Source organism: Bos taurus, chromosome 9 (genome assembly GCF_002263795.3).
Source record: "Bos taurus isolate L1 Dominette 01449 registration number 42190680 breed Hereford chromosome 9, ARS-UCD2.0, whole genome shotgun sequence".
NCBI classification, from domain to species: domain Eukaryota; kingdom Metazoa; phylum Chordata; class Mammalia; order Artiodactyla; family Bovidae; genus Bos; species Bos taurus.
Window position 1 is genome coordinate 60,409,611 of NC_037336.1, and position 576,716 is coordinate 60,986,326.

The 576,716-nt window shown below is 42.9% G+C and overlaps 8 protein-coding genes, 2 long non-coding RNA genes, 3 other non-coding genes and 5 pseudogenes across 24 annotated transcripts; 12 read left to right on the forward strand and 6 right to left on the reverse strand.

Moving 5' to 3' along the window:
- Positions 1-655: 655 nt before the first annotated feature.
- On the forward strand, positions 656-140,799 carry MDN1 (midasin AAA ATPase 1). 2 transcript variants are annotated; one of them, XM_005210876.5, is made up of 102 exons: positions 656-941; positions 8,603-8,829; positions 16,968-17,192; positions 17,551-17,658; positions 17,738-17,930; positions 21,038-21,280; positions 21,514-21,645; positions 24,429-24,532; positions 26,006-26,120; positions 29,009-29,202; positions 30,406-30,487; positions 33,503-33,598; positions 35,270-35,382; positions 36,814-36,962; positions 37,607-37,667; positions 43,778-43,989; positions 44,528-44,631; positions 46,259-46,403; positions 46,910-47,006; positions 48,221-48,334; positions 50,180-50,327; positions 50,613-50,723; positions 53,017-53,168; positions 53,729-53,907; positions 54,361-54,569; positions 54,749-54,895; positions 55,590-55,731; positions 57,047-57,181; positions 57,264-57,402; positions 57,655-57,793; positions 58,091-58,221; positions 60,826-60,970; positions 62,732-62,861; positions 63,900-64,118; positions 64,749-64,946; positions 66,427-66,635; positions 67,287-67,409; positions 69,212-69,409; positions 70,379-70,486; positions 70,863-71,051; positions 73,448-73,537; positions 73,633-73,896; positions 74,018-74,279; positions 77,475-77,634; positions 78,324-78,440; positions 79,245-79,453; positions 80,408-80,556; positions 80,909-81,120; positions 81,494-81,714; positions 82,539-82,652; positions 84,181-84,313; positions 85,574-85,689; positions 86,443-86,576; positions 89,298-89,455; positions 89,666-89,786; positions 90,142-90,352; positions 90,691-90,922; positions 91,193-91,319; positions 92,275-92,445; positions 94,030-94,244; positions 94,629-95,016; positions 96,014-96,123; positions 96,731-97,436; positions 98,607-98,768; positions 99,219-99,489; positions 100,266-100,501; positions 101,062-101,157; positions 101,815-101,909; positions 102,170-102,291; positions 102,865-103,011; positions 103,854-103,963; positions 104,554-104,627; positions 105,101-105,299; positions 106,634-106,793; positions 108,861-109,007; positions 109,515-109,641; positions 110,318-110,423; positions 110,964-111,079; positions 111,982-112,437; positions 112,673-112,899; positions 113,832-113,987; positions 114,148-114,317; positions 115,011-115,172; positions 118,211-118,348; positions 120,848-120,989; positions 122,299-122,471; positions 123,005-123,157; positions 123,888-124,035; positions 126,471-126,796; positions 127,026-127,193; positions 128,389-128,490; positions 129,350-129,551; positions 130,646-130,816; positions 131,845-132,008; positions 132,706-132,795; positions 133,888-134,003; positions 134,800-134,974; positions 136,099-136,172; positions 136,262-136,376; positions 137,404-137,467; positions 138,411-138,553; positions 139,328-140,799. In XM_005210876.5, the coding sequence occupies exons 1-102, from the start codon at positions 840-842 to the stop codon at positions 139,514-139,516; spliced, it is 16,779 nt and encodes a 5,592-aa protein (XP_005210933.2). In that variant the 5' UTR covers positions 656-839; the 3' UTR covers positions 139,517-140,799. The 2 variants fall into 2 exon arrangements, with proteins under 2 accessions (XP_005210933.2, NP_001193097.3); NM_001206168.3 differs by having other exon boundaries at positions 840-941; positions 127,032-127,193; positions 139,328-140,414.
- LOC107132772 (mitochondrial import inner membrane translocase subunit Tim9-like) lies at positions 58,244-60,815 on the forward strand (annotated as a pseudogene).
- A 3,228-nt stretch (positions 140,800-144,027) lies between the features above and the next one.
- Positions 144,028-146,107, forward strand: LYRM2 (LYR motif containing 2). Its single transcript, NM_001113310.1, has 3 exons — positions 144,028-144,124; positions 144,587-144,727; positions 145,410-146,107. The coding sequence occupies exons 1-3, from the start codon at positions 144,080-144,082 to the stop codon at positions 145,488-145,490; spliced, it is 267 nt and encodes an 88-aa protein (NP_001106781.1). The 5' UTR covers positions 144,028-144,079; the 3' UTR covers positions 145,491-146,107.
- A 4,318-nt stretch (positions 146,108-150,425) lies between these two features.
- Positions 150,426-333,218, reverse strand: ANKRD6 (ankyrin repeat domain 6). Of its 10 annotated transcripts, none has more exons than XM_010808496.4 (16): positions 333,082-333,218; positions 212,318-212,581; positions 188,020-188,118; positions 180,644-180,742; positions 179,404-179,502; positions 175,409-175,507; positions 173,580-173,678; positions 171,127-171,225; positions 170,665-170,742; positions 164,916-165,020; positions 163,467-163,601; positions 162,975-163,160; positions 161,878-162,030; positions 155,021-155,134; positions 154,023-154,149; positions 150,426-152,501 (listed from the first exon to the last, which is right to left on the reverse strand). In XM_010808496.4, exons 2-16 carry the CDS (start codon positions 212,435-212,437, stop codon positions 151,924-151,926), a joined length of 2,190 nt encoding a protein of 729 aa, XP_010806798.1. In that variant the 5' UTR covers positions 212,438-212,581; positions 333,082-333,218; the 3' UTR covers positions 150,426-151,923. The 10 variants fall into 10 exon arrangements, with proteins under 10 accessions (XP_010806798.1, XP_015328320.1, XP_010806803.1 ...); XM_015472834.3 differs by lacking the exon at positions 333,082-333,218 and adding an exon at positions 253,318-255,738; XM_010808501.4 differs by lacking the exon at positions 164,916-165,020.
- MIR7862 (microRNA mir-7862) lies at positions 165,281-165,343 on the reverse strand. Its single transcript, NR_107847.1, has one exon. It is a non-coding gene; the product is annotated as a microRNA mir-7862 (primary transcript).
- On the forward strand, positions 212,581-214,695 carry LOC132346113 (uncharacterized). The gene is made up of 2 exons (XR_009495826.1): positions 212,581-212,924; positions 214,550-214,695. It is a non-coding gene; the product is annotated as an uncharacterized lncRNA (long non-coding RNA).
- LOC100140683 (calponin-3-like) lies at positions 227,598-229,992 on the forward strand (annotated as a pseudogene).
- LOC112448204 (uncharacterized) lies at positions 298,898-298,997 on the forward strand (annotated as a pseudogene).
- On the forward strand, positions 311,884-317,482 carry LOC132346114 (uncharacterized). The gene is made up of 3 exons (XR_009495827.1): positions 311,884-312,295; positions 313,915-314,177; positions 316,434-317,482. It is a non-coding gene; the product is annotated as an uncharacterized lncRNA (long non-coding RNA).
- A 401-nt stretch (positions 333,219-333,619) lies between the features above and the next one.
- Positions 333,620-390,857, forward strand: RRAGD (Ras related GTP binding D). Of its 2 annotated transcripts, XM_059889827.1 has the most exons (9): positions 333,620-333,724; positions 333,842-333,961; positions 334,146-334,193; positions 366,841-367,136; positions 374,327-374,526; positions 375,446-375,560; positions 376,259-376,401; positions 380,165-380,313; positions 387,870-390,857. In XM_059889827.1, the coding sequence occupies exons 2-9, from the start codon at positions 333,955-333,957 to the stop codon at positions 388,019-388,021; spliced, it is 1,110 nt and encodes a 369-aa protein (XP_059745810.1). In that variant the 5' UTR covers positions 333,620-333,724; positions 333,842-333,954; the 3' UTR covers positions 388,022-390,857.
- Positions 337,021-338,295, reverse strand: LOC100847428 (large ribosomal subunit protein eL21-like; annotated as a pseudogene).
- A 12,248-nt stretch (positions 390,858-403,105) lies between the features above and the next one.
- UBE2J1 (ubiquitin conjugating enzyme E2 J1) lies at positions 403,106-427,350 on the forward strand. The gene is made up of 8 exons (NM_001206186.1): positions 403,106-403,209; positions 412,135-412,208; positions 414,090-414,221; positions 416,414-416,498; positions 416,775-416,880; positions 419,186-419,315; positions 420,551-420,670; positions 426,650-427,350. The coding sequence occupies exons 1-8, from the start codon at positions 403,179-403,181 to the stop codon at positions 426,926-426,928; spliced, it is 957 nt and encodes a 318-aa protein (NP_001193115.1). The 5' UTR covers positions 403,106-403,178; the 3' UTR covers positions 426,929-427,350.
- Positions 403,316-403,403, forward strand: MIR2903 (microRNA mir-2903). Its single transcript, NR_036371.1, has one exon. It is a non-coding gene; the product is annotated as a microRNA mir-2903 (primary transcript).
- Positions 427,351-435,769: 8,419 nt separating the features above from the next.
- Positions 435,770-475,988, forward strand: GABRR2 (gamma-aminobutyric acid type A receptor subunit rho2). The gene is given in 9 exon segments (NM_001077946.1): positions 435,770-436,022; positions 445,054-445,160; positions 464,553-464,620; positions 466,283-466,506; positions 467,564-467,646; positions 467,825-467,965; positions 470,076-470,228; positions 471,302-471,498; positions 475,191-475,988. Coding segments are annotated over 9 exon segments (1,398 nt in total). The 5' UTR covers positions 435,770-435,909; the 3' UTR covers positions 475,503-475,988.
- Positions 475,989-483,798: 7,810 nt separating this feature from the next.
- LOC112448207 (uncharacterized) lies at positions 483,799-483,889 on the reverse strand (annotated as a pseudogene).
- A 19,642-nt stretch (positions 483,890-503,531) lies between these two features.
- On the forward strand, positions 503,532-538,301 carry GABRR1 (gamma-aminobutyric acid type A receptor subunit rho1). The gene is made up of 9 exons (XM_002690205.6): positions 503,532-503,818; positions 519,152-519,258; positions 520,894-520,961; positions 522,545-522,768; positions 527,120-527,202; positions 529,773-529,913; positions 532,237-532,389; positions 534,243-534,439; positions 536,457-538,301. Exons 1-9 carry the CDS (start codon positions 503,715-503,717, stop codon positions 536,748-536,750), a joined length of 1,371 nt encoding a protein of 456 aa, XP_002690251.4. The 5' UTR covers positions 503,532-503,714; the 3' UTR covers positions 536,751-538,301.
- A 10,182-nt stretch (positions 538,302-548,483) lies between these two features.
- Positions 548,484-561,456, reverse strand: PM20D2 (peptidase M20 domain containing 2). The gene is made up of 7 exons (NM_001192533.1): positions 561,001-561,456; positions 558,513-558,661; positions 554,232-554,374; positions 552,738-552,892; positions 549,994-550,129; positions 548,845-548,952; positions 548,484-548,623 (listed from the first exon to the last, which is right to left on the reverse strand). The coding sequence occupies exons 1-7, from the start codon at positions 561,454-561,456 to the stop codon at positions 548,484-548,486; spliced, it is 1,287 nt and encodes a 428-aa protein (NP_001179462.1).
- A 14,913-nt stretch (positions 561,457-576,369) lies between these two features.
- TRNAY-AUA (transfer RNA tyrosine (anticodon AUA)) lies at positions 576,370-576,442 on the reverse strand. The gene has a single exon. It is a non-coding gene; the product is annotated as a tRNA-Tyr (tRNA).
- Between the last annotated feature and the right edge of the window lie 274 nt (positions 576,443-576,716).

Sequence of the window (576,716 nt, forward strand, 5' to 3'; positions counted from 1 at the left end):
ATCATCAAAGTAGGACCAACATTAGCCTCCCAGAAAGAAAGGCATTTAATCTTTATTTTTAACATGGACATTCTTTACTTGTCAGTGTGCTCCTCTTTAATAATTAGAGCACATATAAAATTTATGTTTGATAGGCCACAAAGAGGCTATTTTCCTTAACATAAAATTCACCTTAACGCATGTATAACCCCAAATGACTTTTCTGTATCTCAAATTGTGAAAGTTTCTTTCATCACCCATCTTAACACTTAAATCCAATATTTATAATAAGACTGCTGCGAGGGCTATCTATGCTTGTTACACTTGTGCGTGAATTTCCACAGGCCAACCGTCTAAAAGGGGAGTTGATGGGTTAGAGGGGGTAAATCTGCTTTTCATTCCTAGCTGATCTTTTTGCCTGATGAGGCAGAAGGAAGCATGGCGGGCTGAGGATAGTAGGCACACGGCCCTAGGGGCCCCCTAGCTTCTCCTGAATTGCTGTCACGCCACTCTTTGTCGCCGGATCTACCATCATTGTAACCCTTATCCTCCACCAGCAAAAGCTATTTCTGGTGGCGTCTATGCCGGAAGTATATAGATACTGACGCCCCGCGTTTCCGGTGCCGAGGAGGCGGGACCGCGATCGCTGGTCGGTGCGGTCGCGGACTGATGATGCAGAGCGCCGCGTGCTCCCCCCACGTGTGCTGCTGCCGCTCTCTAGGTACTGGTGAAGCGGCGGTGGCCGCTTTCACTGGAGACGTAGTTAGTGGCAGTTCCGGCGCGGGGACCTCAGCGGCTCGGGGGTTCTTAGCGCGAAGCAAGGAGCGCCTGTGGCCGCCCGGGACGGAGGACCCGTGATCATGGAGCACCTCTTGCTGGATGTGGCGGCCGCGCCGCTGCGGTTAATCGCTGCCAAGAACGAGAAGAGTCGTAGCGAGCTGGGCAGGTTCTTGGTCAAGCAGGTAAGAGAAGGAGAGGGAGGGAAAGAGTTGGGCCGTCCCCACCAACCGCCTGGCGCGTGCCCCATGGCCCTGCGGGAAGACGCAGGGGACTGGAGAGCGGTGTCTTGTCACTCTGGCCCCCTCCCCAAGGCTGGCCAGTGGCGGAGGCGTCCGCGCTCATTTGAGGAGCCTGGAAGGAGCCTTTTGTTATTTATTCTATGGGAGAGTCTTCCCTTCTCTCCACCGATTTATTTCCTTGCAGCACCCTGGCTGCGTGCGCCAAACGTGACTTTCAGAGAAAAACGTGTTTGGGGGGTTTTTTTGGTAGTTGAGGTTGCATGTTTGCCCTTTTGACATTTGTATTATTTAAGCGTGCCGACAAGTTCAGCCCCCTCTCTTAGCTTGGGTGGATGTTTCCTTTCTGCCTTGTTCTGACTTTCCTGCCCACTGACAAGTATTGATTGTATTCCCGCTGGGAGTAAGACACAGTGTGGCACTTTGCGGATACAGATAAATTCGTTATCGTCTCAGACCCCCAAGGTATTTCGTGTCTATTTTTGGAGACGTTCATAAACACAGAATACAACTGATGGGCCAAGCGAGAGCGAGGGCATAATTCGTAAGCCATAGAAATTATGAATTAGTTTTCTGAAAAATGGGTGCTCTGACCTTTTAAGAGCCTTCTCTCGTTGACCAGATATCTCGCTGAGTTGAGGATCCTTATCACGCATTTTTTCACCTGTCGTTTTAACTTTCTATTTTATGCTTCCCCACCACATCTGTGAGCTTGAGAGTCGGGGGAAATAAATTTTTTTCCCCTAAGTCCGGTGTCTGGAACATATATATCCTATTGCTAAGGAAGCAACAGCAGTTTTTCGAGTCTGGAGAGGCCCTGAGCTAACAGGAGAGGCATGTCTGTTTGATGACAAATTGAACGTGTATAGCAAAGGGGAGGAAGTAGTGGAAGATATGCCTGGGGTTATCTGGCCTGTGATTTCCCCCAAGGAAGGGATCATTAACATTAACGGAGGTCTGGAAAGAAAACTGAATTTTGATGGGCTGGACTAATGAAAAAATCAATTTATATGAGCTGAGTTTGTGGTGACAGGCTCCTGAACTATGTATTATGGCTAGAAGTATTTTTCTGTAAGTGGGCTTGCATTTAGAACAGAGGTTCTGAAGCTGGGGATCCTGGACCACTGACAGCAGGAGGTTTGTTTATGGTTCTTCACAGTAATTGGATAGAAAATTAGTGCTTATGTATTGGGAGTAAAATGAGGAAATGGTTCATAGCCTTTTTAAAAAAAGAGAATCTGAGATTTTGAAGTGTGGGAACCACTCAGGTGGATTCTGAGACTGTATATAGTAATGTTGAGGGACTTGAAAGCTACTAGAAAGCCCAATTGAATTAAGAAGATTCCGACCACCTGTACTTTCCATTTGTCTCTCCTCTGTCTCAGATTCTATCCAATCTGAGAAATGTCTTTCAGGTTTGCTCCTTTCTATTTTCAGTAATGATTTCAAGCCTTTCACTCAGAGAAGAGTTGATTGTGTTGTTATCTATTTTTCTCCTATTTGGGAAAATAGTGATTTTTACTGGAGAGCAAAGACCTTTTTTTCCCACCACTGAACCTCGTGATTTTAGTTCCCCCTGCCAGAAATTGAACCTCGGCCCTGGACAGTGAAAGCATGGGGTCCTAACCACTAGACCACCAGGGAACTCCCAGCAAAGATTTTGAAACCTTACTTCTCATGGAGTTTGGGATCTGAAATAAATTTTTAGGATGTGCTTCCTTTGTTCTTCATCTCAGCTGGTGACACCCCCGTCTCTCTGTCCAGTCCCTTGTTAGAGAAGACTGAGTGTCCTCAACTCTTTTTGCTCCTTTTCTGTCACATATAGCCAAGTCCTCTTGATTTTCCTTTCTTGGTATTGAATCTGTGTCTTTCTCTTCATCCTTACTACTACTAGCATCCTACAGTTCTGACTCTTAATTCCAGCACGTGGGTTTTCTTTCTCGCATTACCGAGCAATTCTCAGATACCATCTGGTGTCCTATAATTTAACTCAATTCTGATGCTGTTTATCTGTGGAAAGTGTCAGTTCCTTCAGAGTAAAGGCTTAACCCTAAAAGACTTCTCCCACCCTTACCTGCTCTTCTGACCAGCTGGCCTATAAATTGGGGGTTCCACTAAATTCTTTCTTGGGTTTGATTAATTTGCTAGAGCAGCTCACAAAACTTGGAGAAATATTTCACTTTTCAGGACAGTCGTCCCTGAAGCTCTCCGAACCACATTCTTTGGGGTTTTTATGAAAGCTTCCTTCACGGGCACAAAAGACTAAATCTTTGGCCATTGGTGATTCAGCTCTTAATCTCTAGCCCCTCTGCCCTCCTCAGAGGTCAAGGCATGGGAATGAAAGGTCTAATCCTCTAATCACATGATTGGCTCTCAGTTTAGCTGCTTTCTGAAAGTCACTGCGTTACTGTAGCATATTTCTCTCATCACAGGAAATTCCCAGAGTTTTAGGTACTTGGACAGGTGTGGGGTTTTAAAGACTATGTTTTTTTTTTTTTTCTTTTACTGTAAATCACAGAATCACATCTTATGTCCTTGATCACTGTCTATGTTGAGGAAGAGCAGAGTGCTTGAGAGCATGTGTGGGTAGTGGGACTGAAGGATGGGTGCAGATCAGATTCCTTTTTTGGTTTTGTGTTTTGGCAATGCATGTGGCATGCGGGATCTTAGTTCCCCTACCAGGGATTGAACCCACTCCCTTTGCAGTGAAAGCACAGACTCGACCACTGGACCATCAAGGAAGTCCTTCTCTTCTCTTTCCTTATTGTTGTTTACTCACTAAGTTGTGTCTGGCCCTTTTGCGACCCCATGGATGATGGTAGCCCACCAGACTCCTCTCTCCATGGGATATCCTAGGCAAGAATACTGGAGTGTGTTACCATTGTTTTGGGGGCCTTCCACAAGTTGCTCAACTCTCCTAGGTCTCAGCTTCTTGATACATATTATGTGTGATAGTTGCTAAATAGTTACAGAGTAGTTAAAAGCAGAGATTCTGGAGCCTGTGATGTGATTCCTGGTTCTACTATCTGCTTTATGACGTTATCCCTTTTTTTTATTTTTCAGTTTCCTTATCTGTAAAATGGGGATAATGTTACCTACTTCATGGGTTGCTATGAGAGTTAGGTGCCTAGGGTACAGTAAGTGTTGTCTATAAAAGTGGTTGCTGTTGTTATGGCTATAAATAAGATTGTGAAATCTAGATGATGCATTTGAGGAGCTTACCACAGTGCCTGGCCGGTAGAAAGTAATCAATATATGTGAGCTAGAATTAGAACTTTTTAAGACAGCTTTGAGAGATAATTCATATGCCATATAATTCATCCACTTAAATATATAGTTCAGTGGCTTTTGCTCTGTTCACAGGTATGTACAACTGTCATCACAGTCCATTTTTGAACATTTTTATTACTTCAAAAAGAAGCCCCTATTCCTTTTAGCTATTATCTCCCATCCTATTCTGGCCTCTTAATATAAGTTATCATTAATAAGACAAATCTGAATCTATCACTGCTGCTGCTGCTGCTAAGTCGCTTCAGTCGTGTCCGACTCTGTGTGACCCCATAGATGGAACTATTCTGTCTAAAAGCTTTCCATTATTTCCAGAATCAAAATCTAATCTTTCTAAGATAGCATATGAATTTTTTTTAATTTTTAAAAGAAACTTGATTTTCTGTTAGTCTTATTTCCATTTTCTTTTTTGAAGTGTTTTTTTTTCCCCCCCCTGCCTGATGACTCTCAGCTCAGGGGATTTTACTCTCTGGGGCAAATCTAGAGACGTTTTAAAATTTTTCACAACTTGTGATGGGGATATTTTTGGCATGTAGAGTGTAGAGACCAGGGATGCTGCTAAACGTCTTTTAATACACAGGGTAGCCTTCACAGCAAGGAACATATCCAGCCCTGAATGTCAGTATTTCAGAATTAAGAAAGAAACCTAAATATGCATGGATCTAATAATAAAATACATGAATCAGAAAGTGATAGAAAAGGAAAAATAGACAATCACAGTTATAATTGGAGAATTTTAATACTGTAACCTCAGTACTTGATAGTACAAATACAGAAAATTAGTAAGGATACAGAAGACCTGAGCACTATCAACAAACCTGACCTAATTGGCATTATAGGATACTGTGCCCAATAATTCCAGAATATATGCTCTACACATCTGAAACATTTACCAAGATAGATCATAAGATGGGCCATTAAATAAACCTCAAAAAATTTAGAAGAATTGAAATTATAAAAGGCTTATTCAGTTATCTCAATGAGATGAAATTAGCGGGGGAAACCCTCAAAATAATGCTGGGAAAAATCTTTCAGTTCAGTCCAGTCGCTCAGTTATGTCTGACTCTTTGCCCGACCCCATGGACCGCAGCCTGGAAGGTTTCCCTGTCCATCACCAACTCCCAGAGTTTGCTCAAACTCATGTCTGATTGAGTCGGTGATCCGGATCCACTGTCGTCCCCCCTCCCCCTGCCTTCAGTCTTTCCCAGCATCAAGGTCTTTTCCAGTGAGTCAGTTCATCACATTAGGTGGCCAAGTGTTGGAGCTTCAGCATCAGTCCTTCCAGTGAGTATTCAGGACTAATTTCCTTTAGGATGGACCGGTTGGATCTCCTTGCAGTCAGAGGGACTCTCAAGAGTCTTCTCCAACACCACAGTTCAAAAGCATCACTTCTTTGGCACTCAGCTTTCTTCACAGTCCAACTCTCACATCCATACATGACCACTGGAAAAACCATAGCTTTGACTAGACGGACCTTTGCTGGCAAAGTAATATCTCTGCTTTTTAAAATGCTGTCTAGGTTGGTCATAGCTTTTCTTCCAAGGAGCAAGCTTCTTTTAATTTCATGGCTGCAGTCACCATCTGCAGTGATTTTGGAGCCCCCAAAATAAAGTCTCTGTTCCCATTGTTTCCCATCTATTTGCCATAAAGTGATGGGACCAGATGCCATGATCTTAATTTTCTGAATGTTGAGTTTTAAGCCAACTTTTTCACTCTCCTCTTTCACTTTCATCAAGAGGCTCTTTAGTTCTTCTTTGCTTTCTGCCATAAGGGTGGTGTCATCTGCGTATCTGAGGTTATTGATGTTTCTCCTGGCAGTCTTGATTCCAGCTTGTGCTTCATCCAGCCTGGCATTTCAAATGATGTACTCTGCATATAAGTTAAATAATATGTTAAATAAGGAAAAATCCCTAAATGTTAGAAATTAAGTAAGAAAATTTAAAGAAACTTATGATCAGAGAAGAAATCTCTGGGAGAATCAAAAATTTTGAACTGTATTATAATTTAAACAATTTGTGATTGTAGCTACAATTAGAAGGAAATTCATAACATGTGAAATATATGAATAAAAGAAAAACATGGTTTGAAATTAGTGATATTTCTTAAGCCTCCACCTTGTGAAATACTAAAAAAAGAGGAAATTACATCCAAAATAATTAGAGGGAAGAGAATAATAAAGCTAACAGCGGGAATGAATGAAATAGGAAATGGATAAACTGTATAGGAAACTATTGAAACCAGAAGTTGATTCTTTGAAAAGATTGACCAAGAATAAAAGTGAAGAATCCAAATTATTAGGAATGGAAAAAGGCCACCATTACAGATTTTAAAAAGAATAGAAAGATAAGTGACTACTATGAAAAATGTTATGCCAATATATTAGACAATTTAGATGATAAGGGCGTTGGAGGAATGCCAATTAACAAGCTCATTCAGGAGAAAAACAAAGTACGAATAGAACAGAACTTCCTCAAGCTGATATAGAGGATCTACAGAAACCATCATGGTTAATACAGGAACAACCCCATTTAAAAATGGGTAAAAGATTTGAACAAATTACATCACAGAAGATAAATGAGTGGCTGTTAGACACTTTATACCATATACCACTCCACCTCCACTAGAATGGCTAAAATTAAGACTAATAGTACTGTGTATTTGTGAATTTATATAGCAGCTGAAGCACTCAGACATTGCTGGTGGGGATGTGAAATGTTACAACTACTTTGGAAAACAACTTCTGTTAAACATTGAGTGTCTGACTCTTTGTGACCCCATGGACTGTAGCCCACCAGGCTCCTCTGATCACCAGGTTCTCCAGGCAAGAATAGTGGAGTGGGTTGCCTTTCCCTTCTCCAAGGGATCTTCCTGACCCAGGGATTGAACCCAGGTCGCCTGCATTGCAGGAACGTTCTTTACCGTTTGAGCCACCAGGGAAGCCCAAGAAATTTCTTAAATTTTTTTTAAAATTAAAAATCATAATTTAGACAATTCCCTGGTGTTTCAGTGGTTAGGACTCTGTGTTTTCACTGCTGAGGGCCAAGGTTCAATCCCTGATTGGGGACTAAGATCCTTCTTGCCACATGTCATGGCCAGAAAATAAAAGTCATGAAAATATGTCCATAAATCTTTTGTACATGAATGTTCATGGTAGCTTTATTGAAGATAGGTGCAAACAGTGCAGATATCTATCAACATGCGAATGGATAAACAAGTTGTGGTACATTCATACAGTAAAAACTAGTAAGAAGTAAAATGGAATAAGATATTAATACTACACACAAGAACAGCTTTGAAACTTTGGAAAAAGTTACAGTATTTTTGAATATGGTATTTAGGTTGTGTTCCAGCTGTACTCTTATAGGTAACCATTTAGTATCAAACTCTTTAGGCTGTAAATTCATAGCATTGGGCTTGGTGGGTCAGAGGGTATGCCCCTCAGGTAATTTAAACCCACTGTCACATTGCCTGGCAAGGGTTGTGCAGAACTGCTTACACACTAGCAATATGAGACATTTTTCATACTTTTCAGTTTCCTTTTTATGTTCATGGACATTCTGGTCCCAAACACTAGAACTTTGTGGTTTATTTCATCTTGTATATCAAAGTGTGCCTGTCTGCTTTAGACCCGTCTTGTTTATTAAAGTCTGATGTCTTCATGGGGATGTATCTTCATTCATTTCCAGGAATTGATTTCTTATATCTATTCTTTCCTCAAGAGAGTTGGCAGTTTTGCATACTAACTGTACTTTTTCGTCATTTAACTACTGTTTTCCTTTCAGACAAAGGAGTTGGGGGAAGCACTGGATTCCCTGGAAACTATTATGACTCTGCAACAGATCTGTTATGACTCTGCAACTGATTCTTTTTTAAGGAAGCTGAAGCTATCGATCATTTTACATGGAATCCTGATGTCAGTCCTTTTACCTCAAACCCCAGTGGGCTGAAACTTATTTGTTACAGCCTTTACGTTTGATTGGGGCTTTCCTTGTGGCTCAGCTGGTAAAGCGTCCACTTACAATGTGAGAGACCTGGGTTCGATCCCTGGGTGGGGAAGATCTCCTGGAGAAGGGAAAGGCTATCCACTCCAGTATTCTGGCCTGGAGAATTCCATGGATTTGTGTAGTCCATGGGTTGGCAAAGAATCAGACACAACTGAGCGACTTTCACTTTCTGTTTACATTTGATTCACTAGTCCTGTTGCAAAGAAACCCCACTATGTTTTGTAAAATAAACTCAGTTATGAAGTCTGGAAATTGAATATAAGCTAGGACTCTGTTCTGTAGCAGTCACAAATGAATTTGTTTTGCCTTTCTCAGGTGTGGACACCTCAAGATCGCCAGTGTATCTTGACTACCTTAGCACAGTTACTTCTGGATAAGGACTGTACTGTGCTGATTAGCCGGCAGCTGCGCCCTCTCCTTTTGGATTTGTTGGAAAGGAATGCTGAAGCCATTAAAGCCGGAGGCCAAGTCAACCATGATTTACACGAACGGCTCTGTGTGTCAATGAGCAAACTCATTGGTAACCATCCTGACGTCCTCCCGTGAGTAACGGTTTTATTCTTCATGTTTCTCCTTGAGATGGTAGACCCCACACTCTGCTGGAAGTAAGGAGGGGTCTGAGCTGAGATGAGGAGGGGAAATATAGAAAGGGGATAAAGGAGTGTTTTATAAAAATAGTCACAGAAGAAGCCATTTATCCAGCTCAATTCAGTGACCATTTACTAGGTTTGAAGTCTTGGTCATCAAGATAGGTCTGGAGAATATGACCAGGATATCTCCCCTACCCTCAAGGATTCTGTCATCTGGCAAGAAAGGCATATAAGATGGATTTAAATGAGTTTTAGCTGAGGCTCTTACAGCATCCACTTCAGATGTGTGAGATTCTTGCTGGAGCAGCTGTAGGGGATGGGTTACAAGATCTCTCATGTCTCTTCCCACTTTCTATAAATCTGTTCACATCCAAAGTATGATAAGAAGTTGTGTTAGAACTGGATTCTAATGCATTTCTCATTTCACTTCCTGTCTGTCCAGCTCAGGCTGGTTCACCCTTCCTTAGGCAGTCTGGTGGTCTCTTGTTCCCTTGGGGTCATCCCAGTGAGCCAGACTTAGTGTAGACGCCCAGTGGGCAGAGTGTCTCACAGCCCAGAACTCCTCGCTCAAGCCATCTTCCTTCCTCAGCTTCCAACTAGCTGGTTCTGTAGACACGTGCCGCTGCACCTGGTTTTCTCAAATTGATAGGTTTGTGTGGAATAGTCACAAGAGGCAACTAAGTGAGTGTGAGTGAAAGTCGCTCAGTTGTGTCCGACTCTTTGCGATTCCATGGAGTCCTTGGGATTTTCCAGGCCAGAATACTGGAGTGGGTAGCCATTCCCTTCTCCAGGGGATCTTCCTAACCCAGGTCTCCCATGTTGCAGGCAGGTTCTATATCAGCTGAGTCACAAGGGAAGCCTGAATCAGCCATGTACATGCATATATCCATTCTCTTCCAGACTCCATTCCCATATAGATCATTACAGAATATCAAAGACTTCCCTGTGCTGTAAAGTATGTTTTTATTATCTGTTTTAAATATAGTGTTGTATATACGTTAATATCAGTCTCCCAATTTATCCCCCCAACCTCCTTTTCCCCTTGGTAATCATAAGTTCTCTATATCTGTGACTCAAATTCTGTTTTATAAATAGGTTCGTCGGTACCATTTTTTTTTTTAAGATTCTACACATAAGCAATATCATGTGACATTGTTTTTCTCGTATCTGACTTCACTCAGTAGAGCATCCCTTCTTATTAGTCTTCATCAACATAATAAGTTTGCTGTAAGTATGGCTTTCCTGCAAGTATGATCTCTAGTCTGATCCTTTGATGAGGGAATAAGAAATGAAGACTTGAGGGAACTGTGATTTGTGTAAGCTTTTCTAAAAGAGGAGGAAAAAAATGGGCCTAGTTGTTTGAGGGAACTAAAACATACAGAGCAGAGTTAAAAATCACCATCATACGTGGTGTCAGGAACCTATTCTCTGGGTTGATTGAGGATCCAGAGTGTGGCCTCACTGGCTGCTTTCATCACATAGGTGTACTTGACTGTGGTCCTGTTTCACAAGATGTGCTGACTGTTCTCTGCTTACCCTGTAGGGTTGACCTGTGAGTAACTGAACTCCCACTTCTCTTGAGCCTTAGTGGTAGAGTGTTTTCAGATTGTGTTTGAGAATCACTAAAATGATAGAGTAGCTACATCTGGTTTCCCATCAGCTTCAATTTTATGTTCTTATTAAATGAATGTGAGGCACCATTACTTTTTCTTTTCATTTTGCCAAGGCAGTAGGTTTTATTTATGCTCCCACCTTGTTCCAAAAATTATATAATGTGCCCGTGTTAGAGTAACTTAAAGATAAGCAAAAAAAGAAAAACGAAAGCACCATGTGTAAATGTGTGTGAATGAAGAGTCAGGAAGGACATACAGTGAACTATAGGTCATGATGTGGAATGGGATTTTGATTTTTAGTTTAAAAAAACGTAGCTGATTAGTTTCACTTGTGCTCTAAATTTCCTCTGGAGGAAATTACCTAATGTATTAGGATTATACCTAATATTTCTAGATAGGATGCAGTCATTCATTCAGTAGATAAATATAGGAGTCCTCCCTTTGAGCTCTGGGTCACATGGTGGGAGTGAGCAAGTCACACATTATGAGTTGTTGTACTTGGAAACAACAGGCTGCAATATGTTAATAGAGGTGTGAGCCAACTACTTAAGGGGAGCAAGAAGTCATTAAATTAAGAAAAATGAGTGTGTTATCCTCTTGGAAATAGTGTTTCCTACTGTCAAATTGTGGAGGAAGAGTAAGGAGGGAAGAATGAAGAGATGAGAGATGGGATGGGGATGAAAATCTATGAGAGAGACTGGAGGGGAGGAACCCAGTCAGGCTTCCTCTTATTGTAATGACATTCATTTTCCAGATCACACCTCTTTCTGAGGCCAGGGTGCCTACCTATTTGGAGTTTCCATCAGGTATCTCAGTAGTAACAAGGTCTTTCTTTTTATTCCCTTGCTTATGCATTACTCGGAGAAGGCAATGGTACCCCACTCCAGTACTCTTGCCTGGAAAATCCCATGGACGGAGGAGCCTGGAAGGCTGCAGTCCGTGGGGTTGCTGAGAGTCGGACACGACTGAGCGACTTCCCTTTCACTTTTCACTTTCACACATTGGAGAAGGAAATGGCAACCCACTCCAGTGTTCTTGCCTGGAGAATCCCAGGACAGGGGAGCCTGGTGGGCTTCTGTCTATGGGGTCGCACAGAGTCAGACACGACTGAAGTGACTTAGCAGCATGCATTACTGATCCCTCCTCCCCCTCAGCTTTCTTGAGATATAATTGAGATAAAACATTTTTGTATAAATTGAAGGTGTACACTGTGGCGATTTGAGATACATATTGCAAGATATTTACTACAGTAACAGTTAATACAGCCATTACCTCACATAATTACCACTTTGTTGTTGTTATTCATTACCGTTTCTGCATCTTCAGTGCTTCAGTGCGTTTTTTACTCTTTGGCAGATTCTTTGTCAGTACTCTGAGAAGACTCTTGGTCTGTCGGTGCTTTCTCTATTCTGATATACTAGTTTTGGTTTCAAAGTTCTAATTTTAAAAAATCGTCTAGTCCTGTTCCTGGCTTGGTTCCTGTGTTCCCAGATTTCTTCGGCTGTCACTTTGTAAATGGCTCCAGATGGCTAAGGTACTACGTTGTTGTTGCTTAGTCACTTAGTTGTGTTTGACTCTTTTGCGACCCCCGGCTCCTCTGTCCATAGGATTTTCCCAGATAGAATACTGGAGCGGGTTACCATTTCCTTCTCCAGGAGATCTTTCTGACTCAGAGATCAAACCTGTGTATCCTGCATTGACAGGTGTATTCGTTACCAAGGAGCCACCAGGGAAGCCCCCAATGTACACATTATGTGTTGATTTTTTTTTTCCCCTTTAGTGTTCTCTCAGGAGTGTAACCTTATTCTTAAGTTCTGATTGTACCTTACTGTTATATTTTGCATCTTTTAGTCCTTTGCTTTTTGTTTGTTTGCTCTCCCCCTTTCTTGTTTTTCCCCGCTCCCTCATTCTTGCAAGTCCTTTTAACACATCGTCCTTTCAGCCATGGCTTGCAACTCTTGTGAAAGCTGTCTTTCATTAGTGATGAAGAACAACCACTCCTAAATAACTTGCCCTAAGTCCCCTTACTAAAAAGTGGCAGAGCTGGAATTCAGTCCTAGGTTTGGCTGCCTCCAGAGCTCACGCTCGTTTTTCCTACTTTGTGGTGCTGCCCACTCATCCTCATTCATGTATTTGTTGACTGATTTATATAGAACTTGATCTGAACAGCATGTTACAGCTAATGATTATATTTATTTTCCCAGGAGGAAAAGAATACAGCATTCCTCCTTTATCTGTGGTTTTGTTATCAGTGGTTTCATTTCCCATGGTTTCAGTTGCCTGAAGTCAACCATATCCAAAAAAATTAAGTGAGAAATTCCGGAGACAGTTGATAGGTTGTAAGTTGCATGCTGTTCTGAGTAGTTTGATGGAGTCTTGTACTGTCTTGCCTGGAGCGTGAAGCATCTCTTTTTCTAGCGTATCCATGCTATATTTGCTGCCCACCCACTTGTCACTTAGTAGCCACGTGGGCCGTGGTGTTGAAGTGCTTGTGTTCAGGTAACCTTTATTTTACTTAATAATGGCCCCAAAGCAGGAGAGTAGTGATGCTGACAATTTGGATATCCTGTGGCTGATTTATAAATTAAACATTATCATAAAAATGTATGTATAGGAAAAAACTGTGTGTATGGAGTTCAGCACTGTCCATGGTTACAGGCATCCACCCGGGGTCTTGGATCACATCCCCCAAGGATGTGATAATCACCCAAGTTGATTTGGGTTGCACTAGGTTAATTTCTTGGCTTCAGTTTCTCATTTGCTGTCAGTTTGTCCTGGACATGTAGCTCCACATCAGTGCTCTGTCTTTGATTGGAAAGAGCAACAATGGGTGGGCCTAGTAATGGTCTTTTGTGAACACTAGCAGATAGAATGCTGTGGGAGAGCATGCTTCGTGTGTACAGTGCTGTATGGACAGTCATGCTGAAATCAGGCTTGCATAGAACTGAAGGAGAAACCAAAAGTAGTTATGCTTTTATACACCTCTGCTTCAAAACTGTGTTCAGGAGTGCTGGAAAGGTAACACATACTTAGTTTTAAATTTCCTTTCTCCCTCTGAGAATTCTGGTAGCATTCTTCTGAGAGAGAGAATATGATCTTTTGATTACAGAAGCACTATATTCAAGTAACACTCAATATAAAATTGTAAAAAACAAAAGGTTCTCTCCACCCTGAAATTCTGCTGTTCAGAGATAATTTGGTATTATTAATTTGGTATTTTTTTCTCCCAAATCCCTTTTCTTTTTCTTATAGTTACACCCATCTGAGAGTGTGCACGTCGATTTTTATGTGCATATATTTGAAAAATTGCTTTATTGAGATGTAGTTTATATACCACAAAAGTGTACAATTCACTGGGTTTTTATATATTTGCAGATAGATGAAACCATTACAACAGCAAATTTTAGAACATTTGTGCACATATTTTTAAAATACAATTTTAATATAATTTAAAAACATTTGTTTACATACTAATTCTAATAAAAATACATACTATAATTTTTAACCTGAATCTTGTTTTTAAATTTAATCACATATGGCTATCTTTGCCTCAGTAAATAAAACTTAAAAAAGTTGTGTAGTATTTTATCACTTCTTATCCCTTTGTTGGGCAATTAGGTTGTTTTCTGAATTTTTGATGTATAATAAGACATTGAACATCCTTGCTGCTGCTGCTGCTGCTAAGTCCCTTCAGTCGTGTCCGACTCTGTGCGACCCCATAGACTATAGCCTACCAGGCTCCTCCGTCCGTGGGATTTTCCAGGCAAGAGTACTGGAGTGGGGTGCCATTGCCTTCTCCGCAACATCCTTGAGCATGAAAATTTTGTGGATCTGCTGTGGGAATTAGGAGTGTGGATTTTGGAACTGAATGGTGGTATTTTAGTATGGATGTTAAAGTAAGTAGATAAGCATTATCTTTTTGATCTTTGTACTGTGACCTATTCAGGCTCTGTTAGTTCCATTTCAGATCTTCAGAGGGGTTAGCTGAGTGAACTAAGTTGTTCTAAATGTCGAGGCCAGAACTGAACTCCAGGTCTTCCCTCTAGATGCGTGAAAGAGTGTGACGAGTTGCCCAAGTAAGTGACTCATCCAAGATTAGATATTTAACAGGAATGGTGTTCCTTGTTGCATTTTAGAGTTTACGACTCTTAGTCTTATCCTTGGAAAGAGATCATTCTCCATATTCTCGAATTTTGTCTAGGGAAGAACTGATTTTGTTATTCTCTGGCTAAGTGTGCTTTATTGGTCCATCCACCATTGGTTAGATCAGAATTTTAGAGCACTCTCTAAAAATTATGGGTCTCTAGAGAAAAGGGTACTGTAGTCAACTAAGTTCAGCAGGGAATATCAACCAGGACTCTTTTTGCATGCTTCCAGTGAACCACAGTCTCTTCCTCCACTTGCCGCACAGGCTTATGGCCGTTGCCAGTCCACTCTGTTCATGTCCCCTTATCCTCAAAGGCCTCGTGGATCAGGTTGATGACTTGGTTACTGCTTATCTGCCTACATATTTGCTGCTGCTTGTTGGTTCCACATGTGCTGCTGACACCAGCCCACCTTTCCCCGTCCCCTGCCGGCCCCCCCCACACCGCTGCCCCTTCACACACTCCTGCCATGGCTCCCTTCCAAGCCACAACTGAATCTTTATTTTCTGGCCACACTGCGTGGGATGCAGGATCTTAGTTCCCTGACCAGTGATGAAACCCATGCCCCCCTGCAGTGGAAGCGCAGAGTCCAATCTCCAGGAAATTCCCTCACTGTGTTCCTTGTAATCTGTTTTATTTTTGTGGCATCCATAATGTCCCCTCTTTCATTTCTGATTGTTGTTTTTTTGTGTGAGTTTTTTTTTTGTTTGTGAGATCTTAGTTCCCCAACCAAGGATGGAACCCGTGCTCCCTGCATTGGGAGCATGGAGTCCTAACCACTGGACCTCCAGAGAAGTCCCCTGATTGTTGTTTTTTGAATCTTTTATTTTTTTCTTAGTTAACCTCAGAGTTTATCACTTTTCTTGATCTGTTCAAAAACCAATTGTTAGTTTTGTTGATTATTTTTCCCTGTTGCTTTTCTAGTTTCTGTCTCTGCTTTTAGTCTTTATTATTTCCTTTTGTTAGCTTTGGGTTTATTCTTTTTTTTTTTTTGTTATTTGAGGTATAAAGTTAGGTTGTTAGCTTAAGATCTTTTTAAGTATACATGTTTGTAGCTATAAAGTTTGCTCTCAGCATTGCTTTTGTTGTATTCCATAGGTTTTGGTGTGTTGTATTTTTCTTTTCATTTCTTTCAAAGTCCTCTCTAATTTTCCTTGTAACTTATTTGATCCATCAGTTGTCTAAGAGTGTGTTGTTTAATTTCCATGTATTTGAGGATTTTCCAGTTTTCTTTCTGCTCTTGGTTTCTAGTTTCATTCCATTGTAATTTGGATAATTATACAAAAGGTATTGTGTGTCATTTCAGTACTTTGAAGTCTTCTGAGAGTTGTTTTGGGTCCTTACATGTGCTGTATTCTGGAGAATGTTCCATGTGCATGTGAGAAGAATATATATTCTTCTGTTGTTGGATAGAGTATTCTGTACATGCCTGTTAGATCCCTTCCCTCTGTAGTATTGTTCAAGTTCTCTGTTTCCTTATTGATTTTCTTTCGTATTATTCCATATATTTAAAGCCTGTTTGACTGATATCAATATAGTCATTCCTACTCCCTTTGGATTACCATTTGCATAGGTTTTTTTTTTTTTTTTCATCTCCTCACTTTCAACATATGTGTAGCCTTAGATCCAGAGTGGGTTTCTTGTACATAGCATATTGTCTGATGCTGTTTTTTTTTAAAATCCATTCAATCTGTGTCTTTTGACTGGGAGTAAACTAGTTACATTAAAAGTAATTACTTATATAGAAGGACTTACTATCGCTGTTGTTATTTTCTGTATGTCCTGTAGCTTTTGGTCCCTCTTTTCCAGTCTTACTACCTTTGTGTTTCATGAAGATCTCCTCTTCATCTTTTAAGATGCAACCAAAGCATCTCTTGTTGACTTTCTCAGGTTCAGTTGAATTCATGTTCTTCGTGCTTCACTTTGTTTCTGTGACTCCCTTCCTTCCTAGATAGCAAGCTCCCTCAGGGGAGGTATCTGCTTGGTTTTGTACCTCCAGGACTTAACACGGTGTCTGAAACAGTGTCTGACTCATAGTGAGAAGTCAATAAATACTTGTTGAAAATGAGTGTATTTTTAGTAGTAAACACTTGTGATAAGTTCTTGTGGTTTTGGTTTCCTGTCAGATATCTCATGCTGCAATTCTGGTTCCTGAACTCAAGCAGAATACAATCTTAGGACTAGGTGGCGTTAAGCATTCATCTCTTTTTGGCTTGTAAACTCTTGAGAGTTACCATGACATTCTGTCGTTTTATTCCATTAAAAAATGGATATATATATATATATGCTATCATATTCTTACCAACCAATTAAAAACTCTTTCTTTCTGAAGGTTTGCCCTGAGATATTTCAAGGACACATCTCCAGTCTTTCAGAGGCTCTTTCTAGAGAGTTCAGATGCAAATCCAGTCCGGTATGGGCGCAGGCGGATGAAACTTCGGGACTTAATGGAGGCAGCTTACAAGTTTCTGCAGCAAGAGCAGTCTGTGTTCCGGGACCTCTGGGACTGGAGTGTATGTGTCCCACTCCTCAGGAGCCACGACACCTTGGTCCGCTGGTACGTAGCTGGTGGACTGTTCCTGTTCTTCTAGTATAGAAGACTATACTAGACCTGGAGTTGTGTGCGTGAGGAGGAGAAGGAAACCGTTTAAATAACGTTGTTTTTGTTCTGGTGCCTTTGGGGTTTTTGCTCCCTTTCATGTGTCATTTCAGAGGGAAATCAGATGATATGAGTGGAATTCCATTGTTCTTATGTTCCATCAAGTGAATTCACTGTGCCCAATTTGTGATTTCTACCCTTCCCTGTGTTAAATTCCATAAGATTTCCTTTTTGGGTGTTCATTTGGCTAGTAAATTTTCTTTATTCTTTAGACTCCGCTGCAGATCCTGAGTTTATATACTTTGGTTTTCTCCAGGTACACAGCCAATTGTCTTGCTTTGGTCACCTGTATGAATGAAGAGCACAAGTTATCATTCCTTAAGAAGATTTTTAATAGTGAAGAACTGATCCATTTCAGGTTAAGGTAAGCAAGAGCATTCCTAGAGATGTCAGCGTGGCTTTACTAGGCATTAGAGCCATTGATGAGCTCCTCGTTCCCTCAGGTTACTTGAGGAGGCCCAGCTGCAGGACTTGGAGAAGGCCTTGGTATTGGCCAATCCAGACACACCCCTTTGGCGGAAGGACAAGGAGCTGCAGTACTCAACAGGACACCTTGTTTCGGCAGACCTCTCCTCCAGGGTCACTGCTGTCTGTGGTGTGGTGTTGCCTGGGCAACTGCCAGCCCCCGAAGAGCGGGTACGTTGACATCAGTGGTAGGTTTGCCCTCTTCCACCTAAACACTGAGTGTGTATTTTTCCTTGGCTGGGCTTTGGGTTTTATGTGTGAGCAAAATTGAGTTTGCCAAATTACTGTTCCACTTAGAGAAGTATTCAGGGAGAGAGTAGAGAATTCACCCAGGACCCTCCTCTCTGATAGTCCCATTTTCCCTGTTTAGTGTGGAATTAGAAATCATGATGATGCCTGTACATCAGGCTCTTAACTTGAGCAAAACTCCTCCATATATGACTTGTTTACTTGCTTCAGCAGCTGTTTGAAGTTGAGTGGCACACACCATAATGCCATATTTATGTAAAACTAAGGCAGAATGGGGCTTCTCAGGTGGCGATAGTGGTAAAGAACCCACCTGCCAATGCATGAGACTTAAGACGTGGGTTTGATCCTTGGGTGGGGAAGAGCCCCTGGAGAAGTGTATGGCAACTCACTCTAGTTTTCTTGCATGGAGAATTCCAATGGACAAAGGAACCTGGTGGGCTATGGTCCATAGGGTGGCAAAGAGTCAGACACCAATGAAGCTTCTTAGCACAAGGCAGAGTGGCTTGCCCAGGGCCCTTGGGCTGCCCTTTGGCAGAGATAGGGCTTGGCCCAGGTATTATTGCCAGCAGCCTCTTTCTGTCAGAATATTCTCTGCCTCTGGTGTGGGAGGCCTGCATCTGCAGTGAACTTGTCCCCTGCCATAGTAAATGACCTTTCCAAGAAAGTGGCTCCATACGATACTTTGGAAAGGCCACTCTGTTTTTCCCCAGCAGTCTTTAGTCAGTTCATCAGATCTACCTGGTTTTCTCCCTGGAACAAGTTCTGGGTCATTGCTTGACCATCAATTTGTACCTGGGAAGTACAATGAAAAGGATTAGTATAAAATAGAAAAAGTGCACATCTTGAGTGTACAGCTGCATGATAATTCATAAACTAGATATATCTGTTGCCAGCACTGAGACAGCAGTATTTCCGAAGCCCCTGGTATTTCCCTGTGGTCAGGAAGACTTCCCCACCCCTCTTTAACCACTCTCCTAATGTAGACAGGGGATGAGATGGTTGGATGGCATCACTGACTCAGTGAACAGGAGTTTGTGCAAACTCCAGGAGATAGTGAAGGACAGGGAGGCCTGGTGTGCTGCAGTCCATGGAGTCGCAGAGTCAGGATGTGACTTAGTGAGTGAACAACAAACAACAACAACATAGGTTAGGTTTGGAGCATTAGCACTTTAACACAGGGAAGGATTCGGGTTGGGGTGGGCTTGATGGTGGATGGCAGTGGCAGAGCACTGGGGCGGAAGTACAGCCTGGAGCTACAGCCCAGCCTGCTAGTTGCTGAGAGTAACAGCTCCGCAAAAAGTTCAGCAGCTTCCAGCCCCGAATCTCATTTTGTCCTCACATATCTTTAGGGGACAAGCTCTGTTTGAGAAGTTACCATTTCTTAAAAGTTCATAATCATTGCACTCTTCCAAGACATCCTTTTTTCTGTGTTAGTAGGTAGATTATTATTAAGTTTTTTAAAAGTTGTGGTAAAATGAATGTAATCTTCACCATCTTTTAAATTTTTAAGTGTACTCCTCAGTATTGTGGAGTATATTTACATTGTTGCACAAACAAGCTCCAGAACTTTTCATTTTATAAAACTGATATTACCCATTAAACATATTGGGTGTGTTATGATTATGATGATTATTTTACTTTTTGTTATGGAAAATGTTAAACATATTCCAGAGTAGAAATAGTAGCATAATAAATTCACATAACATTCAGCTTCAGTAATTATGAATTCATGGTCAGTTATGTTGCATTTATATTTCTGAACACTCCTCACACCGTATTTTTTTGAAGCAACTCCCAGATACCACGTTATTTCTTAATTAAATATTAATTAAATTATTATAATTTATTATAATGTATTATATATAACAATATATAATTATTATCATAATATAAAAATATCCTTAAATAGGCATGCCTTGCTTTATTGCTCTCATGAATGTTGCATGGTTTTTTGTTTGTTTTGTTTTTTACAAACTGAAGGATTGTGGCTTGAGCAAGTCTCTTGGTGCCATTTTCCCAATAGCATTTGCTCACTCAATGTTTCTCTGTCACATTTTGGTAATTCTTTCAATATTTAAAACTGTTTAATTACTATTATATGTGTTATGGTGATCTGTGACTGATGATCTTTGCTACTGTTGCAAAGATTTCGATTCAGTGAAGTCTCAGATGATGGTTAGCATTCTTAGCAATAAAATGTTTTTTTAAATGAAGGTATGTTCATTGTGTTTTAGACGTAAAACTATTGCACACCTAATGGACTAGAGTTTAGTGTAAACATAACTTTTATATGCACTAGGAAACCAAGTTTTGTGTGACTTGGTTTATTATGATATTTGTTTTATTGCTGTGGTTTGGAATTCAACCTGCAAAATCTTTGAGGTATGCCTGTAGTTTAGTGTATGTGTGTGTATTTCTGTTATGCAGGCTATATAGTGGATATATAGTACTGGGAACTTTATTCAGTATTCTGTGATTAACCATAATGGAAAAGAGAATAAAAGAATGTATATATATAGTTGAATCACTTTGCTGTATAGCTAAATTAACACAACATTGTTAATCAACTATACTTCAATAAAATTAAAAAGAAATAAATCGCTGGTATTCTTTATTGTACCTGGAAAAAAATTAGTGTCTTTACTTCCATGATTGTCTAATAAGTGTATTGTGTGCATTCTTGATTTTAGACATGAAATCCTAGAATATGGTAAGAGGAAGAAAAATGAAAATCCAGTCATGACAAATGAGATTTGCTCCCATTCACTATGTATCAACTTTTTGCTTTCTTAAACTTTGGGGGAGGTTTTCTTATATTTGTTAGTAAGTTTCCACCCCTCTCCCTAGGATGAGAGACAGGAAAGGGAAAAAGCTGGATCCTTACTTTTGATACATAGTTGTTATTGTAGATCCTGTACTACTAATTTATTGGCAGAGGTTTATGTAGAAGTCAGTTGTTGTAGAAATTAACCTGTGCCCTTTGGTAGAAAGACTCTTCTTGATGTGCCTTTTCTCACTTGTCTCCTTAGGGGAGTAGTAGGAGTTCTTCTCGTGAACAGGAGCTGACCTTTAGGTCTTACGTGCTGGTTGACTCTGTGTGCAAAAATCTTCAGACCCTGGCTATGGCAGTGGCTTCTCAGAATGCTGTGTTGTTAGAAGGACCAATTGGATGTGGCAAAACTTCCTTAGTTGAACATTTAGCTGCAATGACAGGTAGAAGGAAGCCCTCTCAACTTCTCAAAGTCCAACTTGGAGATCAGACTGACAGTAAGGTAACTAAGAAATGGCAGATTTGGGTGGGTGAACATACTTTGAATATTTGCTTTAAAATATTGTTTTTGCTAAGAAACTGTAATTAACTGGTATTCCTCCTAACAGAGGGGATCCTGCTGTAAAACCTCAGGTGCCCATTATAACCCTGTAGAAGTTTAATGGAACTAATCTTAGGATGTGGCACTGGCACTTCAGGTGTGGTTTCAGTAAGTCCTTCATCTTCTTTCTGCAGATGCTGTTGGGAATGTATCGCTGCACAGACGTCCCAGGGGAGTTTGTGTGGCAGCCTGGGACCTTGACACAGGCAGCCACCAAGGGACACTGGATCCTCCTGGAGGACATTGACTACGCGCCCTTGGATGTGGTACGTCACCTCCACAGTAACTCGCTAATTTCTCATCTTCAGATTGTGTTAATAGTGATGCTGGGGCCTTATTTAAACAACACAGGTTATTTCATTAGAGATGGTATGTTGATTATCCACCTAATCTATTTGAGTTCTTGGATTACCAGGCTGATCTCTTGTTTGATAGAAAATCAGTAAAATTCTGCTTGTAGTGTTTCCTTTAATAGCTGAATGTGTGATCAGTTTCGCAGTATATTTTTTTTCCTCCTTTAGTTGAAGACGTGATCAGTATCACAGGCTTTCTAAGAATAGGCTCGGTGGGAAACATCTTATGCATGTTACGGATACATTGAGAACTTTGAAGCCCACTCCCCAGCCATGGTGTCTGTAGAGCAGTGAGCTGAGGACACAGGAAGGAAGAGATGATGTTATAAGTGCCTGCTTGTCTTTGTTCAATTAAGGAAAATAAACTGGATGTGTATTTCTGACTTTTTAAAAAGATCACTTTTCTATGTGTATGAAATTTAGCTATGGAGGCAGTCCATGTTTCTTCTGTATTCTGTGAACGATGACATCCCCCCCACCACCACCCAACTCCCACCCTAAAATGTATTGCAAAATGAAAAAATCTTTCAGTGGGCAGATTTTCCCAAGATTGGTTTTAGTTTTCTTTAACGTGAACCTTAAAGCTACCTCTATATGGACCTTACCCTCTTGGATTAGAGAAAGAGGAGACAGGCAGGAGGGAGGAGGAGAGGTGGGGAAGGTCTTTGGGTTTAGGGAGATATGAAGGGGAAAGGGTGGCTATAAATATATGTGTCTTATGACACATGCATATTTTAGAGTCTGAGGTAAAGATGTAATGGGGTTATTGGCCTAGTGTTACCACTGTGTTCTAAGATTTTAATGCTAAGTTTTATAGGGCTGGAACTTAGTTTTCTTGATAAGCCCAGAGCCAGGGATGACTCCTACCAAGGAGACTTTACAATGAACTGAATTATAAATTACAAGGCCAACTTAAAAGTATTTGTTGAGTCTTAGCCCTTTCTAATGCTCTCTTTCCTGGACAAATTTTTTTAGACCTCAGGATACCTGAGAAGTCATTAGGATTATGAATCATAGAATTTGAGCCAAAAAAGTTAGATGAACATAAGGGATTTTCCATTCAGGTCATGATGAAGCATAGGCGTCTGTCCCTGTCCCATTGCTAAGTACATTCTTTGATGACCAAGTCCAGATTCAAGACCAAACTGTTGCTTTCTGTCTTGTTCTTACTTGTCATTACTTGGGTCATGTCTAGTACAGCAGAAAATTCTTTGAGTTCCATTTTGTGTTCCATTCCCCTTTTGTTACTACATTTGATTCCAGAGGGTATGTTTATTCAGTTGATTATGTTTAAACTTACCATTATAGTAAAGTTGTGTTTACTCAAAAATACGCCTTCCCCTTGATTATTATTTTGTTATTTCCAGAACTCAGCTAGTAGTGAACCCATTACTATTTCAAGGTAGCTTTTATAGATCTCATTCAGGATTGTTGTCTTTTGTTTCAAGTTTCATTGTTACCTTGGAGTTGCCCCTCTATTACTTTCCCTTTCTACTCCTAGCCATGTATGAATTAATGATGCTTAATAAAATTATGTTGATATTTTAGAACCCTCTTTGTTCTTTGTTTTTCAAAACTTCGTCCTTAAACTCCCATCCCTTACATCCATATGTCTAGTCCATACTTTTCTCAGAAAATCTCTACTTAGATTCCTTAGTGGGTACAGGTTTAGGATGTTCAAAATGGACCTTGTCTGCTGTTTTCACAGAACAACCTTTCCTGCCACGTAATAGCCAAGCCAGAACTTGGCTCTCTCCTTCCTCTCGTCTCCCACTCACTCAGTCTGATGCTGCTTAGTGCTTTTTCCTTATCTCTTACTCTGTTCCCCTCTGGCGTGCTGCCTTAGCACAGGGCTTCTTGTTTTTGTCTCTATCTAATCTATCTTGCCATCTTGCCTTTGTTACCTGACTGGTATGTTTTTTCACTTCTTTCCATCCAGGCTGGCTTTCTTTCAGTTTATCTTCCATATTGTTGTACAGTTCATTTTCTAAAACGTAAAATAAAGTTTCTTTCTCCTGAATAAAATCCTCTCAACCACTGTCATGAAAAAGTTCCAGCTTCTTAGCTCAGCACGGAAGGGCTTTTATCCTCTGTCTCGTAAGCCTAGTATTTTTTCACTACTTCACGTGCACATTCTGCCCTAACCATCACAGAATCTTCTCAGGCTGCACTCGTAGGCATGTATGTTTTTATTCATTTTAATATTTTTGCCTAGGGTAATTGTGCCATTCCTTTCCCACCAAACCGGACTAATTTCTGTTCAACTTTAAGACTCAGTGAATGGCATTACCTCTAGGGTGGCTTCACTGCCTTGCTTCTAATCTGCTCCACACTCATCGACAGTCTGTCTTCACACGGTGTTTTGTTCATCGCTTGGGGTCACACCAGTTAGGCTGTGCGGTAGTTTGCCAGCTACCTCCCATCAGACGCTAGGCTGTAATGCCTCAGTCGTGTCTGGAGTTCTAGTGTCTTGCTTGATTCTGGTTAGTAGGCACCCAGTGAATGTTGAACAAGTAAGTCGCTCTGCTGGAGTGTAGTTGACTCCAATATTCCCACCTGCTGTGACCCCAGTTTATGCTGTGAGAAGTAGGGTTTCCTTTAAGTGTGCGTTTGTCATTTGGTTAGATGGCTGGTTTTGTGGGGTGTTTTTGCTACTTCTGTCTTTATAGCTTTGTCCCTGGAATTTTGTGATTTAGGTTTCTGTGCTGATCCCTCTCTTGGAGAATGGAGAGCTCTTGATTCCTGGCCGAGGTGACTGTGTGAAGGTGGCTCCTGGATTTCAGTTCTTTGCAACCAGGAGGTATGTCCTATTAACCCTTTTGTCTCCACGATGGAGCCTCTTGCTCATGAGTCCACATGCTAGAGTGCTGAGTACACAAGTCCAGGAATAGAGTTCTCTGGGCCTTTAAAGTTGGAACAGATCCAACCTTCTCATTCCTGACTGTTTTTCATGGAGATAATTAATTTAGAAAATAAAAGTTTTGTTTTTTTCACTTAGAAATAAGTAACCAGTCTTAAAAAAAAAATTGTTTTCATATTTTCAAACATAATCAGAAATGACAGTTGTCAGATAGCCCTGGGTTTGAATCCTGATACTGACTCTTTGTATCTGTATGTACCTTGCTTGGCTGATTCTGATGGAACCAATAATGCCTGCTTTACAACTTGGTGTAAGTTGTAAAGTTTAGGTGAAATGACTTGCACTAAAGACCTGTCACATGGTGGCGTGCCCAACCATGATGGTGGTGCTGACGCAAATGAAGCTATGTAGACGTCAAGCAGTTTAAATAAATAAATTGAAGATAAGCGTCAACAAAGGAATAAAACCTAAAGAAACTTATGTTTATGTCCTTATCTACATTTTAAAATAACGTGAAGGCAGTGGCTTATTTCCTCCTACCTGACTACCTGTTCATTTCTCCAAGATATTAAAATGCCCGAGAGGGAAACCAGTGCTACACTGTGTTTAGTAATTATGTTAGTGTTTACTGCACCTCTGTGAACATTCACTCCCAGACGGAATGCAGAGCTGCTCTAACCGGTCTTCAAGGAGCACCTTGCTAGACCCTGATAGTTTTAGTAAAACCTGTTTTTATTCACAGTGATAGTGAAGTTCTTTCCTGGAAAGTCCTGAGACATCACACAAGGATGTCACACCAACTTCAGTTCATTTCTTGGTTTTGCCATTTGTAGTCATAGTTGAGTGAGCAAGAGACATTTTTCTTTCTCTTCCTTATGGTTCTTGCTTGCAGTTAGAGGAAAAGATCACTGTTCCCTCAGGGCAGTTGTTATGAGGATTAAATTAATGGCTTAAGTGTAAGCCTGTGGCTTGCCCAGAATATGTGTTCAATGAATATTCCTTCCTTTCTGGGTATTTTAAATAGTTTTAGGTACTGTAGCTTTTGGTAAATAAGCAGTGAACTTATTTTTAGGGCTATGGGTCTTGGTTTGTTTTCTTTTTCCTGAAGTTACATCTTAATGAAAAGAAACATGTTTTTAAGATCAAAATGCCTAATAGGACTGTTTGCAGTAATTTGAAAATAACTTGGTTAAAGCCCTATTACTCTCCTTAGGAAAATAGTCAAAGCTGAGTCAGTGGCAGCATTTCATCGTCATCCTCCCTGTAAGCCTAGCATAATAGTGTCTTGACACCAGAAGGAATTGTGAGTTTTTTTCAGATGTGACACAGTGTATAGCAAAGGATAACCAGGGGCATAATTCAAGATTAAAACTTAGAAATTTGTGTGACTCTGCTTTTCATTTTGTAATACAGACTGTTGAGCTGTGGAGGAAATTGGTATCGACCGCTAAATAGTCATGCTACTCTGCTAGACAAATACTGGACCAAAATTCACCTGGATAATATGGATAAGGCAGAACTAAATGAGGTATGCAATTACTTGAAAGTATCAGTGCTTCTCTTTTTTACTTTTCATTTATATTACAAGTTTCAGTGTTGTGTTAGTTTCTACTATACAAAGAAGTGAATCAGCTCTGTTGTTGTTTAGTTGCTAAGTCGTGTTCAGCTTTTTGCAACCCCATGGAATGTAGCCACTAGTCTCTTCTAGGTCCATGGGATTTCCCAGGCAAGAATCATGGAGTGGGTTGCCATTTTCTTTTTCAAGGGATCTTCCCAACCCAGGGATCAAACCCATGTGGCAGGCAGATTCTTTACCACTGAGCCGCCAGAGAATTCCTATTTTAAAAGTTTCAGACTTACATGTAGAGAAGAGAAATAGCCCAGTGAGTCATGAAAATACTCACTACTCTAAATTTAACAGTTAATGTGCTAACATTTTACTATATTAACTTCATCTAGTACTTTTTATTTGCTAATATATTTGAAAGCAAACCTCGCAGAATTTCACCCTTAAATACTTTGATGCATCTTTAAGGGCATTTCCATATGTAACCACAATATCAGTATTATAGCCAATAAAATGAATTATTATTCCTCAGTAGCACTTCATTCTCAGACCACATTAGAATTTCCCCAGTTGTCCTCAAAGGATCTTTTTATTTTTACTAAGTTGATTGTAACTAGTATCTTTCACACTTAACAACTGCATGTGCATTTCCATCTGGACCTTAATGGAAACTGAGATGACTTAGTTTAAAGGCTTTATACATCAGTTCACTTTGTAATATCACTGGTTCTCTGTAACCCCTAAGCGGTGTGCCTCACTCTACGCTGCCAACCTCTCTCCTCTGCATTTGCCTTCTCACTTGGGCAGCTTTCTGTCTCCCAGAACTTCACTTTGAACAGTAGCAAATAAAGTGTTGTCAGTGAACATTCAGGCATGGCAGGGTCACCTTCCTCTTTCTTGGTGTAAATTTTTACATAAATAAGTGGCACCAGACAGCCCTTTCAAATATTTTATCTATTATTAGCGTTTAAGTATTTATTAACAGAGGGGTTTTCAGAGGGCACAAATTACTGGATCGGCCTTCATATAATTTCTAAGAACCCTGGCCTTGATGGTGTGATTTTTGTGTCTCTGTAGCCTTGTGAGTTTCTTATCTCACTGTAGCTCTCAGTTGTGTACTTGTGTGTCTATACATCTTTCTCTCCCTCTCTTGCTGCTCTCAACTGTAAGCTCCTCCAGTAACTTACTCAGCTTTGGTGTCCCCGGCATCCAGTCCATGCCTCACAATCCATGTGTTTGTTGTATTGCTCTGACATAATACCCCTCTTTTTTTTTTTTTTTTTTTGCTGTTGTAGTTCTTTAAATATTTTGTTTTCAAACATTTAAATACTGATAAGCATATTATGTCAGATTAGTTTATCATGTGATATTCTGTTTACATTTTGACATTTATGGTAATAACAAAAGATATTTTTTGTCTGAGGTAGAAAATGACTAATTGGTTGGTACATATAAATCACTATTCAGAACTTTTTCCCCAAATAACCGAGCCCTACTAAAGTGTTAAACCTAAGTTTTTTTCAAGTAAAAATAGCTTTTTTCCCCCACCATGATCATAAGTATACATGTTCATATGATGGAATTACTCCTCAGCAATAAAATAGAATGAACTGCTGATACATACAGTGATGTTTGGGTGAATTTCAAAAACACGATGCTGAGTAAGAGAAACCAAACTACGTGCTACATCCTGGATGATTCCATGTACATGAGAAGTTTGAAAGCTAAACTGTACTGATTGGAATCAGGTTCAAGATTCCAGGGACAGGGGTGGTGGGGAAGGGTGTGATTACAAGGGAACTTTTTTTTTGTTTTATGGGTGATGGAAGTATGTATTTTGTTTATGGTAGCCACAGTCCATAAATATGGTCAGTTTTGAAAATGTTCCTTCTATACACAGAACATGTTTATTCTCTCTTTGAAAGATCCACATGTGTAGCAAATAAAATGAATTTGTTGATTTTATTATTCACTTCTATCTTTACTTAATTTTTAATACATTTGAAATATTAAAATTTGTAAAATCTTCCAATTTAACAAAAAGGTATGAAGAAATTCAAATCTGTGACCTCTAATACTTCGTGACACTATTAAAAGATTTTAGTTCATCTTTGTAAATATGTGGACTTTACCTCTTTAATATATATAAAATATGTTGATATTTCATATATTAATATAAGTTGGAATCATGGTATACTTCTTAAGCTAATTTAAATATATTAGCTAATAATATTTCTAATACATATGTGATATTTTTCTTCTCAAGTAGACTTAACAAATCCATATCATAAATATTATAATATTATGGCCACCAAGTATCAATACTGCACAAAATTCTTAATAGTTATTGAAGTGAATTGGACTAGATCTTTTGCTTTCTAAATTCTTCTGTCTGATAAAAACTACTTTTTATCAGGACTTTAACACTAGCTCCTTTTGCTGTGTTCTGCTTTTAAAAACAACTTTTGTTTCCTTTCCCACTAAACTGTTTCATTTTTGCTTTTGGCTGAGAAGTGACTTAATCATGGTACTACAATTGTCTTTAAAATAATTGGAGTACGTAGTACTTGAAGTGCATGGGCTTTGGATGCCCATGTTTGAGACGTCTATCCCATTGAGCTTCTGTACCCAAAGCTGTGTGATAGGTCGTGAGGTTGCCAGATAACAGTTCTGGGCAGGAGGACGTCATAGTCTTTGGGGGGTTGGAGGTAATGGGTGAAGGTGGAAGTTTTTACACTTGCTCAAGATGACAGATCTCCTAGAGAAATTCATTCTTGGTGTGCTTTTACAAATCATTTGTCTGCTGCTAATTTTTTTTTTTTTTTTTGCTTTTTTTCCTCCTCTCTCAGGTTCTTCAAAACAGATATCCCAGCTTATCAGCAGCAACCGATCACCTGCTTGATATTTATTTCCAGCTTATTGGAGAGAAGCATCACTGTCTGAGTGAAAGTTCTGTTGGAGGGGAACAGGCGCCAGGGGAGGTTCCAGAAGCAAGACAAGAAAACAAGAGACTAAGCCTTGAGGGAAGAGAATTGTCTCTCAGGTATTGGGCTAAACGCTTTTGGGTTGCTATTTTAAAAATTGCTTCTCTCAGAAGTTCATAGCAGCTCAAACTGAATGGTTACAAGAAGTCTGATTTTGAAATTAGACGTTCTCAGTCTCTGATCTGTTTGAGATCTATAGTTACTGTATGGGAAGGCTTATGAAGATAATATTATGTTAGCTTTAAAAAACAACTTTTTCTTCTTCTTACAGTTTTATTGAGCTGTAACTGACAGCTCTGTATAAGTTTATGGCATATAGGATAATGATTACATGCATATGAAATAATGACTACAAGTTGAGTGAACCTCCATCATCTCACTGATACTAAGTTAAATAGTAAAAAAACAGTTTTTTTCTTGTGATAATGTAACAACTTTTCACATATAACATTCTGCTGCTGCTGCTAAGTCGCTTCAGTCCTGTCCAACTCTGTGCAACCCCAGAGATGGCAGCTCACCAGGCTCCCCCGTCCCTGGGATTCTCCAGGCAAGAACACTGGAGTAGGTTGCCATTTCCTTCTCCAATGCATGAAAGTGAAGTCTCTTAGTCGTGTCCAACTCCTAGCAACCCCATGGACTGCAGCCTGCCAGGTTCCTCTGTCCATGGGATTTTCCAGGCAAGAACACTGGAGTGGGTTGCCATAGCCTTCTCCCATGTATAACATACAGCAGTGTTAATTATACTTATTATGCTGTATATTGCATCCCTAGGAATTATAATTGGTTTAACAAATAACTCTAAAAGTTGGAAATAGTGGAAAAAGTTGGAAAACTACTGACATAGTTTTTTCACTGGATGTCCTTTTGGGACAAATGGGGTCCTAAATAAGATTTTTGGGTTTTGCTGTATATAGTAAATTCTCTTTCTTCCTTTGAGCTACATTTGCAGTGGTTGACTTGCTCTTTGAGAAGTGAGAATTGGGAATGGGCAGCTCCCCTTAAGTTTGCTCTGAGAGTTAATTGCTCCTATCTCTTGCTACCTTGTCTGGTATGGATGGGGGAGAAATGAATTATAGGTTGCTTCCTGATAGAGGTAAGAAAAGGATCCACTTATACTTTTTCCTGACTTAACAGTGTTTATATTCAGTTGCCAGAAAAAGGGAGAGTCTTTGTGGTCAGACGTTCCAAGACCTAAGTAAACTCTGATACCTTTGGTATCTTTGACCTGTGTTTTTTTATTTCTTACCTTTTTTTTTTTAAAGGGATCTACTTAATTGGTGTAATAGGATTGCCCACAGCTTTGACAGTCTGTCTTCATCAGCATCGTTAAATATTTTTCAAGAGGTAAGATATAGTCTTCCTGCTTGTTTTCTCCGTGCTCTGCAAGGCTGCTAATTTCCACTGTTATTTTCTGTCTCTTGACTATTATCAGAAAGTTTTTCTATGGTGTAGGTACTGTGTATATCCTTAGCTAGTTAAAACTGAACTAAAGTTGTCTTAGAGCTAAGTGAGCATGATAAATGTTTTGTGGCTGTTGAAATGGGTTACCCCTAATTTCAAATAAGTCTAGTTTGAAATAGAGTAAAACAGAAGCTGAAATTAAAGCTTAAATGAAAGGGAAAAATCTCCCAGGTGGTAATACTATTGTAAAACAAAAAGAGTTTCTAAGATGTTTAGTATTAATTTCTATGTATAATTTCTTAGTCTGTTTGACAGATTTGTATTTGTCTGATCCCACCACTTGCCCCAGCAGGGCCTTTTTAACTTTAGTCCGGAGAAATGTATGTGGGTTAAAGTCTGTTCTTGTATGCTGGGCTGGGGGGAAAGTGTGTTGTGCAAGAGGGAAGCGCTGTTGAATTACAGCTCTGCCATATTCAATAAGAACAGAGATGTATTTCCACCTGGTTAAGAATAAAAGTGGTACTGCCTGAAGATCTTTGGGCTCTTCAAACATTGACCCGTTTTGACTATAAAGTGTTACCGTGTCTGTCAGCTAGGATTGAGGAAAGGATAGTGACCTGTTTTGGTGAGCAGTGTCTCTGGTGAAGTTGCTTTGAGTAGAAAGAACCCTGATTCAGAGCACACACTTAATCAAGCCAGACCCTGAAGTGCTGTGTATCAGTCCTTTAATCTCCTTCCTGTCCAGTGAAATTTCCTTCCCATCCTCCTACATTTTTCATCTTCCTACAGATAATCTTGTTCTGTACTTTTAAAATAAAACTGGCAAGGGGAGGATCTTCTTTAGTCTCTATTTTAGAATGTTATAGTGTGTGTGTGTGTGTGTGTGTGTGTGTGAACCCATAAAATTCACTCTTTTAAGGTGTACAATTGAGTGTATTTTAGTGTATTTACAGAATTATGCCACATCACCACTAAGTAATTCTAGAACATTTTCATCACCTCAAAAAGAAACCTTGTAACCATCAACCATCATGCCTATTTTTCTTCTCTCTGCAGCCTCTGACAATCACTAATCTACCTCCTGTCTATAGATTTGCTTATTCTGGACATTTCATATAAATGAAATCATACTTTAGGTGACCCTTTTATCTTCTTTCACTCAGCATATTCTCTTGGTTAATCCATGTTGTAGCATGAATCAGTACTTCATTCTCGTTATGGCTGAGTAACATTTCATTGTATTGATATACCACATTTTGTTTATTCACTCATACGTTAATGGATATTTGGGTTGTTTTCACCTGTTGTGAATAATGCTGCTGTGAACATTTGTGTACAAGTATTTTATTAATATGGGCTTCCCTGGTGGCTCAGTGGTCAAGAATCTTCGTGCCAGTGCAGGAGACACGGGTTCGATCCTGGGGCGGGAAGATTCCCTGGAGAAGGAAGTGGCAGTCCATTCTAGTATTCTTGCCTGGGAAGTCCCATGGACAGAGGAGCCTGCTGGGCTTTAGTCCATGAAGTCACAAAAGAATTGGACACTACTTAGCGACTAAACAACAACAACATTTTTTTAATATAGAAGTAAAAATGAGAAAATATGGGAAAACGGTAAAAAATATTCTCCCATTCAGAGATTCCCCTGTACTATTAATACATTGGTATATCTCCTTGTACATCTTTGTCTATGCATATGGAATTAAGAACTCTTTTACTGTATTAGAGCCATGCCCGCCAGCCCCTCATAAAAACCCCATACTACCTTGTTGAAGAGATCAGGCCAGTTGTTTTACAGAACGTTTCACCTTTTGGCTTTATCTGGTTGCTGCTTCTCTGTTTTGACACCAAGTGGTGTCTTGCAATTCAGTCCAGTTCTGATACTTACTACCTGGAGTTAGTGTAGACCACACAGGTTCAGGGACTCAGTCCTCCACAAGACCACCCCACTTTGGACTCCAGCCGCAAGTATTGGAGGCCCACCCACACTTAGGACCAATCAGCTGTAAATTCAGGGGTTCCTACAAACTTCTCAGGTACAGTGATTGTCTCATAGAATTCTTTGGAAGCTCTGTACTTACCGTACAGACTACAGTTTTATTATTAAAAATATTATTCAGGAACAGTCAAAGAGACGCATAGGGCAAGACTTCAGGAATCTGAACACAGGCACATCTTTGGAGGCAGGGAGTGCCACCTTCATCATACATCGTGTTGTCCACCAGCCCCTCTACCTTCTCCAAGTGTTGGGGATGGAAGTTTCAATTCTCCTGTTCGTGCTTGGTCTTTCTGGCCTGGCCATTTCCTCTGATAAACTAAGTAAGGGCTCATCTGGAGTTACCTTGCTTAGTATAATAAACCCAGTAGGGCCCATGAGGACTCTAGTGAATAACAGAAGATACTCCTTAGTCCTGGTGATTCAGAATTTTTGAAAGGCTGTGTAGGAGTTAGGGACAAACAGCAGATAAATTCTTATTACAGCAGAAGACATGTATCTTGGCTTCTCAGTAGTGGCTAAGTACTGGGTTAGGGTAATGACAGTATTCCTTGATTGCACACCAAGAATTTCCCTTTACAGCTCAGAAGTAATCTTTTGGTGTTATCTCCACTGTCTGAGAATCATTTTCCACTATAGAATCTACACTACTAACCAGGGATTAATGCTAATTGCTATTTTTGCCTGAATTTTACATTTGCAAACTCAGGGCTGCATGTGTGTGTTTTCCTAATTAACCAATATTTTGATAATAAAGCCTTAACATTTTTGGAGTCTTGTCTCTGTTGTGGTAACATCTTTAAGTCTAGGGTTGGTACCTTATTTGTACTCTCCTTTTAGTCTTTCTTGCAGAAATGTTCCTGCTAGATTTTATATTCCTTCCTTTTGTGGCCTGGACTGCAGTGCTCTGTCATTAATGTATTATTTAAGAAGTCAATTGCTATTTGCCTTGGTTATTTTAATAGGCTCTGGACTGTTTCACAGCAATGCTTTCTAAGCAGACGAGCAAACTGAAAATGGCAGAAGTCATTGGAAGCAAATTGAACATTTCCAAGAAAAAGGTATGTAGTGCTATTTCTACTTCCCTCTTGAAAGGAAGTTGGGTTATTTAGCTTACTTGCTGGTCTCTGGCCCTTACCTAGAAAAGCTTTTGCAAAGTTGGACGTTTCATTGCTGCCTCTCATGGACATAAAACTCACTGTCTCTTGGATAAGTAGTTCTCCCTGTGGTCCACATTCTTAAAGTGAGCTGCCTTGTATTCTTTCTCACATGTGCGCCTTATTTTCCAGTGTTTAAGGAGCATGTTATTATGTATGTTCTGGATTCAGGACTGGAACGATGTCTTAGCAAATATTTTAATAAGCCTTCGCATTTTCAAAGCTTCAGTTAAGTTTGGTCGCTTAGTCGTGTCCGACTCTTTGTGACCCCATGGGCTGCAGCACACCAGGCTTCCCTCTCCATCACCAACTCCTAGAGCTTGCTCAAACTCATATCCATCAAGTCAGTGATGCCATCCAATCATCTCATCCTCTGTCATCCCCTTCTCCTTCCACCTTCAATCTTCCCAGCATCAGGGTCGTTTCTAGTGAGTCAGTTCTTCGCATCAGGTGGCCAAAGTATTGGAGTTTCAGCTTCAGCCTCAGTCCTTCCAATGAATGTTCAAGACTGATTGCCTTTAGGATAGTCTGGTTGGATCTCCTTGCTGTTCAAGGGACTCTCAAGAGTCTTGTCCAACACCACAGTTCAGAAGCATCATTTCTTCGGTGCTCAGCTTTCTTTCGAGTCCAACTCTCACACCCATATGTGACTACTGGAAAAACCATAGCTTTGACTAGACAGACCTTTGTTGGCAAAGTAATGTCTCTGCTTATTAATATGCTGTCTAGGTTGATAATACCTTTTCTTCCAAGGAGCAAGCGTTTTTAATTTCATGCCTGCAGTCACCATCTGCAATCATTTTAGATCCCCCCAAAATAAAGTCTGTCACTGTTTCCATTGTTTCCATCTGTTTGCCATGAAGTGATTTGACTGGATGCCGTGACCTTTTTTAATGTGTTTTAAGCCAACTTTTTCACTCTCCTCTTTTCACTTTCATCAAGAGGCTCTTTAGTTCTTCGCTTTCTGCCATAAAGGTGCTGTCATCTGCATATCCGAGGTTATTGATATTTCTCCCAGCAATCTTGATTTCAGCTTGTGCTTCATCCAGCCCAGCATTTCGCAAGATGTACTCTGTATGTAAGTTAAATAAATAGGGTGACAATATGCAGCCTTGACATACTCCTCTCCCAATTTGGAACCAGTCTGTTGTTCCATGTCCAGTTTTAACTGTTGCTTCTTGACCTGCATACAGATTTCTCAGGAGGCAGGTCAGGTGGTCTGGTAGTCCCATCTCTTGAAGAATTTTCCAGTTTGTTGTGCAGAAAACATAGCTGAAGAAAAATTACTTTGATTTTTTTAGAAGTATCTTTTAGGAGTATAGCTTTTCTTGACTGTTCACTTTATGTAGGTAGATAGAGGCATATTTGAATCAATAAATTGTAGTGTTAGGGAACATTCATAATCAATGTTTTTAAAAACAGAAACTTGGAAAATATTTTAAAATAAAATTAAACGCTAACTTGCCTATATAGGAAGCCGAAAGTGCTTCTAGAGGTGGCACAGTAAGCCTCATGATTTAAGTGTTTGAAGAGTATGCAGAATTTTACTCAGGTAAATCTTTTCCCCTCCCATAGGTGGAATTCTTCTGTCAACTTTACAAACCAGAAATTGTGATCAACGAGCTTGATGTGCAAGTGGGTCGAGTGCGGCTTCTCCGAAAACAAAGCGAGGCTGTCCACATACAGAGGTAATCAGGGTTCCAAGCTGAGCTGAGCACTGTGGGGTCATTGGGAACTTGGCGCAAGGAGCATTTGGTCCTGACCCTTTTCTCTGAGTAAAACCCATGTCTGAACTGTGATCTCTCCAGTGTGCTAGACTGGTAAGGAGCAGTGATTTCCTAAAATGTGTCCTGTGAAACTGGATATTAGGAGCTGGAGGGTGGTGATGAGGGTGCTTAGAGATTTGGGACCAGCAAAGATGTATCTTTGATTTTATTCATTGTAATTTATTTATTAAGTGAAGTAAGCATCACTTGGAAGGCAGGCTTGGTCCTAAATTAGTCTGTTAATTCCTTGAAGGCTGGAATTGTATAAGTTTTTGATACCTAGTTAACCATTTACTAAATATTTGCTGTATTCCTAACATTGTGCTAAGTGCTGTTTTGCATGTTTTTGCATGTGACTATAGTAATCCTATGAATTAATGTGTTTATTAGCGCCCTAGGACTCACCTCACAAATTAACCATAAACTTGATTCATGTATCCATGCATGCTAAGTCGCTTTAGTCATGTCCGACTCTTTTCAACCCCATGGACTATAGCCTGCCAGGCTCCTTTATCCATGGGGTTCTCCAGGCAAGAATACTGGAGTAGGTTGCCATTTCCTACTCCAGGGAATCTTCCCGACCCAGGAACCAAACCTGGGTCTCTTGTGTCTCCCGCTTTGACATGTGGGTTCTAGGGCCGTAAACTTGATGGTTTGCCATAAACATTTCTTCTCAGTTCTGGAGGCTGGAAGGCTGAAGTCCAGGTGCTGGCAGGGCCACGTTCCCTCTGGAGGCTCTTGCCTCTTCCTGGCTTCTGATGGCGGGCACTAGTCCTTGGTGTTCCTTACCTTGTAGCTGCTTCAGTTCAGTATCTGACTCCATTGTCTTATGGCCTTCTTCCCTGTGTGTCTTTTTTGTGTCTGTAAATTTCTCTTTCTGTATGAGAACACGGGCCATTGGATTTAAGACCAGGCCTTAAGTCCAATACAGTATGATTTTTATCTTATTCCTGTAAAGACCTTTTTCCCAAATAAGGTCACATTCACAGCTACTGGGTGGACATGAATTTGTGGAGGACTTACTGCAACTAGTAAGTGTTGTTGTCCAGATTGTACAGGTTAGGAAACCAAGGCTAAGAGAGGTTAAGTAATTTGCCCAAGATGACATAGGTAGTACAGATGTTTTATCTTGTCGGTGTTTTGAATTTCTAGAGCCTAGTGAAGTACTAGGTATGTAAATGCTCCATGTTTATAGAATGAATTCTGCAATTCTTATGTTGTGAGCTATCCCATACAATGTGAAGACAGTCCTTTCTTGAGTTGTCTTGTTTATCGAGTCTGATTCCTCAGAACAACGTTAAGAGAAGCTTGCAGCTTGTCTCTCCAACTGCTTACGTACTTTCACCTCCCCAGGGAAAAGTTCACCTTTGCTGCTACGAGGCCATCCTCTGTTCTTATCGAACAGCTCGCAGTATGTGTCAGCAAAGGGGAGCCTGTGTTGCTGGTGGGAGAAACTGGAACAGGCAAAACCTCCACAGTCCAGTATTTGGCTCACATTACAGGTAACTCCTGGAGCGGATGCAGTCTGTCCTAGACGATAGGCATTTCATTTCATACGACTGCCTTTTTAAAAACTAGAGTCCAAAGAATATTGGAACTTAAAAAGTGCCACAGCTCTGTTTCCCCTGGAGATAAGCACTGGAATCTTTTTCCTTGGAAACAATGTAATCTCTCTCCCTGGAAATAACTATTAACATGTTGGTATTAATTTTTTTCAGTTCTAATCTATGGCCTGCACATACATAGTGCTTTGGTTTTGTTTTGAAACAGATGGGATCCTTCCCTGTATTGTGTTTAGTTAAGCACATTGGCCATCTTTAAAAACAGAACTGCCTCATTCCTGTTCTGATGTCTAAATTAATATTTCACACTAGATATTTATTTAGTTCTAATTCATAGACATTGACTTACTGAAGGATTTTGTTGTTGTTGTTTTCAGTTACCCGATGCTAGAGCAGTGACTCTTTCATTCTCTCTGGGTTAGGTTAAAATTTTGAACAGTCAAGATTCTAAAAATAAAATGAGGGGTCAGAGGAAGTGCACATTAAAAGATTTGCCCATACCCATGTCCGCACATCGGATCACAGTGGGTATTGTCAGTCTTTACATTTTCAGAATAACTCTTTATACCCTTTTTTTCTTAAAGGCCACCGTTTGAGAGTTGTCAATATGAATCAGCAAAGTGACACTGCAGATTTGCTGGGAGGGTAAGTATGGTTTTAAACCTTTTTCTTGTTGTTTTGTGTTCACTGCTTGAGGTAAGAAACACTTCTTTCCTATTAAGCTTAATACTAACCTTGGAAGAATGTTCAACAACTTGCCCCCTGTGCCTACCCCAGCAGGATATTTATTAGGGTTTATTAAGGGACTCTTGGGGTATGTAGATGTTTCTTTTCATTTTAAAGAATTCTTGAGGTTCTTGCTCTCAGAGATCCTGCTGAGGGTGTGGGGTGGGGGCTGGAATATAAAGGTGAGTATGCAGTCAACTGTGTATCACAACAAACTATGGAAAATTTTTAAAGAGATGGGAATACCAGAGCACCTGACCTGCCTCCTGAGAAATCTGTATACAGGTCAAGAAGTAACAGTTAGAACTGGACATGAAACAACAAACTGGTTCCAAGTCGGGAAAGAAGTACGTCAAGGCTGCATACTGTCAACCTGCTTATTTAACCTATATGCAGGGTACATCATGCGAAATGCTGGGCTGGATGAAGCACAAGCTGGAATCAAGATTGCTGGGAGAAATATCAATAACCTCAGATATGCAGATGACGCCACCCTTATGGCAGAAAATGAACAACTAAAGAGCCTCTTGATGAAAGTGAAAAGAGAGTGAAAAAGTTGGCTTAAAACTCAGCATTCAGAAAGCTAAGATCATGGCATCAGGTCCCATCCCTTCATGGCAAATAGATGGGAAACAATGGAAACAGTAACAGACTTTATTTTTTGGGCTCCAAAATCACTGCAGATGGTGACAGCAGCCATGAAATTAAAAAAGCTTGCTCCTTGGAAGAAAAGTTTTGACCATATGACAGCATATCAATAAGCAGAGATTGATAGACAGAGATTGTCTAGTCAAAGCTGTGGTTTTTCCAGTAGACATGTATGGATGTGAGAGTTGGACTTTAAGAAAGCTGAGTGCCAAAGAATTGATGCTTTTGAACTGTGATATTGGAGAAGACTCTTGGGAGTCCCTTGAAGAGCAAGGAGATCCAACCAGTCCATCCTAAAGGAAATCAGTCCTGAATATTCATTGGAAGGGCTGAGGCTGAAGCTGAAATTCCAAAACATTGTCTACCTGATGCGAAGAACTGACTTATTTGGAAAGACCCTGATGCTGGGAAAGATTGAAGGCGGGAGGAGAAGGGGACGACAAAGGATGAGATGGTTGGATGGCATCACTGATTCTATGGACATGAGTTTAAGCAAGTTCCGGGAGTTGGTGATGGACAGGGAAGCCTGGTGTGCTGTAGTCCGTGGGGTCGCAAAGAGTTGGACACTACTGAGCAACTGAACTGAACTGAATGCAGTTAAGTAATATTTATCTGGAGTATGTTCTTGAGTTATGCTGCCTTCAAGCAAGACTCTCCTGCAATTTGTTTATCTTTGAAAGGTTAAGTAGCCTCCACTTGGTTAAATGGAACATCACTGTGGTCAACTAAATGCCCTTCTTCCTTTTGATGCTTTTGAATATGTTAGTTTTTGAACAATTTTAATGTGTGCTGAAGGCTGTAAAACTGATAGATGCTATTGGCATACCTTATGTTGAATGATACTAGGAACTGTCCCATTAATTCTAAACAGTTGCTTGCATAAATCTTTAAAAGCATAGAACAATAGAAGTTATTGTTCTTTTTTCTCTTTATGATGTCTACGAGAAGTTCTTTATTTACTCATTTTTTTTTAAGGACACCTTACACTGTAGCATTATTTTTACTTTTGCTTTTACCAGTCTCTATCCCTTCCTGCTCTGGGTGGAGTGCCAGTGTGGAATCCTGCTTCCTTTTGTGCTTTTCATTTTCTTACCCTCTGGACCCTTAAATTCTGCTCTACACGTACCTTGATGTTATATTTTAAATTTCTATACTGTCTTAAAATCTGTCAGCTGAGACTTAACCTCTCTTACCCCAGTTCTTCTTTTACTCTGTTTTTCCTCAGTGGTCTTTTCTACTTTGCTTTATATTTCTTCTGTTCAGTTAATTGACAGTCTCTCCTATCCCTCGTTGTGGTACTTGCAGTGTGTTCTTAGTAATAAATGGAGTTTGTTATTTAACTAGTATGTCTGTCGTTGTTGTTTAGTTGCTCAGTCATGTCCAACTCTTAGCAACCCCCTGGACTGTCACCGGCCAGGCTCCTCTGTCCATGAGATTTTCCAGGCAAGAATACTGGAGTGGGTTGCCATTTCCTTCTCCAAGTATGTCTGTACTACTATCTGTTTCTACTCTGTATTCTGTAATGCCCTGCAGTTAAGTATAGCTAACACAGATGGCATTGTTCTTGTACTAATTAAACATAGGCTGTATCGGTCTCATTTAAGACTTTGTAGTGTTATATCAGCCATTGCAAATAGTGTTTTCTTCTTTAATTCCTTTTTTTTTTAAATGCAAGTAGTTTTAAATGTAGGGAATACACATTGTGCCCTGATGTAATTGATAATACAAAAGGCTAAAATTAGAATGTGGTAACTGGAATTTTATTTTTGGTGCTAACTTGTTAGTAAGTTAGCATCAGTAATCAAAAGAAAAGTTAGATACAATTCAGTTTTTGTATGGCTGTAAGTATGCCTTGTTTTCTGTCCTTTTGTATAACTGCAAGTGGTGTGTAAATCACATCTTTTAATATATATCTTAGATGTATGAATGACTGCTTAAGAGTCTTTGTGTATACAATTTGAAGCAAAAATGATTTTATTAAAAGGCAAGGGTATGGAAGACAAAGGAGTGGGTAGGGAGAAGGGGTATAGAAAGCTTCATAGTTCTATTTTGGAAAGGTGTGGTTAGTTTTATCTAACTATGAAACTGGTTTTATGTTTTGTATTAATAATTTGTTTATTAAACATATTTTGCATTTACCAAATACTATGGTGAAAGAGAAAAGAAATTTATAGTCCTAATTAGTCTGACTTGCAAATCTGGATCCTTTTGACTGGTTTTTTGAGAAGTTGTAATTAAGGATAAATACATATTGTAAGAATAAGGCCTTCAAGGCCATCAGGCACTTGAGCTGCATTCCTGCAGATTGCCTGTGAGTTTTGTTTGCATATGTACCTACTTACTTTTTTGATTACTGTTAGTGTGGTATATCTTTCCCCTCACTTTTAACTCATTTTTGTCATTCTGATTAAAGTAGATTCTGGTAAATAGCACAGAGACCTACAGGTTACCTGGGAGTAGAGCAGTAAACCAAATTCCAACAGCATTGGGCTGGAGAGAGCCTATGAGACTGTAGAAAAGAGTGGATGATACAGAGGACTTAGATGAAGCAGATAAAACCATTCCAGAAAATGAAAGTCTGCACTAAATGGCAAAACACAGAACACAGGTTCACAGTTCTGGAAATGGAGTTGGGAGGGGCAGCCTCTGAAGGAGAAACAGGTATAGAGAGACGGGGAGGGGTCCTTGGAGAAGTCAACAATGATGGAAAGGAGAAATGAGAGGAAAATTAAAGATCTTACAGAAATAGAAATAAAATGGCCAACCTGCATTCTCCTCTAAGCCCCTCAAGTAAGCATCGTCCATGAAGGAAACAGCACGGGAGACAGCAGGGCACAAGTGCCTGTTCTCAGACTCAGAATCCGGATCCCGAATGAGGTGAAGGGTTTGCTTCTTAGTTGCTCATCACGTGCTGTTTCATGTTTCTTTTGCACTTGGTGTTCTTTCATGTATGGTCATTTTGGAGTGTCATTTTCTTTTGTTCTAGTCATTTTCAAGTGAATCTTGTTTGTGGTCTCCATGTATCATGTATGTAGCAGGTAGACCCTGAGTGACTGTCCACGAGGACCAGGTGGTCTAGATTTCCTTCTCTTGGCCTTCAGGTTGCTCCTGAGGCGTCCTTTCAAAAGATAGCTTGGAAACTCTAGTCTCAGTTCATAGTTTGATTCATCAGTTCGCCCTGTGACAGGTTGGTTTCCATTGAGTGTTTTAGTTAATTTTTATTTTTATTTTCAGCAAGCTATATATATGTATGTTCATTTTCGCCATCATTTGAAGCATTTATTAACTTAACCAGCCAATATGCCTTCAGTTTTAAATGAACAAGCTTTTTTCTTAAGGAGCCCAGACTAATGTGAAATATAAAGCCATTTCTTTCATGAATTCAGTTCACTGAGCTAGTTACTAGTTATAGTAACAGGTTGCTCTTCAATGGCATCCCTGTGCCAGGCACTCTTTTGAGTTTTTACCTGTTTACTCACTCAGCCATCTTAACAACCTGTTCATTATTCCCATTTATACACAAGGGACCTGAGGCTCACAAGGATTAAGTGCCTTGTTCAAAGTAATGGCTAGTCTGTGACTTGAACCCAGCAGTCTGCCTGAGCATCTACCTTCTTAATCATTACTCTGCTGCCTCAGTTAGCTTTGGATCCCATTTATTCCCTCATCTTTAAGACTAGCTATTTTATTTAAAAAACATTTGTATTTTGCTTAATTTCTCAACATTCCGCTGCTGACATTCTGGCTCATCGTCCTCTGCCTAGTCCAGTGTAGGGCTTTCATCTTTCCTTCTCCTCCAGCCTCTCTTCCATTTGGTAGATGGATGTGATTATGTGATAGTGTGATCAGATTACATCACTGTCTTCCTCCCTGACTTCAGTCCATGTGGAAATACTACAAACCCTTCACCACCTCTCCAGGACACTTCTCCCTATCCTTCCTTCAGCTCTGCTGCCTTGCCAACCACACTCCCCTCCGTGTTTCTGTTTCCTCTGTCACCTCCCCTGCCACCCAGGGGTATTTACTTAGCCAAACCCTTTTTTGTTTGATTGCCTTCAAATTCCTATCTTTAACACAGCTTCCTCTGACCATCACAGCTAAAGTACTAAAATTCTTCTTTCACCCCCTTTGCTTTCATTTTATCTACTGGCATACCAGTTTCTACTGGATATTTTATACCAGTAGGTATCTTCCTCTACTGTCTTTTTGGTTAGATTGTAAGCTCCTGAGGGGCAAGAGCTGGTGGGTCTTGTTTACTCAGTGCCGAACCCTAGAGGTGCACAGTAAATCTCAGTGGAATGAATGGAGTAAAGGAATGTTTTTACTAATTAATGGGTCAGTGCTTGCTGGGAAGCGAAGTTAAGTTCGTGAAGTTGTCATACTTTCTCTGAAATCGGACTCTTCCATGTAGATGCTCAGTTTCAGGGCACTGGGTTTCGCTTGTCTCGTTGTTCCTCCTTAGGCCAGTGAGTAAATAGTATCCATGATTCTCCAATTGTACTTGCTTGTTTCAAAACATTTTGATACTGTTTCGGTTCTCAAATTATATTTCTTGGAAATAAAATTGAGGTTATCATCCTTGAATTGTAGTATTTAGTATCCTAGGCTGAAGAAAGTTGTACGCTTGATCTTGTCTAATCTTCCAGAATGATTAGTGCTGCTTGGGCAACTTATCTTAAATCTAGCCAGAGCAGTGTTTCTTGACTCTTATTAACCTCTCCCCACCCCCAGTAGTAAATTAAATTTTAATTTAAATGAATTAATTCCCTAATTCCCCAACCAGAAAAATAAAATGCTAAGAAATAAAAGAGAATCTTAATACTCAGAAATAAATAGTTAAGCCTTGGAGGGTCACAAACCATTGCAACATCTAAAAAAATTTTTTTTTTACTGTCCCCTTCCCCCAATTTTTAATATCTTTGGGAGCAGTCTCTTCCTCCACCCCACCATTGACAAGGCATGATGTTAAAGTAAGTACAAGATGCTTAAGTAAATCAATTTCGGATGTTATATTTTTTCCTAAAATATCTCAAAAACATTTTGGTCACTCTTAATAAAATATGGTTTATCATTAAATATACATGATGATTATTTAAATGTGTTAGTAGAATAAATGACATGCCTCTCACTACCCAGTTTAGAATTTCAGATTTTTTCATAATTTGGTTATCTAATGATTACCTTTAGCATAGACCCTTCAAACAACATGGGGAAAAAATAGATCATAATTTAAAACTTTAACATAGATTTTAAGTATTTTGCTATTGTTTCTGATTTTGATGTAGAAGAAATCTTACACCTATTCCTGTTTTCTTAGGTATGCCTCCTGGTTTCTGTTAGCTTCAGAAGTTTGTGAATCACATATCTGCCTTTTGTTTCAGTTACAAGCCAGTGGACCATAAGCTTATTTGGCTGCCTTTACGGGAGGCATTTGAAGAACTCTTTGTTCAGACATTTTCGAAGAAGCAGAACTTTACGTTCTTGGGACACATTCAGACGTGTTACAGGCAGAAACGGTGGCAAGATCTCCTGAAGCTAATGCAGCATGTGCACAAGTCGGCTGTCAACAAGGCTGGGGCAGAGAGTGAGCCTGGTAGGTGGCAGCCCAGGCTGCCGGTAGGAGGTCATGGCTGGAGTCTAGCGAGCAGAATTAGGAGGAGTTTGGGGCAGAATGATGCAAAACTAGGGATTGCTGAGACTTAGGGCTGATATGACTAATTCTAAAGTATTGTTGCTCCTGGGATTCAGCAAGATTTCTATAAAAGTCAGTGGTTGGTGGTGTTGATGTACAAGTACCACTTAGTGGTCAGTAAGTCACATATGCTTAGAAGAGGTTATTTCCAGAAAACTGGATTCCACGTAAATGGGGCTTTTGGTGGCTTAGTCTTTACTTTCTCATCTATAAAGTGGGAATAGTGAGAATAAATGAGTTCTCTAATGCATATGCATATAAATGAAGTGGCTAGTACAGTGGCTGCATATGGTTGGAATTGTGTAAGCATTTGGACTTAATTTTTTACATGTCTAAGATGTGGTTTTTGTGTGTGTTTTGTTAATTATCTGGTGTTTTAAGTTTTATATATATTATGACGCAAAATATATTTTTTATTCTTGTCTTTATTCTTCTCTAGGGTCACTACTAAAAGAGAAGTGGGAAGCATTTGGTCTTAGACTCAACCATGCCCAACAACAGATGAAAATGACTGAGAATGCCCTATTGTTTGCATTTGTAGAGGTATTTTGCTTTGATTGTTTAGGTTAAGGGAATGTTGATTTGATGCAAAATGCAGGTTAAAGAGGCTACTGTTCTGTCTTCTCTTCATGTTGACATTTTAGGGCTTGTTGTTTAGAACAGTAAACACTTAATGAAAGAATTCTCTGAGAGGGGGTTAAATGTCTTTTTGTAGATGTGATAAAGTCTTTTTTATATAATTTAAGATTTTAATTAATTTTGGCTGTGCTGGACCTTCACTGCTGCCCGGGCTTTTCTCGAGTCGCAGTGATGGGGGCTCCTCTCTAGATGCAGTGCTCGGGCTCCACATTGTGGTGCCTCTCTTGCTGTGGGGCACAAGCTATAGCTGCAAGGCCTTGGTTGCTGTGGCTCCCAGGCTCTAGAGCGCAGGCTCAGTACTTACGGTGCAAGGGCTTAGTTGCTCTGTGGCATGTGGGATCTTCCCGGGTCAGGGATCAAACCCGTGTCTCCTGCATTGGCAGGCAGACTCTTCTCCACAGAGCCCCCAGGGAAGCCCAAAATTGTAGTGTTCATGAGCACTGTTGTTATTATTTTGTAAGATGCAGTTGAGGATAATTCGTGAATTTTTATTGTTTTGTAGCTGTGTTTGTATTTGTGGGTGGGAGGTGGATTTGGATCCATTCAAGTGGGGCTACATTTTTTATTTCAGTGCATGAGTAGTTGTACTATTTTCTGTCCTGTGACCTTGCAGGATCAGTGTAATTGAATATTTGTGACTTAAAGTTTTTTTTATATTTTTATTAAAGAAAATCGCGATAGTCTTCAGACCTCTCACCCTAAGGGTGATGCAAGAATCTTACTTGAGATGATGTCTTAATGAGAGAGAGGTCCCTCAACCATATATCTGTTGTGGAGAATTTAGACATCAGCACTTCATCTTATTATAATTGTTTCTAAAATAACCAATGAAATTATCAAGTGCTGTCAAAATAGGGTTTATACCTATTTCATGACTTGGCATCACACTGAAGTTCCGTACATTTGGTCTGTTTTTTTTTTTTTTTTAACTTACAGAAGATTCTTTATTAGGATCACTGTGAAAGCAAAAGTATAAAGCACTTAAATAACACTAAAACAGTTCAGTTTCTGATATGTCAGTTGAATGGATTATAAGGTTTATTTTTCAGTGCTTTTGAAAATAGAACTTCAAGAGATAAAATCAGGAGAGGTTCATTTTGACATTCTTCAGAAACTGTGAAGGTTCTATTATAAGTACTGCACACTCTTGGTCATTTATCTTTTCTTGGTGTACTTACTTATAGCCTCACCCTGTGTTTATTTGGGTTGCTTTTGTAGCCATTTGGATGCTTTTAAACATCTGAATACATTGTAGGTTTTTATTTACCTCACCACCCATATAATGCAGTGGTCTAGTTTATTGCATCTTACTCTTAGGCTCAAAGATATTTCTTTGACCTTTTTGGACATTTGAAAAAAGTTAGCTTGACCTTTGCTCTGGCAGCCAGTTGGCACCATTGGCATCAAGGCATAAGCTCATCAGGCAGGAGCAGTTTGCCCCTGCCTCTGCTCTAACCCTGCTCTCATAACTGCTGTTGGTGAGTATGTCTGCATCTGAAATGGATCCCTGACATTTAATTTCATCTTCTAGGGTACATTAGCTCAGGCCGTGAAGAGAGGAGAGTGGATTTTGTTGGATGAGATTAACCTGGCTGCTCCAGAAACTTTAGAATGTCTGAGTGGTTTACTTGAAGGCTCCTCTGGCTCCCTGGTGTTGCTGGATCGAGGAGACACAGGTAGCTCTTGATCCTCCTGGTGCTGGACTTGACGCGAGGCCTTTTGACCTCTTTAAAGTAGTGTTCTTTCAGTTAGGCAGATTGCATGGGCCTCTCAGTGTGATTTATTTATTCTGTAGATAGTAATTTTATGCAGAGTCTTACTGTTAAGTGTTACAGGAATGAAAAAAATAAAATAATTTGTCAAAGCATTTGGATAGTGGGTAATAAAGCATGCTCACTCAATGACAAAATACACACTGGTGAGTAGGTGATGAAACATAAATAGCATGGACAGCCACACCATAAGAGATGGTGGAATGGCAGCTTAAAATTAGGTTGTATACATAGATGTGGAAACTGATTTCAGCGGGGTTTCATCAAAGGCAGAGATGGTTGAGCAGCCAGTAGTACCACCCTTGCTGAGCCTTGAGACAGAGTGATTCACCCGGGGGCTCAGTGGAGTTAGTCTCCCCCCATCACTTACTGTTACAAGTTATTGAGAAGTTATAGTTTTCTTTTAACAGAACCACTGGTTCGTCACCCCGACTTCCGTTTATTTGCATGTATGAATCCAGCAACTGATGTAGGCAAAAGAAATCTCCCACCAGGAATAAGAAACAGGTAAGGGGACATGGCCTGGTACCTGTAGACAGTTTTAAAATTAAGTTCTCTTGATTTATTGATTGGTAGTAGTAACATAATCAACCCTCATAACAATGCTTGAAATTTCTTGACTGCTGATAGAAGAATCTTATTTGTCATGTTTTTCTTTGTATAGGTGGTAGGAATACAGAAAACTCCAGAACACTAGGGAATTTTTTCTTTGGGTTGTTAATTTGACATTTAATGTTAATCCATTTGATGACTCATGGATATTGTTGAAAACAAAAATCTTTCCTTCTTCAACTAGCCCTTTGGCTATTAGAAAACCTTCATATAAGGAAATAACAGTATCTCATATAACGTGCATCTTAGGATGAGTCCTTTTGGATCAGGCTAATGATTTGTAAAAGGACATTAAGTTTCAGTTTTCATCATTAAACATTGAGTAACAGGGGAAAGATTTGTGTGTAGCACTGGGAAAAGATACATGAGCTTGTTGTTGGTAACCTTCTGTTGAATCTGAGTTTTAAAATAGTGTTAAAACTTTATTAAATCTCTTCCCACGTTATAAAATAATAAAATAGTAATAATATAATAAAAACCTGGGCAAATTTTATCAACCATGAGTTGTATTTTCCTTTGCTACAACTGTTAATTTTTGACGTTGAGGGGACTTTGTTGTTGTTGTATGTACTTTTTGTTACATGTAGTTGTGATCAAGAACACATTCTGAGATTAAGGATGTGTGTTCAGTCACTCAGTCGTGTCCAACTCTTTTGCAACCCCATGGACTGTAGCCCGCCAGGTTCCTCTGCCCATGGAATTTCCCAGGCAAGAATACTAGAGTGGGGTTGCCATTTCCTACTCCAGGGGATCTTCCCAACACAGGGATCAAACTTGCGTCTCCTGCATTGGCAGGCAGATTCTTTATCACTGTGCCACCTGGGAAGCCCGAGAATGAGGAAGAATAAGCCTTATTTTTGTAACTGTTTTTGCAAGGGCTGTCTGATTTTTGTCTCACAGTAGTAGTAGTTATAGTGTAGATTTTGGGTAACAGTTACGTTATTTTCTGTTTTGTTATGATCAATCTGTATCCCAAGTTGAAAGGCTTTCATAATTCATATTACAAGTGGGTAAAATGAGTTGACATAACTTTTGTCTTGTGTTTTTGTTTGTTAAGATAGATGTATTAACTTCCTCAATATGGCAATAATGGAATAATTGTCTTACAGGTTCACAGAACTTTATGTAGAAGAATTAGAAAGTAAAGAAGACTTACAGATTCTTATTGTGGATTATCTGAAAGGCTTGAGTGTGAATAAGAACACAGTACAAGGAATCATAACGTGCGTTCTCTCTGGTTTCTCTTTATAAACTTTTCCTCTAAACAGAAAAATATGTGTCTCATACATATAAATTTTCTTCTTTTGCTTCTAACAAGAGAAGACTGATGGAAGGATTATTTAGACTTTATTTTTAAAGCTGGAAACTATGGACTTCCTTGGATTTTCCTAAGGGAGCTATTGAGTTGGCCAAAAAGTTCATTTGGGTTTTTCTGTAAGATGGTAGAGAAAAACTCAAATTTTTTGGCCAACGTACTACATACAGAGCTTATAAATCACTGCCTATGGAAATATGTAACAGATAATACTCTCCTAATTACTTCTGTATTCACAGCTGAGAGTTTGAGTCCTTGGAGGATTCAAATTCTTTGAGGAGATATAAATAGTATTTTGATTTGCCTTGGTGAAATCCTTTGTGCAGTTTGCATGTTAGCCATAGAAGGGGGGAAAGCTTGATATAATTGATTGGGTCTGATTTGGAATTAATAGGGCTTAGCTGAATGATCTATAGAGTGGTGGTATGGCTTGGTACTTTTAATTTGAGTCTCTTTCCTCTTTTTTGCATGCCATTTGGAGAGGGTATAATCTTTGTATCAGACACCCTGGATTCTAGTGCTGGCTGTGTCAAACTAATTCTGTCATCTGGGGCATGTTACTTAATTTTCTCTGTGACCTCTAAAATGAAACATACATTACGTGAAGGTTTTGAAGTTAGATCATGTTAGTGTTTTACTTTGCTTTTTGTGCTTTATTCCTTTTTTTTTTTTTTTTTTTTAGTACGAATAGTTATTGAGTGGCTTAGGTGCTAGGAGTACAGCTGTAAATAAAACAGAATCTTTGTTCTTTTCATGGAGCTTTAATTCTGCAGGTGAAGATAACCAATAAATAAAGAGAGATGTACTGTTATTTTTGGTTGTGATAAGTGAAGAAAAATAACACATAAAATGTCAGTTAGAAAATAAGATGTGGAACCATGTTTTAAATAGGTTAGTCAAGGAGACATTTGTCAGAGGGCTTTGGAATGGTTTGTCACACCACATTTTAAAATCTGAGCACTTTTCATTAGCCAAGAATAGTACAAATATTCAGAAAGCTGGGGATAAAGCAGTGTGGCTCTTATAAGTGCTGGTAGTACAAGAGGTGCATGTTCTGTATATAAAAACTCACTCTGGAATGTAGATTCTTTCTACAAAAGAAAGGATAGCTAGATTGAAAGGAGGCAAGCCAGATCCCATTTGGGCAAGAACCTGAGTTTTATCTCTGACACACACTTGGTTACAGTTGATTTTGTGGTATCTGCTTATGAATTATCAGGAATTTTTGAGTTTTGCATTTGATGTTTCCATCTGAAATTTCTTCCATCTTGTCATCTTCTGAACTTCTAAAGTATGTGGTAATGAAGATAGACATGGTCACCGATTATCAGTCTTTTTATGACTTTGTCATTGTTGGTTATAGCCATATCTATAGACTTTAAAATACACCATGACTTTTGTTCTCCGTGTGCTTGGCCATCACCACTGGAGTTTATACAGAGATTTCACTTGACTCTCATATTAAAGCCAACTCTGGAACCCTGTGTTAGGATTCAAAAGATTCTTGATAAGTACCTCTTAAATCTCCCTGTCTTTTCCTTAAGAGTCAGAGATTTCTCATCTCTCCTCTTTCCATCCTGAAAGAAACTGATCCATCTTCATTTTATTATTTTTGATGGCAAGTTTTATGTAAGCTTGGCCACTTAATCTATAAAAATGACTCTTGACCCTTCTGTAGAAAAAACAGGAACAACAGCAAAATAATAACACTTATTGGTTACTGAAATAAATCTGAACTGCTTCCTCTTTTTAGCTTCTACACTGCTGTGAGGAAAGAGTCTGGAACAAAATTGGTGGACGGGACTGGCCACAGACCTCACTACAGCCTTCGGACTCTGTGTAGGGCCCTGCGATTTGCAGCTTCCAATCCATGTGGCAACATACAGCGGTCACTCTATGAGGTCTGTGTACAGTCTGTGTGGCGGGGAGCTTGGGGGGTGGGCATGCCCTGGGGAGGGAGGCATGGGGATGCAGGTGCCTGCTCTGTGTGCTTCAGTCAGACTAGCCCAGAATGTTTCATCCCAGAACTCTCACCTAACCATCCTCCTTTTTCTACCGTTGTAACACGTTTAAAAGTTGTTCTGTGCACCAACACCGCTCGAGAGGTTGAATTGTGTTCTTGGAATAAGTTGGCCTCTTATTACAGAAGGATAACTACTGTCGTGTATATTTGTGTTTTTTTCTAGGGCTTTTGTTTGGGTTTCTTAACACAACTTGACAGGGCCTCACACCCAGTGGTTCAGAAGCTCATTTGTCAACACATTGTCTCTGGCAACATAAAAAGTCTGCTGAAGCAGGTAGGTTCTTTTTTAATCTTTTTCTAAACTTTTGTGTATTTGGCTTCGCCGGTGTCTTTGTTGCTGTGTGCAGGCTTTCTCTAGTTGCGGTGAGCAGGGGCTACTCTTGGTTGCAGTGAACAGACTCATTGCAGAGGCTTCTCTTGTTTCGGAGCACAGGCTCTGGGCGCGTGGGCTCTAGAGCACAGACCCAGTAGTTGCAGTGTGTGGACTTAGTTGCTCCACAGCAGGTGGGATCCTCCAAGACCAGGGATTGAACCTGTGTCTCCTGCCTTGGCAGGTGGTCCTATACCCTGTACCACTAGGAAAGTCCTCTTTTTTGATTTTTGATGTAACATAAATGAAAGGCAGAAATATCAGATTGTTAGCTGTTTGGGTTTGTTGTTGTTTTTTTTTTTTTGCAAAACTTGTTTCTATTTATAAAAGCAATCAGTTTATCCCACAAAATCTAAACATTAGATAGTATCTTAGTATTTAAGATAGTATCTTAGGTGGTGAAAAGTCATGGTAATCCTACTCTTTGGAAATTTAAGCCCTATAGATTGTCCTTTCCTTCTAAATCATATATGTGTGTGTGTGTGTGTGTGTGTGTGTGTATATATATATATATATATATATATATTAAAATAACTTTTATATATCAAATTCTGATATTTGTGTGTGTATGTGTAGCTTTAGCAAGGTAAATTCTAATACGGGCATACTTCACTGTATTGCATTTTGCTTTAATGTACGTCCCAGATACTGCAGTTTTTACAGATTGAAGGTTTGTGGCAACCCTATGTTGTCAGTTGATGGTGAGCATTTTTTCTCAATAGAGCATTCTTAAATTTAGGTATGTACATTTTTTTAGACACATTATTGCATGCTTACTAGATTGTAGTACAGCGTAAACATAACTTTCATATGCACTGAGAAACCAAAATTTTGTGTGACTGTCTTTATTGCAATATTGACTTTATTGCCATGGTCTGGAATTCAACTTGGAAAATCTTTAGGGTATGCCTGATATAGGGTATGCCTGTATATACCCATTCATAACATTATAAGTGTTATAACGGAGACCATCTCATAAGAATGTTCTGTAGCTTCCTTCTTAGTCTAAGTATATCCTAGATGTATTTTTATGTCTGTACCAGAAATCACTGTGAGTGACATGCTTTCTGATTGTCACTTAGCATTTCATCAGAAGCTTATACCATAATTTATTTGCACACCTCTCTTTTGATCAGTGGTTGGACTTTTTTTCCCTCCTTTCCTTTTTGTTTTTCTATTACACACGATTACCATTTCAGTTTGACAAAGGTAATTACAGAATGCATGGGACTGAAGGAGGCTGATAGAAACTGGCTCACGAAATGTCTTGTTCACATGTCGGTTGCTCTCACTTTAGGAAGAAAGGGCCATTGGGACTTGGGAGTACTTGGACTCAATGTTTTTTCCTTTTGAAAAATTATACAAGTAACACATGAATATATACTTTGGGTAAACTGTGAAAACATTGAGAAAAGACTTAAGCTTGCTTTGGTTATTGCAATACAATTCCCCTGCACTTATTTTTTGTATGTGTTCCTCATGGTTACACATGATGGAGGCTTAAGTTCTTTTTTCTTGCTGCCCTTCTGCCTGACTGAGGAGTCCTTAAAAGCAGTGCCTACAATTATGGCTTCAAGTCAGGAGGCTAAAAGAGCACTTTTCTGTAGCTGTATTTGTGACCACCACTTTGCCATTCTTATAGATCAGAAAGGGTCGTTTTGTATAAATCAGCTTAACTTCCACCACATCTTCAAAAGATTGTGCCTTTACTACAATATTATTCTTAACAAATTAGTTTCTCTGGGGGGTTGCTTTTATATTTAATGTCTTCCAGGGGATCCAAAATTTAGTGGTGTAACCCCCCCACCCCCCCACTGCAGTACAACACTGGCCTTGTTTGAGGAATGTGGTTTATATGAAACACATATTTTTGACCAAAATACTTGATTAGAGTGAGAATTTTGGTAGATGAGAGAAGAGAACTGAGTCATAAACTATCTGAGAAATTATTTTAAGTTCCCCCCAAATCTACCTACCCCTACCTGAATTTTAAGACCAGTACATGTCACCATTTTGTTCTCATCCCTCAAAGTAATTTTATTTTCATGTTCATCTGTGGATTTTAATGTTGAAAGCATCCAGAAAAAGGCAGCATCCTTGGTGACAGTTCAACTTCCCACTCTTACACCCCTCTCTGAGAAAATACCATAGCTGTCGTGGGACTGTGGTTTATTTCTCTGACCCTTGTGTCTTTCAGCCTATTCCAGAACCGAAAGGAGGTAGGCTTATCCAGGTGGAAGGCTACTGGATTTCGGTGGGAGACAAGGAGCCTACAATAGACGAGACATACATCCTCACGTCTTCCGTCAAGCTGAACCTGAGAGACATAGTCCGAGTGGTCTCTGCAGGGTGTGTGGATCTTTCCTCTCACTGCTCTGATGTCTTACCAGGATAGTATTTGCTCAAAGGCTAGTCCTGCTTCCTTAACGTTCAAAGAGCTTTCCTGTTACTCATACGCTGAGTGAATAATTACTTTCTAAAGTCAGTCATGCCACTTTTCACCTGGCACAAAACACCATTTCTAGTTGTACCATTTGGTGGGAGCGGTACCTGTGCAGATAATTTTTGCCATTATTAAGATTGCCTTTAAAAAAAAAAAAAAAGATTGCCTTTTAGTATTTTGCTGATGGATACTCATCACCTGTTATTTGTTAAGCGAGTAGTAGCTAGTCCCACTTACAGGTTCTTACTAGTGCAAGAGGGGCTGGAATTACTTTCTTCAGTAGTTTCTCAGTAGCTGTTTTTACATAGAAACTGCTCAGGGCTTAAGAAATATTCCATAGTGCATGGGTGTATAAAAACGTCCTCTTAGGATATTAAATGTTTTAGTCATTTTTTTTTAAATGCTACATGATTTAATTCTGGTTTTTGTCTTTTTCTAAATTGCTTTACTGGTTGATCTTTTAAAGAACCTATCCGGTGCTGATTCAGGGAGAGACATCAGTGGGTAAAACAAGCCTGATCCGGTGGCTGGCCGCAGCTACTGGTAACCATTGCGTGCGTATTAACAACCACGAGCACACGGATATTCAGGAGTATATCGGTTGTTACACATCTGACTCCTCAGGGAAGCTTGTGTTTAAAGAAGGTAGGATTATTATTCTGTTCCATGGATTTCCTCAAGCAGTCTTTAACCTTTTCAGTTGAGGCACATGGATACCCTAATGGCTGTTTTTTCTTCCTCCCTGGGCTCTATGACAGATAAGTGGTGATGGTTAGGGCTGATGCTTCCGTTGGGCCACACTCATCTTGTCAACTGTAGACAGGACTAGGGCTCAGTTTTGAAGAGTGTATGTTTCCTTGATATTTAACACCACAAATGATTTTGGGACATGACTAGCTACAGAGAGTAATTTGCTTTGAAATTTAACCATAATCTTGCCTGGAGAATCCCAGGGACGGGGGAGCCTGGTAGGCTACTGTCTATGGGGTCACACAGAGTCGGACATGACTGAAGTGACTTAGCATAGCATAGCATAGCATAGCATATAACACTTTGGACCAATTTATGCACTGATTCTCATTATTTGTTTCCCCTAAGGTGTTCTTATTGATGCTATGAGGAAGGGCTATTGGATTATTTTAGATGAGTTAAATTTGGCCCCCACCGATGTGTTAGAGGCACTGAACAGACTGCTGGATGATAACCGTGAATTGCTCATAACAGAAACACAAGAAGTTGTCAAAGCACATCCTCGCTTCATGCTCTTTGCTACCCAGAATCCCCCGGGACTCTACGGAGGCAGAAAGGTGTGTAGCACTTGCCCCTTTTCTCCTGTTTGTCACCACATCGTGTAAGTCTTCTTGGTAAGACTGTGTTTTTACCTCTTTTGAAGGATTTTTCTTTTTATAGTGAATAACAGAGCCTCCACTTTGGAAATTAGATGCAAAGGCCCTCTTTATCATGTCGTTCTCTGCACATTTCCCAGGTGCTGTCTAGAGCCTTCAGGAATCGGTTTGTGGAATTGCACTTTGATGAACTGCCTAGTTCTGAGTTGGAGACAATCTTGCATAAGCGGTGTAGCTTGCCACCATCCTACTGCAGCAAGTTGGTGAAAGTCATGCTGGACCTTCAGGTACTCCACCTCTCCATCACTTAGTGACAAATGGACTGTGTTGGTCAGATTTGGTAAATAGAATCTGAGGCCTCTTAGGGTAGAAACAGCAGTCCGTCCATCCTTTTATTATTTTTTCTCAGAGTAAGGATCTTATCTTTAACATGCATTCCATTAATATTCTTTTTTTTTGGTTTTGTTTTATAATTTGGCAATTTAATAACGTTAAAATTTTTCTGATAATTGTGTATGATGACATTCCCTACTTGTGGATAATATTGAAACATTTACTAAGGTTGGAATTTGGCATTGACAAAGTTTTCATTTTTTAAATGAATAAAATAATCCTTGAATGGACCTAACTAAAGAGATCCATCCTTGTTGTGTGACTTTTCTTGTGAACTCTACAAAGCTACAGGTTTTTTTTCTTTTTCTTTTTTTAAGGATATCCCATTTATTTTGGGGGGGTTAAAAGTGGGTTTTGTCAGAATTAAACATTTTTTAATCACTCCCTAAAAAGCTAATAACTGCCACTCTTCCTCCTGTGGTCCTACACTCTAGGATTACTTTTCCTGCATGTTTGCCACTACTTGTATTATTTTTTGTAATCTTTTCCTATGTGATGAATCTTTTCCTTTGGGAGCCTAAATTTGTTAGCAATTCTGTACTTTGTGCTTGTCATCACCCTTTTTCATTTGTTTTGGTGCTCTAACAGTCCTATCGCAGAGGTTCTTCAGTGTTTGCTGGAAAGCAAGGCTTCATCACCCTCCGTGATCTGTTTCGGTGGGCTGAGCGATACAGATTGGCTGAGCAGACGGAGAAGGAGTATGACTGGCTGCAGCACTTAGCCAACGATGGTATGCTCTCAGCACATGCTCTCCGACTGTTAACTTAGGGTGAATCACAAGCTATGTTGTTAAAGCAAATCTTGCTCAAATTGTGGTCAGTATATACATTTTACTGGGCATTGCAGGAACAGAGCCTTTGTCCCTCAAGTCTAGACTGCTGTTATTAGCATCCTGTTTCTACAAGGCCTCTGTTCTGTTACATTTTGGTTGCTAAGGTTTTCTCGCTCGTACCTTCATGAGCCGCCTGTGGGAGTCTGGGTATGGACATGGTGCCATTAGGAGTTTAGGCAGGAGGTTGGTGGTTCTTTGTGCACCACTTACCTGCAGTGTGGTGACCGTGCAGAATCCTGCTTATGCCTTAGAAACTTGCAGAATACTGACAGATTAGATGATACCAGAGTTCTAAGAGAAGGCGGTCATGTCATCTGAGACTCAGATTTGGTCATTTTGATATAATCAATTGGAAGAATTTGTATGCTCCTCTCCATGAAAGCCTTTCAGAATCTTCTGATTTGAGAGGTCTTGGTGAGTCATTAATAGGGTGACTAATAAGCATGGAGAAGAAATAAAACTAACCCATGGGAGTTGCATTTGCTCTTCTTAACTGGTAAAGAATAGAGGAAGGAACATTCTTTTTTTTCCCCATCGAGGTATAACAAAATATAACAGTAAAATGGGGGAGGTGCTATATTATTTCATGTAAAGCTCAGTGTATTTTTATATATGTGGATATACATATGTAAATCACCACCTCAGCTAAGATTTAGGATATTTCTGGTAATACTTCCTCGGAAGATTCCTTCATGGCTCTTGCCAGTCTTAACTCCTAGAGGTAACCACTCCTCTGACGTCTGTCACCAGTGATAGATTCTGCCTGAGCTTCTGCTTCGTCTAAACAGTATCATGCAGTGTGTGCTCTTGTGTCTGGCGAATTTTCACTCAACCTCATGTGAGGTTCAACCATGCTGTTTTGTGTATCAGAACTTCATTCCTTTTAAATTATTACTGTGTTGTAACCCAGTGTGTGGAGATACCATATGTTTATCCATTCTCTTGTTGATAGACATGGGGGTCATTTCTACTTTTTAGCTGTTAGAAACAAAGCTGCTCTCAACATTCCTGAATGTCTTTTATTGCCCACAAGTTCATTTGTGTTAGATTTACCTAGAGGTCATGTTGATGGAGTAAACAGTTAGTTGTAGTAGGGTCTCTTTGTTTTCCAAAGTAGGTCTTCAGGTTTCCTCTTCACAGCAGCTAATGCTCCATACTCTCAGCATTCCTTGGTATTAACACTAAACGTTTCCTTTTTTTTTTTTTCCCCAAGGTTTTATGCTTCTGGCAGGCCGAGTCAGGAAGCAGGAGGAGGTGGTTGTGATTCAAGAAGTCCTTGAGAAACATTTCAAGAAAAAATTATGTCCTCAATCGCTCTTCTCCAAAGAAAATGTCCTAAAATTGCTGAGTGAGTAGGCCATCATATCCCAAGGAAAATGAATTGAGTTGTACTCGTATTGGAACCTAAACGTGTACTCTGCCTTTGATAGGTAAATTGTCTACTCCGATGTCCACCTTGGAATCTAAGTTCAGCCACATCGTGTGGACCGAGGGCATGCGGCGACTGGCGATGCTGGTGGGAAGAGCATTGCAATTCAGTGAACCAGTGCTGCTGGTTGGAGACACGGGGTAAAGTCGAGACAGGGTTCTGTTCCATAGAGTTCATGCAGCACTTGCCCTTCTGGATGAGAGACTCGGTAGGGTGCTGGTGTTTGGGGGAAGGGCTCTCTGAGGCAGAGGGCAGAGGCCCTGTGTTGACCAGCAGTCTCTGTGGCATTGGTGAGGCTCTCCCCAGGGCTCCTCTCTCTTGCTGCTTGGGGTGTTTGTGGAGGTGTATTTGAAATTCATGCTCCTTGCTAATCTGGTGTGTGTCTCTCACAGGTGTGGGAAAACTACTATCTGTCAGGTGTTTGCAGCCTTGGCAAATCAGAAATTGTACTCAGTCAACTGCCACTTGCACATGGAGACCTCAGACTTCCTGGGGGGGCTGCGGCCAGTGAGACAGAAGCCAAATGACAAGGTGTGTCCAGAGCAAGTGACGATGTTTCATTCATCTAAAGAACTGACGGTGCCTCTGTGCAGGAGTCAGCTGAGGGGTTTTGTTCATGGTGGGGTGTTTGATTCCCGATTTGATATCTTATCTTCATATTTTCACTGGTCTACGTAGGGGCTCCATGAGCACCTTGTTACACAAGTTCTGTTCCTTGACCTGTATTTTCTGCAGAAGGACCCTTTCACTAGAGGACACGTGCTGGCTACGTGTGTATTGTCTTGTGGAGCTACTGACTCTTTAACCCGCTGCTTTTCCAAATTGTAGGAAGAAATTGACACTTCAAGACTCTTTGAGTGGCATGATGGGCCTTTGGTTCTGGCCATGAAGGAGGATGGCTTTTTCCTCTTAGATGAGATCTCGCTGGCTGATGACTCTGTCCTAGAAAGACTCAACAGGTACACACGTGTAAGAGGTTTGCCCTGTGTTTGATGCTTTTGCTGGTCTGGGTTTTACAGATACTAATCCTTTTGCATGGTAATGTTCTTCATAGGTCTGTTGAAAATGTTTGAAAACGATGGTGAGCAATTGCTCTTTTAGGCTTTAGCACTCAGTTTCTTCTTTAAGAGACCTAGTTCTTCTGTTTAGGTGTTAATAATCAGAAAGATGGGACTATGGGATGCTAGGGCTAAAACAAACGAGCCCAAGTTAGAACCTTTTTTTAAGGCAAATTATTACATGGCCATTGATTTTTTTTTTGTTTTTTCTCAAAGAAATAGAATCAAAATCCTAGGTGTTATTCCTGTAAGGCCTTTCAGTACCCCAGGACAGGACCCTTACCCTCCATTCAGACCTGGCTGGCTGCACAGCCCCCAGCCTCATATTGGTATTGGATGTGAGAGCCTGTGCTTAAGTAAGAAATCAGGCCTCTCTGGAAACATTTAAGCAAAGGTTGGACTGCTGATTTTCCAGAAGAGAAAGGAAACTCATGCATCAGAAAAGGTGACAAATGAACATTCCCAAAGAATATGGCTGCACAAATACCAAAATCTGATCAGATAAGGCAGTTTAAGGATTTTCTTAAAGCCTTGAATAAACTTACAGAAACCTGCTTTTTGGACTGTTAAAGACTTTAGGCAGGACAAGAAAAGTAAAACCTGAAGTGAACTCACCTGTTTGGAACATGGCTTCCAGAAATTTTTTAAATGACAAGAAAAATATGCATGAGATTTCAGGAATATCCTGTCCGGTAGAATGAGGCCCTGGTAACCAAGGCAGGACATCTTGGGCACCACGTGGAGTCCTGATGGATGGACCCCTGATGATCGAGTGCCAGCAGCGATTGCACTGGAAGTGAGGGTGGTTCACCTAAAATCCCCTGAAAGCAGTAGCCACTGTGGGAACCAACCATCTGTCATGACTCTTTGGCAGATACAAAGCACCAGTAAACAAAATTGCTGTGGACCAGGAATTACCAAAACAGAAGGTCTTGTTGTGCAGTGAAAATAGTAAGATACAACAGTCATCGAGACCTTAAGACTCAGCACATTGGTCGCATGTTTAGAAAAATAAAGCATTGTTTATTTAAAGTACATGTTCAATCATGAGATAGAAAAAAACGTATTACTAAAAGTAGGATAAATGGACATAGCAGAATAACTAGACGAAAGGACCTCAGATCATTATGGATCTTGATGATTAATTGTTTTTCCTGATTGAGATATAATGTACACGTCATGACATGTACCTGTTTTGAATGTATAATTCAATAAGTTTTAGTAAATTTACTGAGTTTTGCCACCACCACAATCCGGTTTATACTTCCATCATCCCAGTAGGACCCCTACTTTGCATTTAGTTTATATTTGATCCTCCCTCATGCTCCAGGAAACTGCTAATCTGCTTCCTGTCTGTATAGATTTGTCTTTTCAAGACATTTCATATAAGTCATCTCTTCTGTCACTTTGCATCAGTGTTTGGAGGTCCATCCATGGGTGTAGCCTATATCATTAGTGTGCTCCTTTTTAAACGAAGATCATGGCATCCGGTCCCATCACTTCATGGGAAATAGATGGGGAAACAGTGGAAACAGTGTCAGACTTTATTTTTCTGGGCTCCAAAATCACTACAGATGGTGACTGCAGCCGTGAAATTAAAAGACGCTTACTCCTTGGAAGGAAAGTTATGACCAACCTAGATAGCATATTCAAAAGCAGAGACATTACTTTGCCAACAAAGGTCCGTCTAGTCAAGGCTATGGTTTTTCCTGTGGTCATGTATGGATATGAGAGTTGGACTGTGAAGAAGGCTGAGCGCCGAAAGAATTGATGCTTTTGAACTGTGGTGTTGGAGAAGACTGTTGAGAGTCCCTTGGACTGCAAGGAGATCCAACCAGTCCATTCTGAAGGAGATCAGCCCTGGGATTTCTTTGGAAGGAATGATGCTAAAGCTCAAACTCCAGTACTTTGACCACCTGATGTGAAGAGTTGACTCATTGGAAAAGACTCTGATGCTGGGAGGGATTGGGGGCAGGAGGAGAAGGGGACGACAGAGGATGAGATGGCTGGATGGCATCACTGACTCGATGGACGTGAGTCTGAGTGAACTCCGGGAGTTGGTGATGGACAGGGAGGCCTGGCGTGCTGCGATTCATGTGTTCTCAAAGAGTTGGACACGACTGAGTGACTGATATGATCTGATCTGATGTTGATAATACTAGATTTTTTTTTTTCACTTACCTCTTGGTGGTATTGGGTTGTTTCCTGCACTTATGAATAATGCTGCCATGAATATTTGCATTCAAGTCACCCATTTTTAAACCAATTGTCTTAATAGGGCTTAAAGTAGAAAAGGAATTCTTTTTCTTTTGATCAGAACTGTTGTTTCATGACACAGGAATTAGGATAACTAGCAAAAAATATTTTGAAGTTTGTCATAGGAGACCATTAACTAAAGTGAAAGCGCAGCAGAGATGATTTTATTTTCCTTTTTAACAACTCTGTGACCACAAAAGAGAATACAGAAGCCTTTTCTAATCTTACATTCTCGAATTTTTCTTCCAGTGTCCTTGAAGTGGAAAAGACTCTGTTATTAGCTGAAAAAGGCAACCTTGAGGACAAGGATAATGAGGTAGAGCTGTTGACAGCTGGGAAGAAATTCCGTATCTTGGCAACCATGAACCCTGGGGGCGACTTTGGAAAAAAAGAGGTAAAACTGTTGTTAAAACATAATTTTTTTCTGCCTTTTGACCTCAGCTCTCTGGCACCCATAAATATAGTATGTAAAAATTTATCTAGAATTATATGTTGCGTAGGAACTGAATAAAAAACAAAAATCCAGAAAGATATTTCAGAGTCATTATAAGGTTGAAAAATAATTCTAACAGATAAAACATTTCCTTACTTGACATTTCCCTTTTTGTATGTGTGTGAAATTTCATTGTTTCAATCACTTTGCCTGGCTTTCTACATGTGTTATTGTAACAGATTCTCATGGGAGCTGTGTGTGGAAGTTATTATGCTAGGATTATGGATGAGAAGAATTGAAACTGAAGTTTATTCTCATGTTCTGCTCCTACAGTCTACTCTGCTGAACACAGGGGTGGTGATATGAGTAATTTTAAAGTGACACGAAAGCAGTGGCAGCCAGGATCCTGTCCTGGTTTTACAGGTGGAGCATATCAGTCGTCTCAGGTGTTGTGTGGGTCACCCTCAAACTGTTGGTAAAGCAGAGGGTGAGGGCAGTGTCTTCTGTTAAGAAAGTGGTGTGAGGGTCCAGTTCACTTGGAGCACCCCGAACCCCATGGCTCTCAGGCTCGTGAAGCCTTTCAGTGAGAAGTCTGCATTGTGTTTGGGACCCTGGTCTGTTCAGGTTAGGAGGGAGGGGTGGGCTGATTGTTGGTCGGGATGGCGAGAAGGAAGAGATTGATCAGGAGTAAAAGCTGTTAAGATTCTTGGTAACTTGATGGGCCCCTGGAATGTGAAATTGGTATTTCAGACCTATTTTTCCTCAGTAGTATGAGAACAAAGATGATCGCTGTGCTTCGAGAAATGTACTAAGAAGAAATAAAATACGTCACAGTTTCAAACAAAATACGAAAATAGGCTTCTTGGCAAGTGGAAATAACACAGAAAGATCTGATTTCAAAGTTGTGTGTGTTAACTTGCCTGGCAGGTTTGCTTGAGTTTTTTTGGACAGAGATTGCCAACTTTTACCGAAGGGAAAGCTGCCTTTTGCTTTGCATGCCTTGCTTCAGACAGAGTTGGGATCCTGGAATTGGGGCCTGGCTAAGCCAGGGTGGTGCTGAGCAGCATGTGGTCCTGCTGTGCTTGGCTGGGTAGACTAAAGTATGGTGTTGATCCAGTTGTCCAGTAAAAGGAAATCATTGGTGCACTGTTGTGAATGGGGGTTACCTGACTTAGGGGAAGGGTGAGAGAATCCACACTGAGGCAAAGGCTCTTGAGACTGGAGGACTAAACTGTTCATTGTCATATAGGCAGTAAATATTCAGCTCTTTACTTTTTCACTCCCTTTGAGCCATATCCAAGTTTTCTCCCTCTACTTCAGACAGCTCTCCCCTATGGGAGGATAGCATTTACTTTTTCTAAGCCACTGGTTAAAGTAGCTGAAGGGAAAGTAAAGGGAAGGGCCTCTGCTTTGGGGAAGGGGTTAAGATTTGGGAGTCATCAACTGGGGCTGGAATCCTCCTTGGAGCACGGACTCCATGAGACCTTGAAGTTCTCTACCATGATTATAAAGAAAATGATGGGAATATGAGTTTAGAGAGTGTGGTGGAGATTAATGAGATGACATGTGTTAGGAGCCAGGACAATAAATAATAAATTATAGATAGTAGAAGAGGTAAGAAAAGAAGCTCTGGGAACTTGACAGATTTGCAGCCAGCATTCAAAAGATTTGTTTTCTAACTTTTCTCGCAGATATTCACACTAGAATTTGTGTTCTTTGTAGCTATCTCCTGCCTTAAGAAACCGCTTTACGGAAATATGGTGCCCTCAAAGCACAAAGCGTGAAGATTTAATTCAGATCATCAGCCGTAATCTTCATCCAGGGTTATCTCTGGGTAGAACAGATCATAAAGGTGAGAGTATTCAGGTGTGTAGGGTGTAGTGGGGCAGAGAAGTTGTGTGTTGGAAGGAGGGGAGTAGGACATTAGTAGTATGTGTATATGGTATGTTCTAAGGAAAAATGGGAACAAACAGATCTAAGGAAAATACTAGCCTGGTACCTTCTACTAAAGTATTGCTCCTTCACCAGGGTTACTAAAGTTTAGTTTTCTGATGGTTTCACCTGTTGGCTATCTTTATATAAGATTTGTTATTATAAAATATATAATATTCGTTGGCTAAAGATAAGGGAAATACAGGTTTTTTTACTTGGCTGTGCCATGTGGCTTGTGGGATCCTAGTTCCCCAACCAGGGATCAATCACTGAACCACATGTAATTCCCAAGAAAATGTGGTTTGAATTTTAGTGATTACCACCTTTAGAAAATGTTGTAGAATTTTCAACTGTGTTTCTTTAGTAGTTGTCAGCTAACTTATTATTTCACTTTAAAACTTTTTTATTATGAAAATTTTCAAACATAAATAAAATAGAATAGTATTTTAAAAGCTACCATATACTTATAGTCTAGGTTTAACAATTCTTAGAATATTCAGTGAGAGCCAAAACATCTTTTTTTCCTCTCTCTCTTAATTGAGCCTTGATTGCCTTGATGTAACCATATTCTTGGCATCAAACAGATTAAGTTTAGTACCTATTTCTGGTCTGAGCCGTAATACAAGCCCTAATCCAAGTAGTGTCTGGGTCACTTTCCCCTCTTTCTTAAAGAACATGAAAGGATATCTGCTTCTTTGAGACTGAGGCTTATGAATACTTTATTTTTTGGAGCAGTTTTCAGGGAACCTTCTTAAAGACTTAAATTCTCAAGTTTTCTTTCTGGTTTTTTGTTTGCTTTGGGGTAGGAGTAGAATGCTGTTCATTGAACCCTATGGAAATGCGATTACAGCTGTGGACCTCGTGTTCTTAGAAAAAGACCGTCTGTGGGCCCCAGGTTGCAAAGCCCTGTTCTGGAGTCTTCGTAAATAGCAAACCTCTATGCTTCCTTGTGTCTTAGGGGCTGACATAGCTGAGGTGATGCTGGATTTCATTGACTGGCTGACCCACCAGGAGTTTGGTCGAAGATGTGTGGTCAGTATCCGAGATATCCTGTCCTGGGTCAACTTCATGAACACGATGGGGGAGGAAGCTGCTTTGAAAAGACAGGAGACCATCTCCACGGTGACGTCTTTTGTCCACGCTGCGTGCCTAGTGTACATAGATGGAATTGGCTCAGGTATGTGGGCTGCTGAGAACAAGGGGTTAGGCCAGAGGGCACCATGAGATGGAGCAGGCCCAGACCTCTGACCCAGGGGCTGTGTACAGATGTATGTTAACATTTCCAAGACTCACAGTGATTCTCATTTTACTCTTTTTGAGAGGTGATTGTTATAAAAGAATGGAGAAAACTTTTCACTGCTTACAGACCAGGGATTTAGTAAGCACGAAATAGTGATTCTGATTGAAGACTGCTGGTAATGCTCTTGAAGAATTTAACATGGTATTTCTTAACACAGTCATTTAGAGTTAATCGGCCAGAATCCTGTAGTTTTAAGTTTACTATAGTTCATTAAATGTAATATTGAAGTCTTTTTTCAGCCATGAAAATTAGAAATACAAGCCCACATGACTAAAAGTAGTACCACACTGGTTGCTCTTTTCTCCAGGCTAATTTATCATGGCGTTACTAGAGTGCTTACTGAATAAGCTGCTGTTGAACTGATGATCTGATGGTTTTGGGGGAGCAGGAAGTCACACTTCTTAGTGCTGCTTACATTGGCTATTATAGTTCACCTAGAATCCGGCTGCATGGTTGTGAAACTTGGTACCCTGCTGTCATTTGATGGACTGATCCTCTTTCTTCTAGGGGTAACTTCCTCTGGGTTTGGTACGGCTCTCTTGGCTCGCAGAGAATGTCTGAAATTCCTAATCAAGAAACTTTCCAAGATAGGCCGACTTACAGAAAGTCAGAAAAACGAATTGAAGATTTACGACAGACTCAAAGACAAAGAATTCACTGGGATAGATAACCTGTGGGGAATTCATCCATTTTTTATACCAAGGGGTAAGAGTGATCTTAAATAAATGAAGATTCTCTTGTGGTTCCTAGATAGTTGACTTTTATTGTGATTTTTAATTTTAGTGTCTCATACTCATGGTTACTTTGGAACTAGATAACTGAGTTAGAATCTGACTTGGCATAATCATTGTTGTGGGTGGTTAAAATATATATAACTGGCATGCAAAAATAGATAATATAGTATTTGATATATGAATAAATTGTCCCATAAAATGCACTTATTCTTGTATTAGTGCTCAAAATAAGACCTTTCCTAAAGTGGTGATTCAACCCATAATGTTTCAGCCATAGAACTTTATCACCTTTTACCAAAACAGTTTTGTGTACCCTTGAGGGCAGGCATTATGTCACTCACCTTCCTGTCCCTGGTGTCTGTCATGTAGCCTAACAGTCATAGACATTCAGAAAATGAGAGATGGATGAGTAAATGAGTGGTTAAGTGGGAAATGCAAGTGGATTTAAGTTATAATCCTTGCTCTTATTAGGTTGCCTCTGTCAAATATTTAAGTGAAGTAGTTATATTAGATATCTTTCCAGGGTACTCATGACTTTTTGGATTATTGCTTCTATAGCAGAGTCATTTATTTCTTGTCCCTCCTTCCTCTCTGTGTTAATAATTGTTGGGCTCCAGAAATACACAGAATTGTGGGGGTTCAGTGATGAACTAAACCAGCCCAGCTTCCTGGCTGAAGAGCATTGCCCCTTTCCCTCTCCCTCATCAGTGGTACTGTTTTCATCTCTGATGTGGTCCTTGTGATCTAGCTGTTAGATCCCTTCCTGAAGCCATCATAGTGGTATTCAGTTCTCTCATGTAGGAGCTGAGTGCTTGTGGCTTTGGACTTAGATAGTCCTTGCTTCTGCTTTCATAGCTGAGAAAATGTTTTTCTAGCTCCACTCCAAACTGATGTACCAGTCTGAAACTTCTTCCAGAAGACACAGTGCATAAATATTAAGCCCTATAAGACTGGTATTAGTCCTGCACTTCAGCTACAAGATGCATCCTGAATTATCTGGTGGCTTAAAACCTTGAATGAAATTGTTTATGTGGAACCATCTGGTCTGTATGCCTAGCTTCTGCTTGAGTTTTAGGAAAATATAAGTACAGGGTAAATTGTACAAGCACACGGCGTAGTGATTCCAGGTATAGGTTGTGAAAGGAAATATGCAAAGATGCATGCTTGCAGTTCCAACCTGTGTGTAGACGTAAGTGTGGTCATCACAGATGAAAAAAGTGTGCTGCTGGTTGTTGCTGGAAAGCACTTTATGAACCCAGAAGTGAGGAAATATATTGAAATAAGGTTAAGCATTTTCACCACAGACAGTACTTCACTGACTGACAGTCTACTTGGTGGATTTCTCTAATCTCCAGTTATACATATAAACATATATTATATGTATAATATATATACTATATAGTCAACTTTCGTGTGATGTCCAGCTTACATGCGACTTTTCTCCACTTCAGGCCCTGTCTTGCATAGGAATAATATTGCCGACTATGCACTCAGTGCAGGCACCACAGCTATGAATGCCCAGAGGCTCTTAAGAGCTACAAAACTGAACAAACCCATCCTACTGGAGGGCTCCCCTGGTGTGGGCAAGACGAGCTTGGTGGGAGCCTTAGCCAGGGCTTCAGGCAACACACTTGTCCGAATCAACTTGTCAGAGCAGACGGTAAGCTTCATCATGCTACAGCTGATGGGGATAAGTATAGGGAGTAATATCTTTATCTATTATAGTGTTTCCTAGTCAGAAATAATTATGAAGTTATCAGAGCCCCAGATATTTCATGGTGATGAAGATCTCAGCAAACCTCATTCTCCCTCCGTGTTCATTAATAGATGACACCTGTAGTATTAGTCTCTTTAGATGCTTTACTCTGTTTTGAGATAGAATCACCCACTTTGGTATTTATTGTAATATAACCTGTTTGTCTTTGTCCTTTCTAAAGAAATTAATTACAGATAAAATGACCTTTAAACAATCTTATGAAACTAGGGGACAGAGATGACAAATTAGAATCTTCTGGGATGGGGTCTGGGAGCAGAGCCTAGGCATTGTTTTGGTGTTTTTTAAGCTCACCAGTTTGTTTTCAAGCACAGCCAAAGTTGAAAACTGTTATCTAGGACTCTAGTTGATAGATTCTTAGAGTGCTGTGATGAGAAGGTGCTCCTGGGCTCCTGGTTTGAAATTGATTAGTTCTCCATTGGGTATAAGAATAAGAAGTGGCATGAGGCCTAAGTATCATTTTAGATTTGGGGTCTTGGGATCTAGTTAACTTTTTATATAATATTGGCTTTCCCTCACTTCTTTTTCTTCTCATAGGACATCACAGACCTGTTTGGAGCTGATCTACCTGTTGAGGGTGGCAAGGGAGGAGAGTTTGCCTGGCGTGATGGCCCCTTGCTGGCAGCCCTGAAGGCAGGCCATTGGGTTGTGTTGGATGAGGTGAGAGGACAGCCCATCAGGCCACCAGATAGGATCAGACATGTGAGGAGCAGGGCAGAGTTTGCATAACTTGAGGGCATTTTGCATCAGATCACCTTGTTGGCTAGTAAAGACAAATTCTCCAATGAAAAGAATCCTCTGTGGTTTCTTTTACGAATAAGGAAAGTCAGAAAAGCACATACAGAAGCCCCTCTGCGTATCACCTACAGACTCTCCTACTTTTGTGAACTAGCCTCCAGAAAAACATTGCCTCTTCACTAGTTTTATTCTCTAGTCTGTGGTAGGCTTGCTATGTTTCTATTTATTTTCAGAGATAAACATAGTTTACAAATAGTGCCAGACCACTTCATTTCAGCCGAAAGGCTGGGGAAGGTTATAGTAGGAGGACCCACACAGAACTCTGGTGAGAAAGCAGTCAGTGTTATACCTGCAGGTCGGGGGTAGATTAGTGACCAGAAGACTAGAGCACATCGTGAGACACGTAAGTGCTGGGTCTCCATAACCGACAGGCAGCTAGAGAGAGAATGGAGGTGTGATGCACTAAAATTTAAGATGGTGGCCCAAATTTAAGATGGTAGAACAAACTTTGGTGTGTTCAGGAAAGGGCGAGCAAGCAGTGGTGCAGGTTAAGTGATAATAAGTGACGAAAGTATCATAGATCACTTCTGACACAGGCCCCAATAGGTTCCCTAGATTTGTACCCCGTTGAGTCTGCAGTGACAGGACTGCCATGGGATTCCTTTTCTGCTGAGCTGCTTCCTACTCATCTTGAGAAGAGATTAAAGAGAGGGACAGATTTTGCCCGTCTCCCCACCCTTCCCTCCCACCCTCACCCCCCACCCCCTGCTGAATTTTTGGTGAAAGATAGGTGATAGGATAATCATTAACCAGAAAAAAAAAAAAAAGAATGCCTAGTTTCAAAGCTTGAGACTGTTGACCGAATCATAGTTTGTGGAAATGCATGTAGGGACTGCCAGACAACCTGGACTTGAAGTCATTATGTAAGATCAGCTTTTAGAACTTGACTCGTATGGGGGTGTATAGCAGAGTTTGTGCTTTGAATGCTTGTGTAAATGTGGCACTTGAAATTCTAATATAATCTGATTCTTGGCCCATTTGCATTTTATTGATTCACATTTCACAGTTGAGGTTTTCCATGTTATCTAAAAACCACCAATACTTCACATCCCTGAGCTCTAACTCAGCTGAGTTTAGCTCCGTTCAGCTCTTCTCATTTCTGGGACACACACAAATCCTCATACTTGTTATTCACAAAACTGTTGGCATCATTAGATCCACATTATGTGGTTTATATCATGACTTTGAAAACCGTTTGGAGATTTTATTCAGATTTACTTGATTAAGAAAGGATGTTTACTTATTTAAGTATGTAAAGAGCTAGCTTACTTCTTTTAAAAATTCCCAGATATTTAAGCATGAGATATCTTTGTATTGGTAAGCTATAATTTATAAAGCAGGCCAATATAGGAGCAGGTAACAGATACAGCCTAATTTTTGAGACTAATTTAACTGCTTTTAAAGAATTTAGTCTGACTATTCAGTTTACTTAAAAATTATTGCTATTTTATACACCCCAAATTTCTCTTAACATATAGATGAAATATTAATAGTAGACTGAATACATGTCATTTCAGCTTAACAAACACTGTGTTACCAATGTTGTTTGAACTCTGTCCCTATCCCTGTTGAAGATAAGACTACTTTTCATGTGTATTATTCCTATGTTTTTTGTTTTAGCTGAATAGCATATAAAATAAATATGCACTTTTTTCTCCAAATAGCTTAACTTGGCTTCTCAGTCAGTCTTGGAAGGACTCAATGCTTGTTTTGACCACCGAGGAGAAATCTATGTTCCTGAGTTAGGAATGAGCTTTCAAGTGCAGCATGAGAAAACCAAGATTTTTGGCTGTCAAAATCCTTTTAGACAAGGAGGCGGAAGGAAGGGCTTGCCCAGGTCTTTCCTAAATAGATTCACTCAGGTAAGATTTACTGTTGCCCAAAAACCAAAGGTGGTCCCAGGGGTAATAATAGCTATGAGGGTGCCCACTAGGAGGATGAGACAGGCTCAGTGTAATAGTCTGCTTCTCGATTTCATGTCTGGATGTGATGGCTGTTAGTGTGACTGATTGCTGTCATCTTTTCTCTCTTGGTATGAGTCCTTTATCTTAGGTTTAAGAGGACCTGGTGTGTTATCAGATGGAGGAAAGTAAGATCACCACCATCTGGAGGATTCTATTACTGTGCTCAGGGATTAAGGCCAGTCTTGTTAAGTGTCTGTTAGAACATTAAAAAATTATTTTATAATGAAAATAGTGCATTAATCTCAGAAAAGTACAAAAAACTACCATGAAGAGTAAAAAATCCAATTTCTCCATACCAAAGTCAATCACCACTGATAGTTGTATCTGTTTTTATCGCCACAGCAGTGTGTGTGTGTGTGTGTGTGTACATACACTTACTTATTTTAACATCTTTTTTCAAAGTAGTGGCTTGGAAATGCCTCTAGATGTTAGCTTTCTTTAATGTTCCTTTCTTGGTAATTAAGACTTTACTAAGTATCTTTTAAGAAGTTTATATGAAAAATTTCAAAACTGTTGAGAAGTTGATCAGATTTAAAAATGAATGTTGTATACTTACCATCCAGATATTTGAGAGAATTTTACATAATAGATTAAAATTACAAATATTCTTAAAATATTAATTGCAGGTATCTTTCTCCAAACCATTAGAATGAAGCTAACAAGAAAACCTTCTGCTCTGTATTTCAAAGATTTTATATGATTCCATATCCTGAGAATGCAAGAAAAGAAATGTCTGTAAATGAGATATATATATTTCTAAGGCATTGTTCCTTTGGTATTAAATAAAAATACTACTTAGGTCATGGCAGTCATGTTTGGTAAAGAGAAATGATGGGTTTTTTTTCATGTTATTTTTGGATTTTATAGGTCTTTGTGGATCCCCTTACAGTAATTGACATGGAGTTCATTGCCAGTACTCTGTTTCCAGCCATTGACAAAAATATTGTTAAAAAAATGGTTGCTTTCAACAACCAAGTAAGTACCTATTTGCATTAATTGTTCTTTATATTTCTGGCTTATTTGAATCATCGTTTTCTCAATATGGAATACTACCTCATTACCAGTCTCTGCAACTGAGATAAATCATCTAGAACTCGAAAAGTTCCTAGTGGTTCCTAGTGGAAGGCAAGCTACTCATTTGAGAGTTACAGTAATTCAGGTTTGTTGCATGTATCATTTTATAATGCTTACAGGGTATTCCTGGCATGGAGAAGCCTGAGTCGGGAGGAGACAGCTGAATCCAGCCTGTTAATGTGTTTCAGATTATGTGTGCACTTGTACTATGTTGATAGTACTTAACACAGTCCCGAGCAGTGGGAGGTGCTTCCCAGTAAGGGTGTTTTCTTTTCAGATTGATCATGAAGTGACTGTTGAAAAGAAATGGGGGCAAATAGGAGGACCCTGGGAATTCAACCTCCGCGACCTTTTCCGCTGGTGTCAATTGATGCTCGTTGACCAGTCCCCTGGGTGTTACGATCCTGGTCAGCATGTGTTTTTGGTCTATGGTGAGAGAATGAGAACCAAGGAAGATAAAGAAAAGGTGAGTTTCATGCTTGCTCTTTGTATTTCTTTGATTTCTCCCTGAGGGAGAGAAAGGCTGTATTTGCATCAACAGTACCAAACTCAGTAACACGGTTTGGAAATTTAGAAATTAAGGGCAGAAACAAAAACTTAATCTGTCTCAGAGTGTCATAGTGTAGTTTGCTTTAGAGGACACAGTTTGCTTACCTATCTACATTGCCATGATCGCTTACCTTCTTAAACAGTATCACCCTGCAATAATAAAGGCTTGGTCTCCATTACCTTGGTTCTAGGCACAAAGATGAGAAGCAGGAGGAGAGAGGTGATAACAAGTAGAAGAGGAGGGTTTTCTACCTTTAAATAAATGTCAAATTGCAAAATACTTAATCTAGAAAGTATAAATAGATAAAAGGGAGGATATTCTGTATCCAAATGAAAGTAAAAAATACCCCTTCACTCCAGTGCTTTGGCCACCTCATGCGAAGAGTTGATTCATTGGAAAAGATTCTGATGCTGGGAGGGATTGGGGGCAGGAGGAGAAGGGGACGACAGAGGATGAGATGGCTGGATGGCATCACTGACTTGATGGACATGAATCTGAGTGAACTCCGGGAGTTGGTGATGGACAGGGAGGCCTGGCGTACTTGATGCATGGGGTTGCAAAGAGTCGGACACAACTGAGCGACTGAACTGAACTGAAGTAGAAAATAACACCAGAATTCCTCGCTTAGTAAACTGTAATAATGGATGCATTTTGCTTTGTGGTATTTAAAATGCAGTTCATGGAAAATTTCACAACAGCTGCAGTTAGGAGATGCTGTCATGACCTCTTACAGACAAGGATCCAAGGCTCAGTCATGGAGTCTGTGTTTTGAGTGGCAGAGGCAGCTCGCCAGCCCAGACCTTTCCACTTTGCTTGCTATTTCTTCTACTATATCACAGTTGCTCACAAGCAAAGTAACAAAGTAGTACAAATTCATGTGAGTTAGAAACAGAAATGTGAACATGTGGCTGTCCATGGCACATGTGGCTCTCAGACACTTTGGTTGTGCTGCTGAGAGCACAGATCCTTGTTTATGTGGTATCCAGAATCCAGCCCACCATTAACAACTCATGTGTAACATGTGAGTGGCTTTCAGTCTTTATACCAGAACAAATTATTCAGTTCATTTTTTTTTAATTAATGCAACTTTATATAATTCACCTATCATCAGTTGGTATTTTAATTTCTTTATCAACTTACTCTAGTATGTTAACTGTGGCCAGACTGGCCAGTGTTGAGTAATTGATGTTGGTCAGATGATGAGTTACTGTAAGGTGTGGAAGGTTTCTACCACTCCTTCAATTCAGTTGTTTTAGTTGACCAAATGTTTTCTGAGAGGAAAAGAAAACTTAAGAAAAATAGTAGAAGGAGAAAGGTTGTAAAAGTAATTTGTAATTTTTAACTCTGGTATACCATCAGAGAGAGGAGGTGGTATGCTTAAGAGTGAAATATAAGGTCAAAAATCACCCAGACCCAGGAGGGAGCATTTTCTTCTGTGGTGCTTTTTGGCTCTTAGTGTTTGACACTCATTTTGTCTTTGTCTTTATTGTTTTTATTTTCACTCCAGTGTACATTGATTAGTATGAGTATTGCTATTTTGTTCGAATGCACTACTTATCGTAAATACTTTGGGTGGCAGGAATCTTTGCTGTTGCTGTGGACTAGATTAGTGATTTTTATACATCCTCATCTCCTCTTAGATTTTTGAAAGAAATGCAAGAAAGAATACTATTAGCAAAAAGTTTTTAACAGTCTTGCTGCTAAGGAAGGGACAAATAAATGTAAATACAGAAATAATGCTTTTCTGCATAAATATTTAGAGGGATAACAATGCTTTTCCAGTCAGACAGGCTTAGATTTAAATTCAGTTACCATCTACGAGCAAATCACATAACTTGTGTGAATATAATTGCCATATCCATAAAATGGAAATAGAAATATTTTGAGAGGGTATTTGGATCAGAAATAATGTATTAAAGCACCTAATATAATGTTTGGCACATGGCAGGTATCAGGAAATGATGGTCATTGTTCTCCATAAACTTCATGCTTCTGTCTTCTACCTTCTTGAAAGCAAATTAATATTTTATCTTGAGATCTGCTATAGTTTCCATAGCTCTGTTTTAATTTATGGTATATTCTCTCTGGAATCTCATAATTTGAGGTTATTGCTCTTTTCTTGACCTTCCATTTATTTCCTTCTGAAGAGTTAAATAAATGCAATCTTTAATAGGAAAATTCAAAAGGGTAATAACTCACAATTTTGTGATTTTCATATTGCTGTTCCTATTTACTAGTGTTTATTCTAGAAGGTTTGGCCCAGAATTTGATGTAATGATTTGCGTTTTGATTTTATCATCATCCTCCTTTAGGTCATTGCTGTGTTCAAGGATGTGTTTAATTCAAATTCCAACCCATACATGGGAACCAGGCTATTGCACATCACTCCCTATGATGTTCAGGTGAGGCAAACGGCTAATGCTCTTCCACAGTCCTCTCTGGCTTCGGCTCCCACTCCAGGCACACTTGTGAAATCTCGCTGGGCTGTCTTTTTCAGCTAGGCTACTCAGTGCTTTCCCGTGGCAGCTATGTTCCTCCACCGACCTGCCGTCCCCTGTCGCTCCTGCACCAGTCTTTACAGTCACTGGAGTCAGTTATGAAGTGTGTACAAATGAGCTGGATGGTCATCCTCGTGGGGCCAGCCTCAGTGGGCAAGACCAGCTTGGTTCAGCTCCTGGCACACCTTACTGGTCACACTTTGAAGATCATGGCCGTGAACAGTGCAATGGACACTACAGAGCTTCTGGGTGGATTTGAGCAGGTAACTGATCTGCCCCTGTATTTTTAGGCAGGGCACTAAACGGTGCAGTCTTCTGTGTTGGGGTTGCTACGGAAGCAGTGGCCATTGGCTATGCTGCATTCACGTGCTCTGGAAATTGCAGGTTGATCTTATCCGGCCGTGGAGGCAGCTCCTTGAGAAGGTGGAGGGCACAGTCAGGGCCCTGGTAAGAGACAGCCTCCTTGTCAGTGCTGACGACGCAGAAGTAGTGCTGCGAGCCTGGAGTCATTTCCTTCTGACGTATAAGCCCAGGTGTCTTGGGGAAGGTGGTAAATGTGTCACGATGGAGATTGTCAACAAGCTGGAAGCAGTGTTACTGCTTATGCAGAGACTCAACAACAAAATCAACTCCTACTCCAAGGCAGGTATGTCTCTTTGGGGGTGTGTATCAGTCACTTGGCATTGCCCATAGAATGTCCATCCACAGGTAATACATTTGTACGTGCAATGCCCACAACTTTTAAAAATGAATTTGATGATTAGATTATTAACAATCAAGGTTTGGAACTAGAAAGTTTCCTAGAAAGTAAAGTGAAGCTGATGTAAACTATTCAGAATTGGTGGTCCTAAGCAAAGGAAAGAAATTGATTACTGAGTTTGACTTATTTTGTGAGTAATCAGCCACAGTGACTTGCATGCAAATCTGGTTTTATTTTTTCTTGGCCTGTTTTTTAAACTTATTAATAATTTCCAAAAAAATTGAGTATTTTTAAACTGAAGAATAGAAGTCTAAATTAATAGCTTGGATGTGTTTATTCATTTTGTATAGAAGGTGGAAGAAATTCCTCAGTTGATCTGGAAGCATTCATCTCCCATCTTGTGCAGCTTTTTGGCTGGTAGGGGAGAATTGATTAAAAGTTGAAGCTTGTCACTAAGATTGCCATCCTTTATTTCCAAAATCTGCTCATAATGGGTTATTCCTAAGGAATCCTTAGTTATTCCATAGGAATAGTGGATTCCCTAGGGATGAAGAAATTACCCCCTCTTTTAGCTGCATCAACATTGTATCCGTGGCTCTGGGTCAAATCGTTTACTTTCTTAGTTAAGACAGTGATTTCATTACTGATTTGATCTATCATGTTCCAATTCAAACTCACCATTTGAATTTGAAATTCTTTACTCATTCATTCAAATTAATTATTAGATATATTTAATGAAGTCATATATTACTATTTTATAGCTTCCTTGGTAGCTCAGTCAGTAAGAATCTGCCTGCAGTGCAGGAGACCAGGGTTCAGTCTCTAGATTGGGAAGATACCCCTGGAGAAGGAAATGGCAACCCACTCCAGTATTCTTGCCTGCAGAATCTCATGGACAGAGGAGCCTGACAGGATACAGTCTACAAGGTCGCAAGGGTCGGATACGACTTAGTGACTAGACCCACCCCCATATCACTTTATATTTTTTAACTGTTAGAGATTGTAAACTCACCATTGAATTCGTATCGAGAATTGGACACTGTATAAAATATATTTACTTTTAACCCTCACAACACCACATTACAAGGAAAGATAACTCCATTTTATACATGGGGAAATAAATGCTTATAGAGGTAACCTGCCCAGTGTCGTCGTCTTATGATGTGTTTAGACTCGGTTTTGGTTCCAAGCCTCTCTGACTTCAAAACCTGAAATCTGGTGTGTATATATTTCTTCTGTAAGTCAGTTAAAATTTAAATATCTAGGGTAAGTTCTCAACAGCCCATTCTCAATACTGCTTTTTATTTAGGATTTATTTTCATAATGAGTAATTTCCTAGGGATATCAATAGAGTCTAAAAGGCTGGCTGTAAAACTTGTCTACTACTATTTTTTTGATTGAAAATAGCTTCTTTTTTAAACTATTTATATTTTAATGTTTCTGTGATAAACACGTATGACTTTTAAAATATATTCTAGGTGTTTCATATTTTACCTTAAAATCTTTATGTATATTGAATATTTTATAATAGCTTTATTAACATCAGAATGCAGTACTTAGTGACTTTAAAAAGCCAGAAGATATGTCTAGTCATGTTTATTAGATTCTAGACATTTTTATTCAAGTTGCTGAGTGCTGTGTTTTGGTGTTCTGAGGGTTTCTTTGAGTTGCAGGTAAGGCTGTTGAGTTGATTTTGGATCATTTTTATCTTTTCAAGCTTGCTATTAAGCTGTTTAAGGTCAGGGCCAGAGTCTCCTTTATGTGCTAAATCACCGTTGACTCTTTGTGCTAAGAAGAGTCAAATTAGCTAAGTTGTGTCTGACTCTGCAACCCCTTGGACTGTAGCCCAGCAGGCTCCTCTGTCCTTGGGATTTTCCAGGCAAGAATACTGGAGTGGGTTGCCATTTCCTTCTTCAGGGTATCTTCCTGACCCAGGGATCAAACCTGCACCTCTTATATGCAGACATGTTCTTTTTCGCTAGTGCCACCTAGAAGTCCCACCTAGAAGTTAAGAGTCCCTAAACTCTTAACCTGTGTATGCATGCCAAGTCAAATTAACCCCTCTTTTGAGGCATGGCCCTGTGTAATCTCTTCTGACGGTCCAGTTGTTCCATGGGGTCTCTTCGCTTTGATTGGTGGGAACTGGAGTGTTATTCAGCCCTGTGTGAACTCTGGGAGTTGTTCAGTTCACAGCTCCCCAGTAATAGTTCTTTCCTTGGAATTTTTTACACATGGAATTTAAGCCTTCCCTTGCACGTGGAGATTATTATTGAGCCAAAGGCCCAGGGACCTCTTTCTGGATTTCTGAAGCCTTTTGAATAACTTTTTCCTTTTGAGTATCCTGCCTCTCATTCAGGTTGCCTCCATCTCCCTGAGTTTCAGTTTGTGTCCTCAAGTCAGTGAGATCTCAGTACCTGTTTGAGTTTCCTCTCCCTGCTTTGCAATCTAGAAATTACGTTCAGGCCGAAAGCCAGTCTATTATAGGGCCTCCTTCCCTTAGGTGTCACAGTTCTGGGCTGTCTGTTTTCCAGTGTCTGAAAGTAGTTGTGATTCATATAGTTTACCAGGTTTCTAGTTGTTGACACTGTGAGGTTAAGTCTAAATCTTGTTAATCCTTCATGGCTAGAAGCAGAAATATATTACCTTGTGATACGAAAAAGGGTTGGAATCAATTTCTAATAAGGAAGACCAATTGAAAAATTTCCAGGAAAGGGCTATATAAACTGTAGAGTAAATAAATACCAGTTGTTACTATATATGACATTGTAATTATAAAGGAAGCCTGGTTTGATGACATTAATTACATTGTGCAAACTTATAGCACTTTTATATGGTATAAATGCATTAATAAGTAGGAGGCTTTATCCTTCTGCCATTTGAGAAATTAAAACAGGTAAAGATTATTTACCTTCTCCATCACCCTTTAGTCAACTCTTTCCTAGCCATTCATTCAGACAGCCCTTAAGAAGTGTTTTCTATCCCCAAACCTAATTTTCTTCTTCAAACGTTTACCTTATTATGAAACTTTTAAGAACTGAGCCATACATTTCCAGCCTTCTTTTAATAAGCTCTTCGTTTTTTATTTTGTTTGCTTTTGATTGCCCTGGTTTGAAATTAAGTGCTATGACTGTGACATTTCAGAGTTTGCCAAATTCGTGGAGGAGTTCCGAAGCTTTGGGGTGAAGCTTATGCAGTCAGCCAGTGGCCACAGCCGTGGCACGTTCGAATGGGTTGACAGCATGTTGGTTCAGGCCCTGAAGTCTGGAGATTGGCTTTTGATGGACAATGTTAACTTCTGCAAGTAAGGACCTTCTGTTCAATCATGAGTGGGTCTGACTAAAGTTTGGGATATGCTTGTCAAAGTAGAAACCCAGGTGGAAGCTTTACTGTTTTTAATCCACTGTTTTCTTAACTATAAGCACATCCTCTGCTATATTCTGTAGACTTCCCCTTGTGGTGAACAATGGTAGTTGGTCATTAGCTGCAAGATTTTCGTTCTAGCAGATAGTTTTGGGCTGAACTGAAGTTGGATTATTTTTTCGAAAACTTCCTTTGAGTTACACGTTTTCATTTAACCTTAGAAAACTTCCTTTTGTTAGGGTCATTCTGAAGTACAGATTTTTATAATGGAGGCTCTGATAACAGAGCAGACGTTTAGTAAATGTGCATTCTAATTGTACCACTTGATTCTAAAGTAAGGAAAAGGACAAGCGTGAAGCTGCTGTGCCTACACAGTGAATGCAGTGCAGGGCAGATGACGGGCTTCTCTACATTCTGAACACTTTCAGAATGTCCTCAATTAAAATGCAGTTACGTTTATGACTCTCTAGGCTGTGTGCCTTCAGGGAGTGGAAAAGGGTATTAATCAGCTAAGAGATCTTAATTCTGTCTGGGGGTGGGGGGTGGGTCAGGAGGAGTGAGAGGCCTGAGCCAGGGCAGTGGTCAGTGTGGCACTCAGGCCTGTCCACCATTCGGGTTCTCTCTGTGCAGCCCATCGGTGCTGGATCGTTTGAATGCTTTGTTGGAACCTGGAGGTGTCCTCACTGTTAGTGAGAGAGGAATGATCGATGGATCCACTCCCACCGTAACACCACATCCCAATTTCAGGTATTCCTGCCTCAAAGTCTCAACCTGGATATCAGAGGTGGCCATGCATTAGGGCCTCCTTACATATTATATTTATACACTCAGTCAGCAGAAAGATGAGGTCCCTGCCTAGGGTTGGTGGTGAAGGGTGGAAGCAGGGAGACCCATTAAAAGCATTTTGCAGTAGTTCATGCAAAAAATGATGGCTTACACTAGGGCAGTCAGATCAGTGGGACTTGCTGATGGGCTTGTGGGTTAAGAAGAGGAGGAAGCAATGATAGCACCTAAGGTTCTGGCTTGAGTAATGAGGTAAATGGGGTGCTATTCATTGAAAAAGGGGAAAACTGGCAAAGAAGCAGGTTTGGTACAAGGAGGGAACAGCAGGAATCAGCTGTTGAGTTCTGGGGGTAAGGGTGAGCTATCAGATGGCTAGATGCAGAAGTTGATGGACACCGACTATTATGAAGCTAAGTGTTTCTGGAGAACACACTCCTCTTTTTTGTTCTCTCTGTACATGAGTTAGAATGATGAATTAGCACTGGCTTATTTGGGAAATATCTGAGAGTAAGAGTTTTACAGCCCTCAGCACTCAAGGTGGATACACAACCCTTAGTTCCTTAGAGAAACTGACTTGCTGTATTGATGCACTTGGAACTAGAGGATAGAATGCAGATGAAGACAGCATCTGTGAGTTGAGCCAGCAGTGTCCAGCTCCTGATGATGAGCCACATATGCTTTGCCCTTGCCAGGTGTTGCAGAGCTACACTGTTGGTTGCACTGAGATTTTGACGTCTTTTTCCCCCTTTGAATTGCTTGTACTACTAGACTTTTTCTCTCAATGGATCCTGTTCATGGAGAAATATCCCGAGCTATGAGGAATCGTGGACTTGAAATCTACATTTCAGGAGACGGGGACGGGAGCATCCCAGATGACCTAGATCTGAAAGTGCTACTGCACAGCCTTGGGTTGGTGGGGGACAGCGTGTGTGACACCCTTTTGGCTTTGCACTCAGAGACCCGAAGTGCTGTTGTAGGTAAGGTGCTTGACTTCCAGTCCTCTGCAGGGTTTATTCCTCTGGAAGTTCATGTCGTTCCACTTGACTGCTAGTCTAGGAGTTCTTGCATATAGTGTACATAGAGATGGAAATGACCTAGAAAGCCTATTAGTAATACACATGTACTGGCTACTCTTCTTCTGCCCCTGCCCGCCAAGAGATTGGGTTCCGCTGGTCTGGGTGAGCCCCAGGAATCACCATATCAAGAAGCTTCTCAGGGAATTCTGAGGCATGCAGTCAGAGGCCCACACTTGGAAGAATATTACTTGCGACACTGAGATTGGTGAAGGTTGTCCTGAAAATCTTTCACGGTCATCATTGAATCTCTTGAAGGCTGAATAAAGAGGGAACTTGGAATTGTTTAAAACAGATATTACTTCTTCTAAATGTCCAAAGATACAAGAAAGGGCAGTAATAATAACAATGAAACATAATGAAATGTTATTTATTAAGTAAACTACTCTGTGTTAGGTACAATGTTCGCTGCTTATTTAAGCCTCATATTAGTTCTGCAAGCTATGTTTCCATTTTACAGATGAGACTGAGAGGTTGAGTAATTTGGGAAAGCCACACAGTTAATAATGACAACTGAGTTGGATTTCAAAGCCCCTGGTGCTTTTTGGTGCCATGTTCATCAGCTTTAGGTCGAGGGTGTATATGGCCAGGCTTTATCATGTTTAAGTCATCGGTCACTTCCTCACAACGTGCTGCTCCCTGAGAGGGAGTGGGGGAGGCAGGCTAGCAGGGAACGAACGTGAATGAATGTTCTCGCAGGTTCACTGAGTTCACTAGTGAGCCCCCTGGAGTCCACTTGGAAGGCTTTCTGAGATAAGTGCCCGGGTGGAAGTTTGATGTAAAGATGAAATTTGTCCATTTTCTCTGGAGACTTTGCAGAATCTGTTGCTTACGGATGGCACCGTTTCTTCTTTACAGCTTCTCCAGCGTCCTCGGTGTCGAACCTCATTCAGACAGCCTCACTCATCGTGCAGTATCTGCAGCGAGGCCTGAGCTTAGACAGCGCATTTTCTAAAGCGTGCTGGGAAGCATATGTCCGCTCCCAGGCTTCCCCAGCAAACCAGCAGGTATGTGAGGTGTCTGACACAGTTTTCTGCAGTACAACACTATAGGAGGTAGGAGGATGCTCTGCTGGCAGCAACTTTAATGGCCTTAGAGAGCTCACCTGCAGTTATACTGTAACAGATCGGGTATCCAGGCACTTTTCTGGAAAATAGCGTAAATGTGATGAAATATGCCTTGAAACTTGCCTCTCAGCAGAAAAAGTGAAATTTTGTCATGTTGTGTATTGAGAAATGTGTCTTGACTGTTGAGAGGCTCACAGGGAGCCTAGAAGACTGCCATTAATTACTCCACTAGTTTTCGATAAGAGCACTGTATCTTGGGGACCGTACACCATGTGTTTCTGTCTCCCACCAGCTCGTGCAGGCTCTCCTAGAGAAACATGTTTCTTCGCTGCAAGCACACGAAACCTGGGGCAGCTCCCTTCTTGCCTTGGGGCTGTGGCCAGATTCTCTGCCCTCGGCTGTCTTCACTACAGAAGATTCTCACCTCTCTAAAGTCCGAGGCGACGGGCAGATCTTAGCGTATTGTCTCAACAGGCTGAGCATGAAAACAAGCAACTGGGCAAGGTTAGCGGAGCCTTAAGCTTGTGTGTGTCTCTCTTGACTTTTCCTCCCTCCCTCCCTCCCTTCCTTCCTGTTTTCCTCCTTCCCTCTCTTTCTCCCTCTCTCTTTTTTTAGATGGTCATGGTCACGACCCAGTATATTTGACCATAATGTTACATCATCATTTTCCACCTAGTTTCATTGTTTGTTGTGATATTGCTCCCTATTTATTATTTATTATAAGTACATGTTTTGATTTTCCCTCTTTGGAGGGAACTTATATATTCCTTGTTAACTCTTTGATAGATTAATTATAAAGTTACTTGTCTTGGTTCTTTGAAATATGAAATGAAGATTTAACCCTAATACTAACTTTGTCTATTGTAATGAATTTCAGGATTCAGCCTCTTACTTTGGCAGACTTAGAGAAAATTATGCAGTCCTCCCACCCGGAGAACTTAAAGTTCACTTCAGTTGAAGTGGATACTTATTGGCTTGATGAACCAGATGCTCTAGCTGTGGCTGTTAAATTGCTCATAGAAAGAGCAACCAATCAAGACTGGATGCTCAGAGTTAAATGGCTTTATCATTTAGCCAAGAATATGCCACAGGGGCTTGGTGAGTAAAGAAACTTAATTTGTGTGATGAGGGAATTTATGTACGCATACCCTGCTTTCATAACTCAGCAGTTGTTTTTCTCTTCAACTACACAGTTAAAATTACATCTGGGGAAGCTCCTAGCAGGATGTTTATGACTTAGCATTATTGTTTATTTAATTGTTAAAACATTAAGGTACACATCTACCCTGGGTTTTCCCTAAGAGAAACTTTTCCCCATGTAAACCTCAGCATTTCAGGATCTGTCCAGCCTTCTATCAAATCCAGAAGGAAAATATACTGTATTATGTTACTTTTAAGTTTTTGAACAGCCTGCCTTTTTTTTTTTTTTCCCAGTACTTACTCTGTTGCACATGCATTCTTTCTGGAAAAGGGTTGCTTTTGGTAAATTTACTTCCCATAAAAGTACATGAGATTCTAATCTTATTTCGTTCGGGAAAGTGGTCTAAATGATCATTCTTAATTTCTTTGTACGTTTTTCATTCTAAGTAGCTTTAAAGGTTTTAAAGTACAAGAATTTGTGGGTAGAACTTGTTGACTAAAGTAATTGAGTTTATATGAGTTTTTCTACTCTAGGAGAATTTATAGATAAGCCAGTGTATGTGTGTATTATTGGGTGGTACATGTGATGTCTAAATATGTGTAGAGGGAAATTGGATACATATTCTCATCTGCTTTCTCCTGTGGGATAGCTGCTAGACACGGGTAGCTACTAAAAGATAACCTGTGACGTGGCCACTGTGACAGTAGCTGTAGAACAGAAAGCTCGAATGGACGGCACTACTCTAGAGGATAACTAACATCTGCTTCTCCTTCCTCCACAGAGTCGATAAAGATTCATTTGGAAGCCAGTGCTGCAGCTCTTAGGAATTTTTACTCAAATTCTCTCTCATCTGGGGTCAGTAATGTCATCAAAATATTACAACCAAATGTAACAGGTACTGCACCTGCCTTGATTTCTAGCTCTCAGCAATCTTGTCCATTGAGTTCTTGGGAAAAAGATCTGTCAGAGCTCCCACTTGTAACAGTTTTTAAAAGAAGACTCAGAGTATCCAGATGCATATTCTGCTGCTTTTTTCAAAACTGTGTCTTGATTCTCCAGTTTCTGATAAAGGATGATGACACAGTGTAGTGGGAAGAACACAGGAGTTGGAAGTCTAGGCTCCGGTCCCAACTTGGCCACAAACAGGCTTCTTGATTCTGGGTCCATCATTCATACTCAGCTGCCTTTGTTTGAAAAAATAAGGGAATCAAATTCATTCTTCTGGGGCCCCTTCAACTTACAATAGTCTGTGATGTATTAGTAAGTAGTGTTAACAGAAAGGGTTTTAAACTGTGATCTCTTTTGAGATGAAGGTAAAATAGTACACATTCAGTTTCTTCAGAAAACCTTAATGATGAAGTTATAAAGTCTTAAATTCAGTTACAAAACAAAACACAATGATAAAAGGAATAGTCATCCAAACTAATCAAATGAGGTATTCAGAATTTCTCAGTTTTCATCTGACATTTATTAAAACATGCTATTACCCATTTGGTTTAGGAAAAAAGTGTGCATGATGCTTTTGTGCTAAGCCTTATGTTTATATAATTATAATCTTACATATACATATGACTACCTTGTGTACACTGAAGGTAGTGGGGTAGATGGTTGGGCAGAAATCAAATGATAGAGAAAACTAATGTCAGAGTCAGATTGTGGCTGAACTGAATTATGGCTTTCCATTCATGAAGGAACTTTGGTCTGGGAACATAGTTCTAGAGTAGAGTGGTCGATTCCCTTCGCAGCAGCCTTGGCTTGCCCACTGATTGGCTCATCTTCCTTTTCCTTTTCAGCTGAGTAGCTCTGGATCATGTAGCCTTGCTAGATTTGGGGATATAGGTCCCCCACTATACCTTGCTATTCACAGTAGGCATGTTAGTCTGCTGTATTGTGGACGCCTTTGGAGCTTGAAGTACTCCATTGAGCCACCCAGCCACCCTCAAATTAACATTCCCATCGTTTTGTCATGCCTCCTTCCACTAGAATCTCCACCTCTGGAACAGGTCAGAGTCTGATGGCTGCTGCTGTACAGAGAGATTTTGATACCAAGTTTGAGCCAAAGGAGCAGAGGTGGCAGCAGCATATCCTGTGATTATAAAGAAATGGGTTTTAAGCAAAATAATCTTGAGTTGTTTTTCTTATTAAAGGCAAATTACTGAGGTGTGTTCATTCATTTTCTGCCATGGAAGTTAGTTTTCTTATGGTTAATGGCAAAAGATTGGGTAACTGAGTCCATGAATTCTTTTCCAACCAGTAATGGGACCTGAGCAAGTGAATGCATTGGTTTTGGAACTGTCATGGATTGAACCATTTCCGTTTCTCCTCCCCAGCAAGACTCTGTGTGATCAAAGTAAAACAGTGAAATTTGCCAGACAGGGAGTTTAACTCCAGAATTCTACCTTTTCTTTTGTTCCTTAAACCAGATGAATCCATGATCCCTCTGGATCCCCGATGGAACATGCAGGCCATGGACATCATCAGAAATGCGATGGACTTTGACCCACAGACAGACCAGCCTGAGCAGCTCTTTGCCCTTTTAGAGTCTGTTGCAAACAAGTAGGTGAAGCTACTATTGTGGGCACTGTTTGCCTCACTGTACCTTGTGACTTCACAAATTGTTGTTTAATGGCTAAGTCATGCTTGACTCTTCTGTGACCCCATGGACTGTAGGCCACCAGGGTCCTCTGTCCATGTAATTTTCCCAGGCAGGAATACTGGAGTGGGTTGCAATTTCTTTTTCCAGGGGATATTCCCAACTCAGGGATCGAACCCACATCGCCTAGGAATACAGTTTATGTGTATTTACTTTTCTGAATCTGAGGAGTGCTGAGCGTCTGACATGGTTGCCTTTGTTACCACCTCTCCTTCAAGCTCTACGCACAGCGAAAAGTCATTCTGACCGTGATGTCCTAGTGCCTTTGAATCGGCAGGTTCTACAGGGTGCTTATTAATAGATACACTGGGAAGTATCAGTAGTGGGATTTGTTTTATGGTTAATCTTTTATCACAGGATAGCTGTGTTTCCACACTTTTCTGTGTGATTTCCAATAGCTTCCTGCATTTTCACAAGTTCTTTCCTCAACCGTCTGTCCCATCAAATGGTGAAGATCTACGTACATAGTCACATATAGTATAAATTTACATAATTGTTTCATAAGTCATTCCTCACTGTTTAATGTAATGACCAGTAATGCTTTTTAATTGTCCATCAGTGTAAGAAATTTAGAGAAATAATTTTGTAACTGAGGTATATCATGCTTTACAGAAAAGTGCCACTAATGATGACTATATATTGTTTTGGTGAATTTTCACAAAGTGAACTCACTCATGTGATATGTAGTAACACCTCAGAGGACCCCTTGTCCCTTCCCCCCAGCAACTCCCTCATCCTCCTCCCCGGGTAACTTCTAACATTGCAGATTAATTGTATGATGGCTGGTTTGGGGTTTTTTTGGGTGGGGGGTTGCTGCACTGAGAGGCTTTTGAAATCTTAGTTCGCTGACCAGGGATTGAACGTGGATCGTAGCAGTGAAAGCACCGAGTCCCAGCCACTGAACTGCCAGGGAATTCCCTATGATGGCCAGTGTCAGGAGTCCACAGTGCAGTTTGTCAGATCATGGCAGAGCAACACAGTGGGCCCGCCAGCTTAGTCATCTTTGTCACTGCCCATCTCTAATCCAGAATTTGCAGAGGCCTGAGGGGAGTGACACACTGAGGGAAATTGATGTTCCAAGGGTTCTTAGGATTCAGCAGGTAGAGGCTATGGTAAGTATTATGAACTGATCACTGTGTGTTAATTGTGGAATCTCATTTCAGGACCATCATATATTTTGACCGGGAAAAGCGGATTTTTACTGAAGCAAATTTGGTTTCTATTGGTGGCAAAAAGTTAAGAAACAGTGTTTTGAGATTGTCCTTTGAATTCCATAAAGGTAAGGATGTTGCCTTTACCTTCTTCAGTTACACATTGGGCTGCATGATGCTCCTGATGGTGAGGGGTTCCTCAGGTGCTGCCATGCTGCTGATTCCTTTTGATTTGGTGGCCTGATTTTGACATCTTCCTTTACTCGGTATTTTTGACTAAGTGCTTTTTTCATGTCCTTGATCTCATTTATTTATTTATTTTTTTGGCCACCATGAGGTGAGTCTCTTGAGTGAGGAAGGGGAAGCACAGAGATGCTCTGGGTCACATCTCTAGCAAGTAGCAGAGCCGGAGCTTGAGACCTGGTCTCTTGGCTCAAAAGTAAGAGCTCATAAGCATTTGGTTATGGGTTCTTTTCTTCCGCCTTCCTTTTTTTTTTTTTCCAATTGAAAAGATAATGGTATTTCTTGGAAAATATTCAAACTGTAGAAGCATAAAAATGGAAAAAATTTACTCTTGCAGTAGCCACTGTTAATAGAAGAGATTTGTTTATATCTTCTCATATCTTCCTGTTATCTATCCATCTGGTCATATATGTAATATCTTAGAATTTGTTTTGTATTTAAACAAATCCTTTTTTTTAAAAAATTGAGACATGAACATCTCTACGTATACCTGCCTAACTTGCTAACTTAATAGGCAAAGATTTGCTTTCAACTTTGACCTTGACTGAGGATAATGTTAAGTTCTAGAGTGCTGTTAATTTTGAAAATGTCCACAGAATTAAAACTGATCGAATGTTTTTATTTATGCCAACTCTAAGATCCAGAGAGCTATCATAGCCTGCCCCATGAAATCGTGGTCAACCTTGCTGCTTTCTTTGAACTTTGTGATGCGTTAATCGGGCTCTGGGTCCAGTCCTCTCAGGGCATGGTGTCTGATGCCGGTGTTAACGAGGTGAGAGATATACCTGTTTTTCTTTTAAGCGACATATTTCTTGGCATAAAGATTTTGAGGGGAACAACTACAGTATAGTCATATGTCCAATATTATTTGAGAAATTGTTCTTGTGAATTTTAAATAGATACACATATTTTAAAGCTATATAAGGGTGTGATTGAGATAATAAATCGCACATGTTTAAAGTGTACAAATTTATGTTTTGACCTGTGTATACATGTGACGCCATTACTACAATCATGACAGTGAACCCATCCATCACCCTCAAACCTTTCGTCTTCTGTTTTCCTTTTTTCTGCCCTCCACCTCTAGCAGGTACCCATTGATCTGCTTTCTGTTATTGCAGCATTTTCTATTGCTTTTATATTTCTATATCTGGCATTTTATATTGTTTTTATCTGTCCACTTTCATTTAAAATCATCTTGCAACACATCCATATTGTTTTGTGTCTCAGTTCTTTCCTTTTTATTGCCAATAGTCCATTGAATGTATACATACTATAACTTGTTTGTCCATCCACTTGTTGCTAAAAATCATAATTTTAACAGTTATATTTTAGTTCACTTAAACCTTCTTAGACATGATTGTCACATGTGGACTAAACTGGGATTGAATGCAGATTATTCCAGTAATTGTGATAAATTAGAATTGTAGGTCTTAAACTTTTTAGTCTCAAGACCCGCCCCCCCCATCCCCAAATCTCAAAGAACTTTTGCTTATGTGGTTACATGTATATTTACTGTATTAGGAAATAAATCTGAGAAATGTAAAAAATTATGTGTTAGTCTGTTTAAAAACCCAGTAACAAATTCATGTTAACATGAATAACATTTTTAATGAAAAAACCAACCATTTTCCAAAACAAAACTGTGTTACATTTCTGCAACTCTCTTCATGTCTGGCTTAACAGAATGAAAGCCGGTTTCTCAACACCTATCCCTGATTTGCTCTCTATGTTGTATGGGTTGAAGTTCGTGAAGAGAAGCTGACCTCTATTTCATGTTGTTAAGAGCTTAGAAAGTGAAGGCTAGTTTAATAAACATTCCCATGTAATTGTGAATGTCCTTTGATCCTATACGACAGCTTGACAAGCGATAGTTTTGTAAAGGTTACTTATTATGTGGAATTTGAAAAAATATAGTGATCCTGTCATGTGTTAAAATTCACGGCCTGGCATACACTTTGGATGGACTTTATCCTTGCATGTTGCCCTTGTATATTTGCAGCTTGTGCATTGGTAATTTGGAAAGTATTCTTAAGTGAGTTATCAGATGTTCCAAATGTTGACACATTTCATTTTCCAATATAAATTAAGTCGTACTCTTGAAAAATTACCACAGACTTCATCAGAAAATCTTTGAGTATTAGAAATTTGTCAAGCTCTTGGTTTTTCAGAGTTCTGAGCTTTGCTTAAAAGTTTTGAGTTTTATTTTCGGCAGTCTTGCTTTTCTTGAATTGGTAGATTGACTTCATTCATTTTCTACATGCTGTTTGCCAGACACCCAATCACAGTTTGTCTGCCTCCCCAGCCCCTGCCCTTTTTTTTAGTACCATCAGTGCAGATGTCACCATAGTAAAGAGGACAAATAATATGATATTATTATGAAAATAGCTTTGACATCATAGAACCTGAAAGATTATCACTAATCTGGAGGCTGCTGCTGCTGCTAAGTCGCTTCAGTCGTGTCCGACTCTATGCGACCCCATAGATGGCAGCCCACCAGGCTCCCCCGTCCCTGGGATTCTCCAGGCAAGAACACTGGAGTGGGTTGCCAGTTCCTTCTCCAATGCATGAAAGTGAAAATGAAGTCGCTCAGTCGTGTCCAACTCCTAGCGACCCCATGGACTGCAGCCTACCAGGCCCCTCCGTCCATGAGATTTTCCAGGCAAGAGTACTGGAGTGGGGTGCCATTGCTAGTTTGCCATAAAAATACATAATTAGAAGAACAGCACTGTTGGAAACTCAGAGTACCTGATTTTTGCATTACAACACTACATTAATGAAAACAGTAGTTATTGTCATAAAGATAGACATAGACTAATGAAATAAAAGAGAATTCAGAAATAGACCCTCAAATGTTAATATATGGTGAATTAATTTAATGAGGGAAACTGCTCTTTAACAAATGGTGATGAAAAAACTAGATATCGATATTATAAATATGAGCCTTTACCCCTGCCTTATGTCAGAAAAGTTAACATCAAAATGGATTATAGAGCTATGTCTAAAAGCTAAAGTTAATAAACCTCTAAAAGAAAACATAGAAAATATTCACAGCTTGAGGCAAATATTTCAGGGCATTCTTCATAAAAGAAAAATTGATGAATTCAATTTTGCCAAAATTAAAATTGTTTCTTAATAGACAGCTTTAATTAAATGAAAACACTAGGAGACACTGTTTATAACTTGTATATAAATTGTTTAAACCAAAGTAATAGCCCAGTTTTAAAAAGGAGCAAGAGAATTTGAATAGATGCTTCTCAGAAGATAATGAAATGCCCACTGAGAACTTGGGAAATTTTCTATATCATTAGTTATCAAGGAGATGTAAATTGAAACCACAGTGCCTGACTGCCTTAATATCCCTAAAAATATTCCAGTCAAATGCTAGATCTTTAACATGTATACGTTGTGTATTGGTGAACGATTGGCGTCTGTGTTTTGTGTCCTTTACTGTGAGATGTTTGTGAGCAGTCTTGATTTGCTTTGTTTTTAGATCTTGAGTTCTGTGCGGTGGCGTGACCGGTTTTGGACTGTGGCCGACACAGTAAAAGTAGATGCCTCGGGCCTGGCCTTGCTCGCCCTTCACTGGCACTGGGTTTTAAAACATTTGGTCTGTCGGATCCCCCAACTCCTGATGAACCATGAAGACAAGTAAGACTCGTATTTAGAGAAACAGCGTCAGTATCTACAGGATTGATGTTTGGAAAGGAAATGTGTTTGTTCTTACTCTACTTTGGTTTGCTCCCTCCTTGACTTGTCAGTGAATGTAAATCTAGTATAAAGTATATACAGTGCCCCTTAATATCCAGCACTTCCCCCTTTCCTCACCTCCCTTCTGCCCCTTTATCTCCTCTGCTAAAGATACTACAGAGAGGTTCAGACCGTTTCAGAACATATTCAGAATTGCTTGGAGAGCCCAACTGGTGGATTTGCAGGTGTAAAGAAGTTGCAGAAGTTCCTGGGACGACCCTTCCCATTTAAGGTATAGTCTGGAACCATGTAGTAAACACAAAGGTTTGACCTCTTCTGAAGCTCTCTTGGAATGTGGGCACTGCCATTCAACTAGACTCAGCCCTGCCTGCAAATTTTTGAATGTTCAATGAGCACTATTTACTGATTTGTTAAGTGTTATTGTTTTACTTAGTCTTGAGACTTTTAAGGTTGAGCAGACTTATAAGTTTATTACCATAAAATATCCTTAGAGCAATAGGAGTAAACCAACTTTATGTTTGTAGAAGCATCGAGGAAACATAAAAACTTTTTCAGACATGAATAGGCTTCTAAAGAAAACCACTTTTCTCCTCTGTAATAGGCTCTCCTGGGTTTTATTGTTTCAGGACGAGCTGGTCGTAGAGTGTTTTTCACAACTGAAGGTCTTTAACAAAGCTCTTACCATCAGAGAGTGGATGCCTGCTCTTGGGGAGAGTGGATGGCAGGAAGACATTAGTCGGCTCCAAGTGGTTGCATCTGAAGGGACATTAAAGAAAAGTCTCCTCCAGGCCTGGGGGTTGGTCCTCCGAGCTAATGTTCTGGAAGATGTCGATTCAGGTGTGTGGCTAGCTGACAGTGGTTCTAAGCATGTCCTCTGCAGCCAATAAGTTTTTCTTTGTAAGTTTTAAAAAGTTCTCCCTTAGATATTCTCCTTCTATTCCCCCCCACCCACCCAACCCCGAATACTGTAGTGACCACTAAATAAGTGTCAGGCATAAGGTTAAACTTTACATACATTATTTAATTCTGTCATTGGAATTGTGCAGGTATTAATAGCATTATTTAACACATGAGAAACTCAAGCTCAGGTGAAGTTGAACTCAAGCTCATAGTCACATAACTGGCTGTTGGGAGTCTGAGCCTGGCCACTGACTGCTGTGTATCTTTTTGTCCAGATGCATTGAAGAATCTTGTGAATGCTCAGCATTTAGAACTAAAAGCCAGAGGAATTTCACTTGGTTTTCTGGAGAAGAAGCACAGTGAAGCTTCCTTCCTGTTGCAGCCAGATTTTAGCACCTTAATCCAGCTCACCAGGAGTGTTCAGCTGTGGCCTGTGATGGAATACCTGGCTGTGCTTTGGCAGTATAAAGTCACAGCTGATTTTATGACACAGGCTTGTCTGAGAAGGTGAGCCATCCTTCAGGTTTTTTTCCTTTGGGGCAGCTTATTTTCTTGGAAGGTTATTCTGTGTATCCTACATTAAAAACAAAGCACAGCCATGTCTTGAGGGGGAGTAGTTGCTGAAGCAGAGGGAGGTCATTTGCCACTTTGGAAAGCCAGAAATTCTTGATTCTTTGCCTATTTTGTGTGTGTTCCATCTCCCTTTCCATGGCAGTTTTCTAACAGTGCACGGAAAGCCCACAGCTCACTCTCTCCCCCTCTCTATTTCTTGAGCAGGTCAAGCAAACACCAGCAGCCTCAGATAGATGAGGAGATAAGCCGTCACATCACATTTTGTCTTAAGCACACACCAGTTGCTCCTCAAGAGCTTCGAGACTTTTGGTCCTTAGTGCACCATCCAGAGGTAAAAATCAAAGTCAAAATTAAAAAGCCTCCTTTGCGCTGTGAACTGATTAGATTTTCTGTGGCACACTGGTTGCAGAACATTGCAGAATAATCTTAAAAATTGCATGTTGTAAAACTAATCTTTTCTGAATTAAGTTTCAAAGGGGAGAACTTTGAATGTTTTTTGCAGTAATAGTCTAGACATTTTCCTGCTCTTATCACAGTTTCATTCCATTTGGTTTCCAGTATAATAAGGCTAAAATATTTGCTAATTTTTATTTTATTTGCTCAAAAATGTATTATCAGTGTTTTTTACTCTTCCATAGAGAGTAACTTGTTGAATATGAATATTGGTAAATTGTAGTTACTGTTACTTCATTAGTACAACCTTAAATTTTTCTGGATAATGTTTTATTTATTTATTTTGATACATAATTATGTGATTATTTTAATTACATTTTCACATGCACTCTTTGGAGAAGGCAATGGCACCCCACTCTAGTACTCTTGCCTGGAAAATCTCATGGATGGAGGAGCCTGGTAGGCTGCAGTCCATGGGGTCGCTAAGAGTTGGACACGACTGAGCGACTTCACTTTCACTTTTCACTTTCATGCATTGGAGAAGGAAATGGCAACCCACTCCAGTGTTCTTGCCTGGAGAATCCCAGGGACAGAGGATCCTGGTAAGAGGCCATCTCTGGGTCGCACAGAGTTGGACACAACTGAAGTGACTTAGCAGCAGCAGCAGCAGCAGCATGCACTCTTACAAAATCAGATCTCGTGTTTTATCCAAGTATAAATAGGTTAAATAATGTGACTATGATGACTGCGGTGGCAGAAAATCAGAAACACTAGGATTAATAATCTTTAAATCCATGTTAGTTCTGGATGATGTTACAAGACAGAGACCTTATAACTGGATTTATAGAATCTTTCTCGAATACTCTCTTATCTGGTTAATTCTTTATCTCTAGATGACTGCTGAAGAAAGGATCTCTTTGTGGTCCGAGTTATTTAATTCCACATTTACGTCCTTCTGGAGCAGCACCGTGACCACACATCCAGAGTACTGGCTGACGTGGAACCCTCTGCCTGGTGAACAGCAGAGGGAGACACCCAGATCTCTTCTGGACCCCACATTAAAGGTTTGTTGGCAGAAAATTATAAAAATGTTTGACAGTAGAAAAAATTTCTCATGTCTAATCAAAAGCAAGGCTACTTCCTTGGTTCACATAGTATGTCATGAAAATTTGCACGTGTCACCCAGCTTATTCTTTTTAAGATATTCCACTGTACTGCTGTGCTGCAAAGCATTTTATCACTTTCTTATTGATAAGCATTGAGATTTCTTGCCTATCCTCTTGCTTCCTATAGCAAGCACCCCTGCATCAGCTACCCTTGTATAAGCCTTTGTCTACTTGTCTCCTGTTTCCATGGATTGTGATAAGGCTTGGGATTTAACCCTTGGCCACAGTGTCTGCACATTTAAAGAGATTTATGTATGTTATCAGAACATCTAGGGAAGTAGGTTTTGTTTTTCACTCTTCCTGCTAGGAGATGGTGAAGAGGGAAGACATGAAGTAGGGATCACTTCTCATATCCTGTGTTTCCATATCTTTGCTCCACTTGGTATCATTAATACTTTGAATTATTACCAGTCGTTCACTTTAGAACTTGTTTTAATTTGTATTCCTTTGATTTTTATCGAGATAGAGCATCTTTACATATGTATATTGTTTGTTTTTATTTCTTTCTCTGAATTTTCCAGTCATGTTTATTGCCCATTTTCTTTAAAAAGGATCATTAAACGTCATTTTATTAATGAAGATCTCATTATATATTATGCATATTAAACCTTCACCTAACATGGTTGGAAATGTATTTCTAGTGTTCTATTGTCTTGCAGGTTTGAAGATGTTTTCTTATATCACACACGTTTTATAGTTTTCAAATACACCAGCCACTTTCTACTTTCTGGCTTTGATATGCTTTTAAATAAGTCTTTCTTCACTACCCAGAGTTAAAAACATTTGTTCATATTTATGTGTATGTCAGTCTCATCAGAATATCTTCTTTTGTGAGGTAGGGATGTACATTTTTTATCTTCTACAAACAAATATATCCAAAAGCAGTATTAACAACACTAGTTTCACCACTTTTGACACAGCAGTTTATTCTCACAAGTTTTCATGGGTGTAGGACTCAGCTCTGTTCCATTCCTATATCAAAATTGATTCCTTTAGTATAAGATATATCAAAGCCTTTAGTGTTAAACCTTACGGATCACCAAGAGTTGCATGCAGTCGAGGTTTGCTTTCCTGTGGATCTCACCCCTAACCTGTTGTCATGGACACTATTCCTGTGTCCCAGGTTAACAGTCCAGGAAGCAGAGGCTTGTCCCTCTGGCTCATCTGTTTGTCTTCCAACACTTTCCCCTGCCTCCAAGTCTCACCTTCCTGCAGTGTGCCCTCAGTCCTGCCGCACAAGTGGTCTTCCTGATGCCTAGGTGTGAGGGATTTTCTCCTGCTTGACAAAAGCAACCCCTGCTCTTCATTCATAGAGAATGGAGTCCTTGAAGGGCCCACTGCACCCGACCCCACTCTGCCAGTCTAGTCCTGTCTCAGGATGATGGTTACCTGTTCCTGACAACCTGAGGTGCCCCAGTGCTGCTTGTTGAAACCCCGTTAGTTAATTTCTAAAAGTTAACTTGACTCCTCTCCCTCCCTCAGGGTCCCGGCAGTCTCAGTAGAGCCGTGTTCTCCAAATGCTGCATTGAGATCGTGACCAGCAGCTGTAGAGCAAGTCCCTGGGATGTGAGCGGCCTCCCCATCCTGTCGTCCTCGCACGTCACCCTGGGGGAGTGGGTCGAGAGGTGCCAGCAGCTCCGGGATGTCAGCTCGATGCTCTGGACCAACATGGCTGTCCCGGTGGTGGCAGAGTTCAGGTATTCCCTCTCCCTGGGTAGACGGTACAGCTCCCATTTTTCCTCCAGGGTGTGTCATGGGGACCTCGGTCAGAGCTTGTTTGGGTAGTGGCTATTTCCGGTGGGTTGAGGAAAGGTGTTTTTTGGCTGAATGAGCAGGTTTTCAGTCCATTACAGAGACTGCTATGAGCTGGCCAGCCCCTCTGCCAGCTCTCAGTGTATTGTCACCAAGAGGGTGGTGCCTAGAAAACCATATCAGATCGAGAATAGAAATTCATCTCCAGGTGTAGTCTGGAGAGCAGTGTAGTCTGCCTTGCTGTTTTCTGGAAGGACGAATGCTAGTGTAAGAAAGAAATGCCTGTGACTGCAGTGCAGACCCCAGTAAGTGCTCCCTTGTCCCTGCAGACGCACTGATGCCCAGCTCCAGGGCCTGGTGCTGTGCCGGCATCTGGCCGGCCTGGCGGAGTTGCTCCCCGAGCCCCGGCAGCAAGAGCATGTGCACAACTGCAGGCAGCTGCTGCTCAGGGATAGCCAGGCCTTCCAGCACGTGGGCGAGACTCTTGGGGACCTGGCCAGGCAAGAGGCGCTGCCCAAGGAGCTGCTGTGTCTCCTGCTTACCTCTCTGCGCCACTTGTTCGGGGAGGTGGAGGGCAAGGGTGACCTGCCCGAGCCAGCCCGCCGTGGGAGCCTGTGGGTGAGCCTGGGCCTGCTCCAGATCCAGACCTGGCTTCCCCAGGCGCGCTTTGACCCTGCTGTGAAGAGGGAGTACAAGCTCAAGTACGCCAAGGAAGAGGTATGGAAGGAGGGTTGGAGTGTGGGCTGCATCCTGACGGGCTGGCTTTGCTTAGTGTATTACTCCTTTTACTCCCTTCTGGATTCTCAGAGCACAGGGGGGTGATGTGCATAAGCTACCCTGCGACATTCCACGAGTGTGCTCTAAAGACTGTGTTGTCCTGTCTGTGGGTTCCTCCGAGTAGGATCAGGCACCACAAGGGGTTATATAACCACCATGCTGGTTACATGCCACTGACAGATAGGCTCTCCTAGACACTCATAGTATCCCTCACCATCTGGATCCCTCTACCTAGATTAAGTTTTGGATATTTGGATTTGAGTAACTTATTTAGACAGGGTATAGTATTCCTTAAGGGCATCCCAGGTGGCTCATTGGTAAAGGATCTGTCTACCAGTGCAGGAGACACAGGAAACGTGGGTTCGATCCCTGAATTAAGAAGATCCCTCGGAGAAGGGCGTGGCAACCCACTCCAGTATTCTTGCCTGGAGGATCCTCATGGACAGAGGAGCCTGGCGGCCTACAGTCCATGGGGTCACAAAAAACCTGACACAACTTGGTGACTAAACAACAACGAGTAGACCTTAGGTTTTGAACTGTTGGTGTTTGTTATCCAAAACTCAAGAATTCGGTAGATTCAGATAGGGTGATGTACTTCTTGCTATTTGAACTCCCAACCAAGCTCAGGAACTGAGTATGTTAAATGGTGATATAGTGGACCTATATTTTGAGGAAGGAAAATTAAATTAGTTGGGGTGAAGGGCAGGCTGCAGTAGCAGAGATTCAGTAGTTCATTGGCATCAGTGAGATAGTTTCTTTTCACCTGACAGCTCTGAGGTGAGTGGTCCAGATTAGTGGAGCAGAACCCACCCCACAACTGTTGTGTCATTCAGGAACCCAGGTTCCTTCCATCCAGGGAGTGACCCTCCCTCAGGGCTGTGTGTCTCAGGCCTGGTCCTAGCTGGGCGCAGCAGACCAGTCTCTCCTTTTCTGCTAGTTACACCAGCTGCAGTGTGAGTGGAAGACCCGGAACCTCTCATTCCAGCTGCAGACTGGAAGAGACCTGGAAGATGAAGTCATCCTCAGTCATTCTCACCCTCACATCAGGTAACACTGTAGAGTGATGATTATTTGAACTTGAGATTATCAGCTAGAATCTTCTTTTAAAAAGACATTTTGCAGTGTCATTACAGTGTTAACCTGAGGCTATGCTCTACATACGTGAGCTCTATTAGCAAGTAGATCCCAAAGCCCCAGTTATAATCAGGAAAAATATACTCTGTGAAAGGAGTGGGAGGACTTATCTGGAGCCAGGAGGGTTGAAAGCAGAACTTGCTCTCCGTGTGGAAGGAGTTGGGTGCGATGACGGGCACCAGGGGATCTGTTACCTTAGGAAGTACTATTTAGTGGGATCTGAGCTCCACCAGCTTTAGACCTTGGGTAGACCACTCAGTGCCTTACACTGCAGTGCCCTGTCTGTAAAAGCAGGATGATAGTGCCTGCTTCAATGAGATGCACATCCAGAGTGCTTGACAACATGGGTTACACACGGTAAATGCTGTAGATGTATAATCCATTCTCATTGTAATTGTCAGTATTTCATCATTGTATGCCTCAGAAGCTGAAATGCCTTCCTTCTATTTCCCAAGAGCTCAGTCTAGATTTGTTATTTTGCTTTTAATGGAATTTGCATATGGTGTTGATTTGCCTTTAGGTTGCTTCGCCAGAGAATTGATCAGCTGGAGAACTTAATCTGCAGCCTGTCCAAGAAGCAGGCCTGCCGGCCCCCGCTGCCTACATATGAGGCCCTGGTGCAGGAAATCCACCACTACGTCAGTAGTATTGCCCAGGCCACCACCGTTCAGGATCTGCTCACGCGGCTCCTGCAGGCCCTGCGCTCGGATGGACCTCGGGCCGCCCAGGTGGCCCAGAACCTTTTGAAGGAGGAGGCCTCCTGGCAGCAGTCGCACCATCAGTTCCGGAGGCGGCTGGCCGAGGAGTTTGCCCTGTACCCAGACGCCACGGCCCCGCTGCAGGCCTCCATACTGCAGCTGCAGCACGGCATGCGGCTGGTGGCAGGCGAGGTCCATGCCTCGCTCCAGGGTGGCCTGGCTGGCGCAGACAGGCTGGGGGCCCTGGCCACATCCCTGCTGGCTTTCCCATCGGTGGGCCCTGCCTTCCCTACCTACTATGCCCACGCAGACGCTCTGTGCTCTGTGAAGTCGGAGGAGGTGCTGCGTGGCCTCAGCAAGCTGATACTCAAGCGCTCGGGAGGACGGGAGCTGGAAGAGAAGGGCCAGAGCCCCTGCACAAGCCGAGAACAGCTGCTGCTGAACGCCCTCCTATACCTGCGCTCCCACGTGCTGTGCAAGGGAGAGCTGGACCAGCGGGCCCTGCAGCTCTTCAGACATGCATGTCAGGTGAGCCCACCTCCAGCAGGGCGCCAGGGACACAAGCAGCGTGCCTGGAGGACACTTGCCGTGCCCAACGTAGATGAGATCGTGTGGTTAGGGAGTGGGGATCAAGTAGCTGTTTCTTGCTTTTTCACATTTAATTGTCAGGTTTCGGGGCCTTTTTTGTTTTTAAGAGATCAAAAAAAATTATTAGTGACATCAGTCCTTTGTGCCTGATGCACATTGCAAATGGTCTGTCCTAGTTTGTTGGTGTTGACTTTGTTTACAATGGGTTTTGCCATGTAATGATATCAACTTTTATTAACATTAAGAAAATAACTTCTGCTTTTCTCCCTTACCAACAAAAGCAATTTGTTCTCATTGTAGACAGTTAAAAGAATAAGTATAAGCTAAAGTGTTAGATTCTGCCACTTAAAGCCATGTGAACCATATGAACTATTAGCACGTTGGTTTATTCCTATCACTAAATATTTACATTTGTATGTAAAGTCTTTTTGCTAATTTAGAAGAGAAAAAAAAACCCAAACCAGTGCCATTCTAAGAAAAGTCTTAAAGCAAGATCTTTGGGTAAAATTTCGAGAAAGAATTACTGAGACAATGGTTAACTGCTTGCTTAGGCTTCTGATACAAACTGTCTTCTTGAACGGAGGATGCTCATGTCCTCAGCCCTCCTCAATACTTAAAGGGCTTTAGAGGTGGTAGGGGATTTAGGAAATGTCTGGTAAGGTATGGCCATTTTGCCTGATTGGTTCCCCAAGAACACCCAGTCCCCAGTTTATTTTCTCTTTTCCGAACCCATGGGGCATCCATCTCCCTGAGGTGCTGGCCAAGTGCAGTCTGCATCACATGCCCACTTTGCTGACCCCTAATACAGAGCACCACCCATGCCTCACAGCAGGTCCCCAGTCCTGCAGATTTTCACACCTGCAAAATTGTAACAATACAGCAAGGGAGAATTTAGGAAAATCATTTTGCTACAGATACATGGTTTGAAAACAAAGCCCATTTACTCTCTGCTACATGGAATTTAGTTTCTTGGACGTTGTCATTTATCTGGTTTTGAACCCTGGTGTTTTGTTTTCATGGGAAATAAAGAGATAACAAATCCTGCCTTTGTTCACTATAAGTGCCTGAGCAAAGGCAAATAAGCTTCTGCTGGAATGTGTGATTTTTCAGGAAATCATCAATGAGTGGGACGAGCAGGAACGTATAGCCCAGGAGAAGGCGGAGCAGGAAAGCAGCCTGTACAGGTACCGGGGCAGGACCCCCAGGACAGCCCTGAGCGAGGAGGAAGAGGAAGAGCGGGCCTTCAGGAGCCAGTTCCCACTGCACGAGAAGGTGGGCAGTGTGCTCCCCTGGTGCCACACACCTCACCTGTGAATGGCTGGGTTTTTTTTTTCCCCCCTTCCAGTTTTACTGAGATATAATTAACACACAGCACTGTTTGAGTGTAAGGTGCTCAGCATAAGGATCTGACTTCTATCTGCCATGCAACGATTACCACAATAAGTATAGTGAACACCCATCACTCATATAGATATAAAAGAAAATTTTTTTCCTTGTGATGAAAACTCTTAGGATTTACTCTATAACTGACTGCAACACTTTGTTAGGTGCTGTTACATTCCCTTTGAATGATTTTGTAATTTTTAAAATAACTTCTTAATGCACATAATTTGCTACTTCATCTTCTTGATCATTCACACTCCATTCCTCCCCATTGCTTTTAGTCTGATCAGAACTGGATTTTGATTTTCACAAGTTCAATTGCTCTAATGTTATTTACAGGACTTTGCAGATATTTTGGTAGAACCCACATTAGAGGAGAAGGGACCTTCAGGTGGGCAAGAGGAGGAGGCCACCCCTGGCCCCGCCGTCCTGTCACAGAGCTCCATGCAGGCTGTGATGCGCATCCACCAGCAGCTGTGCCTCGGCTTCGCCCGGTCCCTCTGGTACCAGCAGAGTCCGCCACCCCACGGGACAGAGCACTACCTCAGCCTGTTTCTGTCCTGCTACCAGACAGGGGCATCTCTCGTGACACACTTCTACCCCCTGATGGGTATGGTGGTTTACTTCTCTTTAGCTCTTGGGAAATCAGAATGAGTCGATGTGATTGCTGCTTCTGGAACAATTAAAACTGCTACGTCCCTGTTTTTGCTAAGTTCGAATTGATGGTGTTTCCTTAACTTAAGGGACTTAAAGCTAATTCCAAAATCAATGTAAAATTCTGCCATACCATGGTTTCTCATCCTTTGAATACTTTGGTTAAAGGGATTAAGAAAGTAAGGATATGCCATTAGTTTTAATGGTCTTGTTTCTCCATGTTATTTCTAATTTCCCTCTAACAGCTTTGGTGCTTTTCTAATGAAATCATGTATTGCTGGGAGTAGCCTGGGAACTCAGAAATTAATTTCACAGGGTGTGGTTTGATGCAGTTTCCTACATAACCTCATGATTTGCTCCATGCAAGTAGGAAGGAAGCTTTCATTCTGCCTCTATATCTCATGAAAACAAAACACCATGGTTTAAGTAGGAAGGAATCTTTCATTTCTGCCACGAAGAGCCCCCAAAACTGGGAATTTGAATCCTTCAAACCAAACTGCACCCTCTTTGATTACGTGGAGGCAGTATCTGTGTATCCTGAAACTTGGCAGGTTTTGGTGACAACCATTTATAATTAGAGTCACAGTGTCCTGGGCTTGTGTTGCTTTGGGGGTGAATGGCATTGCAATGTCTGCTTCATTCAGTCCCAGTCATTCTTTGTTTCTGAGTATGTTTCTAACATCCTTGTAACTTGACACCAACTTTACTGTGATCTTGTTAATAACTTCACAGGAGTTGAGCTGAATGACCAGCTCTTGGGCAGCCAGCTTTTGGCCTGCACCCTGTCCCATAACACTCTCTTTGGGGAAGTGACCTCAGACCTGATGGTGAAGCCTGACGGGCCCTATGACTTCTACCATCACCCCAACATTCCAGAAGCTCGGCACTGCCAGCCCGTGCTTCAAGGCTTCTCAGAGGCTGTTCACCGGCTGCTGCAGGATTGGCCAGAGCACCCAGCGCTTGAGCAGGTAGGGCGGTGGTGGGGAGGCCACTTCTCACTGTCCCAGGTGCGTTGACTTGCACAGTGGTGACACAGGTTTTACAGAACACGTTTCGAGGAGGCACTGTTTCCTGTAGGATGAATATTCACGTTTGTAATGCTGCTTGTGAATGGTGTTTGAGGTTCCACTTACTCTATCTGTTGCTCAGGGTTTGTCATCCACATATGAAATGCTGCTGCATTGCTCTTTATTCAGACACATCCTTATGTAAACAAGGGTCTGGCTCTTTTAAGCTTAGTAGTTTTAACTCAGACCCTTGCTCTGTGATCTTCAGCTAATTCTGTAATAACTTATAACAGTAATAATAGCAATTACCTTATCAAACTCAGTCTCACTTCCAGAGTAATACAGCAGAGAAAGTGTTTATCTTGGGCAGGATCCGCAGCCCTGGAGTTTTACCCACAGCATTCATGGGTGCTTGTGAAGCAGGGCCTTTGCGTGAAATAGGCCCGTCTTCAGTACCCTCTGACTGTGGGCAATTGATAGCTCTGTGAGCATGCCCAGATCTTTTTCTCTCCCCCCTGCAGCTGCTGGTTGTAATGGACCGAATCTGTAGTTTCCCACTTTCCAGCCCCATCTCAAAGTTCCTGAATGGCTTAGAGATCCTTCTGGCAAAGGCACAGGTAAGAGGATTCTCTAGTCCTCATTTTAGTTTGTCATCAACTGAAGAGATTCTCTTATTATTCCAGTTGGCCTTCAGACTGGCTGGGTGTCTGCATCTTCACCCCCTCAGTCCTCTCATAGCCTCTGAAGTGGCTGGTGCTCCCCTGATTTTCAGATTAGGGCTCTGGACTTCAAGGGGGGTCACGTGACTAACAATACAGAGAATCAGACTCAGGTCTCCAAATCCTGTGCTGTTTGCTCAGCTGGAGGTTAGTCAGGTAACCAGAAAGATCTCCAGGCTGGATAAGCAGGATGGTTATGTATTGGTGCATGCATGCATGCTCAGTTGCTTCAGTCATGTCTGACTCTTTGTGACCCTGTGGACTGAAGCCCACCAGGCTCCTCTGTCCATGGAATTTCCCAGGCAAGGCTACTGGAGTGGGCTGCCATCTCCTCCTCCAAGGGATCTTCCTGATCCAGGGATCAAACCCATGTCTCTTATGTCTCCTGCATTGGCAGGTGGGTTCTTTACCACTAGCGCCACCTGGTACATCAGTATAGAGGTTGTTTAAGGTCCCAGTGGTCTTTGCTTAAGAAAAGTTAAGGATGTTCCTGAGGGAGGAGGTGATCAAGGGACTGAATAATGGCTGTAGTGAATTTCTTCTGTGTCTTGTCAGGATTGGGAGGAGAATGCAAGTCGAGCCCTGTCTCTGCGGAAACATCTTGATTTGGTCAGTCAGTTGATCATCCGTTGGCGTAAACTGGAACTGAAGTGAGTGATTCATTTGTCACTCCCCCTCCTGAACTTACATTGTAGGGACATGGTCTTTGGATGGGTTGTTCCTTCAGAGTTGATGTCATGTGTCAGCTGGAGACCAGACAACAGCATGCATTCTGAGGCAGCAGACTGGCAGCTTCTCCATCTTCATTTAGGAGGAGAGAATTGTGAATATTTAGCTCCTGCCTCCAAGGTTTCACATATTTGAATGGGTTTCCTTACATTCCTCCTTGGTCTCTCCTCCCACATTTCAGCTGTTGGTCCATGAGTTTGGATAATACCATGAAGCGCCACACTGAGAAATCCACCAAGCATTGGTTCTCCATCTACCAGATGCTGGAGAAGCACATGCAGGAACAAACAGAGGAACAGGAAGGTAACACCTGACCATGAATTCCCTGCTTATGTAGAGGGTCCAGGCTAAGCATGAAGTGCTGCAGAGCCTGGGATTTACTGCTCCCTTGTCCTCCACCCACTGCTTTCACACAGGACATGTTAAGTGACAGCCGGTGTTCCCGAGGTCAACCGAAAAAGCTGGGTAGTTCTTTTTTTACTGAGAATAATGATGACAGTCAGAGAGGCTAAAGTGACTTATCCAGAGTCCAGAGAGCTAGTCATAAGATAAGATTTCCTTATTCTCTGTGTCCATGAGACAAGTCAGAGAGGAAGTTCCTGTCTTGGTAGGTAGTAGTTACAATGCTTGAGTTAAAAGGGTTTCATCTCATGCTTAGAACAAGGGCCTTATAATTCCTCGTTTGCCATGTGTGCATTTCACATATACTGCTAGTGCAGCTGCCATTTTTAAACCAGCTTGAAATGTAGCTGTGGTCCTCACTCCAAACGTCACGTTAACTGGTGTCCCTCGGGGATCTCATAGTAGACTGTGTGCAATATGACACGGAGTGATGGTTGCAGACACACGTGTGTTTTCCTCTTTGAATCTCTAAAGATGACAAACAGATGACCCTGATGTTGCTGGTCAGCACATTACAAGCATTTATTGAAGGATCCTCACTGGGGGAGTTCCACATACGACTTCAGATGTTACTGGTTTTCCATTGTCATGTCTTGCTGATGCCACAAGTCGAAGGAAAAGGTAAGGATATACATACGTGTGTAAAAAAATTTTTTTCTTTAATTTTACCCTATGCTGTTAAAATGATTAGGCTTTGAATTCTCGAGACAGGTGTCTTATTGCATACCAGGTTTTAAACAAGACACTTTCAGTTGTCTTTTACTATAATGTGATTCAGGTGAGATAAAGAGAAAAACACTGAAATCAAGTGCAGACTGGTTATAATTGAATCCCTGGCTAGTGAACTGTGGCAGCGGTAAATCAACAGATGCAGATCCTAGAAGCTGGCATGTTGAGGCAGCACGTCTGTCTGTCTAGACGGTGCATATGTCCCGCTAAGCTTCTGCTTGATCCAGGCTATAATTAGGTTCTTTGATCTCAGGAGAGCACTGCCACATATCAAGCAACTGCACATAAAACTTCTACTGTCAGTTACCATCCCTGACCACAGCAGTTTAGATAAAAGTGTCACCGTAAGGTATAGATTTACGTGAATGAGTAGTCAAGGTGAGCTCTTAATATGCCATCTTTTAAAACAGGCTTAGTTTCTGCTGACTTTACAGTAAGATTCTGAGAAAGAGTTGGAAATTGTGAGTTTGGTAGAACATCTGAGTATGCCTTCTTTAAGAACAAAAGTGCGACTGGAGAAAATATCCACTGCAGACTGAAATGAAAAAAATAGGGTAGTGCTGGCAGCCTGCATCTCTGGGAACCACTAAGCCTGGCTCCCCGACGAGCTGTTATGTAATCTATGGGTGCTGTGCTGTGATGTCGTGGCCCAGAGAGTAACGAGGGAGTGTGCAGCCCCGAGGGAGAAGCCAGCAGCACGTGTGGTGTTTTCATTTCCTTTTCCTTTCTTCCAGATGCACTTTGCAGTGTTCTGTGGAACTTGTACCATTATTACAAGCAATTCTTCAACCGGGTCCAGGCCAAAATTGTGGAACTTCGTTCCCCGCTGGAAAAAGAGCTTAAAGTAAGATGAACAGCAGTCATAATCACTCTTGGGAGAACAAAAGCAGCAAATTCTTTTTCAGTTCTGTTTTTAATCCGATTAACAGTGAAACAGGGGCTCTGAGGAACGGAAGGGAGCATAGCAGCAGCCAAGCAGGATGGCAGGTTTTGCGTTTTGTGGCATTGGCTCCTTTGGTGCCCTGGCCACGTGTGTGAGGGTTCCATGGAGTAGCAGCCATCAGAGGCGCCTAGGAGGACTGTTAGGGCCCCCTCCCCAGTCACAGCCGGTGGGTGGCTCCCTCTTCCACCTCAGAGGAGCGCCACCTGGTGTCGGTCTGTGGGCTGTGATCCTATATTTGATACTTTCAGTGGTTGTGGAACCAAGGCCGGTTTATGCTGGAGTACACAGTGACATACTGATTGTAGCAGCACTTTTTTCCATCCCTTTGAGACAAACACACATCCCTTTATTAGACTTGTCTTACTTGTTCACTGACACACTGTCCTGTGTTAGGGATGAAGAGAGCTCTGGTCATGACACGGGTGATCTAGAAAGAAACAGAATGACACCACCTTTGTAAAGCCCTTCCTTGAGCTTCATTTATCTTACAGGAATTTGTTAAGATATCCAAGTGGAATGATGTCAGCTTCTGGTCTATTAAGCAGTCTGTGGAAAAGACACACAGGTAATTCATCTTTTAAAACAGGGGGTGGCCAAAACTCAGAATTTTTGAATGATAGACAGCATGACTACATTGTTACAAAGGCCTGACTTGTGCTACCTTAAATCTGCTAAAAAAAACACTAGACTGTTCTGGCTGCACAGCACGACCCCTCCCACCCAAAGTAGTCTCACTGCTGGAGGAACTGATGTGTCTGGAGGCAGAGTGGTCTGTGTGCTGCTGAAGGTCGAGTCCTCTGCCACCCGCTCACCTTCAGCCAAGTGATCCCACCATTCCTGGCTTCAGTTGAGATTAGAATACCTGCCATGCTTTTTCCTTTAAAAAAACCCAAAAAGTTATGAGTTTCTAGGACACTCGTTGTATACCAGAGGTACAAGTTATTAAGTTACCTGTGTATGCATTATGTCATTTACATATTTCCTCACTTTTCCATTTTTACTTTTCCCTGCCCTTATCTCCCATTACCTGGGGGCCAGAACCCTCTTTAAATTCATGAAGAAATTTGAAGCTGTCCTGAGCGAACCCTGCCGGTCATCCCTGGCGGAGGGGGATGAGGAGGAGCAGCCGGACTCTTTGCCAAGGCCGACAGGTGCCGCCGCGAGTAAGGAGTCCCCCATTCAGAGACTGAACAGGGTACTGAGGGAGACCCTGTTAGCCCGGCCAGCAGCTGTGCAGGTATTAGCTCGCGGGATGGTGTTTGCTTCTTCCTGAGCTGGTCGGACGGGGTCTGTGCTTTCTGTGGGAGACGTGCCTTCAGAGCTAGGTGAGGGAATGCCTTTGAAATCTTCCTCTTTGGGCTGGCGGTGTGGTGTTTGTCTTTCTGACCCTGCTGCCTAGTAAGGCAAAAAGTGTTAATCCTCATGCTGGAAGCTTAACATGGGCTTGTGTACAAAACCGATGTACTTATCTGTGAACAGTTCACTTACCCGTAAGCAAAGATTTAAAGCATCAGCTTAGGAATAGGGCATGGAAGCTGCCTTTGGGATCCCACGTGACGAGGCTGCTGCACACACCAGGAGTGACTATGTGTAGTGACGTGCTGCTTAAAGTGGTTGCTGATGACCATGGTGTGGAAATGTGTGAACTGCCATCACGGCCAGTTTCAAGTACCAAGACTTAAGAACTGGCTTACCAAATTCCTGAAAATGGAAACAGTTATCAAGACCTTGAGTGAGCAGGTCTGTGACAGGAGGGTGTCCCTGTTGCAGAGTCACTGGGTGTGGGGAGCACTTGTGATGGCTTTTGCCATCATGTTGTGCTTTCCACGCTGGGTCTAGAGAGTTAGCAATGCAATTCTTCAAGCTGTGTTAAATATTTTAATAGTTCAGAAAGCTAGTAGAAATTGAGCGTCCAGCTATGATATGGCTGCACACAAATGATATGGCTGCCAAATTTATCTTCTTTTGATTGTATTCATCACCTCACCACTCATAATGCTAATCAAATTTTTTTGTTATTGAGTTAAGAATTTCAGGATTCCTCAGGAAAAAAAAGTAGTAAAACCGTGGCCCTGACAGACAAAAGCTTTTCCCTTTGCCTAGTTTCCTTTCATCTGCTGCCTTCCCTAGTATCTGGATCCTGGTATTTGAAGTGTCAGGAATTAGAGGGTGATGGGAGACAGTGGCTGAAGTAGGATTTGGTGGTCAGGTTAGCCCTGCCTGTGTGTCTGCGAAGCATAGCGTTGCACATTATCTCAGAGGCAGCAGTTACGCTGCCCAGTCCTGCCTTCAGGGAGCAGGACGGCCTCTCATGACAAGCGCAGAAGGCAGTGCTGGGAGCAGTGGGGTCAGGGGCTTCCCTGACGGGGACCTCGCACACCAGCTCCATACTCTGCTAAGCACCTGAGGCACGTGCTGTTTTACCTTTGGTAATGTTTTATTTATTCTTGTGAGACTTCAGAGATGGGGCAAGGGGAGCTTCCTGTTGCTGAGCCGGGTATGTGGAGGGCATGACATTTAATTCAGCACCCGTGTGGGGATGTATCATGACTGTTGTGCTCTATCTCACAGGGTGCTGTTCCAGAGCAGTGTCTGGGCGCCCCTCTCCCCTCGGAGGGGGCCCTTCTGCGTCGCTTGCCGAAACTCCTGAAACGCATGAGGAAGATGTGCCTAACGCTCATCCAGGGAAGCCCCCTGCCCTGCCTCGTGGAGGGCCTCGACCAGTTCACTGGTGGGTGCATGCCCAGACTGAGGAGGCTTGCTTTCTGAAGTATCCCCGGTGGCCCAGGAAGGCTGGGATTAATTGTGTCCTAGTAGTGTAGAGCAGGTAATTGAAGAAGCAAGTGGGTTATAAACCAGCCAAAACCCAGACACAGTCAGCTGAGACCCTACACATGGTCATCATGGTTTTCGTCTTGTCCTCCTCTCGTGCAGACCAGAGCGGTGTTAGCCATTCTCTACAGCAGCCTTGTCCACATCGGCTCTTCCTGGTCAGGGACGTGAGTGAAGGGTTTCCTAGAGTCTGGATGCCGTCACCACCTCTCAGAATGTTGTCTCTCTTGAGTTAAAGGAGAAGAAAAGTTCATCCACAGTCCCTTTCTTTTTCCTTGCACTTCGGAGAGCCATAGCAATCTTGTCTCCCTGGTTGTTCTTACTCTGCAGTGTATCAGCAACTTAAGGGGAGCCAGAACTTAATAGACTGTTTGGGCCCTTGGCAGCCTTTCACCACTTCCTCCACCTCTACCCAGCCCCAGCGAGTGTGGGGTCACAGTCAAGCTGGTCCTTCTCCAGTAAGGCTGCAGTCTGACCTCAGGAATATATTTAAAAAGAAAAAAAAAACTTGTTAGTGGGACTTGCCTGGCAGTCCAGTGTTTAAGGCTCTGTGCTCCCAATGCAGGGGACCCAGATTCGATCCCTGATCAGGGAACTAGATCCCACATACTGCAATTAAGACCTGGCACAGCCAGATAAATAAAGTAAAAACCAACTTGTTAGAGTAATAGCCTAATATCCATTTTTCAAGATAACCTGCCTGCCTGTGCCTAATGATGGGGGTGAATGGCCTACAGATCCCAGGTGCGCCCTTTGGGAGACGCACAGCGACCTCTCCTGCCGGCTGTGTTGGCTGTGTGCAGTGTGTGGGCTCTCACCTGACGGGCTAGACCGCCTGCGTTCATCTGCTCAGGCTGCCTTAGCAAAGTACAGCTGACCGCTGGGGGCGTCGCCCCTTCACAAGCTGGGAAATCCAGGTGTCACTTAGAGTCGGTCATCTGTGTCCATGGTTCCACATCCGCAAATTCATTCAACTCAGGCTCGCGTAAGCCCTGAGGCATTTACTATTGAAAAAAAAAAACTCGCATATAAGTGGACCCACACAGTTCAAACCCATGTTGTTCAAGGGGCAGCTGTGCCATGTCTTAGTTGGTTTAAATAATAGAAATTGATTTTCTCACACTTCTGGCGACTGAAAGTCCAAGATTAGAATGTCAGCAGGGTTGGTTTTTTTCTGAGGCTCTCTCCTTGTAGATGCCTTTTCTGTGTCCCTGTCTCCTCTATTAAGGTTGCCAGCCATATTAGATTAGAGTCCACATACAAGGCTTCATGGGCTCCTTAAAGGCCCCATCTCTAAACACAGTCGTATTCTGAGGTCCTGGGAGATTAGGACTTCGGCATGGACTTGGCAGGACATGACACTACCTGTGGCAGATTGGCAGCACCTTCGTGTTCTCGGTTCCTGTGGCTACTCAGGAAGGCAGAGAAAGAATCTGGGCATTGGAGTCAGTTCAGCCAGGGTTCAAGTCCTGGCTTCAAGTCTGCTGTGTAGCTGAATGGCCTTTGGAAAATGACTAGACTTTCTGAGCCTCTTAGAGTGGCTACAAAGAAGTTCTGGAGCTGTACAGGTTAAAAGAATGTTTTCGAAGCACATGGTACAGCATAGAAGCTAGTTCATATTGTAGTTATGGGAAGTTCATTCAAGTGTTTTAAAGTTCCTAGTGTAAATCATGGCACATGATCCATGTTCAATAAGTGTTTTTTGCTTGACTGATTATAAAACCCCTGGATAAAAAGATTAGCTACTTTTATTTGGGTTGTTTGTTGTCAAGATAGATTGTTTCCGATTTTTCTCTTGTCATGCGTGTCATCAGTTGTTATTGAGAATTTACCAGTGCTGAGGGCTGTTAGATATAAAGATGAATGACACTTGGTGTTTGTTTCCAAAATGTCCTTGGTCTTGGGTAATCTGAGTATATTAAGAATTCCTGGGGATTTCCATGTTTCTCCCTTGTCTTCCCTGCAGGCGACGTAATCTCCTTTATGAGTGAGCTTCAGAGCTTAAAGGTGGACCCCTCCGCAGAGAAGGAGAAGCAGCGGTCGGAAGCCAAGCACATTCTCATGCAGAAGCAGCGAGCTTTAGCAGACCTCTTTAAACACCTGACAAAAACTGGTACAGTTTTCACTGAAAACTCAGTGGAGTATACTCATCTGCTTTTAGGAAGCAAAATAACACGGCTGATTCGGGGAAACTTTGTAGAGACAGTTGCGATAGTGCGAAACATAAGGTGGGAAGCAAGGTTTGGAAATGCCATTCGGAGAGTTGCAGTTGCACGTACGAAAATCCTGTGATGAACCATTTATGACTCCCAGAGAGTTTCACAGTTTTGCAATGAGGTTTCTCAGAAACCATGCGTTTTATTTTCATCGCCAGTTGTTGTACCGCACATACCCTTCCAGCGTTGCATAGAGAGCAGTGCTTCTCGAAGTAACTCGTATATGAACTACCTGGGGAATCTTGCTGAAGTGCAGAAGCAGATTCTGTTTCACTCAGTGTGGGGCAGGGCCTGAGAGTCCTGGGCGATGCTGTTCCCCAGGACATGACTTTGATTAGCGGTGGCATTGCTAATCCATTCTCTTCAGAGTTTCTTTATTTAAAAACATGCTGTTTATTTCCTAGGTTTGTCATATCGCAAAGGTCTTTCCTGGGCCCGTACAAAAAACCCTCAAGAAATGCTCCATCTTCACCCGTTGGATCTCCAGAGCGCGTTGTCTATAGTCAGCAGCACTCAGGGGGCTGATTCTAGGTTAGTGTTTTTAATTATAAATGGAGCACGGCAGCTAAGCCTCCATGGCCTCGTTTGCCAGAGTAGGGGTAGCAGTACTTCTGGCCCAGTGTTGCCATTAGGATAACATTTTAAAAAGTGCCGGCTCAGGACTGGCAGGTGGTGAGCACCTAGTAAGTGTTAATTTTCTTTTTTAAAAAACTTCCCTCTCCTTCTGCCCTTTTAAAAGGTAAGGAATGAATGTAAAACATTGGAAGGTTGGGCTCTGTTGGGAGCCTGGTGGGGTGAGGAAGACAAGGGACCACTTTGAGCATTTAAAGCAAGTGTTAGTAACTGTTGATTTTCTTCTTTTCATTTCTCTTTCCTCCTCGTGTTCATCTCTCCCATTATTTTTTTGGCCCTTTGATTTTTCCTGAGGTCTGCTCACTTGATTTGAAGGTACAGATGAAAATCTGTAAGAGAATGGTCACATTTTTAGGTGTGCCATATACACAAACCTCTTCTAAGGTCTCATGTTACTGTCACATCCTTTGTGTAAAGGACTGATGAGTACTTGATTCAATGGGTCCTCACAGAAGTAAATCTGATCAGACTCTTGGTTTCTGGTTGTGGCTGAATGGACCAGTTTCTGACTCCTCAGGATCTGGGGTGGAGATAACGGTTTTAATTAATTACGTCATGTTGATTTCTTCTCCAGGTTGCTTACAGAAATCTCGTCTTCATGGGAGGGCTGCCAGAAGTACTTCTATCGCTCTCTTGCACGACACGTCAGGCTTATTGCGGTCCTGGCGGCTCCAGCCAAGGTAGGATGATAGAGCCTTGGGATTGCAGGACCTGGGGACTCCTGTTCATCCAGGGCAGCGTCCTCAGACCTGGTCACATGATCACAGCCCATCACTGGAGGTGACTGAGCTTTTTGCAGTTATCAACCTGAGAATGTAATGTAATCAATGTAATTTTGTGCTTAACCAGAAAGCATTTGATAACAAGTTCTGTTACTCACCGTTTGTTAGCAGGTCCAAATCCTTAAGAAAAATTATGGAAGAAAAACTTCAAATTGAGAATGCCACCCTCAGATTCCCCACCCCACTCCCCCCACCCCCTGGTAAATTGAGAAAACATCACTGATACCCAGTTTTGGTGTTAAACTAGTTCCTGCTCATGGAACATCCGTGGTCTGTGGAAGCATACTTGGAGAAGCCCTGCTCCCAGAGGTGGACGGATGTGTGGCCTCTAGAGGGCAGCACACCCAGCTTGCCCCCTACAGGGCTCCTCCAGGAGTGCAGGAACAGTGGCGTCTGCACCATGCTGCCCCTCAGCACACTCTCCTCTCTCCCTGCCAGGAGGTGGGCGCGGGCCACGTGGAGCGGTGTAAAGGGTTCTCGGCGCATCTGATGAAGGTGCTCATCCGACAGCGGCGCTCCCTGACTGTGCTGACTGAGCAGTGGATCCTCCTCAGGTATTGCTGACTGGCCGCGTTTCTCGGAATGAATCAGGGAGAATTGTGTGCGGCTCACAGTTGCTGCATGAGCTGCTCCCAGTTATAATGTGAGGTCTGAGGCCCAAAGAGGCAGATGGGGTTGCCTTGGCTCGGCCCCTTACTTTTGATGGTAACACTTCTGCCCCCTGGTGTTGGCAGCACCTCCGGGGGATGAGTTGAAGGCGGAGTCAGACGGGAAAAATGGTCACAGCTAAACCACACCTCGTCTGGAGTGAGGGAGTTCGTGGTTGGCAGTCCATGTGGGCTGAGGGACAGAGTTGCATTCACGGCATTGGGGCATCCCAGTCTTGGCACAGATCAGATGTAAATCGACTTGAGTTTGTTAGGCTTTTTGGATCACAGAGTTGCAGTTTGCTGAACTATACACAGATGCTCCCCAATGGAAATAAATATTTAAAAAGATGACGGCTAGGAAGCCTGTCATCACCTGCTGAGTGGATCCTTGGCTGAGAGATCATATTCTAGACTGTAGTCACTTCAGCTATTTTGTCCCTGCTCACAAGAGTTTATATAGCAAAGTATACAACATTTACTAGATTTTTTATTTTAGAAAATAGTGGCTGAAGTCACTGTGTTGCTGTGACTGTGTTAGGTATGAGAGGCCTGTCAGTGGCAGACGATAAGCAGTGAGTTCCCATTCTGCTACTCTGAAGGGTGTGTTTAAACACAAAAGGCTGTGTTTAAGTACTTTGGAAGGCATATGATCAGACCTTTTACTCCTCTGGGGGAGCATCTCTTCTTGATTATGTGGAAGAGCCCATACTTCATCCAGAAATCAGTGAATTTACTGTTAACAGATGGCTCGGTGACACAGTTGAAGGTGCCATGTGTTTTTCCCCTGGGTTTGTTTCTCTGCGCAGGAACCTCCTCAGTTGTGTGCAAGAGATGGACGGCAGGCTGACAGGGCCGCCCGTCTACCCCGTGGCCTTCCCTCCTCAGGATGGGGTGCAGCAGTGGACAGAGAGGCTACAGCACCTGGCTATGCAGACCCAAGTCCTGCTAGAGCAGCTCTCCTGGCTCCTCCAGTGCTGCCCGGCTGTTGGGCCTGCTCCTGGACACGCCCCCTACCTGGAAGACCCGGAGCGCCTCCAGGGGCTGCTTTCCCCAGCAGCGCGGGACCTAATCCCATCAGACCTGACCTTCCCGTCCCCAGCTCCAGAAACGCAGCTGCCCTCTGGTTGCCTGATGCGGAAACAGGACCCACGTTGGCAACAGTCAACTGTGAGATTAACAGAGATGCTGAAAACCGTTAAAACTGTGAAAGCTGATGTCGACAGAATTAGGCAGCAGTCTTGCGAGGCTCTCTTTCATTCTTGGTGAGTGTGCTCTCTGCTCTGCCTCTGTGTGGGCGCATGGTCACGGTTTAGTGAGGGAAGGAAAGGGTTGTGCTTCAGTCCTCAGTTTTCCAATGACCTGCATAGTGCTTTGTGGTGTATGTCCAGCTGTAAGTCTCTAGATACCCTGAGTTTTAGTGGTTGGAGGGAGGGAACGGTGGGTGTGGATGGGTGGCAGCGCCTTGCTTTCAACATTGTGGCATTTTTGTTGTTGCAGGAAAGATTTTGAAGTTTGCTCTTCTGGGCTGAGTTGCCTATCCAAGGTGTCAGCTCATTTGCAAGGCCTAGAGTCCTTGTTCATTCTTCCAGGGGTTGAGGGTGAGCAAACAGACCCACAAATGGCTTTAGTTGAGAGCATGGAATATGTAAGAAGAGAGATCAATAAAGCCACAGATGACTTCACTACCTGGAAGACACATCTGCTCACCCCAGGCAACCAAGAAGGTGAGGACTGCTTTTCAGTAAGGGAGTAAAAGCCCAGTGTAGGAACGCTGTCTTATAGATTTAAGTCCACATTGTCCTAAAGAAACATTGTTTTGTTCTAGATGTATCTGTTCAGGGTTCTAAGGCTAGAAAGTGTGGTTGGAGCCCATAGCTCTTTTATATATATATATATATAAATTATCTTTGGTTGTGTTGGGTCTTCCATCTGCGCAGGCTTTTCTCTAGTTGCAGTGAGTGGGCGCTGCTCTTCATTGCCACGTGTGGGCTTCTCACTGTGGTGACTTCTCTTGATGGGAGCACATGCTCTAGGGCAGGTGGACTTCAGTAGTTGTGGCACGTGGGCTCAGTAGCTGGGGCTAGGCTCTAGAGCACAGGCTCAGTAGTTGTGGAGCACGGACTTAGTTGCTCCATAGCATGTGGGATCTTCCTGGACCAGGGATTGAACCCATGTCTCCTGCATTGGCAGGCAGACTCTTCACCACTGAGCCACCCGGGAAGCCCAAGCACATAGCTCTTAACTTTTGTTTGAGCACCTTGCCTCTGGGTTGCCATCACATTACTTACTTTATAGCACATGAGTAGGGAGAGGCTCACTGGCTATTCCAGAAAGTTCTCTCTTCGGCTGGAAAGCTGGCAGTTCCTATTTGGATTAAGTTGGTATTTATACACTCCATCTTAACTGTTTTCATATTTTTGGCATTCTTGCAGCAAAATTGTTTTAATACAAGGAAATGACCTTGTAGGTTTATCTATGCCAGGGATGTGTCTCATTCTTTATACCCAGCACAGCTTGACAGTGACTCAGCCTTAGCAGGTGCTTAGCTGGTGGCTGTTTGTTAAAATAACAAATGAGGATTGTTAGTAATTTCCAGAGGCACTGAAACCAATGATTGAGTTTTAAAAATTTGTTCTGCACCATGTTATTTTACTAGGAAACCAAATGCTGGATGAAGGGTTTGTAGAGGATTTTTCAGAGCAAACGGAAACCGCCATCCGGGCCATCCTTTGTGCCATTCAGAATTTAGCAGAAAGAAACAGTAAAAAAACAGAGGAGAGCACTGACCAGGCAAGACCCCAAGAAGAAGATGGTATGTCTAGAACCAGGAAAATACTAGTTTCTTACTTGATTTTTTCATTTGATGATCTGTTTTAAATATCAGGATAAATGTTGGAATAATTATTGGATGAATGGAGAGGAGGAGAGTTTATTCTGTTATTCACCATGTTGTTCTTTTCTGTGAATGAAAGAGACTGCAGGCTTCGAGAGCCTGCAGTTAGGACACCTCACAAAACTCCTGGAGGAGGACTTCTGGGCCGACGTGAGCACGTTGCATGTGCAGAGAATCATTTCTGCTGTCTCTGAGCTGGTGGAGAGGCTGAAATCATCCGGCGAGGATGGTACAGCAGCCAAGCACACGGTAACCAGCGGATCCTTACGAGCTTCTCACTGTCCACGTGGGCTGAGCAGAAGCAGACGGGGTTTCACCTCACTCCACATAGTGTTCCCAAAGCAGGCCTCCTTGGCAGAATCACTAAGAATTTGATCTCTTTGTGCGTGTAGATCTCACTGACAGACTTTGGAAAACTTAGCACTTGCTTGCTAAGGATTACAATTGTCAGTGCAAAAATGATGGCAGTCTAGAGTACCTAGGATTGACGTACCTAGAATTCTTTCATATCCTAGTCACATACTCCTGGGTGTTTGATGTTAATGGTGGATGTTACCACCATAACTAAGGATTACTGGCCGTATCATGCAAACCCCCTTTCCCTTCAGTAAGCCAGGAGAGGATGACATTGTCATCTCCCTAAGTCCAGAGAAACAACTTACTTTATAGAACCTGCGTGTTATTCTGTTGCATTGCTTCCAGTGCGAACTTTGAATCCCAGCAGAATTTGTTTATAAACATACTTTTTGCTAAACAACCTTATTAACTAAATGTTAACAAGTGACTTAAGTCACTAAGAATTTGAAGTGTAGTGTTGTGAGAGTTTGTGTGAACGAGGAGGAAATCCCAGTGAGCACGCGTGGTGTACCTGTGTGTAATTAAAATGCCTGGTTACCCAGAGTAACCTGGTGTGAGCAGGCCTTTCGATCTGTTTTGCCCCAGTTCTTCACCCAGTCCTGCTGCTTGTTGGTGCGCCTGGTGCCCGTGCTGTCCAGGTACTCTGACCTCGTCCTCTTCTTCCTGACCATGTCTTTGGCGACTCACCGTAGCACTGCAAAGCTGCTCTCTGTGCTTGCCCAGATCTTTACAGAGCTTGCCCAGAAGGTAAGGACTGTTTACATGGAGCAGCAGGTACCCAAATATTCCATACCCATCAGTGTTTGGTTTGATGGGCTTTTATTCTGGACCTTCACAAATAGCAGGAGGTGATTTGCCCTCCCTGTGAATTTCTTATGGCTTTGTTTATTCCCCTTTTACTAAGCTTGTTTCTACTAAAGTCTTGGTTTAGTTTCTAGTAAAATCAGGTCTCTACTTTAGTTTCTAGTAAAATCAGGTCCCTCACAGGGGGAGTTCCCTAGACTACAGAGTCCGCCTAAAGGCTGTTGCTTTCTGTTCATACCCTTTTCTCTCTGTCTCCAATTTGAAGTCTTCTGATAACTCTGAGCTAGACCTGTAGGGTAAATGAATCCTTGATGCTATTAAGCCCTGGTGGCTCAGAGGGTAGAGTCTGCCTGCAGTGTGGGAGATCTGAGTTTGATCTCTGGGTCAGGAAGATCCCCTAGAGAAGAAAATGGCAACCCACTCCAGTATTCTTGCCTGGAAAATCCCATGGACAGAGGAGCCTGGCAGGCTACAGTCCATAGGGTTGCAAAGAGTCAACAACTGAGCAACTTCACTTTAATGCTATTAAGTTGTAAGTCATTTATATTTATTCATGAAATGGTAATGGGGTTCTTAAGGTTAAGCGAGGTGGGCATCTTTAATAGGGAAGTCATTCCTTCATTCAGCCATGATCCCAGTACTGTGAAAAGCATCGATACTGTAGAGACTGTAGACCCTACCCTTGGAATTCAGGAGCAGCAGACAGATCTAACAGACTCAGCATGGCATGGTAAGGCCAGTCACAGGGGTATCTGGTTCCAAGATTCAGAGTGAGTGAGTCACTTAGCCTCAGTTTCCTTATGTGTAAAATGAGACTTGCATTTTTGTGAGAACCACCTTCAACTAAGTATATAGTTGTGTTTTTTTTTTTCTTTTAATATCCCTAATATTTTTAAGATCTTTCCTGAATCTAAATATGGTACAGGTGAGATGCACTTAAAGAAGATAGGAATTTACAAACTGAAGGTGAGGTTTAGGCTTCTTGTAAACAGTCACAAGTTCTTAGTTTTGAGTATCTAAAATACTACAAAGGGATTAAAAAAAAAAAATGGGGAGGCAAGCCCTTGTGTCTAGAGGATAAGTGTGTACCTTTATTGAGATCTGCCCCCTCTCTCTGATGGGCACTGAGCCAGTCTCACATCCCATCACTTCTGGAGGGAACACTGCATGCAGAAGACAGGCAGGACAGTATGCTGAGGGTGCCCCGAGACTTGGGTTGGCTATGATTGTCCACTTGACCATTGCTGTTGTCTGACAGGTTCTAGAATGACTGGCCTGTCAGACCTGTGTGTGTTTACGGACGGGGTTGTGAGGGTAGCAGTGGTTCTGATAAAAGCAGAGTGCTTCGAGCTTAGCGTCTGTCTCAGCTGCAGCAGTAATGTGCCCTGCGGAAGGACATCTGAATCTCCCTCCTTTTATGACTTACTCTGCATGCGTCTAAACATATTTCTTTAAAATAGTGTGAGAAAGTGTTAGGTGCTCAGTTTTGTCTGATGCTGTGTGATCCCATGGACTAGCCCACCAGGCTCCTCTCTCCATAGGATTCTCCAGGCAAGAATACTGGAGTACGTAGCCATTTACCTCACTATTTTAACAAAAATGTATTTTTCAGTCACCTTTCTAAGAATACATGTCCTGAAAGTGAGTTTGCCTTTCCCTTAATTTTTTAAGTCTCTGTACTGTATTCCTGTTCTCTCTGAGGAGTGCTGAGAGAACTTGAAAATAGATTAGATACAGTGCTAAGATAATAGATCTAGGTTGTGAGTAAAGCACTTAATCCATAGAAAGCTGTTTCTGTGTAACTCAGTCACAGTCAGTGTTTGTTGCTCTTGGATCTTGGTCTTGTTGTCAGCTTATTCATAGGACATTCTCATCCTCAGATTGACAAATATCTTGATAGCTTATACTTTTCTCTGGTAGAATTTCTGATTGAGAGCCATTATTTTCTTCTATTTCTTTTTCTAGTCAATTTCATCCCACACACTAGTATTTGATACTTATTTTTAGGCTACCTTCTGACATGAAATAGAGTTTTGTTAACTCTTCACAAGTGTTGCTATATCTCTAGACCATGCCATAGGGTTGCCAAGTGCCTTGGCAGCAGACAGCCCAGGCTGAGAGTGTCAGGTTACCTCAAGGGCGGGGGTGCTTTTTTAAAATTTTTTTGGCGTTATAATTACTTCCCAGCGGTAAAGAACTAGCGGTTCTTAAAAATGCTAGTGGTAAAGAACCTGCCTGCCAGTGCAGGTAGATGTAAGAGACTCAGGTTCGATCCCTGGGTTGGGAAAATCCCCTGGAGGAGGGCATAGCAACCTACTCCAGTATTCGTGCCTGGAGAATCCCATGGACAGAGGAGCCTGGTGGGCTGTGGTCCTTAGGATTGCAAAGAATCAGACTGCAAAGAGTCAGACAGGACTGAAGCAACTTAGCCACACACACACGCACGCACTGTGACTTGATTTGAGGAACATCACAGAAAATTTTCCTTAATGAAAGAAAATGAAATCTCTCACTTACAGCATCTGCTTTCAAGTTGCTGTACCTCAAGGGTACATGTCTTCTCTCTTTCCTCTCTGGCTTACTAATTTGGGAAGTAGATAAAGAAGGACAAAACCCTTTTGGGATTTAGACACCGAGAGGGTTTACTCTCCCTCCCCACCCCTGGTGATTTGCTCCTTAAACACCATCCTAGTATATACCTCATTCAAATTTTTCTATTAGCAGAATGACAGATTACTACATACCAGAGGCTTTCACAGTCAAAACCTCGTATATTAAATCTGACGTCAAGCTTTGAAACGGCATAATAACTTAGCACCAAAGAAGAAAAGAATGTCAAAAAGTCTCCTGTCCTTCCACCAGATATAAAATACTGAGCTTGATAAGAATTTATCATTTATGTAGGGTATTTTTTCCTGTAGCTGAACGGGGAATCACTTCTTTATTGCATTTGTATGTAACGTTCACTCTTTATTTTCAAGGGATTTTGCCTGCCCAAAGAGTTTATGGAAGATTCAGCGGGAGAAGGGGCGACTGAATTCCATGACTACGAGGGAGGAGGGATTGGAGAAGGCGAGGGCATGAAGGATGTGAGTGATCAGATAGAAAATGAAGAACAGGTATGTTTTCATGGCCATGAAATATGTAAATTGGATGCAGAAGCATACACTCCTTTTCCAGTATTTAAATTACACATATAAATGTTTTTGCTATTAGGTTAATGGTTTTCAGACTGATTTAGGTACCTTAAGAATACTGGAGTTTAGGGAGTGGCTATAAATTAAAAGCTTGAAGACAATAGAAAGGATATATTTTTTTTTTTTTTAGTTCTACCAGGTTATTGCTACCAACCCATGACCCTCCACCCTCATGCACACATGCTCAGTCATGTAACCCCATGGACTGCAGCCTGCCAGGCTCCTCTGTCCATGGACTTTTCCAGGCAAGAATACTGGAGTGGGTTGCCATTTCCTTCTCCAGGGAATAGAAAGGATATTTTGTAGCTCAGTCATTGGTTGTACCTACAATTTGGGAAGGAAATAGTTTTAAAATTTTTTATTTTAAATGGGAACATTTTTGCTGATTTTCTAGAGAACACTTTTGGTAGTAGTTCATTTAAGGACCAAGAGTTTGGCTATTTTAAGTAATGACTACATTAAACAATAGTGCCAGTGTTTGTTATTAATAGGTTTTATTGTTGTATGTCTTTGACATGTTCAGATTTTAAATATCTATATCCTTTTTTAGTTGGAATCAAGAATGCTTTTGAAATGTTTAGATGCTTTGGACTAAGATTCGTGTATTACTTTTTAAAATTCAATCTGATTTGGATTTTTTTTTAAATATTCTTTTTGTCATTTAGTCATTAGATTAATCAACTGTGACTTGAAGAAAGAACAAGTAGTGGAATTTCATTTTATCATCTCTATTCTAAATGTAAATTAGTCCACAAATTTCTATTTAAGGTATGGTCATACCTATTAAAAATAGAGGAACAAACCGATCCAGACTTCCTCTCTTTATTTGAAGGGAAAATTGGAAAGATATAAAGAAACCAAAAGAATAATGCTCGCATTTATGTGGTTGAGCTCTAATGTACAGTGTGTGTGTCTGTGTCTGTGTGTGTGTATTGGCCTTTCTGTATTTCTCAAATTTAACTTAATTAGCATTAGCACCCAGTACTTTGTTAATGAGGAAAAAAATAAAGTAAAAGAAACCTAATAGAAAAGTACAAATCCACTGCAAAAAAACATTATTAAGTGGGATAAAAAAACTTTCAGAAGAATTTGGCAGTGTCTAATAAATTTTAAACTCTTTGTGTTCTTTGATCTAGGAATTCCATGTTTTCTCACAGAAATCTCATAAGACCCCCAAGATAAATATGTGTACAAGGGAGTGTATTTATATTAAAATGTTTATTACAGCATTATTTACACTGGTGAAAATTGTGAAAGAATCCATATATTCATCAGGAAGGAATTATTTTTAAATGATACTATTTATGCAGAGCAATACTATAAATAAACATAATGAGATAAGTTTTTAAGTATCAACATGGAAATATATCTAGGACATATTTTTTTAACTTTGAAAAAACAGATTGCACAACAGTTTGTAAAGAATGATCCCTTTCTTGTTTAAAAAAATGCTGGAGGCAGGTATTGATACATACTGTATATATTATATTTCTAAGTGTCTGTTGATGTACTTATAGATAAAATGATGTGCTGGAACATCACTAGTGGTAATTTCTTTGGTAATTTTGGAGGATGGGGGTGCCAGGGAAACATACTCTTTCTGTTTGGCTTAGAAATTTTTATATGAGATTGTATTACTTTTGTATCTTAAAAAGGACTTTTAAAATTCAACCATAATGGAAGAGATAGCAATCTGAATCTTTTCCCCAAGATATAATATAGATTGTGTAGGAATATGTAGTCTAAGGAAAAGTGAAGAAAATTGCATTTACTGGGGGAGGGATAAATTAAGAGTTTGGGATTAACAGATACACACTACTATATATAAAACAGAGAAGCAGCAAGGACCTACTGTATAACACAGGTAACTGTATTTAATACCTTGTAATAACTTATAATAGAAAATGATCTGAGGAAGTGTGAATGTATCTGAATCACTTTGCAATACATCTGAACCTAACATAACATTGTAAATCAACTGTACTTCAAATAAAAAGATAAAAAAGAAAGTAGTAGAGGGGGAAATCTACATCACAGTTGGGTAATGCCTATGAGAGATCAAAGTGACAAGATAGATACTAAATTTATATGCAGTATAGTAAGTGAAATTTTTTTTATCCTACATACAGAATACATAAACTTTTTAAATATGTCTGGATTTTTTAAAAAGTTCACATGAAAGAAACCTCAATAAAAATCTATATTCTCTAACAACGAATGCAAAATAACTAGAAATTAGTTAACAGAAATATTAAAGCAAGTCACAAATCATGTGCATTTTCTCTGTTGGTTCTTTTTTCTCTCCCCAGAGAAAATTTTATACCATTGACCTTGGCACTTATATATTTATATTCTATTTAGAGCTGAATAAACATTAGTAACAGTATGTTCATTTATGTTATTTAATGCTTTTTTATTTAGGCAGAAGATACATTTCAGAAGGGTCAAGAAAAGGATAAAGAAGATCCTGACTCAAAATCAGACATTAAGGGCGAGGATAATGCCATTGAGATGTCAGAAGACTTTGATGGGAAAATGCATGATGGGGAACTGGAAGAACAAGGTTTGAGATTATCTGCCATTTCATTCTTGCTTTTGAAAAGTGGCTATTTTCTCCAGGAAACCACATGTTCCCAATAAGTAGCCTAGTATATACTCTTGGAGCAAGTTGGTTACTCTGCATGACTGCAGTGGAAGCATCAGCATATGCTGTACGTATGCGAGTGTGTCAGGAGTCTCTAGTTCCTTGTGGAGATTCTGCTCTGAGTACACTGAGACACTGCCTCTGATGTTCCGGCTGCTCCATGTGCCAGATGAGTGACCTGTGGTGTCCTCTAGGGAGAGCGAGGAGATGCACCCTCACCGAGCTTGGCTTGCAGCTCACGTTGAATTGTTCTAGAGAGGCTTTTTTTTTTTTTTTTAATATATATGTATTTTTTTCTAATTGCAAAATCAGTAGACATTTGTTGTAGATGATTTGGAATAAAAATGCAGAAACCAAATCAATACCATTGTACCTGTCACCCAGATCACTTAATTTTGGAGTATTTCCATTTATTGCATATATATTCACACACACACACAGAGACCATGAATGTTTCTACAGTCTGCTTTTTTCATTTAACTTATGAGTATTACATGTCATTGAAAATTACTTGATAATGATTTCTTTTTTTTTTAATAATAATTTCTTACAGCACATTATCATCTGTCATGTTATTACCATAATTCAACTGTTGCCCTAAATTTCTATCCAAAGCTTAATTTGAAATACAGTGTGTTATTTTAAGTGAATACCTTACAGAAATGATAGCTAACCTCAGAGTAGAAGAAGGTATGCATGCCTAAGTAAGTGTAAGACTATAACCTTTGTCAAAGCAGACCTTGATCAAAGACAAAGGAAAGAAAAGTCTGGTTATTTGAGCAAGGATAGAAAATTGTGGTTAATTGATCGAGACACATGATTTGAGATGTTAGACAGAATCATTGGCAGAGAACAGGTTGGAGATGGGGAAGAACCTTGGAGGTATTGTAGACCACCCTTGACCATTTCCCAGGTAAGAAACCAAAACCCAGTGAGGTTGCTGGGACCCATAATGAACTCTCCCAGCACCAGAATGAGACATCCTGACAGCTGTTCTACCACCCTCCTTACAGTCCTTTACCATCACACATCCCAGACCTCCTTTCTTCTAGTCTGCAGACACAGTAGGAGTGCTTCAGGACACCTAAAAGCATCTGCCTGTAGGGCGTTCTGTAGAATTGCAGCACATCCCAAGTAGGATCCTGGCCGGGTCCCTGCCTCTCCCACACACACAGGAACAGATTAGTCTGGGGATCTGCCGAACTGAGCTGAGTGCCTTCCCTTTCAGAAGAGGATGATGAAAAATCAGATAGTGAGACTGGAGACCTAGATAAACAGATGGGCGATCTGAATGGTGAGGAAGCTGACAAACTAGATGAGCGGCTTTGGGGTGATGATGACGATGAAGAAGATGAGGAGGAAGACAGTAAGACTGAAGAAACAGGACCAGGAATGGACGAGGTAAGAAGAAGATTCCCCCATCACTTTGTCCCCACGATGAGAGGGGCAGTCATCCTACCCACTACCGCTTCCTGTCATTCATTGCTCTTTCTTTTATGTCTTGGTTTTTCTTCCGTCTCTATTTTTCTGTTTTTTTCCTGCTGTCTAGATTTTTTATTATATTCAGGGCTCAAAGAGTAGCCTGACCTGAGGCATCCCTTGTGTTACGGAGGAGGGAAATTGGAGCACTCGTTGTAGATGCTATATCTCATTCTGCCAGTGGTCACCACACTTGCCCAGCCCTGAGCTTAGGGGACCCCAGGGCTGGGTGTGATGCATCCCACAGCTCAGACACCCCTCCCTGCCCTGCTGTCACTGCTGCCACCTGGGCTGTCCTGCCTGTTCCCTCCAGGATGATAGGTGTGCCCCGTCAGCTGGATGGTTCCATGGGATTGGCCCAGCACATGTCTGGGAGCCGCGTTAGACAGTAAAGTGAAAGCAGTGTTTTAGATTGAGAGTGATGATGATGTGTTTTTTCTTCCTCTGATATTTAGGAAGATTCTGAGCTTGTAGCTAAAGATGACAACTTAGATGCTGGCAAGTCAAACAGAGAGAAAACCCGGCAAGATAAGAAGGAGGAAAAGGAAGAAGCAGAAGCTGATGATGATGGACGAGGCCAAGACAAAATTAATGAACAAATAGATGAGGTAATGAGGATTCAAAACCCACCTGCTCTTCTCACTCAAGGCCAAGGCCACTGCAATGCACAGCTCCCAGGGTGTCTCAGGACGTATTTTTTCCTACTTATCATTTGTTTTCCCACTGCCTCATAAAGGAATGTGTCATAGAGCCTCTTAACTGAACATAAAATATCTAACCACTGGTTACCGATGAGATGAGCTTTGTTCTGTTGGGACTCCTGGTATAGTTCAGAAACTAAAACCCACAGTCCTTTTGTATATTTCTTCCATAAACTTCCATGTCCTCTTTGAAATAGGTAACACAGCACCTCCTATCTATGGAGAATGTGCACAAAAAGTGAAACATGACATTCCAACAAGAAAACTGTAAAAATATTGGTAAAATTCTAATGTGTGCTGGTAATTTTAGACCAGCGACATTGTATTCTCTCAGCATAAGGACAGTTGACCCTTGGGGACACTGACCACCTGCAAGGCTGGAAATCTGTGTGTAACTTTATAGTTGGCCCTCTGCACCCATGGACTCTGCAGCCTCAGGTCCTTAACAGCCACAAGTCTCTGTGGTACCATAGCACATATTTATTGAAAAAAATCCACATAAGTGGTCTGAATAAGTGGACCTGTACCATTCAAACCTGTGTTGTTCAAGAGTCAGCTGAGTTTAGAGCTAGTTATGTGTGAATGTTGTTCTTTTTAAAAGTTTACTTTTATTTTTCCTGATCTCTGTTGCCCAAAGAGGGAATATGATGAGAACGAGGTGGATCCTTACCATGGCAACGAGGAAAAGCTGCCCGAACCTGAGGCCTTGGACCTTCCAGATGACTTGAACTTAGACAGTGAAGACAAGGATGGTGATGGGGACACTGACCATGAAGATGGAGAAGGTGTGTCTTTTAAAACATAAAGGGCCTGTTGAAAGTCACTGCAAATGAGCAATAACCGATTCCTTTTCAGGCCAGCGTCATGGCCAGCTCATTATCATGTCTGATCAGTGTAATTCCAGCTTGATAAGATCACTTGCTTTTTCTTTGTTGCGTTTCTCCTCCAAGTAGACCTGAAGCCTGTAGCCGGCAGGTCTTCGTCACTCCAGTCATCTCCCGTCCCGTATTTCTCTGCCTCTGTGTCCAGATGGTGCTGTCACACGCGGTTCTACCTCCTTCCTGGTTCACCGTGGGCCCCTCTCGTGGACTGGTATAAACACTGTGCAGTCCAGGTAGAGTCAGGCCTCTTGCAGAGCCCGGTTACTAGCTTTCTGGTGAAAGTTTTGTTTGTTTTTAATTAATTATTTTTGACTGTACCATGCAGCTTGCTGATCTTAGTTCCCTGGCTAGGAATTGAACCTGGGCAGCTGCAGTGAACTGGGCCCTCTCTCATGGACTGGTATAAACACTGTGCAGTCCAGGTAGAGTCAGGCCTGTTGCAGAGCCCGGTTACTAGCTTTCTGGTGAAAGTTTTGTTTGTTTTAATTAATTATTTTTGACTGTACCATGCAGCTTGCTGATCTTAGTTCCCTGGCCAGGAATTGAACCTGGGCAGCTGCAGTGAAAGCGCCAAGTCCTAACCACTGGACTGCCAGGGAATTGCCTCCTAGGAAAGTTATTGATTGTTGTGCTTATATTGTGTGTTTAGGCTGAAATATGAAATCATAATGGGAAGTGAAATTGAATAATCCCAAGAGAACTCACTTGGCACAACAGGAACCCAGTGCGTCTGTCCCCCACTGTTCCCTCTGAGTGTGACTCCCTTGGGGAGTGCTTCCTGGTGTCAGGAGGTGGTGTAGGTGATGCTGCTGTGACGGAGACCCTGTCATGATGGGTCACCAGACAGGAAGGTAGCAACAGCCTCACTCAGCTTCTTAGTGAGGCAGTTACATATTTAGAAAGCTATTTAAAACACCATATTAGAACAAAAAGAGCAAATTACAAAAGAATAAATGAGAGGTACTATTTATGTGAAAATTTGCTGAAAGAAATAGTACTATATATTGTTTATGGATGCATCAACACAGAAATAATTTACGGTAACTTCAGGTTATGAGCTCTGAGGAAGGAGGAAGAGCAGAGGCATCCAGAACCCTGACAGTTGTGTCCAGAACTATTTTATTCCTTAAATACAAGTGACAGATATGATACACTTGTTGGCAAAATATTAACATCTCTTAAATCCAGGAGGTGAGTATATGGCTCTCATAAACGTAAAATGCCTTTTTCACATTTAAGGTATTTGATAACCTGTGCTTAGAACATTCTTCACCCAGTGAATCTCTAGTTCTCCTTTTTAAGCATAGTATAAGCTGTTGCTTCTAAGGCACTTTTCATTACCTTATAATACTGGAAGCTTATTTCAACCTTAAATTCAACAGTCAAGCAAGCATAAAATTAAAGTTCACTGAGAATTGAATAAGCTATTTTGCCCTAGAAAAATATCCAGGCTCATTTTAAGCTACTATGTATATAAACTAAGAAGCAATTATTGTGAACAAGTTATCTTTATACAGTTCTTTTCCATTTACAGTTACTGCAAAATACTGGCTATGTTCCCTGTGTTGTATAATACATCCTTGAGCCTATCTTACATCACCAGTCTGTACCTAACACCTCCTGCTCCTGTGTTACCCCTCCCCTCCACACAGTGATAACCACTAGTTTTTCTGAGTCTGAAGAATAAATTATTTTAAGGAATTATCTACTAACAAAGTAATTGATTTCTGAAGTATCCAAATTACAGAAAAGCTCTTTTAAACAAAACTTGTTCAAACAGGATTGTTCCCATTTGAATATATGTTGTATTTTCTGTGTATGGTAAGGAATGATGTCCATTAGTTATTCCTAATGATAACTGAAAATTAGACTAGCATTTCCTGTCTGTTCTAAAATATTCCTGTTGTGGTGGTGGCTTTTTGGATTTTTAATGGATATCCAAACAGTTGTATGCAATATATAAGTATAGTGAAGAGCAGATGTAGCTAAATTCTTCTGTGAAGGGTTGGTCAGATAATAAACACATCAGTCTTTGCCAGTCATAAGCTGCAACAGAGTCACAGATCCTCAATTCTGCTCTTGTAGTGTGAAGTCAGCCATAGGTAATACAAAACGGATGGAGTATATTGTTCACATTGGTGAACAATTGGATGCAGCGGTGTTCCGCTGTAACTACTCACAGAAATATGTAGATGGCCAGATTTGGGCCACGGACCATAGTTTGCCAACTTCTGGTTTGAGAATAATAAAAAGATGCTTGTGTAACTATATCTCATCGTAAAAAATCATATTGTTTAGTTTTTAAATTCTGCATTCTTTCTTTTGTTTAATCTGTCCAGAAGAGAATCCTTTGGAAATTAAAGAACAACCAAAGGATACTGAAGAAGCAGGTCATGAAGCTGAGGACATAAATGAAGAGACTGAGGCTGATCAGGATGAAGGTCAGGCTCAACCCCAGCCTGAGGGAGGCCACAGTGAAGATGACAAGGGGGAGGAGGGCGAGGAAGAGATGGATACCGGAGCTGACGACGGAGACCAGGATGCTGCCGAGCACCCTGAAGAGGACACAGAGGAGGCTCCGCTGTCCTCGGAGGACAAGGACAAAGACACCAGTGAGGAAAGCCCAGAAAAGGACACACCTCTTGACCAAGGTCTCCAGCCTCAGGTATCACGGCGGATCTGCCTTGTCCTCTATTCAAAGTGATAATGATGAGAAGAGTACCATCTTCTCACTAGACTCTGTCTTAGGATGCTTTCCCATGAGCAGGTGACAGCGCCAAGCAGTTTTTGGTTTGTGGCTGATCCCCTCCCTGTAGGCTCCTCTCAGTGAGGAGAGGGGCCCTCACTTCATCTTCTCCCCTCAGAGCATTTAATGCTATTTGATTTCCTTGCAGACGCAGGAAAAAGAAGAAGGGGAGAGCTCTGACATGGAGGAGCCGGTGCCAGAGCCCACGGAGAGGAAAGAGCACGAGTCCTGTGGGCAGACGGGCTTGGAGAGCGTGCAGAGCGAGCAGGCTGTGGAGCTGGCTGGGGCCGCACCCGAGAAGGAGCAGGGCAGGGAGGTGAGGGCCTCGTCTCCACCAGCCGCCTCTTGGGAGGGCCTCCTCTTCCTGTGTGAAACCACGTTCTGTTCAGCAGCAGTGATTGCTGTGTAATGTTTTTTTGTTGTTGACATCTAAAACTCCAGCTCCCATTCTTTAAGAAAATGGTCATACACCTATATTTATATGGAACAAACCCCAGAATATTTTTACACACTGTATTTAAGTGATGTGCTTAATGAGAAAAAATTACTAGAGTGTAGTCCTCTGTGGGAGAATCAAGTTCAAATTCTGTTTTCGAAGCTCCTAAGCAAAGAAGGGTTGACTTGAGGTTTCATGCAGTGATATGGGTCTAACAGTGCATCCTTTTTCCTTACTGTTCACCAGGCTGCTAAACATTTTAATTTGAAAAGCAAAACACTTCTTCATTCCTTGATGTGGGGTGATGTGTCTTTTGTAGCGGCAGTTGGGGCGTTGGTAGTCTGGAGGGAGCCTTGGAAGTCAGGGGGCCTGCTGCTCAGTGGCGTCTCTGGACGACTCCCTTGGTCTCTGAACCCCCATTTTCTCAGCAGTAATTACAACTGTTTATACCTCTCTTACCCTTCTTTTTTTTTTTTCTCTCTCTTACCCTTCTAACCCATTTTCTCAGCACCCGTTCATGAGGTGCTGAGCATTTCATTACTCTGGTAGATCTTCACAGTGGCCCTATAAAATAAATGGTATTGTTCTTTCTATGTTCTCCATTTTGTATCTGAGTTAAATAAGCCCCCGTAAAGTTAAATGACGGTCTCAAGGGTACCCAGCTAGTTGATGACGAAGCTTCATTTCTGATCGAGGTCTGTCCTGCTTTCAGAGTGAGCCATTACCTCCTGTAGACAACAAAGTCCCCCAGGAGGGTACCAGACAGGTCTAGGTGCTTCTGTTTCTGCCCACAGGCCAGACGTTAGTGACGGGTGAGCTCCAGAGCAGACAGGCAGGTGTGGTCACAGTCATCCCCTGGGCTCCAACAGGGATTGATTCCAAGACCCCCACAGATACCCAAATCCATGGCCGCTCAAGTCCCTTATGTAAACTGGTGTATTGCAGTGGGCCCTCCGTGTCCGCAGATTCAGAGGGCTGACTGCACGTGACTGAGGGGAATTGTACGCAGCACAGTCTGTAACCAAGTGCTTATTCCGCTTCCTGCCCCTCACTTTCTGTGGCTTGGATTTCACAGGAACACGGCAGTGGAGCTGCGGATGCAAACCAGGCAGAAGGCCACGAATCAAGCTTCATGGCGCGGATGGCCTCCCAGAAACACACCAGGAAGAACACACAGGTCTCTATCGCTCTTCAGCTAAACTTAGGTGAAGGCTGCGTGTAAGATAATGCTCCAGATACACTGGTTAAAAAAAAAAATTCCCAGCCTTTGCTGTCCCACCATGATGGCATCCTTGGTTAGCAGACCAGGACTACCGGGCTTCTTCCCTTTTTCTTGGTGGGGACAGACAAACGCATATCCTGATCCCGTGATGCTCTTGTTCTAGAGCCTAAGAACCAGGTGGTGTTGCCAAGCTACTGTCCATTCTCTTCTGTGTCTGGTTTCTTTAATTCTATTCAGTTCTGTCCTATCCTATTCTGATCCTGTTTTATTTAGCTGCAGCGTGTAGCGTGTGGGATCTTAGTTCCCTGACCAGGGATTAAACCTGGGCCCCAGCAATAAAAGTGATGAGTTCCAACTGCTGTAATGCTGGCAAATTCCCTATTTTCTGTTTTAAATAACAAGATTTTAAAAATGAGGTGCTATTTATGCACGTGACACAAAATCAGTCTATAGAAACCAATGCCCTAGAAAGCTTCCGTTTTATCCCTGTGCTCAAGCCACCCAAGGGGCTGTCCTCAGAGCATATTGGTACTACCAGTCTTGTCTTCTAAGAGATTTACTGCATATGTAGCATATGAATGGATGTTTGTGTGTGTGCACCTGTGTGTGAGAGAGTGTCTCTTTGCCTTTATTTCAGATATAAAAGTATATCATAGAGATTGCTCTGTATGTGTAGAGATCTTCCTATCAACAGCTGCATTGAATTCCACTCTTGTATGGCTGTACCTAATTTAATCAGCCCCCTGAGGATAAACGTTATTTTTATTCTTTTTGTATTACAAAGTTCTGATGAATTTCCTCATATTTCCCACAGAGTTTTAAGCGGAAACCTGGGCAGGCCGACAACGAACGCTCCCTGGGTGATCACAGTGAGCGTGTGCATAAGAGGCTGAGGACCATGGACACCGAGAGCCGTGCGGAGCAGGACCCGGCCCAGCCCCAGGCCCAGGCGGAGGACGCGGAAGCATTTGAGCACATCAAACAGGGCAGTGAGCCCTACGATGCACAGACCTACGGTACAGAGCTGGGGGCCCTCCCTCGCTCATCAAGCTCTGTGAGCGCCTATGCTGACTGTGTGTCTGCCAGGTGTTGTTACAAAGTCATCTTAAGAGGCAGGGGAAATGACCTTTCAAACAAGTTTCCTTTTAATAAGAACTGTGCAGATATACAATTTGGTTTTGAAATAAAGGTATCTGTAGCCAAGTGCAGGGTTTCAGTGTTCAGGGTTCTGGGTCTAGTGAAGCCTTTTAAATATTATTGGTGACAGTTGGCTATCCAAACCCAGCACTGGTCTCAGGGGTCTGAGTAGCAGACGTTTCTTCACTGTCACTCTGCAGTGGTTTAGAGCGTTAGTGACAAAGAAAACAAGATCTCAGTATAGGAAGTCAGTCATCACTCAGTCTCCCCTCCGAGCTCTCTGGGTGACTTTTCACTGTTTCGTTCCTAACGTAAGCTGGTATTGATAATATGACACAGAAAAGACTGCTGTCCTGTGGATTACTCTCTTCTCTTCCTGTCCCCACCTTTAAGAAAAATGAAGCGGAACCGACGATGACTGCCATACATGGGGCTTTTATGTTGTGCGTAGCACTGTTCTGAGCTTTGCAGCCTGATTCCTCTAGTAATCTCGAGCTAGGATGCCTCCATTTTATCATCAGCATCCTGAGGCCAAAGAGGTTTAAGGACTTGTCCAGGGTCACGATGCTGGGATACCCACGTTGTCTTTCTGTGCCCCCTACCCTCCGCTGTTATACTTCATCACTCAGTTTCTCCACCCATGACTTGGCAATGAGGATAATTCCATTAGCTGCTCTGAGTCATGCACTCAGCACGTTTATTCTGGTTCAGTCTCTGATCATAGCAATAAAAACCCAGCAGCTGAACATCCTGTTCTGTGGTCACATGTACGGTTACACCATACCCTTACAGTTTCTAGGGAAAGCAGGGAAATAAGACACTTAGGTCAGCAGCTCACAAGCCAAGTACTGTGTCCAGTGTCCAGGCCACGTAACTAGTCAGTGGTAGAATCTCTGACCAAAAGCACACCCACTCTCAATGACTCTGTTCTGCAAAGAGCTAAGCTTTCTATGTGTATGCACTTTGTTGGCAGATGTGGCCAGCACAGAGCAGCAGCAGTCTGCAAAGGACTCCAGCAAGGCTCACGAAGAGGAGGAGGTAGAGGATACCTCTGTGGACCCGGAGGAGCAGGAGGAGCTCAGAGCGGTAGACACAGAGCCACTGAAGCCAGAGGAGGTCAAGTCGGGGAGTACGGCCCAGCCAGGTGAGTGAGTTCTGTGGTGAACACCCCCTTCCCACCTAAGCTCCTTGATTCTTGTGCTGTTGTCTTGCCTGGTCTGTTCTTTTTACGTCCTAACGTGTCCATAGTAACTCCCCTGTACATACTTCCTTTGGGAGTAGAAAGGTGGGGGAGTGGTGTTACAGGTCACTGACATTCACGGAGAAGCCCAAGTTCCAGACAAAATCCTGGCAGTCTTTCTTAAATATGTAGAAGAAAACAGAACAGTGCACATACTCCAGTTGTAACCAGAAGAGATTCTTGATTACTAGAGAAACGGTATTTTTAATTATAAAATATGCAATGTTAGCATAAAATGCAATAAAACGTTTAAAGAACTAGGGAAATGCATGTGAGAAAGTAACACTAACTTCTTACATTTTATAACTGTTCCATTTCATAACCGACCCCAAGTGCTATTACAAGGCAGTTCATTTTTTTTTAATGTATTCAACACACATGGAAAGAGAACATCAGCAATGAAATAAATGCAAATTCAAAATAACCTGCTAAATTCAACAACTGCTTCTTCTTCTTGCTTCTTCTCAGGGGCGTTAGAATCACAGACTGCCATTATGGGACAGTAAAGACATAGCTCTGTGATTAGCTCTTCCTTGATTCAAATCCAGACTTTGTCTTACTTAATTTATAGGTGGAGGCAAATTATTTGTCTTTGCCACAGCTTCCTCATCTATAAGATGGAACCATGATTTTAATTTTTATCTTTATCAGTGTTCTGCATGCACACAGTTTAATGGATCACACAGTTCTACAAGGCTTGTCAGGGTTAAACAGTTTCCCCTACTTTCCCCTCCCCAGAACACAACAGGGTGGAGAGAGAGGGGAGTTAAGGGAGTGCGAATTGGCAATGACTGTCTCAGAGAGAAAGAACACAGGGAGCTGACATGTTAATGTGCTGGGAGGTCTGAGTGACTGTAAGATTGACATGTGACTGAAGGCTCAGTCTTCATTCTGATGTTATGGTAAGTAAAATTCGGTCCTTGTGAGAACAGGCTCTGAAGAGATGGAGATGGAGACCCAAACTGTTAAAACAGAGGAAGACCAACACCCCAGGACAGACCCATCACACGAGGAGACAGAGAATGAGAAACCAGAGAGAAGCCGAGATTCCACCATTCACACAGCCCATCAGTTACTTGTGGACACGATTTTCCAGGTCCTAAAACTTTTAACAGATCACCACTTTAATAAGTTGACAATATGGAATTATAAGTTACTTTTAATTCTTAAAAACTTTATAAGCATCTGGTTGTTTGGGGGCTTCATATCATATTGATCTTTCAAGGAGTACTGTTGGTATGACACACTTCTGAGTGTGTCAAGTAACACACTGGGCAGGTGTGTGAGCACCTCTCTGAGCAGATAACACACTTCGAACAGCCAATCCTAGAGTCGCTGTGGGAGGTCTGTGTCCTTACCTGGCCACGGTGGGGGGCCTGGCCCTCTTCTCAACATTCACCAGCCTTGTGTTAGGGGCCTGTGGTTCAGTTAAGTTTATGTTGGTTAAGCAGTAAGCATTTTTGACTTAATGCTTTCATTTAGGAAGAGCCAATTAACTGAGTTTTCCCAAACTGTTTGACCTAATAGTAGTCTAGATTAATCAAAGAACATTTCTGTTATTGATACCTTCCTAGGTACTTTGGGATTTATTAATGTTCAGAATTTCCTTTTTCCATCTTACCCTCAAAAAAATGGGAAGGAGAAGAATAGTTGTCTGGCATCTTTTGTGCCATTAAATTTGCTCAAGTTTTGCATCTCTGTGGGAGTTCATACTGCAGGGAAGAAGGCAACTAAGGATAATAAATTAGTGATTCCAACCTGGGTCTCCTCTATCTGTGACTTTTCCCTCTTAGCCCTTCTTAAAAGATGTCAATGAGCTAAGACAGGAGCTGGAGAGACAGCTGGAAACATGGCAACCACATGAATCTGGAAACCCAGAAGAAGTAAGTCACTGGTCTTTTACTGAATATCTTGACTTTCTAAGATGCAGCAAACCTAATAGGTTCTTAACTCCAGTTACCTTGGTAAAGGAAAGGAAAGTGAAGTCGCTCAGTCGTGTCCGACTCTTTGTGACCCCATGGACTGTAGCCTACCAGGCTCCTCTGTCCATGGGATTTTCCAGGCAGTAGTACTGGAGTGGATTGCCATTTCCTTCTCCAGGGGATCTTCCTGACCCAGGGATTGAACCCAGGTCTCCCGCATTGTAGACAGACACTTTACCATCTAAGCCACCAGGGAAGTCCAGTATATGGAGAATATAATTTTAAAGCCTGCTTTGCCACTAGATGTACAGCTTAATTAAAACAAAAACTGATGTTTCATTTTTTAACTTCCATTCCTCACTCTGTAATGGAAGTAATGGAGGTGACAGTGGTTGAGACGTGAGACAAAAGTCTAATACTATGTCACTCTCTGAATAGACCACCAGGAGCACTGCCAGCTGACGTAAAGTGGAAGTGTAGATTAACCAAAAGTCTCCTTTTTAGTGAGCTTGCATCCTAAATTTATTGTATATATGTATACACAAATATATCTGTTACCATCATTCTCATCACATGTATGTAATGATTGCTGTGCCATAATTGACCTAAAAAAAAAATGGAGCTTTGTACCCAGGAAATAAGCACACTGTTAAGGGTGTTACTTGAGAGATTTGCCCTTGTCACTTTTGCTTTTGAAACGAGACCCTGAGAACCCATGATTTAAGTGGCTGGATCTCCTGACACCAAAGTTAACCATCACAGCTCCCTCTCCATGTGAAGGGTACACATTATGTACCCCTCATAGGAGATGTGAATAAGGCACTGATCTGGTCATGAATTCCAATCTTTTACTGCCTTATTGAAATTTCATTCTTTCTCATTGGAACTGTGAATTAGTGGCTTTGGTGGAAGAGGAGACATTTTAAACCAAGTGAATCAGCTTGCCAAGAGAAGCAAGTTGTTTTCTTCTGCTTTGCTTCAAGCCCTCATCTTGCTGTAATGACCTTGCCTGGCTCTGACATTCTAAAGGCACCTTGCATATTGTCATCACAGGAGAAGGCCGCAGCAGAGATGTGGCAGAGTTACCTGGTCTTAACTGCGCCTCTGTCGCAACAGCTGTGTGAACAGCTTCGTCTCATACTGGAGCCAACCCAGGCCGCCAAGCTGAAGTAAGTCTTCTGCACTGGGGGCACTCGTGGCTCCCTGAGGAGATGCCAGCATCACCTTTTCTGCTGAGCCTAGGACCGACCAGCTGTGGTGCTGGCGTCTAGGTGGCCATTCCTGCTGCACAGGCACCAGTGTGGCGTCCTTACCTTGTTGCCATGTTGTTGTCTCTACAGAGAAGTTTCTGTGACTAGTTAATGGATGAGGAGACTAGCTGAACCTTGGGGGTGTGTGCTGCTCACCCTCTACATGTTGGGTCACTCACTTGCTGCACGCATCACTCACCTAGATCTTTCCAAAGTGAAAGTGAAGTCACTAAGTCGTGTCCGACTCTTTGCGACCCCATAGACTGTAGCCTACCAGGCTCCTCTGTCTATAGGATTTCCCAGGCAGTAGTACTGGAGTGGATTGCCATTTCCTTCTCCAGGGGATCTTCCCAACCCAGGGCTCAAACCCAGGTCTCCCTCATTGTAGACAGACGCTTTACCATCTGAGCCACCAGGAAAGTCCAAAGGGGTGCCCAAAATCAGAGTTTTAGAACAGAAAAGAGAATCCAACACTTAACAGTCAATGCAAACTTTTTTTTTCCTTTTTTAAAAAGTGTTTTACATTTTCTAAAAGGACCTAATCATTATTGCCACATACATATCTGTTTGCTGCTGATCAAGAAGATCCAGGCAGTCTCAGTCGACAGTAATACTTCATTGTGCCAGGATACTGGTTATTTGATGTAATTGGCTGTCGGGTACTGTTACTGTGCTTTTAGCTCTAATCTTTGTTCTGTTTGGTTAAATTTAATAGAGGGGACTATCGAACTGGGAAGCGACTGAACATGCGGAAGGTCATTCCATACATTGCCAGCCAGTTTCGGAAAGACAAGATTTGGCTTCGAAGAACCAAGCCTAGCAAACGGCAGTATCAAATCTGTCTGGCTATCGATGACTCTTCCAGCATGGTGGACAACCACACCAAACAGGTAAGGAGTAGCAGTGCAGTGACGGTTGGGGCCACCTGAACGTATCTGGACAGAAAGCACTTTGGAATACCAGTTAGTTCTGAGAATGTGATACCATATTTGAGAAGACCTGAACGTTAAACAGTTCGAAAGCAATTTCAGGATGTCCCTAAGATTGTGGTCTCTTAGACTGTAGATCTTTTAGATTGTTGTATTTCTTAGCCTTGCTGTGCAGCTGTCTAGCTGCAGGGTAAGTCAATCCAACAATGTTTATTTTCCACAAAACATGATGCACTGTAGTGTTTTAGGCCATGCACAGTTTAGAATCTGAATATCTCTGATTTTTCTAAGAAAAAGTCTTCAGTATACATTTCTTTAAGTCTGTGTAGAGTTAGTGTTTTGTCAGTATTAACAGGGCTTAGGAGCCTGGGTAGAGTTCCTTACAACCCCACCCACCGTCATGGACATGGAGAGTGGTGGGAGGTTCCGCAGAACCTAAAGTCTATACTTACACTTTGCTGGGAAACAAAAGCATACCATCTAAACCTGGGTTCAAGTCTAAACTCCCCACTTAGTACATGACTTTGGGCAGGTAATTTTACTTCTTAAAAAAGGATTATAACAATACTTAACTCAAACTCATAGTTGTTATGAAGTCTAAATGAAATAACATATATAGAGCACTCGGTTCAGTGCCAGGTACTTGATACATGTTCAGTAGGTGTTAGTTGCTATAAATATCTTCTTTTCAGTTGAATTTAAATTCTAAAACTATACCATCATGTATGCATAGATTAGAATAAATAGGCTAATAAAATCTTTTATCCATGAGAGATTATGTAGTCAAAAAAGCAGGGGGAAACCATAATTTATGGACCAAGTTTCCGGAGATCACTTATATTGGGTAATGCTAAAGCAGACCTTTCCTACTACTATAACAGATACTGGGTTTGGTGCCTGTGGCATTAGTCAGGGCCGAAGACTACCAAGGCCTCTGAGTTGGTGAACAGCCATATTGATGGTGTTCCCCTGTGTGCCATACCAAAGAAATAGTGTTTCCTGTGGGACTCGTTGTATAAAGAGTTGAAAGGCATTGGTGTCAAGAATACCCTGATGCCTTCAACCCTCCGTTTTCTGTTTTACAGCTTGCCTTTGAGTCTTTGGCTGTGATTGGAAATGCTCTAACCCTTCTGGAAGTTGGTCAGATTGCAGTATGCAGGTAAAGGTGCCTTTTAATCCCTTTGGGAAACCCAACCTTTTTTGCCATGACAAAAAGTAATTCCCATTGTTTGGTTTTTCTCCTCCAAGTTTTGGAGAGTCTGTAAAGCTATTACATCCATTCCACGAACAGTTTAGTGACTACTCAGGGTCCCAGATTCTGCGGCTCTGCAAATTCCAGCAAAAGAAAACCAAGATTGCTCAGGTAAGTTGATGAGATCACATGTCTTCTGAAGTTATTTTCCGGTATGAAAGTGTAAGTCGCTCAGCCTTGTCCAGCTCTTTGCACCCCCATGGGCTATGCAGTCCGTGGAATTCTCTAGGCCAGAGTACTGGAGCGGGTAGCCTTTCCTTTCTCCAGGGGAATCTTCCCAACCCAGGGATCGAACCTAGGTCTCCCGCATTGCTGGCAGTCTCTTTACCAGCTGAGCCACAAGGGAAGCCCTTTTCTGGTATAGGAAAAACATAATTTTTAGGACTCTCTCCTCCCTAATATGGTAAAATTTACAATAGAGAATAGTCCTAAACCTCAGATTGTGTACCACTGGAATAGAATCTCCTTTGGCTTCCATTATTAAATACCATGTGACCTCTTTTTCTGTTACTCAAAGATCATTTCACTTTGCATCATTGAGTTTTTGGCTCCCTACTTTTTTTGAGCAGTTCGGAGCATTTTAGGAAAATGAACCACCTCCCAGTACGCTTATCAAGTGGGTCAAGGCCAATTTCTCTCCACCATTTAGCCTAGAGAAGTGATGTGAAATAAAGCTAGTGACTTGCTCAGGGTGGCATGAGTTCAGAACAGCGTGGGATAGGAATTCTCTCCTGATTCCTGTCTTAATTTAACTTCCTTCCTTATGCACATGTTGTGAGGGGTTTTTTGCCCTTTTTTGCTCAGTTATTTTCCTTTCTTGAAAGACAGCTCTTTGGTTCATTTGGGGAGTTATTGACTTCCTATCCCCCAGAGTTAAGTGTTTTTTTTCCCCTCTTTGGGGTTTCTAGTAGAACGCTAGTGGGGTATATGCCAGGGATACAGGTCTAGGCTTGAAATGCCAGCACCCAAGGCAAATGCCAGGGGCAAGGCTTGTCAGTCCTTTGCGGGTGACTGGAAGGGACAGTTTGGTTCCTATAGATTTGAGATGATCACTTAAGGGCCAGATGTAATTTCAGTCTCTGTGACAATGGAAAGAGTTAAATAGTTTTCTAATTGTCTATTTCTGGTTTTGGTTTAGTTTCTAGAGTCTGTAGCCAACATGTTTGCAGCCGCTCAGCAACTCTCGCAAAACGTCAGTCCAGGTAAGCTGTGTTCTTTGGTCTTTGTTAACAAAACACTTTTCTGCTCCTGTATTATTTGCAAATTGCTTGTCTCACTTCAGTGTACCCATCACCATGTTTGCAAGTGTATGCTCAATAGGAAAAGACATGAACAGGGGATGATGGGAGGTATTAAACATTCATGCAATTTTTTATTTGGTAGATTTGAGTTCATTTGTGAAAGGAAGGAGCAAGGTACGTGGAATTAAATGTAAAGAGTATTCTGTAATATTTTAGTAACAAAGGAAAGCAGAGGACAGTGTAATTTAGAAACCAGGTGATCCATCCGTGATTGATTGGGGCTTTTGCAGCACACCAGTTCTAACCCTTTCCTAAATCCTCCATTCTGATTGTACCTGTTGAAGCAGGTCATTCACGCCTCTCAACACTTGCTAATTTTCACTGAAAATATAATGTGCTAAAAATTTTTAAACATTTTTATTCACTCTTCATTTTAGAGGTCTAGTCTATTTAAGTTTTGTTTAAATGAGTCAATTTGAAGGGAAAAAAAAACATAGAATTTAGGTACAGGAAATTGACAGAAATCTGAAAGATACAGTTCCACCTTTCTGATTTGGGTACTTTCTTCTAGTGGTCTGCTCAGGACTGCTCTTTGTATACTTTATATCCATAAACATGTGTTTTCATTCTCACATGTTGTTCTACAACAAAGTTGATCTAAATGTGACATATCCCCAAAACACTATCGGGAAATTGTTTTGTTGACAGAACTGTTTGCACAGCCTTGTGTCTGCCTCACACATTCAAAGTAATAGATCTAATTGGAGACCCTCTTTGTGCCAGAATTCATCAGCTTCAGAACTGTTTGGTTTTACTAGTTCAGAGAAAGCCTGCCTAATCTGTCTTACCATGGTAGTTCTCGCCTTGTTTGAGTTTTCCCCTCCTGCTATGTGTTCCTCTCCAGAAATCGCCCAGCTCCTCCTGGTGGTCTCGGATGGACGCGGCCTTTTCCTTGAGGGCAAAGACAGAGTCCTAGCAGCAGTTCAGGCCGCCCGGAACGCTAACATCTTTGTTATTTTTGTTGTGTTGGACAATCCCAGTTCACGGGTGAGTGACTACTAACAGCCACTTTTCTGGAGATAAAGTGAGAATTCCCTCCAAGCTGTTCTATCTGAAAAATGGCCTGCATCTCACCATCATACCGAGAACTCCTCTAACACTCGTGGCATCCTGAAGGGCGCTGTTTGAGGCATCTTATAGTATGTTCTCATATAATTGCGCAATGACTCGGTGATGTAGGCATGGTTATTCCCACTCTGCAGCAAAGGACAAACACGGAGAGGTTGTAGGTAACAACTCGGAAGCCATACATACTAGAGACCATCCTCTGAACCACTCACTGTGATGACTGGTACTCTGGAGGGTCATCTCCCTCTGCACAGCGTCACCACAGGCATTGCAGCCTTTGTGACAGGCCTTATCCGCTGGAAACATAGCCAGCCCTTCCTAGGTACTTGTATCTCAGCAGTGCCCTCCTCAAAGGAGCAAGCATCGGTGGCTACATGAAAGGTATCCACAAGCAGTTCTGTTCCAGGGGAAGTCCCATCTCTCCAGGTCACATTAAGGCCTAAATAGCAAGTTGAAGACTTAACGTGAATTATTCCAAGTATAGAATAGGAAACACCATCATAGGGCAATCAGGTTTGCTCATCTACCCCTTTGCCTCCCTTTCGGTGTCCATTCGCCTGGAAAGGATACTCAGAAAGAGATCTGTCTCTTCCTTAATAAGAGCTACTTTTATATGCAGGAACCTATTGTCTGCAAAAGAGATCATAAAAGAGCTGATTTAATTTTTCTCTTCAAAATGTTTTCTGTTGCCAGGATTCTATCTTGGACATTAAGGTACCGATATTTAAAGGGCCTGGAGAAATGCCTGAAATCCGATCTTACATGGAAGAGTTCCCATTCCCATTTTACATAATTCTCCGCGACGTGAACGCACTTCCTGAGACGCTCAGCGATGCTCTCAGGCAGTGGTTTGAGCTGGTGACGGCCTCTGACCACGCATAGAGCAGGAGGAACACAGTCCCAAGTGAGACTTTTAACTGCGCTCAGAATGTCACACTGCTTGCCAGGAGCTCCCTTCTGGAGAACTGTTTCTGAACTCCTAGCTTGAAAATGGTATTTTATCTTAGACCTGATTTATAAACATTCACCCAATAGCTACAAAAAATTATCGCAACGTAAGTTTCGATTTCAGGGCCTTTATGCTCCCTGCTGTGCCTGGGCTCCGGTTCTTATAACAAACCTGGGGCAGTGAAGGAACAGCAGCAGGAGTCTCATACCTGGGGCAGCCCTGGCCCAAGAGGAGGCTGCACCCTACCCTTGGGCCCAGCTGCCTTTTCCCCTCACAGTGACCCTGGACACCACCTCGAGGAGATGCTGCCGGGAACATGGGACTGTGCCAGACCTCTGGACAAAGGACTGAATAAAGGGAGTCTCCCTTTTGACCCTGCCCTATGGCTTAGCCTTGCTAAGTCCGCAGTGTGTACCCAAAAGCCGTCAAATGGCTGAGACAGCTCCAGTTTATTTTTAGAGAGTCAGTGTATTTTCTTACCATGCTTCTTGTGAAAGGAACTACCTTCTCTCCAAGGAAGGAACCTCATGCTGCGTGTGTTCTCATAAAGCAACCAGACATTATGGGAGCCCAGATCCTCAGAGAATGACCCTCGGGTCATGTACGAAGGAAGGGGCTTTTCCCTGTGCTCCTTCACCTTTGCTGCTTCGGGAGACTATGCAATGATGGAAAGATGATTTTCCCTTTGTTTATTCCATTCTCTCAATGCCACAGTTCCTGTTGTTGTAGTAATTTATTTCTTTAGTTCAGTTTTTCTTAACAGTTAAGAGGAAGAGTCATTCCTCACATTGCTTTCAAGCTGAACTGAGCCAGGCTCATCCTGGAAAAGAAGTGCTGTGTCAGAAGAACTGAGCAGCCAAACCTCTTTTCCCAGTCAGAAATCCACCAGCGGTTTTTCAGCAGTTTTTTATTTACTTGGCCAAAAAGCAGTGCTTGAATACTTGAAACTGCTGTGTTCTATTTAAGTTCTGCCTGTCCAAATGTCCTTTTGTAGACAACATGCCAGGATGTAATCGTCCATCTCCATGTGTGTTACAGTTACACTGTGAAGTGTGCCACCCTTCTGAGGTGGTCCTCAAAGACACAGATTGCTTGTTGTTGTTTAACCAAATGTCCTAAAGCATGTACCTGAAGTTATATCATTTTTTTTTAATTCTAAAAAGCTATGCAGCTTGTATTCTGAAAAGTATTAAAAAGTATACCACGGTTGATGTCACTTATGACCATTCTTAATGGAATATGACAAGAGTGTAAAAGGTGTGCGAGGGGTCTTGACTGCTGGATCAGGCGGCTGTCACTAGTTGATGCTGTGTGTCGTGACCCTGCAACTCCGTGGCTTCCCTCAAACAGCCCCAGGGTCTGTTTCTTGTGTTCACGTCTGTGGTGGGTGAGCCTCAGCATGCTGGCCTCAGGGCAGAAGAAGGGCAGGATGGTGGACGCACACAGTGGCTTGTAAGGGACTACTCCAAGATGAGTTCTGAGTGGAAGCGATGTATCACGAGCCAAAGGCCTCTGTGGGGCCGGAAGTTTAACCTTCCTGCAGGGAGGTAACAACCCACATTATGACTGTGATGCAGTCCATCATATCTCCCTTTAATTGACAAGACCAGCTAAGCTGGAGCATCCCAGTTGGTATACCAACATGAGTGATTCCCTTGGCCCTAGAATAGCTAACGAGAAGAATTTGAGTAAGCAGGTTACTGAGGAGTGTCATTTCCAGTTTGTGCTGTGATGGGAAAAGGTTAGGAAGCACAGCAGCAAACACAGGAACTGAGGGGGTTGATTGGGAAGCGTGACATGCCTGAGTCACTGAGAAGCAGCTACTGTGGATGCTTGCTCGCTCAGTCTCTCACGTGGAACTCAGCCTTTCCGTCTGCCTCACTTTGCTCTCCCATCTCCATCCAAACCCCAAATCTTGTCAGGTCTCACTTCTAGACATTTATCTTATTCTGCCCCTTCCTTTTGCTGTCCTCTGTACTGTACTGCAGCTGGATCTCTTTTAAAATGTAGCTCAAACTACTAATCACCGTGCCAGCTTTACTCCATCATACAGCATCCTTGGAGATCTTTCTGAATTCCTGTGAAGAAGGTACTATTTGTTGTTTCTTGGCCTAGCTCCCTTGTCTTCTCTCCCAACATCCTCACCACACTATTTGATCTGCTCACAGCAAACCACAGGAGCCCTAGAATCTGCCAGTGTTCCATGTGTTCTTTGGAATTCTCTTACCCACTTTGCCTTTCTGATGAACACTTAGCTCAGATAAGGCCTGGAAGAAGAATGTGCTCCCATGGTAGGAGCCTTGACAGCATCTATAATACTACCTTAGACTTATGTCTTCCTACCCTAAGAGTGATTCTGAGAACAGAAGGCATATATGACTCAGGACAGCATTACCAGTGTCTGGCATAAGGGGATGTTTCTGGATGAAAAGAAGAAATAGTATAAAAATGTTTGTTCTCACGTTACTTTATAGATTAAGATTCTAAGATGATTTAAAGGAAAATGACAAAACATTTCTAAAGGTCATAGACAAATAGACACTTCCAAGATACTATAGGATAGTATATCTGCTTAGTGAAAACACAACAAAAACCTGGATGAAATAGCTGTAAGGGTTATTCAGACCCTAAAAGAATTTACCAAGACCATCACAAAGCCCAGGAAGATGCTGCTGCTGCTAAGTCGCTTCAGTCATGTCTGACTCTCTGCGACCCCACAGACAGCAGCCCACCAGGCTCCCCCGTCCCTGGGATTCTCCAGGCAAGAACACTGGAGTGGGTTGCCATTTCCTTCTCCAATGCATGAAAGTGAAAAGTGAAAGAAGTCACTCAGTCATGTCCAACTCTTGGTGACCCCATGGACTACAGCCCACCAGGCTCCTCCGTCCATGGGATTCTCCAGGCAAGAGTACTGGAGTGGGGTACCATTGCCTTCTCCACAGGAAGATGAATGAATGGTTAATAAATGGTGCTGAAACTATAGTTCACAACTGGAAAAGAACTTATATCCCCAATATGCTATAAAACAAAATTCTAGGTGGAGTAAATATTTCAAACATGAACAATGAAAAATTTTTAACAAGTAAAGGGAGAAGATGAAAATAATCAAAATAAGAAAATGCAATGTATAGAAACTTAAAAGCTCTATTAAAAAAAGGATCAAATTTTTTTAAATATGGCAAACTGCATATAAAATTAAAAGTCTAGGTCATCATAAAGGGACCAAAGTCATAACAATTGACAAAATAAGTGTAACTGAAAGTGACAAGGGATATTTCACTAATAGTTAAAAGGGGAAAAAAATGAATTGCTAATTAGACAAGTTTTCAGGCTTTGCCTGCATGCAGGAGACTCGGGTTTGATCCCTGGGTCAAGAAGATCCCCTGGAGCAAATGGCAACCCACCCCAGTATTCTTCGGGGAAACGACATGAGCAGAGGAGCCTGGTGGCCTACAGCCCATGGAATTGAAAAAGGGTGGGTTATGGCATCAACATCATTCACACAATGCCTGGTAATAGCCATTAGGGTGCTTACATGTGCTAGGTTCTGTTCTCAGTGCACTACATACAATACTACAGTAACAACTCTGGCAGATGCTATCAGTTCAGTTTAGAGATGAGAAAAAACAGGCGGGTACACACACACACACACAGAAGTACACAACTAGGAGAAGGATACACACACAGTGAAGTACACAACTAGGGGAAGGATTCACACACACACTGAAGTACACAACTAGGGGAAGGATTCCAAGCAAGCAAATCAAGGGGAGATGCTCAGGGAACGAACCGTTATGAACATTTAAGGCCGTATTTTAATTCGGAAGTAGGAGGGATTCCCTAACCTCTTACAGTTAATACACGCCAAGAGCCTACAGAGTGTACTGCTGCTGCTAAGTCGCTTCAGTCGAGGGAGAATAAAAACAAGTATAGGGAAATAAAAGCTTAAGGTGTAGGGATATTCGTTTCCTCATTACTAGTGATACAAAGTTCTCAAAACTGCAATGGGACAACCACCTAAAACCTTGTAACTAATGACGATCGTGAAGACTACAGCACCAGGAAAAACGCAACAGAAAAGAGCAGGGCAAAAACGAGAAGAGCAGAACACAAACTCAGAAATACAATTTTAGTAATTTTAGCTATATACACTAAATCTCAAAAGGAATAGTTTTCTTCACCATCAAAACCCTTAACTTTCATTTAATAGAACAAACACGTGTCGAGAACTGTGCTAACTGCCTCACCATTATTTCATTTTCACAACAATCTAGTACGCAGGAACTGTTATCCCATTTCTCTGATAAGAAAACAGGCTAAGAAAAGGAGAAACTGTCTCGGGCTTTAGTTCCGACCAATAGACTGCCTGGTTCTTCAGGGGGCGCACACGCTGCAGGCCGTCTCCGAGGAAACCGAGTTCGCCCCGCCCCGTCACCCCCCCCCCAACTTCCGCTCCTGCGCGCCGGGGCTTTGGCGAACCGCGCCGTCAGGACGACATGGCCACTTCCCGCTTGCCCCCAGCAACACTAACGCTCAAGCAGGTACCAGCTGTTCTCGCGGGCCTCTTAGGGCAGCTTTTCTGGGTCTGAGCTCGATTCTCTACCGCTAGAGTGGGTCTGAGGGACGACTGAGGAGGAGGCCCCTATGCGCGCCGCACTCTGATTGGCTCGGGCTGGGGGGCGGGGCTTCGCGCCCTGGAGGACGGAAGGCGCTGCGGGGCGGGGCTGCTCTCCGGTCGCAGAGGCGAGAGGCTGGCTGAGGTCTGGATCTCTAGCCCGGGTGGGTACCTCAGTGCCTGGTGACACACTATAAAGACTCCTCTGTCGCTTGTACTCTTTAAGGGATCCTGTATTTGACAAATGAGTCCAAGTAAATTTCTTGCCGTTTTCTTAGGGGGAAAAATGGTTTTCTTTCCTCTTTTCAAAATTGAGGACCAAAGAGAAAAGAACCCACTGAACTGACAATTGTGCAGCTGTAATTGCTGTTTCTTCTCTCCTGTACAGTTCATGAGAAGGCAGCAAGTTCTCCTCCTCTACAGAAGGATTTTGCAGGCAATTCGGCAAGTTCCAAATGATTCTGATCGCAAATACCTGAAGGACTGGGCAAGAGAAGAATTCAAAAGAAACAAAAGTGCCACGGAAGAGGTGAGACCAAGATCGCTAGTGAGGGAAGACCCAGACCCTTTTGTACGGATTCGTTTTTTTTTTTTAAGTTTATACGATATCTTGGAATATCTACTGAAATACCGCCAGGCTCCTCTGTCCATGGGATTCTACAGGCAAGAACACTGGTGTAGGTTGCCATGCCCTCCCTCCTCCAGGGGATCTTCCCAACCCAGGGGTCAAACCCGCATCTCTTAGGTCTCCTGCGTTGGCAGGCGGGTTCTTTACCACTAGTGCCACCTGGGATGCTTGATTAGTGAGCTTTTTTAATAAATTAATAGCTGTCTTGGAATATGTCACTGAAATGATCTATCTTGATCATTGCTCTCAATGTCACTGATTTTTCACTTAACTGGTATTTTAATTATACAGTGTTTGTTCTATCTACACTCTACAGTGGCATCACCCAACTTTTCTGTTAAACCAAATACCTGTATGCACACACACACAAAGATAAATATTACAGCATGGTAGTCTGGGAAGTATGTTTGGGATATATGAAAGCATGTCAGACAATTGTATACCCCTGATTGTTAATTCTGGGCTTTCCTAAAGTACAGCAGTTCCAGTTCTCAGTGTTAATTCTTAATTTTAACAGATGAAATGGTAGAGCTGTACCTTGTTCTACCAATTAAAACTGACCAGATTTCACTTTCTTCTACAGGATACAATCCGGATGATGATTACTCAAGGCAATATGCAGCTCAAAGAGTTAGAAAAAACACTTGCTTTGGCCAGATCTTAACTACAGCATTGTTCTGAAAGGTTTTCAAAGTCTCCATGTGTATAGTTGAGCTTAGGCTCAATTATGGGCAGCCCAAAGCCAAGTGAAACTGTTTATATGTAGAACCCTTGAGCAAAATATCAGAACATGGAGCATAGCATATCAGAGAGAGAGCCAGGAAAAGTGCATCAGAGCAATTGTCTTAGCACGGAAAAACACACCCGGTATTTTGAAAATGTTTTTGGATGTGTCAGCAGTATTTTGTAAGAAGCAAAAATACAACAGATAGTACAACAGATAGCACATAAAAAGATGTTCAATGCCATTAATCAGTCATCTGGGAAATGCAAATCAAAACCACCAAGAGATGCTATTCACATCTACTAGGATGGCTGTAATTAAAAAGGGAGGTAACTGCAAATGTTTGTGAGGACGGAGAAATTGGAACCTTATACATGGCTGGTGGGACTATAAAATTGTGCAGCCACTTTGGAAACAGACTGTCCAGTTGCCCAAAGGGTAAAACAGCATTATTCATAAGAGCCACAAAGTAGACAATCCAAATGCCTATCAACTGATTATGGACTAAGTAAAATGTGGTATACCCATACAATAAAATATTATTTAGCAAACGAAAAGGAATGAAGTATTGATTCATGCTACACCTGAATGAATCTTGAAAACATTATTAAGAGGCCAGTCACAAAAGATTACATATTGTCTAATTCCATTTATATGAATGCACAACTCAATATACTAAAATCTATTGAATTGTACATTTTACCTGTATGCAAATTCTCTCTCAATAAAGCCATTCCACCAGCACCCCCTCCTCCCGATTTTTTTTGTGTAAGTCAGTAAAGCTGTTTTTAAAAACTGTGAGGTGTAGGGCTAGAGGTGTACTGACCTCAGAGACAGTCTGGAGCTTCCTTGGAATGTCTTTCCGTGTTATCCCTCAGGGTTTGTTGAGGCATGTCATTCAGACATATCATATCTGATACTCAGAGGACTCTCTGAAGAGATCACCACAGGGAATCTAGAACTTTGTTGGAAAGAGGAGAAAGAGAAACTTAATGAACCCTTCAAAAAGAAGAGGCAGTTTCTGGATGAAACAAATACAGTTACCTTAACAGCCATGTGGAAAGTAAAATAAATCATTCAGGAAGCTTCTCAGTGCATTAGATTCTGCCCTGGTAACAGGAAAAACCAGTCTAAAGAATACACTGGATATAAAGCTGACTTCAGGACCCTTGAAAGAAACCACATGTTTAATTCAGTGAACGTGAAAGCTCACGGAAGAGGCTGGGATTGGCAGTTCATCTACAGAACAGATCCCAAGAATCTGAGCAGCACCTGAAAGATGTAGAACTTTTGCAGGATGATAAAGCTGTGTGAACCTGTGGTGGTGTATCAGTAACCTGCATCCCAAGGCCCACATTCGCGTCCCACAGCTTCAGAGGCCACAAGAAAAAACAATTCTGAATACTCTTCCACAGGGGAATGTGGACATTTTAAATGCTTGCCTGAGCCAGTTTTTATCTAGATGTACTTTAGGCCAGCCATCTGATGAACAAAAGGAAAAGCATTTGTGAACAGTTTCTGAACAAAGAACAAACTTAGAAATATTTACCCTAAAAAAAAAAAGAAATATTTACCCTTTTCTCTGTGTGGCATGATTGACATACATACGCAAATACAGGCTGTCTCTAGTTAATCTAAAATCTTGAAGCTAAAAACCATCCTTTGTGAAGTGTGGCAGTCAGTGACTTTGATGTTCATCCTAGCAGTGGTGCATGTGGAAGATGTTAGAGCATTTGTGGTTTGTATTTGCAAGAATCAAAATACCACAGGCTCCCCAAGAAAACCTGACTTGGTTTTAAGTAGATAAAACACATGAAAAGTTGAATTTGCATCTTTGCAAAGCTAAGATCATTCTCAGGGATAAGCTTTTCCCTCATTTCTAATGAACAGTTTGACTTTATGTGTTCACTTACAGCTTTATCTCCTCTAAATTATAAGTCTGTTGTTTAGCCTAAAGGAAGATTTATTTAGCAATTTCTTCTCACACATCAAACCTTGGTCATGAACTACGAAACTGGCCAAAAGAGAACTGCTGGTGAAACATTTAATTCATCAGCTTTATCACTATTTTGGATTAGGCAAATGAACTTTCTGGGTGTTCCCTGTAAACTAGTTGTTCAGTCACTAAGTCACGTCTGACTCTTTCAGCTCCATGGACTGCATCACGTCAGGCTCCTCTGCTCCTCTGTCCACTGTTTCCTGGAGTTTGCTCAAGTAACTGCCCGTTGAGTCAGCGATACTATACTATTGTTTGAATGTTTTGTTCCCAAAGTTTAAGGTCTGAACGTTCCATTATGTGTAGCAACTACAATAAGGGCTTCCCCCATAGCTCAGTCGGTAAAGAATCTGCCTACAATGCAGGATACCTGGGTTTGTTTCCTCGGTTGGGAAGATCCTGTGGAGAAAGAAACGGCAATCCACTCCAGTATTCTTGCCTGGAAAATCCCATGAACAGAGGAGCCTGGTCTGCTACAGTCCATGGGTTTGCAAGAGTCGGACACGACTTAGTGACTACACCACCCATCACCACTACAATAAATCAGTCTTTTTATATTATAAGTTTTTTAACTACAAAAGCTTTCTAGCACATGAAAAGTGGCTAAGGCTATTATTTATATTTCTGACTGCTCCTATGTCATTTCCCCCATTTCAGTGTGCTATCAGTCTGAACTGCATGGCACAGGCCTTGCTGCAGATGTGTCTGCTGGGACAGATGACTTTCCAGTGTTCGAGGAAGGCAAGACATCCTATTTCCTGGAATTTGTATTACTGCAATCACGCCTCTCCTCCACTTAAGCTGAGCAGCGGAGAGCCAAACTTAAATAACTCAATTATCTTTTATAGAAAAGTAAGAAAAATTCAACTAAAACAACCAAAAGGAAGCAGCTTACATCTACATTGAAAAAAAAAAAATAAGGATTATGTAGAGTAAGGCCCGAACAGGATCAAAAGCTAGCTGTCATTCCCTCAGGCTGTTTCCTTCCTTCAATCAGACTTTTGAGAAATACCTTAAGGATTAAATGAAATTTACAACTTCTGTTTCCTGAGAAGAGTAAGTCACTTTTACCCAGTCCATTTTGTTTGTTAAAAAAAGCGTTTTGCTGAACAGTGTCTTGCTTCTGTGTGTCATGGATTTAAGTCAGTGTGTTCACATTTAGTCACATTTGGCTAAGTGGTACACAAATATTTTTCCTTAAAATGACGGCTGAAAAAATACTCTTCATAAATTTCTCATTGGTAAAACATATTTAAAAGGCCATTAGGCTTTTTTTTTTTAAACTGATTTGTCCTTTAAGTCTTAATTGATTGGCTTTTATATCATAGGAAATTTAGCTTTTAGAAACAGTTTGTTAGTAAAAAAAAATACATTATCTTAGCCTGCACACAATGAGGTTTTGTCCCCTTCTCATTTGTTCAGTATTTTCCAAAAGGTCAACAGTTTAAAGAAAGCATTTTGTTTAAGCTTACACTGAAAAATCTTTTCATGTTACAGCAGGCTTAAAAATTTTTTTACGTTTTCATGCAGTATACCTGATCTCTCCTTTAAAAGCAAGTGTATTTAGTCTAAATTACATTCTTTTAAAATCAAGGTGAAGTGTGCCTAGGTGAAAGCACTCCTTCAGGAACCATAAAATTTGGTCAACCACACAAATGAAAATGTAGGCTGAACAAAGTATTCTCACTTTCATTCTTTAAATACGGGATATTTGCCATAATGTTGAAAACCATATTTAATGCTTGGAAGAGAGATAAGTTCAAGGTGATAAAAATATTAAATAGAATATAACATACCTCTCAAGCTTCAACTTTTGATGAATCAACTCTTGACTGAAAAAAAGAAGGTATAAACATGAAAACACCCCTTCATTTTGGGCTCCCAAAGTCTAAAGTAAAATTAGAATATTCAATTTATCACAGATATTTACTACCCTCAATGCAATAATGCACTAACAATTAAAAAAAATACTGCAGTATTGTACATCTTTTCTGTATTTTACATCATTTTTCCCACAGCTATTGAAAATTCCAGCCTCAGTTTGAGACACAACCTACATGACTGGTCATAAGTTGTTAATAGTTCTGCTTCTTAGGAAAAGCACTATTGTGGCATTTGTTCATTTCAGCCAATAGCACAAGGGAAAAAAAACACACGTGGGAGCCTTAGTTGAGTTTTTGACAATGCTAAGGTACAAAAACAGACCAAACACAGTCGTTGAAAACACTCCTGCATTTGTCTTGAGCCGCTGTGATCTCTGAGTTAGAAGCCGGCTGACCCTGTTCGGTTTCCTGGCCTCCACTGGCTTTCCCTTCTGTGGGAAATAAGATCCACACAATCTGCCCTACTAGGTGCACTTGACCTTTCATGTTTCTCCCTGGTCTCTTCCCTGACTCTGATGGAATTTTCCGTTCACAGTAAGCTGCCTGCTTCTGATGGACAGGAGTTATATAATCAAAATACCACCAAAGCATTAAAATGGTTTCAGCGTTTCTCAACAGGGATACCTCACAAGGTAACAGATCTCTGAATGGGTGAGAATAACTTCTACTTGGAACACGACTTACTGATCGTCTCAGGATTTCAGTATCAGGCAGCTCTCAATAGACTGATGTTTCCTGAGGAAGGATTCTGAAAAGGTTTACTGATACCTCATTGGGAACAGATTTAGAAAACTCAAGGTACCACGTGACCCTACAGTGCTGTGATGCTGCACTGGGAACAAACAGGGAAACGGAGAGAGCAAAGCGCCCCTACAGTTCTCCATCCAACGAGAGTCTCGGGAGAAGTCGTCTGCCCACCAAGTAGTAGAGGAACAAGATGAGCTCACAGACCTGATGATAAACTTGAAAGAACACCAAATTAATTCCTTGTCCAGGTTTCAGAACGATGACATACATCTACATTTATTAGGAACGCCTAGATCCATTGACTGCATTTAAAAAAACAAACCCAAAACAATTGAGCTTGAGGGGCAGAGTACACAGGGACTAAATGCATACTTTGTTTCTCTGGGTGTTCCCATGTCAAGAAGTCACATTTTTCTCTTTGGCTCAAAGAGCAAAACTTTATTCAAAATTACAGACAACAGTACTTGGTTCCTGTGTTTATAGAAATAGAATTGAAGTTTCTATGCACATATGGAATTTTGAGGAGATGAATACAATGCCACATTCCAAAGGACAAGAAGCTTGAAAGATAATTCAGAGTTTCAATATACTGTTACTTTTCAACTTTGTACAGCCCACAGAGCAGAGTAAAAATCTAGGGCTCCATGATGCTGGAGAATCAAAGTCAATTTATTGAATTATTTACCTTGACATAGTCACTACAAAGCAGTGGGAAGCTTTTGAGGTTCCTCAATGACAGAACTCAATTCAAAATGAAATACTGTATTTATAAAATGCAGACCAATAAGCTCAAATTCAGGAAGGTGCTCTAAGATAATTTGGCTGGGAATTAGATTATAAAAATTTCAGGTAACTGTTATGGGAATTTTTTTCCATTAATCCACTTGAAAATCACTATGATTGACTGTAGTATTTCTATATTTTGGCTGAAAGATACAAACACCATGATCGAATGATCTGAACCTTTCTGAGTTCACTATTAACAAACATTTTCAGTGCTATTATGCCAATTAACATGTTATTTAAATACACTCTGACTTTTCAAAACATTTTAAGATATACTGCATCTTGTGACATCATGAAAATCCTTCTCCTCAAAATTTGTTTGATGAGTTTTCCCCTGGTTAAAATGTCAGCATCTTGAGAATTATGAACTTGCGGGAGCGAGGCTGTCTGGATCTTGACATTCCTCAGCATGTCTATTACAGCCCTTCAGAGAGACACTCTGTCCAGGCACAGCAGCTGTGTTGCTATGAAGGACTGCTTGATTCGAGTTCACAAGGATGAATATTTTTTCTTGCTTTTCATTTACATTATTTCATATTGGGAACATTAGGGTTTAGGCTTATACATCCTTCAGTTTCTTAGCATGGCTCTTTAATTTGAGCTTTTGAACTTCAGATGAACTTGGGCTGAGGTTTTGAGTCTATAATGAAACCTGAAACCAAGCACACTTCCCCTGGTTTCAGTCTAATTGTTGAAGTCTTCATAACTTCAGGGTGTAGGAAACGTGTGTCTGGCACATTTTAGAAATTAGTGTTTTGTTTTTTTTAAAGGCAAGTTCTGCTATATGCACAATAACCGACACCTTGGACATCGCCCTTCTGCAGCTGCAGGACAGGAGATCCTCAAGGATCCTTTCTCAGGCCATTTGTTTTTTCATTTGTTCAGTCGCTCGGTCGTGTGTGACTCTTCGCAGCTCCATGGACTGCAGTGCACCAGGCTTCCCTGTCTTTCACTGCGGGCCCTAGTTTTCCTTCTGTACCTTAGTCCTTAGTTTAGCAAGTTCCTCCTCTAAACTTTTAATGTGTTCCTCCAGCGTGGCCTTGTCTTGCTGGGCTTTCTGACTGGCTTGGCTTCGTGCTTCTTCAATCTTCCTTTCATACCACTTTTCCATCTGGGTGGAAACAGCCTCAAAGAAATACTGGGTGAGCTCCAGCGCTTGGGAGGTGTCTCGAACGTGAGGGGCGGTCTGCTCGCCGCCTGCTGCTGAAGGCAGGGGCTGCCCGCCGGCAGTGCTGACTGCTGGCTGCTGGCCTCGGTGCCTCGTCTGCCCACTTTTCCCAGACTTTTTGGTCTGGGTGCCTCTGTCAACACAAGGCCCAGCCTGTGGATCGCATCTGGCTGTCTCTTTCAAGGGGAGCGAGGCTGTCTGGACCTTGACGTTCCTCAGTCGGGAGCCCGTACAGTCCGAGGAAGACAGCTCCTGCTGCTGGAGTCTGTGGGTGGCGGTGGAGCTGAGGGCCTTTTCCTTGGGCCTGACCACCTGGGGGGAACTGTCCGAGGCTGCTACTGGGCCTGCAGTCACCACTGACTGATCCACACCTGGTTTTGGAAGGAAAACAAGAGTCAGAGTGAATCTGTGTTCATACAGTCACTTGGGCTGGCATTTGAGAGTCTTGGGAATCCTGTAAGCCACCATCCTCTCAATCACCACCCGCCTGTGCAGCTTCTCCCATCCTTTCCTTCTGCTTCTCCCTGGATTATGATGTTGGCTTGTCAGGGCTTTCAGGGGTACTGTGTTAGACCCACTCATGGCATCTAAGCCAAAATGTTGCTGGCCCTTCCTATAACCTGTCTCAATCTACACGAATTCCCAAGTGGCTGAGTGGTAAAGAATCTGCCTGCCAATGCAAGAGACACCAGTTCATTCTTGGGTCAGGAAGATCCCCTGAAGAAGGAAAAGGCAACCCACTCCAGTATTCTCGTCTGGGAAATCCCGTGGACAGAGGAGCCTGGTGGGCTACAGTCCGTGGGGTCACAAAGAGTCAGACATGACTAGGTGACTAAAGAACAACAACAGTCTACATGAGAGGGCTCTGGGTACCACTTCCTGATAGTTAAGGATGCTACATCTCACTGTATGTCCTAAAGCAGAGCTGGGCACTTACTGATGAGAGTAAGCACCCTTACTGATGAGAGTAAGTCTCTAATTTCTGGGCCTTTCCCACACCAGAGCCCCAGTTACAAGTTCCTTGACCCAATGTGGAGAGGTGGCCCTAATCCCCCTACCCAGAGCTCTGTGACAAGTTCCATAACTAGTCCCAGCATGAAAAACTTGCCCAGGATTTTCCCCACCATTAAGGCACAAAGATACAGAAATGGTCCATGGTAATATGAAATACACAACACATCAAAATCCCCCATGAAGGTCTAATTACTAAGGCTGTGCATATCCTCAAATGATCATCATTGAGTATAACCACTGAGCTAACCTAGTGGTACTCTGCTAAAAGCATCTCTTATCCAGCACCTGGGGCAGCTTCGATACATGATCTGTGGTTTAACGAGGCTGTACAGGAGATGTAAAGAGATGTGGGTTCAATATGGGTTGGGAAGATCCCCTGGAGGAGGGCATGGCAACCCACTCCAGTATTCTTGCCTGGAGAATCCCCTGGACAGAGAAGCCTGGCAGGCTACAGTTCACAGGGTCGAAAAGAGTTGAACATGACCAAAGCAACTTAGCACCCATGCAGAGCAGGCCAAAGGTAGAAGGCTGATCAAGGACGAGAAAGGGAAAGAGGTGCGAGGGCGAGTGCCCTGCCAAACAGACAGGTCCCCTTCTCACCTTAATCTTTGGGTGTCTACTTTCACGCTATTAGTACTGCACTGCTATCACTGATCAGCGATTCTTTTATTCCTTCATTCAACAAAGTTTTGAACACTTAAATAAGAGTACTTTATTATTAAATAGCAACAGCATGGTCCTGGCCCCTACAGAGTTCATGCTACAATCTGGTGTTTCATGCAGCCCTATCACACGGGCTGTCTTCAGATGTAAGAAGAGAGCTCGACCTGGGGTTTCATCACCTTTGGATGGAGGGGCTCTCTCTGCATGCTGGTTACCTGTGGAGGACTCGCAAGTGGACGGTGTGGATTTAGTCCTGGAGGCCCTAGAATCTCCAGAAAGCTTCAGCTCCAGATTCTGAATCTTTAACATGCACCAGGTTTTTAATTCATCCACCAAGGACATCTAAAAAAATCCCACAAGTTAGTCCACAAATCATCAGGAGACTTTGATACACAGCTTATGAACTAAAGCCTCAAGAATGGACTTTTCAATTATGATAGGCTATTATCTAGAGAAGTCCCAAAGTTGTGGGCTACCTGCCTCCCACAGGCCACACAGCCTTCTCTGTGGGCCCCCCAAAGCCTGGGATTCACCTAGCACTCAAGCTGATAGCTAACTATTATCTTCATTAAGTGACTTAGAGGCATCTTAAAAGCAAACACCCAGGTGGTGCAGCGGTAAAGAATATGCCTGCCAATGTAGGAGACCCAAGAGACTCAGGCTCCATCCCTGGGTTGGGAAGATACCCTGGAGGAGGAAAGGGCAACCCACTCCAGGATTCTTGCCTGGAAAATCCCATGGACAGAGGAGTTTGGCGGGCTAGTCCATGGGGTCGCAGAGTCAGACATGACCGAGCACACAGCACATACAAACACCTAAAGCACGTCTGGCTGCTTAGGGGCACAAACTCACACTCACAGGAACTCATTTCGTGTCTGCCGTCCTGGGTAGTCCACACATTCTGAGGGCAGGAACCAAGTTTTGTGCGACAACAGAGTCACAGCCCAGCAGAAGCACAGTACACAGCACTGACCCTGGGCGGAGCCCACCTTTTCCCCAGCACCTTCTACAAACTGCTCAGCCTCCGCCTCCTACCAGCATATTCAGCCACAAACAGGAATCGAACTCCAGGCTCTTTCCTACCTTCAGGTTATAAAAATGACACGCTCTGTCATGCAAACACTTTTAGAGGATCTGGGGATTTTCAGTGATAGGTCTGAGTCCCTTGCCTCAGGGAGAATTGTGGACAGGACAGACAGATGCTGGTTTTCACCTGCCGTTTCTCTCCCTCGTGCTTCTCCGAGTCCGAGTGCTGCTGCAGGCGGTTCAGGCACTCCGTTCTCTCTGCTGAGAGTCGCTCCACCATCAGCTTGTCCAGAACCCGCATCTAGATTCAATGGGCAAAGGGGATGTTGTGACTGAGATGATCTAAGGATGGGCCCTGATGTCTTCACTCCTGAGATGAGTAAGGGGCTTAGGGGTACCAAGCAGGGGCCAGACAGAAGGCAAGCACATCCCACTCCTCACCCTATTCTTTTCGTGTGGCCCTCATGGAACTCTAAGTTTTCAGAATTCCTGAGTATGTTTCTGTGTAAGCCAATGCTGCTTTCTTTTTCTCATTTAAAATCCTGAGTGGGTCCAGAGACTATAAATACATAGTAAATATACAATTTGAGCCAATATATTCCATGTCAGTAAAAGAAAATTTGTACGGGCCTTTGAAAATTATTTCCAAGACTATAATTACAAGGAAAAACTATTTCAAGGAGTATAGAGCTATCCCAATTCCTCTTTTTAAAAAAAATTTTTTTTAATAATTTTTTAAAGAATTTAAATTTAAAGAAATAAAAAAATATTTTTTAAATTTTTTTAAATTTTATTTATTTTTAATTGAAGGATAATTGCTTTACAATATTGTGTTGGTTTCTACCAAACATCAGCATGGATCAGCCAAAGGTTTACCCATGTCCCCTCCCACCTCCCTTCCCATCCCACTCCTCTAGGTCCAACTCCCGTTTTAAAAATGTTTTTTTTAAACCCCCTTCCCCTTTTTAAATGTTAGTGGCTGCCCGAGAAGAAATGAAAACAGCTGAACAGTCAGAGCTTTCCTCCAGCATTCCCAGTGAACAGATCCTTCACTGAAAGTAGTCACAGCACCTGTGAAGCAGGGAGTGGACGGAGTTCAAAGGGATCACTTCAGGGAGTGATAGCTTATGGTGAACAATGTCAGATTCGTGATTTCTGAAGAAGAAGATTTAGCTTCAGGACCAGGGACCAGGCTTGATCACTCAAGAGCTTTCGTGTAGCAAGAGTTTAATTAAAGTATGAAAAGAGACAGAGAAAGCTTCTGACGTAGGCATCAGAAGGGGGACAGAGAGTGCCCCCCTTGCTCGTGTGAGCAAAGGAGTTATTTACAATAAATCAAAAGAATATCTTAGGTTTGTGAAAATTTTACCAGGCCCACTCCCACAATTTACATTTTAGGATAACAGGATTAGAACTTAACAATAGAAAAGATCCTACCAGACCCACTCCATAATATACATTCTAAAATATCAGGACTAGTCAAAAGGTTTTCCGGAAGGAGAAAACTGTCCACAAGCAGGATACATTGTTGTTATATAATCCCTGGTACAGAGTTTAAACTGAGGTGTGTAATCATCAGGTCCGGGCTTAAAGAAAAACAACGTTTTATGTGACTAAGACTAAGGAATGTAGAGGGAAAAAAAGATGTTTGTCTTTTCTTCCTCCTTGAGAATTCCAGACCCCTATCTCCTCCTCGAGAACCCCAGGCCCCTTTCTCCTTCTTGGGGACACCAGACTTCTTATCAACCTGCCTAAGAATTGACTCTCTCAGGAGGAGCAAGTGACTGTCACCTTGCAATCATGTGCCCTTCTCTGCTCCTCCAGTCCCTAAGCAGGACACTGCCTGTGGGGCTCTAACACCCAGCAGGACAAACTCCCACTGCACGACAAGGTCCACAGAAGAGAAAGGAACCGCTGTGAGTGGGAGCCAGACACGGAGGGCTTGGCAGCGGGCGCCTCTCCTGTTGGGGACATACTGACGTTCCACGCTCAGATGTTTGTAAATAAAAGAGGAGCAGCAGCCCTGGAGATGCAGTGAGCTCCTTCTGCTTGGGCTCCTCATGCCTCAGCCTCCTGGGACCTGCTCTCCTCCTGTTTCCTAGGACCAGCCTGCTCTCCCACCTCCACCCCCTGCCTAGACTGGACAGTACCCAGGCTGACACACAGCTGTGTTCCTGGGGCACAGTTGATGGTCCAGGCACGTGTTCCTGACTCATGCTGCACTAAAGTCAGTCCCCTGAGACCCAAAATTAGGACTAAGGTTCTACACCCCAGTCTGTCACCTTCTTTGAACCAAACAGAGGTCCGTGAGACATCTCAACATTCACCTAACACATTCCCCTCTGTGCTTGCTGCTGCTGCTAAGTCGCCTCAGTCGTATCCAACTCTGTGCGACCCCATAGACGGCAGCCCACCAGGCTCTGCTGTCCCTGGGATTCTCCAGGCAAGAACACTGGAGTGGGTTGCCACTGCCTTCTCCCTCTCTGTGCTTGGGTTAGCTAAAGTGAGGTTTTATTTACAAAACAGTTTAACTAATCTATTATGGCCCAGATATTTTTTAAGTAGGCTTTTTATGAAATGCAAATAACCCACAAACCTTAAAAATACTCAATTTCACCAACAGACAGGGACATACAAATTAAAGTCAAATGTCCTTAGTTAATTTGGTGAAAGCCTAAAAAGAAAAATTCAATGATAGCAAAGGTTTGAAACAGAAACTCAGATCCTGCTTGTAGGATATAAATTGGTACAACCTTTCAATTAAGTAGCTTGCCAACACTTATCAAGAGCCTTAAAAATATTCTTAACTTTGGATCCCACTATCCTAATTCTAAGCATATAACCTCAGAAGCAATCAAGTTTCTGTACATAAATGTTCACAGCATTTACTTAATAGAGTGAAAAATTATAAGCAACTTTAGTCTAACAAAAGGTATGGTTAAACAAATTATGTGGTATTGATATGCTGGAATATTATGAAGCCAAGGATATGGGAAACTGTTCAAGAAACAAAATTAAGCGAAACGGCTTCCCTCGTGGCTCAGTCTCCTGCCAATGCAAGAGACACAGGTTTGAGCCCTGGTCCAGGAGGATTGCAAATGCTGTGGAGCAACTAGGCCTGCAAGCTGTAACTGTTGAGCCAACGCCCTAGAGCCCATGCTCCACAACAAGAGACGGCATGACAGTGAGAAGCCGAGCACTGAACCAGAGAGAAGCCCCTGCTCACTGAAACTAGAGAAAACCCTGAGCAGCCACGAAGGCCTAGCACAGTCAAAAATAAAATTATATTAAAAAATTAAAATTAAGTGAAAAAAGCAGGACGTAAAATTATATTTCCTCGCATAGAAATTGTACATCAGTATTAAAAAGCACACTGTAACTTTACAGGTCTACCATCATTAAAAAGCACACTCTAGCTCTTTTTACCAACTTAAAAAGTAAACTGCAAAAAAAAGCACAGTATAGTTCCATTTTTTGTTTAAAAGTGAAAATTAGTAAGGTTATATCTATAAAAGAAAAAAAAAACCTACAGGAAAATATACAGTAATGGGAGGATTTCTGGGCAGGGTCACTACAATAATAGTTCTGCATGTGAGGTGTTTTCCCCAATGAACATGTGTTACTTTGTAGGCTTTTAAAAGCTTTTTTATATTTAAAAACCTATATCCATCACATATCTATTAATTACAAAGGGAAAACATACCTTTACAGTGGGAAGAAACAGTGGTTACCAGCTTAACCAAGCAATCAAACTTAGCGTCAGTAATAATGAGACATCCTGACGTGTCTCTTCTGATGTGATGTAATTTGAAGCTTACACAATTAACTATGAAATAGTCTTGCCAAAAATATTTAACCTGAACCTAAATAAGCATCTAGACTAATGGTTCTCAAACTTGTTTTTACCAGTATCACCTGGAGATTCTGTTAAAATACAGGTCACTAAGACTCTGCCCCTGGAGTTTTATTTACAGTTAAATTCAGGAGATTTGGGAGGAGGCCCAAGAATTTGCATATTTTCCCTGACAAGTCCGCAGATGATGCCGATGCTGCTGGTTTGGGGACAACACTTCGAGGATTACTGCTCTAGACCTAACTTTCACTTCACAGGCATACAGGGATAGAGGAACAAACGAAAAATACCATGAAGAAACTGTCAGAAAAATCCAGACTATAAAACATTCTATTAAACAAATGGCTTGGACTCTGTTAAAAAGTTATTGTGGGGAAAAAACAAGAGCCACAAGAAGAAACCAGGGGCTGTTTTAGATGAAAAGAGACCACAGAGACCTAACATATAGTATACAAGCACAAAGTATTCACTGGATCCTAGGTTGGGATTAAAAACAAAAAACCAGCTATAAAACACACATATTTTAGGAGAACTGAGAAAATCTGAATGTGGACTGCATATTACAATTAGTGCTAGTGTTCTCAGATGTGAAGATGGTATTGTGTAAGGAAGGACGAGATCCTCATTCTTAGTCGATGTGCTCTGGAGTACTTAAAGGTAATGGGTCAGCAAACAGTTCAGCAAAAGAACCAAAAGTGTGTGCGAGAGACACAGTGCACACGTGGTAGCACAGTAACCACTGGCTGGACCCGGTGGAGGGTGCACAAACACTCAGGAAGCTATCATTTCAACTCTTCTGTGCGTACGACCACTTTCAAAATAAAGTTGGAAAAATAAAAAAAGATAGACATGATTATATTACCTTAGTGTACAATGGGAAAGGGGAGTGAGTCAAAAGACACAGACATAAAAGGGCTGGAGGAAATAAACCCAAATATTAATAGTGCTTTTTCATCATAGTAGGTTCACAGGTGATTTATTTTCCCTTCCTAGTTTTCCTGTGTTTTAAAAATGCTCCATAATTGTATATATTATTTTATAATCACATATAATCATATGTATACTATATGTTTTATAATTTAAACATGCTCTTAAAATTTTTAAGTCAGTGGCTTTCAAGAAATCACATAAAGTGATCACAATGGGCAGAAGACCTAAACAGACATTTCTGCAAAGAAGACATGCAGGTGGCCAGGAGGCACATGAAAAGATGGTCAACACAACCAAAAATTAGAGAAATGCAAATCAAAACTACATTGAGGTATCACTTCACACTAGTCAGAATGGCCAACATCAAAAATCTACAAACAATAAACACTGGAGAGGGTGTGGAGAAAAGGGAGCCCTCCTACACTGCTGATGGGAATGTGAACTGAAGTATCCACTATGGAGAATAGCATAGAGGTTCCTTACAAAACTAAAACTAGACCTATCATCAGTTCAGTTCAGTCGCTCAGGCATGTCCGACTCTTTGCAACCCTATGGACTGCAGCACGCCAGGCTTCCATGTCCATTGACAACTCCTGGAGCTTACTCAAACTCATGTCCATTGAGTTGGTGATGCCATCCAACCATCTCATTCTCTGTCATCCCCTTTTCCTCCCGCCTTCAATCTTTCCCAGCATCAGGGTCTTTTCTAATGAATCACTTCTTTGCATCAGGTGGCCAAAGTATTAGAGTTTCAGTTTCAGCATCAGGCCTTTCAATGAATATTCAGGACTGATTTCCTTTAGGATGGACTGGTTGGATCTCCTTGCTATCCAAGGGACTCTCAAGAGTCTACTCCAACACAGCAGTTCAAAAGCATCAATTCTTTGGTGCCCAGCTTTCTTTATAGTCCAACTCTCACATTCATACATGACTACTAGAAAAACCATAGCTTTGACTAGACGGACCTTTGTTGGTAAAGTGCTTCTATTTTAAGAAGCTGTCTAAGTTAGTCATAACTTTTCTTCCAAGGAGCAAGCATCTTTTAATTTAATGGCTGAAGTCACCATCTGCAGTGATTTGGAGCCCCCAAAAATAAAGTCTGTCACTGTTTCCACTGCTTTCCTATCTATTTCCCATGAAGTGATGGAACCAGATGCCATGATCTTAGTTTTCTGTATGTTGAGTTTTAAGCCAACTTTTTCACTCTCCTCTTTCACTTTCATCAAGAGGCTTTTTAGTTCTTCTTCGCTTTCTGCTATAAGGGTGGTGTCATCTGCATATCTGAAGTTATTGATATTTCTCCCGGCAATCTTGAAAAATTGCCAGAAGATCTTCCATATGACCCAGCAACCCCACTCCTGTGCATATACCTGGAGAAAACCATAATTCCAAAAGACATGCACACTCCAATGTTCACTGCAGCACTATTTACAACAGCCAGGACATTAAAGCAACCTGAATGTCCATCAACAGAGGAATGGATAAAGAAGATGTGGTACAAATATACAATGAAATATTACTCAACCATAAAAAAGAATGAAATTGTACCATTTGCAGAGACGTGGATGGACCTAGAGACTGTCATGCAAAATGAGTCAGAAAAAAGAAAAATATTCTCTATTTTAATGCATATATATGGAAGCTAGAAAAACGGTACAGATGAACCTATTTGCAGGGCAGGAATAGAGACACAGAGAACAAACATATGGATACCAAGGGAGGAAGAGAAGATAGGATGAATTGAGATGGGCATTTACATATATATACACTACTATATATGGAGAAGGAAATGGCAACCCACTCCAGAATTCTTGCTAGAGAGTCCCGTGGACAGAGGAGCCTGGTGGGCTACAATCCATGGGGTCACAAGAACTGGACACAACTGAGCAACTAAGCCTCCTACCTACACTACTATGTAATATAAAACAGGTGAGTGCAGTTCAGGGAACTCTACTCAATGCTCTGTGGTGACCTAAACGGGAGGGAAATCCAAAAAGAGGGGATATATGTGTATGTATGGCTGAGTCACTTTGCTCTACAGCAGAAACCAACACAATATTGTAAAGCAACTATACTCCAATAAATTTTTTTTTTTTTTAAAGAAGGAAATCACAATGGCTTTAAAGAAATCACAGGCCTCTTCTCTGACAGCCTGCCTGACATGCTCAGGGTAGAGTTTGCAGGACAGAAAGGCGTGCTGAGGTCTCTGATTTCATTTTCTGCCAGAACACTGCATCATGAGGAGAATGGTGACTACTTACTTGGTGCTGGGTCTTATTCTCCATGTGCCCCAGCTTCACGTTCATCTTATCCTGAACCGACACCAGCTCTGCTTTGATCTCCTCCACAGTTGCTTCCAGCTGATTCTCCAGCTTGTTGATCAGGGGTTCACACCGACAGCCATTTATTGGCGCCTAAGAGGAAAGCCAGAAAGGAATCAATTCAACTCGTTTATTCCTTGGTACCCATCCTGTGTTGGTCAGTACATCTGGGAGACACATGTGATGGAGGAGACTCACCCCTGTGGTAGCTCTGGACTATCTAACAAGCCAAGCTGATAGGGCTGGTAAATGCTAAGAAGATTCAGAGAGGGTAACATACAGTTTCAGTCCTCAGTTGGCTTTGTGTGTGTGTGTGTGCACTCCACGCAGCCTGAAAGATCTTAGTTCCCAGATAAGGGATCAAATCCAGGCCCCTGGCAGTGAAAGTAACAAGTCCTACCCACTGGACTGCCAAGGAATTCCTTCAAGCTGCTTTTATCCTTTCTCTGGTCTCAAGATTATCTGGTCACCTAAGGATGGTGCTGGAGAAAACTCTTGAGAGTCCCTTGGACTGCAAGGAGATCAAACCAGTCAATCCTAAAGGAAATCAACCCTGAATACTCATTGGAAGGACCAAAGCTGAAGCTCCAATACTTTGACCACCTGATGTGAAGAGTCGATTCATTGGAAAAGATCCTGATGCTGGGAAAGACTGAAGGCAAAGGAGAAGAGTGTAACACAGGATGAGATGGTTGGATGGCATCACCGATTCAATGGACATGAACTTGGGCAAGCTCCCAGAGACAATCAGGGACAGAGAGGCCTGGTGTGCTGCAGTCCATGAGGTCACAGAGTCAGACATGACTTAGCGACTGAACAAGGTGAGTGTAGAAAGCCTTGTAACATCCCTTGGCTCACCAGGCCTAAGCAGCAGGAGGGTACTGTACTATTTAGGTGGAGAGGGCCAGCTGGCTTATCATCAAAGCTCCTACCTTCTGCAGTCACTGCCTACAGTGGATATTAGCCTCCAGCAACAGGGTTACACAGACTCCTTGCTTGCAGCCCTTGGTCCTGTCCTGACAGGGCCCAGCAGGTACCTGCATCACTTTGCCGTCCTTGCCCCGGTACAGCGTGTAGAGCTGGTATGCTCTGAACTCGTGCGGAGGGGGCGGGGGTGAGCAGCGATGCCTGGGCCTCTTTTTAGGGTGACTGTGAGCATGCACGTTCTTCTGCTGTCCGGGCTGCTGGTCTGCTGGAGGGGTGGGGTCAGAAAACGCTGACACCTGTGGGAGAGGAGGAGACCGCCGCTGTGAGCACGCGACATGTGTGAGCCTGACACCCAGCCAGCGGCTCCCATCCGGCCCACCACGCTCTCTGGCAGCATTCTACTCTAGGGACCACGTACCAAGAGAGCTGTCACACGCTAACCTTGTGTCTGCAGCTGGCCAGGGCCAATTTCTGCGCTCTGGCCCCAAAGCAGCAAGCAAGCCAAGTGAAGTGGCTTTTTAACTGCTGGGCATGACGCTATTCCAGGGCCCTCCGCCAGCCCACCTCCCAGCCCTCTCGGCGGCTCTCACGTGCCTCCTGACCTTGGGTCTTGACTTTCTCTGTCTGCTGTCCTTTGCTCTGGGCTCCGGGGAGGCAGACAGGACATCTTCTCTGGCCTCTTCTTTCCTGGGCGCAGCCTGTTCACTGCTATGGGTGTCTCCTGCCGAGACACTTCCCTACAGAGGGGGAAAAAAGACCCAGACACCTCCTCTACTGGACCCCTCAGCCTTATTCCATCATGGCATAACATTTCCCAGACTCCATCCACTTAAAGGACCCCTGGGAATCGTTAAAAAAATGACAAATTTCAGACACAGGGAACACTGCTTATGATTCTAACTGAACACCTGTGCTTTTCCTGGGGAGTCGAATATTTGTCTTTTTATTTATTAGGTGCCAAAGTAGATATCACCTTGGGTCTCATTCTGTGTTTTAGAACTTCAGGAAGCTAGCAGACATGAAACACTTCAGCATTAGAGGTTTTTTTTATCTTATACATTTCAACAAAAAGACAATCCCACTCATTCTTTGAACTTGAACCCTCACAATTCATAGAGGAGAATGAGAACCCTTTGAAATGAAAGGGAAAAAAAAATTACCATTTCTAGTCCTTTTGAGAATGTTTACAAGTTAACATGTAGAATTCATACACAGGAATGTAATGAAAGTTACAAGGCCTTAACCCTGGAAATTGATAAGATTCTCAAATGGACAGAAAAACAAGTACTTGGTATAAAATTTTATGTCCCCAAAATTGTCTCTAAATCCTAGTCTTCTTCCCTCTGGGGGAGCTGAAAGGCACGGTTCATTCCAGAGCTGCCAAGTACAGTTGTGCAAGCTGTTCACTGCACAAAGGCACAAAGCCGAGGGCACGAGTGAGGCAGGGGGAGCTGAAGTCCAGCTCCGGCTCTTTTCACCGTAAGTGCCCTGTGCTGGGCTGATCTGTTCAGGAGGCATCTTTTATCTAATTTGCACGAGGAGCCATGTGGGCTAGCACTGCCTTGGTTTATTCCCTAGGAGGAAAGAGAGGCAGCAAGCTATACCAGTGGTCCTCCAATTTTAGTCCAGATTGAAATCACCTGGAGAGCTTGTTCAACCACAGATTGCTGGGCCCCACCTCAGAGTTTCTGATCCAGTGGGTCTGGGGTGAGGCCCCCAAATTTGCATGTCTAACAAGGTTCCAGGTGACAAGTGGATCCACATTTTGCAAACCACTGCTCTCCATGATGGAGGGTGTGCTGCCAGAGGCAGTGCTGTCCACGTGGAAGTGGCGAGGCCACAGATGCTCAGGGCTTGCAAATACACGGGGTGTTGGAAAAGACCAGTGGCATGCGAGCCCACAGCCCGAAATCTTGGGAGAGTGGAAGACAAGAGACCGGAAGGAAAGACAAGCTCTGAAGGACCCAGCAGGAAGGAGAGACCGAGGCGGGCCCAGAGGAGGCAGGGAGACAGTTTTCCACCCGCAGGCGGGCGGGAGGGCCGCCCCCCACCTTGCTTTGTGCCACCTCATCTCTCGGCACAGACTGAGCTCTCCTCTCTTCCTTGAGCCTCTCTCTCTTTTTCCTCAGGCTTCGCCCACGACTGAAGCGCAAGACCTGAAGGAGGCAAGAGGCATCGTTACAAACTACTGGTGTGCGCGGACCTGACAAGAGCTTCCGGCCGAGCCGGGGAGACCACATCGAGCAAGTGCCTCTGGACCACCTGCTATGTCCCCTACACCCTGTGCTGGGCGCTCAGGGTCCCAGAGATGCAAGGACGTCATCCTGACCTTGAGGAGTTCACGGTCTACAATAACACTAACAGGCACGTGGTGCTGGGCCAGGGCCGCCATGTAGGTGTGAGCAGGCTGTGCGCTGCTCAGCTCCAGGGAGCACCACTCACATAGTCCAGGACAGGAACGGCGTCCCCTGGAGCTGTGCGACGCGGCAGCCCTATGCCAGGCACAGTCTGTCTTGGGATACAGGGCGTGACCTAGCCCATCAGACTTCCTTCTTGGCCGAATTGTATCCAAGTCATATTCAAATAGAACTTTCATTCAAATACAACTGAGATGCACCTGTGAGCCATGGTACCAGCCACGGGGCTGGAGTCTCTTCCCCCAGAAGAAGCCTTTGGTCAGCCCCTTCGAGTGCAGAGATATGGATGGGACACAAGCAAGTACATGTGGGGCCCTGCAGACTGAAGCCTAGCAGCAAGCTGGAGATCTTCAAGCAAGTTATTTGACCTTTCTGTGCTCTGGCCTCTCTAACATGAGAACAGGGAGCTGCTGGTATTAACCAAGACAAAGTAGGTAGCAGGCACACCTGGTCCATCGGCCACTGTCAGGTGTCTCCCACCTGCCTGGGGGCCTCCGAGTCGCTTAGTCAGCAGGAAGGCTTCTAAGCGAACATGTTACACAGATCTTTGAGCCGGCGGAAACCTCAGTCTCTGGCTCGGCCCCGCACCCTTCTCCTCCAGACTCCCTACTCCTAGTTCCAGGGTTCACTCCCTTTAAAAAACCAAAGGAGGTCCAGAAGTCAGAAGCACTTTCAAGGTCACACTCTTTCTGCAATAAAACAGTATTTCATTGTCTTATAGACAGACAAGTGTTCTCTGAAATTCAGCCTAGTGATTTTCATCTCAAGGTCAAACTTTCTTCTTGTGTTCATTAAATTCAAGTGACACATTATAGGACCAAAAAAACAAAAAACCAACACCCTCAACAGGCAGTGGGTACCACCTAAATGGAAAATATATGCCTGCAGATGAACAGAATTTTTAAATTATATTCTCATCCCCTGAGAGCCAGCAGGTCTAAAAGTGTCCAGGGGCCCCTGTGTCCATGAGGTTAAGATTATTTACATAATGTTACAACAACATTGGCATTTTTCATGTTCATTCTCTCATGAGTGTACTGTTGTGTTTGCCAGAAGCTATGTAAGTGATACTACAATAGACTGCATGCAGAAATAAAAGACGGCAGAATTCTGATCTAAGTAAGACAGTAAGAAGATGTGCAAAAAATGTTCAACAATTCTACACTCAATTTTTGTTTTGAAAAGTATTCTTTTGCAAAATGATGCTATTTATGTTATTACAAAATGGATTTACTTTCAAATGATAAAGTATTTAATATTTCTCAACTTTATTTTCAATTGGTAACTACTGATAGATATAAACTCACGTACATAAAGTTCATTATGGGCCTCCATAACATTGAAGCAACAGTTAGAATTGGACATGGAACAACAGACTGGTTCCAAATAGGAAAAGGAGTACGTCAAGGCTGTATATTGTCACCCTGCTTATATAACTTAGATGCAGAGTACATCATGAGAAACGTTGGGCTGGAAGAAGCACAAGCTAGAATCAAGACTGCCGGGAGAAATATCAATAACCTCAGATATGCAGATGACACCACCCTTGTGGCAGAAAGTGAAGAGGAACTCAAAAGCCCATGAAAGTGAAAGAGAAGAGTGAAAAGTTGGCTTAAAGCTCGACATTCAGAAAACGAAGATCATGGCATCTGGTCCCATCACTTCATGGGAAATAGATGGGGAAACAGTGGAAACAGTATCAGACTTTATTTTTTGGGGGCTCCAAAATCACTGCAGATGGTGACTGCAGCCATGAAATTAAAAGATGCTTACTCCTTGGAAGGAAAGTTATGACCAACCTAGCTAGCATACTGAAAACCAGAGACATTACTTTGCCAACAAAGGTCCGTCTATTCAAGGCTATGGTTTTTCCAGTGGTCATGTATGGATGTGAGAGTTTGTGAAAAAAGCTGAGCGCCAAAGAATTGATGCTTTTGAACTGTGGTATTGGAGAAGGCTCTTGAGAGTCCCTTGGACTACAAGGAGATCCAACCAGTCCATTCTAAAGGAGATCAGTCCTGAGTGTTCATTGGAAGGACTGATGCTAAGGCTGAAACTCCAGTACTTTGGCCACCTCATGCGAAGAGTTGACTCATTGGAAAAGACTCTGATGCTGGGAGGGATTGGGGGCAGGAGGAAAAGGGGCGACAGAGGATGAGATGGCTGGATGGCATCACTGACTGGATAGACATGAGTTTGAGTGAACTCTGGGAGTTGGTGATGGACAGGGAGGCCTGGCATGCTGCAACAATTCATGGGGTCGCAAAGAGTCCGACACAAATGAGCGACTGAACTGAACTGACTGAACATTGAAGAAAAGTTAAGGGGTCTTTAGACAGAAAAGGTCTGAGAACCAGTGTCCTAAGCTAAATTTAGACTCAGTAGGAAGTTGAGTCAGATGAAAAGAAGCAACTAGTGCTCATCTGCTGTACGGACACTTACAACAGGACAAAGCTCCAGAATCAGCCTAAAAGTCACTTTCCAAAGCACCTGTGAACCACATCAACCAAAAATGAGAAGTAACATTCAGTTCACCAAACACAAAATAATCAGAAAAATTCCCTCCACTGACCACATTATTAGCCAGTGACAACTCTGCATGGCTCACAGCCTTTCTCAGAGAGCTATCCCATCCACCCAGATCATCCATATTCTCCACCTCACAGAAATCAGGGAATATTAATCTTAAAGTTTCAGAAGGAAATACCCTTTTAGTACTGCTGTGAACCATCAAAATCCATGATCAACTAAGGTACTAGGACAAGGGAATTTCTCATTTCAGTTAAGACAAACACTGAGGCCATTTCTGTAACTACAGATCAACAAAATAGTATGCATACAATTTTATGCATATTCCAAAGCTTTTACTATGCATTGAAAAATAAGGGTTAGTACATACAATTATGTAAAAAAAAGAAAAGAAAAAAACTTTAAAAAATATTCTATTTATTTGTTATTCAGTATGGGTGTGGAAAATCTTGCTTAAGCCTTTTTCAATTTTTTTTAAATTAATTAATTAATTTTACTTTACAATATTGTATTGGTTTTGTATTGTATTCATTGACTTGAATCAGCCACGGGTGCACATGTGTTCCCCATCCTGAACCCCCCTCCCTAAGCCTATTTTTAAACAACATTTATTTATTTGGATGCACTGGGTCTTAGTTGTGACATGTGGGATCTAGTTTCCTGACCAGGGATCAAACCCGGGCCCCCTGCGATGAGAGCGTGGGGTCTTAGCCACTGGATCACCAGGGACGTCCCAAGCCATGTTTTTTAAATGGTAAAGGCTAAAGGAGAACCCACACAGGAAAATAGTTCACAAGTGAGCTTTATCCCTGGGAATCCAGATCCCTGGGCTCTAGAAGATAAATGACAGGCAGGTTAAAGGCACATCAGTCCTTGCGTGCCAGGGGGATCCTCCACCCCACAAGACTTGACCGTCTTCATATGACTGAGCACAGGGCTGGCTGTCCATTAAACTGCCAGACTCTAAAGCGCCAGGTAACTGTGATGGATTCTGACACTTATACAGCACCCTGTCCTTTTTGATCCAGGAGAGGCTAGCATTTTTCTATCAGGATTCTGGAGGTGATTATGCTGAGAATTTGTTTGCAAACAGCTAGACAAAGATGGAGCCTTTTTCTGAAGGATCATCCAACTCACACCTTTCAGGGGCTCTGTGGATCTCCAGAGCCCACTGAAAAGGACTTACTCCATGGGCAAGAGGGTGATCGATTCTACAAGAGATAAAATCTTAACTACTTCCAGAAACTGCTAGTTACATCAGGTGTGTTTTTAACACATAGATGGAATCAAGGCCACCCAGAACCCGAGGTTGGCTGGGCCTGGGCAACACCTGGGGTCCAGGCTGTCCCTTTGGCTCCTCAAGACTTTGCCTTCTTGCAGCATTAGCCAGAAAAAGGTGGAAAACCAATCACTGTTTGCTGTAAAGGAACAGAGTAGCTCCAACTGGGAAGTAACCAAAATGTCTAACATTAAGGAAATGGTTTAATACTGGTCAGCAACCAGAAAAGAATATTATGCTTCCATTATGATAAATAATTGTGAAGACTGCAGAACAGTTTCCTATCATAGATAGGATAAAGAGGAGAATACAAAGGGGGATATACATAGTAGGCACAGCTATATAAACATTATGTATCTGTGGAAGGTAATATAAACAAAGCTATTTCAGGGTGCTGAAATCATAAATAGCTTATAAATTACCATGATTAAATTTCAGACTTAGATCATTTCAACTTTAAATATCAGTCATCTATTAAAATTGAATGATGGCCAATATACCATCAGTTCAGTTCAGTCGCTCCGTCGTGTCTGACTTTGCGAACCCATAAATCGCAGCACGCCAGGCCTCCCTGTCCATCACCAACTCCCAGAGTTCACTCAGACTCACATCCATCGAGTCAGTGATGCCATCCAGCCATCTCATCCTCTGTCGTCCCCTTCTCCTCTTGCCCCCAATCCCTCCCAGCATCAGAGTCTTTTCCAATGAGTCACCTCTTTGCATGAGTTAGCCCAAGTACTGGAGTTTCAGCCTTAAAATCATTCCTTCCAAAGAAATCTCAGGGCTGATCAGAATGGACTGGTTGCATCTCCTTGCAGTCCAAGGGACTCTCAAGAGTCTTCTCCAACACCACAGTTCAAAAGCATCAATTCTTCAGCGCTCGGCTTTCTTCACAGTCCAACTCTCACATCCATACATCATGCAATACTTAATTAAAAGGAGTACAACTGTACTGTACCCAACTGCCTCTAGTAGACAGATACGGCTGCCCAGACAGATGCCCATTCCCACCTTTCTCTGGGAAATCCCTCTTGTAACCACGTGGTCAAACAGACACGACCATCTCCCTAAAGCACCTCTGTCCCACGTGTTTTGGGCATCTGACCCAAGCTCCCAATCACGACCAACCTTCTCCTATGATGTTTTATTGTTTTCATTTTTTGGCTGCACTGCACACCTTACTGGACCTTTGTTTCCCTACCAAGGATCAAACCCACATGTCCTGCACTGGAAGCACAGAGTCTTAACCACTGGAACGCCAGGGAAGTCTCTCCTACATTTTAAACTGGTACTTTTCCCTGGCTGGGAAATTATGATCCAGGAAACTGGTTGTGACAATGATCCAGCCACAAAGAGGAAACGATGCCATGTATGAAAACAGCCTGCTGGGCCTGAAGTCTCTGGTTCCAGTTTCCTGGAGGCTCATGTGGATTCCTATGTGTCCACTACCTGCTCAGGAAACCCATCAGTCCCTAAGGTGGTTTGATCTGGCTTCAGTAGATAGCAACCCAAGGAATCCCAACAACTCTGCAGCCCCCACATAATCAATACAGGGGAAAATGCAGCAGATCCTACCTGGGGCGCTTTAGTGAGGAGAAGAGCAACTTCCGGATTATTGTGGTAGCGGGCAGTCTCCAGCGGAGTCCGGCCTGCCTAAGGAAAGGCACAGGGAAGACCAGTGAGTACAGGACTCCAGCCGGGGACACGCACAAGCCAGCCGGGACAGTCACTTCCGGCATCTACTTGCCAGTTTACTTAGACACCCCTGACCCTTTTCATGTCAGGACGTGCTCACTGACCTGTCTGAAGATGGGCCCTCGGGGTTTGTAACCCACGGGGCTGCTGAGAGTAGGGGTCCCCTCAAGCCCACCCCCTCGGGCCTCAGGGGTCGTGGGGTCGGCACGCTGCAGCTCTTCCAGAGCGAGGCTGGGCGAGGCTGTGTGCTCTGAGTTTACAGGAGGTGAGGTGGCCACAACACACCCTGACCCCGAAAGGGGTGGGAACGGCTTTAGAAACCGTGGCTGCAACTCCACTTACATTATTGACGATGGTCCCATCTGCTCCAGCTTCCAGCAAGATTTTAACCACCTTCTTGTGATTTAGGGCAGCAGCAATATGAAGTGCCGTGTCTCCAGCCTGGAATCCATCAGAAGAAAGCCTGCTAAACCCCATGGGATCATGGCCCACAGCCCTCCAGCTTTTTATCCCATGATTTGGTGGTGGCTTTTCAAAGTTAAACTAAAATTTGCCTTAGACTGACAAGTGGCCCTTGGCTAAAGTGTTATGTGGTTCTTTTTATTATTTCTTTAAAATATTTCTTTTAACTCATACTTTATTTTTAAAATTATTTTACTGAAGTATAATTGATTTATAATGTATTAATTTCTACCATATAGCATGTAATGTTATATACATTTTTATGTCCTTTTCTATTATGGTTTATCACAGGATATTGAATATAGTTTCCTGTGCTATAGAGTAGGATCTTGTTGTTTAAATGTGGTTCTTTTTTAAAAGAGATCTTGGGAACTGAATGAACTACACACAAATACCACATTCCTTTCTGAGTGGGATGCCAGAAATGACAGGACAGGATTAAGTGCAGGGGGACAAAGCAATGCTGGGCCTGGGATGTTAGGAATGGTAGGCCCTGACCTTACACAGTGGCAGGATCTCAGCCACGTATTTTAAATATTTCTTTTAACTCATAGTTTTTAAAATTTTTACTTAAAAGGTAGCTCTGGACCCTGTCTGTCTGCCCTGGCAGGGGATGGGCAGAGAACCCCTTGGTTTCTGAGCTAGAATAAGCAGGAGCTTCTAAGGTAGCTACTTCTACAGGCCCCAGAGTAATAGTCCAACCCTGCAGCCACCCTTAGGGATGTGAAAGGGCCACTGGGATCATCCTACAGGCCAGGGAGTTTTCTGTTTGGGTGGAGTCACTGAAGATAGCGCTCATTTAACACCAGCTGTTTTCAACTCCTTACCAAATTTAGCCAATAATTTATTTTTTACAAAAAACATTTCAGACAATCAAAGAAGGATATGAACAGATGCAGCTTGGTGGGCTAATTCCAAATGCAAATGTTGGTTTTAATTCCCAAACCAGATGACATAAATAAGTTAGATGCATACAGAAGTGAAATCACTCATTCATTCATTCCTGGCAGGTGATCAAGTATGAAAATCCAGCCGTTCTCAGGCCTCCTTCCCTGGTGAGTAGACAGGGAAAGTGTTCATTTCATTCCTGAGTCACCTAGTTGTATGTTAGGGGAAGTTCTGGAGCTGTGGTTTCCAGTCTCCGCTGCTCACTGGAATCAGCTGGGAAGCTTTATAAACTACTGACGCCAGAGTCCCACCCAGACATTGACTTAAGTGGCCTGGAGCATGGATAGGGCTGATTTTTCAAAGCTCCCAGGTGATTGAAATGCGCCTCCCAGGTTGAGAAGCACCAGCTGGTGAGGGCTGTGTTGGGGGTAATCTGACAAGCTAGAGTCCATGGGGAGACTATAGAATGACAGACTTCAGCTATTAGGTCAGTGGTCCTCCATCCTGTCTGCACACTCAGGCATGGGATTTTCCAGGCAAGAACACTGGAGTCGGTTGCCATTTCCTTCTCTGGGGGAACTTCCCGACCCAGGGATTGAACCCTGGTCTCCTATATTGCAAGAAGCCTCCTGCACTGCAGGCAGATTCTTTACTGACAGTCACCAGGGAAGCCCTCACTTAGACCAGGAGCTTTAAAAAAAATACTGTTATCCTGGACCTCAGCCCCAGACGTTCTGGTCATTTACGTTGGGGTGGGATTCAGGAATGGTATATTTAAATTCCCTTTTGATCCCAATATGCAGCCAGGGTCAGTAATCACCATTATAGGGTATTTTAAATCTGAATCATGATCTAATTTTTTAAATTTCAGACTTATGCACCCAAACTCAGAAAAGCCAAACAATGCATCAGTTAGGCATAGGTTTCAATAAATAACAAGACAATTTTTAAAAATCCAAATGACTATTGAAAAATCACATTTCCACAGAACACTGTAATAACCACAGCTGTATTTCAGAACCCCACTGCACAGTGTAGACACTGCCCACGCACCGAGCTTTACAGAAACAAGAGACGCCATCAGCTCAGCTCACATAAAGGTGGCGGTGCAAGGAACAGAAATCATGACGCCGAAAGCCCCTGCTTACTTACCAAGCCACTCTTCCTTGTGGGTTTCATTTTTAAAAACCATACTAACAACAAAACCCACCCCCAGGATTTCCAAAAATGTTCACTACACAAATGTGGTGATACGCACTGGAATGACAGAGCACGCTTTCTCCAGAACGCCAGATAAACCAGGGCCACAGGGAATCTGTGGTTCCTTCGAAGGCCAGCACTGGCCAAGTCCCATACCGGGAGCAGGCACCACCTCCCAGCAACCTCTGTCCCCGCTGGCGCTAGCGCACCTGCCTGAGAACCACGGGGAGAACACATGCACTGACCTGGTTCTTTTCATGGACAGAACAGAAAGCACTGAGGAGGAGCTTAATGATGGACAAGTGATTATAGCGTGCGGCAACGTGCAAACAGGTGTCGCCTGCCTGCGGACAGAAATCAAACTCTAAGCACGGTCTGAGCGGTTACAAAACAAAACAAAAATTAAAAGAAAACTATCATTTAAAAGCTAGCAGACTAGCATATATTCCTCACAGGGCAATGGCCTGAATGACAAGCATCTCCTTTATCGTAGGTGCTCACTCCACGACTTGCAGCCCTTTACTGTGTGCAGCTCTCTTTCCCACCACGCAGACTGTCTCAGGTTTCAGGTCCTGGATGCCTGCTGCCCAAGAGACCTTCGCCAAAACTAAGAGAGGCTCTGCCTAGCAGGCACTTCCTAAGACTCCACTAACCCCTGCCTCTCCTACAACCCAAAGGCTCTGGATTACACTGCCTAAGATTGATAGCATTGCTTTGGAAATGAGACTTTCCCCATCACAGATCCATCGTGGCTGAATGGACTAAGAAAGTGGGATGAGTTGCTGGATTTTAAGATTACGCGCTCTAAAAAAATTCAAGTGCATCCCATTCTAGCAGTACCCCAGGATCCCATGGGGAGCAATGCAGTCTAGGGAGCTGATGAGGAAGCAATCACTGGGCATAAAAAAGGACATTCAGAAAAATTCAGGAGCAGGGTCTTCCTTGGTGGTCCCAGGCCAAACTGCTCCCAGAGAGAAAACAAGAGAACTGGAGACAATACTGTGACGTTTTGCGGCGCTCCCCTGACTTCTCATTTGAGCTCTAGTTCTGTCTAGAGATGGTGACACTTCAGCACAACCTTCTCCTCTGGACTAAGAGGGAACCAAGCTCAAAGCTGAAGCTCAGAGCATTCTCAGGACCACTTTAGATAAGGCTGCCCCCAGTCAGGAAACCCCAGCTAAAAGTCCTTTTTTTTTTTTTGGCCACTGTGCACAGCCTGTAGGACTTGGTTCCCCAACCAGGGATCAAATCCATGCCTCCTGCAGTGGAAGCACAGAGTCCTAACCACTGGACCACCAGGGAAGTCGTCCAGCCAAAGTCATTTTTGAGAGAAGCCTCAGATTCTCTTGCCACGTGGCACAGGCTTCATGAAGGAAATGCAGTGTCTGTGGAGGGAAGGGGTATGCCCGTGGGACCTTTCAGGTCAGGAACGTCCAAGAACTACTGATCATCAGTTCATCCCAAGGATGCCTCAGGGACAGATTTGTAGATGCTGGGCATGGAGCATCAGACAGCCTCGCCAGTACAGCATCAGCCGGTATTTACTAAGAGTGCAACACTGTGTGGGCGGAGGCTTCCTGAAAACAATTACTCATTCTTAGACCCGCTTGCTAGACACCTGCTGTACAAAATGATAAAACAGACTGAGAGGCTGAGGAGCAAGGGGCGAGCATGGGAGAAAAATCAGTGTTTCCGAGTGTTGATTTCTCTTCTCATTCCCCTAATGCAGAGGTCCCCAACCTCTGGGCCACGGACTGGTACCTCTTGTCAGATCAGCGGTGGCATTAAAGTGCATAATAAATCTAATGCACTTGAATCATCCCCAAACCATCCCCCAACCCTGCCCCCATCCGTGAAAAGATTGTCTTCCATGAAACCTGTCGCTTGAGCCTAAAAGACTGGGGACTGCTGCAAAAGGATCCTTTAGGAATTAGCAACAAATGAATACTTTCTTGATAGTCCCCAAACCCCTTTTATTAACAAATTTTCGTTTTCTACAAATGAATACTCTAGTATGCTTTCATAATACAGGCAACGGAAGAGAGTGCAAGAGATGCTATTTTTGTTCACCCACGTTATTTTTGAGGTCGGCGCGGGAGCCGCCCAGCAGAAGGACACGGGTGCTCTGGGCATGGCTGTTCTGGCAGGCCAGGTGCAGAGCCGTGTTCCCCGCCTGGGAGAGAGGCAAACAGAGGGGGGCACATGTTAGCAACACCTCCAGCAGACCGGGCACACTTGCAGGGGGCCAAGACTTACAGGAGAGTCACTGTTTACGCTCTCTGCTTTCTGCTCGGTGGACCCAGCTGGGGTGCTTCAGAGGCAAGAACATGTAACTGGGAATCCATACCAGCAGAAGAGTCACGTGGGTCATAAAACCTTGGTTCCGAGCCCTGGCTCTGCCACTTACTGCTTGCAAGCTACTGGGGAATGCTCTTAATAAGCACCACTGTGAATTCCTCACCTGTAAAGTGGAGCATGACCCCTATGTGCTGAGACAATGAGGGTTGATTCGGAGTGCTGAGGAGACCATCTTCTTCATGGCAGAGTGCCGGGCACACGCACAAGGCTGTTCCTTTTAGTTATAAGAGGAACACGGAACAACTGTGGACAGCCTACCAATGGAGGTAAAACAGGCCAATTCCAGCAGGCTACAGTAACAGATTTAATTTGCAAGCCTCTTCCAAATCTTGGGTTTTCCTTGAAATATCAAAATTTAAACTCTGGGCAAGGTCCCCACACACCATGCAATACAACCGCATCTATCACTTCCCACAGATAGAGACCCTCTTGCTTTTGGGAGTCTACCTTCAAGGTCAAATGGCAACCAAAGGTCAGGATCACACACACAGCAATCTTGCAGAAAGACTTCATTGACAAGAAGAGAACTTTCTGAAACTAGGGGAATAAGGCCTGCAAGGCTGCTGATAACCCCTAGGAAAGTGACAAGAAAAGCAGGCAACATGATTCGGTGCAAGGATTCAGAAGATTAAACACATAAGCTCCGTGTTTGTTCTGCTGAGCGTAAAAGCTGGGTCAGGCCTGCAGTTGTGGGCTCAGAGCTGTCAGCCTGTTTATGGCTTTTCCCTAGCCCAGTTAACTCCTCTTTGGATCATACGGCACTGTCTGCCCAGACTCAAGGATGGTTTATATTCCTTACCTTTGAAAAGAAGAATGGGTTTTTAAAAATAGAGGAAAGCTGTGTACTGCAGGGCCACTTACCATCCTTCTCACGACCTTAGCTCTAACCAACCTGGGCAGGGTCTTTCTTTCCTCACTGCTACCTCCAGGAACTTGGTGAGTTCTGAGCCTGCGAGTTGAGTGAGTTTGTTGGTTATCAAGCCTCAGGTGCAGGCTGGACTCAACTGGGGGACCCTTTCAACAGACCAGTGCACGGATGCAACGCAATGTCCCTGCCCCAGGGGGTGGGGCCAGGCTGTTCATGTGTAGGTGCTGAAAGGTCTGCATTCTGGGATGCATCCCTTCCCTGCTGCTAAGTCACATCAGTCGTGTCCGACTCTGTGTGACCCCATGGATGGCAGCCTACCAGGTTCCCCCGTCCCTGGGACTCTCCAGGCAAGAACACTGGAGTGGGTTGCCATTTCCTTCTCCAATGCATGAAAGTGAAAAGTGAAAGTGAAGTCACTCAGTCATGTCTGACTCTTAGTGACCCCATGGACTGCAGCCTATCAGGCTTCTCCATCCATGGGATTTTCCAGGCAAGAGTACTGGAGTGGGGTGCCATTCCCTTCCCTAACTCTAGGCAAAACCAGGACAGCTGGTCACCCCAGGCCTGTCATCATGTGGGTTTGGTTTTCTCCCCTCTTCTCCCCGCTGCTTTTTTAAAACTCTCCAGGAGATTTTAAAGTGCAGCCAGACAGAGAAGCACTGCTAGCTTCGTCCTCCAAAACAAAGGGTCTGCCCACATTTTAAACACTCCATTCCCTGGCAGGGCTCAGGGCTCAGCTTAGTGTAATTCTCAGTACACTTAGAGAAGGTTCCCTCAAAGCTGTTGGCCTCCTGGGAGTCACTTAAATATATGTTGAAAAAAATATATGTTAAATATATGTTGAAAAGAAATCTGATAGCTGTACAAATAAAATTTACTTTTGTCAATAAGAAAATATCGATCATGCTGAAAAGCATTTGGAGGAAGAAAATGAAAATACATGGGTTAGAATACAGATTATGGTATATCCACACAGTGGAGCATTACTCAGTGATCAAAAGGAATGCACTAATCATACATGTAATAACATGGAAGGCACTCCAAACCAATGTGTAAAATGAAAGTGGACACAAAAGGCTGCAATGTCAAACCTGAAATTTAAAAAGCTGACCTGCTGTATACATAGCAGGCATTTTCCCACCCTGAGTAATGAGTACTGATTTCTAGACAGGGGCTGCTGTACTTGGCTGAGTAAGGACCTTTCTTATGTGATGGAATATTATCCAACCTTTAAAAAGAAAGAAATCCTGTCACTTGCAACAATATGGATGAACCTAGAGGGTGATACACCAAGTGAAATAAGTTAGACAGAAAGACAAATACTCTAGCATCTCACTTCTATGTGGAGTCTGGGGGGAAAAAAAAAGATGGACTTGTAGAAACAGAGAGTAGAAAAGTGGCTGCCAGAAGCTGGAGTGAGAGGTGCAGGGGGATAAAGAGAGGTTGGTAAAAGAGTGTAAACTTCCAGCTGTAAGATGAACAAGGTCTGTGAATCTAACATGTAACATGGGGACTACAGCTGATAACGTGTGGTTCTACAGCTGTGTCTGTAGTCTACAGACTACAGCTGATAACACTGTCTTGTATAATTGAAATTTGCTAATTGTAGAACTTAAATGTTCTCTCACACAGACACAAAAAGGTAAATAAATGGGGTGATCAATGTGTTCATTAACCCTTGGGAGCTATCAAATCATGATATTGTAGACTTTATAATCTTATAATTTTATTTGTGGGGGAAAAAGAAAAAAAGAGAAGGACCTTCTAGAGGCTTCCTAGAGTTTGAGGCTGGTGAGCATGTAAGTCCCTCTCCTGGGATGACACCTCACCTGTGTGGTTCTATCTAGAGACAGAACTCGTGGCTCCCTACACAATTTGGGGGTGGGCCCTTCAGGGGACAGGTGGCAGTGTGGTGAAGTGGATCCAGCTGGGATAATTCACAGCCCTAATTGTGTCACAAACGAATCACATGTCTTATAAGACTCAGGTGAGGCCCCCCATCCGTTAACTGGGAACCACCTACTTCGAGTTGGTATAAACTTACCAACTCCTGTTCTAGGCTATATCCCACCTGGAAGAAATGGAGAACCACCAGTCCTCTAGGCAGTGAGCCAGGCTTTTACTGGAAATGCCACAATGCAGGGCCGGCTGCTTCCCGGAAGCCCTCGACCCATGAGGGAACCACGGGAAAACATCTCACCAGTCAGCACAGCACAGAGCTGTGTGCAGTCCCGGGAGCTGGAGAAACCCAGCCACCCGACGGGCAGGTCCCCACCCTGAGGGTCAACGGGCAGAAAAGAAACCAGATAACCCTAAGGCAGGGGGTGAGGGAAGAGATGGTGGGCCCACCCTGCAAGCCCGGGAGGCACACGCCAAAGTCACCCAGAGAGACGACAACAGAGGCTGAGGCTGCTCTGGGGAAGCCCAAGACAGCAACAGGTGAGGAGCTTTCTGGAAAGTTCCTGAGGAGAGGAGCAGGATGCGTAAGGGACAAGACAGATCAGTCAGTCCGTTGTGAGGCTCTGGGGCTGATCCAGGGACATAGCAGGGAAAGACAGGGAGGGAAGTGGAAGGTGACAGGACAGCAAGGGAGAGGAGATGCTGTGGTCCTTTTCTGCCCCCTCAGGACGGGGCTGGCTCCCATGACCACAGTCTCATGGACCTACGGGAAAGCAGGGAGAACTGCAGCCCTCATGGGAGCACTCCAGCTCCAAGCTTTCAGATGCACCAGGATCCACGGCCCCGAGCCCTAGTTCTGCTTGGCAAGAGGAAGATCCCTTAAAGAAGGCGGGCCGGGCTGTCTTCATTGTGACCAAGGGGGTCTCACACCTGCCGGACCTCACCTTGTTCTTGGCAAGCACGTTGGCTCCAGCTTTAACGAGCAGCTTGGCCGACTGGCTGAAACCGTGCCAGGATGCTTCGTGCAGGGCCGTGTTCCCGTCCTGGGGGGCACACAGGAGAGAAAGCCCCATCACCCAAGCCTGATCCATCTGCTCACCATCAGCACAGCACAGGTTATTTTAAGGCCCACACAGGGGCCTCTCTTGGCTGGGGTTTCTCACCTAAACCACAGAACCCAAGGAGTGATCGGAGTGGCAGTTTATTCATTCTCCCAGAATGGTACCTAACAATGGTACCACTCCAGACGCACTCTAGCTTTATGATGCACAGTGGGTGACTTAAGGCATTAGGGCTTAAGTCTCTCTGGGAACTGGGGTGCTGAGAAAGGCTCCCACGCACCGCTCATGCTGAACAGAAAGCCGCTGGGAGGCGTGGTGTCTCTCCCCCACTCACCTACACCGCCCCAGGGGCTGCCCTGCTCCACTCCTGGCCCCAGAAAGAACCCTGCAAAGATCAGGCAGATGGAGAGTCTGGCTTCAGAAGCTCCAGGGGCCCACAGGTGGACAAGTGGATTCCACAGCTTTTTTCTTTCTCCAAATCTCTCGAAGGTTAATCCAGAAGCCTCAGGGCCCCAAACAAATGAGCAGGCACCAAGGACAGTGATTTGTAAATATGGCAAAAAAAAAAAAAAAAGGCAATGTTCTGTAAATACGGTAAACAGGTGTCCTCCATAGGTGACTTTTAAATAAAAATCAACCAATTCCACAGATCTTGTGTTTGCTTAACTTACTATTAAAAAAAGAAACATCAAGCACAGTGAATTGAGTGGGGTGGGACCTAGGGTGAGGGAAAGGGAAGCACAGAGAAGAGGCAGCAATGCCCTCCCAGCTGTTTCAGACCATTATCTTTTTTTCCTTTCCAAAGAAACACAGTCTGGGGGCTTCCACTCAGACTCTCTGGATGTGGAGTCCCCCATCCAGGCCTCCACAGCTCATTACTTCTGAACTTGTCTTATTCACCGTTTATATTTCTGCGGTTGTTCACTGCTGCCACAGAAAAGAGGGAAGGGCTTTTGTAAACGTTTAGTTTGCTGGGAGATCAAATACTCTTTCGGAGAAACTCCGGGCTGATTTCCTCATGTTGAATCATGAGCGATAAAACTCAGGAATGACAATGTCTCACGCGATAGGAAATCCCCAGAGCGCGTTCTCAGGCTGACGCGTGCCCCCCTTCCCTGCTCACCTTGTCCTGTCGGTCCAGAGCACAGCCCTCCTGGATGAGCGCCGCAATGACCTCGGTGTTCCCCACCACCGTGGCCCGGTGCAAGGCGGTCTGGTCCCCCTGCAGGCGGTGGGAAGGCAGGGACGGCGGTCAGCACTCTCCAGCCCCCCACCACTTGCTCCCCTGCTTCACCGTTCAGTCACCGAGGGCCAGCTGGGCTCAGTGACCTAGTCAACAGACGGTGCATGCCGGCAAGAACAGCTATGTTCACAAACTCAGTGGTAACCTTCAGCCTACTGCAGAGCAACCCTGGGCCACAGCTGACCTCTGGATGAGGGTCAGGCTCTTACCTGCCACCCCAGGGGATGGCAACGGGACTGTCACAACTGTGATGAGCGGGTCTGAAAGTCAGACTGTGGGCTGCGCAAGGTAACTGGCAATGCCTAGAATCTTTACTCTCTGCTGAGTCCTCTCGTTCCCCAGCGTCAGAGGACTCACTAGCCTACTCTGTCACTCAGCAGCACTCAGGACCCACAAGTGGGTGGACTCCTTGATTGGCCCTGGCCTAGAGCAAACAACACAGGGAGATACGCCAGGACATCTGAGGAGGGACTCAGGGACTCAGGCTGTCACTGCACATCTCTAAGGCTCTTCCAACATCCCATGACAGCATCTTCACTGTTGGGGCTGCATCTGACCCCTTTCTCTGTGATCAGATTCCTGGGATGGCTGGCCTTCTCTTTCTTTGTCAGGGTGCCAAAGGGAAGCTGACTCCCCCTAACTGCAGTTGAGAGGACTAATATCCTAGAGGTAAGACAGTGAAGTCCGTAGCAAGAGATAGTCCTGAAGTCTCCAAGAATACATGTTATCTCTGACAGGCACTCAGGAAATCAAGTCCAGCCTGGGGTATAAGCTTGAACGGGGAGATGGGTGAATGGTGTGGAAAATTCCTGGTGGGACGCAAGGGGAGTGGGGCAAGGGTGTCAGGAGATGTGTGCTGTGCAAGCCTTGGGGGACACCTGTCACCTCGCTGGACTTCAAGTTCTTCCTCTGTGAAAGCAGGCAAGGTCCCTCCCTTCCCTTCTTGGGGTCTATGATCTAGGTGGCAAGAGTTTTGCATGAACAATTTTCTGGTGGAACCTAGGAGGGGCAAAGGACATGCCCCAGGGCACTCCTGCTTCTTAGCCCAAGAGAGGAGAGACCAACTAGAACACGGAGGCTTTTTAAAGAGGGCTGCACTGCTACCTATAAATAGCCTTCATCAAATACTGATTCTACTTATATCCCTGGGATCTGTAACAAATGACAATGCACTTTAAAAGCACTTAATCTGAAAAAAAAGTTCTGGAGAGAGACCATGGTGATGTTTGCATAACAATGCGAACGTACTTAATGCCAAAGAACTGTGCCCTTAAAAATGGTTAAAATGGTCAATTTTATGTTATGTATAGTTCATCACAATAAAAAGCACTTATTCCTACTTAAAAACCAAATTCACATTCATAAAATTAAAAAAAAAAAAACACTTCCTTTAAAAATTCATGAGGGGAAATATTTATTTTCCTCTTTAAACTTTTTAATTCTTTTCAATTTTTTACATGTATAATTTCTAGCATCAAAAAATGGCTATTTATTAAATGTCTAAGCCGTATTGATATACCAGGAACGGGATGGGACTGTTCACGTCTCAGAAGCTTTTCTTTCTCTTCATTCTGTAGAGTCTAAAAGCTTTCTTCCTAGTTAGGTCAGGAGGGTAGAGGTAATCATTACCATGATTCCATACACTGTCCGTGCCTTCTGTCATCAACCCTCCCCTCAGCATCCTATGCTATGATTCCCATTACAAAGTAGGTTTAGGCTTGCTTTTCTTCTCACTCACCTGTCCAAGACCACTTACTCAAAGAGGACCCTTTCTATGTGCCATGTTGTCAAAAGAATACGGCCACTGGATCAGTGGTTACAGGCGGTGGGCAAAGCCATTACATATCTTCCTCAGACAACTTAGGAAGTGTTTCCAGATGAGGTGTACTTAAGGCCCAAACAGATAATCATGAAAAACTGCCCAGTCTCATTTTTTTTTTTTTAATTAATTAATTTGGGGGCAGTGCCGAGTCTTTGCTGTTGCGAGGGCTTTTCTCTAGTTGTGGCGTGCAGGCTTCAGTAGCTGCAACTCCCGGGCTCCAGAGCACAGGCTTATTTGCTCCATGGCATGTGGGATCTTCCTGGACCAGGGATCAAATCTGTGTCTCCTGTACACTGGCAGGTAGATTCTTTACCACTGAGCCACCGGGAAAGCCCCAGTCTCAATTTTTGAAAACTTCTGTAAGAATCTTCAAGACTGCATGTTTCCCTATCAGCGTCATGATGGGTTTTCCCAAAATCGACCTCAAGTGTAATTTATTGTTATTGACCTGATGAGAAAGGAGGTGCCCTGTTCTCAGCCACAAAGGTGAGGCTGCAGCCCCCTTCTTCAGAGTAAACTCCGACTTGGTCAGATTTCTAGTTGCTAGAGGCCTTTAACCATTCCTATACACTGCGGGTGCACTAACCTGCACTCCTTGGCCCAATTAGAACAACCCTTTTACGTAACCAAACGTAACCATTTTGTTGTTCATAAAGCGTGGGTCGTGTTGGCGGCCTGGCTTCAGATCAAATGTTTTACTGTGCTTCATGGGCTGCCACTAAATCATGAGCTGAGGCAACTTTGAAGCCAGAACACCACTGTGATTTATTACTTGCTTTTAGCATGAATCTCCTGTACTTGCTTCTGTGGGGATAATTTCCCTTTGTGAAACTCTAACTCAACGTAGGAAGTTAAATCTCAATTCTAGTTCGGCCCTTAACAGTAGATTTCCAGATGGATGAACAGGACTCCGGAGACCTGGTGGCCCGGGCGAGGCTGCGGTGGGAGCCCCGTGGTCCTTGTGTGCCTGGCACAGGTGTCTCCGGCGGGCCCCTTCTCCTGGGCCTGCCCATCTCCAGGACATGGCCGCCCCTCCATCTTCACGCTTCTCAAAGACATGCTCAGAGCCCGGGTCCTTGTCTCATCCGTCGGATATATAGGACAGTGAGGGCCAGAGCCAGCCATTCCCCACCCTGCAAGGCCCTCAAGAGGGACCATGAGCTTGGCTCACATGAGTGGGGTGGTTCTGGGTTTCTTTGGCACATAAAAACCAGCCACCCTGAGAGACAGGAATATGTCAGTCAAGGGCCACCTCGGGCTGTCTCGGACCTACTCTTCCCCAGAACGTGACATAAATGAACAGCTAAGACCCTTTACTGCAACAGGGTCAGTGACCGGCGAATCAATTCCTCCTCCTATAAAACTAAAACTTCCTTTGGAAATAAAAGTATTATTTCAAAAGTATACTTTCTACACAACAGAAAGAGACTCACAGACCTAGGGAATGAACTTGTGGTTGCCAGTGGGGGAAGGATGGGATAGTTAGGGAGCTGGGATGGACATGTACACACTGCTCTATTTTAAATGGATAACCAACAAGGACCTACTGTGTAGCACAGGGAACTCAGCTCAATGTCATGTGGCAGCCTGGAAGGGAGGGGAGTTTGGGGGAGAATGGATACATGTGTATCTATGGCTGAGTCCCTTCACTCTTCACCTGAAACTATCACATTGTTAATTGGCTAAACCCCAATACAAAATAAAAAAGTTAAAAAATAAAAGGAAGTAAGTATACTTTTCAAATACTGAAACAAAATGTGCCTCTATACATACTTATTAACAGACCTAAGCAGCAACTTAGACATAATCTTTATTTCTCTATGATTTAAAGATCAACCATGAAATTCTGGAGAAAAAAAAAAAAGCTGGGAGAAGTTTGGCACCTTCAACAGCATTTATTCATTATCTATTCAGTGAATATTTACTGACTCTCTACTACACTCCAAGCACTGTGGCATCTAATTCTCTCATTTTATTGATGAAAAAGCCAAGGTCCAGTGCAGTTCAGTGCCTAGCTTAGAATAACCAGCTGATTCAGGGCAGCACAGTTGGGACAGGGGCCTCCCAGGTGGTAAGAGTGGTAAAGAACCCATCTGCCAATGCAGGAGATGTAAGAAATGCAGGTTCGATGCCTGGGTTGGGAAGGACCCCTGAAGGGAATGGCAACCCACTCCAGTATTCTTGCTTGGCGAATCCCATGGACAGAGGAGCCTGGTGGGCTACAGTCCATAGGGTCGCTAAGAGTTGGACACGACTGAGGAGACAGCACAAATGTACCCACAGTTGAGGCAGAATTCAAATTGTCAAGGCTTTTTGCACTTGCCCCATGCTGTTTATAACCTGTCAAGTCAATTAACCTTAAACAGGTCTTTAAAACAATTAGGTGCTTCTGGGGGATGGGGCTGCCTGTTGATGGCATCATCAAGCTAAGTACTTTAGCCCAGTGCCTTGGCAAGTATAGCACCTGAGAAGTATTTGTTGAATGATTAACTACAAAGAAGCAGAAGAAAAACGCTGAAGCTGGAACTTAAAAACCCAGCAAACTTGTAGTTTGGCACTTTGATTTGGAACATGCACATCATGTTCCAGAGTGACTGCAAAGGGACTTGTCTGCAAAGTGCATGAACTGCCAGCTCTCCGTTTTTCTAGGACATTAGTGTGTCTTACGTAGAGATTTTAAAAGGTTTGCAACCACTGAGGTCTAAAACTTGGTCCTCTCCTACATGGTGAAAAAAAGTGAGCCCAGTGTTGGCAGATTCCAAAGCCAAGCTCATAGAAGAAACCCCCTTCATGCAGGGGCGGCCCCTGCCCCTCTTCAGGAGTAATCCCTCCCAGGTGGCACAGGCAGCCATACTGCAAGGAAGCTCAAGACAGGGTAGGTGCATGAAACAACTGCTGACCTCTTTTTCTCTCTCTGATCTTCTGGGGTTCTTCCTAGCCTGTCTTCTCTGGTTTTTCTTATTTTTCTCTTCCTTCGTGCCTTTTCCCGTGGCCACGGGGTCCTGGACTATTTCTGAGGTGGGGGCTGTGTGATTGCTCATCGACCAATCAGAGATGGCGTTAGTGCTCCAATGAGCGTTGACAGGGTTGGCAGGAAGCAAGAGGGAATTTGCTCCTGGAGTTCCATATTCTAAAGAACTGGTTTCCACAGGTTCAAATTCATAATAATCCCACTCCAGGGCACTGGAGGTCATTCTTCAACTAATTCTCAGTCTTTACCATGATACAAAGCACAGTATCTGTAGAACATGAAGTTAGGAGTAAATTCTTCAAAACATTAACATTCTCTATTGTTACCCATCACCCAAGACAGGTAACTTCTGAAATTTTTTTCCCCAATACTTAATCTCCCAGCTTCTTTATTTTCTTTATTATTTTTCGCTCATGCCTCACGGCTTGCAGGATCTTAGTTCCCTGATCAGAGACTGAACCTGGGCCATGGCAGTGAAAGCCCTGAGTCCTCACCACTGGACCACCAGGGGATTCCCATTCCCAGCTTCTTTAAAGACCATCCGTAAGGAGTTTTCTTCCCCGAATTCCTGCATGGGTTTCAAGGCTGATCAACAAGCAGAGTAAATATATAGAAGACACACATGAACCATATTCTGACAAATGCATTACTTCAGAGCTGGTGAGAGTCAAGAAACCTCCACGTCCAGCTGTTTTACACTGTTTTGTTGTTGTGTGTGCACTTTTGTTTTAAACTGAGAGAAACAATATATGCATTGTCTATGGCAAGGGAAAGATGCAAAATATATTACTAACTTCAATAAATAAAGAGTACTCCTCTAACAGTAGAGCTGGCTTTCCTTCTGCTGACATGTACGTACCCCTTTGGCTACCCTGTAAGAGCTTCTGACTAGTTTACTTCCTATCCTGCCTGATATAAACAGCAGCAGTTCTGGAAAGTCTGCATGGCTCTTGCTGCAGGAGAACACATGATACCTGGAGCTCAGGACCTGAGACAGGAGTGCTGGGTCGTGATGGGTTAGCACCCTGGTATTACTGCAGCCTTGCCACCAAGGCAGCAAGGGCTTTAATTATGCAGAGAAGAACAGATGCTGCCCAATATATTTGCACCAACAATTCAATGCCCTGCCTTTCCTGTGGTCAGAATCTCTTCCCTCTCGCTGTATTTTTGCTCCTATCATGTAAGGCTAAGATATAATCAGGTATGTTATGATGGCTACAGTGCTGGGAAAGAAAAAAGTGTATTGTGACCTGGGGTAGAAATCAACAGCTTAAAGCTAGATCAGCATCTTTTGAAAATAACATCCTTGATGACTCAACAGGTTCCAAATATAACCAGAAATTTCTGAATGACACTGACAGCCTCCTGCCCATGGATATGACACATTTAGGTATTGCTTTGTGAATGCTGTCCTTCTCAACTTGTGTGTTTGCCAAGTTTTCAGACATTACACTTTGGTGACCCACACTCTAGCCCAGCAGAGGGTCTGAACTTTGATAACATTCGGTAAGCACAGTGATTAAAGGTGAATCTGAAAGGAGTTTATGAGTACAAAGTCTCCAAGAGTCTATGTTCCTCATAAAATTCTTACCTCTTCGAGTTCTACTGTACAAATCACAGTCAGAGTTAGAAACTTTTCAAAAAGAGTTTCCAATCAGATTCTCATTAGGACATTTTCCTAATAGCCCACTGGAGAGCAATTTACATAATCTTTCCCACATCCCCTTCTTAGAGAATCTAGCCTGCCCCAAAACCCAACAGGGCTCCCCTACACTACATGACTCCATGCCAGCCACTGCTGATTTACTCAGGAATGGATTTCTGAACCCAAAAGAGCCAAGCAGAATCTCTTTCTAGGTAGTCGGACTGAAGAAACTCAGAGAATGACTCTCAATCATGGCAGAGCACCAGAGTGAATCTTTCTGGAGGCGTCGTTTTTCTCAGATTACACAAGATCAATGTTCTGTTTTTTTCTTTAAATAGGTCCTTTTAAACTAAATGTATACTAAGAGAAATCAAGGCAAGAAAAGACAAAAATTTAAGTTTTTAAGCTTCATCTTTTTCTCCAGTGCTAAGTTTGATCAATGACACATTTCCAGCAAGACTTGCCCAAATCTGTGCGTGCGTGCATGCATGTGTACGTGTGTAGTGTGCTCCTTCATACTGAGACAAGGAAACAGGCAAAACACCCTTCAAGGCCCTGCACTTGAATAATAATAGATAGGAAATAATAATACTCGATAGGAACTATGATGGGAAAACCAAACCACACTTGCTACTGAGAATGGGTCCCAGAGTAGGGCTTCAAGAGGAAGTTCTTCCCACCAAGGTGGAGCTAAAAAGTGCTGGAGAGCAACAACTACTGTCCCTCCCCCACCTCACAGCTAGTTACACGTTGTGGGATTCTATGCAGACAAGCCCGGTTGACAGCCATCCCCCAACAGAATGATGGCTTCTACTCACATCATCCTGGACATCGAGGTCACAGCCAGCCTTCAGCAAGATCTGGACCACAGAAAGATGGCCCTTATTGGCAGCAAGATGCAGGGGCGTCCGGCCATGCTGTTAATGCAGAGCAAACATTGATTTCAGAACGAGGCGTCACAAGAGCAAGGTTTGCACAGCGGTGTTCCTCCCCCGCCTTTTGGCAAGCGATGCTTAGATTTACTCAGAATTCATGTTTGTCTCAGGTAACCTTGGCTATTGGCATTATGAGTTATGAACAAGATATGTTCAAAATGTGAAGATTTCCTTTAGTGCATAATTTCTACTCCTATTCATCCAACAGGCAAGTATAAAGGTGAGGGCTTTCACGTCTTCTCTGATTTCCCCACTGGTGTGACAGTCAGGGTTGGTGACGTGGCCACAGTGTATCTGATGGGGTAAGAGACGGAACAGCATCAAAGTGTCAAGCTACTTAGCCCCAGAGATGTCTGGCTAGTAATTCCTCAAAATTGAAACTGCTAGACAAACCATTAAAACAGATTCTCTCCTTTGTAAAACAAATTTAAAAAATTTTAAATTACAAAGTACTTCAACCATTCAAAAATATGAATAATATTTGAAAATGCACATAGCCACCATTAACTTTAAGAGAAAACTAAAGAAACCGGACCCGGGTTCAATCCCTGGGTTGGGAAGATCCCTTGGAAAAGGAAATGGCAACCCACTTCCGTATTCTTGCCTGGGAAATTCTATGGACAGAGGAGCCTGGTGGGCTGCAGTCCATGGGGTGGCAAAGAGTCAGATGCAACTGAGCGACTAACACCTTCACTTTCACCAAGCACTTTAAGAAAAAACTAAAGAAACCATAGCTGTTCCTTGTGAATCCCTCCCATATTTCATTTCCCCTCACCCCCTAGGTAACCAATCAATTTGGAATTTATCGTTCCTTTGCGTGTTACTATACATTACTATATGTTTGTAACCATGCACAATAGATAAAAATTGTTTTGCTTGTCTTCAAACCTTACATAAATGGTATTAAACTAAACAATGTCATTTAGCAATTTTGGGGATCTGACATTCTATTTTTTATTTTAAAAAATATTGTCACATTACTCATTCTGTCACTGGTGAGTTCCAGGCTGTTTCCAGTGGGTGACAGAACACGTGTGCTCCTGTGCACCTGAGTGGGTGGCTTCTCAGCCCTGCTGGTGGGTCATAGAGATGACTGTCCCCTGCCAGGGGCTCCTGAGCTATGACACGGAGGCTCACACCCAGAACAGCACTCTTCAGAGTAAATCAATTCCTATCTCAAAAACTGACCTTGCCAAGCTCCAAATTCTCCAACTTCTAAAAGAGACATTATGCTCCCTTTGCTTTCTCCCTCAGGTTCACTGTGAAGAAATGTTTCCAAACAGCATTTAACCACAGACCCAACCTATACAGAAACACTCCTGGAAGAATAAGGGTTTCATATGGCCTGAGTCCTTTTTTGCATCTCGACAGAGCGTCCCAAAGCCCTTTATTGATATTCTAGCAGGATAAACACATTTGTGTTCTCGACAAGGGCCAGTTTGCCAAGGGTAACTAGCCTTGCAGGAAAACAGAGATAGTAGACAATAAAGGATTTTAATTTCAACCTGTGAAATGCAATCAAAGCATTAGAATGATTCTGGAAAGAAAGAGGTCAGAGCTCACGTTAAAATTAGAATTCTTAATTAAGAAAAAAGTTTCTCCCAAGAAAACAGGCTATAAAAAGCCTTCATAAAAAGGCAGCATTGGAGATAAGATGAAGGCGTGACCTTCCTCAGCTGGCGATTATGTTCTATGCGGGCTGGTTAACCTTGATTCCTCCGACGAACTGTCCACAGCTGATCAGATGAAGCCAAATAGCCTGGTTCCCCTCCCTGGCCTGGCCCCAGGCTCCTCCTACCACGTGTCCTTGTCCAGGACATCCGATCAGAGACCTTCACAAAGTTTCTGGGGCATTCTGAGCAAAGGGAAGCCCATCGCAATTATAAGGAGAAAGATGTGTGCGGTGAGGAAGACTGACAAAATGGCAGGATACAGTGTTTCTGAGCATCTGGAAAGTGCAGACCATGACCAGAGGAGCTGCCCTGAGAGAGGCTGGGAAGGAGGCCACAGGCTGAGGGGTCAATGGGAGTCAGGTCAGGGGAGCCCTGAGGAACATCCTTGTCAGCAACCAGGGATTACTGCGTGGACGCTGAAGCCCAAGGAGGCAAAAGGGATTGTCCAAGTGAACACGAATAATCAGAAGGCCAGAGAAGGAAACATGGATGCGGTTTAAAACCAGATCACGTCTGGAGGGTGCTTTAGAAACTATAAGGTGTTAACAGAATGGCCCTGGACTAGAGGCACCTTCCTCATCCAAGGTCAGCAGAGTGCCCTCTCCAAAAAAAGGAAAGGCCAGAGGTGCTGGAGCTCAACGAGCATGGTTCAAATCCCAACTCTGACTAGTAACACCTGGTTGATTTTGTGTTGGCCACTCTCCTAAGCCCGTTTACTCATCTGAAATGGGAACAGTCTCCACTAACCACTGAGATAGGATAAGCGAGGCAACACCCAGCATCTATCACAGGTTTCCTTCCCTCTGTCTCAGCCCTCACCCCCAAAGACCGCCAACTGCTGCCCCTCCTCACCTTTGCCTTGGTGAGATCTTGTGAATGGCATAGACATGGGTAAAGAGCTGGATCTCAGGTGTCCTACGTAACCAAGTGGGCCCTCGCTGGAGGGTTGAGCTTCCCACCAGCTAGATCTCATCCATGGCCATTTTTGAAAAACAGTCAAAGGTCTCCAGTCTCCATGTCTCTCTGGAAGGACCTTCTTTACTGGGAACACCCTTCTCCTGTTCCCCAAGAAGAAATGGCCCCAGCTGCCTTCTCCACGCCCACAGCACTTCAGCTCCCCCCAGGAAACCACCAATCCTGTTCTGACTGAACTTCCAACTAGGCCGTGATCTCCCCGTGGGCAGAACTGCACCACAATGAGAAGCCTGGCACTGCAACTCGAGAGTAGCCCCTGCTCACACAACGAGAGAAAGCCTGTGTGCCACAATGAAGAAAAAATAAAATAAAAATAGATAATGACTTCACTAAAAATCTGGAAAACAAAAGCAAATCATCCACGATTCTCCCACCCCATACAATGATTTGTCACTTTTATCCTTACTTTTCCACTGCATCTTTTCTATTGGTGCTTTTGTGGTTACATTCACAAGTCACATGAAACTAGCCTGCTTGTGCATTAATATTATGCCTTAAACCAGTGGTCTTCAAACTTCATAGGACAGCAGAGGCTTGTTAAAGACAGCTATCTGGGCCCCATTAAAGGGTTTCTGATTTTGTAGGTCTGGGGTGGAGACTGACAATTTGTATTTCTAACAAGCTCCTGTAACTAAAGGGCCTCTTGATGAGGGTGAAAGAGGAGAGTGAAAAAGCTAGCTTAAAACTCAACATTCAAAAAAAGAAGACCATGGCATCCGGTCCCATCACTTCATGGCAAATAGATGGGGAAAAAGTGGCAACAGTGGCAGATTTTATTTTCTTGGGTTTCAAAATCACTGCAGATGGTAACTGCAGCCATGAAATTAAAAGACACTTGCTCCTTGGAAGGAAAGCTATGGCCAGCCTAGACAGCATATTAAAAAGCAGACATGACTTTGCTGACAAAGGTCCGTCTAGTCAAAGCTATAGTTTTTCTAGTAGTCATGTATGGATGTTAGAACTGGACCGTAAAGAAGGCTGAAAGTGAAAAAGTCAAAGTGTTAGTCGCTCGGTCGTATCTGACTCTTTTGCGACCCCATGGACGGTAGCCCGCCAGTCTCCTCTATTCATGGGATTCTCCAGGCAAGAATACTGGAGTGGGTTGCCATTCCCTTCTCCAGGGGATCTTCCTGACCCAGGGATAGAACGTGGGTGTCCTGCATTGCAGGCTGATTCCTTACCGTATGAGCCACCAAAAGAAGGTTGAACACCAAAGAACTGAGGCTTTTGAACTGTGGTGCTGGAGAAGACTCTTGAGAGAGCAAGGATGTCAAACCCGTCAATCCAAAAGGAAATCAACCCTGAATATTCACTGGAAAGGACTGATGCTGAAGCTGAAGCTCCAATACTTTGGCTACCTGATGCAAAGAGCCGACTCACTGGAAAAAGACCCTGATGCCGGGAAAGATTGAGGGCAGGAGGAGAAGTGGGTGACAGAGGATGAGATGGTTGGATGGCATCACCAAATCAATGGGCATGAGTTTGAGCAAACTCCGGGAGATAGTGAAGGACAGGGAAGCAGTCCATGGGGTCACAAAGAGTTGGACACAACTCAGTAACTGAACAACAAACAACAACAAGCTCCCAGGAGAAGCAGATGCTGCTAGCATTAGGACCACATATTTCGAGCTATAACATAAATGATGGGTTTTCAACACTGTTGCACCATAGATTCACCTGAGAAGATTTTTAAAATCTCAAATTTTTACCCCCAGATTCCATCAAGCTAGGGTGGGGTCTCAGCGTGGGTGTTTTTGAAGTTCCATGTAGCAAACGTGCACTCAGAGATTACAAATCCCTCCTTGAAGGCTTTAGCTGTACAGGTTCTCCAACCTGCCCTGGGGTCAGGACCGGCCATGAGACCAGTGGGGTAGGGGCTGCAGGACCCTGCAAGGCAGCACATCTCCCTGATCCGACCAGGGAAGGGCAGAGGCTTGGAGCCACTCGCTTTCAGGGAAGTGAACAGCAAAGGGCCTAGAGCCGTTGCCAGGCAACAACCACAGAAAAAGTGGCCTCACTGTCAACAACGCGGGTCTGGGTGCTGCTTTCTTCTGGCAGGTTGAGCCCTGTGGGTCCCGATTTCTAGCAGAATTGCTGCACAGGAACATCAGAGTGACTCGCGATCCAGCAGGTGACCCATAAATTATACTCACAGGTATCATAAAGAGCGCTCTGAACGAAAAGTCTCTGCTGCTCATTTGGAAGAGCCTAACTCCCAGCTAGAGGTGGGAGAGCTATTTTACACAGCTAGTGGGAAGCTGCTAGAGAGCACAGGGAGCTCAGCTTGGTGCTTTGTGATGACCTCGAGGCGGGGGGTGGGGTGGGAGGGAGGTCCAAGAGAGAGGGGAGGTATGTATACATATGGCTGGCTCACTTCATTGTACAGCAGAAACTAACACAATGTGCACGCTAAGCAGCTTCAGCCGCGTCTGACTTTTTTCGACCCCATGGTTCCTCTGTTCATGGGAGTCTCCAGGCAAGAATACTAGAGTGGATTGCCATGCACTCTTCAGGGGACCTTCCACACCCAGCAATCAAACCCGCATCTCTTATGTCTCCTGCATTGGCAGCTACCTGGAAAGCTTTAACTAATACAACATTGTAAAGCCATTATATTCCAGTTTAAAAAATAAATAAAATTAAATTGCAGGGGAAAAAAAGACTCTCTCTTCACACAGACTCCATGGTGCCTGGGAGTGCTGGGTCACAACCCTGGTCACTCATTACTCCAGCCAAGACCTGGAGGTTGGTTCACAGCTCCTCTCTCCTGCTTAGGTATCTTTGATCCTCCTTACTAAAGGGCCGGCCTTTCACACAAACAACACTTGTCCCACGAACACCTGCTCCATGGATGCTTGCCCCATAGATGCTGAGCCCCGACTCCTCAAGGCGGCCACCTGGTCTAAGAGGGTGGACCCAAGAAGTGAGAAGGAGCTTAGCCATTCTCGGAATACTTTGTTGAATGATACACTTTTGCTCAAGATCACAACAGACCCATGGGGCAAAGGGAAGCTAAAGTAATTGAGGCTCATGAGCTCAAAGAAATAAAACAACTGAACATTCTTAACCAGGGATTGTTACAAGCAGGGCCGTTGCAGAGACAGGACCCACATGGGGGGAAACAGTTTGACAAGAAGCATTTAGGTATAACCTAAATCAGTGTAATAATGTCAAAGTGACAACACTTCCTTTCTTCAGATCATGAGAAATATAATAGGTCAGAGTCATGCAGTCTTTTTTGAGGCAAATAAAGTCTGTCTGTATTACCTGAAGCTTTAAGGAAGGAATAGAAAATAGGAAAGACAGAGATGGGATGCAAGAAAGTGGTAACGCTGGTGAAGTAAGAGTGGCACATATTTTAGAAACAATATAATATTCAGATTGAAAAGAGTCTCTGAGAGTTTAATTTGGATGAAGGTAATAAGGCTTGTTGGAGAAGGCAATGGCAACCCACTCCAGTACTCTTGCCTGGAAAATCCCGTGGACGGAGGAGCCTTGTAGGCTGCAGTCCATGAGGTCACTAAGAGTCAGACACGACTGAGCGACTTCACTTTGACTTTTCACTTTCATGCATTGGAGAAGGAACTGGCAACCCACTCCAGTGTTCTTGCCTGGAGAATCCCAGGGTGGGCGGAGCCTGGTGAGCTGCCATCTATGGGGTTGCACAGAGTCAGACACGACTGAAGCAACTTAGCAGCAGCAGCAGCAGCAGTAAGGCTTGTAGACGGTCAGTGATTTTCAAGAGCTAAAAGGTTACTTGTGGCAGAACAAATAATAGCTAGAATCCTGGCCATTTGGCCCAGCCATTTAGGTTATTTTTTTTTTTAATTGGATTGTTTAACTGTTTGGGCTTTTTCTGTCCTCCCCCCACCCCCGGTTGCACAGCACAGCATGTGGGATGTTAGTTCTCTGACCAGGGATTGAACCTGAGCCCCTTCATTGGAAGCACATAGCCTTAACCACTGGACTACCAGGGAAGTCCCTCACTTAGGTTTTAAATTATAGAAGATTCCCCACCAACTTTCTTAGGTGGCCCCAGGGTCCCCTTATCATAAACAGCATTTCCAGAGCTCCAACTGTTTGGAGTGATGTAGATTTGGGTCCAAAACTTCAAAGTCCTTCTCAGGCTTATGATTCAATAAAAACAAAGTTATAAAGACATTCTGGGAGAAAATAGACCCAAAAAAAGTGCCATGGACAAAAAAAAAGAGAGAATAAATCTTTTCATTAAAAAACATACAGTTTAAAAAGCCTTCGGAACTTTCCATTTTGGAAACGTGTTTCATCTACCTGTCTACTTGGATGAGTGACACATCGCATTTTAATCAGACTGTAGGTGACAAGATGCAGCAAGGGAATAAAGTCCTTGGATGAGAAAAATCAGGATCCAACATAACGGCAAATTGAAAGGACAGGCTAATTTTAATAAGACAAAATATAGCAGGGGACAGAAGTAAGATTCCTGCCCCGGGGATCAACAGTCCAATCGCACATGGGCAGGGATAACTGTCCTCTGAAAGAACAGGCCTTCCTTTTATTTTTTCATTAGTTTTAAAAATAATTATTCATCTGGTTGCACTGGGTCTCAGTTGCAGCACACGGAGTTTTTACTTGTGGCATGCAGGATCGAAACAGGGAACCCTGCACTGGCAACGTGGAGTCGTAGCCACTGGGCCACCAGGGCAGTCACTACAGTCTTCCCTTTTAAAACCGTCAGTTTCCTATGCCAAAAAGCTTCATAATGCTTCTCTAAGTCTTACTTTGGGGAGGGACTAATAATCATAAATAATTGGAACAGATGATTAAAAATGCATATGATCAGGAATCAATTACTCCAATAAAATGGCTTAACTAAGAAGATTATTCTTTTTGAGGTGATGCACAAACTGCCAGGCTTGGGCTTGTTTCTAGAAAGGTCCACCAGAAGAAGGACCAAAATAATTGAAGCGACTTAATTGGCTGTTAAGAATCCCATTGATTCCTATAGTCCATCAGTTTCCCAAGTCAGAAGGGATCAGTTAATGGCCTCCATGCTCCTCACCGGCAGCTACTTAGACTACATTTTCAGTGGGCTGACAGGCCGACAGAGGAAAGCATGGCAGTCCAGTGCCTGAAGAACTAAGGCTGGAGATGAGAACTGTTCTCTCTTATTTCCTGATTTTTATTGGCATCATCGGCTTTTCAGCAATTGTTAATATACTCATATGTTTGTTTGTTTTCCTTTTAATATATTGGTGTAATGAATTAAGGAACCATCCTTGCATTCCTGGATCAAACTCCACTTGGTCACACTGTGCTATTCTGATATGTGCTATATTCTATTAAGTAGGACTATTAAGAATTTTTGCTTCTAATTCATAATTGAGATTGCTCAATTGTTCTTGTATTATTTCTTTCACTCTCATTTATATTTACCTGGCTTTGGTATTAAGGTTGCACTGGTTTCATAACATAAAAACCCAGCTTTCCATTTTGAGCTATGCTTTACAATACTTTAAATAACATTGGAACTGTTTTTGTTATTGCTGTTGTTAAAATATAGAACAAGGCTGTGAAATCATTTGACCCTAGTACTTGTCAAAGGTTTAATCACATTTTTAATCTTTTCTATGATAATTCAACTATTTATGTTTTCTGCTGCTTCTTGAGTGAATTTTCTAAAAATTATTATGGTAAAATATACATAATAAAATTTACTATTCAAACCAGTTTTTTAGTTTTTAATTCAGCAGCATTACATATACTTACAATGTTGTACAACTATCACCATTATTCAATTCTGTAACTTTTAATTATCCCAAACAGAAACTCTGTATGCATTAAACAATAACTCCCCTCTCGCTAACCTCTATCCTACTTTTCTTTTTTCTTTTTTTGGCCGAACAGCGAACTTGTGGGATTTTAGTTCCCCCAAAACTCGGGCCCTTGGCAGTGAAAGCACAGAGTCCTAACAACTGGACAACAGGGAATTCCCTCTCTACCCTACTTCTCAACTCTACAAAATCAACTATTCAAGGCGCCTTATATAAGTGGAGTTATACAATATTTGTCCTTTTGTGTCTCTCTTATTTCATTTTGTTCTTCTTCAGTCGATCAATTGTGTCTGCCTCTTTGCAACCCCTTTGGACTGCATCACGCCAGGCTTCCCTGTCCTTCACCATCTCCCAAAGTTTGCTCCAAGTTACATCCATTGAGTCGATGATGCCATTCAACCATTTCATCTTCTGTTGTCCCCTTCTCCTCCTGCCTTCAATCTTTCCCAGCATCAGGGTCTTTTCCAATGAGTCAGCTCTTTGCATCAGGTGGCCAAAGTATTGGAGCTTCAGCATCAGTTCTTCCAGTAAATATTCAGGGTTGATTTCCCTTAGGATTGACTGATTTGATCTCCTTGCTACCCAAGGGATTCTCAAGAGTCTTCTCCAACACCACAGTAATAAGGCATCAATTCTTCAGCATTCAGCCTTTTTATTCACCTATCACATCCGCACATGACTACTGGAAAAACAATAGCTTTGACTAGATGGACCTTTGTCAGCAAAGTAATGTCTCTGCTTTTTAATATACTGTCTAGATTTCTCATTGCTTTTCTTCCAAAGAGCAAGTGTCTTTTAATTTCATGGCTGCAGTCACCATCCACAGTGATTTTGGAGCCCAAGAAAATAAAGTCTGTCACTGTTTCCACTGTTTCCTCATCTATCTGCCATGAAGTGATGGGACCAGATGCCATGATCTTTGTTTGAATGTTGAGTTTTAAGCCAGCTTTTTCACTCTCCTCTTTCACATTCATCAAGAGGCTCTTTAGTTCCTCTTCACTTTCTGCCATGAGGGTGGTGTCATCTGCATATCTAAGGTTATTGTTATTTCTCCCAGCAATCTTGATTCTACCTTGTGCTTCATCCAGCCCAGCATTTCCCATGAAGTACTCTGCATATAGGTTAAATAAGCCAGGTGACAATTTATAGCCTTGACATACTCCTTTCCCAATTTTGAACCAGTCTGTTGTTCCATGTCCAGTTCTAACTGTTGCTTTTTGACCTGCATATAGTTTTCTCAGGAGGCAGATAAGGTGGTCTGGTATTCCCATCTCTTGAAGAATTTTCCACAGTTTGTTGTAATCCACAAAGCCAAAGGCTTTAGCATAGTCAGTGAAGCAGAAACAGATGTTTTTTTGTGGAATTCTCTAGCTTTTTTTATGATCCAATGGATGTTGGCCATTTGGTTTCTGTTTTCTCTGCCTTTTCTAAATTCAGATTGTACATCTGGAAGTTCACAGTTCATGTACTGTTGAAGACTGGCTTGTGGGATTTTGAGCATTACTTTTGCTAGCATGTGCTGTGCTGTGCTTAGTTGCTAAGTAATGTCTGACTCTTTGTGACCCCATGAACTGTAGCCTGCCAGGCTCCTCTGTCTATGGGGATTCTCCAGGCAAGAATACTGCAGTGGGTTGCCATGCCCTCCTCTAGGGGATCTTCCCACCCGAGGGATCAAACCAAGGTCTCCTGCATTGCAGGCAGATTCTTTACCATCTGAACCACTATAGAAGGCCAAGAATATTGGAGTGGTTAGCCTATCCCTTCTCCACAGGATCTTCCCAATCCAGGAATCGAACTGACATCTCCTGCATCACAGGTGGATTCTTTACCAGTTGAGCTACAAGGAAAGCCCTGCAAGCATGTGAAATGAGTGCAATTGTGTGGTAGTTTGAACATTCTTTGGCACTGCCCTTCTTTGGGATTCGAATGAAAACTGACCTTTTCCAGTCCTGTGGCCAAAGCTGAGTTTTCCAAATTTGTTGGCATATTGAGTGCAGCACTTTAACAACATCATCTTTTAGAATTTGAAACAGCTCAACCGGAATTCCATCACCTCCACTAGTTTTGTTTATAGTGATGCTTCCTAAGGCCCACTTGACTTCACACTCGAGGATGTGAGGCTCTAGGTAAGTGATCACACCATCGTGGTTATCCAGGTCATTAAGATCTTTTTTGTATAATTCTTCTGTGTATTCTTGCCACCTCTTCTTAATATATTCTGCTTCTGTTAGGTCCATACTGTTTCTGTCCTTTATTGTGCCCATCTTTTCATGAAATGTTCCCTTGGTATCTCTAATTTTCTTGAGGAAATCTCTAGTCTTTCCTATTCTATTATTTTCCTCTATTTCTTTGCATTGTTCACTTGAAAAGGCTTTCTTATGTCTCCTTGCTATTCTCTGCAACTCTGCATTTAGATAGGTATATCTTTCCTTTTCTCATTTGCCTTTCACTTCGCTTATTTCACTTAACATAACATTTTCAAGGTTCATTCATGTCGTAACATGTATCAGAATTCCATTCCTTTTAAACGTTGAATAATATTCCACAGCAAAAAAGTCAGTAAGCCAGGAAGAGGACCCTCAGGAGGAAGCAAACCTGCCAGCACCTTTATCTTGGACTTTACAGCTGTAAGAACTGTGAAAAATAAATTTTTGGTGTTTAAGCCACTCAGTCTATCGTATCATGTTATAGCTGACTAAGACACCTATTGAAATGGTAGGATTACGTTGACTGATGTAGAATCAGCTTTGTGTACTTGGAATAAATTTCACTTCTTCATGCTGCATAATTCTTTATACATTGCTCTATTTGTTGGAAACACCAGCTGAAAGAAGACCAGGCACAGTTGCCTCCTCCTCACCCATCTTGGTTTATATCCTTGGTTTATAACAACTTAAACATGCAACAGCCAACTTTCACTGGAAACAAACCAAGAGGCCTGCTGAGCAGGAATTTTCAGTCTCTAGACAAGTTACTGGCTTCATCTATTTTCTGAAACTGAATTCATTACAGCTTAAAGAGTAAGAAGAGAAAGAAGAACTCTAATAGAGGATCCACCAACAGACCGTCTGCACTGGCATCTGAGCAGAGGCCCAAGTGGGCAACTCAGCAGCTTCAAAAGCCCCTTTGCTCTCCGGCTTCCTCATTTTGCAACAACCCCAGAGCATGGATTAGGTGATGACACTTCGGAAGTCATACGACAGGCTGATTCCTGGTCTGAAAACCAGTGATCCTCCAAAGCATTTTGTTCAGGAAAGATATGGGGAGGATTTACAAATGCTGACACCCGACTGTGCCATGACACTGCAATCTCTCTTCTAGGTGATGAGCATCTATCAAAGACATGGCTTTAGGAGTATTACCAGCACATTACTCTAGACTGTAAAACAGTCTGCTGTACAGCTCGAGGCTTCCATTCTCAGTGCAGACAGACCCAGGGCTGGGGGATGCAGATAACCAGCTGTATGAACACCCCAGTGTGGAGTGGGTCTCTGGGCCACCGCACCCACCAAGCTGGCCCAGAGCTGGGAAAGTGGCCCAACCTTTACCGGCGCTGAACACACTGCAGACACAGCAAGAAGGCAGCAGAACAGCACCACTCCCGAAACTTCCCCAGAGGCTGAAAGAGCGGCCAAGAGAATCAGGCCCTCCCCGAGCTCCCTTCCAAAGCTGCCTCAACTGCCTCTCCTGAGACGCCTGAGTCAGTGCTGCAGATCTATCCCTGAGTTTCGAGGCTTACTCCTCTCAATTACAGCTCGTCTCCTCTCAGGCCCAGGCAGGGACTTCAGTGTGACCCACGACACCCACTCTTACCTTGTCCTCTCCTTCCTCCGAAGAGTATCTCCGGGGAACACCCCGTACCTTTGCTAGAAACAGGAGTCCCCAGGCTGCCTGCCTAATTAACACCTGCACCATCAGAAGTTAACACTCACCCAGACTTTCCTGGTCCTGACCCAGTAACTTGCCAGGCGTGTCTCCCAGGCAAGCCATACCATTCACAGCACGCACTTGCCTCCCTACACACTGTACCTCCGGCAGGTAAACTTGTTTCTAGCCTGTAGTACAGCATTGAGAATACCACTATTTTGTGGAGTTCCACAAAGAGCGTGGTGGATCCCAGGCATCTACCACTGACTCGCCCACAGCTCAGTACAGAGCGTTGCCCCACCACTCATGAGGGGCTCCCCTCCTGAGCCTGGGGAGGAAGGCCTGGAGCAGTGAGCGACTCGTTTACCTGGGGCTCTGAAACAAACCCAGCCACACCCCATTCCAATTCAATCAGAAACCAGGCATCGGTATTTTTTAAAGGTCTCCAGGTGATCACACATGTGGTCAATACTGGGAACTGTTGACCTACCTATGAGAACTCCTGTGCCTCTGGGGACCCCAGTGAAGAAACAGTAATTACGATCAAAATAACTACCATCCCCTGAGCTTGTCTGACATCCCTGTTACACTGTACAAGCACTCTGCATGGATTATCTTGATGGATCTGCACAACAAATCCCCGAGGCAGGGGTTAGGCTGATGCTACAGACAAGAAACCAAGGTTCAAGGAGGCTACTAATTACTTGGCCAGGGTCACAGAGATCGTGAATGTGATTCACTGCCTCTACTCTTCGTAAAAAAAAATTGGGAGATTCTTAAACAGTTGACAGAATCACAGAGACAGAGTGTGGAGCTGTGGTTGCAAGCGACCAGGGTAAGGGGTAATGGGGAGGAAGTGTTTAACGGGTACCAAGCTTCCATCTGGGAAGACGAATTTTGGAAACAGACGGGGCTGATGGCTGCACAAAAATGTGAACCACTTAATTCCACTGAATGGAATACTTACACATAGTTAAAGTAGTAAATATTGTGTTATGCATATTTTGCTATAATTTTCAGAGAAGGCAATGGCACCCCACTCCAGTACTCCTGCCTGGAAAATCCCATGGATGGAGGAGCCTGGTAGGCTGCAGTCCATGGGGTCGCTGAGGGTAGGACACGACTGAGTGACTTCACTTTCACTTTTCACTTTCATGCATTGGAGAAGGAAATGGCAACCCACTCCAGTGTTCTTGCCTGGAAAATCCCAGGGACAGGGGAGCCTGGTGGGCTGCCGTCTATGGGGTCACAGAGTCAGACACGACTGAAGTGACTTAGCAAGCAGCAGCAGCAGCTATAATTTTTGAAATGAAAATATTTTAAAATTAAAATATAAAATGAATAAAAAAGAGAGAGATGACTAGAAGTCCTGTCTCAGGCACAGCGCTATCCCAGGTCATCTCCTGGTTATCTTCCTTGTCTTTGAGCTATTTCACAACTTTGTAAGTCTTAGAATCCTGAGGGTGATGCCAATAAGTCATGTCTAGCAGATTCAGTGTATCCCAGTCAATTTTATATCTAATAAGCAAATTTATTTCTGCTTTCCTGAGACCTTCGTATTTATAATTCTTTGCATTCTCTTTTGAACCAGTTGCAACATCTTCCTGGTTCTCTCACTAATGGATTAGTTAAATAAAATCTGAACATGTGTTCATTTTATAACAGTTGCTCAGAATTACTACCACATGTCAAGTTTCCTTGATTTCTAACAATAAAGAACAAAGGCCTGAGCTTTCCCAGTTGAGATGTTCCTCCCACAGCGTGATGCTTCTAGCTATTGTAGAACAAAAAGCATTTTCTGTTTGACCTGACATGTAAGTGTACACCCATAGGGCCTCCATAGAGTGTGTGGATCCAAGAGAAGGACTGGGCTACATCAGCCCTGCGCAGGCTCAGCCTCACTAGGGAGGTGAGAACACACTGGCTCCTGGGTGTGAGACAGAGTCTCAGGCCGCCTGGGGAGGGAACCCTGGGATGCCGGCTGTGAGAGGAGGGTGAGGAAGGGGAGGAGACTGTGGAGACCCCCATTGGTCTCCCATCAGCCACCCCTCACTTTTCTCCCTGACTCCCGGGAGGTTGTCGTTAGACACAACCCAGAGCAGGTGGAAAGGAGAAAATTCTTTAAACCCCAAGCCAAAGGGGAGAGGTTCAAAAGCCAAATAGAGCCACTGCAGAAAGCTCCTGGTGAGGATGTGATAGAGGCAGGATAAATCCAGAAGAAGGGCCCGAAGGAGAGGGCGGAGGGAGGGGCTGGTATAGCACTGGTCACAGCACACTTAAAGGCCAGAGCTTGCGGTGCGCTGAGAGAGTGGGCACCAGCACAAGCTCCATACAGAGCAATTCTGCTCCGGCTGTGAAAACGACTAGGGCACACATGCCCTTGCCTCATTGGTGCCGCTTAGAGAAAGCCGTCCCACGGACAGAACCACGCTGTTCAAGAAGACCTCAGGACAAGGTCAGCCGCTGCGGAGTAATTTCCAAGAACAGACAATTAACATAATTTAAATGCCCATGGACGGGGGATAGGTGAAGCCAATTACAGTTCACTGAAGAAAGCAAAGGGAGGGACTTCCCTGGTGGTCCAGTGGCTTGGACTCTGGGCTCCCAATGCAGAGTGCCCAGGTTTGATCCCTGGTCAGGGAACTAGATCCTGCATGCCACAACTAAAAGAACCTGCACGCTGCAATGAAGATCAAAGCTACTGCGTGCCACCACGAAGACCCAGCACAGCCAAATAATAAACTAATATTAAAAAAAAAAAGAAAAAGGGAAGGAGGATATATATATAGTATCCTGCCATTTGTCTAGAAACAATTCATGGGGATACACATAGAGATACATCCATCTACATGTATCTACATACATCCATCTACACATGAAATATCTCAGGGAAAAAAAATGTAAGAAAGATAACACGGGTTGCCTTCCGAACCGGAGACACTGAGAGGTTCGGAGACAGTGTAGGAGAAAGACTTATCAACATTTCACACCTTCTGATTTAGAGCCATGTGGATGCATTTGTTGTGGGTTGTGTCTAACGACAACCTCCCGGGAGTCAGGGAGAAAAGTGAGGGGTGGCTGATGGGAGACCAGTGGGGGTCTCCACAGTCTCCTCCCCTTCCTCACCCTCCGCTCACAGCCGGCATCCAGGGTTCCCTCCCCAGGCAGCCTGAGACTCTGCGTCTCACGTGGATGTTCAAAATATTTAATTTTTTAGGGAATTCCCTGGAAGTTCAGTAGCTAAGACTTCAATCTTCTACAGCAGGGGGTCAGAGTTCAATCCCTGGTCAGGGAACTAAGACCCCACATGCTGTGCAGCTCAGCCAAAAAATTTAAAAAAATTTTTTTCTCTATCTTTTAAAAAGGCATTTGGAGTCTTCTGGAAGAAGCCTATGACAGACAACACATTCTCTCAAGTGGACCCTTTCACCTAACCAAGGACCTTGTAAGCGTCTGCTTCTCCCATTGCCTGCCTCTTGGGGACTGGTGGCTTTTAGGAAAGGACCACAGACCAACAGGCCCTCATTCCAGTAAGTCCAATATTAAACACACTCCCACAGATTCAAAACCAAAGCAAATGAACAAACAACACAAAAAATCCTTGGTTTTCACTGTTCCAGCTGCATTTCTTGAGGCTGTGAACATATATCATCCATCAGCTCGAGCCTTTTCTTGGGACAGGCTGTCAGAAAGTATTTACCAGCCCTGCACAACTTAATTTCTGCAGACATGATCAAGTGTCATGCTTGGGAAAGTTACTAAACTCAAACCCTTTGCAGCTCTCTTTTTAAAAGTTTAAAGTTTATATTTATTGGAGCATAGTTGTTCACTAGTAATGGGAGCCCTGATGTGAAACCTCCACAGAAGCCACAAACCTATGAATGTGCCGAGGCCCAGAACAGGCTGCCCAAAGTATGCCTCAATGCACATTGATTATTTTGAATTAAAGCTACTTGAGAAACGGCCGGTGGGGAAAAATACTGTTAAAAGACACGCTGACCCCTGCTCTTTCCCTCTGCAAGCAGGAAATAAATCTACATGAAGGAATCCTCCCTATAAACTGGGAGGACAAAAAGCATCCTTACCAACAGAGCAAGAGAATTCTAGGCTAAGGATGCTTTAGTATAAGCAAGTTTTTTCATGAGTCTGCTACCCCAAACACAAGCCCCTTTGTTTTGTTAAACTTTCACAGATAATTGTTTCTTTGTCTAAAAATGACACATAAACAAACTGCTTTGGTCACTTTGGGGCAGGTGGGTAGGGGTGTCCCATTTCTATGACACCTCTGCATGTGCGAATTAAGTTATTTTTTTTTTTCTCCTGTTACTCTGTCTTGTGTCAATTTAATTATTAGACCAAACCAAAAAATTTAGGGGGGAGGGTATGGGGAAATTTCCCCCTCTCAAACAAATGATATTAAACCCTTTTAAGTTTATTTCCTTACATAATAATGATTATATTTAGAACAACTATTAAAAAAAATCAAGGCATAATTAACATTCAATAAAATTCATCCTTTTTAGGTATTCAGTTTGATGTGTTTAGATCAATGTATAGAATCACACAAAATCACTCGTGCAAGCAATTTAGAGAATTTCATTTCCTTCCCAAAATTCCCACTCGCTTTTTTTTTTCCCCAGTCATCTCTTTCCACCATCCCTGGTCCCTAGCAATCACTCATCTATTTTCTGTTCCTACAGTTTTGATTCTTCAGGGAGAAATAGCAATAACCTCACATATGCAGATGACACCACCCTTATGACAGAAAGTGAAGAGGAACTAAAGAGCCCCTTGATAAAAGTGAAAGAGAAGAGTGAAAAAACTAGCTTAAAACTCAACATTCAAAAAAATGAAGATCATGGCATCTAGTTCCATCACTTCATGGCGAATAGATGGGGAAACAATGGAAATGGTGACAGACTTTTATTTTCTTGGGCTCCAAAATCACTGCAGATGGTGATTGTAGCCATGAAATTAAAAGACGCTTGCTCCTTGGAAGAAAAGCTATGACCAACTTAGACAGCAGATTTAAAAGCAGAGACATTTAAAAAAAATAAAAATAAAAGCAGAGACATTAGTTTACTGACAAAGATCCATCTAGTCAAAGCTATGGTTTTTCCAGAAGTCATGTATGGATGTGAGAGCTGGATCATAAAGAAAGGTGAGCATCAAAGAATTGATGCCTTATAACTGTGGTGTTGGAGAATACTCTTGAGAGTCCCTTGGACAGCAAGGAGATCAAACCAGTCAATCCTTAAGGAAATCAGCCCTGATTATTCATTGGAAGGACTGATGCTGAACCCGAAGCTCCAATACTTTGTTCACCTGATGCGAAGAGCCAACTCATTAGAAAAGACCCTGATGCTGGGAAAGATTGAAGGCAAGAGGAGAAGGGGATAACAGAGGATGAGATAGTTGGATGGCATCACAGACTCCATAGACATGAGTTTGAACAAGCTCTGGGAGTTGGTGATGGACAGGGAAGCCTGGTATGCTACAGTCCATGGGGTCACAAGAGTTGGACACAACTAAGCGACTGAACCGAACTGAAAAAGTCAATGGTTACATAGCATGTTAGATAAAGATGGTAAAGTCAATGGTTAGATAGCATGTTAGACAGAATTAGATAAACAGCATCACTGACTCAATAGACATGAGTTTGAACAAACTCTGCGAGATAGTGAAGGACGGGGAGCCTGGCATGTTGCACTCCAGGGGGTCACAAAGAGTTGGATATGACTTAGCGACTGAACAACAACAGGAAAGCTATACAAAGGGAATCACATTGCATGCGGCCTTTTGTGTCTGGCTTCAAATGCATATGGCTTTGAGAGTCATTCATGCTCTTTCCTCTGCTGTCCTTCCAGTTGTTGAACAGCATTCCCCAATATGTTCATCAATTCAGCAGGTTGGATGGGGGGATGTTTACTTTAAGGAATTGGCTCTTGCCAATTGTAGAGACCTGGCAAGTCATCACTGCACGCAGACAGGCAAGACAGAAGCAGAGTTCTCTCTTCATTCAATGCTGGACACTGCACTCCACAGCTGTCATCTCATTTAATCCTCATAGCAACCCCACAAGGTGGGGGTTAGCCTCATTTTTCAGATGAGGACATTGATCAGCCTGTGTCCTCTGCTCAAGACTCTCTGCCTGGTGCTCAGACCCTGACTCTCAGACCATAAGATGCTGGCTGTTGCATCATCAGGACCACTTCATAACAATGACCACATTCAACTCGTGCCACATGCCAAGTGCCGTTCTAAGTCCCTTGCATATATTAATTCAGTTACTGTTGAAACAACCACATGAGGTAGCCGGTATTACTTTATCCTCATTTTAATGGTGACGATATGAATCAGAAAGGGATCAAGATTACAGAGCTAGTAAGTATGCTCACATTTGATCCCAGGCGAGTCTGGCTCCTAAGTCTGTGCTCACACCCTCTGCACTACATTTCCTTGGCCAGGAATTTCTGAAGCTGCTTAAAAACCCTGGCAATGGCATAAGAGTGGTACTGGGGATGGGGAAAGAGAAGTCCCAATGGCAAAAGTCCCTGCCACACGATGGCCTCTTTCCCTGTGTGCCCTGATGGGGAGAAGCAGCTGGGAGGGGTCCCTGGGCTGGTGCTGAAGGAACAGCTCAGGTGCTGTCCTAAGTATGGGCCTCAGAGCCGGACGGGTTGGTTCCTGCCCAGGCTGGTTGATTTCTCTGCTCAGTTGAGTCCGACCCTTTGCAACCCCATGGACTATAGCCCGCCAGGCTCCTCTGTCCATGGAATTCTCCAGGCAAGAATACTGGAGTGGGTTGCCATGCCCTCCTCCAGGGGATCTTCCCAATCTGGGATTGAACACTGGGCTCCTGCACTGCAGGCAGATTTTTTATGTCTGAGCCACCAGGGAAGTAATTTAATTGCTAGAGTATCTTCCTGCTCAATACCCCTCTTTCCTTATAAGTATCACACAGATAAGGGCACAGGCTTTCTGAGCTGTGAGGATTTCAATGAGGTGCTAAATATACAGCACGGGTCCAGTGCAGGCACAGGCACTCAACACACATTTCTAAACTTGATTTCATGTTTCACAAATTACTAAAGTGATATATGCTTGTTTTAATAAGCAGAATAATACAATAACAGAGTCTTGTGTTCCCCCACAGTTTTCCTCCATGCTCACACAAACACAAACATGTTTCCAGGGAGCAGTGGATTTGTGTTTTAACCAAAATGTATCAGACTATACCTATCACTTACTACTTTGATACTTGCCTTTTTCATTTATCAATGGCTGTAACGGTCAATATAAATGCAACTCTTTCCTAAGTTCTTTGTGCATAAACTTATATGCAAATGTAACATTTTATATGAATTAGATACACATGGTATTATGAAGTTTGCGGAGGGTCTCTAGTTCGCTTCCCTTGCTCCCTCACTTTCTTCCTTTTCCTCCATATTGTGCCCCTCCATGTTGCCACCTGCTGTTTTCTGCCCATCCACTCTGCAGTGAACCCCAGGGAGGTGGGGCCAGGAGGGACAGCACCACAACTAGAGAGCAGCCAGACTCACCGCAGCTAGAAAAAGCCCAAGCGAAGCGGTGAAGACCCAGCACAGCCAAAAATAAATAAGAATTTAAAAACCCTAGAACACGGTGATGGTTGCACAACTCTGCAAATACATTAAAAATTATTGAATCTCACACTTATAATGGGTAAATTTTTTGGCATGCAAGTTATACTTCCATAAAGCTGTTTTTTAAAGAGCAAAAGAAGTCTGTTCAGAAAAGAGAATTTGCAGGGACTTCCCTGGTGGTTCAGTGGCTAAGCCTCTGAGCTCCCGGTTTACGGGTCTGGGTTCCACCCCTGGTCAGGGAACGTGATCCCATGTGCCACAACTAAAGATCCCAAATGCCACAACTAAGACCTGGCACAGCCAAATAAACAAAAAAAACTTTTTAATTTTTAAAAAAGAAATTGCAGACTATGTGTTAACAGCTTTAATAAGTTACTATTACAATAATTCTGAAAAGCTGGTATTTTTATACCCATTTTACAGATAAGAAAATTGAGGCTCGAAGAAGGTAAGCAACTTGCAGAATTAGCAAACATAGCAAAGTTAAAATGTGTGCACATGTGCCTTAACTACAGAGTTCTTGCACTTTCTCCCATGTGTGACTGCCTGGGGCCTGAAGAGCTGTGGGGTGACCATGCTGGGGCCTGAGCGAAGGTTCACCCTGGATTCCACACAATCTTGTCACCACCTAGGTCGGAGTGCTGCTAGGCCAATGGGAGACCTTTCAGTAGCCAAAGATTTTCTCTCTCTAGACCAGCGCTGTGATTGTGACTTATCATAAGAAGTATATATTTGCTCTTAGTCTCCACTCTTGGCTTATAGCTCCTTACAGCTCCTTGCAATTTCCTGAGTAATGAGAGCAATGGGAGCATCTCTTGTCCTTATAGTTGGTCTTCTGTCAGTTCCTGAAAGAGCTCCAGGGCCATAAATGTGAAATGAGTGTTCTATTCATAATAAATCCCTCTGAACCACACCTGAATTTATGTTAACACGATAACTTATGAAAAGCTCTGGGCTTCCCAGGTGGGGCAGTGGTGAAGAATCGGCCTGCCAATGCAGGAGACGTAAGAGACGAAGCTTTGATCCCTGAGTTGGGAAGATCCTCTGGAGTAGGAAATGGCAACCCACTCCAGTATTTTGCCTGGAAAATCCTAGGGACAGAAGAGCCTGGTGACTACAGTCCACAGGGTCACCAAGAGTCAGACACAACTGAGCACTGAGTGACGGAAAGCCCTAAGGATGGGTTGCCAGAGGAACCAACAGTGATTGGAGGTTGGAACTTTCAGTTGCACTTTCCTGACCTTCAGAGATCAAATTGCCAACATCTGTTGGATCACTGAAAAAGCAAAAGACTTCCAGAGAAACATCTACTTCTGCTTTATTGACTACACCAAAGCGTTTGACTGTGTGGATCACAACAAACTGCGGAAAATTCTTCAAGAGATGGGAATACCAGATCACCTTACCTGCCTCCTGAGAAATCCTTATGCTGGTCAAGAAGCAACAGTTAGAACTGGACATGAACAACAGACTGGTTCAAAATTGGGAAAGAAGTATCTCAAGGCTGTATATTGTCACCCTGCTTATTTAACTTATAAGTACATCATGAGAATACATCATGAGAACTGCTGGGCTGGATGAAGTACAAGTTGGAATTAAGATTTCCGGGAGAAATATCAATAACCTCAGATACGCAGATGATACCACGCTTATGGCAGAGAGCAAAGAACTAAAGAGCCTCTTGATGAAAGTGAAAGAGTAGAGTGAAAAAGCTGGCTTAAAACTTAGCATTCAGAAAACTAAGATCATGGCATCTGGTCCCATCACTTCATGGCAAACAGATGGGGAAACAATGGAAACAGTGACAGACTTTATTTTCTTGGGCTCCAAAATCACTGCAGATGGTGACTGCAGCCATGAAATTAAAAGACGCTTGCTCCTTGGAAGAAATGCTATGACCAACCTAGACAGCATATTAAAAAGGAGAGACATTACTTTGCCAACAAAGGTCCGTCTAGTCAAAGCTATGTTTTTCCAGTATGTATGTGAGAGCTGGACTGTAAAGAAAGCTGGGCACTGAAGAACTGATGATTTTTAACTGTAGTGTTGGAGAAGACTCTTGAGAGTCCCTTGGACTGCAAGGAGATCCAACCAGTCCATCCTAAAGGAAATTGGAAGGACTGATGCTGAAGCTGAAACTCCAATACTTTGGCCACCTGATGCAAAGAACTGACTCATTGGAAAAGACCCTGATGCTGGGAAAGACTGAAGGCAGGAGGAAAAGGGGACAACAGAGGATAAGATGGTTGGACAGCATCACCGACTCAATGGACATGAATTTGAATAAGCTCCGGGAGTTGGTGATGGACAGGGAAGCCTGGTGTGCTGCAGTCCATGGGGTCGCAAAGAGTCAGACATGACTGAGTGACTGAACTGACCTCCAGGAAGGCGAAGAGGCTGGCAGTGGTCAATCACCAATGCCAATGATTTAGTCAACAACATCTATGTAATGAAGCCTCCATAAAACCTAAAGGACAGAGTTCAGGGAACTCCTGGGTTGGTGGACACACAGAGGTGCTGAAAGGATGGTGCGCTTAAAGGGGGAGGAAGCCCAGCACCCTCTCCCCACACCTTGCCCTCTGCATCTCTTTCATCTGGTTGTTCCTGGGTTGTATCTTTTTATAAAAATCTGGTAATCTAGTAAGTAAAATGTTTTCCTGATTTCTGTGAGCTGCTTAAGTAAATTAATTCAACCCAAGGAGGGTCATGGAAGCCTCTGATTTCTAGCCAGTCAGTCAGAAGCACAGAAGACAACCTGGCCTTGCAGCTGGTGTCAGGGGCTGGCGTGAGGGGTGGGGTGTTTTGTGGGACTGAGTCCTCAGCCCATGAGATCTGATGCTCTCTTCAGAGAGACACCATCAGAACTGAGTTAACTGAGTTAACTGCCTGGTGGTGCTGGAAAAAGCACACGTCAGAAGCATGAAATACGGAGACTGCACAGGAGTAACTGAAAATGTGAGCTGGCTAATCTTTGCCACAGGAGGTCAGAGGTTAACAGACATTACTGTTTGAAAGACGAAACTCCACCTCTCTCCAGAGCTCCCTCTGGGTGATGGTCTGGAGCCAGGGGAGGGGAGGGTGGGTGGCGGGGAGGGTTGCTTTGGAGCCATTACGGGGTCCAAGTTGTGGTTCTGCCAATCAGCAGGTGGGGGCCCCTGGGCCTTGAAGTTACTACAATCTTTCTATGCCTCAGTTTCCTCATCTCTAAAGTGGGGGTGCAAAGAGAATCTCTTCTAAGAGGTCCTATACAGTGGTCGGAGCAATACTAAGTTTTGCCATCAGTATTATGTCATCCATGGAATTTGCACCTGTCACCTTACTAGGCAGAATTGGCCTGACCTCAGTCAGAGAAGGCAATGGCAGCCCACTCCAGTACTCTTGCCTGGAAAATCCCATGGACAGAGGAGCCTGGTAGGCTGCAGTCCATGGGGTCACAAAGAGTCGGACACGACTGAGTGACTTCACTTTCACTTTTCACTTTCATGCATTGGAGAAGGAAATGGCAACCCACTCCAGTGTTCTTGCCTGGAGAATCCCAGGGATGGGGGAGCCTGGTGGGCTGCCATCTATGGGGTTGCACAGAGTCAGACACGACTGAAGCGACTTAGCAGCAGCAGCAGTTTTGCTACAAAGCTGCCCCTGGTCCTGTGTGTCATCTGTTGGTGAGGAGTCAGGAGTGCCCTCCAAAGCTTGCTACACATCTCACTGACCTGAGTGAAATCAGTCCAAAGAGGTTGAGGGTCACCTGGTCCAAGCCCAAGACTGTTCAGACGAGAGCAACAAGGTTCTGCAGGTTGGAGTGGCCGAGCCGTCCACAAACCTCTCCAAGAGGCTGAACGTCATTCCCATGTAAACACTCTGCCCAGTCAGTTTTTGTGCCCCAACTTCTCCAGAGAGATCTCTTGTCTATTTGGCTAAAGAAGTGAGAAAAAGCCACTCTGTGATTCTGTGCTGTGTGTGCACAGCCACTGTTGCCCCTGACTCTGCGACCCCACGAACCACTGTGATTTTAAGAGGGCCAAATGCTAATTACAAGTGACTCCATTTGAAAGACAGCAATGAAAGCATTTTTAATCCTTCTTCTTTCTCCCCAAATCTCCATCACTGGGGGTGGGGGTGGGAAAGCCAGTTCTTTGAAGACTGTGAACCAAACACAACAGTTTTACGGACCATGGTTAAGACATGGGCTTTTCCCCAGGGAATAGCTAAGCGTTTACTCTCTCGTTACCTTGGTAACTGCTACCTTGGCGCCCTTGTTGATGAGCTGAACCACATTCTCCGTCTGGCCTTTGTACGCAGCTATGAGCAGGCGTTCTGAAAGTGCGGCGACCGCATCCTGCTGGCTCATGAATTAGGAGAGAAAGACGTTTTTGGGGAAGTGGTAGACAAGTTCCTTCGGCTCAACACGACATCACGGGCCCAGGCAGGCACCCTCGGGTAAAGACGCTCTGATCGTCGGAAGGTGACTTTGCCACTATGCCATCTTCGGGACCTGGGGGTTACAGAACAAAGCTGCCATCAGCGCCACTCAGCACCTGGGACAGGCCACATCTCTCCGCCCTGGTTTTAGGGGATCTGTGGATTGCTCGCTGCTGGGGAGGGGAACTGAGGGAGACAGGACACTCAGGAAGCACCCTCTGCAGAGCCGACCCTCAACTTGCAAGTGGAAGGCAAAGAGGGTGCTGAGCCGCCCCACCCTATCCCCCACCCGCCCCCAACCACCTCCTGACCACTGGGGCTAGGACTGCAAGGTCCGCTCTGCAGATAACAGAGGGCCTCAGAGACCCGATGAAATCCCCTGAATGTAGCCTGGTTTCCAGGCTCACCCTCTGCAGGTAACTACACTGAGTGTGACCACAAAGGGCCCTCTGGACTGTGCTCTGTGGGGTCACCAAGGCCAACATGCCTATTCCCCTGGCCTGGTTGGGTGCCCATGGACCACAGCCCACAGAGACCCTGAGGGCAGGATTATATCCACGGACTTTTCTCCCAGCATTTCCTGCCATTCCATCCTTTTCTCACTGTTCAGAGTGCAAGTTCCTGAGTTCTGGAACAGTTGGAGAGCTGGGAGCAGGCCCAGGCCATCCCCTGGCCAATAACTGCTGCAATAAACAGATGCTACAGTCACTACTGGGGCTTCCCAGGGGGTGCTAGTGGTAAAGAATCTGTTTGCCAATGCAGGAGACATAAGAGGTTCAGGTTCGATCCCTGGGCTGGGACGATCCCCTGGAGGACAGTATGGCAACCCACTCCACTATTCTTGCCTGGAGAATCCCATGGACAGAGAAGCCTGGTGGGCTACAGTCCATGGGGTCACAAAGAGTCAGACACAACTGAAGTGACTTAGCATGCACAGTTACTCTAGGGAGGGGTTCTGCCAACACAAACCGCCCACAGGTTTGTGCACTCAGAGCACTGATCTGGGGGTAGTACCAGCGGTAAACTGAAACCCATCTTTCCACCAAATGCCAAATGAATGGGGTTTTAAACACTGACTCCTCCTGGGAGCCCTGGGCCACTATTAGAGCAAACCAAAACCACTGGTGTTATGCCAAAGGTGAAGGTTTTGGGGGCCAAAGGAATGCTTAAGACTCTGTGACCCATTCCTACCAGGACAGCAGAAAGTATGGGCCTCTTTTTGTCTTCAAATGTACTTATTAAAAATACCAACATGGGCTATGGAAAGAAAATACTGTAGCATATGGCCCTACCACACATTCTAATTTTGAAGACCCAGAAGGTACAGACATTCTTTACAGGGGTTTCCAGGCAAACCCCACGCTCCTCTCACTCTCAAAAGAGTAAGGAATTGGCTCTGATTCTCCTTCACCTTGACATCCAGGTGGGGCCATGTCACCAACCACTCCAGGCGGCTGGGAGAACAACAGGACTGTGGGTACTAAAGACAGTATTTTATTATGTGAAATCATTGGTCAAGTGCAACTAGTACAACTTCAGAAAGGTTATTCTTATCCCTGCTCAGCTTGTGCTGTGCTGTGCTAAGTCACTCCAGTCGTGTCCAGCTCTTTACAACCCTATGGACTATAGCCTGCCAGGTTCCTCTGTCCATGGGGATTCTCCAGGCAAGAATACTGGAGTGAGTTGCCATGCTCTCCTCCAGGGGATCTTCCTAATCCAAGGATCGAACCTGAATCTCTCATATCTCCTGCATTGGCAAGCAGGTTCTTTACCACAAGCACCACCCAGGAAGCCCCTGCTCAGTTTGCAAATGACCAAATTTCCATCATCCATCTGTTGTCCAAAGTGTGGGTAAAGAATAGCAAGGAAAGGGAGTTCCCTTGCAGGACTCTATGCTTTCACTTTCAAGGGCTTGGGTTCAATTCCTGGTCTAGGAACTAAGATCCCACAAGCCATGAAGCAAGGCATCAAAAAAAAAAAAAAAAAAGCATGGAAAAAGGCAGAAGGAACCCTCACAAACCCATGCTGTTCTGCTCACCAGGCTCATCAGAAGTGCAACAAACCTGGAGAAGGAACAAGCAGGAGACCCCTTCCCTCCACCACGGTCAGAAATCTCTGGGATAAACCTGAAATCTTTGTTGAATGAATAAGCCAATGAAAGAATAAAGTTGAGATGAAAAACAGAAATGGAGTTGGAAAAGCCTTTGGAAATTCCCAGGGTCGCCCTGAAAGACTGAAGCTCGGGCTTTATGTTTTCCAGAATGTCGCCCTGTCTGGGAGTGCTTTTAGTGGCTTTTGTCAACACAGGATACTGTATGCTGTCTCTCTGTATTCAGGTAAAGCGTGCTATCTTCACACCAATTACATGGAGCTTCTGCTCTGTCTGCCCCAACCCTGCGGAAGCACTCCAGGACCCAATGGCATGAAAATGCAGAAAATTAGCCCTGGCTTCCTAAATGCTCTTGCTTCCACAACCACATTCTTCTTCATTGACTCACTTGTTATTTCTGTGCACACGACCTACAAGGCCACCCCCACCTTCCCAAACCTTTCCTGTGACGACCATTCGTGAGTCTCGAGTACAATTCCCAGTTCATACAAATATTATCATCATGGCTACAATTTCACCACTTCACTCCGCAGCTAATAACTCCTGTGGATAAATATCTCCTTGCAGGCCATCAGCTGAGGTTACGAGCTGCGGACCAGCAGTGCCGTCCGGTCTCCCCAGCAACGGAAGCACGGGTCAGCGGGCCTGTCTGCGCTAACAGTCGCTCCCTCCCTCTCTTCTGTCCCATGCAATAAATTCTGCCTCGCAGACACTGAGACAAAAGCTGAGGTACACTGATTGCCATGGTTGCAAGCTACTGAGATAGCCCGTGATTACCTTTGGTAAACAGCGCTTTACAAATCCAGCACACATTATTATTCCTTTTTTTAAAAAAAATAGGGAGAGACACTACATTTCTGAGAAAATGTTGGCCAAGTAGAAATGTCATTTATTACAAGAAAAAAAATTTCAATGGCATCTACTTAAGAATGAAATGCCCCACCCCAATCCACCCCCTCCACCGCAGCCAATGCACAGCCTGCCTAAGGCTGAGGGTGCCTCTAGGACAGGTCTCTCGTGGGATTTTGCATCCCCCCACCACCACCACCAGAGGGGCACAGAAAACTGCCTGCAAAAGCAGGAACAGAATTCCAGATTCCTGGTTTCTACTGTGCTCTTAGCATAGTCCCTGTATCCCATAGGGATGCACCCACATACCTTGGGGATCTCAAGTTCACACTCAATTTAAATCCAGTAATCGCCTCACTGAAAGGACCTCCAGCATTCAGCTGCATTTTCACTGACACACAGCAGAGCGGGGCGGAGGGAGGGATCAAAGTGGCTTCCTTTGCGACTTCCACCCTGGGCTCATTTTCCTCTCCACCTCTCTCATGGTCATTGCCCAACATCTTCGGCATCCCGACCTCTCTTCCAGAACAATGATCCCCATGCTTCTGCAGTGAGGGGATACTCTCCTTTCCTCTGATACCTCTGAACTGACAAATCAGACCAGGCGGAAGGGACTGGGCTGGCAAGAGGGGTAAGGAGGATGTTGGACCCCCAGTAGTGAGTAGGAAGGGCAGAGGAATAGAGAGGGATGGTGAGCAGTCTGCAATCAAAGAGTTACTGCCAACCTGTTGGGTACCCAGGCTGCAGAGCCCCATTCCCTCATTAAATGTGAGCTTTCACTCCCAGCTATTATCCAAGACACTTCCCATTGCTGGCATGAGGAATTTCTGCCCCAAGTCTATCAATCACATCCCTCTTTGTCACTTTCACAGCGTTTTTCACAGGAGAAAAACCTTAAATGCAAACAAGCTGCCAGTTCTTTAAGCAGAAAGGAAATAAATGCATGATCATAAATATGCAATAAGCATCATGAATTGAGAAAGGAATTTAGCTCCCTAAGATTCTCTCCTTCCTCCCGGCCCACTGCCCCATTTTCTATTGCTTTCCAATTCGTCACTGCTTTTGTCTCTCATCAAATGCCAGGGGGCCACACGGCTGCTTGGTCTGTGATGTGATCCGTTTTCTTTTTATAGCAAAAGGTCTATGGGGTTTTCTTGAAGATTTATAACAAGGTCCCCTGGTACCGATATCTCAAAGCCACTGCATTCAGTCTCCTAACAAGGCAAAAAATATTTAGAAGAAATCTGCACACAAAAGTCCCAGCCAGGCATTACACACAGCCCACCCAGAGATGGTCCGCAGGCACTCTGGTTAGGGAGCACCATCAGTTAAGATAACTCTCTGTGCTTCTACTGGTCCAAACCCTGTATTAAGGAGAGATTGTACTCACATCTGGGGGTCTGTCCTCCCCGTTCTACATCGTGATCTGTTGCTGGAAAAATCACGGTCAGTTCTTTCTTGGAGATCATTAGCTTCCTAGCACTGTCACGCCCAAGGGTCTGCAGTGATTTACGTTACAACGCTCGCTGCCTTTTCCCCTTGAGCTTCCTCAGCCAACAGCGGCCAGATCACATGGAAAAGCATACTAGGACATCCATCCAGCTCGCAATGTTTTGTGGCTTCCTAGTCTGCCCGGCACAGCTTCTCAAAGTCCTGGGTCTTCAGATTTTGTTGGACTGCTCCCTCCTGCTGGCAGAGGACCTGTAACACCGCTCTGATCAAAGAGTCAGGGAATAATTCACAGATGGGTGGAATGCTTGTCAATGATGTTCAGACGACAGAGAAACGAAGTCTGCATTCTTTCAGCAGTAAAACAGAGATGAATGCACAGGTTGTAAAGGAGGAGGGATATGAGAAGAGTTGAAATCTGTAAGGAACTGTCTTTAGGACAGCAGTTAGGGAGATGTTCGCTTTGTGGGAACAGCAGAGACCCAGAGACTCTCCCAACCCAGCCCTTTAGGCAGAGGGTTCCAACACAGGGACCGCAGCAGCACAGGAGACTAGGGGCTGGTTGAGAAACTGTTCCCAGTGTTTGTGAACTGATAGTTTGTCTCAGAAATCCTCCTCTGAACAGAGTCTCTGCAGGAAAAGGGGAAGGGAGAAGGCAGGGAGCTCTTTCAAGGGCTGTCAATGGCCCTCTACATCGCAGGTGCATCTTCCAGACCACTTGTTGAAGCAGCAGAAAACCAACTTCCCAACTTGAGTAATCACAGAAAGGAAGAGGGGTTTGAGTTTGACCTGTGCTAATATTACTATTTTTTCCCCTCATTCCTAAAGCCAGAATTGTTGATCCTGGAGATGGGAAAATGACTATCAACAGGAACCCTCTGAATACCCTTTCTGCCCAAAACCCTGCCCCCATTTCCCCGAGGGCAGCAGCTCCTATGGGCAGGGGGCTGATTCTGCTTTGGCCAGTGTTCGGCTTATACCAAGGGCAGGAAAATAGCTAGCAACCGCGGCTGGTGTGCTGCAGCAAGAATGAATTCCCTGGGGAGACCAAATGCCTGTAGAATGACATTCCTATTTTTAATGCAAGACCTTTATACTAGTTTAGCCAAAAGTGATCACTGCTGGGTTACTGCAACCGCTACTGGAGGACCAATGAGCTTAGAACACAGATGCATGCGATGCGTTCCCTACTTTGAAGAAACCCATCATCTGGCCCCGATCAGCCTTGATCATGGCCCAAAAGGCCAGATGCCAGCTGAGAACCGTACACTGAATGCGACAGAAGTATAAAGCAAGGAGTGGTTCATCTGCTCAGAGGCCCTGGGACATTTCCTTCTGAGAAACCGACTCCAGAGTCAGGGACCCTCAACACAACACTGTTGACGAGGACAGGACAACACTGGTTGCTCACGAGCCTGGTGTTCACACGTACTGTCTGCAAAAGGCAGGGACAGACAGGCAAGTTTTGAGCAAGCCCATCACGGCTAAGGAACAGGTATGGTGATTTCCTGAGAATATCTCACGTACAGTAACTACTCTCTTCTGAATCTAACATTTACTGGATTTTTCAAACAATCACCTCCGCAGGAGACATAGAGAGGTTGTTGCAGTGAAAGTTGAGTGACATCTGGATACTATTCAGGAAACCTATGACATACCCCACCATCAAGAAAAGCTGCTGGCAAATGTCAAAATACTACCGGAGGTACAAGGATACACCAATGAAAAAAGATGGGACTGATAGGAGGCTTGTGATGTAGAAACCTCTCCTTTTTACAGAGGGCAATGATAATTACTTTTTGGTTGTCTGGTGCTGCTAGATCACCAGAGCTGCCAAGTTGGGGCTGGGTACTCACATCACATAGCAAATGCCCCACAATCCAGATGCAGTGCCATCCACTTGCGAGCCTTCTGCTGCTCCGCCTCCCCTGTGACAAGATGATCACCCCCAAATTCATGTACTGAAGCCCTTAGTGTGACTGTATTTAGAAATTAAGGTAAAACAGGACTTCAGAGCTGGCTCAGTGCTAAAGAATCCTCCTGCCAATGCAGGAGACACAGGAGACATAAGTTCAATCCCTGGGTCAGGAAAGATTCCCCTGGAGGAGGAAATGGTAACCCACTCCAGCTTTCTTGCCTGGAAAATCCCATGAGCAGAGGAGCCTGGTGGACTACAGTCCATGGGGTCACAAAGAGTCAGAAATGACTTACAGACTGAACACAAGCATAAGCAAGGTAAAATGAGGTTCTAAGGGTAGGGCCCTGATCTGATAGGATGAGTGTCCTTCTAAGGAGAGACACCAAAGAGTCTCCTGTTCACTCTCTCCCCTGCCTCTCTCATACCTCTCTTTCATACCTGCACCCCTTCCTCCAAGCTATGCTCATAGGAAACGCCATGGAAGGACAGCAAAAAAAGCAGTCATCTGCAAGCCAGGAAGATCCTTATCAGAACCAAACTCTGCTGGACTTTGATCAGGGGCTTCCAGCCTTCAGAACTACCAAGAAATAAATTCTTGCCAGGGAAGTCACCCGGTCTACAGTCCCTTGTAAAGGCGGCCCTAGTGACTAAGACCTGAGCTCACCTCACTCTGTCATTCGCTGGCGTGGGCTCAAGGTTGGTCTTCCTGGTTACACTGAACTCCTTGAAGGCAGAAACCCTATTTTGTTTATCTTGTTTCTCCAGTGCATACACAGTTCCCAGAACATAGTTAGCCTTTAATGTCTGTTCAATAGATGCTAGAAAAGCTAATAATCAATTGCTTTTTCTAAGCATTACTTGGTCTTCAGGAGTCTGTGCATCCCACAAGAAATAGAGGAGGTGCCAACTAAGTCAACTAGTATTTTGGTTTTTGGGGGGTTGACTTTTTCCTTTCCCCAAAGATTAAGCAGGGTATGGCTGCAAAACCTCCAAGAGATAACAACTGGGGGGTGGATTCCTTCTTCTCTCTCTCTTCCTCCTCAAAATAGAGGACAGCAGCTCCTGGGACCCTAGGAATTACCAATCTCAAGAGACAGAGGTGTGTCAGCACTGGATGGCACCATAGCCACCCCCAGAATTTTCTTCTCACTGTCCTCAACCTCTGTTGGGTAAAACCCACAAATGCTAAAGGTAACCCTACACAATAAATACCAAATGACAATAAAACCAACCTCAGAGAGTAGTGCAGCTGTCATATATCCATATGACAGCTCTTACCCACTCCAACTTGCTTTGATCTGGCTTCTTTCTACCCCCCGTTTTCTTGCTAAACCATCCCCGATGCTGTGGTTGTTGATTCTGTAGTGTATGAAGCATTTATTGAAGAGATAGTCACAAAGAACTACAGGAACTCAGCAAGAGCTTTCCTTCTTGGTGTTCTGGGCTGAAAGGAGGTCAGGAATGTTCTTACAGAGAAGGTTATAGTTGAGCTGGGTCTTGGAGGACTAGAGGATTTTGTTAGGGAGAGAAGTGGGGGAGAGCATGAGCAGAGGAAACAACCAAGAACGAAGGCAGAGTTGTCTGAAAGTGCAGCAAAGAGGAGCAAAGAGACTTGCTTCAGGACTTCCCCAGTGGTCCAGTGGCTAAGACTCCACGCTCCCAATGCAGGGGGCCTGGGTTCAATCCCTGGTCAAGGAACTAAATCACACATGCTGCAAACATCAAAAACTGAAGGCACCACCTGCTGCAACTAAGACCTGTGCAGCCAAAATAAAAATATATATACATAAAAAGAGAGATGCTACAGCTGGAGCTTATAACACATAGGCAAAGACCACAGATGACACTGCAAAGTCAGGCTGTGGAAAAATTTTCACATCATGCCAAAGACACTGGACTATAACTTGCATGTGTGATGGGAACCCTAGATGTTGGTAAGAAGAGAGACTGGTCAGATTTGTATACAGCTTGGAACTCAAACACACAAGATTGGATTAGTCATAATTACGGGTTCATGCTACACTTTCAAGTATGTATACAGCTTTCTCTTCTTTCCTTTGCTTTTTTTTAATTCCTTTTGCACTTCTTTCTTTCAATTTTACTTAATACACTTTACTTTTTAGAGCAGTTTTAGGTTTAGAGAAAAACTGAACAGAAAGCATAAAGAGGTTCCTTATAGCTCTTAACCCACACTCTGGCCCTCGAACTCACCATAGTGCCCCCTATTATTAACATCTTGTATTAGTGTGGTACTGTTATAACTGATGAGTCAATATTGACTCATTAACTAAAGCCCATGTTTGTATAGCGTTCACTCTGTGCTGTACAGGTCCTTGGGTCTGCACAAATGTATAATAACATATACCCACCATGACAGTATCACACATAAGAGCTTCACTGGATTAGTGCTCCACCATTCATCCCTCCCTCCCCCACAGCCCTTGACAGCCACTGATCCTTCTACTGTCTCTAACGTGTTGCTTTTTCCAGAATGTCATAGAGTTGGAATCATACAATATGTCACCTTTCCAGGCTGGCTCTTTTCACTTAGTAATGTGCATTGAAGGTTCCTCCCTGTCTTTTCATGGCTTGATAACTCTTTAAGTGCTGAATAATATTCGATAGTATGGATGTACCAGAGTTTAACTATTCACCTACTACAAGACATCTCGGTTGCTTTCAAGTTTTCACAATGATGGATAAAGCTTCTATAAACATCCAAGGGTAAATAAGCCACAGGGATGTAATATACAGGATAAGGAATATCATCGATAATATTGTAATAGTTTTGTATGGGGATAGATGGTTACTAGATTTATTGTGTTGATCATTTCATAAGGTATGTAAAAGTCAAATCACTGTGTAGTTCACCTAAAACTAACACAATATTGATACATATGTCAGCTATATTTCAATTTAAAAACTCTACATGCATATTTTTGTGTGTACATAAGTCTTCATCTCATTTGGGTAAATACCAAGGAATACAATTGCTGAATCATACGGTAGGACAGTGTGTAGTTTTTTAAGAAGCTGATGTGCTGCATGCTAAGTTGCTTTAGTCATGTCCGACTCTGTGTGACCCTATGGACTGGAGCCCTCCAGGCTCCTCTGTCCATGGGATTCTCCAGGCAAGAATACATGCCTTCCTCCAAGGGATCTTCTCAACCCAGAGACTGAACCTGTGTCTCTAAAGTCTCCCGTATTGGCAGGCGGGTTCTTTACCACTAGTGCCACCTGGGAAGCCCAGAAACTGCTGTAGTGCCTTCCAAAGTGGCTGCAATAATCTGCATTGTAACAGCTGATTTTACATTGACTAGCTGCCAAGCACAAGGGTAACCTTCAGTTCTCACGTTACATGATTTCTCTGTAGCATTAGACACTGCTACCACCTCTCCTTCATCACACTTCCTCCTCCTCTGGCTTCCGTGGCCCGCTCTCTCCTCATGCTCCGTGGACTATTTCCTCATCCAAGCGCTCTTCTTTCACTGGTCCCATAAGTGTTGCAGGTCCTGAGATTCTATCCCGTATTATCTTCTCTGCTCGTTTTCCTCTCTAGAAGATCTCAGTACCGACATATCCCCCACACCTGCTGCCCACACGCTCCTCTGCTGCCTAGAAACGGATTGCTCCAAATCTTCTTTAGCCTCAATCACTCTCTAAAGCTCCCTTTTTTTAAAACACCCAACCATTTACCAAACACCCAGACATCTTACTCAGATGTTCCCCATCAACATGCTAACAGCCAAATCACCATTCTTCTGTCCAAACCCATTCCTTTCCCTGCGTCCCCTTTTTGGTGAGGGGCCCCGTTTTCCATCTGTCTGCCTGTTTCCCTCATCTGGAACCACCTCCCTTTCCTCTTATTCTTCTTTCCCCATCCCGACATACAACAATTTACCAAATCCTCCTGGTTTGAGACAGTAAGACACAGATTTAAAATGCAAATTCTGGGGACTTCTCTGGTGGTCCAGTAGTTAAGAATCCACTTTGCAATACAGTGGAGGTGGATTAGATCCCTGGTCAGGGAACTAAGATCCCACATGCTGCAGGGCAGCTAAGCCCAGGTACTGCATGCTGCAACATAAACCTGATGCAGCCATAAATAAACAAACAAAATTTAAAAAAAAAAATAAAATGCAAGCTTTGAAGTCGGATTTCCTGGGCTCAAATCCCAGTTTTGCACTTAAAATGGGCAAATTACCTACTTGATTCTAAGCCCACTTCCTTATGTATAAAACAGAGAGAATAATAATCCCTAACTGATTGGGTTGTTGCAAAGGTTGAATGAGATAATACATAGGCTATCCCATAGGCTGGCACGTACAAAGTGCTCAGTAAATATTAAGCATGGCTGTATGGTTATTGCTTAACTGTTCTTGACTTGTTCTTTCTTCTCTAGCTGCACTGCCCTGGCCTTCACTCAGGCGGTTATCATTTCTCACCTGAACTGTCACAGTGGTCTCCAGCCGGATGCTGAAGGTATTTTCTGAAATTCTTCTAAACTGAGAAGTTGGGATGAAAGAGGTGATGTAAGTTTTTGCTTGCCTAATAGAATCTGCCTCTGTAGATGAGTTTTTGCCTAGGAACTGGTTAGAAGCCAAAGCCAGACTAATGTTCAGGATTCACAGAGTGAATATATATTGGCCTGAAATGTATCTTGGATAAAAGATGACTTTGTTGAGATCAGCCCAACCTGACCAGAGAGTTGGTAGGATTACTTAAGCTTGACTCTCAGGAAAGACAGCCACTGAGCCAACAGTGGTTAAATTCTCTCTCCTCTTAGAGACCACTGAGCCAACTTCAGGTAAGTTCCCCTTTCTCATGTATTAGTTTTAGAAGAAAAGGAGTCATGAGAAACTCAGCCTTCTCCTCCAGTTGTTTCAAGATGGCAAAGTCGGAGTACAGACAGCTAAGCTGCAATGCGGGAGGAGCCATGGACACCGTGCCTATCTGCCTAGCAGGGGTCTGCTGGGTGGTGGGGTCTGCTGAGTGGTGGGGTCTGCTGAGTGGTGGGGTCTGCTAGGTGGGGGTCTGCTGGGTGGTGGGGTCTGCTGAGTGGTGGGGTTTGCTGGGGAGGGGTCTGGGGGTGGTGGGGGTCTGTTGTGTGGTGGGGTTTGCTGGGCAGGGGTCTTCTGGGTGGTGGGGGTTTGCTGTGTGGTGGGGTCTGCTGAGTGGTGGGGGTTGCTGGCTGGTGGGGGTTTGCTGGGTGATGGGGGTTGCTGGGTGGTGGGGTCTGCTGGGTGGTGGGGGTCTGCTGGGTGGTGGGGGTCTGCTAGGTATTGGGGGTCTGCTGGGTGGTGGGGTCTGCTGGGTGGTTAGGGTCTGGGCCTTTGGTGCCAATTATTTTGCCTTGTCTGCGGACCTCTCCTCTCAACAAAGATAGTTTGGTGTAAACAAACCATCCAGGGGGCTTGGAGTTTGTAGGGCTAAAGTTTGCAGGTGGAAGCTGTTCTGCCATGTTGGTCTCCCTGCCTCAATTCCCTCCCCTGACTCAGTGTATGTGATCACTGGTGTCAGAATGTTCTTTGCACAGCACAATGTGATCGTGTTTTTCCTCTGCTACAATCCTCAGTGACTCACAGTCCCCCAGCAGCAAGTTCAGGGATACACAAACCCATGCGTAGTCTGGTCTCAGCCCGTCTGCACCACCTCTTCTTCTGACCCATCCACCCACCCATCCTGTACCCTCGCTTGGCCACAAGGGTGCTCAGGTCACCTTGAAAGCACCACCCTGTTCTTTTTGCTTAGAATGACCTTTAGATCTTTCCCAAACTCCTCCTTATCCTTCAAACCTGATTCTAGGTGTCCTTCTCAGAAGATTTTGCCTTGATTTCAGACTTTAGGCTTTCAGAACGTGGGAGAATAAATTCTGTTGTCGGAAGCCAGTTAGTTTGTGGTGATTTGTTACAGTGGCCGTAGGAAATGAGTACAAATGCCTTATACATAATGGATGCTTAGTAACTCTTTACCAATGGCCTGTCTGGGTCAATCAACATCACAGGCTGTGATTCTTTTTTTAAAGTCACTCACACACATCCATACCTTCTTGGCCAAAAGCCAGGACTCCATTATGTCACTTCAACATGTATAAATGATACTGTAGCCAAGGGGTCCCTCACTGCTGTGTGAGGGACAATGAGGTTCCAGGGGCTAAGGGTGTTCTACTGATGACATAGTCCTATAAAGCACCCTTCACCCACCCTTTCAGGAAGGAGACACTGGAATGCCAGGAAGCAATGGCTCACCCACGAGGATGGAGAGCCGCCCTCACTGGGGTTGCTCTAGCCAGCAGCCGACTCAGGCTGCATCCTCGCAGCCTCCCTACAGGAGACACAGAGAGAAAGCCACGTCGGGCTGTCAGTTTCCAATTTTGCACACAAAAAAAACAAAACACGAAGCTGCTCCACTAGCTAGGAATGAAGTGTCCAAATGTAACCCGGCAAACACAACCCCAAATAAGGCAAAGGGAAATCTGGGATTAACAGGAGTGTCATCTACTCAGCAGTAAACACCAACTGTGATTTACCATTGTAATATGTAATTCCAGCGGATTTCTTCTACTGTATTCCTTGGAGGACATAGGCCTTCTCTCAAGACCATGACTCTTCAGGGAGAAACCATTTAAACTCCACCAACCACACGCAGATTGATCTTGTCTATCAATGTCCGCTAAGTGAATCTCCAGAAATGGTTGCTTTTATCTTGGCTAAACCTGATTTTCATTGCAGGGGTCCCGGTGTAGGCAATGACACTGCCAATGAAGTATTTCATTAAAAAAAAAAACAAAAAAAAAACATTTATTTGACTGAGCTGGGTATTAGTTGCAGCAGGTGGGATCTAGTTCCCCAACAAAGGATCAAACTCAGGCCTCCTGCATTGGGAGCATGAAGTCTTAGCCACTAGACAGCCAGAGAAGACTCCCACTGAAGAATTTCTGACCATAATGTCCATCTGATCCTAGAAACTCCAGATGCTATGATGCATGGCATCCTCCCCAACCCCATCACCTTTAACCCACACAGCTTTCTCCAATAACTTTTTATCTTTACTTACTTTTTCATTGAAGTATAGTTGATTTACAACGTAGAGTGAGTTTCAGGTGCACAGCGCAGTGATTCAGTTGTACACACACACAAACACAAGATATTGAATATATATACATACACACACACAAAAAGAAATATTGACTATAGTTCCCTGTGCTATACAGTAGATCCTTGTTGGTTTTCTTCTTTATATATACTAATGTCCAAAACTGTTCTTAAAAGGTGCAGCTCTCAGCAGCATGTCATGGTTAGATGTGATTTGATGGTAACATTGCCCATCAGCACTGGTCTGGAAAGGCCGCTACAGCATACACACCACTGCCGGCAGAAACTCCACACCTGGCCCCCTCACCTCAATTTCCTTCTGATTCCTCCTGGTGGGTGCAGGACTGGGAAGAAGCAGGAGGAGAGGGTCTATTGAAACCCTCCACCCACAGAGCAAACTACATGACTCTGGGAAAGTTATAGAACTTCCTTGGGCTTTAATGTCCTGGACTGAAAGATGGGGGAAAAAATGGTAGCTGCTGACTCCATGGGCTTCCCAGGTGGCTCAGTGGTAAAGAATATGCCTGCCAATGCAAGAGACGCAGGTTGGATCCCTGGACTGAGAAAGTCCCCTGCAGGAGGAAATAGCAACCCACTCTGGTATTCTTGCCTGAAAAATCCCATGGACAGAAGAGCCTGGCAGGCTACAGTTCATGGGGTTGCAAAAGAGTCGACACTACTTAGCAACTAAACAATAGCAACAACTGACTTCAAGGGGCAGCTAGAAGGGCTTGCTGTAGGCACGGATGGCAAGCACTTAGCACAGTACTTACACAGAGTAAGCACTCAGGCAGCTGTGCTTGCGTGCATGCATGAAGTCTACTGGAGGATGAACTTTCTAATTAGATTTGAGTCCTTCCTGCATCTCTTACGCCTTCACCTTTCCTTAGAGTTCCCAGGGGCTGCCCCAGGGAGATCCCATAGCCTTGCTCAGTACACAGCATGATGCAGCATTTGGCTTGGGCACAGAGCTTTGCTGGGAGCAAGCGTCCCTCTCCGTAGATGAGGGGAATCGGGACTTTAAGTGGAGCCAGTGCCTGGGAGGCTCTGCAGCTCTCTCCCTGTCCTCGCATCCTCACACACCGATGATCACACACATGCATATGCACAGTCCACGGCTCAAGAAGACACATCCCCCCTGGGGACTCCGACCCCCAGGGAGGTGAGGACCACTGAGGAAGAGGTGGGCTACCCAGGAAGGTCCCGCTGGAAGTCAGCTTCCCTCACGCCAACCCCTCCCTCGGCCTGGTTATTTCTGGTTATCTCCCAGCTGAGAATGTCTCTCAAATTGGTGACTGTTCATATTGTTAAGTTTTAGCCACAAATGAACCATGAGCAAGTCTGCTCCACGAAAGTCTCTCACCCATAATTACAGCCCATGATAAACATACCACATTGTCATCATCATCAGTCATGTGGCATTATTCAAATTTTAAATTGTGTCTCCTCTTTACAAGGAGAAGAGATTCCTACGGTGAAGGCAGAGGGAACAACAGTGACCTTGACTTGCTTATTATATGCCAAGAATTGGCCACAGAGACATTCATTTCCAAGAGTTTAAAACAATCTTAAAATAGTTACGTCTCGCAGGATTTTCTCATTATTATTGCCAGATTATTTCCATAATGGAACTATATTTAATTAGCCGAGCCTCAGCAGTCTTCAGGAGATGGGTGACCTGAGGAATGACATGCTGTGAGCCCCTCTGTGTCAGGGTCTGGGTGAAGCCTGGGCCCTCCCCCTTCTGACGGTCTCTAAGAGCATGAGGCCGGGCTCTCTCTTCAGCAAAGCCTGAGTCTGGCCTCACTACGCTTGGTGGTGGAGCTTTCAGTCTCAGGCTTGGCTCTTCCTTGCTCTCAGGGGCCTGGAACCCAGTGCCTGGAGAGAATCCACAGACTCTCTCCGGAGTAACAGTTCCTGTCCTAACAGCCCTTCTCCAGGGGTTCTCCCAAAACCTGGGTGAGGCTAGTACTGCGCAGTCTCCAATTTCAGGCAGATGGCCTCTTCAATGATCGTTCATATCCAAAGTCAAAACAAGGAGCATGGTGGGGGAAGGCAATAGAGGGAAAAAGAAGGGTAAAGGTGGGGAGGTGGGAGGGAGGAACAAAGGAGCAGGGACAGCGTGAGGAGACAGTGAGCACCCCGTGAGGAGGCAGCCACTGCTGGGGACATGGGGGCGCTGCCCAGTCCCGCCCACCTCCCACTCCTTCCCAAGCTAGGAGCCATCCACCCGGCCCAGTCTCTGCTCATCAGAATTTGTTGAATGAATGCAGGGATTCCTTCTGATTGGATGTGCTTATCACACTTCCATAGTCTGTATCATGTTTCACAATGTTTTATTTTCTGGCGTTCCACATGGCATTTGGGATTGAACCAGGAATTGAACCTGTGCCCCATACGTTGAAAGTGAGGAGTCTTAACCACTGAACCTCTGGGGAGGTCCCTAGAACATTTTATTTTAGAATGAAAACTAGAGGTGGAGGAAACCTGATAACAATTATGTATATGAATATATCCATATGTAATCATATACACACACATTACACTTTATGGGCTTTCCATGTGGCACTAGTGGTAAAGAACCTGTCTGCCAATGCAGGAGATGTAAGAAATGTGAGTTTGATCCTTGGGTAGGGACGATCCCCTGGAGGAGGGCATGGCAACCCACTCCAGTATTCTTGCCTGGAGAATCCCATGGACAGAGGAATCTGAAGAGCTACTATTCATAGGGTCACAAAGAGTTGGACTGGACTGAAATGACTTAGCATGCACGCATGCATATATTACATTCTATATTTTAAAATGTATAATTTACCAAAAAAGTGTACAAATCTTAGGTGTACAGCATGTTGAACTTTCAAAAACAGAACAGACCTAGTTTGTGTGAGACTCCAGAGCCAACCAGGGGGCTCTGCAGGACCTTGTTCAACTGAGTAGCCAAGGCACAGCCCGCATCCTGCCGCCCGAGTCCCAGCGACTCCTTCGCCAGCCAGAGGAGCGAGCTCTGAGCACCTTGCGCTGCAGCCACTCCTCAGGACCAGAAGCAGGGAAGCCGAGAGCGAGAAACCCCCAGACCCGAACTCAACCTCTTCCTGTCGCCCGAATCATCACGATCAACAAGCACCGTTGCTATGGGCTCTAGGCTGAGGTCAAGAACAGGACTGCTTCCAGGTGTGATCAACGGGCAGAAGAAGATCTTCGCTATTGGACAGAAGAGGTGGCGGGCACGAGCACTGGCACCAGCTTCCAGCTGGACTTAAAAGATGGCATAATCCTCTGTGAACTCATGAGCAAGCTACAGCCAGACTCAGGGAAGGTCAATGAGTCCTCATTAAACTGGCCTCAATTGGAGAATACTGCAACTTGATTAAAGCCATCAAACTTACAGCATGAGGCCACATGACATATTTCAAGCAAATGATCTCTCAGAGAATGGAGACACCACCCAGGTTCAGACGATGCTCATGGCCCTAGAAGGTATGACCAAAACAAACGGATTCCATACAACCATTTACATTGGAGCTAAGTACGCAGAAAAACAAGATGTTCTGATGAAGGAAAATTAAAAGCTGGCCAAAGTGTAACCGGTTTGTAGATGGGAGCCAACAAATGGGCCAGGCGAGTAGGGAAGACAGCCTGTAAGACGAGGAGGCATCTTTGTGATCCCTAAATGCAAACTGACAAACCTTTGGATCAGACCACAATTAGTCTACAAATGGGCACCAACAAAGGAGCCAGGCAGGCAGGAATGTTAGCACTGGGTACCCAAAGGGACATCTAGAAGCTAACATTACAACCCGTGGGCAACTCCACAATTTTTCTACATGTAGGTACCAACAAAGTCGCTTCCCAGAAAGGAATGAGTGTATGGACTTGGGCAGCAAGAGTACGTGCTGCTCCCACAGAACCTGTCATTCACAATGGAAGCCAAGGAACAGGAACCGATGACTCGGAAATCAGTGACAGCGATTATCAGGCAGAATACCCAGATGAATATTCGTAGTGAGTACTAAGATGACGACCCCAGAGATTACCAATGTGGTGAGCAAGGCACTGATTATTAGATTCACGGAGGAGCTCTGTGTTTAGCCTATTGCTTTTATTCAGTGAGAAACAAGCTAGCCTTGAGTAATTTTTATCTTGCCGTCCGAAAACACTATTATGTTCATTGTACCTAACGGAAATATTGCCTTACATGCATTCCTTTTTCTGCCTCTTCCCTAAATAGTTGCCTTTTAGTATTGTGACAGTTAAATCCTACAGCATAACCAATAACTCGCATATGAAGTGAAAAGGAATAATGTGAAAGGGGAGTACTTCTGTACAGTCAATTCTTTTATTAAACATCTACACATTTTTACAGTCCTCTACTTAAACCGGTATTTTCAAACAATAGGAAGCTTTTTTCTTTACACTTCAGTATCTGGTTTCCACATGGAAGACTAAACTCACGCCTATAGCTAACTGTAGGCTAAGTTGTCTGTGCACACTCAGTCGTGTCTGACTCTGCAACCCCGTGGACTGCAGCCCACCAGGCTCCTCTATCTATGGGATTTTCCAGGCAAGAATACTGGACTGGGTTGCCATTTCCTTCTCCACGGGATCTTCCTGACCCAGGGATTGAATTCAGGTCTCCTGTGTCTCCTGCATTGGCAGGTGGGTTCTTTACCACTGAGCCACTAACTAACTGGTCTTTGCCAACTAAATTTAAGATGTGGGACTTTAGAAATTTACATATCAATGATTCTACAGTATTGTTTACTCATTTTTAAATAAAGTCCTGATCCGTGTGTATGTGTGGGGGGCGGGGGGGACAGAACAGACCTGTGTGAATAGCAGCTTAGTCAAGAAAATAAATTAGCAAAGCCTCCCAGAGCCCTACTCATGCTGTTTCTGACCACTAACCACCCCCCACCCCAAGGGTAACCACTGTCCTGAATTTTAATGTGAAGTTTAGTTCTGCCTCTTTTTGAACCTCATATTCTGCTCACGTATTCTTTTTTGCCTGGCTTCTTTCACTCTACATTTGTGAGCTTCTTCTACATTGCTGCTTGTAGTTATACTCCTTTCATTCTCACTGACATATATTATATTCCACCATGTGAATGAATATTCCACCGTTCATGTATCCATTCTTCTACTGATGAGCTTTTGCGTAGTTCTGTGTTTTGTGTATTGAAAACAGTGCTGCTATACACATTCTTACACTCATCTCTTCAGGAGACTTCACAAATAGACGTGTTTACCTAGAGTGGAATTGTTGGGTCCTATGTACACAAACGTATGCTCCACTGTAACAGATGATTCTATGCATCTTTCTCACGTTCAATGTACCTTCTTGGTCTATGTGAGTCCCAGAGGCAGGACTGCTGGGCGCTGGGTTTCTATCACCACTGAGAAGCAGTCCATGGCGTCAACAAGTCATGCAAAAAGAATAAACCTTTAACCCTAATTCGTTTTTGCTATTTTTTTTTAATAACTAGGTTGAGAAAGAACAATCACTGCCGGAGTACCAGTAACTGCAAAATGGCCAGCAGAGGAGGCTGACCCAACACAGCGCAGCCCTCCTGTTTAGGCCAACAGCAGCCTTGCCCCGTTCACAGAGAAACAAACTACCCACCCACTGCGTGCTTGCATGCCAAGTTGCTTCAGTCGTGTCTTGACTCTTTTACGACCCCATGGACTGTAGCCCACCAGTCTCCTTGATTTTCCCAAGCAAGAGTATTGGAATGGGTTGCCATGCCCTCCTCCAGGGGATCTTCCCGACCCAGGGATTGAATCCAGGTCTCATGTCTCCTACATTGGTGGGCAGTTTCTTTACCACTAGTGCCACCTGGGAAGCCCATCCATCCACTGGGCCCACAGCAAATGCCCAAATGATGGAAAACAGAGGGCCCTGAGAACGGCATCTCATTTAGCTCATGACTTGTTTTTCTCAAATTAGACTTTAAAAGCACTTGAATGTATTGCAGTGATGGGAGATGAAAGGGAAATGGAAACATAACGATGATTACCATGTAAACCACCTGCTCTCCAGCCACACGCTGAGACTCAGTGTTTCACAAACAACACTGCTTTCCACTGGACAAGGTCAGCAAAATAGTAACAAAGCTCCAAAGGACAAGTCCCCTCAGAGAGCCTGCCTCTCCATATTATGAAGTCTTCTAAACACTGCCTCAGAAACTACTGTATTTTATTTCATATTTTGAGAAGAAGACAAGTTTTCAAGTAAAAGTCCAGTGAAGTCATACAGGGGCCACGTGAGCATTATTCATCACCAAAAGTGGAAACAACTCAAATGTCAATCAGCTGGTGAGTGGACAAACCAAATGTGGTACATAACCATACAATGAAATGCTGTTCAGGCAAAAAAAGGAATGAACCACGGACACCTGATATAACATAGATGGACTTTGAAAACATTAAGCGAAGTAAATGGAAAAAAAATGTTAGTCATTCAGTTGTGTCCAATTCTCTGCAACTCCATGGTCTGTAGCCCACCAGGCTCCTCTGTCCATGGAATTTTCCAGGCAGGAACTCTGAAGTGGGTAACAATTCCCTTCTTCAGGGCTACTATATATTAAATAGATAAGCAACAAGGATATATTCTATGGCACAAGGAACAGAGCCAGTATTTTACAATAATTATAAATGGAGTACAACCTTTAAAAATGATAAAATCACTATACTGTACTCCTGTAACAGATAATATTGTACATTAACTACACATCAATTAAAAAATAGCATAACCTTCAGAAAACAAGGTGCTAAAAGTCTGGTACAGTGATGACACACAGAGAATGAACAATAGGGCCTTCTCTGACATAAACTGCAGCAATATCTCTTTGGATCTGTCTCCTACAGTAATGGAAACAAAAACAAACAAATGAGATCTAATTAAGCTTAAAAGCTTTTGCATAGCAAAAGGAAACCATAAACAAAATGAAAAGACAACTTACAAAATGGGAGAAAATATTTGCAAATGATGCAACTGACAAGGGATTAAGCTCCAAAATATAGAAACAGCTCATATAGCTCAATATGAAAAAAAAACAAACACCCCAATCAAAAATGGGCAGAAGACCTAAATAGATATTTCTCCAAAGAAGAATGCAGATGGCCAAAAGGCACATGACAAGATGGTCAACATGGCTAATTATTAGAGAGATTCAAATCAAAACTACAATGAGGTATCACCTCATACCAGTCAGAACGTATGTGTGTGAATGTTGGGTCGCTCAGTTGGGTCCGACTCTTTGCAACCTCATGGACTGTAGCCCGCCAGGCTCCTCTGTCCATGGGATTCTCCAGGCCAGAATACTGGAGTGGGTTGCCATTCCCTTCTCCAGGGGATCATCCCAACCCAGTGATCGAACCCAGGTCTCTCCTGCATTGCAGGCAGATTCTTTACCATCTGAACCACCAGGGAAGACCCACCAGTCAGAATGGTCATCATCAAAAAGTCTACAAATAATAAATGGTGGAGAGGGTGTGGAGAAAAGGGAGCCCTTCTACATTGTTGGGGGGAAGGCAAACTGGTGTAGCCAGCATGGAGAACAGTAGAGAGGTTCTTCAAGAAACTGAAAATAGAGCTACCATATGATCCTGCAATCCCATTCCTGGCATATATCTGGAGAAAAACATAATTGAAAAAGATATATGTACCCTAATATTCACTGAAGCATTATTCACAATAGCCAAGACATGAAAGTAACCTAAATGTTCATTGATGGATGAATACATAAAGATGTGTGGTACATATATATACAATGGAATATTACTCAGTCATTAAATAAAAAGCCAAAACAATGCCATTTCCAGCGACATGCATGGACCTAGAGATTGTCATACTGAGTGAAGCAGGACAGAAAAAAACAAGTATCTATGATATCATATCACTTAAATGCAGAATCTTTAAAAAAAATGATACAAATCAACTTATTTACAAATCAGAAACAGACTCACAGACAGAAAACAAAGTTATGGTTACCAAAAGGGAAAGGTGGGGAGGATAAATTAGGAGTCTGGGATTAACATATACACACTGTGCTGGGCTTAGTCGCTCAATCGTGTCTGACTCTTTGCAACCCCATTGACTGTAGCCTGCCAGGCTCTTTTGTCCATTGGGATTCTCCAGGCAAGAATACTGGAGTGGGTTGCCATGCCCTCCTCCAGGGGATCTTTCTGACCCAGGGATCGAATCCAGGTTGCCCGCATTGCAGGTGGATTCTTTACCAGCTGAGCTACCAAGGAAGCCCCAACATTTACACACTACTGTATACGAAATAGATAATCAATAAGAATCTACTGATAGCACACAGCAGAGAAGGCAATGGCACCCCACTCTAGTACTCTTGCCTGGAAAATCCCATGGACAGAGGAGCCTGGTAGGCTGCAGTCCATGGGGTCGCTAAGAGTCGGACACGACTGAAGTGACTTAGCAGCAGCAGCAGCAGATAGCACACAGAACTATACTCAATATTTTGTAATAACCTATAAAGGGGAAAAAAATCTGAAAAAGAGTATGTGTGTATTTGTATATAACTGAATTTGCTGTATACCTGAAAATAACACAACACTGTATACCAACTATACGTCAATAAACACATAAGTAAAAGAAAAAAGAAAATGCCTAGTAAACTAGTGTTGATGATAAAGTGACAGAAATAGCAGACACTAGCTCTTCACAAACATACTTTCGACATCCCTGGGATATACTCTTCAGCGACATCTCTCAGACCCTTTTATCCACTAAAGGGTACAATTTTCTCTATATTACATAAGGAGTTAAACTGGTGAGGCTGCTATTCAGTCAAAGGGGGAAAACCTCCCATAAAGGAAGAAATGTCAATGAGCAGAGAACCGGGGTGGGAAGAGCTCTCTCCAAGGTCCGTGAGGATGAGCTGTCTATCCAGGAGCTACAGCTGGGAGTGCTTGTTGGCTGAGGATCAGCTGGACAAACTGCCCCCTCTTCCTTCCATTCCCCCAAGAAAGCATGCTGAATGCCTTCCCACCCTCCCCCTTCTTCCTCAAGTTAAAGCAAGGATGTTACCACCAGGGCTGTGGACCCAAGAAAAAGCAGATCCCATCACCATACCTCTCAAACTGCTGAGCAAGCTGCTCCTATCGGAGGTGGCAGAAGCTAGTGTAATAATGATGGTTTCTACTGTCCAACAGCCAACTCTTGCCAGATCAACCACTGTCCCCTACGCCTGCCTCACCTTGTTACTGAAACACATTCTATGTAATCCCCCAAACAACAAGTTGTAATAGGATCTTTTTAAATTATCATTCTCAACAATGCCAGTAGTACTCCATAAATCAGAAGTTTTCTTAACAGCAATATTCCAGGATGGTAGTTTCAAATTTATCCTGTAATTACCAAGGGCTGCAAAGACTGCCTACAGCAGGACCCTTCTCCATGGTCCTGGGGCCATCTTGGTGAATGCCAGTCACAGTGAGAAGATCCTATGGAACAAGAGCTTCCCTCTATTGTCTTTTTTTCTCTTATTTTTTTCCCCTAAATGTAGCTTATTGCAATTTTTAAAAATCATCACATTGCTTTCAACTTTTTAAAAAATGATGTTTTAGAACATCTTTGGTTTGTTGTACTGTTCCTTTTTCAGAAATTATCTACATATGTATAAAAAATTCTGACTGGTATATTCTAAAATTTCAGGGTTTTGTTGGGTATCAACAGAGCTGTTAAAAATCAGCTGGTTGCAACTCTACTCCAATAAAAAAATCAGCTGGTTAACATTTTAGAGCCAGATAAATTTAGATCCATCCCTTACTGGTTATTTTACTGTAGAGAAGTTACTTCTCTGAGTATCAGCTACTTCTGTAAACAGGATATATTATCAACTTGATAAAATTTTTGAAAATTAAATAAGATCATGTATAAAAACACTATTTTAGAGAAATGAGATAAGGCATATATCTATCATGCATGAGGGCAACCCACTCCAATATTTTTGCCTAGGAAATCCTATGGACAGAGGAGCCTCGTGGGCTACAGTCCATAGGGTCTTGAAAGAGTTGGACACAACTTAGGACTCAACAACGATAATCTAGAATGCATACAGATGCCAGCTTTCAATAACCACTATTATTATTGCAGCTATATGACTAAACAACCATGTGTGACTCTATTTCAATACTGCTTTCTTTAAGACTTAATCCATCTTTGGGGGTTGGAGACACTTGAAGATACCTGACCTTCTGTGACTGCTGTGAATGTATCTGTCACACAGGAAGTTCTGGGTTTAAATGAAGTATTTCTCTGACCTCACCTTGTCAATAAAGTCCTGTGGAAAATGCTTGTTCTGGACACATTTTGTGCACTACTTCACAATTCTCTCACCTCTGCCTTATTAGCTACAACCAGAACTACCGACCAGGAGAATTACATAGTACCCAGCTGGGATGGAGTTTCTCTGGCACCCAAGGGTGGGACTCCTAGAGGTGTGGGGAGTTTACCCGTATGGAGTGGCCCTGAGATTTGCCACAGGGACACTAGTGCACAAGCCCCACAATCCTGAACTCCCAAATACCCTTGAACTTTCTGACCAGCAAAGCAGCTCCTTCTTTGGGGAAGAGAGCTGCCCCTTCTTGCCTGGAGACCTGCAAAGAGCTCACCTGAGTCAGCTGCCTCATAAGGTGATGCTCCCCTTCCTCAAAATCCTTCCACCCCTGCTGATAATTAGGGCCAGGTCTCAGCACAGCCTGCAGGGAAATTTCCTAGAGACAGTCCCTGCTCCTGCAGGAAACAGCTTTGTACTAAAGGACTCTCAGGTTCCACTGTTATGTACAGATGGGATGGAGAACGTGTGGGTAAGGAAGGGTTGATGCGGTGAGTGTCAGGCTGGACTGAAGAGACCTTATCAACCAAGAAACACTCTCCTGTAACTGGTGGCTTAGTATCCTGGCACAGACACCTGGTCCTCAAATGTTGGGATGGTTCCTGGAAGCCTAGGCACAAGGAAGGCCTACCGTGAATTAAATGGAGATTCTGGAACTGCCTTGGCATGATATTGAGAGATGAGTTGAAGGTTTGAAGGTTGAAGGGTTAAGACTGGACTTACCACAAGAAAATAAAGAACAGCCCACTATCTGACTATGGGGACTTCCCAGGAGGCATTGGTGGTAAAGAACCCACCTGCCAATGCAGGAAACATAAGAGACATGGGTTCAATCCCTGAGTCAGGAAGATCTCCTGGAAGAAGGCATGGAAACCCACTCCAGTATCCTTGCCTGGACAATCCCATGCACAGAGGAGCCTGGAGGGCTCCAGTCCATAGGGTTGCAAACAGTTGGACACTTCATGGGAAATAGATGGGGAAACAGTGGAAACAGTGTCAGACTTTATTTTTCTGGGCTCCAAAATCACTACAGATGGTGACTGCAGCCATGAAATTAAAAGACACTTACTCCTTGGAAGGAAAGTTATGACCAACCTAGATTGCATATTCAAAAGCAGAGACATTACTTTGCCAACAAAGGTTCGTCTAGTCAAGGCTATGGTTTTTCCTGTGGTCACGTATGGATGTGAGAGTTGGACTGTGAAGAAGGCTGAGCGCCGAAGAATTGATGCTTTTGAACTGTGGTGTTGGAGAAGACTCTTGAGAGTCCCTGGGACTGCAAGGAGATCCAACCAGTCCATTCTGAAGGAGATCAGCCCTGGGATTTCTTTGGAAGGAATGATGCTAAAGCTGAAACTCCAGTACTTCGGCCACCTCATGCGAAGAGTTGACTCATTGGAAAAGACTCTGATGCTGGGAGGGATTGGGGGCAGGAGGAGAAGGGGACAACAGAGGATGAGATGGCTGGATGGCATCACTGACTCGATGGACGTGAGTCTGAGTGAACTCCGGGAGTTGGTGATGGACAGGGAGGCCTGGCGTGCTGCGATTCATGGGGTTGCAAAGAGTCGGACATGACTGAGCGACTGATCTGATCTGATCTGATCTGAAAGTGACTTAGCACACAGCACACACAGCTGACCATGATTCTAGAAAAACCAAGAGGTTGCTCCCTTCTCTAATGGGTAAGAGCACTGGTGAGATGTCCAATGGTTCTGGTCTCCATTGGCTGGAGTGGACATGGGAGATGCTCCCTGGTATTGGGCTCTTTTGGAGGATGACAGGATTCCAAAAGACCAGAGGCCAAGTGGTGACAACTAAGCATCAGAGGCTAGATGAATGTAAACACCATAATCCAAAGCAAGGCCAGAGTAACAAACAGAGTGCTTTGATCATTAGGAACCTGTGGCCATGACAGATCAGCTGCAGGCAAGATGGGTGGACTGACTAGGGGCGTTATTTGACTTGTATAAAAAAAAATCAACAGTGAGCTGGAGGGACTTCCCTGGTGGCCCAGTAGCTAAGACACCATGCTCCCAATGCAGGGGGCCTAGGTTCAATCCCCGAGCAGAGAACTGGATCCCACTAAAGATCCTACATGCCACAACCATGATCTGGCACAGACAAATAAATAAAATTTAAAAAGAAAAAGTAAACAAAAACAAATGACATCAAAATTAAAAACTGAGAGAGAGTGAGCTGGAGAACAGAAGACTGACATCAGCTGCTATAATCCACAGGTTCACAGGCCACTGGAAGAGAAGAGGCTAGGTCTCCTTGGAGAGGAACCCGGCCAGAGAGTTCATATGATAAAGAATTCACCGGTCCTGCTACAAAGATCTGTAACTGCTTACAAGGATCTTTGGCACTGGGCAAAGTGGATGCCAAATCTTTTGTGTTGTACTGGGCCTGAGTTGACCCTGAACCTGTGGGACCTAAACGGTAGTTCTCCAGTTGGAGTGGAGGCTTACAGAGTCCCAGTGACAAATGGAGTTGTGACCACATCTGTTTCACAGGGAGTCGAGCAGGTCCACACAAGCATCTGTGGGTATTTCCCCAGCCTCCAGCTGTAAAGTACATAGAGATAAACTTAGACACTAACAGAACCCTCACAATGGCTCCCTAGGAAGACTCAGGACACCATCTCTAGAACAGGAAGATCTACAGATGCTATTTTTCTTACATCTGTAAAACAAAATAGTACTCTGTCCCTGACATAATAGTTGGCAGTCTAAAAAGGTGAAATAAAAAGTAGAATATTTGCCTTAGAAGATGGTATGAAGGAACATTTATGGGCTTCCCAGGTGGTGGTATGGTATAAGAATCTGCCTGTCAGTGCAGGAGATGCAAGAAATGAAGGTTTGATCCTTGGGTGGGAAGATCCCCTGAGGAAGGCATGGCAACCCACTCCAGTATTCTTGCCTGCAGAATCCCATGGACAGAGGAGCCTGGCTGAAGTCCATGAGGTCGCAAAGAGTCGGACACGACTGAGCAACTTAGCAAGCATGCACATTAAGGAACTACAACAGCTTTTTGTCATGTCTGACATTCCTTGCATTTCCATGGTATTTAGTGACCTAAATTCTGCCCAACATCAGGCAAGCTGAATATAAAATACCACAAAAACCCAAGAACAAATAGACATTTGGCAACTTGAAATTGAGTAGTTAAAAGTTACTCATTTGGGCAAATGAAATCCCTACTCTTCCCACAGAGTTACCTTCTTCTTAATGACTGGAAATAGAACTTTGTTAGACAAATAGAAAGGGGAAAAAAAAAATGACACCAGTTTCTGAAATTGAAATTAACGGGCTATAATTAGGAGTACCTTCAGCTAATTTCTGCCTTAAGAAGAATATGTTGCAAAGTGATTTAACACTGAATTACTTATACTGATTATCTTAAATAATTTCAGGTGTCACTGTTCATCCAAACAGTGACACAGAAAAATTCTACAGCTAAGGAGTAATATTCTACTCTTATTCTTCCCTTATTTGCCTTCACAGTGCTTTGCAAAAAGTAGATACTCATTATGTAGTTAGTGAGAGCCATTTGTCTATGACAAAAGACCACTAGAAAAGCAGTCCTTTGCAGACCAAAGTCTAACTATGGGTACACTGTTCATTTTGTTTAGTCATCCTAACACTTAGAATCTAAACGGAACATGAATTTTGGTTGAAGAAATATCACTGGCTGTTATATCTGAAAAATACCAGGGTCCTGGAGTGAGAATACAAAGTGGTATCTTCACAAGTACCTGGCTTTACATTCTGCAATGGAGCTTTCAAAAGCTTTGCAGATTGGTGTTATCCACTATACTTGTATCTCCCCAAATTCGTGTATTGAAGCCTAATCCCCAGTGGGATGGAACTGGGAAGCTGCTTTGGGAGGTAGTTAGGTTTAGATGAGGTCATGAGGGTGGGGCCCCATAATGGGATTAGTACTCTTCTAAGAAGAGGAGACCAGAGTCCCCTCTCTCCCTGCCATCTGAGGATACAGCAAAGGGGTGGCTGTCCACAAGCTAGGAAGAGAGTCCTTGCCAAAACCAGAATCACCCAGCATTTTGACCTTGGACCTCCTGGCCTCCAGAACTGTGAGAAAGAAATGTTTGCTACTTAAGCCACTCAGTCTATGGTTTTCATTATAGCAGCCTGAACTAAGATAGTTGTCCTCACATCTATTTTAGAAATTATTTTAAATTTAACCATACAAGTAACACATATGTAATTTCTCATTGTACATTAAAATTCAAATATGACAGTGAAAGAAAAATTCCCCTTGAATTTCACCTTCTCTTCATCCCAATTTCCTTCCTGTAGGAAACTATATTCCCAGTTTGATGACATCCCTTTCAAATTATTTCTGTGGGCATGTATACACACACAAACACACAAGCACAAACACATATTCTCTCAATGGTATACAGTTGTGTGTGTGTGCATTTTAATAATTATCATATTAATTCTTTGCAACTTGATTTTTTTTTTTTTTTAAAAAACTGCTGAAATAGGATTCTGTGGAATACTAGTTTATTTAGACTTTCCTTTATTGATAATCATTTAGGCTGTTTACAATTCTTTTTTTATTTTTGTCACAAATAATGTGGCAATGAACAAATATCTCTTTGCATCCATCACACACATTTTCAGATGGAACAAAGGGAAAAAACGTGCCCATCTTGCCCAGCTTTGCAGTATGGACTAGAGAAAAACAGAGAAAGCTCACCGGCCTACTGGCTTACTTTCCAAGGTTCTCCCTACATAACATAAGGTCATTAATTTTACTTAATCAATTCTGATGCCATTAAATATATATATATATATATACTAAAATATATTTTTTAACTTTATAAATATAATACAGTTATGAAAGTGGAAGTGTTAGTTGTTCAGTCATGTCTGACTCTTTGTGACCCCAAGGACCGTAGCCCACCAGGCACCTCTGTCCATGGGATTCTCCAGGCAAGAGCATTGGAGTGGGTAACCATTTCTTCCTCCATGGGATCTTCCCAACCCAGGTATTGAATCCAGGTCTCCTGTACTGCAGGCAGATTCTTTACTGTTTGAGCCACAGGGAAGCCCTACAATACAATTATATGTGTGTGTGTGTGTGTATAAATGCACATACATTCTAGTTAGCCTTTGCAACAACTCCTACTGGATCAGCTACATTCCTTTAAAAATTCCCAGATGTGTCTTTCTCTGCACATCAGGGCCACAGAGAGGACTGTCGGGCAGCATTTCACCAAGAGTGCATTCTACTGCTCTGAGACTTGGGAGCAGAATCACTTAGAGGCCAAGTTCACAGCAGTACATAACCCTCCTCCAAGGAACACCTCCATTTCTGGAGATGTAGCTTTTAAGCTGCTTTACAGAGACACAGCAGCGGAGCAAACACCAAAGGGCAAAAGCAGCCCCATCTGGATACCAGGTGGAATCCAGTAAATATGATGGTAGGAATGATAAGAGAGATAACAGTGCCGAACCTTTTAACCCTGGACCACGCATCATGATAAGGTCTTCACTTAAGACCTCTGGACAGCACGGGGGTTGGCCCTGTGAATACCCACCTTCCATAGGTGAGGAAATAAACCAAAAAGAGGTCAGGCCACTTAACCAGGATTGCACAGCTAGCCAGAGGTCGGGTCAGGATGTGACCTGCTTGCCAAATTCTAGGGCAACTGTTCTCAACTGCTGGGTGCTGCCTAACTAGCTTCATGATGGTATCCACTGAGACTTTCCTGGTGGTCCAGTGGTTAAGAATCCGCCTTGCAATGCAGGGGACTCAGGTTCGATCCCTGGTCGGGGAAGTAATCTCCCCCATGCTGCAGAGCAGCTGAGCCTGAGTGCCACAATGAAGAATCCTGCCACTAAGACCCAATGCAGCCAAATAAATAGATAAATATTTTAAAAAAGAAGGCATCATCTTTTCACATTAGGCCAAATATATGGCATTCCTTCAGAATACATGCATTTTTTTACTTAAATTTGCTCTCCACACAGAACAAGGTCCTAAATCATACTGGTCACTACTGCCAGGGATTCTCTGTAGAGCATCCTGCTGAAGGGTCCTGGGTACGCTAGGACCTGGCACAGGGGAGGAATGCAGCCAGACACCATATGCACATCACGTTCTGTATTTATCAGTGAAACCAAAAGCACAAACTCAGATCTTCGCACTGATCTTTCCATGTGTGTATGTGTGTGTTTTTAACTCGTGTCTGTTTTAATCTTATTGCCCCAGCTATCAAAACACAGCAGCTGGGGAAACATGCAAACAGTATACAGTAGTAGAGCTTTTCAAGCCAAATATTTATTTCCTAGAGTGGCTAATTCTTAGAAATGTTACCTTATTTATACCACAGGCATTTGAGATTTACTACTTACACTTAATGAAAGCCAAAGGTTTAGAGGGTACATGACTCCCTTTCTCCTAAATCAAGATGCCTTTCAACATAGTGGAGACATTCAAGTATTACTACTTACATTATAACACAGTTAATCATAAGGAAGTTTTAAATATACATTCAGTTTTAATGAACTTGATTGAGGCAGCGATTGGGGAACCTTACTCTTGTTTAAAACTTGCAATACCTTCTTCTCTTTTCCCTAAAGAAGCTCTGTGCTCTATTTAGCTGAAAGAGGAATCCAAAGAGAGTCCCACTAAAAGTCTGCCAGGCTCTCACAAAGGTATCCTTTTCCACCTGCCAGGTGGGCAGCCCCACTTTGCAATCATGCTGATAGCAGGGACGGGAATAACGAACCTTCCTCAGGCAGCAGGTCCCTAAGTCTACAATGTTTTGGGTGATTCAGGATGGACTAGCTCCCCCCTCCCCCAAGTGCACACACTGTATCACATGACCGAGTTCTATTTTCTACAACAGTCAACACCATGCAAAATCATTTTCATTAATTTACTTACTTGCATATTGTCTGTCTCCAGTCACCCCCATCCCATGGGAGCTCCAAGAGGGCTGGGGCTTCTCCCATCCTCCAGGTCTCTCCCATGTTCATCACTTTATCCCCAAGCATGCCACAGTCACTGGGCACAGTAACACTTACAGATATTTGCTGAATGAATGAATGAATGAGTTGTCTGTGATATGTCTAGTCAAGAATGTAAAAATAAGGGACTAACCTGGCAGTCCAGTGGTTAAGACTCCATGCTTCCATTGCAGGGGGCATAGGTTCGATCCCTGGTGGGGGACCTAAGATCTTGCCTGTCACTTGGTATGATCAAAAAAAAAGGATCTAAAGATTCTGTTAAACAAATTCCTATTCATCAAAAAGTGCTTTACAAACTCACTGGTTAGGAAAAAGATTAGGCCAAAATCTTCATTCCTCCTCACTCACTGCTCTGGAGGGACAAATCTTTCAAGTTCAGAAAATGACTTCTCCATAAAACAGGTTTTCAACGAACTGTTTTTTCCTTTCGGCAAAGGCAACAGTCACAGAGTAATTACAGGCTTGACACCTAAGAGGGTCATAAATTAATTGAAAAGCTTTGTACCTCCCCCGACTTATCTCTCCTTTGACTGTCAGCAAGAACCCGTTAGGGAGGCAACACGATACCAACTCAGTGGTTGGGGACAAATGCTTCAAGTCAGCCATAAAAGTATCTAATTGTCTTTGAAAATTAAACTCTTCTATAGCCGAGCCATACGTGGTTGCATTATTAATATTGCAACTTGACACAGGGAAAAAAAAAAAAAGACCTGCCCCATCCTCCAAGGGATTCAGACTCCTAGGACATCAGTCTGTAATTTAACATAACGAAATAGACATCTAGCTAACAATCCCCCCATATCCTGGGGGTGTAAATGTATTTTCAAGTCATCTTGAGGAGACACACAGACTCAAAAAATACATGCGTTAATATATACTGTATTTCAGAAAACCAAACCTTACTACTTATTGGCACCAGGTACTATGTGACATCCCTAGACTCACCTTGCCCAGGTCACTCAGAGTATCTGGCTTACCCCACAATCCCACTAGGTGTACAGAAGTGGCAGACAGGGAGAGAGCTGCTTTGGGGAGAGTATGGTGATCATGAAGAGAAGCTTTTCTCCACCCACATGCATTCACGGTGGTTGCTGGCGAGGGGGTTCTTGGACAGACTAGAAATACCTTCAAGAAGGGCAGGGCAGAACTGTTCCTCAACTGGATGTCAGCTTGGCCAGCAGACTTGCTAACTTGCCCCTGTTTACTGGGGCAGAGGAAAAGACAACTGAAGATGATCTAGAGAAGACTCAAGGGTTAAGAGGGACCAGCCTCCCCACAAATTCCAGATTCTGGGTTCCTAGGACATATGGAAGCGGGTCTTCGAGAGTGAATCCAAGAGGAGGGAACACTGTGGAGCATGTATGGGCTCCTTACCACATCGGGCTGCTGCTGCTGCTGCTAAGTTGCTTCAGTCGTGTCCGACTCTGTGGGACCCCATGGATGGCAGCCCACCAGGCTCCGCTGTCCCTGGGATTCTCCAAGCAAGAACACTGGAGTTGTTGCCATTTCCTTCTCCAATGCATGAAAGTGGAAAGTGAGAGTGAAGTTGCTCAGTCGTGTCTGACTCTTCGCGACCCCATGGACTGCAGCCTGCCAGGCTCCTCCATCCATGGGATTTTGCAGGCAAGAGTACTGGAGTGGGGTGCCATTGCCTTCTCCAAGTTGTCAAATACATAGCACATTACCTGACCCTTATTAAGTGCTGTAAGCACTAGCAAGTACATTTATTATTATTCTATTTGAAGCCCAGATTCTATATGACGAGTGACATGACTTTGGGCAAGTCCCTAACTTCCATGGGCCTCTGTAAAAGTAAAGATAATCATATGTACTTCACAGGGTTGCATGTGGGTATGTTAGAGTCTCATAACTTGTAAACGCTTAATACAGTGTAAACTATTAGTATTTTAATTCATTCATTCATTGGATGACCTTTGAAAAGGCATGTAACAGCAAATCAGAAATGCTTCCTGCCTCCATGGAACTTAAAGTCTAGTGGGAAAGGTTGGCACTGAGCAAGTGATTCTAACTGTATTAAAGGGAAACTTAATGTGCTCTAGCAATATATAGCTGAGGGAATGAAGCTAGCCTGGGAGATCAGGGAAGGCCCCCTTAAGGAAGTGGAATTCCAGATGCACTCCAGGTGGAATAAGCAGCTTGCACAAAGCCCCTGAGTCTAGAATTAGTGTAGCACATTAGATAAGCTGTGGACAGATGACAAAAAGCAAAGAGAAGTGTGATAATGAATTTTATGTGTCAACTTGCTGCACCACAGGGTGCGCAGGTATTTAGTCAAACACTCAGGATGTTTCTGTAAGGCTGATTGGGGATGAGATTAGCATTTAGTCAGGGGATTTGAGTATAGTAGATTCCCCTCCATAATGTGGGTGGACTTCATCTAGATGAAGGTCTGGCTAGAACAAAAAGAGAATCCTCCAGCAGATTGCTTTCAGACTGGAATTGAAACATCAGCTCTCTTGGGTCTCCAGCCTGCTGGCCCAGTCTACAAATTTTGAATTTGCGAGCCTCCATAATCACAACAGCAAAATCCTTATAATAAATCTCTTAACACACACACATCCCATTGGTCTGTCTCTCTGGAGAACCTGACTAATACAGGGAATAAGGAGGGATGACGTTGTGTTGCGGGTGGAGGCCACTCAAAGGTCCAGTGATCCAGTGACGGGAAGAAAAGGCAAGGAAGGTGTATGGGGCGATGGTGAGCCCTGAGAAGGCATTTAAGAGGAAGTCCCGCGGCCAAATCAGCAATATTGAAATGGTCTGCATGGTGCGGCATGAAGAGCAGAGGGATGGGGCAACAGTAGGGCCCAGGGTTATCAACGGGACTACTGTTGCTGCAGCATCACAGATGCAGAGGCTTGGACTGGGATAAGGATGTGGAGATGCTGAAATAGAAGGATCTGAGAAATATCAACCAGTCTTCATCCATGTGATTGGGTAATAATGTCTTTTCTCTTAGAAAAGTGAGATAAAGCATCCTATGGTTCTCCTTCAAGGAAAGTACTTGCTAGTACAATGGATTCACTGCTTCTTCTAGTTGGAACATATTTATTTGCCCATATCTTCCATTCTATTGATTCCTCTATCTAACAGTGACATAACCATGAAAACAGAAGCCAAGAGAAAGAACAGATCACAGTGTTGGCTGAATTCCCAGACAGGAGCACACCTCTCCATCCACTGGTCGGGGCAAGGGGGTGCATGGCCACAGGCACACTGAGCCACCTCTTGTCTCCACAGACAAGCTCTCTGGGTCACAGAGCAACAGAGATTAGGCCTCCCGTGCTTACGACTCCTAAAACTGACTGAGGTTAACAAAGCTTCCTATGAATGCCCATGACAGCATTTTTAGATCTGTGTGGGGCAAATAATCTCAACCATCTTTTTAACCCCTAACGTTCCAATGCAGAAGATGAACAAATAGATTTGCTCCTCAAAGCACCCTTTCTGCTTTCTAAATGGTCTTCCATTGCACAGCATGAGGAGTGAAGGGACCAGGAGAGCTCCGTGCGGCTGCTGGTGGAACCTCTCCACCCGGCATAAGGTCTGACTTTCAGCATCAGGTTATACATGTATCTTGGGAACATTTTCAAAGCAAGTCCTCCTGACCGCGTTTCCTGCATCCTTTATTTATTACTCCAACCTGGGCCCTTCCTGCTGGGCTGGCCTGGCCCCAAGCTGGAATGCTGTAAGTGGAAGGCCTGATGCAGTCTGGGCACTGTGCCAAGTGAGGACCACTGATGCTCTGTCTCTTTGAGTAGGAACTAGGCTCCTTAACTCCCTGCTGCCACTGAAGGGTTTTATTACTCACTTAAGGTCACCCCAGAATCAGGTCACACAAAAAGGGATTCCAAACAGTATTAAGATAGTTTACATGCCTCACTCTGTGCCCAATTCAGGAAACGGTAAACGGACTGTAAAATCCCCTGCCGACTTCAAACACTGAGAACTGGTCAGGCCCCCCCCAGTCCCTGTCTCCAGCTGCGGCCACACTGCAGAGCCAGGCACAGGACTTCCAGGGCTCTATTCCTTGAGGGTTCACAGATGGAAGGGTGCTGGGCCAGGCTGAGCGGAGGGAACAGGAGGCTCAGAACCCCCACTTCAGTGTAAGAATGTTTACCCCTCTAGGCCTTCCAGAAGTCAGCACCAGGGCACTGGGGAAACACAGGATGGATCGGACCACTCAAAGATCATTCAAAACCAATGGTAACCAGGCTTGCTTCAGCAGCACATATATTAACAAAACCTACGGTAACCAATCAGGAGTTTGGCATTAGCAGATACACACTCCTGTATATAAAATAGATAAACAATAAGGACCTACTGTATAGCACAGGGAACTGTATTCAATATCTTGTAATAACCTACAATGGAAAGTAATCTGAAAGAGAATACACACACACACAAACACACACACACATATATATATATCTGAATCACTTTGCTGTATACCAGAGACTAATACAACACTGTAAACTATACTTAAATTTTAAAAATATCAATGGTAACAAGACCACTCACACACATGTGTGCATGCACACATACACACACACAATTAGCACCTCAGAAGCAAACCAGCAGCCTGTGGCAGCAAGAGGTGACTGCAGAAAATATTAAAGGTACAAAAAGACCCGACAGGATGGAGATGCTGGTTTTCCAGGCCAGACCAGATAGCAGGACGTACAGCCTGCTGCCAGCTGGGAGCCCTCAAGGCTAGGGGTCCACATCTCTAGGAATGGAGCTCTGGGCACAGGGACCCATTTTTAATTTTCTTAAAGCAGAGCAGAAAGAGCTCCTTCCTATGGATGAGAAGTTCAGCTGAAGGCATTTCCCTTTCCTGCTGGTTGGAGAATTATAAAGGTTATAATTCTAACCTGCTACTCTGGCTCTTCTTCCATAGGGTGAGAAGCATATGAACTGATGTTATTCTCTTTTAAATTGTATATGAGCTCATTTCATTACAGAAACGTGTTGTATAGCCGAACAGACTGCACCATTATCAGACACTAGAGGTAAGAGCATGTAGCATTAGAACCAGTATCTGACATTAGACACCAACCCAGCCCAAGAGACTGATTCACGCAGTAAACTCCTCAAGAGTAGTGACTTTCATGTATTTATTTCAACAAGCTCAGCACCAAACACGGTAGTGTCCTAAGTGGTTGTCGAATGAATAAATGATACTAGCTGCTCCAGCCACTGAGAAACCTGCACAGAGAGAGGTGTGGATCTGGCAACTTTGGCATATCACAGACCCTGTGACATCAAACTTTCCACAGCTTCTCTTACGGTAAAAAGGGAGAATTCTAGATCCAGAAGGGAGTGGAAACTCTTCTTTGGGCAGGATAGGAATGAGTTATCAGGATGATAAATATAAAAAAAGAACAGTCCCCTTGTGGCCATAGAGCACTACGTCTCAGCTCTTTTGAAAAGTTCAGTGCTTGCCTTTGTCACTTTTTATGAAATACCTAAGTATGTGTGTGTGTATGTGTGTTCAGTCGCTCAGTCACGTCCAACTCTCTACAATCCTATGGTCTGTAGCCCACCAGGCACCTCTGTCCATGGAATTTTACAGGCAAGAATCCTGGAGTGGATTGCCAAGCCCTCCTCCAGGGGATCTTCCCAACACAGGGATCAAGCCTGTATCTCTTACGTCTCCTGCAGTGGCAGGCAGATTCTTTACCACTAGCACCAGCTGGGAAGTCCATACCCTGAAAGACCCTGAAGTCTTCCAACCGTAAGTTGGTCCAGTAATAGAAAAAAAGTCTTCCAGCAAATGAAACAACTGACAAAGGATTAATCACCAAAATATACAAGCAGCTCATTCAGCTCAATACCAGAAAAACAAACGACATAATCAAAAAGGAGAAGACCTAAACAGACACTTCTCCAAAGAAGACACACAGATGACTAATAAGCACATGAAAAGATGTTCAAAATCACTTATTATTAGAGAAATGCAAATCAAAACAAGGAGATATCACCTCATACCGGTCAGAATGGCCATAATCAAAAAAATCTATAAATAAAGAACGCAGAGAGAGGGTGTGGAGAAAAGGGAATGTTCTTGCACTGTTGGTGGGAATGCAAACTGACACAACCACTATGGAGAACATATGGAGAGTCCTTAAAAAAAAAAAGGGGAATAAAACTACCCTATGACCCAGCAATCCCACTACTGAGTATATACCCTGAGAAAACCGTAGTTGAAAAAGACACAGGTACCCCAACATACATAGCAGCACTATTTACAATAGCCAGGACATGGAAGCAACCTATATGTCCATCAACAGAGGAATTGATCAAGAAGCTATGGTACATATACACAATGGAATATTACTCAGCCACAAAAAGGAATGCATTTGACTCAGTTCTCATGAGATGGCTGGACCTAGAGCCTACTACACAGAGTGAAGTAAGTCAGAAAGAGAAAGATAAATATCATATATTAACACATATATATGGAATCTAGAAAGATGGTGCTGATGAACCTATTGGCAGGGCAGTAATGGAGATGCAGAGACAGAGAAGAGACTTGTGGACACAGGGGAGGGAAGAGAAGGTGGGACTGATTGAGAGGCTGTCACTGAAACATGCACAAAACCATATGTAAAATTAGATAGCCAGCGGAAATTTGCTGTATGATGCAGGGAACTCAAATCCAGTGCTCTGTGACAAACTAGAGGGTGGGATGGGGTGGAAGGTGGGAGGGAGGATCATAAGGGAGGGGACATATGTATACTTACGGCTGATTCATGTTGATATATGGCAGAAACTAACAAAATATTGTAAAGCAATTATCCTCCAATTTAAAAATAAAATAATTTTTTTAAAAACTTTCTTTAAACAACAAGGTCCTACTATATAGCCCAGGGAACTGTGTTCAATATTATCCTGGGAGAAACCACCCAGGATAAGAATATAAAAAAGAACATATATATATAAGGACTTGCCTGGTGGTTCAGACAGTAAAGCGTCTGCCTACAATGCAGGAGACCCAGGCTCAATCCTTGGGTCGGGAAGATCTCCTGGAGAAGGAAATGGCAACCTACTCCAGTATTCCTTCCTGGAAAATCCCATGGACAGAGGAATCTAGTGGGCTATAGTCCATGGGGTCGCGAAGAGTCAGACACGACTGAACGACTTCACTCATATGTATATATATGAGACTCGGTGTGTAACTGAGTCACTTTGCCATACAGCAGAAATTAACACAACACTGTAAATCAACTATATTTCAATAAAAAATAAAGAAAAAGCATTCTTGAAACATCTCCTTAGATCCTCTGAAGGACAATCTTTGAAGGCAAATTCCCTCTTTATATTTACCAAGAGCCAACCCTCCCCAGCTGACCCCACGAAGACACCCGCTCACGAATGCAAAAAACCAAACTGCCTCTCAAAGCTGCCACCACGTTCCCTCCTGCCTGAATTCCCAGGGAGTGTGGAAAGAGAAACAGAGGTCACCTGGGACACACGTGTACCTAAAAGTTAAAAAACTCTTTTCGGTAATGTGATAATCACCACCACATGTGAATTTCATCATTTCTTATAATTTGTTGTTCAGTTGCTAAGTTCATGTCCCACTCTTTGCAACCCCACGCATACGCCAGGTTTCCCTGTCCACTATCTCCCAGAGTTTGCTCAAACTCCTGTCCATTTCTTACACGTTATCTATTTTGCTTCAAAAAGGAAGGAAGATGTTAATCTTGTCCAATGCAAGACTGACTGCCCAAGATGCTGCAGCTCCTTAAACATCATCCTCTCCTGAGGCCTACCCTCCAGCACCCGGGCACAGATTACCATGGTTAATTGTGGGAGAATAAAACAACAGGCTGAAGAGGCTGCTCCAGCTCTCAAGGGGAAACCCGCCATCTCCATATGACCCAGATAGACCCTGGACACAGAAGGTCATCCCAGCTTCGCTGCCTAGGGATTCTGGTGACCTGGAGCAATCCCTGCATCTTTGATCCCCCTGATGTGCTGAAGGCTGCATCTCAGGAGGGTCAGGACCAGGCTTTGGGGCACCAGAAGTGACCCCCTTCCTCCTTATGCAGTGCTGGGGCCAGATACTGAGACCAGGAGGGTGCAGTCTAAATAAGTGCAGCTCAAGGTCATGAGACTCTCCCTCCTAATCTCTCCTGGAAGAGAAGGAGGGAGAAATCCTCCTAGAACCAAGAGACGTTAGTCCCTCAATCTTCAGGGGCTGCCCTATAAAAATCTCCCAGACCACTGGTGGATACTGCTGACCCAGGAAGCTAGAATTCCTTCTACAGATTTGGCAGAGACAAAAAACGTATCTGACAAAGTGAAAGTGACGAACCGAACAGGGATGACAAACAATTCCTGATTTGGAAGGATATCAGCTTATTTAATGACCTATTAAGAAGGGTCATCTCACATACTGCTTCAAGGAGACACCCCCAAATTATCTCATTTCTCTTTTTAATTGAGACAGATTTGATAGATAACACTGTGCTATTTTCAGTATTTCATTTCTTACTTTCCCCTTCAGCAGAGGTGCTGGCCTCAGCTCACTCTGCAGGAAGCTGTTTGGCAGCTCGTTCTCAGTATCTGACGCCGTTTCCCTCTGACCATTCAGAGATGCAGCTGAGTGCCATCAGCACCTCCCTTGCCCCAGCGACAGCCTAGGGAAAACCTGAATGGTGGCTGCCTGCCCTACACCAGAGTTCCGGGAACTGCAGCTTCTACAAAGCATCTCCCAGGGACCCTTCTCCCATGGTTGCGTACAGATTCTTTCAGGCCAGGAATTAACAAGATTCAGGACCAAGGAAATCAACCCTGAATATTCACTGGAAGCACTAATGTTGAAGCTCAAGCGCCAATACTTTGGCCACCTGCTATGAAAAGCTGACTCACTGGAAAAGACCCTGATGCTGGGAAAGATTGAGGGCAGGAGGAGAAGCGGGTGACAGAAGATGACATTTGGATGGCATCACCGACTTGATGAATATGAGTCTGAGCAAACTCCGGGAGATAGTGAAGTACAGGGAACACCGACGTGCTACAGTCCATGGGGTCGCAAACAGTCAGACATGACTGAGCGACTGAACAAAACAAGGACTATATACCAGGCTCAAAAGGGAAAAAAAAAAGGCACTCAGTTTATCTATATACACCGATAGAGGATTCTTTCTGGAGAAATGTACAAACTCACACCAAGGCATTTCGACTGCCAACACAGTCCAAAGAATTTTAAAAGTATAGATTAGGGAATTCCCTGGAGGTTCGGTGGTTAGAACTCTGTGCTCTCACTGCCAAGGGCCTGAGTTCAATCCCTGGTCTGGGAACTAAGACTCCACAAGTAGGGGGGCATGCCTAAAAAATAACTACATTGTTTTTTTTTTAAGTATAGGTTATAAAACAATGTATACCTAATATACAAATTTTGCTTTTACAATTAATGTGTATTGTAAATGCCTGGAAGAGAGGTTGGAAGGGTTTATACTGAAGAAATAACGCTGCTCCGTGGGAGATGGGATTAGGTGATTTTCTTTTTTGTGCTTATACATTTTCTCAAGACTTTTTGTAAGAAAAACATTTAAGGGCTTCCTTCTCCAGTGGCTCAGTGGTAAAGAAGCTGTCAATGCAGGAGACACGGGTTCAAAGCCCAGGTCTGGGAAGATCCCTCATGCCGAGAAGCAACCAAGCCCATGCACCGCAACTACTGAGCCTGTGCTCTAGAGCCCAGGAACTCAACTACTCAGCCTGAGCACCCTAGAGCCCCTGCTCTGCAATAAGAGAGGCCACCACACGAGAAGCCTGTGCACAACTACAGAGGAGCTCCCACTGACCTCACCCAGAGAAAAGGCCACACACCAAAGAAGAACCAGCACAGCCAAAAAGTAATCAGAAAAATATTTAAGTAACGAGGAAAAAAACACATTATTTTTACAAAGGGACCTAGATTTGATCCATCCAATTCTCTCCAGCCCCACAGCAACTACCCAGGCCCAGGCCCCCGCCATCTCTTGCCACTCACCTGGATCAGTACCAGAGCCTGTCAACCAGGCTTGTTTCACCTTCTCTGGTTGCTTCTCACTGAGGCCGGAGTGCTCTTTTAAAAACAAGAAATCTGATTCTGTCATTTCTATTCTTAAGGCCTTTCACAGCATGGTGGCTGCCCTTAGGAATCAACTTACAACTCTTAACAGGAGGCACTGGCCCCTTGACCCCAGCCTCACCTCTTGGGGCTTGCCACACTCTCAAGTCCTGCCTTGGCAACAGGCGTGTCCCTCATCTGGAACTCTCCCTCCCTCCTTCGTTGGTTTAATCGTCACTCATCTCTGAAGCCTGATTCTGGGTGTCACTTTCCCAGGGAGACCCTCCCTGACCCGCAGGTCCAGGGAAATCCGATGTGGGTTTCTCTTTGTGACGCTGAGGAGACTTGTCATTACTTGTTTAACTTCTGTCTCCTGGGATGGATTGTGAGCCCCAGGGTGGCAAGGACCACTAGAGCCCCATCTAAGCACGTAGTAGATGCTCAAAAAGTACTCAATCTGGGGGATTCGACGGCAGTCCAGTGGCTAGGACGCTGTGCTCTCACTGCCAAGGGCCTCGGTTTCATTCCTAGTCAGGGAACTAAGATCCCTCATGCTGCACGATGCAGCCCCCCACCAAAAACACTGAATTTGAATACTTTACTTTTTCAGAAATGAAGTTCTGAAAACCAGAGCAACATTAAATAAAATCTCTGTATTTCTCAGCATGCTGTAACTGTGATACTTAAGAAATCGCATCTTAAAGAAGAGAATGTGGGAGGACAAACTCTTATTTTTTGCAAATTTTTCTTGCAGCTACATACCTACTGTTCTCTCCTAAGTCAAAACAAACAGCAACACTATCATAATCAAAGCTAATATAACTGGCCACCTTTTAAAAACATGCCCCAGTCTCGTTCACATGAAACAAGAAGAGCTGGGTTTGCTCACCCCTTCCACTCTGCAGCCTAGGATTTGAAGTCTAGAGGAATACTTTTTGGCTGCACCTCGAGGCATGTGGTATCTTAGTTCTCCAACCAGGGATTGAACCCAGGCTCTCAAGCACTGAGTCCTAACCACCAAACTGCGAGGGATTATCCCAAGGCAATACTTCTTAGCTGGTCCCATGTGGCTCAGAAAAACCACTAATAATCCAGGAATCAGTGAACTGTCAACAGAAGATCATTCTCATATGACCTTGGACCCCTACCTGTCTCATCTTTCATAGCTGTGATAACTGCTGTGATATTTTTTTGAGTCTTCGCTATTTGTTGTAATGCTGATAGATTTGCAGCCAAACATACACAGCACACTCTTCACGCATCTGTGCAGGTAACTGCCTGATGTTTACGTGGCTACGCAACAGACTGGACAGGTGGGCTATGCAACCGATTAGACAGGGGGAAGCTGAAGGACTTTCAGGAAAATGAGAAGTGGTACCACATTTTCTTATTCTCACAGCTTGAGTTCATTTGCCCAACCTCTTCTCCAACGTTCTAAGAAAGTCAGTGACCCACACACAAAGTATCAAATGATCCAAAGAATCATTTCTGTTTGGTTGGAGAATTCTCCAGGCAAGAATACTAGAATGGGTTGCCATGCCCTTCTCCAGGTGATCTTTCCAACCCAGGGGTGGAACCCAGGTGTCCCACATTGCAGGCAGATTCTTTACTGTCTGAGCCACCAGGAAAGCCTATTACTAAGGTACTCCTTGAAATACTAGGCACATCAGAGATTACATCAGTCAGGATGGACTCAGTGACAAACAGCCCCCGCATCTCAGTTTCTTTCACACCCCAGCTCTGTCCACTCAGGGTTGGCTGGGGCTCTGTTTCCTCTCTGACTTGCCCAGGCTCACAGAGAAACCATCAGTCCCCAGGGCATAGAGAAAAACAGATCTGGAGGATCATACAATAGTGATAACACGATCTAGCTCAGAAGTGACACAACATACTTTTCACAACTCAGTGGCCACAAGCAGTCACATGGCCCCAAAGACACAAGGAGGTGAGACGCTCAAGCCTATCACATGCCTGTAAAACAGAAAGCTTTGAAGATTCAGTGAACAGCACTGATGTTTGCATAGGGAATCGGGGCCAAGTGGGGTTAACAGCATGGGTTGTATAGCCACCTCATCTTGGAGAGGTCACCGTGATCTCTTCGTGCCTCAGTTTTCTCATCCAGAAAATGGGGATAGTAACCGTATTTACCAGCTTCCCTGGTGGCTCAGTGGTAGAGAATCAGCTGGCAATGCAGGAGACGTGGGTTCGATTCCTCAGTTCCCTAGAGAAGGAAATGAAAACCCATTCCAGTATTCTTGCCTGGGAAATCCCATGGACAGAGGAGCCTGGCGGGCTACAGTTCATGGGGTCGCAAGAGTTGGACACAACTTACTGACTCAACAACAGCAACAACAATCATATTTACCTCCTAGGATGGTTAGAAGCAGAGAAGGCAATGGCACCCAACTCCAGTCCTCTTGCCTGGAAAATCCCATGGACAGAGGAGCCTGGAAGGCTGCAGTCCATAGAGTTGCGAAGAGTTGGACACTACTGAGCGACTTCACTTTCACTTTTCACTTTCATGCATTGGAGAAGGAAATGGCAACCCACTCCAGTGTTCTTGCCTGGAGAATCCCAGGGAAGGGGGAGCCTGGTGGGCTGCCGTCTTTGGGGTTGCACAGTCAGACATGACTGAAGCGACTTAGCAGCAGCAGCAGCATGGTTAGAAGATTAAATAAGAATTTCTATCTGGAAGGAATTTAGAACCTGGCAAGTAAGTACTACACATAAGCACTACATAAACACTACACAACTTGTAACTATTATTTTGGGAAAATAATTCTTAAGGCAATGCTTTTATTTTGGGGGTAATATACTTCATGAATACACAGTGTGTGAAGTACCAGCACAGAAGCTACACACAAAAGTGGGTACAAAATGAACACTGGCCTTTATGAGCGGAGAACCAGGAGCCCCAGGACCTACTTGGCTAGGCTTCAAATCAGCTTTCCCATTCCTTGGCTTCCAGGTTTCTTTCTTATCTTTACAAGAGGGGCTGTACAGTACAGGGTGATTGTCAACATTCTCCAGCACTAAAGACTTGGAATTCTTTGATTCATGGGTCACTGACTTGATCTGATAAGGTATTTTTCATTGTTTGTACTCTTTATTCTTTGACCATAAAGGAGGATCCTCCCATTTGAATCAAGAGGACACTGATATGTTCTCTACCTGGTTCAGGAAGGCCAATATCTCCACTCCAACTGCTCTGGAAGAGCTCCCACTGCGCCCACCAACCACCAGGAAGCTGCCAGGAGAGGGGCAGGTCCTGGGTGCATGTCCAAGAAAGAGGCTCACCTCCCAGGAAAGCAGAGGGGGGTTGGCAGTCACTCAGAGGGCAGCTGACCTCCCCCAGGGCAGGATGAGCTCTCCTTCCACCTCTGGGTGAGGGCCCCAAAACCCTCCACAAACCACTCCCCACAGCACTCAGGAGGCACCCCCCTCGTCTTTGCCTCCCCACCAGTGTCCTGGGTGGGGGCTTCACCTGCAATAGAGGAGCAGTAGCTATCATCCTCCTGGTTTAAGGGAGCCAAGCATTCCCAGAGAATCCTTCCCTGTTATCCAGTCTGGCCCTGTTCTGGGGTCAGGAACAGGAATACACATTTAAAAATTAGGGGGGACTTCCCTGGTGGTCCAGTGGTTACGACTCTGTGCTCCCAATGCAGGGGGCCCAGGTTCCATCCCTGGTCAAGGAACTCGATCCCATGCTGCATGCAGCTAAGAACTGGCACAGCCAAAGAAATAATTTTTTAAAAAATTTAGAAAGATGTGCTTCGAGGGGGAAAAAAAAAAGCTTTCAATAGAAAGAAGCTTTAAAGAGCAGAGAACCATCCACAATATTTCAACCTCAAAGGAATACACTGAGTGTGTGAATTAAAATGTCTGTGTACCTAGGAAAAGTAGTTTTGGGATGCTGCTATATTTCAAACATTAATGACCACGTCTAAAGATCTCAGTCTGGGGAGCTGAGGCCCCTCCTGTTAGGAGCCATTAAAGCTGCCTTCCCCGATGCAATCCAGTCCTCGGAACCCTTCCTGCTCCGCTGTCTGGGAGCAGGGTCTCGTTCTGCTTCCCACTCCACCTGAAGTTCTCGCTCTGCACTGGTGTTAGCATCAGCCCTGGCTGGAATGCCACATCAGGCAAGTCTCACCTTTAGGGCAAAGCTTTCCCTGAATCCTCCAGCCCCACTCCATCATTTCTGAGTTACTTACTGTCAACAGCACCCATTCTTTAAAATAAGGAAAGATACTAAATATTTAATTTGCATAAAACTTCCATATAAAATGTTTTCACATTTTTAATGACAAGCTTAGGTGTACATTTGTGTCTATAACTTTTTTTTTTTTTTTTTGCTGCACTGTGTGGCTTGTGGGATCTTAGTTCCCTGACCAGGGATTGAACTTGCATCCTCAGCAGTGAAAGTGTGGAGTCCTAACCATTGGACCATCAGGGAATTCCCTGCGATTGTAACTTTTTATATTAGGTTATATAGTTGTGATTGTTACATATAATTGTTTTTTTTTTAATTGAAGCGTAGTTGATTTACAATGTTGTATTAATTACTGCTGGATAGCAAAGTAATTCAATTATACATACATACATATATTCTTTTTATATTCTTTTCCACTAGGGTTTATTACAGGATATTGAATATAGTTCCTTGTGCTATACAGTAGGACCTTATTGTTTACCCATTCTCTATATAAAAGCTTACGTCTGCTAATCCCCGTCTCTCACTTGATCCCTCCCCTAATCCCCTGCCCCTTGGCAACCACCAGTCTGAACAGCACCCATTTGAAACTGCCTTGTGCCATCTTTGAAGGTTCAAGCCATCAGCTATGTGAGTGAGCCCTCTTGGAAGTGAGCTGTCGAGCACCAGTCACGTTGCAGATGACTGTAACCCCTGGCCAATGTCCAGACTGCAGCTTCTCAGGGAACCTCAAGCCAGAACAACTCAGAGAAGCCATTCCCCAATTTCTGACTCATAAGGACCAAGTGAGATATTAAGTGCTTATTGTTTTAAATAAGTTCCAGGAATTCTCTGGTGATCCAGTGGTTAGGACTGTGCTTCCACTTCAGGGGGCATAGGTTCAATCCCTGGTCAGGGAACTAAATCCCACAAGCCACGCTGCTGCTGCTAAGTCGCTTCAGTCGTGTCCGACTCTGTGCGTCCCCATAGACGGCAGCCCACCAGGCTCCCCTGGCCCTGGGATTCTCCAGGCAAGAACACTGGAGTGGGTTGCCATTTCCTTCTCCAATGCATGAAAGTGAAAAGTCAAAGCGAAGTCACTCAGTCATGTCCGACCCTCAGCGACCCCATGGACTACAGCCTTCCAGGCTCCTCTGTCCATGGGATTTTCCAGGCAAGAGTCCTAGAGTGGGGTGCCATTGCCTTCTCCCACAAGCCATGGGGACTGGCCAAAAAGAGCCCTTAGATTGCAGTAATTTGCTATGCAGCAATAACTACCTGACTATAGATGGTAAAGCATCTATAACTGTAGGGAATAAAGCAATTTTAATAAAATATTGATGGTGGAATTTAGGTGGTGGCTATACAGATGTTCATTGTAAAATTCTTTCAGCTTTGCTGTACACAGGACAATTTTCATAATCTAATGTTGGAGGGGAAAGTGCAGGCTGCACAGGAAAAAAACGGCGGCTGATCAGTCTATGACACAACTGCAGTAATGTTTCCCGAACGACAGAAGAGAATGATTTAAAAGGGTTACCAAGGAATACAGTGTACTTTGGAAACGGATATCTTTAAAATGTTATTAATTTTATATTTTTACTATTATTGACTTTGTTTTACTTTTTGACCTCGTGGCATGTGGGATCCCACTTTCACAGCAAGGGACTGAACCCGCTCCCCTGCACTGGAAGCAGAGTCTTAACCACTGGGCCACCAGGGAAGTCCCCTATACACTTAACTAACTATTTAGTACATATAGTAGTATTAGATATACATGTGGCATTTTACTGATTTTTTTTACCCCAACCTCCAATTTTCAGAGAGACATTGATCTGCCAATTTCTGTTGTATCATCCAGGGCACTCTTCAGGAACCCCATAACTGATGCATGCATGCTCAGTCACTTCAGTCATGTCTGACTCTTTTGCGAGCCCACGGACTATGCCCTGCCAGGCTCCTCTGTCCACGAGATTTTTCTGGCAAGAATACTGGAGAGGGTTGCCATGCCCTACTCCAGGGGGATCTTCCCAACCCAGAGATCGAACCCATGTCTCCTGCATCTCCTGCATTGCAGGCGGATTCTTTACTGCTGAGGAAGCCCCATGACTGCTCGGACTTACTATTATAGCAAAAGTAACCTGTCCTTCAGATGAGGTCACCAGCAGCCATCGATCCTATCTGGGCTCTGGTTTATGTTCATTCTGGCTGATTTAGCTCCCAAACTAATAGGCCAGCTTAATTCTCTGCCACTTTGTCAGGTAATGGTTAGAGAAATTTGATTAACTTTTACAAAACAGACTCGACACAAAGCTGCAAGAAATGGCTATTTCAGGGCTCCAGAGCACTCAGACTGGTCAGAGCAGTGTCGATGTCAGTTCGTGTTTTTGTTAACCTTTACTTGGACCTGACACTCACTCCTGCATATTTTTATAATGAAAACAGTCTGCTAAAAGTGCTGTTCATACCAAATGTTGATCACGTCATTTTAGATAAACGGTGTGACTAGCCTAGTCTTTTTAAGCAATGACATGAACCATAAAAGCATTTTGTGATAAACAAATTCAGGCTCCATACTTTCTCCAAATTTAAATAAACCAAAATCTGATTGTCAGGTCTACTTTGTTTATTTTACAGACATCAGAGGGTCACCACAGTGTAACTGATTATATGAACTCCTCCATTATAAAGTACACAGCACTGTACCAAAGATAAGCTGGGAAAATATTGACAGTTGGATTTGGTGTTTAATGTAGAGTTTTATGCTGCGGGTGGTATCTTCTCAACACGGGCCAAGCTAACAGAACCGGAAGGAGGGGCCCCACCATACCCACTGCAGGCAAGCGGGATGTCACCGGAGACGGGGAGGCGGCGTGTTTGACCTCACCTCATCCTCCTCCTGGCTGGAGGGCAGAAAACGAAAACTACACTTTGCAGACCCCACACCTGCAGTTAGAGTTTGGGCTGCGATCCAACTGGAGGCACCTGCGCAAAATAGGAAGCCAAGTAGAGGCCTGCCCTGTACAGCAGTGGCTGGCAAGCAAGGTGGGGAGATGGGAGGTTTTCTGCAGCCGCATTCCAGAACCATTCTCTGTGGTGATGGCCAGCCCCTCCCCATTCGGGCTGCCTGCTCCCTGAAACCCAGGCCGGGAGTGGGTTCCTGAACCCACAGTCCCAGTTAACATCTTCTGAGCTGGGAGTCCGCTGGTCAGCCCATTATTCAAACTTTTGGGAATCACTCTGGGTGCAGCCTAGGGCTCCTCTGGGCTCTGCCCCTTCCAGTAAGTCTGTGACCACTTAATTCCCATCTCTTCCTGAGTGAAGTCCTGAGAGTGGTTTCCGTTTCCTGCACTAAATGCTTACTTATTCATAACGGAAATCCTGTATCTTTTGCCATGATTAAAAAATGGGAAGGCAGTTATCCCTCTTCCGTTTACTTTCCAAAGCTCAGTCTTTCAACTTCAGGATGGGTGACAAGTGCTGAAACGGCACGTTAGGCGCTCAGGTGAAGGGCAACCTGAGAACCAGAGTCCTGGAGGAGGGTCAGGCCCACTGCCTGCAGGAGGTGGAGGATGCCCGGGAAAACTCAACGAAAAGGCCAAACTCAAGTAGACATGACATGCCGATCAGCCATCACACTGCCTGTGAACACACACGATGTGGAAACCAGGTGCTTCACCGTCAAAGCTCACACGTCAGGTATGAGAGCAGCATTCTTTCCTGTGTGGTTTAATCGAGTGCTTCCCCTGGTTTCAGTGATTTAGATCTGCAGGGAAAGGCAGGGGGCATTCTATTTGGTCTAAAGCCAGCAATTGTGAGTGCCAGTCCCAGCAACTGCTACAGCTGACCAGATGGACAAGTCTCTGACCTGACTGCTGTGTGTGTGTCAGGACTGCCCAGCAAGACAACAAGCAACAGTAGCAGCTGGCCTTTACCAAGGACCCACTGCATGCCAGCAGTAGCTGTATGCACCTCATTTAACCCTACAACCGCTCCATCAGGCAGATAGTACACCCACAATCTGACCACTTCCCCTCATTCCCCTACCACATCCTGGTCCAGGCCTCCATCCTGTCTCACCTGTGGGCTGCACAACCTCTTGCCTGGTCTTCCTGTTCGAGCCCTTCCCCTCCCCCCGACTATCGCTCATCACAACTGCCAAGCTAAGGAGACCTTAGGCCAGATTGTGTTACTCTCCTACATGTTCAAGCCCCCTACCCCTATCCCCGAACATGGCTTCCCATATGGCCCAGAAGCCCAGGTCTGCACCAGGTCTACAGAGCCCTCCAGTATCAAAGGCCTTCTCTTTCCTCTCTGATCACAACCATTAGTCCCCTGGCTCATTCTACTCCAGCCACACTGGCCTCCCTGCTACTCTTTCAAAACACCAGGTACCCCTGCCACAGGACCTCTGCATGGCTGTCCCTCTACACAGAATGTACATGGCCCTCCCACTCGACCCCTACAGGGGTTGGCACAAATGTTACCTTATCGGTGATGCCTTCTCTGACAACCTTATTTAAGACTGCAGCCTTAGCACCTAGCATTATTTGTTTACCGTGTTTCACCCTCCTCTAGCTCCACAAGGGCAAGAACTGTTTTGAATTGAACAAATAGATGACGACTCTAAGGGACTGGTTAGCTTGTCCCTGTCCGCAGAGGTAGCGATGAGCAGTGCTAGGGGCCAAATTCAGGTTCCATCTGACCCAGGAGTCCACATTCCATGCAGGGCACCCAGAACCCCGCTTCCACAATTCCACAGGGCTGTTAGAGATGCAGCAGGCTTAAGATGAACACTTGCACCGATGTGAGTCTACTGACTTTCTGTCTTCTCCTCTACCCTGGGCCTGTCCACACTGCTTGCTAAGCAGGCAGAGAGCATGACTTAGAGGCAGTGGGACCCCCTTTCCCTGTCCTCCTTCCAGTCCTGCCTTAAGAGCCCCAGCAGCTAAAAAGCATCAGACCAACCAATGTTCATTTAATGCAAACAGCTGGGCAGGCGCCATTATTGTTGTTCTTTAATCGCTCAGTCGTGTCTGACTCTTTGCAACCCCATTGACTATAGCCCACCAGGCTCCTCTGTCCATGGGATTTCCCAGGCGGGAATACTGGAGTGGGGTGCCATTTCCTTCTCCAGGGGATCTTCCCGACCCAGGGATCAAATGCACGTCTCCTGGCAGGAAGATTCTTTACCACTGAGTCACCGGGGAGGCCCAACAGGCATGGTAGTTGTAGTCTGGTCCCTAACCTCGGCAAGAGAGCTCCTGCAGATGACTTCAGATTCCAGCTGCAAGGACTGCATGGGTCCAAGCCAAGCCCTCTGGTGCCTGCAGGGTGCAGCCAGTGGAGGGGTTCCTGCAGCATCAGCAGGAGGCTGGGGAGGGGGCAATGGAGGGGCTACCGTCTGGGGTAGAGTGAACTTGGAGCAGCAGCAGCAAAGGATGGGCACGGTCCTGTGAGAACCACCCCAATTGCACCCCTCTCTGTGTTGAATGGAACAATTCTTTGAGGAGGCAGACCGTTAGCTAGAGATTGGCAGGCTTTCTAGTCATACCACATATTGAGATCTCTGTGTTTTTAATTAAGTGAATTAAAATAAATAACAGGATTAGAAGAGTCCTGCCACACTGTAAGGCCTACATTTCTGTAGTTATTATCATAATGGGATTTAATTGCTATATTTTCTCGACAAGAGCCAAAAGCTCCGAAAGGGTCCTGTCAGGTAAGGAACACGAGGATCGGATCTGCATATGCTTTAATAGCTGTTTTTTCAAAATATTTATTTATTGCCCAGACAGTTCCAAAAAACAAGACTAGGCTGTCAGCCTGGTAGACAGGGATATGGGCTTATATCCTTTCATATCTCTATTGAGACACTGAAATGGTTATTCTGCCTGAGATAATTACAGTTAGATTATTCTTATTATGGTTAATTATTGGAATATTATTTTATTTAAAATGACTATATACACGAAAACAAAAATAAAAATTTAAGTAAATAGGCAGTGTAAATCCCAGCTATGACTGCTATCGTAATGATTCTAATTATTGCTGTGAGGAAATGTGGTAGACCTCATGAGAAAACATTACTAACATCCAATAACCAGTGAGGAAATTTAAAAATTTAAGGCAAGTGTAATTTAACGTTAATGAGAATGCAGGGACTAAGTAATGGTGCTAACTGCATATGTACAGCAGCAGCCAACTAGAACTTTCAGCCGAAAACCAATGAAGGTGAACACCTGAGAATCTATTCTGCAAACCAGACCCATTAAATTCAAGAAGGAGAGAAATGGGGCAGGTCAGGGTGGGCTGGGGCATAAGGTTACCCGCAGCACATAGTTCAAGTCTATGCTCCATTTGCTTTTTTTTTTTTTAATTGAAGGATAATTGCTTTACAGAATTTTGTTGTTTTCTGTTTTCTTTACTTTGAAGAGCTCTCAAAGTAAAGACTCAGCACCATGATGCCCTTTCAATGAAAAAGAATGAAAAAGAAGAACCTGCGCTATAGCACTCAGTATTAGGCAACACACAAACGCCCATTCACTCCAGTGTGAGAAACATCTTTTTCAAGGATTTCCCAGACAATGTCACCACTGAAACCCCTCCTCAAGGCACTGAAATAGTTCACTCTGATGCAAGGATGCTGCAGGATACACAGTTGACAGAAGGTTAGAGACAAGGGTGTCAGGCCAAGCTCTGAATAAGATGGGCGTTCCCAAGGCTGGGAGTCGAAGAAATGTTTCCAGAGAATGTTTAAGCTGAAGGAGTTCTAAGCAATTGACCCTACAAGTATTGGTGCGCGTGCTCTATTTGCCAAGAAGGCCCTTCCCTTTTGAATGCAAATATTAATCAAGCCTCAAGGACTCCAAGAAGAGCAGATCCGAAAGATGCTTTGCTGAAAGTTTTCATCTGTTTTTATAAGCATGTGTTCCTTAAAGGGTGTGTGTGCGCGCATGTGTGCTAGCTAAGTTGCTTCAGTCATGTCAGACTCTTTTCGACCCTTTGGACTGATCCTGCCAAGCTCCTCTGTCCATGGAGTTTTCCAGGCAAGAATACTAGAGTGGGTTGCTGTACCATCCTCCAGGGTATCTTCCCAACCCAGGGATCAACCCACATCTCCTAAATTGCAGGTGGATTCTTTACCACTGAGCCACCAGGGAAGCCCCTTCGTAAAAGGTGAAACCCTGAAAATAGGAATCATACTGGTGCTTCTCTAAGAGATCTCGATTAGACAAGTCTACAACTTGATGTTGCAGGTAGCATTTATGTCGGAGAAGAAAATGGCAACCCACTCCAGTGTTCTTGCCTGGAGAATCCCAGGGTTGGGGGAGCCTGGTGGGCTGCTGTCTATGGGGTGGCACAGAGTCAGACACGACTGAAGCGACTTAGCAGCAGCAGCAGCAGCAGCAGCATTTATGTACTATGCAAAAAGCATTCTGGGACTTCCCCTGTGGCCCAGTGGTTAAGACTGTGTTTCCAATGCAGGGAGTGTGGCTTCAGTGCCTGGTTGGGGAAGTTTTACATGCTGCATGGTGCGGCCAAAAAAAAAATAGGAGACGCATTCTAATCACAATGCGTTCTGCAATTAGGATGTGGAAAAATCAACTCCTAAGAAATGGCCCCATGTGCAAGCCTCATCTTGAAGCACATTCCCAGCAAAGTCTTTTAGATACAGTAAAAGCTGTGCATTTCTGTGCTGGAAAAAATATGAGTAAGCTGGGCACAGTCCTGACTTTGCTAAGTGCGTCCCTATTATCTTTATTACTTACTCAACCCATTGCCCTGGCCTGAAATCAATTCCCTTGGACCTAATAAATCAAAATAAAACAAGAATCAGAAACTTAAACTGCGACCCACGGTCCTGTTACATGACCTTGTCTATGATTAATGCCCAAAACCATTAAAAGCATTATTGTTCTAATGAGAATATAAAGCCGTTTACCATTCCCAAAGTGCTTTCCCAGGCCACATCCCCTTTCATCTCCACCCAGGACCTGGGAGACGGCTGCTCTGCCATCACCCCTATTACCTGTGAGAACGTTTGGAAGAAGATGCACCTGGTGCCAGAGCCAGGACTCTTCCACTTCCAGCTACTATTCATCTTTAATGCATTTTTTTTCTTTTTACTTATTTCAAAAAGTATCACATGATACTATTAATAGTAGGACTGCCTGGAAGACAAATGCACTGAAACTAACAAACTCCAGGCCCAGATGCCTCAGAGACTTTTCAGAGTGTGGTTCTGCAGGGTCGTTAGGGGTTTCAGTGGGCACTTCATGCTTTTCCCCTCACTCCCTAGCTTGCAGGGCTATCAATCCCAGACTTGGAAAGCAGCCGTGAGGCTGGAGGCTTGAGGCATCAAGGAGGGCACTGTAACAGAGGTGAGAGGGAAGCCAGGCTACACTTAAGAGAGGTATGGGTGGGAAGGGGCCGTCTCCAGGTTGCTCAAATCAGTGCAGCAGGGTCTCCAGAGTCCTGGGCTGGCTCTAATCAGTCCTGACTAAGGCTAGTCAGGGAAGCTGATGACATCAGTGTTTCTCACCAGGCATTTCTGGCATTTTGAACAGGCACATTTGTGCTGTGGGACTGCTCCACGCCACCCAGGCTCTTGGTACCCTGGCCTCTAGCTGCTAAATACCAGTGGCATCCACAAATACTGAGACCTCCACCCCTGGTTGAGAACTGCTGGCCTAGATATTATCTAGGACTTTCCTGGCTTAAAATTTCCCAGGTCCAGAGTGGCCTTAGGTGTGAGAGTGCACTGAGGTGGCAAAAAAGCTACAAATACACCAATATCACTGAAGAAGAATGCATTTAGCTGCAAATAACAACAAGAACAAAACAGTAATAGTAATAACCTGACTAACCAGGCTTTGTGACATAGGGGCTTATTTTCACCCCATATGAAGCAGCCCTGAAGAAGGCAGTCTAAAATGGGCAACAGTTCAATAATATACTCAGGGACCCAAGCTCCCTTTGTTTTTATACTTTGCCAAGCTCAGTGTGATGGCTTTAATCCTCACATCAGCTCATGATGCCAAAATGGCTGCTCTGCCTCCGGGTGTCACATCTAGGTGTCAGGTAGAAAGAAGGCAAAAGCATCAGAGGCTTTTTATACTTTACATATATATTTTTATTCAGCAGAATTGGCCCTATCTCATTGGCATCACGTGGCCACCCCTAGCTAGAAAGTGGTTAGGAAGGTTAAACATTCAAATTTCCAGTCTCCATCACAGAGGAAGGCAAGGGAGAAGGTGGCTGGGAATGTGCTTCAGGATGGCCTGCCTCAAGTGGCAGCCACAGGAATCTTTATCTAATTGTGTGCACATTCCACAAAGAGGCTAGCCTTTATTTTATACTCAGTAATTCTGTAAACAACGAATGTCTATGCAGGACCAAAGCTCTGTAGGAGTCTACTTCTCCTTGACTATTTCAGTTTAAATAAAACTCCATCTCATCCACGGCCAACTGGGCCCCTCATCAACAGAAATTATGGCCAAAGAGTATTTTCACTTTGGTCACCATTTCTGACTAGCAAATTTGAAATTATCTGCTTTTACCTTTCTGCATAACAGGTTTCAACAGACTTATTATTCTCCGTAATACATTTCTCTTTCTCTTTTTTTTCACCCTGGATAAATCCCCAGAGAATTATGCTGAGTGAAAAATGCCAATGTAACCAAAATGTCATCTACTGTATGATTCCATGTGTACAGCATACTTGAAATGACAAAATTACAGACACAGAGAACAGATCAGTGGTTGCTAGATTTTAAGGAGAGGGTGATGTCTTGTACTTTGTATCAGAGTCAATATTCTTGTTGTACTGTGGAATGGTTCTGTACCAGGTGTTACCCCTGGCAAACTTGGGTAACGTGTGCTTGGGGTTCCCCTATATTACTTCTTTTTTAAAAAATTGAACTATAGTTGGTTTACAATGTTGCGTTAGTTTCAGGTGTACAGCAAAGTGATTCAGTTATACATATATATGCATATTCTTTTTCAGTTTTATTTCCTTTGCAAGATACTGAATATAGTTCAATATATAGTAGGTCCCTGTGATTATCTGTTTTATTTATAGTAGTGTGCATGTGTTAATCCCACACTTAAAAATGTTGGAAGGGAAATCTGTTATCCTTATAGACTGATGTCTGAATTAAGTAATTATATACTACAGATCTGGTAGGCACACAGGATTTATACATCACGCTGTAGATTGCCACATGTAGCACCGTGAACATAGCAGAAGTGTTATATTTTAGCTAAACTACAAATTTAGGTCTTTCATCTTCTCCTTTACCCAAGTGCCCACATTTTTCTAAAGATAATTAGTTCCTTAACTATAGAAAAGCAAGAGGTAAATACAAATGCATATATTAAACTATTTACAAAGTAACAGCACATTTAGGATGGCTTCAAAACAATCCAAGAGTGTGGGAGAGAAAGGCAAAGAAGGGGGGCAGTAGATGAAACAAGACTGACTCTTAAATCCCTAATTATTGAATACGGGAGTTAGGCACACGTGGGTAACCTACACCAGTCTAACTTTGAAATTGCCACATTAGAAAATAGATTTTTTAAAAACAATAGAAAATTGGGTTTTTTTTTTTCAATAGCTCTAGAACAAAAACTAATACGTACTTCAGGGACGAACCTTAAAAAAAAAAAAAAAAGCTGAAATAAGGGGGACTACCCCGGCAGTCTAGTGGTTAAGACTCTGCACTTCCAATCCAGGTCCATCCCTGGTCAGAGAATTAAGATCCCACATGCCATGGGGCATGGCCAAAAAAAGAAAAGCTGAATGAAAGTAGCCAAACACAAAAATGCATACTATACGATTTTATATGGAGTTTTTAGAAATGGCAAATACAGAGAGACAGAAAGAAGACCAATGATTGCCCGTAGCTAGGGGTGGGGGTGAGGACTGACTGCATATGGACACAAACGAACTATGAGCAGTGAGGAAAATGTCCTAATGCCGCACTGCAGTGACGGCTGCACAACACACGGATACATTATGGTATGTAAGTTACACCCAATAAACGCATCTTAAAAACAACTCCAAAGATAGGAAGAGCGAGAAAGGGACATGCGACCACTGTTACATGTCAGTACTAAGGAAGACAAGGCTTACAGAAGTGGTAAAAAAAAAAAAAAAAAAAAAGACAACTTTGACAAAAGGACACTTTCCAAGGATTTCAGTGGTTCTGAACTAACGTCATAGAAAAGCAGCATCTAGTGACACATACCATTTCTTGTAGCCTTAGTACAAATCTAAAAATGAGAAACAGAAAAAGAAAAATAGCAAACAAAGTCTTGGCTTGGTGCAGCTGAATGATCGAGTTCAGCGTTTCTGCAGAGCAGGAACTTATCAGACAAGGAGGAGGTGATTCAAATCCTCTGTTTAGAAAGTCACAAAGTAGGAAACGAGAAAAAATAAAGTATGCCGAATAAAAGACAAGCAAAAAATAAATGTGGTTTAAGGTTGTAATTCAATTTTAAATATCCTAAATTATCAGCTTGTGCCAGCAACAATTTTTGTTTGTTTTTTGGAATTTTTTATTTGTTTTAACGTTCAGGAGAATTTAATCCATTCAAAATTACATCAGATTAAACCCACCTAGTAAGGAAAATTAATTTCATTTTCTTTGGTAAAAGAAAGCACTTCTGACAAATTAGAATTTACACCAAAACAGAGTAAGTGACGGAGAAGACAATGGCAACCCACTCCAGTACTCTTGCCAGGAGAATCCCATGGACGGAGGAGCCCGGGAGCCTGCAGTCCATGGGGTCGCTGAGAGTCGGACACGACTGAGTGACTTCACTTTCACTTTTCACTTTCATGTACTGGAGAAGGAAATGGCAACCCACTCCTGTTCTTGCCTGGAGAATCCCAAGGATGGGGGAGCTGCCGTCTATGGGGTCACACAGCGTCGGACACGACTGAAGCGACTTAGCAGCAGCAGCAGCAGCAAGGACTCTAGATGACCCCACACCCCTTCCTACACACAATTCTTTCTGTTATTCATTCAACTATTGTCTTCCGAAACGAAACTCCTAAGTTCTTAGAAAAAACAAACAAACCCAAAAACAACAATAACAAAAACCTACTTGCTAACAATCCCTCTCTTCAGTGTTCTTGAGACCTTCCAATACCATCAACGGCAACATACAAGAATGCCTATCTCGCTGCATCTCACCATCCTTGCGTGCTTAGTCGCTCAGTCATGTCCAACTCTATGCAACCTCGTGGACTGCAGCCCACCAGGCTCCTCTCTCTATGAGGATTTTCCAGGAAAGAATACCAGAGTGGGTTGCCATTTCTACCTCCAGGGGATCTTCCTGACCCAGGGATTGAACCTGGGCCTCCTGTGTCTCCTGCATTGGCAGGTGGATTCTTTACCCACTGAGCCACTGGAGAAGCTCTGGAGAAGGACAATTTCAGAATTTTCATTTTCAATAGGCTCAGTATGACATACTGAAGACCTAAGGCAGCCCCCAGTCAGCTCCAGGCTCTGTCCCATCTTTAATGGGGGTCCTTGGGGTGGTCCTTGGGGGGGCCCTGTGGAGAAGGCAATGGCACCCCACTCCAGTACTCTTGCCTGGAAAATCCCATGGACGGAGGAGCCTGGAAGGCTGCCATCCATGGGGTTGCTGAGGGTCGGACATGACTGAGCGACTTCACTTTCACTTTTCACTTTCATGCATTGGAGAAGGAAATGGCAACCTACTCCAGTGTTCTTGCCTGGAGAATCCCAGGGACAGGGGAGCCTGGTGGGCTTCCATCTATGGGGTTGCACAGAGTCAGACACGACTGAAGCGACTTAGCAGTGGGGGGACCCTGAGCATGCACACTGGTTGGAGTCGCCAGTCCCAGGTTCCAGTCCTGACTCTACTGTCATTAGACTTAAGAACCTGTGCAGGTCAAAACCTTCCTGAGCCTGTTTCTTCATTCAAAAAAAAAAAAAGGACCTAACACCTGTAACTCGAAGGCAATAAAAGGTTAAATGAGATTAAAAGAAAAGAAGTGTCCTAGACAAACCGCAGGACAGGGCTGGGGTTCAATAAACGTGAGCCGAATGCAGTATAATTAGGGTACTGAATTCCTGAAAAACCCAAGAAGAGAGTTTCAGTTTGACAAGAAAACACCACTATTGTCTCATCCTGTAGTAGAAAAAGGCGCCTGTGGAAATCCTGGAAAATAACGGTGAAGCAGGGCCTCCTGGTCCCCGGAGCACAAGCGGAGCTATTTAGGGAGTCATTGAGCCGACATTTATTTACTACCTGTAAATACCTTTAATGATTTATTACCTGTCTCCAGGGCAGGACACAGGCCGGCAACTACCTGCCCAGATGTGAGTCCAACAACAGATCTTGACGCGGTTCCACCCTGGTCCTACCCAGAGGGATGAGGTCATTTTGAAGACAGAGCCCTCCTCTCCTGCTATGGAAGAGCTCCCCAGACAGCCTCCTCCCCACGGATACCAGGCTTGAAGTCAGACCCGCTCTGCCCCACCCCCAAGCCACAGACGGGGTTCCTGCCAAAGCAGGGCCTTAGAATGACCGCGGGGCTTCTTATCAGCTGCCAAATGTTTCCACGCTGGGCCCTAAAGCAGCAATCAGTTTCCTCTTCCCACAGTGATTTATCTAAAATTCTCTCTGATGTCACAATGAGTTCCCTAACATCAGCCCTCATGGGTTGAATCCAAACAATAACATTCAGGGAGAGGCAGGTGCTGCTTTCTAATGTTCGGGGTGGGCAGAGGGGCCGGGTGGGGCAGGGTTGGCATGGGGCGGGGGGGGAGCAGAGGGTCCTGTAGACTGATCCTGCTACAGAAGGCAGCAGGTCCACATGCCAAGGGGTCTGGAGAGGCAAGAGAGATTGATTGCAGACAACAAGAGAGGAGAACCCTGCATGGAGCCACTTTTCCAATTAGGCAGCTGCAGCGTGAAGCTCCCCCAGGGTCACGAGCTCAGTTGTTGAGAATCTGGGTTGCCTTTTATGGTCTTTCTGAGTCTGGAAAATACTGCTTAAGAGAACTGTGACAAAGCCTCTCTCCTAATCAAGCTCCCAGTGGTCCCCATCCTTGTCCGGCCTGCATAGCCCAGTTTTAGCAAGAATCCTGCCAAGTCAGTTTAGGACCCTTAATATTTCCCACTTTAATATTCGATCACCCTCAATACCTGATCAAATTCTTTATCCCCTCCCCCATCATTCCTTGGGTGATAGTTGATCACTCTGGCTGGCCTTCAGTAAGAATTCTGTTAGTTAACAAGAATTCCTCCTACCCTTGATGTCTCTTCTTAGTAACTTCCCCTCCACCCCCTCCTTGGCTATAAAACCCCATCTGTTCTTGTCACATTCACAGTGGAGCTCAATCTCTCTCCCCTACAGCAATAGTTGACACCTATCACAACATTCCTGAATAAAGTCTTTCTTACTATTTTAACCTGTGTCATAATAATCTTTCCTTTAACAACGGTTAGTGGGTTGAACGGTACCCCCCAAAAAATAACATCCACACCCTAAGACTGGGACCTGCGAGTATGACCTCACATGGCCAAAGAGTGAATTTACCTTGTGGGCCCTGAATGCAATCATATGTATCCTTATAAGTGAGAGGCAGAGGGTATCTGGGGACACAGACAACCACAAGAGGAAACAGTTTTGTGAAGACAGAAGCAAAGACTGGAGTGATGTGGCCTCAAGCCAAAAAATATCTGCACCCCAGCTAGCTGGGAGAGTCAAAAACAGAACCTTCGAGAGCCTCTGGAGGGGGCTTGCCCCTCCCACACCTGGATTCTGGAGCCCTGGCTTCCAGGGCTGTGAGGAAACACATTTCTATTGTTCTGCTCCTCCCGGTTTGTGAGAATTTGTTGCAACAAGCCACAGGAAACTAATACCAGGAGAGAAGTATGTCTTAGTCCATGTGGGCTGCTCTAACAAAATACCACAGGCTGGGCAGCTTTTAAGGAACAGCAATTTCTCTCAATTCTGGAGGCTGGGAAGTCCAGGATCAGGTGCCAGCCAATTTGGTGTTTGGTGAGAGTTGGCTTTCTGTTTCACAGATGGTGCCTTTTCATTGTGTCCTCACATGGAAGGGACTAGGGAGCTCTCTGGGCCTCTTTTATAAGGGAACTAACTCCATTCATGAGGGCTCCATCTCAAACCCTAATTACCTCCCAAAGGCCCCACCTCCAAAGACATTTGGGCATTTGGTTTTATCACATGAGTTTTAGGGCGGGGGGTACAAACCATAGCAAAGTGGGGAGTGGGCTTTGCAGCCAGCTAAAATACTGAGGAGCAATATATTCAAGGGCTTTCCCAGGTGCCTCAGAGGTAGAGAATCCACCTGCAATGCAGGAGATGCTGGAGACACGGGTTCAATCCCTGGGTCAGGAAGATCCCCTGGAGGAGGAAATGGCAACCCACTCCAGTATTCTTGCTTGGAGAATCCCATGGAAAGAGGATCCTGTCAGGCTATACAGTCCATGGGGTCGCAAAGAGACAGACTTGACTGAGTGACTGAGCTCGAATGCATGCATGCAATACATTCAAACCTAACATTGGACACTTTTATAATAAACTTGAATTATTTTTGTGATTAAAAATTCATCATTAAAGCCATAAAACATAAGAGTATGTAAAATTTGGCTGATGGGGGAGCGAAGATAGAAGAAGATATCATGCGGGTCAGACAGACAGCTGAGACACCAGACCTTTAGCTGCTATTTCTCAACTCAAAGAAATAAAATTTAAACTGACCCCAAAATGTTCTCACACCTAAGTTCTATCTCACTAAAGAAAACAAAAAGGCATCAAACGGCCCAGTTCCAGAAGAAGGAGCATGAGGCAGGAGGTCTGTACTACAGCCTGAACTTCAGCATCCCTGAAATGAGCATAGACTAGTTTCACAATAAGGAACATGATTTTCTTCATCTATCTGGTTTAAAGATGCTCACTACATATCAGGGATTCCCTGGTGGCTCAGACGGTAAAGAGTCTGCCTGCAACGTGGGAGACCTGAGTTCGATCCCAGGGTGGGGAAGATCCCCTTGGAGAAGGAAATGGCAACCCACTCCAGTATTCTTGCCTGGAGGATCCCATGGACTGAGGAGCCTGGGGTGCTACAGTCCATGAGGTCGCAAAGGAGTCGGACACAACTGAGCAACTTCACTTTCACTACACATCACAGGAATGAGCTCAGCATTAACTGACAATTTCCAGGAAATAAAATGCCGTAAAAATATCACTTTTTAGGAAAAGGCAGTGAGAAATACAAGTTCAAGAATACGATGAGGGGAGGGGGAAAAAAGGAAAGAATAAGACAGGACAAGTGACTAAAAGCGGCCCTGAGGGGGGCGGGGTGTCACCCTCCCCAGTGTGCAGTGACTGCTGGCATTTTCCACGTGTTCACACAAGAGTGTAGCCGCCAGAGGAATAAACAAACCTCACCCTGTGTTTTTTTGCCGGGCCATTCAATGTTAGGAGCCATTACCTGAGTGGCAACACAATGAATCATCAGATGAGCCTTTATAAACAAAGCAGTATTCAGACCACCACAAAGGCCAGGAGTCCAACACCAGCTCTGCAGCCCTATCTCCTGTTACTCCTTTTCACAGAATCTCTGTTCTGGCCAGATGGCCCCCCTCTCTCCCGCCCCTGTTCTCCCTCCAGTACACCCCCCCACTTCTGTGGTTCCTGCCTATGTTTACTAGGGCTGCCATATCAGACTGCCACAAACTTGGTGACTTAAAACAGCAGTCATTTATTCCCTCAAGGGTCTGGAGGCCAGACTCCAAACCCCATGTGTGGGCAGGCCAGTCCCTCCTCGGGAAGCTCCGGGAAGGATCCCTTCTTCACCTCCTCCAGAGATTAGGCCACGGATGGAGATTCGGGGGCCAGCATTCAACCCACTGCGCTGACCAAGCTGAGCTGTCACTGCTCACTAGGAGCCTTTCCTGGTCTCGTTTTCTAAAGCTGAGGGTGGTTCGCCTGTCCTTCTCACAGGCATACCTGCAGCTTCTTCTCACTGTGTTCACTGCTGCTTTTCCACAGTGCGGCCTCCCCGGGGCAGGTGCTCCCTGAGGGAAGGAGGAGCGAGTTTCACGTTCCCACCAGGGCAGCCACCACACTGTGTCATGGTAACCTTTTATGCCTGTCTTCCCACCTGAGCATCTCGAAGGCAGGGTCCACATCTTCCTCACCTTTGTACCCCCGGCCCCTCCCCAACGTACCTAAAAACAACAGGTGCTTAATTTGATAAACATATTTGTCAAACAAGACAAAGAATGTATCTGTATCCCATGAAATGGGTTGTGTATATTGCTACTCATCAGCAGGGTACCCATGTGTTGCACAATGCCTGGTGGGAAAGATAAATATTTACATCAGTCTCACCCATTCAACCCACAGGGTCTGTCAGTAACTCCCATGAGACCGATTTAATGACCAGGGAATGGGTTGATAACCACAGCCTGAAAAACATCGACCCAGGTGATCACTAGAGTCTTTTTCTATCTCTAAATTCCATTATAACCAACAACTGGAAAAGTAAACTGGCATGCAATCAAATTGTGGTAATCTGACCAAGCAGAAAGCTACAATTAAGGAAAAAGGGCTAAATGTGTGCAAGGTGTTTGGAAGGCATTGGACAAAATAAAATGGGAACCTCGGATGGCATACTTAAGTCACGTCGTCTGCAGACAATCTGTTAAACAAAAATACAAACCCATTGAGTTCAGTGGGTTATCGTGTTATATGGGCCACATAATGCTTGAGTGGCAAGTGGTCCTAAGAGCTCCGGTCACTTTTGCAGGGTGCCCTCATCCCACTCCGTCATCATCTGGATCAGTTCCCTCATCTCTAAGCCCTGCTGAAGCCGCTCCAAGCCACGAGGTCTTCATAAAATTCTCATAAAAACATTTTTAAAGAGCACCATGCTTCCAGCTTTCAAATTATCATTAGATACAGAAACTTCCAAAAGCCTGAAGCCCCTCCATTCTAACCACAGTCCTCTAGGCTCCCTGCCTCCTGCTGCAGCGCCCTCGTCCCCCAACTCTCAGTGGCTGTCCAAATCCTCACCAAATGTTATCTGATGCAGTCTTAAGGTATTCTCTTTCCTTGAGGATATTTTTATGTTGAGCTGGAAAATCAAAAAGGATGAACTTCTAAATGTTAAAATTTTAGGCACAAGGGAATGAGGAGACATGTTTAGGGAAATCCTTTCTGTACTCCTTTGAAACACACCTACTGGGGAACTAGCTCTTTACCTTCTCGACTTGACCGTGAGCCAGCCTGGCTACAGATACATCAACCCACGGGCAGCTGGCATCCTTAATAATGAACAACTTCCTTCTGTTCTGTCAAGAGCAGAGACAAAGATGTGATTCAGGGGCACTCAAATTGAATTATTGTCTTTGTTTAAACCTTCCCACTCAGATGGAGCTGTCAGCTGCCGCAGTCAGTCCAGGGAAGGATGAATGCCTTCAGGAGCGAAGCTGCTCAAGTGCCCAGGCGGCCAGCACATGGGGCTCCATCTCCACTGCCGGGCCAGCCCTGTGGCCCTGAGATCTGACCAGAGCTGATGCCCGGGGCTCAGCACCTAGAGGAAGGCAACAGGCTTCCTGTGATAAAGGCCCATGATAAAGTCCTGGAACAGGACTTCCAAACTAGAGGCCCTGCAGACTCATTTGTGGGTCATGGAAGTAAGTTAGCAGATCATAAGCACCACTTTTTAAAAAAATTTTGATCGGAGGAGAATTGCTGTACAATATTGTGTTGGTTTCTGCATACATCAACATGAATCAGTCAGAGGTACACATATGTCCACTCCCTCTTGAACCTCCCTCCCAAGCCCCACTCCATCCCACCCCGCTAGGTTGTCACAGAGCATGGGGTTGAGCTCCCTGTGTTATACCGCAAACCCCCACTGGCTATCTGCTATACACATGGTAATATATATGTTTCCAGGCTATGCTCTCCATCCGTCCCACCCTGTCCTTCCCACACTGCGTCCACAAATCTGTTCTCTATGTCTGCATCTCCACTGCAGATCTGGAAATAGGTTCATCAGTACCATCATAAACACCATTTTAAAGAATAAAACAGAACTAGAAATATCAGAGTGCGGTGCATGTATTTTGGGAAACAACTGTTTCCTTGCTTGTGTTTAAATGGATATGTACACAGTACGTCACTATGCAAAATGTATTTCTTCTAACGGGTCACAGTCAAAAAGTCTGAAAGCCACTATCTTTGCACAAAGGTAAATCAAGTGTTCTGTTCAAAGAAATAATAAAAATATAACCCACATTTCTTTGGGGAATGCCAATAATTATCAAAAATACCTTGGACAGTGTCTGCAAACCGAGTCAACCTTTCTTGAGCATAGTTCTGGGGTCCTAAGATATATTTTCGGAGATCTGGAATTCTTGATGAGAATTTTCACATTTTGTGTTCCTAATATAACTGTACAGGACTCTGTGGGGTCTTCCTGGGACAGACCCTTCCCCCATATCCTCTGCTATAGCTCATCTCTGAAGTGCCCAGGTAATGGTATCTGATGCACACACTTCCGGAGTTGTTTTACAGATGCTAAAACCCCCACCAAATGGAAGAAATTAACTACCTGATGACAATGAGACCCCAGACCCATGGGAGCCTAAGGATAACATAAACCACCCAGTTACCCCAGCGTCAATCAGTCAGAGAACTGTGCAAGAGTGGGCCACATGCCCTGAGATCCCCTCGTCCCTCACCTGGGTTTTAAAATTGCTTTGCTGAAGCTCTTCGGGGAGCTCAGGGTATTCTGAGCACGAGGCCTTTCCAGCCTCACACACACCCAGCTCCCTTGCTTGGCCCTGCAATAAAACTCACTCTGCTCCAAAGTCCGCTTCAGTTTGTTTGGCCTCACTGTGCATCAGGCACACAAACTTGCATTTGGTAACATTAATGAGATTCCAAACTGAATATATTCGGAATCAATCAAACATCTTCCTCATAATTGTGTTGGGTCATATGGTTTAAACGTTCCTGTTTGCATTCGTGTTTATCATCTAATGCAGGTGGCTGGACTGCTGAGAACACAAAAGCAGGCTTTATCTAGCAATGATACGTGCAAAGGCCAGGCCAGGTCATGCTGGGCAGTGGGGTCTCAACCACCTGACCAAGACAATGGGTAGGAGAACTAAGCTATCATGGAGCGACTGGTAAAGACAGGCCTGCTGAACAAGGAACCCGGGCCACAGCTCTCACTTCCAGGTCCGGGAGCAAACACTATGGATCCCATCTCTGTATACACCAACTTACAACAGTTTTGTCATGGTAAATGTAAAAGTGAATGCAATAACGTGAGTGATTTTCATACTAACACAGAACAAAGGGACCAATCTAATGTTTTACAAGTTATATGGCTAATTTCATGTACGTCTCCTATCATGTTGCTGAAGGTTAATTTTTTTTTTCCTTCCAGTATGTCTAGAAGTTAAATTTGGCTGGAGGGGAAGACAGCTTGAGGACTACACTTACGCATTTCATATTACTTTCTCCCACACATAAACAATTCTTGATCAATGGAGAAGTCAGAGCACAGGAAATACCAAATGGAGGTGAACTGCCTTGTTTTTTATTTGATTATGGCATGCTTTATGGAAGTCATTTTGTGGCTAATTCATTTCCTTAATTATACTTGCCCTAGAGCAATATTACATGAGTTTATATTCCCCAATATTGGAAGGGGAAGGTCCCAGAACACACAGGATATGAGAAGGAAGCCAAGCTGAATGTTTTTTTAAATTTAGTTGAAAAAAGCTGGTAGGTGTGAATTCTGAGAAAGGATGAAAATTCAGCAATACATATCCAAAGCCTCTAACTGTGGTTTGCTCTCTGACCCAGAAATCCCACTTTCAGAAACTGACCCAAAAGTAGTACCTCTAGAGGTCAGAAAGGATTTAATTGCAAGAATATCAGGAAAGGGGTCAGTAGAGATGGTTCAGTCATGGAATGAGGAGATGATGCCTTATAGTAAGTGTTTACTTTATGCAAGGGTCTATTCTAAGCACTCAACATCTGTCTCCTCATTTAATTCTCAAAGCAGACCAGTCGAGCGGGTATGATTGTTCTCCCCATTTTACAGAAGACTAGGGGGAGACACACAGCAGTTAAATAACTTGCCCAGCTGATAAGAGGCAAGGTTGAGGTATGCACCCAGAGTCTGACTCTAGGGTCTCTGCCCTGTCCTCTCAATGGATCACTAGAAGTCATGTAAAATGATGTAATATAACTGCGATAGAAGCATAGAAATATCTCATTTTCATGAGATAGTGTGACATGAACAAGGAAAGTTACAAAATATCACATACTGTAACCCTAACTTTGTAAAACTGTAAAGACAAGCAGGATATATATCAAAGTTAACTACTGGTATTTTTATATACTTGAATTTTTTTAACAACACATCACTTAAAAAACACATTCCAGGTAATCTTACAAGTTAGTTCGTAAGATGGCATATATATACAACATCACAGCCAACTTCTGGTGAGGATTAGTCACTCACCCTTCTATTGCTTTCTACACAAAGATAAGCCTGAGAGCTTTCTTGTGGGACTTTGATTTAATAGCACTTGACTGTCAAATAAAAATTTAATCACACTAAACTATCTAAGAATTCATACTCCCTAGGAATCTTTACTCCAGCCCGAATCCTGTTCTGCGTCATCAGGGCCTCCAGCCTGGCCTGTGACAACAGGCGGGTGGACCTGCGCGCCCGCAGGTCCCCACCTGTCCCCACGATAACCCCTTTCCCAACAGAGGGGACAGTGCCCAGAAGCAGGGCGGTGGGCTGAAACAGCCACCCAGGCCCTGGAGGCCAGGCCTGTGGCCACAATGAACGGTCTTCTTCCCTTTGAGGACAGGAGGGCATGAAAGACAATCCAAAGCCAACCACAGCACCCAGGCCAGATCTGTACCTGCATTTGAACAGTCTTGGTAGAGCTTAGAGCAGGGAACGCCCCAGCAACGAAGCTCTGAATCCAAGCTGCCATGTTTTGAGCATCCTGACCCAGCACGACTGGATCTGTCCTCACTCCCAACAACACAGCATTTGACACCAAATGTGAGATACAGTGGCTTCCCTGGTGGCTCAGCGGTAAAGAATCCGCCTGCAATACAGGAGACATGGGAGATACAGGTTCCATCCCTGGATTGGGAAGACTCCTTGGTGAAGGGAATGGCAACCCATTCCAGTATTCTTGCCTGGAGAATACCACGGACAGAGGAGCCTGGAGAGCTACAGTCCATGGGGTTGCAAAGAGTCGGACACAACTGAAGTGACTTAGCATGCACGTACACACACGTGGGATACAGATGCTAAGTGTAATAATAGGGCATCATTCTAGATGCTTTCGATGCTCTTCCTGTGAACTTGAGAGAAACAGACATGAAAGAACCTCAGAGACGACCGCTGGGTTCAGTGTCCGTCAACGTGGACGCCACTGGCATCTGGAGTGGACCAATTCTTCCCTGGACCAGGTGGCATTCCAGGATTTTAGTATCCGGGGTCCTCAATCATTACTGCCTCCATACACTGCGACAACTCGAAATGCTCCCCCTCAACATTCCCGAGGGCCCCTGTAAGGACGTGCCAACCTTGGTCCAGAACCACTGACCTGGTCCATCCCTGAGGCAGGGGAGTCCGTCATTTGCCCAGGCCACCTGAGTAGCTAGACGTCTCATAACAGTTTTGTGTTCTTTCCATTGTACCTAATTCTGCTCCTTAGAGCATGAGATCCTTCAAAATTAAGAACAAACTTCACACTTCACTGATAGGATTTATGGCTTCTGGATCTAAGCCTGACTGCCTGAGCTGTTTTTTCAGTCTCATTATGGGTATTCTGGTATGGGAGCATAATTCTATCATCATAATTACTCTGATAGGACCAAGAAGTGTCTGAACTAACAACCAATATTCAAGGCTATGGGATGCACTGTACGCAGAACTCATATTGCCAAGAATATCTGTACCAGAGAAAGAGAGAGAGGTCTGGAAACATTTGCATTTTGTTAACAAAATGTTTTTCTTAAAGCACCATCTCTTCAATCAGTCAGGGAACTGAGTTCTACATGGGATAGCTTTTACCAAATAATACCTTTTAGTTGGAGATTTTTTTTGGAGGGGGCCCCAGTGCACTCAGGGTCTTAGTTCCCTGACGAAGGATGGATGGAACCCGTGCTCCCTGCAGTGGAAGCCCAGAGTCCTAACCAAGGCACCTCTAGGGAATTCCCTTGAGATTTTTTTAAAAATCAAGATACTCTAACTCAAACTAGCACTCATTCTGAATATGACATCTCAACTTATATTTTAAATAATTTCTTGCTAGTTCTTAAAGGACTTGTAACAAAATCAGTCCAAAGCATGACAATGTTAACTGAAAAAATGGACAACATAAGAGCTCTGAGTGCGGTTGTATTTGGGGACTTTCTGAGGAGGATAGCCCAGGAGACAGTCTCTCAGGCAGCTGTGAGGAACTGCTCTGAAGAGGCGTAGGGGCGGGTCACAGCATATACGATGAGACAGAGGGGGGTCACACAATCCAGCACACATCTCCGTAGAAGGTCGCTATTACGTCACAAGCAGCACTTGTCTCCGTTAACAATTTTAGTGCTTTTCCAGGTATGAGAAGATGCACCAAGTTGGGTTCATAACATTTTCTCCTGAAAATATCTAACTATATGAAGTCCTGTGCTGCTAGCTTTCCCCAGAGCACAGAGTGCCTCACTCCTGATCTCTGTCCTGAACTCCTTTCAGGGGGCGTTAAAGGTCAGCACCTGTTGTGGCTGATGACTTAATCCCCATAGAGCTAGTTTTGGCATATATAACTTTTATAATTCACATGTTAAATTTAGGACACTGTAGCTACATAAATTCTTCCACTTTAGTTTTAGAGAGAGAGGGGGGAAAAAGCACAAACTTCAGCACTTCCATTCTTTAGTAGAGGTTATTCATAAATTTAGTGTATAACTTTTCTTTCACTTCTCTAACTTGTAAAGCACATAATGACATTCCTTGTATGAATCACACAATTTACCATTACTCTAAGAACAAGAAGGGAGGTTGAGCTGGAAAGGACTTAAAGACAAGAGAGAGAAAGAAGAGGGCTGTGTCCGAGGGACTATAGAAACATGATGCCAAAAACAATGCTACAGAAATCTCAGGTAAAATTCAAAAAGTACTTTGAAACTAGCATCTACCATCAGATTTTGTATATGCACATGCATGTGGGCAAATGTGATTTTTTTTCTTAAACCAAATCCAATTAATCATCACTTAGTAGTATTCTTTTTTATTTCAAAAACCTTCATTGAGCCTCTGTCGACCGACATCCAAAGAGACCACTCTCACTGCATGTACCTGGGGAAATTTCCAGTCCACAGTCACCGTCCCACACAGAAGTTTTACAGCAGAGCTGATTTGGGACTTACCTCTGCAGCCAGGATGCCGGGTGCCTCATAGGGCACAGCCTGCAGCCATCCAGGGCTGGGCTTTGTGTGGTTGGAAGGATGGCTCGAGAGTCTGGAATGATCGCCTCGGGCCCCTCAGACCATTTACATGTCAATAGTCAAACCAAAGCTCCCCCGACCCGGCCCCTCGGCACTCAGGCCGTGGGTTTGGTCCTTCTCTCTCTCCACGGAGCCTGGAAGCTGCTGGCTGCCAGCAGGCATCTGGCAAACTCGTCATGAAGGATTTGTCACCCTCTTCAGAGTCCTGAGCCTAGGTAAATACATCACAGGCTTTTCAAATTATCCGCGGACACCACGCTGGGAGAGATGAATGCTTTAGATAAGACCGACAGAATCAGAATTCCAAAAGAAGTCTGTCTGGCTTAGGGAAAAAAAAATGAGCTGAAAGGAAAAAAAAAAAAAGTTCAGAGAAATAGAAGTTTCCATCTTTCACTCAGACTCAAAAAGCAACTGCTCTGGGGTTTTAGTTTACTTATAAGTCAATATGAGACAATGGAGTGATATGGAGAAACAAGAAACTGAACAAACTTAACAGTGTCAGGATTTGTTATAAAAACACAGCCCTAAGGACGAGGAGGCGGTGGGGAAGACTAGCAGGTCCACGTAGTATAAGACAGAGGAGAGTGGGTAACCAGGAGGGCAGAAATCCTAGGAATCCTGTCCTGCGAGGAAGATGTGATTTAGACAGGGTGGGGGCAGGGAGCGGCCATCACGGGGCAGGAAGCAGACACAGAGCAGATTTGTTCCGGGGGCTCCAGCCAGCAGAACAAAGGGTGGACGGCTGGACGGAGCCAGCATCTGCATATGCCGAGGAGAGCTGTCTAACAGTGAAAAACACTGCCTCTGCCCCGCCACCCCACCAAGAGTCAGACCCAAGGCTGCTGTCCTGCAAGACTCCTAGACCTACCCCAGGCCCCTCTCCCCAAGAGAGGTGATGGCAGAAACTCCTTCCAGGCCAGCTGCCTTCAGGGACTTCCTTACTTAGCCTCTGACGTGAAAAGATCCCCCTGACTACCTATGGGTTCTCAGGATCTTTCGAGCTGGAAACAGGATGACTATGAAAACAATATATATGGATTTAAAAAGTGGCATAATCTGTGTAATGTATCAAGACTGATTTATCTTGAGACGAAGCCACTCTTGTGATGCTCAAAAACAGTCCAAGCCTTAGTCATTTCTGAAATTACAAAAGTGCAGATCCGTGACCCATTTATCATGGTCTGTGAATGGCAAGGTTGGCTCCCTGGATCCATTCCCTTACCTTCCTTCTCCTTCCTCTTCCCATTTCTCAAAAAGTTGCTGATATAATCTGGGTCACTTACAGCACTTAAATTTACAAAGTGTTTTACGGTCAGTTGAATCTTATGAATATTTCATAGGGCAGGATCTCTCTGCTAATTTAGGACTGAGAAGCAAAGGCAAGGAGGGAGTTCTAGGGAACGCCTTCTGAAAGTGTCCGCAGGGACTGAGGGGACCTTCTTAAGGGGGACTGTTTCCCCCTTAAAAATCTCCTCCCCAGGAAAGCTTCTCTCTCCATCTACATTGGGAAAGAATAAGAGAACTGCTGTGACCCACACTGCCCCCAGCACTGTTCTGGGTACCAAGCAGATTCAGAAGAGACTTCAAGCCTCCTCACCCAGTAGACACCTAACCACCACCACCACAACCATCGGGCTTCCCAGGTGACACAGTGGTAAAGAACATACCTGCCAATGCAGGAGACGCGAGAGATGTGGGCCGGATCCCTGGATAGGGAAGAACCCCTGGAGTAGGAAATGGCAACCCGCTCCAGTGCTCTTGCCTGGAAAATTCCGTGGACAGAGGAGCCTGGCGGGCTACAGTCCGTGGGCTTACCAAGAATCAGACGTGGCTGAGCACGCACACACCACCACCACCACCACCACCACGAATACACTGGTACATCACCTAAGAACACTATTATAAAACAGCTCTCAACATTCTCCCTTTTCCAAAGTCAACAGAGAAACTGCACAAGATATGCATGGATAAAATTTTGGTAATTACTGACAAATTACCCTCCAAATAGATTTACTCTCCCTCCCCTGCCCTACGGGTGTGCCATTTTCCTACCTGACCACCAACATGGATGAGATCAATCTGTATTTTTATGTTTTGCTTTGTCATTGAGAACAGGATGGGGGGAATCTTGTTTTTGTTCACTCTGTATTTCATTTATTGTTACTTAGGTTAAGCATCATTATATTTTTTTTAAATGCTAGGAAAAAAATTTGGAGAAACATCCTAAATTGCAGACCCTGGTTGTTCATCTTCATGGGATAGGAATATAAGAGATTTATACTTTCCACATATGTGCTTCTGTAGTGTTTAAACTATGCATGACTTTGTTTTTTTTTCCCCTGACTTCAAGAGTAAAGTTTTTTAAGTAACTAGTGGGACATTTTTTAAAATTATATCAATGATTATTCAGCATCAATTAATTATGCAGGGCAATCTTTGGGGCAGAGAACACAAAACTAATTAAGGTGAGTCCTCGCTCCTTGATATTCGCTATATAGTTGAGTGAATAAAATATACTCACACTCACTTTTTTTTAAAGAGCAAATTTTACCTTCAATGCTCTCTTTTTAAAAAAAAAGAAAAAACTTCTTTATTTATTTGGCTGCACCACGTTTTAGTTGTGTGTGACATTCAAACTCTTAGTTGGGGCATGTGGAATTTAGTTCCCTGACCAGGGATTGAACCTGGGCCCCTTGCATTAGAAGCAGGGAGTCTTAGCCACTGGACCACCAGGGAGGTCTCTCACCTCACTTTTAAAATGAAGCAACAATACAAAGCTTGTCAGCAAACTCTTCTCTCACTGAGAACCCCGTCACTCCTCTATGGTTCCTTCACGCCCACATAGGTCTAGCATGTCACCACGATGGTGAGGTTTTTGTTTACTCTATGACAGTAGATACTCTGCCAACATTTAGGGTCTAAGAGAATGCAGAGGACAAGAGTCTTTTTGAAAAAAGCTCGGAATAGAACAGAAATAGCCCACTTGGAAGGCTGATCTTTTGGGACAATTAGATTTCAGATAAGCACTGACCTAAGAGAGGATAAGCAGAGGCCAGTGCACACATCTGCTGGTGAGAAACCAGCACAGAAATTCTGTGGGCAGGTTTGTGATGGTGCAATGCCCTTTAAGCAGGTTTTTCTCAGGGGGAGGAAAGAATCTAAGGAGGAGGGGGTCTTCCATCCCAAATAACACAAATCTCACTTTGCTTCCTAGGAAAGGTTCAGTCTTCAAAAGAGGTAAGTACTGAATTGTTTTAACACACTCTGGCCTATACAGTCCATGGAATTCTCCAGGCCAGAATACTGGAGCAGGTAGCCTTTCCCTTCTCCAGGGGATCTTCCCAACCCAGGGATCGAACCCAGGTTTCCGCATTGCAGGCAGATTCTTTACCAACTGAGCTATGAGGGAAGCCCCCAAAGGGTATAAAAGATTATAATAAATTAAAATGGATATGTTCATAAATTTTTACTTGATTACTAATAGGAATGTAAATCAGTATTTCTGAAAAATAATTTGACTTTTTTGATACTGTAATTCTATTTCTAGGATTCTATCACTAAGGAAATACTTCTAATTGTGGGGAAAGCTTTCTGCAGAAAGATGTTCCTGACAGCATTATTTATAACAGCAAAACTGGAAACAGCATCAGGGAGAGTCTTATCCAACAAAAGAGGATGATTCAATAAACATGGAAACATCCACTTACTAGAATATTATACTGCCCTAAAAATGACGTTTCAAGTTTCACATTGGGATGTTATGCAATTCAATAATGCATTGCTGTGAATCTATCCTAAAGAAATAATTGAAAAACACAAGAAAGTAAAAACACCCTAATGTTCAACAATAGAAACCTTAAGTAAGCTCCCAGTGATTCTTCCAAACTCAGCTCAAGTGGTACTTCTCCTGGGAAATCTGCCCTCACCCCTGGGCCAGCTCTGGGCTCCCATGATGCCCTGAGCACTGCCCACCACAGCATGACCCCAGGGTTCAATTCCTATGTGCCAGTCTAAGCACCTCAAAGTCAGGGAGCTTGACTTTGTTAGTTTAGTACTCCCAACCCAGCACAGTAAACCAGCATCCAAACGTCTATATTATGTAAGATTACATCTGTAATCAGGGCATTTGCCTTTGAGGGCTGCCATAACCAAATACCACAAACCTGGTGACCTAAACAAGTCACAATTTATTGTCTCCCGATTCTGGAGGTCACAAGTCTGAAATAAAAGTGTCAGCAGAGTTGATGCCTTTTGAGAGCTGTGAGGGAAGGATCCACTCCAGGTCTCTCTTCTTGTCCTGTGAATGGATAACATCTCCATCTCAGTCTGTCTCCGAATTTCCTCTTTTCATAAAGATATCAGTCGGGCTGGACTAGGACCCACACCAATGACTTCCTCAATAGAGACCTTATCTACAAATAAAGTGACAACCTGAGATAAAGGGAGTTAGGACTTTCACAGTGCATTTTAGGGGGACACAATTCAACCCATAACAATCAGCAAATGTGTAGATTTATGAGAGTTCACAACAATTTTTAAATGCCTGTTTTATAATGTTTAATTTTAAAAGGGGTATATTCATGTATAGAGTAAGAGTTCTTAACTTGGGTTTTATTTTAGAGTCCATGATCATCCCCACATTAACCACTAATGGTAGAAGTTCTCAAATTTTCTTTAAAGAAATAAAATGTGACGGTAATAAACCAAAATATTAATGGTATATGCCTCAGGGTGATATTATGGATGCCTGGAATTGTTTCTCAATTTTCTGTAGTAGTTTCAAATTACTGTTATAGTCAGGGGAAAAAAGCACCTTCCACTTTTTTTAAAACAGAAAAATGGTATTTTTAAAGATTTAAGGACTTCCCTGGCAGTCCAGTGGTTAAGAATCTGCGCTTCCACTGCAGAGGGCATGGGGCCGATTCCTGGTCAGGGAACTAAGATTCCAGATACTACATGGTACAGCCAAAAAAACCTGAGTTTAGAAATATGTAAAAATGAACATGTTTTATACAAATAGTATATTCTCAAACTGCAAAATAAAATATTAGGGAAGAAAAGAGTAAAAATATATAATGCTCACAGTGTTCATTAACAGAAGTTATAGAAAGAGTTTTGGGTATTTCTTCCTAATTTTTGTGTGTTTTCCAAATTTTTAAATAATGAATTATATTACTCTCATAATCAGAACAAGTCAATACATCTAAATTAAGAACATGCAGTTTAAGTATTCGGTTGTATATTAAATATTCAATATTAAGAGCTGAATTAGCACATTATGGTACAATGACAAAATTTAGCTTTTAAATGACCATTATGAACATACAGAAACAGGAAACAGCTTATGAGACAGTTCTGTGGGAAAAAAAATTGTAACAGTAAATTATACAAATTATAACCAGTAAAATATATCCATATGCTGACAGTAATTTGCAAAAATGAGTATCTATTGAAAGTAGGATTATGTGTTATTTTTAAAGATTCGATATAGTTATATATTTTCATTTTAAAGTATTTATGAAAATGTATTCTAAGTATTCTTAGAAAATGTTCTTTTCTAAGAATATCTGTAAATCGTTTTACACTGTCTGAAATAGCTTCCAGCCATTCCAAGAATCAACTTCTTGACTAGAAGATGACTGGTAAACTTCAGTCTAGTCTGGCTACCAACAAACAACCCACAGTATTTGTTACAACTCAGTGCTTGGTTTCACCTTCACTTGTTGGTGGAAGTGCACATGGATACACCCTTTCCAAAGGACAATTTGGCAGTATTTGTTAAACCCATTAACGTTTCACTCCCTTTGTGAATTTCCATATATCTGGGAAACAACTCTACATATGTACAAAGTAAAGGTTAATAAGAATGAACAACTGGTCTACCTAGGGTGGCCCTTTCTCACAGGGGGCTATAGGAAGTACAGTTTCAGTCAGAAAGCAGTTGAGAGACTTACAATAACTACTAAATGGAAAGCTCATGCAGCTTTGATTCACTGCCTGGTTTACTATTTCCTTTGATGTCTTTATTTCTGGCAACCAACCAGAAACAAGGGTGTTGATTCAACTCTACATGTTCCAATCATATGCATGCCAGTACAGATGCTAAGATACAGATTTAGTTGAAACATGCACGTTTTAGATTGTTTTCTTCTTAGCTCCCAGCTTCACAAACAGAATTTAAAGTACAGCAACTCTTATTTGAAAACAGTCATAGAGTGGGAGCCATATATGCTCTCATTTTTTCTTATTTTTGCTTAAACAGGAAATGTCCAGATCTTAGGTTTGGGCTCCTAGAGTTTGTCTCCTAAATAAGTGTGTTTCCATCCATCTGTTCATATTTACATCATGAGTCTTGAGATTGTTGCCTTCTGACAATTTATAAGTAAGACAAATTTCTCATTTTACATTGACTCCCTCAGTGGTAGGGAGTACAAATACTCTGATCAGATCAAGAAATATTTGATCTGATATTTGTATAAAGTACAAATATTCTGATCAGATCAAGAATGTAAGTTAAATTATATCTCTTCAGTGTAGGCTATAAAGGAGGCAGAGTAAAAATACAAATAATTTTAAGCCAAAATGAAATTAATGAATTAGGCTTGTTTCTAGACTATATTCAATTAACAATGTAGTGGGCAATTTTCAGATTAAAAGAGAAGAGAAAAAATTTTACAAGTTATTGATACTTATAGTTTGTCAATGAAAGCATCTTTATGAACACTGATCATATCTATTTGTGGATCACTGCACATTCTGAAAATTTTTTTCTCGACCTCAAGCTAATGACAGCTTTAGAGGTGAGAAGCAAAAGATAAAAGGAAGCTGGGTGAGTTGTATAGTATTTCACGGGGCCATCTGGGGAAGTCTGGCAGATAAGCATTACCTCCTGTATCCCCTTCATACACAGCATTACCCGTTGTCAATTTTTTTTGTTTTTTTTTTTGGCCGCACTGCTGTGACTTGTGCGATATTAGTTCCCCAACCAAGGATTAAACCCAGGTCCACAGCAGTGAAAGCCCAAGTCTTAACCACTGGACCTCCGGGGAATTCCCTATAAGATGTCAGTTTTTAAGCCTCAAGTCCCACCATTAACTGGATTGACAGTTGCTTAGAAAACAAATTTTTTAAAAAACCATTCGCACTAGTAATGTGAGATGTTTACTTTACAAAATAATGTTACTTCTCTTAAAATCAACACTATGCATCAGGGACACAGACATTCTCTGGTGAGACTTACGATTAGGCAACCCTAGAAGGATAAGAATAAAGACAAGATTTTATAAGGAAAGAAAAACCAAGAAATGACGCCTTTGAAGAAAAACAAGTTTTAGTCAATTCTCTAGACCTACAGCAGTGATCACATAAAAACAAAAAACAAAGGCAAGGGAGCAAAACCTTACAGTGTGCCTGAACTCAAAACGGAGATGCCTGGTCAGGAACATAAAAATCAGCAATGTCGAGCAAAACCTTACAGTGTGCCTGAGCTCAAAACGCGAGATGCCTGGTCAGGAACATAAAAATCAGCAATGTCTCATTTAAAGAGTCTCTATTAACCACACAGGAAGTAGAAGCAAGGCATGACGACAGGCCAGTGACCATGGGGGCAGGTGAGAGGTCAGGAAGCAGGCAGTGGCCTCTCTGCCTCTGGGGCTTTTCCTGGCCAGGTGTGAGCCCAGGTACCTGGGAACCTGAATCCTCCTCACAGAGCCATTACACAGACATTACACGTTGCCCTGAGCAATCAGCAGTCGTGGGAGCAGGAGAGTGAATGACTTTGGTTGTTTCGGGAGATGGGGTGTTGGGGGGCAGTGTGCTAGCAGCAAGAAACAGTGTGATTTGTCCTGCCTTGTAGAGGAAGCCAGTCATAGCCCAGATGCTGAGAGATGGGGAGATTTGGTGAGATGCTGAGATGGTGGCAGCAAGATCGTCCCCTTCTAACCTGGAGCCAGGCGTGTCAGCACCTGTCACCCTGAGGTTTTCCGCCTGAATCCCCAGGTGCTGTATTCACACTCCTGGCACAGGCTATCCAGAGAGGGACTGACAGGAAAGCACCCAACGAATTTTTGGCAGGTCCACCGTGAAGCAGGACTATTGCCAGAGACAAGCGAAGATCCAAGAAGCACAGCGACCTCCAATAACTAGCTGTTCCTGCTCCTCCAAGGGGCTCCTTCACCCAGCAGGCATGTACCGTAGATTCACTAACTCTGGGCCAATCACAGTCACCTAGAGTTTGACCTTATGGGACTGGAACTTGAAGTGATAAGCATGTCCATATATAATACATACAGGCATTTATATTTATGTGTTTGGAGATGGAAGGGAGGGAGGAAGGATGGACTGCAAGCAGAAATGGTTACTTCTCGTTTAGGGAAAACACAGGAGATGGAACTACACAACCTCTTACCTAATCCACTATCTGTAGGATCTTGTACAAATCTCTACACCGTTACTTAAAAGAAAGGTATTTCAAGAAGCTATTCCAATAGGCACTGTGTTCTGTGCAGTAGACTAAGATTACACTAGTTTTATCATGAGAAAGCTCCTATAAAATCTAACTGATAAAGAATTAAGATTTATTCTACCTGTCCTATTTTGAACTGTACCAAACAGTAAATGAGTAATCAAAATAGTGAACCAAATAGTAAATGAGATAAAGTTTCTCTTTACAGTTCAGCTAATAAAGAAGAAATAATGCAATCCATATATGTGTTTAGCAGTACCCAATGAATTAAACAGCCACTGAAAACAAAGAGGTCACTACCTATTAGAAGGTATAAAAATAGGGAATTATCTGGCAATCTGTTAGTTAGGGCACCATGCTTTCACTGCAGGGGGCATGGGTTCAATTCCTGTTTGGGGAACTAAGATCCCACGTGCCAGTGCAGTGCAGCCAAAGAAAAAGAGGAAAGAAATTACAAAAATGAAAGCAAAATTATAGATGTTACAATATCTATAATATCAGTTCAGTTCAGTAGTTCAGTCGTGTCCTACTCTTTGAGACCCCACAAACCACAGCACGCCAGGCCTCCCTGTCCAACACCAACTCCCGGAGCCTACCCAAACTCATGTCCATTTTGAGTATAAAAAATAAATGATAATTAAAAAAAGAAAACCATAAAAATACCAGAAGAAACTATGGATTAATATTTTTACAATTTTAGGAGTACAAAGGCCTTTTCATATTAATCATAAAAGCCCCTCAATTTTTTTAATTAATTTATTTTTTATTGAAAGATAATTGCTTTACAGAATCTGGCTGTTTTCTGTCAAACCTCAACATGAATCAGCCATAGGTATACATATATCCCCTCCCTTTTGAAACTTCTTCCTATCTCCCTCCCAACCCCAACCCTCTAGGTTGATACAGAGCCCCTATTTGAGTTTCCTGACCCATACAGCAATTTCCTGTTGGCTACCTATTTTACATACAGTAATGTAAGTTTTCCATGTTACTCTTTCCATACATCTCACCCTCTCCTTCCCTCTCCCCATGTCCATAAGTCTATTCTCTATGTCTGTTTCTCCACTGTTGCCCTCTAAATAAATTCTTCAGTACCATTTTTCTAGATTCCGTATATATGTGTTAAAATATGGTATTTCTCTTTCTCTTTCTGACTCACTTCACTCTGTATAATAGGATCTAGATTCATCCACCTGTTCTTTTTATGGCCGAGTAAATGGTTTTTCCAGTGGTCATGTATGGATGTGAGAGTTGGACTCTGAAGAAAGCTGAGCGCCGAAGAATTGATGCCTATAAACTGTGGTGTTGGAGAAGACTCTTGAGAGACCCTTGGACTGCAAGGAGATCCAACCAGTCCATCCTAAAGATCAGTCCTGGGTATTCACTGGAAGGACTGATGCTGGAGCTGAAACTCCAGTACTTTGGCCACCTCATGCGAAGAGCTGAGTCATGGGAAAAACCCTGATGCTGGGAAGGATTGGGGTCAGGAGGAGAAGGGGATGACAGAGGATGAGATGGCTGGATGGCATCACTGACTCAATGGACATGAGTTTGGGTAAACTCCAGGAGTTGGTGATGGACAGGGAGGCCTGGCGTGCTGTGATTCATGGGGTTGCAAAGAGTCGGACACGACTGAGCAACTGAACTGAACTGAACTGAATATTCCATTGTGGATATATACCACAACTTCTTCATCCATTCATCTGTCGATGGAAATCTCTGTTGCTTCAATGTTCTAGCTATTGCAAATAGTGCTGTAATGAACAATGGGACACATGTGTCTCTTTCAATTTTGGATTCCTCAGGGTATATGCCTAGGAGTGGGATTGCTGGGCCATACAGTGGTTCTATTCCTAGTTTTTTAAGGACACTCCATACCGTCTTCCATAGCGGCTGTATCAATTTACATTCCCACCAACAGTGCAAGAGTGTTCCCTTTCTCCACACCCTCTCCAGCATTTATTGTTTGTAGACTTTTTGATGAGGGCCATTCTGACCAGTGTGAGGTGACATCTCATTGTAGCTTTGACTTGCATTTCTCTAATAATGAGCAATGTTGAGCATCTTTTCATGTGTCCGCTAGCCATCTGTATGTCTTCTTTGGAGAAATGTCCATCCAGGCCTTTTCCTCACTTTTTGATTGGGTTGTTTGTTTTTTCTGGTATTGAGCTGTATGAGCTGCTTACATATTTTGGAAATTAATCCTTTGTCAGTTGTTTCATTTGCTATTATTTTATCCCATTCTGAGGGTTGTCTTTTCACTTTGCTTATAGTTTCCTTTGCTGTGCAAAAGCTTTTAAGTTCAATTGGGTCCCACTTGTTTACTTTTGTTCTATTTCTGTTACTCTAGGAGGTGGGTCATAGAGGATCTTGCTTTGGTTTATGTCATCGAGCGTTCTCCCTGTGTTTTCCTCTAAGAGTTTTATAGTTTCTGGTCTTACATTTAGGTCTTTAATCCATTTTGAGTTTATCTTTGTGTATGGTGTTAGGAAGTGTTCTGATTTCATTCTTTTACATGTAGCTGTCCAGTTTTCCCAGCACCATTTATTGAAGAGGCTGTCTTTGCCCCATTGTATATTCTTGCCTCCTTTGCAAAAAATAAAGTACCCATAGGTGCATGGGTTTATTTCTGGGCTTTCTATCTTGTTCCATTGGTCTATATTTCTGTTTTTATGCCAGTACTATACTGTCTTGATGACTGTAGCTTTGTAGTATAACCTGAAGTCAGGAAGCTTCATTCCTCCAGCTCCATTCTTCTTTATTAAAACTGAAAAGCCAAAAATTTAAAACTGTGATAATATATACTAACGTTGTTTAGTCACTAAGTTGAATCAGACTCTTTGAGAACCCATGGACTGCGGCACACCAGGCTTCCCTGTCCTTCACTATCTCCTGGAGTTTGCTCAGAGTCATGTTTTCTGAGTCAGTGGTGCTACCTAACCATCTCATTCTCTTCTGCCTGCTTCTCTTCCTGCCCTCAATCTTTCTCAGCATCAAGGCCTTTTCCAATGAGTAGGCTCTTCACCTCAGGTGTCCAAACTATTGAACTACCTTCAGCATCAGTCCTTCCAATGAATATTCAGAGTTGATTTCCTTTAGGATTGACTGGTTTGATGTCCTGGCTGTCCAGGGGACTCTCCAAGAGCCTTCTCCAGCACCACAGTTTAAAATGTGGTAGCATGCATAATTTTTGAAAAGTTCTTATCAATGAATAAAGACAAAACACTCAAATAGTAAAATGGACAGAGGATCTGATTAGGCAGTTCCACACACACACAAAATCAAAAGCTCCATTAAAGACTGGAATTATTTGGATTTAGGACCCTAAAAGAGTCCAGTATACAGCAGTCAGTCTAATTGAAAGAAAACACAAACACATGCAAACATTAACTTACAAAATAATATTCAATCTTACTCTTGAAAGAAATGCAAAAAAAAAAAAGAGAGAGATTTTTAAAGCATAAAGTTGACAAAGATTAGGATGATTTGGCAATATTCATGTTGGTGAAGGCAGTGGAAAAGCCACTGAAAACTTTACCTTTCTGATGGGCAATAAAATCATCTAGAATACACACACATTTGACCCACGAATTTCACATGCAGGAATTTATCCTAAAGAGATAATGGGGGGACTTCGCTGGTGGTCCAGTGGCTAAGACTCTGCAGTCCCAACTCAGGGGCCCAAATTCAACCTCTGGTCAAGGAACTAGATCCCACGTACTGCAACTAAAAGACCCTGCATGCCACGACTAAGGCCTGGTGCCGTCAAATAAATAAACAATATATTTTTTAAAGGGATACTGGGAAGAGAGGGGTGAGTTTAAGAATAGCTATATAAAGATATTAACTACTAGAATGGTTAATTTTCTGTCCCAGCTTAGTTGAGCCACTGGGTACCCAGCTATTTGGTTAAACATATTTCTGGGTGTCATAAGGATGTTTCTGAATATGACTGCCATTTGAATCAGTAGACTGGGTAAAGTAGATGGTCCTCCCTAATGTTTCATCCAATCCTTATGAGTTCTGATAGAATAAAAGGATGAGCAAGAGAAAACCTACTCTCTCTGCCTGAGGCCTGCCTGCCTGCCTGCTGGTTCTCAGGCTTTCCAGGAGATTTCTTGGGATTTCTCAGCCTCTATAATCACATGAGCCAATTCTTTATAAAAATGTTTCCATGTGTGTGTCCCCTGGTTCTGTTTCTCTGGAGTTGTTCAGTCACTCAGTCATGTCTGACTCTTCGCAACTCTTTGCGAAAACCGCAGCACGCCAGGTTTCCCTGTACTTCATCATCTCCCAGAGTTTGCTCAAATTCATGTCCATTGAGTTAATGATGTCATCCAACCATTTCATCTTCTGTTATCCCTCTCCTGCCTTCAATCTTTCTCAGCATCAGGGTCTTTTCCAATGAGTCGATTCTTCGCATCAGATGCCCAAAGTATTGTAGCTTCAGCTTCAACATCAATCCTTCCAGTGAATATTCAGGGTTGATTTCCCTTAGGATTGACTGGTTTTCTGGAGACCCCTAACCAATATAACTACAGTATTAGCAATACAAATGAGAAATGAGGAAAGAATGGGTATCCTCATCAAAAGGTGGTAAATAATTTTTTATCCAATGGACGACGTGCGAACTGCTTATAGAAATGATGAGGATTAACATGAACTGACATGGAAAGATGTCCCCAAAATACTGAATTTTTTTAAGGGGCTCACTGGACAGTATGTCCACTGTGATTTCACTGATATAAAATTGTGTATCACACACAAGAGTGTGTGTGTTTATGTGTGAAATGGGACAGGATGTTTAGTAAAAAGCAATTTATCTTTGGGTGATGGCATTTTGGATGATTTTTACCCTCTTCAAATTCTGTATTATTTGTATTTTTCTCCAATAAACTTTATCAGAAAAATCAACAAAGCCAGTCTCTTCCATTAAAAAAAAAATCATGACGGCAAGAAGAGAAAGAGATGGCTGTACTGGGAGGGAATTTGGGTAAAAGGAGAATTTGCAGCAGTTGTTATTTTACAGAGGAGAAATGAGAACGGTGACGGGGAAAGAACCAGAAGGGGATGAAAGACTGAGCGCCGCAGACCAAGCAGGTTGAGTGTGTCCAGGGGATGAGCTGGTTCCTACCCTCCGGCAAGGCAGCTAAGAGCCTACAAACGTAAAAATAATTCCCAATGAGTGACACTGGAGCTGACTAAAGCAGAGGAACGCTGCCAACGGCAGGGATCTGGAAAGTAATGCAGGAGAAGATGGTGCCACTTCCAAGGTGGGTCAGATTTCTCAGCACAGAGACAGGTGGGAGGAAAAGCAATACCCGCTCAGGGACTGTCAGGCTTGTCAGATCAACAGGGTAGAATCTGGGGGTCAAGGAGCAGCAGGTAATAAGACTAGAAAATTAATGTGGCACTCACAGTAAAGAGGCTTGCAGAGGCTGAGAGTCGGGACCATAATGCTGGGGGTATTCTAGACAGCACAGTGACCCCACTCCTAACAATGTCCAGACATATAAATCCAGCCACTGCCGGTGGGATTTGCAGATTGAAGGAACTTGACCACAGAGGCAGGGAAAACCCAGTGAAAAAGTTAACGGGCCAGAGATGTGAGCTAATGTTGTGAATTAAAATGGTGGCAACAGAAGTAGAGAGTGACATGAAAAGCATGGCAGAAGGCGTCTACACACAGTATGACCCATGTAGCATTAAAAACCACGGGAAACCCAATCAAGACAAGGCTGACCTGATTCTATGAAGCTCTGCCGTTAACCATTTTGCATTTAGAATTTTACTCAAATATCACATTTTATAAACAGATGTTTCCTCTATTTCTGTAACTTACTTTTGTGCTGGATATAAGAAAGTTAGGCAGGAATAGGGCACAGTTCTCCTAAAGGAAATCTGAAACCTGAGAGATGGCCTTAGAGCTGAATTTACAATAATCACTACACGGGAGGGGAAAAATAAACTGACCCAGAACTGGGAGGTGTCGGGGGTATGTGTGTGGAGGAACTGAAGGGATGGAGGTGGGGAACGGTGAGACCAAGGGAGGAAGAATCAAGAAGAAACACGTCTGTAACACAAATTTTTATGCTATGCCTTGGAAATTTTCAGAAAGTACTACTAAAAATTCTAAATACAGCTTAAGTGACCAGAGAAACATTATAAAACCCCTTAGGTTGGCTATAAAAAGTCATCAGATCAGATCAGATCAGTCACTCAGTCATGTCCGACTCTTTGCGACCCCATGAATCGCAACACGCCAGGCCTCCCTGTCCATCACCAACTCCCGGAGTTCACTCAGACTCACGTCCATGGAGTCAGTGATGCCATCCAGCCATCTCATCCTCTATCGTCCCTTTCTCCTCTTGCCCCCAATCCCTCCCAGCATCAGAGTCTTTTCCAATGAGTCAACTCTTCGCATGAGGTGGCCAGAGTACTGGAGTTTCAGCTTTAGCATCATTCCTTCCAAAGAAATCCCAGGGCTGATCTCCTTCAGAATGGACTGGCTGGATCTCCTTGCAGTCCAAGGCACTCTCAAGAGTCTTCTCCAACACCACACTTCAAAAGCATCAATTCTTCGGTGCTCAGCCTGCTTCACAGTCCAACTCTCACATCCATACATGACCACAGGAAAAACCATAGCCTTGACTGGACAAACCTTTGTTGGCAAGGTAATGTCTCTGCTTTTGAATATGCTATCTAGGTTGGTCGTAACTTTCCTTTCAAGGAGTAAGCGTCTTTTAATTTCATGGCTGCAATCACCATCTGCAGTGATTTTGGAGCCCCAAAAAATAAAGTCTGACACTGTTTCCACTGTTTCCCCATCTATTTCCCATGAAGTGATGGACCGGATGCCATAATCTTCGTTTTCTGAATGTTGAGCTTTAAGCCAACTTTTGCACTCTCCACTTTCACTTTCATCAAGAGGCTTTTGAGTTCCTCTTCACTTTCTGCCATAAGGGTGGTGTCATCTGCATATCTGAGGTTATTGATATTTCTCCCGGCAATCTTGATTCCAGCTTGTGTTTCTTCCAGTCCAGCGTTTCTCATGATGTACTCTGCATATAAGTTAAATAAACAGGGTGACAATATACAGCCTTGACGAACTCCTTTTCCTATTTGGAACCAGTCTGTTGTTCCATGTCCAGTTCTAACTGTTGCTTCCTGACCTGCATACAAATTTCTCAAGAGGCAGATCAGGTGGTCTGGTATTCCCATCTCTTTCAGAAAAAGTCATAGCCACTCAGAAAAAAATAAAATAAAAAATTTAATTCTAAGCAAGCTTCACATTCAACCATCAAAATAGAATATATTTATCACACTTAAATAAATAACATCTCAATATTTATAAATAACATTGGTACAAACATGATTTTTGCTCTGCTGATTTAAACAGATTTTATACATTTCCTCATAGTCTATTCTCATTTTTAAATAAAAGATTATAGGTAATACAGAATATTTCATTAAACTTTGACTGAAAAAAAAAAAATCCAGACAGGTAAGATAGGCACTCTCCTCACCATCAGTTAGGTAACATGTGAATTTTTAGACTCCCTGATCAGAACTTCAAAAATCTCCCGAGAGTGAAAGGGTAAACTATTTTAAAAAAATCATCTGTCAATCCTAAAGCCATACACACATGGCATGAGTCACCTAGGGGTTTTCAGAAGGCTTTTCTGCCATCAGCGATGTCTCCTCAGATGGCTGGTTGGGGCGGGGTGGGGGGCTGGTGGTGGTAAGGGGAGAGCTTAGGAAGTAAAGAATATGGAAGGAGAGACACACTGCCTTGGGAACTCTATCGGGGCAACAGGAATTTTTACAGCTATTTTAAACTCCAAAACATGTTTGAAGGTATGAGTAAAGTTTCAAACTGTACTCTAAGGGAATTTCCAGGTTTCGCAAAAATATATACTTCCCGCTCAAGCCTCAGAAAGCTCTACAGGGATGAGTCCTTCAGTGAGCTTTCAGAAGTTATACCTACAGGAGGCCTGAACAGCAATGATCTGCCCTACATAGAGAGAGCTCTTGCTTACCCATTCATCTTTGGCAACTGTTCCAATCTTTCTAAGAATCCACCTTTCAAGTTACTTGGTTATTTGTACACTAAGCATTACAACCTCAGCTCTAGAATCACAAAAATCTGTGGGCCTTCCATCTCAGCTTTTGATCTATCCACACATCAAGTTCTTTGATAAACACAGGGCATAAGCACTGTGGCTGACTCTAAGAGTTTAAAATACCAAGACAGCATCTGGTCATAGTTGGGGAATCCATTAAGGTATCACAAGTATAATGCTTGCTTCCACAGCACATATAACTAAAATTGGAATGATACAGAGATTAGCATGACCCCCACGCAAGGATGATAAGCAAATTCTTAAGCAGTGCATATTTTGGGGGGGATTAGCAGATACAAGCTACTATAGATATAAAACAGTTAAACAACAAGGTCTTACTATATAACAAATGGAAGTATATTGAATATCCTGTAATAAATCATAATGGAAATAAATGTGAAAAAGAATATATATGTATGTGTATATGTGTGTGTGTGTATATATATTCAGATATATATATATATCTGAATCATTGGGCTGTACACCAGAAACTAACACATAACATTGTAAATCAAGTACATACTTCAATTAAAAAAAAAAAAAGATATCACAGATAAAGCACAAAACAGGATTCACAATACCTAATAAGAATGAATGAAGTAATTTCACTCACAAAGCAAACTCCAAATCAACTCACCAGCAAGTGTCTGGTATATTCAGAAGGGAAAAATAAAAAGACTTCCCAACTGTGTTTATAAATAATATACCTTGTATATGATAATATAAATATCAACTGATTATAGTTTTTCTCTTAGAGACCTCATGGATGAAGCTTAATTGACTAACCTTAGAGTATCAAATTGATTAATAAAGTTGTTGAAACTTTACCTCTTGGGAGAAAAATATTTTAATAAAGGCAATCAATAGCTTTTTAACATAAAGATCTCTTACAAATTGAAACTTTACAAGAAAGTGAATACTTTCCCCAAAAAAAGAATGGACAAGGAATACAAAGGCATTTCACATACACAGAGAAGAAAAATAAAACAAGAGCTAAAAACATATACAAATGTTCAGTTTTCTTCATAATCAAACAATGAAGATATAATTCTTACCTATAAAATTGAATCTAAAATAAAAAATTAAGAGGGAATTAATTCTGGTGGTCCAGTGGTTAGGACTTCAAGTTTCCATTGCCTGGAGCATGTATTTGATCCCTGGTCAAGGAACTAAGATCTCACATGCCACAGTGCAGCCAAAAAGCAAATTTAGAATAGTCCCTAATGACAAGGGGACAAGAAAACAAACTCTCACACATCCCTAGCGAACGTTTCTGGAGGGCAATCTGGCAATATGTGTCAAAGCCTTAAAAAATAAAAACAAATGCCTTTTGAATCAGCAATTTCATTTCTCTTCAAGGAAAATAGTGAGATGAGGGAGTTCCCTGGTTAGCCTAACAGTTGGTATTCCAGGCTTTCACTGCCATGAGCCCAGATTCACTCTCTGGTCAGAGAACTGAGATCCCGAAAGCTGCACGGCACAGCCAAATTAAAAAAGAGTGAGATTAACGTACAGAAATATTTACCAAAGCATTTCATGTAAAAGTGACAATCTGGAAGCCACCTAAAGCTTCAGCGTAGTTCTCTTCTAGATATAATGATGTTAAAAAGTGTGGGCAAATGCTCATGATACATTATTTAGGGGAAAAGTTACAAATAACATTGAAAGTATGATCTTAATGCTGTCTACAAAAAAAATATGAGGGTATGTACCAACACAGTAATAGTGGCTACCTATAGGTGGAAGCATTGGAGACGTTTATCTCTTTTTCTGCTAATTTTTACACTATCTACTTTTCTTTTTTCTTTTTTTGTCTGTGCAGCCTGGTTTGTTGGACCTTAGTTCCCCGATCACGGATTAAACCTGGGCCCTTGGCAGCGAAAGCGTGGAGTCCTGACCACTGGACCACCAGGGAAGTCCCACTATCTACTTTTCCAATGAATAGGTATTAGTGTTGCTGGCTAAGTAATTTACCCATAACAAAACAGAAAGTAGATATTATTATTATCCTCAATTTACATATGAGGAAACTGAGGCACACAGAGGTTACATCACTTGTCTAAGGTCACACAGCTAGTACCTCATAAAACCAGGATTTGTCCTAAATTGCCCTAGCTCCAGACTAGGATCTCTTAACCACTTTGCAATGACACACCTTTAAAAAGTAATTTCAAGTAAAATGTCAGATAATCTATAATTACATGCACTACCAATTCTTAAGGAAAGAGGATATCTTTGTGGGCCAGAATTTTCAGAGCATATTGGGAGACAGGTGGTGAGGCTAGATGTTCTCTCCTGTCTCACCAGGTTGTCCCTTTTTCCTTCAGGTTTTCACTCAAGATTATCTGAAAAGTCATCTACAGTATTTACTCCTCTATCACCATTCTCCCTACCCTTAACACACACACACACACACACACACACACACAAACACCTTGGCTTTTAGGAATAGGAAAGAAATTTTCAAGGAACTGTCATGGTCCGGGAAGGGAACAGAAAAGTGGTACCAAAGTTTGAGATTTTGAGAATGCTGTGTATGTGCGCGCGCGCGCGCGTGTGTGTGTGTGTGTGTGTGTGTGTAGCCCACCAGGCTCTTCTGTCCCTGGGATTCTCCAGGCAAGAATACTGGAGTGGGTTGCCATTTCCTTCTCCAGGGGATCTTCTTCCCAACCCAGGGATCAAACATGCATCTCTTGCATCTCCTGCACTGGCAGGCAGATTCTTTTCCACTGAACCACTTGGGAGTCCCCCAGGTCTCCTGGGTCCCCCAAAAATAACTCCTAGAGGTCTTATAACAGAGTAGGACTTTGCAGTGGGGGCAGGGAGGCCTTCCCATATACAAAAGCCCTTCTGAATCCCCTGTCTCTCATTTATAGAAAAGCTGTAGTCTCCTAGGCCTCCCTGAGTCGCGCAAGAGCAGGATTAAGAAGTTAATAATTAAGATAAGAGAGTCACAGAATCTTCAGTTCCTCCCTGAAGGACATAGATAACAGTGTCTGAGGCACATTCCTCAGTTGCTTTGCAGATACTATAACTGCCACCAGAGGGAAAACACTAACCATGGGATGACCAGACTGTAGCCATGACATATGTTGCTCTGTCTTGAGCAGTACTGAGTCTGTGGCTTGCACAATTCCAAGAATAGGCCTCAAGGAAACAGGAACACATCAACCCTAGGGATGAAGATTAACTGTGCTTAAAATAATCACAGTGACGCTGATTCGACTACGCATGACCAGTTTAGAGATGATCGTCATTGTTGACTACGCTGTTCTGCACGTATTTGGCACCCTCACTGTCAGTGAGCCCCCCAAAATTCTGCTTTAAAACCTTTTGACCCCTAACTGACAACTGGGAGGTGATTAGAGGGAATGCAAGTCCATCATCTCCCCAGGTGCTGGCTTCCTAAAGAAAGCCTCTTTTTTCACCACCTTTGTCTCTCCAACATTGACTCCAGAGTAACAAGCAAGCTGAACCAGAGTTTGGTCCTGGCTCTGGCTAGTAACAGTCTACCTAGACGTATTAACTCACAATCCAGCATAAAATAAAGTATTTTTCATTTCCCTCATAAACAAAAATGTATACTAATTTTCCCCTAAGGAAGTTACAAAGTCATTTAGATTGAAGCAATGTCAGTTCTCAGAAAGGTGTTGTTAAAATGCAAGACTCAGACATCCCTGGTGGGCCAGTGGTAAGACACTATATTTCCACTGCAGAGGGCACAGGTTTGATCCCTCATCAGGGAACTAAGATCCAAGGGCTGCATTCCACGGTCAAAACATAGGAAAAAAAATTTTTTTTAATTAAAACACAAAAGACACATGACAAACTATGGTGCATTACGTGTGAATAGGCAAGATTAGAGGACTATTTCCTGTGTATTATGTGACATTCCTGCTCTGGCCTCCAAACAAAAGCCTGACAGATGTAAGTGCTTGTAGATAATATTCTAAGCCATTTAGGACACACTGAGATTTCTGTAAGAGTGCACGGATGATCAAGTTGCAAAGAACTAAAGAAAAGTTTTCTGTGGGTCAGAAGAAAAAATATCATTGATCAATATAAAGCAAGCTCCAGCCATCTGTTGTTCTAAATTAGACACTCCGTCAGGTTACAAAGAAGTGAAGTTCTGCCAATGAAAGTAGGAATTTGGACTACTAGATAAAATATCACCACTAGTGATGAAATTATCTTACTAAAGAACAATGACAGCTTTTCAACTTCAGGGATCAATAATGGTTCTCCTCAGTTACAGTTCATAAAGGAGTATTTTATTCTGCTATCCCAAAGCTTATTAAAGATGAGCCACTATTACTAGAGGACTATGATTTGACACCTAATATAAATTAGATTGACCCATATCTCCAGTACTCTTGCCTGGAAAATCCCATGGATGGAGAAGCCTGGTAGGCTGCAGTCCATGGGGTTGCTAAGCGACTTCATTTTCACTTTCCACTTTCATGCACTGGAGAAGGAAATGGCAACCCACTCCAGTGTTCTTGCCTGGAGAATCCCAGGGACGGGGGAGCCTGGTGGGCTGCCATCTATGGGGTTGCACAGAGTCGGACACGACTGAAGCGACTTAGCAGCAGCAGCATATCTCCAGTATGTAGATACATATTATCAAACATTTGTTTTGCAAAAGTGAACCTAAAAAAGATTGCCTTACCAAGGAATGAGACTAGTTAATATGAGCTCCTTCAATTATAAAGATTTATCCAAAAACAATTTGTATGAAACCCCAAAGACCTCAAATAACAAAAGCAATCTTGAGCAAAAAGAACAAAGCTAGAGGCTTCCCTGGTGGTCCAGTGGTTAAAAATCTGCCTTGCAATGCAAGGGACACCAGTGTGATCCCCGGTAGCGGAAGATGTGACATGCCTTGGGGCAACTAAGCCCGGGCGCCAACACTACTGAGCCCTCCTGCCTAGAACCCACGCTCTGCAACAAGAGAAACCCCTGCGCACTGCAACTGGAAAAAACCCATGGACAGCGATGAAGACCCAGCAAAGCCAAAAATAAATCATAAATGAAAGAAAAGAATATTTTTTTAAAAGGGCAAGAGATAAAAAGTGTTGGCAAGGATGCAGAGAAAAAGGAACCCCTGCACATTATTGGTGGGAATGTAAACAGCAACAGTCACTATGCAAAACTGTACAGAGGTGCCTCAAAAAAATAAAAATAGAACTATCATACGATCCAGCAATACCACTTCTGTGTATATATCTGAAAGAAACGAAATCAGTATCTCCAAAAGATATTTGTACTCCCATACTCACTGCAGCATTTTCACCATAGCCAAAGTATGCGAGCAACCTAAGTGTCCATTAATGGATAAATCGTTAAAGAAAGTACACACAACACACAGTGGAATAAATTTCAGCCTTGAAAAAGGAGGAAATCTTGTTATTTGCAGCATTAATGAACCTGGAGGGCATTATGCTAAGTGAAATGAGTCAGAAAGAGAAACACAAATACTGTGTGATCTCACTTATGCATGGAATCTTAAAACTTTTTAAATTATAAATAAATAGATAAATAGCCAAACTCCTAGAAGAAGAGGTTGCCAGGAGGTAGAGAGTGAAAGCAATGAGGAGAGGTCAGTAAAACGGTACAAACTTTCAGTTATAAGGTGAATAAAGTCTGTGGATCAAATAATGTACATGGTGACTATGGTTGATAACATGTATATTCACTGAGTAATAGGACTTAAACATTCTCACACACAAAAAAGTTAGCATGTAAGGTGATGGATATGGTAATCCTTTCACAGTGTCTATGTATATCAAATCGTCATGGTGTACACTTTAACCATCTTACCAAAAAAATAAAGTACAATACCACAACGAAGCTAAAGAAAAAAAAGAAAAAAGATGAAGGTGGAGGTAGACAAAATGCCTTATAATGTTAATACTGGTTTCTAATTGAAGAAAGCTTACTGAATCACAATATCATACACCTAAAGCTAATGTAATATTGTAAAACAACTATACTTCAATTAAAAAAAGAAAAGAAAAACATAATCATTTTTTACATTTCTTGGCAGAAAAAAAGAAAGCTTATAAAACACCTCCCCTATCTCCTCTCCCAACAAAGACCCCACTAACAGGAGAGAAAGAGAATAAAGATAAGCCACATTAAAGAACAGATCATGGGTGTGTGCTGAGTCACTTCAGTTGAGTCCAACTCTCTGCAACCCTAGGGACTGTAGTCCACCAGGCTCCTCTGTCCAAGGGAGTCTCCAGGCAAGAATACTGGAGTGGGTTGCCACGCCCTCCTCCAGGGGATCTTTCTGACCCTGGGATTGAACTCGCCTCTCTTACATCTCCTGCATCACAGGTGGGTTCTCTACCAGGAGCACCAACTGGAAGGCCAGGAATAGAACACGGAGTGGCCAAAAGCAAAGGAGAGATTTCCACAGGTATGGAAGTCGGAAAGCCAGGGGAAAAGCAGTGACCGCTGTATAGGGGGGAGGGGAAGAAGCCTCAGCTTGGTATTTACAGAGGGGGACACTTGTTGAGGTTTGGGACTTAGAACCACTTGGTACTGGAGTGGACACAAACCCAAATTGGGGAGAAACTGAAAGACTACATACAGTTGTATGTGGTTAGCGGTGCCACATTCGCTCTGATTCATGATGACCTCTGTCTCAACGATTTTAGTACTAAAACCTAAGCACATCCACAGAAGCACTCAGGGGAATCTTTCCGGGACTGAGGTGAGGGCAGAGGGAAGATGCACAGGTCCTGGCCAGGCCCCGCCCACAAGCTCTCATCAATGGGCAGTGAGCGCACTACTCGGCTTTCTCTACCAGCCGCTTTTACTCCGCTAAGGTTTCTTTCTGCCTTTATTTCATGTCCAGTTAAACGGTTTTGACCCAAAATGGCTTACAGAGATATAGAAGTGATGACAGTAAAGGTGCTGCAAAAGTGCCTGAGGCACCGTGGAGAAGACAAAGAATGAAATTTAAGACCAGCACGTAGTCAGGAGCTGGTGGAGGTATCTTTTACACATCACAGGGAAGACTAGATGGTGTCTGCAAGAATTTGTGACTTCAGGGAGTATCCTGCCAAGAACGTATCCAAAGGAATTATGCGTAACCACTTTGTTTCACTGGTGGCTCAGATGGTAAGGAGTCTACCTGTAGTGGGAGACCCAGGGTCAATCCCTGGGTTGGGAAGATCCCCTGGAGAAGGAAATGGCAACCCACTCCAGAATTCGTGCCTGGAAAATCCCATGGGCGGAGGAGCCTGGTGGGCTACAGTCCATGGGGTCGCAAAGAGTCGGACACAGCTGAGCCACTTCACTTTACACTTTACTTTATCCTGTTTATGCTGATTCATTTAGCCCTGTCATTTCTCAATTGCATGTTGAGCTTAAAGGGTGGGTCATGATTACAAAGAGTCAATGCCCCAACTCCAGGTACAGAACACTGTCAAACATCTACTCTCACAAGATGGGATACAAGGAGTTTCCTTCAAATTTTCTCATTTTTTATGAAATATTTCACACATATAAAAGATTATGTAATATATTTAATATATATAAGGAATAAAGATCATAATAAAACTCATTTCCTAATTTTAAAAACAGGACACAACCAATGACAATATTCTTTATGTTCCACTCCAAGCATATCCCTAAAGTGTAAGCACTATTTAAATATTGTGTTTTGTTTCTTTTGCCTTTATGATGGTTTTGCCACATAATGTATACAAATTGCCACTGCTGCTGCTGCTGCTGCTAAGTCACTTCAGTCGTGTCCGACTCTGTGCGACCCCAGAGACGGCAGCCCACCAGGCTCCCCCGTCCCTGGGATTCTCCAGGCAGGAACATTGGAGTGGGTTGCCATTTCCTTCTCCAATGCATGAAAGTGAAAAGTGAAAGTGAAGTCACTCAGTCGTGTCTGACTCTTAGCGACCCCATGGACTGCAGCCTACCAGGCTCCTCCATCCATGGGAGTTTCCAGGCAAGAGTAATGGAGTGGGGTGCCATTGCCTTCTCCAAATTGCCACTAAATGTATATAAAAAAAAAACAACCTGAATTAGTATCCTCAGAGATTAAAGAATTATAGAAGAAGCTAAAATGAAAAAATAATTAAAGAATGTAAGAGATTTCTTGGAAATAAAACTATTATTGACAAAAAAATTTTTTTAATTCAATAGAAGGAATGAAAGTAAGGTTTAAAAATCTACCAAGAAATACAACCAAAAGACAGAGACAGAAATAGAGACAGAAGAATTTAGCAAAAAGAGTCTCAATTCAATAGGTCTTTTCCATATCAGAAGTTTTAAAAAAAGAAAACAGGTTAAGAAGAAAGGTGAATTATCAAAGAAATGATGGAAGAAAATTTCCCAGAAGTGAAGGGCATGAGTCTCTGTATTGAATGGGACAAGCACTCTGCACAACGAATAGGAAAAACCAATTACATCAATGGTTGATGTTTCAAAATTATCCAGATTCATTAGCTGGAGAAGAAAGTGAAGTGAAAGTCCCTCAGTTGTGTCTGATTCTTTGCAACCCCATGGACTGTAGTCCATGGGATTCTCCAGACCAGACTACTGGAGTGGGTAGCCATTCCCTTCTCCAGGGGATCTTCCCAACCCAGGGATCAAACCCAGGTTTCCTGCATTGCAGGCAGATTCTTTACCAGCTGAACCACCAGGCAAGCCCAGATAGAGAAGAAAAGATCATTTTAAAAAGACAATAAGATCCATTTCCTTTTCTCTTCTTCCACACCCCTCTGGAATGGATTTGATATATAACTTATAACCATTTGAAGATGTGCAAAAGCAGGTGTCCAATCAATTACACTAAAAGCTTCAAGTAAAGGTTAGAAGTAAACAAGGTGCAATTTATTGCTAATGTTAAGTAGTGGGATTTGGTGAGTTTATAAAGCACTAAAATAAAGTTAGAAGCTACAGCTATAAATAAAAGCTAGTCTTGGAAGGGATCGATGTTCTTCACTTTTCTAGTCCTGTTTCCCAAAAGTTGAAAGACCTTATGTTTATATTTTGTGAAGCAAGATAGTGAAAACTAAAAACTCATCTTGGCGGTCAATACATTGAGTGCCTGTGTACTTTTCTGTGTTTTAAAATATCTCTACAAATAATTAAAAGGTTCAAATAACAAAAGAGCAAATGGAAGAGTCTGTTGTAGGAATTGCCCAAAGACTACCTTTTTTTGTTTGATTCCACAGACCTTATTCTATCTCTAAATCAAAATGCTGCATATGAAATAGGAAAGACAGACGTGTGGAGCCCACTCCAATCAGGACTTCAGAGTACTGGTATTTCATAAGCAGTTCAGTCATCATAATGAGTCTCTGTGGTTCTATAGCCTACAAGTGCTTTTAGCCTTTACCGGGCAGTCAGTTCACTCCAGGTCTTTACCTCGTAGCACAGAGACATCTTTGTTACTAAGGCAGACAGACATAAGCCAACAGGGAGCTTGTATTACATGTCTAGAAAGAACTGTTCATTATTCACCCATCTCTGCCACAGATAAATTTCAATAACCTTGACTCTGCAAAACAGCCTGATCCCAAGTGAACACAAACACTGCAAACTTCTTTCACTGTATTTTTGAAAGTAGCAACCAATCACTTCTAATGAGCCTGTACAGTGAGGTGGAATACACATATATTAGTTCTTAGTTTTATTTTTATGATACTAATTGTATGGAACTCAGTGTGACAACTACTCAATTTATCAGACAAACTTCCAGGGGTATAAAGATTCAATAACATCATTTCTAATACTGTACTCACAAAAGTCTATACTGGATACTGCTCTCATTTCTGCAGCTGTGTGAAGTCCTGTAAGAGAGTCAAACTATAACACCTTAAGGTGCTTAGACTATTATCATATTTTAACAATGTTCTTAATTTTTCTTTATGAATGAACCCAAAACATCTTTACTTAACACATACTGAATTACGAGTGAATATGGGTTATTAAAAAAATTTAATCCTATATGGTATTTATACAATGGAATATTACTCAACAATAAAAGAATGTACGGTTGTAACTGTTGCTTCTTGACCTGCATACAGGTTTCTCAGGAGACAGGTAAGGTGGTCTGGTACGCCTGTCTCTTTAAGAATTTTCCACAGTTTGTTGTGATCCACACAGTCAAAGGCTTTCGAGTAGCCAATGAAGCAGATGTTTTCTGGAATTCCCTTACTTTCTCTATGATCCAACAAATGTTGGATCTTGGTTCATGTACTGCTGAAGCCTAGCTTGAAGGATTTTGAGCATAACCTTACTAGCATGCAAAATAAGTGCAACTGTATGGTAGTTTAAACATTCTTTGGCACTGCCCTTTTTCCTTTGGGACTGGAATGAAAACTGATCTTTTCCAGTCCTGTGGCCAATGCTGAGTTTTCTTGAGTACAGCACTTTAACAGTATTATCTTTTAAGATTTTAAATAGCTCAGCTGCAATTCCATCACTTCCACTTGCTTCGTTTGTTGTGATGCTTCCTAAAGCCCACTTGACTTCACACTCCAGGATGTCCGTCTATGGGTGAGTGACCACACCATCATGGTTATCTGGTCATTAAGACCTTTTCTGTATCGTTCTCCTATGTATTCTTGCCACCTCTTCTTAATTTCTTCTGCTTCTTTTAGGTCCTTAGCATTTCTGTCCTTTATTGTGCCCATCCTTGCATGAAATGTTCCCTTGGTATCTCTAATTTTCTTGAAGAGATCTCTAGTCTTTACCATTCTGTTGTTTTCCTCTATTTCTTTGCATTGTTCACTTAAGAAGGCTTTCTTATCTCTCCTTGCTCTTCTCTGGAACTCTGCATTCAGTTGAGCATATCTTTCCCTTTCTCCTTTGCCTTTCACTTCTCTTCTTTCCTCAGCCATTTGTAAATTTTAAAGCATTAGCATTTGCTTTATATCTGGACATAAGTTGATTTAATAAAGGCATGAATCTCATACTTCATACCACAAAATCACTTAGTATATATATATAACTATATATCGTTCTACAAACAGCACATAATAAAAACTGTAGCACAAATTTATAACCTTTTATAAGTCATTTCATCTCACACCAATTTTACTCTCTCCTATCAACTGATACACTCTCCACACTACTCACCTTCACCCGTGTTCAACTTGCTGCTTCTTCTTTATAGTCTTCCTGCTTCTTAGCACATGCTCTTCTGTCATTTCTAGTAAAATATCCTACTTCACATAAAGGCTTATGTGATATTTGAAACTCCCACATTTTAGAGTTTAGGATTCATCAATTAAGATAAGTATCTCAGGGGACTTTCCAAGTGGTCCGGTGGTTAAGACTCCATGCTGCCAATATAGGGGGCCAGGGCTCCCCCTAGTCAGAGATCTAAGATCCCACAGGCCACACGTGGTGGCCAAAATATTAAAAAGTTAAAAAAAATTTTTTTTAAAACACCAGTATCTCAAGTTGAAGAAAAATCTACTAATAGATGTATTTGGATAATGGTTTTAGACAAACATAAAAACTGAGAATAAAATGTTATCTTGAAAACTCTTAAAAATATTAACTCATTAAGCACAAAGTAGACATTTAGTAATGTTTAACTTTGATGACATACCTTGTAAGATATGCAAGCATTTGAAAGGTACTGATTTGCAAACAGGTTTCCCAAAAAGATGACATTTATCCAACTTATGGCAGCCAGTCCCCAAGATCCATAGCTCCTATATCCATGCCCTTGTGGAATCCTCTTCAACAATGAATCAAGACTGGATCCATGTGACCCATAGAACATGGTGAAGATGACAATCCACTGCAGCTTCTGTCTAGATCCCTTGGATTACTCACTCAGGGGGACATCAGCTTCCATGCTGTGAGGACATTCAAGCAGCCACACAGCAAGAACTGAGGGCTCCCACCAACATGCCATCCCCAACATGCCAGCCAAGTGAGCGAGCATCTTAAAGTAGATCCTCCTTGCCCCAAATTCTCAGATGACGATAGCCCCAGCTACATCTGTCTGCAGTCTTACTGAGAGACCAGAGTCAGAACTTCTCCGCTGAGTCACTCTCTAATTCCTGACTGACAGACTTTGATAGACAATCAATAATTATTGCTGTTTTAAGCTGCCAGGTTTTAGGGTGATTTGTTATAGAGCCTTAGTAACTAGAATGTAACCTAGGCCTAATTTTCAGTGCTGTCCTTCATGAGTGATCTTGACTCTTGATGAAAAATGTATGTGATTATGGTTCATGATTTATGTAACCAGCAGTCAAGAAGCCCATAAGATAAGTAGTAAAGATTCTGATAGATAGCAGTAAAGAAAAGAAAGGAGTAGCATATGTGATGGGCTGAACTGTGTTCCCCACAAAATTCACATGAAGCTCTAACTCCCCATACTAAGGAGGTGGCTGCAATTGGAGACACGGCCTTTAACAAGGTAATTAACTTAAAACAAGGCCATGGAGGCAGGCCCTAATAGGACACCATTAGGTAGGACACCAACAGGACTGGTGTCCTTATAAGAAGACAAAGAAACACCAGGAGTTCACATGGACAGAAAAAAAAAATATGTGAAGACACAGCAAGAAGGCAGCCATCTGCAAGCCAAGGAGAGAGGCCTCAGGGGACACCAGATCTGCAAACACCTTGATCTGAGACATCCAGCCTCTAGAACTGTGAGAAAAGAAATTTCTGTTGTTTAAGCTACTCAGCCTTTGGTTGTTATGGCAGCCCTGACAAACTAATACAGAGGGGAAACTGAAAGTGTTCGTCGCTCAGCCACGTCTGACTCTTTTGCAACCCCCTGGACTATAGCCCACCAGGTTCCTCTGTCCATGGAATTCTCCAGGCAAGAATACTGAGTGGGTTGCCATTCCCTTCTCCAGGGATCTTCCAGACCCAGGGATCGAACCTAGGTCTCCCACATTGTGGGCAGTCTTTACCGTCTGAACCAACAGGGAAGGCCCCCAGAGGAGAAACCCATGGATTAAAAAGAAAAAAAGACTTAGAGAACATAACAAAAGCATTTTAAGGAACAATACTAAATCACAGTACCTAAAGATGTACACTTGGATAACAGAGGTACAAAAAAACACAAGGAAGTGATTACTATAACAAATAATCCAGGCAGCCTACACTTTACACATGTAGGCTGCCTATACATTCTAACATTCACTATTTCAGGCCCCACAGATTAAATTATACCAGTCCTCTAACAACACAGTTCCAATCTCACTTACCACCATATATTAACTTTGAGAAACTGCATGAGGTACCAATTTCACTAACAGCTCTCCGGTCTACAAATCACTATGTAATTAACAGAAGTGCATCACAATTAGTGACCAACCGCATCACATCTTTCAAGTCTGCCTGATTGGTCACTGGTCATTTGTTACTCAGTTCACACAGACAACAAACCATGTAACGGTGTTGTCTCCTTGTCTCCCAGTGAAAACTCCACCTAATAGCTTACCAAAATGAACTATTAAAAGAGGGAATCAGCCAACAAAGAAGAAAGTGAAGCCAAGAAATGAAAAGTGGTAACATCGGAAGTGAAATTTGAATGGAATAGGACAGAGTCACAAAATAAATGGCTGACCAGGGTAAGTTGACACAGCTACCACCTGAAGATTCCAGGTGTGAACCCAGAGGAACTGGCTTCTGATCACCATAAATTAGGCAAGTGTGGAGATGAAAGAATGAAGAAATGACGGTGCAAAAACTTCGCATGAACGGAACTCCTGCAAACACTTCACGACACTGAAAGCGCAAACGATAAAATATTAGAAACTGATCCAAACTTCGACAGGAGCATGAAAGTTAATCAAGCCATAGAAAAGATGCTTGTTGTAGATGCAAACTAATATACAGAGGATGGATAAACAAGATCCTACTGCAGAGCACAGGGAACTATGTTCAATATCCTGTGATAAGCCATAATGGGAAAGAGTATGAAAAAGAATGTATACACATATATACACGTGTATATAGGGCTTCCCCGGAGAAGGCAATGGCACCCCACTCCAGCACTCTTGCCTGAAAAATCCCATGGACTGAGGAGCGTGGTAGGCTGCAGTCCATGGGGTCGCTAAGAGTCAGACACGACTGAGCGACTTCACTTTCACTTTTCACTTTCATGCATTGGAGAAGGAAATGGCAACCCACTCCAGTGCTCTTGCCTGGAGAATCCCAGGGAAGACGGAGCCTAGTGGGCTGCCGTCTATGGGGTCGCACAGAGTCAGACACGACTGAAGTGACTTAGCAGCAGCAGCGGCAGCATTGGGCTTCCCGGTAGCTCAGACAGTAAAGAATCTGCCTGCAATGCAGGAGGCCTGGGTTTGATCCCTGGGTTGGAAAGATCCCCTGGAGAAGGGAATGGCTACCCACTCCAGTATTCTTTCCTGGAGAATCCCATGGACAGAGGAGTCTGTACATGTTTGCATGTATAACTGAGTTCCTTTGCTGTCAGAGAAATTAACACAACATTGTAAATAAACTATACATCAATAAAAAAAATTCTGAAAAGTTGCCTGTTCTGTACCATAAGTTATAGTATGGGAAAAGGCAAACCAAACTACTTTTGATAAGATTTTACAAAGAAAATAAAAGTCTAATATTCAATGTTGCTAATGTTTTAAATTACAGTCTACCAAATTTTGGTATTTTTAAATTTCCCTATACAATTGTAACAGACAGTAAAATAGTTTTTAATGTTTTGGCCAAACATTTAAAGGTCCTACTAAAATAGAAATTTTCCCCACTGATTATTAAGATAGCCTATCAGGGTTTCCTTGGTGGCTCAGATGGTAAAGAATCTGCCTACAATGCAGGAAACCCAGCTTTGATCCCTGGGTTAGGAAGATCCCCTGGAGAAGGAAATGGCAACCCACTCCAGTATTCTTGCCTGGAGAATCCCATGGACAGAGGAGCGTGGAGGGCTATAGTCCATAGGATTGCAAAGAGTCAGACATGACTGAACAAGTAACACTAGGGATCAGGGTTTCAGCATGCTCTATTTCCTTTATAGCACCACAGCTCAGGCAAGGGTGTCCTGTAGTTAATTTGGAGGGAGAGAGGGAGTTATGATTGAGATGCAGCCCAAGGAGGGGCTTCTGGGGTGACTGGCAAAGTTTGATTTCCTGACTAGAGTGGCTGTTATAAAGGTATTTGGCTGATAATAATTTATTAAGGTGAAAAATGTTTTTGTGACTCAAACCCATAGGGGCAGGGGACCAGTGAATGAGGACCCATCTGAAGCACTGGGTCATTGGTCACCTTTCTAAAAGAAAAGAAAAGAAAAGCCACAGAAGTAAGAAGGTGACTTGGCAGAAGGCACAAAGGCTTTGGTCAGACGTGAAACTGGAACCTAAGCGTCCTGGCAGCCAGGTCGCACTCTTCTCTTTAAAGCCTGCCAGTCTCCCACGAAGCAGACTTCTCCTGAAGCGCATCTGTACTGTCCATTCCCAGGAGAGGTCATTCAGCCAGGTATGGATGTGGAGGCCTGGGGCTTTAAGATACATTACCTAATGCTAATCAGAAAGAAAAAGACAAATACGTAAGAAGGCGGAAAGTCATTGACCTTAAAATTTTTCTTCCTGAATTATTGTTTAGGTAGAGATTAGGCTTTGCAGAGATCAGTAAAACAGTTTGGCCTCCCTAAACCTAGGGCAACAATACATTCAAACTTAATGAATGCCATTTATTCTGTGGGGCTGAGACAGTGCTGCTGTGGATTTATGGTGTCTGGTTGTTGCTTAGTCACTAAGTCGTATCCGACTCTTTTGCAACCCCACGAACCATAGCCCACCAGGCTCCTGTATCCGTAGGATTTCTCAGGCAAGAATACTGGAGTGGGTTACCATTTCCTTCTCTAGGGGATCTTCCCAACCCAAGGATTGAACCTGTGTCTCCTGCACTGGCAGGCAGGTTCTTTACCAATAAGCCACCAGGGAAGCCCCATGGTATCTGGTTAGGTTATAATCAATACTTGGCCATTCCTTTCATTTTTTTTTAATTAAACAAAAATTTTTATTTTATATTGGGTAGTTGATTAACAATGATGTGTTAGTTACAGGTGTAGAGCACATTCAGTTCTGTACAAGCATCCATTCTTTTTCATCTTTCCTTTTAGATTGATTACTATAACACAGAATTTTTCCCCTCATTTAAATACCCTAACAGCCCCTGACATTTCTTTTTTCATGCAAAATCCATCATGGCTTTTATCGGCTTACTGATTTGGGGAATATGTTTTCTCTCCACTGTATGCACAACTTTTATTTGTGCATAACAAAAAGTATGCCTTATATAACTGAGATATCAACCTCCATCCAGTTTAGCTGGCTAGTAAATTCAGAGCAAATACTCCAAGTCTCTTAAGATTTACCTGCTTACCCTCAAAGTTAATGTCTCTGACATTAAGGGAATTCCAAAGGCAGGGGGAGAGAGGCATAATAAGAAAGTGCACAGACATCCTGGGGCAAAATCTGGCAGAGTATTTCATGTTCTATTTTTAGATGCACAAAAGCATGGTCACTTTTAACACAGCCAGTCAGTTATAACCACAGTGTTAGTGTTTATGAGTCATTAAATACCAAGGGAAGAATTTAAATTTGTGAATTCTGGATTTAAAAAGACAGAAATGCACTAAGCATCAAGACAGTTAGCTTTTGGTATATCAGAATAATCAATTTTTAAAGACGGAAGCCTTATTTTTTTTTCAAAATGGCCTTTTCTCAAGAGTTTAGTAATAGGAAGGAAAGAAATTCTGGTATGGAGAGAGAAATTAAACCTGTTGCATATTTTGTAGGGAAGAAAAGGAATGATCTAACATTACCATTTTAATAAAAATAGAAGGTGGCTATTTACTTAGCAACCTTTTGAGAATCTTATTCCTCTATGGTATTCCTACGTTCTAGGCTCCCTTAAAGAGGGTATATTTTGAATGATTAGTAATTCTGATCATATAGTAAATATCCCAAGTCTAAGGGAACTCATTATTGAAAGGAACCTTTGATAATCTTACACAGGATTCTTTAAATCCTTATTAGCATATGTTTTTGAGCGAAGTTTCCCAAGATTTCTCCCAACAGGAAGGTATCTAATTAGCTGCAAGTCCCTCATTGGATGATAAAGTGTTTACTTTTCTTATATTTCAAAGTACAAAATACCCTGGCTTACATCCAATCAACCATCCAGGATTTATTTCAGCAGGGAGCAAAGATGAAAAATGTTTCAAGGCACCTGACCCTCAGTTTGAAAACTGCTTTTGAATAGCAACACAGCTCCACTCATATTAAATATTGATAGTGCGAGGTTCTTTGATTCCTCAAGTTTTTATTTTTCTGGTTTTTGTTTTTGGAAGTTTTTTTGAGGGGGGGGTCCTCACTTTTTCCCATATGGTATAAAAACCCAACAGGTACCAGGGGATTTTGCTATTATTCATGACTGGCTTTACAGCTCTTTACTGTACTAAGTTTTTGAACAGCAAATGGAGGAAAACAAAGGCTTCAGTGAGCAAGCCGTTCATTAAGTATCAGGTAACCTAGGACAATACATTCTGGAGATTAAGGAAATTATAAATAATAAATAAGCATCCGTTCCTAAAGCACCTATAAAACACCTGCACTTAGGTTCTTCCTCTCATGCTAACTTCTTCTGCTACTTTTATTTTGATTTTAAAAAGAGACAGCTAACCCAGGGATTTAATGCTAATTTTAGCCTTAATTTGTTCCCTTTTAGCATCAAGAGGCATACGGAGCTCCAATGTAAACCAGTCACTTTTTCTGAAGCCCCAGTGCCAACGTCCCTATCATTATTTCTATTTGGAAGCAAGGCACCAGATGGCTGTATAGGTGCGGTCAGGCAGTGAATGATTTGATTTCTATGATAAGCCCACGGCCGGGTCTCTCTGCACGTGTTCAGAATGCTGATGACTAATGCCACTGGGCATTCCCCTCTCGGTTCCAAGCTCTCCTATCTAGCAGGCAAGGCTTCAGTTCTGGGGTGAGTCAAGAAGCATATTTGGAGCTACCAGAGAAACTATTTTTAGGGACCCAAAGACAAGTTGCCACAAGGGTCTGAGTTACTTAAGGTCCTCCATCAAAATCTGGGGTGCTTGTTATGCATGCATCTCCCTGGATCTGCTGAATCAGGACCCCGAAGAATCAGGGTGGACATCATTGAACTGTAATAGAGTTCCCAGATGATTCTTACGCATGGTGAGCTAAAAACGGACTGATCTAAAGACTGGAAGACAGACTAGCAGATTGGTAACTAGAAGATCAATTGAGTCACTTACGTGAGATCACTTAAAATCTACTTGAGATTCCGGATAGGTAGGTTTTATTATCCCCACTATGATGGTAAACTGTGGGCCAGAGATTAAGTAAATCCTAACTAGGATTCCCTTCTCCAGGGGATCTTCCCAACCCAGGGATTGAACCCAGGTCTCCTGCATTGCAGGAAGATTCTTCACAGTCTGAGCCACCAGGAAAGCCCATAGAAGCAGAGTCACCTCAAACCAAGTTATACTGATTTTTAAAGTATTTTATTTTTACTTATTTATTTATTTGGCTGCTTGGGTCTTAGCTGTGGCATGCACGATCTTCTAGCTATCTTTAGTGCTGACATAGGAAATCTTAATAGAAGCATGTGGGATCTATTTCCCCGACCAGGGATGGAACCAAGTCCCCACGAATTGGGAGTTCAAGGTCTTAGCCAGTGGACCACCAGGGAAGTCCCCCAAATTATACTAATTTAAGTCTAGTGAAAGGGTTAGCAAACTTATTGTAAAGGGATAGTAAATAAATACATGTTGTGGGTCATGCGGTCTCTACGACAATTACTCAACTCTGCCAGTATAGTGTGAAGCAGCCACAGACGGGATGGAAATCAAGGGATATGGCTATGTTCTAAAAAATTTTACAAAACAGGGAGTAGGCTAGACTTGGCCCATGGCTATAGTTTGCTGACCTTTGGTCTGCTGCTGCTACTGCTAAGTCGCTTCAGTCATGTCCGACTCTGTGTGACCCCATAGACGGCAGCCCACCAGGCTCCTCCATCCCTGGGATTCTCCAGGTAAGAACACTGGAGTGGGCTGCCATTTCCTTCTCCAATGCATGAAAGTGAAAAGTGAAAGTGAAGTCGCTCAGTCGTGTCCAACTCTTAGCGACCCCATGGACTGCAGCCCACCAGGCTCCTCCATCCCTGGGATTCTCCAGGTAAGAACACTGGAGTGGGCTGCCATTTCCTTCTCCAATGCATGAAAGTGAAAAGTGAAAGTGAAGTCGCTCAGTCGTGTCCAACTCTTAGCGACCCCATGGACTGCAGCCCACCAGGCTCCTCCATCCCTGGGATTCTCCAGGTAAGAACACTGGAGTGGGCTGCCATTTCCTTCTCCAATGCATGAAAGTGAAAAGTGAAAGTGAAGTCCCTCAGTCGTGTCCGACTCTTAGCGACCCCATGGATTGCAGCCTAACAGGCTCCTCCGTCCATGCGATTTTCCAAGCAAGAGTACTGGAGTGGGGTGCCATTGCTTTCTCCATCCTTTGGTCTAGTACATCTTTAATTCCAATATGGCACCATAAAATATAATTTTTTTTAAATTAGGTTGATATTAATTCCTCATTTAAATGCTTTCTTCTCTGCAATCACCCTCTATTTTTTCAGTCTTTTAACTTTATTGAGGCTTTCAATGGCTAAGTCAAAAATCTCTTTGGGTAAATGCCACATTATATTTGAAAATATGTGGGTTATTTTCAAATATCTCTTGATACTGATTTCTAACACAATTTCACAGTGCTAAGAGAACAGACTCTGTATGATTTCAATACCTTTAGACCATGAAATTTTTGCACCTTGTTTTATGCCCTGGATATGTTCCAGTGTCTCCTGGTTTATAGTCTATGGGAACTTGAATAGAATTTGTATCCTACTGTTGTGTAAAAATTATATAAATCTTAATTATGTTGAATTGGTTTGTGGTGCTTCTAGGTCTACTATATCCTTCTACTTTTCTGTCTATTCATCCTACTAATTTTTGAGAGTTTGATATTGAAACTCCAACTAAAAATCTTTATCTACTTAAAAAATAATTGTAATATATAGTGGAACTATATGTTACTTTGTTCTGTATTTTCCAAGTCACCCGTAAATGTATTATCATACTTTCATAATTTAATTCTTTTAGTTTTATTTATGTATTTGACTGCACTGGGTCTTAGTTTTGTCATGTGGGATCTAGTTCCCTGAGCAGGCATCGAATCCCAGCCCCCTGCATTGGGAGAGTGGAGTCTGAGCCTCTGGACCACCAAGGAAGTCCCATACTTTCATAATTTAAAAAAGAAAATTATGCAAAAAAATTAGGACCTAAAAGGTGGTAAATATTACTTATTGGCACCGCTTCCTTAAGTAAAACAGCCTAATCTCAACTACAAACAGATAAATGAAACGTTACTACAGGCAGACCTCAAAGACGCTGTGGATTTGGTTCCAGACCACTCAATAAACTAAATACTGCAATAAAGCAAGTCACAACAGTCTTTTGGCTTCTTAGTATACATAAAAGTTATGTTTATACTACTCTGTAGTCTATTTAGTGTGCTATAGCATTAGGCAATGGCAACCCACTCCAGTACTCTTGCCTGGAGAATCCCAGGGACAGAGGAGCCTAGTGGGCTGCCGTCTATGGGGTCACACAGAGTCGGACACGACTGAAGCAACTTAGCAGCAGCAGCAGCAGCATTATGACTTAAAAATATACATATGTTAATTTTAAGTATTTTATTTATTTAAAAAGTTTAAAATAGTTTATTGCCAAAAAATGCTTATCATCATCTGAGTCTTCAATGAGTCATGATCTTTTTGCAATAGTAACATCAAAGACCACTGACCACACATCATCATAATAATGAAAAAATTTGAAATATTGTAAGAATTACCAACATGTGACACAGAGACACAAAGTGAGCAAATGCCACTGGAAAAATGGTGTCAATGAACTTGCTCAATACAGGGTTGCCACACACCTTCAATTTGTAAAAAAAAATGCAGTATATGTGAAGCACAATAAAGCAAAGAGCAATGAAACAAGATATGCCCATATGCCCGTATAGTTGGTGTAACTACTAAGTTGTGGACCACTTTCTCTATGACTCCAAGTAGGTACTGGGATCTTTCACATGATATTTTATTAATCCCTCAATATGCTCCATTTCTAGCTGTCAGATGCTGGATATAGTCAAATGGCACCCTCCAAGGCACAAAATAGTTTCAAGTAAATAAATACGGCCAAATCTTACAACTTTAGTTTCCATTATACTGTCACGCTGCTTATTTACATCAAGCCAAATGCCAGGCTGGATGAATCACAGGCTGGAATCAAGACTGCTGGGAGAAATATCAACAACCTCAGATATGCAAATGATACCACTCTCATGGCAGAAAGTGAAGAGGAACTAAAGAGACTCTTAATAAGGGTGAAAGAGGAGAGTGAAAAAGCTGCTTAAAACTCAACATTCAAAAAACTAAGATCATGGCATCTGGTCCCATCACTTCATGGCAAATAGAAGGGGGAAACGTGGAAGCAGGGACAGATTTTATTTTCTTGGGCTTCAAAATCACTGCGGACAGTAACTACAGTCATGAAATTAAAAGACACTTGTTCCTTGGAAGGAAAGCTATGACAAACTTAGCGTATTAAAAAGCAAAGACATCACTTTGCTGACAAAGGTCTATATAATCAAAACTATGTTTTTTCCACTTACTACTAGTCATGTATGGATGTGAGAGTTGGGCCATAAACAAAGCTGAGTGCTGAAGAATTGATGCTTTCAAACTGTGGTGCTGAAGACTCTTGAGAGTCCCTTAGACTGTAAGGAGATCAAACCAATTAATCCTAAAGAAAATCAACCCTGAATATTCATTGGAAGGACTGATCCTTTGGCTACCTGATGCGAAGAGCTGACTCACTGGAAAAGACCCTGATGCTGGGAAAGACTGAAGGCAAGAGGATGAGATGAACTCAACCAACTCAGTGGAGATGAATTTGAGCAAACTCCAGGGTATAGTGGAGGACAGAGAAGCCTGGTGTGCAGTCCATGGGGTTCCAAAGAATCAGACATGACTTAGTGACTAAACAACAACAACAAAGAGCAAATAAGTAAAAGCTGCACTTAATTTACGACTGTGTAATATATCACATGGTGAAGACTGCTTTTTTTTGAAGAGGAAAATTTTCATACTTGCCTATTGCCAGCAGCTGGAAGTAAATTATTACAAGAAAATTCGTGAACCCAATGAGACATGCATATTCTTGTTCTTGGCTAATCTTCCTCTGTTCCATCTTTCTCAAATGTGCAATTCTCTAGGGAGTTGGATGACTCTGAATAAATAAAATACACTTCATTCCCTAATAAATGTATGAAACTAAATGGTTTAATCCTATTTCTATTTACTCAAGAATTATGACAAAATTGTTTCCTGTAGGAAGGTCTTACCCACACCTTACACTACAAAAACATAACACTTTATATATAGCTGTTTGGAAAGTGAGAAATAAATCATATGAAGCAGTTACACTGAACTGACCAGTTAAAGACTAGCATGTTAATATAAAAGATGGCTACTTAGCCATCAACGAGCTCTGTTCCCCTTTTAAAGTATATCACTATTGCTCAGAAGCAGCTGTCCACCAAGGCACATATATTTCCCAGCCTCCATAAATTGAGGTGGGGATTTGAGCTGGTTCTGGCCAATGGAATGTGAGTAGAAGTAATGTTTTTACTTGCTGGTGGAGGGAGTTATTCTGGTATGACTTTCCCACCCTCTCTTCACCCCTGTAGTGAACTGGAAATCACCTTGTTCATGACGGTATAACAAGATGGAAGGACCCTTTATCTGCGAATCACTTGAAGAAGAGCTAACCAGGAGAGCTGCCGAAACAGGAATAACCTATTTGGACTTCAGGTTAGATGGAAGTAAACTTTTACTGGCTTAAGCCACTGAGATTTGGAAACATTTGTTACAGGAGTTAGCCTACTCTAACAGAATACACTTGAGTTGAATAAATGAGTCAAGTCATGATTTATTGAAGGATTTCTAAGATGAATGCAAAGATTAGAGAATCACATGTATAAGAAAAACTTGCAAGTTACAGTTTTTCCCATTTGTGCAATCCATTTATATGAGTTAAAAACCAGTCTGAATGACTGGGGAGTTCTCTTTATTAAATAAATTCTGATACCTAACATCTTTTATAACAATTCACTTCAGTTCAGTTCAGTCGCTCAGTCGTGTTGCGACCCCATGAATCGCAGCACGCCAGGATTGCAACAGTTCACCTAAACCACTGGATACTCCACAAGGTAGAATGTATTGTATGATACGTTTATAATACATTTGTAACACAAAGTGTAGTGTAAACCAGAAAACAATCTGAAAATTAAATTTGCATGCCCCAGGGCAGAATCTACTGAACATCAGTCATTCAGAACCACTTCCTGAGTTTTCCATAGCTGTGTACCTCAAGTATTATTTTCTTCCTATTTTTCCAGCATCACTGACTCAATGGACATGAGTTTGAGCAAATTCTGGGAGACAGTGAAGGACAGCGAAGCCTGCTGCTGCTGCTAAGTCACTTCAGTTGTGTCCGACTCTGTGCGACCCCATAGACGGCAGCCCACCAGGCTCCTCTGGTGCGCTGTAATTCATGAGGTCGCAAAGAGTCAGACATGACTTAGCAACTGAACAATGACAATTTCTCCAGAGAGTCTGAGTCCCACTCAGTCCCACTCAGTTCCACTTCTGCCCACTGGAGACTTGAAGATGGTTTACTCTGGGGCCACTTGAGGATCCTGGAGTTTGTAGGACACAGGAGAGAATGGCTGGAGACTCAGGGAAAAGAACTATTTAGGCTTCTCCCAGGTTTGAACAGAAAGAAAGCCTCTGGAGCCTGGTAAGGGGAAAGATAACACCAGAAAACTGAAAGGGGCTAAGACACCCAAGTGAAAAAGCTTGTTATAGGGTGGGAAGAGCTCTATAAATTATATTTAAATTATATTTTCTTGTAGTGCTTACTATTTTGGGGTTAGGGAATCATTTGAGAATATAACGAAAGTTATGGAATGTTTCCCCTTTCATATATACAAATGAGCATTAAGTACTCACACCTAAATTCTAGAAGCTGTCAGAGCCTTTGCAGTCCATCGGTCCTGAACCTCAGGTTAAGAATCCCTAGTTTGTTGTTGTTGTTTAGTCTCTAAGTCATGTTCAACTCTTTGTAGCCTCTGGACTCTTACCTGCCAGGCCCCTCTCTCCATGGAATTCTCCAGGCAACTGGAATGAGTTGCCATTTCCTTCTCCAGGGAATCTTCCCGACCCAGGGATTGAACCCTGGTCTCCTATATTGGCAAGTAGATACTTTACTGCTGAGCCATCAGGGAAGCCCAGGAATCCCTATTATAGTGGGAGATTTAAAAGCTTCTCCTCAGGTTGATACAGCAATCTACTAATAAATAATGCAGACTCTTCACTATGCAAGAGAGAACACAGCTATTACTTCATCTCTTCTCCTATGACTGGGGATAAGGAGGAGGAAAGAAAGAGAGGTAATGTCACTCTCTGGGTTTCCTGGCCATCCTGCACTGTCCCTAACCTCTATGCTTTGGTGTGGTACAGCAGTGGGGCACCATCAATGGGATATTTGTTTCTTATTTTCTTTTTTAAACTTTATTTTGAGAGAATTCTCTGGTGGTCCAAGGTTAGGACTCTGTGTTTCCACAGCAACAGGCACCGGTTCCATCCCTGGTCAGGGAACTAAGATCCTGCATGCTGGGTGGCATAGCCACAAAAAAGAAAGTAGAAGAAAAAACCTTATTTTGAAACAATATTACTTTCTCACATAAGTTGCAAAAAAAAAATAGTACATGAACCTCAAAGACATGACAGTAAGTAAAATAAGCCACACACAAAAGAAAAAACACTGTATGATTCTACTTATATAATGCATCTAGAGTAGTCAAATTGACAGAGAAAGAAAGTAGAACAGTGGTTACCAGGTGTCTGGGGGAGATGAGATTGGGGAGTTATTGTTAAGTGGGTACCCGGTTTCAGTTCAGGATGATGAAAGTCTCTAGAGACTGATGGTGGTGATGGTTACACAACACTGAGAATGAAACTGATGCCACTGAACTGCGTATTTAAAATACTATTGAAATGGTGAGTTTCATGTCATGTACATCACCATAAAAAATAGTACAGAGAGTGCCCATGTACCCTATCTCCCAACAGTAATGTCTTACATAGTGAAGTCGCTCAGTCGTGTCTGACTCTTCGCAACTCTGTGGACTGTAAGCCCGCCACACTCCGTCCATGGGATTTTCCAGGCAAGAATACTAGAGTGGGTTGCCATTTCCTTCTCCAACGGTCTTACATAACCAGAGTACAATTATCAAAACAAGGAAATGGGCATTGGTATAATACCATTAACTACAGAACTTACTTGGATTTCACTTTTCCCACGAGCTCAGGGTATGTGTGTGTGTGTGCATGTGTGTGTGTGGTTCTGTGAATGTTATCACATTCACAGATTCATGTAACTATCACCATAGTCAGAGTACAAAACTGTATCAAACCTCCACTTTACAGATTAGGAAACCGAGGCAGTTTGACAGTTAAGTAAACTGTCAAAGATTTTACAACCAATAGGTGCCAGAACCAGGCATCTTACCCAGTAAGATCAGCTCTGAAGTGCATGCCTCTTAATCAAAGGTTAACCAAAACTGTAAACATAGGGCATAACTAGGATAGTCAAATGCATCCATATATGTGGATTCAAGAAGTCTGCTCTGTGGTACTTGAATATTTTAGACTATCTATGGCATAATACAAAATAGTACACAATGCATTTCAGCATTGTACCTAAACTGGGTCAAATCCTGAATTTCATGCTGGGACTCACTGTTCACTTGGTATTTTCTAGCTAAAAAGTAACTTTAAAGACTGGCATGAGACATGTTATCCTGACAAAGAAAGAGAAAAAATTTAGCTTTGTGAAAAATCTGAACTGAAATTTTCCAAGTCAAATTGTTCATGATTTGGTTTATTTTTATCCTCAATAATAAATTCAAATCACTACCATTTAACCATGATAAAATAGGCCCATCTCATGTTATTACATTTTTACCTCCTATTAAGCAAATATTTTAGTTACTAAAATATCTAATAGTTCCACTATGGGAACAGAGTTTTTTTTTTTAATACATATGATTAACACTGAATTTTCTTGTATGATTTTACAGCTTTTTATGAATACCTGATATATTTATTTTTATGATCATAAACTGAATATATGTTCATTTTAAGAAGTCTAAAATTCCTGTAAAGATGCAAAGGGGGGAAAAACCCAATACTTCCCAAACTTGTCACCTGGAGGCAATTTCCCTGTATATCAGATTTCTGTGGGACTAGCCCAGAGTTAGAATAAAACGCTGACATTTTTAAAAACTGAAAACTCTAATTTACAGTAATAAGAGTATAAATTTTCTGACCTTGGAATCAGGTTTTAACATAGAATGGTATTTTGGATTTATATTCCCGAGTGTTCATACAGGCATGAACAGTCTGAAAGGACTTAACACAGTAAGCGACTGGAGCTCATAATAAAAGGGAGTCCTCAGGTTACGTCAAGTTAACAATCTCATTAGTTCTCTCTGGTCCACAGATCATCAGGTTGACTCCACGGCATCTACCTTCAGAAGTGTGGAAGAAAAAGAATGTTGATTTACCCTGTGAATATGGATAATTTCACAGAACCATACATTTTTTAAAGCAATATTTTGGTCTAGTCCCCTCAGGGAAGAGAAAACTGAGGCTCTCAGAAACTGTCTAGAGCTCCAGAGTGAGCTGGCAGCCTGGACCACACCATGTTCCCTGATGTCCTTCCATCCTCCCCAAGGCCCCGGACATGCCCCTCCACCAAACTCAACAAGATGATAGAGAGCAGGATTCCTAGAGTTGATGTGGAAAACCAAGAGAGAACTAAGTTCTATTTTCACCTCTTATCTACCTAATATCTGTAAGGAAAATTGACCTTATTCTTTTGTATTTATTCCTTTTATAAACATTACTCAAAGCATATGTCCTTTACCAAAAATCAACAACAAAAAAACCTTGCTGATTCTTGTTTAGTTATTAATACTAGTTTACTTTGGACTACTTTTCCATTTTTGGTTGCTCTTTGCTGGTATCTCCATTAAATTCAATTTTTTAATATAAATTTATGTATTTTAATGTTTTTTACTATCATGGACAGAAATATTTCCCATAATCTCCATTCCTGAACTGAAAACAACAAATCACTGAAATTAAGTCCATTTAGCTATCAATAAACTCCCAAATTTAAATTAAATCTTTTCATCCTTACATATGCATTCCTAATTGTATATGAAGATATTAAGATTTCCCAGATGGTCAACAGACACATGAAAAGATGCTGAACATTGTAATCATCAGGGAAATGCAAATCCAAACCACAATGAGATATCATCTCATGCCTGTAAGTATGGCGATCATCAAAAAGAACACAAATAACAAATGTTGGCAAGGATGTAGAGGAAAGGGAACCCTTGTACACTGGGTTATAAATTGGTACAGGAATATAAATTGGTACAGTCAGTATGGAAAACAGTATGGAGGTTTCCCAAAAAGCTAACAATAGAACTATGATGTGACTCGGCAATTCTACTCCTGGGTATTTATCTGAAAGACACAAAAAACTAATTCAAAAAGACACATGTACCCCAATGCTCATAGCAGCCTTATTTACAACTGCTGTCAAGATACAGAAGCAACCTAAGTGTCCATAAACAGATGAATGGACAAAGAAGATGTGCAACACACATACACACATATACACAATGGCATATTATTTGGTCATAAGAAAGATGGAATTTTGCCATTTGCAGCAACATGGATGAACATGGAGGACGTTATGCTAAGTGAAATAAGTCAAGTAGAGAAAGACAAATACTGAATGATAATCTCTTAGATGTGGAATCTAAAAAATACAACAAACTAGTGACTGAAACAAACAAAAAAGAAGCAGACTCACAGATACAGAGAACAAACTAGTGGCTACCAGTGGGGACAGGCAAGTGGGGAAGGGAGGGGCAGTACAGAGGTAGGGGACAGAGGTACAAACTATGAGGTAAAACATAAGCTCTGAGAATGTATTATATAACAGGGGAAATATGGCCAACATAATAACTATATAATAATTATAATAACTGTAATGGATTGAGCTTCCCTGGTAGCTCAGTCAGTAAAGAATCTGCCTGCAGTGCAGGAGACCCGGGTTGATTGCTGAGTCGGGGAGAGCCCCTGGAGAAGGAAATGGCAACCCACTCCAGTATTGCTGCTTGGAAAATGCCATGGACAGAGGAGCCTGGTGGGCTACAGTCCATGGGGTTGCAAGAGTTGGACATGACTTAGCAACTAAATCACCATCACCATGAATGGATAACAACCTTTTAAAAAAAGTAAAGCATTTCATAAAGTACTTTGTGGTGAATATCAGATTCTAACAGTTAAACTGATGCTCAAACTTTCTGACTCTCAATTTTCTTTTTTTTTTTTTTAATAATTTTATTTATTTTTGTTTGTGAAGATCTTCGTTGCTGCCTGTTGCTTTCCCTAGTTGTGGCACACGAGCTTAGTTGCTCCTTGGCTCAATTTTCTTTTAAATAAGAGTTGCAGACAAAAGGAAGAAAGCAATTCATTCGAATCCACATTTCAATATCTACAATGTAGTTTTCTACTTTACACCCTAAAGCCATAAGACACTGAGTATTATCTATAAAAATCATGAATCACTATGTTGTATACCTGAAACTAATATAACATTGTTAAGTCAGCCATAAACATTTTTTTAAAAAGATGTTCAGTATTAAATATAATCCGCCTAACCAAGGTAAGACATGAAATTGTTATTTTTTTAAAAAGGGAGCAATATATTAAAGAAAAATAATGCTGATAATCTATAGATAGGCATGAAATGGAAAAACAGAACAATCAGTTCAGAAGAATCAAATAGTTTCCCACACACACAAATATACCCAAATTTTATAGAGGGGGAAAAAACCCTCAACATGATAAACCAAAACAAACAGAAAAAAAAAAATTTAAGGTCAATTTGGAAGTATCACCTATGCTTCTGTACAGGCTTCCCAATGATAAATGACTGAAGAACGCAACAATAATAATCTACAACTACGCTAAGGAAACATCACTATGATGAATGTATTTTTGAGCGTATTCTTCAAAGTTGTTAAAATATCACCCGGTCCTAGCTTAGACTGGGAGAAGGCAATGGCACCCCACTCCAGTACTCTTGCCTGGAAAATCCCATGGACGGAGGAGCCTGGTAGGGTGCAGTCCATGGGGTCGATAAGGGTCGGACACGACTGAGCGACTTCACTTTCACTTTTCACTTTCAAGCATTGGAGGAGGAAATGGCAACCCACTCCAGTATTCTTGCCTGGAGAATCCCAGGGACGGGGGAGCATGGTGGACCGCCGTCTATGGGGTCGCACAGAGTCCGACACGACTGAAGTGACTTAGCAGCAGTAGCTTAGACTTGGGATCTGGACAAGGAAAGGACAAGGGAAGACAGTTCTGTTTCTTAAAAGGAACTATGACAGCCATCTGTGATATCATTATCCAAGTCAGCCTTTCCTTGGAAGAGTATCTCTTTTTGATAGGCATTATCATGGGATGCTCTGCAATTTAATAAAAACCATATCATCTGGGCTTCCCTGGTGGCTCAGTGGTAAAGAATCCACCTGCTAATGAAGGAGACACGGGTTCGAATCTGTAATCCAGGAAGATCCCACCTGCCACAGAGCAACTAATCCGGTGTGCCAGAACTATTGAACCTGTGCTCTAGAGCCCGAGAGCCGCAATATGGAGCCCAAATGCTGTAACTAACTACTGAAGCCAAGAGCCCTAGAGCCCGTGCTCAGAAACAAGAAAAGCCGCTGCAGTAAGGAAGCTGTGCACCGCAACTAGAGAGTAGCCCAGCTTGCCACAAGAAAAGCCCTGTGAGCAGCAAGGAAGACCCAGCACAGCCAAAAATAAACAAACACAATGAAAAAATATATATACATCATCTGAAAAGATTATCTGCCTCTCTGTGCTAAAAGTATACACAGAAATTAAATCCTAATTGAAACATTTCCCAGCCTATCACCTATGTTCAAACTTCCCAAGACATAAGACAATCACACCCGCTTTGCTGCTAAGTCGCTTCAGTCGTGTCCGACTGTGCAACCCCATAGATGGAAGCCCACCATGCTCCCCGTCCCTGGGATTCTCCAGGCAAGAACACTGGAGTGGGTTGCCATTTCCTGCTCCAATGCATGAAAGTGAAAAGTGAAAGTGAAGCTGCTCAGTCATGTCCAACTCTTAGCGACCCCATGGACTGCAGCCTACCAGGCTCCTCCATCAGTGCACTAATACAGGCTCAGTCCAAACCAGGGCTCGTGGTGGTCACTGAAAATGAGTATTCCAAAGACGGTCTAAATAAAATCAAAGATCATCACAATAGTAAACCAGAATTTTCTGTTTGGAAAAACAATAAATCATCCTATAATGTAAACTAGTTACTTCATAGTTTATTTGCTAACAGAGATTTCGAGCACCCACTGTTCTTAAATATGAGCAATGACTTATACCCATCACTGGACACTGATTTGGTACTATTTATAATAACAACCAGGCTTCCCAGGTGGCACTAGTGATAAAGAACTCGCCTTCCAATGCAGGAGACATAAGAGACGTGGGTTCCCTGGGTCGGAAAGATCCCCTGGGGGAGGACATGGTAACCCACTCCAGTATTCTTGCCTGGAGAATCACATGGACAGAGGAGCCTCGTGGTCTACAATCTACAGGGTCGCAAGAGTCAGACACCCCTGAAGCAACTTAGCACTCACATACATAATAACAACCATTAAAACAGCTATTATTTCTTGAGACTCCATTGTATTCCAGGTCTTTAAAAGGTGGTTTTATGTATATTATCTAGTTTAATTCTCTCAAAGAGTATTATGAGCCAACTCTATTTCATACAGGAGAAAACCAAGATGCAGCCCACTTCACACAGAAGCTATCATGTGTGCTAGGTCGCTCTTCTGATTCTCCAGCCAAGAATACTGGATTAGGTCACCATGCCCTCCTCTAGGGGACCTTCCTGACCCAGGGATCGAACCCAAGTCTGTCGGCATCTCCTACAGTGCAGGCAGATTCTTTACCCACTGAGCCACCTGGGAAACCCACACAGAAGCTTAACCTGGGGCTTTTTCAGGCAGACACCTTCCTTAGTTAACTGGTCTCTCCTGGGAAGCAGGTTTTATCTTAGCCCAACAATTCCTCAACTGTTCACCAAGGCACTGGGAGTGCTGTAGCAAATTCACAGGCACAACTCAGGATTTCTGAAAATTTCAAGGGAAACAGCGTACTCAACACGCTGGACGTTGCACCTACAGGCTGGTGGAGTTCACAGTTTCCAAATCAGATCCTATCACATTCCCACCAATGACACTGTATCTCTGCAAAGCATGGGTTTTCAGTGGTTGCTGTGATAAAAAGCGAGTGCTGCAGAAAAATTAATGTGGGACAGGAAATGAGAGTGGGATCCAATCAGATCCCGCGAGCACACACACACACACATCCCATTTGAAACTGGTCGTTTAAGAATGATATGAATTTTTTTCTCTTAGTTTATGTGTGTCATTTTCCTTCAAACAGCTTCTATGTTGTTAGGATATAAATACGTATTACGTTATTTCAACCTAACTACTTACTAGCTACCGAAAACTAGGGGCACTGTGAAAAAATTACTGAGACACAAAAGGCACCATAAACCAAGTTTAGGAATCTCTGATTACCCAATAAGTGACTGAATGTGTACGATTCACTGAGGAGAGCTGTTAGTCAACCCAAAGAAATAACTTAAAAGTCCCGAACACAAACATCACAACCAGAAAAAGAAGAATTTAGGTTAAAACCGTTTTTAAAGGTCACTCTCAGTTGGCTTAATCCTTCAAATCCCAATACAATGTCCTCTGGTTAATTGGTATTTTTTTTAAAGACTTCTAAAACACATGCATGCAAATTACTGTTTTTCCAATTCTTAGAGACTCAAGCAAAGCTTTCAAAATTATAGCCTCCAAGCTATGTTTGAAGAGACTGGGCCTCCCCTATACAGACAGAACACACCCTCGGAGCCTTGCCAACAAAACCGGGGGCAAAGCGTGACAGAGAGACTGCTCACCCCAGCACTTTGATACTTTCAGCTTTTTTGTGGTTTGCATCTTACTCTCAATATCCTGCTTTTAAGTTCTACAGGCTCCAGGTTCCAGTGAAAATGGTTATTTAGAAACTTGCCTTCCACAGAGTTTCTCATATCAGATACTCAGTGTGAAAAGCAATGGGGAAATAAACACAAAAGCCAGACTAGTGGTTCCTCTGGGAGATAAAAGAGAAGTGGAATGCCATGGGGAGGAGTGCTTAGGGCTGCAAGTTTCTAAGGATGCTCTGGTTCTTCAGCTACCTGGGTGTGTCTTCTGTTCTTATTTTTTAATTTGTACTTCTCCGTTTGTTGCTTTCTGAATGCACGCTATAGTTCAGAGTGGCGGCCCCAGAATTTCAGCATGTGCGTGCCCTGGGAGCTGGATGTGTGCCTTGTCTCTAAGCAGAGTTGTCTCTAAGCAAACTGTCTGCTTTTACTTGGATTATGTACTTATCTGGAGGGGCTCTGGAGAGGCTCATGGGTCTGAGTGAGAAGCGAAGGTTAATTTTTGGTGCCACCACTGAACCAGGAGTTAACAAACTGGCATTTTGTTATCACCTTTGGTTTATATCTCCCAATGTGCCATCAGTTGTTTTACTGGGCTCTTATTCCTTTCCACCTTCTTCCTCTCTCCCCTCCTCATTTATGACCTAGAGTGCAGAAAACTCTTCTAATTAGGATCTTTAATTTTTTTAAAAATTCTTCATTTACAATATATTAAGCAGCTGCTAAGGATGATGGAAGATAAACAAGTGTAGTCAGAAGGTAGGACACCAGGAGAACCAAGGCTGCTATTGCTATTTTAAGGATGGGACCCCCTTCCCCCAGAGACCAGCAGTACACTGTGGGACCACCATGGACCCAGGTGTGTTTGTATTCATTGCCCAAGTTCTTCCCACTAACACTGGCCTAGTAGATGTTACCTAAACGTGAAATGACTATCTTCATCCACAGGCTCACAGAAAGGATGCCCAACGTTCAAGAGCTCTATGCCAAGCTTTTCACTTACATTTAATTTCTACAACAGTACTACCAGGTTATGTACAAATACACCCAGTTTACCCGAGGCTTAAAAAAGTGAATTTTCCAAAGTCACACAACCTAACAAGACGCATCAAGACTTAGTCTCATAACCCCAAAGGGAACTTCTTCCACGACCGCTTGCACCATCTCACCACGCTTTAGGGAAAACATGCTTGACCCGCTTTAGGAAATTGAAGCTCCTCTCTGGTAACAAGTAATAGACGCCACTTCCCCTCCCCCTCCTCAAATCTACCGGAAGCACCACACCGAAATTTCCAAGACAAGTGTCGGTGCACTGATGTCTCAATTCAGACCAAACAACGTGCTCGCTTCCTCGAGCTCTGGGACATGCCACTTGCTAACTCTTTACAGAGCTTAATGCCAGAACGGAGCTCCCCCGGGCAGAATAGTCCCCACGGTCCGGCGCCTGCGCCCCTTTGCGGTCCTCGAAGGGGTGAGGGAAGGGACCAGGCTGCAGGCACGTCCCAGCCAAGTCCAGTCACTCCGAAGCCGACCGCAGGCCCGGGGACGGCGGGGGCCGCTGGCGACCAGAGGAGACCCTCCTTTTACGCCCCAAGACTGCCGGGTCTCCGCGTCCGGAATACCTGGGGACCCCTGTTCCCCTCAAACACACACCCCGACCACCACCACCACTTTCTACAAACTCTTTCAGCTCACTGGAGCAAGAGGAAGGGGACGTGCAAAGGCAAGAAAGTTCTCTGCCCCCTCCCCCAAGTTCTATATTCTAGGGAAGCAAATGAAGGAAAGCGACAAGGGAGGTGCCCAGGGGAGGACTCCCCCCCTCCCAACCTCAGGCGACGGCTTCCCGGGAGGCCGCAAGAAAGGCGGCATCGCGCTGGGTCTGGGACTCTCCCCCAAACAGACAGCAATCTGGGGGAGCCCCCATCCGCGACATCGTCCTCCCCGGATCAGAGCCCCACACACACACTCCGGGAGGAGGGGGCGCCAGCCCCTGGAGAAAGAGAGGTCTGGAAAGGACCCGGCGAGGTCACACAGTACCTTTCTCTCCGCGCCGCAGGGTCCGATGCTGACGACAGGGTGGGAGGCGAGGGGATTCGGTGGGCACGGGATTTCGCTGGCTCCGGCGGCCCCTGGGCCTCGGCGCCGCCCAGCGCCGCCGCCTCCTGCCGACGCTCGCCGGGCTGCGCTCGCCGCTTCGCAGGTTACCTGTGGCCGAGCCGCCTCGCCCGCCGCCCGCTCGGCCCTCCGCCCCGCCCGCCCGCGCTCGGAGGCTGGGGCCGCAGCGCCCCGCAGCGGCCGGTTCGGGCGCGGCGGCGGCCCGGGGCGAGGTGGGGCCCCCCAGCCCTCCCGCCCTCCCGCTGGCCTCGCTCTGCAGCCAGCTCCCTGCCCGGCCGCCGCGCCTTCGGCGCCTGCCGAGAGGCCTCCTTATCAAGAGGGAGAGGAGCCAGGGCATGCAATTGGGTGAGGTTTTCGGAGCACAGGTTGCCAGGTTTGTTAGGAGGGAGAGGGAATTCGGGAGGAGAAACCATCCTTCAACCTGTGGCCAAGTGTGTATTTCAATGTATTCGTAGTTCACTTAGCTGAGATGTCTCAACGGAAGCTAGACAACAATGATGAAAGATCCAGATTCATTAGAAAGCTGAAGAGAAGAAAGGAAGCCTTTATTCCAAACAGCTTGTCGGTTAGTAGCTTCTCGGAAGCATCTTTTAATGAAATAGGAAGCATTGAACGGTCCAGCCTCCTATATTCAAATCACGCTTTACACACTAACTCGGTCTGTTTTTTGTCTGTTTTTCAGTTACTTCTTCCGTGTCTAGAAGAGTTCCCTGAACACAGCGAGCGCTCAATAAATTATTGTTGAATGAATCTATGAATGAGTAGGAAGGATCTCATTCAACCTTTTGAAGAAGCATGACAGGTATCTACTCTCTGAACACAGGGAGATGGAGAGGGAGGTGAAACCCCAGAATGGAGTTTCCGGCTTACCTGAGCTTAATTTTAACCGGATTTTTTTTCGTATTCCCTCTGAAATAGACCTGGGGAAAAGAAACGTGATGATCTCCTATGTTTTCTTAAGATATGTGTCTCCCTCTCTCCTTCAGGAAACATCAATCAGAATGAATCTAAGCAGTACTGCACACCAGGGAAGAGTAAGTGACTGATTTTCTTCCAACTTCTGAACTTCGCCAATCCCAAAGTCATAACTAGAATTTTACTCGGCAGGATGTGAAATCTCTCTTCTGAAGTCCTTTGGCCTTCTTCAGATTTGTCCCCATCCCTGTCATTCCCCATCACGAGCTATTAGAAGAATACATTTCTTTTCCTTGCCCATCAGCTCTGAATTTCTCTCCAGGTAGGTCACCAGTGAGGGCTAGGTGATCCCCCAAGGTCAAAGTACCCGTTACCTTTCAGTGTGACTGTTTCTTTCTTACACTTTTCCAGATTAAAGGCTTTTCCAAGCTAGTCCATTGAATAAACATCCAGAGATACAGAGTGCTCCATTCCTCCAGGAGGCTTTTATGAGATCACCACAGAGTGGAGATGAGATGGAGTTTGAAGTTGCATTCGTGGGCAGTCAGAGCAATCACACATTAATCTTGCTGAAAGGAACAGAATCCAGTCTGTAAGACATTCGAATGCTCCTGGGAGCTGACTGGTCTGCAGTTCTTCCCAGACCTTCAGTTCAATTCAGTTCAGTCGCTCAGTCGTGTCTGACTCTTTTCGATCCATGAATCGCAGCACGCCAGGCCTCCCTGTCCATCACCAACTCCTGGAGTTCACCTAATTAATGGGAATTCCTGGCAGAGGGGCCTCATGAGAGCCAAAGCAGACAGTGGGTGAGCTGTTTGGAGATCATGCTTGCTTATTTCCAAGTGGACACACGGTCTTTGGGCATCTCATGAAAGGAGAATCCTAAAGCTCCCTGTGTGTGAGGAAGGCTGGCAGCCTACAACTTTGTTCTGCCCCTCTGTCCAGTTCCATCACAGCCAACCTCACACATCCACCTCACTACCTTCTCCTGCTTCCTGAGGAAAAATTTGGCTCTACCAATGATAGCTTTCACTACTTTGTTAGAGTATTGTTCTTGTTCAGTTGCTAAGTCATGTACCACTCTTTGCAAACTCATGGACTGCTGCACGCCAGGCTTCCCTGTTCTCCACTATCTCCTGGAGTTTGCTGTAGTTCAAATCTATTGAGTGAGTGATGCCATCTAACCAACTGCTGCTGCTGCTGCTGCTAAGTCACTTCAGTCGTGTCTGACTCTGTGCGACCCCAGAGACGGCAGCCCCCCAGGCTCCCCCGTCCCTGGGATTCTCCAGGCAAGAACACTGGAGTGGGTTGCCATTTCCTTCTCCAGTGCATGAAAGTGAAAAGTGAAAGTGAAGTCACTCAGTCGTGTCTGACTCTTGGCGACCCCATGGACTGCAGCCTACCAGGCTCCTCCGCCCATGGGATTTTCCAGGCAAGAGTACTGGAGTAGGGTGCCATTGCCATCTAACCAACTAATTGGCTCCTATTACCAGCAACATTTCTTTAACGAGCTGACCACACTAGATTTCTTTTGTATCACTAGCTGCAATTGGTCCTTCAGACCACCATTCTGCCTTCCATTCCTGAAACTGCCCTTGCTAAGCCTTCCCACTCAAGAAAATTCATACATGCCCCCTCTACAATCATACCCTCTTTGTCTTCCAAAGGAAACGGCCATCCATAATTCTGTGTTAATAATTCTCTTACCACAAATATATGTAGCCCTAAATACTACACTGTTCAGTTTTGCCTGTTTTTGAACTTTTTTCTAAGTGGAATCATTCTTCACCATTCTAGTTCAGCTTGCTTTTTTTCACTTAGCATTCTGTTTCTGAGATTCAACTATTCAGTTCCTCTGTTATGTGGTATTTCATTGAGAGAAGATATCATAGTTTCTTTGCCCAGGTTATTTTCAGACAGTGTATTGGACATTGTCCCAGTTTTTGCTTTTGCACAGTGTTGCTATGAACATTCCTAAATATTTCTTCTGAGGTATGTGTGCAAGAGTTTTTAAGATACATATTTGGAAGTGGAATGGTTGGGTCTTAAGGTACGAGTATGTTCAAATTTACAGACTAGGTAATGCCAATGGTTTTCTGAATCAGTTGTACCAATTTTAATTCCTGCAGTGATGTATGAAAGTCCCCTGGCTCTACATCTCTGCCAGTGCTTGTTTTTCCTGTGGGTGTGAAATGATTTCTTATTGTGATTTGTATTTCAAATACAGATTTGTATCAAATACTGTGATTTGCATTTCTCCAATTATAGGTATAATTGTTCATCTTTAATGTTTGCTAACTCTTCTTGTTTTCTCTTTTGTTAATTTCTCATGTCTTTTGCCCTAATTTATGGGTTTTGAGAAATCCTTCTTGGCTCCAAGGATATAAAAACATTTTCCCATATTTTCTTCTGAAAGTTATAAAGTTTTGCTTTTCACATTCCATCTTAAATTCAATTTCTCCTCTCATTCGCAGTGCCAGAGCTATCTTATAATGGTTTCCAAATATCTATAGGTCAGTTTTAGGTGCTCTGTTTTGTTACATTTTCCTATCCCTATGCTGGTCACATCCACCCTGAAAAACCTATGTGTTTTTTGAATTGGAATATAATTGCTTTACAGTGTTGTGTTACTTTCTGCTGTACAACGAAGTGAATTAGCTCTGTGTACACATATATGCCCTCCCTCTCGAGCCTCCCTCCCACCCCTCTAGGTCATCACAGAGCCCTGAGCTGAGCGTCTTGTGTTATGCAGCAGCTCCCCACTATCGATCTGTTTTATGCAGGGTAGTGAGTATATGTCAGTGCCACTCTCCTAGCTCGTCCCACCCTCCCCTTCCCGACCTGTGTTGCTATGTCTGTGTTTCTATTCATGCTCTGCAAGTAGGTTCATGTGAACCATTTTTCTAGATTTCATATATATGTGTTAATATACGATATCTGCTTTTGTGACTCACTTCACTCTGCTAATGACAGACTCTAGGTCTATCCATATCTCTACAAATGACCCAATTTCATTCCTTTCTGTGGCTGAGTAATATTCTGTTGTATCTATGTACCACATCTTTATTCATCTTATGTTTGCAAATAGACCCTGAGTTTTGAATTCATAGCAAATGGGTTCCAGCAGCTCAGGTTCCTTTCCATTGCTTCCCACAAAGTATGCCTCTCTGGGTGGAGCAGGCTGAAACTTCAGTGGAACCTAAATACCCTTTTCTCTGGCTTCCTTCTTTTTCTGATCATTTTCCTTCACATACTTCAAGAAGCTGTCTCAACTCATGGGTTGCATAATATGTTCAATACATACATTAATTCTGTCGGCAAGAATCTTGCCATTAACCTGTTTACTTACAATAATGCCAACAGCATGCTGGGTAACACTCAGCATGACTGTCCCAGTCTTGCCACTGGGAACCTTTGTGGGGCATTCCCTTTTTGAACAAGGTTCATTCCCTTGATGTCTACAGCATCACCTTTCTTGTAGATTCACATGGATGTGGCCAGAGGAATGACTTCCGTCTTCTAAAAGGTATACAAAAAGATGCCTTGTCTCTTTCCCTTTGGATTGCTCATTTTGGTCAATACTGGAAGCTGAAAGTCTGCACATCTTTTCATGTGCTTATCTGCCACACCTTTGGTGAAACATGTCTTCATGTCTTTTGCCTATTTCCTAATTGGAATTTTTTTTTTTACTGTTGAGTTTTGAAAATTCTTTGCATATTCTAGACGTTAAGTCCCATGTCAGATATGTGGTTTATGAATATTTTACTCCACTCGTTCTCTTAATAGACTCTTTGCTGAGAAAAAGTTTTTAATTTTGTATTTTTTCTTTTATGGATAGTACATGCTTTTAGTGTCACAATCCTGTTGTCTTTTTTCCTATCTTATGAGGCAATTAAACACTTACAGTACCCTGTGGAAGAAGAGTGTTGGTAGTGGGCATCCTTCTGAGTTTCTGATCTTAAGCTACTGATTATCTGATTTGTCTCTCTCGCTCACTTTCAGTTATGAAGGTAAAGGGACTGTGTTTATCAGTTAAAAAGTGTTTGGCTGCAAGAAAGAGCATGCTTATCTAGAGCAGTTTAAACATGTAAAAACTTACATAATAAAATATCTGGGCCTAGATTCTTTATTATGCTACTGTACCACCTCATTACTGGCTTTTGTTTTTGGCTTGACATCTAACCAGGAAAAAGGGACAGCGCTTCCCATTGTGTTTTAATTTGGGAACAAACTCTTCTTAGCTGCCCCTTAAATTTATTTCTCCTTACATGTCATTGATCACAACTGGATCCCAGAAATGAGGGGGCGATTATCATACCCAAGGTAAACAATCATGATTCAGCCTCTGTACCTGGGCTTCCTTCAGTGGCTGTGTTGATCCTCAAGAACACTTAGGATTTGGCAAAACTAATACAATATTGTAAAGTTTAAAAATAAAATAAAATTAAAAAAAAAAAAAGAACACTTAGGGATATCAAACTAAAGGACAGAGTGGCAGGGGATGATGCCACCCACAATCTCTGCCTGACATTTGTTTGACTTTGTATTCCCTGTGCCTGGCCACGTGAAGCAAATAGTAGGTCTATTTGGAAGTTTCTGTTGAGCTTATCTCCTTTTGCTCAGAACTGCCTCCCCACTCATGAAGGAAGCCTTTGCAGCCACTAGCTACACCCTCCATCCTAATGGCTTGGACCGTTCACTCAGCATATTTGTTGAAACTGGACCACCATCGGGCTACCATAGTGCACAGAAAATACAACGTAAATGGTGTACGTAGAGATTCTGACTGCTGTGTTAGGCGCTGAGAACAAAACAGTGAGCACAAGCAGTGGTCCTGAGGTCTAGTGGTAAATACAGTCCTCAATCAAATGCTCAATTAGAGCTGAGATATGTGCCCTGAAGGAGTAGCAGTATATAGGACTGTGTGAAGTAGGATTGGGTCATTAGGAGTGGACCACTGGCCCAAACTCAGTAAGATTTTTTATATATATGTATAAGGAGATTCTGTTAATCATTATCATAAAGATCAACTACCCAGTAGAAAAATGAGTGTGTGACCATGGGTAAATCATGTAATCAATTTCCCAACTTATAAAACTTTGACAGTCAAGTGCCTCTTTTTTTTGTTTGTCTTAATTGATTTATTTTTTATTGAAGGATAATTGCTTTACAGAATTTTGCTGTTTTCTGTCAAACCTCAACATGAATCAGCCATAGATATACATATATCCCCTTCCTTTTGAACCTCCCTCCCATCTCCTTCCCCATCCCACCCCTCTAGGTTGATACAGAGCCCCTGTTTGAGTTTCCTGACCCATACAGCAAATTCCCATTGAATTCTGGGCACACCTCACTGCATATAGGACCTTAGTTCCCTGACCAGGGATCAAACCCATACCCCTGCATTGGAAGGCAGAGTCTTACCCACTAGACTGCCAGGAAGTCCCCCAACCAGATTTTCTTGCCTAGGAATCAAAGATAATAGTTAAAACTTATATAGTGCTCACTTTTAAAGGCAAGGCTTCCCTGGTAGCTCAGACAGTAAAGAATCCGCCTGCAATGCGGGAGACCTAGGTTCGATCCCTGGGTTGGAAAGATCCTCTGGAGGAGGGCATGGCAGCCCACTCTAGTATTTTTGCTTGGAGAATCCCCATGGACAGAGGAGCCTGGGGGGCTACAATCCATGGGGTCGCAAAAAAGTCAGACATGATTGAGCGACTAAGCACAATCCTATTGAGGTATATAACATTAACAACGGTTGAGAGATGAGGAAATCAAGGCACAGAGAGGTTAAATTTCTTGATCCAAGTCACACAGCTGATTAGTGTTGGAGCCAGGATTTGAACCTGGATAGTCTAGATCCAGAACCTGAGCCCACTATCACTGGGCCTCAAAGGTGAGGCAGCCATCTCCTGCCATCTGGTGGGAGAAGCACAGAAAGCCAGTTTTCATGCAGAAAGAAAGGTGAGGACAGAGAGAAGTAAAACCCAAGTTCCCTTTCGAACGAAGCTTTATCTCTTGAAATATCCTGAGACACCTTTCCTGGGATCCTCTGAATATGACATAACTTCTGAATTCACCAATAGGTGTACAACATAGTGATTCAAAATTTTTATAGTTTATACGCCATGTAAAGTTATTACAAAATATTCATTCGCTCTGTTCCCTGTGCTGTATAATATATCCTTGTAATTTATTTATTTTATATGTAGTATTAATAGTTTGTACCTCTTAATCCCGTACTCCATCTTGCCCCTCCCCCATTCCTCGCCCCAGTAACCACTAGTTTGTTCTCTGTATCTGTGAGTCTGTTTCTGGTTTGTTATATTCATTCATTTGTTTTATTTTTTGGATTCCACATATAAGTGATGTTATACAATATTTGTCTTTGGATTGATTCTGCTTGGGACTCTCTAATTCCCAGACTTGAATATCTATTTCCTGTCCCAGGTTAGGGAAGTTTTTTGCTCTTTTTATTCAAATATGCTCTCTCCCTTTTCTCTTTCTCTCTCCTCCTTCTGGGACCCCTATAATGGCAGTATTAACATACTTGATGTTGTCCCAGAAGTCTCTTGAACTGTCTTCATTTCTTTTTATCCTTTTTTTTTTTTTTTTGCTCAGCTTCAATGATTTCTATTACTCTATCTTCCAGCTCAGTGACATGTTCCTCTGTGTTATCTATACTACTACTGATTCCTTCTAATTTTTTTTTTTTTCCTGGCCTCTCCTCATAGCATATGGGATCTTAGTTCCCCGATCAGGGACTGAACCCAGCCCCCCTGCAGTGGAAGCTGGGTATCTTAACCACTAGACTGCCAGGGAAGTCTCCCTTCTAATGTATTTTTCATTTCAGTTATTATATTTTTCATCTCTGGTGCTTCTCTTTTATTTTCTAACTCTTTGTTAAAATCTGACTTCTCACTCTGTCCATCCGTTCTCCTCTCGAGTTCTTTGATAATCTTTAACACCATTACCTTGAACTCTTTCTCAGGTAGATCGCCTATCTCCACTTCACTTATGTTCTCCTTCTGGGGTTTTAACTTGTTCCTTCATTTAGAACATGTTTTCTATTGCCTCATTCTGCCTAATTTGCTGGGTTTACTTCTACGTACCTTCTAGGTTGGTTTTGTTTCCTGACCTTGGAGAATTGGCCTTTTTAGGGGATTTCTTATGTGTCCAAGTAGTGCACTCCCCTCTGGCCACCAGGCTACATGGTCTAGGGATTCCCCCTTTTGTGGTGGGCTGATTACTAGGGGCGGCCTGGTAGGCATGGCTGGCTTCCAGTCTGCTTGATGGTCAGGCCCTGCCTTATATAGGGTCTGGCTCGTGAACTGGCTGGAGAACCCCAGTAAGTCTTGGAGCTAACGCAGGCACACAGATGGCAAAGTTGGATTCTGGGATGGGTGGTTGTGGGGCTAGTATCCCCAAATTTAGTGCTGGTGGGAGGGGCCAGTTCCTGACACGGGTGCTAACACGTCCCAAAGCTGGTGCTGGCCACTGGTTAAATAGGGCTGAATCCTGGAGTGGCTGGCTAAGGAGTCGGGTATCTCAGAGCTGATACTAACCTGATGGTGAGTGGGCCCAGGGCCCAGGGCTAGTGCCAGCTCCTGGGTGGGTAGCACTAGCTCCCAGATGCTCTGGCTGTGGAGCCCTGGGAGGTCCCAAAGCTTCTGTCAGCCCACAGGAGATGGCCCTGGATCCCAGGACCCTGGATTGGGACCCAAGGCGTCCCAGAGCTGGAGTTGGCCTGCTGGTGGGCAAGGCTAGAGTCTGGAGTCCAGGTGTCCTAGGGCTGGTGTGTTGGCCATGTCCTGAGGAGGCAGGCTGTGGGACTGTGGTCCTAGGCCTTCTGTCCACACTCTGGTGGATGGGGTTGGGGTCTAGGAAATCCCAGGACTGGTTCTCACTACAGCAAGCCAATCCAGGTCCTGGGGTCTCTAGCTACAGGGCTCAGGGGTCCCAGAGCTAGTATTGGACTGCTGGTGGGTTGACCAGGTCCTGCCATGGCAGGCTGCAGGACTCTGGTGTTCCTGGGTCTTTGTCCGCCTACCAGTGAGTGGAGCCAGGTCTGGGAGTCTCTGGCTGCAGGGCCCTGAGAGTCCCAGGTTGAGCTCCTGTGACTGGTGTATGGGGCCAGGACCTGGGTCCTCTGTTGGACAGGACCATGTCCTGGGAAGCTGTGGGTTCAGGGGCTCTTAAGGCAGCCTGACTGCTGGTGGGCGGGGACACAGCCCCAGGCAGTTGCTGGGCGTAACATCCCAGTACTGGTGCCTCAGGCTAATGAGGGGGGACGGGTAGAGTTCTGAGGCTAATAAACTAGAGGGAGGAGTCCAAAATTTCTTGCCAGCACTAACATCCACATGGTAGAATGAGCACCCCAAAATGGCTGCGACCAGTGTCTGTGTTCCCAGAATGAGTTCTAGTTTCCTCCTGCCTCTCTGGGAGACTCTCCAAGACTGGCAAGTGGGTCTGACCCGGGCTCCTTTCAGATTACTGCTTCTGCACTGGGTCCCAGAGCAGGTGAAACTTTATGTGTGCCCTATAAGAGTGGAGTCTGTATTTTCCAGAGCCCTCTGGGTCTCCCAAAAGTAAACAACACTGGCCTTCAAAGCCACATTTTCTGGGGCCTCATCTTTCCCGTGCAGGACTCTCAGGCTGGGGAGACTGATGTGGGGCTCAGTTCCCTCTTCCCTTGAAGAGAACCTTTGCAGTTGTAATTGCTCTCCCATTTATGGGTTGCTCACCCAAGAGCATGGGTCTCCACTGTACTGCAACTCTACCCCTCCTACCTGTCTTGTGATTCCTTCTTTCTATCTTATGGAAGGTCTTTTCTGGCAGGTTCTGGTCTTTCTCATCAACATTGTCTCTGTGAATAGTTGTAATTTTGGTGTGTCCTTCAGAGGAGGAGGCCTTACAAATAGCTGTAAAAAGAAGAGAAGCGCAAAGCAAAGGAGAAAAGGAAAGATATACCCATTTGAATGCAGAGTTCCAAAGAACAGCAAGGAGAGACAAGAAAGCCTTCCTCAGCGATCAATGCAAAGAAATAGAGGAAAACAGAATGGGAAAGTCTAGAGATCTCTTCAAGAAAATGAGAGATACCAAGGGAACATTTCATGCAAAGATGGGCTTGATAAAGGACCGAAATGGTGTGGACCTAACAGAAGCAAAAGATATTAAGAAGAGGTGGCAAGAATACACAGAACTGTACAAAAAAGATCACAACCCAAATAAACACAATGGTGTGATCACTCACACTCACCTAGAGCCGGACATTCTGGAATATGAAGTCAAATGGGCCTTAGGAAGCATCACTGTAAACAAAGCTAGTGGAGGCGATGGAATTCCAATTGAGCTATTTCAAATCCTGAAAGATGATGCTGTGAAAGTGCTGCACTCAATATGCCAGCAAATTTGGAAAACTCAGCAGTGAGTGGAAAAGGTCAGTTTTCATTCCAATCCCAAAGAAAGGCAATGCCAAAGAATGCTCAAACTACCGCACAATTGCACTCATCTCACATGCTAGTAAAGTAATGCTCAAAATTCTCCAAGCCAGGCTTCAGCAATACGTGAACCGTGAACTTCCAGATGTTCAAGCTGGTTTTAGAAAAGACAGAGGAACCAGAGATCAAATTGCCAACATCCATTGGATCATCGAAAAAGCAAGAGAGTTCCAGAAAAACATCTATTTCTGCTTTATTGACTATGCCAAAGCCTTTGACTGTGTGGATCACAATAAACTGTGGAAAATTCGGAAAGAGATGGGAATACCAGACCACCTGACCTGCGTCTTGAGAAACCTGTATGCAGGTCAGGAAGCAACAGTTAGAACTGGACATGGAACAATAGACTGGTTCCAAATAGGAAAAGGAGTATATCAAGGCTGTATATTGTCACCCTGCTTATTTAACTTAGATGCAGAGTACATCATGAGAAATGCTGGGCTGGAGGAAGCACAAGCTGGAATCAAGATTGCTGGGAAAAATATCAATAACCTCAGATATGCAGATGACACCACCCTTATGGTAGAAAGTGAAGAAGAACTAAAGAGCCTCTTGATGAAAGTGAAAGAGGAGAGTGAAAAAGTTGGCTTAAAGCTCAACATTCAGAAAACGAAGATCATGGCATCTGGTCCCATCACTTCATGGCAAATAGATGGGGAAACAGTGGCTGACTTTATTTTTTGGGGCCCCAAAATCACTGCATATGGTGATTGCAGCCATGAAATGAAAAGATGCTTACTCCTTGGAAGAAAAGTTATGACCAACCTAGACAGCATATTAAAAAGCAGAGACATTACTTTGTTTACAAAGGTCCATCTATGGTTTTTCCAGTGGTCATGTATGGATGTGAGAGTTGGACTATAAAGAAAGCTGAGTGTGGAAGAATTGATGCTTTTGAACTGTGGTGTTGGAGAAGACTCCTGAGAGTCCCTTGGACTGCAAGGAGATCCAACCAGTCCATCCTAAAGGAGATGAGTCCTGGGTGTTCATTGGAAGGACTGATGTTGAAGCTGAAACTCCAATACTTTGGCCACCTGATGTGAAGAGCTGACTCATTTGAAAAGACCCTGATGCTGGGAAAGATTGAGGGCAGGAGGAGAAGGAGACGACAGAGGATGAGATGGTTAGAAGGCATCACCAACTCAATGGACATGGATTTGGGTAGACTCCGGCAGTTGGTGATGGATAGGGAGGCCTAGTGTGCTGCGGTTCATGGGGTCGCAAAGGGTTGGACACAACTGAGCGACTGAACTGACAGGAGGTGAGCTCAGGGTCTTCCTACTCTACCATCCTGGAGACTCCTTCATTCTTGAGGATTTTAAATAAATTTTAAAATTTAAACAAATTAATTTTAATAAATTAATTTAATTTAATTAAAATGTAATTAATTTAAATAAATAAATTTTAATTTTTGTTTAAAATAAAATTTTAAACAAATTTTCTAATTTGTCTTGGAGAATTTGACTGTGTGTACCATTGCAGTTAGGGTAACTGTCCCAGCCAAGGCAGGGGTTGTCAAATCCAAACTGATCTACAAACACAGAGCTGTTAGAACCTCTGTTTGGCTGACTCTACTGTCCAGAGCTTTCTGCTCTCATGTTGTGGCACCACTGATGTTAGAAGCTTGTCCTTAAAAGTCCAAATGAATAGAAAGTTAACTTTTTATGGAAGTTGATACGTAGCCATTCTGTCTCACTAGTTTGGAACTTTTACAAATGTCATCTTTAGTTCATTCATGGCTTGTAGTTGGAAAAATTCATGATTTATACCAAAGACAACATGATAAACATCTAAAAAATGGCCAAAATTAATTACAAGATTAAGGTAGCTTTCCCTGTGGCAATATATGGTAACTAGAATGTTAGAAATCAAGGGACTTCATTCACCTCCCATCCCTCAATCCTGCTCCTATCTGGGTCTTAATTTTTTAATAAATGTCATTACCATACATCTAGTTACTCAAATCAAATATCTGGTGGTAATCATTTCACTGAACATTCATGTTAATTAAGCTTTCAATAAATTCTGATCTATTTTACCTCCAAAATTTATATAAAATTTATCCACTTCTCTCATTTTCCACTTCTCTATTCACTTCATTTATGAACTGCTAAAGTGATCTGTTATTTATGTTTCCATCCTGAAATCTACAATCCATTTTTCCCACATCAGCCAGAATATGTACATCAGTTATTGGCTGCTGTGTAACAAACCAACCCATGTATTAATAGCTTTAAAAAACCAACTATTTTTATCAATATTTGCTCATGATTATGTGGGTTGCCTGGCATGGTTCAGCCAGAGTAACAACTCTGTGTTTCATGCAGAGTGAGCTGAACTTGCTCATGTGGCTGCAACTGGGGCTAGAGGATCTAAGAGGGTGTCACCCACATGCCTGGCCCCTCAGACGGATGGCTGGAATGCTGGGTCTCTTTACTCCTGTGCTCTGGCATCTTTCAGGGCCTGTCTGTCATGGGCCTCTCCAGGAAGCTAGCCTGGGCTTCTTTTCAAAGTGGCTCAAGGCACCAAGCAAGTGAAAAAAAGAAGTAACGTGGTCCTTTATGACCCAATCTCAGATGTCACACAGTGTCACTGACACTTTTGCTGCATTCTATTGGTTAAAGCAAGCCACAGAGCCTGCCAACACTTCAAAGGAGGGAAAACAGGCGGGAGGAATGGCAAAGTCACATTTGCAGAGGGTATGTGGGACGAAACGATGGTGTGGCCATCTTTGGAAACAATCTACCAGCGTGAACGTTTGGAAATGTAAACCAGGCATTTCACCTCCCTTCTGAAAACTCTTCAGTGCTTCCATGGCATTTGGAATAAAATCTAAACTCTTTATCCTGGTGGAAAAGACTACCTGTTTCTCAGCCTACCACCCTCCTCCTCTCTCATCACATTGACATTTTGTCCCTCCAATACCAAACACTTTCACTTCTTGGTTTTTCCAGCCGTGGAGATACCTTCCAGGGGAACACGCTCCACTCTGACTTTCACTTTGCTCTCTGTCTCTTTTTCATGATAACTCAAATGTCAGCTTCTTTTTTTTTAGTTTATTTTTATTTATTTGGCTCTGCCTGGTCTTATTAGCCACACATGGTATCTTTGATGTTGCATGTAGGAAATTCTTAGTGTGGCACATGGGATCTAGTTCCCTGACCAAAGATCAAACCTGGACTCCCTGCATTGGGAACTCAGAGTCTTAGCCGCTGGACCACCAGGGAAGTCACCATCTTTGAAAAGTCTTCTCTGGTGATCCCATCTAAATCAGGCTGCTTCTTTCATCCCCAGATCCTCTCTTGCCTCTCTCTGTTTACCTCCTTCAAAGTACAGCCCTAAAAGTATAATTGTCTTTATGTTCATTAAAAAAATATTTGTAGACTATTAAAAGAGATGAAGTTATCATGTAGAAATCTCTATAATGGCTACGAATATGTTTGTACATTAAAGCAGCGTGTTTCTCCCTGTGGAGGGAAGCCAAGAGACTCTGGGTGGGGTGGGAGGAGAGACTAACATTTCCCTGGATATTCTTTTATGCTCTTTGACTGTTTACCATGTGCATGTTCATACAATATCAAAACATTACTTTAATAAAATATAATTTTATAATATACTTTATAAAATATAATAAAAAATAATGGTTTGCCTCAGTGGAAATAATTTAATGATTTATAATAATTGCATCAGAGAATCAGCTATCTTTGGAGAACCAGAGACTCTAAGGTGCCCTCTTGAAAATTTTGGCTTTCATAGATAAGCAGAAGTCCAGCAAGATTCTGGAGATGGGTCTTTCCTTTGTTTGCTTCAAGAGAGAATTAATGCCTTTAAATACCTATTTTAAAAGAAAGCCTGAAAGGCTTTCAACATGCAAACCTCAGGAACCAGGCGCAATGCCATCAGATGCCTCAGAATACCCTAAGATGCAGGCTGCATGCAGGACTGCAATTATTCTGCCTAAATTGTACAGGTCTCTTTTAAATAGCTCTTATATTCCTTGTCACAAGGCATCTAACCGGTAACAGCAAAATAATTCACTAAAATAAGGGCACAAACTTCTGGCCTTTAAAATTCAAATTTTAAACAAAAATAACATTTAGATGTTATGCTTTAACTCAGCATATAAACCAGATAGGGAACAAAATCATTTGCTATTGGTGTTCCTAATAAAAGGTCTGATGATGGTCAACAATTTTATTATGACAAGTAATTTACTAATGAAGCTTTTCAATTTTTCTTTTTTCCCTTCCTTTCAGTGAATCCTGTAAATTAATGGCCTGAAACGACAGACTTATTCTTGAGTGTCTGTGTGTGTTGCTTCTTTACCTAGAAGACTGGGAGCCAGCTCTTCCCCTTTCTACTTTTCAGTTTCGGGCCATAATGTAACTGACTTTAGCTTTAGGTTGTTAAATAGGAATAAGATCTAGTGGCCTGCTGCATTCCAAAATAATATCACCATCTACTTCATGTGGTACCTTGGGAAAATTTTTCTTATCTGTAAGTTAAGAACAATAATATTACTTAATGGGAATATTTTGAAGGTCATATTATTTTGGAAGAGTGCCTCTTATTCATGGAAAATAATAAATATTAGTTGGAAAATTTTGGCAAAAGACAAAGCTCCTCTTTCATGATGCTATAAAGTTAAAGAGTTTTTTAGAAAAGATTAGCAAAAATGTGTGCTAAGTTGCTTCAGTCATGTCCTACTCTCTGCAACCCTATGGACTGTAGCCCACCAGGCTCCTCTGTCCATGGGATTCTCCAGCCAAGAACACTGGAGTGGGCTGCCGTTTCCTCTTCCAGGGGATCTTCCCATCCCAGGGATCAAACCCACGTCTCTTGGGTCTCCTGCATTGGCAGGCGCGTTCTTTACCACTGGTGCCACCTGGAAAGCCCTAGAAAAAATAGAATAAGCATTTAATAATCATTATACTATAATTCCTTCACATCTTCAGGCAGTCCTGAAGGGATGAAGACCTGAGGGCATCATCTCTTGCATGATGCACTCGCGCTCAGCCTAATTGCACCCTTGTAGCGCATAGTTCATATTTTACCTCACTGTGGCATTTCCCAGAGCTCAGATTAAGTAGAAAAATGTGACTTCTGCTTCTTCCTGAAACTTCTCTCAAAAACACACCAGGTCTGTGCAGAGACTATTGTGTAACTTCCTCCCTTCTTTTCTTCTATTCATTTCATAAACATTTATTAAGTACGTATCAAGTAATGGCAACCTGCCATGGTTACATACAGCAGCGAAAACTATGAGTACCTTCAGAGACAAATCCACACATTCCTGAGAATGCTCTCCTGGGGAGACAGCACAGAGCCTGAGCTTCAGGCCAGAGTGATGAAGGCAGTAGCCTATTCACTGAGGAGATCCCACACAGAGTGTCTCAAAGGCTTTCAGTGTTTAGTGTCTTTCATTAAAAGAAAAAAAAATGTTTTGGTGGTGCTGTGCAGCATGTGGGATCTTATTCCCTGACCAGTGATCAAACCTGCACCCCTCTCTGCACTGGAAGTTCGGAAGCTCAACTTGACTGCCAGGGAAGTCCCAATATCCTTCCATTTTTATTTAAATTCTGAAAGAAACCATACACACTTTTACAATTTAAAAACTTCTAAGATATTTTTCAACCTATTTCTTTTTTTAATTAATTTTTTTATTGAAGAATAATTGCTTTTCAGAATTTTGCTGTTTTCTGTCAAACCTCAACATGAATCAGCCATAGGTATACACTATCACCTCCCTTTTGAACCTCCCTCCCATCTCCTTCCCCATCCCACCCCTCTAGGTTGATACAGAGCCCTTGTTTGAGTTTCCTGAGTCATACAGCAAATTCCCATTTGCTAGCTATTTTACATATGGTAATATGAGTTTCCATGTTACTCTTTCCTCAACCTGTTTCTTATTTGAAAGCTGACAGTATTGAAATAAGAAAAGCAATAAGGATTTTTCCTGTTCTGTTTGCTCAAACTTTGTCAATAGTACATTTCTGAAGCAACAGTGAATTTGTTTGTTTATTTATTTTTGGCTGTGCCGGGTCTTTGTTGCTGCATGCAGGCTTTCTCTAGTTTCAGGGAGCAGGGGCTACTCTGCCAATAGGCATGAGGGCTCAGTAGTTGTGGCAAACGGGTTTAGTTGCTCCGAGGCATGTGGGATCTTCCCGGACCAGGGATTGAACCTGCACCCCCCACATTGGCAGGCAGATTCTTAACCACTGGACCACCAGGGAAATTCCAGGACAGTGAATTTGAATCTCTTAAACCTTTATATATGGACATGAGTTTGCGTAAACCCCGGGAGTTGGTGATGGACAGGGAGGCCTGGCGTGCTGCGATTCATGGGGTTGCAAAGAGTCGGACACGACTGAGAGACTGAACTGAACTGAACTGAAACCTTTATATGACTCTTATCTACCTTTGGGTGGAGCATAACTGAGAATTTGACTTTTGATTTTTTTGATAGATTTTTTTGTTTTCTCAAGAAAGTTCTAATTCTCAAATGTTCTATTGAGAATAGTGCTCCAATCTACTGATGGTGTTCTGTAAACCCCCTTGCAGGATCTCTCCCTTGAGGGAAGGGAGAGGACCCTCAGGTATCTGGCTTTTTCTTGGTCTCAGGCAAAGAAGGGCTTTTGGCTTAGGAATTGTCCCCCCTGAACCCCTGGGTCCCCAGGGCACACACACTCAGCAACCAGCCCAAAGGATGTCCTACCTGTCTGGACTGACCTTGGGCTGGCTTCTGGACTTGTAGAGCCTTCTGCAGTTTGAATCAGGCCAGCTCAAGAGTTCCTCTGGCTGGTGATTTGTTCTGGGATAACTGGAAGTCTTAAACCCAGTCTGTAAGAGCCTTCCTCCCAGATACAGAGGAAGATGTGAATTAAACAGAGTCGATGAAAATAGACTAGGAAAATTGGCCCTAAATAATTTTCTCTGATAAGACCAAATAGAACCTGCTTGTGCTGGGTGTACTTCTTGCCCTCACCCCACCACTGGAACCTACTCTATGCCCTCCCTACCCTATCTCTGTGTCCCAGACTAGGTTCCAGGCTCTCCAGCCCTCTGATATCCAGTTGGCTTTGGCCAACGGAAAGCTCTTGGAGGAGACTGGAGTAATGGGACAGGAGAGAGGTCAGGGTACTCCTTCCCATTGCTGCTAAGTCGCTTCTGTCGTGTCCGACTCTGTGCAATCCCATAGACGGCAGCCCACCAGCCTCCTCTGTCCCTGGGATTCTCTAGGCAAGAATACTGGAGTGGGTTGCCATTTCCTTCTCCAATGCATTCAGGCATGCTGAGTCGCTTCAGTCGTGTCCGACTCTGTGCGACCCCATGGACAGCAGCCCACCAGGCTCCTCTGTCCAAGGGATTCTCTAGGCAAGAATACTGGAGTGGGCTGTCATTGCCTTCTCTGACTCCTTCCCATTGCTGTCCCCTTAACTTGATGTGGCTCCGGCAGGGGCTGCTTCCTCATCAGCTATAGCTCCTGTTTGGTGTCCCTTGTCCAGGACTCTTCTTTTACATCTACTAGTTTAGGGGTGATAATCTCTTCTCACTGTTATTAATCCCTGTGTGGATTCCTAAACTCTGTCCACATCCTAGTAAATTGTCCCTTTTAATTTAAAAAGCTTTTTAAATTAAAATATTTGCCTGTGCCATCTATTTTTCCCCTGGGAAGGACTTTGACTGAAACAGCCGTACATGTTACACTGCCTCCACCTGGAAAATCCCAGGACCTTTCCCAGTTAGAAGCAGCCACCTCCTAGAAGGTGTAACCACATCCACCTATAGTTACTACAAAATCCAGGACAGGAGCCTTGAATTGCTAGACTGGGATTTCTTCCAGGGCAGGAACACTGTGCTGAGCCTGTATGGAGGCCCCCACCCTCACCCCTGAGCCCGGGTCCCTAGCACAGAGTAGGTTCTCCATCCAATTCCCTACAGAGGCAGCACCCTGAGGCCCTCAGAGCCTCAGCTCTCTTCCTCCTCTTCTCTCTCACACCACCTGCTGAACTGCTGGCACCTGTGGGATCTGGGTCACCCTGCTGGCCAGCTGGTTTCCTTCTCTTTGTGCTTGACAGAAGGAAGTTCATCCACGTGATTTTTTGCAGTATCCAGAAAGGTGGGGGGGGGGTGGTACAGTTTGTCCTGTGGTGTAAAGCTTGCGGAGGAATGCAGGTTTTAGTCTTACCCCCACACTGCTGCTATGCGAGAATTGTCTCCCCTCGCCACTTAACCCCTTCTCTCTCCCCCCTCAAAAAAAAACCTTGAAACATTTTATTTTGGGATTTGGGATTACACCCTATGCAACAATGAAATAGGAGGAGGTGGCTATGAATAGCCTCTTAATGTATCATACACCTGAGACCTTCCCCCAAACGCTGCAGAGGAATTATTCAGGCTAGTCAGCCACGAGGCATGTTATTTTTTCAGAAATGTTTATAGCTGGCTAGGCCTGCTTAGTGACTACAGTAGGTACGTTTTCTCAGCGGGAAGCACTTTGAACCGCAAATGCGCACTAAAAGGCAATTGCCATGGAGACAGCGCCTCCTCTGCGGTGCATTTCTCCCGAGTTTTCTTCTTGGGGCGCTTCAGCATCCGCGGGGTGTTCTAGGCATGCGGCTCTGAGAGGTGTCTCGGGCGCAGCAGCGTTGGGCGGGGGGAGCCCGCTTGGGACTGGAACCCTCGCCCAGGAGTGGAAACTGGAGAAGGCCGCCCAAGGTGGGGTGTGTGTGTGTCGAGGTGGGCGGGGAGAGGTCCTCCGGCTGTGCGGGCCGCCGGCTCCCCTGCCTGTGCGTGGACCACGTGCAGGAGGGGCGCTTGGGGGCCCCGGGCGCGCAGCCGCGGTGGGTGACTGCGCCGGGTCCCGGGGCCCCGAGTACCCGGCGTGTGTGTGTGTGTGTGTGTGTGTGTGTGTGTGTGTGTGTGTGTGTGTGTGTGTGTGTGTGTGTGTGTGTGTGTGTGTGTGTGTGTGTGTGTGTGTGTGTGTGTGTGTGTGTGTGTGTGTGTGTGTGTGTGTGTGTGTGTGTGTGTGTGTGTGTGTGTGTGTGTGTGTGTGTGTGTGTGTGTGTGTGTGCGCGCGCGCGCGCCGCGCCGCCTTGCTCCCCCTTGAGTGTATGCGCGCGGCCTCGGCCCAGCGCCCCAACGATCTGTGCCTGCACCCGGGAAAGCGCGCTCGCTCCCGTGCGGGGTATGTATGTGTGTGAGTGTGTGTGTGTGTGAGTGTGTGAGTGTGTGACTGTGTGTCAGGTGACTTGGGTCACGCAGTCTCTCTCTCCCTCCTCGGGGGAGGAACTGCCGCGCTCCGGCTGACTCCTCCGCCGGCGGGCGGGAGAGCGGGCGGGGCGAGGCGGGGCGGGGCAGGGGGCTCCGGGCGCGCTGGGAACCGCGGGACCCAGACCTGGACGCCGACCGCCGCGGGGGGAAGCGCGGTCCCCGCCCCCGCCCACGGACCTCGGGACAAAACCTCAATTTAGAAATAGGTTGCGAACCGCAGGCCAGGAGGTTTGGCCGAACCCCCACCACCAGGGACCCCCGTTGTCCCCGGGACGGCCGGCCGTGGGCGCGATGAGCCAGGTGCTGGGGAAGCCGCAGCCGGAGGAGGAGGAAGACGACGAAGAGGAGGATGAGCTGGTGGGGCTAGCGGACTACGGAGACGGGCCCGACTCCTCGGACGCCGAGCCGGACAGCGGGGCGGAGGAGGGAGGTGAGCGTCGGGTCCCCGGCTCGGCCCCCCGCCGGGAGGACCTCGGCCGGCACCCCCGCCGAGCCGGGCGCGCGGGCCGCGGACTTGGAGGGGATCCAGGAGAGCGGAGTTTCGGGGTTGGGGTCGGGAGGGGCGCCGGAGGAGCTGTCGCGAGCTGCAAAATGGGGGAGCCCGGGTGCAGGCAGCGGCGGGGGGACCGGGATCGGTGGAGAAGGCAAAGAGGAGGCGTTTGGACTGAACGCGCGCTCTCGGGCAGTTCCGAGCTCTCCGTAGGGTCTGGGGGTTGGGGAGGGGAGGGACCGACCGGCGTGCCTGGGACCTCTCCCTGAATGTTGCTATCGAAGCCTGGGTCAGATGTCATGGCTAAAAAAGGCAGTCGGCGGCAGCGTGACTGGCAGGTCGTCGGCAGCTGCGGGTGTCAGTCTTGCCCCGTGTCGCCGCGGGAGGGGTCCAGGGGCCGGCGTTGCGGCACCGGTGGAGCGGCTGGGGGATGCGCCCAGGTGATAAGGGGGTCACCGAGTGGCCGCAGGTATCTGGAGATCCAGGCAAATACGGTTGTTAGGACACCTTATCTCTGCTAGGTGTCACCACCTGGGCATGGCAGCGCCTGCTCTGGAGTGAGCGCGGGGCGGGGGAATACAGGGCCACTTAGAAGCAAACTCTTGTTTCCTTTTCAAAAAGCGGGATTTAGCAATTGGCCAGCCTGTGGGGGCTTCCTGCATTTAATTCTTAAAGCCTAAGGAAGTTGAGAGCCTTTTAGGATTCCAGAAAGATTCATCTTTTTTGTTTCCCTCCAAAGCGAGGAAAAAGTCCTTTATTGTAAGGTCATTTGGAAAGGTCAGTAGAATAAAGCTGGTAAACGCAACATCTAGGTGAAATTGTCAGCTTCCTAAAGAAAGAACTTAGAATGTTCACTTTAAAGAAATTGTAGGAGGGATTAAACAGTACTTTCTTGACTTGATTTTGAAGAACCTTTTTTGAAAATTCATTGAACTTTTTTAAATTCTCCATAAACAAAGCCTTTCTCTTGGGGGTGGGAGGGCAGTTTGCAGTATTTTACTTAACTGTAGGTGCTACTTTCAATGAATCAGAAAGGGGGAGAAAGTTAAGTCTTGAGCCTGATGATAAAGGAGCTTTCCAAGCCACTCTTTCAGGGTGCCAGTCCCTAGAGAGATTTTGTGCTAATTCTTCAATTGCTTAAACTCGTGTGCACACCTGTGCACCTCTCTCTTCTGCATTCCCCATAATTGGTCGCACAGTCTAGCAGGTGGCCACATTTTTGTAGATAAAGGCTTTTCACCCTTTTGTTGGAGTCTCTAGGGCTACTTTTGGTAATTAAATTGTTCAGTCGCTTCATTATTATTCAAATTGCATTTGTCAGCTCCTCCCCTAGATTCTTAGGAGGCTCCTGAGAGATTCGGAATGGGAATGTATTTGCAAGGTTTTTGAAAGGGTAGACACAAAATAGGGTGCAATTGTGATCCTCTGAAAAAAAGGAAAAGAAAAGAGACTATATTGGGGAAGAAAAACCGTGTAATTTGATATTGTCCTGGGGGCCAGAGACTGGGATCCAGGAAATGCTTGGGGCCTGTTTGTTTTTCTTGCAGTTCTTTAAAGAGGCACTTTGCATTTTTGATTTGGGGACTTGAAGTGAAATTAACACTTTAGCTGAGGGGAAGGAATTTCCTGAAGGAAGGGCTACCCCAGAGCCAGATGAAGGATGCGCCCCACTGCTCCTAACCCAAGGTAAACCCACCTGTAACTGATGCTTCTGTATCAGAATCTTCCCTTGTGAGTTCTTGGGATCAAACTGGAATCTTGCTATAAAAGCACAGAGTATATTTGTGTGGTGAGAGGAGCACACATTCTTGAATGAAGCCTGGCCTCTCTCCACTTGATTCTGCTGTGGCCATGGTTTGTTCTCTGAAGATTTCCTCCATTATCTTGGGCTCCTGTTCTTTCCAAGTGTTGCTGGCTTGATTTGAGAGTTTAGGCCTGAATGCAGAATCTCTATCAGAACATTTGCTTTTTCAGTCAGCAGTTCTAGCAAGGACTGTCCCTGACAACTGTCATGCCAGCTGATACGGTCCCTGGGAGTCCTGACTTCTGCTCCTGTGGTCTTCCTTTCTTGAGGCATCAAGGTGCCACCAGATGGTCATTCCGATTTCTAATGAGCCCTGGGCCCTGTGTTGCCTTATAACCCTGTGTTATTTGGTATTTGGGGTAGATTTTACATTTACAAACTCCAGTAGTGGAAAGTGGGGGTTGGAGAGGAGGACTTATTTTCTCTGAGAAAAGATGAATATGGTGCACTTTGAACCATGAACAAAGCATTTCTCTAATGAATTCCAAACCTTCCTAATGGGCTTGGTTCGGTGCCTGAGCTTCACAGTGACGTGGGGATTTTTCCGTGAGGTTCAGAACTCTGCCCTGGTGTGTGAGATGCAGGTCTGACCAGCTTTGCTATGCAAAAGAATGTGATTGAAGGTGGGTCGTGTGATTTTTATTTGCCCGTGGTCTTACAAGAAACCCTCCATCTTATTTTTAAACCGAGTTGCCTCATACATTTTACTACATTATGCTAAGTTTAAAAATGTTAGTGCGGCTAAGGTGAGCCTTAAACTAAACTGCTTTGGCTTACACTCCACATTTTATTCATGAATAGCAGGAGTGTTCTGAGGTACTTTAGTTCTGTTTAGGATTGATTTGGCCGCTTCTGAACCCTCCCCGAACGCCCCCCCCCCCGACTCCGGCCTTTCAGGGTCGTTAATTAGAGATAAGATGAGTCTCACCTTCAACCCCCATGGTCCAGATAAAAAAAACTCTAGAGAGAGGAAGCAATAATTAAACCATTAAAAACAATTGCACCAAAAATAATGGTTATTTTTTTAATTTATTTTTAGACACAAATGGACTTTTAAGTCTTAAGGAAATTACAGTGCTTTAAAAACTATAATAATAAGGAAAGCAATTAAGTGATCGTTTTTAATCCAAAAGTGAAGTTATTCTTTCTTGAAGTCTCTCCCAATTTTTAAGGAAAATTTGGCTAAGACGACTGCTCACCCACAGTGCAGCTAAGTGTGGTCTTGTTTCCATAGCAGCCCATGTACTCTCTCAGGGTCTGAGGAAGTGACCGTTTAGGTGGTTACAGGAGACACAAAAATCCAGGGTCAGCAGGTGATACTTCCCTGATGGGTATAAAAGTGGTGAATCTGGCAATTCTACTAATCATTAGTCAGCTTTTTTTTCCTTAAAATAATATTTAAAATTATTAGTGAGTTATCTCTTCTCATTGTTTCTTGAGAGTAAGTAGAATTGTTCTTCTGATCCTGAATCCATGGCTCAGAGATGCCACGGGACTTTTTTGCAGCCACAAGGCTAGAACTGAGCGAGATTTAGGAGAGGGTCAGGTTCATGGAAATGTAAGTCGCTTCTCTTGTCCGTATTGACTTGGGTTGACTACAATCCTGGCTATAGCTAATCTCTTCTGGTTCTGAAAATACAGAGATATATAAGTGTTGGAAGAGATGAAAGCCTCGAATAATTGAAAATGATGTGACCAAGGTCACACCTTAGGCCCAGAGCTTATTCAAATACACATAGTGTATTTTTATATCAGATAGTTGTGAACATGTCTCAGTGATTCCTGGTGTCATAGAATCTTGATCCTCTACTTTTACCAGAAATCTCTCCCATTTTAATATTAAAACAGATATGGGGTAGTCTAGGGGAAAAAGATGCAGTAACAGCGAGTTCTGGATAAGGGATGTGGCTCAGAGTTTGAAGGATTATCTTTTTCTGTCTGGGGTGCGGGTTCTCGGAGTTCACTCAGCTTTATTCAGTCTCACAGCTCCCATCCCATAATTTCACTTCCACAGTCACTTCTGCCCTGCTCATTTTTCTTTCTTCTTCTCTACCTCTTTTATTCATGTATTCCTTACCTTTTTTTTTTTTTTTTTTAAGGCAACTCTTGGGACTTGCTGACAGTCCAGAAGTTAAGACTCCATGCTTCCAGCGCTGGGGATGTGGGTTTGATCCCTGGTTGGGGAACTAAGATTCGACATGCCACAAGGTGCTACAAAAAAAATTTTTTTTTTTTTTTTTTAAGAAATTTTAAAAAAGGCAACTTTTAAATTCTCAAAGAAGGCTTTAAAGCTCTCCTGTGACAGTGGCTTTCCCTGGTTCTGCTGTGACATGCAAGACAAATAGGGGTTTTTCACTTCTGGCCTAAAGCGCCCAGATTGCGGGTGGCCTTTCTCCTCTTGAGGACCTCTGGGGAAGACTCCAGCTGTTTCTCCGTGTGTGAAATAAACTTGATCACTCTCAGAGTGATAGTTTGGGGGAAAAAAGAAAAGCTCACAAGAATACTTTTCCTTTCTTGCAGAAGCATGGGTAGGTCAGAACACATTAGAGATATTTTGTTTGTTTTCTTATTTTTGGCTATGTCATATGGCTTTCGGGATCTTAGTTCCCCCTCCAGGGATTGAACCTGGGCCCCAGCAGTGAAAGCACAGAGTCCTAACCACTGAAGCGCCAGGGAATTCCCAGAAATGTTATTGAATACATATGTAAAGGAAATATTCGTATATGGAATCATGTTTTTTAGTTACCTGCCAGTGTGATGTGAGAGGATTTGAGAAAGATTTGATCTTCACATATAAATAAAAATCACCTTCAAAACCCTTTCTGCCTTTGAAAATATGTATTCTGATTGCATTTAGTTTTCCTTAAGAAGTAGTCAGTTAATCAGAGAGTAAATCTTCATCATTTTTTGAATATTCTCTTATTAATAATACCATTGGTATATTTAATTCCTACTTGGGTTGGAATTTCTTACTGGACTTCTGGGTCTTGAATTGTAAATAGTTCCATTGATCAGAAATGTAAAGGACTACAGATAATGATGAAAATAGAAACAATCCCGAGATGCAAAATATAAACAATCCCGAGGCCTCTTCATAAAACCATAAGTGTGTATCAGTAGAACCTTAAGCCCCTGTGGACCCCACAGAATACTAATAACAAAGACATTCTAACTTCCTCAAGGGTGAATGAGCCTCTCACTTGGTCACATTCCACAAAAGACCCTCTCCTTACCTAGGCTTGGGCTGGGGGAGAAAGAAAGAAAGAACAATGGGTGTGTGTGTGTGTGTGTGTGTGTGTGTGTACGTGTACGTGTGTACACTGTAACAGAAACTGATAGAGGAGATAAAGGCTCATGGGCTCTGATACATGTATGGGCATTTACACAGCTAGTAAGTGGGCAAGCTTGAACCCCAGTCTGGCACTAACTGGAGAAGGCAATGGCACCCCACTCCAGTACTCTTGCCTGGAAAATCCCATGGACAGAGGAGCCTGGTGGGCTGCAGTCCATGAGGTCGCTAAGAGTAGGACACGATTGAACGACTTCACTTTGAGTTTTCACTTTCATGCATTGGAGAAGGCAACCCACTCCAGTGTTCTTGCCTGGAGAATCCCAGGGACGGGGGAGCCTGGTGGGCTGCCGTCTATGGGGTCGCACAGAGTCGGACATGACTGAAGCAACTTAGCAGCAGCAGCAGCAGCAGCTGGCACTAACAGGCTTCCCTGATGGCTCAGGGGTAAAGAATCTGCCTGCAATGCAGGAGACCCAGGTTCGATCTCTGGATTGGGAAGATACCCTGGAGAAAGGAATGACAACCTATTCCAGTATTCTTTCCGGAGAATCCCTTGCACAGAAGAGCCTGGTCGGCTGTAGTCCATGGGGTCACAAGGAGTCAGACACGACTGAGCGACTGACTCCACTCCACTCTGGCACTAACACAGTACTTTTTCAACCATTCCATTTGCTACCACATTATCCTAATCCTTTTGTTAAATCTTTGTTTTATTTTCCAGTTTTGGGTCTGTTCAAAGGTGTCACCTCTTGGAGAACTTTGCTTAATAATAATAGCTCGCAGTTGTCAGAGACATCAGAATTTAGGAAATGCATTTCATACAATGCTTTGTCCTCCCCAGGAAGTCAGGGTCAACCCTGTCAGAACCTCAGTTCCCATTTTCCTGATTTCTGGTCCCTTCTTTGTTGTGAACATCCCCAGCCCACAGGATCAGTCAGATGTGGCCTCCCACGCAGCCCAGCCCCCAAGTCCCTGATCTATCTTTCTCCCTTCTGTAGTTTTTGACAGGGCTCTGCCACTTCAGGGTTAAGTCATTAACTTGAAGGTATTAAAGGCTAACAATGGCCCAGTTAGATAACTCCTCCTCATAATGCTACCCCTTGGGTGACTGAGTTTCCCTGGGATCCCCAGTGGTCTAGTTACAAAGCTCCATCTGCTGTTTGTGAAATTGCGTATCAGGACCCAGCGGAAGATAGGTATGTTCAGTGCCCCTGACCACAGTGGATAAGCTTTACTTGGTCATAAAATTCACCCTCTTGATACCTAAGTACTGGCTGTGCCAAAGTCAGATGTGGAGTTTCTTCTTAAAGTTTCAGTTATTCTGCTCACTTTCTTTTCTTTTCAAAAAAATATCTTTGGCTGCACTGCACAGCATGCAAGATCTTAGTTCTGCAACAAGACCCCAGTGGACGCGTGGAGTCTTAAGCGCTGGACCACCAGGGAAGTCCCATCAATCCCTTTTATCATCCCAACCAGTGAATGTCTATTGAGTGTTTATTCTGGTAAACACTGAGGGCTTAGTTTTCACATCTGACAAAGGATGAGTGTTATCAATTTGAGGATTAGAGATGACACTGTGTGCTTTGTAGGTGGTCCGTAAATGGTAACCCTTAGTGATAAGAGTTTGGAACAGGTTGGTTTGAGCCATTTCACTGTGAACAAGGCTCAAACCTCTCCAATGTGCCCTCATCCTCAGCTAACAAGATCAGGGGGAAAATGGGCCAACAAAGCATAGACCATCTCAGCAACCTGCATTACCATTTCAAACCTTCCTGCATCTTCATAGTTGTATTGCCTTCTGAGGCCCCAGTCTTTTCCTCATCTGAGCCATAGGCCAAGAGACACCCTGGACTCAACGACTTCAGATCCCTGTTCAGCCTCTTTGCCTTTACAAGTTGGTAAGTGGGCCCTTGTTCACTTGATCTTCCAGATTGGGAACCAGGGATTTCTTTCTCCCTTGTCCCCTGTGTTCAGAGGATCACTGAGTATTATTGAGTGAATTTAAGCTTCTTGTGGATCCATTCTTTCTGCCCATTTCCAAATTCATCTCATTTGTGTTTCTAGAACAACCTCCTTATTGTCAGGGAGGAAAAACTCTTAGGTTCTGAATTGGAGTCCTGCAAATTAAAAGATATGACAAAAGATATAAACAAGAGAAAAATAGGTTTAGTTAAATACTGATGCATGCGAGTTCACAAAAAATTCAACTCAAGGAGGCAGTTAGAATTTGGGACTTATATACCATCTTAAGAGAGGAGGAGGAGGGGGTAGAGGGACACTTCTGAGAGAAAAATGACTTCAAAGGGGATGGGGGAAGGGGGTTTGGTGACATTGTTTGGGTATAGCCAACTTCTTTTTGTCTCAGTCTCCGAAAAAAGATGAGAGTTGCTCCTGGGGAGGAGATTTTTGACAATTGAGTTCTTTGGAGGAGGATCTGCTTTACACAAAAAAGGGATTTCAAGAACTCTGGTGCCTTTAGCTCAAAATAATCTTTTTTTCAAGCCATAGTGGCTTATTCTAGAATTCTTCACAGTCCCCACACTGACCCCCTTAAGTGGAGTGAGTCTCTGGAACACGCTTTCTGATCATGTTGGTTTGTGTGTTTGCCGCTCAGTTGTGTCTGATTCTGCGACTGCGTGGACTGTAGTCTTCCAGGCTCCTCTGTCCATGGGATTCTCCAGACAAGGATGCTGGAGTGGGTTGCCATTTCCTTCTCCAGGGGCTCTTCCCGACCCAAGGAACGAACCCGGGTCTCCTGTGTTACAGGCAGACTTATTACTGACTGAGTCACCAGGGAAGCCCCTGATCCTGTTGGTCTCTACTTAAAAATCCTTAGTGATTTTCCTCATCGCTTTCTGAGTAAAATCCAAAGTTCCCTGCATTTCATTCAAAACTTAGCCTGTTAATCTATCAACTAACTTATTTAATGGTATTTATTGGGCTCACACCACGTGCTACCAAGTTTTTTGCCTGTGTATATGTAAGACAAACGATAAACAAATCAAGACAAACATAAAGGAAAAAGATAATTTTGTATAGTGAAGTACTATGAAGAAGACACGGGGATATTAGCAAGTGATGGGGCCCATTGAGGCAAGAGAAGGTGAAATTGCCCCTGGGCTGGGTGGGAGGAAGAGCCAGGGGAGGCCTGGGGAAAGCCAATCGAGTGGAGGCCAAAGGTGAAGCAGAAGGCCAGTGTGCCTCCAGGACGAGGAGCTGGTAGGGAGGATGAACCAGGAATGGGATGAGAGGGCAGCCCACCTAGGTAGGGCCTTTTAGGGAAAGAAGGTATTTGGATTTTATTCTAAGTTCTATGGGAGGCCTCTGGAGAGTGGGCAGGCTTGTCTTTAAACTCTGTTCCTTAAACTCCAGGAAGGCCAGATTTCTTCCTGGCATGACCTTTCCCTCATTCATCTCTTTTATAACTCGCCTAGAAGACTCAGAGGTGATTTCTCCAGGGAGCCTTCTCTCTGAACCCGTAACACCTAGATAGCAGTGCATTGTAAAGCTGTCAGTTTTTCTTGTCTATTTTCCTCTCTAATCACTAAGAAATGAAGTTTTTCTTTGTGTCTGCAGCCCTGGCTCAGCCCTGTCAGACTTGGCAGACATTCAGGGAACCTTTATGAAAGGGGAACAAACTGCCCTCTTGTAAATTTCACCTCACTCTGGCAACTTCCTGCAAACCCCCACCTACACTTTTAAAGAGCCCTTTCTGGGGTCCCAGCTCTAGTCCCAGATTTTTTTCTGTAGTTCCTTTCTGATTTTCCTTAAAATACATAAAGAAATTCTTAATGACCCTCTCATTGCTCTTTTCAAAGCAGCTCTCCTTCATTCTCTTTAACGGGTCACTTTCCTCAGGTGATTCTTATCAAACTTGAGCAAGTGGGTGAAGCTCAGGGAAATGTGATGGGTGGAGGGCAGCCCTCTGCAGGAGACCCACGGGTGTTTCCTTTTCTGATGGGAGCTCCTGACTACCAGTCCCAGAGTAGAACAAGAGCCTCTGAGAAACCCCATAGGATTTCAGAAGCAGGGATATTTGAGAGAGTGGGGGAGGATTAGAAGGAAAATTTTTGCCAGCAGGCTTTTCTTTTTTTGGCCGAGCCATGAAGCATGCAGGATCTTAGTTCCCTGAGCAGGGATCAAACTTGTTCCCCCTACAGTGAAAATGTGGAGTCTTAACTACTCCACCAGAGTAGTCTCGTCAGCAGGCTTTTCTGATGTAAGAAACCTCCCCTGATCAACAGCAGTGGCATACAAAACTTTCTGATCATGGGTTCACAATAAAAAAATGCATTTATATTGTGAAATAGCACCCACCTACGTATAAGTAAATTTAAGAGTTTCCCTAGCAGCATTTACTCTTGTCATGCATAACACACTCTGGTATTTTCTAGTCTTGTGTCTTCATTGCAGTTTTAGTTGAAAGCCAGCTGATTGACGGCTAAGGCCCTGGATGAGGGCGCTAGTACATACCAGTCCTGTGACCTTGGGCCGGTTCATTGCCCCAAGTTCCTCAGGGGTAGAACAGACTTGTTCTTCCTCATTGGGTGGGTAAAGTTTGTAGACATGTCTGGCAAGGTCCCTGGCACACAGTGTATTACTGTACATGCCAATTAAATATGGGCTTCCAGGGTGGCTCAGTGAGAAAGAATCCACCTGCCAATGCCAGAGACTTGGGTTCGATCCCTGGGCGGGGAAGATCCTCTGCAGCGTGTGTGTGCTCAGTCGTGTCCAGCTCTTTGTGACCCCAGGGACTGTAGCCCACCTGGCTCCTTTGACCATGGCATTTTCCAGGCAAGAATACTTGGAGTGGGTTGCCATTTCCTCCTCCAGGGGATCTTCCTGACCCAGGGATTGAACCCGTCTCATGTGTCTCCTGCATTGGCAGGGTGGATTCTTTACCACTAGCGCCACCTCGGAAGCCTACCCTGGAGTAGGAAATGGCAACCCACTCCAGTATTCTTGCCTGGGAAATCCCATGGACAGAGGAGCCTGGTGGGCTATAGTCCTCAGGGTCACAAAGAGCTGGACATGACTTAGCAACTAAACAACAATAGTTAAATATGATAAAATACATCTGAATGGGGGTCAGTGGAGGGGTCTCTACAGAGTTGATGGTGTTCTTGCTGATCTGACTCACCATTTCCCAGCTGTTTATAGTTGGCAGCCCATGCTTGAATTTGGCCGGGAAAAGGAAATACTTCCAGCTGTGTGTGTATATTATAACCATATGTATATTTCACTTCCCAGCCACTCTATGTATGTTGTAAACACTCATACACATTCCCTCCCCTTTCCACAATGGTCTCTATCCCCTCCACGTTCTCCCAGGTGGAAGAGAGCCAACCTGCAGGGCAGCGCTGTCAGTGATCATTCCACATAGAGTCTTGCAGACCCTGCTGAAGAGAAGTTAAAATCTGCACCCACATCCAGCAGTATAAACTGAGAAGAGATGAAGACATTTATAAGCACTGAAATATTTTTGTGGTTGTATGTAATTTAATGTGATGCACCTGTTTTATATTTTGAGAAACTTATTCTTCTGTTTTAAAAAATTGATACGCAACTGTGCTTTTCTAACAAGAACCATACTAGTCTGTTTTTTGTCTACCTCTCTCTCACCAATCTCCCATGTCTGCCTTGTCTGGAATTTTAGTTTCCAATTTTTTATTCCAAAATTTAAAATCAATACTTAATCTTAAATTAATAGGTTTCAATAAAATTTGTCTTCCATTGCTTATTGCATTTCACCATATTTGAGTGTATTTTCTTTCAGGAGTGTATCCTTGAGTAATTCTTTCAAAGAGATTAAGTAGGCAGTAAGCTTTCAGAGTCCTTCAATGTCTGAAAATGTCTTTTTTTTTTTTTTTTGGCTGTACCAGGAGCCTTGCAGGATCTTAATTCCCAAATCAGGGATTGAACCCTCGGCCTCCCAGCAGTGGAAATTTACCGTCTTTACTACTGGACTGCCAGGGAATTCCTGGAAAACATCTTGCTACACTTGTTGCTCTCCTACATTTGAGACATACTATGACTGGGTATATAAATCTGGGGTGAAAGATATTTTCCTTCCATCCTTGACATAGGATACTCTCCTGTTCTCTTCTTTCATTCATGTTGTTAAGAAGTCTGATGTCTTTATGATTCCTTTGTAGGTAATAGTTTTCCTCTTTTCGTAGTTTTAAGTTTTATTATTCCTGATGTTTTGAAGTTTTACTATACTTATTCTTGGTGTGGGGATGTTTTTGTTTAAATTTCTCCTTTTTACTTTGTGGGCATGTTCATTTTAATTGGAAAAGGATTATCTATTTAGTTCAGTATTGCTTTCCCCCATATTCTGTAATTTTTCTTGTTGGAACTTGTTTGAAGAATAATGGGACTTTGGAATTTTATTCTTGGTGTTGCTTTTACCTTTACTTCATACTTTGCATTGTTCTGTCCCTTTGTCCTGTATTCTGAGAGGCTGACTTTCCAGTCACTAATGCCGTGTTCATCTGCTTATTCTGCTTTTCAATTCATATATCCTCCCCTCCTGCCAATTATGTTTCTATTTCTGAGATTCATTAAGACCCTTTTCCATAACTGCTCTTTTTCTGAACTGTCCTTGTTTCATGAATGCCACATTTCTATCTTTGTCTGTATTCTGCATTTTTCTTAAAATGTTGGTTTATTTTCTTGATCTTTCACTGGGTTTCATACTTGGTTTTTTATTTTTGTCAGTCATGAGCTGTTTTTTGTTTTTTGTTTTTTAAAGTTGGAATATACTTCACATACCATAACATTTGCCTTTTCAAGTATATAGATCAATGGTTTTAGTATATTCACAAAGGGCTGCAAACATCACTGCTATTTAATCCCAGAATGTTTTCATCACCCCAAAGAAAACACATAACCATTAATGGTCACTTCCCGTTTCCCCCGTCCTCCAGCCCCTGGCAACCACGAAGTACCTTCTGTCTTTATGAATTTGTCTGTCGTGGACTTTTCATATAAACAGAATCAAACAATTTGTGATCTTTTGTATCTTCTTTCATTTAGCATAATGTTTTCAACATTCATCATGTTGTGGCACAAATCAATACTCCATTCCTTTTTAATGGCTGAATAATATTCCATTATATGGGTATACCACATTTTGTTAATTCATATTTCATCTGATGGCCATTGGATTGTTTCTACTTTTTGGCTGTTATGACTAGTGCTTCTGTGAACACTCCTGTACAGATTTTTGCTTGGACATATGTAAGTTCTTTACTTCTAGGAGTAGAATTGCTGGGTCATATGGTGACTCAATGTTTAAGCTTTTGAGGACCTACCAAACTATTTTTTCAAAGCACACCATTTATGTTATCACCAGCAGTGTATGAGAGTTCCCATTTCTTGACATTCTCACCAACACTTGTTATTGTCAATGCTTTTTAACCCATCCTAGTGGGGTGTGATGTGGCATCTCATTTTTTCCATATGCATTGCCTTTATGACTAATGATATTGAGCATCTTTTCATTAGCCATATGTGTGTCTTTGGAGAAATGTCTATTTAAATCCTTTGCTGCTGCTAAGTCGCTTCAGTCGTGTCCAACTCTGTGAGACCCCATAGACGGCAGCCCACCAGGCTCCCCCGTCCCTGGGATTCTCCAGGCAAGAACACTGGAGTGGGTTGCCATTTCCTTCTCTAATGCATGAAAGTGAAGAGTGAAAGTGAAGTCGCTCAGTCATGTCCGACTCTTAGCAACTCCATGGACTGCAGCCTACCAGGCTCCTTCATCCATGGGATTTTCCAGGCAAGAGTACTGGAGTGGGGTGCAATTGCCTTTACACATTTTTAAATTGGATTATCTTTTTGTTGAATTGTAAGAGTTCTTTATGTATTCTGGATACTAGACCCTTATCACATATATGATTTGCAAATGTTTTCTCCCACTCTGTGGATTGTCTTCATTTTTTTGATGTGTCCTCTGAAGCAACAAGGTTTTAAATTTTGATGACGTCCAAAATTGTTTCTTTGAGGCATAATTCAAATAAACAAGCATCTCTTTAGCGAACACTGATGATCTGGACAAAGAAGGACTTCACTCTGGAATGCTAAGGTGGATTCTTTCCCTGTATAGTCTGTTCCAGGAAACCTCTAGTCTTCATACTCTAGAGTTCCTGCTTGTGATGGGGAATTGCCCAGGTTTTCTGGCCCTCTGAGATGGTGTGAGAGATGGTGAGGCAGCATTTTTCAGGGCTCTTCACTTACTAAACGCTGGCCCGGTGATGAGGGGGTGATGGAGTTTGCGCTTTCTGTATTTGAAAAGGTAGCATTGTCTGTGGATCATAAATCATGTGTAAGGCGGAAGTGAAACTCCTCTCACTAACCACTGTGACAGCCTCTCACCTTCCTTCTTCTTTTGTGGTTTTCCCAGTTCTGGACTTTAGCGACCCCTTCAGCACAGAGGTAAAGCCGAGGATCCTGCTCATGGGCCTAAGAAGGAGCGGCAAGTCATCCATCCAGAAAGTCGTCTTTCATAAAATGTCTCCCAACGAAACTCTGTTCTTGGAGAGCACGAACAAGATCTGCCGGGAGGACGTTTCCAACAGCTCCTTTGTTAATTTTCAGATTTGGGACTTCCCAGGACAGATTGACTTTTTCGACCCTACCTTTGACTATGAGATGATCTTCCGAGGAACAGGAGCACTGATATTTGTCATAGACTCCCAGGTAAGGCACCATCTCGGTGTCTGGTGGGACTGCAATGCCCCTCCTCCCCTAAATTGACACAAGTTCCTTTGTGATTGTTTGGGTTTGGGTTTTAGGATCAGGAATAGGCATTTCTGCCAGACTAGCATTTCTCAATTGTGGCTGTCTGGCTTTGGAAAGGGGGAAAAAAGTCTCCCTTCACACAACCCTGAGCAACAAGCAGTGTTTGGGAACTGTGTGCTCTCAGCAAGCCTGAAGAGGACCTCCCAGAGGGAGGGGACCACTGTGATAGCCAATGAAAGCAGCTGCGTGTCCCCTCTCTGGTACTCTTGGCAGGTATCTCTAAAAGATCACAGGTTCTCTGCAACAAAAATACATGATTATCTACATTTCAAAGTGTTTACTATTTCCTGTGAAGATAAGTTCTCTGAGTGTGAACATTTTTCTTCTGAATCAAACTATTGCAGTTCATACTAGTACACCATTAAGGCAGCATGATAGTGTGTATTTTAGAGGTAACTAAATACAAAATGTGAAATTTGAGATACATGTATTTTTTTTTACTCCATCTGTGTATCTGTGCTTGACTAAGGGTTTAGCATCAATTCTGTTTTTGGTTTCTGTTTGTACTGAAAATCTTGTTCACATAAGGTGGATAGGGGGTGATTTTAGCTCTAGCATTCACTCAGTTATTTAAATTCCTTCCAAGTTGTATCCCCTAGGTTACCTGATTTTCTATCACACAAAAAAATATTTTTTGTGGTTTATCAGTAGACAATCCTGATTGTATTTTCATTTTAACTTGGCTGAAAGCAAAGAATTGGGAGCCACTTGGCTGGAGAAGAACCTTATCACCGAGGCTTGAAAGTCATTCATGTTATTGGTATTCAGACCAGCCTTCTGAATGGTCTCTTTGGTACCCTGGACCTTTTTCTTGTGAAGTGGGGGACGGGGCTGATGGTATAAGGGCAGGAGGAGAGGGAGACAGCAGGACTGAAAATGCATCTCAGGCAGGTCAGTCTTAGGAAGGAGCACAGGTAGCAGACTGGGACATCGACATTGATGTTTTTCAAACTATTCCACGTGCGGTTGCTCTTAGAAAGTGTCCCCAACGGTGGGCCAGCCAGAAGGCCCTCCTGAGGGCTCTCTTTTGCAGCTATAGGGGATTAAAAGGTAACAAGTCCTACAGGAATGCCCTAAGCCAACTCTAAGCTCAGGTCTCATGTTTGCCTGAAATTGTAGACCTGCAAATGGACAGGTGGGGCTGAGCCTCTTGTGAGCCCAGTCGTGTTGGGGAAGAAAGGCTATGATGACCATCGGTAATAATGGTTCTGAGGCCATGCTTGCAGAACTACTCACAGACAAGACTACTCATGCCTGAGAGCATCGTAAACTCACTCGTGGATCGAGGTGCCTGTTTAATATAATAATGAAATTTGCAACTCAGCCTTTTAGTTCCAAGTGACTGCACGGTGAACTTGTGGAGCTGCGGGCGCATGGCCAGACGGTTTGAAGTTCTTTTTCTCCTTTGTGTGTGGGGTAGTGGGCTAGGGAGCTGTCCATTCCAGTATCTGATCCATGGACAGCCATGCCTCTCTTCCTGTGGGTCCATCCAGAGATACACGCCTCTAGCACCTGCTTTGGGTCCAGGTGCTGCTGGGAGCCACACTTTGCTGGCTGTCCTGCTCTTCCTGACCTGTTTCCTGGCCCATCTGTGGTTTTGGCAGTATCCCTTTCCTGTCTCAGGTTGGCCAGCACCATAAGTCAGGAAGCTTAAAGCCCAAGAGGAGCACCCAGGCGGTGAACAAGCCACTCAATGGGAGGGGAGGCTCCAGGGCTGTCAGGCTCCTCTGTCTCTTCTAAACTCCCTTTTCTCCCTGGGTCTTGCAGCTGCTGCGCTGGGTGGCAGCACTGGTGGCCCTGCCTGAGGGTAAGTAGATTCCAGCCCTGACTCGTCACTTCAGGACTGTGGCTCAGGAAGCGCTTAACATCAATATCAGATTCTGTATACATACAGTTTACATTTATGGAATTTGAATTGCCAGTGCAACTCTGTCTCAGGTGTCGATAATACAACTTTAATGTGATAAAATAGGTACACTTGCCAGTTTTTTTCATTGTTCAGGGTGTTTTTATTGCCTCAGTAATCTCCCTTTTTTTGGTTTGTTTGATTGAAGTATAGTTGATTTACAATATTAGTTTCTGGTGATATATATTAAAGAGTATATATGTATATATTCTTTTTCAGATTCTTTTCCTTATAGGTTGTTATAAAATCTTGAGTATAGTTCCTTGTGCTATACAGTAGGTTCTCGTTGGTTTCTATTTTATATACAGTAGTGTGTATATGTTGGGCTTCCCAGATGGCGCCTGCCAGCGCTGGAGATGCAAGAGGCATCAGTTCGATCCCTGAGTTGGGAAGATTGGAGTAGAAAATGGCAACCCATTCCAGTATTCTTGCCTGGGAAATCCCATGGACGGAGGAGCCTGGTGGGCCCCAGTCCATGGAGTCACAAAGAATCGGACAGGACTGAGCACACACGCTAGACACACTAGTGTGTATATGTTAATCCCAAATTCCAAATTTATGCCTCTCCCTCCCACACTTGGCAGTTTTTATTTTCTATTTTTAATTTTTTTTTGCCTATTTTTTAAATTGCAGCTGTAATTTGGTTTTAATTTAACCTGAGCATAAAAAGTGGACTTTCAATAGGGGTTGGTAAATGTGTTCTTTGTTTTGTTCCTTGGCTTGTTGGGTTTTGTTTGGGCCATTGGGTTTCGTTCCGGCCACAGGACAACGAAATGCATAAGAGTAAGAAATACATCTTTTTAAGTTACACTTTTTAAAAGGTAGGGAAAAGCATTGTTAAAAGTTGTCATTTACTAAAATTAAGGAGTATTTAACTTCTTTAACGAAGCAGTTTCCAAGTCTGCCTAATAGACTTTTCTGTTGGAAGCAGACTGTAAAAAATCACATTTATGGGAATCTCTACTTGATGTGATTGCAAACACTAAACAGAACCGAACTTGAGGACAGTGTCAGCAACTCTTGAAGGTCACCGCAGTAGTCTAAGCAGTACTCTGTTTGTCTGACACCTCCTAGTTTTATTTTTCACTTGTGAATTCCTCACAATCACAGGATCGCCAGATAAATATATCACCAAGGAGAAAAATGTGTCCCTCACATAATGTTGTAAAATAAAAGAGAATGAAGGCATCAAGAGTGATTTCCCATGAACTACCCAAGTGACACTGCCCGCCCCAGGCAGCCCACAGAATGTAGCACGTCTCCAGGGCCACCCTCGCCCCCCAACCCCAGGAGCCATTTCTTTTTTTTTAATAATTTTATTATTTGGCTGTGTTGTGTCTTCACTGCTGCTTGGGCTTTTCTCTAGTTGCAGGGATTGGGGTGGGGGTACTCTCTAGCTGCGGTGTGGTGGCTCCTCATTTCAGTGGCTTCTTTCGTTGTGGAACGCGGGCTCTAGAGCGCAGCCTCAGTAGTTGTGGTGCACTGGCTTAGTTGCTCTGTGGCCTGCGGGATCTTCCCAGACCAGGGATTGAACCTCTGTCTCCCACACTGGCAGGTGGATTCTTTACCATTGAGCCACCGGGAAGCACCCCCACCCTGCCCCGGGAGCAATTTCACAGGTGCTTGGGATCCAAACTAGAGTGTTGGCTTAACTCGTGTTGGTGATTGTGATTGTGACCTGCCTGTAATTCCTAGATCTAATTTTAGAATAGAAGCCAGGCAATGTGTTTTTCCTTTTTTAAATTTTGTTGTAGAAGATAATAAGCACAATAGGAGAAAAAATCACTCACTGTCTCTCTGCTCTAGTAATCAAATATTTCCTTCTTTGCCATGTCATTTTTTAGCTCTTGTAGATCTGTACCACTTCATCAGTTTGCTGGTAATCAGACCGTTTCATGTGCTTGGCAGAGACGTTAGAGGAATGATTTCTAATCTTTTGAGATCATGATACACTCTTGACCTTGGCTGCTTCTGCTTACAGACACATGCCCTTAACTCATCTCTTCAGTTAAGACATAATCAATAACACTTGTTGAAGTGTAACTTCCATACAGTGAATTGCACTCATTTTTTAACCAAATATTTATTTGGCTGCGTCAGGTCTTAGTTGCAGCACGTTGGATCTTGCATTGTGTGCAGCGCTCAGGCTCTCTAATTGTAGCGTGCCGCTCAGTAGGTGCAGCACACAGGTTTAGTTGCTCCAACACATGTGGGATCTTAGTTCCCTGACCAGGGATTGAACCCACGTCCCCTGCACTGCAAGGCAGATGCTTAACCACTGGACCACCAGGAAAGTCCCAAATTACATTCATTTTAAGTGCACAGTTCAACCACTATACACCTTCTAATCACCTTCTAACTTTAAGAATGTTTCCACCACGCTCAAAGCTTCCTTTGTATCCTTTCTCAGATGTACCCCCTGCCCAGGTCCCAGCCTGGGCTGATATGATGTGCTTTCTGTCTCTATAGAATAGTTTGCCTTATCTAGAATTTCTATACGTGGAATTGTACAATCATGACTTTGTTTTTTATTTGAGATATTGTATTAAGAAAGTGCCCCAAATTATTAAACTAGAATTTCTCCAAAATGCTTAGCCCAGCATCTAATCCCTGGAGGAGGAAATGGCAATCCACTCCAGTATTCTTGCCCGGAGAATCCCATGGACAGAGGAGCCTGGTGGGCTACAGTCCATGGGGTCGCAAGAGTCAGACGTGACTAAACCATGCCACAGCGTCCAATGTTTGTTTTACATTTTAAACAACTCTTTAGAGTGTGAAGGATGAAAATGACTGTCTGGTCTTTTTCTCCCTTCATAGTTTCCTGTTAGTATCTTAGTATTTTGATTTATCTAAAGACTGGGGATACATTTTTTTTTTAATGGACAAAATATCAAACCAGACATACAGTTAGCAGGTGAGCACGTGTAAAGATGCTCAAAATCACTAGTTATTAGGAAAATGCAAATCAAAACTACAATGACATACCATCCCATGCCAATCAGAATGGCCAAAATTGAAAAAGACAAAAACAAACCAACCAACTGGTAATACCAAATGTAAGGAAACATGGAGAAACTTCTACACTGCTGGTAGGAATGCAGAATGGGACAGCTACTTTATTTTTTTTAACTTTTTATTTTATATTATAGCCGATTAACAATGTTGTGATAGTTCCAGGTGGACAGCAAAGGGACTCAGCCATACATATACATACATCAGTTCACTTCAGTTCAGTCGCTCAGTTGTGTCCAACTCCTTGCGACCTCATGAGTCACAGCACGCCAGGCCTCCCTGTCCATCACCAACTCCCGTAGTTCACTCAAACTCACGTCCGTTGAGTCGGTGATGCTATCCAGCCATCTCATCCTCTGTCGTCCCCTTCTCCTCCTGCCCCCAATCCCTCCCAGTGTCAGAGTCTTTTCCAATGAGTCAACTCTTCACATGAGGTGGCCAGAGTATTGGAGTTTCAGCTTTAGCAACAGTCCTTCCAAAGAACACCCAGGGCTGATCTCCTTTAGAATGGACTGGTTGGATCTCCTTGCAGTCCAAGGGACTCTCAAGAGTCTTCTCCAACACCACAGTTCAAAAGCATCAATTCTTCCGTGCTCAGCTTTCTTCACAGTCCAACTCTCAAATCCATACATGACTACTGGAAAAACCACAGCCTTGACTAGATGGACCTTTGTTGGCAAAGTAATGTCTCTGCTTTTCAATATGCTATCTAGGTTGGTCATAACTTTCCTTCCAAGGAGTAAGCGTCTTTTAATTTCATGGCTGCAATCACCATCTGCAGTGATTTTGGAGCCCCCCAAAATAAAGTCTGACACTGTTTCCACTGTTTCCCCATCTATTTCCCATGAAGTGAGGGGTACATTTTTATTAATTAGTTTTGGTAATACAAGAATGCCCCAAAACATCCCGTTTATTGGCTTTTCTTCATTTGTCCAGTTTTGGAGTCAGAATGAGGGGGTGAAAAGTCCTTTAAATTTTGTTCTGAAGATCCCTTTCCTTTTTGCTGTAAAAACAAGACCTATTGGGGAATTCCCTGGTTGTCCAGTGGTTAGGACTCTGAGCTTCCATTGCCAGGTCACAGGTTTAATCCCTGATTGGGGAACTTGATCCTGTAAGCCATGAAACCAGGAAAAAAAAAAAACCAAAAAACCGAGACATATTCATACCCCTCAGGTTGGCAGTAATGAAGAGATCTGATAACCCTAGGTGCTGGTGAGAGTCTGGAGGAGCAGGGGTTCTTACATGTTATCTAGTCAAGTTCAAGGTGCTCAATCCTCTGACCCAACAAGCCTGACTTCAGGGTAAGCCCTAAGAAACTCACAAACAGGCACAGAGATTTGTGTGTGAGACTGGCCACATTGTCATCTTCTGATCTAACACATAACTGGAAACATTCTGAATGTCTATCAGCAGGCAAGTAAGTGACCATCCACAATGGAATTTTATAGAACTGTTCATAGGAATCACGCATTAGTTATGTGCTTCAACAAAGGTGAATCTCACTGACATAATGGGCATGAAGAAGGCGAACTGTAATCCACAGGCAAGTTGATATTGTTGTAAATTTTTAAATAATGTAAATTAATTTTGTATGTTTAAGGATACATAGGTATGTCTTAATAGTAATGTATAAAGAGGTGAGTGATGCTAAAGGCAGAAGTTAGGATACTGGTTACCTCTGGAAAATGTGGGGTAGAGTGATGGGCTCGGCTGGCAGGATGGGTAGAAACACGGGGCTTTGATGTCTCCTGTTTGATTTCTTAAACAGAGAGATGCATACACACAGGCCTTCATTGTGTTTTTTTGGGTATCATCTGTAGAAGGAGAAAAAAACAGCATTGTGTTATTTGGGGCCATTACTGTAGACCAGGGGTCAGCAGACTTTTTAAAAAGGGTCAGATGGTCATTATTTTAGGCTTTGTAGGCTGTTCTATCTCTGAGGAGTTTCTACAGAGGAAAACCACTCAGCTCTGCCTGTGTGCCCCCAAAGTAGCCATTGACCGTGTGTATATCAAAACATGTCGTGGCCCTTAAATACATGCGGTGTTTGTCAATCAAACCTCAGTAAAGCTGGGGGTGGGGCGAGGTGGGAGACCGTGGAAGGCAGCCCAGAAGGCTTTGGCAAGAAGCCCAGAGAGGCCTCCCTGACATGCGTGTGCTTTGTTCCCAGGACGATTACATGGAGGCCTTGGCCAGGCTCCACCTCACAGTGACCAGGGCCTACAAAGTCAACACCGACATCAACTTTGAGGTGTTTATTCACAAAGTGGATGGTCTGTCAGATGACCACAAAATTGAAACCCAGAGAGACATTCACCAGAGGGCCAATGATGACCTTGCAGATGCTGGGCTAGAAAAAATTCATCTCAGGTGAGAACAGAAATGCCTCAGGGATCATTGGGGCCCCAAAGTCATCATGAGTAGTTGGCACCGACAGTCATTGACCTGTGTACCCTGTTTGGTGCTGTAGACATCAGGATAGTATTTGGGAAAAGTGAGTTTCATGTGTGCTAACTCCAATCTTTCAGAAAAGTGTTGGGGTTATAAAAATTATTTTCGACCAAAGATCAAAGCTAAGCCTTCCTCATATGAAAAACACAGAAGAGAAAACCCATACACTGCATCCAGGAAGTTAATCGATGCTGAGGTTTATTATTATAGGTAGTATCTATAATCATAAGGAATCCTCTAAAAAAACGAATAGAAATACATATTCACAGAGGAAAGCCACTTCTCTATAATTTTTGTGGGGTAGTATGTATGCATCATTCATTTGGCAAATTAGAAAAATGAAAAGATTAGCTACTTGCATATCAATAATGTAACTGCTATAACGTGAGAGATGTGTATAAAGATAATTAGTGCACATTCTCTTGGAGAATGTAAGGAAGCTGATACAGGCACATGCATCTGCATTTTTAAGCCTTCTGGTCCAGGCAGTGAGCAGAGACTAGGCACAGTTCTTGCTTTGGGGGAGTTGGACAGAAATGTCCTGTTAAGATATGTTCTTTTTTTGGCCGCACTGCATGGCTTCTGGGAACTTAGCTCCCCACGCAGGGATTGAACCCTGGCTCTTGGCAGCGAAAGTACAGAGTCCTAACACCTGGACCGCCAGGGAGTTCTCGTGTTCATTTTTTACCTAGGTGGTTTTGACTTCTGAAGGGGCTGGAATGTGTGTATAAGAGCTGTAGTAAATCCAGAAGGCATGGTACTAGTGTTATGACATAGTATGAACAGCCTATTCCTCAGTCAAAGGTAAAAAGTGATGAAATACTGTTTCGCCTTTCAGCTTTTATCTGACAAGCATATATGACCATTCAATATTTGAAGCTTTTAGCAAAGTGGTTCAGAAACTGATTCCACAACTTCCCACCCTGGAGAATTTGCTAAACATCTTTATCTCAGTAAGTAAATAATATTATCCCATTAGAGTCATTCGCAGAATTTAAGAATAACACTGCAAGAGTGAAAACGATCTAATTTCTACTTGGTCTGACAGTACTTCAAGGTCTCTGAAATATTACATTTGAAGATTGTGCCTACATACTGTTTTAGGTCCGTTAAAATTTAACTCCCAAAACAGTTCCTATACTTCACTGGTATAGTCGGAATGTTTATTGAAGTTGTAGGCAATCATTCACTGTTAATAGAGTCTTGTCAGAGGTAGAGGGCATAAAAGTTGATTTTGGCTATAAGATATATGATGTTGAATTTTTAAAAATCTGTTTAACACTGTGAATAAATGATATGGTGGCTGGCTGAGTCCTAAAAACTACCAGCTCAAAGTAGAATTACCACAGACCTTTAGTTGTATTCACATTGATTCTCACTGCACAATTTTGAGTTTGTTTGTTTAGACTTTTAAGATCTACTTTTTAATTTAAAATTAGTAAAAATGTGTGTGATAATTCCAATTTTCATTTCTTAAGTAAGTCCTTTATAAAGATGTTCATGATAGTGAGGTTTAAATTGTAATAAAATGGAATAACCGAAATTTTTGCTCGTTTGTATTTGAGACTGAGGGTGTCATATCATTTTATGTAACCATGTCATGCTCTAAAACCAGCTATCCCTTTAAGGCAGCATCTCCTTTTTGTTTCAGAATTCTGGAATTGAAAAGGCGTTTCTCTTTGATGTGGTCAGTAAGATTTATATTGCAACAGATAGTACCCCTGTGGATATGCAAACGTACGAGCTCTGCTGTGACATGATCGATGTGGTCATTGATATTTCGTGTATTTATGGGTAAGTAGAACATTCTAAAAGGCTACCATCAAGCAAATTTCTCTTTTGTAACCCTTGAGGTATTTTGAATTTACTTATTTGATCTTAATACTTTTGTTTGAAATGATTGAGATCTATAAATACACTGTTTAGTATGTGATAATAATAACAAAAAATTGTTAAGTAAATGCCTGGGCATTATGCTGATAATTTCATTTCCTATATTATACCATTGAATTCACTATTCCATGAGGTGGGAATTACTGTTCCCATTTTACAGATAGGAAAACTGAGGTTCAGAGTGGTGAAGTTTCTAACCCCAGCTCACACTATCATTAAGGAATGAAATTAGTATTTAACTCGTCTGATTCCTACTTCCTCTATTGAAAAATCTGTCACGTATCATAATGTCATGTGTACTTGAGGGGAAAGTTTTAGGATCCTTGGGTTTCTACATAAATATCTCACATTAACCATAGTTCTGTTACCTTCTGTATAATAGGAAATAATGGCTGGATTTTTTTTTTTCCAATATACTTTTGATTGTCTTTTGCTGTGGGTAGCAGAGAACTATAAGCAAACAACATTACCTGCTTAGTATTACAGTCTTAACCTTCTTAGAAAACTGAACTACTTGTACATATAAAAGAATACAAAATAAGGAATGAGGAAAATTGATTTTGTTACTGGACACAGAAATAATTCCCCATAATAGTAAATTTGTTGAATTCAGGATTTTGTACAGAGTGAGTGGGTGTGAACTGTCTTATTAAGGTATTAGGTTGTTGCTGCCTCTTTATATCAGATCTCACAATATCATCTCACAGTCATTGATGGGGTAAAGCATTTTACCCCATCATCTTTCTCTTTACTCACTGGCTGTGGCCTGCTTTATGCAGCTTTCTCTGCCAGCTTCTAGGGAGCCTTGGTCTCACCACTTTTTCCTTCCATTCAGTTCAGGCTCTTTCTGTTAACTGTTATACATACATGCCCACCCACAGTCCCTTCCCTTATGAAACAGAGAAACTGATCCATACCTCTCAGGACTGTAGTGAGGATGAAATATCATTAGGTCTCCCCTGGTGGACCCCAAATGTATCTGCTGTTATTATTTTTTTAATTAATTTATTTAAAACTTTTTTTTTAAGTTTATTTATTCGGCCGAGCCACATGAATTGCAGGATCTCAGTTGCCTGACCAGGAATTGAACCCGGGCCCCTTGCAATGGAAGCATGGAGTCCTAACCCCTGAACCACCAGGGAATTCCTTATTATTATTATTATTATTATTATTATTATTAAACACTGCCATCTGGCTTTAGAAATAGACCTTATTTCCCAAGACTGCTGCCTTGCAATATTCTCTTGTTTTTAAACTGTTAAGTGGATGACCTTGAAATAGTCATAGAGGATGAAAGTATCCTGATTATAGTTTAGATGACTGTCATAATCAAATAACAATGAATAGCACAATTAATCTGGCACATACTTAATGATATGCATAATCATTATTTTCCCATATGGTAATTAGACATAAATGGTAAGTTGTTCATGCAAACAATGTTAATCAGAGTTACTTTTATCCAGCTCAAACACACACCGGGAGGAAGGGGCTGGGCGGAGGAGGGAGCAAGGCTTTATTGGCAGATTGTTTTCCTGTGGTGGAATGCAGTGTGCCTGGGAACCTGCCCTGTTCAGTAAGAACCAGTATGGGTCTGGGTCACAAATGGGGCATATGTTCTGGGGTTCTTGAGACTGTTTGCTAGAGTGGCCACGAGCCAGCCCAGGTGACCTGTAGAGGGTGGCTGAGGGTGCATGCCGCAGTCCAGGAAGCGGTCAGCCTTGTAATTGGAGACCCTAGAAGCAGGTGACCTGGTCTGCTCAGGAATCTCAGCTGGGATTCTGAAAACACACAGTTTCAGATAAGGAAAAGGTATATGACATCCTCCTTTGTCTATAAACAAAAGATACATGACTGGATGTATCAGTGTCTTCAAAGGGCCCAGTTTTGATCACAAAGGTCATATCAGTAATGATAATAGCAGTTAACATTCATTGTACATTTTATATGCTCTTAGCACTATGCTTAGTGTTATGTATATGTTATTCCATTGCATTAGGAAACTATAGTAATCACTGCTAATATACAATGAAGAAATCGAGGCTCAAAGAAGTGACTCAATTTGCCCTAATTTATACAGTAAAATAAGAGAGCTAGGATTCAAACCTAAGTAATTTGTGTTTGCAGGCCACACCTTTTCTTAAATATTTATCTTTTTATTTTGAAAAAATTGCAAATCTATAGAAAATATGCAAGAATAGTACAGTGAACTCTGATATACCCTTCTCTGGGATTCACCAGTTTTATCAGCCATATTTGCTCACTCTTTTTCTAATACAGTTGGCCCTGCATGTGAGTTCCACATTGACAGATTCAACCAACCAGTGGGTTGAAAATATTCAGAAAAATATTCCAGAAAGTTCCCAAAAGCAAAACTTGAATTGGCCGCACGCTGACAACTATTTCCATAATATTTACATTGTATTAGGCATTTTATGTCATCTAGAGATAATTAAAAGTATATGGTGGGGAGGAGGAGTGGGACTTCCCTGATGGTCCAGCAGTTAAGACTCTGGGCTTTCACTGCACAGGGCATCAGTTTGATTCCTTGTCAAGAAGCTAAGATCCCGCATGCCAAAAGGAAAGTAAAAAAATGGGAGAGTGTGTGTAGGTTTGGGCTCTCCAGGTGGCACTACAGGTAAAGAACCCACCTACTGGGGCAGTTAGACACAAGAGACACAGGTTTGATCCCTGGGTCGGGAAGATTCTCTGGAGGAGGGCATGGCAACCCACTCCATTTTTCTTGCCTGGAGACTCCCTTGGACAGAGGAGCCTGGTAGGCTACAGTCCATAGGGTTGCAGAGAGTTGGACATGAATGACGCAATTTAGCATGCATGCAGTGCATGTAGGTGTAGGTGATATGCAGATACATAATGATGCAACTTAGCATGCCCGTGTGTAAGTTATATGCAGATACATAAGGAACTTGAGCATCTTTGGATTTTGGTATCTGCTGAGGGGAGTCTTAGAGCCAACCCCAGGCCCTAAGCCTGCTCCATAGGAATGACTGTACATACACATTTGTTTTTGCTGAATCATTTGGGAGTAAGTTACAGATCATGATCCTTTGACCATAGCTGTTAATACTTGAGCATCTGTCTCTTAATAACAAGGACGTTTTCTTACCGGACCATAGTTTAATATCAAATTAAGCCTATTTAACATGGCTTTATGACTCTATTGTAGAATCCTTTGTTAAATTTTATCAGTGGTCCCAATTCTCTCTTTAATCGCAGTTTTTTCCCCCAGATGAGGGATCTAGCCTAGCACTTGGCTGCCTCTTCATGCTGCTTTATTTTGGAAAAGTTCTTCACCCCTTCTTGGTCTTTCATCAGGCCGTGCTTTGGACAGCCAGGTTATTCTGTCACGAAAAGCAGGAAGCCCTCATGGGCCACAGAGAGGAGAACTAACCTCCATCTGTCACTTGTGTCCTTCAGGTGCATGGAGAGGTCAGCCACTTGGTGTGTCAGTAGGAAACTGACCATCATACACTGTGTACCTTCTTGTGATTGGGTGTTTCTGAGATATTTAGCTGAAAAGCACTGTAAGTGTAGACTCCCTATCGGTACCATTATCATTCTTTGTGATAATCTGGTCTTGTTGCTGGGTTACAAATTGTAGTTCTTAATGGTCAAATATGTTTTCGTTTCTGTTCCCATTTAGCCTCAAAGAAGATGGAGCAGGAACCCCCTATGACAAGGAATCAACAGCCATTATAAAGCTGAATAATACAACAGTTCTTTATTTAAAAGAGGTGACAAAGTTCCTGGCTCTTGTGTGCTTTGTCAGAGAGGAAAGCTTTGAAAGAAAAGGTAATTGTGTGTGTGTGTGATTTAAATGAAGCATTTCCGTTCAGACGGATACTGCCTTTCCTGCTTGTTGATGTGGGTGGACAGTAGCCATGTCTCTGGAGGCTTCCAGACTTCAGCCACAGGCTCCCCTGGCTCCTGCCCCCATCAGTGGGGTTTTGGGATCCGTGAATCAGCCTGCCCTCTAGTGATACCCCTGCCGTGAGGTGATAGTGGAACCAGACCCCCCTCCCAGGGAGGGGCTGTAGGTTTTCTGGGAGCGAAGCTAGCTGGGGTATTATTGCCTGGCTGCAGAGTCCCTTACCCCAGGGAGGGCCAAGGCCTCCCTCTTGGTCCACACCTCTAGAAGGTTTTAGAGACACTGTGACCACTTGTCCTCCCTATGTAAAGGTTGAAACTCATACAGTCTTAAAGCTAGATTTTTTTAAACTTCTGTTCAGCCCTTGTCCATTCTTTAGTCCTAAAACACAGGGGTGGCATTGTGATTCTAAAAAAGGGAAGATACGAGTATGCTTAATAACGTCACCGAATATTTTTTAGGACCAAATTGAGTTTTATTTTGAAATAAAAGCAATTAACCTCTTAAAGATACTCATATTCCCTGCCCCCCATCTACACTGGGAAATATCAGCTTACTGATGTAGTTAAGGATTTTTGCTAGTAATCAGGAGATGATTTACCCTAAATGGAAAAGGAAATGGCAACCCACTCCAGTATTCTTGCCTGGAGAATCCCATGGACAGAGGAGCCTGGCAGGCTGCAGTCCATGGGCTTGCAAGAGTCGGACACAACTTGGTGACTAAACTATTACCCTAAATTCCCAATAGCCTTTTTTTCTTATAAGCAATACATGTTCATTATTTTAAAATGCTTTGAAAACTTAAAGTATACAGAGCAAAATAAAATCACTGAATTTCACCATCTTAGAGCTGAACCCCGTGTTAAATTTCTGGTTTTCTTACTCCTTTTCTCCCTTCCTGTCACCGTTTCTTCTGTTATCCCGTTTCCTTCCTTTCTTCCAACAAAACTGGTGCCATTTTGTCTATATAGTTTTTTATCCTTTTTTTTTTCACTTATTTGTACCCTGAAGATTTTCTTAATTCTTTAGACCATAAAAGCATAATTAAGGTTTATATTACTTTTCTGTTAAAAAGTAGTAGCTTTGTTTAGAAAATTTAGAAATAATGAGCAAAAAGGAAATAATCATTGGTAAGTTTCTCACTGTCATCACATTAAACTTGTTTGCTTTTTAGGGTGACTAACCATCTCCATTTGCCTGGGACAGGGAGGGGGGTTCCTGAGAAAAGGGACCTTCAGGGCTGAAACTTGAAAAGTCCCAGGCAAATGCGATGAATCAATCACCCTAGCTTTATAAAGGCTTGATGCTTTACATATGCAGAAAGTGGTTCGCTCGGTTTTTGCTGCCTTCATCTCAGTAGTGAGTCCTGTTAGTGTTGCTGACAGTCGACACTTACTGATTGATCTGTCTACTGATTGATCTGTCCTTATGTTGGTTTCTATCTGCATTTTCTCGGATCATCTTTTACTGCTCTGGCAGAAAGGGGAGGATGGAAAGCAGAAGTGGGGTTCTTGGAAAGGAAGGTGGTTAAAAAATACAGCCATCTGGGCCCACCACTGAACAACTAGAATGAAGTTCCTGGGAGAAGAGCCTGGAGTTTGTTCATTTTATAAAAATTTCCAGGATGCTTTTAATGTGCAGAATCGCTGAACCTATAGAAGGATATGGGACCATCCCTTAACTTTGTATGGTGCTGAAGATAGTGCTTATTCTGTTCATGTCTCTGTTCCTGTATTTTTCAACTGCCTTTTATGAAACAGTGAAATAAACAGCACTCGTTGTATACAGTTCCTTTAAAAACCTCAGTTGTGAATTTTTCACTTTTAAAACTCCAAATGCAGCAAGATTACTGTTATGTTTTAAATGTGCACAGATGACAGGTGTCAGGCATCATCAGTAGTCTCTCTCTGAAACTTCCTGGAGTTGAATTCTCACTGAGCCAAAGCCCTTTAGCTAAGCTTTCTGCCTAAGGCAGTTAGTTGCACACATAGGTAGAGAGTTTTGAGGTGGCTCTCACATATCTTACTCAAACTCTCCTAAATAAAATCATGTCTTTGGTCTATGTTTCTTTCTTTTTTGGAAGTTCATGTTTTATTTGGAAAATGGTTCCAAGAAATAAAAGTGAGGAAGTGGGGAAATAGAGAAAGGAGGGAGGAAAACTATCCTCAGTTTCAGTTCAGTCGCTCAGTTGTGTCTGACTCTTTGCAGCCCCATGAACTGCAGCACGCCAGGCCTCCCTGTCCATCACCAACTCCCGGAGTCCACCCAAACCCATGTCCATTGTGTCAGTGATGCCATCCAACCATCTCATCCTCTGTTGTCCCCTTCTCCTGCCCTCAATCTTTCCCAGCATCAAGGTCTTTTCAAATGAGTCAGCTCTCCGCATCAGGTGGCCAAAGTATTGGAGTTTCAGCTTCAACATCAGTCCCTCCAATGAACACCCAGGACTGATCTCCTTTAGGATGGACTGGTTGGATCTCCTTGCAGTCCAAGGGACTCTCAGGAGTCTTCTCCAACACCACAGTTCAAAAGCATCAATTCTTCTGCACTCAGCTTTGTTTATAGTCCAACTCTCACATCCATACATAACTACTGGAAAAACCATAGCCTAGACGGACCTTTGTTGGCAAAGTAATATCTCTGCTTTTTAATATACTATCTAGGTTGGTCATAACTTTCCTTCCAAGGAGCAAGCATCTTTTAATTTCATGGCTGCAGTCACCTTCCGCAGTGATTTTGGAGCCCAGAAAAATAAAATCTGACACTGTTTCCACTGTTTCCCCATCTGTTTGCCATAAAGTGATGGGACCAGATGCCATATCTTCGTTTTCTGAATGTTGAGCTTTAAGCCAACTTTTTCACTCTCCTCTTTCACCTTCATCAAGAGGCTCTTTAGTTCTTCTTCACTTTCTGCTATAAGGGTGGTGTCATCTGCAAATCTGAGGTTATTGATATTTCTCCCTTCAGTCTTGATTCCAGCTTGTGCTTCATCCAGCTCAGCGTTTCTCATGATGTACTCTACATACAAGTTAAATAAGCAGGGTGACAATATACAGTCTTGACGTACTCCTTTTCCTATTTGGAACCAGTCTGTTTTTCCATGTCCAGTTCTAACTGTTGCTTCCTGACCTGTATATAGGTTTCTCAAGAGTCAGATGAGGTGGTCTGGTATTCCCATCTCTTTCAGAATTTTCCACAGGTTTTTGTGATACACACAGTCAAAGGTTTTGGTATAGTCAGTAAAGCAGAAATAGATGTTTTTCTGGAATTCTCTTGCTTTTTCCATGATCCAGAGGATGTTGGCAATTTGATCTCTGGTTCCTCTCCCTTTTCTAAAACCAGCTTGAACATCTGGAAGTTCGTGGTTCACGTATTGCTGAAGCCTGGCTTGGAGAATTTTGAGTATTACTTTACTAGCGTGTGAGATGAGTGCAATTGTGCGGTAGTTTGAGCATTCTTTGGCATTGCCTTTCTTTGGGATTGGAATGAAAACTGACCTTTTCCAGTCCTGTGGCCACTGCTGAGTTTTCCAAATTTGCTGACGTATTGAGTGCAGCACTTTCACAGCATCATCTTTTAGAATTTGAAATAGCTCAACTGGAATTCCATCACCTCCACCAGCTTTGTTCATAGTGATGCTTCCTAAGGCCCACCTGACTTCACATTCCAGGATGTCCGGCTCTAGGTGAGTGTGAGTGATTACACCTTCGTGATTATTTGAGTTGTGAAGATCTTTTTTGTACAGTTCTTCTGTGTATTCTTGCCACCTCTTCTTAATATCTTCTACTTCTGTTAGGTCCATACCATTTCTGTCCTTTATTGAGCCCATCCTTGCATGAAATGTTCCCTTGGTATCTCTAATTTTCTTGAAGAGATTTCTAGCCTTTCCCATTCTGTTGTTTTCCTCTATTTCTTTGCATTGATCACTGAAGAAGGCTTTCTTATCTCTCCGTGCTATTCTTTGGAATGCTGCATTTAAATGGGTATATCTACCCTTTTCTCCTTTGCTTTGCGCTTCTCTTCTTTTCACAGCTATTTATAAGGCCTCCCCAGACATCCATTTTGCTGTTTTGTATTTCTTTTTCTTGGGGATGGTCTTGCTGCCTGTCTCCTGTACAGTGTAATGAGCCTCCATCCATAGTTCATCAGGCACTCTATCAGATCTACAGATCTGTCTATAGATCTAAATCTATTTCTCACTTCCATTGTATAGTCATAAGGGATTTGATTTAGGTCATGTGTGAATGGTCTAGTGGTTTTCCCCACTTTCTTCAATTTAAGTCTGAATTTGGCAATAAGGAGTTCATGATCTGAGCCACAGTCCACTTCCAGTCTTGTTTTTGCTGACTATATAGAGCTTCTCCATCTTTGCCTGCAAGGCATATAATCAATCTGATTTCAATGTTGACCATCTGGTGATGTCCATGTGTAGAGTCTTCTCCTGTGTTGTTGGAAGAGGGTGTTTGCTATGACCAGTTCGTTCTCTTGGCAGAACTCTGTTAGCCTTTGCCTTGCTTCATTCCGTATGCCAAGGCCAAATTTGCCTGTTACTCCAGGTGTTTCTTTGGAGAAGGCAATAGCACCCCATTCCAGTACTCTTGCCTGGAAAATGCCATGGACGGAGGAGTCTGGTGAGCTGCAGTCCATGTGGTCGTTAAAAGTTAGACATGACTGAGCGACTTCACTTTCACTTTTCACTTTCATGCATTGGAGAAGGAAATGACAACCCACTCCAGTGTTCTTGCCTGGAGAATCCCAGGGACAGCGGAGCCTGGTCGGCTGCCATTGATGGGGTCGCACAGAGTCGGACACGACTGAAGCCACTTAGCAGCAGCAGCAACCAGGTATTTCTTGGCTTCCTACTTTTGCATTCCAGTCCCCTGTAATGAAAAGGACATCTTTTTGGGGTGTTAGTTCTAGCAGGTCTTGTGGGTCTTCATAGAACCGTTCAACTTCAGCTTCTTCAGCATTACTGGTTGGGGCATAGGCTTGGACTACCGTGATATTGAATGGTTTGCCTTGGAAACGAACAGAGATCATTCTGTCGTTTTTGAGATTGCATCCAAGTTCTCCATTTTGGACTCTTGTTGACTGTGATCACTATTCCATTTCTTCTAAGGGATTCCTGCCCACAATAGTAATATAATGGTCATCTGAGTTAAATGCACCCATTCCAGTCCATCTTAGTTCACTGATTCCTGGAATGTCGATGTTCACTCTTGCCATCTCCTGTTTAACCATTTCCAATTTGCCTTGATTCATGGGCCTAACATTCCAGGTTCCTGTGCAGTATTGCTCTTTACAGCATCGAATCTTGCTTCTATCAACAGTCCCATCCATAACTGGGTGTTGTTTTTGCTTTGACTCCATCTTTCTGGAGTTATTTCTCCACTGATCTCCAGTAGCATATTGGGCACCTACTGGCCTGGGGAGTTCATCTTTCAGTATCCTATCTTTTTGCCTTTTCATACTGTTCATGCGGTTCTCAAGGCAAGAATACTGAAGTGGTTTGCCATTCCCTTCTCCAGTGGACCACGTTCTGTCAGACCTCTCCACCGTGACCTGTCCGTCTTGGGTGGCCCCACACGGCATGGGTTAGTTTCATTGAGTTAGATAAGGCTGTGGTCCATGTGATCAGATTGGCTAGTTGTCTGTGATTGTGGTTTCAGTCTGTCTGACCTCTGATGCCCTCTCTCAGCACCTACCGTCTTACTTGGGTTTCTCTTACCTTGGACGTGGGGTATCTCTTCATGGCCACTCCAGCAAAGCACAACTGCTGCTCCTTACCTTGGACGTGGGGTAACTCCTCTTGGCCGCTGCCCCTGACCACTATCTTCAGTGGCAGCTTTATCCTCACTTCTTTTAAAAAATACTTTTAAAATGCTTTTTATTATTTTAATTTTTTTTTCTTTTATTTCTTTGGCTACACCGTTGAGGCATGCAGGATCATAACCGCTGGTGCACCAGGGAGTTCCCTTATGCTCACTTCTGCTGAGGGAATCTTGGAGAAGCTATGTGTGCAAAAAACTGAGAATCACCCCCATTGGATATGCAAGATGGCAACTGTGTCCACCAGCTCGCATACCCCGTCACGAGGGGTACCCTCAGAGGCTTTTATTCCCATAGCCCTAGTACCTGTCTGTGTGCCAAAGAAAGCCTCCAGCAGAAAAGAAATGCCCACACCTGGGCTTACTTCTTTCTTTCCCGCTCTTTCTCACCGGTCTTTGCCTGAGGAAATGGTCTCTTCATTTTGTTGCACTGTGGTCACTGTCACTGCAGAAGCAGCAGAGGGCGCCACTCAGGGTTTCCTGCTCCTGGAAGTTGAGATGGTGTTTCTTAAGTGCACTTGTGGTTAGTTATCTGGCTGCTTTGAAGCATTCCTTGCCTTGGCTGGAATCCCAATCCCATTTTTATGTATTTATTTATTTTTGTGTGTGTGTGTGTAGGGGGGGGGGGGGCTCTGGAAACATCACCTGAGTGGATGGAAATATTCTGGGGGCTAGTTATTTTAATAAGTTTAAAGGTAGTAGACTTTGAACTTCCTGATCCCTGGGTCAAGAAGACCCCTGGAAAAGGGGAATGGCAACCCACTCAAGTATTCTTGCCTGGAGAATCCCATGGTCAGAGGAGCCTATCGGGCTACAGTCCATGGGTCGCAAAGAGTTAGACACAACTGAGCGACTATCACTTCCACTTTCAGAGGTAGTAAAGGGAACCCCCTGCCTTATCCTAACTGGTATATACATAATACTGCTCTCAATACTTTTACATATTAATGCTGATGATCTGAAATGTGCTCAGGACTTGGATTATATTTTATTCTATTTTTGTATCATTAATTTCTGAAAACGCAAGAAAATTCTCCCTTACTATTCGCCATTTAAAATTTACTTAACATTGAAACACTGAGAGTGTCATTGATTGTTGAATTTCTTAGCTCAGAGTTGACCTGAGCCGATGATAACCCCTCTGAAATCAGGGACTTTGTTTTCCCTGGGGCTTATGACAGTAGCTTAAATATTTCCTGAATATCTTTTCAGTAAATATTGATTGATGGGTACTGTGACCTGGAGATGTAAGCTAACCTCCAAGTCAAGGTCTGCCTGCATTCAGAGTCAATTTAATAATGCCTTTTGGGGAAAAGATACTAATAAATATTTCATTGAAGGTATATCTTAATTGTTCTTACAATTTTTAATTCTGAAAGATTTTTTACAAGGGCAGTTCAGTTGTTTCTTCAAAACTTTGGGGTCATAGACACTTTTGAAAATGTGGTATATACTCTGGAACCTTTCCTTTGTAAAAATATATATTCACAAGACTTTACCTGCAATTCCTGAAGCTCAGCTGCAGACCTTGGGAAGTCTATGGACCTTATGTTTTTCTCCTCTACCGCCCCCTACTGGCATTTCCTCACTATGGCTGACTTGAAAAGGCTTCTAGGTGGCACTTAGAAATATTTTTTTGTTTTCTTCTCCAGGGCTGATTGACTATAATTTTCATTGCTTCCGGAAGGCCATCCATGAAGTTTTTGAGGTGAGAATGAAAGTAGTGAAATCGCGAAAGGTTCAGAATCGGCTGCAGAAGAAAAAAGGAGCCACCCCCAACGGGACGCCTAGGGTGCTGCTGTAGGTGAGGTTTCAGGAGCATCTTTTGAAATCAGACGTTTCATTGAAGCTGCTGCTACGTGTTGCACTAAAGGAAGAGGAGGAAGAAGATTGGGACACAAGACATACGTTTGTTGTAAAAAACTCAAGAAGAAGAAGGAGATTGGGACATATGACATACGTTTGTTGTAAAAAAAAAAAAAATCCTGCCACCCTTTCTTTTAATCTTCTCTTTTTTAAATAAAGTAAGCACTTTGAAGCAAAAACTTGTATATTAACAATGAAGTGAAATCTACTGTTACTTCATTACACAAATGTAAACTTTTATGGTCTGTAGTCAGAAAAAATCCTGTGTTCGTACTGCCAGGAACTGTATATATTTTGCACTTTTTCATGTTTTCTTTTTCTCATGAAACTAAACTTTGATAAAACAACTTTTCTAAGCTTTGTTCTGTCCTTGGTGTCTAGGACATGCATACTGAGTCCATATCTATGGGGCAAATGGAAATTAATCAAAAAGTGATGGATAAGCAATGACTTTTTTAAGCATGAGAATCTTTGCTACCAATTGTTGAGAAAAATCATTTTTCCATGGAGGAACAGCTTGGGGCGGCAAGCTCCAGGAGCAATAAGACCTGTCCCCTGTTTATAATGGATATAAATAGAAGTTTTATAGAATAATATTAGCACCAAACTTATCTAAACATTTCTATAGCTCTGAGAGTGCTTCCCTACCTGACAGTTTTTATAAAACTCTTTACCTCAACAGACATCTCTAAAATCATTTTATACAGAGAGGTTCTTTCTTTCTGTTGTGTTACTGTTGTCCTTTGGGACCATCTTTCCAAAATGGTGCCCATCACTGGAGAGAAATTGAAATGTCGCTGAATTGCAGGGTTTCTGAAGGCTTTTCTGTACCTGCCACCCAGGCTAAAGTAATATCAGAAGCTACGTGGTTTCCCAAATGGAGGTGACTGGCAATTGCAGATTTAAAAATACATCCTATACAATTTTTCGCCTCTGTGGAATGGGCCTCTTGCCATGCAAGAATCCAAATGTTTATTTAGGACCAGTTTCTTTCTTTCTTTTTTTTACACTGCTCCACAACCACAGGCAATATTTCAGTTCTCTGCCACAGAACTGAATCCTGGTGGGCATCTTTGTCACCTCTGAGTCTCCTCAGCTGTGACAGTGTGCCTCATGGACTCTGCTTGTCCCCACCTTACGACTGAACTAGGGCTCAGCTCGCCAGCAGCATGCTCTGCATGGCTAAAAAAGCCGTCCTGAAAACTGCTGAAGGGCAGTGGGCGAGGGTGACCAGAGGAGGCATTATAGTTAGCTATGTGTCTGTTTCTATGAAATTCTTCCTCTTATGTTTACATTAGACCAACAGCAAGTGAAGAGATTCTAAATCTACCCCCATCCCAAACCATTCCAAGTAGATAATTCCAGGTCCATCCCAAGGCTCAGTGCCTAAAGCATGTTGGCGAGTATTAGAAAATATTCATATGTATATATTTTTAGCAGAGCCTCGTAGGGATAGCAATGCTGATCCTAGCAAAAATGGATAGTTCCTAAAGCAACTTTTCCGTGAGACTGTCTGTGGCTTCTTTCTATCCTCTCCTTGTCCATTCTTCCCAAGTCCTATTCCTTTGAGGCTGGAAACTGCAATTTAAGGTGGTAGCTGATTTAAGGCTTGAGCCCTCCCAAGGATCTGTGCATTTTGGAAGGAAATTTGTAAAAATCATGAAGGTGCCCTAACTCCCTTCCTCATGATTCCTGCTCAGAAGCACTGTGTCGGATCCCAGGGCTCCAGGGAAGTCTTTTTTCCTAATTTCCAAACCTATAACCTGTTGGGCCTTTGCCAGCATGGTACCTGGAGGCTATTCTTACAAATCTAATTCTTTAATACTTTTTACACAGTGTTTCTTTCTAAATACGCAAATACAGAATCACTTTTCTAAAACAACTTTATCCTCAAGATAGAGACATTTGCCTAACTGGTAAATCACACGTTACTTAGGTATATATATTAATTGTAACTAGGTGGAGCTTCCATTTAAGCTGGGTATATGATGGGCTTTGTTAAAATGTGCCTTAAATGCCTACTACTTCAAGAGCAAATGATTCTTTGAGGGAAAGGCAAAGTTAATGCTATGGCATCAGACCCAAGTTCATGGTAGTAAGTGCACTCTTTGATTAATGACACTGATATATAGACTACTGCCTCAAAGCCATCAGCATGGCGATGACCTCTTAGTTAAAGAAAATGTAGGAGTTATGTCTAAGCATTCAGTTTCTGAACTCTGTGCTATTGGAATCACAAAATCTCTTCAATTCCTTTTTCACTTGTTTTTGATACGGGACTTAGCTTTCTTGTGTGTGATCACTTTCACGTCTCAAATCCACAGCTATAAATACATATAAGTATACAAAATAATGTGTAAATATGAAGCTCAAATACATGGCTACGGTGACTGCTCTGGAATATTTCTGCTCATTTTCAAAGGTTGAGAACTTGACCTAGAGGTTTTCAGGGCAATTAGAAATTACATGTGGGGGTGAGACTCTGAATTATCATCTTTATTTAGTTTCAGTAATATAGATTAGCATATATAGCCAGAGTGGCATATTTCTTTTTTTTTTTTTCAGAGTGGCGTATTTCTGATGGTTTAGACATTAAAAACTGGTTGACATTCACAGACAGTACTATTTTGTGAATATAATATATTTTGGACCCTTAAATATAAATAAAAACACAGCAATATTGTTATGTACGGGTTATATGCGAACTCTGTTTGAAATATATTCAAGAAAAACAGCTGAATTGTCTTGATTATTAAAGTATGGTATACATTCAATTCATGCAGACTGGATGTAATTTGTAATCAAATAATATTCATTGGGCTTCCCTGGTGGCTCAGTGGTAAAGAATCCGCTTGCCAACACAGGAGACTTGGGTTTGATCCTTGGGTCGGGAAGATCCCCTGGAGAAGGAAATGGCAATCCACTCCAGTATTCTTTCCTGGGAAATCCCATGGACAGAAGAGCCTGGCTGGCTACAGTCCATAGCATTACAAAAGAGTCAGACATGACTTAGTGACTAAACAACAACAATAATACTCAGTATTATGTTTTATTTGAGCAGTATGTTATTTATAACCATTGTTAAACCATTGCTTTCAAGAATATTAGCTGCCAGTTTAAAAGCATGTCTGATGTGCTCATGATTTGGTAAGGATCTCATTGTATTTCAGGCATATTCATAACTAATCTTTCTGGGATCAGAATGGTCTCTTTCCTGAAAAGGAAGCATGGTCTTTCACATTTGTGAGGTTGTATATACTGTGCATGCATATCACTGCTTCATCAGACCTGTTGGTTTCTTTAGATAAATGTGTTTGTCCTAATTAACCAGCTCTCGTATTAGGGAAATGAGGATACATTCCTCTATTTAAGTTGGATTTACATTTTTTTTTTTTAAACTCCTCTCTCCATGGGGCTGCCCAGGTGGCTCAGATGGTAAAGTGTCTGCCTGCAATGCAGGAGATTTAGGTATAGGTTCCATCCCTGGGTTGGGAAGATAGCCTGGAGTAGGAAATGGCAACCCACTCCAGTACTCTTGCCTGGAAAATTCCATGGATGGAGGAGCCTGGTAGGCTCCAGTCCCTGGGGTCGCAAAGAGCCAGACATGACTGAGTGACTTCACTTTCATCCGTCCATACTTTTGATGGGGATGTGCTTGTTTTGGCCATAGAACTTAATTCAGTAAACTTAAAGATTTTGATTCTTGCTGCTCTGGCCCTAATCCCCAGCCATCTAAAAATTCTTTACCTAATTGTCCACGTTTTGATTCTTAGTAAGATTCCGCTGTATAATGACTTTACAGGTCCACTCAGAGTTCTCTGAATAGGCTAGCATAAGATGTTATATATGAAATCCTGTTTCTGATTGGAAAATCTAATCGGAAATAACTACTTCCAAGATTTTTAATCAGTGGTGATATTGAGTATAGGGGAAAGAAAATGTCCTTAACAACATTATGAAATAGGAGTAGATAATGAGTGCACACGATAGGCGTGCAATGCTCTTAAGTGCTTTTACATAATTACCCTCATAAAGCCAAGAAGTGGGTACTGTTACTCTATTTTACAGTTGAGGCAACTGGGGCCAAAGAGATGAAATGACTTGGTTAAGATACTGCTAGTAAGGCACGAGGCCTGGAGTCTGACCTAGGAATCCACTCTGTCAACTGCTGCTCTAAGTACCTCACCAAATGTCCCTTAAAATGCCCTCATTTGGGGAATTCCCTGACGGTCCAGTGGTTAGGACTCTGCGCTTCCGGTGCAGTGGGCAGAGTTTCCATCCCTTGTCGGGGAATTAAGGGCTTCCCTTGTAGCTCAGTCGGTAAGGAATCTGCCTGCAGTGCAGGAAACCTGGGTTCGATCCCTGGGTTGGGAAGATCCTCTGGAGAAGGAAATGGCAACCCACTCCAGTATTCTTTCCTGGAAAATCTCATGGACCGAGGAGCCTGGTGGGCTGCAGTCCATGGGGTCGCAAAGAGTCGGGCATGACTGAGCAACTAACTAATTAATCTTAAATGCCAAGAGGCCAAAAAAAAAAATTCCCTGCTTTCATGAATAGAGAGAGGGACTTAAGTTCAGGTTTCTGCTGCATGGGCTTATGAAGACTGACATGCTGAGGCGTTTATATATACAAGAATCAATAGGTACAGTCTTCTAGTGTGCTTCACCTGAAGGAGAAGCTCAACAAAGATGCTTTTTTTCTTCCTAATCCATTAAATAATTCTAATGCCAAAAATAATATTAACAGCGTTTAAATATCAGAAAATGTAGATACTTTTTATAGCCATTCGATTTTTTTTTCTTTTTTTTTGCGGTGGGGGGAGCTGTGTGCAAGGCTTGTGGGATCCCTGACCAGGGATTGAACCTGGGCCACATTAATAAAAGCACTAAGTCTAACCACTGGACCACCAGGGAATCCACAAGCCTGTTGATTTTTTAAGAAGCAATAGTATATCAAGCTCTAAGAAAATCAAGAAGAGAATAAGCCTTTGATCTTAGCTGTATTCAATCTTTACCTTGATTTTGTAGTATAACAACTTAAAACACTGATCTGGATGAAAATTCTTAAAGATATATTTCAACCCTAATCCTTCAGACCTATATTTAAAATTGCCACTAACGTAACCTTGTGGGACTCTTCTATAAGAGGAACCTCAAATCTAACATGTCCAAAATGAACTGGCTTCTTTCTTTACTAAATCTTGATTCCCTGGGATGATGTGACCATCTTCCTCCCTTCCCTGCCAGAAACTTGGGTCTCTTTTTTTTTCCCACAAAAAGCTTTATTGTTTCCATTTGGTCTGAGGCTTGGGAGATTGCTCCAGGGTGGTTAGAAAGCTGTCAAATAGCTGCAGGAAGAACCCCTAACACCAGAGGGCCTCCTCAAAGTCAGATGGACTCAAGGCTCCTAGTTCTGCTTGGAGGGTGAGTCTTTCCAAGAGATGCTCACCAGCCCAGCCTGGGGACCAGGCAGTCTGGGGAGGTCAGTCACGTGGTTGCCATCTTCTTGATGAGTTTCACCTGCATATCCGGAAATGGGGGCAGAACCCAGGGCATGCAGACCCAAAAGGGCTTGAGGCAGTTCCTTTTCCATGAGAATGGTAGCTATCTAGGCTCCTGGGTTTTACCCGACCTCATCCTGGGGAGGCTTTTGCACCTCCCGGAAGAGGGTCCAGCCATTGTACCTGTTTTGCCTTTTAAGAGGTACTTGGTACCTCTTCTTGAACAGTTTGTGGAAAAATGACCCTCACCCACCAGAGCCACATCGTCACCATTCAAAATAGCCCAGAGAGAGGGAGGTGTGGGAGGCCTGCAAAGGCATGTTGACCAGGAGGCTGATGGTGGCCTCCATCTTGGTATAACAACTCTGATGAATCTGGGAGCTCACAGCTAACTGGTAATGAAGAACTAAGCTCAGAAAATGGTGTTGGCAGGCCCTGGAGGCTCAGGGTAACTGAATGGCTAATTCCGAAGGTTGCGACTGGAAGAGGTTGGAGGCTGGAGCAAAGGGCATCCCTGGGTCTGTTCTGTCCAATTATTGAAGAGAGATTTGAGGGACCACCGAGCACACTGCTTGAACCTCAGTCTTGACTCTTGCCTCCGGCTCACTCCAGGCAATCCCCGAGTCCCTTCAGCTCAGTCTTACAAAGGTCTCCCGGATCTCTCCTCTCCACCTCCCTCCACTATCCTGGCCAAGACCACCTTCTCCTCATATTTGAATCTCAGTATCCTCTCCCAGTGTCCCTCCGCCTCAGCCATCCATCCACTCCATTCTCCACACCAGACCTGGACTGACACCTAACCACACTTCAGACCACCTCACTGCTTGCTCATTAACACCCTGTGTGGGTTTCTACTACAAATAGCAGTCAAACTCCTCAATGACATTTGCAAGACCCTGTCTGCCCAGTCCAGACCCCTTCTCCAGCCTTGGTTCCTTCTCCCTCAACAGAGCTGCTCTGGTGGCTCATTCCTTTATCAGTCATTTTCTGAGATATAATTTTCTTTCATTCAACAATAATTGATAGGATATCTATTACATGCCAGACCTTGTGCTTAGTAAAATAGCTCAGAGACAGACACTGACGATGCAAGGATTTTGATATCTGAAAATAATAGAAAATAAACCAGTTTTAGGCCCTTCAGATATCAGTATTTGCAACCTCAGTTGTATCGAATCTTACATTCTCCAGCAAAGACCATGGAGGGCCATAATCAGCATCTGAGAAGTTGAGTTGTTCTAAGATCAGACCAATAGTGATACTTAATATATTATTAACATAATACACCATTAATCTACTGTAACTATTATGTTGGCCAAAAACTTTGTTCAGGTTCCTGAACAAACTTTAGCCAACCCAGTAAATATAAGAAAGAGAATGTGAAAGTAAAAATGTTTACTGAAGTAGTGCCTTTCCTTGTAATTGAGAAAAGAGGTACATTATCTTAAAACTGTGTTGTGTTACTTCAATGTTCACACTTTTCTAACTTAATCCACATGCAAAGTCAATATGATTTCCAAATTAGATTTAATAAAGAGTTTATCTTACAGATAAACTTTAATTTTTTACTTTAATAAAATTTTTTTTATTTATTAAAACTTTTATTTTAATAAAACGTTTATAATACAGAGCTTTTCAATCTGTTGTACCAGAAACTGTGAGTGCTGGCCAAGGTGATGTTTATATCCTCCTAATATGTTGATATGAGTTACAGTGGAAGATGTGAGGCAACGCTGATGTAGGAAATAAGGCTAATACAGAGCTTTTTATTCATTTATTTGGCCGCACTGTGTGGCTTGTGAGATCTTAGCTCCCCAACCAGGGATTGAACCTGCACCCTCAGCAGTCTTTATAGAATATTATGCTTTTTAGTTTCAATAAATGATTTACAGTTAAAGCTGAGATGGAGTTTGGTCCTCAGTGTTCAATCTTGAAAAGAAAGTATTTTAAAAAGCAGAATGACCTTGTGAATTCATACCCAAAGAAGTGTTTGAATGGGATGCTTAAAACTGCCATAGGACAGAACTGTAGGAGTTAACCTTTTATGAAATCCATTTTTAAGTTTTTACTGTGAGACACAATAAATACAATTTCACATTGCAAACTATCATGCCCTCATACTTGCAAATATTACTTTTTAAAAACTTCTCATTAAGTACTATCCTGTCTACTTCCAAGGCATTCTAGTGTTTTTCTCTTTCCTTTATACAAAAAAAGATCTCACAATCCACTCTTGGGTCATGGCCTGCCATTTGTAAGCACTGCTAGAAGAAACCCACTGAGAAGATCAAAGATACCTGAGGATTTTCTTTCTAACCTAAAATATTTTCCTTCTCTCTTTTAATTTTAAGATCTTAACAAATGTAGGGAAATTCTGAGGAAGTTCTTTAATTTTCCTTTCATTTGATCCAGGCTTTCAGCTGTGTCGATCAGAAAAATTTCACTTTTGCTGTCAGTGGAGATTTTACTGCATCTAGGAGCCATTTGTTAAACAAAGGACAGGTGTTTTGTTCCCTCGCATATTCACAATCTCCACAAATAGATATTCTTATATTTCTAATACCTTTGTAAGAAGCTTACTACTAATGATTTCCAGTGCTTGTTCTCTGAGGTCATAACCTCAGGAATAATTAATAAATATGTCTTCACCATTTTCCCCTGATTCCGCTAGGTGGCCTTTATAAGAAATTTGATAAAAATATATAAGAAATTTGTCTCATCGCTTGAGGTCCTTTCAAGAGATAGTGTCTTCTTGGAGTATTTTTTTAAAAAGGACAAAGACAAAATATAAGGCAACTCTCTTCTGAAGAATGATATTTTGGGGGAAAGTTTGCTTTCTATCCTGGCATATATGGTGTATATTTCCATTTAAGAACATTTGCACCTAAAGCCCACTTCAGCTTCTGGGGAAGTCAGACTGGCCCAGATGTTTTGTCACAAGATGTGATAAGGCAGACAAAGTATGGGATACCCATACCTTTTGGTTATTTTATGATGAAAGAATACATTGTAGGGAAGTCCAGGACCACTTTTTTTTTTTTAAAGAGGTGGATGACTTGGTTATTATTCAAAATTTGCCTATAATTGTAAAGAGAATTTTACCAGGAAGCAGGTAAGGTTGTTCTAAAGGCGTTAATATTGTCTAATGTTCTGTGGCTGTAGAATTACTGTGAGTTCCATAATTCCTGTATGCCTTGAGCATCATCAATAGAATGTTTCACACATCTATGGACTATGATTTTTTTGTAAAGTTTGTGGATGCTATAGTGGTAAGTAAAACACAATTTTATTTAAAAGTATTGAAGTTTTGATAGTGGGGTGGTTTTTTGGTCATTTTACATTTTCCTAATGAATAGGAACTGAAAATTCTGTGAATGTAGAGAGCAGAGTTCTCAGCTGTTCTGACTGATCTGTAGCTGACCAAGTGTTATCCCTCAGCAAGTGGCTAAAAGGAGTCCAGAGAATGCCAAATTGGGGGCAACAGGATATGGGGACACAAGATAAAAAGGCATAGACTGAGTGGCAGAGGGACAGGGCCCAAAGAGCTATTAGGAAAGGACTCAAGGTGCGAGGGAGGAAACACGGCTGTGCCTGGCTCTCCAGCTGCCGTCATGAAGTACCTCTCACCCATGAACACCAGTTTTATCTTAGTTGCAGGTGTTTCCTGTAGAGCCAAGTTTAGCAAATGAAAGATCTCGTGTCAAACTCATCAGTTCATCAAAACTAAGGCGTAAAAAATAAAGTATTGTCATTTTTGTTGCTATTTCTAAAAGCACCTTTATTTTTAAAAAAGAAATGCAATCATGCAAATAAAGCAAAAGCACAATACTAAGCAGGTTTGCTTTTCCTCATCCCTAGTATCAGGAGCTGTAGTTCGGGGCGGGGGGATGTCAGATAAATTCAAAGATACAGTAGCAAATTAGGTTTTCAAGAAAAGACATGATTTTTAAGAAAGTCATAGTAAAAATGATTTTAATAATGTTGCAAACAACTATTAGAAAATGTTTCTTTGCTTAATAATGGGGAAAACTTTTTTTATATATTTACTTGGCTGCACCGGGTCTTAGTTGCAAGACACAGGATGTTCAGATGCAACATGCAGGAAATTTAGTTGCGGTATCCGAAATCTAGTTCCAGGCCCCCTGCACTGGGAATGCAGAGTGTTGGCCACTGGACCCTCAGGAAAGTCCCAGGGAAAACTTTTTGAAATGTGGTACAAGTCACCTGGTGGATGGAATCTCCTGCTCTAGTATTGTAAGCACTCCCCTGGCTTCAGGTATACTCACTAGATACTTCTCCAGAATATTTTCTTCTGGGATATAATATTAGAAAAGTGTTCACATAGAATGAGCAGGGAAGACATATTTTGACTATAGCAGAAATTAAGAAAGAAAAAACAAAGAAGCCGTTTTCTCCTGGATCCCTCAAATGGCCACCAGATGGTAGACAAAAACAAAACTATTATGCCTGCAGTGCAGTAAGGTGAGGCATGAAAGCAACAAAGAACTCCTTTCTGGCTGACTTTTTTTTTAGGTAACCAGAGTTTAAACGAGTGCCCCTGATAACGACCAACATCTCCTAACATTAATACCAGCCAGCAAATTAGTACCATATTAACCACTACAAAGGGGAAATCCTGGGGGGAAGAAAATTGGAAAATCTATGGCAGGTTCTTTTTTTTTTTAATGAGAAATCAAAACCTCACAAACTATTCAAAGTAATTAATAAAATGTTTATAATAAAGTCCATATATGGCTTTTTGAGATTTTTTTCAATTTGCATTATATACTAGGAAGACACGGACATAAAATTTGTCAGTTCAAACTCTTAATTCAACTAAGTTAAATTTTAAAGATCTAATTGGCTTTATTGAATGATTCATGAATTGGGCAGTAGGAAGCAGAAAGGAGTTCCAAGGAGCTGTACAAAATGGAAAGCCTTAATAGGCAGAACTGGGGAACGAGTGCATCGTTTCAGTTTTAGATAACCTACCTATTGGTATGGCAGGGGACTATGTGGAAGGTTACCTCGTTGGTGCTGCCCAGAAAATTCCAGGCTGACCAGTTAAGAATGCATTCTTGGAGGAGGTTGTAACTGCAATTAGGTTGGGTGTTGAATATTGGTTTGCTGATGGGGGGCTTAACACAAGTGACTCCATTTTGGGCCTGCCATTTCTTTTTTAACTATACAAGTTATAATAGCACTGCTGTTTCCAAAACAAGTAATCCAGTTAGCTGATGACAGATAATTTTAGCATAAAAAATTAAATAATAGAATTTCAACTGTATTATACCTATGCTTCCTAAACAAAGGCTAAAGTTAACTACAGTGTTAATCATGGTCATTTCTGAACAGGAGAACTATAGGAGAGTTATATTTTATTCATATTCCAATATTGAACAACAATCATGTTATTACTTTTATGACCAGGAAAAAAACATTTCAGGAATTCCCTGGTGGTCTAGTGGTTAGGACCCCTGTGCTTCCACTGCAGGGGGCTCAGGTTCCATCCCTGGTCTGGGAAATAAGATCCCACATGCCCAGCAGCGTGGTCAAAAGAAAAAAAATTCTAAGGGCAGATTCAAACAGTTACTAATATGGGAAGTGATGGAATGAAGAAACAAAGGAAAAACACTCAAGAAATAATAGTGCAGCCAGAAATCAGAGTTCTAGTTCCTCCTCAAAGGAGATATATAAAACAATATATCTTTAAGTCTTTCTATAGGAACTAAGGCGCCCCACTCAGATGGAGGATGGTAACTTCAGTCAGTTAGTTCAATCCATCAGCCATGTCCAATTCTTCACTACCCCATGGACTGCAGCATGCCAGGCCTCCCTGTCCATCACCAACTCCTGAAGTTTCCTCAAATTCATGTCCACTGAGTCAGTGATGGCATCCAACCATCTCATCTTCTGTAGTCCCCTTCTCCTCCCTCCCTCAATCTTTCCCAGCATCAGGGGCTTTTTCCAATGAGTCAGTTCTTTGCATCAGGTGGCCAAAGTATTGGAGTTTCAGCTTCAGCATCAGTCCTTCCAATGAATATTCAGGACTGATTTCCTTTAGCATGGACTGGTTGGATCTCCTTGCTGTCCAAGGGACTCTCAAGAGTCTTCTCCAACACCGCAGTTCAAAAGCATCAATTCTTTGGTGCTCAGCTTTCTTTATAGTCCAACTCTCACACCCACACATGACTACTGGAAAAACCATAGCTTTGACTAGACGGACCTTTGTTGGCAAAGTAACGTCTCTGCTTTTTAATATGCTGTCTAAGTTGGTCATAACTTTTCTTCCAAGAAGCGTCTTTTGATTTCATGGCTACAGTCACCATCTGCAGTGATTTTGGAGCCCCCCAAAATACAGTCTCTCACTCTTTCCATTGTTTCCCCATCTGTTTGCCATGAAGTGATGGAACCACACATGCTATGATCTTAGTTTTCTGAATGTTGAGTTCTAAGCCAACTTTTTCACTCTCCTCTTTCACTTTCATCAAGAGGCTTTTTAGTTCCTCTTCACTTTCTGCCATAAGGGTGGTGTCATCTACATATCTGAGGTTATTGATATTTCTCCCAGCAATCTTGATTCCAGCTTGTGCTTCATCCAGCCCAGCGTTTCTCATGATGTACTCTGCATATAAGTCAAATAAGCAGGGTAACTTCAGGCTGAGCACAAGATTCCTGGTGCACCACCTTGTTACCTCACCACCAACCAATCAGAAGAAAGTCACACACTTGGGAGCCCTAAAACTCACCAGAAAATCATCTGGGAGTTCATGTTTTGAGCAGGAGCCACTCACTCTCTTAGCTTGGCCCTTGCAATGAACTGTTCTCTGCTCCAAACTCTGAGGTTTTGGTTTGTTTGGCCTCACTGTGTCGGGCACATGAACTTGCAGTCGACAGCAGTTCAAGAATACCTCTGAGGTTCTAAGAAGCATGTTCCTCTTTTCAGATGACAGGGAAAAAAGGCTTTACATGAATATAAGACAAGAAAGACAGCTTGATTCCTTTTTATTGCAGTGAAAACAATCCCAGTTTCAGAGTCAGAAGACCTGGACTTGAATCAGGGTCCTTCCACTTTCTAGATAAGTAGCCTTGAATGTAAGTCAGTGAAACTTGAAGAACCTCTGTAAATTGGATTTCAAGGTATTCAAATCAAGAAATTAATAAAAATCTAAAAAACTTCTTTTTATCAATATGATAAAAAATAATATGTCAGAAAGATATGTCAACTGGAAAAAAATGCACATTCTAAATGTTGAGAATTCTGTTTTATTTGGTGGCCTGAGGACTTTAGTCTAGGATGCTGCCTCTCAGGTATCTCTGAGGAGTCATTCCAAATTGGTAAGAGAGGAGCCAGGATATACAGGAGTTCTTGCTGGGAAAAAACCAACCAAACAAAAAACATAAAAAAACATGTAGTTGAACATCAAAAGATTACTGTTAATCACAAAAATATAGGTATCTCAAGTTAATGATTTTAGTGCTTTTCTACCTATGAGAAGATGCAAGAGTCTGGACTCTGAAATTATTCTGTCCACTCTCTAGGGCCAGTATCCTGTTTTACTTTATCCTGAATTCCCTTCAGTGTGTACCTTCAACGGGCAACTGCCACAGCTGATGGTAGGCAGATATCCTTTGTTTACTGAAATGGCAGGCAATATTTTGGGGGGCCACAGATAAGAACTTTTAATGTAGTTGAAAACACGAAGAATTTAAGCTTGAGTTCTCTGAGACCTCAATTGTCTTCATCTGTAAAATGGGTATAAATAACCCATGTCACCACCAGTGAAAAGGCAAACTTTTCCCTTATGAGTTCTTGGCTGAAACCCCTTGCAACAAATGAACAAAAGAAGAAACAAGCTGAGTAACTCCCTGAGTCATTACCAAAGATTAATAGTATCTTCAGCTAAAGACAGAAGAAAGCTGTAGGGGGATTGAAGGACGCCAGTAATGAAAGGGCACAGGGAAACGGGTAAAGGTTGTTTCGAAGATTTGTTAGTACCCCCTCCATCAACTTTCTCAGACACTAGTGGCTCAGGCCATAAAGAATCCACCTGCAATGCAGAAGACCTGGATTAGATCCCTGGGTTGGGAAGATCCCCTGGAGGAGGGTATGGCAACTCTCTCTGGTATTCTTGCCTGGCAAATCCCTATGGACAGAGGAGCCTGGGGGGCTACAGTCCATGGGGTTGCAAAGAGTCCATGGGGTCGCAAGAAGACACAACTAAGCGACTAAGCACAGCACAGCAAAAAAAAATGTGTTTTAAAAAACGTGAATTTCCCTTCAGTTCAATTCAGTCGCTCAGTCGTGTCCGACTCTTTGCGACCCCCAGGGACGGGGGAGCCTGGTGGGCTGCCGTCTATGGGGTCACACAGAGTCGGACACGACTGAAGTGACTTAGCAGCAGCAGCAGTAGGAAACGGTAAATTCTACTCTGTTTTCAGAGATTCTCTTGTGCCTGCTCTTTCTCAAAAATATCCAGTTCAAGATAATCCTTATGCCAAAGAGACATATTTTGGGGTGGCATATTGTTACCTTTCAAAAAGAAAGTTTTCTATGTTTATATAACAAAATAAAAGTTGCCCAACCTGATTTAATCCTCTTCATTCCACATGGAATTCTCTCCTTCCCTCTTCATCCTTTCCATCGTGCCAATCCACCCCCTTTTCCTAAATCCTTGTCCCTTTTTAAGTCTTTTTCGTGACGTCAGCTTATACAATGAACCCTGAAATGTGTTCTTTGAGGGGATACCTTTCATATATGTATGCTTCCGAACCCAATTATTTTTTTAAAAAATCTCCCCAAATGCTTAACTAACTGCCTTGCACCCAAGCACATTTGTCTGGGGGTAAAAAATGTTATAAAAACCCTTCACATTCTCTTATCTCTGGATTTCTCCTTTCCTGCTTAACTGTTTCCACCCCAAACAGCTACCGATCTGAAAACAAAGCACTTGGCAGTAGCCGGGCCACACGGGCGCCGGGTCGGGGTGGCTCTGAACCGGTCTCGAGGACCTGGGCCCAGATACGCCCGCCGCGAGGACGATCGGGGCGTTTCGGGCAGCGCCTTTCCGCGGGGAGTCCCGCAAGCGCCTGGGGAGCCTGGGTGGGTCTGGGCAAGGATAAGACCGGAGCGCCGCCCACTCCTGCAGATCCGGGAGTGCGCTTCGCGGGACCGGGGAAGTGACCAGTGGCCGAGCCGCGCCCCCGCCACGAAGCGACTGCCACGTCAGGACAACTTCACAAAACCTGGGCGAGGGAGGGTGACGCAGGCCGGGCGGCCGCGGCGGCTTTGGGCCCGCGGCCAGACGAGGAGGCTGACCTCCAGCCCAGCCCCGGCTTCAGCGACACCCCGGCCGGCGCCGGCGCCTGCCCGGCCCTCTGGGAGGCGGGGGAGCAGCGGAGGAGGCGGCGCCACCGCGGAGCGCGCGCCCTCCCGCCCCGCCCGCAGTCCCGGCCTGGGCGGGGCGGCCACCGCTGAGGCTCCTCGGCCAGACCCGGTCGGCCCGAACCGAGTTGAGTCGCGGGAGGCGGCGGCGCGGAGAGGCGGTGACGGCGGCGGCGGGCCGGGAGGCTGGAGCCGGGCCAGCCACCCGCCATGGAGACCCGCTACAACCTGAAGAGTCCGGGTGAGCGGGGCTGTGGGCGGGGGCGGTGCCGCACGGTGAGCGCGATGGGGGAGTGACCCCGGACCCCGGGGACCCGCTCCACGGACCCCTCGCGTCGGCCGCCACTCGCCGCTCCGCTCCCGGTTCCGCGCTCTACGCCAGCCCGCTGCCTGCCGGGCTGGTGCAGGCCGCGGAGCCGGGCGGCCCGGCAGGCACAAAACCTGGGGTCTCCCCTCCGCACCCCGACTGCCCTTCCCTCATTTTCGCCACGTAGAACTGGGTTATCAGCTTATCCCCGAGAACAGGTGTAATGGTGATAGCCGTGAGTAATAGAGATCAACCCCTTGCCCTACCTGCGCCTTGAACACGGTCGTTAGCTCTTTTCCGTCGCCGCCACCGGACTTTTTATATATTAGCTGTTTGACTCACTCTCATTTGAGGATTTCGTTTAAACGTCCTGTTTGCAGCCTTTGGGGGCAGATAGAATTACAGACATAAAGGAAATGTTCTAGACTAAAGCGGTTAACCAAAAAGCTAAGAAAACTAGTTGAGCCATGCACTTTAGAACTAACCATGATTTTAGCCATACTGGTATGATGTATGTATGTCTCTGTTCAGGCATAGAAACTTCTCTTCCTGTCTTTAATACCCCTGCTTCATTCACAGAAGCAGCCAAACACTAGCCTCAAATACTTTTCTGGTGTATAATAAAGAAGCGGGCTTCCCTGATGGCTCAGCGATAAAGAATCTGCCTACCAGTGCAGGAGACGCGGGTTGGATTCTGGTCCGGAAGATCCCCTGGAGGAGGAAATGGCAACCCACTCCAGTATTCTTGCCTGGAGAATCCCGTGGACAGAGGAGCCTGGCGGGCTACAGTCCATGGGGTCGCGAAAGAGTCAGAAACGACTTAGCGACTTAACAACAAAATAAAGAAGCACGACAAGTAAGCAGCTCTCAGATTAAGATAGGCTTGAAACCTTTGGATTCTATAAGTGGTATTGGATTTGTACCTTGATAAATTTGTTCAGAGGGAGAAACTCCACACTTTAGGTCTAAATAATCCTAATAAAGGATTTTAGTTTAGTGATGGTTTGGCCAACCTTTATTGGTTCTTTTTTTTTTTTTTCTACCGAAGAAGCAACTTCTCAGTAAGAATCACCAAGATTAGCATGCTGTTGGAGAGAGTACTGTGAATCTTGGATTTTTTTAATGACTTAAAAACGTAACAAAGACTGAAGAAAAGCCTGAGGATACTGATTGAACAGAGCTTTGTTAACTTGAGTTCTGTCAGGCTAAGAAACGTTCTCCAGTAACCAAGAATCAGTCATAACGTTTGGGGGAGCCATAGACTTAAAAAAATCCGCGGAAGGGTTTGGACTCTAGAAGAAATATGTTTATAGGATTCAATTTCAGTGGATTCACCACCCCTGCTATGCTCAACCCATCTCCTACGCCAGGGGGAATAAAGGGAGATGAAAGAGAAAGAGGGAAAGAAAAGCTTAATTTTAAGATTAGATGTTGGAATGTTTAGAATGTGGAAATTGTGCTAGATTTTAATAACAATATGTGGGTAAAACGTAGGGTAACTGGTCCCATGATACCAAGTTCCTTGAGACAGCTGAGGTATTTAGTGGAATGTCCAGAGAATAATGAAAATGAGAAATAGTGCAATTTGGAATGGAGTGTTGGTGGGTCCCAAGAGATTGTTGTCAGAGGACTTTGCTGAATTTTGATAGGCTATTGTACCCGAGACTGTGATAAGCTTTTAAAATTCTTCAGAATTTTTATTCTGTTTCTACACTGTATGACCTACTGTAAGGAAGGTACTGGTTGAGCTTTCTTTGGTAGACATGCTTCTAGCCGTATAATAAATTGCTTCGTCTTTTCAGTTTCATTTCCTCAGAGGTAGTGCTGTTGTTCTAAAAAGGAGGGTTTTTTTTAAACTTTTTTTTTTTAATTCTACAGATCATTTGGTATTCATAGAAAAAGTGAATTAGCCGAAATATGGAACTTACTGAAAGTGCGGGAAGCAAGTGAAAATGTTTTCTTTGTTTTTTTCTGTCTTGTAATACTTTTTAAGGTAACGCATGCATGAAAGGAAGTGGTTAAAAACGCTGCACAATGTAAGAGCTATAACCCTTTTTCTATCTGACGTGTAATTGTCTTAGAGGTATGGATGGAACAATTAAGACAATACAAATAACTGGTTAAAGGCCAGTTTGTTAGCATATGGATAGTAAATTTGTTCATTTTATAGATGAAACAATGTATTTTTAATGATTTTTCTAGAATGGACCTGTGATAATGGGCAGAACTCTATGTGAGGACACCTCTTGAGCCTCTGACTACCCTGTCAGTAGGTGCTTCTGGATCAGGCACCCTGCTCTCTCTTTTGGGTCTGTTCTGGTCTAAGTATCAGGGTCTCAGAGTACAAAGTAAGGGGACATAATGTGTAAAGAACTTCCTGTGGCCAGATTTCTTCAGAAGGGCCCAATCTGCTCGTTAGCAGATGGTTGGCATATAAGAAATTGGTGCAAAGGCACCGATTACCTCCATCAGAAATATAGGAGTTACTCTATCTGTGGGCTTCCCTGGTAACTCAGTGGTAAAGAATCTGCCTGCAGTGCAAGAGCTACAGGAGACACAGGTTCCATCCCTAGGTCAGGAAGTTCCCCTGGAGGAGGGCGTGGCAACCCACTCCAATATTCTTGCCTGGAGAATTTCGTGGACAGAGGAGCCTGGCGGGTTACAGTCCATGGGGTCACAAAGAGTTGGATACGACTGAAGTGACCGAGCACACACGTACTCTGTCCATACCCAGGATACCTACTGCCCCTTCACGCTAATCATTCTCAAGTTTTAATGTCCGATTTAAACCCTTCTCCTAGGCTATAGATACACAGAACTTACTGGTGATTTAACATCTTTACCCAGATTTCCCACAAACCAAAAAAAAAAAACATCTCTACAAGGTGTAAAAACCAAAAACCAGTTAGTTTTCTTTCCTCCCCCTCTTTCCTTATCCCAGGAATTGACTGCCACCTAGGAACCCATGGGAGTCATCTTTGATTTCTTGGTCTACTTTTTTACTCCACTCCCTACCCTGAAACACATACAAATACATGCATTTCCATGTGGGCACTAATGAACAAAGTCACATGTATCTAATCAATTACTGTCCATCATCACCAGATCAGTTGAAACAAAATAAAAAATTAGGTCAGTCCTCAAATTGGCAAAATTTTAATAGCTTCCTGGTGAAAGTGAAAGTTGCTCAGTTGTAGAGTCCATGGAATTCTCCAGGGCAGAATACTGGGGTGGGTAGCCGTTCCCTTCGGGGGATCTTCCCAACTCAGGGATTGAACCCAGGGCTCCTGCATTACAGGCGAATTCTTTACCAGCTGAGCCACTAGGGAAGCCCCCTCAAATTAACAAAATTTTAATAGCTTCCTGGTAGCTATGGATAAAGTTCAAAGTAGACTGTTTAGCTCGGTCTAGATGGACTTCCCTGGTAGCTCAGCTGGTAAAGAATCTGCCTGCAATGCAGGAGACCCCTGTTCTATTCCTGAGTCAGGAAGTTTCCCTGGAGAAGGGATAGGCAACCCACTCTAGTATTCTTGTCTGGGGAATCCCATGGACAGAGGAGCTTAGGAGGCTATAGCCCATGGGGTCACAAAGAGTCAGACACAACTGAGCAACTAAACACAGAGGGCTGAATGTGATTTGATCCATGCCTTCCTCACCAGCCTCATCCCCTACCACTCTTATGCTCCTTTGCATTTTCACCATCTACCCATTTTGCCTGAGTGATTCTCCAGATGGAGCAGCTCTTACCTATATGCCTTGGTCCCTGTTGGAACCTCTGCTTGGAATGCCTTCCCTTTTATTCATGTGAAATTCCTATTAATTCTTCAATCTTCTTTAAGGTTCTGCCTTGTCCAGCTTCCGTAGGCATACTAAGTAGTCTGTATAATTGTGCATCCTTGGTCAGTATTTCTGTTTTAATTGTTTTCATGTCTTTCTCTACGAGCTTTTTGAGGACAAGAAACAGTTTTAGTCATTCTTCTATCTCCATAACTCAGATATTCTTTAAATGTTTGTCGAATATATACCTTTGCAAGATCTTCGTGGGCAGAAATATCAGTCCTTAAATATTTGCTTAAGTGTCTTCACTATGGGAGCAGGAAGAGGCTCTTGGGGAGCATAACATTGGCTTCATATCCTTGATAAGCCTGTCTCCTGCATTTTACCCATGCTTTGGAGACTGATGATATCAAGATATTTATTTTCCAAGAGAATATAGATGCATGTGAGTGACCAATAAATGATCCCCTTTTCCTGGAGCTTTGTTTCCAAAGTCCAGTGAGTTAGCTGAGCATGTGAAGAATGCTAATGGGAGGCCCTTGGAACCTAGAGATTGGATCCAGAGTGGTCATGTGGCCTCCATGAAAAGAAGAAAGCAGGAATGCATGTGCTCCCCACCTTCCTTTCCTTTGCTATCACATCTTATCTTACCATGGTTGGAGAGTTCCATTTATAACCTTCCAAAGAGTTAAGAGAGGAGCTGGAATGGGAAGTTTCCTCACTAGCCATGTGGTAGCAAGAGATGGAGTGTCAGGAGCATACTATGCTCCAGCCCTAGTTTCCAGGCAGTACTTTGAATCTTTACTATTCCATAGCAGTGACATGTCTTTTGCGGGCAGGGAGCCATGCCATTGTTGCCAACTTCATATGCTTAAGGCCTGCATTTGAACCAGAGAGAATCATCGAAGGACCTTAAATCCCAGTCCATTTCTGACCTGGGGAAGAGGGAGGGGTGAAAAGGAAAGGAGAATTATGTGAAGAAATTACTGACTTTCATTTGACAGATATAAACATTGCAGCAGAATGAGATTGGGAGACTTTTCAAGTAATTTAGAGCTACAAAATGTCAGAGCCAATTTTAATGCAGCTCTAATTCCAGAGTCCATGTTCTTTTTCACAAAAGTGTTCATAGTATATGTTGTTTCCGGAAAAATAGATTATAAGTACACTAGAATAGTTTTACCTTCTGTTTGACTATGTGCTTTGGCTCTCACATGGTATGTCCTCATGTTGGCCCATGAACTAATAAAATCAACTTGTTTAGTGAAACCATGCACCTCATATTAAGAATTGAACTCACTTGGCCAGGATTTGAACTCAGCCAGAACCCACAGTCCTCCAACTGGGATCACACATCTGGTTTCCGCATGTAATGAAGCTCAGGTTCTTGATGTCTCATCGCAGAAAGAATTCCGTAAGAGACAAAGTGATAGGTAAGAAGTGGATTTAGAGAGAAACACACTACAGACAGAGTGTAGGCCATCACAGTAGGTGAGAAGTGCCTGGAAATACGATGTGGTTAGCTTTGATGGGCTGGGTAATTCCATAGGCTAATGAGTGGGAGGACTGTAATAGCTGTTTGGGGGAAGGGGGCGGGGATTTTTTGGAATTGGGCCACTGCCCACTTTTTGGTGGAGGAACTGCCTTGGAACTGTCACGGTGCCTGTTGGTGTGTCCTTTAGCTTGCTGAAGTGTTAGGAAGAGCGTAAACAAATGCTGAGGCTCAAGGTCTAGTGGAAGTCCACTTGTCTGCCATCTTGGACCCGTTTGGTTCTAATCAGTTTCAGTTGCTGATGGGCCTTGGGCCATGTCATTCTTCCAGAGGTTGTGCCCCGCCCCTTTCCCTCTTGTTTCAGTTGAACCAATGATTGATTGTTCCTTTAAATTCTTTCTTGCAGCAGTTTCGACCCTTCCATACATCTCTCATAATATCCATTGGATGTTTATTTTCTTCTCTCCTAATAAACTGAGTGAGGAAGAGGCAGAGAAAAATGTGATAAGGTTATGGCATGAATAAAATCTGACCTCGTCAGTTTATGCAGCCAGCTGATGAGAAATAAAGAAAAAACAGTTTCCTTGGCATCTTTGATTGCTGACAGCAATCATGTTAAACCAATCATGTTAAACAACTTTCATGACTTTATTTATATCTGATAATATTAACTTAATTATATTTTTACGTGGCTCTAAACCAAGGGTTTTCAATTCTTTTTCTCTGGGCCTCTTAGAAATAGGTGGAAGAGGGTAGATAGCTTAGAGGTCCTTCCATGCTAGCCTGCTGTTATCTGTTTTACATATTGAGGTTCTCCTTAAACCTTTCTTTGAACAAAGGATTTTATCTCATCAAATAAATCTGAAAACCACTGCTTTTAATCAGATCCTTGGAGAGAGTTTTGTTGGGGGAAGATACATTCATTTCAGCTAATATATGAGTGTTTACTGTGTGCTAAGTCCTGAGGAGACTTCAGTGAAGTAGATGTTGTTATTGAGCACGAAAGACAGGTGTTAATCACCAGTGAGAGGTGAACTTTATAAAAGAGAAATTATAGAGTGTTGTTAGGACTTAATGCAAGGGGATTCAACGTCTCCAGAGCGGTGGTTTCCAAACCTGATTGACCACTAGAAATAACTCGGAGAGCATTCCTGGCGTCCACTCTCCTCCCAGGACTCCTCAGGGACTTTTATGTGTCCCGATAGGAATCTCTAGTCACTCCTCTGAGAGTGGACAAAGGAAGGTATCAAGGAGACCCTTCTGAGTAAATTTCTTAAAGGTCTGCTGCTAAGCTGCTAAGTCACTTCAGTCGTGTCCCACTCTGTGTGACCCCACAGACGGCAGCCCACCAGGCTCCGCTGTCCCTGGGATTCTCCAGGCAAGAACACTGGAGTGGGTTGCCATTTCCTTCTCCAGTGCATGAAAGTGAAAAATGAAAGTGAAGTCACCCAGTCGTATCCGACTCTTAGCGACCCCATGGACTGCAGCCTACCAGGCTCCTCCGTCCATGGGATTTTCTGGGCAAGAGTACTGGAGTGGGGTGCCATTGCCTTAGTGAGAGCCAGACTCGATGAAGTGGGGGATGGGAGGAGGAGCAGCGCTGCAGGCTGAGGAACTGGTGCGGAAGGAAGGTCTGAAGTAGAAGGCAGAGTGTGTGCAAAGAACTGAACAAAGCTGAGTGACTAGAACCCGGGGGTGGAGGGTGGGGAGAAATTGGGTCTCAATATGTGCATGTTTCTAATAAAACATTTATTGTATTATTTGCATTGACTCCTCCCCACCAGACTATAAGCTCCTTGATAACAGAAACTGTAGTTTACTTGTAGCTATAGCATCTGCTCAGCAGAGTCAGACACCACTGAAGCAACTTAGCACACATAGCATCTAGTATGAGCTTAGTGAATATTTACTGATCAGATGAACAAATTCTCTGCTATAGGACTTAGTTCAGAGTAGGAGATGGAAAAGAATATTAATAGTTATGGAATAACATAGTGACTTAAGAATATTTTTTCCAGCTTAGGAACCCTTGATTAAAATGAAATTTTATGCAAAAGTCCTGATACATAAGGAACTGTTTGGTTGTTTATGTGTGAGTTGCTTCTCAGGTAACCTCTCCCCATAGCGTGCCTATCTGTGCCACTGCACATTTACTTTTTTTGTTTCCTTTGCTTATTATACCTAGCTGGGTAATTCCTACTGTCTTTCTTTCAGATCTCAGCACCTGACCCCTTTTCTCTTCTGTCTGCTCTCAGGTTAGGTGCCCACCTGGTGCATACCTCTCTCATAGCACGTGTTAAACTGTGTTAGTTTGTTCTCAAGCAGAGTTTCAGAGAGCCTTCAGCTATCTGGTGTTTCTCTGGCTTTGCTATCCTGTATCCTACACCAGTATCCTGACTTTCTTTTTTAGCATCTAAAGCTTGAGGGTGAGGGGGCTGGGATCAAAGGATTGACCTTTATGAACCAATAGGATAGGAAAGAGGGTACAGATACACATAGGACTCTAAACTGTCGTAGGCTGCTCACGTTGTTTATCATGGGGATAAAGTCTGTGCCATTAACTGAAAGAGGTGGAAGAGAAGAGAGTGAATAGGTGTGAAATAGTCTTGGGGCACTAGTTGGAAGGTGTTGGGTGGGGTTTACTGGAGAAATAGAACATTGTGTGGCATTGGATGAGGCACTCCATGTCCCAGCCGAGGTTGTTAATAATACCTCTATAATAGCATCAGTGGGCCTGTCTCTGTGACTTTTTAAACCCTATTCAGTAATGCTTAGCTGTTTGGGTATAGACTCCAAATTAGAAGATGGTTGGGTTGGCTCAGTTAGAATTGAATTTATTAGGGGAGTATGAAAGGGGAACGTCTAAGAGCCAAGAGCATGGATAGAGAGAGAAGTGAGTATAGGTGTAGGTAGCGTTAAGAAAGTTGTGGGGTCAGTGGATTGGAGGTTTTAATTTAGCAAAGAAATCATTTCAAACAGGAATTCATTTAGGGCTATGGAGATTCGGTGACGTCAGGACAGTGCCATTAAGTCAAAGAAGATACTGAGTGGAAAGTCCTGAGGTTGAGGATTTTAGGGGGTTTACTGTTCATGAGCATGAGTGCCAGAGGCCATGTTTCTTGTCAATGGAGATCTTTTAACGAGGTACAGTTGGACTGCCTGTGTTGAAATCCTAGTTCTGTCATCTACCAGCTGTGTAACCTTGGACATGTGTAATCTCTCCATGTCTCAGTTTCTTCATCTGGAAAATGGGGATAAAAACAGCACCTATCTCAGCTGTTTTGAGGATTACATGAGTTAATATTTGAGTGCTACCTAATAAGGAGTGTATATAAGTACTTACTAGAGAAAAATAGTGTCTCTTTGAAACTTCCCTATATATTTAATTTAATATGTAACTCTTCTAGTGCCTAGCTGCCTTTTCTTCCCCCATTATTACTATTATCGCATAATTAAATCATATGCTGTATTGAATAAGTCCTCTGCACGTTTTTTGTTGAAGTAGGAACTTATTCATTAGGTCTGTAAATCTGCTAATCACATGGAAAAAGTTTATTTGAAATGTCTCTATCTTGTGAATTTTGTTTTAGCTGTTAAACGTTTGATGAAAGAAGCAGCAGAATTGAAAGATCCCACAGATCATTACCATGCACAGCCTTTAGAGGTTAGTTTCTATCTCTGTCTTCTGAGTTTCTTAAAATTATTTTTTCACTGCATTGAATCATTATAAATGTGTTTGGTATGCTTTATTGATATACTTTATTCCCTATATTTTCTGAGTATTTTTTTAAACCATTAAAAATTGAAGTACAGTTATTTGCAATGTTGTGTTAGTTTAAGGTATACACTGAGTATTTCTGTTAGCCATTCAGAATCAGATGTTTCAGAAGAAGCAGATTTCCGGTCTCTATAAAATGGGTCTCAGGGACTTTCCTGTTGGTCCAGTGGTTAAGACTCCAATCTCCACGGCAGGAGTTCAGTCCCTGATTGGGGAGCTAAGATCCCCCATGCCACAGCTCAGCTAAGAAAAGGGGGCAGGGCCTCAGATACTAAATTAGTTTAGGTATGAGGGAGGAAAAGTGGAAAGAACTCCAGACTTTATTTGGGAGACGTAGCCCCTTGAGGGGTCTCTGCAGCTAGTTTGGGCTTTTTGTACAAACATCTCTACCTCTTCCTCAGTCTTCCAGTCTGTGAAAGGAGGGCATTTAAATGTGCCCAGTATCATTTTCATGGTAATGGTGAGACTAAAATGTAATAATGTTCGTGCAGGTATTTTGCAAACTATGAAGTACTTGGTAACCGATGATATTAACATATAATGTTAACAGCCTATGAGTTAACTGCTGCTGCTGCTGCTAAGTCACTTCAGTCGTGTCCAACTCTGTGCGACCCCACAGACAGCAGCCCACCAGGCTCCCCATCCCTGGGATTCTCCAGGCAAGAACACTGGAGTGGGTTGCCATTTCCTTTTCCAATGCATGAAAGTGAAAAGTGAAAGTGAAGTCGCTCAGTCGTGTCCGGTGTCCGACTCTTCGAGACCCCATGGACTGAGTTAACTGACCACTTACTAATAAGCTTTTCAGCATCTATGAGGGATAAATTTGGAAAGTTTGCTAAAATAATCCAAATTTATAGTAAATTATTTGATTATATAAATAATAATTTTCACTAATTGGGATTCAGGGGTTATTTATCAGTTTAATTAAGTCTATAATATTTTTAGATCAAATAATAATTTAATAAAAGTAAATTTTTAATAAAAATAATTTAATTAAGTAAATCCACATCCAAAAAATGATAAAGCATGAACTCAAAATAAATATATTTTTAGACATACAAGAGCATAGATTTTCTTCCTTATATTCCTTTCAGAGAAATTTAGTTGACAATAAACCACACCAAAATAATGCAAAAACTGAATGAAACATACAAAGGAAGATTGAAATTCCAGTAAACCCGGGAGACATTCAAGTGAAGAATTTTGGAATGTGTCAAGCAGTTAGTCCATATTAAAACTTCAGGGTCCAGAAGATATTTTTCAGAAAAAATAAATGGAGCTAATGTAATAAGAAGTATGTAAATCTATAATCTTATTTATGAACATGTAATGGTGCTCGGGGGGCTTCCCTGGTGACTCAGTGGCAAGGAATCCGCCTGCCAATACAGGAGACATGAGTTCGATCCCTGAGTCAGGAAGATCCCCTAGAGAAGGAAATGGCACCCCACTCCAGTTTTCTTGCCTGGAGAATCCCTGGACAGTCCATGGGGTCGCAAAAGAGTTGGACAAGACTTAGCGACTAAACAACAGCAACGAAAACGGTGCTCTTGTGTTTTAAAATGCATTAAAAAAATATTTTAGCTCTTATGTGATATGAAAGCTAGATTAAATAGCTTTTACTTATAACTTTTATACTTGAGACATTGTGCGTTAGAATAGTATAAAATGTTAATTTTTCTCACCCAGTAATGTTTCTAATACTCACTGGTAGAAACAGTCCAACTTTTCGATGTTCTTGATCGCTTGGTGCTTATTGTTTTTGTTCAGGATAATCTTTTTGAATGGCACTTCACAGTTAGAGGGCCCCCAGATTCTGATTTTGATGGAGGAGTTTATCATGGACGAATAGTACTGCCACCAGAGTATCCCATGAAACCACCAAGCATTATTCTCCTAACGGTAAGAATTCTCGGCTTTTTGGAATGCTTCCTGGCGGCTGTAAAGTGTAGTGTGCATATTCCTTTTCATTAAGAAATAAAGTAGATCGTTATTATTATAACTTTGCTTTTGGAGACCAGACCTTGGACTATATTTTTTCTGGAAAAAAATTCCTAGGAAGTTGAAGCATCTGAGAAGTACTTGTGAAGCTCATTGCCATAGTGTGGTTGTTAGGATTCAGTGAATTAGTGGACACAAAGTGCTGCGCTCAGTGTCTGGCACGTGATAAGTACTCAGTAGAGGGTAGTTACTGTTGTTGTACTTCTTAATCCCATTATCTCCTTCAGCTTTTCACTTTATGCTTTGTCCTTCATTTTCCTCATCTTTTTTTTTTTTTTAACAGTTTCCTCGTCTTCACATGCAGCTCTTAGAATAAGAACTGATGTAGAGTCCTCAATAACTGTTAGCTATGTTATTACTGTTTATATCTTAGAATTTCTCTCCATCTTCACATATTTTATATCCATGTAAAGGAAAGCTATACATCCAGGTTTCTCTTATCTTTCCTGGGACCTTGTTCCATCAGTAAATTCCTCTCTTAATTGTTAAAGCTTTCCTTCCTTCATTTCCTTTCATTTATGTGTGTTTGATTATCCTCTAACTTGAAAGAAGCAAAAATGAAACAAAAACCTTCCCATGTCTCTGCTACGACTTTAAGCTGTAGCCTTTTTTTCTCTTTGTAACCTTCAAAACATGCTAACTCTATAGTGTCATCTCTTGTATTCTGGTTCCCACACATAGCACTCTGTTGAAACATGCTTACTACGCCAGTCTCAAGAGAGCAGCTTGAGAAATCACACCATCTCTTCTCGGTCTTCATCCTTTTCCATCTAAGTTAAACTTCTGATACACATGGAGTAGCAAATGGTGAAAGAAAAAATTGTCATCATTACCAAATTAATGTTTTTCCCTATGGTGTTTGTTTATAGTGGAAAGAACATTCGTTTTAGAGCCAATAGACCTGAATTCTGGCCAGTGCCGTGTCTGTCATGTCAAGGGCAGGTTGCATAATCTCTTTGAAATTCATTTTTCTCGGTTGTCAAAAGGAATGTATATGAAGAATATAATCATACTGTCAGGTTCCTGATATATGGAAGCTGCTTAATAAATATTAGGTGATATTGAGAATTAGTCATGTTGGCAATAGTTGGCAAGAGGCCTGGAGGGGCCCTACTGTGTTAGGAGTCTCTTCTTTCGGTTGCTAGATGGTAGGGAGAGCCAGCTGGTCTGAAGGAAGAGCTGGTACGTGGTGAAACTGGTGGAGGGTAGTTGACGCCACAGCTATTCATCGATGATATCATCATGTATGCTGATGTTCAGTATTTGCTCTTTCTGATTCACTTCCTCTCTTTTGAAAAATCTTCTCCAGCTTTCATTTGACAAGTATTTATTAAACTCGTGTCATATACCCTGTGTGTGTAGCAGAGAGTAAGTCAGAACTCGGCCTACTTGGAACTTGTATTCTAACCTCACGCCTCTTCTTCCTCTCCTTCTCCCAAGTATGGATATCCTATAAGTTCAGACTATAACTGTTTTCTCTAATTTCTATGAAATGGTTTCATTGATTACCTCTGTGAAAGTCAAGTGTCAGAAATGCATTATCTTCTTCTGCCATCAGCACGTCTGTATTTCTGCCTGCCTGCTGGACACATCAGTAGCTCTTCCACCAAGACAAAACGGAACTCATTCTCATCTTTCACTTCTGTGTTCCTGTATGGAATTGCATCGTCCTTCTGAGAGGCACTCCCGCCTCAGAGCCTTCCTCCCCAGGATCTAGTTAGGTGACAGCCAGTCCTTAGATTTTACCGTAGCCTTTGTATGTCTTCTCTTTTAGCTCCTTCCCAGAGCCTAGCACCATACTAGGACGTCATTATATGTCAGTTACTGAGATGTCAGTTGTGGAACTCAGTTTCAAAATGTGCTATGACGGCTTCTAAAAACAGCTTTTATTATTCATTTAGAATCTAACAAATATTTGTGGGGTATCTATAAGAAGACAAAAGTCTGTATCCCCTTACAGATCCCATCCTTTAAAAATTCTCTAAAAATTATCTTTAAAAAGTTATTTATATGTAAAATATATTTATGCTTATAAAGTATAAAACATTACACACACACATACATAATTTTTTAAATTCCTTATTTATTCCTAGGCTAATGGACGATTTGAAGTAGGCAAGAAGATCTGTTTGAGCATCTCAGGACATCATCCTGAAACTTGGCAGCCTTCATGGAGCAGTGAGTATTTACAGTGAACACAAGTCTTGCAGAACTTGAGTCAATTCATAATAATAAGATATAATACTCTCTCGAGATTGAAGCTGTTTTGGATAAATAATTTTATATTATTGAATAAATAATAAAAATGCTTTTTGCTATTGGGATTTTTGTATCATTTTAACACAGTCCCCTACTTGTGCCTCTTTAGTAAAACTCTGAGTCTTTTTTTTCTTTCAGAGTAGTCTGAGTTCCTTTTGCAAAGCAACTTAGATTGATGTTTACTTTTTATTTCAGTAAGAACAGCTTTATTAGCCATCATTGGGTTTATGCCAACAAAAGGAGAGGGAGCCATAGGTTCTCTAGATTATACACCTGAGGAAAGAAGAGCCCTTGCCAAAAAGTAAGTTTTGCCTTTCCTTGTTTGTTAAAATGTGAATACCATTCTAGATAATGGCCGTTAGCAGATAAGCTCTTTCTCTTTGTGTGACCTACCTTGGCGCTACAGATCTAGTCTTAGTTTTGCTGTCTTAGAAATTTAGTTGTATTAATTTCCCCAGGAGTGATCAGACTCTAAAGAATTTATTTCATGCTATCTAGCTTTAAAAAGTAGTTGGTAATACCAGCCTACAGGGCATGGTATCTTCTAGAAGACAGTACTGGTCATTTATCTCCACGTGAGCAGTGTTACAGGTAGAAAAGAGCCGGAGTAATGATACGTATGTTGCTTTCCGTGAAAATTTTAAAAACCTTTTTGAAGGCAGGGAGGAAACCCACTTTATCATCTTTTTATCTGTAGCATCTGTCTCATAGCGAGTGCTCAACAAGTGATCTGGAATAAAGCAAAGGATATTTTCTTTATCAAATTGTAGTTTCCCAGCAGTTTTGCCTTCTAGGTTTTTTCAGGTACATTCTGTCTGTATAACCCAGTAGATTCAAAGTAGCCTCTCCTTGGAGTAGTGTGGAGACCAATTCTTGAGTTTGACCATTGTCCTGTTCTGAACTTTGCTGCCTACCACCCTTCAGATCTATTATGTTTAATTAAATGATAGTATATCTTACCCTAGCATGGCTTCCCTGGTGGCTCAGCGGTAAAGAATCCGCCAGCAGTGCAGGAGACACTGGTTTGATCCCTGGGTTCTATCCCTCAGGAAGATTTGATAGACTCCCTGTTTCATCAGCAACTTTTCTTGTAAGCCTTATTCCCAAGTTCGGAATATACCTTGTAGCCACTATTCACAGACTATAGTATGTACTTTGAATACATAGCATTTGTTTTGATCTTCTTTGTTGACTTTCTAAATTGATTCTTGTATCCAGCTCATTTCATGTACAACAAAGTTAAAAAAAGTTAGGCTTTTTTTGTTTAGACTTCTCACTGTATATAGTCTAGGTTCTTAGTCTGTGATATAGGCTTTCTAAAACATGATTTTGCATTCAACCATGGTAGCATACTGTCCTTATGGATAAACTAATGTATTAAAAATAAATTTTCTCCCTTAAACTTCATCTGACTTCTCAGTTAAAAAATGAACACATTTTGGGACATCACTGGCAGTCCCCTGGTTAAGATGCCACACTTCCACTGCAGGGGGCGAGGGTTCTTTGCCTGGTCAGGGAACTAAGATCCCACATGCTGCTCAGCATGACCAAAAAATAGAGGGGGAAAAAAAAGTGCACACACTTTAAGATAAATAATTTGGCTACAACTGATTCTCAAAAGGATATGGACAGCAAGGCTACTTTTGCTGAAACAAAAAATATTCATCAGTAAGTACTAAATTAGTACAGCTTTCATGTTTACATGAAATTATAAATAGTATGTTCTTTATAATGTAATAGTATGTTCCTCAAGATGTAAGAGTTTTATTATGTTGAACTAGAAGTATGACAAAATAGTTTTTGTAAAAGTTTAGTAATGTAACTGTATATTATACAGATTTACTTCTAGTCATACAAAAAAAGAAAATGGAAGCATAGAAAATCAAATTAATATTAGGAAATAGTCTACTTAACAGACTTATTTTGAGCTTCTATTTGTTATAATGAATGATGAATTTCATTGTCTGGATTTTCCATGAATTGTCTTTTATCTTTCAAATTGTACCGCTATTTAGATGAGTAGAGTTGTTGGGTTTTTCCCCTGGAAATATCTGTAAATAGTATTCAATTTTTTAAATTTTTTATTGGCCACACCAAAAGAATATGGGATCTTAATTCCCCGACCAGAGATCAAACCCACACCTATGGCAGTGAAAACACTGTCTTAACCATTGGACTGCCAGAGAATTCCCAATTTGAGCTTTATAATGGACTTTTTACACAGACTTAATATAGGCTTGTTGTGTGTGAACTTAAGAACAGTGTAGTTAAGCAATTTGTATGCTGTCTTATAGATCTAAAACTTTTCTTTTAAAGAGGTAGTATATTGGGAAAAAATGAAATCTAAACCCTGATTTTTTTTTTTAAAATTTCAGATAGTTAAAGTTGAGGAATAATTGACATGGATTTTTTTTAAAAAAAACCAATCTAACTTGTGTATTTGTTTGAACTATAATTATTGCCCAAATTATCTAATTTACCTGTAGGAATGTGATATGGAGTTGTCCAGTGTTCTTTTAAATTTAATCACTCAGTATTTGAGTATCTTAGATAGATCAACTTTTGAGTATCTGATTTATATCCATCAAAAAATTACTTCCTACCAGATCACAAGATTTCTGTTGTGAGGGATGTGGCTTTGCCATGAAGGATATCCTGTTGCCTTTAAAATCTGGAAGCGATTCAAGCCAGGCTGACCAAGAAGCCAAGGAACTGGCTAGACAAATCAGTTTTAAGGTATTCTAAATTTGTAAATAAATTCTAACTATGAAACCCTTTTGTTGCCTAGCCAAATTTTGGATAAAGCAGTACAGTTCCATTGTACTGAGATCTTTACAAATTATTTTCCTTATTGCAAAACTAATATATTTTGAGAAGCAGTATTATAGCATAGTAATAGTTAAAAGCTTGGACTCTGGTATACTCTACCAGGGGTCAAATCTCAGCTTTGCTGCTTATTAGTAGTAGGACATGAGACATATTGCTCATATTGTACCTTTTTCTCATCTGTAAATAAATAATGGTGCTTGTTTGATTTTTATAAGGATTGAGTTAATTCTCACTTTAGAACTGTCTGGTGCATAATAAATTTTAACTATTATTATAGAAACTATAGATAAGCAATAAGGGGAAAATAACAATCATGCATAATCCCATCCCCACGCAATACCTGCTATTAATATTCTGACGCATCTCTCATATCCTTTTGCTCTGCGTATGTTTTGCACAAACATTTAATTACTTCTGGAATTTAATTAGCTCCATCAAAAAAGTCAGCCTGCATTAAGCAGCGCTGCCTCCTCCCTTGTCTCACCTTTCTACATTCTTATACCCTTCCATGTCCAGGTCTTGGGAGAAACTTTTCCTTCTGTTCTATTGTGGTGCCTGAAAGAGGAGGTGCTTAATAAATGTTGGTTATTTTCTTCCTTCTGAGGATTCCTGTTGTACTTAACATTACTTCTCTGAAAATCTTAGGGCCAAATGTCTCTTGTACATCAGAATTTCAGATTTTAGAAAATATTAAACTTGCACTAACATGCACAGTGGGATCTGGGGTAGCTCCTGATAATCAAGTCTATTAATATCTCATCAGCAAACCTGGGAATATTTACACTAATGTGAAAATACATACACTGTTAACAACCTCACATGTCAGATTATGCCTAAAAATTACAAAAAACTTTAGTTTTTAGAGCTTTTAGAAGTGGACTGTGAACCATGAGTATTAGTTTTGTCCCTCACCAAGTAACAGCTCCTTGAGAACAGGTGCTGTCTATTCCTCCTCCTAAATTACCAGCACAGTGTTGGACACCATGCGTGTTCAGAGGTTACCTGCTAAATAGTTGATATTAAAGTAGTAATTAAAATAAATAATTAAAAATAAATCCAAGAGAGAATTTAGTAGGTTGTGGGTTATTCTGTACATCTCCTCTTGTGACACTGCTCTTGGGTGTATCTTTTTTTTTTTATAGGCAGAAGTTAATTCATCTGGAAAGACTATTGCTGAGTCGGACTTAAACCACTCTTTTTCACTAAATGATTTACAGGATGATATACCTGCAACATTCCAGGGTGCTACAGCAAGTACATCGGTATGGCTCTTATCTTTTACATCTATATCTGTACCATCATAATTATTTGCAGTAGGAAGAGAAGATCTCTAGATGAACTATCTGAATATTTTGGTCCTCCTAACAGATTCGAGACAAGCTGTCCCTCTAATGAATTATAGTATTTTAAACAAGTTATTCATGTTTTCTGACTCTTCTTTTTTGTTAAATGGAGCTGGACTAAAACAATTTTAGGTTTGTAAATAGGACCTTTCTTCTATTGATATGACTTTTCTGAAAAGTTAGTTTCACTATAGTGCTAGACTCTGAATAAAATTAAATATACATACATTGGCCACTTTCTCAATAGGTGCTCTTCTTTGGCAGGTTTCTTAAGCTGTCTTAAGGCACTGACGCAAAGGCCTGGAGTCAGAGATTTGCCTTAGACTGTCTCTATCCAATAGAATAGCCACTAGCTGCATGTGGCTCTTTGAATTTATATTTACCTTATTAAAACTCAGAGGGTAAAGAGTCTGCCTGCAGTGTAGGAGACACAAGAGACTCTGGTTTGATCCCTGGGTTGAGAAGATCCCCTGGAGGAGGAAATGGCAACCCACTCCAGTATTCTTCCCTGGAGAAATCCATGGACAGAGGAGCTTGGCAGGCTACAGTCCAAAGAGTTGCAAAGAGCCAGACACAACTGAGCAACTAAGCATTCACGCGCACGCTTTCTTGGGATCACTTCCCAAATAAACTTCTTGCTCTTATTCAGAATTAGGCTACATTAAAAATTCAGTTCCTTAGTCACACTGGCCACAATTCAAGCATTCAAAAGCCCCAAGTGGCCAGTGGCTACCGTTTTGGACAGCATAGATACAGAACATTATTGTCATCTCAAAAAATGTTCTGTTGGACAGTGCTGCCTTGCACATATTAAGTGTCTAATAAATAATCACTGAAGGAAAGATTCCATGGGTGCTGTGCATCTTATTAGTTGTGCCCTGACCTGTTGTCTAAACATTAGTGGGTCGTGGTCATTGGAGAGACCAATTAAGAAAATGTGACTGGATTGTTGCTAAGTAATTGGGATTATAGGGGAAAAACATTGTCTTTCCTTTCTATATATGAGATGAACTGTCTTTTTGGTAACAGGTTGTTTGGTTGAGTAGACACATCTTTCCCCCCTTCCCCAGTTTAGAGAGGATGTTAAAGGGTCAGGGAAATTGAAATAGAAGCTAGGCAAATACACATTTGCCCAGGCAAATACAAAGTGGGACTGAGTGGTCCTCTCCCATTCAAGAGACTGAGATGGGTAGAAAAACGTAGGTTGGAGAAAGCAGGAGAGAGGGTGCTGTAAAGTAAATTCTTGGAGGGGACTGGAAAAGGAGGTATAAGAAAAAAGTGTGTGCTAAGAGATTAATTGTTTTTATGTGTTGCCCATGTAACTATATGTTATAGAGGGATATAGTGAATTAGTTTTAGTCAATATATATTTTAGCTTGAAATATTTAAAAAAATATTCAGATTACTTTTCACCTTTAGAATTCTAATTGTTTTCTGTGTCATAAATAGTTTTTTTAAACAATAGAACCATCCTACTGCAGAGAGGAGAGTAGTCACCTATAAAGACAGTCTGCTAATACTTTGTGATGTATTTAAATATGTCTTTAGTCTGTTTTAAATCTGTGTCAAGTCCCCTGTTGCATATTCCAGTTATCCTTATTGCAGTTGTAATTTATTTTACAATTATTTGTTGTCTATTTCACTCCCCAGAATGTACGTTCCTTGAGGATCAGGCCTCTCCACTGCACTGTATCCCTAGTGCCTGGCATAGTGCCTTGTATATAGTAGGTCGTATTTGTTGGTTGAATAAATGAATCTGAGGATTGGCACTTTAAAAATATACTAGGAATACAGGTAAAGAAATGACAAAGTTTAGTAAATTAGATCGCACAAACAATACTTTTGTTATTACAGTAGTCTTTTCTATTTTGATTTCTTCCTTATTTTTTCTTCCGGTTTTATTGCAATGTAATTGACATACAGCACTGTATAAATTTACAGGTGTACAGCATAATGATCTGACTTGCATATATCATGAAATGATTACCACAATAAATTTAGCAAATATCTAGTAGCTCATAGATACAAAATGAATGGAAAAAAAAATTTTTTTCTGTTGTGATGAAAACTCTGAGGATTTACTCTCAACAACTTTGATATGTAACAGCAATGTTAATTGCATTAATCATATTATACATTGCATCCTTAGGACTTATTTATCATGTAACTGGAAGTTTGTACCTTTTGACTACCTTCATCTGTTTTGCCCACCCCTCTGGTAACCACAAATCTGATCTCTTTTTCTCTGAGTTTGTTTTTGAAGTTTAATCTACCTATAAGACTATGTTAGTTCTGTGCACAACGTAGTGATTTGGTATTTCTATACATTACAAAGTGATCACCACCCATTTTGATTTTAAAGTACCTAACACAGAACTCTTCTTCACAGGTATAGGTAGGTAATTGATACCAATTCTGGTTAAAACAATAAATTGCATTTAGTTACAAGTTTATCTCTTAATTATATTTACATACAGATTATCTCAGAGTGTGATTATATAATTTGATCACTAGGGAGGTAATTGAAACCTGGTTTTGGCTGGGGGTAGCTGCTTTACATCAGAGAAGGCGATGGCACCCCACTCCAGTACTCTTGCCTGGAGAATCCCAGGGACAGGGGAGCCTGGTGGGCTGCCGTCTATGGGGTCGCACAGAGTCAGACACGACTGAAGCGACTTAGCAGCAGCAGCAGCAGCTGCTGCTTTACACGCCAGTGTAATATGAATTCACTGAGATGTTATACATCAAATCCCAGATAAACTACATTTTTTTATCTTTGAGGGGGCGAGAGATTGCCCACAGTCTAAATACAGCAGATAACATCAGGCCATCTGTTGCTTTTTGATGCAGATTTTTTAGCTCTGTAGAAATGGGAACAATACTGATGGTCGACTTATGTTCTTCCCGTCTATCAGGTTTTTTTCTTCTTCACCAGATTAAGGTTCTGAATAAGCCATTCCACTTTGTATTAAGAAGCAAACACAAAACTCCCTTATAGATGCTAAACTATAGAAAATTTTATATGTATTACAAGAAACTTATGTGTGATTGTGACATATATATTTAAATGTAATTTAATTGGATACAAACATCACATATTTTTATGTTCCCAGAAATGATCACTTCATCTTAATGAAGGAAATAGAAACGATTATCACTTAAGTATACATTCTGTGATATGTGTTTGAACAAGTTTAGGCAAACAGCAATGATTTAAATGTTGTGCCACCAAACCCATGGTGTTTTGAAAATGGCCAAGTCCAAGTTGATTCTGCATCTGCGGTTCAGTAAGAACCACCAAAACTGAGTCCAGCTGAAGTTAGTCCTTCAGCTCCAATCTAGAGTCCTCTGGGTCTACAACATTGAAGTCATACAGTTTTACCACGATGTGATTGTTTAGAATAGGGAGAATTTCATAATATCACAGTACTAAGTTTTAGTCAGTAATGTATCATCCAAAAGGAATCTGATATTTAGGAACCTGTTTAAAGCAGTGTATCTACATAAATATTTCCATGAAGTACACATACTAAAATATCATCTAAAGTCATTGTTTGAGGGATTTGTTCTAAATATGTTAATCATACTAATAAAATTGTGAGAATTAGTCCTAAACAAAGTCATGACTTTTCTTTTGTTAACCTCAGTCTGGAGTCTTCAAAGGGATGTATCGATAGTAATATTAGTAATGTCTAACATTTAATAAGCAATTGTGTATCCTGCGCACTTTATATTGTTATCCTGTTGAATCTTTACAACTACTGAACTGGATATTACCCTTGTACAAGAGAGGGAGCTGGAAAAAAAAAAAAAAAGAGAGGGAGCTGAGTCTTTGGTTAAATAACTTGCTTAGGGTCACACATCCATGAAGTGCTGAAGGCAGCCTAGTGATGATAAGACTACCTGTTTTAGTCCTGGTCAGGCTTGTGTTCACCACTCAAACTACTGGAAAAAAACAACACCTGTAAATAAAAGCTTTAAGATGAGTCAATCTCTAATGCTTGTTTCTGGATTGATTCTACCAACTTCCTTTTTATTTTTAAGAACCCATTTCCCTATAAGCCTTGAGTACTTTTGCTCATCAGACACTTTTGTCCTCTTGGCTGAACAGTGGGAAGAATGGGAGATTTCAGGTGCAATGGTGCTCTTGTCTTGGTTGCTGTAACTCAGTTCAACTCCATTAGTATTAAACCGCTACATGACACAGTGTGACAGTGTAAGACGTCATAAAACGCGGTCTTCGTGTGCCTGCTCTTCCGTGAGCACCTTTCTCCTGAGCCTGGAGTAGGGAAGTCCATGTTCTGCCTCTGTGTTATGGGTCACCACGTTTGAGTGCTTCCAAAGGATAGTTTTAAGAAACTCAGATTATTTACATCTTTTAATGTTGGGGTGATGTCGGACTTAAAGTGTAATGTCTTCTTTTTTCCCCTACTGTTTATAGCTGTTATCAGGACAAAGCTTATTCTCTCACCTATTTTTTTTTAAGTATTTGAATTATATTTTAGATTCTTTTTTCTTCTAAATAATTCAATTTTCTATAATGAAAAGTATTTAAAATCTTTTGTATTTACTCAGTCTAAAAAGTTATTCTGAATAAAACATGCATTCTTACTTATTTGAAAGAATGTGTGTTGGCTCTATTATAATCAGTATAAAGTTTTCAATACAACAGAGACTTTGGTTATTAGAGGTAGAGTTAAATTATCTATATAAGCAAAATGAAATTCATATTTTGTAGAGCTTTCTTGTCTGTGTGTGTGTGTGTGTGTGTTAGTTGCTTAGTCATGTCCAACTTTTTGCAACCCCATAGGCTGTAGCCCACAGGCCCCTCCGTCCATGGGATTTTCTAGGCAAGAACACTGGAGTGGGTTGCCATTTCCTTCTCCAAAAGGAACTATAGAAAGAAAGAAAATGAAAAAAAAAAAAAGAAAGAAAGAAAATGAAGTCGCTCAGTCGTGTTTGACTCTTTGCAACCCCATGGACTGTAGCCTACCAGGCTCCTCCATCCATGGAATTTTCCAGGCAAGAGTACTGGAGTGGGTTACCATTTCCTTCTCCATTCTTGTCTATAAACCACATTTATGACTTTGAATCACTTGTTACCACATGGTGTTTTTGCTTTGACCAAGCATTCATTGAAAGGATAGAAAGCAGTTGACACCCAGGGCTTTTTAGGGGGCACCTCCTGTGCCAAAGTAGAGGATACACTTGAGTCTCCCATACCTACCTCCACATTTTTCTCAGCACATACCCAGGGTACTCTTGACAATAGTTCATGCTTTACACTCATAAAGTAACACAGTTCAAACACACAGTAAAGAGTTCTGGACTTGTGTTCAATTCAGTTGACGGGGATTGTGAGAAAGGATAAACCTGTTTTGAAAACCACATCTAACTTTTATAACAATATTACTATGTAGAACATATGGTTTGAAATTATTTCCTCTGTTCTATGATTATTGATGTAGTAAGATAACATTGGAGGAAGAACACTATTGAGGGTTGTCCTTTTTTGCCATTTAGAATATGGTAAATCTTTATGTAGAAAGTGGGAATCAGGTTGCTTCTCCTCCTTGACTCCTGAAAGAAGGGAAGTACTCAGATGCTAGCAGATACTGTTGGAGTTGCAGCCGGAGGAGAGTACAAAGCCATCTGTGGAGAAAGTGGATAATCTCTGTCCTTGTCTTACTTGTTGCTGGTAAATTCCTACTCCACCTGCGAGCACTCAGAATAAGTTGTGTTGCTGGCTTATTCAGAAGGGGGAGTTACTCATCTCAGCATTCAGAGAATTCTGGTAGTTTTGCCTTACTGCTCTGTGATGTCATGTACTGTTGAATAGCCTGTATGTATACAAGTTTTCTTTGCCAGTTTCAAACTGAATTTCTTAAAATTTCGTAGTATGGAACCCAGAACCCCTCAGCAGCATCCCTTCAACAGCCTGCCCAACCCGTAGCTAAGAGTACCTCCATGAGCCCTCGACAGCGCCGGGCCCAGCAGCAGAGTCAGAGAAGGTCGTCTACTTCACCGGATGTCACCCAGGGCCAGCAGCCAAGAGACAACCACACCGATCATGGCGGATCTGCTGTCTTGATTGTCATCTTGACTTTGGCATTGGCAGCTCTTATATTCCGACGAATATATCTGGCCAATGAGTACATATTTGACTTTGAGTTATAATATTGTTTTGTGTCTTAAGAGCTGTGACCCAGCTGCTTCATTAAACATTCTGCATTGGGTATAATCTAAGAATTGTTTACAAAATAATTATTTTATATTTACCCTTCATTCCTTTTTTGATCCTTATAAATTCAGTATAAATATTTCTAGACATTCAGTGTCCTGCTTAGTTTAAGGGACTGGAAGTCAAAGTCCCTTGTCTCTCTATCCAATCTGCTCTACAGGGAAATAACTTATTTGTTGTTTTTCATGCCTCAAGCTTTTCTTTATGTAAATTTGTGATACTTTCTGTATAGCCCTTCGAAATTTTTGGATAAAAGATGGGATTTTAAGTTCCAGTGAGTATTACTAGTTACTCAATACCATTTATTGAGTACTCTGTTTCTACTTATGTAGAATGATACAGGGATAAGAGTTGAAAAGGAAAAATAAAACCCCTCAAATAGCTTGCTTAAAACATATTCATGTGACAGATACTGGGATTGCCCATTCTATGACTGACTTTATGTCCTAAACATTCTTTGGTGAAAGTAGCTATTTTGGTCAAACATTTCTGAGGAAATGAGATTACATCTTTATTACTGGATGTTATTTGAAGAGGAAATAATGCTCTGTAACCACTTTGATATGCTGTTATCCCCTTCTCTCCAGTTCCCACACAAGATTTTTTTTAAAAAAGAAGGAAAACAATCCTCCATAGATCTTTGACTTAAGGAAGGAAGGGTCCAAGCCAGGAAGTTGCTTGATTTTCTTCCAAAAGTTAAATGGGAGGGTCTTAAGATTTGAATGTGTGCTCTACTTGGACTTGTATGTCTTTTGAGTTGTATTGTATGTCTAGCTTTATAATCACTATAAATTTAATTATTTTAGGAATATGCATAATATTGAACTATTTCATGTACCATTTTAATAGAAAAGCTCAGGGCCCATGTAACAGTGAGAGAAATTAGAAAAACCTCTACTTAGAATTGCCCATCTAATCAAAGCCCAAGAGATCATTTTCAGTGCAAAAATCAATATATAACTTAGTGCTAGCTAGCTCCACAAACTCGGGTAGATAATTGAAACTATCGTCGTAAATAATGCCTGGTGAGAACATAATCACAGGAAAACATTGCCTTCAGCATGTTCAGTAGCAGCATTGAGGGCACTCTCGAGAGTATTGCTAATGAAGATTTAATTTTTAAATACAGGCAGTCCCCAACTTTCAAATAGGTTATGCTCTAAAAATGCATTTGTAAGTTATTGTTGTTTTTTTTTACAACTCAGTGCTGTAAATTGTGTTTAGGTTTTAGGCAAGATGACAAAAGTTAGTCCATAATGTATCTTGAGTACTTTGGAGAGTGATATTTATAAAGTCCTTATGTGGTTTATTATGGGCAATATAGAAACAATTTATAAAATGATTTTAAAGGCCAATTTCATTTTTATTCCTGCTCTCATAAAGCTTTGGTTCTATGAACTGTTAGACAATTTGTTTTCATTTGATAGCCCAGTTTATGTTTGTATCTAAAATAAGAACATATTGTATACCATGATATAATGCACAGTTTTCTTAAATTTTAATAAATTAGCATTTTTAAGGTCTTTACAGATTGTTACTGTTCTGTCTACAGCTGAAGTTGGTAAAGTTTTTCTAAAAGCCTAAGGACTTTATGAAGACCTCCTATGTCAGAAAAATTATAGGTTAGTATCTTACAACTTTATTGCCCTGAGAAAATACGTTCTGAAGTCTTGATTTGGAGTGTAAGATATTAGGGATATTGGTTCAGTGGTCTCCTAGCAAGAGGACACTGACTCACCTGGGCAGCACCAGGTCACGTTATCACCTAAGAAGAACATCCCCATGTCTCAGCCTATGCTGAGATAAATCGTGTGCTAGGAACAATCTCCCCTGCTTTCCCTCTGAGCCAGCCTCAATCTGTGTGATATTGTTGCATGTTTCCATGGGGTGCATGTACACTTAAAACTGATTAAGAAGAAGGCACATCATACAGTTCCTCCTCTACCTGAGTTGGCCTCTCATCCCTCACTCATCAACTGCCAGGCCAGCTTCTCCCTTTTTTTTTTTTTTTTCCTTTTTTAGCACCTGATACACATATCTGAAAGTGGCATATCTTTTGCTTCTTCCCTTTCAGCTCACATTGCTACTTAAAAATTCTTAAGTTGTCGATCTGACCCCCATCGTGGAGTTAATGAACAAAATTGGTCTTTGGAGCCATTCTTAACACTCTGATAAAGGGCCTCTTCAGAAAACCATTATTTTTAAAGCCCCGCTGTAATTCCTTATTTATAGCATAAGGCCAGGAAAAAACGTGCGATCTGGTAGATAAATGCTTAGGACTCCTTTCCCAAATCCTAAGGTTTAGGTAACTCATGACTTTTTTTTTTGACCAACACAGCACATACAGGGATAGTTAAAATAGCTTGCATGCTTGAAAAAAACATGTCTGTTTTGCCTGTAACTGTTTAAACCAATGAAACCTTTTAAATTTTATGTATTGTGGACTTTTATGTAGCACTTTACATTTTCATGCTGCTTATAGTTTAATTCTACTGAAATAAATGAATTTCATCAAAATTCTCAACTACTTTTTAAAAAACAAAATCCTTTCAAATTGTGTATTATTTTGACTGAAAACACAAAGTTTCCTATTTCAGGAGAATAAGAAATCTTTTTGTTATTTTCTGGCTATGAATAAACTTCCTGGTACCTTGAGTCCTCCCATTTTTATAGAGCAGAATCAAGAAACAAGCAAACCTCACACAATTGGGCTTAGTTGTGCAGAAATATAGGCTGAAGTATTCAGTACTACTGAAGCACTATATTGTTTTATTACTTACACAGAAGTATATGAAAGGGGAACGTGTTTAGTGAACCTAACTTTAAACAAATAATGTGTACATAAATGTGTACTTTGGGAATCTTCTGGCGGTCCAGTGGTTAGGACTGTGTGCTTTCACTGCTGAGGGCCCCGGTTCAATCCTTGGTCGAGGAACTCATCCCAGAAGCTATGCGGCTCACTGAAAGAAAGAAGTGTATTCTTACAGCCTTTGTGGGAGGCTATAATTGCTCCAGAGCTGTTTGAAACGCCTCTTTAAATGCCTCAGAACTAGTTTGAGCTGCTGAATAAAACCAGTGACTATTTGTACCTGATTTTGAATTCTTTGTGTCATTTGGTGTTCTGTCCACTCTACCTCCTTAAATGTTCTCTTGCCTTTTTCCACTTTTTGTGCTCACCGCCACTACCCTAATGAGCCATATCATCTTTAAACTAGCACAGTAATCTCTTAAGTTTCTGTTCTTTTTGATTAATTTTTATTGGAATATAGTTGATTTACATGTGTACCACTTTCTACTGTACAGCAAAGTGAATCAGTTGTACATATACATATATCCACTCTTTTAGATTCGTTTCCCATGTAAGTTATTACAGAGTATTGTGTAGAGTTCCCCTGTGCAATACACTAGGTTCTTGATATCTATTTTATATATATTAACAGTAGTGCAAGTCTCCATTCTTGCTGCACACTGCAGCTGGAAACTTCTCTAATGCTCTACTTGGACTTGTATGTCTTTTGAGTTGTATTAATGTGCCTAGCTTTATAATCACTATAAATTTGATTATTTCAGGAATATGCATAATACTGAAATATTTCTTGTACCATTTTAATAGAAAAGCTCAGGGCCCGTGTAACATTGTCCTTAAAATAGGCCTGAACCGTTAATGTAGGACACAAGACTGTGTGACCAGAGTCCTACCTAACTCTGGCCTAATTTGGCAGCATATAACTTACTGGGGACTTTCCACACCCCTCATCTTGAGCCACTGGGGACAATCCTTGGTCCTGAGAAATAAAAAAATGTTAAAGTTATACATCCACTGCCTCATACCACATGCAAAATTAATTCAAAATGAATCTTAAGACCTTAAAGTAAGAGCAAAAACTTAGAAGAAAATGTAAATCTTCGTGACCATGGGTTTTTTTTTTTTCAAAATGCAAGTTTATTGAATAAAGCTGAGAAGAGCAGTAAACAGACAAAAAAATGCATCCACCTAAATTTAAAAAATTCACGTATTTACAAAGTTTGGTAACTGTTAGGTTTCACATGCAAAAGTTAATGCACAGGAAAATGTTGGTAGTAGTGTCTGGATGTCTTGAAATGCTGGAAGCAATGAAGAGACACAAACACATCACAGTTTAGCTGTAGGTCAATTAAACGAAGCTATGCGGTCCCTGCAAAGTCACACATTCTAGTTCGGGTTCCTCCTTTTAGGCACAAGCAAGTTGCCACATTCTTTGTAATGGTTCACAGTGACCATTAATGGTGTTGATATACAGTAGCAAGTTTACATGTCCATTTATTTACAGAACCATCCATCCCATCAGGGAAGTATGCAACATGCATCAAAGAGTAAGAACAATTTTAAAAGCTGAGGTTCTGCTTATAAAAATGTGAGTGGAGGAAAGCAAGTAGTGTCTGTGCAATATGGTGCAATATTTTGTACAGAATATTTTTGAGGCCGTGGCAGTCTATAAATTAAAACTGATATCATTAAAAGAACTTAATGGTTGACTGCACTTTGAGCGCTCAACACATTTGGAAATGCACTGTCTACATGAGTGCAGTTTCCTAGCTAGAAGATAAAAGCATAAGCAACCAAAGAAAAAGATAAGTTATATTTGATCAAAATACAAAACCTTTTGTGTTTGAAAGAACATTAATAAAGTGAAAACACAAAATGGGAGAAAATAAATGTAGATCGTATGTCTGGTAAGAGACTTGTATCAAGAATATCTAAAGAACTCATAACTCAAAAATAAGCACCTGGTTAAAAAGTGGCAAAGGATTTAAATAGCCATTTGCACAAAGAAGATCCTTGAATCATTAATTAGGCATTAGGGACATGCACGTCAAAACTACAGTGAGACGCCACTTCACACACACTATGATGGCTAGAGGGTGCACTGCTGGTGGGAATGTAAAATGGTGCAGCCACTTTGAAAAACCACTGACCAGTTCCTCAAAATTTAAACATGGAGTTATATGACCCAGCGATACACCCAGGTATATGTCCGAGACAAAATGCATACACACAATTTGTACATGAATGTTCATAGCTTTTGAATGTTCAAAAAATGTTTTTTAATTTTTTTTTTTTGTAGACCATTTTTAAAGTCTTTGTTGAATTTGTTACAATGTTGCTCCTGCTTTATGTTTTGGTTTTTTGGTGAAGAGGCATGTGGGATCCTAACTCCTTGAGGGATCAAACGCTCATCCCCTGCATTAAAAGGTGAAGTCTTAACCACCCAACTGACGGGGAAGTCCTCATCGTATTATTGTTAATAGCCCCAAACTGGAAACTCAAATGTCCATCAACTGACGAATGAATAAGCAAGACATGTTGTAGCTATACAATGGAATGTTATTTGACAATAAAAGAGAATGAAGTTGTACTATCGATACCTGCTTTAATATGGCTGAATGATGAAAACATCTGAGTGAAGCCAGATGCAAAAGACTACATATTGCATGATTCCATTTATATGAAATACCCCAAAACAGGCAAATCCATGGATACAAAAAGTAGATTGGTGATTGCCAGGGGCTGGAGGGAATGGAGAATGAAGGGAGACTGCTACTGTGCATGAAGTTTCTTTTGGACGAGGAGATGAAACTGTTCTAATGGAGAATGAAGAGAGACTGCTACTGTGCATGAAGTTTCTTTTGGACGAGGAGATGAAACTGTTCTAAAATTAGATGCTGGTGACAGTTGCACAAAACTAAAAACCCCATTTTAAAGGGGTAAATTTATGGTATGTGAATGATATTTCAAAAAAAAATTATAAAAAATGTTACACATCTCTAACTGATTTTTATTATTGTAATCACAGGAATTGAACTACTAAAAGTAAAATTTAAAGAAAAAAAAATTGGTAAGACATAAGTTGCATCTGAAATGCAACAAAACGAATAATTCAAGACCAATAACATCCATGCATGATTCTAGGCTCCCAGCCAGTCAGCCCCTAATTGGCCTGTTCCAAATGACAGAAATGAAAAGAGATCTTTGGAACAAAATTTATGAAAAAGAACTTTTCGTAGGTCACATCTCTTCCTCACTAAATCTTTAGCAGGAATGGGACTTTTAAACAGATTCATCACTTTGCTGACAAAGGTCCATATAGTCAAAGCTACGGTTTTCCCAGTAGTCAATGTATGGATGTGAGAGTTGGACCATAAAGAAGGCTGAGTGCCGAAGAATTGATGCTTTTGAACTGTGGTGTTGGAGAAGACTCTTGAGAGTCCCTCCAACTGTAAGGAGATCATACCAGTCAATCTAAAGGAAATCAACCCTAAATATTCATTGGAAGGACTGGTGCTGAAGCTGAAGCTTCAGTTCCTATACTAAATTACTCCCACACCCAAGTTTTGAGTTAATTCATTGCAATTTCGCTTCTTGCCCCATCTCACAGCTGAAACTACAATGCTCGGGCTGCCAGATCCAGGAGCCTATTTTGTGCTCTTACTCCTTTCCCAGCACTGACTGGTAACTGGCCCACTCCTGAAATTCCTTTAGTTTTCGTAGTCAACCTCTCTGCTAGTTCTTCTATACCTGTGTTCTGGCTGCCCACCCAGCCTTTAAGAGTGTAGATGCTGTAGGATTCTGTGCTTGAGCTCCGACCTCTTCTGTTCCCTGACAAAATTTCACCTTTCCTATGGTTAAAGTACCACCATCACACTGATGGTGCCACATCTATTTCTTCAATCCAGACCCTTTTCCTGAGTGCCAGGCTCATACTCCAGCTGACTACTGGGCATCCAGAGGTCCCATGACACCTCATATTCCACAAGTTAAAATTTATCTCCCCCCTCCAAACTTGTCCACCTCTCAGGAACATCAGATAATGTTAAAGCTATGATTTTTCCAGTAATCATGTATGGATGTGAGAGTTGGACTATAAAGAAAGCTGAGTGCCAAAGAATTGATGTTTTTGAACTGTGGTGTTGAAGAAGACTCTTGAGAGTCCCTTGAGATCCAACCAGTCCATCCTAAAGGAAATCAGTCTTGAATATTCATTGGAAGGACTGATGCTGAACCTGAAACTCCAATACTTTGGCCACCTGATGTGAAGAACTGACTCACTAGAAAAAGACCCTGATGCTTGGAAAGATTGAAGACAGGAGGAGAAGGAGATGACAGAGGATGAGATGGTTGGATGGCATCACTGACTCAATGGACATGAGTTTGAGTGAGCTCCAGGAGTTGGTGATGGACAGTGAAGCCTGGCGTGCTGCAGTCCATGGGGTCGCAAAGAGTTGGACATGACTGAGCGACTGAACTGAACTCACCAGTGCTCAGATGTGTCCGAATCTGCGACCTCACTGACTATAGCCTGCCAGGCTCCTCTGTCCCTGGGATTCTCCAGGAAAGAATACTGGAGTGGGTTGCCATGCCCTCTTCCAGGGGATCTTCCTGACCCAGGGATTGAACCTGTGCCTCTTGCATCTCCTGCATTGGTAGGCAGATTCTTTACCACCTGGGATTCTAGTGCCACTGGGGAAGCCTTATGACCCACCAGACCTGCCTCCAATCTAGAGTCCTAGCTTTCATTGAATTCTTTCACCTCCTACTCTGAACAGTCACCATTGCCCTTTGGTGATAACTTGACTATCTCATTCTTCCCTGTTCTTCCCTGTTCCCCTCCCTTAGGGCAGGACCTCATCCTCTTTTATTATGACAATTTTTCTGACCTAACTGATACCAGTGAGAAGTTCCTGAAAAAATAAAGTGGATCATGTCCTACCACTTTGCTTAAAGAGATCAAAAGAACTGCTTTTGATTCTTTCCTAAGAAAACCCTAATGCTGTTTCACTTTTAGCTACTGTTCCTTCTGGCCTCCATCCCCACCTATAAGGATGTTTCTGCCACACTTGTTGTGTCCATTCCCAGGATGCAGCAAGCAAGCAATAAGTAGTTTTTGGTGTTTTTTTTGCTCCATGTGGAATCTTAGTTCCCTGACCAGGGATCGAACTTGCTCTGCTGCAATAGAAAGCTTGGAGTCTTAATCACCAGATCACCTGGAAAGTCCCCAGTAAGTAGTTTTTAAACATTTTCTTTGGTTGAGTAGATGAAACAACCATGTGTATCTTTTCATTTCTAATGTTCGTAATTCCATATTCCAGGATAGGGATCAAGCCTCACTGATGGCGACATTATACTTTTTAGGATGAAAGATCAGCATTAGTCTAGTGTTCCTGCTAGGAAGATGAACTTACATAATCACCGGTTCTCCTTCGGTTTATGCTTTCTTTCAAAATCAAAATGCATTTTATGCTTTGATAAGATTGAAAAAATAAAAAAGGATGTGTATTTGGGGAAAAAAACAAGCACCCTTGTCCACAGGCAAAGCCCAGGCTCTTAGCTCAAGGAATAAAGCAAGTCTATGGAAACAGGTCAATCTCATGTTTGCTCAGCATTTCCTGGGCGCAGTCAGGCGCTCATCTCTGTGTCCACAAGTCCTTTCTGCAAATCCACTCAGAATCCAACCCGCTCCCTGGTGCATGTGACAGACTGGTTTTATGTCACCAGCGAGATGGATTAATGATTTCAGCAAAAAGCTGGCATGTTCAAGAGATTTAATTTTTTTTTTTTAATGTAACAGTTTTAACCAAAGCTCTACTAGGACACAGCGGAAGCTGAGTTTCACAGGAGAACCAACTTACTAATAGCCAATCACTAAGTAGCAGGGAGGGCAAAGCCTTGCTGTTGGTGTCACGACAGCCCAAAGGGGTGGGAAGTGGGTTGGCACAAGCCTCGGTATCAATATTAGGTCGGGAAACTCAGCCAGGCCAGCCATGCCCTCCTCACAGCACCGGCTCGAAGCAGCAGACCAACTCAATGGTTAAGCCTGGGGGTATCTGCCCTGCTGCAGGTCCCTGGAAGGCAGCTTGCAGCATAGCAGACATTCACAGGATGCCTTATTTTTCAAGACTCATTTTGTTTTTGTTTTGCTTGGTGGTTCTTGTGGAGAGCAGAAAGCCCAAGAAGAGGAGATGGACAGGGCAGCTGGAAACGTCCAAGCCAAGGTAAAGCCACGGGCAGGATGGGAGGGAGGTCACTGCAGGTGGCAGCTGCACTCGGTGGGACAGCTTCCGGGAGGGCTGGGGGTCAGGCCGTCCGTCCTCCTGGAATCTCCTTTCCAGTCGGAGGGAGATGGGCCTCTCACTGGGCTCAAATACACTATCGTGTCACCAGGCGTGAGTGACCAGGCTGGGCCTTTCATTCTGATGTTTGTGTTCCTTCAAAGCATTCCGATTTAAGGCAGGTAGCTGAAGACTTAGTGGGTAAAGCATCTTTGTACTTCTCAGACTGTGCTGCTTTGATTCTCGGGATTACATCCTGTAGGGACCATAAATGGCTTGCTAAGTAATTACCTCAACAATTTTTTTTGAGGGGAACGGTATATAGGAATTTAGTTTGAATTATGAAGAAAACATGTAACTGAGAGTTGTTTTCCTTAAATTATTTGATTGGTAACAGTTTTATAATGGTTTCGGGTATCATTTCACTGTTTTGAATCTTAGAAAAGGTGTTTGAAATTTGCTGCTGCTGCTGCTGCTAAATTGCTTCAGTCGTGTCCGACTCTGTGTGACTGCATAGAGGGCAGCCCAACAGGCTCCCCCGTCCCTGGGATTCTCCAGGCAAGAACACTGGAGTGGGTTGCCATTTCCTTCTCCAATGCATGAAAGTGAAAAGTGAAAGTGAAGTCGCTCTGTCCTGCCGGAATCTTCGAGACCCTGTGGACTGCAGCCTACCAGGCTCCTCCGTCCATGGGATTTTCCTAGCTTAACAGAAATATTTGTGTGGACAACAGAGAAGGCAATTTTGTGATGTAAGGGAAACATTCCAAGAAAAACTGATTAGGCCCAGAATGTGCACTCATTATCACAAATCAAGTTCCTTGATATGCGTTTTGAACTGATACACCAAGCACGATACTCTAGGTCTGTTCAGCACAAAGGAAAGATCAAACAGCTAAGATGTCCACATCATGTGTGAGGTGTTACACACCTGTTTTCCACCCTACTAGGCACTGTGTGAACTAGTGATTATGAATATAAGCTAATATCTTGAGGTACATTTTCTAGGCCAGTGGTCTCCTTTTTAAAAAATGTTTTTCATCACATCAGCTTTCAGATTTTAGTTTCCCAACCAGGGACTGAACCTGGGCCCTTGGCAGTGAGATCACAGAGTCCTAAACACTGGACTACTAGGGCATTCCCTAGTTTCCCTTTCTAATCATATACCACTATCAGTGACAATTTTTTGAAACTGTACTTCCAGTGTATGTGTGTGTGTGTGTGTGTGTGTGTATGCACAAATTGCATACATGTACTATTATAAATATGTATATTAAAGCTTGATAGCTTTGTTTTCAGATAAAAACTAATTGTAAATAATAGTTACAGTCTCTATTTCCTGCAACCCAGTGGACTATCTTGAGCCCGCCACGTGTGCCCCTACTTTAGAGACTGCTGCTCTGGGAGACGTGAAGACTCTGTGGAGTCTAATACCACTCAGTCAGAAAGCAACCAGATACAAATTGACCAGGATGATGGAAAAGAAGCAGCACTCTTGAGGGCTCATTCTGGTAACACATAACCTCAGGATCCAAGGCTGTTGAACTGCAGGAACCTCAGAGGTCACTGGATCCAGCAATTCCCCTGAGTTCTAATTCTGTAAATGTGAATAGGTGTATGAAAAAGAGGCTCCAGGGTCAAAGAAGCTTGGGAAATCCTGGTTTAGACCATTTTTAAACAGGTACTTTTACTATGTAAATAGACACTGTGTATTTGAAGAGGGGGATAAATTACACAGAGGTTATCCAAAAAAAAAACATACCACTTTTTTTTGGACTATCTTGTGGGTTTCATATTCCGCAGAGAACACATGGGGAAACACTGCCTCATTTTACAGAGGCCAAGACGTCGGCCTGAGTAACTCATGCAGTTGCTAGTGGCTTGTCGGGACCAGGTCCTAGGACCCTGACTTATTCAGATTGGAAGGAAAGCTTCGTCTGAACCTGTCTATTCTCTCCAGTGGTGCTGGGTTCAGCATGAGCCCCTCTGGGACCCTCAGGGATTCCACTCTGCAACCTGGGCAATTACAGCATCTCTGTCCCTCCTCAGAAGACCCACAGTCTCATTCCCAGACACCTGCTTGAGCTTGTGGACAGACTGAATTTATTTAAAAAAAAGTTTTTAAACTGTAGTATAGTTGATTTTCAGTATTATATTAGTTTCAGGTATAGAGCATAGAGATTCAAAAATTTTATAGGTTATACTCCATTTATAGTTATTATAAAATATTGGCTATATTCTCTGTGCTGTACACTATACCCTTGTAGCTTATTTACTTTATACATAGTAGTTTGTACCTCGTATGCCCCTACCCCTCTCTTATCCCTTCCCCTTCCCTCTCCCCACTCCTAATCACTAGTTTATTCTCTATATCTGTGAGTCTATTTTTTTTGTTATATTCACTAGTTTGTTTTATTTTTTAGATTTTGTATTTGTCTTTCTCTTATTAATATTTCACTTAGCATAATACCCTCCTTTATTCCAACTTCTCCCTGCCGTTTTGCCATGCATGTTGTTGCCAATGGCAAAATTTTATTCTTCTTTTTATGACTGAGTACTGTTCCATTGTAATATATACCACATCTTCTTTATTCATTTGTTATGGACACTGAGGTTGCTTCCACATCTTGACCCTTGTAAACAATGCTGCTATGAACACTGGGGTGCATGTATCTTTTCAAATTAGTGTTTTTGGTTTCTTCCACCCAGAGTGGAACTGCTGGATCATATGGTAATTCTAGTTTTAATTTTTTGAGGAAACTCCATACTGTTTATTGATGAATTAAATCTGACCCTTAGGAATGAGAACTTCTTGAAATCTATCCCATAAGGTGGTAATGTGGGTGAAAAGATGAACGTACATCATTCAAAGAATATAAAATCATTATTGAGCAGAAACCGGGAGAAACAATAGAGAAAAGTCGTATCAGGAAACATGGTTCCAGGCCTTTCTGCAATCCACCAGGGCATGTGCACACTCAGACAATCACAGAGTTACGTCTGTGTGTGAAAAATTTCAGCCAAATATTTGACGAAAAAGTACTTTCATTATTGACACAACAGTTAAGCTATACTGATAAATAGGAATAAACTGACCTGACCCTTTCTCCTTACAGTCGTAGAGCATTTCATCTCTGTGGAATAGCTCCTTCTCTTAGATGTCCCATTCACACAGACACACACACACACACACACACCCCCCACACACTTGGTCTCACATACAGTCGTACATTCACATGTAACACATATGGTCACACTCACACATACCGTCACACACACGGACCTCTTCCAACCTGTCAACCTTCCCTGTGTCACTCCAGCCAACACACCCTCACAAAACAATTATTCTGTCCAGCAGCAGCTTTTTCAAAACTGCTTCCAGTTTTCTGACCCTTTGTGTCCCTTTTTACTGACTCACTGCCAAGGGAGCCTGTTTGCTCTTGGCTCTCTGTTTTTGTTCTGTTCTTCCGGCCTCTCAGCCTCCCAGCTTTATTCCAACTTCTTCCCATCCTGCTGCCTAAGGTGGCCCCCTGAGCACATGACTGCTTCCCTGCCAAGAGAGGCCCTTCTCTCTTGAGATCTGAAAATACAACAAGACCTGGGAGTTTGGGCTCTGTCCTGATCACACTGTCTGGCCTCTCCTGGTCCCAAAGCCTGGGGTCCCCTTTCATTTTTCCTTCCCATTTGCTGCCCCCTTGCTTCGCCTGCACTTGACCACCCTTCTCTCTGTTTGCATCATGGCTCCAAGGCTGGACCCTTCTCTCTCTCTCTCCCCAGTGACCCTGCCCCTTCCCAGGGGTCTGTGGGGTTGGGAAGTCAGGGAAAACCAGGTTGGGGACCTGCTTCTGCCGCTTGCTGGTTGTGTGGCCATGTTTCCTGATCTTTCTGAACCTCATTTCTCCAAATAGAATGAGGGGGTGACCGCAGCTTGGGGCCTGTGAAAGGAGGGGTAACTCAAGGGGGTGTGGTCATTATGATTGCTGTTATGATTGCAGCAAATAACCCTCAAAACGATGGCACTTGCCCTGCTCCTCAAGGTGGAGTGAACACATTTTTCTTCTCTCCCCCTTTCACTGGATTTGAGGTTCTGTGAAGATTCCCAGCCTTGCAGCTGAGGCCCAACATACTGCCCCTGGAGTCTGGAGTGGGAGGGCTCGGGCATTTGAACTAGGGTGGGCACCCATTGTGAAGGATGGATGCAGGGCGTCCAGCTCACACAAACAGCCCAAGCCTTGGGGTATCAGCAGCCTGAGTTTTCAAATGACTGGACCTTTAAGAAAAATATTCCAGCTCCTCTGAACTGCACTGGGATGTCAATCTCCCTCTCCCCAGCATGCTGGCATATGAGGACTTCCGCTGCCCTAATCCGCCCCTCCAGAGAAACTGTGCTGACCCGGAGGGATTTGCTCCCTGCGAGGCAGGGGGGGCAGCGAGCTGGCTGCCCTCACAATTTAATGTCCGTGATGGGCTAAGCCCTCAGGCTGAGCTCTGCCTCCCACCATCCTGGGATGTCTTTGCTTAGGCTTCTGAACAGCTTCCCAGGGGCTGCCGCGCAGGGAACCATGCCTGGTCCCGCTCAGCTTCTTGGGGAAGAGACCCAGGAGGGCGGCAGGTCCTTGAAATGACCTCTCTGTGACCACACAAGCTGCTAGGGAACTGACTGAGGTCCCACCTTCCAGCTAAAGGACAGGAAGAGACCACTGGCCTCTCCTCAGAGCGTGCAGCTGCAGCCGCCTTGTCCAAAAGCAAATTTGACAAGGCTTCTTCCTCCAGCACCCTTCCATGTTTTCCCTCAGCCTTTGGTTAGAGATAAAATTCTTCACAGCATCTTCAAGGCTCTCCCTGGCTGAGCTCTGCAACCTCAGTCTGTCCATTTCATCCTCACCCCTCCTACCCTTTCTCCAGTTTCATATAATGGCCCACCCTTACTTCAGCTGGGTCACCTTGTACTTAGAAGTTCTCAAACTGTGGACATGTTGAGTTGAAAAGCCTATAGGATACCCAGCTGGAAATAACTAGTTAGTAGGATACAAAGGTCCGGGGCAAGGGACATGGGTCTCGGAATCATCAGTAAGTGAATGCCAGCTGAAGCCATTGCTTCACACAAAGAGAGTGTTGAAAGGGAGAGAAGGTGGCTGAGACAGGGCCCTGAGGAAACTGGCATGAAAAGAAGGGGCTGAGGAGGGAAAAAAACTGCAGTGGAGGTGGGAGGAGGGCCAAGCGCTCTGTCCTGGAAGACGAGGTTTCCAGCAGAGGCTGGTCCTCCCTGACCTTCGGCAAGGGCACCTGTAGGGCCTCGGCTCAGACCCAAGTGGGGAAGAAGCACCTGGGACTGAGGAAGTGGCTGCAGCTCTTTGGGAAAGTTATTTACTTATTAGGAGGAGGGAGAGATGATTTTTTAAAAAATTCAAAGCAGAGTATAAGAAACATTCAAAGCAGAGTATAACTACCACCATAGTGCCACCTTCCCTTTCCAGTGAATTTTGCATGAGGAGGTTATGGGGTCTGGACAGATCTTCTTCTTTGTTTTGGTTCAAGGTGAGAGAGACTAGAATTCAGTTTGAATGCTGATGAGAATTAGCAGTGAGAAGGGGAGAAGGGGAGGAAGTTGGGCCAGGGTGTTTGAGGGCAGAGTTCAAAGGGCTCAGGGAGAAGGAGGGTTCAGTTTGAATGCTAATGAGAATTAGCAGTGAGAAGGGGAGAAGGGGAGGAAGTTGGGCCAGGGTGTTTGAGGGCAGAGTTCAAAGGGCTCAGGGAGAAGGAGGGCCAGGCACCTCTGCTGAGCCCCCAGGGACCTCCAGAACCTACAAGGCCAAAGGAAGTGAAAACACTGCTACTGCTCCTGCTTTCTGAGTTGCCGCCGCCCTAGTTGCACTTTCTACCTGGTGTCTCGCAGGCGTCTGGAAATCAAGATGGCTCCTAAGAATCTGATGCTCCATCATCTCCACAAACATGCCACTCCCCCAGTTTTTATCATCTTAGCGAATGTTTCCACCATTCACCCTGGTGCTCGTCATAAACCTGGGCCATCCTTGCCTCTCTGTTTCCCCCATCCCCATCCCCAAGCTCTCAGCAAGGTCTTTCTGCCTCCCTCAAATCTGATCAGTTCTCTACACCCTCACCGCTCACCGCCCTAACCCAGGTACCATGTTGTCTCAGCAAAAGGCTTCTGCTTCTCTGCCCTTCCACCATCTCTTCTACCTGAGTGATCTTCTCAGGTATTAATCCAGACCTTGTGACTCCCCTGCTCAGAATTGCCATGGGTTTCCCCTCTCAGTGTCGTATATCTGAGGGCCTCAGACCTAGCCCCTGGCCTCGTCTCCCACCTCCTTTCGTACTGCTCTCCTCCTCCTCGTTCTCCACCCACTGGTCTTCTTACTGTTCCACACACAAGACTCACCTCAGGATGTTTGCACTTGCTGGTCCCTCTCTCAGGATGCACTTTCTTCAGCTCCTCTCACAGCTCACCTTCTCTCCAGGGCTCACAAGGCTTCCTTGACCACCCTCTACCCCAACCCATCTCTCTCTTCCTCCTTACTCTGCTTTATTATATTTTTATGGCACTTAATTTCTGAAGTCATATTATTTCTCTCTCCATTTGTTTACTGTCTGTTTATCAATTCTGTGAGGGGAATGAGTGTCTGTCCTCCCATGACTGGAGTGAGGAGTCTTTGGACAGTAAATGCTCCATAGGAATGTGCTGAGAAAATAAATTTTAGTCCAGGAATCAAAGAATCGTGCAACAAGAGAGCAGGATGGCTGTCCATATTGTCCAGACAAAGACATTTTCCTCTACCCTGCTAGGTTCTTCTGGCTGGTGTAGGAATCAAATTGACGTGAGAGAACTTAACAGGAGAAGATCAAACAAAAGTTCAATAATCTGTATCCATGGGAGAGACACAGGAAAAATGAGGAATTCTCCCAAATGGCCAAGCCCTCACATTAAATACCATCTTCAGCTAAAGACGAAGGAGGATGTTGGAGGTAGTGGTTTAGGACTTCAGTCAGGAGGAAGGCAATTCTCATGAAGACGGAAAAAGAAATGTTTGGTAAAGCAATGGTGTGCCAGGCTGTGCAGGCAATGGGACATGGTGGATGCTGATCTCCAGGCCCTGCAGAGTTTCTCCACCACCCCTACTCTCTATTCTTTGCAGACATCTCTGGTGACAGCTCTATTCCAGGAACAGACCCTCTGTGCAAATTCTTTTAAGCATGCTGCATGCTAAGTCACTTCAATTGTGTCTGACTCTTGGCGACCCCATCAACTGCAGCCCACCAGGCTCTTCTGTCCGTGGGATATTCTAGACAAGAATACTGGAGGGGGTTGCCATTCCCTTGACCTCCCATCAAATAATACCATCTGGGCAGAGCTGAGAGAATGAAATTTAAGGATTTCATAGGAAGATGTCTCAAAGAACAGGACCACGAGACAGGGAATATGTCACTCTTCTCTTACAGAATTTAAACAGGAAATATGCTTGTTTCTCTAAAAAGTCAATGAAGTGTGATAAGAACACGGAGAGTAAATAGGGGTGTATATAAATGAACAACAGACATTGAAAAACAAAGTCTCTTCCTTGATTTCTAAAACCCTTCACTAATACATTACAGATAGTATTATAGTAACACTGATTTCTTATAAGGTTATTTCCTTCCATCAAGAATTAAATCTCAGGGAGTTTCCTGGTGGCCTAGTGGTGAGGATTCTGGGTTTTCACTGCTGGGGCCCACTTTCCATCCCTATTGGGGAACTTTGAAACCCTGTAAGCCTCACAGTATGGCCATTAAAAAAAAAAAAAAAGAATTAAAACTCACATTCCATCAGACCCGAACGTTCAAATAACCTGCTTGCTTGCCTTCCTTCCTTCCTCTCCATTTTATTCTCCCTCTCCTCTTATTATGTCTCCTGTTTAGTGATCATCCTGTAAGTAGAATACTGCTTTGGAATATTTGGAACTTGACTGCTTTAGGATTATGTGTGGTTGTGGTGGGAAAAAAGACATGGAAAGAACGAGTGTGAGTGAGGAGAGAATCACTCCTTTGTCCTCTGGGTTAGAGGAAGGACAGGGAAGCGGGGTCTGCCGTCCTGGGCTCCAACCCGCCTCCCTCACCACCTGGCTGGACGGTTCGAGCAATTCTGTGCCCAGCTGTGGCCTCCATGCCCGCTGGCTGTGAACGGTCTGTTCTCCCAAGGGTTGAGGCTCTCTGCGCCAGGGTGGCTTCTGTAGACAGCTGCCAACTGGACTGACGTGAGGAATATCAGGTCTGGCTAGGATCAAACCAGCCTGTTAAAACTTTAACTATATTTGTCTCAGAATTTTACTTATCACAAAACCAATATTATAACAACATTGAAGAAATTTCTGTAAGTTAATTAATTTATTTAATTAATTCTTGGCTGCACTGGGTCTTGGCCGCTGCAAGCATGCTTTCTCTAGTTGCAGCAAGCAGGTGGTACTCTCCCTTGAGCCTCGCTGGGGTGGTTTCTCTCGTTGTTGAGCACTGCCTCTGGGACACGGGCTTTAATAGTTGTGGTGCATGGGCTTAGTTGCTCTCCAGGTCAACCACTGGACCACCAGGGAAATTCCTAAAGAAATATTTCAAAAGAAAAAAAAAAAAAAAACCATCATAAACCATTCAACCCAAGCATTGGTCATCCAATCATGACTTTTGGCAAGACAAATTAGGAGCTTGCCAAGGTAGAATGGGGTCCTGTCCGGGAGGGATCTGTTTTAGAAGCCTCTGGAAGGGCCAGGTCATCAGGTCAGCCTGTTGGTGAGGGCCTGGGGTGCTGGGGGCAAGCAGGGATGGGGGAGCAAGGATCCTTTATCTCTCAACCTCCCTTCAGGGGAGAAAGAGACAGTAAGATGGGGGAAAAGTGTCTAACAGGTAGATCCTGCAGAAAGTAATCTCCCCAAATCTTCTCACACAATGCCTCGGTGGGAGGATGGAAAACATTTCTTGCCTGTCTTTGCAGTCACCTGTATAAGAAGAACCCTGATATGACCAAAATCCGACATGGAAAACCTCAGCCACTTCTCAGAGTGGATGATCATGATTTCACCATGAGGCCCGCTTTTGGAGGTAAGATGTGTCCCCCCCACCTTCAGCCCTTTGGGGCCTGATTCCAGGACTGCCTTCTGCTGCTGTTCCATCGGGTTCCCTCAGGCACAGCCCTCCTTCCCGGGGGGCCTTTAGTTTCCCAGTCACGGTCAGCATAGCCCAACTCACAAATTATCCCCTGGAGCAAAGCGATGGAAGGAAGTGAGTGCTGAGAAGAGGGGTTGGAGACGATGGAGCTGTTTACATTCTCAAAGGCCTAGCCCTGCTGCTGCCAACTTGCCTTTCTTAAAAGAATAAGAGCAGGCAGGAAGTTTTGCACAGAAAAATGACTCTGTTCTCTGCTGCCCCTTGCCTAGCTGGGAATTTGGGTTTCTGAGGGGGGCCACCTGCTTGCAACCATTTAACTCCTTGCAGGAACTTCCCTGGTGGTCCAGTGGTTAAGACTCCACACTCCCAGTGCAGAGGGAGTGGGCTCAGTCCCTGGTTGGGAAGCTAAGATCCCGTATGCTGCACAGTGTGGCCAAAAAAAAAAAAGATCTTAAAAAAAGAAAACCCAAAAAACAATTTAACCCCTTGCACAGCCGCCTTGCAGACTTGACCCCAAAAGAGTTTCCCTGCTCTGGGGGGTCCAGCAGGGGTGGCATGGATGGTGGCTGCCCCTCTCAGGAACTGGAGAAAAATGCCACAGGGAGACAGGAGCCTGGACGGGGCCAGCCATCTGCACCGACAAGGCAGGGGGGAAGGATGGGACTCACAGGATGCATGAGACACAGGCCCAGGCACCCCTAGTGCAGGTGGGGAAACTGAGGCCCAGAGCATGGCAGCTGATGCACCCTGGCCAGAGAGACCCTGGCAGGCTGGTCTCTATTCCCCTTTATCTTGCTCTTGAAGTTCTCTCAGGTGCCAGCGTCCTCTTGGGGCAGCAGGAAGGAGCAGGAGTGACTTGTGAGCAAGCCACCGACCCTCTGCTTGTGGTTTGTGAAGTGGGGAAAGTAATCCCTCCATCTGTGGGGGCTGTCAGGATTAAATGAGATGATGTATGTAAAGCCCCCAGCACCTACGGGTTCACAGCCCCTTAGAAAAAGCCAGCTGTCAGGCCTCCCTCTTGTGTGACTGTTAGGGGATTAGGATGTTAATCTATCCCAGGGGCCTTTGCATTTTCAAAGCCTCTCGCTCAGTTCCCTGAGCTCTGACACTTGCCAAGCAGGAGGAGAAAGCAGGCGACCAATGACAGTCCCTGCCTCTTCTTCCTGCTGGGACAGAAAGCTGCTCAGCCAGGCATCCAGCTGCCCTCAAGGGGTAATGCCACCAGAGAATTTAATGAACTTCAGTAACATTTTCCTGAGTAAGCAGCTCTAAAATTAGCTGGATGTGCTCCAGGAGGTCCAAGCGAGATGGTATCCTATAAGCAGAAAGCTCCTCTTTGTTTCTCTTCTAGAGCAGGGGTCCCCAACCTCTAGGGTCTAATGCCTGATGATCTGAGGTGGAGCTGATGGCATAATAATAGAAATGAAGTGCACAATAAGTGTAATGTGTCTGAATCATCCAGAAACCTCCCCTGTCTGTGGAAAAATTATCTCCTATGAAAGCAGTATCTGGTGCCAAGGTGGCCGGGGACCGCTATTCTAGAGGATGAGCTAAGAAGCAGAGGGTCAGATGACTGGGACAAGGTTGCCAAACAATAGCATTAATGCCAACGAACAATTCCTGGTGACTTCTGTGCCAGGCACCATTCTAATCAGGGCACTTACAGACATCATCTTACTTCGGTCCTCACAACTCCATGAAGTAGACCATAATTATGAAGTAGATATTGTTATGCCCAGATGAGGAACGTGAGGTGTGGAGAGGTGAGGTGACTGGCCCACGTCACACAGCTGCTGACCCACCCTCCTGAGTGGGTCTCTTTCTTGCCTCCTTTGACTTGCGTGTCCTCCAGTGCTAGGCAATTAGGCAGAGTAGGTATAGGGTTTAGAGCTCACAAACAATACTCCTAGGGGCCTCTACAAAGATTTTATTTTAAAATCAGAAGAAAAAAATAAAATTTTAGGTAGAATAAAATATTAATATATAATAGTAATATATTCATCTTTATACCAATACTTTTTAAAATGTTTTATCTGGTGGAAGGGTCCATGAAGACAGGGGTCTAGGGTCCTCAAAAGTCACAGTATAGCCCTTCGGCAGAGCACAGTTCTGTGGAGCAGCTGCATGTGTCTGGGTGTGAGTGACCTTCCGAATCACGCCTTGTAACTTTCTCATGGAGGCTGTCATTGCTGGCAGGAGCCTGAGCCGTCACCTGGTCAGGACCTTCAGTTTGCAGAAGAGCCTGGGCTCCAGAGGGTTAAGTGATGAGCACAGAACAACTGGGGGCAAAACTTGGGTTTCTTCTGTGATGTCAGATGCAAAAGTGAAAGCCTCATAAAACCACCCTCCTCCTCTGGGAGAAAGCCAGGAGCTAGCTCTCAGGACCAGCGAGAGAAGTCCTGCCACATTCTCAGAAAACCCAGCTCTGAGGAGAATCATCCAACAGGCTGCAGCCCCAGTCAGGGTGCTCCTTCCTCAAGCCATGTTCGGGGAGTAAACTGGACTTCCTGTATTCTGATCCCTGCAAGTGCTGGGCCCATCAGCTGGACTCCCCTGGAGTATGAAGGATCAGGACAGTCCCCTGCCCCTGCTTAAGTAAGCCTCTGAGGCTGGTAAAGGCCCTGATTTCACAGAAAGCTTCTGCAGAAGGAGTTGTCACCTCCAGCAGGTGCGATAAGACCCTTACACATCAGCTGTCATAATCTCACCAAGGCAAAGGGTGGGAGCTGCTCCTCCTTGCTCCCAACCCCCTCCCCCAGGGCAGCTGGTCCTTGGGCCACCTTTTCTTCCCTGCAGGGCTATCCTGGATGTCTAGATGGTCCTACTTGGATGAAGTAGGACTAGGGGAACTCACGGTGAGGCACACATACATGAATTCAGAAATAGCTTTGCAGCTGGACGGGTCCTGACCAAGCAGGCTGGGTGGGGCTGTCACAGGAGGGGGCTTCCCACTGCCCAGGGTTCCAATGACTGTCACAATCCATGGTCCCTGGAGCCTCTGTGGATGGTTTAGAGCTCAGAAGCTGTCTCTGCCGGTGCTCCTGAGGGACTCCACCCAGCCCCTCACTCCTGGGCAGGAGTGTGGCTGGTGGTGGATATTACTCTGAGGAAGGAGGCTGACAGACAGCACATAGGTGACTCTGTGCAAGTAATAGTAAGCCTGCCTTCTTTGGGGGCAGCCCTGTGCCAGGCCCCCAGTCCAAAGCAAAGCGTGGGCCCAAATTGCCCTAATGCAGGTCCAGCCTAACACACCCCCACTTAGCACTTAGCCCCACTTACTCAGCAGGCCACACCCACAGGGTGTCCTTCAACAATTATGGGCTGTGTATTCCCATCCCTGTCTTCTCTTTCTAACTTGTGTCTCGAATAGCGGCTTCCTTGTGGACAGATATTTAAAAATAACTGATAGAGAGGAATTTGCCTAAGACTAGATACCCCTTGGATGACCTTTTCAGTCTGGAAAAAGAAAAGATTAAAAATCTAGCAGCTTCCTAATAATCCCAGGGATCAGTTGAAACAAAAATATCTTGTCTAAGCTCCCAGCTGCCTGGTTCGGTAGTGTGTCCTGGTTAGGAGAACCCACAGGGGCCTGCCTGGGGTTTCCCTTCCATTTGTTAGAAAAACTGATGTGCTTTTTTTTTTTTTTAATTAAATTTTAATTTTAAAAAAATTGAGTGTAAAACATACAGAACATGTAACTTACCATCTCAACCATTTGAAGCATATAGTTCAGGGGCCAAAGCACATTCACGTTGTTGTCCAACTATCACCAGCATCCATGTCTAGAGCTTTTCATCTTCCCAAACCGAAGCTCCATTAAACAGTAACTCTCTACTCCCTGCTTCCCCCTGTCCCTGAGGACCACCATTCTACTTTCAGTCTCTGAATTTGACTGCTCTAGGCATCTCCTGTCAGTGGAATTATATAGTACTTGTCTTTTTGTGACTGGCTGATTCACTCAGCCTCGTCTTCAAGGTTCATTCATTTGGTAGTATGTGACAGGATTCCTTTCTTTTTTAAGGCCAAACAATAGTCCATTGTATGAACATATCACATCTTGTTTACCCATGTATCTGTCATTGGACATTTGGATTATTCCTTCCTTTTGGGTATTGGGGAAAAAGCTTCCATGAACATGTGTGTACAACATCTGTTCAAGACCCTGTTTTCAATTTGGGGGTTAATATACTCATGCGACGGAGAAGGCAATGGCACCGCACTCCAGTACTCTTGCCTGGAAAATCCCATGGACGGAGGAGCCTGGTGGGCTGCAGTCCATGGGGTTGCTGAGAGTCGGGCACGACTTCACTTTCACTTCCACTTTTCACTTTGTGCATTGGAGAAGGAAATGGCACCCCACTCCAGTGTTCTTGCCTGGAGAATCCCAGGGACGGGAGAGCCTGGTGGGCTGCTGTCTATGGGGTCGCACAGAGTCGGACACGCCTGAAGCGACTTAGCAGTAGCAGCAGCATGGTAGTTCTGTGTTTAATTTTTGGAGGAACTCTCATACTTTTTTCACATCAGCAGCTTCTCACACATCACACATTCTCACACAGCAACTACATCATTTCACCTTTTCATCAGCACAATCTGATTCTTTAAAAAATTTTTTTTTTGCCAAGTGGCATGTGAGAACTTAGTTCTCCAATGAGGGATTGAACACACACGCCTTGCAGTGGATGTGTGGTCTTAACCCCAGTTATGCACCAGAGAAGTCCCACATGGTGCTGGTTTTTAATCCAAACTGTAGAAGTGGGGGACTTCCCAGGTGGTGCCAGTGGTAAAGAATCTGCCTGCCAATGCAGGAGACTAAAGAGACATGGGTTTAATCCCTGGGTTGGTAAGATCACTGGGAGAAGGGCATGGCAACCCACTCCAGTATTCTTGCCTGGAGAATCCCATGGACAGGGAAGCCTGGTGGGCTACAGTTCATAGGGTTGTAAAGAGTCAGACACGACTGAAGCGACTTGGCATGCACACATGTATGTAAAAGTGGGAGGTAAAGGAGGGATGTAATGTCATCGTGGATTCTTTTGAATTAAACCCAAGGAGTTTGTCAGGATGGTGGGCAAGTGGACACAAAGTAGGTTAGGTCCTCCAACCAAAATACTTTCATTTTCATTCTTAAGACAAATATGGTGTTTTTTGGAGCTGATTTGTATGAAGCAGGGTCGGTGGCACTTGGGGACCCAGCAGTGAGCAGTACAGCCACAGTCCTTGGAATGTTAATGCTCTGGTTGAGGAGACCAGTGTTAATGAAGTCTTCACATCAAGACATCAAATTATGGAGAACTCCTGGAAGGACAGAGGAACTGTAGGGAGGGTGCAACAGGGCTGGTTGTGGGCACCAGGGGAGGGCTGCCTCGAGGAGTTCGGGAGGAGGAAGGCCAAGGAGCTACCCTTCCTGGACAAGACATGGGTTCAGTCACTTCGCTTGGCAATCCTGGCATGCCAGAGTGTCATCCAAAGAAGTGACATCCCAAGAAGCTGTCTACAGGTGAAACAAATGACTCAGTACAGTCACGTATTACAGAAGCAATGGAGGGCATCTCTGCTGATGGAGGGGGAGTTACGTGGTCAGTTCTGTCCAGAGAGAGAATCAGAGATGCCTTCATTCAAGAGGCAATGCTCACAATGAGGAAAGATGCACGGGGGCTGAGGCCAGTGGGTGGAGAAAGGAAGAGGGGGCCAAGGTGAAGGGTGCTCATGGATAACAGGAGCATGGCAGTGGAATGCAAGCAGCGTGTGTGTGTGTGTGCGTGTGTGTGTGTGTGCGTGCACGCGCGTGTGTGTGTGTGTGTGCGTGTGTGTGTGTAGGCGGTGCACCTCGGTGTCCATAGGCACGTGCCGGGTACTGCTGTGGGTGGAAATAGGGCCGCTTGGAGCTGGGCCATTCTCCCTGTCCCGTCTTGGGCCAGCCAGAGCTCCCAGAAGCCTGAGTCCAAGGTTGGGGTTGGCCTTCTGGGTTGACATGAAAGTGTATTGGTCAAAGCAGTAGGACAGGATATATACCATTTACCAGTTTCTTAGCTTAACTTGTGACCTTCAGGTATTCAAGCATGTGGCATCTGGATCTCTGATTATGCTCCTGCCTGGGGGGTGGGTTTGTACATGTGGACGCTGCCCTTAGTGGTCAGCTGCCCACACAGAGTAGGGTGAAGACTTGATCTGGAGGGGCCATGTCTGGACGGGCTGAGATTGAATGAGCCTGGAAAGAAGGGGTCGGAGGGCCCAGCCTGTGATCAGGGGCAGGTCGGGGCAGGGGCTGGGCCTGTAATACAACCCGCTTCCCCCATATCATTTCTAGAGCACAGGAGAACTCTTCTTGTGCTATATCCAACAACGAAGGGCTGAATGTAGCAGACAGGGCAGCAAACATTGGCTCCCATGCTTCCTTGAGATAATTGCAAATCTCATGCTTCTGGCCTTCGTTTAGTGAACCTGCCAATGTTCTGTAGCTCTTTCTCTGGCTCTTCAGGCAATGGGCTCTGGAGTCCTTGCTGATTTTGTTGCCCTCCCTCCTGCCCTTTTTCCCCGTCCTGATCAACCAAGTTGAATCATGCATTACAGTGTCTCTCAGATCTGCCCCTCCCTCCCCACCCCACCCTCTCACACCACACGTTTCTCAGCCCCTTGTTGCAGGGTGGAAAAATCTTAGGCATTAAAATGGTTGTGGCCCTCCAAAGCTCCACTCCCCGACAAAATCTTATTCTTTGGCATTTAAGTGTAAATGAATTCATAAACTGAAATCAATTAAATTTTCTCTTTAGTGGATGATAATGATAAGAAGGCTGGATGCCCTGCTGACACCCACACCATGGCCCTCACACTACCCCTTGTCACCAAATTCACCTCCTGGAAACATCCCTTACTGGCGCAGCTCCCTCAGAAACTTCAGGGAATCCCATCTTCTATGGGATGAAGTACAGCCCCCGACTCTCCCCTCTGAGTCCCAAGAACTTCCATGGTCTGGCCAACTGCCTCCCCGGCTCAGCTCCACTGGTGGAAGTGAGCTAGCTCATGAACTACCTCACCTCTCACCTCTCCTGTCTTAGAAGGCTCTCTGTTCCTCACATCCCTGCAGAGTCTGCTACGAGCATCACTCCACGGTGGCCCCCTGTGCCGTCCTGCTTCATCCAACGGCCCGTCCCTGCCCAGAGCCCCAGGTTGATGCCTTCCCTCTAACATGAAACATCTCTTGGCTATTTGGAACTGTATTGAAACTGCCCAACTCAGATTGGGACCTGAACCTACTGTCTTTAAATTGAAATCACAGCCCTATTCTCAAGGCTGACTGAATCTCAGGTCCTCAATATCTCATTGCAGAAAGAATTCGGTGAGAGACAAAGTGATGGGTAAGAAGTGGATTTATTTAGAGACACATGCCATAGACAGAATATGATCCATCTCGAAAGGAGAGAGTGGTAATGGCAGGAACACAGTTCACAGAGCATAGGCCATCTCAGAAGGTGAGAGTCCCAGAAATATGGGGTGGGTAGATTTTATGGGCAGGGTAATTTCATAGGCTAATGAGTGAGAGGACAGGATTATTCCAACTGTTTTGGAGAAGGTGTGGACATTTCCAGGAAATGGGCCACCACCCACTTTTTGGCCTTTTATGGTCAGCCTTGGAACTATCATGGCGCTGGTGGGAGGGTCATTTATCTAATGTGTTACAGTGAGCATACGGTGTGGTTCCAGGCCCACTGAAAGTCGAATCTTCTGCCATGTTGGACCTAGTTGGTTCTAACCAATTTTTGTCTGGTCTTCAACAGCTATGTCATTCTTTTAAAGATTGTGCCCTGCCCGCTTCCCTCCTGTTTCAATAAGACCTTTTTCTTCTTTGATATCATCACACAGACTCATTCTTTCACTCACTTATTAATTAATTAATTTGCTCACAGTATTGTGGTTAAGAACATGGGCTGTAGAATTCTGGTATCTGGCTATTCACTCCTATGTAACCAGCTACCCTGGCTGTGACCTTTAGGTCATAGGCTATTTCTGCTCACAAATCAGGTTGTGTTCAGCAGGTCAGTTCTCAAGGGAATGCAGTCAGATGATGGCAGCGGGTGACCTTGTCCAGGAGGAAAGTCTCCTCTACTCTTCTAGGTTCTTCTGGCTGGTCTAAGAATTAAGTTGACATGAGAGTGATTCACCAGAGAAAGTCAAACAAGTTTAGTAAGATCTATTGTGGGAACAGGTCCTCTGTGTAAATTATATAAGGCAGTTTGTGTGTGTGTGTGTGTGTGTGTGTGTGTGTTAGTCACTCAGTCGGTCCAGCTCTTTGCAGCCCCATAGACTGTAACCTCCCAGGCTCCTTTGTCCATTGAATTCTCCAGGCAAGAATACTGAAGTGGGTAATCAGTCCCTTCTCCAGGGGATCTTCCCGACCCAGGGATCAAATCTGAGTCTCCTGCATTACAGGTGGATTCTTTACCATCTGAGCCACCAGGAAAGCCAAGGCAGTTAGGTGGAAAGTCAAAATTTCTTCCTGAGTCTTTCCAGCTTTGATTGTTTTCAGCTCAAAATAATGCATATGGCAAAGAGACATTGTGGGCTGGCAAGTTTTGCTCCTCTGCAGGGTCATCTCAAAAGTGTCTTCCTTCTCATGTCTGGTGCCCAGGGTGGAAAGATGTCAAAGCTAGGCTGGGGACAGCTTGGGCTCCTCGGGCATCAAGGCATCATTCTCATCATTCCCTCTCTCTCTGGTCTCTAATTTGGCCACCTGACAGCTGAAGAGAAACCAGCAGAAACTGGAAGTTTCACAACGTTATTAGTCCTGGTGCATTCTAGTCTTTGAATTGATCACAGAGGTCCAATCAGATTCAAAGGCGAGAGGAATTAGACTTTTGTTAGGAGGAGTGTTGAAGGATTTACAGACATCTTGTAAAACCATTATACTGGGGCCACCCTGCCTTGCTTAGTCCATACCCCAGCTCTGCCTTTTAACAGCTGTGTGGCTAAGGCAAATTATTGAATCCTTAGAGCAACCTCAGTGAAGATTATGTGTGGAGTTTTCAGCAAAGTGCATGATACATAAGAAGTGCTCAAGAAACATTAACTGTTTTTTTTTTGATTGAGAATGCTCCAGTCAGCGAGATGCATTCATTAAAGAGGGGGTTCTGGTACCCCTTCTTTCTGGTTGTGCCTCCACTGGCTGGGACTTCCATTCCCAGACTTCCATCTCTAATCCTCAGGTTCTTGCCTATAGGATGGAGGTAATTCCAGTAACTGCCTCAGCAGGTTGTCGTGAGGTTGAAACCCAGGTGTCCTACAGGAAGCACCGAACAAGGACTGATGCAGCATAGAGCGTGTGCATGGGGACATGGGGACAGTGTGGCGTGGGCCATGCATCAGGCACTGGATGCTGACATGTGATAAAGACGCGGCTCCTGCCCCGGGGAGTGTGCAGCCCAGCCTCCTAGGCACACAGCACACAATTCCTTAGGGCCTCTCCCAGAACAAGGGCTCATACTATTACTATTACTGCTACTATGATCTGTTCTACTCACGAAACTTCTGAGTCTAATGTGTGGGTTTTCTGCTCCAAACAATTCTTCTGTTGTCTGTAGACACCAGCTGCATGTCCTACAATTTAATTTGGTTCTAACACTACCTAGGGCTTCCCTAGTGGCTCAAGAGGTAAAGAAGCTCCCTGCCGTGAAGGAGACTTGCAGGAGAAGCAAGTTCACTCCCTGGGTTGGGAAGATCCCCTGGAGAAGGGCATGGCAACCCATCCGGTATTCTTGCTTGGAAATTTCATGGACAGTGGAGCCTGGTGGGCTGCAGTCCATGGGGTTGCAAAAGAGTCGGATACGACTGGATGACTAAACAACAATGACAACAACAAGGGTTAGCACAGACTCCACAGGTTAAGGGCTCAGTCCCAGAGACATCAATCATCAGACCCACTTCAGACATCAATGAGAAGAATTGGGTCTCCAGTTATCTATACTTCTCTCCGACTTGGCTGCAAAACTGGAGTTCCCACAACCCCCTGCTAATTTGCTAGAATGGCTTGTAGAGTCAGTGAACACATTATTTACAGTCTCCACTTTATTATAAAGATCATTATAAAAGATACAGAGGGACAGAGGATGAGGCAGGGCATAGGGTGAGAACTGGAAGGGTCCTGAGCTCAGGGGCCTCTGTCCCGTGCAGTTGGGGCACACCATCTTCCCTGAAGTGTTCACCAGGAATCTCACCGAACCTGGCTGTTTAGGGGTTTTATGGAGGTTCCATTGCGTAGACATGATTGATGACCTCATTGCCCACTGCTGGTTAACTCAACCTCCAGGCCCTCCCTTCCCCAGAAGCTGGGGGGTTGGGCTGAAAGTTCCAACCATCTAATCACCTGGTCGTTTCCTTAATAACCAGCCCCCATCCTGAAACTGAGAGCTAACTGAGAGTCACCACTCTAGCTTAAACTCAGGTGTGGTTTGTTATGAACAACAAAAGAATACTCCTTTTACCCGTATCACTTAGGAAGCTACAAGAGTTTCAGGAGCTCTGTGCCAGTAACTGGGGCTGAAAACCAAATAAATATTTCTTAAATATCATAATATCCCAACTGCTGTGTCACTTCACAAGGTTACTTCCTAGTTACATCTCCAGGTGGAGTGTCTCCAATGTGATGCCTTCCTAGGGACTTTCCAGAGTAATTCAGACACATGATCTTCACCTGGTATACTGTCGCTCCACCCCTATTTAAGGAGCCCTCTGTGTGGGGCACCCAGACTGTGAATGGAGACCCTCTTGATTGCTTTACTCTGTGGCCTTCTTCCTAGGAGGGGTTCAAGCCCTGGATTTCCAAGGCACAGGAGTCTGGCCACCAAGGCCCCCAAATGTCACTCAGCTGGTCGAGCTGAGGCCCATGGAGCCAGCTCAAAGCAAGGGTCTGCCTCCTTTTGGAGCTGTGGCCTCTTCCCCTGAACACTTCTTGGACCTCCCCAGCCACTTCCCCACAGGGTGGGGGTGTGTGGTCTACGCATCACCATTACAGTGAACAGGTTGGAGAGCCAAAGCTGGGCAGGAAGTCGGCCTTCTGGGGCTCCAGCAGCCTTCTTCCCTCAGCGGAGACCCCTCTGACTCCTCTGCAGTGTCCTTGGCCCTCACCTTCTGGAGCACAAACCCTAGCTTACACGGCTGCTGTTAGCAAACTGAACTTGAGTCCACTCACGGTGGAGCTAGTTTACTGACACTGGCTGTTGTGAAAGGCGGCCTGTGCTCCCAAGACCTGCCTTCCCCGCTCGCTTTCAGGGAAGGGTGTTTAAAGGCAGCCATTTGGAGTAAGGGCTGCAGCTTGTGGAACTTTCTTCTGTTTGGTATTTAGTGAGGTAACATGAAAATGCTTTGGGAATCTTAAAGTCAGCCTTCAGGTTCCAACCAGTTTGCATGTAGTCACCATCCTCCACTTGGAAGGAGGCCTTAGTTTCTGTAGAACAACTCAAACGTATGGGTCAGATAATTATATATATCCTGTGAGGAGGAACTAGGACTCTCTTTTTTAAAAAGATCAGTTCAATTGCTCAGTCCTGTCCGACTCTTTGTGATCCATGGACAGCAGCACACCAGTTTTCCCTGTCCATCACCAACTCTCGGAGATTGCTCAAAGTCAAGTCCATTGAGTCGGTGATGCCATCCAACCATCTCCTTCTCCTCCTGCCCTCAATCTTTCCCAGCATCAGGGTCTTTTCAAATGAGTCAGTTCTTCACATCAGGTGACCAAAGTATTGGAGTTTCAGCTTCAGCATCAGTCCTTCCAATGAATAGTCAGGAATGATTTCCTTTAGGATGGACTGGTTGGATCTCCTTGCAGTCCAAGGGACTCTCAAGAGTCTTCTCCAACACCACAGTTCAAAAGCATCAATTCTTCGGCACTCAGCTTTCTTTATGGTCCAGCTCTCACATCCATACATGACTACTGGAAAAACCATAGCCTTGACTAGATGGACCTTTGTTGGCAAAGTAATGTCTCTGCTTTTTAAAATGCTGTCTAAGTTGGTCATAGCTTTTCTTCCAAGGAGCAAGCATCTTTTAATTTTATGGCTGCAGTCACCATCTGCAGTGATTTTGGAGTCCAAAAAAATAAAGTCTGTCACTATTTCCCCATCTATTTGCCATGAAGTGATGGGACCAGGTGCCATGATCTTAGTTTTCTGAATGTTGAGTTTTAAGCCAACTTTTTCAGTCTCCTATTTTACTTTCTGAAGAGGCTCTTTAGTTCTTCGCTTTCTGCCATAAGGGTGGTATCATCTGCATATCTGAGGTTATTGATATTTCTCCCAGCAATCTTGATTCCAGCTTGTGCTTCATCCAGCCCAGCATTTTGCATGATGTACTCTGCATATAAGTTAAATAAGCAGGGTGACAATATACAGCCTTGATGTACTCCTTTCCTGATTTGGAACCAGTCTGTTGTTCCATGTCTAGTTCTAAGTGTTGCTTCTTGACCTACATATAGATTTCTCAGTATGCAGGTAAGGTGGTCTGGTGTTCCCATCTCTTTAAGAATTGTCCACAGTTTGTTGTGATCCACACAGATATTTAAGATATTTAAATATATAAATAAAGGTATAAATAAAGATATTTATCTTTATTTTGGCTGTGCTGCACAGCTCAAGGACGCCCAGTTTCCTGACCAGAGGTCGAACCCAGGTCCTAGAAATTAAAGTGCCAGGGCCTAACCATTGGACCACCAGAGAAGTCCCAGGGCTCTGTTTTATTGATGAACTATTGTTTAAACTCTCATTGCTTTTCTTGCTTGACTTCTTTTCCTTCATTCTGTATTCTTTCACTTCCCTAATTAGTAACTTCTTGAGTCTGCTCTTTAGAACTCTAAGAAGGCCTAGGAGAATAAAGTCTTTTTCTACAAAAATAGAAGCTGGGCACATAGTGGGGCTATTATACCCAAGAAGATCCTGTTCAGTTTCAGTTTTTACTTCTCTTTGATATTCTTCTGTCCTGAGGGGAACAAGGGCGGGACAAGAAAGGGAACAACGTTTTGGATAGAGAGGATAATCATAAATTCAGCAGGGGGACTGTTTCATCCTTCCCCTAAAATTAACCTTCTTTTCCTAGCCTCTTCCTCAGACAGCCTTTTTTCTACAATCCCCTCTGGGCATTCTCACTCCTCTGCTCCCTGACCTCACCTGTGCCTGGTGACCAATGAAGTCACTATGCACCTGAAGGGTGTTAAATTTAAGAACTTGGTTTGATACCCAGTGGAGACTCCTTCTAGACTTTAACAACAACAGTGTCAGAGTTTGGGTCAGAGATGGGAATCAGGATGGACAGAGTCATCAGTTTTTATTTTTTTTAATCTTGGCTATGCTGGGTCATTACTGTGGGACTTGGGCTCTCTGATTGTAGTGCTCGGGCTCCAGAGGTTGTGGGTTTAGTTGCACTGTGGCATATGGGATCTTAGTTTCCTGACCAGGGATGGAACCTCTATCCTCTGCTTTGGAAGATGGATTCTTAACCACTGGATGCCAGGGAAGTACCGAGAATCATCAGCTTTAAGAGGCGAGTTGGCTGTGGGAGGGGCTGAGTGTCTGCAGAGAAGAGAAGGGGCCAAGCAAGAGCTGTGTCACAGAGATGGAAAAGGAAGGGGGTTTCTACTAAGGAGAGTGATCATGGAAGAGAGGTCAGGGAGCCAAGCAAGGCTTAGGAAAAAAAGACTCCTCAGCTCAGCAAGTGTAATGGGGGAAGGAAGGCATGGATGAGCAGGAAGTAGAAACAGCTGGTGGAGATAGCACAGTGGAAGAGTTGAAAACAAGAGGAAAATGGTAACCAGGACATGGGACACTATAAAACCTCACTTCTGGAGTTTCATTAAAGGTCAGTTGTCCAGTGTCCTCAAAAGTGACAATGGACCAGCATCATTCCAGGACTTGTGATGTCTCTGGGGCAGGAGGCTCAGGATGGGACCCAAGGATTGCATCTCCAAGTGCCTGGTGATGCTGATGCTGGTTTGTGGAAGTGAGAGCCCTGATCTAGTCCAGCCTGCACTACCCTACCCCAGGTGGATGGTTAATGCCTGCCATATGGCACTCACTGCTGCACAGGAGGCAGTGCTCACCATGAAAAAAGTCAGGTCTGTTTTCAAACCAAAATGCTTGATTATATCCACCAACATGAGAAAGAGTCTCAACTTAATTCAGTCTTCAAATTAACTCAGACTTTCTAAGAAGCTCTCAAGGAGCAGGAAGGGCCATGGAGGAAAGGCAAGCCATGCAACCCGCATTGAAATTTTCATAAAGTGTATTCATCCATGTTGTTGAATGTAAATGTAACATTCCATTCTAAGAATATACCATATGTATTTTTCCTATTCTGTAGATAGGTCATGAGTTTTATATAGCTTCCATTTTGCTGGATAATGTCTTCGAAGGTGATTGTACAAATTTGCACCCACCACTGGCAATGTATGAGGCTCCTCCTGTTGCTCTGTATCCTTATCAACACTTAGTGTAGTTGCTCTTTCATATGAGCCTGATTTGTTGGGTGATAGTATTAATATTTCACTGTGGTTCTAAGGGAAATATTAACACAACTGTGTACTTTCTCATGTCTATTGGTTTTCTTTTGTTAAATGCCTATTCAAATCTCTTGCCCCTTTTTGTACTGGATTATATGATTTTTTCTTAATGGGACTCTTAGGAGTTATTTTTATATTCTGTGTATGAGCCCTTTGCCAGTCACATGTACTGTGAATATCTTCCACTCAGTAGCTTATTTTTACTTTCTCCATGGTGTCTTTGATAAATAAGAGTCCTTGATTTTTTTGATCAGAATTTTTCATTGACCTACAACATGTATACAGAAAAGTACACAAATCATAACTGTTCAGCTTAGTAAATTATCAAAAAGTGAACACATTCTTGAAACCAGCACCTTGACCAAGAAACAGAATTTCCAGAACTCCAGAAGTCTCTTTCTCTCCACTGGAGCCAACCACTGTCCTGGCTTCTAACACCAAAGGATTCGTTTTGCCGTGAGTTTTCTTAAGGGCTTTTTGTGTCTGGATGAAGAAGACCATTGCTATCCTGCCATTTGTTGTTTTGCCTCTTGCCTTTGAATCCACAGTCCACTTGGAGTTGTTTTGCACGTTGCATGATTTTCACATACACATTGTCTCAGCATTAGTTGCCCTCTCCAGTGTTCTTGCCTGGAGAATCCCAGGGATGGGGGAGCCTGGTGGGCTGCCGTCTATGGAGTCGCACAGAGTCGGACACGACTGAAGTGACTTAGCAGCAGCAGCAGCATTAGTTATTGAAGACACTATCCCTCTCCAATGATCTGCTGCTGCTGCTAAGTCACTTCAGTCGTGTCCGACTCTGTGCGACCCCGTAGATGGCAGCCCACCAGGCTGCCCCGTTCCTGGGATTCTCCAGGCAAGAACACTGAAGTGGATTACCATTTCCTTTTCCAGTACATGAAAGTGAAAAGTGAAAGTGAAGTCACTCAGTCGTGTCCAACTCTTAGCGACCCCATGGACTGCAGCCTACCAGGCTCCTCCATCCATGGGATTTTCCAGGCAAGAGTACTGGAGTGGGGTGCCATTGCTTTCTCTGCCAGTGATCTGCAGTGATATCTAAAGTCAGGTGTCTGTAAGTGTGTGTGTGTTTCTGGAGTCTCCACTCTGTTCCATTTATTCATTTGTCCATTTTTATACCGGTACTTCACTTTTTCTTTTTTAAAATTTTTTGACCGCACAACATGGCACATGGGATCTTAGTTCCCCCATCAGGGATCAAACCTGAAGCCCCTGCATTGCAAGACCAGAATTCTAACCACTGGAGTCCTAGTTCTTCACTTCTGAATTACTGTATTTCTATAGCAAATCCTGATATCTGGTAGAACAAATCCTCCCACCCTTTTTTCCTTCAAGAAGAACTGTTATTGGAACTTTGAATTTCCTAATAATCTCTTTGTCAAGTTCCACAAGAAAACCAAATGGGATTTTTATTATAATTGCATTGAGTCTAAAGTTTAATATGGAGTAATTAATATCTTTGGGCTTCCCTGGTGGCTCAGACAGTAAAGAATCTGCCTGCAGTGTGGGAGATCCAGGTTTTATCCCTGAGTTGGGAAGATTCCCTGGAGAAGGGAATGGCAACCCAGTCCAGTATTCTTGCCTAGAAAATTCCATGGACAGAGGAGCCTGCTGGGCTGCTGTCCATGGGATCTCAAAGAGTCAGACATAGCTGAGCAACTAACACACAGTTCAGTTCAGTTGCTCAGTCGTGTCTGACTCTTTGCGACCCCATGAACCGCAGCACGCCAGGCCTCACTGTCCATCACCAACTCCCAGAGTTCACTCAAACTCATGTCCATTGACTCGGTGATGCCATCCAGCCATCTCATGCTCTGCCGTCCCCTTCTCCTCCTGCCCTCAGTCTTTCCCACCATCAGGGACTCATTTCAAATGAGTCAGCTCTTTGCATCAGGTGGCCAAAGTATTGGAGTTTCAGCTTCAACATCAGTCCTTCCAGTGAACACACAGGACTGATCTCCTTTAGGATGGACTGGTTGGATCTCCTTGCAATCCAAGGGATTCTCAAGAGTCTTCTCCAACACCACAGTTCAAAAACATCAACTCTTAGGCACTCAGCTTTCTTTATAGTCCAACTCTCATATCCATACATGACCACTGGAAAAACCATAGCCTTGACTAGATGGACCTTTGTTGGCAAAGTAAACACACAAACACACAATTAATATCTTTATAATATTGACTCTTCCAATTCAGGAAAATTATTTTTCCTTTACTTGGGTCTTTCATTTCTCTCAGTACTTCATAGCTTTCTTTATAGAAGACATTCAGATATTTTGTTAAATTTATTTCTATATATGTATTCCTAGTTTTAAAAAAATATTTATTTATTTGGCTGTGCCAGATTTTAGTTGCCGCATGCGGGATCTTCAATCTTCTTAAACCTGAAAAACCCACATCAGTGTTCTGGAGCCAAGACATGAATGCCTAGTTGACTTCACTAGGCTATTTTCTTTCTAACTCTTATAGGGCTTAGTCTTACTAAAAACATAAAATTGTTCACGGAAGAAGGAGAAAGGCCAGTAATTTGGAAGAATTTCTCAAAAATCAGGTTGGGAAGGGTGACAAAATGGAGCACTCAGGAGAACTCGGGGATGGAGTGTTAGCCTTGGGCTGCTGGGCCAGTCAGTAGCCACGTGACCTTCACGGCCCTGGGACCGAGGAAGGCAAGTTGTTGGTCCCACTCAAGCTTGGGGGTGCGAGGCCCTGAATGTAGCTTTGGAGCCTCCTGAATACACAGATGGTTTCCAACAGCCCAGGATCCTTGACACCTGCCCTGCCCTCCCGGATGGGCAACACCTCATAGCCTTGAATTTACCCTCCCAGGCTTTATCAATTTTCTCTCCAAAGAACGACTGGAGCTACAGAGGGCAAGGCAGGCCCTCGGGACAGAGAGACACAGTAGCAGGCACCAAGCAAGCTGACGTATTTTATCTGGAAATTGTCCAGCCACTGGTCAAACACTGTACTCATTATCTGAAAACCAGGGCACAGGGAAGTGGGTCCAAAGAGGGTGCTGGCTCTACTATTTCTGCCCTTTGGCTTTTGGGACAACCGGGCATTACAGGCTATGTGGTGCTCTATAGAAAGGGGACACGGGACAGCGGATAAGGGCTCAAGGGAGGGTGAAGAGCTCTGGCCCTGGGCTGTTTTAATGTCTCAGGGGTAAAGGAGATCCAGAGGACAAGGAATTAAACAGCCCTGCTTCCCACGGTGATACTGGGAGCACACGGTCCGGTACAGGGGCCTAGGTGCTGGGAGGGGGGACCCCGGCCAGGCTGCCGGCAGACCCTTCCTCATGTTGCAGTCCCCTCAGGAGAGAAAGACCAGCAGTTAGCCTTGAGGAGGGGGCCTCTGCCTCACACTGGCCATTCCACTCTACCTGGAGCCTGGAATAAGAAAAGACTGGCTGTCAGAGCAGTGATCTTTCATGGGCCCTGACCTGAGCCATCAGTTGAAAGCATAGGAAAATAAAAAGATCAGCTTATGACCCAATTAATCTGGGAGGGGAAAAGCAAAAATAAAAAGTGGGAATTTCCTGGCAGTCCAGTGGTTAGGACTCAATGCTTTCACTGCTGTGGGCCGGGGTTCAATTCCTGGGTAGGGAACTAGGATTCCACAAGCCATGTGGTATGACAGACAAGAAAAAGCAGTGTGTATGTGTTTGTTTGTGTTCATGCTTAAGAACACAGAAAATAGCCATGAAATCCCACCAGTAATAACTAAAATGCTCTCATTCTATCATGCTCAGTCAAAAAACCCCAAATCTCTTATGGTAAGATTGCAAGTATTAGCAAACCTACCGGGAGAGGTTTGGGGAAATCAGTGAGTCCATCCAATGTCCTGACCCACCAGATCCTGTTAGGATATCTGATCCTCCTTCCCTGCCCTCAGCTAAAGTCCCTGGCCCTCCCAGTCTCCATTCCCTGAGACCCAGACTCCCACCGCCACCCTAAGTTTCTCCCAGCTCAGACCACTGTGGGTCGGCATGCCCCGGTCCTGCCACCACTGCCAGGGCCCAGTGGCCCCAGATGCAGCAGGCTGGCCTCCAGACAGTGCCTTCCTCTCAGAAGGCCCTGTCCAGATGCTACCTGATGCTCTCAAAGACATCTTTTACCTGTGAGTGGAACAGCATTCATTAATATGCCTGACAGATACAGGGTTTTGGTTTTTCCCATTTAAGAGGTTTTTAAAATACTAAATAGTTTAAAATATTAAGATTAAATTTAAATAGATATTAAAATCTAAAAAAAAATCATTTCACAGAAGCATAACATATATAATCCAGCTCATTTCATACATGCATAGATTAACACCCACCCTGGCCTTCCCAGGTGGTGCTAGTGGTGAGGAATCTGCCTGCCAATGCAGGAGACCTAAGAGATGTGGTTTCGATCTGTGGATCAGGAAGATACCCCGGAGCAGAGCATGGCAACCCACTCCAGTATTCTCGCCTGGAGAATCCCATGGACAGAGAAGCCTGGCCGGCTACAGTCCATGGAGTCACAAAGAGTCGGACACGACTGAAGAGACTTAGCACACACACATGTGACCCAAGAAAGACACTTAAGGTAGACACAGTCCCAGCCTTCATGGAGAAAGCTTAGGCACCCAACACATCAGGAAGTAGTAAGAAAACCCCCATGGAATTCATTGCTGCTCAAAACCTCATTGCGGCTCTACTCAGGGTCCCCATGGAAGGCAGTTGGAGCTGTATACCCACCCAGTGGAAGGCAACTTAACCAGCTGTCTTTGCCCCTCTGCAGGCCCTGCCATCCCGGTGGGCGTGGACGTGCAGGTGGAGAGCCTGGACAGCATCTCCGAGGTGGACATGGTACGCGGGGTCCTTGGTGGGCAGTTCTGGTGCAGGATGCCAGGGCTGCTGTCCTGTGGCAGCCTGTGGTGGGTGGGGTCACACTGGTACTGGCTGTGCCTGGGGGCGGGGCCACAGCTGGAGGGGATAAAACTGGCACTTGGAGGTTGACCCAGGTGCAGTGAAATCTAGAGCTGGGGTTCTCTAGCTTCATGGGTCAAAATAACTTGGGAGGGTGCTCTGTCGCTCAGTCGTGTCTGATTCTTTATGGCCCTCTGGACTGTAGCCCATCAGACTCCTCATGGAATTCTCCAGGCAGGAATACTGGAGTGGGTTGCCATTTCCTTCTCCTGGGGATCTTCCCGACCCAGGGATTGAATCCCAGACTCTTGCCTCTCCTACACTGGCAGGCAGGTTCTTGCCCAATTTGCGCTGTCTGGGAAGCCCCAGCCTGGGAGGAGATGTTGATTAAATGCAGATCGTAGGCCCCACACCAGACTTGCAGATTCAGTCTCTGGGAGTGAGAGCCAGCACTTCTTGTTCTGAACACACCCCTCAAGTAATGTGAGTGGTCAGACGAGCCACACTCGGAGGAGCACAGAAGGTGTATGTGTTTACCTGGAAGTCCTGCAGGTCTCTGATCACCAGTGCCCACCTCTCACTCTATGGTGGTGTCCAGCAGGATTGGGTGGTCACCAGAGCCTCTTTGAAGAAGTCTCATTTCAGCTGAGACCTGATAGCGGTGGAGAGGGCACAGCAAGAGCTTGTCCGAGGTCTCTGAGGCAGAAGAAATAGGGAGTTTGCAAATAGAAAGACAAAAGAGGGAAGTGAAGGATTGAAGAGATGGGCTGGTTGGTGCTCACCTCTAGGGGACCGGCCTGCAGGACAGGCAGGAGGGGTCTGGGTGTAGCTGGTAGAGCAGAAATGGGCATCCACTCTGAGCCCAACATCACAGGCATCTTTCCAGCCTTCCTCCACCTGCTCCCAGAAGACTCATCTGCATTTGTGTCTTAGCTCTGGCTGCGGTGTAAGGGCTTCACTCTTAGTTTAAGACACAACCATGGAAACACTTGTTAACAGAATAAGTTTCCAGGCTGAAATTACACTGCTGCCTATCTCTTCATCCATTCATTCCCTTCATTTTTTCCATCCTGAAAATATTTATTGAGCATCCACTTCTCTGCTCTTCCAGGCACTAAACTAGGGTCTGGAGATTCAGTGGTGTGCAGGACACAATTCTGCCTTCAAAGATCTTACAAATCTAAGAAATCCTCCTAAATGGGACACTTGACTGTCCAGGTTTCTGGACGTGTCTACTGAGTTAAGTTGAATGGTTAGCCAATAGGTAAGGAGCCGTGTGTGCACAGGTATTGGTGAGCATGCAGGGCTTTGGGGAAATCCTGGCCTGCTGGCTCCACGCCAGCCAGAGGGCATCACAGCTGCCATTTTCCCTTTGCAAAGCCTGAAGGAGGAGCTGTGCGGTCTCCTGGGCTCCAATCTCACAAGGCACGAGAATGAGTCCTTCTCTTTCCTGTGGCAGCGGTGGTTGTCGTCCGGCAGGACAGTGGACTGTCACCCAGACCCTGGAGGCTGAGCCTGAGGCATCCATCATGGTGGTGGAAGGGATGGTCAGGAAGGGAGTTTTGTAAGGCATCTCTGTCTGGTCTTACCCCTGCTCCACAGGACTTCACCATGACCTTGTACCTGCGGCATTACTGGAAGGATGAGCGGCTGGCTTTCCCCAGTGCCAGCAACAAGAGTATGACCTTCGACGGCCGGCTGGTGAAGAAGATCTGGGTCCCCGATGTGTTCTTTGTTCACTCCAAAAGGTCGTTCATCCATGACACCACCACAGACAACATCATGCTGAGAGTGTTCCCAGATGGGCAGGTGCTGTATAGCATGAGGTAACTGTCCCCGGGGTCATGGTCTCTGTCTAACGTTATTCTAATACGTGTGGACAGCGCCAGGGAAAGTTTGGCTGATTTACCACTGTATTGTCAGAACTACACTGTGCTTTTCATGGGAGGTGAGGAAACAGTATTTGTGGAATGAATTAGCTATTCAATTTCGGGTTAAAAAACCACCACAAAGAAAAAACAACCCTCTGTTAAAAAAATGTGTGGTCTATCCATTTGGCCCTGGAGAGTTTGCCACTGTGGTTGGGTCTGTGGAATACATGGGAAGGTCTGAACCTTCTGATAACAGAACTCTCTAAAGATGAAATGGCCACCATAGTAGGTGGTAACTTCCCCATCACTGGGGATCTTAAGCTTGGGTTAGGAAACTAATTGAGCCTGAATGAATTGAAGGAGACAATGACCTTCTTTACACCCTCCACCTCTGACAGCCTATGATTCTATCAAATATATTATCAATGTTTATTAATAATAAACATTAGAAAAACAGCAATAGCTACTGCTCAGTAGGCGCTACCATAGAATGCCTTCTGGGCTGACTTGAGTGATTACAGTCTTATCTCCCACCTTCCTGGCCTGCCTGTGCAGTTTGCCAGAATTTGATGCTAATAACCTTGAGTGGGGGCTGTGGAGGCATAACCTCCGGGCATCTCTGGGGAAGGTGGCTCTCTGGATAAGAACACTGCCCGGGGGAGGTGCCAGTGTGGGTCATTCACAACCAACACCCTCAGGAGCTGGCATCTGGGCAGAGCAAATACCACCATCTACAGAAGATAAAACTCTAAAAGTTATCTTAGAGGGACTCAGTGGTTAAGACTCAAGGCCTCCAATGCAGGGGACACAGGTTCGATCCCTGGTTGGGGAAATAAGGTCCACTGTGCCACATGGTGCTCCAAAAAAACAAAAAGTTAACTTAGAGACCTGGGTTTCCCAAGCTTCTGGAAGGAGGCAGCTGCTCCTGGCCATGTCTGTGTCCTCCTTACTATGGGTAGACAAGCGAGTCAGTAGGTCACTGCATGAGCCGACACGTTTGTTTGGGTTCTAGGATTACGGTCACTGCCATGTGCAACATGGATTTCAGCCACTTTCCCCTGGATTCTCAGACCTGTTCTTTGGAGCTGGAAAGCTGTAAGTATCTGTATTCGTAATGACAGATCTTTGCCTTCTTCCCTCCCTGTGCCATTTTAGTAACTCTGAGGCTGAGTACCGCCTGCCAGAGATAAGACCTATTTACTCCCAGGCCCTGTTGCTCCACCTTGCCTCAGAAGACAAGGAGTCAAATTAATTTCTTTTCCTCTCCCCAAAGATGCATATACAGATGAAGATCTGATGCTATATTGGAAGAATGGGGACGAATCCCTGAAAACGGACGAAAAGATCTCCCTATCTCAGTTTCTGATTCAGAAATTCCACACCACTTCCAGACTGGCCTTCTACAGCAGCACAGGTAGCTAACTTCTGCCGCAGTTGGGTTCACATGTGGAAGAAAACACATGAGAATGCTTCTTTGGCCCCCTTCCGATGAGAAGAATTTTTTTTATTATTTTAATAATGCATAGTGCAACAAAACAAAACTAGCACTTAAATGCAGAGGATTTAAAAGTTGCTGCCCTCTGAAATCCCATGGCTGGAGGCACTCACTCTGAACAATTCAGCAAATATCCTTGCAGACATCCTGATTAATTATGTCATTTTACAAAATTATGTAATTTTACAAAATTGTTGTTGTTTAGTCACTAAGTAATATCTGACTCTTTTGAGACCCCATGGACTGTAGCCTGCCTGCCTTCTCTGCCCATGGGATTTCCCAGGCAAGGCTACTGGAATGGGTTGACATTTCCTTCTCCAGACAATTGTTCCAACCCGGGGATAGAACTGGTGTCTCTAATCTTGGCAGGTGGATTCTCTACCACTGAGCTACCTGGAAAGCCCTTAGAAAAATTACAAAAGTGTAATATTACAAAAGTCAGGTTTTACACACAATTCTATAAACTGATTCATCTGACTTAACGATATAGATGGATAGCTTTCCAAGGAAATGTATTTACAACCTATATTCAGAGATATAGATTCATTTCTCATGTATAGTGTGACTTCTTCTTGGACCCTGGGTCCATATTTGAAGTTTTGAGAGCGTCCATTTGTGAGCTCTTCTCTGACCTCACAATCAGCCCTTGTAAATAGTTGCCTAGGGGCACCCTAACAAAGTACCACAAACTGGATGCTTGAAACAATGTGTTCACTCCCAGTGCTGAGGCTGGAAGCCTGAGCACTCTGCTCCTCCTGAAGGCTCTGGGAAGGAATCCTTCCCTGCCTCCTATCAGCTCCTGGTGGTTATAGCATTACTTCAACCTCAGCCTTTATTTTTATGTGGCTCCCTGTGTCTCTGGTGTGTCCATGGTATGTCTGACTCTTTGCAACCTCGTGGACTGTAGCCCACCAGGCTCCTCTATCCATGGAATTCTCCAGGCAAGAATACTGGCGTGAGTAGCCATTCCCTTCTCTGGGGGATCTTCCCAACCTGGGGACTGAACCCAGGTCTCGTGCATTGCAGGCAGAGCATTACCATCTGAGCCACCAGGGAATCCCGTGTTTTTGTGTATCTATGTTCAAACTTCCCTCTTCTCTAAGGACCCCTGTCATTGGGTTATGGGCCACCCTAACTCAAAGGGACCTCACCTTACTTTGATTACATGTACAAAGACCTGATTTCTCAGTAAGGTCACATTCACAGGTGGTGGAAGTTAGGACTTCAATGTACCTTTATACAATATACAGCTCTGCAGTAGCCACAGGACCATAGAAGACTTCTCACTCCCTTACGTTTCCTGTCCCAGTGCTGAGAAGCTCAGGCCCAGGTGTGGGAAGATTTTGTGCTACTGTCTGCTCCTGCGTGGCCACTATCTCCCCATTTGCCTGCTTCCAGCCCCACCCTTCTGTCCACAACATCCAACAGTAGAGAAGAGCGAGCCCCAGCCAAGGGTGTCAGGACAGCCTTTCATGTCCATGGTGCTCACCTTCATCCCTCTCTTCTCTTCTGCTCTGATGTATATTTGGCACACAATCTTCTTTTCTCATCTCTTCTTGGCAAGTTTAAATAAACTCTTTTCTAAAACCTTTTTTTGAAACAAATTATTTATTTTTTGGCTGCACCAAGCAGCATGTGGGATCAACCAGGGGTAGAACTTGTGCCCCCTGCAATGGAAGTGTGGAGTCTTAACCACTGGGCAACCAGGGAAGCCCCTAAAACCATTTTAAATAATTTCTTTTTCATTATGTGCTGCTGTTTTGAGCGTTCTGTATGAATTAACTACTGTCTACCTAACAAATCTATGGTGTAGATAATATTGATATTCTCCCCAGTTTATAGACCAGAAAACTGAGGCTCAGAGGGATTAGATTTTAGAAAGGAAGCTTATTGTACTAAGGCAACCAATCATGAACTTTTACCTTTCTGCTGAAGATGAATATGATGATGGGAAAGAAGGGCTCCCAGGAAAGGAGTTTGTTTTTGCCACTGTGATGGGATCTCACTGGCTTCTTCCTGTGTCCCGCAGGCTGGTACAACCGTCTGTACATCAACTTCACGCTGCGTCGCCACATCTTCTTCTTCTTGCTCCAAACCTACTTTCCCGCCACCCTGATGGTCATGCTGTCCTGGGTGTCCTTCTGGATCGACCGCAGAGCCGTGCCCGCCAGAGTCTCACTGGGTAAAAGCACTTGATAAGGTGTGGCAGGGTGGTTTTTGTTTTTTTTTTTTCTTTTTCAACCAGTCACCATGTAGAGAAGTAAAAGTCACCATTCAGAGTTCTTAAGTGATGGTCTGTCCAAGTCAGAGGAGCGAACTTTCCTCTTACTTCTTGCTTTCCAATTCCACACTGCCCTCAGTTTCCCAGACCACATGGTGAAAACCTCAGGAAGCTCAAACCACACCACCTCTGCTCAAATCATTTCAGAAAGAGAGCACTTTTCTGGGATGTGGACTTCCACCACTGGTAGTGCCAGAGCTCAGTACTTTGATAAATGAGGCAATTCGACAAAGCCCAAACTTACTATGTAAATACAAAAACTTAGCTTGTTGGCTTTGTTTAGACAGAGTTTGGGAGCAGGACCCATGTTTCATGATTTCTTGGAAGGAGAGGGGGGCTGCATTCCCTGGAGTTGTGGCTTAGCCTTGGAAGCCCCTAAGTGTCAGAGTCAGCACTTGCACCTCATCATTGTCAATTTGGACAAAACCAGGTTGGGCCCTGAGACACAAGAGGGTTTGACCAGCAAGGCACAATGAGGAAGAAACCGGTGTGACAGGCTTTCTGGACTCAGATGAGGGCGGATGTGTTCTTTTCTTGAGGTTTGGGAAGGTTCCTTGAGAGGGGTTCTTTAGCCCCTGCTTTTAAATTTTTATTAAATTAAATTAATTAATTTTAAATTTAAATTCAATTAGTTACATTTTTATTAAATTAAAAAAATTATTTTTTATTGAAGTATAGTCGATTTTCACAGTGACTGTTTTAAATCGTACATCTGAGCAGATCCTCTGGGATGCACCATGGGTCTTGGCAGTCACATCACAGAGACCCCCAGCTCCAAGGGGCTCAGAGTAAAAGGGGACACGCAGGGAGTGGCCCAGGAGGAGAACGGGGTGGCTGCTTTGGAGCAGACCCTCACACCTCTATGAGGTGGAAACCTTCCAAGGGCACTTCTGGTTGGATATGAGAGAGAGAGAATGTAAAATGGGGCAGCCATGCACGCTTGTCAGAGGCTGAACTAAAGCTGGACATTGCAGGGATCACCACGGTGCTGACCATGTCCACCATCATCACGGGCGTGAACGCCTCCATGCCCCGCGTGTCCTACATCAAGGCCGTGGATATCTACCTCTGGGTCAGCTTCGTGTTCGTGTTCCTCTCGGTGCTGGAGTACGCGGCCGTCAACTACCTGACCACCGTGCAGGAGCGGAAGGAGCGGAAACTGCAGGAGAAGGCGAGAAAAGTTTCATTCATTTCCTTGTTGGAGTCCATGCTGCTGGTTGGATGAGAATAGCGGGGAGGGGAGAAAAGGGAGATGTTTGTGCAAAAGGAGGAGGATCCATTTCGGAATATTCTAGCTTCTATCACAACGGATCCCAGAAAGTAGCTAGTCTTTGGACAAAAACTAGAAAGGCTTGGGTTCTTGATCTCAGCTCTGCCACTTCTTTTGGCCCTCAGTTTCCTCATCTGTTTTAAAAAAGTATAACAGAATCCTCACCCCACCTACCTCCCAGGGTTACTGTTAAGGGTTACAACACCCTTGCAATAATGTATGGGAAAGTTACTTTGAAATTGTACGGTTCTAGATGCACATAAAGTCTCACTATCATTCCTGAACATGTCTAGGGAAAATGTCTCCATGACCTTTGAGCAGACAAGAGGAAAGTTCTAGAATAAAAAACTCATATATTTATCAGTTCTCTGGCCCATTGATCCTGAGACTTTAGCCTTTAGGCTCATTGAAATACTGTGCTATCTACACAGCACTGCACTACACTAAAGTATACCATGAGATGGAATGCAAATGGGGAATTCAGGGCAATGCACATGGGCAGAGAGGGAAAGTCTCTTCTGTTCACACACAGACTCTTATTAATCATGTTAAGAAATAAAATGCCAACTTGTTACCAAATCCTTACTAATCATTGCACTAATAAAAACGATGTTCATCTGAAAGATGTAGAGATTAGGGGACTGAAAAATCCTACATTGATGCATGTCTAGGTGTCTGGGAGCTCCTTTGCATAAGAAAGCTTTAAATTTTAGGCAAAGAGGATGTGTTTTTCAAAAATAGTCTTTCAATTCCACAATATATCTGCTAAGTATTTCCAGGGTGTCTTCAAATATGCTAGAATGTTTAAGATACACATTTCAAGTTCTCTTCATAACTTTTCTGCTTCAGCATTTTGGGTATTTGTTCACATTTTCAATAATCTGTACATTGATCATTATCAAATGGCTTTGATTCTACTTAAGCACTTGATTTATACTCTGTTAGGCTTTCCTTGTGGAGAGCTTTTCAAAAAGTAGCAAAGCCTTCCTCTAACAAATATGGACTTATGATCTATTAACCTCATATAACATGTTCTCAGGCAGATCATCAACCCATTACCATATGATGAGCCTGGTCTTGGGCCGTGATGATACGATGCTATCTAAGGAGCAAAGAGGAAGTCATCAGTGGACAGACCATTGGCCCCAAGTCTAGTTCCCTGTCTATGGGAACAGAAACCCGGGAAGTAAGGGCTTGCTCTCCACTGTTGTCTAACATGTGATTGAAAGGCTGAGAAGGTATAGTTGCTGGAGGAGAGGTGGGGAGACATGAAATCTCTCTCTCACTGCTCCACAGAGAAATCACTATTCACGACTGTTAACATGGCCCCCAGTGGAGCTAAGGTTCCCAAAGGGGCCTGGATTCACCTTCTCAGCCTACTAAAGATGAAGATTCCAGGCATACCCCATACCTATGGATTCAGATTCTCTGGAGCTGACACCCTGGAATTGGTATTTCGGACAAGTTCCTGAGCAATTCTGATGCCCACTGAAGTCTGGCTTCTGCTCTGCAGACGGCAAGTCTAACCAGAGCCTGCTAGATTCACCCAGGTTCAAGAGAGGGCTCTATGCTGCTTTGGGTTGAAGCTGGAAGGCAAAGCATGGAGGCACGGGGTCTGCTCCACTGTACATGATCAAATTCTTTGGCTGATTATCCAGACCTGCCCAGTGTGCCAAGAGCCACTTAATTTTTCTTAGAAATGAGCTGATGTGGGAAATAGAGATTTTCCATCATCTTGAGCATCACCTGATTCTAACTCAAAATCTTAAAAGTCTGTGTTTATTTTAGCAGACAGAATTTCAGCTTAGAACAAGGAAAAGGAGTAAAGACCTGTGTCTTAAAAAAAGAAGTCCCCAGTGATATAAAAATATCTCATAATTTTACCAAGTTTGGGTGTGATTATATCTAAATGCAAAGAATTGAATAGATGACCTCTTATTAACCCTTATCCTTAAAATTTATGTTATTCTAGGAATATATTAGTGTGCTACTTAATTATTGTTGCTGATGGGAAAAGACATAGAAATTATAATGAAACAATCATGCCTGATTTAAAAAAAACAGCTCTCCAAACTATAGATTTCTTCAAGTGTAAAAATACTTCAAGTAATTTTGATTTTTTTCATCTATTTTTGTATCCTAATGCCTCTTGGTATCCATCTGTATATTTCAAGATCCATGACAATAGGAGATAGGGTGTGAAATATTATTATTTTACTTTGCCAGATAGAAAAGGCACACCAGGGCTGAGAGCAGAGTTTGAAACATGTTACAACCAACAGACTGAGAATAAACCCATGGTCAGTTGGCTAGCATCATATCTTTGTCCAGCATCAATCAAACACAAATCCTTTTTACTTGGGTATGTGAATCCTTGTTTAAATTTTTAATAATCTGTACATAGATTATTATCAAATACCTTTGGATTATATTTAAATACTTTTGGACTTTATACAGGCAAGTATTGGACTTTCCTGTATAGAGTCATTTAAAATATGGCAAAGCCTTCGTTCAACGAATATGGGCTCATGAGCCAAATGTTAACGGATGCCAACTTTGCTGACTCAAATTGTGATGAGGAGTTAAGTAAAACCATTTCCCTCCCTCCACCTTATAATTTCTCATGAACATTTTCATACTTGCAGAAGTGGTTGAAAAAATGGGATAATGTGCATCCATACACCCTGCCCCTCCATCCAACATTGCTGACATTTTGCCATTTTTGTGTGAGCTTTTTCTCATATAAACATATTTTTTTGTCAGTGCAGTTGAACCATTTAAAAGTACAGGGCAAAGGGCTGGTGGGGGATGGGATAAATTAAGAGTTTGGGATGAACAGATATATACTACTGTATATAAAACAGATAAACAAAGACCTACTGTATAGCACAGGGAACTGTATTCAGTAGCTTGTTATAACCTATAATGGAAAAGACTCGGAAAAAGGTCTCATATATATCTATCTGCATATGCATACTTATATATATATAACTGAATCACTTTGTTCTATACCTGAAACTATACCTTGTAAATCAATTATACTTAGAGGATTATCCAAGAAAAAATAAAATAAAACAATAAAAATACATAACAGGCAGGCACCATGATTCTTGAACCTTAAATGTAACCCTTTAAAATAAGGACATTCTCCTACCTAATCATCTTTGTATTTATACACAGAGGTGGGGGCCCCAGGTTGGAACTAGAATATAAGGATTTAAAGTCCTGATTCTGACACCAGCTGTCTGATCCCAGGAGAGCTGTAAAGCTTCTCTTGTTCTTAGTTTTTGCTTCTGCAACTGAGGGCTTTTGGACTAGATCAGTGATTCTGCTTAGTAGAATAACCTGAGAGCCTTAAATCAATTAGTCTAGAGTGGAGCCTGGGTGTGCCCAGTTTAAAGCACTCCCAAGGTGATTCTAATATGCAGCTAGGGTAGAGAGTCATTGGACAAAGTGATCTCTGGAGATGTTGCTAGTTCTGCTTTCTGTGGTTCCAAATAGCCGTGGGCTATACTCTCAGCCAGGCCCCTTCATCTGGACCTCTTCCAGGTCTAAACGTGCCTGACATCTCCCCTTGTGTTTGTTGCCTGCAGTTCCCATGCATGTGTGGGATGCTTCACTCGAGAACCATGATGCTAGATGGAAGCTACAGTGAGTCCGAGGCCAACAGCCTAGCTGGGTACCCGAGAAGCCATATTCTGCCAGAAGAAGAAAGACAAGACAAAATAGTGGTCCACCTGGCCCTGAGCAACGAATCCAGCTCCTCCAGGAAGAAGGGGCTTCTGAAGGGCCAGGTGGGTCTTCGCATCTTCCAGAACACCCACGCCATCGACAAATACTCCCGGTTGATATTCCCAGCTTCCTACATATTTTTCAACTTGATTTATTGGTCAGTGTTTGCCTAGGGACTCCGAGGCTGTGCCTGGTGAAGGTAACTTCTAGACCCTTGGACTGTCCTGCCTAATATGGACATCTATGGGGTCTGGCCAGCTGCCCACACGTGGACCTGCTGACCATGTCTCCTCACAGACAGAGAGCAGCTCCTGGACCACCTTGAGCAGCATCCTGACCCCTGGAGGACCCCAGGAGCCCTCCAGCTGCCCTTCCCCAGACCTTGTGGGCTTGCTCATCATTCCTTCTGTGTTGTGTCCCACTTCTTGCCTCTCTGGGACTGTCTTCTTCTGTTCTTGTGTGTGAATGAAGGCTCAAATGCCTTCCAGATAAATATTCTGAGACGCTTATAAGGCCTAGGATTCTGTTATAGAGGAAAGAGGAAAATGAAAGGCAAGCTTAGGGGCTTTCTTGATAGGAGACAGGAAATGAAGATTCAAAATGAAAACGAAAAAATCTGTAAACTCTACACCTGGATTAAGTGCCTATCTAGGAAAGAAGAAAAAGGAAAACTCAGATCCCAGACAGGAATTGATTTGACCTGAGTGAGTCTGGCAGCTCCTATGATTTTGCAGTATTAAGGAACATCATTCTTTCATCCATCCATTCAGCCACTCATTAAATACCCACCCTGTGCCAGCGCTTATTTTTCTCAGCAATATGTGACAATATGTACTGAATATTGCCTACCAGGGAGACACTGCCCAAACTCATCAAGATACAGAGTTTTTTTGGGGGGATGGCCATCTGGATACAGTTGACTCCACTAAAAGGTTGACCTTTTAGTCTCCCATTCCTCCAGAGGCTGAGTTGATAACCCTCAGCCCAAGACCCCATCATAAATCAAACTATTAGCCTAGACCATCTGGCATGGCTGTAGGCCCCCAGGTGAACAAAGACCCTCCTATCAGGCAGGACAGTTCAGGGGTCTAGAAGTTACCTCCCAAGAGCTGGAGGCCAAGGCCCAAATCTGTCTTTTGTCGAGGTAATCCTGTACTACACAATAATCCTTGTCAATTCCTCATTGTTAATGTGAATAACTCTGCTTCCAGTCATTAGAAGATTCATGTAACAGACATTTAAAAACATCCCTAGATATTGGGCTTTCTTGGTGGCTCAGATAGTAAAGAATCTGCCTGCAATGCAGGAGACCTGGGTTTTATCCCTGGGTTGGAAAGATCCCCTGGAGAAGGGAATGGCAACCCACTCTAGTATTCTTGCCTGGAGAATTCCATGGACAGAGGAGCCTGATGGGCTATAGTCCATGGGGTCTCAAAGAATTGGACACAACAGAGTGTCTAACACTTTCATTTTTTTTCACTACACTAGACATAGTGGGATCCAAAGGAAGAATAAGACATAATTATATTTTCACACAGCCCTCAGAGAAAGGACTGGTCAAGGGTGTGATATATGATTATGTATCATTAAAAATGTTACACGCAACAAAAATGGTTCAATGTGTAATGGAAACTCTGAGGAAGGAATAATTTCCAGTGGAAGACTGAATCTCGTGGAGATAACAGCTTCTGAGCTGTTCCCTGAAGGTTGGGGATCTGGAGAAGAAATGTTCATGCCAAGCGCACATGTAGAAAGTACATGCTAGATATGGGGTTTTCAGTATGGTAGCCACTGGCCATGAATTTAAATTTAAATTAATTAAAGTTAAAAAAACTGAGTTCTTGCCACATGGCTCTAGCCACATTTCAAGTGCTCTACTCAATAGCCATATGTGGCCAGTGGCTGTTGTATTGGATAGTACAGAGTTATAAAACATTTCCACAGTCACAGAAAGTCTTATTAGCGCTGCTGTGGATGGAAGGATTGGCCTGAGCAAAAAGCTTGAGAGAGGCAGGATAGTTTGGGATTGCAGAGTGTAGAGTTTGTGGGGCAAGTCATCTTTTTTTGCTGGATCCTAGTTTACGGGACGGAGAAGGCAATGGCACCCCACTCCAGTACTCTTGCCTGGAGAATCCCATGGATGGAGGAGCCTCATGGGCTGCCATCTCTGGGGTTGCACAGAGTCGGACACGACTGAAGGGACTTAGCAGCAGCAGCAGCAGCAGTTTGCGGAAGAGGTGAGAGATGCGCCATTTTTGCAACACTAGGAGTCATGGCAGGCCCCCCAACCTCTCCTCACACACCCATGCTGATGGGGACAGCGTCCCCTCCACGTAGTTGCCTGGCCCAAGACCAGTGGCTTTCCCAGCCTCGTAAACAAATGAAGAATGAAGGTCCATAAAGAAGGAAATTGCATGGTACAGGGCATCTGGAAGTGTTTAGAAACCTATACTCTCTGGAGACTCTCTAGGCCACACTGCTGCTCAAAGAATAATAATTACATTGTCATTAAAAATACATCCTGTTGCTCTAGTTGTCATATTTAATTTCAATAGTGCTTGACTTCTGACCATGTTGTCTTCATAAATGGAAGCTCCTATAGCATGGTGGGCTGTTCACACTTAACAAAAATAAAGATGTATTTTAACTAGCTTATGTAGTGAACTGGCATTCATTCTATAGCAAACAGAATTGTAAACAGCATTTTATCATGAGCCAATGACACCTGCGGATTTAGCACAGTCTTATTGTAATAATGTGACTCTACGTGAGAAAGGTAGAAATTTAAATGAGGTAAAGAGGAGACAACCATAGGAGTGGAGAACAGGAATTAAAGAAATGTTGAGAAGAGAATGATTCACCATAGAGGACAGATGAGTAAACATAGCTGTTATCAGAGATGCTTGAATGATGCTTGATTTCACTGAATCTAAGATGTCCCCATAGTTTATGTACCACTGAGAGGAAAAAATGCTGCTAATTAAATTATAGCAGTCAACGATTATAGGATGAATCCTGACTTCACCAATGTTAAATTGTAAAATATGTGTGTGCTGGAATAAAAGAAATAGGTATTATACAAAAAATGATGATCAGACATACTTCTTGGACACCAAGGAGACAACATTTATCATACAGTTGTCTTCAAGGCCTTATGCCCAGGTGGGAGATGGGGTGGTGCCTGGGGTGGTAGCAGATAAAGAAATGAATGGGAAACTCCATTTAGCCACTAAGAAACTTACACTGGGGAATTCCCTGAAGGTCCAGGGGTTAGTACTTGATGCTTTCACTGCTGAGGCCCAGGTTCAATCCCTGGTGAGGGAACTAAGATCCCACAGGGCTGTGCAGAGTGACAAAAAAAAAGAAAGACAAAAGATAAAAAAGTTCACACTCATAGTAGGCATGGTTCAAAATGGTTCAAAGGAGGGAGAGATTACAGATTTTGCTGTTTATGGTAAATTTTGAGCAATGGCTAGATATAATTTCAACTAATAGGAAAGGAGGGAAGGGAATATTACCATGGCAGAAGGAAAGCTTGGGTGTGTTCAGGGAACTTCCCTGAACGTAGGGGACTTCCCCGGTTTCCAGTGGTTAAGACTCTGAACTCCCAATGCAGGGTGCACGGGTTCAATCCCTGGTCAGGGAACTAAGATCCCACATGCCACAACTAAAGATCCCATGTGCCTCAGTGAAGATCTGGCACAGGCAAATAAACAAATATTTTTTAAAAATCGTGCAGATAGATGATGGCCTTCCTTGGCAAAGAAGAGGAACCAGTATCTCAAGTACACTCCACCAAATGTAAAGTCTTGGGGTCACATCCTAGCAGTTCCAGGACCCCGGTGTCAAGGGTCCTTCTAGGTTCATTCCACTTGAAATAAACCTGGGGAAGAAATTGGATGGGTCTTGTCTGGGCCCACGAATGTCAAAGAAAACCAGAGCTCTGGGTTGTAAGCAAGTTTAGAAAGTTAGGACTGTTCAAAACCACTTTGATTTTGTTCTTCCCTCTGCAGAAGGGAGACCACGAAGTAAAAAAATGGAAAGCTGCTGAGTTTCAGGGAACCAATGAAGCAGGAAAATAATGGTGATGATAGTGGAGAAAGTTCATGTTAAGCTCAGCGATGTGTAGAAGTGCAGCCTGTGTGCTGACATTGACTTAGATGAGGCAGCCAGAGGAAGAAGCTAGTTCAGTGGAAGGTGAGGAGTCTGGGTCTGGCAGGCAAGCAGAGAAGTAGAAACTTAACAAGGCTGGCCTAGGGCTGAAGGGAACAAAGATTTGGGACTATCTTCCCAGATGTGCTCAAGGAAGCTCTATCAAGGGGAACAAAACGCCTCAGAAGAAAAGCAGAAGAGAGGTCTGGAGATAAAAGCTTGGGAGTACTTATTTAGGTGGGAAGAGGAATGCTGATCAGAGAAATGAATAAACTGAAGACTGTCACAGATACAGCAAGAAGGAATACTCTCAAGTGGGGGAGAGGAGGGCTGGGGGCAAATAATAACATAAAAATTGAGAAGGGTAAGGGCTGTGAACAAACAAAGCGAGATGGAGGCCAGAGGCTAGATGGGATCAATCATGCACGTAGGGGACTTCCCCGGTTTCCAGTGGTTAAGACTCTGAACTCCCAGTGCAGGGTGCACGGGTTCATTCCCTGGTCAGGGAACTAAGATCCACATGCCACAACTAAAGATCCCATGTGCCTCAGTGAAGACCTGGCACAGGCAAATAAATAAATATTTTTAAAAAATCATGCAGATAGATGATGGCCTTCCTTGGCAAAGAAGAGGAACCAGTCTCTCAAGTACAAAAGGTTTATGTGGGTAGAAGGAAAAATGTTCAGAGAGCTGCTATTTACAATAGGAGATGGTTTTAGACTCTTGTTTTCTTGGAGGACTTCAAAAGAATACTATGGCATAACTGGCCTGGATGAGGTTGTGGTTTTAAAGCTGGGGTCTTCAAACTCTTCTACTGGAGTTGGTGGAAATGGTCCAAGTATAACCTGGTTACTGGATCTGTGGACCCAGCTTGGGAAGCAGCAGTCTTGAGTGCTTAAGACTCTGCACTTCCACTGCAGGCGAGTGTAGGTTCGATCCCTGGTAGGGAAACTAGGACCCCATATGCCTCTGTGCAGGGCAACTGCACTGTGTAAAGGGAGGAGTGCAGAGTGCACTCTGCTCCATGAGCACTGCAGTGAGAGCTGGATGTGTGGCTCCTAACTCATTTCTCACATAAACTTCACGGGGGTCTCAAGGATTTTCATTCTACACACCGAATGAAATGTGCTATCTTCCATAATTGTGTTCAACCCATCAGGTAGGTGGATTTGCATGAAACAATTCATTGCTCAAGTTCAGTTCAGTTCAGTTGCTCAGTCGTGTCCAACTCTTTGCAACCCCATGAATCGCAGCATGCCAGGCCTCCCTGTCCATCACCAACTCCCGGAGTTCACTCAAACTCATGTCCATCGAGTTGGTGATGCCATCCACACATCTCATCCTCTGTCATCCCCTTCTTCTCCTGCCCCCAATCCCTCCCAGCATCAGAGTCTTTTCCAATGAGTCAACTCTTCACATGACGTGGCCAAAGTACTGGAGTTTCAGCTTTAGCATCATTCCTTCCAAAGAAATCCCAGGGCTGATCTCCTTCAGAATGGACTGGTTGGATCTCCTTGCAGTCCAAGGGACTCTCAAGAGTCTTCTCCAACACCACAGTTCAAAAGCATCAATTCTTCGGTGCTCAGCCTTCTTCACAGTCCAACTCTCACATCCATACATGACCACAGGAAAAACAATAGCCTTGACTGGACGAAACTTTGTTGGCAAAGTAATGTCTCTGCTTTTGAATATGCTATCTAGGTTGGTCATAACTTTCCTTCCAAGGAGTAAGCCTCTTTTAATTTCATGGCTGCAGTCGCCATCTGCAGTGATTTTGGAGCCCAAAAAAATAAAGTCTGACACTGTTTCCACTGTTTCTCCGTCTATTTCCCATGAAACGATGGGACCAGATGCCATGATCTTTGTTTCTGAATATTGAGCTTTAAGCCAACTTTTCCCCTCTCCTCTTTCACTTTCATCAAGAGGCTTTTTAGTTCCTCTTCACTTTCTGCCATAAGGGTGGTGTTATCTGCATATCTGAGGTTATTGATACTTTTCCCGGCAATCTTGATTCCAGCTTGTGCTTCTTCCAGCCCAGCACTGCTCATAGTATTTTCAGGCAAAAAGTGATTTATTTCTTTGCTTAGAGAAGCGGCTGAAAAACAAAACCCAAACTGGCCTGGGTTGTGCTGAAACATGTCTGCCTGGAGTTATCCTAACAGCCAGTTGGAATTGAGAGTTAAACTAGGACATGGGCTTAGCTCCTTGAGACCAGAAGCTGAGCTGTGGGACCAGCAGCCATTCAGAGCAGTCTACACATCCCCTACCCTCTACCCCTAACCCCACACCGATCACTAAGCAATGTGACGCAAGTTAAAATGGTACCCACGGGGAAGGCTGTGCACCAGCATGAGAGAACACTGGCCTATTTGCACTGACAGCTAAATCCCATGCCAGAAGGGACCTATGTCCCAGCCTGTCCAACCTCCAGAGCTATCTGAGGGCAGTCCACACCTGTAGTATAAACATACTCTCCATCAGTGGATTCATTAAAATATTCAGTCCTCACTTTCAGATCTGCAGATGTCATCATGAAATGGCATTTGGGTCAACGCTGAGAATATTAGGTTTGGGATTTATTTTAAAAGATAAATTGAAAAACCAACTTCAGGTGTAGTACACCACGTTGAATCTAAACTGACTAGGTTTATGATGGCGAGTGCCGTGTAGTCCACTTAGCCCAAGGTGTCTCACATTAAATGTGCCTATTAATAACCTGCAGACCCTGTTAAAATGCAGATTCTCATTTGGTAGGTTTGGGAGGGGACCTTGGCTTATGTGTTTCTTTCATCCTTTTTAAGAAATATTTATTTGGCTGAGCTGCATCTTAGCTGTGGCAGGTGGGATCTTAGTTCCCTAATTAGGAACTGAACCAGGTCCCCTGCATTGGGAGTGCAGACTGTTAGCCACTGGACTGCCAGGAAAGTTCCAGGATTATGTGTTTCTAACATGTGGCCTGGAGATGTCAGTGCTGCTGGCCTGCAGACCACATCTTAAGTAGGGAGGCCCTAGGGACCCCTCCCTCATAACTTAAAGTCAAGCTCAGATATTGCCTCCCCTTTGTGACTTTCCCTTACATCCTCTCCCTTTCCAAAGCATAACTTATCTTTAACTCTTCTATATTTCCAAAGCATGTTATATATTTGTACACTGAGGCATTTCCTTGATGTTGTGATTATTCTCCTTAATCCATGCTTCCCAGGCCTGGGTTAGTCACCTGGCAAGCTGTTGAGAAACTCTCAGTACCCAAGCCCCACCCCCAGAGTTCATGATTTTCTTATAATCCCAACTTTTTTTGGTGGGTTGTTATTAATAACAGGAACTCTTTTTAAAAGGCTAGTACCAAGTCTGAAATAGATTTTGGGGGGAGAGTTTTGCATGGTTTTCAAACTGTGTTCCCTGGAACCCAAGAGGTTCTCTCGGGGAGGGGTGGGGTGTGCTTCAGGGTCTGCTCTGGGAGTGAGATGCTGCAGTAGGGTTTAGAGGAGGTAAGAGGTGAAAATGGCAAGATACAGGCCAGAAACAGAACTGGAACTTCTGGCCCCCAAACCTTTTCACTTTTATGGTTTCCCACAAGAAAGCTGTGCGGTCTGAGACACAAAGGGCCCAAGGGAATTTTACATCTTCTCCTATCAACATTCCTTAATCCAGAAGGTACCTGGCCTCCTGGCATGGGTGGAATGGAGGCCAGAGATGAGAGTAACAGGCAGGCAGGTACTACCAGGTAGAGCTTTGGTTTTCTGCTCCAACATTGGATTTGCCCAAACTGCTTGAAGGAAGATCTTAGACCCAGGTCCTGGTCCTCTGGTTACCAACCTCTTCTGACCTCCTGCCTTTACCCAGTTCCTCCTTCCTGTCACCTTTCCTTTCCCCAGAGAGCACCCCTCCTCTGCACCCAGTAGGAAGCTGGCAGCTGTGGCCCCGTATTTCCAATTACCCACTATGTCCAGGCTGCCGTGGCCTTGAAGGGCTGCAGAGCGTGGCCATGAACCTCTCTGCTTCCTCCTGAGAGCAGAGAGAGTGTATGTGAGTGAAATCTGCAGCAGCGGATGTAATCACAGGTGTAACAAGCCTTACAGTGTCAGCTCCGAGGGGCAGGGCTTTTGTCTAGCTTCTCAGCTGCTGTATTCCAGGGTACATAACAGTGTTGGCACATGCTATTTGCTCTGTAATTTTGATGGAAAGAAGGAATGACAGCTAGTTTTTAAACTGAAGCATAATTGATTTACAATGTTTTATTAGTCACACAGAGTCGGACACGACTGAAGCGACTTAGCAGCAGCAGCAGTGTACAGCAAAGTAATTCAGCTATACATAAAAAATATGAATTTTCTTGTCGTCCTTGAGCAGGGGCCATGCTAACCTCTGTATTGTTCTGATTTTAGTATATATGCGCCAAAGTGATCACTAAAGCTACTGTTCGTAAGTGCTCACTACGCACTAGACACTGTGCTACGTATAGATATAGAAATTTCTTCTCTCCAAAATCTCAGGCTTTGTATTTTTTATTTTAATTTCAGTTACCCTTGACTACCGTCTTTTATATTGAAATGTTGGAGAACAAGGAGATAGTTTACTTCATCTATTATTGTAAAGATGTCCCCAAACTAAGATATTTTCCTCATAGTTGCACCTTTTACATGTAAGGACCCATGTATGATTTTTGCCAAAATGTTTTTTTACACTTTGCTGTTTGTAGAGAAATTGCTTCAAAGGTACTGCATTATAGCTTTGTAATTAGAAAAAAAGATGCCTTATCTTTTTATCTAATTTCTTTTCTTTTTATCTTTCACTTATTCATGTTCAGTATGGAGGCAGGAAGCTAGATATGAAGTGAATGCATTTTGCCAGTCATGTGACCTTGAGTAATTTAATTAATCTCTCTGAGTTTTAATCTCTGTACCTGAAAAAAAAAAAAAGAGGATAATTCTGGCCTCTTAGTGTGGATGGGAGGAATGAGTTAGAGGGTCTGAAGTATTCAGTTCAGAAAATTTAAAAATAGACAAAGGGGAGAAGGAAGGGGGTGAGGAGGAAGAAGAAGGAAAAGAGAGGGGAGAAGGAGAGGACGAGCCAACTTTTAATTTTGCCAAGTGAAAATATTTGAAACCACACCCACAAACCAATCTATAATTGCATCTATAACTGCAATCATTTCTAGTGCTGTTGTTCAGCTGTGTCTGACTCTTTTCGACTCTATGGACCGTAGCCTGCCAGGCTCTTCTGTTCATGGGATTCTCTGGGCAAGAATACTGGAGTGAATTGCCATTTCCTCCTGCAAGGGATTTTCCCAACCCAGGGATTGAACCTGTGTCTCCTACATTGGCAGGTGGATTCTTTACCACCTAGAAAGCCCACAATCATTTCTAAATCAAGAACAAAAATTTTCACACTGAAAATGTAGGAAGACGTGATCTCAGAATATAAAATCCTTCTAGTCTGCTCTTTACCCTGACATTTTCATCAAAAGAACAGATGAAAACTGTCATGGACCAGCTGGAGTGTTGGGAGGCCAACTTTCCAGGGAACTGTCCCACCCTTCATTTTGCAGATAAAAAGACAGACCCAGAGAGCCTGAGTAACAGGCTTTATGTCAGATGGCTAGTTATTAAATAAAAAGTAATACCCTAATATGGACAAAAGTATCTTGTCCAGATACCCTAAATTAGTTAGTATCCATCAGACTATGCAAAACTGGTGGCAACATGTGACCTAGGTTGAGGCTTGTCCTTTTGGCTCCAGAATTCATCCTCTCAGCCCTCTGATGCCCTGGGATACCTGTGAACACCCCGATCCTGGTACTACATGGGTTCTCTCTGAAGCTGGAATGAGATGGCCCAGCTCTCAGGATTCTTCGCTGAATCTTGCTATTCATTGAGCATCATGGAGTATGTTTCTGGCCTCAGGAAAACTCCTTTGAAAAAATTCTCTTCATGTCATGGAATACCTTCCCAGTTGCATTTGTTCTCAGTGACTTGCTGTTTCCATTAGACTCAGTTACCACTGAAAGAACAAGGGCTTCAGAAGAAAGCAGTCTGGAAGAGGCAGTCCAGACAGTACATCAGCTCTCTCCATATAGACCTCAGGGACGGGAAACTTTCTAGCTCACCACATACAGCCCTAGAGTGTGGCCCTTGACCTCATGGTTCAAGACAGTGACAGGAGCTTGAGCCATCATTGTTTTTTCAAATTTTTTAAAATTATTTTTTCTAGTCCTGCCACATGACATGTGGGATCCTAGTTTCCCGACCAGGGATCAAACCCATGCCCCCTGCAGTGGAAGCATGGCATCTTAACCGCTGGACCACCAGCCATCATTTCTGCCACTGGAGAAGCAGGATGCTTAAGGGGATGAAGGGGAAAGGGAGTGTGCCTGTAATCTTTCAAGGAAAGTTCCAGGAGGTTGTCACACATTTCCCACTGGACAGAACTTGGTCCCTTGGCCACATCTACCTGCAAAGAATGCTGGGAAATATATTTATTCTGAATAGGCATATACCTAACCCACAAAGAGGAAATGCTGAAAGAAAGGGAAAACACAGAGTATAGGATAGAGCAGTTCCTGCCATACCACCGAATAGCGCACTCCCTTGTTCCCATGTGCTGTGCTGTGCTAAGTGGCTTCAGCCGTGTCTGACTCTCTGACGCTATGGACTGTAGCCTGCCAGGCTCCTCTGTCCATAGGATTCTTCAGGCAAGAACACTGGAGTGGGTTGCCATGCCCTCCTCCGGGGATCTTCCTGAAGCACCAGTGAAGAACTATAGGGAAGCTCCTCTCTAAGCACATGTATGGCTGATGCATCCGCTCTCCCTGCCTCTCACGCATACTCCTTCCTGTTATATCTCAAATGTGAAGCAGACGGTTAGAGAGAAATGAGTCTTTCTAATGTACTATGGTGATGTCTAGAGCTTCAGCTACAACTAAGCTCAGGGAGACGTGGAATGTTTCTGAGCCTGGAAATAGGACCCGAGCAGTGAGTGCCCATTGTTGTTTATTTTGGGGGAGAGAGGAGTTCTCCCTTTCCCGCCAACTCTGCCAATTAGGAGAGAAAGCAGTGGGGTCAGGAAATCTAGGGCAATTCTCCTTGGGGTAGACTGTGGAGTCCCAAAGATTCCGCTCCCACCAGCTGCCCCACTTGTTTGGTGATTGCTCCCTGAGCTGCTCTCTCCAGAGGACAAGCTGGCCTGTAATCGCCACCCTCTAGAGGAAGTTTGATTACCACATTCAAGAGGGCAGGACATGGTCTCCGTAGTGAGTCATCACTTTAGTTGTTTTCCCAGGCGCATGAAGGATTTGCACCAGTCACCCCCATTCTCACCACAACGATAGTGCCTCGTTTTGAGATATCTTGCTGGCTGAGGGGATGTAAATGTGACCACAGGGGAGAAGAGAGGTTCTTCTGAGTTTGAATATTTTTTAAAAATTAAGTCAGTAGGCAAATATGATATATATATGTATGGAAAACAAGAAGAATATCAGAGTGAGATCGGATAGGTGGAGTTTACTGTTCTGGAGTGGCTTTCTTCACTAAAGAATAAAGACTGCATTTAAAAACAATGTTGTAAATTAACAATGGGTCCCTAAATGAGTTAGTAATCTGGATTGCTTGATTCAAGATACTGCTCACCTTAATGTTGTAGCGTCCAAGAACAAAGGAATCTTTTATTTTCTACCACGTTATGCTGCTCTTGTCTACCGAATGTTAGTCAATAGTCTGTATGAAGTGTTGTTCTTCAGTTGCTCAGTTGTGTCTGACTCTTTGTAACCCCATGGACTGCAGCACTCCAGGCTTCCCTGTCCTTCACCATCTCCCAGAGTTTGCTCAAACTCATGTCCATTGAGTCAGTGATGCCACTCAACCATTTTGTCTGCATGAACATGGGCATCTAAATAGTTGGCATGCTTTTTACTGAGTCCAAGCTCACTCTGCTTGCCTCAAGATGGTCCAAGAATCCAAGACAAAGTGTTGGGACAAGGAAGGGACTTTATTCAGGAGTCAGCTGACCAAGAAGATGGCAGGTAGCGCCTCAAAATAATCATCTTGTTGGGACTTGGTTGCCAGGTTCTTTTTTGGATGTGTTAGTTTCACTTCCTTACCATCCTTCAAAAGTGGGCAGCTCAGGCTATCTCCCTGAGGCAGGCCATTAAGTTTACCTGCAATAACAAAGCCTTGGTGGCTCAGTCAGTAAGGAATCCTCCTGCAGTGCAGGAGACTTCCTGCAATATAGGAGACCAGGGTTCGATCCCTGGGTAGGGAAGTTCCCCTGGAGAAGGAAATGGCAACCCACTCCAGTATTCTTGCCTGGAAAATCCCATGGACAGAGAAGCCTAACGGGCTCCTAACAGTCCATGGGGTCACAAAGAGTCGGACACGACTGAGCGACTGAACCACCACCACAATAACAAAAGTGGCAAGATGAGGGTTAAAGTTACAGAAGCAGATCCAGCATAAATTCAAAATTAACCCTTCCCAATTATATGCCTAGTCATATCTATATTTCTGGGAAAGTTGCCTTTTTTACCATAAAGATTTTTTATGATGTTGACCATTTTTAAAGTCTTTTATTGAATTTGTTATAATATTGCTTTTGTTTTCTGTTTTGGTTTTTTTGGCCAGGAGGCATGTGGGATCTTAGCTCCCCAGCCAGGGATCAAACCTGCGCCTCTTGCAATGGAAGGTGAAGTCTTAACCACTGGACCTCCAGGAAAGTCACTTCCCTTTTAATCATAACTGTATAACCACCTACAGCTGACAGCTTTTATTGAGATATGATTTACTTGCAGTAAAATGCACAGACTTTAAGTATACACTTCAATGAGTTTTAAAGTATATTCTGCTTAACCTGTCTTCCTATTAAGAGACAGAACATTTCTGACACCTTATAAAGCCCCTACCTGCCACATTTCTAATCATTCCTTGTGTTCACCTTCCCCTGACCTGACATCCAATATTCTGAGTTCTATCACCATTACATTTGTTCTGTCATTTCTAAAGCTTCATATAAATGGGATTATAAGGTAGGTTCCCTTCTGTGTCTGGCTTTTCTCACTCAATATAGCATTTTTGAGATGAATTCATGTCGTTACATGTATCTGTAGTTCATTCCTATTTGTTGCTGAGAAGTAGCCTCTTGTTTGAATAAACCATGATTTCTTCTTCCATTCTCATGTGGTAGACATTTAGATTATTCCTGGTTTGGAAAAATAAAGCTTCTTATAATAATGATGGTAAATAAATAGTGACGTTGTAACTCATAAAGAAGAAACTAGCAGGTGTGTGTGAGAGTGTGTGCCTGACATCGCACAGAAACATGTTCATTGAGAAGTTCCTGGATTAGGGACTTCCCTGGCAGTTCAGTGGTTACGACTTCTGTTGCAGTGAAAAGGAAAGAAGAAAAGAGGAATGAGTTGTGTTTTTTTTTTCCTTTCCCTTTACTGAGAACAAAGAAGATAAATAGAACAGTGAGCAAGCCTGAACATTCCTAGTTTTTTTCACTTTAACTGCTTCTAACTCTGCATGTCTGTAACTAAGTTTGCTTTTCTGTCCCATAACTCTGTAGGAGCTACACTTCACATCTATTTTCCTTTGACCATATGTTAAATACATCCTGTGTCTGGTATTTATCCTTACAGCACCCTTCCCCTTATAATTACATATCAGAAAGAAGGCTGAAGAGCCACCAAACGGCCAGAATCAATTACTGGGTTACTGACACCAGCCTATGACTGTCTTTGAAACAATGCGAGAGGAAGAAATCAAGTTCTTAACACCTTTGTTCCTCATCACAGACTCCTGACTGTGAGTCCTCTTCTAATATAAGCCCCTAGACTCCTCATGGAGGGGAGCACAGTTCCTGAGGCATGTGTTCCCCTCTCCACCAGCTGACAACTAAAGCCACTTTTCTATTTCCTCCAGACTGTATTTCCATGTTTTTAAATTCCACTTCAGTGACAGAGATAGCCAAGATTTTGGCCAGCAACACTTCACCTTCGAATGCAGGGTGTGAAGGTTCTATCCCTGTTTGGGGAGCTAAGATTCCACATGCCTCTCAGCCAAAAAAAAACATAAAACAAACATTGTAATGAATTCAATAAAGACAAAAAAAAGGGGCTGTCCACATCAAAAAGTCTTAAAAAAAAAAAAAAAGAAAGAAGTTCCTGGGCTAAAGCTCAGAGGTGGCGAACATACACTTGAAGTTTGCTTTGGTTGGACACAGGGGGTGAGTGAGGACTTTGTAGACGTTGGTAGGATGAAGCAGAATTCGTGCAGTTTAAACAAGTTGTTATCAGGCGTCCCTGGTGGTTCAATGGTGAAGATCCCACGTGTCGCGGAGCAGCTAAGCTCATTCTCCACAACTATTGAGCCTGTGTTCTAGAGCCCGTGCTCCTCAACAAGAGAAGCTGCCCCGATGAGAAGGCCGAACACCACGACCAGGGAGTAGCCCCTGCTTGCTCTAACTAGACAAAGCCTGCACAGCAATGAAGATCCAGCAAAGCCAAAAATAAAAATAAACAAATAAAAGTAGTTTTAAAAGATTTTTATCTATTGCAACCAAATGAAATAGGCTTGGTTGGAAAATGCATGTCTACAATTTAGAGATGAGCCACTCCTGATGGGCTAGTCATCATTCCATTTTACAGCAGAAAACTTTCTTGGGCTCTTAGCTTCCTTAGGTGTAAAATAGAGGCGTTAATTCCTACCTAGCCAACCTCCTAGGGCTGTTGTGAAAAGCAAATGGGAGATTGTTAGCTTAAAGCTCTAATTGCAAGGTGGGTGGTGTCTGTAACAAATTCACAGTTTTCCCTTGAGAGACTAGAGTGGAACATTTTACATGTCATGTACTTTTTGTTTGTTAAATCATTTACCTCCCCAAGAAATAAGCACGGTTGCTATCATTTCCATTTTACAGATGAAGAACTTGAAGCCTGGGCAGGTTTACCACCCAGAAGCCACACAGCTATAAATAGCATCTCTAGGATTTGAACCCAGGTAGAACTGGCTCTAATCTGAGCTGTTACTATTGTGCCATCTGTCTTTCTAAGAAGTTGTCATTATACCTCCTCCTAGCCACCCACGTTACAGGAACTGTCTTCAGCCTTTATTTCCTCGTGGGAGGGTTGCTATATTCAAATTCTTTGGCATGTTATCTAACAGATGTAACAGAAACTGAAAGCTTGCCTAAAAGCTAATGGTCGTCCCAGAGGCTTGCTGTGACATAGCTGAGCCAGCCATATTCTTGGTGTAAACTTTGTATTTCACAATAATCAAAACCACCAACCTGCTGGAACAGATCCCAGGAGCTCCCACCTTTCCCAGGACACAGCATGGTGTCCAACTGATGTGGGAAATGCCCATGGCACTGAATGCTAAGAAGTGAGCATCCCTACACCCAAGGCCGTTTGGTCATTTACTAAATGTCTCTGTCCTCAGTGCCTGCGCAGTTGGACTTGCTTCTTAACAGACTCCTTCAGCACCTCAGTGGCCACCTCCTTCTGTCTGAGAGGCCATGAATAACTGAGCTGGGGAAGAAGCTTGCAAGACTGGGTGTGGACAGGTGGGGCTGGACAGACCAGCTTTTCATTTGCATTTAAAAATTACTAGTTGGAGGGAAGGGATAAATGAGGAATTTAGAATTAACAGACAAACACTACTACATATAAGATAAATAAACAGCAAGAACCTACTTGTTCAGCACAGGGAACTATATTCAATAGCTTGTAATAACCTATAATGGAAAAGAATCTGAAAAAGTTATACATATATATATGTATATAATTGAATCACTTTGCTGTACACTTGAGAGATTGTAAATCAACTATACTTCAATTAAAAAAAAATTACTAGGGATCAACAGACTAATGCCTATAAATTGACCTGAAAGTAAAACATGGTTTTTAAGCAAAAAAGTTATGTCTAAAAATTACACTTCCCTAACACTGAGGTTTCAAGGTGTGAGCTGTGGACATCCTAAAGGTGAATGAAACTTCACTCAGCAACTTCTGAAACAACTGAATACACAACTCAAGAACCAGCTGAGAAAACCACCTGCAGCTGCTCTCTTTAGCATTTGCTATAGAACAGTTGACTGGCTTCCCAGGTGGCGCTAGTGGTAAAGAACCTGCCTGCCAATGCAGGAGACATAAGAGATGCAAGTTCGATCCCTGGGTTGGGAGGATCCCCTGGAGGAGGAAATGGCAACCCACTCCAGTGTTAATGCCTGGAGAATCCCATGGACAGAGGAGTGACGTAGCACACCACCCATAAAGTAATTAAAAGCAGGAGTCATGGATCCAAAGACCACATCACCAGGGACTGGCCAGCTCTCTCTCCAGCATTGACCAAAAACAGGAAATTACAGTTGTACCTAAATGGAACTAATAAAACCAGAACCTTCTATGACTTTATAGCCACTTGGAAAAAGCAGCTAAAACCAAATAACCCATCTGGAGCTGTGTTCTGTTACTAAATGAGGTAAGTTAACCTGGGGAGCCCCAACATGTATTCCCAGCTGGAATAGTCATGATTCTGTACATTTGAGCCACCACCAGTGAGGGGCTACAACCCTCCATGTACCTGTAATGTTCACATTTGAGCTGTCCTGGGTGTTTTCTCGGTGGGGAGGCAGGACATGGAGGAGAGAGATTGCAGAGGCCCCCAAGGAAATCCTAACCCCAACTCTCAGAGGGCAGAAGGTGGACACAGGCTACAAACATCCCATGTCACTGACTCAATCTCCAGCACCTTCTCTCTCCTTAAAGCAAAGAACCATGTCATCTGAAAACATGGAGACGAATACAGTCTGAGACTTGCTGTTTAAAAAGATTTTTTAACAGATTCAGAGAAAAAATGGAATTTGTTAGCTTATTTTACTAAATTATATGCAAACAAAATTAATCTATGAGCCAAGAAAGTGACATGCTGAAAAAAGTTAAATAGTGAAGGGAAGGCGAATAAGTCACCCCCAAATAGGCCACTTTGGCATGTGGATTGTTTTGAACTGAAGGCAATCAAGACCCAGCAGACTCAGGGAAGACTTTTACTTTCCCTTAACTGCCTAAAAGAACTTAGATAGGGGGCCTGGTCCAGGAAAAGAGATCCTAGTAGAGACAACATTTTATTTGAACGACCTATCTACATGGAAGGATGAAGATCTAACCATCAAATACCAGCTCTTCTTATCTTCTTGTGAATTACCCTCCTCCCTTTGGAAGACTCGGGCCCGTGGTCCAATTCTTTATTTTGGCTGCACTGCATATGGGATCCTAGTTCCCCGACCAGGGATCAAACCCCTGCCCCCTGCCTTGAAAATGCAGGGTCTTATCCACTGTACTGCCATGGAAGTACCCCTACCGAATGCTTGACTGAGGATGGCATATAAGTCTCAGTTGCCCAATTTAACTCTGGGTCTCAAATTTTTATGGGAATCCTATATATACAAAATTAAATTTGGTTGTTCTCTTATTAATCTGTCTTATGTCAATTTAATTATTAGACCAGCCAAAGAAGCTAGAATGGAAGAAGGGAAAAATTGTCTACCCCTAGAACATTAAATTGCATTGTCACATATTAAATTGCACAACTGTCCTTTTCTGCTGGACGTTGACTCATGAGCTCAGTTTAAGCCTGTTGTTTATTTAGTCATACAATTAAATTACATTCTTTCTTTTCTTCAAGAGTTGAATAGGTCCAAATGTGGTTTCTGACTCAAAGAATTCATTCTAAACCACTGCCAGAAAAACCCTTTATTTCATGCTAATGAATCAGTTTCTCAAATTAGCAGGGAAAAATCTGGAACTAATTAACTAAAAGATCTGAGTTGTCATCAAACTGCCTTGGGAAACATATTGAGTAAGATAACAAAATCATTTTACAGACCAGCCAGGAAGGGAAAGCAGGATACAGAGTCAATAGAAAAGCATGGGCCCTGGAACTGAAAGCACAAATTTTCCTATTTATTAGCTACATATCCTGGGGAAAATGATGTCTTAAGGCCTTGGGTTCCTCACTGATGAAGCAAAAGTAGTAACCTAAGTCTGCCTCCGAGTTCATTCTTGGGGCCCAGTGAATCTTGTAAAAATGTTTTATAAATGCCAAAGGGCCATTTGACTGCAAACTACAATTATTTAGTAGTCCAGCTGCTTTGGAGACAACAAAGTCCTTGTGCTTTACATCCAGCTTTCAGACCACGTAAGGCTGCTGCTGCTGCTGTTGGTTAGTCGTGTCCGACTGTCTGTGACCCCATGGACTGTAGCACACCAGGCTTCCCTGTCCTTCACTGTCTCCCCGAGTCTGCTCAAGTTCATGTCCATTGAGTTGGTGATGCCATGCAACCATCTCATCCTCTGCCGCCCCCTTGTCCTTTTGCCTTCAAAGGCTGCTGAGGGGACCCCATATCCTCACCCACTCTTCCATCCTAACAGACTCCCTGAGGGGCTCCATATGATTAAGGCAGCTTTAGACCTAGATTGATCTCACAGTATTTCCTTTTTTCTCCACAGTGACTCCCCTGGAGCCAGAACAAGAATATCAAAGTCCATCAACAGAAAACAAGGGGACTTTTTATATACTTGAACCTAGAAACGTGTTAAGTGAGATAATAAAATTTTTTGCATACTCGAACCTAGAAGAATGTGGTTTTTAAAAACAGATTTGGGAAGGAATTAAGTTGCCTTCAACAATTTTGCTATGATTCCAGTAGAGGGCGACAGGGCTGCACTGACTCTCCTATTGGAGCGAAGTCAAGTGAAGTGAAAGTTGCGCAGTCGTGTCCGGCTCGATCGCATGGACTTCTCCAGGGAACTCTCCAGGCCAGAATACTGGAGTGGGTAGCCGTTCCCTTCTCCAGAGGATCTTCCCCACCCAGGGATCGAACCTGGGTCTTTCACATTGCAGGCGGATTTTTTATCATCTGAGCCACCTGGGAACTGCAATGTAATTCAAAGGTTAACACCACAAAGAGCCTGTCTTCTTGCAGGAGATGAGGTTCGATTATTGGATCAGGAAGGTCACCTGGAGGAGGAAATGGCAACCTACTCCAATATTCTTACCTGGGAAATCCCAAGGACAGAGGAGTCTGGTGGGCTATAGTCCTTGGGGTCGCAAAGAATCAGACTTGACTTAGCAACTGAACAACAGTCGCAGTTTTAATATTTTTGTGGAGAAAAGACATTACTGAAGGCCATTATGCTTTCAGTTGCACTTCCAAACACTTCCAAAATGGGTTTGAACTTTTTTTAATTGCAGGAGCCACTTGGGCTTTTGCAAACTGAATGCTTTCACCTTTGGTGAGCAATGGGCACCACTGGTGGCTGAGCTAGCAGTCATCCTGTTTTCCTTCTTCCTGAATCAGAACTTTGGTTTTGCTCAAGTATCTCCCCATTCCTAGTCCAGAAGAGATCCTGTCTAGTCTGAGCCAATCAGAGCATGTTTTAACCTGGTAAAAGCAACTGGTCCAGGAGTGGACTTAGAACCTTTCTTGGTCCAGTCAGACTGAAGTACAGGGCTTATCTATTATGATCTGGAAGAAAGCTTTTCCTCCTTCTTTCCCACTGGATACGAATGTGGAATGAAAGTGGAAGCTTGTTGTTTTTGGCAGTCATATTGTAACCATGAGTACGATGGCCAAAGGAAAAAGGAGGAGGGAAGGAAAGAACCAGGTTTTTGGTAGCATCACTAAATCTAACAACCCTGTAACCTGGACTTCTTGTCTTGAGAGGTGATACATTTCTGTTTAAACCTGCTTTTGTCAATCTTTTATTTTTTGCAGATATCATGCTTATATGGATTAATGAACTCCATTCAGTTTCCCCAAGGCCACCCACTAGCTGGGCTGACATAGGGGCCAAGAGTAACTACTTTGGACTACTCTTCATTTTAAACTATCTATTGGTTTTCCCTGGGTCACTTGTTGAGAATGTTGTTGAGTATTATTCTTTTAATTGACCCAGTACTTTAAAGATACTTGTTATTTATTCTTAGTCCTAGATGGATCTGTAACTTAGAAGGGTTATCGCTCCAAGTGAGAGATTGCAGCACAGCAAGTCAAAACATGTCCAAAGTCACCCAAGATGTCCACGACTGTGCTGAAAATACCACGTACTTCATAAGTGCTCCATTCATTTCTAGTTCTACCCTGATGGCGGGAAAAATTAAAGTTAACTAACATAGCAAATTATGGTCATTTTAAAAAATTTTATTCATTTATTTTTGGTTGCACTGGGTCTTCGTTGCTATGCTCAGGCTTTCTCTTGCGGTGAACGGGGCTACTCTCTAGTCGGGGTGTGTGGGCTTCTCATTGCGATGGCTTCTCTTGTTGCAGAACATGGACTCTAGGGCATGTGCTCTACAGTAGTTGTATCACATGGGCTCAGTAGTCGTGGCTCATGGGCTGAGTTTCCCCACAGTATGTGAAATCTTCCTGGACTGAAGATTGAACCCGAGTCCCCTGCATCGGCAGACAGATTCTTAACCACTGGACCATCAGGGAAGTCCTATGGTAATTTAAAAAAATAGAAATCTTTACTGCTGCCTCCTTTGTTCTCTTTTTCAAAGGGTGGGAGATGATACATGTGTTTTTACTTATCGATTTTTCATTGCTAGTTAATCTTTATAGCTTCTAAAAACAGTATTATAAAAGTCTTTCATGGCTTGTGGTAGAAAGAACTTGCCAGAGCAGGAGGACTGAGCGACTTCACTTTCACTTTTCACTTTCCTGCATTGGAGAAGGAAATGGCAACCCACTCCAGTGTTCTTGCCTGGAGAATCCCAGGTACGGGGGAGCCTGGTGGGCTGCCGTCTATGGGGTTGCACGGAGTCGGACACGACTGAAGTGACGTAGTAGTAGTAGTAGTAGTGGTAGTAGTAGTAGTAGTAGTAGTAGTAGTGATTGCCTCACAGGAAGGAGACCTAGACTCAGCATCCAAAGGACTTTGGCCAAGTGTTTGACGGCTTGTTCAGAGAAGCACCAGTTAAATGATCTAAGCATTCATGAAACAGTTATTATTCGGCTATAATAATGAGAAACAAGAGAAGGGCATGGCAACCCACTCCAGTATTCTTGCCTGGAGAATCCCATGAACAGAGGAGCCTGGCAGGCTGTAGTCCATAGCTTTGCACAGAGTTGGACATGACTGAAGCAACTTAGCATGCACGCAGGCATGAGAAATAAAGAACCAAAAAGGAGGGGAGTTCCCTCATGGTCCAGTGTTTAGGACTTAGTGCTTTCACTGCCATGGCCTGGGTTCAGTCCCTGGTTGGGGAACTAAGATCCTGTGGGCTGTGCAGGACAGCCAAAAGATAAAATAAAAAAGGGATGTAATTTTTCAGCTAACAGTATACAAAATCTTGTGCTCAGTGCTGATGTGATTAAAAGATGACTAAAATACAGTACTGACATTTATATAGTCTTCCTTAGAGAAAGAAGACTAATACGGTATATGGGAAAACAAGTAGTCAACCATTTTAGGCAGCAGATAATTAAATGCCTGCTGGGAAAGACAGAAGGCAGAAGGAGAAGAGGGCGACAGAGGGCCAAATGGTTGGATGGCATCACCGATGCAATGGACATGAACTTGGGCAGACTTCAGGAGCTGGTGAGGGACAGGAAGGCCTGGCATGCTGCAGTCCATGGGGTCACGAAGAGCAGGACATGACTTGGTGACTGAAGAACAACAACAATTAAATGCCAAAGTTAAGAGATATAGAAGTGCTATCAGTATACGGAAGAAAAGGGCTTAGAGTGAGCTACTATGATCAGGGGAGGTTTTTTACAGAGAGGCGCTAAATAGGGTGGTTTGGATTTGAGTGAACTTGCAAAGGGAAAGAATTGGGGCAGTTACAGTATTGGGTTTAAAAAATGGTATCAATATTAGTCAGGAATAATTTTTGTGTCAAACACTGTTGTTGAAAAATTTCTCCCAAATGTATTAATACATGAGCATCTGAAATAGTTAACAGTATTTTAGAATATTTCAAAATTAAACTTAGAAAAAATGTAAATATACTTATTCATTATCTTCCTTAAGAAATAAAAGCATTGGGCATTTAATAGGTTCATTTATTCATATACTAAATATTTATGGAGCACCCACGGTGAACCAGCTAAGGTTCCAAGTGATGAGCAAAACTAATATGCCTCACTGATGATTAAAATCTTAGGTATATCAATAAGATATGTTCAGATCACAAGACTTATACTGTAAAAAAAAAAAGTTAACTCAAGTACCCGAAGCTTCTTATTAATTTAGATTTCCCATTAGAGATGAAAATTTCTGTATGGATGGTGGGTAGTCTCTGAATGCGCTTCCCAGGTATCACTACTGGTAAAGAACCTGTCTGCCAATGTGGGAGATGCAGGTTTGATCCATTGCTCAGGAAGATCCCCTGGAGGAAGGAATGGTAACCCACTCCAGTATTCTTGCCTGGAGAATCCCAGGGACAGAGGAGCCTGGTAGACTGTAATCCATAGGGTTGCAAAGAGTTGGACACGACTGAAGCAACTTAGCACGTACAGTCTCCAGACAGCCTATTGTCGTTGCCATATTAAATAACTTGAATTAAGTAATTTAAGTGTTTTTAGTGGGACTGGTGGTTCAACAGGGAAGGGGCAACAGGGAAATGAGAAAGAGAGCGCACATTACAGATGGGCTTTAAAGGACCTAGGGATCAAGGACTCTGACCTGAATTAGAATAGCAATGCAGAACTGGGGTGGTAACTGAGCTGCTCATCATAAATACCAGCCTTTCAAAAAGCCTCAGATGAATGGTCTGACTGACTTTTGTCCCCTTTCTCTTTAGTCTGGATGCTCTGACTGACCTGAAAAGTTTAGCTCTATATTATAAAGCAGGCCAGGAGGAAAGGGACCCAGTAAACCCTAACAAAAGGGGTTTATTGGAATAGAAGCTGCAATTCTAGTCACTGCTACCTGATTCCTAAGATGGAAAGCAAAGTTGGAGAGTTTGGCAGATGGCTGAGTGTTCCTCCAAATTTACTCTCCTTTTTTCCCATAGTGATGGAATTTTAGCTGAACATAAGATGACTCAGCTAGAGACTACATTTCTGACTCCTCACAGCTAGGAGTGGCTATGTGGCCAAGTTTTTGCCAATGGAATGTGAATAAAAGTGATGACTACAGCTCTTGTGTCATTTGTGAAATTGCTTGCCTTTCATTTCTTCTCCTTGCCTCTCTCAGTGGCCAGGACCACAGTATTAGTGGCCATCCAACTTTGTGCATCTGAGGACCACACACCAAGAAAGGGCAGCAAGACAAAAAAGGCCATCATATGCAGCAGACACCCCCAGCAGCCTAGGTTATTTGCCTCTGAATTTTTACTTTTCTGTCTTATTTATCTTCAGATGTCTTGTCAACTCCTTCCCATGTCCACGTCCTGCAGACGGGCACAGATACTCTGCAATGGAGTCATGTGGTGTTAATGGAAAAAGACAAAACAACATCCATCAAGAATACTTACAAGCAGGAAAGTAGCAAAGATCGCACAGTTTTCTGAGCTCTCCTGATCCCCCTGAGTTGTGTTGGGCATGGTTGACTGGGGCTAAATGGCTCCAGGGTGGGCTCCTGCCATCCAGCTCTGCCATGGGAGCTTCCTGGTGAAGGAAGAAGTGGCTCTGTTGGGAAAGCTCAGCACGTGGTATCAGCCTGTGCTTCCACTGCGCTAACTCAGATCTGCTGAGCCAGCTCTCTACAAAGCTACTGAGAAAAGGTAGGAAATGCCCTTGTGAGGCCATCCAGATTTGTTCTCTGTGGTTATGTCCAGGCTTCTGGCTGCTGGAGCTAGTCCAGGGTTCTCCAAACAAGAAAGAAAGAGATTTTCTAATCTGGGCATCAAAAAGCCATTTAATGTCCTTCTCAATGCCTTCTTGGCCTGGAGACCTTTTTAATATACTCAACCCCAGAATCATCCCTCTTTGCTACTTTGGTTCTTCAACAAGTCACTATTGGCTTCCTAGGTGGCTCAGTGGTAAAGAATCCACCTGCCAATGCCGGAGACAGGAAACTTGGGTTCAATCCCTGAGTCGAGAAGATCCCCTGGATCAGGAAATGCAACCTACTTCAGTATTCTTGCCTGGGAAATCCCATGGACAGAGGAGCCTGGCGGGCTAAAGTCCATGGGGTCACAAAGAGTCCGGAATGACTGAGCACAGATGCGCACGCATGCACGCACACACACACACACACACACACACACACACACACATCAACTAAGTATCCAATGATGCTTGGCTTATATTGACTTCTGGAGATATCAAATATTCTGCCTTTCTTTCTGTGTGTTGAACTGTTTCCAACATGTATTTATTGAAAGTGCTTTATTCTGATTTACACAAGAGGATTTAATTATGACTCACATAACCATAAAATGAACACATGTGAAAGAATTTGCTTAATTCATTAATTAGTGAGGGAACATGCTATAACTGGTTCAAATGAGGATTTGCTTTTCAGAGATTTATATTCTCTAGTGGACAAGAGGAATAATTTGCATAGCTATGGACAGGAGAGATATGTATTACTATTAGTTTTCTACATGTTAATATCTACCTTTCACAGGGTTGTAAAATAGCGTAAAGAAAATCAACACTCTTCCACTGTTGGTGGGAATGTAAATTGTTACAGCCACTATAGAGAACAGTTTGGAGGTTCCTTAAAAAACTGAAAATAGAGCTACCATATAATCCAGCAATCCCATTCCTAGGTGTGTATCTGGAGCAAACCATACTTCAGAAAGATACATGCATCCAAATGTTCATTGCAGCATTTACAACAGCCAAGACATAGAAGCAATTAGATGTTCATCGATGGGTGAATGGGTAAAGATGTGGTACATACATACAATGGAATACCACACAGCCATAAAAAAGAAAGAAATGATGCCATTTGCAGCAACACAAATGGACCTAGACATTATCATACTACATGAAGTCAGACAGAGAAAGATAAGTGTCATGTGATATCTAAAAAAAATGATCCAAATGAACTTATTTACAAAGCAAAAACTGACTAAAAGACTTAGCAAACAAACTTAGTTACCAAAAGTGAAAGACATGGTTCAGTTCAGTCGTGTCTGACTCTTTGCGACCCCATGGACTGCAGCACTCCAGGCTTCCCTGTTCATCACCAACTCCAGGAGTTTACTCAAACTCATGTCCATTGAGTTGGTGATGCCAACCAACCATCTCTTTCTCTGTCGTCCCCTTCTCTTCCTGCCTTCAATCTTTCCCAGCATCAGGGTCTTTTCAACTGAGTCAGCTCTCCGCATCAGGTGGCCAAAGTATTGGAGTTTCAGCTTCAATATCAGTGCTTTCCAATGAACGCTCAGGACTGATTTCCTTTAGGATGGACTGGTTGGATCTCCTTGCAGTCCAAGGGACTCTCAAGAGTCTTCTCCAACACCACAGTTCAAAAGCATCAATTCTTCGGCACTCAGCTTTCTTTATAATCCAACTCTCACATCCATACATGACTACTGGAAAAAACATAGCCTTGACTAGATGGACCTTTGTTGGCAAAGTAATGTCTCTGCTTTTTAACATGCTGTCTATGTTGGTCATAACTTCTCTTCCAAGGAGTAAGCTTCTTTTAATTTCATGGCTGCAGTCACCATCTACAGTGATTTTGGAGTCCAAAAAAATAAAGTCAGCTGCTGTTTTCACTGTTTCCCCATCTATTTGCCATGAAGTGATGGGACCAGATGCCATGATCTTTGTTTTCTGAATGTTGAGCTTTAAGCCAACTTTTTCACTCTCCTCTTTCACTTTCATCAAGAGGCTCTTTAGTTCTTCTTCACTTTCTGCCATAAGGGTGGTGTCATCTGCAGATCTGAGGTTATTGATATTTCTCCTGGCAATCTTGATTCCAGCTTGTGCTTCCTCCAGCCCAGTATTTCTCATGATGTACTCTGCATATAAGTTAAATAAACAGGGTGATAATATACAGCCTTGACATACTCCTTTTCCTATTTGGAACCAGCCTGTTGTTCCATGCCCAGTTGTGACTGTCGCTTCCTGACCTGCATACAGGTTTCTCAAGAGGCAGGTGAGGTGGTCTGGTATTCCCATCTCTTTCAGAATTTTCCACATTTTATTGTGATCCACACAGTCAAAGGCTTTGGCATAATCAATAAAGCAGAAATAGATATTTTTCTGGGACTCTCTTGCTTTTTCGATGATCCAGTGGATGTTGGCAATTTGATCTCTTGTTCCTCTGCCCTTTCTAAAACCAGCTTGAACATTTGGAAGTTCACGGTTTACGTATTGCTAAAGCCTGGCTTGGAGGATTTTGAGCATTACTTTACTAGTGTGTGAGATGAATGCAATTTGTGTGGTAGTTTGAGCATTCTTTGGCATTGCCTTTCTTAGGGATTGGAATGAAAACTGATCTTTTCCAGTCCTGTGGCCACTGCTGAGTTTTCCAAATTTGCCAGCATATAGAGTGCAGCACTTACACAGCAACATCTTTTAGGATTTGAAATAGTTCAACTGGAATTCCATCCCCTCCACTAGCTTTGTTTGTAGTGAGGTGGGGAGAGATAAATTAGGAGTTTGGGATTAACATATACACACTACTACATATAAAATAGATAATCAATAAGGACCTTAGTGTATAGGATAGGGACCGCTACTCAATAGTCTGTAATAATCTATATGGGAAAAGAATATGAAAAAGAATAGATATATGTATGTGTGTGTGCTCAGTTTTGTCTGACTCTTTGCAACCCCATGGATTGTAACCTGCCAGGCTCCTCTGTCCACGGAATTTTCCATCCAAGAATACTGGAGGGGGTTGCCGTTTCCTGATCTAGGGCATCTTCCTGACCGAGGGATGGAACTGGCATCTCTTGCACCTCCTGCATTGGCAGGCAGATTCTTTACCACTGTGCCACCTTGGAAGTTCAGATATTGTATGCTGCTGCTGCTGCTTCTGCTGCTAAGTCGCTTCAGTTGTGTCCGACTCTGTGAGACCCCATAGACTGCAGCCCACCAGGCTCCCCCGTCCCTGGGATTCTCCAGGCAAGAACACTGGAGTGGGTTGCCATTTCCTTCTCCAATGCATGAAAGTGAAAGTGAAGATGCTCAGTCATGTCCGACTCTTAGCAACCCCATCGACTGCAGCCTACCAGGCTCCTCCATTCACAGGATTTGCTAGGCAAGAGTACTGGAGTGGGGTGCCATTGCCTTCTCCCCAGATATTGTGTATGTATGACTAAATGACTTTGCTGTACACCTGAAACTAATACAACACTGTAGATCAAACAGACTCCAGTATACAGAAAAAAATTCAGAAAAAGAAAGCATTTACTATCCTCCACATCAAAGCAAAACAAACAAACAAAACAAAGACAATAAAAACCACATCCGTAGAGGATGAGAAGATTCCTGGAGGGTCCACCAGACAAGGATTAGCCTTCTACTGAAATGAAATGAAAGTTACTCAGTCGTGTTTGACTCTTTGTGACCCCATGGACTGTACCGTTCATGGAATTCTCCAGGCCAGAATACTGGAGTGGTTAGCCGTTCCCTTCTCCAGGGGATCTTCCCAACCCAGGGATTGAACCCAGGTCTCCTGCATTGCAGGTAGATTCTTTACCTGCTGAACCACAAGGGAAGCCCTACTGAAGTGTTAGCCAAATAGACAACCCACCCAGTTACAGAGCCCTGAGTTTCCACAGATTCATCCACAAAAAGGAGTGGGGGCAGGGAACTGTCCAAATCCAGCCCTCAGCTGAAGCAAATAATAATGGCTAAAAGCTTAAAATAGATCCAGGGAGGAGCTCAATTTCGGGACATAAGAAGCAGTTCAGCACCTCAGGCAGTTCTGGATTTGGAAATTGTTTTGGTTCCTCCTTACTTCCTTCTATTCGTTGGACCAGAAATTCATACAGACCTTTCTGAACTAATTCACCAGGTCTGATGATGAACTTATTTAGACCAGCCAAAATAATTGTCAGCCAGGGACACAGGACTTCAACCTCCCTGCAGAAAATCCCTGACATCTGACGTAGGAGGATTTATAGGTTTAGTGGAAATTGCTTTCTCCTGCTCTCCAGATTACAGACTGTGGGTTGAATTTTTTTTTTTCCGTGAATAAACATCTTTCTAATAATGAACAGACCGATAATGTCTTAAGAGAGAAAAAGAACATCCTTTTCCTTTTTTTTTTTTTGCTGTTTCTTCAGAGAACTATTTGGATTTGGAAACCCACGTTGGCCGTCCAGAATATGAAAGTTGGCGTTTTCTTTTTGTGGTGGGTGTGGGTTTTGCCTACTGAAAGCAGAGTGCACTGGCGAAAAAGAGACATACAGGAGATGTCGAAGAAAGGCAGGTGAGTGGACATTTCAGCACAGAGGATTTAGAGGGAGACGGTGTGTGCAGCGAGCTTCTGGTTTCATTGTGGAATCGTTTCCAGTATGTGGTGTTTCCTGGGGATGCCCTTTGCCTTCTTGCTCCTTTTCCCTTTGTTCTCCTGCTTCCTTCCCCTCTTCTTTTTACGATGTTAGAATTATGTTTTCTTTTTAAATGATGCTTAGATTTGGTACAGTGCTATCATTGCATATTCTCCAGTCTCTTAGGAATTGTCGTGGGTGAAAAGATTCTGGGGAAAAAAAAAAGCATATATGCACGTTAAAAATAACAAGGGCAATTATTTGATGTTTGCATCCTAGGTTGGAGAAAATCTGGGAATTCTCAAATGACTGATGGGACCTCTAATTAGTGAGAATGATTATGTGAGTTCTAATTATTTCTGCTAGATGTGTAGGTCCCTTTTACAATCTTTTAAAAGAGAACAAAACAGCTTTCTTCAAGCTATGTGGCCTGGAGGATCGTTAGATTGTCCCCATCTGTAAACTGGGAGGGTACGGGGTGGACCAGCCTGAGGACCAGCTGCTGATGGTTGCCAGCAAGGTACGTGCCGCCCTGGCTGTGCCAGCCTGCGGAAGGAGCTCAGACAGAAACAGACCGATCCTTCAGCATCAGCTTCACCAGGGTGGCTCTGTGACAGTGCTGGTAATGGAAATGCATGTCTGCACACCTGTTTGCCTGATACGCATCAATAAAATAGGATATTTGGAGACCCCACTCCCCACCCCCAAAACCAGCTCTCTCTTAACTGATGGAGAGATGGAGGCAGGAAGGGCATTCTTGATTCTTGGTTCTTTATTATCCTGAATTCAAATTGAACTTTAGCTTTCTTCATCTCTGATTGTAAGATGAGCAGAGGTCATAAGTATCAATTACTATGGGACTTTCTTGGTGGTCCAGTGGTTAAACCTTCTTCCTTCCTGTGCAGGGGGTGTAGGTTCAATCCCCAGTCAGAGCACTAAGATCCAACATGCCACAAGGTGTGGTCAAAAACTTTTTTAAAAAAAGCAAATTTGATGAATATGAAAGGAAATCTGGCTTCTTGGAGTCTGGGGCTAGTGGGAGGGCTGGGTGTCTGACTTCTGAGTGACCCACTCTGGGTTTGAGAGAGCCCTTCACACTTGGGCTTCTGAACAGCCAGCTATGGCTCACAGCCCTTGTTTCAAGCAGTTTTAGCAACATATCAAAGTTAAGGAGTTGAAATATGCATTGGTCGTGGTGAGCCCAGGACACAGACAGGGACTGCTGTGCACACGACACGTGTCCCATCACTGTCAGAGTCAGGGGCTGCGGGACAAACAGTGGAATTTGTGGAGCGGTGCCGCCATAGAGATGATCTGAACCAAATGTGCTCTCGAGGATTACAGATGGCAGCAACAAATCCTATTGGTTGTCACCAAAAACTTTTCAGCCTCTCTCCCAAGCCAGAGTTAGAGGGGTGACTTATTAGGAATACCAGTGAGTCACTAGTGGTAAAGAGTCTGCCTGCCAATGCAGGAGATCCAAAGACTCAGGGTGGATCCCTGGGTCAGGAAGATCCTCTGGAGAAGGAAATGGCAATCCACTCCTGTATTCTTGCCTGGAAAATCCCATGAACAGAGGAGTCTGGTGGGCTACAGTCCATGGGGTCACAAAGAGTGAGACATGACTGAGCACGCACACACACACACACACAAAATGACAAAGTGAGTCCTGAAAGCAAAATAAATTTTCTTTTAAAAATTACTTAAAGGAACTTTTATTTTTATTATGAAAGACACATTATTTTAAAAACCACAGGAAAAAAATGTTTCTGAATGCACAAAAATCACCCATAATCCCCAAAACCTAGAAATAACATTGTTAACATTTTTGTGTATTTTCTTCCGTTTTTTTTAATAAGCATGTATTGAATATTAACTAGACTGGGGTTTTTCTATGCATATAGTTTTGTAACCTTATTGTTTTTAATGTGATTTTATCTGCATATTTTCTTATTTGAAGTATATAGTGTTATCATTGGAATGAACACACTATAAAGCATCATAACAATTATAACTGCTTAAGTATCTTCCTCTGCTTACAATATTTAACTGCTTTCTCTTTGTTATTATAAATATTCTGTCTGGATATCTTTGTATATAAGGTCATTGTTTATGTGCATGATTATTTAATTAGGGTAGACTCCTGGAAGTATATTAGACCAAATGGCATAAGAACATTTAAAGTTCCAGTATAACTGGCAGAATTGCTTTCCAAAATGGTGAGCCCAGCCAGGTGTTTTGTTTTTACGTAGCCTAAGTTTTTAAAGGGCTCACTTAATTTTAGCCAGACTCTAAACTCATAAACTGCTGGTAATTTGTAGCCAGGCTGCTTTTCACGGTTCATACTAATAACATAAGAAGCAAGGTGAACACACACACGTGGTGAGAGTGAGGCTAGTGAGGTGCCAATGATGCAAAATCTAAAGTGACCCTTGGGAATTCCCTGGCGTCCAATGGTTACTACTCTTTCCACTGCCAAGGGTGTGGGTTTGATCCCTGGTCAGGGAACTAAGATCCCACAAGCTGCAGAGCACGACTGAAAAATAAATAGCTGACTGAATGAATGAATAGGGCCTTGCACGGCCCAAGAGTAAGGGCCTTCTTACATTTTGTGCCTCACTTGGGGCTTACTCTAGTCTCTGCCCTGGCAAATAATTTCTGTGTTTTTCTCAGCATCTTCTTGGGAGATATATCCCGATGGGATCCACCTTCATGAAACGTGCTGGATAAAGATCAGAGTGCCAGGGCATTGAGCAGTATCAATTAGAATGTATCAGAATGTATTAGAATGTATCAATACTTATGGTCTCTCCCTCACCCTTGGAAGAATGAAAATCTAGCCTGTCTACACCACAGGCCCCTGGACAAATTCCTACTCAAGCTCTGGAAGCACAAAGTGATCCCATCAGAAACAAGTACCATTAGCATTCTTGTCTGTAATGCTATAGAACTCAAATTTAAACTGCAGGAAAGAGAGGTTCTAAGAGTTTCAGCTGATTTCCATTTTGGGGAGATGACACTGGTGGCAGGGTGGCAGGAGGATGCAGAAGGAGTTGCAAGGCAGACAGAAAAAGTCATCCAGAGTCCCTGCTTTAGACCAGATGAGAGATGGTGAGAGCTGGAGCTAGGATGGTACTAGTGGGATGAAGTGAACAGGAATGGGGGAAGATGGATGAGAACTTTCAGGAGGCAGAATTGCCAGGATTAGACTGGGTGGGAGTCTAGCAGGTATCTGGAAGGTGTAACTGGGTAGGGGGGAGTGCCTGGGAAGGGAGAGCAGGAGGAGAAGTAGGTTTGGGGGCAAAGAGGATGAGATCAGTATGAGCATGTGGACCTGCGTGTGCTTACAAGCTACTAGGAGATGGTCATCCAGTTGACAGGAAGGCCTCTAGGTCTGTGGCTCAAAAGAGAATTAGGGTCTGGAGATGTAGCTGTAAAGAGAGTTTTCCGGTGGTGATGGATGAAGTGACCCAAAGACAGCATGAGATAAGAGCAGGACAAAGAGAGAGCTGTGATGAGCAACATTCAAGGCGAAGATGAAGAGGACTCCGTGGGGACCTCCCTGGTGGTCCAGTGGTCAGGAATTCGCCTTGCAATGCAGGGGACACGGGTTCGATCTCTGGTCGAGGAACTAAGATCCCACATGCTGCAGGGCAACTGAGCTCGCTCACCACGAGGAAAGATCCCGCATAACACAACTAGAGGATTCAGGGAAGGAAGCTGGAAATGGGTGATCAGAGAAACAGGTGTGGAACTGGAATGGAGAGGTGCCAAAGAGGCTAAGGGAGCATCTACTGGACAGTTATCAGATGCGTGTCACAGAGCAGACACTGCCCTGGGCAGTGGGTGCCTCATCAGTGACCAAGTCAGGTACACACTCTCCCCACAAGAGGCTTGCGGACCAGAGAGGCGTTCAGTTGAGGTGTCAAAGGTTTCCAGAAGGAGGGAGCAATCCATGTGGATTGCAAAACCTGGTGGGTCAGATCCCACCAGGGTCAAAATCAGTCAGGTAGAGGGCCAAGATGCAAGCTCCACTTAAGTGGTGAAGAGCCGTTAACAATGTCAGCGAGAGGAGATGGGCAGCGGTGTGTTGAGGAGAGGAGAAAATGGAATGAATGTGGTTCACTTTTACAAGAAGCCTGGCTGTCAACTGGACCACTGAGACTAGAAGAAGCTGAGAGCGATAGACAGTGATGGGAGCTTGCAGCGGATTCAGGTGATGAAGGGCAGAGGCCAGGAGGGAGGAGGTTGTTGGCTGTCAGAACCTGTCCTGACAAAGCACAAACCTCTGGGTTATGGGCGGGGTCTCTCTGATCGCCCTACACCTCTTTTATTAGATTTTTATTTTAAAATATTTTTTCTTAATTTGGCTTTGTTGGGTCTTAGTTGAGGCATTCAGGACCTAATACCCTGATCAGTAATTGAACCTGGGCCCCCTGCACTGGGAGTATGGAGTCTTAACTACTGCACCACCAGGGAAATCCTGTGATTTTTTCTTTTAAGTTAGCAGTGTTCTCTCTTCATTGCATCCCTTCATTCTCCAGAGAGCTTGCTAGAACTTTGAGTCTTTGTGCTTCTCACTCTCTTCTGGTTACAAAACGCCGCTCATCCTGATAGTTTCCTGAGCCTTCACTGGGCTGCTCCAGGGCTCACCACACCCATCTCTTCCCTCTTCCTCTGGCTCATTTTTTTTTCCTCCTCCAACATTTAGCATAGATGTCACCTTTTTTCGAGGACCTTCCTTGGCCCTCCCCAGCCCCTGCATCTGAAGCCTCAGATGACTTTTTTCCGAGCTTCCACGGCCCCCATCTATCCTATCTCAGACAATTGATCATTCAGTATTATCAGCCTATGAGCCCCCTGAGAGCTGTCTGCCCAGGCTGCCATAACAAAACACCGCAGGTTGGGTGGCTTAAACAACAGACATTCGTTTTCTCAAGTCCTGGAGGCTAGAAGGCCATGATCAAGATGGTAGCAACTTTGGTTTCTGGGAAGGGATCTCTTCCAGGCTTGTAGATGCTGCCTTTCTGCTGTGTCCTCACAGCATCTTTCCTCTGGGCTCACCGCTGGGGAGACGGAATGTGATGGGGAGGCTCTTTGGTGTCTCTTCCTCTTCCTAAGTGGACACCAGTTTCAATTAACCTTAAATACCTGCCTAAAGGCCCTGCCTCCAGATAGTCACATGGAGCATTAGGGGACGATATGAATGGGTGGGGCACAGTTTAGTTATAACAAGGGCTCAGCTAACACCTTTATCCTTGTCTCCCCAGGTTCAAGTACAATATCTGATAAATAGCAGATATTCAAGAAATGTTGGGCATGAATAAATGAGAGACTCTTAACCCTTCCTTTTCTTGTACTTCACTCATTCATTCATTCATTCAACAAATATGTATCAATGACACTCTGCTCCAGGCACTGGAAGAAGCAATGAGCAAATTGGACCTCACCCCTTCCTCTACAGAATTTCAAAGACCTTGGAAATGCCCCCCTTTTAAAGATGAGAAGAGAAAGGCACAGAAAAGTACAGAAGTCATGCCAGGTCACACAGTGTACCCTCAGAGTTCTGCATCCCCTGTTTCTCTACTTCCTGTGCCCAACTCTGACCACCATAAGAGAACGGGAAGTTATACTCATGGATGTAAAATTCAGCTTGAACCGTATGAAAATGTTTTCATATGTCAAAACCAGAGCAATGTTTATGTTAACATTTTCTTATTTAATCCTTATAGTGATCCTATAAGGTTAGAGTTATTCCCTCATTTTATAGGAAACTGAAACAGAAAGATCAAGAAAAGGAGATGTTCAAGGTTGAGATTTTACCAGAGAAGCAGGTGGACAAACATGCCCTTGCTGCGTCCTCTTGTCCCCCTGGAAGGGCCACAGCAGGCCAAGTCTGATCCATCGAACCTGGGTCCATCGTGGTGGCCAGAAGGCTGGATCAGAAGACTCTGAGACAGCACAAACACCCCACCTATGCCAGACACAGCCTTCCGGTTCTAGGCAACTCAGGTCTCCCACAGGTGTGCAGACTTCAGGCATCATGGAATATTCACTGTCTCGATTAGTCAGGGTTCTCCCAAGAAACAGAACCAATAGCATGTGCATAACATGTATATATCTGGGCTTCCCTGGTGGCTCAGTGATAAAGAATCTGCCTGCCAGTGCAACAGATGCAGATTCAATCCCTGGGTCAGGAAGATCTTCTGCAGAAGGAAATGGCAACCCACTCCAGTATTCTTGCCTGGGAAGTCCCATGGACAGAGGAGCCTGGTGGGAGTCCATGTGGTCCCGGAAGAGTCAGACACAACTTAGATACTAAACAACAACAACAATGTATGTTTGTATATCTATCTCCCTGTCTGTCTCTCTATGGTATTACACACATACATATATATGGTACAATATTTATTATAATATACCTATATATGTATATATACGGGGCTTCCCTGGTGGCTCAGAAGGTAAAAAATCTGCCTGCAATACAGGAGACCTAGATTCAATCCCTGGGTTGGAAAAATCCCCTGGAGGAGGGCATGGCAACCCACTCCAGTATTCTTGCCTAGAGAATCCCCATGAACAGAAGAGCCTGGCAGGCTGTAGTCCATGGAGTCACAAGAGTTGGATACAACTGAGGGACTAAGCACATACGTGTACACACACACACACACACACATATGAGGGGAGCTGGGGTGGGAGGAGGATTTATTTAAAGAATTGGCTCATGTGATTGTGTGGGCAACCAAGTCTGAAAGTTACATGGCAGTCAGGCAGGCAGGGGAAATTCCAGCAGGAGCTGATGTTTCAGCTGAAGGCAGTCTGCAGACCAAATTCGCTCTTCCTCAGAGGACCTCAGTCTTTTTTTCTAAGGTCTTAAACTGATTGGATGGGACCTACCCACATTACGAAGGGTAATCTGCTTTATTTAAAGGCTACTGATTTAAATGTTAGTCACATCTTAAGAACACCTTCACAGCAACATCTAGGCTGGTATTTAAACCAAAAACTGGTACCAGAGTCTAGCCAAGTTGACACCTAACTTACCTATCACACATTCTTAGAGGCAGTGGTTTGAAAAAGAGATCATCAGTTACCCAAAAATCCATTTAGTGAGGAATCCAAGGAAAGTTATACTTGAGGGAAAATACACAGTCCTTACTCATTATGTGGAAAAATGCACAGTCTCCCTAGCAGTTCAAGAAATGCTGTTCAAGACAGTGTAAATAACATGATGGCAGAAATAAATAAAATAAAGAAAAATTAAATGCACACACACATATTCACACAACCCCCAGGCCAACGAGTCTGTGGGGAACACAAAATCACCTCTGTGTGGCTCTGGCAGTAGACTGGCCATTTCCACATTGCCGTCTGCCTGTAGGACTAAAGGCTATAATGTTGCTGTTATTCAGTCGCTCAGTTGTGTCCAACTCTTTCCGACCCTATGGACTTCAGCATGCCAGGCTTGAAGATGAAGTAATGAACAAAGTGAAGTATAACTTATCGAATTCTCTGCTATTAGTTAAATGAGCCTTCTGGCAGCACCCTGCTCCTAATGGGCCCCCAGACCTGATCTAACCTCTGGGAAATGTTTTGAGAAAACATCGTCTTTAGACAAACAGACTGGGAACTACGGCAAGGAAATATCAAGAAGAAAGACCACAGACCAGAAGTTTTCATAATCTGACTTAGCAGCAGCAGTAGCAGCAGCAAGAAGATAGAATAAAAATGTATGTTCAAGAAACATACACCCTCCATTCAGTTCAAGAATCTGTCTCAAACGTCATCCTGTATTATCATAACTTCAGTTCACTTCAGTTCAGTCGCTCAGTCGTGTCCGACTCTTTGTGACCCCATGAACCGCAGCACGCCAGGCCTCCCTGTCCATCACCAACTCCTGGAATTTCCTCAAACTCATGTCCATTGAGTCAGTGATGCCATCCAATCATCTCATCCTCTGTCGTCCCCTTCTCCTCCTGCCCTCAATCTTTCCCAGCATCAGGGTCTTTTCAACTGAGTCAGCTCTTTGCATCAGGTGGCCAAAGTACCGGAGTTTCAACTTCAACATCAGTCCTTCCAATTTACACCCAGGACTGATCTCCTTTAGAATGGACTGGTTGGATCTCCTTGCAGTCCAAGGGACTCTCAAGAGTCTTCTCCAACACCACAGTTTAAAAGCATCAATTCTTCCACGTTCAGCTTTCTTTATAGTCCAACTCTCATGTCCATACATGATCACTAGAAAAACCATAGCCTTGACTAGATGGACCTTTGCTGACAAAGTGATGTCTCTGCTTTTTAATATGCTATCTATATTGGTCATAACTTTCCTTCCAAGGAGTAAGCTTCTTTTAATTTCATGGCTGCAGTCACCAACTACAGTGATTTTGGAGCCCCCAAAAATAAAGTCTGACACTGTTTTCACTGTTTTCCCATCTATTTGCCATGAAGTGATGGGACCAAATGCCATGATCTTCGTTTTCTGAATGTTGAGTTTTAAGCCAACTTTTTCACTCTCCTCTTTCACTTTCATCAAAAGGCTCTTTAGTTCTTCTTCACTTTCTGCCATAAGGGTGGTGTCATCTGCAGATCTGAGGTTATTGATATTTCTCCTGGCAATCTTGATTCCAGCTTGTGCTTCTTCTAGCCCACCATTTCTCATGATGTACGCTGCATATAAGTTAAATAAGCAAGGTGACAATATACAGCCTTGACGTACTCCTTTTCCTATTTGGAATCAGTCGTTGTTCCATGTCCAGTTCTAACTGTTGCTTCCTGACCTGCATACAGGTTTCTCAAGAGGCAGGTCAGGTGGTCTGGTATTCCCATCTCTTGAAGAATTTTCCACATTTTATTGTGATCCACACAGTCAAAGGCTTTGGCATAGTCAATATAGAAGAAATAGATGTTTTTCTGGAACTCTCTTGCTTTTTCCATGATCCAGCAGATGTTGGCAATTTGATCTCTTGTTCCTTTGCCTTTTTTAAATCCAGCTTGAACATCTGGAAGTTCACGGTTCACATATTGCTGAAGCCTGGGTTGGAGAATTTTGAGCATTACTTTACTAGTGTGTAAGATGAGTGCAATTGTGCAGTAGTTTGAACATTCTTTGGCATTGCCTTTCTTTGGGATTGGAATGAAAACTGACCTTTTCCAGTCCTGTGGCCACTGCTGAGTTTTCCAAATTTGCTGGCATATTGAGTGCAGCACTTTCACAGCATCATCTTTCAGGATTTGAAATAGTTCAACTGGAATTCCATCACCCCCACTAGCTTTGTTCATAGTGATGCTTCCTAAGGCCCACCTGACTTCACATTCCAGGATGTCTGGCTCTAGGTGAGTGATCACACCATCGTGATTATCTGAGTCATGAAGATCTTTTTTGTACAGTTCTTCTGTGTATTTTTGGCACCTCTTCTTAATATCTTCTGCTTCTGTTAGGTCCATACCATTTCTGTCCTTTATTGAGCCCATCTTTGCATGAAATGTTCCCTTGGTATCTCTAATTTTCTTGAAGAGATCTCTAGTCTTTCCCATTCTATTGTTTTCCTCTATTTCTTTGCATTGATCACTGAGGAAGGCTTTCTTATCTCTCCTTGCTATTCTTTGGAACTCCGTATTCAAATGGGTATATCTTTCCTTTTCTCCTTTGCTTTTCGCTTCCCTTCTTTTCACAGCTATTTGTAAGGCCTCCTCAGACAGCCAGGTATCCAACTTGGAACATGTCAATTCCTTCTTCTTAAGTTCCTAGGGACTTAATCAGTAAATGCACTCATTTTTTTCCCCAACCAGGATTGAACCCACTTCCCCTGCATTGGAAGCATGGAATTTAAACCACTGGACTGCCAGGGAAGTCCCAATAAATGCCCTTGTTTAATCAATGAGTGGGCACCAGTTTTGTGCAAGGTCCATGCTGGCTCTTCTGTGAGGGGAAAGGTAAGCTTGGACCTTCCATATTGAACCCAAATTCCAGGCAATGGGAGCCAGATCTCCCAGTGAGATACAGTGGCCAAACTTGCCTCCCATCCTTAGAGCCAGAGCCTCTGAGTGTGACTCCTGGCTCCTTCACTTTCACAAGTTATTCAAACCATCTGTGTCTTAGCTTCCTCATATATGAAATGGGCACAATGGCAAGGCCTACCTCACAGGGTTGTTATAAAGACTAACCCAGTTAATACATGTGATATTGTTAGCCTGGTAACTGGCAGAGAGTAAGTACTCAGGCAGTGTTAGTTATCCTTTTATTTGCTATGTGTTACACTTCATTTCAAGGTCAATACTCATACCTCGGCTGGTACAATGATGCTGGTGACATGAAAAGTATTTGAAGACATATGTAACTTGAGTTAAAAGCAAGTTACAGTGTTTTCCCCTCTCTCAAGGTTGTAAGGATATACTCAGGATGGTACAGCTTATTTCTTAGTGATTTTCATCCTTTCCTTTAGGCTTCAATCTATTTTCCAAAAAACGTTAACATAGGAATGTGAACAGGGAATAGTTATTTTAAAATATTAAATAGCAATTTAAAAAAGATTTTAGGGGAGTTCCCTGGTGGTCCAGTGGTTGGGACTCAGTGCTTTCACTGCCATGGCTGGGATTCAATCCCTGGTCGGGGACTAAGATCCCACAAGTTGCATGGTGTGGCAGAAAAAGAGTAAGATTTTAGGTGTCCTAATTATCAGTTTTTTGCTAAGCTAGAATCTCAGCCTCATGATGGCAGAGGTAGTGACCTTTCAGAATTTGGCAGCCCTTCCTTTAGTTGGTGCCCAGTTCTGTTTTAGACTGGCCCAAAGCCACAGTAGGGCTTCCCTGGTGGCTCAGTGGTAAAGAATTCACCTGCCAATTCAGGAGACTCAGGTTCGATCCCTGGGTGGGGAAGATCCTTTGGAGGAGAGCATGGCAACCTACTCCAGTATTCTTGCTTGGAGAATTCCATGGACAGATGAGACTGGTGGTTTACGACATAGTGACTAAACAACAAAAGCCACAGTAAGACTGGGGCCCAACTTGATTTTTATTCCTACCCCCTCTTTCTTCCTGCATCTCTTGTATTGCTCTCTCTGGCACCCATCCAAAGAACTAATACCGTTCTTCACTCACTAACATGTACTGAGAGTCCACGGGAACTCGGCACTGTGCAAAATGCCAAAGATGAAGAGGACTCTGCCCTCAGTGGCCTGTGGCCTCGTCCTGCCCCTGCTGACCATCCACTGTGATGAGCTGTAGCTCTCCCTCCAGTCTTTGCCCTTCCCCAGCCATGGAACCTGGAGAAGGCAATGGCACCCCACTCCAGTACTCTTGCCTGGAAAATCCCATGGACGGAGGAGCCTGGTGGGCTGCAGTCCATGGGGTTGCTAAGAGTAGGACACGACTAAGAGACTTCACTCTCACTTTTCACTTTCATGCATTGGAGAAGAACACTCCAGTGTTCTTGCCTGGAGAATCCCAGGGACGGAGGAGCCTGGTGGGGTCGCACAAAGTCGGACACGACTGAAGCGACTTAGCAGCAGCAGCAGCAGCAGCAGCAGAAGCAGCCCTGGGACCACCTCCTGCAGAGCGCACACCTGCCCCTGCTCCACTTTGTCTCGAATGACATAATCCCTGTGCATCAGCCCTGATATTCCTGGGTATCAGTCGGGTCTTGGCAGAAAACAGCACTGCACTCAAAAGGGCTTAACCAATAATTGAATAAAGAGACCGCTCGCAGAGCGGTGCACAGGGTTCAGGGCAGCAACCAGGCAAGTGAATGCCCCACCCCCAAGCACAAGAAATACAGGAAGCCATGCCTACCTGCAGACCTGAAGGGGAAATTGTGTAACTGGAGCTTATTGAAGTACTGTGATTATCTGCAGTTACAGAGCAACACAGACATGGCTAGTCCCTGGCATTGAAGCCGAGAGAGAAGGAGGACTTACCCTCTGCTCTCTCATCTCCTGCCAGTGCACTTTTGGCTGAATCACTAAGCTGAAGTACAAGGATGCCCGAGAGAAATGGTTCACCTGGCAATGTGTCGCTGTCCATACTGACAGCTTCATGGCAGTTCCAGGTTAAAAATGCCATCAGTTTCAGTTGGGGAGATAGTTTAGGTCAGACCTCTTGAAATCAGGCCTTCTGAATAATTAATCCTCCAATTCCTGCTTCTGTGGGTCATGGGAATTGCTCGTTGAAAAGCTAAAATAATGCATTGCAGTTTTGTAGTCTTTTTTTTTTTTTTTCTTCACATTTTATTCCAGTTAGATTTGAAGCAAATCTAGAGGGTGAAGGATACTTTGTTGATTTGAGTACCTGGACTCTCTAGAATACCTTTAGTTTTAATTTCATAGTAAGCCTCAAAGATGGAGTGCACAAAGATGTCCTCAAGTAAGGCATTCAATGACCAGAGGTGCACGCACACCAGTGTAAGGGACCTCTTCTCCACACCTAAGCTACAGTGATTTGCAGCAACGCCTCTACTCCTGGCTGAGGGGCATGGAGCAGAAGGAGGGCTCCTGGCTCCATTAGGAGAGAGAGAGGAGGTGGGCAGCAATGGCTTCCTCCCTCCCTTCCAGCAGCAGCGTACTTCCTCCCTGATCCACTAGTTAAGATTCTTCCCTGGGGCAAAGCCTTTGTTGCCAGGGATTTCCTTCCTTTAGGAGGAAACTTCCTATTGGCTGAGAAACAACAATGACTCCTTCCATGTGTGGTCCACCTTCAAGTTCCAAAAGAAGTACACACACACACATGATCCTATTGGCTCCACACAGCCCTGGTCCTGTCACAGAGCTTCACCTGCAATAAGATGAGGAAACCGAATCCCAGGGAAAGGTGCCCAAAGGCACGGAGCAGGCAGGTCACTGGAGGGTGGAGCTCTGTTTTCCTGTCTCCCAGACACATTCTCCACACCCCACAACCCCTGCCCAGAATGATAGTTTCTTTAGGAAAGAAGATAGCCAAGCACTTAACGATGGACTGAGCCAGTTACAAGGGAGGAAATTGTGTGTTGAGGATGAATGCACCAGAGCTCTGGTTCTCAAAGTGCCATCTCCAGGGACTTCTCTGGTGACCCAGTGGTTAAGACTCCACACTTCCAATGCATGGACCAAGGTCCCATCCTTGGTCAGGGATCTAATATCTCACATGCTGGGTGGCGTGGCCAAAACATTAAAATAAAGTGCCATCTCCTGACCACCACCACCACCAGCAGCATCTGGAAACTTGTAACAAATACAGATTCTTAGACCTTAGCCCAGACCTGCTAAATCAGAAACTTTGGGGCAAGGCAAGGTTCAGGAACCTAGGTTTGAAACAGGCCTCCAAGAGATGCTGATGTAGGCCAAAGTTTGGGACATGTGCATTGAAAGAAGTGTGAGTGTGTGTTTGAGTGTGCATGGTACACGGGAGGACACACACACACACACTGCTGTTGGGACGAGGAGGAGCTGGGAGGGCAGTTGATTGTTTCTGTGAGTTCCAGAGATGCTGCTGAGGGGTAAGTGAAGACTGTAAAAGGCCCTTGTGGCACTGATTGTAACAGCAAAAGACTAGAAGCGACTCACGTGTCCACCGATAGAGGACTGAGCGTGTGAGTGATGGTACATCTGTGCAATGCAACACTATGTAGTGTGAAAAAGAATATGAGGCTTGGGATACTTTGATATGGAAAAAAATCCAAGTTATATATATATATATATATAAGGGAAGAAAGAAAAAGTGTAAGTTTATATGTTACTTGATGTGTAAAAATAAGAGACCATTTGCCACAGCATACATGGCAAATACTGTATCATTTCACTTCTACGTGGAATTAAAAAAAAAACAAACTAGTAGGTATGGAGAACAGATAGGTGGTCGCCCTAGGTGTGGGGTGTGGGGTGGGCGAAATGGATGAAAGGGATCAAGAGGTACAAGCCTCCAGTTATATCATAAATAAGTGCTGAGGATGGTAATGTACAGCGTGGTGACTATAGTTAACACTACTATATTGTATATTTGAAAACTGTAAGAGTAGCTCCTAAAGTTTCTCATCACAAGAAAAAAAAAATGTGTAACTATGTGAGGTGAGGGATGTTAACTAGATGCATTGTGGTAATAATTTTATCACAAAATATACATGTATCACATCATCATGTTGTACACCTAAAACTAATACAATGTTAAGTATTGAGTATATCTCAATGAAACTGGAAAAATATGGGATATAAGAATGTATGTTTGTATTTACTTGTACCTACGAGATACTCTGAACAGATAGACTAGAAACCAATAAGAGAGGTACCAGGGAGAAGGGGGACTTCCCTGGTGGTCCAGTGGTTAAGACTCATGCTTGCAAAGCAGGGGCTCTGGGTTGAACCCTGGTCAGGGAACTAAGATCCTACAAGCCCCATGGCCAAATGAAGAACAGAAAGAGAGCAGTAACAGTGGTTGGGGGAATGGGATGAATGGAGGCACAGGTAGAAAGCCAACTTTTCACTGCATTTCCTTTCTAATTGTCAAACCCTGCAAATATATTACCTACTTAGAAAAAGTGAATATGAATTAAAATGGCCCTAGATGCGATTCAGAACCAGAAGTACAAGAAGCTGCCTCCAAGGAGCCAGAATGGTTGGCATTTGACCCAAGGGCAAGTCCACGCTCTCTCTGTAGGATGGGCCAGAGGGGTCCAAGGGAGACAGGCTCAGCCCACACCCACTGCCTCTCCCCTCCAGCTGCAACCTGCCCCAAATAGCCGAGGAGCTTTGGGTGAATTTAGACTTATTAGTAAGCCCAGGACCAGCAGTTTTCGCTCTTGGTTTCACATTAAAATTATCTGGGAGGCTTTTAAAAACATTAATGTCCAGGTTCCATTCTGCCCAGATCAGCACCTCTGAGATGGGGCCTGGATATTGGGTTTTAAAATATTTTATTTATTTTAAAGTCTTTGTTGAATTTGTTACAATATTGCTTCTGTTTTATGGGTTTTGGCCAACAGGCATGTAAGATCTTAGCTCCCTGAACAGGGAGCGAACCGCACCCCCTACACTGGAAGGTGAAGTCTTAACCACTGAACCACCAGGGAAGTCCCTTAGATATTGGTATTTTGCAAGCTCCTCATTCACATTCCTAAACTCCTGTCTTGGACCTTCTGGGTTGGTTCATTGATCCAGAAAGCCCGGGAATGGAAGAGAGGATTTCCAGTAGCTTTAAAGAAGAAATACCACAGCCCATCAAACTTGTCAAGATCAAGTCTGAATGCAAATAGTTTTCATCCGACTTAATTAGGGTATGTGATCAACCTGTTTTCTCCCGCTCTGCAGCCCAGTTCTTAAACGAAGCCCTGATATTACGAAATCGCCACTAACAAAATCAGAGCAGCTTCTGAGGATAGATGACCACGATTTCAGCATGAGGCCTGGCTTTGGAGGTATGAGGCATGCACTCTTGGGGCTTGTCTTCTTTCCAGGTCCTTCTGTCTATCTGTGGGCAGCATCAGACCAGGGAACCATTCAGCATTGCTCCCTACCCGTCAGGTCTGCCTAGGTTGTGAACAAGGCCTGAGCCCCCAACATCATCTGAGCACCTGCCCTGGCCAGCCTGCCTTGGGCTGTGCTGAACTCATTCTTGGGAGGCAGCTGCTGGTTTGTGGCCAGACCAGCCCAGCTGTCCTCAGGCCACGGCTCCCAACAAGGATGTCTCAGTATTAGGGAGGCTAGTAGCTGGCTGTAGGGACAGTTGCAGTCCAAAGTTGCCTCCTGAAAAATGCTCTGAAATAATTTTTTTTAATTGGGTCTTTTAAATTTATTTCTTGATTTGTGGAAGCAGTTTTTGAAATTTTCTTAAATGCTCACTTTCATAGCTCCTAGAAATACATAATTTTTAAAATAAAATGTGAAAGTTATGACTGTAATATATGTTTAAAAATGCACAATAATCATACCCCTAAAATCATGACTGCATTATCAATTTAATGTGAAATACCAATCTTGGACTAAATTTATTCTTATCCTGGAGCTGGCAGACAGAACTCTGGGCTCATATCCTAGGGTAGAGTGTGGTCTGGTGAGTTTAATTAAATTAAAATTGTTTAGAAAATAATGATTTAGTACCAGAGCCCTTTGAAGCTGGCAGATTTCAGGTTTCTTAGTGTCAAGTAGGGTTTTCACTCTTATGAGTTTTGTTTTTTTTTTCCCCTGGGGAAAAAATATTTATTTCAGAAATCATTCTCATGCCTTTTATTTCTTCCAGTCACTTTTGCCTAAAGGATAAACAGGTTCTAGAAGGGAGTCTTTATTCAGTCTCTAATCTGTTGCTGTTGGACCCAAATTCACCTTTTCACTCCGTGATGATGTTCCATGATGATATTCTGTGATGATGTTCCATGCCTGTCCTATACACCTGAAAGCAGGGAGGAAAGAGGCAGCAATCTACTTCCCTGATAATTCTTTCTTTTTATAAATATTAAGTTTTTATGGCCTAGAAATGCCCCCCAAATATAGTATTTTCATATCCACCCAGTGTACCACATCCCCCATGGAGGCGACTCCATCGTCTAGCAAAGATGCAGATCAGTACCTTGGCAAATGTTTTGAATATCACCTTGGTTCTAATTCACCAAGCAGGGCCTTTCTCCTGGCCAGAGACACTGGCTTCCAAGATGAAAGAGGGTGCAAAATCAGGAGGTAAATACAAAAATTTAAAAATGTGTGGCTTCATGTTAAGGAGTAACTCTTTATATGGGACCCAACTTTGACCCAGGTCTCATCTTTCCTTTAGATGAGCATATGTAACCAAAGACAAATGCTTTGCATTAACTTCCTCATTTCAGAATCACCTGACTGATTCAGACCAAAAAAGAATTTTTTTTTTTTAACCTTAGCTGGAATATTCTAGGGAGCGAGGACATGATGCCAGCCTTTTATCTCTGGTTTGACTTTAGCCTGGCATGTGGGACACCAAACCTTCAAATCTGAATGTGCTAGGAGAAATCCTTATGCCTGTCTCATTTGTAGTCAAAGTTCAAATAAAAAGAGTAAATGCTCTTGCCATGCCCCATCCCCAGGGCCAGCCATTCCTGTCGGCGTGGATGTGCAGGTGGAGAGCTTGGACAGCATCTCAGAGGTGGATATGGTAAGCGCTTCTCCGGCCAAGGCTGTGGGCAGGGGGGATTCCCCCGGGCCCTGTGCTGGGCCAGGAACGCCACACATCACAATTCCCCTGGCTCACAAGCCCTGGGTAGTGGGAATTCCCACACTCATGTTACAGGTGGCTCAGCGAGGTCGAGACACTTACTCAAAGCTGCCCCATTGGCAGGAGACAGAGCCGCATGGCAGACATGACTGACCCCACCCCAGTGTCCAGGCTCTTGCCACCAGGATGTGTTCTCTGGGCAAATGCTGTCCAGCATAAACAGCGGGATCCAAGGAGCCAGACACAAGCTGCTCCTGTGGACTCTGTGTCTGGCTGTGAAAATGCAGAAAAAGCTCAAGTTTCCTCTGTTTTTCTTTTTTAAATGGGCTTTGATTAACAAATAGAACATTCTGCAACTCCTTGACTTACAGGACTTTTTAGAAACTTGTCTTAGCTGGTGAGAAGCAGATCTGAGACTAGCATTCTGGCACAAGTAGTTTAATGGCAGCCCACTCCAGTATTCTCGTCTAGAAAATTCCATGGACAGAGGAGCCTGATGGGCTCTGGTTAATGGGGTTGCAAAGAGTCAAACGCGACTGAGCACACACACAGACACCAAGGAAATACAAGAAAAGAGTGGGGGGAATTCTCTGATGGTCCAGGGCTTAGGACTCCACACTTTTAACTATTGAGGGCCTGAGTTCAATTCCTGGTCGGGGAATGAAGATCCTGCAAGCTGCATGGCACAGCCTATATGTGTGTGTGTGTGTGTGTGTGTGTGTGTGTGTGTGTGCGCGCACGCTAGGTCATTTCAGTCATGTCCAGCTCTGTGTGACCCTATGGACTGCAACCTGTCAGGCTCTTCTGTCTATGGGATTCTCCAGGCAAGAAAACTGGAGTGGGTTGCCCTGCCCTCCTTCAGGGGATCTTCCTGACCCTAGGAATCGAACCTGCATCTCCTAGGTTTACCTGTATTGGCAGGCAGGTTCTTTACCACTAGCACCACCTGGGATGGTGGTGTCAAAAAAGATTATCTGTATCTATATAAGAAAAGGGTGGAGAGGTGAGACAGGGAAAAGGAAGGAAGCAAAAACGGTCATGTCATCAGATCAGATCTATGTGAGAATCAGTCCCTCTGGGCTTCTCTGGGAATCAGCAAAGAGCTCACCTCAGGGTTGTCCCCACTGAGGGGCCAGAGAGCTGGGTTATCCATCCCCCTTACCCATCCCCAGCCCCACTCCCTGGCTGAGGGCTGCTTCCAGAGGCATGAACTCTTAGGCTGGCAGTTGGCCCTGTGTGTGGGCAGGCTGCCCTCAGGCTGGGTCCCAGCACCGGCAGGAGCAGCCTTCTGCAAGTGGAGGCAAGTGCCCAGGGGTGGGGTGGGATGGGATTCAAGGCCCCCTCTGTACAACCTCCTGCTGAGCCCCCCATGCAGGGTTCCCTCCCTCCTGAAGCAGCAGAGACTAGAAGCAAGGCCTCCTTGGGCTCAGTTCACTCCTCAGCCTGGTGGCGGGGCTGCAGGATGCCCTGCTATCACCCGGCCGTTCAGTGTGTGGGCTCCTCCTCTCTACCCTTGGTCCCAGGACTTCACGATGACCCTCTACCTGAGGCACTACTGGAAGGACGAGAGGCTGTCCTTCCCGAGCACCAACAACCTGAGCATGACATTTGACGGCCGGCTGGTGAAGAAGATCTGGGTCCCCGACATGTTTTTTGTGCACTCCAAGCGCTCCTTCATCCACGACACCACCACAGACAACGTGATGCTCCGGGTCCAGCCCGACGGCAAAGTGCTGTACAGCCTCAGGTGAGCCCTTCCCGACCTCCTTCTGGGCCTCTTCCCCTCAGCGTCCTCTTATCCCCGAAGCTGGGAGGAAGTGCAACTCATTTGTCTACCAAGAGTATCATTGCTCCCACCACAGCGCTTTTCTTTTGGCTTTGAACAGTGAACTTCTAACTTTCCAGAGGCTCTGACTTTTCAACATCAGGAAAACTTAACTCTACACATGAGTAAACATTTTAAAGAATTATTTCTCCTTGAAAATACATTCGGGGAAATTTCTCTTACTGATGCTTATGATTTAGGCCCTGTTCAAGTTCAATTTCAATGTTTAATGAAGGTTTTATTTCTCTAGTAGGAGTCAGAAAAGTAGATAATGTAATTCTTCTCAAAGACCTGCCTCCTTTGACCTCTCTGATTCCCATTTTGGAATTTTGCTTTAAAAAAAGTCGTTTACCTCACCTGGTCGGTTTAGGCTCTTTTTTTTTTTTAATCCCTTCTCACCAGAGTGTCCTCCTTGAGAGACTTATGGGGACCCCGGGCCACTTGAGGATTTTAAATGGTATTTTGAGCATCACTTCAAAAATATAAAGAATAAAATAATTGAGCTCACCTGACTTAGAAATGTTTTTTTTTCTTCTTTTTCTTTATTCCTTCCTTCCTTCCTTTCATTCATTTATTCTGTCTGTACAGTTGATTTATAATATTACATTAGTTTCAGATGTATGACATAGTGATTCAATATGTGTATAGACTATACTCCATTAAGTATAAAATATTGGCTATATTCCCTGTGCTGAGCAGTAGCCTTAGAAATGTTTAACTACTCATTAAGCAGTGACCTGGATAACCTTCCCTTAGGCACAGACATCGCAGTGGGGCTTTCCCTGTATGCCCCCTTGAGAAAATCCTGGTGCCCGCCTCCCCCAGGAGGACATGTAGAGATGAGCTGCAGGCCTTTACAGAGCGGCACCTCAGCTACTGGCTGAGATTTACTCCTTCTGTGCTGTGCTGAGAGTGCATTTCAGTTTTACAGACTTTATTTTGGTAAAGCTGAATCCACACAGCAGTGTCTAAGAAGGGACTGCCTATACCGATGTAGTGTGTCTTTAGAGTCAGAGATGGGAATGTTGAAGCTGAATTTTTGCCCCAAAAGAATATTTATAATAATCTTTTATTACTTTATCCTGATTTAGAATCTAAGCAGCTAGGTACCAGACTCAGAGTTTTACTTCTGTTCTTAACATAACATTAATTTTAAGTAATGGCTATGTTTGGGACTTTCTTGGTGGTCCAATGATTAAGACTCTGAGTTTCCAATGCAAGGGGGAATCTATCCCTGATCCCACATGCTGAGCAGCAAAGCCAAAAGAAAAAAAAATTATGTTTAACAAGTGGCTTTTAAACTTCTGATAGTCTAGCAGTCAGGTCTCATGAACTGGTGGAGGTCGAGTCTGGCACTATTGGATGTGACACCAGAGGCAGAAGAGAGAAAAGAGGAAGTGGAAAACCTCTGTTTATTCAGCATCAAAGTTGTCAGTGAGCCTCCAGGTGCCTAAAAACCTATAATTTGATTTTTCATTGCAAATGAAATCATGGGTTTGTTTAAGAGAGAAATAAAGAGGTCCAAGTTAGTGAGGGCTATCACTCTGAGATTTATTTGGGGGAAAACATGGAGGAGCTGGGTACTGTCACCTCTGTCGACAGCAGGTTAACACAAACCAGGACTAATACGTTGCCCTCCACCTCATCCATACTCTTTGAGCCATTCAACAGAATGTGTTTATATTAAGATTGGCCGCCAGAGTTGTACAGATAAAAACCCTGTCAGGTCTTGTCTTAAGCTCTGGGTGCATAAAGATGAATAACACTGAGCTTAGCATGATTGCAGCCTAGTGGGGGAGACCTGCAGGAACCAAAGGATTAGATGCAGAGAGAGGCACGGACACCAAGGAGGTGTGGGCAGGGAGCGACAGGTAACAGGATGGTGAAGTTTCCTAGGCAGCAAGAGACAATAACAAGTGAAATTCACAAATGAGATGCTCCATCACACTAGGTAGATTGAAAAATCAATTCCATGGTTCTTGAATTCCCAGTCAGTTTCAAGATTTGAGAGTCAATGATTGTTGGGAGGAAGAGATTTTTCTTGGGAGAGAGGTGTGGGCATGCCATTTGCTGGACTGCAGAGGACACATGTGTGCTTATGGTTGGGGGACACTGCAGTTAGAGGGTGAGAGAAGAGCTGTCTCACCACTGAGGGGCAGAGCTAGGAGGAGTTTTGGCTCTTATGGGGCCAGTATGCACTCCCAGGCTTGTTGGGAATATTTCAGCATGTGTGGCATGGAGAGTGGTGAGCCAAGAGATGGAGTGGAAGATGCTGCTGGAGGATGGAGGTGCCCAGTAGAGGGAATGAAGGACCTGGGGAAAAAGTCTCAGCTTCAACCACATAGTGGTCCCAAAGAGCTTGAAACCACCTCACCAGAGAACCATCCCTCTCTTATCTCACTTCTACCCATGTAGGAGGTGATTAGAAATGGGCAGACACTGACCACTCAAATGCCAACTCTGTGCCTTAGCTGGGAAGGGGGAGCAGAAGTCTCAATGTGAATGAAGTTTGAAGTGTCGATACCTTGGACCAAAATTCTGTGTTTCTGAACTGAGATATATTTGGTTACTTCTGAGGATTTTGACTGCCTGTTACATGAGAGGGGTAAGCAGGAAAATCTCAGGACTGGCCAAGCTTCCAAGGGAAGATGCTCTAGATGAAATAATTCAAAAGGACTTGAGGGAAACAACAGTGAGCATGGGTGAGATTACACCACATGCTGGGCTTGTTCAATGCGTGGGAAACAAGCAGAAAAGCATCAAGTCAGGGTGCCAAGAACAAGTCTGATAATGTCTGTGATTCTAAAAAACCTGTTCCTGTATCAACTGACAACAGAGAGAAGAGCTATTTAATACTTTCGTTCATAGCAAAACCTACCTGCATTTGACATCTGATGTCCCCAAAGTTTGCCACAAGTGTCTCCAAGCTTAGCCCTTAGTTTCTTTCTTGCTGGTGATGCCATCAGGTATGGTTGTGCTGGTGATGCACCCATAGAAATGGGAGCCCACCCATTAGGTGTCCAAGTCAGAGGCTGGCCTGACCACCCCCCAAAAAATACATCCTGTGTATCAGTATTCCCAGGGGAGATAAGATGATCCAGCTGCTAACAATACAAGATCCCTCCCTACAACACTCAAGTGGAATGAGGAAAATAAGGCAAATATCTGGATAACTGAGGTTCAAAAAAGCTCTTTTCCTTGAAATTTCCATTTAAAAGTGATTTTTTCTTTTTGGCCATGAATTATCCAGATAATTTTCATAACTTATATATAGCCAATTTTCTGTGGCTGAAGGAAACATAGTATGTTCAAAGCTAATGACTGTTAATCATACCCTGCCATGGAATTCCACACCGGGTGGGAGATCTTCTACGACTAACAATCTGTCTTTGCTTATTCTTTGACGCAAAAGCCAATTTTCCTGTGTAAACTCCGAAGCAAAATCATTAGATGCTAGCAAGTGCTTGCATGTTGATGCATAAGATCTTCCAGTGTTTTTCCATTTTTATGATCTCTATGGAATTATCCACTAAGAACACCTGTGCCCACTAGTAGATGTTATTATCAATATAGAAATATCAACATTGTAAAAAAAAATAGAATGCCTAATTTGGCAACTGGCATAAATACTTCATGAATATTATTGTAAAAACATTGTACACAAATAGTGAATGTCAGTAAAATCAAGAAAAGAAGAATTTGAATGAATCTGAAACAGGAGAGCAATATACTCTTACGATTTCTTTTAAGAAGCCATAGGAGTTGTGGTTTCACATTGTTTTATTTTTTATTTATTTTTAATTTCAGAAGTGGTTCTTTAAAAAAAAACATTTATTGAATTTGTTACATTACTGCTTCTGTTTTATGTTTTGGTTTTCTGGCCACAAGGCATGTGGGATCTTCGCTCCCTGACCAGAGATTGAACCTGCACCCCCTCCTCTGGAAGGCGAAATCTTAATCATTGGACCACAAAAGAAGTCCCCACATTGTTTTATCGATGGAGACCATTGCTCTAAAATGCTTGCATGCGATGGGGGTTAGTGGAGTCATTGTTGGCCCCATGGTGAGCCTGGGGTTAAACATAAACACCCAAGAGTTCTCCATTGTGGAAATCACACATAAGCTACTTGGTTCTCTAGGTCCTGGCACACTGCTTATGAACTACAAGATTCTTCTATATTGGGAGGAAGCAGAGGCCTTTTCTTTTTGTTTTATCATTTTGCGCTTATATTTTGCAGCCTCTGTACATTGGATTTTATCTGTTTGTTTCTAGGGTTACAGTGACCGCCATGTGCAACATGGACTTCAGCCGGTTTCCCCTGGACACACAAACGTGCTCGCTTGAAATTGAGAGCTGTGAGTAAGCCTATGCTCAGACAGCCCCCGCAGACCTTAAGTTACCCTAGAGCCTCTGACTCTCAGGAGTAGGAGCAGAATATCTTGTTTCTCTTTTTTTTTTAACATGAAATTTAATCTCTTAATAAATTTTAATTAATTTATTTATTTTTAATTGGAGGATAATTGCTTTACAATATCGTGTTGGTTTATGCCATATATCAACATGAATTAGCCATAGGTATATGTGTGTTCCCTCCCTCTTGAACCTTCCTCCCACCTCCCACCCCATCCCACCACCCCTCTAGATCATCACAGGTGACTATGATTTTGAGATGACTTTTCAGATAGAAGCAATGTCTCAGGTAAGTTTGAAAATCAGGAACAAATTTGGCACTGAAAACCTTTTATTCCCATAACTGACCCTTTTAATACTCATGGCAGTGGTTATAAACTCGGTCCTGTGGAAACTGAAGGTTTCCCAGTTCCCCAGGGCAAGTGCCTGGGTAAGGGGAGCTGAGGGCTCAGCAAACGTGGGTCTCCTTCCAAGCCCCCAGCATGGCATTCATCACACAGTCCACCAGAGAGCTCCTGTGGATCTCTTTTATTGCTCTTCTGAGTAAGGTTTCCATTGAAGAATTTCCTGGTGAAAACAAGTTGGGCAGCAACTGTGCCAGGGCACAGCCACTGTGAGTGCAGGTGGTGGCTGAGACACTCAGGTATAACCTAGGGGCCTTGGGAAACTTACGCACATGCAGAAACCCTGGAAAATTAAATAGCCATAGGAGGACCAAGGCTGCGGCCGTGTCCAGGACTGCCATCCCTAGCTCTCTATGCACCTGCCCCGTGCTCCAATCTCTGCCAAAATGTTTCCTCTGACTGTCACAGTCTGGTCCACCCCCCACCATGACTCCTTCTACACTTGTCTCAAACCAGCACACACCCACTGACACGTCCCAGCCCATGTCAGAGTCTCAGTGAGGACTTTCGTTGACCTGGGGCATCTTGGTAAGCCTGCCAGGGCCGTGGTGGTGGATCAGGAGTCTCCTGGCTCCAATCACCCAGGGCTGAGGAGCACAGGGACATGGACTCCACACATAGGAGGGACAGCTCTGTGGGCCGCTCAGTGTGGGGTCAGGGAGAATAAATCCCAGGACCAAGGGAGTGACTGCCTCGTGCACCGTAGCTTTCGGCCTGCTCTGTCCTTTAATCCTCCCAAGCTCCCTGTGAGAAGGTTACTGTTATCTCCTTTATGGAGCTAAACAGCGAGGGACTAATCGTTGGCTCCAGAATTTTGCTTTCCCTATGATACCCAGGCAGTGGTACCTGTCAGGCTTTCACCAGAGAAGCAGAAACATAGGACGGGGGTCCCCAGCCTTCAGGATCTAACGCCTAATGATCTGAGGTGGAGCTGATGGAACAATAATCGAAATAAAGTGCACAATAAATGAAATGTGCTTTAAACTATGCCCCCTACCCTGGTCCAGGGAGAAAACCGTCTTCCACAAAACTGGCCCCTGGTGCCAAAAATGTTGGGGACTGCTGCCATAGGACATACACAGGGAGCGGGCTAGTGCAGAGGACGGGCTTATGTGACTGTGGCCTGGTGGGCAGGAGCCCACCCTGCTGTCCACATGTGGAATTTTATCTTCCTCCAGGAAACCTCAGGTCCGCTCTTAAGGCCTTTCAACTGATGGGATCAGACCCACCCAGGTTATCCTGGGTCATCTTTATTTCAAGTGAGCTAGGTGTAGATAACACAGCAACAAGCATCTCCCCAGCAGCACCCAGATTAGTGCCAGATTGAATCACTGGGTACTTACTATAGCCTGGCCAAGTCGACACGTTAAGGTTAAAGGTAGAATAAAAGAGGAATAAAACAGACCCTCGGGGAGCCCCAGAAAGAACTGTTGACACAGGAGCAGCCCCTTCAGGTTTTACTCCTAGTTCTGCTCAAACAGCAGGTAGGTCTGCTGGGTTGGGGTAAGCAGTGTGCTCACCTACAATAAGTGGGGTGGAGAAGTATGGGACCGGAGGGAGGGATCCTCAGGGAAATCCCCTTGATTCTACCCTGCGCAGAGCAATGAGAGGCCTGCACAGAAAGATCTTGTTTGGCTGCAAATCTCCTTGTGGGTCTTTTCTTGCTAGAATTCAGTCCCTATTACCTGAGAGTGTGTAAAGGCATTTGCCATCAATGATGCATCATCACCCTTTGAAAGAAGAAAGGGCTAGATTACCTGTGGTTAAGAAAGTTGAACTATATGCAATGTTGCCACTATTTAACCTGCCAAAAAAAAAAAATTTTTTTTTTAAGAGCAAATTGTAGTTTCTGGTCTACAAAAATAGCAATTTCATCTGCTTTTAGGCTGACTTGAAGGGTGAACACTTTTGCAGTCAGGATGAGTATTTAGGCCTGAGAGCTTTGCCCTGATGATTCTGGAAGACTGAGGAGAATTAGATTTGTCTTTTTGGATTTTGTTTTGCTTTGTTGGACTGCAGTTTGTTTATTCAGCTGATCTTGTTACAACCCCCACAGAGCCTCACAGACAGGCTCATCTTTCCTGGCGTCTGATGCCATCTTGTCTTTTCAGATGCCTACACGGAAGATGACCTCATGCTCTACTGGAAGAAAGGCAATGACTCCTTAAAGACAGATGAGCGGATCTCCCTCTCCCAGTTCCTCATCCAGGAATTCCACACCACCACGAAGCTGGCCTTCTACAGCAGCACAGGTGAGGGCGAGGGGGCTACTTGGATCTCAGGAGGCGTGTGGATTGGTTATCAAGTGAGCAGAGCCTGTGCCTCTAGGATTTGAAACCAAAGATGAGATTTCCAGATCGGGTCTAGAGGGTGGTGAGCACGGGGTGAGGGAGGTTTTTTGATACCACCACAGCATCAGAAGTGATAATCTAGAAAATCTTAATAAAAACTACAACATAAGCCGTCTGTGTAGGTCTATTTGAGACAATTGCATTGACAGTTTAACAGCAGAAATTTCACCCTGATATGACTCCCAGAGACCCCTGTCCAATAGGCAAAAATAGTCCAATTCCAGGTTTATTATTTTCCGTTCATGTTCTCTTGACTTTAGCACCTTTGAGTGCTTCTCTCTTAACCAATCCCCTGCTGCCATACTGTTTGCACAGCTCCTCTCATGACCCTCTTGTGAGCCACAGTGCAGGAACTACACGCCCCACGGGCAGTGTTGTTGTTGTTTTTTGAACCAAGTCTGGGCAAGCTTGCCACCGCTGCCCCCCGCCTCCACCACCACATTGCCTGTGGACAGGCGCTGTGGCCTTCCTCCTGGCAGCTGAGGTTACAGCTGAGCTTCACTCTCTCCAACCCTTGCAAATAATCGCCTTTCAAGATGACTTTGCTCTTATCTTTCCGCAATTTCTGTTGCCAAAACACTGCATGGTTGACTACACTCTTTGATCTGTAACAGAAGGCATTGTTCATTTCCAACATATGGTGATATCACGTCTCTTATTTTTTGCACACCTCACCCACCAGTCTTGGTCCTTCGGGGAACCCTCATTCCTTTGACTCTTAGCATTTTGACATTCCCTCTTGTCTGAGTGTGCTTAGGCTGCTATAAAAAACTACCATAATTCTGTGTGTGTGTGTGTGTGTGTGTGTGTGCTCAGTTGTGTCTGAGTCTTTGCAACCCCATAAACTTGTAGCCTACCAGGCTCCTCTGTCCATGGGATCAAGAATACTAGAGTGGATCACCATTTCCTCCTCCAGGGGATCTTGCCAATGCAGGTAGCGAACCGGCGTCTTCTGCATCTCCTACATTGGCAGGCAGATTCTTTACCACTGAGCCACCAGGAAGCCACAGACTGGGTGGCTTCTAAACAACAGGAACTTGTTTTGCACAGTTTTGGAGGCTGGGAAGTCAAGATCAAGGAAACTCACCCTACTTACAACCCCCACAGAGCCTCACAGACAGGCTCATCTTTCCTGGAGTCTAAAATATTCAGTGTCTGATGAAAGCCTGCTTCCTAGGACTCACTGTGTCCTCACATGAAAGAAGGTGCAAGAGAACTCTCTGAGGCCTATTGTGTAAGGGCACCAATCCCACTCACAATGAAATCACCTTCCAAAGGCCCCACCTGCAAATACCATCACTTAGAGGATTAGGTTTCAACCCATGAATTTGAGAAGGACATATTCAATCTCTAGCACCTCCACAATCACTTTCTGGAGCTGTTATAAATATAACTGTTGCACTAAAATTGTCCTGGGATGCCAGTTTTCCAGTTAATGCTGCCAAGTCCCCATTTTATTTTCAGTTCTTGTCATGTCAAGTTTATCCTGCCTTTTCCTCTCCTTCTACCATTCTCTGTTCCCTTCAATTCCTCCATACAAGTTTTCCTTGTAAAGAGCACCAGGGTGAAGCTAAAGCATAGCCTAAATGCACTGTTGTAGTGAGCAAGGTATTTTTACTTTAAACATATTTTTCCCCCATAAAGAAATCCAGAGGGAGTTGTTAAATCCACACATCTCAAGCTTTAACATATGTAGGAATCACGTGGAGAGGAGTGTTAAAAGAAGTTTCTTTTTATTTTTTTTTGACCACAGTGCGGGGCTTGTGGGATCTTATTTCCCTGACCAGGGGTTGAACCTGGGCCACCACAGCGAAAGCACCAAGTTCTAACCACTGGACAATCAGGAAATTCCCAAAAGGAAGTTATGATTCAGTAGATCTAGGGCAGGGTCCGAGAATCTGCGCTTCTAACAAGCACCCAAGTGATGGTGATGCTGCTGGGCCATGTGCCATATTTGAGTAACAAAAGTCTTACATGGCCTTCCGGAGGGGTTCCCTTTGTGTATAGGATGGGGGCCAAAGATTCCTTGAAATGTACTAACCCGTATGATGTGGGTTATCATATAATTATTCTGTTCCATGGTTTTTCTGTCTTCCATTTTATAAAGGTAGGGTAAGTTTACAGGCAAGCATCTAAGGCATTTATGATTCTCTGAATCAAATCGGTCCTATGGGGAAGCTGAGTGGCTATGGTGTGTATTCTTTCTTCTTCCTGTGTCCCGCAGGCTGGTACAACCGTCTGTACATCAACTTCACGTTGCGTCGCCACATCTTCTTCTTCTTGCTCCAAACCTACTTTCCCGCCACCCTGATGGTCATGCTGTCCTGGGTGTCCTTCTGGATCGACCGCAGAGCCGTGCCCGCCAGAGTCCCTTTAGGTAAGCAACATCTCAAGTGCACATTCCAGACATCTGAAAATACAAGGAATTCCTTCCAGATTAAAAACCCTTCTTTCCAAATGGGTCCTGAATCCCGGTAGGCATTATAACTCAGAAAAACATCAAGTTATTCATTCACAGGTATAATGCCACTATTAAGAATCTGTGCAGCAAAGCTGTTTATAGGTCCTCCTGGGAGTCCACACAAACAGTTCATCTTTAATCTTATTAGAGCTGAGTCCTGGAGTGGGTTGTCCTGGTCTGCGGTGCTTTCTCTGCTCACCTGGATAAGAAAGTCACATTCTGTAACAGGGCTTTTCAAAAGGTGGCCCAAGGGATCTTTGTGATAGATTCTGTGGGGGAAATTGTTTAAAATGAAGAATCCTGGGGTCTATCTACATGTATAGGATCAGAATCTCTGAGAGAGTTCCAGGAATTTGCATTTTGAACAAGCTCCCCCAGTAAACCTTTTTTTTTTTTTCCCTTCAATGTGGATCATTTTTAAAGTCTTTATTTAGTTTGTTATAACACTGCTTCTGTTTTATGTTTTGGTTTTTTTGGCTGAGAGGCATGTGGGATCCTAGTTCTTTGACCAGAACTCGAACCTACACCCCTGCATTGGAAGGTGAAGTCTCAACCACTGGACTTCCAGAGAAGTCCCTCCCCTAGTAATTCTTATACATACTCAAGTCTGAGAATCCCTACTGTACTATCAATGGCTGTTTGCCATCCACTCTCTTCCCTGATTTAAATATTGCACCCATTCCACACGCACCACCATGGCTCAGAGGTCCTGGGGCTTCAAGGGAGAGAATGACTCACCAGGTTTTAGTGAAACTGGATTGGTGCTGGCTCTTAAGATGACCCCAATCCGCTGTGATTTGGTGTTTGCCAAGCAAATGTTCTGAGCTTAATTTGAAATCTCAGGGACATTCCCACTGACAGATGCCCTGGCCTTTAACGGTTGTTCTGTAGCTTGAACAGTTACTGTGCTGAATAAATAAATATTCTAGTTTCAGAATCTGTCTCCCATAAATGAGGTTAACATCATTCTTGGTAAAATTGACAGGGTCCTTAAGTCAACATTGCAGTGTGGGCAGCCAGGTCCAGGACCCAGCAGGCCCTGGCAGCTGACAACACAGGCCAAGGACTACAGGATTCTACCCCAGCAACAAGGACACATAGATTAAAATGCAACTTGTGTACTTTCCCCCCCTCTTTTGGAGAAGGAGTTCCAAGAAACATACATACCTGCTCGTATATACAGTCTTCTTCTTATTTTGTTTATAAATATTTATTTTATGAATAAAGTTAATTTATTTTTTGACTATTTTGCAAGGCTTGTGAAATCTCAATTTCCCCACCAGGGATTGAATCCTAACCACTAGACTACCAGGGAACTCCTCTGCAATCTTTGTTTTAAGCAACTGAATGTAAAGAATTGTCTTACTGCTAACCTGTCAGGGGCTCTCTGCAGAAAAACAAAGTGATAAAGGTGCCATGATGAAGACACAAGGAGGGGGGACTCCCTGGCAGTCCGGCGCTTAAGACGCCATACTTTGACTGCATTAAGACTCCATGCTTTCACTGCAGGGCGCTCAGGTTCAATCCCTAGTCTGGGAACTAAGATATGACACTAAGCAGAGCAAAAAAAAAAAGATTCAGGGATACAGCTGGGAGCAGAGGAATAGGAGAAACTTTATAAAAGCTAAAACTGGAAACTTGAGCAGCTGGAGGGCCAGGGAGGGAGACGTTCTAGGCCAGAGGAGCAGCTGGGAGAAAGAAGAGGCACGGAGACATCCAGTGGGTTTGGTGGAAGACAAACCCCTGCTCCTTTCTCTCTGTGTCTGCAGGGATCACCACGGTGCTGACCATGTCCACCATCATCACGGGCGTGAACGCCTCCATGCCCCGCGTGTCCTACATCAAGGCCGTGGACATTTACCTCTGGGTCAGCTTCGTGTTCGTGTTCCTCTCGGTGCTGGAATATGCGGCCGTCAACTACCTGACCACCGTGCAGGAGCGGAAGGAGCGGAAGCCACAGGAGAAGGTGACTTTACCATGAGCAGGAGTGTCTGCAAGGGTAGGATCTGGTCTAGCAATGGACCTTGGGCAGGTCCGACTTCCTCTGTAAAATAGGGTAATGGCACTCCCTCCTCCACTATTTCACCAGTTAGCTGTGAAGAGCAAACAAGAGAATAAGTTAAATGGTGTGAAATTTACTCTGAGCTACCTCTTTTACTCATTCAAACATTTATTTAGCACCTACCATAAACTAGCCTCGGAGAAGGCAATGGCAACCCACTCCAGTACTCTTGACTGGAAACTCCCATGGACGGAGGATCCTGGAAGGCTGCAGTCCATGGGGTCCCGTAAAGTCGGACACGACTGAGTGACTTCACTTTCACTTTTCACTTTCATGCGTTGGAGAAGGAGGCGGCAACCCACTCCAGTGTTCTTACCTGGAGAATCCCAGGGACCGAGGAGCCTGGTAGGCTGCTGTCTATGGGGTCGCACAGAGTGGGACACGACTGAAGCGACTTAGCAGCAGCAGCAGCAGCAGCATAAACTAGCTTCCTGGAAATGGCAACCAACTCTAGTATTCTTGCCTGGAAAATTCCATGGACAGAGGAGCCTAGTGGGCTGCTGTCCATGGGATCTCAAAGAGTCAGGCAGGACTGAACAACTGAGCACCCACACATAGACCAGGATCTGCTAAGTCAAGTTAACTAAGGCCAGGTTGCTTCAATCTTGGTGGTGTTCCTAGTTCAGTGATAAAAGTAAATGGCAATTCAACATGGTGGGACAAATGATTTAGAGGAATCATAAAAGAAGCTTCCAGAAATGTCTCTTTCCAAGACAATCTTTTTAATAGTTGCATAATAAAGAATGTCTTGGATGTAGTATAACATGATTTATTCCCCTATTGATGGGCAGTGTTTTTTTTCCATTTTTTGCCATTATAATAAATGCTGCAATAAACATTATATATATGTATTATACATAGATAGACGGATAGATATGTCTGTCTCTTGAAAGCTTATATATATATAAGCTTCCAAGGAAGCACATCCTCCATTCTAGGAAAATTTCCTTCATATGTGAGCTCATACAACTCCCATCTCTTCCCAGATCACCTTCCCTCCCACCTGGTTTCCCCTTCATTCTCCTGTCTGCAGTTCAATGATTATCTCCTCCAGAAAACTCAGGTTCTGTAGAGGAAACTATCCCCACAATGCCACACCTTTCAAATTCCCATCCCATCTCTCTCTCTTTCTCTCTCTCCCCCTCTCATACACACACACACACATACACACATAATAACTGCAAACATTTCTGCTACTGCTGCTGCTAAGTCACGTCAGTCGTGTCCGACTTGCGCGACCCCATAGACGGCAGCCCACCAGGCTCCACCATCCCTGGGACTCTCCAGGCAAGAATACCGGAGTGGGTTGCCGCTTCCTTCTCCAATGCATGAAAGCGAAAAATGAAAGTGAAGTCGCTCAGTCGTGTCTGACTCTCTGCGACCCCCGTGGACTGTAGCCTACCAGGCTCCTCCATCCATGGGATTTCCCAGGCAAGAGTACTGGAGTGGGGTGACATTCAGGGGTCATATCAGAGAACATGGCAATGATCTGATCGTGACCCTTCTTGTGGGCCTCCGATATGACTTGGTGTTTCCTAACAGTTGATGGGTTATCTGCTCTTTCATTGATAAAATGTTTACAGTGCCACCATCATTATTTCCACAACCCCTTAAAAGAAAAACTTCCCTGTAGCTCAAATGATAAAGAATCTGCTTGCAGTGCAGGAGAGTAGGGTTTGATCCCTGGGTCAGAAAGATCCTCTGGAGAAGGGAATGGCAGTCCACTCCAGTATTCTTATCTGCAGAATCCCATGGACAGAGGGGCCTGGTGGGCTACAGTCCAGGGGGGGTCACAAAGAGTGGGACACGACTGAGCAACTAACACACACACCTTGAAAGAAAGTAGGAAAAGGCGATCCCCTCCTCTGTGCAACTTTGTTGGCTGAGCTCGAATTCCAGCGTGCGTTTGCTGTGTCCACAGCTTCCCTGCACTTGCGGGTTGCCTCAGCCACGCGCGGTCCTCCTGGACGGCAGCTACAGTGACGGGGAGGTGAATGACCTGGGCAACTATACCCCTGAGAACGGAGACAAGCCCGACAGGATGATGGTGCAGCTGACGCTGGCCTCGGAGAGGAGCTCCCCGCAGAGGAAAAGCCAGAGGAGCAGCTATGTGAGCATGAGGATTGACACCCACGCCATCGATAAATACTCAAGGATCATTTTTCCAGCTGCATACATCTTATTCAATTTAATATACTGGTCGATTTTCTCATAAATGCCTGTAATTCTATACATTTCACATTCTTCTGTATGTACTACAGAAATAATTGAATGATGAGACATACTTTAAGGTTATGATGAAAAGAAAGTTCCCAGTACCCACCCTTTTCCAGCTTTCCAAAACTACACTGACAAGGCACTTACTGGTTTAATTTACACGTATTAACCGCTTATTGTATACACAGCATTATATTTGGTACTGCAGGTATAGAGATACCCATAGCAACTGATGATAGTTGTTACTGGGATCTCTTAGAAAAGCACACTGCTTTTCTAAGAGAAAAGGCACACTGGGATGGGGTAGGCACGTGTAGTTCAACCTCTTTTAGACTCTAGATACTTATTCATACGAACCATATCCTTTATGTGAGCGTCACTCTAGTCTCTGGACCAGGTGGATCTGGGAAGCACCTGAAGTTCTTTCGTTGCTGTTGTTTAGTCATTATGTCGTGTCCGACTCTTTGCGATCCCATGGACCGTGTAGCCCAGCAGGCTCCTCTGTCCATGGGATTTACCAGGCAAAAATACTGGAAAGAGTTGCTGTTTCCGTCTCCAGGGGATCTTCCTGACCCAGGTATCAAACCCACATCTCCTGTATTGGCAGGCGGATTCTTTACTGCTGAGCCACTCATTTACATGCACCTAAATCCCCACTTTGACCAAAACTTATGCTTCAGTCTGTAGCCTCTTACCTATTTTATATGCATTTCTTTGTGTTGCTTTCATTACAAGGCAATAATAATATTCCTACTTTATTTACATCTTGTGGTTCCTAAGGATTCACCTCTTCACAACAAAAGCTCTTTAGAGTGGTACAGTGGTTTCTGATTTTGGTAGGTATTTCCCTGGTAGGGAAACTTTGAAGAAGAAACTATTTGCAGGCGTTTTGTCAGTTTTGTCATAGAGGTAACTAGCCTAGAAAATCTGTGTGTGAGTATTCCCTGTTTGGAGAAGGCAATGGCACCCCACTCCAGTACTCTTGCCTGGAAAATCCCATGGATGGGGGAGACTGGTGGGCTGCTGTCTCTGGGATCGCACAGAGTTGGACACGATTGAAGTGACTTAGCAGCAGCAGCAGCAGCATTCCCTGTTTAATAATCACTGCTTCATGAATCTCCACCTTGCAGCATGTCCAAATTCAAAGTGAAGTTAGTAATGTGATATCTTCACTGATGAGCCTGGGATTAGACTGACTTTTTCTGCATAACCATGACAAGGAAATGCATCATTTGGGACTACCTATAACTTGTTAGGATGAGAAATACGTGGTTACTGAATGTAGAAGAGAATGCCAAAATGAAAAAGAAATGGTTACACATCACTGGACATCTCCATTTATACTCAGTGAATACCAGCATCTTCTGTGAACCAGAAAATAATGGCCACTGATATCAGGGCAGGGGATAAAGGAGAGGGTTCTAATTTGGTGTATTATTTAAACAACATATAGCTATTCATACTATATAGCCACAGGATCAACTCCCATCAAATTTATGCATAAAGCATTTGTTTGAAATTCAAATAAACTCTATACCTTGTTTTGTCATTTTCACTCCAAAGCTAATTTGATCCCTATATCACGTTATTTCTTCATGAGGGCTATACTTTGGTCTTTAAAAAAAAAAAAACAACCAAAATTTCAGAAAGTCTAATTACAGGGCAATCTCCCATTTTCTTGAAATAAAAAAAAGTTGTTTTTTTTTTTAATAGCAACTAGTAGAAAAATGTAAAGCAATATAGATGAAATAGTTAAATGTAAACTTTTAATACTAAAAATATTTTTAGAACATTACCTTTTTCATGCTTATTTTAGGAAACAATTCCAATCAAATTTCACAAACATCTTCGCCACTTGCTTCTTCCTTGGAGTAGGACCACTTTGAACCATCTGGGCGGGTTTCCAGGACACATAATGTGCACTTCCATCCACAGTGTTTGGGGAGCTTTGCCATTTGAACCAGCATATAGGATGCTGTATTGTATTAGTCTGCTCAGGCTGCCAGAGTGGAGTACCATAAACTGGGCAGCTTAAACAATAGAGATTCATTTTCTTTCAGTTCTGGAGGCTGGAAGTCCAAGGTCAAGGGGTTGGCAGGTTTGTTTTCTCCTGAGGCCTGTCTCCTGGGCTGGCAGATGCCACCTCCTTGCTGCCCTCGTCTGGCCTCTTTGTCTGAGCACATGCGTCTTTGGTGTCTCTTCTTTTATGTGACACAAGTCATATTGGATTTCAGCCCTGCCCTTGCGATCTCATTTAACCTTAATTACCTCTTTGAAGGCCCTATCTTCAAAGAAATCACAGGGGTGAGAACTTCAAAATACAAATTTTGGGAAGACACAATTAGGGAATTATTCAGCTTCATAACAGTATAGATAGTGCATCTGAGGGCAGGAGGAGACGGGGGCGACAGGATGAGATGGTTGGATGGCATCACTGACTCAGTGGACATGAGTTTGAGCAAACTCCAGGAGATAGTGAAGGACAGGGAAGTCTGGCATGCTTCAGTCCATGGGGGCACAAAGAGTCGGACACAACTGAGCAGCTGAACAACAACAGTGCATATTATAAGTATTTACTCTTGATCTTTACAACATAATCACATACAGTATTGTTTTTTAGAGTGATCTTTAAAAGGCTTGTTCACATTGATATCTGTACTAGTGGTATGAAGAATAAGTTACTGAATTCATGCTCAATGTCTTTGCTACCTTTTCTAGCAATTCTCAGGTGACCTCTACAAAGCATCTAACAGCATTGATTGAGGTGGCAGTACTTTGCTTTCAAAGCTATGTCACTGAGACAGAACTCTGTAATTTGACTTCATAAAAACCCAAATACAAAGCAACTCTCTTTTCTGATAATTTTGGAGAAAACCACCCTTTATACGTGGACATCTATAGTACTTAATAAACTTGTTGGCTTGACTGGAGAGTAGAGAGATTTGGTTAATAATATTGTCTAGTTAACAGGCAGGTATGAGGACTTCCCCGCCGGTCCAGTGGTTAAGACTGCGTCTCACTGCAGGGGCATGGATTCAATCCCTGGTGAGGAGACTAAGATCCTGCATGCCATGCAGTGCAGCTCAAGAAAAAAAAAAGGCAGGTATCACCTGAATACTGAACAAATAAATTGGCACTCACAATACATAAACATTAATATGAGGAAAAAATTTTTAATAGTTGCACTTTTCTATTTATTCATTTTTAATAGTGGCACTTTCTGTATCCATTCATTCATTCAGCAAGTAATTCTAAGCACCTAGTATGTAGCATGCAACGTTCAAGAGCAGTGCTCCTCAAACCGTCTGTGGTGAAGGACCAGTTTGTTTATTTTATATTTCCAATTCACTGAAGAACTTCACAAACCTAGGTCTAAGCCTGCATTCCACCCTGTAGGAATGGACTTGTGGGTTTGACCATGGAGCCCAAAACTGTGTGTGAATATAAGTCATAATAATCAAAATAAAGCATACAGAAAAAGAACATTTCATTCTGATTATTAAAAAACTGTGTTACAACTGAGTTTCTTTGTATGGGAAATTCCAGTATTTGCAGTAATAAGAAAGCACATTATCCAACAAACACATTAATAATGTTAGAATAAAACCATTTAATTCACTTAAGTATTATCACCACTCTCAAAATAATTGGATGCTTTAACTTTTCAATTTAATATTGTTTAATTTTTATCTATATATAATTGGGACAAATACTTGTAATTCCCAGAAGAGCCCTGGCATTACCTAGGAACATGTTAGGAAAGCAGAACATCAAGCCTCACCCCACACCCAATTAGAATCTGTATGTTAACAAGTTCCCCAGGTGATTCTTACGTACATTCAAGTGAGCAAAGCACTGAACTAGGTTTGTGTGACCATATACCTTTAGTATCATTCACAAAAAGTTATGTAAGAGCTGCATTTATACATGAAGCAACTCAGTATTGCATGCTTACTCTATGTGGGAGGAATATTTCCTTTCTTTCTACCTTTTTTGTTTTGGAGGGGATGGTAATTTGTAAAGTTATAAAAAGCAGAAAAAAACCCATTCATAATCCTATTAGCCAGGGGCAACTAGTGTTACTTATCTTTTTTTCTACATAGTTTTGTAAAGTTGCCACCATATTTTATATACAAATTGATACAGGCTTTTTTCCATGACATAGTATGACCATTTTCCTACTAAAAACTCCCTATAGTTTGCAGCCATTAAAACCATTCCATACTATGAGTGTGCATCTTTTCCTTAACACTGGATAAAAAAATAATACTGTGATGAATACTCTTAGGGAAATATTCTTGTCACACTCTAGACTTAATTTCCTCATATTAACAATGAATGTATAGAATGGATGCTGATTTGAGATCAGTAGTATTATTATATTGAGTAAATAGTGTGTAGTGTAATTCCAAGTTCTCAGCTTTTTAAGACTTTAAAAATCACAAATGGAACTAAACTATACCTTGTTAATGTTAGTCCCTCAGTTATGTCCGACTCTTTGTGACTCTATGTGACACCATAGCCCGCCAGGGTCCTCTGTCCATGAAATTCTCCAGGCAAGAATACTGGAGTAGGGGTAGCCATTCCCTTCTCATGGGGATCTTCCCAATTCGGGGATCAAACCCAGGTCTCTTGTATTGCAGGCAGATTCTTTACCATCTGAGCCAACCAGGGAAGTTCAAAACTATACCTTAGTGATTCAACGGAACAGAACCCACTCAAACTAGCTTAAGACCACAGGAATCACAAAGACATGAAGTGCATAAATGGCTGTGCCTGATGAGTACTGTAACGATTGCAGACGGCTTCTCTTTCTCGGCAGTTACCTTTCCTTTTTTTTAGTGTGATTTGCTTTATTCACTATGAAGATTGTCCTTCTCTGCTCACACATGACAGTCACCTCCAGATTCATTGACCTTAAAATCCCAGAGGTCATCATCCTCTAAATGACCTCAATTCTTAATTCCCAGGACAGCTAATTCAAGTGTCTCTCCACCCTTATCAAAATCCCATTTCAGTCTGTATAGGCCTTCTACTGAGCTAAAAGAGGGTGAGCTGGCCCTTCAGGAGATGTGAAAGGAATTAGAAACAAGAGTCAGAATAAGCTTTTTCCTACTCAGCCTACCCTGCACTCAATAATAGCTGTCTGCAAATGAGGTCAGAACAAGGACACTTCACAGTGTTAAACAACCTACCCCCGCAAATAACCAAAACATCAGAAACTGATTCAACATGAAGAACATGCTTCTGTACAGGCAGAAAAATGTATTTCTTTGGCAATGGGAATGGATAAATCAAAGCCATATATTAATAGGTAATAATAAATACAGTTATGACATATGGGGATGAGGAGAGAAGACAAGTTTGATTAGTCAAATTGTTCTTATCTTAGAGTAAGAAATCTATGCTTTGTGAGTTAATTTCTAAATTTTGTTATTATTTCCACTTGATTTTCTAAATTCTTTTGTTCCAACCTTGGATCAATGAAACAAGTAGTATTTAGGCCGCCAGAACTTAGAAAATGGCAGAGGGTAGGTGGGGTAATAGCAACATCAGAAGCTGGGAAACATGGGCTAAAATCTGATTGGAGAGACTCCTAGAGATAAGGGGCTTCCCAGGTGGACCCAGTAGTAGAGAACCTGCCTGCCACTACAGGAAACATGAGATGTGGGTTCAGTCTCCAGGTTGGAAAGATCCCCTGGAGGAGGGCATGGGAACCCACTCCAGTATTCTTGCCTGGGAGATCCTATGGACAGAGGAGCATGGTGGGCTACAGTCCATAGGATCACAAGGAGTCGGACATGACTGAGCACCATCATAAACATCTGAAACAGCTGTGGCTGCGATCTCTTTCTGGCTGGGATTTTCTATTATAAGCTCTTCTTACATACATATTTTTTACAAAAGAGCTTGTCTTAAAAACACACAACCCACCTGAGTGGGTTTTGTGACTTTGGATGGATGGGCAGAAGCTAAAAGCTAAGCCAATGGGAGGTATACCAAATAGTTGCTGCGGGTAACCGCTCCATCTCTGAGGAAACATTAGGCTGAACAATAACTGAGTAGCCCCTCACCACTTTCAGAGATTAATGGACAGACAACAGCTTAAAGTTTTGCTAAGATTTCAACTGCACCCAAGTCTACTTTTTCACAGGTGGCCTCTTACTCCCCTATCAAGCTAAAAGCAAACTTGAATTCTTATAGTTCAGGGGTACTTAGATTCGTATCAAACTCTTTTAAGCTTCTCATACACAACACATGATCCTCCTGTGAGGAAGGAGTCAGGTCTGATGACAAGGCTTGAAGTGATGGTTAATCCTGAATCTATATCATTCACAGGCAGTAACAGTGCTTGGATCTAGATTTGGTTATTCCTTAAATAAATTAAGCTCAAGTGGGAAAACATGAAATTTTGGAACTGCTTTCCATTCTCTCGGGTCAAATAAAAAGGTGTCAGGCATTAGCAACACAACTAATAGATAAAAGTCCAAACTCTCAAAGGCAACTCATTGTTTGCTCAGTGGGGCAATGGCTACTTAGTCTTTTGAGCTAAACAAGAATTTTGTCTATTGAAGACCCTGACTTGATATTCTTTTCTATTTCGTATATCTGAGGTTTATTTTTTAAAGCGACTGGATGCTGTGAGCCATTATACTAATCAAAGCTCATTTTACATTTTAATCATTGGGAAAAAAAGAACAGATTTGGACTCTATTTTGAAAGCCAGTTCAAACCAAAAAAAACACGGACACTTGTAATTTTTTTCATATGAGGCACTTATTCTCTAGCCATTGATAAGAATCTAAAAATCTGCTCTGTTGCATTTATTACACAGTATGACTTTGTACTGAAGTTGAAAAACATTTTTTAAGAAAATTCAATACTGTAATTATGTACCTATGTCTTATCATGTAAAACTTGTCCTGGCATTTCTCAGCATCTGAGACTAGTAAAACACTCGTTTTTAAACAAAAATAATTGTTATTTTTAAATTCTCATATACATAACATGACATTATAGTATAAAAGCAACATCTGTAATACTGAATAAGAGACTATAATATATACAGCAGAAACCAACACAACATTGTAAAGAGATTATCCTCTCCAAAAAATAAATTTTTAAAAAAGATTATGTCACACTGTATTTGGGTAATTGTGCTTTATAGTCATGCATTTTCAAAACTCCCTATATAGGTTGAAAAAAACCACAACTGCTATTTGATAAATACATTTATTAACATCATACATTTTTTCATACATACTTTAATATATGTATGCGTTAAAATATTTTTTAAATGACTATGATCTGATGGTAGTAGAGATTGATTTTACTTGAAAATATTAACTTCATACATATCAAATGCATCATCCTTAACTATATAATTTGTTTGCAAAAGGCTTGCTGAAGTATAAACAAAAAATAAAGAAGCAGTTTTTCATACTTTACACACTTATAAAGAGTTGCTGGCTAGCAGGAAGACAATTGACTTATTTTATAATGAAAATTTACTTTGATCTTTTGAAGGCTAGTACTATGTAGGACATTTTCCAGAAGACCAGAGATACTTCAGATAAAAAGTAAGAAATGTATAAAATAAAAACTATCTGAAAGGTTTTCTAAAAAGAACATATTATACAGGTTTGTAGATAATCATTCTTTAAGAAGACTTTTCATATCAATTTCTTCTATTCAAACAGACTGAGATAACTCAGGTATTTTAAAATATTTCAGAAACACTTCCTCAAAAATTTCCAAGACAGCAGGCTTCAGGTGTTCCCTCAAACCCAGTGTTGCTTAAATGAAGCCAATCTTACGAGAAGTTACCACCAACCACAAGTGTTTGGGAGCATGAACTATATTTCACTCTTTACCTTACCCCCAGTGCTTAGAAGTAGGCTCTCCTGGACAAATGTTTACCAAACTCAACTGTTGAAAAGAGCACTACAACTCACTAATAAATAAACAGTCCTTTGGAGGATTGTGGGAAACCAAAACAGTTCCAGTTTATATAAGTATTCACAAACCCATGAAAATGTTCTGCTGCTGCTGCTGCTAAGTCACTTCAGTCGTGTCCGACTCTGTGCGACCTCATAGACGGCCGCCCATCAGGCTCCCCTGTCCCTGGGATTCTCCAGGCAAGAACACTGGAGTGGGTTGCCATTTCCTTCTCCAATGCATGAAAGTGAAAAGTGAAAGTGAAGTTGCTCAGTCATGTCCAACTCTTAGCGGCCCCATGGACTGCAGCCCACCAGGCTCCTCCGTCCATGGGATTTTCCAGGCAAGAGTGTTCTAGTTTAACCTAAATGTCCCAGCCCTTATGAGTGCTACAGGAAGAAGCAATTAAAAGGGAAAAATTCCTGAATAATTAATAAAATATGAGTAGTTTTTAAAACTAATAGAACCTGAGAATTTTAAGAGGCAAGCTAAATATTAGCTACATTCAATCATTATTATAGTATATAGCAACTTGGTAGTGAGTCAAAGTGAAGTCGCTCAGTCATGTCCGACTCTTTGCGACCCCATGGACTGTAGCCTATCAGGCTCCTCCATCCATGGGATTTTCCTGGCAAGAGTACTGGAGTGGATTGCCATTTCCTTCTCCAGGGGATCTTCCCGACCCAGGAATCGAACACGGGTCTCCCGCATTGCAGGCAGACGCTTTACTGTCTGAGCCACCAGGGAAGCCCTCTAGTAGTGAGTAGTACCACATAATTGTTTTATACAGGTCCCATATTCAGTCAGGCCTGCTTTTAAAATTAAATCACAAAAGAAAACACATGTTCAATCTGTTATTAAATGTAAACCATTAATCTGGATTATACATTTTAGGTCTATTAATTTAACAAAAATAGCCAAAAGTTGGTATTTGAGGAAAAGGCTTTTAGTTTAGCCTGTGAATAGTGAAAGTTAAAAAAAAAAAAAGCATGTAAAAAAACCATTTTCTATATAAACCAAGATACTCAAGCAGGTCCACCTATGTCTCTAGTTTAGGTCAGAAGTTGATTCAATATTTTAAAAGTCAAATTCTTTTAAACTTTATACTGACTTAGCTTGGCCTGTTTTATCTTTCAAATGAGTCAGGTTTTAATGTACCTAAAGGAAATTAAGCATACTGAAAAGACAATGGCTTCAAAGAATACATAATTGAGCAGAGGAATAACATACAATCACTGAATCTAAGAGATGGTCAAGTGTCATTATTCAAACTAATTCTGGGAGAAAAAGTTAGTTGCCCCCTTTCTGAAAAACAAGACACCAAATTTTGAAAAAGTCTTATTCATGTGTCAACCTCCTAAAATTATTCATCATTTACATATATAGAGTATATGTATATACATATATATATAACCCTTTTTATCTAGAAGTGACACTGTTCTCCTGAAATTGAGTGGTTTTCCATTTATCCTCCAAATAATCTTTGGAGATTTAATCTAAAATGTGAGGCCCAATCAACACAATGATAATTTAAGCTAAGTATAAACATTTATGAAAACTTAGCACATTACAAACACGCCACTGAAGTATGAGGATAAAGAAAGACCTTAGTTCCAAAAGGAAAAACTACCGTTACAAAGAAGTGTTTCCCTGGTGACTCAAACGGTAACGAATCTGCCTGCAATGCGGGAGACCTGGCTTTGATCCCTGGGTTGGGAAGATCCTCTGGAGAAGGGAATGCAACCCACTCCAGTATTCTTGCCTGGGAAATCCCATGGACAGAGGAGCCTAGTGGGCTACAGTCCATGTGTCACAAAGAGTCTGTCACGACTGAGCAACTAATACTTTCACAAAGGAAGTAGTCTCCCAAATTCTAATTACATAGCGAATACTAGCTACACTTATTCCTCTGGATGGGAGATTTTGACTCAGCATTTATTTACGTATTTATTTACATGCTTTAATGTAACATGGCTATTAACTCACTAGTAAATAAAAATGAAGAGGGATTTTAAAAGTCTTAATTATAAAGAATAAAGTCTGAATTATACTAAATAACTTAACATAAAATGTGAAGGTGAGATCTAGGGGGAAATGGAATTCTCCAGGCAAGAATACTGAAGTGGGTAGCCATTCCCTTCTCCAGGGGATCTTCTGGATCCAGGGATCTGCTCTAATTTTTAAAAATCAGACAAAGAATGTCAAGGAGGATCAAGTTCTAAAGCTTGAAGTCTTCTTCTAGGAGAAGATCTGATTATATGATGTAAGTCAAAGAGAACCAGTTTTTATGTTATACAGGATGGACTGGGGCAGACAGTAAATATTTTAGGTGTTGCAGGTCACACAATTTGCTCTCTGATGCTGTTTCTTCCTGCTCCCTTTAAAAAAAGAACAGCTCATTTTCAGCATGCTAGCCATAAACAATCAGGCTGCTTGCCAAATCAGGCCAGTCTGCAGACAGCAGATACAGAAGGAAAGCAATTCTCAAATACTAACTCTCCTCTCAAATTCCCCTTTCTTTTAACTTTAAATAGCTTCAGATAGAAGAGGAAATAGAGGTTTAAAAGACTATAAGGATAAGGGATCAAATCTAACTTTCCAAATGAGAAGCCAAAGTGTTAGAGCATACAAATTGACCTGCTTACAGCTGAGACCAAATGCTCACTTTGCTCTCTTCCCCCCTTCCATTTTTGGAATGCTTATGACTCAAATTTGAGGACTCTCTTTAAAATAAAGACTCCTGGACCTTTACTATACTCACAGCTTAATATATTTGTTTTACTGGAAACTTTTCACATTTTTTTATCATGATAAAGGAAGTCACACCAGGAAAAACTAATATAATACTTTTTAGTTTATACTGGGTTAGCATGGGGTTTAAGGGGGCTTAGAATTCTGTTCCCTAAATTTAATAAACTACCGAGTTTGCTCAGGCTGGACAGGCTAGCTTCTGAGGAGAAGCCTGAATAGGGCTGCTAAGTAGAGGGGACCAGTTCCATGATATTAACATTCAAGATAAGCAGACATCACTCCTCTCACCATATTCCTCTAGGACACATGGGGCCACCAAGCAAAAACCTTACAGGAAGAGTCTAATCCTATCCATCTACCATTTTCCCTGTTACAATAATACGGAATGAGAAACAGCATTTCATTGCCACTTCTCAGAGGAGGTTATATACAAAAAAGAACATTTTCATTTTCTTTCAAATGGTAACTTAAGCTCATTCTTTGTAGCTGAGTTTCTAATTGTTTCCCACAGCATTTCTGATTAAAAGCCTACCTTTATTATCAATGAAAAGAGTCTCTAGACTGAAACAGATACAGTCAGATATTCCAAATGAATCTTCCCTAAATTTAGAACAGGAATTCTTAAACAACTTTATAGAACACGTGTTACCAACCAATACCAAAAATATCTCTTCATGTGCCCATTATGAATGTAAAGCCTGAAATCTCTTGGATCTTTTAAAATACACTCACACAACATATGGCTTTATAAAATATTATCACCAATAAACCATGTGTCATCCAGGTTGTTTATGAAATGCCAGCTCTGAAAGGTCACAATTTCATCAGACACAGATTTGTGAAATTTTCACTGTAGATATGAGGTAATATGTTTTTTCCACATCATGTCCTCACTTTTCAGGTAAGAGGAATTTGACTCCTTTAAGACTGAAAAACAAGCCATGCCCTCCTCGCTCATTAAAAAAGATTACAGGAAAAAAATTATCACTTCTTCTGAATGATCTGTAAGTAGCTCCTAAACCCTCCTTTTATTCTACTGTATTTAAAACTTTTCTTCTTCTAGTTTCAATCTGAAGTCCTCTCTGATTCTTGCCAGCAACTCTGGTTTAAAAATAACATCCAATGCAGTCATTGCCAGAGCTTTGGCTGTTCTCAAAGTGTAGAACTGAGCTTCTTGTGATCCTAAAGAGGAGAGAAGTTAAATAAAGGTAATTTCATATGTATTACACCTAATTTATTCGTTTTCAGGTTAGCTCTCAATATCTAAATGGCCTCTCCAACTGACCACCACAATACAGTATTTCCTGAGGTGTTCGGTAAAGAAGTGATAATGGGCTAAACTGAGCAGTTAGAAGGGCAGCTACTACTACAAAAAGAGCTCATGTCAAAACATCAACACTTACCTGCAGCTTCAGTATATTGTTCTGTATGATTCAAGGCGTTAGACCCAATGTAAAAATATGGATGAATCCCGGGAACCACAAAAGAAACATTTCCAAAATCGGTAGATCCTTGGAAAGGTAAGACGAATCATGAATTTTTAATTGCTAGTCCAACAGAGCACATGTACCTTAATCTCTATACATCTGACATGATTTATAACTCCTTCCCTTCCAGAAATTCTCTACCCTTTTGGTTTCCATGACTCCACTCTCTACTGACTGGCTTTCTCTATGACTCCCTCTCTAGTCACTTCTGTTGCCTGTTTCCTGAGCACTGGTGATCCCTAGGGCTTCATCTCTGGGTTACTCCTTCCTCTGTGTCCTCAGGCAACCTCCTCAACATTGAAACCTATGTCTTCAATCACCTCTCATGTGTTGACAACCCCTAAGTCTCGACCTAGACAACTTTTGGAATAGGCTATTGAACAGCTTTCCTGAGAAGTCCTATGAAGACCTCAAATTTAACAAATGAATAATTTATACCAACCCACCCTACTTCAGCCTGCTCTTTCCCTTGAACTCTTATCTCGTTGAATGACATCAACACCCTGTTTTTATCTCCAAGTCCCCCTGAGTCTACATCATCAATATCTACCATATTTTAGGAGATACATTTCTAACATGTAAACATGTTAACAATAATGCTCTTTAAAGCACACACAAAAAAAACCTAAAATAACCTGATATACTTATGCATGTTTAAATTCTAATAGTTGTTTGTTATTTCTCAGAAACTGAAAATGTCCCCATATAGCCAAGTCCTTAGTAACCTGTTTACTGATAACTGAGAATGAATTAAAATTCGATTTCCCCTTTAAGTAGCTTACTTAAAAATTAGAACTAAGCAAATTTAAACACTAGAAACACTTAGAATATAAAGCCAAGAGTAGGTTGGCTGTTTCTAAAAGCAAATCTGTTCACATGACATTCTACATTCACTGAAGAGTTCTTTAATGTCTTTCTCCTAACCATTAAGTTTGTAAAAAAGTGTCATTAAAAAGCATAAGCAATACTTCCCCCAACCTCCAAAGTTGTTAAGCAAAACCATTTAACCTTGGATGGTAGTTCCCTTCCTCAAACAGCATGGTATGTCTGAAAGAACTTAATTACCTGAAGGGCCACTGAACATAGCATCTTCTGAAATGAAGTCTATTCCCAGCTTTTTTCCATTTTCAACATAAGCTTTCCACAGACTCTTATTGGGAAGAACATTGTAATAATCATGTGCTCCACCGTTAATTTCCACCTAATAAAAATTATAACACAAATTTAAAATTAATAAATTTGAATTCACGATCTAATTTTCAAATCAACACTGGTTCTCTAACAGGAAGAGGTTTTAAAAGGAGGCGCCTCCCCTTCAGGATATAAACTCTCTCAAATCTTTACTTTAAAAAAAACACATTTTTCTATAGTGGGAGTTCCTAGGACCCTATCTCCTTTATGCTTTACACGCACCAAAGCACACAAGGTCACCTAGTTCTACCAACCAGTAGTCTCAGTTTCAGTCACCTAAACCAGGAGTGGGGGCAGCCAGGAATCTCCACTTTAACCAGCACCCCCAAGTAATTTTGATGCAGGTGGTCCCAAAGCCACATAAGAAACACTGCTCTAGGCTACAGCCCCTAAAAGACAAATCAAGATTTACTAATTTTCAGCCTGGAAAACCCCATGGACAGAGGAGCCTGGTAGGCTGCAGCCCATGGGATCGCTAAGAGTTGGACACAACTGAGCGACTTCACTTTCACTTTTCACTTTCCTGCATTGGAGAAGGCAATGGCACCCCACTCCAGTGTTCTTGCCTGGAGAATCCCACGGACGGAGGAGCCTGGTGGGCTGCTGTCTATGGGGTCGCACAGAGTCGGGCACGACTGAAGCGACTTAGCAGCAGCAGTAGTATACAAACTGACACTGACACCACTACCTGGTCTGAAAGGTATGAAGTACTTTAAGAGAAAGACAGAAGATCCACAGTGTGGAGGGGTTGACTATGGTCCTCATTTATTAATTTCAGTGCATTAAGATACAGAAGCAGTTTACATGTGCCCAGTTAAGAGGATTTACAGATTTAGATTTTATTAAATAAAAAATGGGCAATATTCCCACAAACTAAAGATAATTCCAATAACATTAGCAAAAACCAATTATAAAATGGCAGAGATAATAATTATTTTACTCTTAGCAACATCTAAGTTAGAAACAATGAAAATCTAAACAAAGTCACACAGTTGTGTCTGACTCTTTGTGACTCCAAGGAATTCTCCAGGCCAGAATACTGGAGTTGGTAGCTGTTCCCTTCTCCAGAGGATCTTCCCAACCCAGGGATTGAACCCAGGTCTCCCACATTGCAGGTGGATTCTTTATGAGCTGAGCTACCAGGGAAGCCCAACAGATACTATAAGTCAGCCAAAACATAAAAATTATTAAAAGACTATTTAAGTATAAGAGGAGATAAGCAATCTATCTGATAAGATATTTAAAGTAATAATCATAAATATGCTCAAAGAACTCAGGAGAAGAATGGATGAACAGAAAGAGAAGTTTTAAACAAAGAGTTGGAAAATATAAAAAAGAACTACACAGAGCTAAACAATACAGTAACTGAAATAAGAAATACACTAGAAGAAATCAACAGTAGATTAAATGATACAGAGTAACAGATGAGCAAAGTGGAAGACAAAGTAGTGATAATCACTCAAGCTGAAAAGAAAAAAGAAAAATGAATTTTTAAAAATGAAGACAGTTTAAGAACCCTTTGGGACAACATCGAGAGTATTAACATTTGTATTATAGGGATCCCAAAAGGAGAAGAGAGAGAGAGGAGCAGAGAACATACTTGAAGACATAATAGCTAAAAACTTCTCTAATCTGGTAAACAGACATCTAGTCCAGGAAACACAGAGAATACCAAACAGGATCAACCTGAAAAGGACCATGCTGTCATTAAACAGCAAAAATTAACGATGAAGACAGAATATTAAAAAGCAAAAGAGAAGAGCAACAAGTTACCTACAAGGGAATTCCCATAAGGCTATCAGCTGACTTTTCAGCAGAAACTCTGCAGGCCAGAGGGAGCAGCGCAATATACTTAAAGTGATGGAAGGGAAAACCTACAACCAAGAATACCCTCCTGACAAAGCTTTCATTCAGATTTGAAGCAGAGATCAAAAGTTTCACAGACAAGCAAAAGCTAAGAGTTCAGTATCACAAAGCCCCACCTTTCTAAGAAATGTCTGAAGGACTGTTTAAGCAAAAAAAAAAAAAAGGCCATGATTGAAAATATGAAAATTACAAAAGGAAAAATCTCATTGCCAAAGGTAAATACATGGTAAAAGTAGTAGATCAACCACTTTAAAGCTAGTAGGAAGGTTAAAAGACAGAAGTAGCAAAATCATGTGTAATTATAATAATGAGTTAAGGGACACACAAAAGAAAAAGGTGTAAAATACGGTATCAAAAGCAGTAACTGTGACAGGAGGAATAAAAACAAAAGATAGGTTTGGCTGATTTTGCCATAAAGTTGCCTTCATAGCAACTATATAGAGCAATTCTAAAAGCATAACTGCCAATAAGGAAAAATATAACTTGCAGAAAGGCAGGGATTCTAGCTCAGCAATACCAGTTATTCTAAGTCCTGTGTGATAAGACAACTGTGGTCTTCCCTGTGCGAACACCGAACACCGAGTAAAATAAATAAGAATGAAAGACTTTCAAATCAACTGATTTTTGCATATTCAAGACACTGCCAAATGAAAGCAAGGCAAAATTAGGTTCTAATGTAACTTAATATAGACAGTCCCAGCCCACATATATACTTCTGATTATAACTTAGATTAACTCTTAAAAGTTCTTACTGTGCACCCAGTAGCCAAAGCTGCAGCTCTGAAGCAATCTTCTGCCTTTTTGGTCAAAACTGGAAGTTCTTTCATTGAGGGTGCACGGAAGTAATAGATTAACTCAGAATAAGAGGGAATGATATTGGGTTTTACACCACCATTTTTTATTATACCTATAAAAAGAACCAAATTACTGGAATTGAACTTGGAGCTTGGAGACCATTCCTTTAGTTTAAATACAACCATAAAGTTTTTCAGCCAAAACAAATATACAGAAAAATAGTTTAAACTTATTACCTTCACATATACACCAATCAAGATTTTGATGTTATTCAAGTTTCAATGCATTGTGGGATACTTACTGGCTAACAGGAAAAATAAAATAACTGTCTGTATGTACTTTAGCCTGAGGAATTTACATGATGTTAATAAATTATGATTCTTGACTAAAAAGAAACTGTCAGAAATTTTTACAAGTATTGTTAGCCTTCTGAAAGGGAGTTTTATTTCAGTGGGCTTTCTCACAGTTGTATATTTTGCTAAACTTTTGACATAAGGAAAAACCCCAATGGTATGAGGTTCTATAATTACCCTCATATCTTAGGAATCCCACTTTAAATGGCGTTTGGCTCTGGGGAAATATTTGAGAATATTTTTATGTCAATAAGAAACCAATACAAATCAAAGATCACAAAGTATACTCTCAGCTGTCAAAACAAATGCATTTATTTGGAACTACACTGAGAAGGAAGATGTATCCATTCAAAATAATAACTAAAATAAATAAGCAAAGCCTAATATTTTATGACCTGCTTTTTTTAAAAAGTATTTTTACATATTCATGTTTGGTCCTTTTAAAGACACTAAAGTAGAAAATTGGTAAAAGTGCAGTTACGAACTAATTTTAGAGTACAGCAAAATCGGGTAAAGAAGAGATTTGAAGTAGAATACTTTCCCAAAGCATAAGGAAAGAAACTAAAAAATAAATCTGCAACTTCAAGACAGTACTTTATTACTGTATTTACATTAAAGTGCTACACATAATTTTAAATTATGCATAATACGTTTACTTAGGATTAACAGCACTTGAATATATAAAACCAGTAACCATCAATTTTTTTTAAATGAGAAAACAATGAAATTTTGTTATCAAGAAACAGGATAACTGGGAAATCAAGTTCTAACTTTCAAATACCAACAGAAAGAACATATATCCTTTACATAAAAACATCAGTTCTAATACTCAAAATGACCATACTATTTATGTACAAATAATCTTAACCACATGTAAACAAACATCTACTATCCTGCCCCAGGAATTTCTGAAAATGTTAAAAAATTTTTTGAATATTCATACAGTACATAAAATGTCCCCAATTTTTTTTACATTTAAAAAAATTTATGTATTTGTTTTAAACCCCAATTTTTTTCATCAAATAGTCTATTAAAGAATTGTATTGCACTCAAATATATTAAGCACCATCTATTACCCAAAGTATCTGACATTTGTACCATGAACTCTCCAGGTTGGTTTCAGTTGCTGTCTTAACACAGACAGATTGTTGTAAGCGAGGACAGCAGCATCTAATGCATTCAGCCCTTCCCAGGGATAAGCAGCAGCATGAGACGCTTTACCGTAGTACTTCACAGTCACACTAGGAAATAAAACATCATTAGGGATTACTTTTTTCAATATCACTAAACAAAGAAAACCCAATCATTATTCAAAATTAATTCACACTGCTGGAATTTTTATTTGCAAATTATTTGTAGCAATAATGTATCAATTTACATATTTTAGTTCTAATTTACATGTAAAACAGGAACTAACACAAAGAAGGCAGTCCAAAAAAGAATTTTGCTCAAACTCCTCTTCAAATTAAATCTGTACACCATTAAACTTAAATAAACAATCCAATACTGTATTAAGTGCTGGTATTACAAAAAAGATGGCTCCTGTCTTCTACACTGTATTGTGACAGTTCTCTATCAAAGGTCTGCAGAAACTCAGATAATTCTGTCTTAGGGGTGGGGAAAGGTCAAGGAAAGCCAAAAGGAGGTCACTTTTTTGTGTGTGTGGGTTTTTATTTTTACTTTTTTTTTTTTTGCAGAGCTACCCCGCTTATGGATTTTTAGCTCTCTGAGGAGGGATCAAATTCTGTGCCCTCAGCAGTGAGTGCACAGAGTTCTAACCAGTGGACTACCAGAGATTTCCCAGGATGTAATATTTGAAATGGGTTAAGAAAACCTCTAAAAATCAGATTAAACTCACAATTTTATAAATACTATTGCTTTAAGTCAGCTGTTCCTGATCAATACTTTATTAATGTTCCAGAATACCCGTATCACTAAAGCCTTAAAATTTTATACACTGTTTTCTCACTTTCAAATAGTTCTCATGCTAGTCTAACTACTCAGATACAATAAAAAACAAATTTCAAGGGATTAGATCTGACAGACAGAGGGCCTGAAGAACTATGGACGGAGGTTTGTGACACTGTACAGGAGGCAGGGATCAAGACCATTCCCAGGAAAAGAAATGCAAAAAGGCAAAACGGTTGTCTGAGGAGACCTTATAAATAGCTGTGAATAGAAGAGAAGCAAAAGGCAAAGGAGAAAAGGAAAGATATACCCATTTGAATGCAGAATTCCAAAGAATAGCAAGGAGAGATAAGAAAGCCTTTCTCAGTGATCAATGCAAAGAAATAGAGGAGAACAACAGAATGGGAAAGTCTAGAGATTTCTTCAAGAAAATTAGAGATACCAAGGGAACATTTCATGCAAACATGGGTATAATAAAGGACAGAAATGGTATGGACCTAACAGAGGCAGAAGATATTAAGAAGAGGTGGCAAGAATACACAGAAGAACTATACAAAAAAGACCTTCATGACCCAGATAATCACAATGGTGTGATCACCAACCTAGAGCCAGATATTCTGGAATGTGAAGTCAAGTGGGCCTTAGAAAGCATCACTATGAACAAAGCTAGTGGAGGTGATGGAATTCCAGTTGAACCATTTCAAATCCTAAAAGATGATGCTGTGAAAATGCTGCACTCAATATGCCAGCAAATTTGGAAAACTCAGCAGTGGCCACAGGACTGGAAAAGGTCAGTTTTCATTCCAATCCCAAAGAAAGGCAATGCCAAAGAATGCTCAAACTACTGCACAATTGCACTCATCTCACACGCTAGTAAAGTAATGCTCAAAATTCTCCAACCCAGGCTTCAGCAATACGTGAACCATGAACTTCCAAATGTTCAAGCTGGTTTTAGAAAAGGCAGAGGAACCAGAGATCAAATTGCCAACATCCACTGGATCATCGAAAAAGCAAGAGAGTTTCAGAAAAACATCTACTTCTGCTTTATTGACTATGCCAAAGCCTTTGACTGTGTGGATCACAATAAACTGTGGAAAATTCTGAAAGAGATGGGAATACCAGACCACCTCACCTGCCTCTTGAGAAACCTGTATGCAGGTCAGGAAGCAACAGTTACAACTGGACATGGAACAACAGATTGGTTCCAAATTGGGAAAGGAGTATATCAAGGCTATATATTGTCACCCTGCTTCTTTAACTTATATGCAGAGTACATCATGAGAAACGCTGGGCTGAATGAAGCACAAGCTGGAATCAAGACTGCCGGAAGAAATATCAGTAGCCTCAGATATGCAGATGATACCACCCTTCTGGCAGAAAGCGAAAAACTAAAGAGCCTCTTGATGAAAGTGAAAGAGGAGAGTGAAAAAGTTGGCTTAAAGCTCAACATTCAGAAAACGAAGATCATGGCATCTGGTCCCATCACTTCATGGCAAATAGACGGGGAAACAGTGTCAGACTTTATTTTTTTGGACTCCAAAATCACTGCAGATGGTGACTGCAGCCATGAAATTAAAAGACGCTTACTCCTCAGAAGGAAAGTTATGACCAACCTAGACATCATATTAAAAAGAAGAGACATTGCTTTGCCAACAAAGGTCCGTCTAGTCAAAGCTATGGTTTTTCCAGTAGTCATGTGTGGATGTGAGAGTTGGACTATAAAGAAAGCTGAGCGCCAAAGAATTGATGCTTTTGAACTGTGGTGTTAGAGAAGACTCTTGAAGAGTCCCTTGGACTGCAAGGAGATCCAACCAGTCCATTCTAAAGGAGATCAGTCCTGAATATTCATTGGAAGGACTGATGCTGAAGCTGAAACTCCAATACTTTGGCCACCTGATGCGAAGAACTGACTCATTTGAAAAGACCCTGATGCTGGGAAAGACTGAAGGCGGGAGGAGAAGGGGACGACAGAGGATGAGATGGCTGGATGGCATCGTTGACTCAATGGACATGAGTTTGAGTAAACTCCAGAAGTTGGTGATGGACAGGAAGGCCTGGAGTGCTGCAGTCCATGGGGTTGCAAAGAGTTGGACATGACTGAGTGACTGAACTGAACTGAAGGTTTAAAGAAAGGATTACATATTAAATAGTTATTTACAAAGATGACTTGCTTTGACAATACTTTTTAAGCCTGAATAATAGTACCCATGTGTAAATTAATAAAAAGTCACTTAGATTTTTTTTTTAAATGAGTAGATTCAGGAGGCTCATGACAATTCTTACTGATTCCAAACATTCAATTAACAAAACAAAACAAGTAAAAGCATTCAAGTAAAATACATTTTAAAAATTTTAGGATACTTGTTATTTCCTCAATATATATCTTATCACCATCACTCAGAAACTGGAATTTTAACAAAACTGGTGATAAATATTATAAAATAGAAAAGGATGTCCTTTATGAAAAGGATTCTAGCACTATTTTTTCTAGGATTCAAATCTATGTACAATTAAAGCACAATAAACTACAGGAAAAGAAATGCTAATGCTTGTTTTGTATTAGCATTAGTATTTTAGGCTTAAAAACGTATTTAAAAAGTGATGTGGAATGATATTCAAGACATACTGTTTAATTTAAAAAGCAAGAGCAAGATCAACAATATATTTAGAATAATATTTTTTGGGGAAATCCTCCTTTAAAATTTAATTTATACATGTACCTATTTTATGGCTATTAATACACCCTAAAAGTTCTGGAAGAATATATATCTCTAGAAAAGGACAGGATGTGACACAGTGCTTTATTTATTGTTACAGATTTTTAGCATAAATAGATGAGTAATTTTTTTAAATTTTTGTTCTTGTTCTCTTTCCACCTTAGAAGATGGCCAATGAAAATCTAAGAAGTCAGATACTAAGAAAAGGCCTGAGGCCAAAAGGGCTGACTTCAGGATCAAGGCCAATAAACCTACCTAACCCTAAATCCTAGAAGGCTAATGGACTGGGAAGCCTGCCTGCAGCCACTGGCCCCTTCTAGCCAGAGGCATTGGCAGAGATTTCTAATCTCTAAAGTTTTTCAGAGGTGTACTACTATACATCATCCTTGAAACCAAAGACGAAAGATTCTTCCTCCTGTCACAACACCAATTTCTGGTGATAAGGCCGAAGACACCAGGACAGTTAAAATACTCACCCTCTGAAAACAGGGGATGCAGAGAGGTAGGTTAACTGAACTATCCTTAGCACTGAACTATCACTAGCCCTCCTGGGTTGGTTCCTCTATTACTCTCTAGATACTGCAGAGAATGTAGGGTTTTCCTGAAGCACCTGAGCAGTGGCTCCTTGGAACCAAACTACTAACTGGACCATTAACTATTATGGTGAAACTTCTGATGTAAAAATTTAAACCACTTCAATGATGCACCCAGGTACCAAAATAAATAAGAAGTTTCTTTCAACTTGATTACTCACTCATGTTCAGCAACATCAGGTAGATAAGCAGCATTCTCTTGAGATGGATGGGCCATAAAAACAACATCAAGATTTTTGAAAGCCCCGGCTTCAATTAAATCAATTTTGCCACCACCATCTTCCTCTGCAGGGGTTCCCAGGACAATTACCTAGAAAGAAATAACTGTGTCAGAGGGACAAAAATTCCTAGTAGGAAATGTCAGTCAGATTTCCTTGCATATATATTCACAATCTACATCAAACTATGAAGAGAGATTTTGTTCTCTGACTCTTAAATTATGCAATGGGCATAAATATATGGTGCTAAATTAATCACAAACTTGCAGTTGACATTATTATACCAATTTATTGCAGAGTATGTACTAAAACCTCTACAGGAAATTTTTCCCAATCTTCTAACACAATTTTATATAACTAATGTCAAAGATGAAAAAAGATAAGTACTATATACTAAGTCCCTCAAAATTATTTAGGACTTATTTCTTAAAGCTTTTATTTGATTATCTTTTAGTATATGTATATAATGATTCATAATCACTTTACTGTAAGGAACTTTTTAGTTACTAGTTATCCTCACAACAACCCTGTGAGGTAGGTAAGAGATTCTTGTCATCATTTTAAGAAAGGTGGTTTTGAGGCACGGAGTCAAGTGTCTTGCCCCAGGTCACAGAGCAAGTCTTAAGGCAGAGCTGGGATAGATACCCTGACCTTCAGGCCTGAACTTTGTTTCTTTACTAAACTACCTCTTTAAAAGGTCTTAACACATTAATCCTTTATGAAAAATATTAAATAAATCTTAATACCACAGTTAGAAATGGCCAACTGTTACACAAACTTACTAATTCGATTCCACCAGCTCAACCAGGCAGATTTATTGGTCACCAAACACCTAATTAAACAAAAGAGAACTTTACAGAATAAACATTTTACTTTGATATTTAAACTTTAACTTCTTCAAACAATTTTTAAAAGTAAAGACAAATTATCTATAAACAACTAATACACTTTCAAGGTCACGTACAAGAACACAATGAAACAAGCTGGAAAAAGTCTTGGCTTGCAAAGAGAATCAACATAAAACTCCATTTTCAGGTAAGACAGATAACCTTCTAAATCTGAGTATTCAAAATCAGAAGTGTGTATACTTCCAGGCATCCAAACTCTTATATTAAGCTGCTTTTTACTCTTAATCTTTGACTCAAGAAATCTGATGACTTTTCAGGTTAAATCTTGCTGACTTCTCTGAACCTTTCATAAACCTGGTTAAAGCTAAACCTCTCCAGTGTTTCATGCAACAGCAAAGGACACCTCCTCCCCCAAACAAAACAAAATCCTAGCCAGATGAAAAACAATGGCCCAATCAGAGGCAGAAAAGAGAAGGCAGCTAAACAGAAAAAGCCACAAAAGATGGAACTGTTAGAATAAAAGAGAAAGGTTACTGACGCTGGAAAAAAATGGGCTAAAGAATATGAAATATAACACTAGTCTTCCCCTTAACCGGAATGGTGCTGACTGAATCTTAGCTCACAGAATGAAGAATATACAATTTGGAAAAACAGAGTAACACAAGATTAAACTTGCCCACCTGGTGGGCTGCCGTCTATGGGGTCGCACAGAGTCGGACACGACTGAAGCGACTTAGCAGCAGCAGCAGCAGCACGGCTAACATAAACAACATTTCCCTGTTTAATTTCGAGTTAATTTCTTAAAATCACGAAATAAACTTTAAGACTTAAGGATCAACTCATCTATGTTCTTAATGGTCACTCTCTTCCCATTTTCTGTATACTTCTAGAAGTTTTGTAGTTCTACTGGCTGAACATTTCCTATCCAAACTCCAATGATTCTAACCACAACAGCTTCTAGAACTGCCACAAACAAAAAAAAAAATATTTGGAGTCTAACAAGGAGGGTCTGCAGGTCTCCCTACAATAACTACTTCCTTCTAGAGCTTGCACAAGCTTGTCAGCCAATTGCGATTGCCCCATTACCAAAAATAAGCCATCACGAAAACCAGGCTTGGTTCTAAGGTTCTTTCCTAAGGGAGAAAGTCAACTCAATTGTTTACAACTATACAGGAGAAACTTCCCTGGCTCAGACGGTAAAAGCATCTGAGATCCCCTGGAGAACGAAATGGCAATCCACTCCAGTACTCTTGCCTGGAAAATCCCATGGACGGAGAAGCCTGGTAGGCTACAGTCCGTGGGGTCACAAAGAGTCGAACACGACTGACTGACTTCACCTCACATACAGGAGAGAAAAAGCAAAAATCTGTAAAATGTCGCTAGGTCTGCAACTCATGAACTACTGATTTTGATCCAGGGATTCTGCCCACTATAGCAAAGGCCAGGACATCGAGCGCTGTCTCTTACACCTGCCCCGGGGTGGGAAGGGACTGATGCGCAAGGGAAGCGCCAGCTGCCGCCCTTCTCCGGTCGGTCCCGGACTGGGCAGGCAAAGAGAGCCCCACTCCCGGGTCCCACCTCACCTTCACCGGCAGAGGCAGTCCGGCGAGGCTCTCCAGGGCCCCCTTCACGCCCAGGGCGGCCGCCGCCCCGACCTCGGCGATCAGGTTGTGGCCGCAGGCGTGCCCGATGCCGGGCAGCGCGTCGTACTCGCATAGAAAGCCCAGGTGCAGCGGGCGCGGTGCCGCCCAGCCCCCCGGCGACCCCCACTCCGCGCGGAAGGCCGTGGCCAGCTGGTAGTGCGGCTGCACGGCCCACGACCCGGCCGGGGTCTCGCTCTGGAAGAAGCGCGTCAGCACTCCGTGGGCGTGATGCTCCTCGTAGGCCAGCTCGGGCTCGCTCCAGATGGCGCGGCTCAGGGCCCCCAGGCGCTCGGCCGCCGCGTCGACGCACTCCGCCGCGCGCAGCTTCAGCAGCTCCAGATCGGAGACGCTGGCGCAGGCACCCCCTTCCACCGGCCGCTCCTCTCCGGGTCTCATCGTGCCTACAGCCTGTGACCGGTCAGCAGTTCTCGCCGTGGAACGCTGGCCGCTCCCGGCGGCCCACCGAGCCTGCGTACACACCCGGCGTCCGCGGAGGTCGTCGCCACAGCTCCCGGGAGACCCGCCCCCGAGTCCCCCCGGCCCCGCCTCCAGAGCCTCGCCCGAAACGTGCTCCGCCCCTTCTGCAGCCCGCAGGTGCTCCGCCCCCCAGTCCGGGCGCGGGTCGCTGGGAAAAACCCGGTTCTGGCGCTTCCTCCGCTCTTCTCAGGTCTCGTGGCTGTCCTGACAATTGATCTATGCTCTAAGGATATTATTCCTTGCCCGTCGTTGCTTCTGTCCCACAGTAGCAGAATGGGGACGGTTTCATTGGCTAATAGGTATCAGAGGCAGACCAAGTGAACGTTTGTTGATATTCAGAGTCGATAAGTCGTGTCCGACACTGCGACCCCGTCGACTGTAGCCCGCCAGGCTCCTCTGTCCATGAGATTTTCGGGCAAGAATACTGGAATGGGTTGCCATTTCCTTCTCCAGGGGATCTTCCCAACCCAGGGATTAAAACACAACCCCTCTCCCCCCACCTCAGCCCCAGCACGTGCTGCAGTGCAGGTGGATTCTTTATCGCTGAACCAACCAGGGGAGTCAAGTGGAACATAGTCTCCCTGAAAAACCAGCTCTCTCTAAAATAGGAATAAGCCACTTTGTTTCTAGAATAGTAATACAAATTTATACAAGGTTTTTAGTTCATAAAATTGGGTGCCAATGTAAATGGTTTGCAAAGAACACCGGTCTATAGACTACGAACTTCACTTTGCGGTTTGCCCTCACTTTCTTCTCCTTGAGGTTATTACTGTGTAATAGAAAAGCTGAAACTACTGTATATGGCTTTCTCGTTAGAATCAGTACTCACTAATGACTGGAACAGCGTCTGGAACGCAGTAAGCACTATCTATGTATTCCCTTTATAGTCTATTTGAGTGGAATAGAATTAGAATTAAGAATTTAAAATGAGGTTTTTTTGTTTTTGTTTTTTAAAGCGCAAAACAAAGTTAATTAAAAGATGACAGAGGATGAGATGGCTGGATGGCATCACTGACTCGATGGACGTGAGTCTTGAGTGAACTCTGGGAGTTGGTGATGGACAGGGAGGCCTGGCGTGCTGCGATTCATGGGGTCGCAAAGAGTCGGACACGACTGAGCGACTGATCTGATCTGATACTCATTCTACTTTGTTGATTTGACTATGTTTTTTTTAATAGTAACAGCTTTGACAGAGAACATATTTTCTGTTTTCACTTACAATTTTGAGGCTGAACTCAAGTAACATGAGGTGTGCGGTTGCTGTCCACGTTATAACTCGGTTTTAGATTACCCAATGAAGAAATTCAAGATTCTCCAGAGTGAAGCACAAAGTCTGAAAAACTGTTGTTGATGATATAACTATTAATAGCACGGTAGAGATTTATAATCTAAGGTGTTCCACATAGTAAAAGCTTCCATCAGCATCTCATACCCTATCACCTCTATTCTTAATTTGTCACAATTAGGTTAAATCAGACAGAATATATTCATGTAATAAGACAAATATATTTTTAAAAATATTTTTGGTATGAATCTTTTTTAAAGCCTTCATTGAATTGCTACAGTATTGCATCTGTTTTATGTGGGATGTTAGCTTCCCAACCAGGGATTGAACCCACACCCCCTTCATTGGAAGGGGACGTCTCAACCACTGGACCACCAGGGAAGTCCCCCAAATGTGTTTTTTTTTTGAAAATGCATTTCTGATCTAAAGAAAGCTAATATACATGAAGACTATCTACTGCTGCTTTTACCTACTACATGTATTGACATCCTAGAGTATGTTAAAATACTAGAGTAATGTCACATTCTAGATCAGAAAATACTGTCATTCTCAGTCTAACCAAAACTCAGCTCTAGAGACAACAAAGGTGGAATTAAATTCCTGGACCCTCTTGTCTATGCTTAATAAAGTTACCAAGATACACTCCTGCAGTAATCTCCTTTGAGTCTATGTGATTCCGCATTACTGTGCTCAGCTGGCTGAAAAACTGGCCTTGTTTGAGTAAAAACAATAGGTGACATTTGTAGAGCACTTCCTCTGTAACAGGAGCTAAGTGCTTTACAAAGTATTAACTCATGTAATTCTCATAACAACCGATGAGGTTGCTAATGAGATTGTTTATCTTCACTTTACAGATGCACTGTATGAGATTTCACTGCTGGTAAGTAGTGGATCTTCTAGATATGTATAGATAAGTATAAAACAGAAGCCAGTCTGGCTCCAGGGGCCTACTTTCAGCCTCTGTGCTCTATTGCTTATCCAAATTCTTAAATTCATCTATAGCTTGTCAATTGTCACCAGAACCCATAACAGTTACTCATTTTGAATAAATTTATTGCAGCAACCCTGCCTGCTGACATCAGTAGCACTCATGTTTGCTTGCTTTTATAGGCAGCTATAAACAACAACAGAAAAGGGGTACATAGAAATTCTATATAGAAGCTGCTATTTATATGACTTGTGAATTAACAAAGCTGTCACTTGAGGTAGAGAAAAGTAGATTCATTTCAAGCTTTGTTTTGTGTGTATGCACATGCATGCATTCATGTGTTGGGTTTCTATTGTTGGCAGCCTGTATTTCTTACTTATTGTATTCTTAAATTAATTTATTTAATAAATTGTAATAATTTGTTGAATATATATCTTCCCCTCCAGTCTTTAAACTTCTTTTGCCTTCCCACTGTGTTTCTAACATGGTACGGTGGTGATACAACCTTTCCTTGTCAATAAATGTTTGTTGGTTGATTTTTCTTCTTGAATCTAATAGGCTAATGGAGTAATGGTAGCAATTAACCACTCAGCTATGATAAATACCTACAGATACTGTGTGTGTCAGTGCGATTCTTCTCCCCAGACTTCTCAGTCCTTTGCCTGTGGGGGTTGAGAGGCAGGAAGAATGGCTTCTGGAAGCTGATGGAGTTGGACATATGCCTTCTTGAATCAGGTCAGCTCAGTAGTTCTCACTATCACAGTCATTTATACGCATAATGTTCATACAACTGTCTATGTGCTGCCACTAAGAAGCCTGTAATTCTTTTTCCCAGAAATATTTTTTTTTAATGTAGAGTACTTCCCTTTCTTTACCAGGTGCTATATGTGCAAAAATAATACAATACCCAGAATTTAGTATTAAACTGTTAATTTTGACCTTTGTTTTGGGGAATGGCTGGGTAGAAAGTGTTCTCATTAAAGGATTGGTTTTAAAGTCCAAGGTACTTCTCTCTCTGCTCAGGAAATGAGCCTCCATGACACCAGATTCCATATCTTTTAGAAGAGAAAATTCATGACAAATGAGTGCTTTGGTGGGAAGAATAGATCAAGTATTTCCTTTACTCTGGGAAAGCAACATTGTCCATGACTGAAACACTAGCCAAATTGTACAAGACTAGACTGGATAGTATTCTGGACTTCAGATTTAGAACTCTTTCTGGCAAGACAGCAGACTTGGATAAGGTTTATATTCTTATGATTATAATAAAATAAAATAGTAAAATAAAACCCTCAACATAGACTTGCAAAGCATGACCTAAATGAGAAGAAAAAAAATATGTTGAGAACCCAGGAAAAGAAATAGAGTGAAAAATTAGATAGCACATTAAGAAACCACTTCTGGGCTAAGATATTGGGAAAGCTGGCTATAAGGCTGAGTAACCAGAGAATTGATGCTTTCAAACTGTAGTGCTAGAGAAGACTCTTGAGAGTCCCTTGGATCGCAAGGAGATCAAACCAGTCAATACTAAAATAAATCAATCCTGAATATTCATTGGAAGGACTGGTGTGGAAGCTGAAGCTCCAATCCTTTGGCCACCTGATGCGAAGAGTCGACTCATTGGAAAAGACCCTGATGCTGGGAAAGTTTGAGGGCAGAAGGAGAAGAGGGCAACAGAGAATGATATGGTTGGATGGCATCACTGACTCAATGGACATAAGTTTGAGCAAGTTCCGGGAGTTGGTGATGGGCAGGGAAGCCTGGCGTGCTGCAGTCCATGGGGTCTCAAAGAATCAGACACGACTGAACAACTGAACAACAACAACAATAATAAGTGAACCAAGAGAGCGGGTTAGCAGAAAGATGAGTTTTGATTGAGGGTGAAGGGACATAGCAGAGTTGTATACACTTTTTTTTAAAAAAAACATTTATCTATTTTATATATTATTTGGCTGCACTGGGTCTTAGTTATGGCATGTGGGATCTAGTTCCCTGACCAGGGATGAAACCCGGCCCCCCTATACTGTGAGCATGGAGTCTCAGTCACTGGACCACCAGAGAAGTCCTGCACTGTTAAGGAGACAGTGAGTAACTATCAGATGTTACTAAACAGGAGAGAAATAAAATCAGATTTTTGTTCTGGAAGAATAATTGATGATGATGTGGAGGGTAAATGGAAACAGAGACTTTGGGCTGAGACAAGCTAAAAACTTCCTGCAAAGTCCCCGGACTCTAAAAACATTCTTCAGACAGTAGTGGCCAGATTTGATGCCTGTTTGAAAGGCATTCTTTTGGGGGAAGAGAAGTGAGCAAAGGAGGCGAGATGACTGAGGTTTCTAGTGGGAATGGCTAGGTGGATGGTAAAGTCATTCAACAGATAGGGACAGTGAGAACGTGAGGGGCCAGTGGATGGATGTGTGTCAAAGGAGATGGATGCCGCCATACTAGAGCCTAGCAGTGGCTGGAAGGAAAGAGGAGGAGCTAAGGAAACTGCATATCCATGTATCTACTATGCATATTGGGTTATACCCAGAGGAGAATTAAACCGTCCAGGGAGTGAGTGAGTAAGCAGGAAAAATGTTAAACTGAGGAAGAAACTCTGGAAGACAAAAACAAACGGAATGAGCAAAGATGTCTGGCAGGATCTTGCTTCTGTTGGGTAAGGTTCTAGTACAACTTGTTTTCAAGTTCTGTATAGATTTCTTCAAATGACCCATGAGGTAAAGGCAGCTATTTTAAAGCCTGGAATGTCCTGGTACTAAGTTACTTGAGGCTCCCTTTGACTTCCCTCCCTCTTGGCAGTGAGATTAGCTGCTTTGCTGACCATAACCATTCCTGGAAATGAGGATAGTGAGCTTCTCTCAGAGGAAAGGTGTCTTTACTGCCTGATTCCCTAGGGCTAGGGGACTACAACACTGTGTGGACACAGCCCAGCTTGTGCTGTGAGAGCATTTCTCCCCTAAGGTTATGGTTCAGGTAAATGGAGACAAATTTTATGGCTCCCCTACCCTTGTTGATACAACATTTAGAACTTGGACCCAATGCAGTACTAGAAGGTCCTTCAAGAGAGGACATCTCTTCAAGGTCTTCTCTCAAGCAATGTGTACAACTTGATCATGTACATATCACGTTAATAATTACCTTTACTAAGGATTCACCTCTCAAACTTCTCAGTCATTTTGGTGTTACTTGTTTGTTTATTTTTGGCCGCAGCATGAAGCATGTGGGATCTTAGTTCCCTGGCTAAGGAAGTGCAGATTCATAACCTCTGGACCACCAGGAAAGTCCTGGTGCTACTTATTTTGAGTTGCTAGCAGGACTGGATTACATGAATGGTCATGGGATGCTTAAAATACTCAAGAAGATTTATAAAGGATGTGATCATGAAGAGCCATTCAGTTCAGTTCAGTTCAGTCGCTCAGTCATGTCCGACTCTTTGTGACCCAATGAATTGCAGCACGCCAGGCCTCCCTGTCCATCACCAACTCCCGGAGATCACTCAGACTCACGTCCATCGAGTCAGTGATGCCATCCAGCCATCTCATCCTCTGGCGTCCCCTTCTCCTCCTGCCCCCAATCCCTCCCAGCATCAGAGTCTTTTCCAGTGAGTCAGCTCTTCGCATTAGGTGGCCAAAGTACTGGAGTTTCAGCTTTAGCATCATTCCTTCCAAAGAACACCCAGGGCTGATCTCCTTTAGAATGGACTGGTTGGATCTCCTGAAGAACCATTAGTGACTTTTAAAATGTGTGGTCTAAAACTTAATAAATAAACATCTAGGAATTAAATGGAACATTAAACAGGAAGCAAATGAGAAATATCCAATAAAACTGATTAGGAAAAATGCAGTTACAATGTTCTCTAAGGTCTTCTGCATAAAGTGCTCCCTATTCTGTTTTGCTTTCGGAGAAGGCAATGGCACCCCACTCCAGTACTCTTGCCTGGAAAATCCCATGGACGGAGGAGCCTGCTGGGCTGCAGTCCATGGGATCGCTAAGAGCCGGACACAACTGAGCGACTTCACCTTCACTTTTAACTTTCATGCATTGGAGAAGGAAATGGCAACCCACTCCAGTGTTCTTGCCTGGACAATCCCAGGGATGGGGGAGCCTGGTTGGCTGCCGTCTATGGGGTCGCACAGAGTTGGATAGGACTGAAGTGACTTAGCAGCAGCAGCAGTATTCTGTTTTGCTACAAAGTGTAAGACCAAAGTAAAGGAAGAAGAGACACTGGTGAAACTTCTGGCTGACCTAAAAAGACAGAAAAGCCAAGTTAAGTCTTTTTACTAGTTAACATTTGAAATATTTTGTTTGTTAATATGAAACAAATAAGCTTCTGGTACTTGGTTAAATTGAAACTGGAGCCAAGCTAGAAGGCTCAATGCCTGAAGAGAAGTGGCCAAAGGGTACAGAGTTTCAGTTATACAAGATGAAAAATTCCTAGAGCTCTACTGGACAGTGTAGTGCCTGTGTTGACAATTAAGAATTGATTTCCCTGGTGTTTCAGTGATTAAGAACCTGCCTTCCAATGCAGGTGACACGGGTTTGATCCCTGGTCAGGGAACTGAGAGCCCACATGCCAGGGAAACTAAGCTGACGCATCACAACTAGAGAGCTTGCGAACCACAACAAAGACCCCTCGCAGCCAAAAAAAAATTTTAAGAATTGGTTAAGAGAGTAGATGTTATATTAAGTGTCCTTATCACAAAAACTAATAATAATGAAGGCAGGAGGAAGCTTTTGGAGGTGATGGATATGTTTACGGCATAGATTGTGGTGATGGTTTCACTGATATATACTTACATCCAAGATCATCAAGGTGCATACATTAAATATGTATAGCTCTTGATATGTCATTCATGCCTCAATCAAGTGGTCTGTTGAGAAAGAGGTGCCTGTAAGAACCACAAAGGCTTCCTGAATATTATATTCATAGCCCCCCCCCTCACATAGCATGATGATTTCCAAGTTAAAAGGTTTTAGGGGAGTCTGCTCAACTCTAGGGGTAAGTCCTAGTTTAGGTTAATTAATGGCTGAGAACGTTTAAATATTAGTGGTTATGGTAACAAATTATAATTGAGTTCACATTTTTAAAACATGTGTCTAAATTGTGTGGCCTATATTTATGTAACCAGAGACAGGGATCTCATCTCAGTCCTTGACACTTGACCAGTGTCTGCTTGGGTCATTCAGGTTCTCACCTGTAAAACGAGGAGATTAGACTCAGTTTTGGGTAAAACCCATTTTGGGGTAAATATACTCCCCTATGACCTCATTCTTTAATCATTCTGCCTACCTGCTTCAATAAAATATTTTCATTTTTAAAGCACAAATTTACTAATAAGCATGCTTTTCATTGTGAGTTGATCGTGGTGGTGAGGAAAAAAAGTCCTAGCACAATCTACCAGTACCTTCTGTAGTTCCCTCTCATCCGCACTCTCCCTTTTGCTCTCTTCTTTTTGAGTGTCCTTTTCCTTATTTATGATTTTTAAATGTAATATATCATGGGAATTCTCTAGTAGTCCAGTGGTTAGGACTCCAAGATTTCGGTGCTGAGGGCCAGGGTTTCATCCCTGATCAGGAAACTAAGATCCCATAAGCTGTGTGGCATAGCCAAAATAAATAAATAAGTGAATAAATAAAATAGAAAGAAAACAACTAAGCCCAAGTGCCGCAATGAAAGATCCTGCATGATGCAACAAAGATCCTGTGTGCTGCAACTAAGACCCAACACAGCCAAATAAGCCAATAAAAAAAAAAAGAGTATCAAGCCTTTGCTTTGAATTCCTCCATTTACTAAGTCCAAACATCTGAATTGCTTTAGAGAAAATAATAAAATTTCTACAATAGAAATATCAACAATAGAAACTGCAAATTCTCAATCTCTTATGCAATTCTTGAAATACTGTTAAAATCTGTAATTTAGTGACCAGCTGAGTGAAGTAGATGCATCATCACCGTCAAATTACTTATGTTGTAATGCTTTAACTGGAAACATCTCCTCTGTTCAAAAGTGGTATTTTGACGCTCCCCAAGGCGAATCTGGTGCTATCTCTACCCTGTGCATCACATCAGACGTTGCCAGTCCGCAGACTCAGAATTTTATTTAATGTACAGTCCTTTTAAATCTGTATTGTGCCTTTATCTACTATCTTAGTCTGCCCAGGCTGCCATAACAAAATACCAGAGCCTAGGTAGCTTGAACAACAGAAGTTTATTTACTCACTGTCTGGAGGCTGGAAGTCCAAGATCAGGTTGCTGTCAGGATTGGTGTTTGGTGAGAACTTTCTTCCTGGGGTTGCAGACAACCACTTGCTCATTTTGTCCTCAAATGACCTTCCTTCTGTGCTGGGGAAGATGGGTGGGGAGCGGAGATGAGAAAGAGAGAGAGCTATCTGGTGTCTTTGCCGCTTCTAAGGACACGGATCCTATTAGATTAGGAGTCCATCCTTATGACCTCATTTAACCTTAACGCCCTAAAGGCCCTATCTTCAAAGACAGTCGCATTGGGAGTCAGAACTTCAACCTATGAATTTGGGGAAGTGCAATTCAGTCTATAACAGCTACCAAACATCAGCAGCTCTAGATAACTACGTATCAGCAAAGCAGATGATTTGTTTTGAGTAATCTCTCATTATAGGCTATGATAAAAAGTATTTCTAAAAAGAGACATGTATGGTAAACACTTAACAAAACTAGATACATTTTTAATAAAGGCTTCCTGTGTATTGGCCTTGAAAAATTAAAAACTGTTAATGTATTTTTTGATAACATTAGAATTGAAAATGTTCATTTCCTTTCTAGAGATCATTCCTTGAAATTACATGTTTTTTTAAAGTAATAAGTATGAATCAGATTAAAATGTTCTTCAAAAGGTGCTTTTCACCTCTCTATTTGCTCTAATGCATTTTATGTCAGTTAACACATATTTAATTTTTGTTATTATAAGCTATTTAACTTCACTGAAACTAGCTTCCTTTGTTATAAATTGATATGGCTTAGGAGAAAAGTTCATTCAAGCTCACTTATGAGAGAAGAGAGATTTCATTCAATATTTTAATTTTTTTCAGGGAAATATGATAGCTGGCCAGTTTTTAAAAATCTAGAATGTCACTTATCATTTCAGAAAAACATATTTTATTCATTGTCTAATTCATATCAAATGGCAGCAATTGGTCTGTCCCTCGAGGTTGGCCCACTCCCACTATCCGCTGTTTAATAAAAGTTCTGTATCCTTGGACTGTATGGAAAAAAAAAAAAAGCAGCAATTGATGCTCTTCTGTGTTTTTCTTTTTCTTGTCTAAAATTAGTTTATAATTTTACCTAAGTGTTGTTGTTGCCAAGAAGTCAGTTTCTTTCTCCAGGAACACTTGACTAGTGATCTGCAATCATAAGGACATGTAATAATGTACCTATCACCTTGGTTTGAAAGCTTCAAAACCCAGATTTGACCATAACATTCAATACCAGAGTTCAACACAGAGCAAAGTTAACTGTAGAACAGTGTATACTACTGAATAGAAGTGAACCAAAATTAATATTTGAAATGGGAATAAAAGGTCTAAAGTCAAAGTTATTACACAGAAATATTCAAGGTTTATACTTGTCATTAACAGACAAGACCCTATACCATATAATTTTACAATACTAGAGAAACGATGAAAAGAAATTGAAAAATGCAATGTATATAAAGGAGAGATCGACAAAAAGAGGGGTAGTAAGGAAACATTTTGCAGCTGTGAAATGTTTACACTGCTGTAGTCTCGTCTAAATGGTTTTATTTTTAAAATTAAGTCTGCAATATGTACAATTAAACACACATAAATATGCCATTTTTAGCCCAGGGGATACACAATGAAGGTGAAGATGAAGAAAACAAACTAGGCTAAATTAAATGAGTAAAAAGGCCAAAATTGCCAATCCATGACCAGCCTATTTGTCTTCTTTCAGTTGATGGCTACATGAATTTTACACAAGATCAAATTCAACCCAAGTTTCTGCGTTGCACAATAGGATGATCCACCATAGCTGCTAATCCAAGATAATTTGATCTTCAGATGCTAATGCTGTGAAATAAACTCCGCAAATCGTAACCAACAATCTGGTTTCAAATTCCCAAATTCTTTCTGAAAAGTGCCTCTTATGTCCCTTTTTGACATCGGAGTACCTGTATTTCCATTAGATTTATTGTATATTTTTACACGTGAGTCTGAGTGAACTCTGGGAGTTGGTGAGGGACAGGGAGGGCTGGCGTGCTGCGATTCATGGGGTTGCAAAGAGTCGGACACGACTGAGTGACTGAACTGAACTGACATCAATATAGAATCTCAGCAAGTGTTTGTTAGTTAACTTTGATTGATGTGGTATCTGAAACAGCAGTTATTAGTAAACTTTTGGTAGAATTGAAACCCTCGTGTGCAAGGAAATTACACTGCTATCCAGAGTATCTGCTTAAGCAGCCTATGATTCTGATAAGACAGCAAGCCTGTGGAAGCTGAAAAAGCTTAAAAGTTTACAGAACAATCCCGGGGAAACATCTTATGAAAACTATCATGGTAAAAGTTCCATAACAATGGATTCTACTTTTAGCTTCTGCTGCTCATATCAGAGAAACTGCCCACCCCCATTGCTACACTGCCATTTTCTTTAACTTATAAGGAAGTGTGGTTGTCGTTGTTGTTCAGTCACCAAGTCACGTCTGACTCTTTGCGACCCCATTGACCATAGCCCACCAGGCTCCTCTGTCCATGGGATTCTCCAGGCAAGAATACTGAAGTGGGTTGCCATGCTTTTCTCCAGGGGATCTTCCCGACACAAAGATCGAACCGACGTCTCTTAGTCTTCTGCATTGGCAAGCGGGTTCTTTACCACTAGCGTCACCTGGGAAGCCCCCATAATGAAGTGTTCAGTTCAGTTCAGTTCAGTTGCTCAGTCGTGTCCAACTCTTTGCGACCCCATGAATTGCAGCACTCCAGGCCTCCCTGTCCATCACCAACTCCCAGAGTTCACTCAAATTCATGTCCATCGAGTTGGTGATGCCATCCAGCCATCTCATCCTCTGGCGTCCCCTTCTCCTCCTGCCCCCAATCCCTCCCAGCATCAGAGTCTTTTCCAATGAGTCAGCTCTTCGCATGAGGTGGCCAAAGTACTGGAGTTTCAGCTTTAGCATCATTCCTTCCAAAGAACACCCAGGACTGATCTCCTTTAGAAAGGACTGGTTGGATCTCCTTGCAGTCAAAAGAAAAATATATTCTGAGGAAATGTATAAAATTAATGTGTATAAAACCTGAAACTTTTCTGAGTACAGTATAACAGTATGCATGATATATCTGGTTAGGATCATATGAAGGATTAAAGCATCATGTGGATATGTGTGTTTGAAAACTACTTTGTGTACTAATAAGTTAGAAGTAAATTGTACTGAATTAGCAGATTTAAGTGAACATGACTCATTTGCTAAGAATGGGTCTCAGTCAGCAAGATATTTGGAAATAGATACAACAAAGAGGATGAGACCTCACAGTGTGAAATTCCTGCATCACAAAACGAGGGAGAAACAGAAGTGAAGTTTGGGAGGAATTTATGCAGAAGCCAGTGTTTAAGATCACGAGAAGTGATTGGTTTGTGAATAAAAGGATGTTCTTGCATCTCATTCAACTGAACATATTGGGCATAGTGGCTGTTGTTTCTCCTGGTACTGTGATTGCAACAACATAAGTAAACTAAGTGTTCCTGTTTGATAAATGTTATTCCACCTGTCCAATCGGGACGCAAATATACGATGAAGCTAATGGAGCTTAAGCTTCAGAGTCCCTCACTCACACGGACTGCTTCCAAGCACATTAAGGGCCTAAAAATAACCTCATATGGTCATATATTTGAGTAGAATTTGCCAAAGATATTTCAATCACAATCAGTTAGGACCACTATTTCTTTCCATTCTTACGTTCCCTCTGATAGACTTCCCCTTAGTCATGTCACGTTGGAATGGTCATAAGCATTTTGGGATCCAGTTAATGGGAAGTTGAACTGCACACACATTGGTTTGAGTTTCATGGAATATGATTATGTGTGATGCAGTATTTCTGTGTAGAGGCAAGTATTACTAGCCATCCAGGTATAGAAATGGCTTTCAGGAATATTCCTACTGCCCTCTGTGCCAGCTTACCTGGGATCCTGTCATGTAAAGTTACAGAACCAGAGGATACGTTGCAATGTGACTTTTTCCTACAATTGATGGCCCAGTAAGTATTAATATGTGGGTTAGTGGAGAAGAAACAAAGACTAAAAGGAAAGGAGGTAAAAGTCAGTCTATTGGAAATTCTTCCAGTCACTAGATAGTAAACTGTTAAGGAGAGAGAAGTCTATGTATATTCTCCTAGGATGGAGAAGGAAATGGCAACCCACGCCAGTGTTCTCGCCTGGAGAATCCCAGGGACGGGGGAGCCTGGTGGGCTGCCATCTATGGGGTCACACAGAGTCGGACACAACTGAAGCGACTTAGCAGCAGCAGCAGCAGTCAAAAAGGAAGTTCTGTCCTGTCAGCAACATGCTCAGTAATGCCATGTACACAATTATCAATGTATCATAGTCTGGTTTTAGTCTGGGGTAACTCTACAGCCACCAGGGACCAAGGCTCCTATATTTCTGCTTTGTCATCCTCAGCATGTGGCTTCCTTCCTGAAGATTCTCTCATGAATTCAGAATAATTACTGGTGTTTCAGCTATCATGTTTACCTTCCAGGAAGAAGAGAAAGATAAAAGGATGTGCCCTACAGCCAAATCAAATCCCATTAAGGGGCTATTCCAGATATTTTTCATAGCATTTCCCTTTTGGTCAGAATTTAGTAATGTGACCATAACTAGATACTAAGGAGGTTGAGATGTGTCGTCTTTTCAGATAGGCGATTTGCTGCTAGAATACAACTTGGAAAATGGCAAGCAGGTGGACAAATGGAGACTTAACAAAGCAGAGAAAGCTGACATTTAAGCATCTGCAGTCAGGGACCTCCTTGGTGGTCCAGTGGTTAAGACTCCATACTGCCAATGCAGGGGGCCCAGGTTCCATTCCTGGTCAGGGAGCTAGATCCCACATGCTGCAACAACAGCAACAAAAAGCATCTGCATCAGAAAAGCCAAAAAGCAAGACAAAAATGGCTGCAGAATTGGAGTATCTGTCACTTTGAATGGGGCATGGATTAAAAACAAGATTAGTTGAAAGTCTGTATAAAAAGCAGTTAGATCTCTATATGCCAGCCCTAACATTGCACAGCTGGGCACCTAAAACTTTCCCACCCCAACAGAAGACAGGTATTCTCACTGGAAAAGTTGAACCAGAACGCTAGCCTCAGGAATATTTTAGGAAAGTAAGACAAAAAAGTAAAACAAGGAGATAAAGTTAAATTTTATATCCTGCATTGTGAGAACTTAATTCCCTTGCCCTTACTCAACTCCTAGAATAATAGCAGCCATGTTAACACCCTCTTCTGAAACATACAACAACAATACAAACAAACATAAAAACAACCCAAAGGGAAAAAACCCTACAGATGCTAATATTTGCACATCTACAAAGTAAGGCCTGAGTATAGGCCTACAGTAAACTGTACAGTGAAGCCATCAGTTAACAGCTCCTAGCCAAGCTTTTGAGCCATTCTGATGTTTCTCTCTTAAATAAGAACAGAGAGCAAAAAAAAAATCACTAGATGTTTAAGGATGTCTCTGCAAGATCACCTTATTGGCACTCTAAAGGCCTGGGATCAAAATCCCAGTGTGTGTGTTAGTCGCTCAGTCGTGTCCAACTCTTTGCAACCCCACAGACTGTAGCCCACCAGGCTCCTCTGTCCATGGAGTTCTCCAGGCAAGAATACTGGAGTGGGTTGCCATTTCCTTCTCCAGTAAATCCCAGAGATGCCTGCAACTGGGATTTATGCTATTTCTGAAGCTCTCAGTTCAAGGAAGCATATGTTAGCCTGAAAGACTGCAGGTGATTAAAAAAAAGACAGTGCTCATGTCTGGTATTCTGTGCTATCGTGTGCTCTGTCTTGTTTATTGTGCACAACAAGATTGATAGGGTGCTCCCAGCTCTAATGAGATGGCCTCTGACATAGATCAGGATTGGCTTAAGTGCAGAAATCCAGGCTCTCAGCTCCTAAAATTACCCAACATAGCTGCTTGCGACTTCTCTACTGAAAATGAATTACTAGACTGCTACCAGACAACCCGTTGACATGGCAGCACAACTGAGGGACACTCAAGACCAAAGGTTCCCATAATTTCCTGGGTGGTGTCAGAGAAGCAATGGAATAAGGAAGGAGCAGTTACATCTATTTCATTGATTTAATGTGACTGATACATTCAGGAACATTTGAAAAGGGGCAGGATGGGAGGAGTCTAGAGAATTCATAGAGCAGAGGCATCCAGTGCCTGGGGATGACATTGTCCCCATTATGTGCTGTCTCTCTGACAGTGGAGACTGCAGTTCAGATGAAGCGAAGTAAAGTCACTCGATCGTGTCTGACTCATTGTGACCCCATGGACTGTAGCCTACCAGGCTTCTCTGTCCATGGGATTTTCCAGGCAATAATACTGGAGTGAGTTGCCATTTCCTTCTCCAGGAGATCTTCCTGACCCAGGGATTGAACCCAGGTCTCCTGCATTATAGGCAGACGCTTTACCACCTGAGCCACCAGGGAAGTCGAAGTTCAGAAGGATGTGACTGAGTTTCATTTGTTGATGGCAGTGTCCACAACTCTGGTAGGAGAAGGCAGGGGAAAGTCAGCCTGAAGGGCCTAGTTACATATGGTGTGGCTGGCTGTACATTCCAATGTCTTAGCTTAGTTTTGTCTGAAAGCAGAACCAGAGACATACTCTCAGGGGCATGTAACTTATTTGGAAGCTAATCCCGGAAAAAGCAGAGTGATACAGGCAAGGAGAGAGAGCCAATAAAATGTATGTTATTGAATGGTT

Excerpts from the sequence above, each read along its gene's own strand:
- RRAGD (XM_059889827.1), top strand. Across the intron at positions 334,194-366,840 it reads GTACTGCACACCAGGGAAGA|TTCTGGACTTTAGCGACCCC; the intron begins GTAAGTGACTGA and ends TGGTTTTCCCAG. Across the intron at positions 374,527-375,445 it reads CTAGAAAAAATTCATCTCAG|CTTTTATCTGACAAGCATAT; the intron begins GTGAGAACAGAA and ends TTCGCCTTTCAG.
- GABRR1 (XM_002690205.6), top strand. The coding sequence starts at position 503,715 with ATGAAAGTTGGCGTTTTCTTTTTGTGGTGGGTGTGGGTTTTGCCTACT. Across the intron at positions 527,203-529,772 it reads CTCGCTTGAAATTGAGAGCT|ATGCCTACACGGAAGATGAC; the intron begins GTGAGTAAGCCT and ends TTGTCTTTTCAG. Across the intron at positions 534,440-536,456 it reads AGCGGAAGCCACAGGAGAAG|CTTCCCTGCACTTGCGGGTT; the intron begins GTGACTTTACCA and ends CTGTGTCCACAG.
- ANKRD6 (XM_059889658.1), bottom strand. The coding sequence starts at position 185,779 with ATGACCTCCAGTGCCCTGGAGTGGGATTATTATGAATTTGAACCTGTG. Across the intron at positions 175,508-179,403 it reads ACGTGCTTGCCAAGAACAAG|GCGGGGAACACGGCTCTGCA; the intron begins GTGAGGTCCGGC and ends CCTCTCTCCCAG. Across the intron at positions 155,135-161,877 it reads AGAATAAGACCCAGCACCAA|ATGCGGGTTCTGGACAAGCT; the intron begins GTAAGTAGTCAC and ends CATTGAATCTAG.
- UBE2J1 (NM_001206186.1), top strand. The coding sequence starts at position 403,179 with ATGGAGACCCGCTACAACCTGAAGAGTCCGG. Across the intron at positions 416,499-416,774 it reads TTGGCAGCCTTCATGGAGCA|TAAGAACAGCTTTATTAGCC; the intron begins GTGAGTATTTAC and ends TTTTTATTTCAG. Across the intron at positions 416,881-419,185 it reads AGAAGAGCCCTTGCCAAAAA|ATCACAAGATTTCTGTTGTG; the intron begins GTAAGTTTTGCC and ends ACTTCCTACCAG.
- MDN1 (XM_005210876.5), top strand. The coding sequence starts at position 840 with ATGGAGCACCTCTTGCTGGATGTGGCGGCCGCGCCGCTGCGGTTAATC. Across the intron at positions 81,715-82,538 it reads GAATATGCCACAGGGGCTTG|AGTCGATAAAGATTCATTTG; the intron begins GTGAGTAAAGAA and ends CTTCCTCCACAG. Across the intron at positions 132,796-133,887 it reads AATCTGGAAACCCAGAAGAA|GAGAAGGCCGCAGCAGAGAT; the intron begins GTAAGTCACTGG and ends TTGTCATCACAG.
- PM20D2 (NM_001192533.1), bottom strand. The coding sequence starts at position 561,456 with ATGAGACCCGGAGAGGAGCGGCCGGTGGAAGGGGGTGCCTGCGCCAGC. Across the intron at positions 554,375-558,512 it reads CCTGATGTTGCTGAACATGA|TGTGACTGTGAAGTACTACG; the intron begins GTGAGTAATCAA and ends TTTATTTCCTAG. Across the intron at positions 548,624-548,844 it reads ACAATATACTGAAGCTGCAG|GATCACAAGAAGCTCAGTTC; the intron begins GTAAGTGTTGAT and ends TCTCCTCTTTAG.
- LYRM2 (NM_001113310.1), top strand. The coding sequence starts at position 144,080 with ATGGCCACTTCCCGCTTGCCCCCAGCAACACTAACGCTCAAGCAG. Across the intron at positions 144,125-144,586 it reads CAACACTAACGCTCAAGCAG|TTCATGAGAAGGCAGCAAGT; the intron begins GTACCAGCTGTT and ends TCTCCTGTACAG. Across the intron at positions 144,728-145,409 it reads ACAAAAGTGCCACGGAAGAG|GATACAATCCGGATGATGAT; the intron begins GTGAGACCAAGA and ends TTTCTTCTACAG.